Source organism: Bombina bombina, chromosome 3 (genome assembly GCF_027579735.1).
Source record: "Bombina bombina isolate aBomBom1 chromosome 3, aBomBom1.pri, whole genome shotgun sequence".
In the NCBI taxonomy this organism is placed as follows: domain Eukaryota; kingdom Metazoa; phylum Chordata; class Amphibia; order Anura; family Bombinatoridae; genus Bombina; species Bombina bombina.
This window is the reverse complement of record NC_069501.1, coordinates 352,397,829-352,887,828: the sequence shown is the minus strand read 5'-3', so window position 1 is coordinate 352,887,828 and position 490,000 is coordinate 352,397,829. Positions and strand designations below refer to the sequence as shown.

General features: G+C 39.1%; 3 protein-coding genes across 4 annotated transcripts in view; 2 read left to right on the top strand and 1 right to left on the bottom strand.

Moving 5' to 3' along the window:
* Positions 1–18,494, bottom strand: part of OTC (ornithine transcarbamylase) — a 104,164-nt gene extending 85,670 nt beyond the window's left edge. Inside the window, exon 1 of the mRNA XM_053706470.1 lies at positions 18,318–18,494. Coding sequence (XP_053562445.1) covers positions 18,318–18,391 — 74 coding nt within the window. The 5' untranslated portion in view covers positions 18,392–18,494. The remainder of the gene's footprint in view (positions 1–18,317) is intronic.
* Positions 18,495–67,852: 49,358 nt separating this feature from the next.
* On the top strand, positions 67,853–362,900 carry RPGR (retinitis pigmentosa GTPase regulator). Of its 2 annotated transcripts, none has more exons than XM_053706468.1 (17): positions 67,853–67,986; positions 69,391–69,516; positions 71,193–71,285; positions 72,444–72,506; positions 77,620–77,778; positions 78,573–78,722; positions 79,642–79,800; positions 100,306–100,461; positions 122,485–122,609; positions 159,995–160,171; positions 208,898–209,084; positions 279,797–279,906; positions 280,058–280,123; positions 318,764–318,958; positions 324,595–324,631; positions 332,096–332,178; positions 362,010–362,900. In XM_053706468.1, exons 1-17 carry the CDS (start codon positions 67,953–67,955, stop codon positions 362,271–362,273), a joined length of 2,184 nt encoding a protein of 727 aa, XP_053562443.1. In that variant the 5' UTR covers positions 67,853–67,952; the 3' UTR covers positions 362,274–362,900. The 2 variants fall into 2 exon arrangements, with proteins under 2 accessions (XP_053562443.1, XP_053562442.1); XM_053706467.1 differs by having other exon boundaries at positions 279,794–279,906.
* A 50,577-nt stretch (positions 362,901–413,477) lies between these two features.
* The window catches only part of SRPX (sushi repeat containing protein X-linked), a 244,242-nt gene continuing 167,719 nt past the window's right edge, over positions 413,478–490,000 (top strand). Inside the window, exon 1 of the mRNA XM_053706469.1 lies at positions 413,478–413,638. Within this exon, the coding sequence (XP_053562444.1) occupies positions 413,575–413,638 (64 nt within the window). The 5' untranslated portion in view covers positions 413,478–413,574. The remainder of the gene's footprint in view (positions 413,639–490,000) is intronic.

The window sequence follows — 490,000 nt, the reverse complement described above, 5'->3', positions numbered from 1 at the left end:
TATTAACCATCCGACTGCCAGAGATGTTACAGAATGAATTGCTGTCTCCTAAACCACACAATGACTTTGGGATTAATAACATATACAACGCACTAGTCTGTGCAGACCACGAAAAGATAAAAAAAAAATCATTCATATTTCGTGTTGCAAAACATCAGGAAACCCACAGTCCTGGCTTCTGACAGAGCAAATTTGTGCGTTAAGAGGGAACAGGAAGTAAGAAGGCACCAGTGGCGGGGCTTAACTTTTCGCGCGCGGTCAAATGTATAAAGCTACATTCACAGTTTCTAAGACATTGTGGTACAGGCTCACATAAGCAAGCCTGCAACCAGGGTTCCATCTAAGGCCAGTTTTGTGTGCGGCCCAGCAGTGAAACAGTTAATTAGGTAACCACACCCTGCAATTAGCAAACACTACACAATGCAGATGGCAAGGTATGGTTCTCTTGTTAACTGTTTCACTGCTGGGCTGCACACAAAACTGTCCTTAGAGGGGAACACTGCCTGCAACCATAAATTTATGAAGCAGTACCTCGTAGGTGGTGGAGATAAATCACCCGAACTCTCTGATTCTAAATGATTGACAGGTCATGCTCTTGTGTCACTTGTTGTGCAAGAGCAGGGTCTCAGATTGCCCAAGAAAGCTCTTGTGCAATCTTACATTTCACAAAACAGTGATAGCAACCAGACAAGTTTTCTGCTTAAGAACATCTACACCTGCAGCTTGATACATTTTTTTTATAGATTTTAATGAATTAAATACAACATAGATGCAAAAATATTTCTGGTGGGATTGTTACCTATCTTATCCATTATTTCAATAATGGATGGAGGAAATCTCATATCTTTTTTTACGTTGATTAGAAATTTAGAATCATATAAATTGAGAAAATGTGTCCATGGGGTCAATTTATCAAAGCTTCAACTGATAATACACTTGAATTCCGCATCGTATTTTTTGCAAGATTGATCTGCCGTAGTTATCAAAGCGTCAAGATCTGCAAATGTTGAAATTTGTGACATAAAATACGATCCCGCGATCTGAATCCGACGCAGATCGATGCTTGGTCATTACAGATGTTTCTAATTCAAATTCGACTCTGTTTGACACTTTTCCCAATTTATCAAACATTTAACAGGTAAACTCGCGTGTATTCCGACGCAGCGTACCAAGTTTTCGATCCGCCACCCTTGAGGTCGCGTATGCCATAGAACTCAATGGGAGTCTAAAAACACAGAAAGCTTATGTTCGATGCTGCAAGAGAATGAAGTATATTACATAATAAAAGTAAATTAGAAACTCTATTAACCCTTTAAGGACACAGCTTTCAGTTTGCTCAATTGTTTTATGATGGAAAAATTCCGTCATATGTCCTTAAGAGGTTAAAATTGTATACCCTTTCTAAATCAAACAATATTATTGCTCCACATTTGGTGCACTAGTAGATATAGGGATATAAATGAGACATTACTACTTATGGATTAGGCCAGTGATTTTTAACCTTTTTTTTGCCGTGGCACACTTTTTTACATTAAAAAATCCTGTGGCACACCACCATCCCAAATTTTTTTTAAAAATCCCACATTGTAGCCTAATACATCACATATATATACACATACACACAAACACACACATACTGTATGTATTGTGCTGTTATGCCATGCCTCCTACAAACTACCCCTGCACTGGGAGTAAAAAAAAGAAGCAAAGTTTAAAAATATGTCACACTGTTGTCAGTCTGCCGTGGCACACCTGAGGATCTCTCACGGCACACTAGTGTGCCATGGCACACTGGTTGAAAAACACTGGATTAGGCTACAAATTTGTCTCTCATTACAAAGCAAGGGGACAATATTTCTACAAATTTGTTAAAAAGTTTTGCCCCAAACTTGTCACCTTAATAGATATAGAGATAAAAATAAAATAAATACACAACATAATATAGCTAACTTCCTTTTTATTTTTTGTGATAAATCTATGTGCACCATGTTTAAGCTATGTAATACATGTCCACTTCACCCCAAATTTGACGCAACACATTTCGTACCAATTATGACGCAAACTCCTAAACAACCCACACACTAGTGAAATTTTCAACCACTTTTGATTGGAATATGCATAATCACATGAATCATGACATCAGCCAATCTGATTCAAATATACATTTTAAACTATCACTAACGAATCAAAATGCTCGATACTTGTGTCATTGATCACTCATCAGAACTTGTAAGTGCCATTTGTTACATTGTGTATTATACTTTGAAAGTATGTATACTTGATGTTTGATTCAATATAATCTTAAGATGATAGCTCAAAGCGATAGCCCACCTAACATTAAACTATCATGATTCAGATACAGCAGAAATTAAAATCACCTCTTTACTGTCATGCAATTTTCAGTGTATTTCTTACTTCTCTTGAATTTCTTTTTCAATAAGAAATGTGATCTTATATGCCAGCCCATTTTATAACACCCGTGAAGGGGTGTTTTTTTAAAACTAGATTGCAATCAGGAGGAGAAAACTGGCCCAGCTCTTAAAATATCCATTGAATGCAAATAAATACATATGATACCCTTATTACATGTTATATTTGCAATTATTCCTGCTCAGAATAATAATACATTCATACTATATACATATAGTGGTATAAATAAATAGAGATTTGAAATACTTTTAGGAATTTAGGCATATGTAAATTTGTTTCCAAAATATTTCTGATATAACACACACACACACACACACACACACACACACATATATATATATATATATATATATATATATATATATATATATATATACACACACACACACACACAAGTATGTGCAAAGATATATGTAAAAATTCTAACATTAATAATAATTAAAAAAAAACATGAGATAAAAGCATATCATGACTTCTAGAAATACAAATACACATTGATTTATGTGAAAGTATCATATAACACATTTTTTTGTATAACAAATAAATATAAAAATACCCCTCATTTTCCACTTCTTGATTAGTTTGAACACTGCTGATTTGCATGCTCAATTCCTTGAATATCTTTTTATATCCATTTCCTGTTTTATACAGTTCAACTACCTTTCCCGCAGATCCTTTGACAATTCTTTTGATTTCCCCATGACTCAGAATCCAGAAACGTCAGTGCAGCACTGGATGAAAGATGCAAGGGTCTGTCAGGAGTCCAGAAACTCATTGACCTTTTATACACACACTCATTACAAGTAAATAGATCACAGGTGATGATGGTTACCTTTAATAGCCATTCAAACCCCTTTGTGTCAACTTGTGTGCATGTTATCAGGCCAAAATCACCAGGGTATGTAAACTTTTGATCAAGGTCATTTGGGTAGTTTCTGTTATCATTATGATTTAAAAAGAGTAAACCCAGTTGACTGATAATAAATGGCTTCAGCCAAACGCTAACCGTGAGTGAAAGAAAAGTTTTTGTGTTATCATTTATATTCTCTGAAAAATGGCCAAGAAATCATAAATTCTGTCAGGGTATGTATGTAAACTTATGAGCACAACTGTATATAAAGGGAACTTTTCATTTTTCATGTAATGAGCATTATTGCATGACTCTAGGAGTTAAAGGACCACTCAATGCAGTAGAATTGCATAATTAACAAGTGCAAAATAAAAAGACAATGATTTAACACCTACTCTGAATTTCAAAAAAGCAGTAGATTTTTTTTTCTAATGTATTTTTTCACCCATTTTCCAGCCCCTTGTATCATGTGAAAGATATCAGCCAATCACAGACTAGTATACTTATACCCTGTGAGCTTGTACACATGCTTAGTAAAAAAAATTGATAATGGAAGTAAATTGGAAAGTGTCCTAAAACAGCATGCTCTTTCTGAATTATAAAAGTTTATTTTGACTTTAATGTCCCTTTAAGCTGCTAGGAGATGTTAAAAAAAGGTGGAAAAATAAAAATTCTGCAGTTAGGTGTGTTGAAAGCCAAGTAAGAAATTCATTCACAAAATCACCAAAAGCCCTCATGTACAAAGTGCTGGGCAGACATGGATCCCAGCAAGGAGCAGGGCCTGTCAGGTGATTTATCTCCACACTGCTACTGCTCCAAAGCAGTGTTTGCTGCTTAGTGCACGGAACCCTATTCAGATGGGCCAGAAAACGGTTTTCAGTGTGGTACCAATGTTAGCTATTTATATCTGATTTTATTCGTAACATTAGAAAAAAATAACTTTTCTCACTGATTAGAATGGTATTTAAAGGGTTCCCACATTTGATGACAATGGCCTCCCCAGAAAATTATTCTCGGGGGGCACTTCCAGGAGGTGCACCAGTGTAAAGGCAGGGCCTCGACAGGAGGGTGAGACTGGGCATTGGCGGGACTAGGTGTGTCATGAGGGAATTGGATGTAAAGCAAGCAGGGCTGGTTGTGTAACAGGAAGAATTGTTTGCAGTTGCTGTAGCTGCTGTAAAAGCTACCATTGGAGGGGTACATGGGGGGCCAGATATTATTCTTTGGGGGCTAGTGCCCCCCAGCCATGCCACTGTTTGATGAGCCAGTTGGTAGTATTGGAACCTAACACTATTTGCAACAATAGCGTCTCTTTTTCAACAGCTTTCACATACTTTTTTAAGAATCTGCCAAGATAATCAAAGTTTCCCTTTTAAATTTATTTGAGATACAAAATATTAATGTGTATTCATACAATTAATTCATAGAATATTTATTTTAAAAATATATATTTTAACACTAAAAGTTACATGATTAACATTTGGTAGAAAATGCCTACAAAAATAAGATACTCTTTAATATTGTAAGCAAGATTCTTATATTTTTTTTTACTTAGTGGTTCAAACAGAAATTAAATGATTTGCGAAGGAACTGCACTAGTGATCAAATTTACTTGATGTCTCGGATGTTTGAAAGGAAAATAAAGTGATTTTTCAGTTCCAGAAGGATAAGCCCCTTGGGTTTATGACAGATTTCTAGTTGCTATGGACACAGTAGGGTTTTCAAAGCATCAGGAACAGGGAAAACAATTTCATGTTGACTTTAAACAGAATATGATAATTAATAGCATTTGTATTGCCACACGCATCCCTGAAATGATATGTAAAATGCTGAAAAATGCGTACTTTGTAATCTTTCTTTTTAGCGATTACGTCCATTTCTTTTCTAGTTTGCTGTATAATTGGTAAAGCGTTTTCATAAACAGTCAGTATCCCTATGAGACAGGGTGATTATATTGCAGAAGACATAGAAAAGTAGCTAAATTAGAGACACTACAGAAACAAAATAAAAGTGATTATTTTGGTGTGGGGACTACATTTTTGTGACCAAATTAAACTTGAGCTGCAGGAAAGTTTGCAATTCATCAAAGTATAACTATTCCTTATACTACACATGGGTGCATTTCAGTTTTGTATAGAATCATTTGGTTATAAACAAATATTAGCAAAAATGCTTCTAATACAAGCTACAGCTGTTTCAAATATGTATTTAACCCCTAATGACTAGCAACATACCCAGCAAGGCTGCGCTATTTTAGCAAGCCTGCAGGAGGGAGGGAGGGTCTAATAGCTTGGTCAGGGTACGTTGCGATCGTTAAGGGGTTAATTATGCACTTTGCACCAGCATTTTAAACACAGAACTTGATCACAGAGCCTAAGGTGCTTGTACCATCTGGTAATGACTCAATTTGTTAATTGCTGACATGATACAAGCCCCATTTTCTGAGCAGCTATAGTATTTCAAATGCTTGTGCACTGAGAATATCTAGGTTTGCTTCACATGCACGTCCAGAGAAAAATGTTGACACTAAAACATTGATAACTTTTACTAGAAGCATTATTGCAAATGTTACTACTCAAAGATGTACTTCATCCATGTGCATTTAAATTTTGACTGAATGTCCCTTTAAGGCTAAGGATTGGTGTTAGATTAAGGATGGACTTTATATCTGTTGTTGCTTCAATCCAGTAAACAAGTTCCCACCACTTCACCTTGGATGGCTGTGAGCTATAACATTCTTGCAGTGACAACAATGTTAAGGTAATATTTTACACACAACAACCTAATGGCTTTGATATTCTTTGATATTGTGGTGAATGAGCGCTTGCAGTGACGACAAAAAGCTTTTGAACATGAATACATCATCTCCTGGACTTATGCGCTCTTAATTCACAGCCCTTGTTTTTCATTTATATCAGCATTTTCTGGGAAAAAACATATTTTCATACTATACAAAAGTGCATTTTGTTTGCAGATTTTGTTGAGTAATGTCTGGCTTCTGGGACACACCTGTGAAATCAACTGCCCACTATGGACTAGATTACAAGTGGCGCACTAACTGTTGCACGTGAGCAATATTGTCTTTTTGTGCATGATGAAAAGAGTGCTCGTATTACAAGTTGAAAGTAAACGTGATTACGAGAGCGCAAATTGCATTTTACCCTTGTCAGGTTAGCTCGACTGAAAACCTTACGTAGAGGGTAGTGCGTTAAAAAACGTTGCACTAAACACAACATAAATACATTTAAAATTACAGTTACAGTCATATAAACACTATTTAATAAAACTTATTCAAATAAGTTATATATATATATATATATATGTACAAATATGTGTATGTATGTATATATATTTATATTTCTACACGTATCTATACATACCTATATATCTATTCCTATAGATCACTGGTTTTCAAATCTGTCCTAAGGCCTCCCCAACAGACCAGGTTTTCTGGATTACCTTGGATGAGAGTAAGTAAAATAACCATGTTTACTAATCAGCTGATTATTTCCCCTGTGCTCCAATTCAGATATCCACAAAATGTGGCCTGTTTGGGAGGCCTGGGGACAGGTTTGATAACCAGTGCTATAGATATCTATTTTGCATAAACTTTATCAGATATTTATAGAAATATATATTAAATAATACAAATTACATAATTTTCTATGTGTAAAATATGTGTAAAATATGCATTACGCAATTCGCGTTTTGCGACTTAGGTCTAACACTGTGTCTGGTTAGCACACATGAAGAATTACTAATCTCAAAGCGTGTTTTTGAAATATTCAATATAAAATATTATAGAATATTAAAAATAATGATTAAAAAAGATTATACATACTATAAAAAATTCAAAATAATCAATAGAATTTATATATTATTACTAATATTTTATATTTAATATTTAAAAATTGCCTAAATCGCAAAACACATTTTTTTTTAATTTTTATTATTAAATATATATTTCAATACATATATCTGATGTTAATGTAATATATATATATGTATGCAGTATATACCTATATATCTATAAAAATAACTATACAGGTATAGAAATATATAGATGTATATAGAAATATGTATTTATAATAAAAATAACTGTTCTGTAATGTGAAATATTAAAAACTCCTGTCAGGTTAGTGCGCAAGCGATAGGTGTTAGGTTTTTTCTTTTGTTTATGAGAAGAATACATAAACGCGGTCATGATATTTTGAAGTTTGGAAGTTACTTTTTACTTTTGACTTGTAATACGCACGCATCGTAACCTGCACAAAAAGATTAGTACTAGCGAAGATTACACTTGAGCGGGAGCACAACATTTTCTCTACCCCAGATTTTGTGTCCTGGTATTTATTCTTTCTCTGCATCAGTCATCTGTTTAGTACTCCTGTTCATGACCCATTGGCTAGTTTTTAGATTTGATTCCTGGATTGTGATTTTGTACTTCTGCTGCTAACTTTGGCCTACCCCTGACTTTGTCTCTTGGACTGAGATTTTGTTTCTTGGTGTCCTTGCTGTGCTGCTCATCTGCTGCTAACTTTGGCCTACCCCTGACTTTTTTTGTCTCTTGGACTGAGATTTTGTTTCTTGGTGTCCTTGCTGTTGCTGACCTTGCCTCAGCCTGCCCGAGACACTTGCCTGTTCCAGCAATCCCATTCTTAGCCTGTTCCAAAGATACTTGTCTCACCCTGGTCCAGACACATCTGTCTTAGCCTGGACCAGAGATACTTGTCTCACCCTGGTCCAGACACATCTGTCTTAACCTGGACCAGAGATACTTGTCTCAGCCTGCTCCAAAGACACTTGTCTCAGCCTGCTCCAAAGATACTTGTCTCACCCTGGTCCAGACACATCTGTCTTAGCCTGGACCAGAGATACTTGTCTCAGCCTGCTCCAAAGACACTTGTCTCAGCCTGATCCAGATATATCTGTCTCAGACTGTTCAGATATATCTGTCTCAGCCTGGTCAAGAGATACTTGTCTCAGACTGGTCCAGAGATACTTTTCTCAGCCTGTTCTAGATATTAGTTTGTTCCAGAGATATTTGTCTCAGTATATTTGTGCTGTGCCTATCCTAGCCAATTTCTGAGGTGTCTGCTTCAGCCTGTTCCAGTGGTGCCTCTCTTCAGCCAGTCTCTGGGGTCCTGTCTCAGTCAATTCCAGTGGTTCCTGTCTCCTGCGTAAGCAGTACATCTGCACTCTATCTGTGACTTCTGCTCTTAGCCCCAAAGTGGATACTACAGCTTTTGACCTAGTACGGGCACTCATCTTTTCGCTATGATTCTGTCTTCTGGTAATAAAATAATTCTAATTATAAACACAACTATTTCTGCCTTACTATGCCTACAAAGCTTAAATTTGCAAACAAGAAAAGAGACTGATTACTTTGTTTTGTCTATCAGTGATATTGCTACTGGCCTTTTATACAGCAGATTTATCCTATCTGTGATATATTCATATACCCAAGTTCAGAAATCCGCAGAACAAAGCTGTCTCTGCTCTTAGTAGCAGGTCTGCATGTGTCATGACACTAAAGGCAGTATAAGCTGTAATGAAACGTTGTATGTGATGAACAGGTGGCAGTAGACAGTGCCATTATATTTTTTCTTTCAGTTTGACCAGCATACAGAACTTTAAACCCCACTGGCACCAAAGAGCTGACTCATCATTGTACTAGGACAATTTTATTTTAAAATAATTTAGACACTTTAGTTAATTATCCAATTATTCTATTTTTGATAACTTATTTTATTTTTGGAATTTACGATGTTATATATAGCTATATTCACAGTGTGTATATAGACTTATAAGAATAGAGTGCTCCTTCCTCTTTCTTTTTATCTATGTTCTGCTATGTGAAGAACATTGGAATGTAAAATATTAATATTTCCTGTTGGGTCGCAATGTTTGAAGTTTGGCTTTTTGCGCTCATGGGGTTATCGCTTGTGCAAAAACTTTTTACTTTCAACTTGTAATACGCTGCTACCCGACGAGCGCAAAAAGCCTCCGTCTAGCGAAGTTAACAGGCGAGCGGGATTGATAAATTGCGCTCCACTCGTAATTTAGCCAATAATGGTACACAATACAGCTACATATTATTCTAAGGCTAATCTTTGCTTTGAATACATCATTAGGTCTAATATGTATTTACTGTTTAATATCCCTTTAAGACCCAGTTTCAAACTTACATTTTTTTTTATTCCAAACTCTTTTTTTTATTCTTTTTAAATAGTTCTCTTTCTTATGCATGATATGTAATTTTCCTGTCCCTTTAAAGGCTATGCCTCATAAAGTAATCTTTATTAAAAACACATTTATTTAAAATATTTACATTTCTAATATGCTCTGAAACTATTATTATTAATGTATAAATTGCAAGAAGAGTCAAGCTGTGGAACTTTCTGCTTCTGGTAGCTGTTGGTTAAGCACATAGTTTTAAAAAGGTGTCATGCATTTTAACTCATAGTTATATCCATAATTATGACATATATTGCAAATAAAAATTAACAAATGGCACCATAATTTTATCACTATCAATAAATATAAAGGGATGGATCACAAGAGATCTGACAAAGTTAAAATCAATGGCTTTTGTCTTATTGTTTAACCTCTTGGGTTATGTTACCATGCCTTGCTTATATTTCCTACTTTTTGACTTTACTATTAACTTTATTGTGAGAGGCAAATATACTGGAAGCCATGTTTAGATTTTAGTTTGGAATATATAACCTGAACAGAAATGATCTTCCCCAAATAAAACTTTATTTCATGATCTTAAATGTTTTGTAATGAAAGGTGACCTAAAATGTCTATGTAGAGAGAAGGTATTTGAAGGTCAACAACGCAGTTCTGTGTTCTTTTAACATGTGACTTGTACAGTACAAAAGTGAGTCAACACTGATAAGCAAAGTCTGCTTAAACCTTTCTATTTAAACATTAAAGGGACAGTCAACTCCAAAATTGTCATTGTTTAAACAGATAGATAATCCCTTTATTAACCATTCCCCAGTTTTGCACAACCGACACTATTATTATTATTATTAATACACTTTTTACCTTTGTGATTACCTTGTAAGCCTCTTTTGACAGCCCCCTGATAACATGGCTATTTATTTATTATCTATTGACTTGTATTTTAAACAATTAGTGCAGTGTCAGCCACAACTCCATGGGCTGACACTGTTATCTTTATGGCCCACATGAACTAGCAGTCTCTTGTTGTGAAAAGCTAATAAAAAAAGCATGTGATAAGAGGCTGTCTGTAATGGCTTAGAAACAGGCAGAAATTTAGAGGTTTAAATGTTATAAAGTATATCAATATAACAATGTTGGTTGTGCCAGTCTGGGGAATGGGTAGTAAGTGTGTTTATCTATCTTTTTAAACAATAACAATTTTGCTGTTGACTGTGCCTTTAAATACAATGGCATTTTTAATTATAAAAGAATAAAACAAGAACTCTTTTACTTGCCAAACATTAATATGTAGTTTCACAATCTTAATAATTGTATTGTTTTTAACCAAATAGTAACCAAATTGAAAAACGTATCAATGTATTGTACCTAAACATAACATCCCTTAGAGACACATGAATTTCCCAAATTCAAAGTGATATGAAAGTCTGAATTAAACTTTCATGGTTCAGACAGAACATACAATTTTAAGAAACTTTTCAAATTACTTCTATTATGAAACTGACTTTGTTTTCTTGGTATCCTTTGTTGAGAAATATGACACGCTAGGCTCAGGAGCAGCAATGTGCTAAAGCTAGCTGGTGATTGGTGGCTACACATATATGCCTTTTAGAGCATTTTATTTTTGCACTTTAATGTCCCTTTACTTGTTTATATAGCGTAAAAAAGTAAAAATTATGTTACATTGTTTTGTCTTAAAAAAATAAAAGTCTTCAATCATTTTTGCAAACCAGTGCCCAATGTCACCTTCCTTCATTTATACAAAATATTGTGTTACTGTCAAGTGATTTAGTGCCTGCATTATTTGTATTATGTTTTCAAAGTGAAGTCTCTGTTATGAGGATAGAACAACATTTGCAAAGACATGTTTCAGCTGGTATATAACAAACAAAACTTTTAGGCTTTAGCTTTATTTATTTTTATGCTAAAAATATTCTGTTGAAAACATCTTTTTTTAAGCTCTTGTCTGATTAGCTGATGAGAACAAAGGTGGCAAAATGATAATGTTAATAATTATTATTAGAATCTTTCATTTTTAAATCAGAAGCAAATTTTCCTAGAGCCCTACATGCATACATTACATACATTACATACTGGATATATATTGTAAAATATTTAGTATATGATTCTAACGCATATGAAACATATATAATAACTAGTATTTATATAGCGACTTTCTCCCAGTGGAACTCAAAGTGCTTTTTCAGTGCTCGTTATCGGAATTAACCAAATCGTCAGCTGAATAGCAATAGTTGTTATTATTAAACAATTTAATTGTACTCCTTTTATCAACCTTGGAAGGATGAAGGGCTGAGTCAGCCCTGCTGGGATTTGAACCTGTGACCTTGGATCTTTTAAACAAACTTTTTTGTAATCAGGTCATTTACCTCACCAGCCTATATATTGTTATGCTGAATATTACATTTGAGCTAAGAATATGTATCCAACCATATTATTCACCTGATCATGAGGCTGAATGGATCTTACCAGATGGCTACTCTATTAAATTCACTAGGGAACTTCTACAGTGTGACCAGCTTATTGAGCTTTATCAATTCCTATGTTATTATATGCAGCTGATTTACTCAAACTCACACATAGGAAAGTGGAGATAGTTCATAGAGAATGTTGCCAACAAATATCCATGGATTTGTTTAAAATCTTACTTTAATTTCTACAGAGAATACAAAGAAAACTAAAAGTATACTACAAACTACAAATTAAGTACTAAGATAAAACAGTTTTAAACCAAATATGCCACTGTTATAAGAAAATAAGCACCACACGGCCATAAGAAACTTAATGTTTACACCAAAATGATTATTACAAATTGAATAACCACCCAGAGCCACCTAATGATAAGAATATGGATATATCCCAAAGTATTCAAAATAAGTGTCAGACAAGCTGTCACTGTCCCATTATTTTTACCAACAGTGATGGATTTCAGAAGATTTCCACACAAAAAAAGTGAAATCAACAATATTATACCTCATTAAAAACAATAAAAACTCATCTAAATATGAGCCCCTTTATATCTTGTGTGTTTAATGACACCCAATAGGTGGGGTTTCATTCATTTATGTAATTAAACATGCTTTCAAACCACACATTTAAATAGCAGAATTTAAGTTTACTGTTATTGCCATTTATCTAACATAAATATTAAACATAAAGTCTTACCCCTTCATATTTTAGAGAAGAACAGCAATAGCAGGCAAATGTCTGTAGATATGTTTGTGCATGTATGTATCTCATATATACCTCACCCTCTCCCTCCTTCCTACAAAATGTTCATTTTAGTCCCTCCTATAACCTGGTTAAATTTTACTTTTGTTGAAAGGGACATTAAACACTTTAAGAGGCCCATTTATCAAGCTCCGTATGGAGCTTGTGGGCCCGTGTTTCTGGCGAGTCTTCAGACTCGCCAGAAACAGCAGTTATGAAGCAGCGGTCTGCTCCATAACCCTGTCCGCCTGCTCTGATCAGGTGGACAGGAATCGCCACAATTCAACCCCATCGAGTACGATCAGGTTGATTGACACCCACTGCTGACTCAATGGGGCATATGTATCAAGCTCTGATTGGAGCTTGATGCCCCGTGTTTCTGGCGAGCCTTTAGGCTCGCCAGAAACCGCAGTTATGAAGCAGCAGTCACAAAGACCGCTGCTCCATAACCTGTCCGTCTGCTCTGAGCAGGCGGACAGACATCGCCACAATACAACCCGATCGGGTTGAGTGACACCCCCCTGCTGGCAGCCCATTGGCCGCGAGTCTGCAGGGGGCGGCGTTGCACCAGCAGCTCTTGTGAGCTGCTGGTGCAATGCTGAATACGGAGAGCGTGTTGCTCTCCGCATTCAGCGATGTCTGTCGGTCGGACCTGATCCACACTGTTGGATCAGGTCCGACAGACATTTGATAAATAGACCTCTTAGAGTATAATATAAAATGTTTAATCTTATGTATTAAAAAAAATATTTGCAGAGTAGTAGCAGGTGCCTCTGAAAGTATTTAAAAAATTCTGTGCACAAATTAATAATATAAGTAAATTGGAAATTCTCTGAAAACTGCATGCTCTGGGGGGGGGGGCGTGTTCTAACAGTGGCTCCGAGCAGTCGCACTTTTCTAGAGCTCCGGGTGAAGATATTGTAATCCGCTGATTATTTATATTATTTTACAGCACCTATCTACAATACGATTGGTATCGTATATTCACACATCACTTATTGCAGATCTAGCTCAAACAGCTGTATTTATGAGCGCAGAGACAGAACTGGATAATAGAGGCCTGTAGCAGCGCCAAAATCTCGCAAACAGCATTCCTCCCCTGAACTCCGGGGTAATTTACCAGAGCTGGTTGCACTTAAAACTCACAATTCTAGCTAGCAAACTAGTCCAAGGGAAACCATTATTACCTTGAAAGTAAAGATATTAAAACAATACCACTGCACAGGGTGAGACACCGTCAAAATCACACACAGCCATGTGGATTGATAACTACCCTGACATAATGGATCTCCGGATCGCAAAATTAGAAGCCATGCTGCAAACTATTATAGACCGAATGCCCTCAGAGCAGGAAATACAGAACCTAATAAACAGAATACCACCCACAAAAATGAAGGACTCAATGCCGCAACACCATATCGCTTACAGCTCTAACTGAACTCCAGGAGCAGGGGAGGATGTTCAAGTTGACATACAGCCAGATGGAGATATTATACAGCCAGGCTTTGGCCCTGTTACACCACCCTCAATGATAATACCAGGCGACAGATATAATACAATCGCAAACTGACCCGGAGGGCTTGGGAATTATCTTGATTCATGGACGCTAGCCTAACATTATCCTAGAAACATCAGGTTATACCTTGTTATGTTCAACATATATCTTGTGTATAGGCTTGTTTTTCTCTTTATGTTTGCATATTCAGATTAGAAATATTACACCTTATCAATCAGTATACCACAGGCACTGTTATGTATTTGTGTATTTGTTTGTCTTCCTTTATCTTTTTTCTTTTCATCACACCTATATACATTAAGGTGCATCTCTGGGGGCTTAGTGGGGGGGGGGGGGCCCTAGGAGATGTTCTATAACCTGAGCAAAGAATAGGGGCTCTCAAAACCATAAAGTCACAACTCCTGTAAGAGAGGAGATTACAAGGAGGGGGTCCTTCTTGCGGATGATGGCTGGGGTCATGGGCAGGATCTCAGTTAAAAAGTGAATGGGTGAATGGATGAGTAGATAAAAATACATATATTTCAAAAGTGACAACAGGAGTTGTATCTTGATAAAGGGCCTGTGAACGTATATCTGACAACTTAGGGTATTACTTTTATGTTAACGGTTATAATTTGGCGTTCAAGAATTTTTGCCTAGACTGTTTGATTATCCCTTATACACAATTGCAACTTTTAAGTGTTCACATTTGTGTGTTGTGCGTTGAGTGTGTAGCTAGCTCTGGTTCATGCATCTATAAAATGTTAAAGATCACTTTCTTTCTTTTTTCTTTTTATGGATGCATTTTTTCTGTATGTACTCACTATTTATGTTCAAAATTAACCCCCGGATTCGTACCCACTTAAAGGTCCAAGAGAGACCTACATGACCGAACTAGGGGAACAAAAAAGAGGAACATCAACATTACTGTATAACTCAAGCTTGATATGATTATCAGATGTAATGTTTTCAATATGCCTTAATATCAACATCATTGTATAACTTTATTCAGATATGACATGAATATTTGATGTAAATTTTTTTACCATGCTTTATGTTCACACTTATTTTTCCTCAATAAAAAATTAAAAAAATAAATAAAAATCTTTTGATTTCCTGTGAAAAGTTGAAATGCAGACTCAAGACTTCTACACTGCCATATTCCACTCAGTCATTGGTTGCACATTCTAATGACTCATTTAAAGCTGTCACTGATTGGCTTCAAGAGAAAAGGAAACCTATGTTACAAAATGTAACCCCCAGTTTCTTTATGACACCTAAGCTTTATAATGTTTTTTCTTTCATATGATTGTTAAAGTCATCACAGGTGAACTGGAGTGTAATCACATAGGATGACCTCACAGGCACTCATCATTTGTTTTTTTTCAGTATTTAAAAAAAATAGAAAAACTTTAAAAACACTTCTAGATATTATTCTCAGGTTAATCTTAACTTTGAATAAATGATTTTTTCTAACATTTATTTAGGGCTAGATTACAAGCACTATTTAAAGGGACATAATACTCATATGCTAAATCACTTGAAACTGATGCAGTATAACTGTAAAAAGCTGACAGGAAAATACCACCTGAGCATTTCTATATAAAAAAGGAAGATATTTTACCTCACAATCTCCTCAGCTCAGCAGAGTAAGTTCTGTGTAAAAAGTTATACTTCACCTGCTCCCAGCTGCAGGTAAAAATAAAAATAAAAATGAAGAAATGAACAGCAGCCAATCAGCATCAGCAGTGCTGAGGTCATGAACTCTTTCTGTGATCTCATGAGATTTGACTTAACTCTCATGAGATTTCATAGTAAGCTTCCTTTACCTGATTGGAGAAATAATATGAGAGATCACGAGGCTCATCCTTTCAGCTGTCCCAGGACAGACATACTAATATGCTGCTTAGAAATCCTTTACAATGGGATGTGGCTACTGAGGAACTTTTGAAATAAAATATCTTTCTTTTTTACATAGAGATGTTCAGGTGATATTTTCTAGTCAGCTTTTTACAGCTATGCTGCATCACTTTCAAGTGTTTAAACATTTGGGTATTATGGCCCTTTAACTGTACTTTACATGTAATTTTGATGTGTTTGTTGCAAATTTTTATTCAAGCATAACAGTTAACCAGAGCTCTGAGGTTGCGATAACCCGACATGCGTTAACTTTAATTGTGCTCAAACGATTACGTTTACTTTCAACTTGTAATACGCATGCTACTTACGACACGCAAAAACAGGTGCAATGAAACCCGATATAGCTTGCATACAACTGTTAGCACGCCTCTAGTAATCTAGCCCTTAGTATTTAATGTCCCTTTCACATCAGAATTATATTTTTACCCGCCCTTATTTTTTACCACCATCATATTCCCATTTCCTATATACCACATGCAGCATTCTTTGCCTCTTAATCTCTCATTTGCCCCTGGATTTCCTATCTCAGTGACTCATTTGTATTAATGTAATTTCCATTCTCTTATTATATCATTGTTTTACCAATTGCCTGTGTCAAAACAAACACTGTACAATATTTATTTTTTCTCCCCAATTTAATAAAGTCTATAATTGGCCTTCCAACATCAATTGCTAATTACCCAGTATCTCCCAAATGTCATGTATACCAATTTCTCTGTTTAATAAATTTATAGTTTAAACGCATTTAAATGAAAATGAAACCCAATATTTTTTTTCATGATTCAGATAGAGAATGTGATTTTAAACAACTTTCTAATTTACTTCTATTATCAATGTTTCTTCATTCTCTTAGTATCTTTTGTTGAAAAGCAAGGACTTAAGCTAAGTAGGTGGCCAAATTTTGGAGCACTATATGGCAGCAGTTTTGCAAGATTGCTATCCATTTGCAAGAGCACTAGATGGCAGCACTATTTCCTGCCATGCAGTGCTCCAGATACCTATCTAGGCATCTCTTCAACAAAGAATATCATTGAAATTAAGAACATTTAATAATAGAACTAAATTGGAAAGTTTTTTAAAAATGTATCATCTGTCTGAATCACAAAGGAACATTTTTTTGGTTTCATATCCCTTTAAATTGTATAATGTACAGTGTTTCTTTTTTTACTGTTTTAGAGGTACCAGATGTAAAGAAAGCACTGCACTGATCCAAGTAATCAATATGAAGCATGTTGCAGGGTCAAGCAGCTATTTGTTTGCTAGCCTTTCTATGGGGAGTAAGAAAAGTGAAATAACATGCAAAGCAAGTAGAACAAATATTAAATGTATATTATATATATATATATATATATATATATATATATTATTTTTTATGTTTTTGCTGTGCTTAAAGAGACAGTCAACACCAGAATTTGTGTTGTTTTTAAAAAAAGATAATCCCTTTATTACCCATTCCCCAGTTTTGCACAACCAACACTGTTATAGAAATACACTTTTTACCTCTGTGATTATCTTGTATCTATGCTTCTGCAAACTGTCCCCTTATTTCAGTTCTTTTGACAGACTTGCATTTTAGTCAATCAGTGTTCACTCCTAGGTCACTTTATGTGCATGAGCTCAATGTTATCTATATGAAACACATGAACTAATACCCTCTAGTGGTCAAAATGCATTCAGATTAGAGGCAGTCTTCAAGTTCTAAGAAATTAGCATATGAAGATCCTAGGTTTAGCTTTCAACTAAGAATACCAAGAGAACAAAGCAAAATTGGTAATAAAAGTAAATCGGAAAGTTGTTTAAAATTACATTCCCTATTTAAATCATAGAAGTTTTTTTTGGACTTGACTGTCCCTTAAAGTAAGCATTTTATTGGTGATTTCATTTTGAGTTTAATGTCCCCATAAAACACCAAATGAAAAGGAGAAGTAGAGGAAAAAACACAGGAATTATTTTTTTAATATATTTTTTTCTACCTTAATAATACAACTATAAATTGGTATTTTATGACTATATGCATGATTTACGTGACCACTTGCAAAACATAAGAACAAAACTAATGCAGTGAATCCATGAACTGAATAAACTTTTAAAACATTACCTAGTATTTTCCGCAAAAGAAATAGCTTAACTATAATTAAAATATTGCTATAATATACTCATTTTATCATTCTTTTTTAGAAATAAAGAATAATCAGAACTTACCGAAAATGGCGGACAATGCACTTGCTGTTTCTAAAAGCTGCGGCATTCAGCATATTTTTCAGATGTAAAAACATATTTTTGCAAACTTTATATTTATTTGGACTCTAGTATAAACAGAGCAATGTTTATAGAGAGCTGTATTTAAAATGGTCAGCTTCTCCGTCTGCACAAAATGATGTGAAACTTCAGTTTGCATCTGTACATGTATTGATCCAAAAAATATCAAGCTAGGGATTTCCCAACTGATCAAAGTACCACCATAGTAAGCCAAGTGAGATGCTTTTCCTGAACAGTCAGTCCTGACTTGTGCAATACTTAGTTGTTTGGCAATATGTTGAGCAAACGTTTTATTTACATTAAATTATTTTTGCTTTATAGAAAAAAACATTTTTTAAAACTCTTGTAATGTATTTATGTGTTAGCTTTTGGTGTTGTGCCCATTACTAACTACCCCAGTTAAACTAGTAGGTCCCCTGGTGTTTTCCTTAACTTGTCCATATCTTTTCTGCCACCCATCCTCTTTTTTCATTAAAGTTTTACTATTTGTCTTCTTATTTCCTATCCTATTTATCTGCAGTGTAAATAGTTGCTTACACCTTAGCCTAATTAGAATCATTTCCTGTGGTTACCAAATTTGTACTCTATAAAGATCTATAGGCATAAAATAAGTAAAACTGCAATTAAAGGGACAGTCTACACCAGAATTGTTATTGTTTAAAAAGATAGATAATCCCTTTATTACCCATTCCCCAGCTTTGCATAACCAACACTGTTATATTGACATACGTTTTACCTCTGTGATTACCTTGTATCTAAGCCTCTACAGACTGCCCCCTTATCTCAGTGCTTTTGACAGACATGCAGTTTAGCCAATTAGTGCAGACTCCTAAATAACTCCACGGGAGTGAGCACAATGTTATCTATATGGCACACATGAACTAGTACTGTTTAATTGTGAAAAACTTTCAAAATGCTCTGTGTTAAGAAGCGGTTTTCAACGGTTTAGAAATCAGCTTGAGCCTACCTAGGTTTATCTTTTCAAAAATACCACCAAGAGAACAAAGCAAATTTGATGATAAAAGTAAATTGGAAAGTTGTTTAAAATTGCATGCCCTATCTGAATCATGAAAGTTTTATTTTGACTAGACTGTCCCTTTATGTGGTTAATAATATAATTATAAGCAATGTAAACGGTCACTTACTGGTCCCCATTCAAATACATTAGAATTTCCATTGCATGCAAACAATTTATTTTTGGCTTCCTGTCTAACACATCCGATTTCATTAGAAGTGAATTCATAAAACTCTTATTTCTGTGCTCATCAAAATCCATCTGTATTGCTTTAACACTCCCCAAAAGGCTTAAAGGGACATTCCAGCCAAAATTGGAATCCCCATGGATGCATTCCACTTTTGAATAGAAACATTTTTGTAATATACAAGTATTAGCCAAATTGCTTCTAATAAAAGCTATAGCTGTTTTAAAAGTATATTTAAGTATGCACCGTGCACCAGCATTTTAAACACAGCCCTTGCTCAGAGAGTCTAAGGTGCTTGTACTATCGGGTAATGACTCAATTTGTTTATTGATACCAGTGATACAAGCCCCACTGGTACACTGAGCAGCTGCAGTATTTAAAATGTAGGTGCAGTGAGAATATCTAGCTATGCTTCACATTGCATGTGCAGGAAATATGTTAACAATAAAACAGCCATAACCTTTACTATAAGCATTTTTGACAATACATGTATATTGCAAATATGTTTTTATTTAAATATGTAATTCATCTATGTGCATTTAAATTTTGACCGGAAGGTCCCTTTAACCTCACTCGCATTTATCCTGTAAAACTCTGCTATATTTAGCTACAAGGGTCATCTTTTTCACTCACTCTGCTTCTCTCATGGCTGCATTGTTTTTGAATGACTTTTTTCTTGCATCACATCATTATGATGTGCCTGTTCTGTGTCATACCAATTGTGCCATTTTGGCACAACTACTTTGTTTGGACTGCTTTATGTTTTAAATAGTGACACAGTCCTCTACACCATAGTCATTTATTGTTTTGTCTTTTTTAAGCTATTGGGTGCGTTATCTCAGATTGACTTATTGTGCTGACTTTGGGCTAGATCACAAGTGGTGTGCGCTTCCACTTGAGCATTAACACCGCCAGAAGTAAAGTTTTTACATCCTGGTTAGTGCTCGTATTACAAGATGAAAGTAAAAATGTTGAGCATAATAGAAACCCAACGCACATTAACTAAAGGACTTCAGCTTTTACAACTGCGTTAACTTCTTTTCCCCATAGACTTCAATAGAGTGCACTTTTAAAAAAAAAATTCTGTCCTAAAGTGGTGAGAGTCCACGAGCCATTACTACAATTCAACTCCTGGGCACTAGGAGGAGGCAAAGATTCACAAAGCTCTAAGAGCACTTAATCATTCTCACCTCTCTGGCATTCTAGTCTTTTCTTTGCCTGCATAGGAGGAAGGTGAATAATTAAGTTGCTCCAGATTCTTCATTGAGAGAGCTTCAACTAAGAGACAGAGGGTTGATTGGAGTACTCGGTAGTGACATAATCACTCTCAGTGAAAAGTTAGTTACATGCTTGCCACAGGTGTCATAAGGACCGGTCCCCTAGCCTCCTCCAGTTGCGTTGTCAATATACTCTTTACATGGATTCTCTGCTGTGATGTACACAGCACTCTCTACTGGAAGCAGTCTTTTCATGCAGACACTATGCACAGTTGTTTGGGTACATCTGAGGTAAGTACAGCCATTTCTTAGACCACAGGTTATTAGTAGCTATATCAATTTTAAGGTACATCATAGCCGGGGGACATACACATGTAACAGACTAATTCCACTTTTTATACTTAGTCTAGAAATTATGGAAACCTTATTATGTGGTAATATCGGCTATTTCTATTCAGCTAATTGAGCTGGGACTTTCATTTCAATGCAACCATATACCCTCTGTTATATATACAGTAAAATAAATGTTACTGTTTGGCAGTGTGCTGGGCTTTATTGTTATGCAGTACTTTATTAATATTTAGGAACATTCTTGTCTGTAATAAATATTCACGTGGCTATACAGGGAGTGCAGAATTATTAGGCAAATGAGTATTTTGACCACATCATCCTCTTTATGCATGTTGTCTTACTCCAAGCTGTATAGGCTCGAAAGCCTACTACCAATTAAGCATATTAGGTGATGTGCATCTCTGTAATGAGAAGGGGTGTGGTCTAATGACATCAACACCCTATATCAGGTGTGCATAATTATTAGGCAACTTCCTTTCCTTTGGCAAAATGGGTCAAAAGAAGGACTTGACAGGCTCAGAAAAGTCAAAAATAGTGAGATATCTTGCAGAGGGATGCAGCACTCTTAAAATTGCAAAGCTTCTGAAGCGTGATCATCGAACAATCAAGCGTTTCATTCAAAAACATAATTTATGTAAGAACTTACCTGATAAATTCATTTCTTTCATATTAACAAGAGTCCATGAGCTAGTGACGTATGGGATATACATTCCTACCAGGAGGGGCAAAGTTTCCCAAACCTTAAAATGCCTATAAATACACCCCTCACCACACCCACAAATCAGTTTAACGAATAGCCAAGAAGTGGGGTGATAAGAAAAAAAGTGCGAAGCATATAAAATAAGGAATTGGAATAATTGTGCTTTATACAAAAAAATCATAACCACCACAAAAAAGGGTGGGCCTCATGGACTCTTGTTAATATGAAAGAAATGAATTTATCAGGTAAGTTCTTACATAAATTATGTTTTCTTTCATGTAATTAACAAGAGTCCATGAGCTAGTGACGTATGGGATAATGACTACCCAAGATGTGGATCTTTCCACACAAGAGTCACTAGAGAGGGAGGGATAAAATAAAGACAGCCAATTCCTGCTGAAAATAATCCACACCCAAAATAAAGTTTAACGAAAAACATAAGCAGAAGATTCAAACTGAAACCGCTGCCTGAAGAACTTTTCTACCAAAAACTGCTTCAGAAGAAGAAAATACATCAAAATGGTAGAATTTAGTAAAAGTATGCAAAGAGGACCAAGTTGCTGCTTTGCAGATCTGGTCAACCGAAGCTTCATTCCTAAACGCCCAGGAAGTAGATACTGACCTAGTAGAATGAGCTGTAATTCTCTGAGGCGGAATTTTACCCGACTCAACATAGGCAAGATGAATTAAAGATTTCAACCAAGATGCCAAAGAAATGGCAGAAGCTTTCTGGCCTTTCCTAGAACCGGAAAAGATAACAAATAGACTAGAAGTCTTACGGAAAGATTTCGTAGCTTCAACATAATATTTCAAAGCTCTAACAACATCCAAAGAATGCAACGATTTCTCCTTAGAATTCTTAGGATTAGGACATAATGAAGGAACCACAATTTCTCTACTAATGTTGTTGGAATTCACAACTTTAGGTAAAAATTCAAAAGAAGTTCGCAACACCGCCTTATCCTGATGAAAAATCAGAAAAGGAGACTCACAAGAAAGAGCAGATAATTCAGAAACTCTTCTAGCAGAAGAGATGGCCAAAAGGAACAAAACTTTCCAAGAAAGTAATTTAATGTCCAATGAATGCATAGGTTCAAACGGAGGAGCTTGAAGAGCTCCCAGAACCAAATTCAAACTCCAAGGAGGAGAAATTGACTTAATGACAGGTTTTATACGAACCAAAGCTTGTACAAAACAATGAATATCAGGAAGAATAGCAATCTTTCTGTGGAAAAGAACAGAAAGAGCGGAGATTTGTCCTTTCAAAGAACTTGCGGACAAACCCTTATCTAAACCATCCTGAAGAAACTGTAAAATTCTCGGTATTCTAAAAGAATGCCAAGAAAAATGATGAGAAAGACACCAAGAAATATAAGTCTTCCAGACTCTATAATATATCTCTCTAGATACAGATTTACGAGCCTGTAACATAGTATTAATCACAGAGTCAGAGAAACCTCTTTGACGAAGAATCAAGCGTTCAATCTCCATACCTTTAAATTTAAGGATTTCAGATCCGGATGGAAAAAAGGACCTTGCGACAGAAGGTCTGGTCTTAACGGAAGAGTCCATGGTTGGCAAGATGCCATCCGGACAAGATCCGCATACCAAAACCTGTGAGGCCATGCCGGAGCTATTAGCAGAACAAACGAGCATTCCCTCAGAATCTTGGAGATTACTCTTGGAAGAAGAACTAGAGGCGGAAAGATATAGGCAGGATGATACTTCCAAGGAAGTGATAATGCATCCACTGCCTCCGCCTGAGGATCCCGGGATCTGGACAGATACCTGGGAAGTTTCTTGTTTAGATGAGAGGCCATCAGATCTATCTCTGGGAGCCCCCACATTTGAACAATCTGAAGAAATACCTCTGGGTGAAGAGACCATTCGCCCGGATGCAACGTTTGGCGACTGAGATAATCCGCTTCCCAATTGTCTACACCTGGGATATGAACCGCAGAGATTAGACAGGAGCTGGATTCCGCCCAAACCAAAATTCGAGATACTTCTTTCATAGCCAGAGGACTGTGAGTCCCTCCTTGATTGATGTATGCCACAGTTGTGACATTGTCTGTCTGAAAACAAATGAACGATTCTCTCTTCAGAAGAGGCCAAAACTGAAGAGCTCTGAAAATTGCACGGAGTTCCAAAATATTGATCGGTAATCTCACCTCCTGAGATTCCCAAACTCCTTGTGCCGTCAGAGATCCCCACACAGCTCCCCAACCTGTGAGACTTGCATCTGTTGAAATTACAGTCCAGGTCGGAAGAACAAAAGAAGCCCCCTGAATTAAACGATGGTGATCTGTCCACCACGTTAGAGAGTGTCGAACAATCGGTTTTAAAGATATTAATTGATATATCTTCGTGTAATCCCTGCACCATTGGTTCAGCATACAGAGCTGAAGAGGTCGCATGTGAAAACGAGCAAAGGGGTTCGCGTCCGATGCAGCAGTCATAAGACCTAGAATTTCCATGCATAAGGCTACCGAAGGGAATGATTGAGACTGAAGGTTTCGACAAGCTGTAATCAATTTTAGACGTCTCTTGTCTGTTAAAGACAGAGTCATGGACACTGAATCTATCTGGAAACCCAGAAAGGTTACCCTTGTTTGAGGAATCAAAGAACTTTTTGGTAAATTGATCCTCCAACCATGATCTTGAAGAAACAACACAAGTCGATTCGTATGAGACTCTGCTAAATGTAAAGACTGAGCAAGTACCAAGATATCGTCCAAATAAGGAAATACCACAATACCCTGTTCTCTGATTACAGACAGAAGGGCACCGAGAATCTTTGTGAAAATTCTTGGAGCTGTAGCAAGGCCAAACGGTAGAGCCACAAATTGGTAATGCTTGTCTAGAAAAGAGAATCTCAGGAACTGATAATGATCTGGATGAATCGGAATATGCAGATATGCATCCTGTAAATCTATTGTGGACATATAATTCCCTTGCTGAACAAAAGGTAATATAGTCCTTACAGTTACCATCTTGAACGTTGGTATCCTTACATAACGATTCAATAATTTTAGATCCAGAACTGGTCTGAAGGAATTCTCCTTCTTTGGTACAATGAAGAGATTTGAATAAAACCCCATCCCCTGTTCCGGAACTGGAACTGGCATAATTACTCCAGCCAACTCTAGATCTGAAACACAATTCAGAAATGCTTGAGCTTTCACTGGATTTACTGGGACACGGGAAAGAAAAAATCTCTTTGCAGGAGGTCTCATCTTGAAACCAATTCTGTACCCTTCTGAAAAAATGTTCTGAATCCAAAGATTGTGAACAGAATTGATCCAAATTTCTTTGAAAAAACGTAACCTGCCCCCTACCAGCTGAACTGGAATGAGGGCCGTACCTTCATGTGAACTTAGAAGCAGGCTTTGCCTTTCTAGCAGGCTTGGATTTATTCCAGACTGGAGATGGTTTCCAAACTGAAACTGCTCCTGAGGACGAAGGATCAGGCTTTTGCTCTTTGTTGAAACGAAAGGAACGAAAACGATTGTTAGCCCTGTTTTTACCTTTAGATTTTTTATCCTGTGGTAAAAAAGTTCCTTTCCCACCAGTAACAGTTGAAATAATAGAATCCAACTGAGAACCAAATAATTTGTTTCCCTGGAAAGAAATGGAAAGTAGAGTTGATTTAGAAGCCATATCAGCATTCCAAGTCTTAAGCCATAAAGCTCTTCTGGCTAAGATAGCCAGAGACATAAACCTAACATCAACTCTAATAATATCAAAAATGGCATCACAGATAAAATTATTAGCATGCTGGAGAAGAATAATAATATCATGAGAATCACGATTTGTTACTTGTTGCGCTAGAGTTTCCAACCAAAAAGTTGAAGCTGCAGCAACATCAGCCAATGATATAGCAGGTCTAAGAAGATTACCTGAACATAGATAAGCTTTTCTTAGAAAAGATTCAATTTTTCTATCTAAAGGATCCTTAAACGAGGTACCATCTGACGTAGGAATGGTAGTACGTTTAGCAAGGGTAGAAATAGCCCCATCAACTTTAGGGATTTTGTCCCAAAATTCTAACCTGTCAGGCGGAACAGGATATAATTGCTTAAAACGTTTAGAAGGAGTAAATGAATTACCCAATTTATCCCATTCCTTAGCAATTACTGCAGAAATAGCATTAGGAACAGGAAAGACTTCTGGAATAACCGCAGGAGCTTTAAAAACCTTATCCAAACGTATAGAATTAGTATCAAGAGGACTAGAATCCTCTATTTCTAAAGCAATTAGTACTTCTTTAAGTAAAGAGCGAATAAATTCCATCTTAAATAAATATGAAGATTTATCAGCATCAATCTCTGAGACAGAATCCTCTGAACTAGAAGAGTCCAAAGAATCAGAATGATGGTGTTCATTTAAAAATTCATCTGTAGAGAGAGAAGATTTAAAAGACTTTTTACGTTTACTAGAAGGAGAAATAACAGACAAAGCCTTCTTTATGGATTCAGAAACAAAATCTCTTATGTTATCAGGAACATTCTGCACCTTAGATGTTGAGGGAACTGCAACAGGCAATGGTACATCACTAAAGGAAATATTATCTGCTTTAACAAGTTTGTCATGACAATTATTACAAACAACAGCTGGAGAAATAGCTACCAAAAGTTTACAGCAGATACACTTAGCTTTGGTAGATCCAGCAGGCAGTGGTTTTCCTGTAGTATCTTCTGGCTCAGATGCAACGTGAGACATCTTGCAATATGTAAGAGAAAAAACAACATATAAAGCAAAATAAATCAAATTCCTTATAAGACAGTTTCAGGAATGGGAAAAAAATGCCAAACATCAAGCTTCTAGCAACCAGAAGCAAAATGAAAATGAGACTGAAATAATGTGGAGACAAAAGCGACGCCCATATTTTTTGGCGCCAAATAAGACGCCCACATTATTTGGCGCCTAAATGCTTTTGGCGCCAAAAATGACGCCACATCCGGAACGCCGACATTTTTGGCGCAAAATAACGTCAAAAAATGACGCAACTTCCGGCGACACGTATGACGCCGGAAACGGAAATGAATTTTTGCGCCAAAAAAATCCGCGCCAAAAATGACGCAATAAAATGAAGCATTTTCAGCCCCCGCGAGCCTAACAGCCCACAGGGAAAAAAGTCAAATTTTTGAGGTAAGACAAAATATGATAATTTAAAGCATAATCCCAAATATGAAACTGACTGTCTGGAAATAAGGAAAGTTGAACATTCTGAGACAAGGCAAATAAATGTTTGAATACATATATTTAGAACTTTATAAATAAAGTGCCCAACCATAGCTTAGAGTGTCACAGAAAATAAGACTTACTTACCCCAGGACACTCATCTACATGTTTGTAGAAAGCCAAACCAGTACTGAAACGAGAATCAGTAGAGGAAATGGTAAATATAAGAGTATATCGTCGATCTGAAAAGGGAGGTAAGAGATGAATCTCTACGACCGATAACAGAGAACCTTATGAAATAGACCCCGTAGAAGGAGATCACTGCATTCAATAGGCAATACTCTCCTCACATCCCTCTGACATTCACTGCACGCTGAGAGGAAAACCGGGCTCCAACTTGCTGCGGAGCGCATATCAACGTAGAATCTAGCACAAACTTACTTCACCACCTCCCTTGGAGGCAAAGTTTGTAAAACTGATTTGTGGGTGTGGTGAGGGGTGTATTTATAGGCATTTTAAGGTTTGGGAAACTTTGCCCCTCCTGGTAGGAATGTATATCCCATACGTCACTAGCTCATGGACTCTTGTTAATTACATGAAAGAAATAGTCAACAGGGTCGCAAGAAGCGTGTGGAAAAACCAAGGCGCAAAATAACTGCCCATGAACTGAGAAAAGTCAAGCGTGCAGCTGCCAAGATGCCTCTTGCCACCAGTTTGGCCATATTTCAGAGCTGCAACATCACTGGAGTGCCCAAAAGCACAAGGTGTGCAATACTCAGAGACATGGCCAAGGTAAGAAAGGCTGAAAGACGACCACCACTGAACAAGACACACAAGCTGAAACGTCAAGACTGGGCCAAGAAATATCTCAAGACTGATTTTTCTAAGGTTTTATGGACTGATGAAATGATAGTGAGTCTTGATGGGCCAGATGGATGGGCCCGTGGCTGGATTGGTAAAGGGCAGAGAGCTCCAGTCCGACTCAGACACCAGCAAGGTGGAGGTGGAGTACTGGTTTGGGCTGGTATCATAAAGATGAGCTTGTGGGGCCTTTTCGGGTTGAGGATGGAGTCAAGCTCAACTCCCAGTCCTACTGCCAGTTTCTGGAAGACACCTTCTTCAAGCAGTGGTACAGGAAGAAGTCTGCATCCTTCAAGAAAAACATGATTTTCATGCAGGACAATGCTCCATCACACGCGTCCAAGTACTCCACAGCGTGGCTGGCAAGAAAGGGTATAAAAGAAGAAAATCTAATGACATGGCCTCCTTGTTCACCTGATCTGAACCCCATTGAGAACCTGTGGTCCATCATCAAATGTGAGATTTACAAGGAGGGAAAACAGTACACCTCTCTGAACAGTGTCTGGGAGGCTGTGGTTGCTGCTGCACGCAATGTTGATGGTGAACAGATCAAAACACTGACAGAATCCATGGATGGCAGGCTTTTGAGTGTCCTTGCAAAGAAAGGTGGCTATATTGGTCACTGATTTGTTTTTGTTTTGTTTTGAATGTCAGAAATGTATATTTGTGAATGTTGAGATGTTATATTGGTTTCACTGGTAAAAATAAATAATTGAAATGGGTATATATTTGTTTTTTGTTAAGTTGCCTAATAATTATGCGCAGTAATAGTCACCTGCACACACAGATATCCCCCTAAAATAGCTATAACTAAAAACAAACTAAAAACTACTTCCAAAACTATTCAGCTTTGATATTAATGAGTTTTTTGGGTTCATTGAGAACATGGTTGTTGTTCAATAATAAAATTAATCCTCAAAAATACAACTTTCCTAATAATTCTGCACTCCCTGTATACCTGGCCAACATATTGGTTCAGGCTCCATATTTTCTTTGCAGGCATGGTTGGAAAATTAATTTAAAAGAGTTCTCTTTCTCATTAATCAAGAGTCTCTTTTCAAGGAGTCATTATAAACTAAGTGACTATGCAGCTTTCTCTAACAGATCAGGGATCAAAGTTACAGTCAGTTTGCTCAGAACTACACTACATTTCCAACCCATCTGTAGCTCAATGTATGGAATTGTTAGGTCCAATGATTGCAGCATCAGGTGGTCTTCCCTTTGCATAATTTCATATGAGACCTCTTTAGCTTTGCATGCTTTGACAATAGTGCAAACATTTTCACTCAACTATCTCATAGAATCCTATGAGATTCTTCAGTGAAGCAATTTCTGTCCTGTTGGATAGTTTTCCAGACTAATTTACATGGGGCATCCTTTATTCCTGTGGTGTGTGGTGAGATACAGCGCCTTGGGACAATACTTAAGTCGCTCTAAACATAGGTGTCATAGCTCACCTAGTTGGAATAGCATAAAAAAGAGGATGTTAAGAGCACCAAAAAATGATATTAAAAGTATTTAATGGATATAATTAATGTAGAGAAACTAAAAGACATTTTAAAAAGTAGATATGTACAATACACAGTAAAATCAATACATAAATAAAATCAAATTCACAATGTATAAGCAAACTCTAAGGTGCACCTTAAGAGCAAAAAGATCTTCTAAAGTCCCAATGTATAAAGTGTCCCAATGTTGATGTATTCCAGTAGTGATATGTTCCAATATGTGATGGTGAAGAATTTCCAAAAAATAAAAATAAAAAAATTGTGAAAAAATGTGAAAAATGAATAAAAACCACAAAAAATTATCAACAAGTGATAAGTGAAATATAAATGAGAAAAATTAAAAATATGTGATATAAACAATGACAAAAAAATGAATCGATTGTGAAGTTGCACGATGTCAATGTAACATTATACCCCTTTAAGGGGCGGTTACCTCAGGTGCATATAAATTACACTGGATACATCACACCAATGCTTGGTATTGATGTATCCAGCCTGGATTAACTTCCTGTGAGCTAATCCCTTTTGCACCTGTGAAGCTAGTTTCTCTCCTGTGGATTCTGGGGAAATTTGCCTGCTTCTCTCTCTCCCTGGATCCGGAGCCCTGCTACTCTCACCTGCTCTGTAGTGGACTTTCAGTTCCAGCTGACTACCGGGTGACGTCACTCCCACGAGCCACATCCACTGTGTCTCTCACACACTGCTCTCAGCCTCTGCTGCAGCGTCTCTGCCTTGTGCTCTCTCTCCCACAAGCCTCATCAGCTGTGTCTCACACACCCTGCTTCCAGCAGCTGCTGCAGCGTCTCTGCTTAGTGCTCTCTCTCCCAAGCAAAGGATTGTGCCTCTCTGACTGTGAGCTTTTTCTTCAATATTCCTCTGCTTGTTACTTAAATCTCGGTAAGCTGAGTATTTATTTTTTCCAGTTCATATTTTCTAAGCTTTAGCTGCTTATTTTGTTTATTCATTGCAATGAAGGTATTTGTTATTTTTAAAGTCATGTCTGACTAAATTTGAACTACCATATGTTGCCAGGGGTAAATAGTTCTACACATTTTCATGACAACTGACTAGTATATTAAAATCATAATAAAATATATGTGAAACCCTAAGCCATGAGTTATTACATATATTTAAAAATGAAACACTCACTCAAGTTTTTATTTGGTAACCATACTTTTAATATATTGGAAAATCAATTCATGAATTATGCTGACAATATACTTGTTGAAAGCAGTGTTACTAATAAACTTTCACACACCTGTTACAGAATACCAAGCCAAACTTATCCAGCTGACTTAACTACAATGATGAATCCAGGTGACATAAACGCTCACTTCCAGGAATTATCCAACAAAGTTGACATTTTAAGTCAGGGACTTAGAGAACTTCAGGTAGAAAACCTGACACTTAGGAATATTATTAAAGAAGGGTTAAGTGCAGCTAAACCCCCTCACACTAACACTCCTGACCCCCCAATTCCACCTCCTGAAAAATTATCTGGGGATAGGAAATCATTTAGGCAGTTTCATAATGCCTGTAAATTATTTCTCACACTTAAGCCAAAAACATTTCCTAATGACCGTATAAAAGTACTAACTGTCATTTCTTTCCTAAGAGGTGAGCCCAGACAATGGGCAGATTTATTCTTAGAAAATAAGGACCCTATTCTAAATTCAATTGATGATTTCTTCAAGGCCATGTCGGATTTATATGAGGACCCCAACAGGCAACTCACAGCAGATTTTAAGTTGCGTAACTTAAAGCAACATAAGAGGCCTGTTGAGGAATATATCTCTGAATTTAAGATTTGGCAAAGGGATTCCCAATGGAATCAGGTTTCCCTAAAAAATCAATTTAGAATAGGGTTGTCTGAAAATATTAAGGATGAGCTTGCTAGACTAGATCTCCCAGAAACACTTGACTCACTTATGTCTTTAACTATAAAAATAGACAGAGGAATTAGGGAAAGGAAACAGGAAAGATATTCCCCAGACTCCTATACCAAGGTTACCACCCCTAAAGCTTATACACCCTCTCATAAGAGTCAGGATGAAGCCATGGAGATAGGGTTCATTAGAGGACCCCTGTCCCCTGAGGAAAAGTCACGCAGAAAAGAACTGGGACTCTGCCTCTATTGTGCCGCAAAGGAGCATTCTGTTTCTGACTGTCCTTCTTTAAAGATACAAAGATCAGGTAATACAAATTTTAGCTCAGATCATTTACTATCTTTAACAGCACAAAATCCTGCATATTTCATTATTACTATCTCTTTACAGTGGGGACAAAACCGACACAGTCTTAAGGCCGTTTTAGATTCGGGAGCCTACGCTAGTTATATAGATATAAAAGTTGTACAAGAAAATAAAATACCTATTATTGCAAAGAAAAAACCTGTTTCTGTACAATTAATTGATGGAAGACAGTTAGAGTCAGGACCCATCACACACCAAACAATTCCCTTATTAGTCACTACTCATGACATACACCAAGAGTTAATTTCTTTTGACGTTATTCCTTCACCCATTTTTCCTGTTGTATTAGGTCTACACTGGTTGAATAAACATCAGCCCCTCGTACATTGGTCAGAAAAAACACTTGAATTTAATTCACAATATTGTACCACCACATGTTACCCTATACAACCTCTTCTATCTGTCTTGGAAACTAACATCCCTCCTGTTTATTCAGATTTAAAACAAGTATTTGACAAACAGGAGGCAGAAACCTTGCCACCCCATCGGGAGTATGATTGCCCCATAGATCTAATCCCTGGGTCAAAAGTTCCATATGGACACATATTCCCACTTTCTAAACCGGAGCTTGATACGTTAAAATAATATATCAATGAGAATCTCAGGAAGGGATTCATTAGACCCTTCACCTCCCCTGCAGGGGCAGGAATATTTTTCGTAATCAATAAAGATAAAACCATACGGCCAATCGTTGACTACCGCGAATTGAATAAAATAACAAAAAAAGATCGTTATCCTCTTCCACTCATCCCTGAATTAATCGAAAGATTACATGGCTCATCCATTTACACTAAGCTTGATCTAAGAGGAGCTTATAATTTAATAAGAGTGCATTCTGGGGATGAGTGGTTGACTGCTTTCCGTACTAGGTACGGGTTATATGAATATACTGTAATGCCCTTTGGATTGTGCAATGCACCCGCCACATTCCAGAGGTTCATCAACGATGTGTTCCGTGATCTCCTTGACACTTTTCTAGTTATCTACTTGGATGACATCCTTATATTTTCAGATAATGAAAAAGAACATATAAAACATGTTAGGATAGTCCTCTCAAGACTGTTAGCTCATCACCTGTATGTGAAACCTGAAAAGTGTACTTTTCATTCCCCTGAAATCACTTTCCTTGGGTATCATATATCATCTAAAGGGATATATATGGAGAAAACAAAGATCCAAACCATTCTTGATTGGCCTAAACCAAAAACCAGAAAACATATACAAAAGTTTTTGGGATTTTCTAACTTCTATAGAAAATGTATTAAAAACTTTTCAGCAATAGTTAAACCCCTAACTAACTTGACAAAAGCCAATGTTCCTTTTGAATGGAACAAAGACGCAAATCACTCCTTCAATGTTCTAAAAAATTCCTTTACTACAGCACCTATTCTAGCATACCCTGATCCACAAAAACAGTACATACTAGAAGTTGATGCCTCATTCTACGCTATAGGAGCTGTATTGTCCCAAAAGAATCCCAAAACAAATAGGACACACCCTGTAGCATATTATTCAAGAGTGTTAACAACCTCTGAAATAAATTACCATATCGATGAAAAAGAGCTCTTGGCTGTTAAAAGCTCTCTTGAAACATGGAGACACCTTTTAGAAGGTACAATACAGCCTATAATTATTTTCACTGATCATCGCAACTTAGAGTACCTAAAAACATCTTGCACGTTAACATCTAGACAAGTGAGGTGGAGTTTATTTTTCTCAAGATTTAATTACATCATAACCTATAGATCGGCTTTGAAGAATACCAAGGCCGACATACTTTCTAGGCTTCCTTCTCCTCCTCCTAAGATTCAGATGTGTAAACCCCTAGTTCCATTAGATAACATAGTGGGGACTTTAGCCATATCAACCAATGAATTAAAAGAGAAGCAACTAACTGATACTACTAAAGTGCTATACAACTTAACACAAGGAGAGAATGGGTTATACTACCATGACACAAAACTCTATGTACCCCCTTCACTAAGGGAACAAGTTCTCTCCTCTTGTCATGAATCTCCCCTTTCAGGTCACCCTGGTATGAACAAAACTTATGACTTAGTTACAAGATCCTACTGGTGGCCCCACATAAACACAGAAATAAGAAACTACATAAAATCATGTTCAGTTTGCACAACCTGTAAAACCGATAGGAATAAACCGATAGGGTTTCTTCTCTCCCTACCAGTTCCAGACAGACCGTGGAAAGACATTGCTATAGATTATATTGTTGATCTACCTGTATCTGAAAAGAATAACACAATAATCGTTATTGTTGATCTCTTCACTAAAATGGCACACTTTGTGCCTTATTATAAGTTACCAACCGCCCTGGAAACTGTAAATATCCTTATAAAACATGTCATCTGCCTACATGGCTTACCGAACACTATAACATCTGACAGAGGTTCACAATTTACCTCTAAGGTTTGGAAACAATTATGTTCATCCCTTAACATTGAACAACGGCTTTCTACCGCATTCCATCCCCAAACCAATGGACAAATGGAGCGTACAAACCATTGGTTGGAGGAATATATAAGATGTTACACCAACCAACAACAAAACAACTGGACAAAATTACTTCCCCTAGCAGAATTCGCACATAATAATACTTACCATTCAACAATAAAAGTTACTCCTTTCTTTGCTAATTATAGCTACCATCCGAGCTTTCATCTACACCCCAAAGTCACCACTGACTGCCCAGTCATTGATGATCTTACTAACACTATGCTTGAAACATTCTCTCAACTTTATGACACTATAAAAATTGCCCAACAGAGGCAAAAGAAATACTACGACCTCAGGCATCGTCCTCCTCCTTCATATGTTCTTCGAGATCTTGTTTGGCTCTCTACGAGGAACTTACGGATCTCTGTGCCCAGCAAGAAGTTTCATAAACTTTTTATTGGTCCTTTCCCCATCATTAAAATAGTAAATGAGAATGCTGTTACTCCCTCTCTTAAAGTACACCCCACGTTTCACGTCTCACTCCTCAAACTCTACAGTTCACTTCGGAATCCTTTGGACCCTTCTGTTCCTGTGTTGCCTATAGCTCCGGATGTGGAATATGAGGTTGCTGCCATCCTTGACTCCAGGAAGGTTTCTGGTCGTCTTCAGTACCTCCTACATTGGAAGGGGTACCCTTCTGAGGAGGATTCTTGGGAACCTTCGGTTAATCTCTCCGCTCCCAGGTTGGTCTCTCTTTTCCACAGAAGATTCCCGGATCGTCCCAGACCTTGAACCACGGAGTGGTTGCTCTTAAGGGGGGGGGAGGTCCTGTAACATAATATCCCTTTAAGGGGCGGTTACCTCAGGTGCATATAAATGCTTGGTATTGATGTATCCAGCCTGGATTAACTTCCTGTGAGCTAATCCCTTTTGCACCTGTGAAGCTAGTTTCTCTCCTGTGGATTCTGGGGAAATTTGCCTGCTTCTCTCTCTCCCTGGATCCGGAGCCCTGCTACTCTCACCTGCTCTGTAGTGGACTTTCAGTTCCAGCTGACTACCGGGTGACGTCACTCCCACGAGCCACATCCACTGTGTCTCTCACACACTGCTCTCAGCCTCTGCTGCAGCGTCTCTGCCTTGTGCTCTCTCTCCCACAAGCCTCATCAGCTGTGTCTCACACACCCTGCTTCCAGCAGCTGCTGCAGCGTCTCTGCTTAGTGCTCTCTCTCCCAAGCAAAGGATTGTGCCTCTCTGACTGTGAGCTTTTTCTTCAATATTCCTCTGCTTGTTACTTAAATCTCGGTAAGCTGAGTATTTATTTTTTCCAGTTCATATTTTCTAAGCTTTAGCTGCTTATTTTGTTTATTCATTGCAATGAAGGTATTTGTTATTTTTAAAGTCATGTCTGACTAAATTTGAACTACCATATGTTGCCAGGGGTAAATAGTTCTACATATTTTCATGACAACTGACTAGTATATTAAAATCATAATAAAATATATGTGAAACCCTAAGCCATGAGTTATTACATATATTTAAAAATGAAACACTCACTCAAGTTTTTATTTGGTAACCATACTTTTAATATATTGGAAAATCTATTCATGAATTATGCTCACAATAGACTTGTTGAAAGCAGTGTTACTAATAAACTTTCACACACCTGTTACAGTCAAAACATAAAGTCTATGTGGATGATGTTATCCTTAATTAAATCCCTCTCTGAAATAGTGAATCTTCTTAGATGATGATTCGTGATACCTTGCTAGTGACCTTGATAAAGGCCCAATATCGAGGGCCGAAACACGTCGACAGTTTTGGTAAGCCTTATTCTATTTGCTGTACATTGGTTTTAGCTATATTGCACTATTGTGTTATATTTTTTACAGGTCACTAGCAAGGTATCACAAATCATCATCTAAGAAGATTCACTATTTCAGAGAGGGATTTAATTAAGGATAACATCTTTATGTTTTGACATCTTTTATGTTTTGACATCGTCCAACTTCACAATCGATTCATTTTTTGTCATTGTTTATATCACATATTTTTAATTTTTCTCATTTATATTTCACTTATCACTTGTTAATTTTTTTTGGTTTTTATTCATTTTTTACATCTTTTTTTCACGATTTTTTAAATGTTTCTTTTTTGGAAATTCTTCACCATCACATATTGGAACACGTCACTACTGGAATACATCAACATTGGGACACTTTATACATTGGGACTTTAGAAGATCTTTTTGCTCTTAAGGTGCACCTTAGAGTTTGCTTATACATTGTGAATTTGATTTTATTTATGTTTTGATTTTACTGTGTATTGTACATATCTACTTTTTAAAATAAGTCTTTTAGTTACTCCACATTAATTATATTCATTAAATACTTTTAATACAATCTTTTGGCGCTCTTAACATCCTCTTTTTTATGCATCCTTTATTCCAGCAACTTGGAAAAGAATGTCTGTTCGCCATTCTCTTGGATTGGGATTTAGTCTGGGGGTTCTGGAGAGAACAGAGAGTTTGGTTTCCTCAGGAGGTTACCAATTATTATCTAGGACATGCAATTTTTAGGTCTCTTTTGAGATGTCCTCCTTTGAAAGGAGAAACATATCCCATTTTTCTTTTAGGCAATGTTACAGCTATAGCTTATATCCACTATCAAGCGGGGACTTGCAGTTCTTTAGCAATGAAGGAAGTTTTTTTGATTGGTCACAGAAAAAAAAATTCTATAATTCACATCCCAAGAAGGAAATTTGGGAAGCAGTTTTCTTTAGTGGGAAATCCCTTTCACAGGAATGTTTTCTTCTTCAAGTAGTTTTCTACTAGATTGTGGAACAATGGAGTCTCCCAGACATAGACCCGATGACTTCTCTTTCTGAATTCTAAATTAATCTGACTGCTCCAGTCAGGCTCCGCAGAAATTGGTTTGCGAATCTGATTCAATGTCAAGTTTTCATCAGTCATTACGATCAAGTCTATCAACTCCTTATTTCAGTCCATAAAACCTGTTACAAGTAAAATGTATTAAATGATTTGGAAAGTTGATTATTTCCTGCTATGAAAACCAAGGTTTAAGCTGGCATTCTTTTAAAATTCCAAGTCAGCTCGGATAATGACTTATCTGCTAGCACTTTAAAGGGTTATATTTTGACTTTTTTGTTTCATACTACAGGGAAATGGCTAAATGTCTTGACATCTAGGCTTTGTTCAGGCTTAGCCCCTGATGATCGAAAGTGGTACGAAGGATCCGTCGATATGTCAAGTGAGCTTATCAGAATATTCCAAACCCCGACATAGCAGCATTGCCAAAAGGCATTTAATATACACGCCATTGGTTGGCTAAGGCAACACCCAGCATTACCAAACATATTGGCGATGTATAGTAAAAAAGGATCTCTAGAATAAACCTGCCATGCCTTACCACTAATACTAATACCCCTAAACCGAAGTATCCCATGATCGTAAACAATACTACAGCATTTAAACTGCCACATACCAACTGCAAGTCCCTAACTATTAACCTCTAAACCGCCACATACCCATTGCAAGTACTATCCTATTAGCTGCCACATACCCACTGCAATCAACTAACTATTAACCCCTATGTCACAAACTATAAACCCTTATGCCACCACATACCCACTGCAATCAACTAAATATAAACCCCTATGCCGCAACATACCCACCACAATCAACTAACTATAAACCCCTATGCCGTCATATACCCACCGCAATTAACTAACTATAAACCCCTATGCCACCATATACAAACCCCATCAACTAACTATAAACCCCTATGCCGCAATATACTAACCGCAATCCACTAACTATAAACCACTATGCCATCATAAACCCACCGCAATCAACTAACTATAAACCTCTATGCCTCCATATTCCCACCGCAATCAACTATTAACCCCTATGCCGCCATATACCCCAAACGCAAACTAACCTTACAACTAACCCCCCTCTAAACTAAACCCCCTAAGTTAGAAATATAAAAAAATCTAATAAAATAAACCTAAACCCCCAAACCCCAAAAGCAATCTAACCCTACTCTAACTAACACCTAACCCTCCCTCTAAACTAAATCCCCCCCCTCTACACTAAGGGTTCAATTTATCAAAGCCCTATGGCTGCAAGTTCTCACAAGAACTTGCTTGCCGTAATTTAACAAACAGCAGTCACCAGACCGCCGCTTCCCAAACCTCTTTGCCACCTCTAAGGTGGCGAAATTCAATCTCTGCGGTCTAGTCTGACCGAGGAGAATGACAGCTCCTGCCCGTGCATGATTGGCTGTGCGCGGGCAGGGGGCGGGATTGCACGCGAGTGCAAAATTTCGCTTGTGTGCAATGGTGATTACCTGCGGGCAATTTTGCCCCGCCACAGGCGAGCTGAGGCATACAGGGGCACGTATACGAGCCCCTGTCCTCCTCAGCTTTGATAAATCTAGCCCAAATACCACTAAGTTACAAAAAATTAAAAAAAATCTAAGTTACAGAAAATTAAAAAATAAGCTAAGTAACAAAAAATAAGCTACAGTATCCAAAATAAAAAATCATAATACCTAACACTAAACTACATGCCCCATAAAATAAAAAACACTAAAATAAATTACAATAACCTTTAAAAGGGCCTCTTGTATGGGCATTGCTCTAAAGTGAGTTTAGCTCTTTTGAAAAAAGATAGTCCGTCTGCATTTTAGCGTATCTCTGTGACAGATTATTTAAACATTGATGATAACTTTAACTACATAGCTTATAATGGTGAGGTTTATGATTTATAGTATAGTTTATTATGGTGAGTTATTTTTTGACAGTAGGCAGTTAGCATGGGCGTTCCAGGGGAGTGTAGGTTAGAAATTACATCAGTGTAGGTGATATTAGGGACTTAGTTTAGCCTGTAGGTTAGGAGTGACGTAGGTGTTGGTAGTTGGTCGGTGACAGGTGGCGAGGCAGAGCAGGGGGAGTGTAGCTTAGGCATGACGTAGATATAGGCGTTCAGGGGGAGTTGTGATGTGCTAGTGGAATTTGGAAACATTGACACAAGATTGATATGTTAAAACCGTGAAGTGCATTTACAAGGAGTGTAGCAGCCATGTTTGTCTCGCTAGCAATCAGCTGCCGAGACAACATCTCCTGAGCTAGTTAGTGTAGCTGTAAATCAACTTAGGTCCCCACGGCAATATTTGAAGTGTGCCTACATGGAAACTATTTTTAGTTTCAGTGAGCACACTGTTTGTGTTGTGTAGGCACACTTCTCTGCTCTGACTACAACATTTTCCTGCACTAGAGCACCTACAAGTTTCCACAGAGATGTGGAGCTCAGAGGCAGGTATGAGATTCAGGCCAAGGAGCTAATGCAGAGATCTAGCTTGGAACCCATAATGTCACCTCCTTTGACCTTGTTAGCCCTCCAGGTGAAGGTTCCACCTGCAGAGACAAGCCTACCTCATATCCTGGGAATCCAGAATGATGATAGTCTCCCCCTATGGAGTTTTGTGGAACGTTGGCAAAGAGAACTAAGTGCTGAACTCAGAGATGCGGAGTGGCAACAGATTTTTGACAATTCCAGGATATCTTCCACATCCACCAAAATATTAGAACTCAATTACAAACTTCTAACTAGGTGGCACCTTACCCCTTCATGTCTAAAGGGTCTTTATCCCAATGCATGTGGTTTCTGCTGTAGAGGTTGTGGCGAGTGGGCTACCATGACACACGTATGGTGTACCTGTTTCAAATTGCGACCCTACTGGACCCTTTTGGATTTCTAAAGAATAGTTAATAATTTTAAAACCAAGGTTGATTTTACTTTGCAACCTACAATAGCTTCACTAAGTTTGTTGACAAAATTAACAAGTTTGTTTTGCTTTAAACTTTTATAGTTCACTTTCAACTCGGCCAGGGCCTTAATAGCCTATCATTGTACCCTTGGCCAGAATATGGCTGGATCATATGGCAGATACACTCAATTTAGAAGAATACAGCTACTATAGACTAAATAAAGTTTTTTGGGGATAAATACAAGTAGAAATTTGAATCTGTTATTAGATATGAATTACAAAACTTTGCTGAAAGGGGGTGGCCCACCACACTCTCCTTCCTTCCTCTCTCACACTCTGTTTTGCCTGTCCTGCTCCCTCCTTACTTTCTAGAAAGAAAGCACATGAAAGGGGCACCACACAGTGTAATCCTAATTGTACACAAATTTGTGAAGTATGTAGACAAAATGCAACTCACAATATTGTAGGCACTGGGAGAACAGTGCAAGAAAAGCAGGCTGATTTTTACAGCGGTCAGCTGGCTGAAAACTTCGGCAGTACTGCTCACCAGGTCTCTGCGATTGGCCAGCTATGTCTCGAGATCTCTTTGTGAACTGGGTACTTGTATTGGTATTCCTGAGAACACATTCTGGTTACAATAACTCACTCAAAAAAGTAAGAATATTCAGAGTGAGTAAAAAACATATACTTTATTAATACAATTTTCTCTGCTGTACAAAAGTGTTTTTTTCAGGTATATTAAAAAGTGATAACAAAATGCCCATATGTAAACTGAAAATAGACATGGAAACATTTTAACAATTTGACATATCGAAGAAACAAGTTGCAAGTATATATATAAAAGGAAGAAAACTATATGCATAACTAAATGTTAATTAAAAATGCATTACTCTTAAAAGTATTATCAAGAAAATTGTGTTTACTCGTCAAAGGGGAAAATAATGGCAATAAAAAATGCTTATAGAAAAAAATTATGTACCATGAATAAATGTGTATATCTAAAGTGAGAGCTGTAAAGGAAAATGTGCAAAAAAAAAAATAGAGTAATCAACCACAACACATCATATATAAGATGAATGCATGTAAAAATATTGATGATATAATTGGTTGCAAAAGACCGGGTAATAATTGTGTAACTAAAAACATGAATGAGTGTAATAATGTCTCAACGTTGTAGATAGTATGACAGGTGTAACTAGTCATGTGCTAAATAAGCACTGAAATATCTAAAAGTTGTGATATTTTATTGCAAATGCCAAAATGAAAAAAAGATAGGGCGAGATGACATCTGCGGTGTCGCCCGCAAAAGCCGGTGACGTCAGTTTTTAGTCTGGTATTGCTATCACATATACGGCGCTGCATATAAATGCAGCACATATATTTCAGCTGACGCCCACTAATTTTACTCCCATAAACTAACATAGAACCGCGTCGCAAGTCTGTATCATATATTCAGCGCAAGGACTTAAGCAACGAAAATTTAGAAATTTTACTCCATTTTCACCTCGCCGCACATTGGCAGGCGCAGCAAGCCTTGTGCTGAATATATAAGTACCATAACTTCCTTGAAGCTCTAACTAACACCTAACGCATGTGCAATATATACCCATCAACTGTCATCATCCCACTGCAATAACTAAATAAAATCTATTAACCCCTAATCCACCAACACCCACATTTCAAAATATCTAATTAACCTATTAACCACTAAACCGCCAACCCCCGACAACGCAATATACCTAATAAAGGGCAAGATTACAAGTTTTGCGCTATGGTGCGGTAAGGCTATACCTCTGAAAAATTGGCCATTGCACGTGGGAATGGCAGGTTTCCAGTATTACAAGTCGTGGCGGTATAGCTATACTACAAGCATTTTATCCTGTAACGCAACAATCCATTCCGCACTCAAAAAATGAGGTTTGAGTGCGGGATTTCCATAGCGCCGTATTACAGGTTGTGCGTCAGGCTAAAATGCAAGCATTATAGCCTATACGGCCGTGATCCATTCCACTATCTGAAACCAGTAGTTATGGATTTTGTGAAACTACCTATTAACCCCTAAACCGCCACCTCCAGCATCACAAATACTATAATAAACTTATTAACCCTAATCTGCCGTCACCCACATAGCCAACACTAAATAAACCTATTTACCCCTAAACCGCTAGCCCCCCACATCGCTACTACTATAATAAACCTATTAACCACTAAGCCGCTGGCCCCCCACATCGCAACTACTATAATAAACCTATTAACCCCTAAACCGCCCCCCCCCCCCCCATCAGAGTAGCTATCATACTACTGGCTGATTTGAAAATGTCAGCCAATAGGAATGCAAGGTACCCCATTTTTAAACGGGTACTTTTCATTCAATCTTCAGTGTACAGCGGTGATCGTATGAAGAGGATCCTCCACGCTGGATGTCCGTGCTGCGGGCGACGATGCTCTTCGCCTCCACAGCTCCGCACCACCTGGATGAACATAGGAGATGCCCTCGCGATGGATGAAGATGTTGCCGCCTGAATGAAGACTTCTCGCCACCTGGATGAAGATGGATGTCCAGACTTTTAGAACTGTGAGTAGATTTTCTGGGATTAGTGTTATTAGTGGGGTTTTTTAAGGGCTATTGGTAGTTTATTGTTAGGTTAGGGTTTTTTTTTATTTTGGGGGGCTTTTTGTTTTTATAGGGGTATTAGATTAGGTGTAATTGTTATTATTTTGGATAATTTAGTTTTTTTGTAACGTAATTTTGTTTTATTTTTTCATAGTGTTTGGATTTTTTTACTTTGTAATTTAGTTTTTTTTTTTTTTTTTTTCCCGCTAATTTTGTTTTAAAATAGTAATGTTAGGCTACTTTATCGTTAAAACTTATTATTTTTTTAATTTCACAGGTAAGTTTTTATTTATTTAAAGAAAGTTATGTTGTAAATTTAATTTAAAATGAGGGTGGTGTTAGGTTTAGGGGTTAATAGTTTAATTTAGTGTGTTGCGATGTGGGGGGCCGGCGATTTAGTGGTTAATAGGTTTATTTTATTAGTAGCAATGTGGAGGGCCGGCGGTTTAGGGGTTAAAAGATTTATTTTTTTAATAGAGATGTGGGGGGGCTGGTGGTTTAGGGGTTAATAGGTTTATTTTATTAGTAGCGATGTGGGGGCCGGCGGTTTAGGGGTTAATAGGTATATTTAGTGTCGGTGATGTCAGGGGCGGCGGATTAGGGGTGTTTAGACTAGGGGTTTATGTTAGGGTGTTAGGTTTTAACATAACTTTCTTTTCCCCAAAGACATCAATGGGGTTGCGTTACGGTGATCGCCATTCCGCGATCACAGGTGTTAGTTTTTTTCTAAAACTTTCTCTCCATTAATGTCTATGGGGGAAAGCGTGCACGAGCACATAAAGTCATGCCTTGGGTTTTGAGTGGTATGGAGCTTATCACACCATACCGCACAACAAAAGAATGTTTTTCAGTAACTTTAATGGCAGCGCTATGGAAAGTGCGATACCGGTCATTTTTTGCATTATTTATGCACCCGGTATAGCGCAAAACGTGTAATCTTGGTGAAAGTGATTAACCCCTAAACTGCCACCCCTCACAACACAAACTACTTAATAAACGTATTAACCCCTAATCCGCCACCCCCACAACGCAATAAACCTAACTAAACTATTAAACCCTAAACTGCTATCCCCCGACAACGCAATAAACCTAATTACACTATTAACCCCTAAACCGCCACCCCCCCACATCGCAATAAACCTAATTAACCTATTAACTTCTAAACTGTCATCCCCCACAACGCAAATAACTAATTTGATCACTAAACCCCTAACCTATAACCCCCTAAATTAACCCCAATTACATAAAATAAAAAAATACTTGGGTGTCAGCTGTTTCTAAACTGCTGTAAGTCACTGGCAACTCCAGAAATGTGTATTTACGCACATTTATGAATATCGCCAGTTTATCCGACTTACGGCAGGTTATGAACTGCCGAAGCCGTATATTTGATTCCCCGATGTGCAAGGTGAATTTATGGGCGACATGGGTTTCAGCAGTTATGCTGACGCTGGCGCCGCATATGTAATCTCGCCCATTATGAGCAAGATTACAAGTCGCTCAGCAAATCTGTTGCGAAAACACCACGTGAATTATGGCCTTTTTGCATCTGGGATTGCGCACCTATTACAAGTTGAGAAATAACTTATTTTGTGTGCACGTTAAGCCGGATAATGCAAACAGCTAAATAGCGTGTGCATTCACGTATTCCCCATAGTCAATGGAGAAGACAAATAGAAAATAAAAACACAAAAACCCGAATATGTTATGCAAAGCCCTTGAAAAGTGTACATGAAAATGCGAATATTTCATATTGCGAAAATGTTTTCGCAACGGAATATGTTCTATTTATTTATAAAGAAATATTTCTCTATATATGTGATCATTTTTGGACTGATATATCTATTTATTGCGAGGTATGTATATAAAATATATATTTGTCTCGATATTTCGAGATCTATAAGCGAATATCTCTTTGAAAATACATCTGAGATATTGTTTAATGTGCATAAGATTGTAATGTAAAATACTTTCATTATCTCCATAGATAAACATACGCTGTCTGCATTTAAAATTGCACAAGTTGTGCATTGTCGCCCCATGCACATTCGCGGCCAATCAGCCACTAGTAGGGGGTGTCAATCATACCGATCGTACTGTATCAGATCGGGATGATTGCTGTCCACCTAAAAGGTGGCAGACAAGTTAAGGAGCAGCAGTCTTATGACTGCTGCTTCTTAAAGGGACATTCCAGTCAAAATTTAAATGCACATTGATGAATTACATCTCTGAATAGAAACATATATGCAATATACATGTATTGGCAAAAATGCTTCTATTAAAAGTTATAACTGTTTTAGTGTGAAAACATAGCTAGATATTCTTAGTGCACCAGAATTTTAAATACTGCCTGCTCAGAGCACCAGTGGGGCTTGTGTCATGTCAGCAATCAACATATTGGCCTCTAGTTATCAATGTCTGTCGGACCTGATCCGACAGTGCAGATCAGGTCCGACAGACATCGCTGAATACGGCAAGGAATACGCTCGCCGTATTCAGCATTGCACCAGCAGCTCACAAGAGCTGCTGGTGCAACGCCGCCCCCTGCAGACTCGCGGCCAATGGGCTGCCAGCAGGGGGGTGTCACTCAACCCGATCGGGTTGTATTGTGGCGATGTCTGTCCGCCTGCTCAGAGCAGACGGACAGGTTATGGAGCAGCGGTCTTTGTGACTGCTGCTTCATAACTGCGGTTTCTGGCGAGCCTAAAGGCTCGCCAGAAACACGGGGCATCAAGCTCCAATCAGAGCTTGATGCATATGCCCCATTGAGTCATTACCAGATGGTACAAGCACCTTAAAGGGACATTAAACACTAAATGCATGCTAGATAGAATGATGCATTCAAAGAAAAGATTAGTCCATGACTAACATGTAGATGTATTTTTTAAAGTTTCATTAGTTGTTTAAAAAGTGACAAAATAAGTGTAAAGTTTTAGTGTCTATAAAACACTGGGAGCTGCCATGTTGTAACTTGTGTTACCGTCTCTGCTGTGGCCAATTAGGGACAGTTATACATAGGACATTAGAGTGTGCAGCCAATGGTTGTGCTGGATTTAACAGTGTTCTGCACTTCCATTTCTAACAGGAACTGAAAAGCTAACAATTTCAGAATGGAATTACAGGCAAAGAGGACAAAATAAATAATGAAAGTATATTGCAGAGCTGTTTTATTATATACAATTTATAATTTTATATTACCATCTCAAAGTGTTTAATGTCCCTTTAAGCTTTCTGAGCCGGTAATATGTTTAAAATGCTGGTGCACGGTGCATACTTAAATACTCTTTTGAAACAGCTAAAGCTTTTATTAGAAGCATTTTTGCTAACACATGTATATTGCAATAATGCTTCTATTCAAAACTGAAATGCATCTATGCAGATTTCAATTTTGGCTGGAATGTCCCTTTAACGTAAGGGCGTAGAAAGCAGCATCCCCTGCTTATTAAATCTCCCGAATATATGAGCCAGAACTACTGAGCATAAAAAAGTACATCTAGCAGATGTAATGCTCGAAGGCAAGCACAAAATTGTGCTCCACTCGTAATTTAGCCCTATATTGGCAACTTTGTTTATGTTGAATATATGTCTAATTGCATGCTTATTTCAGGCAACTGTGCACAAGCTGTTTTCACTAGTAACGCTTTTGTGTTTTATACCGTTATGCAACATTACAGCCACTTGTTACTTTTGTCTGAATCATAAAACAGAGCAACAGACTGCAGAATAAAGCTATTTCCCATGCTGATTCAACGTTCCTTTTTTTTCCATTAAGAATGAATAAATGTCTTTCATTGTAAGGTGCAATGAGCCTTTCCTAGCTCATTCCCTGCATGAGTGACTTAATAAACTTCATTACTGTCTCGCTTCTTGAAGTCAGAATTACTTTCATTAGAATGGAAATTTTTATGAGTAAAACCCACAGCCCAATAATTTGACATTGAACACTGAGAACAAGGTCAGTGCATGTGTGAATGAAAGCAAAAAAAACTACGGTACTTCAAATTTGATATATTTCATTAGAAGAATATGCTAATAAATTAAAGGACTGTTCGTGAAACTAAACTGATTGCCAACATGACTGAACAAAAATATATCAGCCTACTTGTGTCAAACATTAGTGATGACATTTATTTCACTTGTAATGTGTGTGTGTGTGTACAAATGTGACTGTATGGTGTGTCACTGTGTAGACGTCATTGTGCCAGATTTAATAAAACCCATTAGTTAAAGGGACAGTACAATGTAAAATTGTTTTTATATTAATGTATTATCTATGACTTGTTATACCAGCTACAGAGTATAAACTGAATGAGAAATTGCATTTTCAGGTTTATTTGTGCACATGAAGTAGCTGGTTTTGTGCTTTTAAACCACAGCCTATTACAATGGGTTGAGCAAGCAGATAATATCATATCTCATTATGTTTTCACTTTGTGTACACAGACTTGCTTCCTTACCTTACATTTGTCTGGAAAACCAAAGCTCAATACTTAGAGGGATATCTATCAAGCCGTCAACTTTGTTGCATTCGCCGGCACCAATACGCTTGCCTAACATCGCCACCGCTTATCTCAATACGCTCTCCTTATTTATAAAAAAAGCCGGCAAAAAGACGCGCACCAAGTACGGGGCGATGAGCATTGGACTGTTGTTAACTAACAGTCATCGATCTCACGTCTATTCGGCTTTTTACCAACTTTATTTATACTGTCACTAAACGCTGCCACTATACTAAAATGTTTAACCCCTATCCCGCTGCTCCCGACCCTGCCGCAAACTAAATAAAGTTATTAACCCCTATCCTGCCTCTCCCCGACACCGCCGCAACATTAGGTTATTATCCCCTATCCCGCCGTTCCCGACCCCACCGCAACCTAAATAAATGTATTAACCCCTATCCCGCCGCTCTCCGACCCTGCCACAACCTAAATAAACATATTAACCCCTAAACCTCTGGCCTCCCACTTCACTACCACTAAATAAACCTATTAACCCCTAAACCGTCAGCCCCCCACATTGCCAAAAAATAAATTAAGCTATTAACCCCTAAACCTAACAACCCGCTAACTTTAAATTAAATTTACAACATCCCTATCTTCAAATAAATTTAAACTTACCTGTAGAATTAAAATAAACTATATTAAACTATTCATTAACCTACTCTAACTATTATACTACAATTAAAGTAATTTACCAATTAAATTAACTAAATTACATATTAAAAACGCTAAGTTACAACCCCCCCCCCACTAATTTACGAAAAAAACAAACCATATTATCAAAAATAAAAATGAATTACACTTAAACTAATAGCCCTATAAAAATAAAAAAGCCCCCCCAAAATAAAAAAACCCTAGCCTACAATAAACTACCAATGGCCCTTAAAATGGCCTTTTGTGGGGCATTGGCCCAAAGAAATCAGCTCTTTTACCTGAAAAAACAAATACAAACACTCCCGAACAGTAAAACCCACCACCCAACCAACCAACCCCCCTAAATAAAAAACCTAAGCTCCCCATTGCCCTGAAAAGGGCATTTGTATGGGCATTGCCCTTAAAAAAGGCATTTAGCTCTTTTACATGCCCAGACCCTAATCTAAAAATAAACCCCCCCCAAAAAAACCTTAAATAAACCTAACACTAACCCCCGACGATCCACTTACAGTTATTGAAGTCCTGCTTGAAGGATCCATCCAGCAGGCGAAGTCATCATTCAGGCGGCAAGAAGTCTTCATCTGGGCGGCCTCTTCCCTCTTCATCCAGCCGGAGAAGTCCTCATCCAGGCGGCAAGAAGTCTTTATCCAGACGGGATCTTCTTTCTTCATCCATCCAGTGCGGTCCATCCTGAAGACATCCGGCACGGAGCACCCTCTTCATACGGTCGCCGCCGTAAACTGGAACTTCAATGCAAGTGACGCAATCCAAGATGGCGTCCCTTGCATTCCTATTGGCTGAAAGATTTCAATCAGCCAATAGGATTAGAGCTGCTAAAATCCTATTGGCTGTTCCAATCAGCCAATAGGATTTGAGCAGCTCTCATTCTATTGACTGTTCCAATCAGCCAATAGGATTGAATTCTCATCCTATTGGCTGATTGGAACAGCCAATAGAATGAGAGCTGCTTAAATCCTATTGGCTGATTGGAACAGCCAATAGGATTTTAGCCGTTCTAATCCTATTGGCTGATTAAAATCTTTCAGCCAATAGGAATGCAAGGGACGCCATCTTGGATGACGTCACATGCACTGAAGTTCCAGTTTACGGCGGCGACCGTATGAAGAGGATGCTCCGTGCCGGATGTCTTCAGGATGGATCCGCTTTGCGCCGGATGGATGAAAATAGAAGATGCCGTCTGGATGAAGACTTCTTGCCGCCTGGATGAGGACTTCGCCAGCTGGATGAAGATCGAAGAAACCATCTGGATGAAAACTTCTTGCCGGCTGGATTGATCCTTCAAGCGGGACTTCAATAACTGTAAGTGGATCTTTGGGGGTTAGTGTTAGGTTTATTTAAGTTTTTTTTGGGTGGATTTTATTTTTAGATTAGGGTCTGGGCATGTAAAAGAGCTAAATGCCCTTTTCAGGGCAATGGGGAGCTTTTAGATGTTCGGGAGTGTTTGTAAACGAGCTGATTTCTTTGGGGCAATGCCCCACAAAAGGCCCTTTAAAGGGCCATTGGTAGTTTATTTTAGGCTAGGTTTTTTTTTAATTTTGGAGGGGGCTGTTTTATTTTGACAGGGCTATTAGATTAGGTGCAATTCTTTTTTATTTTTTATAATGTGTTTTTTATTTTTCGTAATTTAGTGTTTGTTTTCTTTTGTAACTTAGTGGGTGTTTTTTGTTGTAATTTAGTCATTTTAATAAGGTTTAATAGTATATTTAAATAATTTTGGTATGGTTAGGTTTTTATAATATATAATTTAGTTTATTTAATTGCTAGTTTAATTTAATTGTAGTTTATAGTTAGGGTAGGTTAATTAATAGTTTTAAAGTAGTTAAATTTAATTCTACAGGTAAGTTTTAATTTATATTAAGAAAGGGATGTTGTAATTTTAATTTAAAGTTAGCGGGTTGTTAGGTTTAGGGGTTAATAGCTTAATTTAGTTTATGGCGATGTGGGGGGCTGACGGTTTAGGGGTTAATAGGTTTAGTTATTGGTAGTGATGTGGGAGGCCAGAGGTTTAGGGGTTAATACTTTTATGTAGGTTGCGGCGGGGTCGGGGAGCGGCAGAATAGGGGTTAATACATTTATTTAGGTTGCAGCGGGGTCGAGGAGCGGCGGGATAGGGGGTAATAACTTTTATTTAGGTGGCGGCGATGTCGGTGCGGCAGATTAGGGGTGTTTAGACTCTGGGCTTATGTTAGGGTGTTAGGTGTAAACGTAACTTGTTTTCAACCATAGAAATCAATGGGAAATCTGGCAGCATCGAACATCAGCTTTCGGTGCTTTTAGACTCCAATTGATTCCTATGGCATCCGCGGCCTCCAGGGTGGCAGATTGAAAACCAGGTATGCTGGGCCAGAATAGCCGCAAGCGTACCTGTTAGAAATTTGATAACTGGGAAAAGGTGTCAAATAGAGCCTAAAGTGTATTCGGAACATCTGCAATGAAGTAAGCATCTATCTGCATCGGATTGAGACCGGCGGATCGTATGTTATGTCACAAATTTCAACATTTGCCGGCCTGTAGGCTTTGATAACTAGGTTGGATCAAGCTTGCAACAATTATGTTGCAGAATTCCGGCGTATTTGCGGTTCGCGGCTTGATAGATATCTGTCAGGGTTTTTTCCCTGCTTTGTTTGCCATGTGCTGCTGGCAGTCATTTTACTCACCTTTCTTGCTGACTCTGGTGCATAGTGTGTGATGCTGCTCATTTCCTGCACGCCCTTTTATGGCAAGACTAGTGTACATCATCCATTTGAGACAGGTTGCAGTCTCAGAATTGTGATGTTATCCCTTATTATTTAAAGGGCCTCTGTTCAGTATGCTTTGCCCTTGCGTCGTCTGTTTGTGAGTTCCAGTGTATTACCTGGCTGTCTGACGTCCCTTCTGGTTCCTGATTCCTGACTCTGCTGTTCTCCTTGTTCCTGATTCTGGCTCGTGACTCAGCTCGTCTGACTACCAGCTCTGGTTTTGACTCCTGGCTTGTTATTTGACTTGTGGACTTTTTATTATTTTTTGCTATTAATAAAGGTGTGATTATTTTTGCACTTCTCGTCTTAGTATGATTCCTGGCACCCTGACATTACGCAAGGGCCAAGAATCCTGATGGTGCTAATAATCCACCAATACCTATCATAATTTCCAGGATGGATGAACAGGATCACTGCTTGAATCATTTTGCACTAGCCCTGCAAACCCTACTGACTCGCACTGCACATTCGGACCAAAGTTATGGCTGCTCCTGTTTCCGCTGCTGCACCTAGTCTTACCAGGAGCATGTCTGTTTCTGCACCTTTACCTTAGCGATATGGAGGTGATCCTATTCAGAGCAGAGGGTTTTTGAACCAGGTGGGCATTCAATTTGAGATGTTACCTCAGGCGTTTCCCTCTGACAGAGCTAAGGTGGGATTTCTCATCTCGTTACTCTTTGACACAGCTCTTGCCTGGGCTAATCCCTTGTGGGAGACTAATAAACCTGTGATTTCAAATTACCCTGAATATGTGGCCTCCTTTCGAAGGGTATTTGATGTTCCGGCTCGCTCCTCCTCTGCTGCTAAACGACTCATGTCCATTCAGCAAGGTACAAGATCTGTTGCTCAGTATGCCATTGAGTTCAGTACGCTTGCCGCAGAGGTAGGTTGGAACAATGAAGCCCTTGTTGCTGCCTTCTTTCATGGGCTCTCTGATGCGATTAAAGACGAAGTTGCTGCCAGAAATTTACCAGAGGATCTGGAGGCATTGGTGTCTTTTTTGATCCTAATTGACATCAGACTCAGAGAGAGGCCCTCTTTCAAGGAGCGCTTGTGGAAGACTCCTGTTCCGTTGTCTCCTACGTGTTCATTCCCACCCATGCCTCCCTCTCTTCCCATGCCTTGTGGTCCCGAGTCACCAGGTACTGCTGAGCCGATGCAGTTGATATTCAGGCGTCTCTCCACGGCGGAGAGGGCCTTTAGGAGAAGGGAGGGGCTCTGCCTCTATCATGGGTTACAGGGCCACCTTTTGAAGTCTTGTTCTACACAGCCGGAAAAATGCTCACACCTAAGGTCCTGTCAGGGGCAGACATTGGGTGGTTTATCCTCGTCCCCGGAACCGCTAAAGGAGAAACCTTTGGTCACGGTTGTCCTTTCCTGGGTGGACTCCTCCATAGTCACCCAGGCTCTTGTTGACTCTGGTGCTGCGGGCTATTTCATTGACAGTGTTTTTGTATCAAAGCACTCCATTCCTGTTTTGGAACACCAGGAGCGGGCATTATGAGTATCATGTAATGCCCTTTGGCCTATGTAATGCTCCTGCTGTTTTCCAGAAATTTATTAATGATGTCCTACGAGATATGTTGCAACAGTGTGTTGTGGTGTATTTAGACTACATGCTCATACACTCACCCACACTGGAGGCTCATTGTTCTGATGTTACACGGGTTCTTCAGAGACTATGTGAAAATGGCCTGTTTTGTAAACTTGAGAAATGTTCCATCAGACTCAAGTAACCTTCCTAGGTTATGTTATTTTCGTTGCAGGGTTCTCCATGGATCCTTACAAGTTGTCTGCAGTTTTGCAATGGCCTCAGCCAGTTGGTCTTTGGTCTATTCAACGTTTTTTGGGGTTCGCCAATTACTATAGAAAGTTTATTAAAATCTTTTCTTCCTTGTTCAAACCTATCACAGACATGACCCGTAAAGAGAATGATTCACTCCATTGGCCACCTACTTCCATTAAGGTCTTTGATAGTCTTAAGACTGCCTTTGCTGCCGCTCCAGTTCTGGCTCATCCTAACCCTGTCCTGCCTTTCGTTCTTGAGGTCGATGCATCTGAGACTGGGGTAGGTGCCCTCTTGTCTCAACGTCCTACGCCTGATGGTTCCTTGCATCCGTGTGGTTTCTTCTCTAAGAAATTGTCTCCAGCGGAGTGCAATTATGAAATTGGCGACAGGGAATTACTGGCCATAATTTTGGCACTCAAAGAATAGAGGCATCTTCTAGAGGGTACTAGAGTACCATTGCTCATTCTTACTGACCACAAGAATTTAACTTATCTATCTGAAGCAAAACGTTTGTTGCCCCGACAGATCAGATGGGCGCTATTTTTTGTCTCGGTTTAATTATGTGGTCTCTTACCTTTCTGGTAGTAAGACAATTTTCACCTCTGTCCAAGGAGGAGTCTGTACCTACTCCAGTTATACCTCCTGACCATATTTTGGCTACCATACGTACTAATTTGGCTTCTCCCTTGGTGGAGGAAATCCTGGCTGCACAAACCAATGCACCTCCTGAGAAACCTCGTGGTAAGTTTTTTGTTCCTGAGAATCTTCAAACTAAACTTTTGCACACTTACCATTATCCTAAAGCCGCAGGTCACCCAGGCAAGAACCAAATGATTTGGTCTGTCACTCGACAATTCTGGTGGCCAGGTCTTCGTTCTGATTAATGCGTATGTTGCCTCCTGCTCAGTTTGTGCACAGAATAAGACTCCTCAACGTCTTCCTGTGGGTCTTCTTCAACCTATTGCTAATGGTCCTTGGACACATCTTTCCATGGACTTCATTGTCGAGCTCCCTGTTTCCAATGGCAATACTGTTATCCTTATGGTGGTTGACCGTTTTTCTAAAATGTCACATTGCATTCCCTTGAAGAAGCTGCCTACCACTTAGGAGCTCGCTTCAATTTTTGCCCGGGAGGTCTTCCGTTTACATGGGTTACCCAAGGAGATAGTGTCGGACCGGGGTTTGTCTCCAGATTTTGGTGTTCCTTTTGTGCTCAAATGGGGATCCAGTTTTCCTTCTCCTCGGCATATCACCCTCAATCCAATGGGGCTATGGAACGGTCTAATCAAGCTCTAGAACAGTTCCTCCGTTGCTATGTCTCAGATCACCACAATAATTGGTGTGAACTGTTACCTTGGGCAGAGTTTGCTCGTAATAGTGCTATTAATGCTTCTTCCAAGTTTTCCCCGTTCATGGGGAATTATGGGTTTCAACCATCCTTGTTGCCCAATTCATTCATGTCTCAGGGTATTCCGGCTTTGGAGGAGCATCTCCGGCAACTCCTTTCCATGTGGGTGCAGATTCAGGATTGCCTTTATCGTTCTATGCAGCGCCAAAAGTTCCAGGCTGATCTTAGGCGTCTGCCCACGCCTTGCTACCTGGTTGGTGAGAGGGTTTAGCTGTCCTCCCTCAACTTGAACATTCATGTGCCTTCCAATAAACTGGCTCCCGTTATGTTGGTCCTTTTCGAATACTCAGACGGGTCAATCCTGTGGGCTACGCTCTTGACCTTCCTCCTGCAATAATGTGCATCTACAATGTTTTTCATGTCTCCCTCTTGAAACCATTGGTTTGTAATCGTTTTACCACTGTATTACCTCGTTCCCGTCCTATCTTTGTCGACAACAATGAAGAATATGTTGTATTGACTCTCGTATGTCAAGGGGCCGCATACAGTATTTGGTTCACTGGAGAGGTTACGCTCCGGAGGAGCTTTCATGGGTTCCCTCCTCTGATGTTCATGCTCCCGCCCTCCTCTGTGCCTTCCATGCCCGTTTCCCCAATAAGCATTTTGTCCTCCCATGGGGGAGAGGTCGTTGAGGGGAGGGTACTGTCAGGGTTTTTTCCCTGCTTTGTTTGCCATGTGATGCTGGCAGCCATTTTTCTCACCTCTCTTGCTGACTCTGGTGCATAGTGTTTGTGAGAGTTCCTGTGTATACCTGGATGTCTGACGTCCCTCCTGGTTCCTGATCCCTGGCTTGTTCCTGACTCTGCTGTTCTCCTTGTTCCTGATTCCGGCTCATCTAACTACTCGCTTTGGCTCCTGACTCGGCTCGTCTGACTATTCGCTTTGGCTCCTGACTTGGCTCGTCTGACTACCAGCTCTGGTTTTGACTCCTGGCTTGTTATTTGACTTGTGGACTTTTTATTATTTTTTGCTATTAATAAAGGTGTGATTATTTTTGCACTTCTCGTCTCAGTCTGATTCCTGGCACCCTGACACTGAAACAGAATTATATTCTTCTGAATGCATTTTAAATTAAAGTAAAGCACAATGCAACAGAATAAATATATATATTTTAAATTAAATCCAGTGAGAATATACCCAATATAATTTAAATAACAATTAAAACAAATAAAGTTTAAACTTAAAGTAATAATTAATAATGAAAACTAATTCCTGATGAAATACAGGAAAAAATTGTTTAAGCTAAGTAAATGTGTGAAAAACGCTAGTGTACCAACAATGTAATAAGCAACAAAACAGAAGAGAAGGCTGAAATGTTGCCAAATCTTCTGTGAGATGAGGGCTGGCTGACAGAGAGAAGCAGGGGCAGGAAACAGGATGACAACACTGAGGGGAAAAGGAAATGACAGCCGGGCGGAGTGGCTACAATTGCAGGGAGAAGGAAAGAAAATGGATGCCAGTCTGGAGGCAGCAGAGCATAGGAAGATACAAAATGAAAGACAGAAGCTCCAAGAGACAAAAAGGGGACAATTAAAAACCGGAAGATAAAGCAAAAGGAATGATGTAGAATGAAAAATAAAAAACAGAGTAATAATAAATAAGTTAACAAGGGAAACAATAGAAATAAATAAGTTCTAAAAGAACAAAAGCAAGAGAGAGAAAGGGAGAAAAACAAGAGAAAAATTTAAAATAATTATCTAAATAACACAGAAAAAATTTAAGCTTTATTCCAAAACACACTGCAAACACAATATTTTGACACACTGCAAAATACTTATCTTTGAGAGCAGCAAAAGTGAAAAGAGGCAGTTGGGATACTATTTGGACAGTTTATAGCAAGATGAATGTTTTTTTGATTGGTCTGAACTAGATCACACCATCCAGAGTTTCTTCTCATTGGTTACCATATAAATTTCTTTGTTTTCTATGTTAAATATCTAAATATGTTCATTGTTACTTTGAATGGCTGTTGAGCAGTAACGGAAAAGGCTTATGCAAAATAGGAGTCTCTGTCCATAGGCCTAATAAAAGGTTAATCCAGATTAAAGCCTGAGCAAAACAATGAATATGAGGAAGATTAGCAATTTTCCTGTGAAACAACACAAAAAGGGCAGAAATTTGTCCTTTCAACGTACTGGCAGATAAACCCTTATCTAAACCATTTTGAAGAAACCTAGGAATTCTAAAACAATGCCAGGAATAATCATGGGAAGAACACCATGAAATATAGATCTTGTGATAGATCTTTCCAGAAATAGGCCTGTGGGCCTGAATCATAGTGTTAAACAAAGAGTCAGAGAATCCTCTATGACTGAGAACTAAGCGTTCAACTTCCATGCCATCAAGTTTAGAGACTTTAGATCTGGATGGGAAAAGGGACCTTAAGACAGAAGGTCTGGCCTTAGAGGAAGAGGCCAAGACAGGCAACTTGACATTTGGACCAGATCCACATACCAAATCCTGTGAGTCCACGCTGTGGCTATCAGGATTGCAAGTGATAGTTCCATTTTTATTTAGGAAATCACTCTGGGAAACAAGAACCGAGGGGGGAATATATAAGCAGGCTGATAAAACCAGGGAACTGCTAGAGCATCCAACACCTTTGACTGAGGGTCCCCTAACCTCGTAATTTACCTGGAAAGTTTGTACATTTAGATAGAACATATCTTGGTGGATAGTTCACTCTCCTGGATGTAGGGACTGATGACTGAGGTAATCTGCCTTTCAGTTGTCTACACTTGTGATGTGAATCTCAGAGGATGAGGCAGGAATTGGTTTATGCCCAAGAAAGGATTCAAGATACCTCTATTATGGCTAGGGAACTTTAAATTCCCCCTTGATGATTAAGATATAGTCCACTGTTGTGACATTGTCTGTCTGAAAATTGAGATTAGATTCCTTCTTCAATAGAGGCCAAGCCTGAAAGGCTCTGAAGAGAGCCCAAAGTTCCAAAATATTGATTGGTAACCTCACTCCTGAGGATTCCAAACTCCTTGTGCTATTTGAGACCCCCAAACAGCTCCCCAACTTGTAATACTTGCATCTGTGGAGATCAAAGACCAGGTAGGATGAGCAAAGAAAGCCCCCTGAAGAATACACTGGTGATTTAGCCACCAAGTCAGAGATAGGTGCATATAGGGATCTAAGAATATCTGTTGTGATATTTCATTATAATTCTTGCACCATTGGCACAGCATACAAAGCTGAAGAGGTCTCATATGAAAACAAGCAAAAGGGATCACGTCCGATGCTGCATACATGAGGCCTAGTACTTCCATACTCATTGCCACTGAAAGGAATGAGAGAGACTGAAGGTATAGACAACAGTTGAAACCAATTTTATTCATCTCTTTTTTGTTAAGGAAAGAGTCAAACTGAATCTATCTGGAAACCTTAAAAAGGTGACCTTAGTCTGAGGAATCCAAGAACTCTTTTGTACTCTTTTGTAAATGGATCCTCCAATCATGTCTTTGAAGAAACAACAGCAGTTGTTCTGTGTGAGATTTTGTGAAATGAAAAAATTGAGATAGTATTAAAATATCGTCCAAGTAAGGAAATACCGCAATACCCTGCACTTTCATTACAGAAAAAAGGCACTGAAAACCTTAGTAAATATTCTTGGAGTTGTTGCTATACCAAACTGTAGAAAAACAAACTGGTAATGCTTTTCCAGAAAAGATAAGCTCAGGAACTGGTAGTGTTCTGGGTGTATAGCGATGAGAGGTAAGGGTAAGCATACTGTAAATCTATTGTGGACATAAAGTGACCTTGTTGAACAAAAGGCAGAATAGTCCTTATAGTTTTCCATTTTGAAAGCTGGTATTCTTACAATTTTGTTTAATGTTTTTAGATCCAGAATAGGTCTGAAAGAATTTCTCTTCTTTGGTACAATGAAGAGATTTGAATACAAACCCCATCCCTTATTCCTGTAAAGGAACTGGAACTATTTCTCCCATATATTTTTTCTCACCCATTTGTAATATGGGTGAGAAAAAAACTCCCTATAGGAGGTTGTATTCTGAACACAATTCAATATCCCTGGAAAATAATGTTTTGAATCTAGGGATTTTGTACAGATTCTAACCAAGATTTTTTTAAATCTGCCCCCTACCAATAGTATTGGGTTGGGGGTTGTACCTTCATGGGGTCTTAGAGGCTGGATAGGTTTCTTATTCTGCTTGGATTTATTCCAATTTGAAGATGGTCTCCAGACTGAACCAGAGGGTTTAGAAATAATAGAACGCAGATGAGACCCAAAGAAGAAAAAGACTGAGTCCTCAAGGTAGCCAGTATAGTCCAGGATTTATTCAGTTAAGAAACATCCAACAAGAAGGTAAAACTCCCTGCTAACTGATGCATTTTGCACATGCACACATACGCTTCATCAGAGGTCCTTGGAAAGAAAGGGACAGTTTTTGACACCATGTCAGCATTCCAGGATTTAAGCCATAAAGCTATTTTGATAATAATAGCTAGAGACATGGTTCTGATGTAAATTCAATAGATTAGAATAGTCAAGGTCAGTGGAAAACTGCCATGCAAGACTGGTTAACAAGTATAAGCAGCAGCCACATCAACAATAGATATAGCTGGTCTAAGTATATAGCCAGCATGTAAATATGCCCTTCTTAGATAAGATTCAAGTTTTCTATGTAAATGGTATATAAAAGAAGTACTGTCTTCTAGAGGAATAGTACTGCATTTAGCCAGAGTGGAAATGGCCCCATCAACCTTGGGAACCGTTTCCCATAACTCTAAGTTAGCAGCAGGTAAATTATATAGCTTTTAAAACCTTGAAGAATGGTTAAAAGAGACACCTGGTTTAGACCATTCCTTAGCATTCATATCATAGACAGCATCAGGTATAGGAAAAATCTCAGGGAGATTGACAATAGTTTTATATACTTTGTACAATTACAGAGTTTATCATCAGAAGGTTTAGCTTCTTCAATCCTTAAAGTGACTAAGATTTCCTTCAAAAGAGAATGTTCAATTTAAATAAAAAGGAGGGATTATCAGGTTTTACGTCTGATGAGGGAACCTCACTGTAAGAGGAATCCTCATCATTGAAATATACTTCAGTATTTTGTTGATCAGTGCTAATATTACTAGTAGAAGGTAATACCAGAAATGACCTCTTATATTTATTTAAAGGTGGTAATGCAGTCAGGGCCTTATCAATGGCATTAGCAATAAACTTTTTCATTGCTGGGGGTACACCATCTGCATCCATCTGCATGAAAGAAACAGTTGGTGCATGTGTACAAATAGAAACATATATAGATACAAAACAGGGTCTTCAGCACTTAAAAAAGTTTTATTGACACATAGTTATAGCCATTAAAACTTTTTTAAGTGCTGAAGACCCTGTTTTGTATCTATATATGTTTCAGGACTAGGCAGTGTCCTGAGGTTGTTCGTGCACTTGTACCTGTGAGTGTGCTGTTCCCATTGACTGTTTTGCTACACATAGAAACATCATTAGATTGATTGGTATGCAATAAAAATTCTAAACATGAGTCAAATAAATGAACAGAAGAAGCTACTTCAGTTGTTTACAATAAGTACACTTACAGTGGGGCAAAAAAGTATTTAGTCAGCCACCAATTGTACAAGTTCTCCCACTTAAGAAGATGAGAGAGGCCTGTAATTTTCATCATAGGTATACCTCAACTATGAGAGACAAAATGTGGAAACAAATCCAGACAGACAATCACATTGTCTGATTTGGAAAGAATTTATTTGCAAATTATGGTGGAAAATAAGTATTTGGTCAATATCAAAAGTTCATCTCAATACTTTGTTATATATCCTTTGTTGGCAATGACAGAGGTCAAACGTTTTCTGTAAGTCTTCACAAGGTTGTCGCACACTGTTGCTGATATGTTGGCCCATTCCTGCATGCAGATCTCCTCTAGAGCGGTGATGTTTTGGGGCTGTCGCTGGGCAACACAGACTTTCAACTCCCTTCAAAGGTTTTCTATGGGGTTGAGATCTGGAGACTGGCTAGGCCACTCCAGGACCTTGAAATGCTTCTTACGAAGCCACTCCTTCGTTGCCCGGGCGGTGTGTTTGGGATCATTGTCATGCTGAAAGACCCAGCCACGTTTCATCTTCAATGCCCTTGCTGATGGAAGGAGGTTTGCACTCAAAATCTCACGATACATGGCCCCATTCATTCTTTCATGTACACGGATTAGTCGTCCTTTTCCCTTTGCAGAGAAACAGCCCCAAAGCATGATGTTGCCACCCCCATGCTTCACAGTAGGTATGGTGTTCTTTGGTTGCAACTTAGCATTCTCTCTCCTCCAAACACGAGTTGTGTTTCTACCAAACAGTTCTGCTTTGGTTTCATCTGACCATATGACATTCTCCCAAGCTGCTTCTGGATCATCCAAATGCTCTCTAGCATAATTCAGATGGGCCCGGACATGTACTGGCTTAAGCAGGGGGACACGTCTGGCACTGCAGGATCTGAGTCCCTGGCGGCGTAGTGTGTTACTGATGCTAGCCTTTGTTACGTTGGTCCCAGCTCTCTGCAGGTCATTCACTAGGTCCCCCGTGTGGTTCTGGGATGTTTGCTCACCATTCTTGTGATCATTTTGACCCCACGGGGTGAGATCTTGCGTGGAACCCCAGATCGAGGGAGATTATCAGTGGTCTTGTATGTCTTCCATTTTCTAATTATTGCTCCCACAGTTGATTTCTTCACACCAAGCTGCTTGCCTATTGCAGATTAAGTCTTCCCAGCCTGGGGCAGGTCTACAATTTTGTTTCTGGTGTCCTTCGACAGCTCTTTGGTCTTCACCATAGTGGAGTTTGGAGTGTGACTGTTAGAGGTTGTAGACAGGTGTCTTTTATACTGATAACAAGTTCAAACAGGTGCCATTAATACAGGTAATGAGTGGAGGACAGAGGAGCCTCTTAAAGAAGAAGATACAGGTCTGTGAGAGACAGAAATCTTGCTTGTTTGTAGGTGACCAAATACTTACTTTCCACCATAATATGCAAATAAATTCTTTCCAAAACAGACAATGTGATTGTCTGGATTTGTTTCCACAATTTGTCTCTCATAGTTGAGGTATACCTATGATGGAAATTACAGGCCTCTCTCATCTTCTTAAGTGGGAGAACTTACACAATTGGTGGTTGACTAAATACTTTTTTGCCCCACTGTAGCTTTGGAGGGAAGGAGTAGGAGTTCAGCCAGCTCAGTTTCTATGGTAACGTCAGGGACAGGATGGGGCTACGACATTATGGCAAAAAACAAAACAAAAATGCAATAAAGTATTAATATAATCCCCTTTTTTAAATAAACAAGCCTTAAGGTATGGAAAAGATTGCTTTAAAAAACCACTTGCTAATACTACCTTAAAAACACATGTAATTTATAAAATGCTATGTGAAGTAAAAAATATCAAACAAAAACCATCTAGCTAATATAAAGCCCTTGATGTGTTTAAGAGTGCATGGTAAAGGGTCCGGGTCATTTAAGGTACAGTTTGGCGCCAACAATTTTGGCGGAAAATTAGTGCACATAATAATTACATCACATAAAAACTTATATATTGTGCGACGTTGTGAACGCACATGTGTAAAAAACTATAAATTCAGGTAAGGTGCCATATCTATAATATAGTCCTCAAAACTGTCAGTATATACCAGGTTTATAATACAATTTATTTATATTATTCTTTAAAACAACCTCCAATTAAAATGTATATACGAAACAATTGAAATGAATAATTATTCCTAAATTCTTTAGATTAGTTAAAATGTATATAAATATTGCAATATACGTATGCAAAGACCAGATTATGAATCAAATTATACATGCTTATGCTATTATAATATTCTTTACAAAGATCATAAAAGATATACCCTTAAAATTAACTTTACTCACAATGATCGCATTAAAAATACCACAATAAAATACCAGAGTATGGACCATTAACTTAACAATGCTTAGTTAGACAATATAACAAAATATTTTAACATCCAATTGATATGCCAATTTATCTGAACTGAAATAACCTCTTATTTAGCTACAATAAGGCAAATTCAAATATATATATATACTGTGTATATATATATATATATATATATATATATATATATATATATATATATATATATATATATATATATATATATATATATAGCAATAACTGTAATTAATTATATTAAAATACTAAATTATTTCTAAACAATAATATTTAATACCAGTATACTTACTACAATCTAACTAAAGCTTTAGAATACCTTTGTTTAAAATATTAAATATACAATTGCTTATACTTTACAAGATCACCAGTTTGAGAAGTCAGTTAATATCCAAATATGTCTATCGTCATATGTCTTAGGGGAATTATGCACATTTGTAAGAGAATTAATCTTGATAGTCTCTTATCTACAAAGAGTGTCCCAACGTATTTGTCTTACAGAAAACTGTGTTCGCACACTGGTCTCTCTATAAGCAAAAATGGCAGCAAGCAGGATTGCAACAGTTACCAAGAAAAAAAATTCAGCCAAGTTTTTCTGTGTGCAGGGAGTTTTTGTCTGAGACAAAACGCCTCCCCATTTCTTAATTATTCGATAGATTTAGATACGTACTCTTCTCTGATTGGCTACTGGGAAATGCCATTTTTTTTTGAGGTTTATAAAATATTTTATTTAGACTCATCTTTCAATAACAAGAAATAAAATAAATATGATTACAGGATATTCAGTTCATACATACACAGCTTAGTCCATTTCACAGAATAACGTAAACACCTGTCTAGCGTTTTTATGACGAGTGATATAATTTATAGTCCTTTCGCTGTGAAAGAGGATAAGAGATTATTAATACATTAAACAAATAATAAAAAACAAAAGGAAGCCCCGACTTGTCGGGGAAACAATCGCCTGCCACGCATCTCTCAGAGAATAATTAATTTGGTTGCCTTATGTGGGAAATGCCATTTTTAACAGCTAAATGCCTTTTGGTTGTAATTCTGGATTTAGGCCATCGGGGGCAGCAGACAAAGACAGTTTCATTTTCAACACTGCTAACAGTAAATACAGTTCTTATTTATACTGTATTTTTATCAAATGCCTATTTTTATATACTTTTAATCTCCTAGTTTTAATAATTATATGTTCCATATATGGTCCATTTAATATAATTTATTCTGAGTATTTCAAAATTAAACATGAATATACTCCAGTTATAATATCTTAAAAATGCGTTTAAAAATCATATTTTCTATGAAAAGATTTAAAAGGATTATAATACCTTCATCATGGACTCAATTACTTTCTCAGCTATCACCTTAATATCACATACATACCTTGAGATCAGCAATCAGATGTAGTTTCATATAATTATATCTATATTAGATTACTATCCCATATTAATATACATATTTCTTATCTGTATATATCTTGCTGAGTGTATAAAACATATGATATTATTTAGAGCACCAATTATATATGTACTTATTAAATGCCTGAAAAATATAAGAATATGTTATCCATTTTGAAACAAGTTGATGAAACAATTTACATTGATTATAAAGCTACTTATTAAGATCAGCAAATACTTATCTAATATGTTACTGTGAGGCATTTCTTCTTATATCCACAAATATACATTTGTATACAATACTGAGATATACCACTGAAAATTAAACAAAAATTGTACTTTAAAATTAATTTCAAAGTTACAAAGCAAAAACAAGTGTTTCTGCTAGCCAGCCTAATGTGTATCTAATCTTCAAAGGGAATCCAGTGAGCCATTGTTTTAAATTATCATGTGTCTGTTAGCTCATAATATCTTGAAATTCTGTTAGCTTATCTGAAAATAGTGCAGAATTTCATCTCCAATACCCCAGGATGCATATTGAGAATCTTCAAGGGGCTGTTTGTAATCTAACATTTGATTGCCAAGTAAGTGTTAACTACTATCTTTCTGGGCTTTAGCCAGTTCCAAAGAGGTCATCACAGACAGCATGCCTGCATATCTCTACACGGGGTCACCACCTGATAACCTTTATTATACATTTTGGGCAGGAAACTCAATATATGGGCGTTCAAACTTGAGAGTGTCATTCTAAGACTTTACAGGTGTGAGTTCCTTTGTTCTCAGATGTTCTGTTAATCAGGAAAAGGCATCTCATGTCTGACCACAGATTTGCAATACACAGAATGTATTCAGCGATAAAATGTGCATGCTCAAATTTAATATTTGATACATTGTATACTTATTTTATATATGTATTGTCTACTGACATTCACAGGTACCCTGACATAATCAAACCCCCATAACAACAGTGTATATAAGCTCTAATATTCTTGTGTTGTATATTTGTACAAAGAAAACATAACAGGAAATAAAACCTGTCCCTGGGCTCTATATATAAAATAGTATATAGTAAAAACTTATGTGATAAGTGCCCAGTCCATTGCTGAGTGTCCTTAGTAATAAAATAATACTTACCCTTTAGACACTTGCCCACTGAAAGCAGCCAAACCAGTACTGAAACATACTAGCAGAAGTAATGGAATAAGAGTAAAATGTTGATCTGTAAAGGGAGGCAGAAGATGAATCCCTGTGACCGAATTTACAGAGAGCCTATGAAAAGTTTTCCCAGAGGCAAAAACATGGTGTCATGAGGCAATACTCCCTTCACTTCCCTCTGACACACTGTACTCTGAGGGGAACCGGGCTTCAATATGCTCTGAAGCACCTTTCACTGAAGAAGCAAGCACATTATCATGCTTCAACCACATCCTAAAGAGGCAAAGTTTAAAACTGAGGTATGTGTGATGTGGGAGGGGTATTTATAGGCTTTTGAGGATTGGAAAACTCTGCCTCCTGGTGGATTCTCACCACCTACAGTATATAATAGAAATGGCATGCTCTTTCTAAATCATGAAAGAAAAAATGTGGGTTTCATGTCCATTTAAAGGGACATAAAACAGGTTGAGATCTGTGCATATCCTAAAAAGGGCTAATTAATTTAAAATAGTTTGCATAAAAAATTGTTTAAAAATTGCTGGCAAGAATTTTAACCCCTTAATGACAACTGACGTACCAGGTACGTCATGCATTAAAAAGAAGTTAATGAAAATAGACGTACCTGGTACGTCAGTTGTCTAACAGAGTGCTGGAAGTGATCGCAATCGCTTCCAGCAGCTCTGAGGGTATTGCAGTGATGCCTCGATATGGAGGCATCCTGCAATACCCCTTTACAAGCCTCCGAAGCAGAGAGAGACACTCTGTGGCCCTCTCTGCACCGGAGCGTCTTTGGTGGGTGGGAGCAAAGCAGGGAGGCGGGTGGGCGGCCTGCAATGGGCCTGTGATCTTGTGGAGGGGGGCGGGATCGGAGGCGGGAGTGCCTGGGGGCGTGCACGGACGCGGCAGGCGGGCGCATGCACGTGGCGGGAGCGGGTGGGAACCGCTACACTACAGAAAAATTGAATAAAAAATTGGGAGAAAAGGGGGGGAATTTTAATTTATAAAGCAATCGAAGGGTTCTGGGGGGGTTGGGGGGATAGCTACACTACAGAAAAGGGAAAAAAATAAAAGATGGCGCCCATTAGGCTAGAGGGGGAGGGTTAGAGAACTGTTTAATGGGGGATCCGTGAGATTGGGGGCTAAGGGGGGATTCTACACAACAGCATATGTAAATATGCTAAAAAAAATAATATATATATACCTTTTATTTTAGTACTGGCAGACTTTCTGCCAGTACTTAACATGGTGGGAACAATTGTGGGGTGGGAGAGGGAAGAGAGCTGTTTGGGAGGGATCAGGGGGTCTGATGTTTCAGGTGGGAGGCTGATCTCTACACTAAAGCTAAAATTAACCCTGCAAACTCCCTACAAGCTACCTAATTAACCCCTTTACTGCTAGCCATAATACACGTGTGATGTGCAGCTGCATTTAGCGGTCTTCTAATTATCAAAAAGCAACGCCAAAACCATATATGTCTGCTATTTCTGAACAAAGGGGATCCCAGAGAAGCATTTAAAACCATTTGTGCCATAATTGAACAAGCTGTTTGTAAATAATTTTAGTGAGAAACCTAAAGTTTGTGACAAAGGAAACATTTTCTTTTTATTTGATCACATTTGGCGGTGAAATGGTGGCATGAAATATATCAAAATGGGCCTAGATCAATACTTTGGGTTGTCTACTACACTACATTAAAGCTAAAATTAACCCTACAAGTTCCCTAATTAACCCCTGCACTGCTGGGCATAATACACGTGTGGTGCGCAGTGGCATTTAGCAGCCTTCTAATTACCAAAAAGCAACGCCAAAGCCATATATATCTGCTATTTCTGAACAAAGGGGATCCCAGAGAAGCATTTACAACCATTTGTGCCATAATTGCACAAGCTGTTTGTAAATGATTTCAGTAAGAAACCAAAAATTGTGAAAAATGTAAAGTTTTTTTTTTTATTTGAACGTATTTGGCGGTGAAATGATGGCATGAAATATACCAAAATGGGTCTAGATCAATACTTTGGGTTGTTTCTACACTAAAGCTAAAATTACCCCTAAAAGCTCCCTACATGCTCCCTAATTAACCCCTTCACTGCTGGGCATAATACACGTATGTGCGCAATGGTATTTAGCGGCCTTCTAATTACCAAAAAGCAACGTCAAAGCCATATATGTCTGCTATTTCTGAACAAAGGGGATCCCAGAGAAGCATTTACAACCACGTATGCCATAATTGCACAAGCTGTTTGTAAATAATTTCAGTGAGAAAAAATTTGTGAAAAAGTGAACGATTTTTTGTATTTGATCGCATTTGGCGGTGAAATGGTAGCATGAAATATACCAAAATGTGCCTAGATCAATACTTTGGGATATCTTCTAAAATATATATATATATGTCAATTGATATTCAGGGATTCCTGAAAGATATCAGTGTCCCAATGTAACTAGCGCTCATTTTGAAAAAAAGTGGTTTGGAAATAGCAAAGTGTTACTTGTATTTATGGCCCTATAACTTACAAAAAAAGCAAAGAACATGAAACCTTGGGTATTTCTAAACTCAGGACAAAATTTAGAAACTATTTAGCATGGGTGTTTTTTGGTGGTTGCAGATGTGTAACAGATTTTGGGGCTAAAAGTTAGAAAAAGTGTTTTTTTTTCATTTTTTCCTCATATTTTATAAAATTTTTTATAGTAAATTATAAGATATGATGAAAATAATGGTATCTTTAGAAAGTCCATTAAATGGCAAGAAAAACAGTATATAATATGTGTGGGTAAAGTAAATGAGTAAGAGGAAAATTACAGCTAAACACAAACACCGCAAAAATGTAAAAATAGCCTTTGTCCCAAACGGACAGAAAATGGAAAAGTGCTGTTGTGATTAAGGGGTTAAAATAATTTTAAAAAATAAGCAAAATGAATTAAATAGCTAAACTGCCTGGAGCAGCCAACTCCACCCACCCTTATCAGTGTTTAGACACAGGAATTGTATTTCAACTGAGTTCACAGCTTCTAGGCCTGCTCCAGCAGATAATCCCTATTCACTTCTGCATTCTACCAAAACAACCATAGATATAGATACAGCCATAAAAGGAATTGTGTGGCGGGAATTAGAGCTGTAAACTAAAAAGAAAGGTTAATGGTGAGGCACTGCAGTATAAATTTGTAGGTAAAGTAATTAAAGTTCATATTATTATAGTTTGTCTCTATCCCAACTTGATTTATGTCTCTAAGTTTCAGCATAGCGGTGCCCATTTAGTTTATAGAAAATGGAACTTTATACGTTCATAGTTCCAAAATGATTGTATAAACAAATCTGTCTACTATTGTTAGGTTAATCTTTAATTTCAGTGATTTTAACCCATTATATGTAGCATTTAATTACTGTTCCTGCAAGCACTAAAAATGAACTAGAACTGGAATACAGATAATTATAAAAGACGGAAAATATGTGGTTTAGAGTGGTATAAATTGAGTATTCTTTTCAAACCCACTGAAAAGGATACCGTATAAAATGTAATGCCTTTGACGGGTTTTCACTTGCTAGTAGGAATAGGAATAAATAATACAATACCCAGCAAAATTTCTCAACAGTGCATTATAACCCAGCCCAATAGCTTGATGTAGTGCAGAACTCCAACCACAAGATGCCGCCCACCGAGCACTCAGTTCTCACTATCCCAACTTGTCCCTCTCACCCCGTTGCTATAGCCCAACAGTTTGTTTATTTCCGGTTAGACGCTTGTCAGAATCGCTTTCTCGGGAGCATCTACCCGGGAGTTTGATGGGGAATTGGGGATAGAATAAGTGACATCAGTTGACAGCCTGTAACATACAGCCAATCTATGGCCGCTGAGGAGGGGGAGGAGCAGGTGCCAGGTGAGTGACACATACCACTAGCAGCGGTTCGAGAAGCACATTCATTCATTCATATAGTTACTATGACCACTGGTAGATTTTCTCTCAGTACACCTCCCTTATATCCAACATTCACTAAATTACTGATGAAATCATTAGGTTAGGTACGCACTGACATGTTGGTATTATGTCTGAGGTTGACAGTTTTCTGTGACGCTTGGTGGGCTACAGGGATATTGAATACCAGACACACCTTTATTGAGCACAGGAAAGGGTTAAATTATAGAAGTCATCTCTTCCCGACCACAGGGATGTGAGAAAGCACAGTACTGGAACACATGATGACCACTGAGCCTTCATATGGAGCACTCTTCATTAACTCCTTGGCTGTAGGAGTTCAATCTTGCAAACATCTCTGGTACATATATTGAGTAGTGCTATTCTATATTGGTGATCACTATGAAATCTGCATGATAATATATTTGCTTTTAGTACATTGTCTCTGCATGGAACATTCCCATACTATATAGAGTAAATCACCTTCATATTAGATACTGTTAATGTTCACTTATATATTGATATGCAACACATCTGGATAGAATATCCAGGGAGCGCAGGCTCCTAGTTTAATGGTTTTCAAATGTATATTTTATATGTGTGGAGAAACCTCTTTCCTTGCCTCTTAATTTATCTACATTCATTATCCTTTTTTTTTTCTCTCCTTGGCAACAGACCGTCATTACATTGTACACACTCTGATTTATCTATATACAGACACTCAGGCATGTACACACGGTCAGAGTACATTACCCACTGATGGATTATACAATCACCAATAACCCTTAGGTGGGATAGTCCCAGATATTTACTTTCATCTCTGTAATAGTGCAACCTTATCAGCTACGCACTCACTGTCATAATTATTGATGTGCAGTAGATCAAACCCATTATTAGCTACTCATGTCATATTCAGTGATCCATACTTTGGGACACTCATATATTTGATCTCTATATTTCTGAAGTGGAACACTTCCAGACATTTTGTTGCCTATAGCATTATTTCATGGTATTCAGTATTCTCTATTTGTCATATATGGTACATATTTTTACATTCCTATTATGATACGCTCGCATATTGATTATGTGGGATAAAACTTGCTAGATTCACTATTGTATATGTATCATAAGTATAGTGTTGTATGTTAGGGTCTGTAATGAAAAAGGTAATGTTTTATTATGTGTGTATTTTAGATTTATAGAATTTGTCATTTAAAATAACCCTGGAAACCTGGCCATTGTTTGTTTGCACAAGTAGTTCTGTAAACTTTATTTCAGAATAGTTTTCGAGTATTGTTTGTGTTGTTTTAATATGTCTTGGATTTCCATTATGTTTTTATAATTATTATTATTATTATTATTTTTTAGATTCTGGAGCTTTATTTACTTTTGGAAAGAGTAAGTTTAAAGATAATGTTCCAAGCAAATTTTGGTTGAAAAATGACAAGCCTGTACATATTTCATGTGGGGATGAACATACAGTGCTAGTAACAGGTAAGTAAAATATTTATTTTACTTCTTTTTTTAGACATGTTTCTCTTTGAACCCACATAAAATAGATTGAAACTAAGAAATATAGTATGTAGTATTTAAGAAAACGTGTTTTTATGTCATCTTTCTTTTTAAAAGTATTTCACATTTTATTAAAAGGGTTATTTATCCATTAACCCCTTAAGGACCAGCGACGTACCCTGTATGTCACTGGCCTTTTTTGGGGACTTGATTGTTTTATAGCACGGTCTTGCCACCAGCTTTGAGACTGCTCTATTCCACAAAGCCTGCTGGAGGGAGGGTATTAATAGCGTGTTCTTACTAGACTTGTGCTATTATGTCCTGAAAAAACCCTTAACGACCAGTGACATACAGGGTACATTGTGGTTATTAAGGGGTTAAAGGACCAGTTTATTCACGTGAATAATTTAAGAGCATATTTTAAATATTGGGAAAGAAATGATTGGAAAACGCTACAAATCGTAATTTTCCCTGATTCCTGACCAAAGTGAAGCTGTGTTATGAACGAGACGGCAAAACGTTGGTATTGGTCTGCAGGAAATAAATAAAAAAAATGTGCCCTCTTGTTTTCTGTCAAGAACTTTAGCCTACAAATGCAGGAATACCATCATATTATATATGTTTGTATTCAATGGCAGAAGAATGTATGCAATCTTTTAAAGGGATATGAAACCCACTTTTTTTTAAGGTTTAGACAGAGCATACGATTTACTTCTATTATAAAATTTGCTTTGTTTCCATGATACTCTTTGTTGAAGAGATACCTAGGTAGGCATCTGGAGCACTACCTGGTGGTAAATAGTGCTGCTATCTAGTGATCTTGCAAATGGATAACATTCTAGCAAAACTGCTACCACATAGTGCTCCAGAAATGGGCAAGTTCCTGAGCGTATGTCCCTGCTTTTCAACAAAAGATACCAAGTGAAAATAGGAAAAACTTATAATAGAAATACATTAAAAAAAAATCACATGCTCTATCTGAATCATGAAAGAAATATTTTTGGCATCATATCCCTTGAAGTTTCCAACTGTTAAAACACATAGGAATGTAGACAAATTTACCCTGTCATCAAAGGGTTAAATAGCTACTTTTAGTTTTTTTGTATTGACTCCTATACCTAAAATATGAGTAACAAACTTTTTTTCTGTAGAAAACCTATGTAAAGAGAAGACAACAGCACAGGTTAATCTCCCAGTGCTTTGGTATGAGGGAGAGAGAGATTTTGTATGTGAAATAGCTGGATGTGCTTATTTAACTGTGCCAGCCATAATTGGCACAAATCATTAGGAACATATTAAGGGAAAACACATTTAATGGTGCAATGTCTTTAATATGAAAGGGACAGTGTAGGCAATATTTTCTATTAAAAATGATAAAAAGTTGTTAAAGCTGGCATTTAATAGACAATGCCTGTTTGTGCACAACTGATACCAAGGTATCAATTGATTACGGATTGATGGCACCTCCCAAAGCCTTATTGCTTACAGGGTCTCCAATTCAAAGAAAAGTATGATATATACCAAAAATTATATAAAAGTGATATATTTAAAATAACCAGTTTTAAATGGAACAAAAAATAGTTTAAATTGTCAATTTAAACCTATAGATGTCCATATTTAATGCGCAATAACGTCATGTGAACTCTCCCTTTGCACAGGAAATGGAAAACTCTTTGTCTTTGGCAGTAACAACTGGGGACAGCTGGGTCTGGGAGCTGGGAATGCCATCAACACACCAACATGTGTTAAAGGTTTGTCATCATCAATCCTGGAAATAACTTGCACTTTAATACCCTCTTTTTTTTCCCCTTCTATTACTTTAAAGGGACATTCTGGCCAAAATGTATATACACATCTTTGAATAGAAACATATTTGCAATATACAATTACTGGCAAAAATGCTTCTAGTAAATGTTAGCACTGTTTTAGTGTTGGCATGTTTCTCTGCATGTGCATGTGAATTATAGATATTCTCAGTGCACTAGCGTTTTAAATACTGCAGCTGCTCAGAGCATCAATTTGTATCATGTCCGCAAGCTTAGGCTCTCTGAGCAAGTGCTGTGTTTAAAATGCTGGTGCACACAATATATATCACTAAAAGTTCACTAGTTGTGTGGGAAAAAAACACTCAATGTTTGCTGTAATCTTGGTCTGTTATTTTACAGGTGCTTCATAGTTTTATGTTTGTTGTTAAAGAGAATGTTTACAAGAATGCAAAAGGTTAATTTGGGGTCTGCTTACTTCTATGAGTATTTAATTGCTTTATATAGCTTCAGTGAATGTGCTTTTACTTATTACCATACAGCTGTATGCCTATGTAAATATATATGCAGATGGTTCACAGATTAGGGCAGTTGATGCATAGACAAGGCAAGCTCATTTGCACTCATCTCATGAAGATGAACCCAGCACAAACAGTAGGAAAGTAAGCACAAAGCATAGATTTCAAACACACACTAGCGTGCATCAACTCTGCTTCTATTTCTGTGGATTTGATTTATAGGGTATAACTATAACACATGCACCCATTTCATGCTGTTTATAGAAGAATGACACACAAAACACTCCTATATACCAAGATCCACACACATGAACAGATATTCTGGCCTGCTGTCTAGGTTACTAGATGTGAGCACCGTAGCTGATTTTCATACATTGGTAAATTCATTTGCAGTTCTCTTGTAATCACTAAGCAGTTGTTTACCACTGGGCTATATGCTAAAGATTTCACCAGCTGTAGTTTGTATGTAACAGGCACATCTGCGCAGGTCTGTTAAGTTCCATAAAGTCTGTGGTACACGTGTGAGAATACAGTGCTCCGGCAAACAAATACAGTAAATTAATTAAGCAACCGATACACAGTTTAGGGAAACTGAATAAATTATGTTGTTTTTTTTTGTTTTTTGTAGCTTTAAAATCTGAAAAAGTGAAGCTGACCTCATGTGGCAGAAATCACACATTGGTTTACACAGGTAATTAATTTAAGTATGGACTGTATTGCTGTATAAAATGCTTGTTAATACATTTACATCAGATTATGTTTCTATTATAGGTTTTTATTTTCATTACCAAGTTTTAAAGGGACAGTGTCATAAATCAGGGATGGCCTGAACGCTACATATAGCCCTTAGCACTAGTTTTTGCAGCCCTTCAGGAAAAGCAGAACTAAAAATGTGTCATAGTTTTTGAAGCCATAGGAAAAAGGGTAACTAGAAATGTGTGTTTTGTGGTGACCACAACTCAGAAGAGCCCTCTGGAGGGAAGAATAGCAGAGAGAAAGTAACCTGCAACCTGACCTAAATCTATTATAGAATTATATATTACTTGTTTGTTTACTGGAAATACTCCATTAAAAAGGGACATGGAACCCAAAGTTTTTCTTTCATGATTTAGGCAGAGCATTTGATTTTAGACAACTTTCCAATTTACTTCTATCCTCTAATCTGCTTTTGTTTTCTTGGAATTGTTTGTAGAAAAGCATACCTAGGTAGGTTCAACGGCAGCAATTCATTACTAGGAGCTAGCTGCCAATTGGCCGTTGCACATAAATGCCTCTTGTCATTGGTTCACTAGATGTGTTCAGCTAGCTCCCTGTGCATTGCTGTTCTTTCAACAAAATATACAAAGAGAATGAAGCTAATTTGATGATATAAGTAAATTGAAAAGTTGTTTACAATCACATTCTCTTTTTGAATCCTTAAAGAAAATTTTTGGGTTTCATGATGTCCTTTTAAGGCTTCTAAAACATTGATCTGCGGCCCCCATGTGCTAGGAGTTGGCAATTACTGGCACAGTTTATTTATTATTGGATAATATGTTGAAATAGATTGTGTTCTGTTAAAAACCAAAATGTTTCTTCCATGATTCAGATAGAGCATACAATTTTAAACAACTTTCTGGTTTATTTCTATTATGAAATGTGCTTCATTCTCTTGGTATCCTTTGTTGAAGGAGCAGCACTCCATTACTAGAAGCTAGATGACACAGGTGAGCCAATGACAAGAGGAGTATATGTGTGCAGACACCAATCAACAGATAGGTCCTAGAAGTGCATTGCTGCTATTGAGCTTAAAGGGACATGAAACCCAATGTTTTTATTTCATGGTTTAGAAAGAGTATGCACTTGTCAACAACTTTCTAATTTACTTCTATTATCTAATTTGCTTAATTCTCTTGATATTCTTCATTGAAAAGCACATCTAGATAGGCTCAGTAGCTGCTGATTGGTGGCTGCACATAGATGCCTCGTGTGATTGGTTCACCCATGTGCATTGCTATTTCTTTAACAAAGGATATCTAAAAAATGAAGCAAATTAGATAATGGAAGTAAATGCAATGTTGTTTAAAATTGTGTTCTCTACCTGAATCATGAGAGAAAAAAATTGGGTTTAGTGTCCCTTTAAATAGTTATAAAGTTTAATTCTGACTTTTACTATCCCTTTAAGGAGCAGACACTTTCACATGCTTTAGCATGACATGGTTGCAGGGCTGTCACATTTCTAACTGCTATCATGTGCCCTGCTCAAGGTTATATTTGCAAAATCATTGACCTCAACACAGATTATAATAATTTTACATTTTTTTAACACTGTAAATAAATATATAAACTGTATTGGTTTGGGCAAGATGAGTTTTTGCTCAATTAAAGATTTTAGTGAATGACGCAAAACCGCTATGAATAATACTGGGGCTATAACCAATTTATCAATGATACATTAAAAATGTACTTTCAGCTGTGTTTACGTGCAAGCGAAAAAAACATTTAGCGTGCGTAACCTGGCCCTATATCTGCAGAAAATGTGTTATATGTAACCAATAGGGTTGCACCGATACCATTTTTTTAAGACAGAGTACAAGTACCGATACTTTTTTTCAAATACTCACCGATACCAATTACCGATACTTTTTTTAATTTCATGACGGTTTACCAAGCACAATACAGACTAATGATTTAAGATCGCTTCTTTATAATTATGAACTGTATCTCAAAAGACATTTTGAAATAATAAAACAGTTTTTTGTGCTTGTTGTCACAAAGTTTACAGAACATGTTTATAAATAAAAATATTACAACAATATATATTAATAATAACATCAATAAATAACAGCTGCAGCAGCTGGGGTTGGAAAGCTACAATTTAAAGGGGTGATTACCGGACGCAATTGGGTTGTAGGGTTCTTATATAACTCATCAATCTGACATTTGTATTTAATACAAAGTAATATAATTTAATTCTGAAAATAACATTGGGGAAGGAGTATCCCAGTAATCCTCTTTGAGAAAAATGGGGCATCTGCTGACTACTGACTCAACAGAAAATAGTGCTGGTCTTCATATTTTTCCAGGGCTGCTTTTTATTCTCGGTCCAGCCCTGGCTAAGGATGTTCCTCAGAGTACAGTATGTTTTGAGCATAATTGTGCAAGATGAGAACTAGCAGTATAACAGGCAATCTAGCAATTGGAGTAATTTTTTCAAAAGCAAGTTCTTATTAAGGTACAGAAGCATCTCTACATGTTCAGCTATAAGTCTGTTTCTGCGATCAGTAAGGACTTTTGACGCTAAGCTGAACAGTCTTTAACTTTTCACACTACTGCATGGGTCAGATATTTTTGGGCCATTAAATCTCAGTTTATTAACTGCCCAGTACTTTAGGGGTTTGTCTGAATGAGGTACAGTGATCTCTCCCAGGTAGGCTTCCAGCTTTAAAGTAGCAGCTTTTGGAGCACTGCTCTGACATACAATAATACAAATAACAGCACTTTGTATTGGCAGAACAGACGTGAACAATTTTTAGTTAATTCTCCACTCCAGCTTAAAATTAAATGAGAACATGCAGTTTGAAAAACGCCACAAGATGGCATATGGGTAGGAATTGGAGGTATCGGTTTAACCCCTTAATGACCACAGCACTTTTCCATTTTCTGTCCGTTTGGGACCAAGGCTATTTTTACATTTTTGCGGTGTTTGTGTTTAGCTGTAATTTTCCTCTTACTCATTTACTGTACCCACACATATTATATACCGTTTTTCTCACCAATAAATGGACTTTCAAAATATACCATTATTTTCATCATATCTTATAATTTACTATAAAAAATATTATAAAATATGAGGAAAAAATGGAAAAAAAACACACTTTTTCTAACTTTGACCCCCAAAATCTGTTACACATCTACAACCACCAAAAAACACCCATGCTAAATAGTTTCTAAATTTTGTCCTGAGTTTAGAAATACCCAATGTTTACATGTTCTTTACTTTTTTTGCAAGTTATAGGGCTATAAGTACAAGTAGCACTTTGCCATTTCCAAACCACTTTTTTTCAAAATTAGCGCTAGTTACATTGGGATACTAATATCTTTCAGGAATCTCTGAATATCCATTGACATGTATATATTTTTTTTTAGAAGACATCCCAAAGTATTGATCTAGGCCCATTTTGGTATATTTCATGGCACCATTTCACCGCCGAATGCGATCAAATAAAAAAATTATTTTACTTTTTCACAAATTTTTTCACAAACTTTAGGTTTCTCACTGAAATTATTTACAAACAACTCATGAAATTATGGAATAAATGGTTGTAAATGCTTCTCTGGGATCCCCTTTGTTCATAAATAGCAGACACATATGGCTTTGGCTTTGCTTTTTGGTAATTAGAAGGCTGCTAAATGCCACTGCGCACCAACCGTGTATTATGCCCAGCAGTGAATGGGTTAATTAGGGAGCATGTAGGGAGCTTCTAGGGTTAATTTTAGCTCTAGTGTAGTGTAGTAGACAACCCCAAGTATTGATCTAGGCCCATTTTGGTATATTTCATGCCACCATTTCACCGCCAAAAGCAATCAAATAAAAAAAAATTGTTCACTTTTTCAAACTTTAGGTTTTTCACTAAAATTATTTACAAACAGCTTGTGCAATTATGGCACAAATGGTTTTAAATGCTTCTCTGGGATCCCCTTTGTTCATAAATAGCAGACATATATGGCTTTGGCGTTGCTTTTTGGTAATTATAAGGCCGCTAAATGCTGCTGCGCATCACATGTGTATTATGGCCAGCAGTGAAGGGGTTAATTAGGTAGTTTGTAGGGAGCTTGCAGGGTTAATTTTAGCTTTAGTGTAGAGATCAGACTCCCACCTGACACATCCCACCCCCTGATCCCTCCCAAACAGCACTCTTCCCTCCCCCACCCCACAATTGTCCCCGCCATCTTAAGTACTGGCAGAAAGTCTGCCAGTACTAAAATAAAAGGTATAAAAAATATGCTGCTATGTAGGGTCCCCCCTTAGCCCCCAACCTCCCTGATCCCCCCAAAATAGCTCCCTAACCCTCCCCCTCTGCCTTATTGGGGCCATCTTGGGTACTGGCAGCTGTCTGCCAGTACCCAGTTTGCAAATAAAAATGTTTTTTTTTTAATGTTTAACTATTAGTTTCTGTAGTGTAGCTTCCCCCCCACAGTCCAATACCCCACCAGCCAAACCGATCACCAAAATAACCATATTAACCCCTTTGATCCCCACTTCTCACAAAAACATTTTCTGTAGCGTAGTGGTTCCCACCCGCTCCCTCCCCGTGCACGCGCCCGCCCGGCCTCCCCGTGCACGCGCGCGCGTCCGTGCGCGTCCCCCCGGTCGTCCCCGCCCCCGATCCCGCCCCCCTCCGCATCACAAAGGCCATCGATGGCCGCCACCCACCTCCCACACCGGCTCCCACCCACCAACGAACGTAGCCGTTAATGTCTGGTGCAGAGAGGGCCACAGAGTGGCTCTCTCTGCACCGGATGGCTACAAATGGTTATTGCAGGATGCCTCGATATCGAGGCATCACTGCAATAACCGGAAAGCAGCTGGAAGCGAGCAGGATCGCTTCCAACTGCTTTCCAAAGCGAGGACGTGCAGGGTACGTTCTCAGGCATTAACTGCCTTTTTTTTGAGGATGTACCCTGCACGTCCTCGGTCATTAAGGGGTTAAGTATCGGTGCATTTGGATGAGTACAAGTACTCATGCAAATACTTGGTACTTAGTATCGGTATCGGTGCAACCCTAGTAACCAATAAAACCTTTTCATGCTTTCTTTTGCAGACCAAGGAAAGATTTATTCGTCTGGTGGGAACAGTGAAGGACAACTGGGTCTTGGCGACCTAACAGAGAGGACAAGTTTTCATGAAATTCCATTTTTTAGCACTAAGTACAAAATCAAACAGTTATCAGCTGGATCCAATACATCAGCAGCCCTCACTGGTAGGGGTTATAGCAATGTGTTTTATTGATTTATTTTTCTACTATCTACCTGTAAAGGAACACAGTAAACAATTTGTTATTTCTTAAAGGATCACTATATTTGTGATAAATATTTGTTTATTTGGCAAAAACATAATTTTAACAATTCATTTGCATTATTGTATATTTTCAGTGGGTGTGCACCATTTCTGTATGACCTGGGGCTAGGAGTCTTCACAATGTGCTTGTCTTGGAATGTTTTAGCTTCATACATCATTGCTGTCAATTTAGGAATGTTTCCTGATAGTGCCTTATTTTTTTATTACATAGTATCTTTATACCTCTATTAAATCTATGCAATACTTTGTGTGAATAGTATCTTGCTTTTCTTATCGGGATATCACAAAATCCATTTGATGCGATTTAAAGGGACACTGAACCCAAATTTTTTCTTTCGTGATTCAGATAACAGTTTTAAGCAACTTTCTAATTTACTCCTATTATCAATTTTTCTTCGTTCTCTTGCTATCTTTATTTTAAAAAGGAGGCATCTAAGTTTTTTTGGGTTTAGTACTCTGGACAGCACTTTTTTATTGGTGGATGAATTCATCCACCAATCACCATAAATGGGTCGGCATCTAAACTTGCATTTCAAATAAAGATACCAAGAGAATGAAGAAGATTTGATAATAGGAATGAATTAGAAAGTTGCTTAAAATGTCATACTCTAGCTGAATCACCAAATAAAAAATTTGGGTTCAGTGTCCCTTTGTAAGGATTTTATAATGGCAATTTTTTTTCCATTCTTTTCCTAGTGGATGGCAAGCTCTTCATGTGGGGAGAAAACTTAGAAGGTCAGCTTGGCTTAGCGAATGAATCAAACCTCTCTACTCCTCATCAAGTTGATGTTGGGAAACCAATCTCTTGGATATCCTGTGGCTACTACCACTCTGCATTTGTAACACGTAAGGAAAAATGTACAGAACCTATGTACTCAATGGCTTTATTCCTATCCTATATAAATATTTGTAATCAAATATTGTAAAGTTCATTTCAAGACGTGATTTCCACTCCACCAAAGAGACTGGAGTGCATTCCATGGAGTGATTGGTTGATATGTGCAAGAGCTGTGATATACCTGACCCTAATTTGGCTACTGTATAGAAAGTAAACCAGATAACATTCAAGAGACCTTTTGTGTCCTGGGTCTGCAAAGCAATGCATAGTTTTCTAACAAAATGTCAGTGTTAAATGATCTTAAAACACTTATGTACATTTTATTTTGCAAAGCATAATTCTTAAAGCATAGACCAAATATGTCTGTAATGTACTTTAAGATAAACAAAATTGTGGCCACAAATGTCGAACGTTATTTCTATTATGTATCTTCAAACAAAAAATATGATTTTGCATTTAAGGAATACAGTATTTTGATATACACTTTTTTTCTGTTAGTGGTGACAATGAACCCATTGCAAGATTGACCCAGGGCTTCATGAATTTAAAGTAAAAGGGATATTTGGTTAAACAGCATCTACATTTCATCTTTTTATTTGCATAAAAAAAACAGTGCAATATGTTAAATGTCTTACATTTTGTACACTGTGTTCTTTTTCCACTGTTATCAGAAAATTTTCTTTTCTTTTTTTTCCTTTTTTTTTTTTTTTTTTTCTTTCGTTTATTTGTTTTTGTACAATTTCACTGATCTCTGATCACCAAATAGTTTCTCAAGCACATATTGTTTCGAGATTGAATCTCTCATTTCATGTATGCTTGAATTTTTATTAATCATGTTTCCTATTACAGAATTCATTTAAGTTCAGGTGTTAGTAACCTTTAGTTAGAGAGTAGTTTTTCAGCAGGATTTCCTTTCTCTCTCTGTAGAGGATGGTGAACTATATACTTTTGGGGAACCTGAAAATGGCAAGCTTGGACTATCTCCAGAAAAGCTTAAAAACCACAAACTACCTCAACGTGTTTCTGGGATATCTGGCAAGGTGAAGATGGTGTCCTGTGGTGGAGGGCACACGGTTGCAGTGACAGGTGTGCTAGCTTTGGTATTATAATTTGTATTGTGCTTTATTATTTTGTATACCCATTTGAATATAATATGTCTGAATTTCTTAGCTCTACAGTATATGTTTCATAGTACCTTCCACATTATGTATTAGAAATAAAAAATAATCCAAGAACAGAAGCTGCAGCCGCTGGTGATAAAACATAAGTCTTTATTACAACATTTTAAAACATGCACCCAGGGGAGAGCATCATCTTGTGCGTTTTGCGCTACTACAGAGCACTTAGTCATAGATGTTCAACAAACCCAAAACATCAAAATTTAAAAGAGACATCCTCCAATCACAATTCTAAACATCATGCTACAAATCAGACGCAAACTTAAAGGGGACATTACATTTGCAATTGGTATTATTCATCTAATCTTTATCTTGTGAAAAGCCACTATTAAAAAGCTAAGTTAAGAACAAAGCTAACTGGAGGCATCAAACATAGGCTACATATCATTGCCTTAATTTAAATATAAGCTAAGAGATACATTTTTTTTTTTAATATGTTTCTATAAAGGGACATGAAACACACAAATTTTTTCTTTTATGATTTAGAAAGAGCATGCGATATTAAACAACTTTCCAATGTACTTCTTTTATCTAATTTGCTTCATTCTCTTGATATACTTTGTTTAAAAGCATATCTAAATAGGCTCAGTAGCTGCTGATTGGTGGGTGCATATACATACCTTGTGTGATTGGCTCACCCATGTGCATTGCTATTTCTTCATGAAAGGATATCTAAAGAATGAAGAAAACAAAATAAACGTAAATTGGAATGTTGTTTAAAATTGCATTCTCTATATAAAACATGAAAGGAACATTTTGGGATTCATGTCCCGTTAATGATTGTGGCATAAGCTTGGGCAGAAATTTTACTTAATATGAATTTTTTACAAATATTTAGTAACTGTTAGGGGTGTTGAAAATAATTTCCATCACAATGCAGCCCTCAATGATGCTGCATCGATGCAGTGAAGAGGCTGAATCAATTCACGCGGCATCACGTGACCCCACCCGCACACATCTTCCTTCCCATTCTTCCCCTATTACATAGTTAGTTTAGTAACAAGTTAACAACAGTGTTAGAGCATACTATACTACGGTGTTCAGTTTTCACTCAGGCTACAGTCTTGCTTTCTTTTAAAAAGGTGTCCAGCTGGCTTATGCTTAGTTAGTTACTAAGTCCAAAGTAACGTCAATCACTGTGCTTTGTATTCTCTGACTATACGCAAAGGTCGCAAGCTGAATGCACTGTATTTGGCTTGCGACTTTTGCGTATAGTCAGTAGAGAATACAAAGCGCCTTATACTAGCGCAGTGATAGACATTACGTGGGACTTACTAACTAAGAAGAAAGGGGTTTGCTAAAAGGCGGTCCATGGAAACAAACAATAGCGTAACGTAACATTATTTCTTTTACAAGATACGATGAGTCCACAGATTTCATCCTTGTGGGATATCGCCTCCTGGTTAGCAGTAGGAGGCAAAAAGCTCCACAGCAGAGCTGCATAAATAGCTCCTCCCTTCCCTCCCAACCCAGTCATTCTCTTTGCCTGTGTTAGTGATAGGAAGAGGTAAAGTGAGGTGTTAGTTTAGATTCTTCAATCAAGAGTTTTTTATTTTTAAATGGTGCCAAAGTGTACTATTTTACTATAGGGCAGCCTCTGGAGTTATAGCCTTTTAGGATATGGGAACTGGTGGGGTTTTAGCTTCACTGCAACTCCCATAATTGTGCTGCTCTTCTGTGTATGGTCTTAGAGAATGTTAACTAAGACCCTTCTGCCTTCACATTACCTCAGGAGGAAGAGTGGACCTCTTGACACTGTGAGATTATCATGCTGTTCCTCAGCATGGAGGTAAGTGCAGTCTTTTATTTCTGGGGCTCTGCAGCATATCTCAGAACCGACTGTACTCTGCCTTTTATATTAGGGGCTATGGGCCTAAGGGCTTCCCTTTGACAGTATGTAGGTTCTCATTAATTTAGAGAAGAATGAGAACCTACATACTGCTTATTTCTCCAGACATTCTGGCGTTTTAGAACTTAGCCTAGAAGCGCTGGGATATTTATGTTGGTATGCACCTGAACTGTAACAGGCATTGCTCTTTTTAAGTTTATTGTTCATAGAGATGGCTGACGCTGGGGGTAGTGCCGGAGTTGGGGAAGTGTTTTACTGGACTCCTGTACATGGCGGTACTTTACTTATTGTTGCCGGGTTTGTTTGGTATTTTTCCGCACACGAAGGGCGGGGCTTAGTGTTCGCGCTTAGCCGCACAGTTACTATTCGACTGAGTTCCGGTTGGCAGTGTCTCCTCACGGCTCCTAAGCCCGCTTGTTGCAATATCTTACAAGCGATCTTAGGTGCGCCGTCCTAAAACCTTTTTGGTTTGACGCTCTAGAAGAGTCTCTTAGGACTGAGACTTCTTTAGAAGAAATACAGGATAGAATTAAGGCCCTTAAGCTGGCTAATTCTTTTATTACGGATGTCTCCTTTCAGATCACCAAACTGGCGGCTAAGAATTCAGGATTCTCCATTTTAGCACGAAGAGCCTTATGGTTAAAATCTTGGTCTGCGGATGTGTCCTCTAAATCCAAGCTCTTGGCTATTCCTTTTAAGGGAAAGACCCTGTTCGGGCCTGACTTAAAGGAGATCATTTCTGACATTACGGGAGGTAAGGGTCACCTGCTCCCTCAAGATAAAACATCTAAGCAAAGGGGATGACAGAGTAATTTACGTTCTTTTCAAAATTTCGAGGGAATCCCCTCTTCCGCTAAACAGGAAGGGAATTTTTCACATGCCAAGTCCACCTGGAGACCCAACCAGGCTTGGAACAAGGGTAAACAACCCAAGAAGCCTGCTGCTGCTACCAAGACAAATGTTTGGGTATGAGTTAGTGAGCGCTTAGAGCTGAATAGGCTGGGCCCACTACTAATTGTACTAGTAAATTAATAAATTGTACATGAATTTATTATAATAATGCAAACAAAGGTTTATACAATCAATTTAAAATACAGTTAAAAATAGAATCAATAAAATCTACATGGATCCATGAGAATGTTAAGTACTACAAAAAATAAAAACAATATGGTGACAATTATGCTAAAAGGTACAATGTTAAGATTTGAAAGCGGTGAGAACAGCAAACACAATTGTGTGTGTGTGGTACCCAATAGCTGTCCAAAGTCCAAATCAAATGTCCAAAATAAAGTGAATCAAAACAAGTGTCCAAATGTGATGAATCAAAAAAATGTGTCCAAATGTAGTGAATAAAAAAAGTCCAGAACAATATCCAAATAAGTCAATTGAGCAAGGTGTGCGAATACTATATGAAAAAATTAGAAATGAGGCTGCGTGTGTCTTCAAAGTGTCAAATAAGTGAATCTCCGTTCAAAGCAAAATTACAAAAATACATAAAATTATCTCCTATCTTCATACTTCATAATGGGTTAATCCATAAAAAAATTAATGAGTGGAGTTCCAAAAAAATGCCAAAATAGTGTTTGTATATTAATAGTGATATATAGACCTGTAATTTAAACAAAAAAGAACAGTAATATAATAACGATCATAATAACATTAGAGTGAATGAAAATAAGCTCACCAGTATGTCAACGCGTTTCGGTCCTTGACAGACCTTTTTCAAGACTAGTCTTTTTAAAGGATAATTTACTAGTACAATTAGTAGTGGTCCCAGCCTATTCAGCTCTAAGCGCTCACTAACTCATACCCAAACATTTGTCTACTTGTTGTCCATCATCTGTTAGTGAGCTTTAGGCTCCACCTTTGCACTCGTTTTACAGCTGCTACCAAGACAGCATGAAGGGGCGGCCCCCAATCCGGGACCGGATCTAGTAGGGGGCAGACTTTCTCTTTGTCCAGGCTTGGATAAGAGACGTTCAGGATCCCACCCTGGACACTAGAAATCGTGTCTCAAGGGTATCAGTTGGAGTTCAAAAATTCCTTCCCCAGAAGAAGGTTTCTTCTTTCACGATTATCTGTCGACCAGATAAAAAGAGAGGCGTTCTTACGCTGTGTAAGAGATTTCTCCTTCATGGGAGTAATATGCCCTGTTCCAATTCAGGGACAGGGGTTTTATTCAAATCTCTTTGTAGTTCCCAAAAAAGAGGGAACGTTTCGACCCATTTTAGATCTCAAAAGTCTAAACAAGTTTCTCAGAGTTCCATCCTTCAAGATGGAAACTATTCGGACCATTCTTCCATTGATCCAGGAGAGTCAATATATGACTACCGTGGATCTAAAGGATGCATATCTTCATATCCCTATCCACAGAGATCATCACAAGTTCCTGAGGTTTGCCTTCCTGGACAAACATTTTCAGTTCATGGCCTTTCCTTTTGGTCTGGCCACGGCACCCAGAATTTTCACAAAGGTTCTGGGGTCTCTGCTGGCGGTTATAAGACCACGGGGCATTGCTGTGGCGCCTTATCTGGACGATATTCTGATCCAGGCATCGTCCTATCAGCTAGCAAAGTCCTATACCGACATTGTTCTGTCCTTTCTAAGGACTCACGGGTGGAAGGTGAATCCACAGACAAGGGTTCCTTTCCTGGGAACTCTAATCGACTCTCTATCCATGAAGATCTTTTTGACGGAAGTCAGAAAGTTAAAGATTCTGAATACATGCCGATCCCTTCAGTCCAATCCTCGGCCGTCAATGGATCAGTGCATGGAGGTAATTGGCTTAATGTTGGCCGCAATTCCGTTTGCATGTTTTCATCTCAGACCTCTACAACTGAACATGCTCAGACAGTGGAATGGAGATTATGCAACTGTGTCTCCTCAAATAGATCTAGTTCAGGAGACAAGGGACTCTCTTCTGTGGTGGTTGTCGCTGGATCATCTGTCCCAGGGGAAATGCTTCCTCAGACCCTCATGGGAGATAGTGACAATGGATGCCAGTCTGATAGGATGGGGAGCAGTCTGGAATTCCTTGAAAGCTCTAGGTGTATGGACTCGATCGGAGTCTCTACTTTCCATCAACATTCTGGAGTTGAGAGCAATATTCAATGAGCTTCAGACTTGGCCTCAGTTGGCTTCGACCAAATTCATCAGATTCCAGTCTGACAACATCACGACTGTAGCTTACATCAATCATCAGGGAGGAACAAGGAGTTCCTTAGCGATGACAAAAGTAACCAGGATAATTCAGTGGGCGGAGACTCACACTTCTGTCAGCAATCCACATCCCAGGAGTGGACAATTGGGAGGCGGATTTTTTGAGCAGACAGACGTTTCATCCGGGAGAATGGGAACTCTATCCGGAAGTATTTGCCAGCCTGATTCTAAGATGGGGCAGGCCGGAGCTGGATCTTATGGCGTCTTGTCAGAATGCCAAGCTCCCGAGATATGGATCCAGGTCCAGGAATCCTGAGGCCGAACTGATAGATGCCTTGGCAGTGCCTTGGTCATTCAACCTAGCTTATGTGTTCCCTCCATTTGCTCTCCTTCCCCGGGTGATTGCTCGAGTCAAACAGGAGAGGGTCTCAGTGATTCTCATCGCTCCTGCATGGCCTCACAGGACTCCTGCATGGCCTCACAGGTATGCCGATCTGGTGGACATGTCATCTCTGCCACCGTGGAAGCTTCCATTGAGACAGGACCTTCTCATTCAGGGACCCTTCCAGCATCCGAATCTAATTTCTCTGCAGCTGACTGCTTGGAGATTAAACGCTTGATTTTATCTAAGCGAGGGTTCTCTGATTCGGTCATTGATACCTTGATTCAGGCTCGTAAGCCTGTTACTAGAAAGATTTACCATAAGATATGGCGTAAATATCTTTATTGGTGTGAATCCAAGAGCTACTCATGGAGTAGGGTTAGGATTCCCAGGATTTTGTCTTTTATCCAAGAAGGATTGGAGAAACGGTTGTCGGCAAGTTCCTTTTAAAGGGACACTAAACCCAAATTTTTTCTTTTGTGATTTAGAAAGAGCATATAATTTTAAGCAACTTTCTAATTTACTCCTATTATCAAATGTTCTTTATTCTCTTGGTATCTTTGTTTGAAATGCAAGAATGTAAGATTAGATGCCGGCCCATTTTTGGTGAACAACCTTGGTTGTCCTTGCTGATTGGTGGATAAATTAATCCACCAATCAAAAACTGCTTTCCAGAGTTCTGAACCAAGAAAAAAGCTTAGATGCCTTCTTTTTCATATAAAGATAGCAAGAGAACGAAGAAAAATTGATAATAGGAGTAAATTAGAAAGTTACTTAAAATGGCATGCTCTATCTATCTGAATCACAAAATAAATTTTTTGGGTTCAGTGTCCCTTTAAGGGACAGATTTCTGCTTTGTCTATTTTGTTACACAAGCGTCTGGCAGATGTTCCAGATGTTCAATCTTTTTGTCAGGCTCTGACTAGAATCCTCCTTGGAGTTTGAATTTAGTTCTTAATGTTCTTCAAGGGGTTCCGTTTGAACCTATGCATTCCATAGATATTAAGTTGTTATCTGGAAAGTTTTATTTTTGGTTGCTATTTCTTCTGCTCGCAGAGTTTCTGAGCTTTCGGCATTACAATGTGATTCTCCTTATCTTATTTTCCATGCAGATAAGGTAGTGTTGCGTACCAAACCTGGTTTTCTTCCCAAGGTTGTTTCAAATAAAAATATTAATCAGGAAATTGTTGTTCCTTCCTTGTGTCCTAACCCTTCTTCTAAGAAGGAGCGACTGTTACATAATTTGGACGTGGTCTGTGCCTTGAAGTTTTGCTTACAGGCGACTAAGGAGTTTCGTCAATCTTCTTCCCTGTTCGTTTGTTTTTCTGGGAAGCGTAGGGGTCAGAAAGCTACGGCTACCTCTCTTTCTTTTTGGCTGAAGAGTATCATTCGTTTTGCATATGAGACTGCTGGACAGCAGCCTCCTGAACGTATTACGACTCATTCCACTAGGGCTGTGGCTTCCTCATGGGCATTTAAACATGATGCTTCTGTGGAACAGATTTGCAAAGCTGCGACTTGGTCTTCTCTTCACACTTTTTCAAAATGTTACAAATTTGATACATTTGCCTCATCCGAGGCTGTTTTTGTGAGGAACGTTCTTCGAGCAGTGGTGCCTTCCGTTTAGGTTCCCTGTCTTGTCCCTCCCTTTCATCCGTGTCCTATAGCTTTGGTATTGTATCCCACAAGTAAGGATGAAATCCGTGGATTTATCGTATCTTGTAAAAGAAAAGGGAAATTTTTCTTACCTGATAAATTTGTTTCTTTTACGATATGATGAGTCCACGGCCCTCCCTGTTGTTATGAGACAGGTCTTTGTTTGTTAAACTTCAGTCACCTCTGCTCCTTAGCTTTTCCTTTCTCTTCCTAACTTCGGTCGATTCACTGGGTTTGGAGGAAAGGGAGAAGCTATTTATGCAGCTCTGATGTGGAGCTCTTTGCCTCCTTCTGCTGACCAGGAGGCGATATCCCACAAGTAAGGATGAAATCCGTGCACTCATCGTATCTTGTAAAAGAAACAAATTTATCAGTAAGAATACATTTCCCTTTTCTGCTGTGTGACACTTTGAAGACAGACAGAGTAGACCATGTTGGCTCATTATTATTTTGTTACTTGGAATCCTATGGTGAGAAATTAAATTCACTGTTTTGATATAGCAGCACACTAAATTCAAATTTAGGGAGCAGTTTTAAATTATCATAGTCGTAAGTGCACTTTATGTTGCGAGTGGGAGAGTATTTTTTTGTGATAATTGTTCATGAAAACAAAATCTGATTCTGCATATCCTAATTCCTAATGTCATAGCTTAATTTATGACATAAGTTAATAAGTCCATAATAAATATATATATATATATATATATATATATATATATATATATATATATATATATATATATATATATATATATATATATATGTATGTATGTATGTGTGTGTGTATATATATATATATATATATATATATATATATATATATATATATATATATATATATAAACTATGCCAAATATGGTATCTGCGTCTATCCTTATGCATTAATTTATTAACAACTCACCTTCCAGCTGCAATACATTATTCTCAGCAAAAGATAAAAACTTGTATACATGCATCAACTACACACCATAATTTACCCCTTACCACCTGAATCCCCTACCAAACTTAATATTAAACCTCTCTCACAACACTAACTTTACCAGCCCCCACTAAGAGAATCCCTTATACCACTAACACCAGCTATTCAAACTGCTGGAAGCACTAACTGTAGAATTAGTTAGTAGACAACTTTATTACTTTGTCAGTGTTTTAGTATTGACAAAATATTGGTATAATCATCTTAGTTTTCTTCAAAAATGGAAAGAGTCCACAGCTGCATTCATTACTTTTGGGAATTTAGAACCTGGCCACCAGGAGGAGGCAAAGACACCCCAGCCAAAGGCTTAAATACCTCTCCCCCTTCCCTCATCCCCCAGTCATTCTTTGCCTTTCATCCCAGGAGGTTGGCAGAGAAGTGTCAGAAGTTTTCGATAGTCTCTTATGGAGGGTAGTACTCTTCAGCATGGGACTGGAGTTTTCAGTAGTCCTGTCAGCCTCTCAGTGAGAGCATGGATGAAAGTTAGAGTTCAGAGATGCAGGGAGAGTCTTTCTGCAAAACCATCCCGACTCATATTAGCAGCTCCACAAGCAATCCGCATTGACGAGTTTCGCTGCCTGCTTTTTTCTCTCAAGTCCATGGCGGAGACAATGCTTCTATCTGTCTATCTTCGGACGAAGCAGGTTTTGTTTTTGGGTAGTGTTGCAGGCCTGGTGCCCTCAGAATGGGCCGCCTTTTGTACCCTCCCGTTTTCCATTTAGTGTCATCTATAGCTTGGGTATTGTTTTCCCAAAAGTAATCAATGCAGCTGGTTACTCTTTCCATTTATGAAGAAAAACATAAATTATGCTTACCTGATAATTTTCTTTTCTTCAGATGGAAAGAGTCCACAGCTCCCTGCCCGTGTTTTTTTTTCTGTGGGGCGTCAGTTATTTTTATTCTTCTGGAACCTTTCCACCCTGATATTTCTTCTACTGTTCCTTGTTCCTCGGCAGAATGGCTGGGGGATGAGGGAAGTGGAGAGGTATTTAAGCCTTTGCCTGGGGTGTCTTTGCCTCTTCCTGATGGCCAGGTTCTGAATTCCCAAAAGTAATGAATGCAGCTGTGGACTCTTTCCATCTGAAGAAAAGAAAATTATCAGGTAAGCCTTATTTATGATTTTATATATATATTTTGTGTGTGTGTATGTGTGTATATGTGTGTGTGTGTGTATATATATATATATATATATATATATATATATATATATATATATATATATATATATATATATATATATATATATATATATATATATATATATATATATATTCATTTATAAATAATTGGATGTTTGGATAAGCAATTTCATTTTGATCTATCAAATAACTGAAGGACACAGTAATATTTCAGTAGTGAAATGAGGTTTATTGGATTAACAGAAAATGTGCAATATGCATCAGAACGAAATTAGACAGGTGCATAAATTTGGGCACCCCAACAGAAATATTGCATCAATATTTAGTAGAACCTCCTTTAGCAGAAATAACAGCCTCTAGACGCTTCCTATAGCTTGTAATGAGTGTCTGGATGAAGGTATTTTGGACCATTCCTCCTTGCAAAACATCTCCAGTTCAGTTAGTTTTGATGGTTGCCGAGCATGGACAGCCCACTTCAAATCAACCCACAGATTTTCAATGATATTCAGGTCTGGGACCTGGGATGGCCATTCCAGAACATTGTATTTTTTCCTCTGCATAAATGTCAGAGTAGATTTTGAACAGTGTTTTGGGTCGTTGTCTTGTTTAAATATCCAGCTCCGGCGTCACTTCAACTTTGTGACTGAGTCCTCAACATTATTCTCAAGTATCTGCTGATATTGAGTGGAATCCATGTGACCCTCAACTTTAACAAGATTCCCAGTACCGTCACTGGCCACACAGCCCCACAGCATGATGGAACATCCACCAAATTTGACTGTGGCTAGCAAGTGTTTGTCTTGGAACGCTGTGTTCTTTTGCCGCCATGCATAACGCCCCTTGTTATGACCAAATAACTCTCTTTGTTTCATCAGTGCACAGCACCTTCTTCCAAAATGAAGTTGGCTTGTCAAAATGTGTGTTTGCATACCTCAAGCAACTCTGTTTGTGGCGTGCATGCAGAAAAGGCTTCATCCGCAACACTCTCCCATATGCTGAATTGTTGAATGATGCACAGTGACACCATCTGCAGCAAGATGATATTGTAGGTCTTTGGAGGTGGTCTGTGGGCTGTTTTTGACCGTTCTCACCATCCTTTGCCTCTCCGATATTTTACTTCTGGCCTTAACAAGAACTGTGCCTGTGGTCTTCCATTTCCTCACTATGTTCCTCACAGTGGACACTGACAGCTTAAATCTCTGCTATAGCTTTTTGTAGCCTTCCCTTTAACCATAATGTTGATTAATCTTTGTTTTCAGGTCATTTGAGAGTTGTTTTGAGGCCCCCATGTTGCCACTCTTCAGAGGAGAGTCAAAGAGAACAACTTGCAATTGGCCACCTTAAATACCTTTTCTCATGATTGGATGCACCTGTCTATGAAGTTCAAGGCCTAATGGGCTCACCAAACCTATTGTGTGTTCTAATTAATCAGTGCTAGGTAGTTACAGGTATTCAAATCAACAAAATGACAAGGGTGCCCAAATTTATGCACCTGTCTAATTTCGTTTTGTTGCATATTGCACATTTTCTGTTAATCCAATAAACCTAATTTCACTACTGAAATATTACTGTGTCCTTCAGTTATTTGATAGATCAAAATAAAATTGCTGATCCAAACACCCAATTAATTATAAATGAAAATCATGGAAATTGTCAGGGGTGCCCAAACTTTTGCATAGCATATGACTGTATATGTGTGTGTGTATATATATATATAAAAATTATGGAATAAAACAAGTTGATAAAAATCATGGACAGTAATCGTGATGCATCGTGGAATCGAGTTGTTGCCAGGACAAACGGAATCGAATCGTGAGACCAGTGAAGATGTGCACCCCTAGTAACTGTAGCATAAGTATGCAGCCTACAGCAATATTCCTCATATATAACTAACCTACAAAATAACACATACCCCATTCCTGATTCATACCTAATGGGACTTTTGTTTTCAATTTGTATATAAAAAAAAAAGTGCTTTCCAATTCATGATCGTAAAATTGTCACCTCCTCTTGGCGGGATCTTGACTAAATCAATCACTTTCATTTTAAATTTGTGTATGTTTGTGAGATGAATATCATGCAAATGTTTCTCAACAGCTGAATTTTTATTAAAGTTTTTTACATATCTTATGTGTTCCCTACTGATTGCAAATGTAATGTCCCCCTTAAGATTAAGTCTGATTTGTAGCATGATGTTTAGAATTGTGATTGGAAGATGTCTCTTTTAAATCCTGATGTTTTGGGTTTGTTGATCATCTATAACTAAGTGCTCTGTAGTAGCGCAAAACTCTTAAGATCATGCTCTCCACTTGGTGCATGTTTTTAAATTCTATAATAAAGTCTTATGTTTTATCATCGGTTGTCCGGCTGCGGCTTCTGTTCTTGGATTGCCAGACTCATCGGTTGGTCCGCCGCTCTGAGCCAGCAGCATGTAGCATCAGTTTTTGTATACGATTCCCTTTTTTCCTTTCAACGGCTACACATGCATGCTGGAGTCTTTGGCGGCGTCTACTCTGCTATAAATAGAAAATAACATGCTATGTAAATCATATTAAACCACATGGCATTGAACAGAACCCATACAAAATACATTACATGGCATACAAAATTGTTCTGTATAACATACACTGTATTGTGTGTTAAAGTAATATAATGATAAATGCTATAATTACTCGTATTATTGATGCTACTGTAATATCATGCAATACTACTTTATATTATACACTCTACAGGGATTGTAAATATGCTGTTATAACAAATAATATATACCAAGTTTATCTACTTGTTATTGCTACTATTACTATATCACAAAGTGTTTATACAACATTTTGGACTATATATTATTATTATTATTATACTTTGTAAAGCGCCAACAAATTCAGCAGCGCTGTCCCTGGGTACAAAAGATAAAAGTACAACAATAAAATATTTTTAAGAGACAGGACAAAATTTATCAAACAAATACAGGGGGAATTGAGGGCCCTGTTCCAGTGGGAACTTACAATGTAAAATGGTAGAAGGTTGAGAGACAGGATGTGGGGGCTGCAAGGGCTAGAATGATGTTAGTACAGTGTTAGATGAGGACAATTATTAGGTAAGTGGTATTTATTTGTTACTGAGTTGGGTGGTAGGCTTCCTTGAACAAAAATGTTTTTATGGAGCGTTTAAAGAAGGACAGATTAGGGGAAAGTTGGACAGCGTGAGGAAGTGCATTCCAGTGGGTTGGTCCTGCACAAGAGAAGTCCTGCACTCTGGCATGGGAGGAGGTGATGGTAGAAGATGCAAGAAGCAGGTTATTTTTGGACCTTAGGAGGTGGGATGGGAGTATATTTTGTTGATTAGTAAAGACAGGTAAGGGTTGCTTAGTGTTGTCAGTGCTCAGAAAAGGAGGAATTTTGGAGATATTGAGTAGGTGGTTGTGGCAGGATGAAGAGGGCAATTAGATGTGAGTATGAAGGACAGATTGGAGTCAAATGTAACTCTGAGGTAGCGGACTTGGGGAGATAGTGGTGCCGCCAACAGTGATAGAAAAGTCAGAAATTGTGTAGAGCTTGAGGGTGGATTAGAAGGAGCTCAGACTTGGACATGTTAATCTTTAGGTGGTGGGAGGCCATCCAGGAAGAAATGCCAGATAAGCTCTCACTGACATGAGAAAGGAGAGAGAGCAGGAATGGAGAGGTAGATCTGAGTATCATCAGCATAGAGAGCGATATTTGGTTAGGTGGTCAAACACTGTTTTTTTCAGAGGTTTTTAAGCTAGTGATATTGGAGGGTAGTTTGCATGAGAATTAGGGTCGAAGGATAGTTTTTTGAGAAAGGGGGTGACCTTTGCATGTTTGAAAGAAGATGGGAATAAACCGGTAGAAGGGGATAGGTTAAAGATGTGACTAAGAGCTGGAGTGAGAGTGGAAGACAAAGAAGGTATTAAGAAAATATGGAACCCAATTCATTCTCAGTGGCTGGGGGAAGATGCAGAGAGTGGCAGAGGGAGTGATCGGGGTTGGAAATGGAAAATTACAGGCTTGTGTTGGAATGTTGCTTTAGATGGTATGCGTTTAGTTCAAAAAGTAGTCTGTTAGGTCTTGAGCATTAAAGGCAGATGAAGGGGGTGGTGCAGATGGTTAGAGGAGAGAGTTAAAAGTAGTCATTTAGGATTTGAGGAGTGAGTAGATATGAGTAGAGAAGTAGGTTTGCTTGGCTAAATGAAGGGCAAATCTGTAAGAATGAACTTATAGTGGATGAAATCAGGTTCAGAGCGAGATTTCCTTCTGGCACGTTCAGCAGTGTAGGAGCATTTTTGCAGGTATCGCGTTTGCTGAGAGTGCCAAGGCTGAAACTGACGACATGGGGTTTTAGTCTGTGTTCTGCTGTTTATAGCAGTGAGATCTAACTTCTAATGATTTGATTCCAGAAATCTAGTTTAAGGCAGACTAGCTACACAGGAGTTTCACATTTGCACATAAAACCTGGAGCAGGGTGAACAAATGTCAGGGAATGCACACTGAAGTTATACAGGAAAGCAGATAAAAGATTACAAGATTTCACAGTTTAAAGCAGGGGTCGACAAATTTGTTTAAAATTTAGGAGCAAGTAAGAATATTTGGGAGCCAAGCATATTTTTAGGAGCCAGACAGTGGTATTTGTAAATAGATCTACGGAGGATAACCAAAAAAATGCTAGGAGCCAGTGACTGCCTGGCTCCTGTGTTTGTCAAGCCTTGGTTTAAAGGGACATGGATATGCAGCCAGGGTAAAAATGGAAGCAGAAGAAAAGCATACCGAAATATTACAGTTTAAAGGCACATGGACACGCAGCCAAGGTAGAAATGGAAGCAGAAGAAATGCATACCTGTAGAGAGATGAGGTAGAGTTAGAACAATGGCTGTCTTCATGCTTCATGTTGTTAGAAGGGCATTCTGGATGAGATCATTGTAGATATAACTCCACTTGTAACACAGAGCAACTTCTAAAATACAGGACCCACAGAAGCAGGGCTCAGAGAGCCTGTGTTCTGCTGTTTATACCAGTGAGATCTAACTACTCATATTATACACACTGTATGTAGTACAGTAATAATATACTAAATAAGCTAAATGACATTGCATATTACTCTGTACATAGCCTGTTTTACGCAGCTTTCACATTAACCAGTAAGTAAGAGATAATCGTAGTTTTGTGTGTTTAGAATTTACTCAAAAATATTCAAGGGACACATCACAAAGTTTTGTGTTTTTAAAGGGACAGTCTACACCAGAATTTTTATTGTTTAAAAAGATAGATAATCCCTTTATTACCCATTCCCCAGTTTTAACCAACACAGTTATATTAATATACCATACTTTTTACCTCTGTGATTACCTTGTATCTAAGCCTTTGCAGACTGCCCCCTTATTTTAGTTCTTTTGACAGACTTGCATTTTAACTAAATCAGTGCTGACTCCTAGGTAGCTCCACGTGCATGAGCACAATGTTATCTATATGGCACACATGACCTAACGTTCTATAGCTGTGAAAAATGTCAAAATGCATTCAGATAAGAGACGGCCTTCAAGGGTTAAGAAATTAACATATGACCTACCTAGGTTTAGCTTTCAACTAAGAATACCTAGACAGCAAAGCAAAATTTATGATAAAAGTAAATTGGAAAGTTGTTTAAAATTACATGCCCTATCTGAATCATGAAAGTTTATTTTTGACTAGACTGTCCCTTTAAGATTTTAAAATCATTTGGTTAACTTATGGTATTCCTTTTTGTTCTCGAATACAAATTAGTGGTCTCAAAGTACCAGCCCTAAAGGTAGTTTCATCTGGCCCTTCCTTGTTTATTGGATAAATCATTAATTTGTGCTGATCAAATTTTTTTTTTTTAGGGGTTCTAAGAGGTATAACAAGTTGATGTTCTACATAGGCACTCACAAGATAAATATAAATAACAAGCATGCATTGTCCAGTGCTTGCACTGCTTGTATAAATGCACTTTATTACACTTATACAATTATACCGTCACTTGGCATTCACCAGATAACTATAGACAACGGTTTGTCTTTTTTAGGCTACAGCTCCCAACATGCACTACTACTTTGGTAAATGTCACTTCCCGTTCCTAGTATATCCAGTTTAAGATCACTCTGTTCAAGCGGCCCCCATGGGTGAAAGGGCACTTGGCCAGTGGCCCTGAGATACACTGAGCTTGATACCCCTAGTCTAAATAATCTATATTAATCTCACGTTATATGTTATCTACCAGTAGAGTTTCATGTTACTGTATGATTTATATTTGATACAGTGAATTAAATTAGTAAATGAGAGCTAGTCTGCTTTGTATTCTGCTCCTTAAGGTGTATGGATTTGATATCTTGTTTCAGACTGAGAAATTACTATGCATGTGTTACCTATTTTAGTATCTGGATAATTCCTTTGTAAGAATAAATGATGAACAAAAGAATCAAATGAATGCTATATTTTCATATGAATTTAGAAGTAATAAACCTTTTAAGAAGTTTGTTTTATTCCAGGCCTTTCACTGTATCTAAATTTAATTAGCCTTTTTGTTTAGGCACACTCAGACAAATTGAATCTGTTTTCTTTTTGCAATTTATATGCAAGCAGTAGCACATCACATGCACCTCTAACCTATAGTTTAGTTAACTACAGAAAATATATTAAAGGGACATGAAACCCCAAATTTTTCTTTCATGATTTAGACAGAGAATACAATTTTAAACAACCTTCCAATTTACTTCAATTATTTAATTTGCTTCCTTCTCTTGTTATCCTTTGCTGAAAGATTTATATAGGAAAGCTCAGAAGTAGCAAAGAACCTAGCTGCTGATTGGTTGCTGCATATATATACTGATTGTTGGTTCACCCATGTGTTCAATCAGCAACCAGTATTTCATTGCTGCTCATTCAAAAAAGCATACCAAGTGAACAACGAAAAGTTGATAATAGGAGTAAATTAGCAAATTGTTTAAAATTGCATGCTCTATCTGAATCATGAATGAAAAAAATTGGGTTTCATATCCCTTAAAGTTAAAAAAATAGAGAAAGTAAAGTGAATTCATAGAGACACCATACAAACTTAAAGGGACATGTTGCCCATATACTAAATCACCTGAAAGTGATGCAGCTTATCTGTAAAAAGCTGACTAGAAAATTTCATATGAACTTCTCTGTTTAAGTGAAATGAAGATATTTTACCTCAAAATGTCTTTATCTCACCAGAGTAAGTGCTCTGTTAGCAGTTATGTTTCAGCTTCTGTCATCTGCATGGTGGGAAAAAACAAACTGCATCATCAGAGTTCAAACTTTGGGCCCCATGAGTGGGTCTGAAATGCTACTTAGCCTTTCCTCCACCTAAAGTGTGTCAGTTAAATCATCTCAATCTATTCGGCATGATTGAGCAGGGCGCAGCACTGCACAAGCAGTCAATTGGGCAAAGTTTAATACAGGCAGCATGTGCTGCCCATTCGCCACATTTTCAGACAGACAGGTACCTGGAAACAAACCTTGTTCGCCCGGCTTTTAATAAATTGGGCCCTAAAAATCAGATATACAGCATCACTTTCAAGTTATTTATAATGTAAGGTAACATTTAATATTCAAATAAGTAACATTTTATTAATATTTTTTTTTTACAAATGCAGGCTGCCAAGAAGTTATCTTTAGTTCAAGGATTAAAGTAAAAAAAAACAAAAAACTATAAAGTGAAAAATATATTACTAGAAATAATATATTTATAGAATATTATTGAAAAAGTTTAGTTAAATATAAGCTGATTGAACAAACATATGTTTTATATATATATGTGTGTATATATATATATATATATATACACATACATACAGTACTGTGCAAAAGTCTTAGGCCACCATTAGATTTGTTGTCTTAGCAATGGTATAATGGCCATATATAATTACTTCTGTCTCTTTATTAGAATACAACTAGAAAATGCAGGATTTTTGTATGCAATATTAAGTGGCAAGTATTTAATGTGACCTCCCCTTACACTTGAGCAATAGCAGGAACCTGGCTTTTGTAAAAAATAAATGGAATGGAACCCTAAATAATGTAATTGCTAACAGCTGTATTTGTCCTAATATTTCATGTCAAAATGACTGCTGTGAAAAAGGTCTATTACACCAGGTTTGTGCAAGACATGCTTGAGCATTACATACACATATGGTATGAGTTAATTAATTGGAAGCTTGCTATTAAGACTATCAATCACATCATTCCATTCAAAATGTTAAAGATTACAGAATTTGACAGATAAAATCATACTTTTGCATCAGCAAGGCCACTCTCAAATGGAAATCGGAAAAGAAAAATGGTAAACTCAAGATGTGCTATTCTAACTGTTATAAAGAAATTTGAAGAATCAGGAGAGGTCAAGGACAAAAAAGGACTGGCAAGGCCAAGAATACTTTCAAAATCTGATGAGAAGTTTCTCAGAGTTTCTTCTTTAAAAGACCCGAAGAAGTCCCGCAAGGACCTGGCTCATCATCTGGCAGCTTCATTGCGATGCCAAGTTGACCCTTCTACAGTCTGAAGAGAAGCTTGATCAGGAATGGTAGCAGCCAAGAAACCACCTTTTTTGGAAGGGGAACAGGGTGAAAATTCTAAAATGTGTTAAAGCTCACAAAGATTGGAATGAAGATCAGTAGAAAAGAGTATTATGGGATTGGTAGGGAATTATAAAACACTGTAGTATGGTTATTATAAAAAAGTCAATTAGATTTTCCTTTTTCAGTAAATTTATCATAAAATTTATCAAGTTGATATCAGGAAATATATATTCAAATGGTTAATTTTTAAAGTAATGTAGTTCTGATGTAAATATAAGTACATGTGATTAGATACATGGGATATATGGTTTGGGCAATGCATAGGTTATTGAAATAGAAATGACGTATATAGGTTTGCTGAATGGTAAACTCATTATGTATAAGATTTTCGATGCCATTTTTGTAAGACCGATATGTCTTGCTTACTTGTTTACAGAGTTAAAGGCCTAAAATATGATTTATGTATACAATTTCATATGTTATTATATTGTACTACGGTAATTTTCAATAAAAAGAAACATAAAAAAAAAAAGAAAAGTATTATGGAGTGACAAATCCAAGTTTTCAATTTGTGGGTCTAATTGTTGACAATATGTGAAAAGAAGAGTTGGAGAGAGATGGAAGAATAAGCACTTGCGACCTTTAGTGAAACATGGTGGAGGGTCTCCTGGTTTGGGGCTGCATTTCTGCCAGTGGTGTTGGAGATATTGTCCAAATTGATGGGATCATGAATGCTGAAAAGTACAGACAGGTTTTAATTCATCATGCCATTCCTTCTGGAAAGTGCCTGATTGGGAATGGTTTTATTCTTCAGCATGATAACGATACCAAGCACACTGCTAATGCAGTGAAATCATATGTGGAGAGAAAAACAGCTGATAAACACTGACAGTCATATACTGGCTTCCACAGAGTCCAGAACTGAATATTATAGAGGCAATATGGGATCACCTGGACAGAGAAAGAAATAAACGACAACCTAAAGAAGAACTCTGGGAAGTGCTGAGAGAAGCCTGGTATAATATACTAGAAAATTACTTCAGAAAACGTCAGAACAGTCTCCCCAAAAGAGTTCAAGATGTGCTTAGTGCCCAGGGAGATAACACAAAATACTGACTTTTTTTTTGCCTGAAGAAGCCATTTTATTATTATATATTTTGTGAACAAATTTTCTCTTTGTATCTTAATAAAGAGACTGAGAAAAATATTGATTGTCTTTAAAACTTTACTAAAACAACAAAGCTGGTGGTGGCCTAAGACTTTTGCACAGTACTGTGTGTGTATATATATAATTTTCCCGTCTGCGCACAGCAAATCACGCGCGGGCAGGAGCTGTCAATCTCCCCGGTCGGACGAGACTGGGGAGATTTTAAACTCACCACCTAAGAGTTGGCGAAAGGACTGCGGGTTCTCTTGTGAGAACCTGCAGTCGTAGGCAGACGAAGGGGTTAATGAATTGACCCCATTGTACCGAAATACCATCAGAAATATGTAGAAATATCTATTTATGAATAAATAGACCATATTCTGCTATGTGAAGAACATTGAAATGTGAAATATTAACATTTTCATGTCGGGTTAGTGCACTTGATTCTGATTTGCATGAGTAGGGTGTTAGGTACGTTAAAGCAATCACAATATTCTAACTTCAGCTTTTTACTCTTGTCTGGTTAGCACACAAGCGAAAACAGTTTACTTTCAACTTGTAATACATGCACTACCCGATGCGGGCAAAAAGCTTACTTCTAGCGGAGTTAACACTAAAGCAGGAGTGTTAAATACTGCTTCACTCGTAATCTGGCCCTTAATAGTTAGTGGTAATTTTTATGTAGCATAAACATCACACTTTTTTAGCTTACAATGTCGTATTTGTTATGATTGTCTCTTAAACTTTTGTATTTACATGTGCAGTATGGATGAAAGAATTTCCCAGGTTTTAGTTTTATTAATTTTGTTCTTCTGTGTTGCTAAGAGATGGTAATGTAACATCATTCAAATTACTTCCATTCATAGATTTTAATAATTGGTGCCACCTAGTAAAACCATGGCAACCTAAAAATGTTTGGTTAGTTAAATATGTCCAAGATGTCTTCCCCCAAGCTAATTATTATATATTTATTAAAGAAGGAAGTATATCAGATGGTTAGAACAAAGCGTGAAATATAGTAGAAAGACATTTTAAGTAGATCATATATCAACATCCATGTCTAAACAGTGTGTAATAGTGAATTCCAGCCTTTTTGCCTTGAGACACCACTGGCCACTTTCAAAATTTTCTTTGAAACCCCTTATGAGTCTGTTATGTCTGTGTTACCCTAAGGAATGAATTAGTGGAATGTACTGTACTGTTGCTGTGAACACAAGTATAAATGTAAGCAATGTTACACCATATGTATTGCTTTCACAATGGAGAATGCTAAGTATTACAATGATAGAAATACTAAATCCTTATCTGGGGACTGTGACAACCCAGTGTGTGCCAACACAGTAGGTGAGAATCACTGGTGGTTTATAAGATTTAGGATATATTCTATGGTTAGTTGTATTCAATTATGAACTATGTCTTTCCTGTCCCACAGTGTTCTGCCTTTTGTAATTTTACAATAGATTGGATTCTTATAGATCAGAATTGCTACTTATTTAGTTTATTTATGCAGAATTAATATTGTATTTATTTTTCTTTTAGAATCAGAGGTTTATACATTTGGCCTTGGTCAATTTGGCCAACTTGGACGTGGAACATTCATTTTTGAAGCTCCCCTGCCTAAAGCAGTAGATGCTCTGAAGAAACATAAAATCCGATCTGTTGCTTGTGGGGAAAACCACACTGCTGTAATTACAGGTAGGAAGATAAAATATGCTTAGTACGATAGGTTCTCTTAATCAAGAAACAGTATTGTATAAACTCTGTAATCAAGTTCTTTATTTAACAAAATGTTGCAGTGACTTTGGGATATTTAGGATAGTTTTCTTCTGTTTTGTAACTGTTGTTGAGATTGTTTCACACTTCTACAATTCATACAGGACATTATTGTAATCTAATATTGTAGCTGAAAGATCAGTTTTCATTTTCTGTAGTTATCAGTGGTTCAGCATAAATGGTCAATGCTCTCCACTGCTGCTGGCCAAAATTTCTATAGCTGTATTTGTGTTAATGGGACATTCTAGTTCACTACCGTGAATTTCAGAGTAAAACTTGCCCAAAATACTAGATCATTTTTAGCATTGTTGCTATCACTAAATTTAAACAGAAATAGTTTTTTTTTTGTTTCAAAACCATACATTTTTTTAAAGTAAACAACCGAAGATATTATGTAGATCCATTTTGGTATATTTCATGCCACCATTCCCCCACCAAATGCGATCGGGTGTGGGTTGTTAGGGGAAAAAAAATGACTGAAAAGTACGAACTGTGTGTTCACTCTAAATATATATGTATATGCTTATATACTTAGAGACGTATAGCCAAATTTGTCTGTCTAGAATCTTGTAAGAGATCTTGCAGGGCCAGAGGATCATTTTAGATCATCTCAGTGAAGAGCTTTAAAGGAGGTATCTCTCATGTCTAGGGGACTTCCAGGTTTCGCACCTGTCTATACTACAATTTCTCTCCAAGTAGGAGAATATTTTATCATCAGGCCCATTGAGTGAGCCTATGACAAGAAACATATATGTACTGCCACCAATTTGCATCTAGCTCCCAGTAGTGCATTCCTGCCTGTGAGCCTACCGATGAGTGCTTTTCAATAAAGGATACAAAGAGAATGAAGCAAATTAGATAACTGAGGTAAATTGGAAAGTTGTTTGAAATTTTAAGTAAGATAAATAACATTAAACAAATATAATGTATGTAAGAACTTACCTGATAAATTAATTTCTTTCATAGTGCCAAGAGTCCATGAGCTAGTGACGTATGGGATATACATTCCTACCAGAAGGGGGCAAAGTTTCCCAAACCTCAAATGCCTATAAATACACCTCCCACCTCACTCATACCTCAGTTTAACGTATAGCCAAGTTAGTGAGGTGTAAAAAGCATAAAAAAGATGAAAAGGATAAATAAAGTGATATATATATATGTTTTGTATATGTTTGGGGAAATTACATAAGCCTGTGCACCCTCCATTTTTTCACTGTTGCTTTTTTCACAGTTGTTTGATTGTGAGCCTGCATTGTGTGGCTGTTTAGGGACCCAGGTTTATTTGGAAGAAACCTTGACGAGGTACCTGGGCTTTTCCCATTTGGCCAGATGCAGTAACTATTTCTTCCATTGCTGCTTTTTATCTTAGTTGAGAGCTTGTGAGTGAGTGCTGGACCTTTTCTGTGTGTTTATATTAAAATATTTTTTTGTAATTTTCCTGTTTGGGCCTTGCACCCAGGCCTGACTGGGGTTAACTGCCTGTGACTCTGGTGACAGTGCAGCTTCCTGAGAGTGCTGGTTTGAACCCAGGGCTGTGCATGTTGCAGGGTCATAGGATGTGTACCCGGTCCGGCCTGAGAGTGCTGACCCCACCCATGTTTTGTGTATATATATATATATATATATATAAACGATAAAGAAGGGATCCAGGCGTATTCTCCAAGTCCATTAAAAAGAATTTTATTGTCATCAATTAAAATATATAGGCTTGAAAACAGAGCTGCCAATAGGTTTAAAAGTCAACACCTTGTCTATATATATAAAAAATAATAACCCCCAAAAATATTGGGTGAGTCTCATGGACTCTTGCCACTATGAAAGAAATTAATTTATCAGGTAAGTTCTTACATAAATTATGTTTTATTTAATGTAAGGGGCAAGAGTCCATGAGCTAGTGACATATGGGATATAATACCAAACATGTGGAAGTCCACGAGTCACAAGAGAGGGAGGGATAAAATAAAAACAGCTATTTCTTTTTAAAGACACGATGAGTCCATGGATTTCATCATTACTTGTGGGATATTCACCTCCTGGTCAGCAGGAGGAGGCAATGAGCACCACAGCAGAGCTGCTATATATAGCTCCTACCTTCCCTCCCACTCCATTCATTCTCTTTGCCTATGTTAGTGATAGGAAGAGGTAAAGTGAGGTGTTAGTTTAAATTCTACAATCAAGAGTTTATTATTTTTAAGTAGTGCCAGAGAGTGGTGCTTTGTTCTAGGGTGTAGCCGTAGTCCTTATCAGTCTCTTCAGTAGAGCTTTTGGTGGCTTTAGAGCAATGGGAACTTGTGGGACATAATTCTCACGGCGCCTCCCATATACTTTAGCTGCCCTAACCTGGAAAAATCTGAGGGATATTTATTACTCAGTGTTTTTCTTGTAATCCTCCGGTCCATGTGAGGAGTAGGACTTCACACACCTGGGAGCTACCTTTGCTGTCGGCAGATTGTGAGGTAAGTGCCATTTTTTATTTCTGGGCTTAGAATAAAAAAGAAGAATTCAGAAGAAGTTGGCCACTCATGTTGTAAATGGGAAGCCCTTAGTGAAAGATATGGGCTCTTTATTCAGGTATGAATTCTCCTTTAGGTTTGGGAGACTATACTCAACAGTTTCACGTACATCAATTGTCACAGACACTCCCGGCGGTTGCATAATACAAACATGTCGACCGGGAGCTTACAATATTGACATTGCTCTTGTTGAGCATATTTGGGCTCTTTATTATTAGCAGGCTAACGATTAAAGAGGCCTCATCTCCCGGCGGTTACATAAACAATCAAGCCGACCAGAAGATTACTATTCTGACAGCTCTGTCTGTAATCACTTCACTCTCTTTGAGCGTATTTGGGCACTTGTCATTGTCAACTGGTCTAGCTGTTGCAGTGGCCTCATCTCACTGCAGTTGTATAGACTATAATGCTGAACGGGAGACAATTATTCTGTATTGTTTTTTTTTTTTTTAATGGGCGCTTTATTTATTCACTTTTCCCGGCAGTTCCATACACATTGTGCCGACCGGGAGTTTCCTGTATGGTTAACGCCCACAATGGGCGGTCCTTAGGGAGACGGCTTTTTCATTGCGCACCTTTTTTTCTCCTTCTCTTCCGGAGAGTTGTAAGTTTTCACTGCGCAAGAGAAAGGATGTGCAGTGACTACTAGAGCAGTTTTTCTCCTTATTGGGAATCCTCAGTGTTATTTTTCTCTGCAAGATGTGTGAAAAATGTTTTGTTTGATACAGTATACAAATGAAGGACTGCGCTCCTGTCATGCCTGGGAATTAAGTCATTTTGTTAGGAAACATGAAGTTCTAAGTGTCAATCTAAATATGGAGTACTGATGGATCACCTCAGCAAGGTTTATCTGAGTTGTCCGTATTTGCTATGAAGCTTCTGCACACGAAAATAAAAAAAAAACAAAAACAAAAAACAAAAAAAACTTACTGTTTAAATTTTAAAGAGACTAACTTTTTTTCTGTTAATTTTATTGAAAGTATTTCAGCTGTTTATTGTTAATTCATTCATTATGACTTCGGATGTAGCGAAAGCACACAAAAAATAAAGTTACTTTTGAGATTTAAAGAGACAGTAACGTTTATGTGTAAATGTTATTATCTTAATTTCAGCTGTTTATTTGTTATTTCATCCTTTGTGATTTAGGATGGAACAACAGCATATAAAAATAAAGTTACTTTTAGGATTTAAGGTGACTAACGTTTTTATGTGTAGATTTTATTAAAATCTTATATATATTTATTTTTTATTTTTTTTCTGAACCTACTCCCTCTACGGCGATTGCTGTTTAGGAGTCTGTTGACACTGGGCAAGTTGTCCCACAAAATTTTATGGCCCTCATGCAGAGGTCTACTTTTCCTTTTCACTCCACTCGGAGTTATGATGCATTATGTGTTTTTTCCCATGCGGGAGAAAACATTACTAGAGGAATTATTTCCGTAGTTGCTATTCCGAATGGTTCCTCACTATTACTAAAGGAGGGATATACTTTGGGATTATCTGAGAGAGAACTCAGATAGAATTGTTTCCTTAGAAGGTTTTTTCTATCTCGGGCGACCCTGACATAGTACGTCTAGTAACGACTTTTCAGGTGCCATCTATATTAGTGCGTCCAGTTAATTATAAGGCTGGACACATTCCCTATATTTGCAAAGCTGTTTCCCTTAGCCGACTCTGCTAAGGAGGCGGGACAGACGTCCCTAGGGGGGAAGGATTAGTTTCGGCTTAACTAAGAGAACTTCTATACCCTTAGAGGATTGTTGGTTTTTCTTTAAAGATTCTATGGAAAAAATTAGGAAAGGGATGTCCACCAGGGCTTACATTGGCAACCAGCTGTGTCTTTTGCTACTCTCTCTAGGGCGATGGCATATTGATTTGATGCGTTGTCTTATACTACTGGATCAGAAACTCCCCTAGATAAAATCCAGGATAGGATTAAAGCTTTCCTATTGGCATATCTTTTTATTTCAAATTCTTCCTTTCAAGTTATCAATCTGGGAGCTTTCTCTGTTCCAGATCTCAGAGCCTCATGATTAGAGCCTTGTTCTACGGATATATACTCTAATCTTTTAGTGATTCCTTACCAGGGGAAGACCCTGTTGGGACCGGGCTTGACGGAAAATAATTTCTTTTGATTAAAGAATTACAATTATATGAAAAAAAAAAAGAAAAAATATAGATCAATCTCTAAATAGCCTGCTGCTGAATCAAAGACAGCATTAAGGACATGGCTCCGATCCAGGATCGGATCTTGTAGGACTTTCGTCTTCGCTCAAGCTGGGGTTTAATCAAAAGTTTTCCTCCCAGGCAGGTGTCTGCTTTTGAGATTATCTGCATATCAGTCAAGAGGAGATGCGTTCTTACACTGTGTAGGAGACCTTTCAGACCTGGGAGTCTAAACTATTTTCTTAGGGTTCTGCCCTACAAGATGGAAACTATTCGTTCCATTCTTTCCTTGATCCAAGAGGGTCATTTTATGACAACAGTGGATTATAGGACGCCTTTCTGGAAAAACGCTTCCAGTTTGTGGCTCTTCCCTTCGGTCTGGCCACAGCTTCAGGTTTTTCTCATTGCAGTGGCGCCCTATATGGACAACATCCTAGTCCAGGCACCATCTTTACAGCAAGCAAGATTGCACTCGGACATGGTGTTATTCTTCCTGCGATTTCATGGGTGTAAGGTAAATTTGGAAAAGTGTTCCTTAGTTCCAAGCACAAGGATAACTTTCTTGGGAATCATAATAAATCATTGAAAACTTTTCTGACAAAAGTCTGGAAATCGAAGATTATTGATACTTGTCGAGTCCTTCAGTCCACTCTTTGGCCTTCAGTGACTTAGTACATGAAATTTCTCGGGCTGATGGTGGAGGCAATGGACATTTTTCCGTTTGCTCGGTCTCATCTCAGACCTCTGCAGCTAAGCATGCTCAGGCAATGGAAGGAGGATTATGCAGTCTTGTCTTCTCGAATAATTCTGGAACAGGGGACAAGGACCTCTCTTCAATGGTGGTGGTCTCTGGATCATCTCCAACAGGGGACCTGATTTTGTAGATCATTTTGAGTGATTGTGATAACAGACTCCAGCCTTCTGGGGTGGGGAGCAGTCTGGGGCTCCCTGAAGGCTCAGGGAGTTTGCACTCGGTCAGAGTCTGTTCTTCCTATAAACATTCTGGATCTGAGAGCGATCTACAATGCTTTTCTAGCCTGGTCTCAGTTAGTCACGGTCCAGTTTATCAGGTTCCAGTCGGGGAACTTATCTTCAGTGGCTTACATCACTCATCGGGGAGGAACGAGGAGTTCTTAGCGATGACAGAGGTAGCTAAAATATTTCAGTGGGCAAAAGTCCACTCTTAATACCTATTGACATTACCCTTCCCAGGGGTAAACATAGTTCTCAGGTGGGGTCAACCAGAATTGGTTCTCATGGCGCCTTCAAATTGCCAAGCTCCCGAGATACGTCTCAGGTCCAGGGATCACAGGTGGACCTGATGGAGGCTCTGGTGGTTCCTTGGATCTTCAATCTAGAGTACCTTTTCCCTCCATTTATTCTTTTTCCTCAGGTAATTCAGGGCTTCAGTGATTTTCATAGCTCCGGCTTGGCCTTGCAGGCTTTGGTCTGTCGATCTGCTGGAGATGGCATCTCTACCGCCTTGGAGACTTCCATTGAGGAAGGACCCTCTGATTCAGGGACCCTTACTTCATCCAAAGTTTCTCTGAAGCTACCTGCTTGGAGATTGTACGCTTAATTTTATCCATGCGAGAATTTTTTTCTGTTCAGTTATAGTGTCTATGATTCAGGCCTGTAAGCCTGTGACTAAAAGGATTTGCCATAAAATTTGGCGTAAATACCTTTATTGGTGTGAATCCGAGGACTACTCATGGAGTAGGGTTTGGATTCCTAGAATTTTGTCTTTTCTCCAAGAGGGTTTAGTGAAGGGCTTGTCTATTTTATTACGCAAACGTCTGACGGATGTTCCAGATGTTCTATCATTTTGTCAGGCCTTGGTTAGGATCAGGCCTGTGTTCAATACAGTTTTTCCTCTATGGAGTCTTAATTTAGTTCTCAAAATTCTTCAGGTTTCATGTGAACCTATGCATTCCTTAGATATTAAGTTGTTATCTTGGAAAGTTTTATTTCTTGTTGCCATTTCTTCAGATCAAAGAGTGTCTGACTTTTCAGCATAACAATACAATTCTACTTTCCTTATTTTTCATTCGGATAAGGTAGTTTTACGTACTAACCTAGGGTTCCTTCCTAAGGTTGTTTCAAACAGAAACATTAATCAGGAGATTGTTGTTCCTTCCTTGTGTCCTGATCCTTTTTCTCAAAGGGAACGTCTTTTGCACAATTTGGACGTGGTCCGTGCTTTGAATTTTATTTACAAGCGACTAAGGTCTTTCGTCAGTCGTCTTCTTTGTTTGTCGTTTTTCTCTGGAAAACGTAAGGGTCAGAAAGCTACGGCTATCCTTTCTTTTTTGCTGAAGAGTATCATCCGTTTTGCATGAGAGACTGCTGGACAGCAGCCTCCTGAAAGAGTTACGGCTCATTCCACTAGGGCGGTTGCTTCCTGATGGGCATTCAAAAATGAAGCTTCTATGGAACAGATTTCCAAGACTGCAACTTGGTCTTCTCTTCACACTTTTTCTAAATTTTAAAAATGTTATACTTTTGCCTCGGCTGTTTTTGGGAGAAAGGTTCTTCAAGCAGTGGTGCCTTACGTTTAGGTTCCCTGTCTTGTCCCTCCCTTATCATCCGTGTACTCTAGCTTTGGTATTGTATCCCACAAGTAAGGATGAAATCCGTGGACTCATTGTTTCTTTAAAAAGAAAAGAAAATTTATGCTTACCTGATAAATTTGTTTCTTTTTAGACACGATGAGTCCACGGCCCGCCCTGTTTTTCTTAAAGACAGGTTGTTAATTTTTTGTAAACTTCAGACACCTCTGCACCTTGGCTTTTCCTTTCTCTTCCTAACTTTGGTCGAATGATTGGAGTGGGAGGGAAGGGAGGAGCTATATATAGCAGCTCTGCTGTGGTGCTCTTTGCCTCCTCCTGCTGACCAGGATGTGAATATCCCACAAGTATGGGTGAAATCTGTGGGCTCATCGTGTCTAAAAAGAAACAAATTTATCAGGTAAGCATAAATTTTCTTTTCCCTGAGAGATGAAATCCAAAAAATAATTATTTTTTCTTAAAAATTAAAAAAAAACCTCAAATCATAGGCATTAGAATTAAACTGAGACAGCTGCCTGAAGAACCCTTCTACCAAAGGCTGCTTCCGAAGAAGCAAACACAACATAATGGTAAAATTGAGTAAATGTATGCAAAGAAGACCAAGTTGCTGCTTTGCAAATTTGGTCAACTGAAGCTTCATTCTTGAAAGCCCAAAATGTGGCGACTAATCTAGTAGAATGAGCTATAATACGCTGAGACTGCCCCGTCTCCAAATAGGCTTTGTGAATCAAAAGCTTCAACCAAGATACCAAGGAAATGGCAGAGACTTTCTGATCTTTTCTGGAACCAGAAAAAATAACAAATAGACTAGAAGTCTTTCTGAAATCTTTAGTAGCCTCAGCATAATATTTCAAACTTCTTACCACATCCAAATAGTATTCTTAGGATTAGGACACAAGGAAGTAACAATAATTTCACTATTGGTGTTGTTAGAATTCAAAACCTTTGGCAAAAATTTAAACAAAGTCCGCAAAACAGCTTTATCTTGATAGAAAATCAGATAAGGAGACTCGCAAGAGAGAGCAGACAATTCAGAAAATATTCTAGCAGAAGAGATAGCCAAAAGAAATAAAACTTTCCAAGAAAGTAGTTTAATATCCAAAGAAGCAAAAAAGATGGTTGGCTGTAGCTCCTATAAACTGCAGGCAAATATATAAAGCAAGACAGCTTACGATATTGTTCCCGGGACTTTGAGCCAAATATCCACTCACCCCTGAGATACTGCAACACTAGGATATCCGAGACTTACTCATCCGCCATCAGAGGATTTCCGCAGGACATCAGGGAGACTGTAGACCAACAGACCGAGAGCTTACTCGGCGAGCATATGCACTGCTTCCTCCCGGTGCAACCTCCTTCCAGGTACTGGTGTGCGGCACTCGGCTCCAAACATAAGAGGAATGGTAGGATCCTCAGCTGGTGTCAATTGAAAACAAAAACGAAGATAGGATACAGCAAGAAATACTTTAAAAGTGAAATTTATTGACAAAAGTTAAAATAGCCAAACATAGGCTGCAGGGTGCAACTGGACAAACGGTGTGTGAGCGTGACACCTATGGCTTACATGTTTCAGCAATCAGCTGTAATCATAGCCCTAGGTGTCACAGTTGTGAATTACTTAAAAACCTGAGATTACATTCTAATAGGTTAAAACATGCAGAGAAACTAATACCATGCAAAATTATAAACACTAGAGATACAATAAAATATCATAAATGTATCACATATCCTATATTTTTGCATATTATTGCATATCTTTACATTTTTGGCATATTTTGCGTTTTTATATATTTTGCATATTTTATAAACCTCAAGTATGTGATACATTTATGATATTTTATTGTATCTCTAGTGTTTATAATTTTGCATGGTATTACTTTCTCTGCATGTACATATATATATAAAAAACGGAAAAAAAGAAAAGAGGCGCACAAGGCACGACTCAAGTGATTTATTAACAGGTATGACACACGCAAGTATAATTATACTTACTAAAACAATATAAAAACATGCATTCGAATGGAGCGTTCAGTGTTCACAGCCCCTTGTCTCACACAGGTGTAGCTGGTTAGTTCATGTGTGTCAGATAACGTTAACTGTTCTCACTCACGTGAAGTTACCTATGAGTCAGCACTGATTGGCTAAAATGCAAGTCAGCAAGCAGTCACCATCCAAAAAATCTTTTTAACACAATACACATTGTGGCATACATTGTAACACGTTGCAACAAATCTGTAACACATTATATACACTGGTATATATTGAAAAGATTCTTATGAGAATATAGAATATTACTATTGTACAAAGTATTATCTGTGGTTTGGTTGTTGTGATGGGCGTGTTTTATATTTTAGGTTTTAACCTATTAGAATGTAACCTCAGGTTTTTAAGTAATTCACAACTGTGACACCTAGGGCTATGATTACGGCTGATTGCCGAAACATGTAAGCCATTGGTGTCACGCTCACACACCGTTTGTCCAGTTACACTCTCCAGCCTATGTTTGGCCATTTTAACTTTTGTCAATAAATTTCACTTTTAAAGTATTTCTTGCTGTATCCTATCTTCGTTTTTGTCTTTAATATACAAAGAATGCATAGGCTCAAAAGAAAGAGCCTGTAAAATCTTTAAAACCAAATTAAGACCCCAATGAGGAGAAATTGATTAAATAGCAGGCTAGATACGAATCGAAGCCTGATCAAAACAGTGAATATCAGTAAGCTTAGCAATCTTTCTATGAAATAAGACAGAGCAGAGATTTGTCCTTTCAAAATATTTTTAGATAAACCTTTATCCAAACTATCATGAAGAAACTGTAAAATCCTAGGAATTCTAAATAAATGCGTAGAATAATCATGAGTGGAACACCAAGAAATATAGGTTTTCCAAACCCTATGATAAGTCTTACTTGTAACAGACTTACGAGCCTGTATCATAGTGTTAATTACTGAGTCAGAGAAACATCTATGACTAAGAACTAAGCGTTCAATTTCCATGCCTTCAAATTTAGAGATTTAAGATCCTGATGGAAAACTGGGCCTTGAGACAGAAGGTCTGGTTTTATAGGAAGTGACCAAGGCTAGCAACTGGACATTTGGATAAGGTCCGCATACCAGAACCTGTGAGGCCATGCTGCTGCTATCAAAAACACATAAGATTGTTCCATTATGATCTTTGAGATCACTCCCAGAGGGGAAAAAATGTAAGCTGGTTGGTAAAACCATGGAACTGCAAGAGCATTCATCATTTCTGCCTGAGGATCCCTGGACCTGGAGAGGTATCTGGATAGTTTCTTGTTTAGACGAGAGGCCATCAGATCTATGTCTGGAGGACCCCACATCTGCACAATCTGATAGAACACATCTGGTTGGAGAGACTACTCCCCAGATGTAGAATCTGACAGCTGAGATAATCCGCTTCCAAATTGTCTACACCTGGTATATGAATCGCAGTGATTAGACAACAATTGGATTCTGCCCAAGAAAGTATTAGAGATACTTCTTTTATTGATATATATATACTGCGAGTCCCCCCTTTGATGATTGTGATATGCCACTGTTGTGACATTGTCTGTTTGAAACCGAATATACGATTCTCTCTTTAATAGAGGCCAAGCCTAAAGAGCTCTGAAGATAGCATGGAGTTCTAAGATATAGATTGGTAACCTCGCCTTTCGAGGATTCCAAACTCCTTTTGCTGTCAGAGACCCACAAACAGCTCCCCAACCTGAGAGACGTGCATCTGTTGTGATCACAGTCCAGGTAGGACAAACAAAGGAGACCCCTTAAACAATAAGGTGATTGTATAACCACTAAATCAGAGAGAGTGGAGAGTTGGCATTTAAGTATATCAGTTGTGATAACTGAGTATAATACCTGCACCATTGGTGCCACATGCAAAACTGTAGAGGTCTCAAAACAAGCAAAAAGGATCGCGTCTGCTGCTGCAATCATGAGACCTAAAACTTCTATGCACATAGCCACTGAAGCGAATAATAAGAGACTGAAGGTTTAAACAAGCTGAAACCAATCTCAAATGTCTCTTTTCTGTTAGATTCAGTGTCCATGACTCTATCCCTATCTGGAAATGTATTGAGCTAGTACCAAGATATCGTCCAGATAAGGAAAAACTGCAATACCCTGCTCTCTGATTACAGATAGAAGGGCACCTAAAACTATTAAGAATATTCTTGGTGCTGTTGCAAGGCCAAACGGAAGAGCGACAAATTGGTAATGCTTGTTTAGAAAAGTGAATCTCAGAAAACGTTACTAATCTGGTTGAATCGGATTGTGAAGGTAAGTGTCCTGTAAGTCTATCGTGGACATGAAGTGACCTTGCAGAACAAAAGACAGAATAGTCATTATAGTCACCATCTTGAAAGTTGAGATTCTTACAAAACCGTTTAGAGTTTCCAGATCCAAAATAGGTCGGAAATAATTTTCCTTCATAGGTACAATGAATAGATTTGAATAAAAACCCAATCCTTGTTCCTGCTGTTGAACTGGGAAAAATTACTCCTGAAAGTTTTAGATCTGAAACACATTTCAGATAGACTTGAGCTTTTACTGGGTTTTTTGTTACATGGGTAAAAAATAGTCTTCCAAAGAAAGTCTTAGTTTGAATCCTTTTCGACACCCCTAAGAAATTATATTCTGAATCCACTGATTTTGGACAAAGTCTGTACAAACTCTTTGAAATAGCTTTAGTCTGCCCCCTACCAGAAGAACTGGTTTGAGGGCCGCATATTTATATAGGTATAGGGGCAGGATTTGGTTTCTTATAAGGCTTGGATTTATTCCAATTTGGAGATGTCTCCAATTAGAGCCAGAGGCCTTAGGGGAAGGAGTGGTTTTCTGTTCTCTATTCTGATGAAAGGAACGAAAACTATTGGGAGCTTTAAATTTACTCATAGATTTCTTGTCTTGGGGCACAAAAACTCCCTTACCCCCAGTAACAGTGGAGATAAAATAATCCAATTGTGAACCAAAAAGATTTTTACCTTAAAAAGAGAGCGATAATAATAATATAGTTTTTTATACACCATGTCAGCATTCCAAGATTTAAGCCATAAATCTCTTCTAGTTAGAATGGCTAAAGACATGGATTAGACATTGATCTTCCTAACATCAAATATAGCATCACAAATAAAATGAATTGCATGTTGAAGTAAACCAATAATGTTAGATAATTCAGAATCTGAAGGCAACTGCTGTGCTAAACTGTCCAACCAAAAAGTAGAAGCAGCAGCAACATCAGCAATAGATATAACAGGTCTAAGAATACAGCCAGAATGTAAATATGCGCTTCTTGGATAAGATTCAAACTTCCTATCTAAAGGTTTCTTAACTACAGGTAAAGGATACAATTTCTTAAACCTAGAAGAAGGGTTGAAAGAGGTACCGGGCTTAGACCATTCTTTAGCAATCACATTATAGATAGCGTCAGGAATAGGAAATACTTCAGGAGTAATAACATTAGTCTTAAATACAGAATTTAGACAATTTATTAGCTTTATCATTAGTAGATTTAGGGCTAGATTTATTAAAGCCCTACGGCTGCAACTTCTCACAAAAACTTGCTCACCATCATTTATCAAGCAGCGGTCACGAGACCGCCGCTTCCATAACCTCTTCGCCACCTCTAATGTGGCGAAATTCAATCTCCTCGGTCTAGTCAGACCAAGGAGATTGACAGCTCCTGCCCGCGCGTGAATGGCTGTGCGCGGTCAGGGGGCGGGATTGCGCTTGTGTGCAATGGCGAGCTGAGGCGTACAGGGGCGCGTATACGCGCCCCTGTCTGCCTCAGCTTTAATAAATCTAGCCCTTAGACTCCTTAATACCCAAAGTAAACAAAACTTCCTTGAAGAGAGAACGAATATATTCTAACTTAAATAAAATAAACGATTTGTCTATATCTTTCTCTGACGTGGCATCCTCTGAATCAGCGGAGATCCCATCAGTAGAGGATACATCAGTATGCTGAAGGTCAGAACTTAATTCACTAAGTTTAGGAAAATGTTGCAAAAACCTTTTATATTAATTTAAAGGCAAAATAGCAGTCATTGCCTTCTCTATAGCTGTAGCAATAAAATCTTACATTTCTGCAATAATGCTATGTACATTTAGACTGAGATGGAATAACAGCGTGTGTATTTGTATTCATACATATATTTATCAATTTGTTAAACAAAAGCCAAATAATAGAGCTGAATAATTTAGATCAGCTTAATTACAACATGCATACTTAGCTTTGTTAAATACCTGTTTATGCAGCTCAAATCCTTTGTTAACATCAGAGGCAGGTTCAGTTTGAGACATAATTGCAAAAAAACAAAATTAGAAAAAAAATAAAAATAAATTAATTCTTCAAATTTATATCCATGCTCCTATATATGACACACACACACACACACACATATATATATATATATATATATATATATATATATATATATATATATATATATATATATATATATATATATATATATATATAAATAAACAGGTTTGAGAGAATGGGAAACAGAGCGAAAAAAATTATAAAAAAGAAAACTGATTCATAAAATGCTCGCCAAAAACAGCAGTTATGAAGCAGCGGTCACAAAGACGAGTACGATCGGGTTGATTGACACCCCCCTGCTGGCGGACGATTGGTCACGAGTCTGCAGGGGGCGGCGTTGCACCAGCAGCTCTTGTGAGCTGCTGGTGCAATGCTGAATACGGTGAGCGTATTGCTCACCGTATTCAGCGAGGTCTGGCGGACCTGATCCGCAGTGTCGGATCAGGTCCGCCAGACCTTGATAACTATGGCCCTAAGTGTTTACTGAGAACACTGAATGAGGTGGGGGCGGAGCTTATAACAGCAATTTTTGCGGGAAAATTTTGGCGTAAAAAAATGGCACACAATGATGACACGTCACCCTACAAAATGAACCAAAATAAAGCCTAATCAATACTTCTATTATAGCTGCATAAAATATGATTATCAACATTCCATGAGACTAACATAATACTTAGCATCCTAATTTATAAATAAATTACTAGCTCCAAAAAAAAACCTGTATGTGTCACAGACTCTACCAATCTTGACAAATAATTTAGCCACAAATAAAGTCGCTAAAAAAGAGCACTGAATTACTGACTCAAGGCATGTATATAAACAATATATAACAACTTTACTTAAAAAGTGCCCGATCCACAGCTGAGAGTGTCTTATATAATAAAAGTATATACTTTCTGTGTAAGACACCCATCCACATATAGCAGACTGCCAAACCAGTACTGAAACATATCAGCAGACGTAATGGTAGAGGAGTATAATGTTGATCTTTAAAGGAAGGCAGCAGATGAATCCCCGTTACCGAATTTACAAAGAGCCTTAGAATAGATTTCCCATAGACGAAAACATGGCATCATCAGGCAATACTCCCTTCACATCCCTCAGACAAACACTGTACTTAGAGAGGAACTGGGCTTCAATATGCTTAGAAGCGCCTTTCACGGAAGGAATCAAGCACATCATGCTTCACCACCTTCTAAGAAGGCAAAGTTTGTAAAACGGAGGTATGAGTGAGGTGGGAGGTGTATTTATTGGCATTTGAGGTTTGGGAAACTTTGCCCCCTTCTGGTAGGAATGTATATCCCATATGTCACTAGCTCATGGACTCTTGCCACTTACATGAAAGAAATCTGTTTAAAATAGTGTGTCTTGTGCCTGTAAAACAGTATATATTATTCTAGCAAAATGACACATTTTTCATACAGATTTTTTGCAATGCAGTGATTAATTTCTGATTTTAATACATTTTTAAAAAATAAATTTAATATCCCTTTTAGTAAGACTCCGGAAAAACCCATTGTTTTTCTTTTGCTTAAAGAACACTTCTCACTCCTAAATATAATAAAATAGTGTCTCATTTAAATAAACAATGAATTAATGGTAAATGTATCAGTAATGTTTTAATAATGTATTTTTATTAATGATTTAAATGTGTGCCCCAAAGCAGAACATGCTGTGATCTGAGTTGTCATCACAGAAAATGCAGCATATTTGCAGAAAAAAAACAGGGCACATGCAGGAATTATAATCACTTTTGCTTTGCAGTGCTGCTCCACCTCTGACTGTTCTCTTCAAACGGTACTGTGCTCTGGCTGCACAGTGTAAGTTTTCCTTAACACAGTGCATCCAGAGTGAGGCTCTGTTTGAAGAGAACAGTCAAATACAGTGCGGCAAAACGGCAGCACATTGATTGATGATGGCTCCTCCCAGTATGCAAAGCTGTGACTCCTGAATGTTAGATGTTCTTGTGAGCAATGTACCTTTTTTTCTCTGCAGCTAATTTTGCTATTTAATTCTCAACTGCTGCAGTATATTCTAAGACTTTAAAAAGTGCTGCATTCTCTAGTTAATCAACCCATTGCTATTGAGCTGCTGCTTTAGTGTAACTGCCTAATTTAAAATTTTAATTTAATTTTAAAACCTGCAGAAAAATGTTCACTAAAAATAAATCTCATTGCAGAAAGGGAAAAAAGTTCTGCCTTTGGGTTGGTATGAAGAGTAACCATTTAAAATACAGCAATGAAAAAAATATTGTTATTTGCTTTGATCATTTAAATCATAATTTCTCTTGTTAAGTGTAGTCAGTCCACGGGTCATCCATTACTTATGGAATATATCTCTTCCTAACAGGAAGCTGCAAGAGGATCACCCAAAGCAGAGCTGCTATATAGCTCCTCCCCTCACATGTCATATTCAGTCATTCTCTTGCAGCCTAACTAGATAGGTCACTGTGAGAGGTCTGTGGTGTTTTTTAACTTAGTTTATTTCTACAATCAAAAGTTTGTTATTTTAAATGGCACCGGAGTGTGCTGTTTGTTCTCAGGCAGCATTAGAAGAAGAATCTGCCTGCGTTTTCTATGATCTTAGCAGACGTAACTAAGATCCACTGGCTGTTCTCATCTGAGGAGTGAGGTAACTTCAGAAAAGGGGAATAGCATGCAGGGCCCCCCTGCAAATGAGGTATGTGCAGTAAATTATTTTTCTGAGGAATGGAATTGACTGAGAAAATACTGCTGATACCAATGTAAAGTAAGTTCAGCCTTAAATGCAGTGATAGCGACTGGTATTAGGCTGATGAGTGTGTGTACACTGAATGTATTTTTCTAAGGAATGGAATTGACTCTGAAAATACTGTTAATACTGAAATAATGTATGAGCCTTAACTGCAGTAAAAGCGACTGGTAGCAGGCTTATTAATAACAATTCATAACTTTTCAAATGTATGTTTAAAACGTTTACTGGCATGTTAATCGTTTTTTGTGAGGTACTTGGTGATAAAACTTATTGGGGCATGATTTTTACCACATGGCCATCTTTGTTTTCTGTATAGAAACAGTTATCTGAGCTTCCCCACTGTTGTAATATGAGTGGGAGGGGCCTATTTTAGCGCTTTTTTGCGCAGTAAAAATTCAGTCACAATCTGTCTACTTCATCCTCCATGATCCAGATCGTCTCTAGAGAGCTCAGGGGTCTTCAAAGTTCATTTTGAGGGAGGTAATCAGTCACAGCAGACCTGTGACTGTGTGTTTTGACTGTGATAAAAACGTTAATTATTAAATTGTTATCCGTTTTTGGGTATTAAGGGGTTAATCATCCATTTGCTGGTGGGTGCAATCCTTTGTTAACTTAATACATTTACTGTGAAAAATTGGTTGCTATAACTATTTTGGTTCATTGTTATTTCAACTGTGACAGCTTTTTGTGCTTCTTAAAGGCACAGTAGCGTTTTTTATATTGCTTGTAAATTTATTTAGAAAAGTATTTCCAAGCTTGCTAGTCTCATTGCTAGTCTGTTTAAACATGTCTGACACAGATGAATCTCTTTGTTCACTATGTTTAAAGGCCAATGTGGAGCCCAATAGAAATTTGTGTACTAATTGCATTGATGTTACTTTAAATAAAAGTCAATCTTTACATGTAAAGAAATTATCACCAGACAACGAGGGGGAAGTTATGCCGACTAACTCTCCTCACGTGTCAGTACCTTCGCCTCCCGCTCAGGAGGTGCGTGATTTTGTGGCGCCAAGTACATCAGGGAGGCCCTTACAAATCACTTTGCAAGACATGGCTACTGTTATGACAGAAGTATTATCTAAATTGCCAGAATTAAGAGGCAAGCGCGATAGCTCTGGGTTAAGGACAGAGCGCGCGGATGAGGTGAGAGCCATGTCAGATACTGCGTCACAATTTGCAGAACATGAAGACGGAGAGCTTCATTCTGTGGGTGACGGATCTGATCCAGGGAGACTGGATTCAGAGATTTCTAATTTTAAATTTAAGCTTGAGAACCTCCGCATATTGCTAGGGGAGGTATTAGCGGCTCTGAATGATTGTAACACGGTTGCAATTCCAGAAAAATTATGTAGGTTGGATAGATACTATGCGGTACCGGTGTGTACTGACGTGTTTCCTATACCTAAAAGGCTTACAGAGATTATTAGCAAGGAATGGGATAGACCTGGTGTGCCTTTTTCCCCTCCTCCCATATTTAGGAAAATGTTTCCTATAGACGCCACCACACGAGACTTATGGCAGACGGTCCCTAAGGTGGAGGGAGCAGTTTCTACTTTAGCTAAGCGTACCACTATCCCGGTGGAGGATAGTTGTGCCTTTTCAGATCCAATGGATAAGAAATTAGAGGGTTACCTTAAGAAAATGTTTGTTCAATAAGGTTTTATCTTACAGCCCCTTGCATGCATTGCGCCTGTCACTGCTGCGGCGGGCATTCTGGTTTGAGTCTCTGGAAGAGGCCATTCGCACAGCTCCATTGGATGAAATTATGAACAAGCTTAAAGCACTTAAGCTAGCTAACGCATTTGTTTCTGATGCCGTCGTACATTTAACCAAACTTACGGCTAAGAACTCCGGATTCGCCATCCAAGCGCGCAGAGCGCTATGGCTTAAATCCTGGTCAGCTGACGTGACTTCTAAATCTAAATTGCTTAATATTCCTTTCAAAGGGCAGACCTTATTCAGGCCCGGCTTGAAAGAAATTATAGCTGACATTACGGGAGGTAAGGGCCATGCTCTACCTCAGGACAGGGCCAAATCAAAGGCCAAACAGTCTAATTTTCGTGCCTTTCGTAACTTCAAGGCAGGAGCAGCATCAACTTCCTCCGCTCCAAAACAGGAAGGAGCTGTTGCTCGTTACAGGCAGGGCTGGAAAGTTAACCAGTCCTGGAACAAGGGCAAGCAGGCCAAGAAACCTGCTGCTGCCCCTAAGACAGCATGAAGAGAGGGCCCCCTATCCGGAAACGGATCTAGTGGGGGGCAGACTTTCTCTCTTCGCCCAGGCTTGGGCAAGAGATGTCCAGGATCCCTGGGCGTTGGAGATCATATCTCAGGGATATCTCCTGGACTTCAAAACTTCTCCTCCACTAGGGAGATTTCATCTTTCAAGGTTATCAGCAATCCAAATAAAGAAAGAGGCGTTTCTACGCTGTGTACAAGACCTCTTACTAATGGGGGTGATCCACCCAGTTCCACGGACGGAACACGGGCAAGGATTCTATTCAAATCTATTTGTGGTTCCCAAGAAAGAGGGAACCTTCAGACCAATCTTGGACTTAAAAATCCTAAACAAATTCCTAAGAGTTCCATCATTCAAAATGGAAACTATTCGAACCATCCTTCCCATGATCCAAGAGGGTCAGTACATGACCACAGTGGACTTAAAGGATGCCTACCTTCACATACCGATTCACAAGGATCATTATCGGTACCTAAGATTTGCTTTCCTAGACAGGCATTACCAGTTTGTAGCTCTTCCCTTCGGATTAGCTACGGCTCCAAGAATCTTTACAAAAGTTCTGGGCTCACTTCTGGCGGTACTAAGACCGCGAGGCATAGCGGTGACTCCGTACCTAGATGACATTCTGATACAAGCGTCAAGTTTTCAAACTGCCAAGTCTCATACAGAGATAGTTCTGGCATTTCTGAGGTCGCATGGGTGGAAGGTGAACGTGGAAAAGAGTTCTCTATTACCACTTACAAGGGTTCCCTTTCTAGGGACTCTTATAGATTCCGTAGAGATGAAAATTTACCTGACAGAGGCCAGGTTATCAAAACTTCTAAATGCTTGCCGTGTCCTTCATTCCATTCCACACCCGTCAGTAGCTCAGTGCATGGAAGTAATCGGCTTAATGGTAGCGGCAATGGACATAGTACCATTTGCGCGCCTGCATCTCAGACCGCTGCAATTGTGCATGCTAAGTCCCCTACTAAATCTGGATCAAGAGACCAGAGATTCTCTTCTATGGTGGCTTTCTCGGCCACATCTGTCCAAGGGGATGACCTTTCGCAGGCCAGATTGGACGATTGTAACAACAGACGCCAGCCTTCTAGGCTGGGGCGCAGTCTGGAACTCCCTGAAGGCTCAGGGATTATGGACTCAGGAGGAGAAACTCCTCCCAATAAATATTCTGGAATTAAGAGCAATATTCAATGCTCTCCTAGCTTGGCCTCAGTTAGCAACTCTGAGGTTCATCAGATTTCAGTCGGACAACATCACGACTGTGGCTTACATCAACCATCAAGGGGGAACCAGAAGTTCCCTAGCGATGTTGGAAGTCTCAAAGATAATTCGCTGGGCAGAGTCTCACTCTTGCCACCTATCAGCGATTTACATCCCAGGCGTGGAGAACTGGGAGTCGCGAGACTTTTCATCCGGGGGAGTGGGAACTTCATCCGGAGGTCTTTGCTCAACTGATTCATCGTTGGGGCAAACCAGATCTGGATCTCATGGCGTCTCGCCAGAACGCCAAGCTTCCTTGTTACGGATCCAGGTCCAGGGACCCGGGAGCGGTGCTGATAGATGCTCTGACAGCCCCTTGGGTCTTCAACATGGCTTATGTGTTTCCACCATTCCCGATGCTTCCTCGTTTGATTGCCAAGATCAAACAGGAGAGAGCTTCGGTGATTCTGATAGCGCCTGCGTGGCCACGCAGGACCTGGTATGCAGACATAGTGGACATGTCGTCCTGTCCACCGTGGTCTCTGCCTCTGAGACAGGACCTTCTAATTCAGGGTCCTTTCAACCATCCAAATCTAATTTCTCTGAGGCTGACTGCATGGAGATTGAACGCTTGATTCTATCAAAGCGTGGCTTCTCGGAGTCGGTTATTGATACCTTAATACAGGCTAGGAAGCCTGTTACCAGAAAAATTTACCATAAGATATGGCGTAAATATTTATATTGGTGCGAATCCAAGAGTTACTCATGGAGTAAGGTTAGGATTCCTAGGATATTGTCCTTTCTACAAGAGGGTTTAGAAAATGGCTTATCTGCTAGTTCGTTAAAGGGACAGATTTCTGCTCTGTCTATTCTTCTACACAAACGTCTGGCTGAAGTTCCAGACGTTCAGGCTTTTTGTCAGGCTTTAGCTAGGATTAAGCCTGTGTTTAAGACTGTTGCTCCGCCGTGGAGCTTAAACTTAGTTCTTAACGTTCTTCAAGGCGTTCCATTTGAACCCCTTCATTCCATTGATATCAAGCTGTTATCCTGGAAGGTTCTGTTTTTGATGGCTATTTCCTCGGCTCGAAGAGTCTCTGAGTTATCTGCCTTACATTGTGATTCTCCTTATCTGATTTTTCATTCAGACAAGGTAGTTCTGCGTACTAAACCTGGGTTCTTACCTAAGGTAGTTACTAACAGGAATATCAATCAAGAGATTGTTGTTCCATCACTGTGTCCTAACCCTTCTTCAAAGAAGGAACGACTTTTGCATAATCTGGACGTAGTCCGTGCCCTGAAGTTCTATTTGCAGGCAACTAAAGATTTTCGTCAAACTTCTTCCCTGTTTGTCGTTTACTCTGGACAGAGAAGAGGTCAAAAGGCTTTGGCTACCTCTCTCTCTTTTTGGCTTCGTAGCATAATACGTTTAGCCTATGAGACTGCTGGACAGCAGCCTCCTGAAAGGATTACAGCTCATTCTACTAGAGCTGTGGCTTCCACCTGGGCCTTTAAAAATGAGGCCTCTGTTGAACAGATTTGCAAGGCTGCAACTTGGTCTTCACTTCACACTTTTTCAAAATTTTACAAATTTGACACTTTTGCTTCTTCGGAGGCTATTTTTGGGAGAAAGGTACTTCAGGCAGTGGTTCCTTCTGTTTAATGTTCCTGCCTTGTCCCTCCCTTCATCCGTGTACTTTAGCTTTGGTATTGGTATTCCATAAGTAATGGATGACCCGTGGACTGACTACACTTAACAAAAGAAAACATAATTTATGCTTACCTGATAAATTTATTTCTCTTGTAGTGTAGTCAGTCCACGGCCCGCCCTGTCTTTAAGGCAGACCTAAATTTTAATTAAACTCCAGTCACCACTGCACCCTATGGTTTCTCCTTTCTCGTCTGCTTTGGTCGAATGACTGAATATGACATGTGAGGGGAGGAGCTATATAGCAGCTCTGCTTTGGGTGATCCTCTTGCAGCTTCCTGTTAGGAAGAGATATATTCCATAAGTAATGGATGACCCGTGGATTGACTACACTACAAGAGAAATACATTTATCAGGTAAGCATAAATTATGTTTTTCCTATTGATATTTAATGCATCTTTCACTTGTTGGATTTACTGCATTATTATTGCAATAGTTAATAAAGAAAAAGCTTAATTATATATTTTTTTGTAACATTTTTAGACACTGGCCTTCTATATACATTTGGAGATGGACGACATGGCAAACTGGGATTAGGGGATGAGAATTTCACCAATCAGTTTGTACCTACATTGTGTTCCAATTTTTTGAAGTTTACAGTTCAATCGGTAAATATTCTTTCTTTGCTGGAATTATCAGCCTCTTATTTTTTTTCATGTAGTTGTGCTGCATACTATATGCTAATGTTAAAACTAATTTTGAATCACATTTTTTATATGATAGACAATGTTGCAATTAACATGCCTCTCCTACGTCTTTGGTTGTAAATTTGTAATTTTCAAACTCAGTTTGAGAAGATTATAAACTAAATACCATTTCTCCAACATTGGTGTGTCCGGTCCACGGCGTCATCCATAACTTGTGGGAATATTCTCTTCCCCAACAGGAAATGGCAAAGAGCACAGCAAAAGCTGTCCATATAGCCCCTCCCAGGCTCCGCCCCCCCAGTTATTCTCTTTGCCGCTCTGAACAAGTAGCATCTCCACGGAGATGGTGAAGAGTATGTGGTGTTTAGTTGTAGTTTTTTATTCTTCTATCAAGAGTTTGTTATTTTAAAATAGTGCTGGTATGTACTATTTACTCTGAAACAGAAAGAGATGAAGAGTTCTGTTTAACAGAGGAGTATGATTTTAGCAGCAGTAACTAAAATCAATTGCTGTTCCCACGCAGGACTGTTGAGCTGAGAGAACTTCAGTTGGGGGGAACAGTTTGCAGACTTTTCTGCTCAAGGTATGACTAGCCATTTTTCTAACAAGACTGTGTAATGCTGGAAGGCTGTCATTTTCCCTCATGGGGATCGGTAAGCCATTTTCTTAGACTTAGAAAGAATAATTATTATGGGCTATTAACTGGTGGACACTCTTAAGGGCTAAATTGATTGTTTATTTAAGTTGTTTTTTAAAGTTTGAAGTAATTTTCACACTTTTATTGTTTGGGGAACGTTTTTATCGCCAGGCACTAGTTTAGACACCTTCCCAGTCAGGAAGGGACTTTCACTATAGTAGGCAGAGCCTCATTTTCGCGCCATTATTGCGCAGTTACTTTTGAGTACAGTGCATGCAGCTGCATGTGTGAGGGTCTGGTATTCACTGAAAACGTTCCTAGAAGGCTTGAATTGGTATCGTATACCCCCCTGGGATTGGTGAAGTCGCAACAAAGGCTGTGGCTGGGACTGTAGTGGGGTTAAAATTGCAAACGGCTCCGGTTTCCACATTTTAAGGGTTAACAGCTTGAAAATTGGGGTGCAATACTTTGAATGCATTAAGACGATGCATTGGTGACGATTGGATAATTCCTTCATAGTTTTTCACATATTCAGTAATAAAGTGTGCCCTGTTTAACATTTAAAGAGACAGTAACGGTTTTGTTTAAAAACGGTTTTTGTGCTTTATTAACCAGTTTAAGCCTGTTTAACATGTCTGTACCTTCAGATAGATCATGTTCAGTATGTATGGAAACCAATGTGGTTCCTCCTTCAAATATATGTGATAATTGTGCCATAGCGTCCAAACATAGTAAGGACAGTACTGTCACAAATAGTAAGGTTGCCCAGGATGATTCCTCAGATGAAGGAAGTAGAGATAGTTCTACATCCTCTCCTTCTGTGTCTATACCAGTTATGCCCGCGCAGACGACCCCTAGTACTTCTAGCGCGCCAATGCTTGTTACTATGCAACAATTGACGGCAGTAATGGATAACTCCATGGCTAATATTTTATCCAAAATGCCAGCATTTCAGAGAAAGCGCGATTGCTCTGTTTTAAATACTGTAGAGCAGGAGGGCGCTGATGATAATTTTTCTGTCATACCCTCACACCAGTCTGAAGTGGCAGTGAGGGAGGGTTTGTCAGATGGAGAAATTTCTGATACAGGAAGAATTTCTCAGCAGGCAGAACCTGATGTTTTGACATTTAAATTTAAATTAGAGCATCTCCACGCATTACTTAAGGAAATTTGTGCAAGATGGACAAGTTCCTAGAGGTCCCGGTGCACCCTGATGCCTTTCCGATACCTAAACGGGTGGCGGACATAGTGAATAAGGAGTGGGAGAAGCCAGGCATACCTTTTGTCCCTCCTCCTATATTTAAGAAATTGTTCCCTATGGTCGACCCCAGGAAGGACTTATGGCAAACAGTCCCTAAGGTTGAGGGGGCGGTTTCTACACTAGCCAAACGCACGACCATTCCCATTTAGGACAATTGTGCTTTCAAAGATCCTATGGATAAAAAGTTGGAGGGTTTGCTTAAAAAGATTTTTGTACAGCAAGGTTACCTCCTTCAACCTATTTCGTGCATTATTCCTGTCACTACAGCGGCGTGGTTCTGGTTCAAGGAACTGGAAAAGTCGCTCAGTAGGGAGACTCCGTATGAGGAAGTCATGGACAGAATTCACGCACTTAAGTTAGCTAATTCCTTTATTTTAGACGCCGCTTTGCAGTTAGCGAGGTTAGCGGCGAAAAATTCAGGGTTTGCAATTGTGGCGCGCAGAGCGCTCTGGCTAAAGTCTTGGTCGGCGGACTTATCTTCCAAGACAAAATTGCTTAATATCCCTTTCAAAGGTAAGACCCTTTTTGGGCCAGAATTGAAAGAAATTATTTCAGACATCACTGGGGGAAAGGATATGCCCTCCCACAGGATAGGCCTTTCAAGGCTAAGAATAAGTCCAATTTTCGTTCCTTTCGCAATTTCAGGAATGGACCGGCTTCTAACTCGGCAGCCTCTAGACAAGAGGTTAACGCTTCCCAGACTAAACCAGCTTGGAAACCAATGCAAGGCTGGAATAAGGGTAAACAGGCCAAGAATTCTGCTGCTGCTACCAAGACAGCATAAAAGGGTAGCCCCCGAACCGGGACCGGATCTAGTAGGGGACAGACTCTCTCTCTTTGCTCAGGCTTGGGCAAGAGATGTTCAGGATCCCTGGACACTAGAAATAGTCTCTCAGGGTTATCTTATAGAATTCAAGGAACTACCCCCAAGGGGAAGGTTCCACATTTCTCACTTATCTTCAAACTAAATAAGTAGACAGGCATTCTTACATTGTGTAGAAGACCTGTTAAAGATGGGAGTGATACACCCAGTTCCAACTGTGGAACAAGGTCAGGGGTTTTTACTCAAATCTGTTTGTAGTTCCCAAAGAAGAGGGAACTTTCAGACCAATTCTGGATTTAAAAATTCTAAACAAATTTCTCAGAGTTCCATCGTTCAATATTGAAACCATTCAAACAATTTTACCTACAATCCAGGAGGGTCAATATATGACTACCGTGGATTTAAAGGATGCGTAGCTACATATTCCTATCCACAAAGATCATCATCAGTTCCTAAGGTTCGCCTTTCTGGACAAACATTATCAGTTTGTGGCTCTCCCATTCGGACTAGCCACTGCTCCCAGAATTTTCACAAAGGTGCTCGGGTCCCTTCTGGCGGTTCTAAGACCAAGGGGCATTGCAGTAGCACCTTATCTGGACGACATTCTAATTCAAGCGTCGTCTCTTTCCAAGGCAAAGGCTCATACAGACATTGTTCTAGCCTTTCTCAGATCTCACGGGTGGAAGGTGAACGTAGAAAAGAGTTCCCTGACTCCGTCGACAAGAGTTTCCTTTTTGGGAACAATAATAGATTCTTTTGAAATGAAGATCTTCCTGACAGAAGTCAGAAAGTCAAAGCTTCTAAACGCTTGTCAAGTTCTTCTCTCTATTCTGCAGCCTTCCATAGCTCAGTACATGGAAGTAGTAGAGTTGATGGTTGCAGCAATGGACATAGTTCCTTTTGCTCGAATTCATCTAAGACCATTACAACTGTGCATGCTCCAGTAGACAGGATCCCCTGTCTCAGGGAATGAGTTTCTGCAGACCAAAGTGGGTCATTGTCACGACCGACGCCAGTCTATCAGGCTGGGGCGCGGTCTGGGATTCCCTGAAAACTCAGGGTTTATGGTCTCGGGAAGAGTATCTTCTCCCGATCAAAATCCTGGAACTGAGAGCGATATTCAATGCTCTCCGGGCTTGGCCTCATCTAGCGAAGGCCGGATACATAAGATTCCAGTCAGATAACATGACGACTGTAGCTTACGTCAACCATCAGGGAGGAACAAGGAGTTCCTTGGCGATGAGAGAAGTATCCAAGATCATCAAATGGGGAGGAGGATCACTCCTGCCACCTATCTGTAATCCACATCCCAGGAGTAGACACCTGGGAGGCGGATTATCTGAGTCGTCAGATTTTCTATCCGGGGGAGTGGGAACTCCACCCGGAGGTGTTTGCCCAGTTGACTCAATTATGGGGCATTCCTGACATGGATCTGATGGCGTCTCGTCAGAACTTCAAGGTTCCTTGCTACGGGTCCAGATCCAGGGATCCCAAGGCCACTCTAGTGGATGCATTAGTGGCGCCTTGGTCGTTCAACCTAGCTTATGCGTTTCCACCGTTCCCTCTCCTTCCCAGGCTTGTAGCCAGGATCAAACAGGAGAAGGCCTCAGTGATTCTGATAGCTCCTGCGTGGCCGCGCAGGACTTGGTATGCAGACCTGGTGAATATGTCATCGGCTCCACCATGGAAGCTACCTTTGAGACAGGATCTTCTAGTACAAGGTCCATTCGAACATCCAAATCTAATTTCTCTACAGCTGACTGCTTGGAAATTGAACGTTTGATTTTATCCAAGCGTGGGTTTTCAGATTCAGTGATAGATACTCTGGTCCAAGCCAGAAAACCTGTGTCTAGAAAGATTTACCATAAAATATGGAAAAGATATATCTGTTGGTGTGAATCCAAGGGATTCTCCTGGAGTAAGATTAAAATTCCTAAGATCCTCTCCTTTCTCCAAGAAGGTTTGGATAAGGGATTGTCAGCGAGTTCTCTAAAAGGACAGATTTCTGCTTTATCTGTCTTGTTATACAAACGACTGGCAGCTGTGCCAGAGGTACAAGCTTTTGTACAGGCTTTGGTCAGAATCAAACCTGTTTACAGACACTTGACTCCTCCTTGGAGTCTAAATTTAGTTCTTTCAGTTCTTCAGGGGGTTCCGTTTGAACCCTTACATTCCATAGATATCAAGTTACTATCTTGGAAAGTTCTGTTTTTGGTTGCTATTTCTTCTGCTAGAAGAGTTTCTGAATTATCTGCTTTGCAGTGTGTTCCACCCTATCTGGTGTTCCATTCAGATAAGGTTATTTTGCGTACCAAGCCTGGTTTTCTTCCAAAAGTTGTTTTCAACAAGAATATTAACCAGGAAATAGTTGTTCCTTCTCTGTGCCCGAATCCAGTTTCAAAGAAGGAACGTTTGTTACACAATTTAGATGTAGTCCGTGCTTTAAAGTTCTATTTAGAAGCAACAAAGAATTTTAGACAAACCTCATCCTTGTTTGTCGTTTACTCTGGTAAGAGGAGAGGACAAAAAGCTATTGCTACCTCTCTTTCTTTCTGGGTGAAAATCATTATCCGATTGGCTTATGAGACTGCCGGACGGCAGCCTCCTGAACGAATCACAGCTCACTCCAGTAGGGCTGTGGCTTCCACATGGGCCTTCAAGAACGAGGCTTCTGTTAATCAGATATGTAAGGCAGCGACTTGGTCTTCTCTGCACACTTGCCAAATTTTACAAATTTGATATTTTTGCTTCTTCGGAGGCTGTTTTTGGGAGAAAGGTTTTGCAAGCCGTGGTGCCTTCTGTTTAGGTAACCTGATTTGCTCCCTCCCTTCATCCGTGTCCTAAAGCTTTGGTATTGGTTCCCACAAGTAATGGATGACGCCGTGGACAGGACTCACCAATGTTGGAGAAAAGAGAATTTATGCTTACCTGATAAATTACTTTTTCCAACGGTGTGTCCGGTCCACGGCCCGCCCTGGTTTTTTAATCAGGTTTGAAAAATTTTTCTTTTTCTTTATACACTACAGTCACCACGGCACCCTATAGTTTCTCCTTTTTCTCCTAACCGTCGGTCGAATGACTGGGGGGCGGAGCCAGAGGGGGAGCTATATGGACAGCTCTTGCTGTGTGCTCTCCTTGCCTTTCCCTGTAGGGGAGGAGAATATCCCACAAGTAATGGATGACGCCGTGGACCGGACACACCGTTGGAGAAAGTAATTTATCAGGTAAGCATAAATTCTGTTTTTTTTGCGCTCTCTCCCCTTTCTTTTGCTCTCTTTCTCCACTCTCTTTTGCTGTTTCTCTCCTCTCTTTTGCTGTTTTTCTCCCCCTCTCTTTTGCTCTCTCTCTCTCCCCCTCTCTTTTGGGCTCTCTCTCCCCCTTTCGTTTGCTCTCTCTCTCCCTCCTCTTTTATGCTCTCTCTCTCCCCCCCTCTCTTTTGCTCTCTTTCTCCCCCCTCTCTTTTGCGCTCTCTCTCCCCCCTCTCTTTTGCTCTCTCTCTCCCCCCTCTCTTTTGCTCTCTCTCTCCCCCTTCTCTTATACTCTCTCTCTCCCCCCTCTCTTTTGCTCTCTCTCTCACCCCCTCTCTTTCCCCCTCTTTATTCCCTCTCTTTTGCGCTTTCCCCCTCTCTTTTGCTCTCTCTGTCCCCCTCTTTTGCTCTTTCTCCCCTCCTCTCTTTTCCCCCTTTCTTCCCCCCCTCTCTTTTGCGTTCTCCCTCTCCCCCCTCTTTTGCGCTCTCCCCCTCTATTGCTCTCTCTCTCCACTATTTTGCTCTCTCTCCTTTCTCCCCCTCTCTTTTGCTCTCTCTCTCTCTCCCCTTTCTTTTGCTCTCCCTCCCCCCTCTCTTTTGCTGTCTCTCTCCCACTCTCTCTTTTGAGCTTTCTCTCTCCCGTCGTCACGACCCGGCCCCGTCCGCGTCACACCGTCCTCTTCACTCCCAGCCCCGCCCCCGTCACATACGGTCGGCCTAGGCCCAGATACCAGGAGGTCAGTGTGTTGAAGGCCAGGTGTGTTTGTCCTCGCGCTGTCTCTGCGCATGACAGCTTCGGACAAACACACTTGGCCTTTTATATTATAGGATATATATATATATATATATATAATGAAGAAGGTAAATCCCACCAGGGGGAATGAAGGAGGAGACCCGGAGACTGCAAACTTGGTATCAATATCTTTTATTCAGCCGAATGGCCAAATGACAGGTGTAGGTACAGATAGACACCTGACGCGTTTCGTGCGTGCATGTGTATATATATATATATATATATATATATATATATATATATATATATATATACTGTGTGTGTGTGTATATATATATATATATATATATATATATATATATCGATATAAATATATCAATATCAATAATTAAATTCCAGGCGCTTAATTTCAGTCATAAATTTAGCTTTTTTTTTTTTTTTTTGGAATATATTGTATTTCATTTTTAAAATCGCCATTTACAAAAACTACAAACTAGAAAGTACGTTTTCAAGATAAGATTTTAAGGCTTTGAATAGGAAAAGTACTCCTGAAAAACAGCTGATGAATTTTTTCAATGCAGTGTATTGTAAAATTAACACAGTGTGATGCTATCAGAAAACTGTACAATAAAAGGGGGTTCTAAAGAGTTTTAAATGAATTGGAATTCCTTTATATTTGGAAAAAAAGACACTTTGGACTATAATATAGATCCATTCAATGTTAAACCTGTAGTAATGTAGGATAAACTATTTTCTGGTCTTAAAGGGACAGTCTAGGCCAAAATAAACTTTCATGATTCAGATAGAGCATGTAATTTTAAACAATTTTCCAATTTACTTTTATCACCAATTTTGCTTTGTTATCTTGGTATTCTTAGTTGAAAGCTTAACCTAGGAGGTTCATATGCTAATTTCTTAGACCTTGAAGCCCACCTCTTTCAGAATGCATTTAACAGTTTTTCACCACTAGAGGGTGTTAGTTTACATATTTCATATAGATAACACTGTGCTCATGCACGAGAAGTTATCTAGGAGCAGGGGCTGATTGGCTAGACTGCAAGTCTGTCAAAAGAACTGAAAAAAGGGGCAGTTTGCAGAGGCTTAGATACAAGATAATCACAGAGGTTAAAAGTATATTATTATAACTGTGTTGGTTATGCAAAACTGGGAAATGTGTAATAAAGGGATTATCTATCTTTTAAAACAATAAAAATTCTGGTGTAGACTGTCCCTTTAAATCCAATATAATATTTAATCTATAATGTGGGTCTTTGGTTCTGTTCTTGAGAGAGGATTGAATATTTTGAAACATTTAAATTAACTTTTAAAGTGTTAAATATTAGTTTTTATGATGCATCCAGTTTGAACGATCAGTTTTTGCACTGGTGTCCCCATTTGATGGATGTGAGAAGGGGCATCTTGACCAGGGATAGGCACAGACAAGGCTGTGGCGGACATTTTCCAAAGTACAGACCTTAGTGAAGGACTCCAAGGTACATTTGAAATTAAAAACATTATTTTATAGTGCTTGGTGTTATTATACTGATGCCGATACCACTGATCCTATAACCAGCCCTCCTCTGGCTATATCCATGAGCCAGTGTCACTACTGTGTCATTATATAGCGCTGGGTGTTATTATACTGATGCAGATACCACTGACCCTATAACCAGCCCTCCTCTGGCTATACCCATGTGCCAGTGTCACTACTGTGTCATTATATAGTGCTGGGTGTTATTATACGGATGGAGATACCACTGACCCTATAACCAGCCCTTGTCTGACTATATAGCATGTGCCAGTGTCACTACTGTGTTTTCTCCTGTTAAGTGTAGTCAGTCCACGGGTCATCATTACTTATGGGATATTAACTCCTCCCCAACAGGAAGTGCAAGAGGATCACCCAAGCAGAGCTTCTATATAGCTCCTCCCCTCTACGTCACACCCAGTCATTCTCTTGCACCCAACTAATAGATAGGATGTGTGAGAGGATTGTGGTGATTAAACTTAGTTTTTTATATCTTCAATCAAAAGTTTGTTATTTTAAACGGCACCGGAGTGTGTTGTTTTCTTCTCAGGCAGAATTTGAAGAAGAATCTACCTGAGTTTTTGTGTATGATCTTAGCGGACGTAACTAAGATCCATTTGCTGTTCTCGGCCATTCTGAGGAGTAAGGTAACTTCAGATCAGGGGACAGCGGGCAGGTTCACCTGCAAAGAGGTATGTTGCAGTATATTATTTTCTAAGGAATGGAATTGACTGAGAAAATACTGCTAATACCGATATAATGTAAGTACAGCCTTAAATGCAGTATTAGCAACTGGTATCAGGCTGATATGTATGTATGTTTACACTTAAGTATTTCTGGGGAATGGCACTTCACTGGGAAAATACTGTATGCATATAACTTTTAGCCTAACTTGCAGTGTGAGCGACTAGCAGCAGGCTTTTAATGACATTTCATAAATTAGATTTTAAACGTTTGCTGGCATGTTAAATCGTTTAATTATCTGAGGTACTTGGTGAAAAATTGTTTTGGGCGTTATTTTCCACATGGCTGTCGTTTGTTTTAAATTAAAACAGTTTACTGAGCTTCCCTCACTGTTGTAGTGTGAGTGGGAGGGGCCTATTTTGGCGCTTTTACTACGCATCAGAAATTCAGTCACAGTCTGCCTTTTTCTCCCTGCATGATCCAGGACGTCTCTACAGAGCTCAGGGGTCTTCAAAACTAGTTTTGAGGGAGGTAATCACTCACAGCAGACCTGTGAGACTGTGCTTTGACTGTGATAAAAACGCTTATATTTCTCTTGTTAAGTGTATCCAGTCCACGGATCATCCATTACTTATGGGATATTAACTCCTCCCCAACAGGAAGTGCAAGAGGATTCACCCAGCAGAGCTGCTATATAGCTCCTCCCCTAACTGCCATTCCCAGTCATTCTCTTGCACCCAACGAATAGATAGGATGTGTGAGAGGACTGTGGTGATTATACTTAGTTTCATACCTTCAATCAAAAGTTTGTTATTTTATAATAGCACCGGAGTGTGTTATTCCTTCTCTGGTAGAATTTGAAGAAGAATCTACCTGAGTTTTTCTATGATTTTAGCCGGAGTAGTTAAGATCATATTGCTGTTTCTCGGCCATCTGAGGAGAGGTAAACTTCAGATCAGGGGACAGCGGGCAGATTAATCTGCAAAGAGGTATGTAGCAGCTTATTATTTTCTGACAATGGAATTGATGAGAAAATTCTGCCATACCGATATAATGTAAACTCAGCCTTAAATGCAGTAGCAGCAACTGGTATCAGGCTGTCATGTATGTATATTTTACACTTCAGTATTCTGGGGAATGGCACTTCACTGGAATTATACTGTATGCATAAAACTTTAGCCTAATTTGCAGGGACTAGCAACAGGCTTTTTAATAACACTCAATTTATTAATGTTAAACGTTTTTTGCTGGCATGTAAAATCGTTTAATTTTCTGAGGTACTGGGTGAAAAAATGTTTTGGGCACTATTTTTTTCCACTTGGCAGTCGTTTTATTTAATTTATGACAGTTTACTGATCTCTCTCACTGTTATGTGTGAGGGGGAGGGACCTTTTTTGGTGCTTTTTGGTGCTAAAGAAGTTTATTGTCTTCCCTGCATGATCCGGTTCATCTCTACAGAACTCAGGGGTCTTCAAAACTTGTTTTGAGGGAGGTAATCACTCACAGCAGAGCTGTGAGATTGTAGTTGACTGTGATAAAAAAAACGTTTATTTCTGTATTTTTTTTTTTTTTTTTCTGCTATCAGGGTTAGTTAGCCTTTGCTAATGGGAGCAATCCTTTGCTAAAATTGTGTTTTTTACAAAGATTTGATGCTATAACTTTTCAGTTTATTAATTTTCAACTGTCATAACTTTTTCTGTGCTTCTTATAGGCACAGTACGTTTTCATATTATAGTAAATTACTTGAAAAGTATTTCCAAGTTGCTAGTTTATTTGCTAGTGTGTTAAACATGTCTGATTCAGAGGAAGATATCTGTGCTATATGTGCTAAAGCCAAAGTGGAGCCCAATAGAAATTTATGTACTAACTGTATTGATGCTACTTTAAATAAAAGTCAATCTGTACAAATTGAACATATTTCACCAAACAACGAGGGGAGAGTTATGCCGACTAACTCGCCTCACGTGTCAGTACCTGCATCTCCCGCTCGGGAGGTGCGTGATATTGTAGTGCCGAGTACATCTGGGCGGCCATTACAAATCACATTACAGGATATGGCTACTTTCTTCTGTTATGTGTGATCAGTCCACGGGTCATCATTACTTCTGGGATATTATCTGCTCCCCTACAGGAAGTGCAAGAGGATTCACCCAGCAGAGTTGCTATATAGCTCCTCCCCTCTACGTCACCTCCAGTCATTCTCTTGCACCCAAAGACTAGATAGGAGGTGTGAGAGGACTATGGTGATTATACTTAGTTTTTAGAACTTCAATCAAAAGTTTGTTATTTTACAATAGCACCGGAGCGTGTTATTACCTCTCTGGCAGAGTTTGAAGAAGAATCTACCAGAGTTTTTCTTATGATTTTAACCGGAGTAGTTAAGATCATATTGCTGTTTCTCGGCCATCTGAGGGAGGTAAAAGCTTCAGATCAGGGGACAGCGGGCAGTTGAATCTGCATTGAGGTATGTCGCAGTTGTTATTTTCTGAATGGAATTGATGAAAAAATCCTGCCATACCGTTATAATGAACATGTATGTATACTCTACACTTTAGTATTCTGGGGATGGTATTTCACCGGAATTACTCTGTAAAAGTACATTAAACCTTTTATTAGGTATTTTTCATGTTAAACGTTTTTGCTGGAATGTAGAATCGTTTGCATTAATGAGGTACTGAGTGAATAAGTATTTGGGCATTATTTTCCACTTGGCAGTTTGCTTGTGTTAATTATGACAGTTTCGTTTCTCTCTCACTGCTGTGTGTGAGAGGGAGGGGCCGTTTTTGGCGCTCTTTGCTACGCATCAAAAATTTCCAGTCAGTTTTTCTGCATGATCCGGTTCATCTCTAACAGAACTCAGGGGTCTTCAAACTTCTTTGAAGGGAGGTAGATTCTCTCAGCAGAGCTGTGAGACTTATATAGTGACTGTGATTTAAAACGTTGTTTAAAATTTAATTAGTGTTATTTTACTAATGGGAACAAACCTTTGCTAAAAAGTTGTGTTGTTTGTTAAGAGTGATGCTATAACTGTTTTTCAGTTCATTATTTCAACTGTCATTTAATCGTTTAGTGCTTCTTGAGGCACAGTACGTTTTTATTAAATAAAATTGTAACCGAGTTGCATGTTTATTGCTAGTGTGTTAAACATGTCTGATTCAGAGGAAGATACCTGTGTCATTTGTTCCAATGCCAAGGTGGAGCCCAATAGAAATTTATGTACTAACTGTATTGATGCTACCTTAAATAAAAGCCAATCTGTACAAATTGAACAAATTTCACCAAACAGCGAGGGGAGAGTTATGCCGACTAACTCGCCTCACGTGTCAGTACCTGCATCTCCCGCCCGGGAGGTGCGTGATATTATGGCGCCTAGTACATCTGGGCAGCCATTACAGATAACATTACAAGATATGGCTACTGTTATGACTGAAGTTTTGGCTAAATTACCAGAACTAAGAGGCAAGCGTGATCACTCTGGGGTGAGAACAGAGTGCGCTGATAATTCTAGGGCCATGTCTGATACTGCGTCACAGCTTGCAGAGCATGAGGACGGAGAGCTTCATTCTGTAGGTGACGGTTCTGATCCAAACAGATTGGATTCAGATATTTCAAATTTTAAATTTAAATTGGAAAACCTCCGTGTATTACTAGGGGAGGTCTTAGCAGCTCTCAACGATTGTAACGCTGTTGCAATACCAGAGAAAATGTGTAGGTTGGATAAATACTTTGCGGTACCGGCGAGTACTGACGTTTTTCCTATACCTAAGAGATTAACTGAAATTGTTACTAAGGAGTGGGATAGACCCGGTGTGCCGTTCTCACCCCCTCCAATATTTAGAAAGATGTTTCCAATAGACGCCACCACACGGGACTTATGGCAAACGGTCCCTAAGGTGGAGGGAGCAGTTTCTACTTTAGCTAAGCGTACCACTATCCCGGTGGAGGATAGCTGTGCTTTTTCAGATCCTATGGATAAAAAATTAGAGGGTTACCTTAAGAAAATGTTTATTCAACAAGGTTTTATATTACAACCCCTTGCATGCATCGCGCCGATCACGGCTGCGGCAGCATTTTGGATTGAGTCTCTGGAAGAGAACCTTAGTTCAGCTACGCTGGACGACATTACGGACAGGCTTAGAGTCCTTAAACTAGCTAATTCATTCATTTCGGAGGCCGTAGTACATTTAACCAAACTTACGGCTAAGAATTCAGGATTCGCCATTCAGGCACGCAGAGCGCTGTGGCTAAAATCCTGGTCGGCTGATGTAACTTCTAAGTCCAAATTACTTAGTATACCTTTCAAGGGGCAAACTTTATTTGGGCCCGGTTTGAAAGAAATTATTGCTGACATTACAGGAGGTAAGGGCCACGCTCTACCTCAAGACAAAGCCAAAGCTAAGGCTAGACAGTCTAATTTTCGTCCCTTTCGGAATTTCAAAGCAGGAGCAGCGCCAACTTCCACTGCACCAAAACAGGGAGGAGCTGTTGCTCGTTACAGACAAGGCTGGAAGCCTAATCAGTCCTGGAACAAGGGCAAGCAGGCCAGTAAACCTGCTGCTGTCCCAAAGACAGCATGAACCGAGGGCCCCCGATCCGGGACCGGATCTAGTGGGGGGCAGACTCTCTCTCTTCGCCCAGGCTTGGGCAAGAGATGTCCAGGATCCCTGGGCGCTAGAGATCATATCTCAGGGATACCTTCTAGACTTCAAATCCTCTCCCCCAAGAGGGAGATTTCATCTGTCAAGGTTGTCAACAAACCAAATAAAGAAGGACGCGTTTCTACGCTGTGTACAAGATCTATTATTAATGGGAGTGATCCATCCGGTTCCGCGGTCGGAACAAGGACAAGGGTTTTACTCAAACCTGTTTGTGGTTCCCAAAAAAGAGGGAACTTTCAGGCCAATCTTGGATTTAAAGATCCTAAACAAATTCCTAAGAGTTCCATCGTTCAAAATGGAAACTATTCGGACAATCTTACCCATGATCCAAGAGGGTCAGTACATGACCACAGTGGATTTAAAGGATGCTTACCTTCACATACCGATTCACAAAGATCATTACCGGTATCTAAGGTTTGCCTTCTTAAACAGGCATTACCAGTTTGTAGCCCTTCCATTCGGATTGGCTACGGCTCCAAGAATCTTTACAAAGGTTCTGGGTGCCCTTCTGGCGGTACTAAGACCGCGAGGAATTTCGGTAGCTCCGTACCTAGACGACATTCTGATACAAGCTTCAAGCTTTCAAACTGCCAAGTCTCATACAGAGTTAGTTCTGGCATTTCTAAGGTCGCACGGATGGAAAGTGAACGAAAAGAAGAGTTCTCTCTTTCCTCTCACAAGAGTTCCATTCTAGGGGACTCTTATAGATTCTGTAGAAATGAAGATTTATCTGACAGAAGACAGATTAACAAAGCTTCTAAATGCATGCCGTGTCCTTCATTCCATTCAACTCCCGTCAGTAGCTCAATGCATGGAGGTGATCGGCTTAATGGTAGCAGCAATGGACATAGTTCCCTTTGCACGCCTACATCTCAGACCGCTGCAATTGTGCATGCTGAGTCAGTGGAATGGGGATTACTCAGATTTGTCCCCCACTCTGAATCTGGATCAAGAGACCAGAAACTCTCTTCTATGGTGGCTTTCTCGGCCACATCTGTCCAGGGGGATACCGTTCAGCAGGCCGGACTGGACAATTGTAACAACAGACGCCAGCCTTCTAGGTTGGGGCGCTGTCTGGAATTCTCTGAAGGCTCAGGGACAATGGAGTCAGGAGGAAAGTCTCCTGCCAATAAACATTCTGGAATTGAGAGCAGTTCTCAATGCCCTTCTAGCTTGGCCCCAGTTAAAGACTCGGGGGTTCATCAGGTTTCAGTCGGACAACATCACGACTGTAGCTTACATCAACCATCAAGGAGGGACAAGAAGCTCCCTAGCAATGATAGAAGTATCAAAGATAATTCGCTGGGCAGAGTCTCACTCTTGCCATCTGTCAGCAATCCACATCCCGGGAGTGGAGAACTGGGAGGCGGATTTCTTGAGTCGCCAGACTCTTCATCCGGGGGAGTGGGAACTTCATCCGGAGGTCTTTGCCCAAATACTTCAACGTTGGGGCAAACCAGAGATAGATCTCATGGCGTCTCGCCAGAACGCCAAACTTCCTCGCTACGGATCCAGATCCAGGGATCCGGGAGCAGTTCTGATAGATGCTTTGACAGCACCTTGGAACTTCAGGATGGCTTATGTGTTTCCACCCTTCCCGCTGCTTCCTCGATTGATTGCCAAAATCAAACAGGAGAAAGCATCAGTGATTCTAATAGCGCCTGCATGGCCGCGCAGGACTTGGTATGCAGATCTAGTGGACATGTCATCCTGTCCACCTTGGTCTCTACCTCTAAGACAGGACCGTCTGATTCAGGGTCCATTCAAACATCAAAGTCTAACTTCTCTGAAGCTGACTGCTTGGAAATTGAACGCTTGATTTTATCAAAACGTGGTTTTTCTGAGTCGGTTATTGATACCCTGATACAGGCTAGGAAGCCTGTTACCAGAAAGATTTACCATAAAATATGGCGTAAATACCTATACTGGTGTGAATCCAAAGATTACTCCTGGAGTAAGGTTAGGATTCCTAGGATATTGTCTTTTCTACAAGAAGGTTTAGAAAAGGGTTTATCGGCTAGCTCATTAAAGGGACAGATTTCAGCTCTGTCCATCTTGTTTCACAGGCGTCTGTCAGAAAATTCAGACATCCAAGCCTTTTGTCAGGCTTTAACTAGGATCAAGCCTGTGTTTAAAACTGTTGCTCCGCCATGGAGTTTAAACTTAGTTCTTAACGTTTTACAGGGTGTTCCGTTTGAACCCCTTCATTCCATTGATATAAAATTGTTATCTTGGAAAGTTCTATTTTTAATGGCTATTTCCTCGGCTCGAAGAGTCTCTGAGTTATCGGCCCTACATTGTGATTCTCCTTATCTGATCTTTCACTCAGACAAGGTAGTTCTGCGTACTAAACCTGGGTTCTTACCTAAGGTAGTCACTAACAGGAATATCAATCAAGAGATTGTTGTTCCATCCTTGTGTCCAAATCCTTCTTCAAAGAAGGAACGTCTTCTACACAATCTGGATGTAGTTCGTGCCCTCAAGTTCTACTTGCAGGCAACTAAAGATTTTCGCCAAACTTCTTCCCTGTTTGTCGTTTATTCTGGACAGAGGAGAGGTCAAAAAGCTTCTGCTACCTCTCTCTCTTTTTGGCTTCGTAGCTTAATACGTTTAGCCTATGAGACTGCTGGACAGCAGCCTCCTGAAAGAATTACAGCTCATTCCACTAGAGCTGTGGCTTCCACTTGGGCCTTTAAGAATGAGGCCTCTGTTGAACAGATTTGCAAGGCTGCAACTTGGTCTTCGCTTCATACTTTTTCCAAATTTTACAAATTTGACACTTTTGCTTCTTCGGAGGCTATTTTTGGGAGAAAGGTTCTTCAGGCAGTGGTTCCTTCTGTATAATGAGCCTGCCTATCCCTCCCGTCATCCGTGTACTTTTGCTTTGGTATTGGTATCCCAGAAGTAATGATGACCCGTGGACTGATCACACATAACAGAAGAAAACATAATTTATGCTTACCTGATAAATTCCTTTCTTCTGTTGTGTGATCAGTCCACGGCCCGCCCTGTTTTTAAGGCAGGTGCATATTTTTTAAATTATAATTCAGTCACCACTACACCCTTGGTTTCTCCTTTCTCGTTGGTCTTTGGTCGAATGACTGGAGGTGACGTAGAGGGGAGGAGCTATATAGCAACTCTGCTGGGTGAATCCTCTTGCACTTCCTGTAGGGGAGCAGATAATATCCCAGAAGTAATGATGACCCGTGGACTGATCACACAACAGAAGAAAGGAATTTATCAGGTAAGCATAAATTATGTTGTTATGACTGAAGTTTTGGCTAAATTACCAGAACTAAGAGGTAAGCGTGATCACTCTGGGGTGAGAACAGAGTGCGCTGATAATATTAGGGCCATGTCAGACACTGCGTCACAATTTGCAGAACATGAGGACGGAGAGCTTCATTCTGCGGGTGACGGTTCTGATCCAAACAAACTGGATTCAGATATTTCAAATTTTAAATTTAAGCTGGAAAACCTCCGTGTATTACTAGGGGAGGTGTTAGCGGCTCTGAATGATTGTAACACAGTTGCAATACCAGAGAAAATGTGTAGGTTGGATAAATATTTTGCGGTACCGGCGAGTACTGACGTTTTTCCTATACCTAAGAGACTTACTGAAATTGTTACTAAGGAGTGGGATAGACCCGGTGTGCCGTTCTCACCCCCTCCGATATTTAGAAAGATGTTTCCAATAGACGCCACCACACGGGACTTATGGCAAACGGTCCCTAAGGTGGAGGGAGCAGTTTCTAATTTAGCTAAGCGTACCACTATCCCGGTGGAGGATAGCTGTGCCTTTTCAGATCCAATGGATAAAAAGTTAGAGGGTTACCTTAAGAAAATGTTTGTTCAACAAGGTTTTATATTGCAACCTCTTGCATGCATTGCGCCTGTCACGGCTGCAGCAGCATTTTGGTTTGAGTCTCTGGAAGAGACACTTGAATCAGCTCCATTAGATGAGATTACACACAAGCTTAAAGCCCTTAAGTTAGCTAACTCATTTATTTCAGATGCCGTAGTACATTTAACTAAACTTACGGCTAAGAATTCCGGATTCACCATTCAGGCACGCAGAGCACTGTGGCTAAAATCCTGGTCAGCTGACGTTACTTCTAAATCTAAATTGCTTAATATACCTTTCAAAGGGCAGACCTTATTCGGGCCCGGGTTGAAAGAAATTATCGCTGACATTACAGGAGGTAAAGGCCATGCCCTGCCTCAAGACAGAGCCAAACCTAAGGCTAGACAGTCTAATTTTCGTTCCTTTCGTAATTTCAAAGCAGGAGCAGCATCAACTTCCTCTGCACCAAAACAGGAAGGAGCTGTTGCTCGCTACAGACAAGGCTGGAGACCTAACCAGTCCTGGAACAAGGGCAAGCAGGCCAGGAAACCTGCTGCTGCCCCTAAGACAGCATGAATCGAGGGCCCCCAATCCGGGAACGGATCTAGTGGGGGGCAGACTTTCTCTCTTCGCCCAGGCTTGGGCAAGAGATGTCCAGGATCCCTGGGCGTTAGAGATCATATCTCAGGGATACCTTCTAGACTTCAAATTCTCTCCCCCAAGAGGGAGATTTCATCTGTCAAGGTTGTCAACAAACCAAATAAAGAAAGAGGCGTTTCTACGCTGCGTACAAGATCTTTTATTAATGGGAGTGATCCATCCGGTTCCGCGGTCGGAACAAGGACAAGGGTTTTACTCAAATCTGTTTGTGGTTCCCAAAAAAGAGGGAACTTTCAGGCCAATCTTGGATTTAAAGATCCTAAACAAATTCCTAAGAGTTCCATCGTTCAAAATGGAAACTATTCGGACAATTTTACCCATGATCCAAAAGGGTCAGTACATGACCACAGTGGATTTAAAGGATGCTTACCTTCACATACCGATTCACAAAGATCATTACCGGTATCTAAGGTTTGCCTTTCTAGACAGGCATTACCAGTTTGTAGCTCTTCCATTCGGATTGGCTACGGCTCCGAGAATCTTCACAAAGGTTCTGTGTGCTCTTCTGGCGGTACTAAGACCGCGAGGAATTGCGGTAGCTCCGTACCTAGACGACATTCTGATACAAGCGTCAAGCTTTCAAACTGCCAAGTCTCATACAGAGTTAGTACTGGCATTTCTAAGGTCGCATGGATGGAAGGTGAACGAAAAGAAGAGTTCTCTCTTTCCACTCACAAGAGTTCCCTTCTTGGGGACTCTTATAGATTCTGTAGAAATGAAGATTTACCTGACAGAAGACAGGTTAACAAAGCTTCAAAATGCATGCCGTGTCCTTCATTCCATTCAACACCCGTCAGTAGCTCAATGCATGGAGGTGATCGGCTTAATGGTAGCAGCAATGGACATAGTACCCTTTGCACGTCTACATCTCAGACCGCTGCAATTGTGCATGCTAAGTCAATGGAATGGGGATTACTCAGACTTGTCCCCTACTCTGAATCTGGATCAAGAGACCAGAAATTCTCTTCTATGGTGGCTTTCTCGGCCACATCTGTCCAGGGGGATGCCATTCAGCAGGCCGGACTGGACAATTGTAACAACAGACGCCAGCCTACTAGGTTGGGGCGCTGTCTGGAATTCTCTGAAGGCTCAGGGACAATGGAATCAGGAGGAGAGTCTCCTACCAATAAACATTCTGGAATTGAGAGCAGTTCTCAATGCCCTTCTGGCTTGGCCCCAGTTAACAACTCGGGGGTTCATCAGGTTTCAGTCGGACAACATCACGACTGTAGCTTACATCAACCATCAGGGAGGGACAAGAAGCTCCCTAGCAATGATGGAAGTATCAAAGATAATTCGCTGGGCAGAGTCTCACTCTTGCCACCTGTCAGCAATCCACATCCCGGGAGTGGAGAACTGGGAGGCGGATTTCTTAAGTCGTCAGACTTTTCATCCGGGGGAGTGGGAACTTCATCCGGAGGTCTTTGCCCAAATACTTCGACGTTGGAGCAAACCAGAGATAGATCTCATGGCGTCTCGACAGAACGCCAAGCTTCCTCGTTACGGGTCCAGATCCAGGGATCCGGGAGCAGTTCTGATAGATGCTTTGACAGCACCTTGGACCTTCGGGATGGCTTATGTGTTTCCACCCTTCCCGATGCTTCCTCGATTGATTGCCAGAATCAAACAGGAGAGAGCATCAGTGATTCTAATAACGCCTGCATGGCCACGCAGGACTTGGTATGCAGATCTAGTGGACATGTCATCCTGTCCACCTTGGTCGCTACCTCTGAAACAGGACCTTCTGATCCAGGGTCCCTTCAAACATCAAAATCTAATTTCTCTGAAGCTGACTGCTTGGAAATTGAACGCTTGATTTTATCAAAACGTGGTTTTTCTGAGTCAGTTATTGATACCTTAATACAGGCTAGGAAGCCTGTTACCAGAAAGATTTACCATAAGATATGGCGCAAATACTTATATTGGTGCGAATCCAAGAGTTACTCATGGAGTAAGGTTAGGATTCCGAGGATATTGTCTTTTCTACAAGAAGGTTTAGAAAAGGGTTTATCCGCTAGTTCCTTAAAGGGACAGATTTCAGCTCTGTCCATTCTTTTACACAAACGTCTGTCAGAAGTTCCGGACGTTCAAGCTTTTTGTCAGGCTTTAGCTAGGATCAAGCCTGTGTTTAAAACTGTTGCTCCACCATGGAGTTTGAACTTAGTTCTTAATGTTTTACAGGGGGTTCCGTTTGAACCCCTTCATTCCATTGATATCAAGTTGTTATCTTGGAAAGTTCTGTTTTTAATGGCGATTTCCTCGGCTCGAAGAGTCTCTGAGTTATCTGCCTTACATTGTGATTCTCCTTATCTGATTTTTCATTCAGACAAGGTAGTTCTGCGTACTAAACCTGGGTTCCTACCTAAGGTGGTCACTAACAGGAATATCAATCAAGAGATTGTGGTTACATCTTTGTGTCCTAATCCTTCTTCGAAAAAGGAACGTCTGCTACACAATCTAGATGTAGTCCGTGCCCTGAAATTTTATCTACAGGCAACTAAGGATTTTCGACAAACGTCTTCCCTGTTTGTCGTTTATTCTGGTCAGAGGAGAGGTCAAAAAGCTTCGGCTACCTCTCTCTCCTTTTGGCTTCATAGCATAATACGGTTAGCCTATGAGACTGCTGGACAGCAGCCTCCTGAAAGAATTACAGCACATTCTACTAGAGCTGTGGCTTCCACTTGGGCCTTTAAGAATGAGGCTTCTGTTGAACAGATTTGCAAGGCTGCAACTTGGTCTTCTCTTCATACTTTTTCCAAATTTTACAAATTTGACACTTTTGCTTCTTCGGAGGCTGTTTTTGGGAGAAAGGTTCTTCAGGCAGTGGTTCCTTCCGTATAAAGAGCCTGCCTGTCCCTCCCGTCATCCGTGTACTTTAGCTTTGGTATTGGTATCCCATAAGTAATGGATGATCCGTGGACTGGATACACTTAACAAGAGAAAACATAATTTATGCTTACTTGATAAATTTATTTCTCTTGTAGTGTATCCAGTCCACGGCCCGCCCTGTCACTTTAAGGCAGGTAATTTTTCCATTAAACTACAGTCACCACTGTACCCTATGGTTTTCCTTTCTCTGCATGTTTTCGGTCGAATGACTGGTAATGGCTGTTAGGGGAGGAGCTATATAGCAGCTCTGCTGGGTGAATCCTCTTGCACTTCCTGTTGGGGAGGAGTTAATATCCCATAAGTAATGGATGATCCGTGGACTGGATACACTACAAGAGAAATAAATTTATCAAGTAAGCATAAATTATGTTTTTCAATTGTTATCCGTTTTTTTCTGATATTAAGGGTTAATCATCCATTGCTAATGAGTGCAATCCTTTGCTAAATTTGGTTTCTATAACTAATCCGGTTCATTGTTATTCAACTGTGACAGTTTTTGTGTGCTTCTTAAAGGCACAGTAACGTTTTTACATATTGCTTGTAAATTTAGTTGAAAAGTATTTCCAAGCTTGCTAGTCTAATTGCTAGTTTGTTTAAACATGTCTGACACAGAGGAATCTCTTTGTGCAATATGTTCAAAAGCCAAGGTGGAGCCCAATAGAAATTTATGTACTAATTGCATTGATGCTACTTTAAATAAAAGTCAATCTGTACATGTTAAGCAACATTCACCAGACAACGAGGGGGAAGTTATGCCGACTAACTTGCCTCACGTGTCAGTACCTGCATCTCCCGCTCAGGAGGTGCGTGATATTGTAACGCCAAGTACATCAGGGCGGCCATTACAAATCACTCTACAAGACATGGCTAATGTTATGACTGAAGTTTTGTCTAAACTGCCAGAACTTAGGGGTAAACGAGATCACTCTGGGATGAGAACAGAGTATGCTGATAATGCTAGGGCCATGTCTGATACTGCGTCACAATTTGCAGAGCATGAGGACGGAGAGCTTCATTCTGCGGGTGACGGATCTGATCCAAATAAACTGGATTCAGACATTTCAAATTTTAAGTTTAAGCTGGAAAACCTCCGTGTATTACTAGGGGAGGTGTTAGCGGCTCTGAATGATTGTAACACAGTTGCAATCCCAGAGAAAATGTTTAGGTTGGATAAATATTTTGCGGTACCGACGAGTACTGACGTTTTTCCTATACCTAAGAGACTTACTGAAATTGTTACTAAGGAGTGGGATAGACCCGCTGTGCCTTTCTCACCCCCTCCTATATTCAGAAAAATGTTTCCGATAGACGCCACCACACGGGACTTATGGCAAACGGTCCCTAAGGTGGAGGGAGCAGTTTCTACTTTAGCTAAGCGTACCACTATCCCGGTAGAGGATAGTTGTGCCTTTTCAGATCCAATGGATAAAAAGTTAGAGGGTTACCTTAAGAAAATGTTTGTTCAACAAGGTTTTATATTACAACCCCTTGCATGCATTGCGCCCGTCACGGCTGCGGCAGCATTTTGGTTTGAGTCTCTGGAAGAGGCCCTTGACTCAGCGACATTAGATGAGATTTCACACAAGCTTAAAACCCTTAAGCTAGCTAATTCATTTATTTCTGATGCCGTAGTACATTTAACTAAACTTACGGCTAAGAATTCCGGATTCGCCATTCAGGCACGCAGAGCGCTGTGGCTAAAATCCTGGTCAGCTGATGTAACTTCTAAATCGAAATTACTTAACATACCTTTCAAGGGGCAGACTTTATTCGGGCCCGGTTTGAAAGAAATTATCGCTGATATTACGGGAGGTAAAGGCCATGCCCTGCCTCAAGACAGAGCCAAACCTAGGGCTAGACAGTCTAATTTTCGTGCCTTTCGTAACTTCAAGGCAGGAGCAGCATCAACTTCCTCTGCTCCAAAACAGGAAGGAGCTGTTGCTCACTACAGACAAGGCTGGAAACCTAACCAGACCTGGAATAAGGGCAAGCAGACCAGAAAACCTGCTGCTGCCCCTAAGACAGCATGAAGTGAGGGCCCCCGATCTGGAAACGGATCTAGTGGGGGGCAGACTCTCTCTCTTCGCCCAGGCTTGGGCAAGAGATGTCCAGGATCCCTGGGCGTTGGAGATCATATCTCAGGGATATCTTCTGGACTTCAAAGCTTCTCCTCCACAAGGGAGATTTCACCTTTCAAGGTTGTCAACAAACCAGATAAAGAAAGAGGCGTTTCTACGCTGTGTACAAGACCTTTTACTAATGGGAGTGATCCACCCAGTTCCGCGGTCGGAACACGGACAAGGGTTTTACTCAAATCTGTTTGTGGTTCCCAAAAAAGAGGGAACCTTCAGACCAATATTGGATTTAAAGATCCTAAACAAATTCCTAAGAGTTCCATCGTTCAAGATGGAAACTATTCGGACAATCTTACCCATGATCCAAAGAGGTCAGTACATGACCACAGTGGATTTAAAGGATGCTTACCTTCACATACCGATTCACAGAGAACATTACCGGTATCTAAGGTTTGCCTTCCTAGACAGGCATTACCAGTTTGTAGCTCTTCCCTTCGGGTTGGCTACGGCTCCAAGAATCTTTACAAAGGTTCTGGGCTCTCTTCTGGCGGTACTAAGACCGCGAGGAATTTCGGTAGCTCCGTACCGAGACGACATTCTGATACAAGCGTCAAGCTTTCAAACTGCCAAGTCTCATACAGAGTTAGTACTGGCATTTCTAATGTCGCATGGGTGGAAAGTGAACGAGGAGAAGAGTTCTCTCTTACCACTCACAATGGTTCCCTTCTTGGGGACTCTTATAGATTCTGTAGAAATGAAAATTTACCTGACAGAGGACAGGTTAACAAAGCTTCTAAATGCTTGCCGTGCCCTTCATTCCATTCAACACCCGTCAGTGACTCAATGCATGGAGGTAATCGGCTTAATGGTAGCGGCAATGGACATAGTTCCTTTTGCACGCCTGCACCTCAGACCGCTGCAATTGTGCATGCTAAGTCAGTGGAATGGGGATTACTCAGATTTGTCCCCTACGCTGAATCTGGATCAAGAGACCAGAGATTCTCTTCTATGGTGGCTTTCTCGGCCACATCTGTCCAGGGGGATGCCCTTCAGCAGGCCAGACTGGACAATTGTAACTACAGACGCCAGCCTACTAGGTTGGGGCGCTGTCTGGAATTCCCTGAAGGCTCAGGGATCATGGACTCAAGAGGAGAGTCTCCTTCCAATAAACATTCTGGAATTGAGAGCAGTTCTCAATGCCCTTCTGGCTTGGCCTCAGTTAGCAACTCTGAGGTTCATCAGGTTTCAGTCGGACAACATCACGACTGTGGCTTACATCAACCATCAGGGAGGGACAAGGAGTCCCTTAGCGATGATGGAAGTATCAACGATAATTCGCTGGGCAGAGTCTCACTCTTGCCACCTGTCAGCGATCCACATCCCAGGAGTGGAGAACTGGGAGGCGGATTTCCTAAGTCGCCAGACTTTTCATCCGGGGGAGTGGGAACTTCATCCGGAGGTCTTTGCCCAAATACTTCGACGTTGGGGCAAACCAGATATGGATCTCATGGCGTCTCGCCAGAACGCCAAGCTTCCTCGTTACGGGTCCAGGTCCAGGGACCCGGGAGCGGTCCTGATAGATGCCTTGACAGCACCTTGGACCTTTAGGATGGCTTATGTGTTTCCACCCTTCCCGATGCTTCCTCGTTTGATTGCCAGGATCAAACAGGAGAAAGCATCAGTGATTCTAATAGCGCCTGCGTGGCCACGCAGGACCTGGTATGCAGATCTAGTGGACATGTCATCCTGTCCACCTTGGTCTCTGCCTCTGAGACAGGACCTTCTAATTCAGGGTCCTTTCAAACATCAAAATCTAATTTCTCTGAAACTGACTGCATGGAAATTGAACGCTTGATTTTATCAAAACGTGGATTTTCGGAGCCAGTAATTGATACCTTAATACAGGCTAGGAAACCTGTTACCAGGAAAATTTACCATAAGATATGGCGTAAATACTTACACTGGTGCGAATCCAAGAGTTACTCATGGAGTAAGGTTAGGATTCCTAGGATATTGTCTTTTCTACAAGAAGGTTTAGAAAAGGGTTTATCTGCAAGTTCTTTAAAGGGACAGATCTCAGCTCTGTCCATCCTTTTACACAAGCGTCTGTCAGAAGTTCCAGACGTTCAGGCTTTTTGTCAGGCTTTGGCTAGAATTAAGCCTGTGTTTAAGACTGTAGCTCCACCGTGGAGCTTAAACTTAGTTCTTAACGTTTTACAGGGTGTTCCGTTTGAACCCCTTCATTCCATTGATATCAGGCTATTATCTTGGAAAGTTCTGTTTTTAATGGCTATTTCCTCGGCTCGTAGAGTCTCTGAGTTATCAGCCTTACATTGTGATTCTCCTTATCTGATTTTTCATTCAGATAAGGTAGTTCTGCGTACTAAACCTGGGTTCCTACCTAAGGTAGTCACTAACAAGAATATCAATCAAGAGATTGTTGTTCCATCATTGTGCCCTAACCCTTCTTCAAAGAAGGAAATACTTCTGCACTATCTAGATGTAGTCCGTGCCCTGAAATTTTATTTACAGGCAACTAAAGATTTTCGCCAAACTTCTTCCCTGTTTGTCGTTTACTCTGGACAGAGGAGAGGTCAAAAGGCATCTGCTACCTCTCTATCTTTTTGGCTTCGTAGCATAATACGTTTAGCCTATGAGACTGCTGGACAGCAACCTCCTGAAAGGATTACAGCTCATTCTACTAGAGCTGTGGCTTCCACTTGGGCCTTTAAGAATGAGGCCTCTGTTGAACAGATTTGCAAGGCTGCAACTTGGTCTTCTCTTCATACTTTTTCCAAATTTTACAAATTTGACACTTTTGCTTCTTCGGAGGCTGTTTTTGGGAGAAAGGTTCTTCAGGCAGTGGTTCCTTCCGTATAGAGATCCTGCCTGTCCCTCCCGTCATCCGTGTACTTAGCTTTGGTATTGGTATCCCATAAGTAATGGATGACCCGTGGACTGACTACACTTAACAGGAGAAAACATAATTTATGCTTACCTGATAAATTCCTTTCTCCTGTAGTGTAGTCAGTCCACGGCCCGCCCTGTTTTTTATGGCAGGTCTAAATTTTTAAATTATACTCCAGTCACCACTGCACCCTATAGTTTCTCCTTTCTCGTTTGGTTCTCGGTCGAATGACTGGGTGTGACGTAGAGGGGAGGAGCTATATAGCAGCTCTGCTTGGGTGATCCTCTTGCACTTCCTGTTGGGGAGGAGTTAATATCTCATAAGTAATGATGACCCGTGGACTGACTACACTACAGGAGAAAGGAATTTATCAGGTAAGCATAAATTATGTTTTTATATAGAGCTGGGTGTTATTATACAGATGCAGATACACATCTAGTATTTCACTCAGGCTTTAGTTATTTCATAACTTATCACCCAATATTGCTAGCAGTCTCTTGACAAGCCACTAACTTTGTTCACACTACACATTTGTTTTTATTCTTATTATTTAATCAAAAAGAAAATATATACTAAGGTTGAGGCGGACACTGCAAGGGCTTGTCACGGACACCAGTGTCCGTGTACGGACACCTTGCCTATCCCTGATCTTGACACACACAAACTGTCATGTGTTGGATTCCTGGAACATATTTCAGCTAAAGGGAGATTGTGCTGTAAAATGAAATTTTTAATGTTTTTGCAGTGATCCATTTTACCTGCTGGAGTCTATTAATTTGTTTAGGTATAGCTCCTTTACTATCCCCTTTATTGAAAATGTCAATACTGAACTTGTAGCTATCAAAAAAAAACTAATAGCATCTTTGAATACAATTAATATAGACTCTCCTTAGCTGTATATCTTTAAATTATGACATAAATATAATTTTTTCTTTAAATTATTACATTGTTACATTACATTGTTACATTACATTGTTTCTTTAAATTATGAATAAATATATATTTTTTTAATGGTAATTAGTTGTATTAGTTGTATTAGGTTTGCTGTTATTGCTGAGCTATTCTAAAACCTTTACTTATCTGTATACAGAGGAGGTCTGTATATTTGATGTTGACATTTCTCTTAAGAAGTATTGTGTTATGTTATACAAAGCAAACCACTGCTGAGGCTGACACAGATTTTTTTTCCAGGCCATGTTGGCTAGTTAACCAAATGGAAAGTGTTTGGATATGCTGAAAAAGCTATTAGTAGATCTGGGCAGCAAGTTAGAAGTTATAGATGATGAAATGGAATCATGGTACATATTCTCTGTTCTGCAAGTTATTTAAATACTGAATTCATTATTACAAATTATTTCATAATTCTCATCTTTGTGAATTAGTTTAGTGGTATTGCTTTTGTAACAATAGATATTTGTATTATTTATTCCCATAAAGGGAGGACATTACATGTGCCCAAATAATGCTTTGATACTACTGCTACAGATATAAAATTAACCAGACAAAGCACATTTCTAGAAAGTCAGTAATGTTGGAGTCCGTTTTTACATTGGTTGTCTTTAATACACAGGCCTAGATTTAGAGTTTTGTCGGTAACGACCCGCGTAGCTAACGCTGGCTTTTTTCTGGCCGCACCTTTTAAATACCTCTGGTATTGAGAGTTCACAGAATGGCTGCGTTAGGCTCCAAAAAGGGAGCGTACAGGCATATTTACCGCCACTGCAACTCTCGATACCAGAGTTGTTTACGGACGCGGCCAGCTTCAAAAACGTGCTCGTGCACGATTCCCCCATAGAAAACAATGGGGCTGTTTGAGCTGAAAAAAACCTAACACCTGCAAAAAAGCCGCGTTCAGCTCCAAACGCAGCCCCATTGTTGTCTATGGGGAAACACTTCCTACGTCTGCACCTAACACTCTAACATGTACCCAGAGTCTAAACACCCCTAACCTTACACTTATTAACCCCTATTCTGCCGCCCCCGCTATCGCTGACCCCTGCATATTATTTTTAACCCCTAATCTGCCGCTCCGTAAACCGCTGCTACTTACATTATCCCTATGTACCCCTAATCTGCTACCCCTAACACCGCCGCACCCCTATATTATATTTATTAACCCCTAATCTGCCCCCCACAACGTCGCCTCCAGCTTCCTACACTTATTAACCCCTAATCTGCCGAGCAGACCGCACCGCTATTATAATAAAGCTATTAACCCCTAATCCGCCTCACTAACCCTATAATAAATAGTATTAACCCCTAATCTGCCCTCCCTAACATCGCCGACACCTAACTTCAAACATTAACCCCTAATCTGCCGACTTGAGCTCACCGCTATTCTAATAAATGTATTAACCCCTAAAGCTAAGTCTAACCCTAACACTAACACCCCCCTAAGTTAAATATAATTTAAATCTAACGAAATTAATTAACTATTATTAAATAAATTATTCCTATTTAAAGCTAAATACTTACCTGTAAAATAAATCCTTCCAAGGTCGATAAAATGAGCAGCGCCTTGAGACCCTTAAGGATGATTAGCCATGCTTTACAAGTACCCAGCAGGATTCGTCGGTAGTCCGTCGGGCCAGCAGGATGTTCCGCGTCGGAGGTCTGCAAGATGAACATGGATCCGGAAGAAAGAAGATTGAAGATGCCGTTGATAGAAGACTTCAGCCGGATCATGGACCTCTTCAGCTCCCGCTTGGATGAAGACTTCAGCCGGATCATGGACATCTTCAGCCCCCCCCGCTTGGGCTTGGATCAAGACATCGGAGGAGCTCTTCTGGATCGATCGGTGAACCTGGTATGGTGAAGATAAGGTAGGAAGATCTTCAGGGGCTTAGTGTTAGGTTTATTTAAGGGGGGTTTGGGTTAGATTAGGGGTATGTGGGTGGTGGGTTGTAATGTTGGGGGGGGGGTATTGTATGTGTTTTTTTTACAGGCAAAAGAGCTGAATTCTTTGGGGCATGCCCCGTAAAGGGCCCTGTTCAGGGCTGGTAAGGTAAAAGAGCTTTGAACTTTAGTAATTTAGAATAGGGTAGGGCATTTTTTTATTTTGGGGGTCTTTGTTATTTTATTAGGGGGCTTAGAGTAGGTGTAATTAGTTTAAAATTGTTGTAATATTTTTCTGATGTTTGTAAATATTTTTTTATTTTTTGTACTTTAGTTAGTTTATTTCATTGTATTTATTTGTAGATATTGTATTTAATTAATTTATTGATAGTGTAGTGTTAGGTTTAATTGTAGGTAATTGTAGGTATTTTATTTAATTAATTTATTGATAGTGTAGTGTTAGGTTTAATTGTAACTTACGTTAGGATTTATTTTACAGGTAATTTTGTAATTATTTTAACTATTTTAGCTATTAAATAGTTATTAACTATTTAATAGCTATTGTACCTGGTTAAAATAAATACAAAGTTGCCTGTAAAATAAATATTAATCCTAAAATAGCTATAATATAATTATAATTTATATTGTAGCTATATTAGGGTTTATTTTACAGGTAAGTATTTAGATTTAAATAGGAATAATTTATTTAATAAGAGTTAATTTATTTCGTTAGAATAAAATTATATTTAACTTAGGGGGGTGTTAGGGTTAAAATTAGCTTTAGGGGTTAAAAAATTTATTAGAGTAGCGGTGAGCTCCGATCGGCAGATTAGGGGTTAATACTTGAAGTTAGGTGTCGGCGATGTTAGGGAGGGCAAATTAGGGGTTAATACTATTTATTATAGGGTTATTGAGGCGGGAGTGAGGCGGATTAGGGGTTAATAACTTTATTATAGTAGCGGTTCGGTCCGCTCGGCAGATTAGGGGTTAATAAGTGTAGGCAGGTGGAGGCGACGTTGAGGGGGGCAGATTAGGGGTTAATAAATATAATATAGGGGTCGGCGGTGTTAGGGGCAGCAGATTAGGGGTACATAGCTATAATGTAGCTGTCGGTGGCATGCGGACGGCAGATTAGGGGTTAATAATAATATGCAGGGGTCAGCGATAGCGGGGGCAGCAGATTAGGGGTTAATAAATATAATATAGGGGTCGGCGGTGTTAGGGGCAGCAGATTAGGGGTACATAAGTATAACGTAGGTGGCGGTCGGCAGATTAGGGGTTAAAAATTTTTATTAGAGTGGCGGCGATGTGGGGGGCCTCGGTTTAGGGGTACATAGGTAGTTTATGGGTGTTAGTGTACTTTAGAGCACAGTAGTTAAGAGCTTTATGAACCGGCGTTAGCCCAGAAAGCTCTTAACTACTGACTTTTTTCTGCGGCTGGAGTTTTGTCGTTAGAATTCTAACGCTCACTTCAGCCACGACTCTAAATACCGGAGTTAGAAAGATCCCATTGAAAAGATAGGATACGCAATTGACGTAAGGGGATCTGCGTTATGGAAAAGTCGCGGCTGGAAAGTGAGCGTTAGACCCTTTCCTGACTGACTCCAAATACCGGCGGTAGCCTAAAACCAGCGTTAGGAGCCTCTAACGCTGGTTTTCACGGCTACCGCCAAACTCTAAATCTAGGCCACAGTGTCATAAGCTTATTGTTTTCAATAGCACACATAATGATTTAACCCCTCGATTGCCTGGAACATACCTAGTCAATCCAAGTGATTTAATCACTTGCAGAATTGATTTAATTGCTTGTTTGCAAAAATTACATTCAAATTTGATTTAAACTTCTTGGTTGTCGAAAAACGATTGGACCTTTGCTTGCCTTGAGACTAGGTCACCTGTGAACAGTGTGCTGCCTATGGCAGTGCAACTCGCCAATGGTAAAGGGGAATGATGAAAAGGAAGAAGAAAAAAATTTGGTGAGCCTAGTGACTGGGCAGAAGTGACCCACTGCTGTGTACTTAAATAGACCCCAGGAGACATTTGTTTAGGCATTTGTCACGCTGCGCCGTTGCTAGGGGCGTGGCGTCCTCTCCACGCTCGTTGCCTAGTGCTGTGTCGGCTCAGTATGCGTGCGGTGCTGACTTCATCGCCGCACGCTCTTGATGCCGGCCGGTTTCTTGGCGCCTTGCCATAGGTATTTAAACGGGCAGCAAACGACCTGTCACTGCCCAAGTATAGGTGCTACTTTTTGTGCTCCTGGGAGTGACAGATCGTTTGCTGGATTATACCTTGTTACTGAACCCTGCCTGTCTCACTACTCTAACTGGTGAACCCCTAATCTGCTGGACTGATACTTGTTGCTGAACCCTGCCTGTCTCACTACGCTAACTGGTTGACCCTTAGTCTGCTGGACTGATACCTTGTTACTGAACCCTGCCTGTCTTACTACGCTACCTGGTTAACCCCTAATCTGCTGGACTGATACTTGTTGCTGAACCCTGCCTGTCTCACTACGCTAACTGGTTAACCCTTAGTCTGCTGGACTGATACCTTCTTACTGAACCCTGCCTGTCTTACTACGCTACCTGGTTAACCCCTAATCTGCTGGACTGATACCTTGTTACTGAACCCTGCCTGTCTTACTACGTTACCTGGTTAACCCCTGAATTGCTGGTCTGCTTTTCTGTTGCTGTATCCTGTCTGCCTATTTGCCTTGTGCTGTCCTGCCTGTGGTGAGTGCCGCTTTCCTCGTTTTCTTGATATTCTGTGCTCTGGGATATTCCCTATCTTTCCGACTCGACGCTGGGATAACAAGACTACTGGCCGAGTTGGGTCTGATAGAGGAGTATCCCACGAGCCTCACATTATACTTGGGCCATGGAACCAGATGAGGTGGCATGATCTGTTTATCTCCAAGGACAGATGTTGGGAACCCATACTACACAATTGTAGAATATGGATTCCAAGCTGGAGGCTTTCACCGCTCAACTCTCCTTACTAGTCACTTCGAGGAGTACCACTCCTGTTGTTACACCGCCAGTCCCTGCTCCTAGTACTGTGGCTTCTCCCTCTGCTTCTGGAAGCATACCCCGGATACCTTTGCCTGACAAATATGAAGGTACTACGGATTGCAGGGGTTTGTTTAACCAATGCAGGCTGCACTTGCGTAATGATCCCCACACCTTTCAGTCTCCCCAGTCAAGGGCCACCTTTATCATTTCCTTGCTGAAAGACAAGGCCCTAGCCTGGGTCTCTCCTCTTCTGGAACAGGATGCTCCACTCCTGCATGATGCTGATGATTTCATCTCTGCTTTTTTTGCTGTGTTTGGGACTTCTGGCCGTACCTCTGCTGCGGAATATTCCCTCCTGGATCTTCGCCAGGGCAACAGACCCGTGGCTCAGTTTGCTGTGGAGTTCCGCACCTTGGCACTTGAAACCTCTTGGGATGGCAGTGCTTTCAAGGCAGCCTTCAGGAGGGATCTGCATGAACGCATCAAAGATGAACTCACCTATCGGAATATTCCTTCTTCTTTGGAGGACTTTATAGCAATTTGTATCAGCCTGGACTCTCGCTTTCAGGAGAGACAAGCGGAGAGAGACCGAACTAGGAGGGTCCTCCCTTCCCGTCCCCCTGTTCGTTCGGCTCAGGTGATATCCTCTACCCCTTCTGCAGCTCCAGTTAACTCAGTGGAGGAACCCATGGTCCTCTCCTCCTTCAAACCTTCAGAGTCCGAGAGATAGAGAAGAAGGAGACTGAAACTATGCTTTTATTGTGGCTCTAACTCCCACCAACTAAAGAACTGTGACATTCGGCCAGGAAAAGCCAATGCTTAGAGGATAACATAGGGGTACCTCTAAGCATGATCTCTACCAAACCCCCTCACTCCTCTCGGATCCTGGTACCTGTTACACTTACCTTCCTTCAGAACACTGTCCACACTCAGGCCTTCATTGATTCGGGGGCAGCTGGCAACTTCCTGGATCACCGTTTTATGATTCAAGCTGGTCTACCTCTTCTACAGAAAAGACATTGTCTCAAGATAACTACCCTGGATGGCTCCCCCCTTGGTTCAGGTTTGATCCATTTTAAATCAGCACCCCTGACTGTCGTTGTTCTTCATACCGAACAGCTCCAGTTCAAAGTCATTTATTCCCCAGCTCAGCCTGTCATCCTTGGCCTCCCTTGGCTTCACTTACACAATCCACAGTTCGACTGGGCTGAGGGACAACTGGCTTCTTGGGGTGCCTCCTGTTTCCACTCCTGCCTTGCTAAAGTAACTCCCATGCTCCATGTTCCCATAGCCAGCATAACTCCCTCCATCCTTCCTTTGGTATATGCAGACTTTGCTGATGTGTTTGAATAAAAAGCAGCCGATGTGCTGCCACCCCACCGTCCCTATGACTGCAAGATCGACCTCCTTCCCGGAGCCCCGCTTAATAAAGGCAGGACGTATCCATTCTCCAAGGCTGAAACCAAATCCATGGAGGGGTACATCCAAGAGAACCTAGCTAAAGGTTTCATTTGCCCTTCTTCCTCTCCTGCTGGGGCTGGCTTCTTTTTTGTTGGTAAGAAGGATGGTGGGCTCAGACCCTGCATAGACTACAGGGCCTTGAACAACATAACCATCAAGAATCGCTATCCCATACCACTGGTCACCGAATTGTATGACGCACTCCAGAATGCTCGCTTCTTCACTAAATTGGACTTACGTGGGGCATACAACTTAATTCGCATCTCTCCAGGCCACAAATGGAAGACTGCCTTTAACACAAGATCGGGGCATTACGAATACCTTCTAATGCCCTTTGGGCTGTGTAATGCCCCAGCAGTCTTCCAGGCATTTGTCAACGACGTCTTTCGTGACCACCTCAACCGCAATGTCATCGTCTACTTGGATGATATCCTTGTTTTCTCTTCCACTTTAGAGGAGCATCACAGGCACGTGATTGTCAGGGTGCCAGGAATCAGATTGAGATGAGAAATGCAAAAATAATCACACCTTTATTAATAGCAAAAAATAATAAAAAGTCCACAAGTAAAATAACAAGCCAGGAATCAAAACCAGAGCTGGTAGTCAGACGAGCCGAGTCAGGAGCCAAAGCGAATAGTCAGACGAGCCGAGTCAGGAGCCAAAGCGAGTAGTCAGACGAGCCGGACTCAGGAACAAGGAGAACAGCACAGTCAGGAACAAGCCAGGGATCAGGAACCAGGAGGGACGTCAGACAGCCAGGTAATACACAGGAGCTCTCACAAACAGGTCTGAGACAACACAAGGGCAAAGCATACTGAACAGAGGTCCTTTAAATAATAAGTGATGACATCACAATTCTGAGACTGCATCCTGTCTCACACGGATGATGTACACGAGTCTGGCCATAAAAGGAAGTGCAGGAAATGAGCTTCACACAGTATGCACCAGAGTAAGCAAGAGAGGTGAGTAAAATGGCTGCCAGCAGCACATGGCAAACAAAACAGGAAAAAAACCCTGACAGTGAGACAGGTTCTTCTTCGTCTCAGGGATAACTCTTTGGTAGCAAAGCTAGAAAAATGTGAGTTTGATCAAGTCTGGATCCAATTCCTTGGATATGTCATCTCGATGAAGGGTTTTGCCATGAATCCAGCTAAACTCACCACTGTACTAGATTGGCCTCAACCAACCTCCTTAAAGGAATTACAGAGGTTCTTGGGGTTCTCCAATTATTACTGCAAGTTCATAAAGAACTTTTCTCAAACAGTCGCTCCTCTCACTGAATTGTCTAGATGGAATAAGGACTGCAAACATTGGCCTCCTGAGGCCATAAATGCCTTTACTTCTCTGAAAAAGGCTTTCTGTTCTGCTCCTGTCCTCCGCAATCCTGATCCTGACCTACAGTTCACTTTAGAGGTTGATGCCTCCGAGGTAGGGGCTGGAGCAGTTCTTACCCAAAGAGAACTTCTGACTTCCAAATCACACCCTCTAGCCTTTTTTTCTAAACGTTTAACTCCTGCCGAGAGGAACTACGATGTGGGAAATCGTGAACTCTTAATCGAATGGCGTCACTGGTTGGGGGGCACCGCCAATTCTATTCAAATCCTTACCGACCATAAGAATCTGACTTACCTAGAAAACTGCTCATCGACTCAACCCTCGTCAGGCCAGGTGGGCCTTTGTTCTTTTCCCATTTTCACTTTGTGGTTTCCTACCTTCCTGGGATCAAGAACAAGAAGGCGGACGCCCTTTCCCGTCAGTTCTCTCACTCAAGTCATTCCTCCGAAGCTCCTATTGAATACATCATACCCCCTCCTGTGTGATCGCTCAACTCAATACCACTCTTCTGCAAAGATTGCAACATGCTCACTCTAGTAAACCTCCTGGTGCCCCCATGACCTCTGATATCCTCTTTGTACCTCGGAATCTCTGTATCCCTGTGCTAGCCTGGGCCCATGATAGCAAACTCTCTGGACATCCTGGTTCGACTAGGACCTTCAGGCGTCTTCGCCAGCATGTTTGGTGGCCTACTATGAAGTCTGACGCTCAGGACTTTGTGAAAGCCTGCACAGGTTTGTGCTACCAATAAGACTCCCCGATCCTTGCCTTCTGGCTTGCTCCAACCATTGTCCATTCCCAAACAACCTTGGACACACAAAACAATGGACTTCATTGTTGATCTTCCCTCTTCCGACCACCATACAGTTGTCTGGGTTGTGGTGGATCGCTTTTCCAGACTGGCTCACTTCGTACCGCTAACCAAACTTCCTTCTGCTCAGGAATTGGCTTCCCTTTTTCTCTTGTAAGTGGTACGACTTCATGGCATTCCTGTAAATATTGTCTCCGACAGGGGTTCACAGTTCATCTCTGCCTTCTGGAGAGCCTTTTGTAAGTTGAGTTGAACCACAGTTTCCTTGTCTGGCTACCATCCTTAGACCAATGGACTAACTGAGAGAGCAAACCAGGATTTTGAAGCCTACCTTAGAGCCTTTGTCAACACTCGCCATACCAACTGGTCTGGTTTGCTACCCCTAGCTGAATTGGCAAGAAACACTCATTGGCACTCGTCTCTTCGATGCTCTCCGTTTCAAGCTGCAGCAGGTTATCAACCTCGTATCTTCCCTCTTTCAGTTCGGTCCACTGGGGTTCCTGCCGCAGACCGTCACGTTACTGATCTCACCACTCATTGGCAACTTATTCGCTCTCCGCTGCATTCAGCTGTCTCTAGATGTAAGAAGTTTGCTGACCGCCATAGGGCTTCTGTACGTGCCATTCCGGTGGGTGAACATGTTTGGGTCTCCACTCGACATATCCGCCTACGTCAACCTTGTCACAAATTGGGGCCTAGGTTTATTGGTCCTTGCAAAGTCCTGAAAAGACCGTCTCCTGTTGCCTACATAGTGGCCTTGCCGAGAACCCTACACGTACATCCAGTCTTCCACATCTCACTACTCAAACCGTACATCAAGAATAGATATTCCCAGCCTCAAACTCCTCCTCCACTCTTGATCCGTGGTAACCCCGAATATGAGGTGGCTAAGATCTTGGACTCCATATACAGGAGCAGACAACTGCAGTATATGGTACATTGGAAGGGTTACTCTGTGGCAGACCGTTCCTGGGTCCCTGCCCGTGATTTGCATGCTCCATCTCTGGTCTCCAAATTCCATGCTGCTCACCCTTTGAAGCTGGCTCTGGTTCCCAGAGGGAACCCTTAAGGAGGGGGCTATGTCACGCCGCACCGTCCTCACCATGCTCGTTGCCTAGGACTGTGTCGGCTCAGTATGCGTGCAGCGCTGACGTCATCACCGCACACTCCTGATGCCGGCCGGTCTCTTGGCGCCTTGCCAAAGGTATTTAAACGGTCAGCAAACGACCTGTCACTGCCCAAGTATAGGTGCTACTTCTTGTGCTCCTGGGAGTGACAGATCGTTTGCTGGATTATACCTTGTTACTGAACCCTGCCTGTCTCACTACTCTAACTGGTGAACCCATAATCTGCTGGACTGATACTTGTTGCTGAACCCTGCCTGTCTCACTATGCTAACTGGTTAACCCCTAGTCTGCTGGACTGATACCTTGTTACTGAACCCTGCCTGTCTTACTACGCTACCTGGTTAACCCCTAATCTGCTGGACTGATACCTTGTTACTGAACCCTGACTGTCTTACTACGTTACCTGGTTAACCCCTGAATTGCTGGTCTGCTTTTCTGTTGCTGTATCCTGTCTGCCTATTTGCCTTGTGCTGTCCTGCCTGTGGCGAGTGCCACTTTCCTCATTTTCCTGATATTCTCTGCTCTGGGATATTCCCTATCTTTCCGACTCGACGCCGGGATAACAAGACTACAGGCCGTGTTCGGTCTGATAGAGGAGTATCCCACGAGCCTCACAGCATTATAGAAAACTAGTGCTTTGTATTTGCCAGGTACTAGTTTAAACATTCTTTGAAATTTGTGTTCTAAAAATATTTTTGAACAACAAATTAATTAGTTATTTAATGTGTAGCATAAACCGTATTTTGTTTTTGTACAACTTATGTTTTTCACTTATAAATTGTGATACTAAATAATAAGTGCAATGTATTCTTTTTCAGGTTGCTTGTGGTGGTTGCCACATGCTGGTCTTTGCAGTACCAAGGCCCAAAGATTTGGAAGTAAATCTTTTAGATGAAAAAGAAAATTATATGGCTGTAAATTCTCTTAATATAGACAGTGGCATGTCTACATCATTACAGAGAACGCACTCTGCTCGTTTGAGACGGAGGGAAAGGGTAAGTTGCTACTCTTTGTAATGTTTTATTAGTCTTTGTTAAAACTGGTTAAGACTGATAGCTCATTTCAGATCAAAGCCAACACTTACTTTCAATTGCAAGTTCTTCCAAGGTCTGTGGGATTTTAGAATGTGATATATAACATTAAGGATCTGGTGGGTTTATTGTCTCACACTTTCTTATAAAAGATTCATCTCCCTCCCCTTTATAAGTACCTATGTTTTTGTTTTTATTATGAAAAAAGAACTTTGTAGCTCTACTGGAAGGTTTCACCCACCCCTTTACCTTCATCGTGCTTCCTTTGGCCTTTGCTGAGCCCCATTCATGCTGGGCTTCAAAAAATAATAGTATACACTTAGTATGTCTATGGTTGGTCCACTTTGCTTGTTAAGTCTAAGGTCAATGTGAGTCTTGTTGAAGCAGGCAAGGTCAGTGTTAAAGGGACAGTCAACACCAGAATTGTTGTTTAAAAAGAAAGATAATCCATTTATTACCATTCCCCCAGTTTTGCATAACCAAAACTGTTATAGAAATACACTTTTTACCTCTGTGATTACCTTGTGTCTAAGCCTCCGCAAACTGCCCCCTTATTTCAGTTCTTTTGACAGACTTTCATTTTAGCCAATCAGTGCTCACTCCAGGGTAACTTCACGTGCATGAGCTCAATGTTATCTATATGAAACACATGAACTGATGCCCTCCAGTGGTCAAAATGCATTCAGATTAGAGGCAGTCTTCAAGGTCTAAGAAATTAGTATATGAACCTCCTAGAATTATCTTCCAACTAAGAATACCAAGGAAACAAAGCAAAATTGGTGATATTATTATTATTATCGGTTATTTGTAGAGCGCCAACAGATTCCGCAGTGCTGTAAACAAAGGCGCAGTACAACAAAACAATTATAGGGATCAAATGGGTAGAGGGCCCTGTCAAGAGTCGCACTGTTGTTGTCAGCTCTTAAGAAGGTGATCTACAAACAGCTGGACTTTTAGGCATACATGCTAACGGTGTTCAGGGGATAGCAATGGAGGAGAGGAACTGGTATGAAGAAAGATTAGTGTAGGTTGTATGCATCCTTGAACAGTAGAGTCTTTAGGGAGCGCTTGAAGCTTTCAAAACTAGGGGAGAGTCTTGTGGAGCGAGGCAGAGAGTTCCACAAGATGGGAGCCAGTCTGGAGAAGTCCTGTAAACGGGAGTGTGATGAGGTAACAAGATAGTAGGAGGTCATGAGCAGAGCGAAGGGGACGGGAGGGAGAGTATCTGGAGACAAGGTCTGAGATATATGCAAAGTCAGAGTTACTCAAGCACCAGTGGCTTATTATCTTAGTGTGCAAAGCTGGAGGAGCCACTACTTGAAGACTCCAACATAATATAGGTTCAAGAAATTCCAGCAGCACAACAATAATAAGATATATGCCAAATTTATTAGGTAACTAATAAATTTGGAATATATCTTATTATTGTTGTGCTGCTGGAATTTCTTGAACCTATAAGGTCTGAGATATAGGGGGGAACAGTGCAGTTGAGGGCTTTGTATGTCAGAGTTAGAATTTTGTGTTTAATCCTAGAGGCAAGAGGAAGCCAGTGAAGGGATTGGCAGAGAGGTGCAGCCGATGAAGAGCGACGTGTAAGGAAGATGAGCCTGGCAGAGGCATTCATTATGGATTGTAAATTTGCTAGGCGGCAGCTGGGGAGACCAGAGAGGACAGAGTTGCAGTAATTGAGGCGGGAAAGGATGAGAGAGTAGATTAAAATCTTAGTTGTGTAAGGAAATGTCTAATTTTAGAGATGTTTTTAAGGTGGAAGCGGCAGGCTTTAGCAAAAGACTGAATCTGAAGAGTGAAAGAAAGATCTGAGTTAAATGTGACCCAGAGACATTGGGCATCCGGGGTAGGGGTAATGGAGTTGTCGACAGTTATAGAGAGATTGGGGGTGGAGATTTTGGAAGAAGGGGGGAAAATAAGGAGCTCAGTTTTGGAGAGATTTAGCTTGAGGTAGTGAGAGGACATCCATGAAGAGATGTAAGAAAGACAGTTAGTGACATGGGTTAGCAAGGAAGGAGATAGGTCTGGTGCAGAGAAGTAGATTTGGGTGTCGTCGGCATACAAATTATATTGGAAACCGTGGGACTTTATTAGGGAACCTGATGATGACGTGTAGATTGAGAAGAGAAGGGGACCGAGGACAGAGCCTTGCGGTGCCCCGACAGAAAGTGCTGACGGGGCAGAGGAGGCCCCAGAGAAGGCTACACTAAAGGTAATAAAGGTGATAAAAGTAAACTGGAAAGTTGCTTCAAATTACATTCCCTATTTAAATCATGAAAGTTTTTTTTTTACTTGACTGGTACTTTAAGGGTTGCTAAAGCATTTTGTTATTCTGGACTGTTAGCCATGATGATTATTTTACTGTACTTAGAGTTTTCAGGTAGTCTAGTCAAGTAAGTGGATATGGTTTTTTTCTTTCCTAAGACATGGAGTGTCCACAATGTCATTCCAATTACTAGTGGGATATTCACTCCTGGCCAGAAGGAGGAGGCAAAGAGCATCCCAGCAGAGCTGTTAAGTGTCACTTCCCTTGCCCATAACCCCCAGTCATTCTCTTTGCCTCTGTCAATGGAGGGCCTGAAGTTGGTGTCTGAAGATTTTATTCCTTTTCTTTCCTAAGATATGGTGAGTCCACGGCTTCATAAATTACTGTTGGGGAATATCACTCCTGGCCAGCAGGAGGAGGCAAAGAGCACCACAGCCAAGCTGTTAAGTATCATTCCCTTTCCCACAAACCCCAGTCATTCTCTTTGTCTTCGGTGCAAGGAGGAGGTGAAGTTTTGGTGTCTGAAGTAAATTGGATTTATTTCACTTCAATCAAGATTTTATTATTTTGAAAGCCAGAGAAGGTTTATTCTGATCTTTCTTCTCAAGATTGGGTCTAGTCGTACTAAACGTTAGTCTCTTCAGTAGGGCAGTGGTGGCTTTAAAGTAGTTAGGAACTTGTGAAGTGGGCTTCACTTCGTTTTCCTAGCATGTTGCTGCCCTGGTATAGAAAGCCAGAGTAGGTTTACTCTGTTCTTTCTTATTTCCACAGGTCTCTGTAAGAAATGGTGTCCTTCCATACCATGTGAGCTGTCCTCCTGCCTGACAGCTAGATGTGCAGATAAGTGCCTTTTTGTCTTCTGGGGCTAGGAGGCTGGCACTGAAGGGGTTAAGAACTTCCTGCATTTATATGGGACACAACATCCTTTTATTAGGATAATTCTGGAAGTGGGCAGGCACTTTATGACATGTGATTTGGAGAATTAGGGGTTAATCTTCTTCAAGGCTAGGAAGCAGTTAACTTTATATTTAGGGGCTAATTATTATATATAATCCTCACTCTACTATATTTTAAGTTCCGCTCATTTGAACATTCTCTACATTGAAAAATGTGGCGTATTCTCCTGCTTCTCACAGTAATAACAGGGTTTATTAGGAGAGAGCGCTTTTCTCTGTTAGCGCCATTCCTATGAGGCGAGTGTGGGGTACATTTTTCCGCTTTTTGAGAGAAAGTGGAGCGGTGTTATTCTTTATCGTTTATTGCCCTGTTCACGATTTTGTTGTTGGTGAGTTCTAGCGGCAGGATGAAGCGCAGTGTAATAGAACTGCGCTTCATCTCCATGCCATTTTTCTTGGCCACGCCTCCATCTTCATAGCGGAGCGACACCATTTTAGAGTCTTGTTGAGGTGAGTTCAGTGTCTGTAACTCAGCATTGTTCTCTGGCTAAAAACAGAGCGGAGTTCCTTTATGCAAATTACTACGTTTTTCACCGACCACCCTGACAGAGTGAGTTGTCTGTTTTTTTAACTTAGGACTTGGCAAATGTGATTTGTTTGAAAGTGTTCTTGGTGGAAACATTTTTATTCCATACAGATATCTTTAGTAATGTGCCTACATTTTTAAAGAAACAAAAACCTAACAGGATATCGCAGTTCCAGTGAAAGAAAAGGCAGGGAGAGATTATGAAGTTAAAAGAACATTTTATTCCATACTTGCATTAAAATTGATGTACAGGCACTACAAACAAACGGACACCACAGCTGATGCGTTTCCCGCCTCACAGGCTGTTCATCAGAGCTGAAAAGCGAGTGTTTCTATCAGCTGTTAAATTGTGGGTAAGCAAAGAGTTCAACCTATCACTGCATGTTAACTTATGACCAGTTTAACCTCATAATTGCTCAAACCACGAAATAACAGTCTAATACAAATAACCTCTAGCTTATGCAACAAATAACAAGAGAATACACTCATTAGAAAAAAAAGCAGACATTAAAAATACACTTTAAACTTTAAAAAAGTTAAAGGGAACCCCATGTAACTGTGCAATATTGCAACATTGTAAACGTCTAAAATCGAAAAGACATTATGCAAAACAGTAGCTATTTTAGTATAGAAGTTAAATGCAATTTATATATAGGCATTGCAAAAAGTGTTAAAAACATTTCAGCCTCAGACGAAAACAAAATATCGCAATAAAACTCAATAGAAAAAGATCACTGAAATAAATTGAAAGACAAGTAGAATACATATTGTTGAATACTTTATACTCACTCGGAACAATTGTTAAGGAGAATACGTTAAATCCAATATCACTTACATTGTCAACTTTAGGCTATCAAAAACTTCATAATAGTAAATAATGAATAGCATAAATTACTAGTTATCAATATATAATTTGATATCACTGATTATATTCATTCTTAAGGGAGAGCCAGTTTTGAGTGTATAAATCCAATATATTTCTCTCTTACTGAGAGCCTTATATCTATCACCACCCCTCACACTTAATTTAACCTGTTCTATACCTTGAACCCTGAAATACCCTAATTTATTATCATGTTCAAAGAAGTGTTTGGCTACTGGTGTTTTTGGCACCTCAGCCTCCAGGGACAATAGGTGCTCTCTAATCCTATCCCTGAGACCCCTAGAGGTGAGTCCAATGTATTGAAAACTGCAACACATATATGTGATAAGATAAACAACACAAGTAGAGTTGCAATTAATACGTTCTTTTATATTATAAGTATTTCCCGTATTGGTAGAGTGGAATGTATCACCAACTAAAGCAAATTCACAGCTCTTGCATAGTCTTAAAGTTTAAAGTGTTTTTTTAATGTCTGCTTTATTTTCTAATGAGTGTATTCTCTTGTTATTTGTTGCATAAGCTTGAGGTTATTTGTATTAGACTGTTATTTCGTGGGTTCAGCGATTATGAGGTTAAACTGGTCATAAGTTAACATGCAGTGATAGGTTGAGCTCTTTGCTTACCCACAATTTAACAGCTGATAGAAACACTCGCTTTTCAGCTCTGATGAACTGCTTGTGAGGTGGGAAACGCGTCAGCTGTGGTGTCCGTTTGTTTGTAGTGCCTGTACAGCAATTTTAATGCAAGTATGGAATAAAATGTTCTTTTAACTTCATAATCTCTCCCTGCCTTTTTTTTCACTGGAACTGCGATATCCTGTTTGGTTCATGTTCATGCTGAGAATAAGGGTTTGGAGAGCCCTAGCAGTTTCAGTGATACATGTAGCTTTCACTGGTTACTATCCGGTGATATGAAAGGCCACTTGTGAGTATCTCTGGCAAACACTTGCCGTGTATTTGGAGGAGAATGCTAAACTGCAGCTACATGGAGTTTGCCGTCTGTAAGTGACTTTCCCCATGAACATAGAGATTTCTACTTAGTGGTAAGTTCTTTTGTTGCACATTTCTTGGAATAGACTGTGATAAGTTATGTCCGGGTGATATCCGCTGAAGTGGGACTCTTGATGGACTTGTTTTCGGCTATATATATATATATATGTGGTGTCTGCACTGATTAAGTCTCTGAAAAATTTGTGGATACATTTTTAAAGAGCCTAGTGTCCTCACAGTAATACAGCATCTTGGTGCTGTGGCAGAGTTATAACATTATAAAGGTTTCACCTTTAAAATGAATGACTTTTTTCTTATGAGGTATATGCCACTGTAGGTTAGGGGTAAGCAAATATCAAAGGAATAATATTTTGGAGCTGTTTCTGTGAATTCATATTTATGGTTTGTGAGGATCAAATAAATATTTTTGCCCCTCATATTTATAGATATCCTTTGGTTGATCCGCATACCCTCACGTCTCTCATGACAATTTTTAGACTTTTGTCTTTGCACTTCAGGGCTGCTTGAATAGCATAATGGTTACAAAAGCAATTAGCTGAAAGTTGCTGGTTTGATCCTCTATTCTGGTAGGGCACTAATATACAAGCTATTACTTGTACAGCTAGGTTGTTGCCCTCTAAGCCTCTTGTCTTACAGGATGTTGCTATTTAAACAATGCCACAGCTTTCTCCTTAAAAGTCTCAATCCTTTATGACGTCACATGCAGTGCCCTGCAGTTCCTCTCGATCTCCTGGAGGATTGTATTTGCCTACAGAGTTTTGCAACCTAGGTCTCCTCTGCGGTATCTGTGGTTTTATCTGTTTGTCCTTTCTTACAGGGAAAATGCAAGAGGACATTAAAGTTTTCAGATAGTAAGGTTTCTGCTCCACATTCTGCTACACAGGTCACTCTCTCATCTTTTAAAGGATGGTCCTGTCGTTGACTCCATTATAATGCACGGTGCCCTAAATAGAAGGGAGCTACTATGGCTCAGAGAACTCCGATCCCTATGGAGGGTAGCTGTTCCTTTACGGATCCATAGATAAGAAGCTGGAGGTTTAATTGTTCTTTTAGAGCAATGCCTTGTCTTATTAGACTTGCTGTGCTAGCCAGCCGGGTATTGTGGCTGAAATCTTGGTCAGCTGAGTAGCCTACCTGTGGCTTAGTGGTACAGCCTAGGCTTTATAGTTCTGCAGTTGCAAGTTCTATTTTTTATGTTGCATCCAGATCCATGCGTCTGGCATTCCTTTCAAGTATGAGTCCTTGTTTGGACTTGGCAGAATTATCCTCTGACTTTACAGTTGAAAGAAAAAAGGTTTTCTACCACACGTCAAGAGAGTAAGACTAAATGAAGGTTTTTCTATTCCTCTTTCTGCAGGATTCCCTTCCAGGGACAGATTTCTCCTTCTAGATTATCTGTACTCAAGGTTTGATAAATGCATTCCTTGAACTGGTTAGTCTGATAGTTCCGGTCCCAGTCTGGAACGGGATCTAGGTATTTACCGCAAGTTTCTCAGGGTCTGACCTTAAAATTGTATAATTTTTCCTTTGGTTCTAGAGGTCATGTGCTTAACTAGTATAGACCTGAAGGATGTGTATTTATTGGTCCCTTGATTGGGATCTTCCCAAGTTTCTGAGTTTCGTCATCCTTAAAAGACTTTTAGGTATTGGGGTATTGCAAGGGTTTTTTTCTGGGCAATGTATGGTTCAGGTGTCATCCTTCCTTCGAGCAAACTCTCTTTCAAGAGATCTTGTCTAATCTACTTTCCCATGGATGGGAAAGGAATCTGGAGAAGAGTTCCCTTGTTACAACAAGGTTGATTTATTTGGGTCTTCCGCCACACTGCCTTGATTGCATCTGATTCTGTCTGATCTTGGAAGTACAGCAGGGCCAGGCTTGGTCAGTACCTGGATGGGAGACCGCCTGGGAACACAAGATGCAATAGGCTTGGACCTTAATAGAGTCTATATCTAGGAGAAGATCTCTAACAGAGGTCAGATAATCAAGGATTTATTCATTTTCCTCTCTCTGCAGTCTACTGCCCGGCCAACAGCAAGCTCTAGTGATCCGGTAGATAGCTTAGCCATTTTACAACCAGAGGGCTGGGAGTGTGAATCTGGCTGCAGTTGATTTTCCCTTCACTTTTCAGTGACTCAATATGGAGGGAATTGGTCTGATGTTTTCCATTGACATCATTCCCTTTGCTATTTTCCATAAAATGGAGAACATTCAGATCTGTTTCAGAAGATAGATCTAGATCCATCGACAAGAGACTCTCTCCCCTAGTGGTTTTTCAGGAGTATCTGTCTCAGGGTGCGTGCTTCCGGAGACATTCCTGTGTGATGTGACTACGGACAACAGCCTGCTGAGCTACGAAGCAGTCTGGGACTTGTTTGAGGCGCAGGGTTTATGGACTCGTAAGTGTCTGCTCTCCTCTTTAACATCTTGGAGTTGAGAGAGATTACAATTCTCTGATAGCTTGGCCTCAGTCGTCCTTAGCTTGGTTCAAGTCGGACTATATCACCTTCAATGGCTTACATCAACCATCCTCTTTTCAGAGGTGGACAACTGGGAATCGGACTTTCTGAACAGACATATATTTTATCCCGGGAAGTGGTCTCTCCATCCAGAGGTGTACTCCAGGTAAACCCTCAAATGGAGGCTTCCAAGGTACGGTTCAAGGTCAAGTGATCCCAGACCGCCAGGATAGATGCTCTGGCGGATTCTTGGGATTTCAGTCTTGCATACCTATTTCCTCCATTTGCTCGTATCAAACAGGATAGAGCATCAGTAATTCTAATAGCCCCTGCATGGCCTCGCATACTTGGTATGCAGACCTAGTGGAGATTTTGTCTCTCCCGCCTTGGAGATTGCCTCTGAGGAAGGACCTTCTAATTCAGGGTCCCTTCCTTCACCCAAATATCATTTCTCTGAAGCTGACTGCTTGGAGATTGAACGCTTAGTTTTGTCTAAGTGTGGTTTTTCTGAGTCGGTCATTGAGACCATGATTCAGGCTCGCAAGCCTGTTACTAGAAAGATTTACCATAAGATATGGCGTAAATATCTTTATTGGTGTGAATCCATAGGCTACTCTAGGAGTAGGGTCCGGATTCATAGGATTTTGTCCTTTCTCCAGGAAGATCTGGAGAAGGGTTTGCCAGTCAGTACTCTGAAGAGTCAGATTTCTGCATTATCTATTTTGTTACACAAGCGTCTGGCAGACATGCCAGATGTGCAATCTTTTTGTCAGGCCTTGGTTAGAATCAGGCTTGTGTTTAAGTCTGTTGATCCTCCTTGGAGCCTTAGCCTTGTTTTTAAAGTTTTGCAGCAGGCTCCGTTTGAGCCATTGCATTCCATAGATATTAAGTTGTTATCTTGGAAGGTTTTGTTTCTTATTGCTATCTCTTCTGCTTGGAGGGTCTCGGAGCTCTTAACTTTGCAGTGTGATTTGCCTTATCTTATCATTCATGCCGATAAGGTGGTTCTTCGTACTAAGTTAGGTTTCCTTCCTTAGGTTGTTTCAGATAGAAATATTACTCAGGAAATTGTTGTTCCTTCTCTATGTCCTAATCCTTCTTTTCATAAGGAACGTTTGTTGCACAACTTGGATGTTGTGCGGGCTCTTACATTCTATCTGCAGGCGACTAAGGATTTTCTCCAGTCCTCTCACCTATTTGTCTGTTTCTCTGGAAACGTAGTGGTCAGAAAGCTTCTTCTACTTCTCTTTCCGTCTGGTTGAGAAATATAATTTGTTTGGCTTATGAGACTGCTGGACAGCAGCCTCCTAGTGTGGAATTAGTAAGCAGAGTGTGAACCCCCACCCAGCTTCTACCCTTCAGAGATATACTCACAAAGTATAGAGCACACTGTAGTGCTTAATGAAGCAAGCTGGGTATATTAAAAGTGGCCCAGCGCACATACCACTCCGGTGAAAAGATGGTCCAATGTATTCTCAGAAGGTTCAAGATACAAAAAAATCAGGAGACTCCAGATATATATAAAAAACAATCTTTATATAAAAATATAACAGTTGTACAATAAAAAAATCAGTAGATTTCGCTAACGCGTTTCTCAGAGCTAACCACTCTGTTTCCTCAGGGCAAGTTATACTGATCTTAAAACTGAAGGTCTCCTATTTAATACATCCTCACATAAATTTAAAACATGGTCACACCCAATTTAACCAATTACTATATGCTAAAATGTTGCTATGGTGACCTTCACAATACAAACTGACTTTTCTTGATACCAGTATGTGAATATATAACTCATTGTATGCATAGATCTACTTTAACATATACAGCTAGTATCAAAACAAGTATATATCAGATATTACAATATATCTCATAAACATTTCGGAAGAAAACATATATAGTATGCACAATAGTGTTTCAGCAAAAAAAACAAATACAGCACTCATATAGTTGGTTCATTAAATTTTCAGCAATCTCTCTTTATGAAAGTGAATGCACTATTTATTTCTATTTTATATGGTTAATAACTTCTTTATTTCATGAGGATTTCTTTCCTCCCCTTTGTTCATAGTAGAAAGTCTAATGTATTTATTAATTAAAAGCAGTAGCTAGTTTGTTAATATCATATATAAAGCTGTCAGCTTGTGGGTGTGTGTCATTAGCCTATCTCACACTTCCATATGTGTGGGTAATGGCTAGTGGGCGTGTATCATTTATCGCCGGTCTTTAAATACAATTCCTCAACTTTCTTCCTAATATATTCTTACCCCTTTTGACATGATCTCCTACAATAAACTGTTTAAATGTTATCTGAATTGTTGTATTGTGCATATCATAAGCCTGATTTTATGAAGGGCTATGTCTATTTGTTTAAAGCTCCCTCTCTGATTTCACAATGTCCAATGTGTAGGTGATAATCCGTGGGCGTGTAGCATAAACCAATCACGCGTCACTATGTGTGTGAATCCCAGCTTATAGGCGTGTGTTTTCTATCGTAAAAAAAAAAAAAAAAAAAAAAAAAAAAAAAAAAAAAAAAAAAAAAAATAAAATCAACTATTGTTATTTATTTTTTTTGGGATATGAACTGCTTTGCTATTATGATATATTTATATATAACCCTATGGCTATGTTCGAGATAGCATCAGCCAATTTGTGTAGCCCTTTGTATTACTGCTCTGTGAAAGCATATCCCTATCCTCACAGTATTCGTCAATTTTTACTGAATCATAACATTCAAAATAATGCCAGTCTCGTAATCATTGCGCTTCAATCGAATAGATGCATATACTCATATATTTTTATATATTGGTAACCTGTATAATGTAAATAAATAAAACTATATATATATAAAAAAATATGAATTATAGTCTTCCATTTTTTGTGTGTGCTTTCTGTGCCCTAGTGAATAAATTAATAAATTGTTCTATATGAAAAGACATGTGAAAAAACATTATTAGAGGAAAAGTTATGGTTACTATATGCTATAAATAGTGATAATTAGTGAATTCTATGTGTGACTAGTGTTAAGTACTCTAACTATATCTTATTTTATGTAAATAAATATATATAAATAGATGTGCTATTATAAAAACCTATGTGACTAGAGTAAAAATATATAAATAATATAACTATAATAATATTATGTGTATGAACCATGAATATATCAATTCCTATGTGACTCATATGATTAAATGTGTATAGTGACAATGTTAAGTGTTTATAATTAATATAATAAAATACTCTATGTGTATGAATATAGACAAATTGTATGTTTATAGTATTCTAAATATACATATCTCCATTAATGTGATTAAATGTGTTTTTATAGTGATATGATGCTTGAAATGATTGTAAGATGGATAGTAAATACTGAATATATTTTCAAGATGAAACATTACTGGTATATTAAGATATTTACTGGGTGGTGACCTCAGGTGATCTATACTTACATTCCTTCTAAATAATATATATCAATATCAATGAGGATATGATCCATTATATACACATTAATATTAAGTGCACTACTAATGTGAGAGAACAGGATATGAAGGCTTGTATAACAGAACCCTTAAATTAAAAGATAGAATGAACTGAATGTTTGTACTGGATTGATCTAAAAGGCTGCTGTATCAATTACTTCATTGAGGCCTTCTGGATGTAAAGATGAAAATCTATAGATCCAGAAGGTCTCCCTTTGACGAAGTTTAATCATTCTATTTTGGAATTACTAGCAGTCACTACCTCGAGTGGGGTTATCTTCATAAGGCATTTGTTAGTGCCATGTGATGCTGTATGATGTCTAGAAGTACTGTATTTATCTAATCCTTTCACAATGCATCTGAGATGGTTCAGACCATCTCTGTCTTATCATCCTGCAGGTGCGGCCTATATAATGTAGGGCCACAGATGCAGGTGATACAATAGACCCACATAAGTAGAACCTGCATGTTATTTTTTGTGTTAATGTAAAAGTTTCCCCTGTGTTATTTACTTTGATACTCTTTTGTCCATTGATGGTATATTTACACATACTGCATCTATTTTTGTGACATCTGAAAAAGCCTATTTTTGCACCTTGAGTGCTATCTTGTATGTTTCCTCTATTGAATGGTGCATTTGTTTCCCTTTTGCACATCACTATCTTACTAGTGCAAGTTTTTCCTTTATTGTTGGGGCTCTCCTAAAAGTGCATATTGGTTTCTCCCCTAAAATGGATCGCAGAACAGGGTCTTTCTTTAATAGTGTCCAATGTTTAGATAAGATCTTTCTAATCTCCCTATGGTTGTCGTTATATCTCGTAATGAATGTTGATTCATATCCTGAATCAAATGTAGATTCTTTCTTCTTTTTACTAGTGAATAATTCATGCCTATTTTGGGCACGTGCCCTATGGTAACTATGTTCAATGAGAGATGCAGGGTAATGTTTTTCTTTAAAACGATCTATGAGGGTCTGGCTTTGGATATCAAATGTATTGATATCTGTACAATTTCTTCGAATTCTTCGAAACTGACTGTATGGTATGTTTATTTTCCAACTGGGAGTAATGGTTACTGTGATAGTCTAGTAAATTGTTGCTATCGACTGTTTTGAAAAAAGTGCATGATTCCACCTTATCATCTATGCCCCACATTAGGGAAACATCCAAAAAAATCAATTTATCTATTTGTACGTTCCATGTGAACTTAATCCCCATATTATTCATATTTAATTCATTCTGAAAGGCTGTCAGAGAATCCAATGGACCCTTCCATAAAAAAAGCAGATCATCTATATAACGGCCATAGAAGACCAGATTTTGCTCCCAGTTAGAATCATAGATGTAAATTGATTCAAAATAACCCATGAATAGGTTTGCGAAACTGGGAGCAAATCTGGTCCCCATGGCCGTCCCTTTAATTTGTATATAAAAGTTATCTAAAAACTGAAAATAATTATGGGTCAAAATAAAATTGATAAGTTCTAATATGTAATTTTTTTGAAGGTCCCGACATATATATGTCTTCACTTAGAAAATAATCTATTGATTTTAACCCTATGTTATGTGCAATATTTGAATAAAGCGAAGTGACATCACAAGAGACCCAATACAAATTTTCTTCTTTTTTGATGTTAGAAAGTTTGATTAATAGATCAGTAGTGTCTCTAATGTAGGACCTCAGTTGTGATACATATTTTTGAAGATAAAAATCATATAAGAAGATAGATTGTCAGTGATACTATTCATTCCTGCAATGATAGGCCTACCGGGTGGGTTATTTAGTTGTTTATGTATTTTGGGTAGGTGATAATAATAAGGTATGTTCGGACTTTTGGGAATCAAATATGTTTTTTCTTTTTTATTCAAAATGCCATTTGTATGTCCAAAATTAATCAATGTTATTAACTCTTTTTGAAAAGTTGTCTGTGGGATCTTTTTCTAATTTATTATAATATTCTTTGTCAAGAACTATTCTGTATGCTTCATTGATATAATCCAGGTAGTTTTGGATCACTATCCCCCCGCCTTTGTCCGCCTGGCGGATGACTATGTTCTTATCTCTAGTAAGTTCCAAAAGGGCTTTCTTTTCATTGGGCCAAATATTACTATGATTGCTGTTGCGGATGGGAAGTTTTTCCAAATCTTCTAACACTAGACTTTGAAAAATATCAAGATATGCTGTATCCTCTCCTTTTGGATTGAATGAAGATGGTGGTGCAAAATTTGTGTGAATCACTCCCTCAAAAAGTTGTTCTGATAGATCTTCAGGATCAACATATATTACTGTAGTATTCCTACATGTTGGCATGTTATCTGTGAGAATGGGGATACCTATATTTCTATTTGTTTGAAGTGATTTTTTTGCAAAATATCGTTTTGTTTCATTCCACAAGAGCTGTTTTCTCTTCCTGGGCTTTAAAAAATGAAGCCTCTGTAGAACAAATTTGCACAGCTACAATTTGGTCTTCTCTGCATACTTTTTCAAATGTGATACTTTTCAACTCGGCTGAGGCTTCTTTTGGGTGAAAGGTTCTTCAAGCAGTGGTGCCTTCTGTTTAGGTCTGCCTGTCTTTTCCCTCCCTATTCATCTGTGTCCTCTAGATTGGGTATTGGTTCCCAACAGTAACTGATGAAGCCGTGGACTCACTCTCACCATATCTTAGGAAGGAAAAAAAAAAAATATGCTTACCTGATACATTTTATTTATTTCCGGATATGGTGAGTCCACAGCCCTGCCCTTTATTTCTAGACAGTTATTATTGTCTAATCCTCAGGCACCTCTACACCTTGTGTTACTCCTTTTTTTCCATTTCCCTTTGGTTGAATGACTGGGGTTTGTGGGAAGGGGATTGATACTTAACAGCTTGGCTGTGGTGCTCTTTGCCTCCTCCTGCTGGCCAGGAGTGATATTCCCCAACAGTAATTGATGAAGCCGTGGACTCACCATAGAAAAGAAAGAAATTTATCAGGTAAGCCTAAATTTTCTTTTTTTGGGTACTTTTCCCTGCAAACAAAGATTTGGGTTTAGCTGTGTCCACATCAATCTCTTGAGTAAGAGTAGTGGTGGCTTTTAAGCAGTTAGAAAGTGGTGAGGTGATCCTTGCTTTGTTTTCTAACATATTTGCTGCCCTTGGTATAGAATGCCAGAGTTGGTTACTCTGTTCTTTCTTTTTCTACAGGTCTCTGATAGGAGTATGTGTCCTTACACACCTTGTAAGCTGTCTTCCTGCCTGACAGCTGAGTATACAGGACGTACAGAGATAAAACGTGTATTATTATAACTCTGTTGGTTATGCAAAACTGGGGAATTGGTAATTAAGGGATTATCTATCTTTTAAAACAACAAAAATTCTGGTGTTGACTGTCCCTTTAAAGTGTTTTAACTTGATGTCGGTGTGAGACTTTGGCCAGTGACCGCTAGTTTAGAGATTCGGCTGGAAAACGCTCGCTTTTTTGTTAATGGACAGTTTTTTTGTGTGCTGCACACGTGGCAGCCCGCTCTTCTGCTTGTACGCCGAGCGGTGCAGTGTCATTCTCTACAAGTTCTCGTCTGTGTCGGCTGTGGGAGAATTCATAGGAACTTTTTCCTTATTTCTGCTGTCACCGTTAGAGCACTTCAGTATGACTGAGGTGTAGAGGTGTTATTTTTGTTTTCTTTTTTTTGGGGCATATTAGCGTTACTACACTTTGTAGTATCCCAGTTCCTTATTAAAAAGACTTACTGCGCTTTGTAGAATACCAGTTCTGTTTAAAGTGACAGAAAATTTTGTTGTCTTCATTTATTTTTGGGATAATACCTGAGCTATGGACACTAAACAGGAGTCTGTTTCATGTGATAAATGTTTATTATGTTTAGAGGCTCAAAGTTTTTTACCTATGCAGTTTTGCTCCTCATGTTTAGCTTCTTCTGCTGTGATGGTTGACCTCCCCCATAAGTCGGTAATGAGGAGGATACCTCGGTAGCTTCTGAAGGTGAGATCTCAGATCCTGACAGTGTAAATCCTTAGACTGATTCTGAAGAAGTAAACTTCAAATTTAAGCTTGAACACCTTCGTTTACTTCTAAAGGAGGTACTGGCTACTTTGGACGACTCAGATTCTTCTGTCGCTGTCAACCCCAAAAAAATCTAGTAAACTTAATAAATATTATGATGTTCCTTCCTCTGTAGAAGTGTTTCCTGTCCCAGACCGTGTGTAGGAGATCATAGCACAGGAACCGGATAAGCCAGGGATTCCCTTTTCCCCATCTCCTTTTTAAAAAAAGATGTTTCCGGTTGCTGAGTCCATTCGGGACTCATGGCGCACTGTGCCTAAGGTGGAAGGAGCTATTTCTACTCTGGCCAAGAGAACCACAATTCCTATAGAGGATAGCTGATCTTTTAAAGCTGGGGGCCTATTTAAAGAAAATATATGTTCATCAGGGAATACAATGGCAACCTGCTTTTTGTATTGCTATGGTAACAAGCGCAGCAACTTACTGGTGTGATGCTTTGTCAGAGCAGATTTTAGAGGAGACTCCTTTAGAAGAAATACAAGATAGGATCAAGACTCTCAAGCTGGCTAATTCCTTTATCTCTGATGCCAACATGCAAGTCATTAGACTGGGAGCCAAGATGTTGGGCTTCACTGTTCTAGCCCGCAGGGCTCTGTGGCTAAAATCTTGGTCAGCTGATGTTACCTCCAAGTCCAAACTCCTGTCTCTATCTTACAAGACCCTGTTTGGTCCTGGTCTGGAAGATATAATATCTGAAATTATGGGTGGAAAGGGGTCTTTTCTACAACAAGACAAGAAGAATAGACGTAAGGTGCGTCAAAATTCTAATTTTCGTTCCTTTCGTAACTTCAAAGGTCAAAAGTCTTCCTCTTCCTCCTCCAAGCCGGAGCAGTCCAAGTCCTCTTGGAGATCCAATCAGACTTGGAATAAGGGGAAGCATTCAAAGAAACCTTCATCTGAGACTAAGTCATCATGAAGGGTTCGCCTCCGGGATTGGATCAAGTCGGGGGCAGACTTTCCTTGTTTCAATAAGCTTGGATACACGATGTCCCAGACCATTTGGCTGTGGACATAGTATCTCAGGGTTACAAAATAGAATTCAAGACTTGTCCTCCCAGGGGCAAATTTCTCCTCTCAAGAATATCTGCAGATCAGGTCAAAATAGAGGCATTCTTAAACTGTGTTCAAGACCTTTCGTCCCTGAGAGTGATTGTTCCAGTCCCAGTAAGGGAACAGGGTCTAGGATTCTATTTAAATCTGTTTGTGGTTCCCAAAAAAGAGGAAAGTTTTTGACCCATTTTAGACCTAAAATGTCAACACATTTCTCAGGGTACCGTCCTTCAAAATAGAAACCATTCATTCCATTCTTCCTTTGGTCCAAGAGGGTCAGTTTATGATGACCATAGACCTGACAGACGCGTAACTTCATGTTCCCATTCACAGGGATCATCACCAGTTCCTGAGATTTGCTTTTCTAGACCAGAATTTGCAACTTGTCGCTCTTCCGTTTGGCCTTGCCAGAGCTCCCAGAATTTTCACAAAGGTTCTGGGGGCTCTCTTGGCAGTTGTCAGGTCTTAGGGAATTGTGGTGGCGCCTTATCTGGACGACATCTTGGTTTAGGTGTCCTCTTTTCAACTAGCAAACTCTCTCTCTCATACAGAGATCTTATTGTCTTTTCTACATTCCCACGGATGGAAACTGAATCTGGAGAAGAGTTCCCTTGTTCCAACTACAAGGTTGTGTTTCTTAGGGACGATTATAGATTCCCTATCTATGAAGATTTTTCTGATGGAGGTAAGAAAATCCAAACTTCTCTCTTCTTGCCTCTCTCTCCAGTCTTCTGTTCGGCCATCAGTGGCTCAGTGTATGGAGGTAATTGGTCTGATGGTTGCTTCCATGGACATCATTTTCTTTGCTTGATTCCATCTGAAAGCTCTACAATTATGCATGCTCAGGCAATGGAACGGAGACCATTCAGATCTATCTCAGAAGATAGATCTGGATTCATTAACAAGAGAATCTCTCTCATGGTGGATTTCTCAGGATCATCTGTCTCAGGGCACATGCTTCTGGAGACCCTCCTTGGTGATTGTGACCATGGACGCAGTTTGGGGCTCGTTAAAAGCTCAAGGCCTGTGGACTCGAGAGGAGTCTTCTCTCCCCATAAACATCTTGGAGTTCAGAGCGATCTTCAATGCTCTGATGGCTTGGCCTCAGTTGTCTTTAGCCTGGTTTATCAGATTCCAGTCAGACAACATCACCTCAGTGGCTTACATCAACCACCAAGGAGGAACTCTGAATTCCTTGGTCATGAAGGAGGTCACTTGAATTATTCAGTGGGTGGAAGCTCACAATTGTCTCTTATCTGCCATCCACATTCCAGGCGTGGACAACTTGGAGGCAGATTTTCAGAGCAGACAGACCTTTCATCCCGGGATTGGGCTCTCCATCCGGAGGTGTTCTCCAGGTTAACCCTCAAGTGGGGGGTGCCGGAGTTGAATCTGTTGGCATCTCGTCAGAATGCCAAGCTTCTAAGGTACGGTTCAAGGTCAAAAGATCCTCTGGCCGCCCTGATAGATGCTCTGGCAGTTTCTTGGGATTTCGGTCTCGCATACATGTTTCTTCCTTTTTGCTCTTCTTCCACGAGTCATTGCTCTTATCAAGCAGGAGAGAGCATCTGTTATTCTAATAGCTCCTGCATGGCCTCGCAGGATCTGGTTTGCAGACCTGGTGAAGATGTCTTCTCTTCCACCTTGGGGGTGACCTCTGAGGAAGGACCTTCTAACTCAGGGCCCATTCTTCCATCCAAATCTCATTTCTCTGAAGTTGACTGCTTGGAAATTGAACGCTTAGTGTTGGCTAAGTGTGGATTTTCTGAGTCGGTCATAGATACTATGATTCAGGCTTGCAAACTGGTTACTTGTAAGATTTACTGTAATGTATGGCGTAAATACCTATATTGGTGTGAATCGAAGGGCTTCTCTTGGAGTAGGGTCAGGATTCCTAGAATTTTGTCTTTTCTCCAGGTAGGTCTGGAGAAGGGGTTGTCGGTCAGTTCTCTGTAGGGTCAGATTTCTGCACTGTCTATTTTACACAAACGTCTGGCGGATGTGCCAGATGTTCAATCTTTTTGTCAGGCCCTGGTCAGAATCAGGCCTGTGTTTAAATCTGTTGCGCCTCCTTGGAGCTTGAACCTTGTTCTTAAAGTTTTGCAACAGGCTCCGTTTGAGCCAATGCATTCTGTAGATATTAAGTTGTTATCTTGGAAAGTTTTGTTCCTTATTGCTATTTCCTCTGCTCGCAGAGTTTCTGAACTCTCGGCTTTACTGTGTGATTCCTCTTACCTTGTTTTTTATGCGTATAAGGCGGTCCTTCGTATTAAATTGGGGTTTCTCCCTAAGGTGTTTTTCGGATCGTAACATTAATCAGGGAATTGTTGTTCCTTCTCTTTGTCCTTATCCTTTTTCTCGTAAGGAACGTCTTTTGCATCTTGGACTTTTAAAAATGAAGCTTCTGTGGAGCAGATTTGCAAGGCGGCTACATGGTCCTCTCTGCATACTTTTTTTAAATTTTACAAATTTGATACTTTCGCCTCGGCTGAGGCCTCTTTTGGGAGAAAGGTTCTTCAAGCGGTGGTGCCTTCTGTTTAGGTCCGCCTGTCTTATTCTCCCTCCCTCTTCATTTTGTGTTCTCTAGCTTTGGAATTGGTTCCCACTAGTAACTGTAATGACGCCTTGGACTCTCGATGTCTTAGGAAAGAAAATAAAATGTATGTTTACCTGATAAATTTATTTAATTATGGACATGGAGAGTCTGGGACCTCACCCTTAAATAACACAGTATTTTTTTGTTAAACCTCAGGCACCTCTACACCTTTGTGTTATCATCTTTTTCCATTTCCCTTCGGCTGAATGACTGGGGGTTATGGGTAAGGGAAGTGACACTTAAAGGGACACTGAACACAAATGTTTTCTTTTGTGATTCAGATAGAGCATGACATTTTAAGCAAATTTCTAATTTACTCCTATTACACAATTTTCTTCATTCTCTTGGTATCTTTATTTGAAATGCAAGAATGTAAGTTTAGATGCCGGCCCATTTTTGGTTAACAACCTGGGTTGTCCTAGCTGATTGGTGGATAAATTGCATCCACCAATAAAAAAGTGCTATCCAGAGTCCTGAACGAAAAAAAAAAGCTTAGATGCCTTCTTTTTCAAATAAAGATAGCAAGAGTAAGAAGAAAAATTGATAATAGGAGTAAATTATTAAGTTGCTTAAAATTGCCTGCTCTATCTGAATCACAAAAGTAAAAATTTGGGTTCAGTGTCCCTTTAACAGCTCTGCTGGGGTGCTCTTTGCCTCCTTCTGCTGGCCAGGAGTGAATATCCCACTAGTAATTGGAATGACGGTGTGGACTCTCCATGTCTGGAAAGAATGACATTTATCAGGTAAGCATAACATTTGTTACATTTTTTTTCTGTTTCTAACCACAAGGAATGGGCTCAAGTTGAGCCCATTCCTTGTGGTTAGAAACAGAAAGAAAAAAAATTGACAGATTTTACTTTTCACTTACATTTTAATCTCTTTTACTATTTGTTTTTGTATTGGTCTTTAAAGATGCCTGAAAGCAGTCACTTTCTACATTATACCAGTACATTTATTATTTCTGTGACTTGGGTTTCTTTGTCAAAGATCCAATGTGGATAGAGTCTATCCTTGGAAAATGATATGCTTCTGCTTGTATTATTTATAGACCGTTTGTTTCCGGGACATGTTTGTGCATATGGTTTTGTTAGTTTCTATGATTGGTCTGATCTCTCTATATGCTCCTTGGGAACAAATTCCCAGATTGCTAAGGCTGCTAAAAATCATGATTTAGCATCAAATATTCTCACCCTCTTTATCATTTTTGCTTTATATTCATAAGCCATTAAGCACCCCTTTACAAAGATGACCCATGCACATAGAAAAAAAAAAAGTGTGCACATGCAGCAATTACTAAGATAGCACTACTGGTCTATATGAATGCACAATTATCCAGTTTCACCTGCTCTTTTGCATTTAATTAAGGCTTAATAGAATAAGCCAGATAAGCAGTTAAATGTTTCTGAAAAAAAATATATAAATGATATTCCTTTGCTGCAGAAGTATCATGGCTAATGAGCCTAAAGTTGATACAGCAATATCCTGATCCTATGTAAGATGCTGGTACTTTTAAAGAGCCTGTGGAAAGTAAAACATTTTTTTGCAAGGTGCAGTGAATCTTTCATTATTGTCCAGCATATATGTAGCTGGGTTGTCAATGATAAGTCTACAGGGTGCTTTTCCAAGTCTAAAAATGAGAACATCCACAGCTGTTATATGAAAAAGGGGCACAATAAATAAAGTTTATATAAATTTTTTACTATCCCTTTAATGCTTTGCTGGATGTGATTGCAAAATGCACGTCTCTCATACCAATAGTTTTTGGGCAAGATGTACAATGAGAATATTGAACATTCTTGCTAAAGCTCTGGCAGAATATCAATGATGTTTTACGTTTTGATAAACTACAATTTTCAACTCTAAGCTGTTGGAAAGATTGAGTAAGATTCTATTATGCCATAGTTCTTCCAAGTAGAAGGGTTAAAGGGGTTCCTCTTTCAGGTCTTCCATTAGCACTGGAGGCTCTCATGTTTCATCTATTTCAGCCTTTGTTGTCACTTCATGTGGTACAATGTCTGAGCTACAAGCCTTTTGTGAGTTTCACAATTTCATGTCCCAGCATATATGTTTAACACCATCTCATATCTATATAAGAGTTATTCTTACCAGTCTATTTGCCTTTTTTTTTTATTCATAGGACTTTCTAGTGAGTACTACATGAGGGAGTATATTTATTTATTGTACATTCTGTGTGTTTATTTTTTTATTTACTGTAGTAACAGTGCATTTTGCATCTCAGATGATCTCAATGACTGATTGGATGAAATCCTAATTGACCTGCACAGGGGAGCTGTCTATCATAGGTTTTTGGTGATTTGTGTTTGTGTTGACAGTTCTGCCCAGCTCTGGTGTTTTTATTTTTTGTTTTTGTTTGTTTCTTTAAAGTCCTAGAAAAATTCATACCTATGTAAGGGACATGGAAAGGAAAATTATTTACCAATTTTTTTCTTTCTTTTTCTCATTGTTTGAAACTTAGCTCCTTTCCACAAAGGTACAATAGGGAAGGCTGAAAGCATTCATGTGTTTTTAGCAATATGTGGCAACAGTGAGTGAAGCAAAGCAGAGTTGAGATCACTACCTTCTGCAGCTGAAACTCCCTTTATTGGTTGCTGTATCACATTGCTACACATTTTGCTGCTACAAAATGCATGACATGCACCAGTATGTGCTTATGAAAAAGAGAATATTGCAAAAAAGTGATCTCTTGGAATTTCAGACTATAAAGTGGTAACTACTGAAATTGAAACCCTTTTTTTAAAAAAAAAATTAATTATGTTGGGCAACTCTGCAATTAACTTCTCTATATTTTACAGATCTTCAGGTTTTTTTTCATGATTGCATTTATTTAGGATTAGCTTTTAGTTCTTTGAAGTCCAGGTCTTCTCACAATTTTGTATTAAAGGGACAGTAAACACCTTGCAATTACAATACATTTCTGTTGTGTTGCTAAAGAATAACATAGCAGCCAAGTCTTAACGTTTTTAAAAATGTTAGCATCCTTTTTTTCTGCAATTATTTTTGAATAGCCAAACTCTCCCACCATTTGCCTTATTGGGAGGAGCCAATCTGGGCTTAGAGGGATATGAAACCCAAAAATTGTCTTTTGAGATTCAGACAAAGAATACCATTTTAAAAATTTTCCAGTTTATTTCTGTTATCAATTTAGCTTTGTTTCTTTTGCAAAATGTACCGAGTCCACGGTTTCATCCTTACTTGTGAGATATTATCCTTCCTAACAGGAAGTGGCAAAGAGAGCACCCACAGCAGAGCTGTCTATATAGCTCCCCCCTTAACTCCACCCCCCAGTCATTCTCTTTGCCGGCTCTAAGCAGGAAGGGTAAAGTGAAAGAGGTGATAAAGAATTCAGGTTTTGCCATTTTAGCGTGTAGAGCATTATGGCTTAAGTCCTGGTTGGCTGATGTGTCATCAAAATCTAAACTTTTGACCATCCCGTTCAAGGGTAAGACCCTATTCGGGCCTGAACTGAAAGAGATCATTTCAGATATCACTGGAGGGAAGGGTCATGACGTCCCTCAGGATAAGTCAAATAAGACGAGGACCAAACAAAATAATTTTCGTCCCTTTCGAAACTCCAAGGTGGTCCCGCTTCCTCTGCCCCTGCTGCAAAACAAGAGGGGAACTTTGCTCAATCTAGGCCAGTCTGGAGATCTAACCAGGCTTGGATCAAGGGTAAACAGGCCAAGAAGCCTGCTGTTGCCACCAAGACAGCATGAAGGGGTAGCCCCCGATCCGGGACCGGATCTAGTAGGGGGCAGACTTTCTCTCTTTGCTCAGGCCTGGGCAAGAGACGTTCAGGACTCCTGGGCGGTAGAAATTGTAACCCAGGGGTATCTTCTAGATTTCAAAGATTCTCCTCCAAGGGGGAGATTCCATCTTTCTCAATTGTCTGCAAACCAGACAAAAAGAGAGGCGTTCTTACGCTGTGTAGAAGACCTTTTTACCATGGGAGTGATCTGCCCAGTTCCGAAAGTAGAACAGGGGCAGGGGTTCTACTCCAATCTGTTTGTGGTTCCCAAAAAAAGAGGGAACCTTCAGACCAATTCTAGATTTTAAGATCCTAAACCAATTCCTAAGGGTCCCATCCTTCAAGATGGAGACCATTCGGACTATTTTACCAATAATCCAGGAGGGTCAATATATGACTACCGTTGACTTAAAGAATGTATATCTACACATTCCTATCCACAAAGATCATCACCAATTCCTCAGGTTTGCTTTTCTGGACAAGCATTACCAGTTTGTGGCTCTTCCCTTCGGGTTAGCCATGGCACCAAGAGTCTTCACAAAGGTGCTAGGGTCCCTTCTGGCGGTCCTAAGGCCGCGGGGCATAGCAGTGGCGCCTTATCTAGACGACATCCTAATTCAAGCGTCGACTTTCCAACTAGCCAAGTCTCACACGGACTTAGTGTTGGCCTTTCTAAGATCTCATGGGTGGAAGGTGAACGTAAAAAATAGTTCTCTTTCCCCTCTCACAAGAGTTTCATTTCTAGGGACTCTGATAGACTCGGTGGACATGAAAATATTTCTGACGGAGGTCAGGAAATCAAAGATTTTGACTACCTGCCGAGCTCTTCATTCCATTCCTCAGCCATCAGTGGCTCAGTGTATGGAGTTAATCGGACTAATGGTAGCAGCAATGGACGTAGTTCCATATGCTCGCTTACATCTCAGACCACTACAACTATCAATGCTCAGACAGTGGAATGGGGATTATGCAGATTTATCTCCTCAGATAAACCTGGATCAAGAGACCAGAGACTCTCTTCTTTGGTGGTTGTCACAGGATCACCTGTCCCGGGGAATGTGTTTCCGCAGGCCAGCATGGGTTATAGTGACGACAGATGCCAGCCTACTGGGCTGGGGTGCAGTCTGGAATTCCCTGAAAGCACAGGGTTTGTGGACTCAGGAGGAGGCCCTCCTACTGATAAATATTCTGGAATTAAGAGCGATATTCAATGCTCTTCAAGCGTGGCCTCAGCTGGCTTCGGCCAGATTCATCAGATTTCATTCGGACAATATAACGACTGTGGCTTATATCAATCATCAGGGGGGAACAAGGAGTTCCTTAGTGATGATAGAAGTTTCCAGAATAATCCAATGGGAAGAGACTCACTCTTGCCATCTGTCAGCGATCTATATCCCAGGGGTAGAGAACTGGGAGGCGGATTTTCTAAGTCGTCAGACTTTTCATCCGGGGGAGTGGGAACTCCATCCGGAGGTGTTTGCTCAACTGATTCAGCTATGGGGCACACCAGAATTGGATTTGATGGCGTCTCGGCAGAATGCCAAACTTCCTTGTTATGGATCCAGGTCAAGGGATGCTCAGGCAGTACTGATAGATGCTCTAGCAGTATCCTGGTCGTTCAACCTGGCTTATGTGTTTCCACCTTTCCCTCTCCTTCCGCGTCTGATTGCCAGAATCAAACAGGAGAGAGCGTCTGTGATTTTGATAGCGCCTGCGTGGCCATGCAGGACTTGGTATGCAGACCTGGTGGACATGTCATCTCTGCCACCATGGACTCTGCCTTTTGATTTAAGGTCCATTCAAGCAACCAAATCTAATTTCTCTGCAACTGACTGCTTGGAGATTGAACGCTTGATTTCTCTTGTTAAGTGTATCCAGTCCACGGATCATCCATTACTTATGGAATATATTCTCCTTCCCAACAGGAAGCTGCAAGAGTCCACCCACAGCAAAGCTGCTATATAGCTCCTCCCCTAACTGCCATATTCAGTCATTCTCTTGCAAGCCTCAACATAGATAGGAGGTCGTGAGAGTCTGTGGTGCTTTCTACTTAGTTTATTCTTCAATCAAAAGTTTGTTATTTTTAAATGGCACCGGAGTGTGCTGTTTATCTCAGGCAGTATTTGGAAGAAGAATCTGCCTGCGTTTTTCTATGATCTTAGCAGACGTAACTAAGATCCATTTGCTGTTCTCACACATTCTGAGGAGTGAGGTACTTCAGAGGGGGAATGGCGTGCAGGTTTTCCTGCAGATAAGGTATGTGCAGTAAAATATTTTTCTAGGAATGGAATTGACTAAGAAAATACTGCTGATACCGAAGTAATGTAAGTAAAGCCTTAAATGCAGCGATAGCGACTGGTATCAGGCTTATTAATAGAGATACATACTCTTGTAAAAATGTGTTTTAAAACGTTTGCTGGCATGTTTAATCGTTTTTTTTAACATATGTTTGGTGATAAAACTTATTGGGGCCTAAGTTTTTTCCACATGGCTGGCTTAAATTTTGCATAGAAACAGTTAACTGAAGCTTCCCACTGTTGGCTGTGGCAGTTTGTTGTGTCTGTTTTTAAAAACGTCTATGTCTTTTTTTTTTTTTTTTGATCTGTTTTTTTGCATTAAGGGGTTAATCATCCATTTGCAAGTGGGTGCAATGCTCTGTTACTTTATTACATGTACTGTAAAAATTTTGTTTGTTTTACTGCCTTTTTTTCACTGTTTTTCAAATTTTGACAAAATTTGTTTCTCTTAAAGGCACAGTAACGTTTTATATATTTGCTTGTTAACTTGATTTAAAGTGTTTTCCAAGCTTACTAGTCTCATTATTAGTCTGTTCTAACATGTCTGACATAGAGGAAGCTCTGTGTTCATTATGTTTTAAAGCCATGGTGGAACCCCATCTTAGAATGTGTACCAGATGTACTGATTTCATGTTAAACAATAAAGATCATTTTTTGTCTTTAAAAACATTATCACCAGAGGATTCTGTCGTGGGGTAGTTATGCCGACTAACTCTCCCCACGTGTCAGACCTTTTGACTCCCGCTTTAGGGACTCACGCTCAAATGGCGCCAAGTACATCAAGGGCACCCATAGCGTTTCTTTTACCAGGGGATTCTGTCGAGGGGAAAGTTATGCCGACTAACTCTCCCCACGTGTCAGACCCTTCGACTCCCGCTTCAGGGACTCACGCTCAAATGGCGCCAAGTACATCAAGGGCGCCCATAGCGTTTATTTTACAAGACATGGCAAAGGTGGTGAATAATATTCTGGCAGCAGTATTAGTCAGACTACCTGAAATTAAAGGAAAGCAGTTAGCTCTGGGGGTAGATACAGAGCATACAGACGCTTTAAGAACCATGTATGATACTACCTCACAATATGCTTAGTCTGTGGGTGATTTTTTTTTGACTCAGGGAAGATGATTTAACCTGATTCTGATATTTCTACATTTAAAATGTATGCTTGAGAACCTCCACTTGTTGCTCAGGGAGGCTTTGGCTGCTCTGAATGAATGTGTACAATCGCAGGGCCAGAGAAATTGTGTAGACTGGATAAATAATATGCAGTGCCGGTGTGTACTGATGTTTTTCCAATACCTAAAGAGGTTTACTAAAAATTTTTTAATAAGGAATGGGATAGACCAGGTGTGCCGTTCTCTTCCCCTCCTATTTTTTAGAAGAATGTTTTCTAATAGTTACCACCACACGGGACTTCTGGTAGACAGTTCCTAAGGTGGAGAGAAGAGTTTCTACTCTAGCTAAGCGTACCACTACCTCTGACGAGGACAGTTGTGCTTTTTAGATCCAATGGATAAAAAATGTTTATTCAACAGGGTTTTATCCTGCAGCCCCTTGCATACATTGCTTCTGTCACTGCTGCTGCGGCGTTCTGGGTTGAGTCTCTTGATGAGGCTTTACAGTTAAGCGACTCCATTGGATGAATATATTTGACAAGCTTATGCTAGCCAATTCCTTTGTTTTTCTGATGCCTTGTTCATTTGACTAGACTAACGGCTAAGAATTCTGTTTTTTACTATACTGGCGCGAAGAGCGCTATGGCTTATATCATGGTCAGCTGTCGTGACTTTAATAAATAAGCTACTTAACTTCCCTTCAAGGGGCAGACCCTATTCGGGCCTGGTTTGAAGGAGATTATTGCTTATATCACTGGAGGAAAAGGTCATGCCCTTCCTCAGGATAGGTCTAAATCAAGGGCAAAAAAAAAAAAAAAAGTCTAATTTTCGTACCTTTTAAAAACTTCAGGGCAGGTGTGGCATCCTCTTCCTCTAAGGCAAAACAAGAGGGAATTTTTGCTCAGTCCAAGGCGGTCTGGAGACAATCGGACCTGGAACAAAGATAAGCAGGCCAAGGAGCCTGCTGCTGCCTCTAAGGCAGCATGAAGGAACGGACCCCTATCCGGTAACGGATCCTATAGGGGGCAGACTTTCATTCTTTGCCCAGGCGTGGCAAGAGATGCCCAGGATCCCTAAGCATTGGAATTTATATCCCAGAGATATCTTCTGGATTTCAAAGATTCCCCCCCCCAAAAAAGGGGAGATTTCGCCTTTCACAATTATCTGCAAACCAGATAAAGAAGGAGGCATTCTTACATTGTGTACGAGATCCATCCAGTTCCAAGAGAGGAACAGGGACAGAGTTTTTACTCAAATCTGTTTGTGGTTCCCAAGGAGAGGGAACCTTCAGACCTATTTTGGATCTAAAGATCTTAAACAAATTCCTCAGAATTCCGTCTTTTAAGATGGAAACTATTCGTACCATCTTAACTATGATCCAGGAGAGTCAATAGAGGACTACAATGGATTTGAAGGATGCTTATCCTCACATTGTGATGCATAAAGATCACCATCGTTTTTCAGGTTTGCCTTTCTAGACAGGCATTACCAGTTTGTAGCTCTTTCCTTTGGGATATCTACAGCCCCAAGAATCTTTATCGAGGTTCTGGGGTCGCTTTGGCGGTCCTTAGACCGCGGGGCATAGAAGTGGCCCCTTATTTAGACGACATCCTGATACAGGCGTCAAACATCCAAATTGCCCAGTCTCATACGGACGTAGTACTGGCATTTCTGAGATCACATGGGTGGAAAGTGAACAAGGAAAGAGTTCTCTATCCCCAATCTCAAGGGTTTCCCTCCTAGGGACTCTGATAGATTCTGTAGAAATGAAAATTTACCTGACGGAGTTCAGGTTGTCAAAGTTTCTAAATTTCTGCCATGTTTTTTCATCCCATCCGCGCCCTTCGGTGGCTCAGTACATGAATGAAATCGGCTTAATGGTAGCGGCAAGGGACATAGTACCGTTTGCACGTCTACATTTCAGACCGCTGCAACTATGCATGCTCAGTCAGAGGAACGGGGATTACACAGATTTGTCCCCCTGTTAAACCTGGACCAAGAGACCAGAGATTCTCTTCTCTGGTGACTATGTCGGGTCCATCTGTCCAAGGGTATGACCTTCCGCAGGTCAGATGGGACAATTGTTACAATAGATGCCAGCCTTTTAGGTTGGGATGCAGTCTGGAACTCCCTGAAGGCTCAGGGATAGTGGACTTAGGAGGAGACCCTCCTTCTAATAAATATTCTGGAACTGGGAGTGATATTCCATGCTCTTCAGACTTGGCCTCAGTTAGCAACTCTGAGGTACATCATACTCAGTCGGACAATATACACGACTGTGGCTTACATCAGCCATCAAGGGGGAACAGAATTTCCCTAGCGATGTTAGAAGTCTTACAATAATTCACTGGACAGAGACTCACTCTTGTCTATCAGCTATCCATATCCCAGGTGTTGAGAACTGGGAGGTGGATTTTCTAAGTCGTCAGACTTTTCTTCCGGGGGAGTGGGATTTCCTCCGGAGGTCAAGACCAAGCAGGAGAGGGCTTTGGTGTTTTTGACAGCGCCTGCGTAGCCACGCAGGACCTGGTATGCAGATCTGGTGGACATGTCATCCTTTCCATCACGGTCTCTGCTTCTGAGACAGGTCCCTCTACCTCAGGGTCCTTTCAACCATCTAAATAGAATCAATCTGAGATGGACTGCCTGGAGACTGAACGCTTGATGTTATCAAAGCATGGCTTCTCCGAGTCAGTCATTGATACCTTAATACAGACATGAAAGCCTGTCTCTAGGAAAATTGAACATAGATATGGTGTAAATATCTGATTTTTATGAATCCAAGGGTTACTCATGGAGTAAAGTCTGGATTCCCAGGATATTATCTTTTCTCCAAGATGTTTTTGAGAAAAGGGTTGTCAGCTAATTCCTTAAAAGGGGACAGATTTTTACTCTGTCTATTTTTTTTTGCACAAGCGTCTGGCAGGTATTCTAGACGTTCAGGCATTTGGTCAGGCTTTGGTTAGATCCAAGCCTGTGTTTAAAACTGTTGCTCCGCCATGGAGCTTAAACCTGATTCTTAAGGTTCTTCAAGAAGTTCCGTTTGAACCTTTTTTGTTCCATAGATATCAATCTTTATCTTGGAAAGTTCCTTTTGGGTAGCTAATTCCTCGACTCGTAGAGTCTCCAAGTTATCTGTGTTACAATGTGATTCTCCTTATCTGGTCCTTCGTACGGATAAGGTAGTCCTGCGTACCAACCTGGGTTTTTTCCTAAGGTGGTATCTAACAAGTACATCACTCAAGAGATAGTTGTTCCATGCTTGTATCCTAATCCTTCCTCAAAGAAGGAACGTCTATTACACAATATTGGACGTGGTTTGTGCTTTAAAGTTTTACTTACAAGCTACTACAGTTTTCATCAAACGTTCACCTTGTTTGTTGTCTATTCTGGACAGAGGAGAGGTCAAAAGACTTCAGCAGCCTCTCTGTCTTTTTGGTTAAAAAGCATAATTCATTTAGCTTATGAGACTGCTGGACAGCAGCCTCCTGAAGGGATTACAGATCATTCTACTAGAGCTGTGGTTTTCACTTGGGCCCTTTTTAAATGTGGCTTCTGTTGAACAGATTTACAAGACGGAGTCTTGGTCTGCGCTTCATACTTTTCAAATTTAACAAATTTGATACCTTGCTTCGTCGGAGGCTATTTTTGGGAGAAAGGGTTTTTTACAGGCAGTGGTAACTTCCGTTTAAGTACCTGCCTTGTCCCTCCCATCATCTGTGTACTTTAGCTTTGGTATTGGTATTCCATAAGTAATGGATGATCCGTGGACTGGATACACTTAACAAGAGAAAACATAATTTATGCTTACCTGATAAATTTATTTCTCTTGTAGTGTATCCAGTCCACGGCCCGCCCTGTCACTTTAAGGCAGGTAATTTTTTCATTTGAACTACAGTCACCACTGCACCCTCTGGTTTTTCCTTTCTCTGCATGTTTTCGGTCGAATGACTGAATATGGCAGTTAGGGGAGGAGCTATATAGCAGCTTTGCTGTGGGTTGACTCTTGCAGCTTCCTGTTGGGAAGGAGAATATATTCCATAAGTAATGGATGATCCGTGGACTGGATACACTACAAGAGAAATAAATTTATCAGGTAAGCATAAATTATGTTTTTATCAAAGCGGGGTTTCTCTGAGTCGGTCATAGATACCTTGATTCAGGCTCGAAAGCCTGTCACCAGGAAGATCTATCATAAGATATGGCGTAAATATCTTTTTTGGTGCGAATCCAAAGGCTACTCATGGAGTAAGATCAGGATTCCTAGGATTTTGTCTTTTCTCCAAGAAGGATTGGAGAAAGGATTGTCCGCTAGTTCCTTAAAAGGACAGATATCTGCTTTGTCTGTTCTGTTGCACAAGCGTCTGGCAGATGTCCCAGACGTTCGGGCTTTTTGTCAGGCTTTAGTTAGAATTAAACCCGTGTTTAAACCTGTTGCTCCGCCATGGAGTCTAACTTTAGTTCTTAAAGCTCTTCAGGGGGTTCCGTTTGAACCCATGCATTCCATAGATATTAAGCTTCTATCTTGGAAAGTTTTGTTTCTAGTTGCTATCTCTTCAGCTCGAAGAGTTTCTGAATTATCTGCTTTACAATGTGACTCGCCTTATCTGGTTTTCAATGCTGATAAGGTGGTTTTACGTACCAAACCTGGGTTCCTCCCTAAGGTTGTTACTAACAGGAATATCACTCAAGAAATTGTTGTTCCTTCTCTGTGTCCTAATCCTTCTTCTAAGAAGGAACTTCTGTTGCACAACTTGGACGTGGTTCGTGCTTTGACGAAAATCTTTGTTTGCCTGCAAATAAAACTTCAGACATCTTCTTTGTTTGTTGTCTATTCTGGAACACGTAGGGGTCAAAAGGCTACGGCTACCTCTCTTTCCTTTTGGCTGAAAAAGCATCATCCGTTTGGCTTATGAGACTGCTGGACAGCAGCCTCCTGAAAGAATTACAGCTCACTCTACTAGAGCGGTAGCTTCCACATGGGCTTTTAAAAATGATGCTTCTGTTGAACAGATTTGTAAGGCTGCGACTTGGTCTTCGCTTCATACCTTTTCCAAATTTTCCATATATGATACTTTTGCTTCTTCGGAGGCTATTTTTGGGAGAAAGGTTTTGCAAGCAGTGGTGCCTTACGTTTAGGTTCCTGTCTTGTCCCTCCCTTCATCCGTGTCCTAAAGCTTTGGTATTGGTATCCCACAAGTAAGAATGAAACAGTGGACTCGGTACATCTTGCAAAAGAAAACAAAATTTATGCTTACCTGATAAATTTCTTTCTTTTGCGATGTACCGAGTCCACGGCCCGCCCTGTCTTTTCAAGACAGATAGTATTTTTTGTTGAAAACTTCAGTCACCTCTGCACCTTATAGTTTCTCCTTTTTCTTCCTTGGCCTTCGGTCGAATGACTGGGGGGTGGAGTTAAGGAAGGAGCTATATAGACAGCTCTGCTGTGGGTGCTCTCTTTGCCACTTCCTGTTAGGAAGGATAATATCCCACAATTAAGGATGAAACCGTGGACTTGGTACATCGCAAAAGAAAGAAATTTATCAGGTAAACATAAATTTTGTTTCTTTCATGTAATTAGCAAGAGTCCATGAGCTGGTGACGTATGGGATATACATTCCTACCAGGAGGGGCAAAGTTTCCCAAACCTCAAAATGCCTATAAATACACCCCTCACCACACCCACAAATCAGTTTTACAAACTTTGCCTCCCATGGAGGTGGTGAAGTAAGTTTGTGCTAGATTCTACGTTGATATGCGCTTCGCAGCAGGCTGGAGCCCGGTTTTCCTCTCAGTGTGCAGTGAATGTCAGAGGGATGTGAAGAGAGTATTGCCTATTTGAATTCAATGATCTCCTTCTACGGGGTCTATTTCATAGGTTCTCTGTTATCGGTCGTAGAGATTCATCTCTTACCTCCCTTTTCAGATCGACGAGATACTCTTATATATACCATTACCTCTACTGATTCTCGTTTCAGTACTGGTTTGGCTTTCTACTACATGTAGACGAGTGTCCTGGGGTAAGTAAGTCTTATTTCTCTTGTTAAGTGTATCCAGTCCACAGATCATCCATTACTTATGGAATATATTCTCCTTCCCAACAGGAAGTTGCAAGAGTCCACCCACAGCAAAGCTGCTATATAGCTCCTCCCCTAACTGCCATATTCAGTCATTCTCTTGCAAGCCTCAACATAGATAGGAGGCCGTGAGAGTCTGTGGTGATTTATACTTAGTTTATTCTTCAATCAAAAGTTTGTTATTTTTAAATGGCACCGGAGTGTGCTGTTTATCTCAGGCAGTATTTGGAAGAAGAATCTGCCTGCGTTTTTCTATGATCTTAGCAGACGTAACTGAGATCCATTTGCTGTTCTCACACATTCTGAGGAGTGAGGTACTTCAGAGGGGGAATGGCGTGCAGGTTTTCCTGCAGATAAGGTATGTGCAGTAAAATATTTTTCTAGGAATGGAATTGACTAAGAAAATACTGCTGATACCGAAGTAATGTAAGTAAAGCCTTAAATGCAGCGATAGCGACTGGTATCAGGCTTATTAATAGAGATACATACTCTTATAAAAATGTGTTTTAAAACGTTTGCTGGCATGTTTAATCGTTTTTTAACGTACATTGGTGATAACACTGTAATGTTGGTATAGCCTTAAATGCAGTAAAAGCGACTGGTATCAGGCTTATTAATAGAGATACATACTCTTGTAAAAATGTGTTTTAAAACGTTTGCTGGCATGTTTAATCGTTTTTTAACATATGTTTGGTGATAAAACTTATTGGGGCCTAAGTTTTTTCCACATGGCTGGCTTAAATTTTCCATAGAAACAGTTAACTGAAGATTCCCACTGTTGTAATATGAGTGGGAGGGGCCTAATTTAGCGCTTTTTTGCGCAGTTAAAATTACAAAATGAATTATCCAGATTCCCTCAGCAGTCCCATGAATACTACAGGACATTTCTAAAGGGCTAAAAAGACTTCCAAAATCGTTTTTAGGGAAGGTAATCCACAGATCAGCTGTGGCAGTTTTGTTGTGTCTGTTTAAAAAAGTCTATGTCGTTTTTTTTATCTGTTTTTTGCATTAAGGGGTTAATCATCCATTTGCAAGTGGGTGCAATGCTCTGTTACCTTATTACATATACTGTAAAAATTTCGTTTGATTTACTGCCTTTTTTCACTGTTTTTCAAATTTTGACAAAATTTGTTTCTCTTAAAGGCACAGTAACGTTTTTTATATTTGCTTGTTAACCAGATTTAAAGTGTTTTCCAAGCTTACTAGTCTCATTATTAGTCTGTTCTAACATTTCTGACATAGAGGAAGCTCTGTGTTCATTATGTTTAAAAGCCATGGTGGAACCCCATCTTAGAATGTGTACCAGATGTACTGATTTCATGGTAAACAATAAAGATAATTTTTTGTCTTTAAAAACATTATCACCAGAGGATTCTGTCGTGGGGGTAGTTATGCCGACTAACTCTCCCCACGTGTCAGACCTTTTGACTCCCGCTTTAGGGACTCACGCTCAAATGGCGCCAAGTACATCAAGGGCACCCATAGCGTTTATTTTACCAGGGGATTCTGTTGAGGGGAAAGTTATGCCGATTAACTCTCCCCACGTGTCAGACCCTTCGACTCCCGCTTCAGGGACTCACGCTCAAATGGCGCCAAGTACATCAAGGGCGTCCATAGCGTTTATTTTACAAGACATGGCAAAGGTGGTGAATAATAATCTGGCAGCAGTATTAGTCAGACTACCTGAAATTAAAGGAAAGCAGATAGCTCTCGGGGTAGATACAGAGCATACAGACGCTTTAAGAACCATTTATGATACTACCTCACAATATGCTTAGTCTGTGGGTGATTTTTTTTTTTTTTTTTTGACTCAGGGAAGATGATTTAACCTGATTCTGATATTTCTACATTTAAAATGTATGCTTGAGAACCTCCACTTGTTGCTCAGGGAGGCTTTGGCTGCTCTGAATTAATGTGTACAATCGCAGGGCCAGAGAAATTGTGTAGACTGGATAAATAATATGCAGTGCCGGTGTGTACTGATGTTTTTCCAATACCTAAAGAGGTTAACTAAAACATTTTTTTAATAAGGTATGGGATAGACCAGGTGTGCCATTCTCTTCCCCTCCTATTTTTTAGAAGAATGTTTTCTAATAGTTACCACCACGGGACTTCTGGCAGACAGTTCCTAAGGTGGAAAGAAGAGTTTCTACTCTAGCTAAGCATACCACTACCTCTGTCGAGGACAGTTGTGCTTTTTAGATCCAATGGATAAAAAATGTTTATTCAACAGGGTTTTATCCTGCAGCCCCTTGCATACATTGCTTCTGTCACTGCTGCTGCGGCGTTCTGGGTTGAGTCTCTTGATGAGGCTTTACAGTTAGCGACTCCATTGGATGAATATATTTGACAAGCTTATGCTAGCCAATTCCTTTGTTTTCTGATGCCTTTGTTCATTTGACTAGACTAACGGCTAAGAATTCTGTTTTTTACTATACTGGCGCGCAGAGCGCTATGGCTTATATCATGGTCAGCTGTCGTGACTTTAATAAATAAGCTACTTAACTTCCCTTCAAGGGGCAGACCCTATTCGGGCCTGGTTTGAAGGAGATTATTGCTTATATCACTGGAGGAAAAGGTCATGCCCTTCCTCAGGATAGGAATCAAGGGCCAAAAATGGTCTAATTTTCGTGCCTTTTAAAACTTCAGGGCAGGTGTGGCATCCACTTCCTCTAAGGCAAAACAAGAGGGAATTTTTGCTCAGTCCAAGGCGGTCTGGAGACAATTGGACCTGGAACAAAGATAAGCAGGCCAAGGAGCCTGCTGCTGCCTCTAAGGCAGCATGAAGGAACGGACCCCTATCCGGTAACGGATCCTATAGGGGGCAGACTTTCATTCTTCGCCCGGGCGTGGGCAAGAGATGCCCAGGATCCCTAGGCATTGGAATTTATATCCCAGAGATATCTTCTGAATTTCAAAGATTCCCCCCCCAAAAAAGGGGAGATTTCGCCTTTCTCAATTATCTGCAAACCAGATAAAGAAGGAGGCATTCTTACATTGTGTACGAGATCCATCCAGTTCCAAGAGAGGAACAGGGATAGAGTTTTTACTCAAATCTGTTTGTGGTTCCCAAGGTGAGGGAACCTTCAGACCTATTTTGGATCTAAAGATCTTAAACAAATTCCTCAGAATTCCGTCATTTAAGATGGAAACTATTCGTACCATCTTAACTATGATCCAGGAGAGTCAATAGAGGACTACAATGGATTTGAAGGATGCTTATCCTCACATTGTGATGCATAAAGATCACCTTCGTTTTTCAGGTTTGCCTTTCTAGACAGGCATTACCAGTTTGTAGCTCTTTCCTTTGGGATATCTACAGCCCCAAGAATCTTTATGGAGGTTCTGGGGTCGCTTTGGCGGTCCTTAGGCCGCGGGGCATAGAAGTGGCCCCTTAGTTAGACGACATCCTGATACAGGCGTCAAACATCCAAATTGCCAAGTCTCATACGGACGTAGTACTGGCATTTCTGAGATCACATGGGTGGAAAGTGAACAAGGAAAGAGTCCTCTATCCCCAATCTCAAGGGTTTCCCTCCTAGGGACTCTGATAGATTCTGTAGAAATGAAAATTTACCTGACGGAGTCCAGGTTGTCAAAGTTTCTAAATTTCTGCCGTGTTTTTCATCCCATCCACGCCCTTCGGTGGCTCAGTACATGAATGAGATCGGCTTAATAGGTAGCGGCAAGGGACATAGTACCGTTTGCACGTCTACATTTCAGACCGCTGCAACTATGCATGCTCAGTCAGAGGAACGGGGATTACACAGATTTGTCCCCCTGTTGATCCTGGACCAAGAGACCAGAGATTCTCTTCCTCTGGTGACTATGTCGGGTCCATCTGTCCAAGGGTATGACCTTCCGCAGGTCAGATGGGACAATTGTTACAATGGATGCCAGCCTTTTAGGTTGGGATGCAGTCTGGAACTCCCTGAAGGCTCAGGGATAGTGGACTTAGGAGGAGACCCTCCTTCTAATAACTATTCTGGGAGTGATATTCCATGCTCTTCAGACTTGGCCTCAGTTAGCAACTCTGAGGTACATCATACTCAGTCGGACAATATACACGACTGTGGCTTACATCAGCCATCAAGGGGGAACAGAAGTTCCCTAGTGATGTTTGAAGTCTTACAATAATTCACTGGACAGAGACTCACTCTTGTCTATCAGCTATCCATATCCCAGGTGTTTAGAACTGGGAGGTGGATTTTCTAAGTCGTCAGACTTTTCTTCCGGGGGAGTGGGATTTCTTCCGGAGGTCAAGACCAAGCAGGAGAGGGCTTTGGTGTTTTTGACAGCGTCTGCGTAGCCACGCAGGACCTGGTATGCAGATCTGGTGGACATGTCATCCTTTCCATCACGGTCTCTGCTTCTGAGACAGGTCCCTCTACCTCAGGGTCCTTTCAACCATCTAAATAGAATCAATCTGAGATGGACTGCCTGGAGACTGAACGCTTGATGTTATCAAAGCATGGCTTCTCCGAGTCAGTCATTGATACCTTAAATACAGACATGAAAGCCTGTCTCTAGGAAAATTGAACATAGATATGGTGTAAATATCTGATTGTTATGAATCCAAGGGTTACTCATGGAGTAAAGCCTGGATTCCCAGGATATTATCTTTTCTCCAAGATGTTTTTGAGAAAAGGGTTGTCAGCTAATTCCTTAAAAGGGACAGATTTTTACTCTGTCTATTTTTTTGCACCAGCGTCTGGCAGGTATTCTAGACGTTCAGGCATTTGGTCAGGCTTTGGTTAGATCCAAGCCTGTGTTTAAAACTGTTACTCCACCATGGAGCTTAAACCTGGTTCTTAAGGCTCTTCAAGAAGTTCCGTTTGAACCTTTTTTGTTCCATAGATATCAATCTTTATCTTGGAAAGTTCCTTTTGGGTAGCTATTTCCTCGACTCGTAGAGTCTCCAAGTTATCTGTGTTACAATGTGATCTCCTTATCTGGTCCTTCGGACGGATAAGGTAGTCCTGCGTACCAACCTGGGTTTTTTCCTAAGGTGGTATCTAACAAGAACATCACTCAAGAGATAGTTGTTCCATGCTTGTATCCTAATCCTTCCTCAAAGAAGGAACGTCTATTACACAATATTGGACGTGGTTTGTGCTTTAAAGTTTTACTTACAATTTACTACAGTTTTCATCAAACGTTCACCTTGTTTGTTGTCTATTCTGGACAGAGGAGAGGTCAAAAGACTTCAGCAGCCTCTCTGTCTTTTTGTTAAAAAGCATAATTCATTTAGCTTATGAGACTGCTGGACAGCAGCCTCCTGAAGGGATTGCAGCTCATTTTACTAGAGCTGTGGTTTTCACTTGGGCCTTTTTTAAATGTGGCTTCTGTTGAACAAATTTACAAGACGGAGTCTTGGTCAGCGCTTCATGCTTTTTCAAATTTAACAAATTTGATACCTTGCTTCTTCGGAGGCTATTTTCGGGAGAAAGGTTTTTTTTACAGGCAGTGGTAACTTCCGTTTAAGTACCTGCCTTGTCCCTCCCATCATCCGTGTACTTTAGCTTTGGTATTGGTATTCCATAAGTAATGGATGATCCGTGGACTGGATACACTTAACAAGAGAAAACATAATTTATGCTTACCTGATAAATTTATTTCTCTTGTAGTGTATCCAGTCCACGGCCCGCCCTGTCACTTTAAGGCAGGTAATTTTTTCATTTGAACTACAGTCACCACTGCACCCTATGGTTTTTCCTTTCTCTGCATGTTTTCGGTCGAATGACTGAATATGGCAGTTAAGGGAGGAGCTATATAGCAGCTTTGCTGTGGGTGGACTCTTGCAACTTCCTGTTGGGAAGGAGAATATATTCCATAAGTAATGGATGATCCGTGGACTGGATACACTACAAGAGAAATAAATTTATCAGGTAAGCATAAATTATGTTTTTGTGACACTCTAAGCTATGGTTGGGCACTTTTTTATAAAGTTCTAAATATATGTGTTTAAACATTTATTTGCCTTGATTCAGGATGTTCAACGTTCCTTATTTCAGACAGTCAGTTTCATATTTGGGATAATGCATATGAATAAACCAATTTTTTCTTACCTTAAAATTTGACTTTTTTCCTGTGGGCTGTTAGGCTCGCGGGGGCTGAAAATGCTTCATTTTATTGCGTCATTCTTGGCGCAGACTTTTTTGGCGCAAAAATTTTCGGTGTCATTTCCGGCGTCATACTTGTCGGCGGAAGTTGCGTCATTTTTTTGACGTTTTTGTGCCAAAAGTGTCGGCGTTACCGGATGTGGCGTCATTTTTGGCGCCAAATAATGTGGGCGTCTTTTTTGCCGCTAAAAAATATGGGCGTCATTATTGTCTCCACATTATTTAAGTCTCATTGTTTATTTGCTTCTGGTTGCTAGAAGCTTGTTCATTGGCATTTTTTCCCATTCCTGAAACTGTCATATAAGGAATTTGATAATTTTGCTTTATATGTTGTTTTTTCTATTACATATTGCAAGATGTCTCAGATTGACCTTGAATCAGAAGCTACTTCTGGAAAATCGCTGCCTGATGCTGGATCTACCAAAGTTAAGTGCATTTGTTGTAAACTTGTGGTAACTGTTTCTCCAGCTGTTGTTTGTGATGAATGTCATGACAAACTTTCTAATGCAGATAATATTTCCTTTAGTAATGTTCCATTACCTGTTGCTGTTCCATCAACATCTAATATTCAGGGTGTTCCTGTTAACATAAGAGATTTTGTTTCTAAATCTATTAAGAAGGCTATGTCTGTTATTCCTCCTTCCAGTAAACGTAAAAGGTCTTTTAAAACTTCTCATGTTTCAGATGACTTTTTAAACGAACATCATCATTCTGATTCTGTTTCTGATACTGATTTTTCTGGTTCAGAGGGTTCTGTTTCAGAGATTGATACTGATAAATCTTCTTATTTATTTAAAATGGAATTTATTCGTTCTTTACTTTAAGAAGTCTTAATTGCATTAGAAATAGAGGAGTCTGGTCCGCTTGATACTAAATCTAAACGTTTGAATACGGTTTTTAAACCCCCTGTAGTTATTCCGGAGGTTTTTCCCATCCCTGATGCTATTTCTGAAGTAATCTCCAGGGAATGGAATAATTTGGGTAATTCATTTACTCCTTCTAAACGGTTTAAGCAATTATATCCTGTGCCATCTGACAGATTAGAGTTTTGGGACAAAATCCCTAAGGTTGATGGGGCTATCTCTACTCTTGCTAAACGTACTACTATTCCTACGGCAGATAGTACTTCCTTTAAGGATCCTTTAGATAGGAAAATTGAATCCTTTCTAAGAAAAGCTTACTTATGTTCAGGTAATCTTCTTAGACCTGCTATATCTTTGGCGGATGTTGCTGCAGCTTCAACTTTCTGGTTAGAAGCTTTAGAACAACAAGTAACAGATCATAATACTCATAGCATTGTTAATCTTCTTCAACATGCTAATAACTTTATTTGTAATGCCATCTTTGATATCATTAGAGTTGATGTCAGGTATATGTCTTTAGCTATTTTAGCTAGAAGAGCTTTATGGCTTAAAACTTGGAATGCTGATATGTCTTCTAAGTCAACTTTGCTTTCCCTTTCTTTCCAGGGTAATAAATTGTTTGGTTCACAGTTGGATTCTATTATTTCAACTGGGGGGAAAGGAACTTTTTTACCACAGGATAAAAAATCTAAAGGTAAATTTAGGTCCGCTAATCGTTTTCGTTCCTTTCGTCATAATAAGGAACGAAAGCCTGATCCTTCCCCTACAGGAACAGTATCAGTTTGGAAACCATCTCCAGTGGAATAAATCCAAGCCCTTTAGAAAGCCAAAGCCAGCTCCCAAGTCCACATGAAGGTGCGGCCCTCATTCCAGCCCAGCTGGTAGGGGGCAGATTACGTTTTTTCAAAGAAATTTGGATCAATTCAATTCACAATCTTTGGATTCAGAACATTGTTTCTCAAGGGTACAGAATAGGCTTCAAGATAAGGCCTCCTGCAAGAAGATTTTTTCTTTCCCGTGTCCCAATAAATCCAGTGAAGGCTCAAGCATTTCTGAAATGTGTTTCAGATCTAGAGTTGGCTGGAGTAATTGTGCCAGTTCCAGTTCTGTAACAGGGGCTGGGGTTTTACTCAAATCTCTTCATTGTACCAAAGAAGGAGAATTCCTTCAGACCAGTTCTGGATTTAAAAATATTGAATCGTTATGTAAGGATACCAACATTCAAAATGGTAACTATAAGGACTATTCTGCCTCTTGTTCAGCAAGGGCATTATATGTCCACAATAGATTTACAAGATGCATATCTGCATATTCCGATTCATCCAGATCACTATCAGTTTCTGAGATTCTCTTTCCTAGACAAGCATTACCAGTTTGTGGCTCTGCCGTTTGGCCTAGCAACAGCTCCAAGGATTTTTACAAAGGTTCTTGGTGCCCTTCTATCTGTAATCAGAGAACAGGGTATTGTGGTATTTCCTTATTTGGACGATATCTTGGTACTTGCTCAGTCTTCACTTTTAGCAGAATCTCATACGAATCAACTTGTATCGTTTCTTCGAGAACATGGTTGGAGGATCAATTTACCAAAGAGTTCATTAATTCCTCAGACAAGGGTAACCTTTTTAGGTTTCCAGATAGATTCAGTGTCCATGACTCTGTCGCTGACGGACAAAAGACGTCTGAAATTGATTTCAGCTTGTCGAAACCTTCAGTCTCAATCATTCCCTTCGGTAGCCTTATGCATGGAAATTCTAGGTTTTATGACTGCTGCATCGGACGCGATCCCCTTTGCTCGTTTTCACATGCGACCTCTTCAGCTCTGTATGCTGAACCAGTGGTGCAGGGATTATACAAAGATATCGCAATTAATATCTTTAAAACCGATTGGATGACACTCTCTGACGTGGTGGACAGACCACCATCGTTTAGTTCAGGGGGCTTCTTTTGTTCTTCCGACCTGGACTGTGAACTCAACAGATGCAAGTCTGACAGGTTGGGGAGCTGTATGGGGGTCTCTGACAGCACAAGGGGTTTGGGAATCTCAGGAGGCGAGATTACCAATCAACATTTTGGAACTCCGTGCGATTTTCAGAGCTCTTCAGTCGTGGCCTCTTCTAAAGAGAGAGTCATTCATTTGTTTTCAGACGGACAATGTCACAACCGTGGCATGTCAATCATCAAGGAGGGACTCACAGTCCTCTGGCTATGAAAGAAGTATCTCGAATACTTGTTTGGGCGGAATCCAGCTCCTGTCTAATTTCTGCGGTTCATATCCCAGGTATAGACAATTGGGAAGCGGATTATCTCAGTCGCCAGACGTTACATCCCGGCGAGTGGTCTCTTCACCCAGAGGTATTTCTTCAGATTGTTCAAATGTGGGGACTTCCAGAAATAGATCTGATGGCTTCTCATATAAACAAGAAGCTTCCCAGGTATCTGTCCAGATCCAGGGATCCTCAGGCGGAAGCAGTGGATGCATTGTCACTTCCTTGGAAGTATCATCCTGCCTATATCTTTCCGCCTCTAGTTCTTCTTCCAAAAGTGATTTCCAAGATTCTAAAGGAGCGTTCGTCTGTTCTACTGGTGGCTCCAGCATGGCCTCACAGGTTTTGGTATGCGGATCTTGTCCGGATGGCTGCTGGCCAACCGTGGACTCTTCCGTTAAGACCAGACCTTCTATCGCAAGGTCCTTTTTTCCATCAGGATCTCAAATCCTTAAAATTGAAGGTATGGAGATTGAACGCTTGATTCTCAGTCATAGAGGTTTCTCTGACTCCGTAATTAATACTATGTTACAGGCTCGTAAATCTGTATCTAGGAAGATATATTATCGAGTCTGGAAGACTTACATTTCTTGGTGTTCTTCTCATCATTTTTCCTGGCATTCTTTTAGAATTCCTAGAATTTTACAGTTTCTTCAGGATGGTTTGGATAAAGGTTTGTCTGCAAGTTCCTTGAAAGGACAAATCTCTGCTCTTTCTGTTCTTTTTCACAGAAAGATTGCTAATCTTCCTGATATTCATTGTTTTGTACAGGCTTTGGTTCGTATAAAACCTGTCATTAAGTCAATCTCTCCTCCTTGGAGTTTGAATTTGGTTCTGGGGGCTCTTCAAGCTCCTCCGTTTGAACCTATGCATTCGCTGGATATTAAATTACTTTCTTGGAAAGTTTTGTTTCTTTTGGCCATCTCTTCTGCTAGAAGAGTTTCTGAATTATCTGCTCTTTCTTGTGAGTCTACTTTTCTGATTTTTCATCAGGATAAGGCGGTTTTGCGAACTTCATTTAAATTTTTACCTAAGGTTTTGAATTCTAACAACATTAGTAGAGAAATTGTAGTTCCTTCATTGTGTCCTAATCCTAAGAACTCTAAGGAAAGATCGTTGCATTCTTTGGATGTAGTTAGAGCTTTGAAATATTATGTTGAAGCTACTAAAGATTTCCGAAAGACTTCTAGTCTGTTTGTTATCTTTTCTGGTTCTAGGAAAGGTCAGAAGGCTTCTGCCATTTCTTTGGCATCGTGGTTAAAGTCTTTGATTCATCATGCTTATGTTGAGTCGGGTAGAACTCCGCCTCAAAGGATTACAGCTCATTCGACTAGGTCAGTCTCTACTTCCTGGGCATTTAGGAATGAAGCTTCGGTTGATAAGATTTGCAAAGCAGCAACTTGGTCTTCTTTGCATACTTTTACTAAATTCTACCATTTTGATGTGTTTTCTTCTTCAGAAGCAGTCTTTGGTAGAAAAGTACTTCAGGCAGCTGTTTCAGTTTGATTCTTCTGCTTATAATTTCAGTTTTTTTCATTATAAGATTAAGACTTTGTTTTGGGTGTGGATTATTTTTCAGCGGAACTGGCTGTCTTTATTTTATCCCTCCCTCTCTAGTGACTCTTGCGTGGAAGATCCACATCTTGGGTATTCATTATCCCATACGTCACTAGCTCATGGACTCTTGCTAATTACATGAAAGAAAACATAATTTATGTAAGAACTTACCTGATAAATTCATTTCTTTCATATTAGCAAGAGTCCATGAGGCCCACCCTTTTTTGTGGTGGGTATGATTTTTTTGTATAAAGCACAATTATTCCAATTCCTTATTTTTTATGCTTTCGCACTTTTTTCTTATCACCCCACTTCTTGGCTATTCGTTAAACTGATTTGTGGGTGTGGTGAGGGGTGTATTTATAGGCATTTTGAGGTTTGGGAAACTTTGCCCCTCCTGGTAGGAATGTATATCCCATACGTCACTAGCTCATGGACTCTTGCTAATATGAAAGAAATGAATTTATCAGGTAAGTTCTTACATAAATTATGTTTTTTCATGGTATTCTGTGTTGAAGAGATACCTAGGTAGGCATCTGTAGCACTATGTGGTAGGAAATAGTGCTGCCATCTAGTGCTCTTACAAATGGATAGCATTCTTGCAAAACTGCTGCCATATAGTGCTCCTAAAATGTGTCGGTTACTAAGCATATGTCCCTGCTTTTCAACAACACATACTAAAAAACAAAGAAACATTTGTAATAGAAGTAAAATAGAAAGTTGTTTAGAACTGCATGCTCTATCTGAACCATGAAAGAAAAAATGTGGGTTTCATATCCCGTTAAGTCTGCAGGCTTCTAGCTATTCATGGTCATAAAGTTAGTATAAAATGCATTTATTTGCAGTTGTTATCAGCTAAAGCCAATTAGGGACAGCTTTCTACCAAAGTTAGCTTAGAAAAGTCATTAGGGTGTATTTCAAGTTCTGAGTATTCAAAATTGCGCTATAACCTAGGGTAAAAATGTGTTGCAGCCCTTGTTTAAGACCTAGGCAAGGAATTTTACTCTCCTTGATTAGCGGTGCTGGCCTCCCCAGGGATTCAGTAAGTAGACTCTCAGCCTCTTCCTCCAGAACCCACAATAGTGCACTTTTTTAAACACCAAAATGCTTACTAGATGTACATATTCACATACCAGAGTGAAATCTTAAATGCTTTTTTTATTGACTTTTTTTTTATTTTTTATTTTTGCATCAAAAGCCCTTTCACTTGTGCACTCTGGAACTCTCGCTCTGTTTGCAACAAGCTCACTTCTATACATGACCTCTTCATCTCCCGCTCCCTCAACCTTCTGTCCCTAACAGAAACCTGGCTCTCTCCCCTAGACACAGCATCCACTGCTGTTCTGTCACATGGGGGTCTCCACTTTAGCCACACTCCTAGGTCTGGTAATAGACAAGGAGGTGGTGTAGGTATTTTACTTTCCTCTCGTTGCACCTTTCAACAAATACATCCCATCTCTTCCCTCACTTTTCCCTCATTCGAAACCCACATGATTTGCTTATTCTCCCCTCTCTCTGTATGTGTTGCAGTCATATACTGACCCCCTGGCTCCTCAACTCAATTTCTAGATCACATGGCTGCCTGGCTACCTTATTTCCTTTCCTCAGACACCCCTGCCCTCATTCTTGGCGACTTCAACATCCCCCTTAACAATCCCACTGCCTCATCTGCTAAACAACTTCTGTAACTCACTTCCTCTTTCAGTCTGTCACAATAGACTGATTCTCCCACTCACAAAGACGGTCACTCTCTTGACCTGATCTTTAGCTATCGATGCACTCTCTCAAACTTCTCAAACTCCCCTTTTCCTCTTTCTGACCACCATCTCCTTACTTGCAACATATCATCCCTTCCAACAACTCTCCCTCCTTCTACTCCTCACACCAAACTTCACAGAAGCATTATGTCTTTAGATCAGCAACAACTTGCTAATTCCCTTAAACCGCTCCTCTCATCCTTCTCCTCCTTTTCCTGCCCTGAACAATCTATCTGCCACTATAATTCCACCCTTATATCTGTCCTTGACAATCTCGCCCCTCTTACCATTGCTCGGAAATCACACACTCATCCTCAGCCCTGGCATACTCCTCTGACACGGTACCTACGCAGATGTTCCCGTACTGCTGAACGGCACTGGAGAAAATCACGGAGTTCAGCTGATTTTCTTCATTACAAATTCATCTTGAACTCCTACTATTCTGCCCTTAATCTCCACAAGCAACACTACTTCTCTACTCTTATCTCTAATCTTTCTTCAAACCCAAAACGTCTGTTCTCCACTTTCAATACTCTCCTCCACCCTCCCCCACTTCCTAATACAACTTCTCTGTCAGCTCAAGACTTTGCCAGTCACTTCATTAACAAAATTGACTCCATCAGAAATTAAATCAGCTCTCAGCATGATTCCATTTTCTCCCCCCCTCAAATACTCTCACTCAACCACAACCCTCATAACCTGAAACTTAGTTCATTCTCCCCTGTTACTGAAGAAGTAGTTTCGGCACTTATACTGTGCTCTCACCTCACTACCTGTCCCCTTGACCCTATCCCCTCACAGCTACTCCCCTCCCTCTCTGCTACCCTTACCCCTATACTAACACACATTTTCAACCTCTCCCTCAGCACTGGTACATTTCCCTCATCGATGAAACATGCACTGGTCACACCTATCCTCAAAAAACCTTCCCTTGATCCTACCTCCCCATCAACTACCGCCCTATTTCCCTCCTTCCTCTTGCCTCAAAGCTTCTCGAAAAACTAGTATATGCACGCCTATCCCATTTCCTTACGTTAAACTCCCTTCTTGACCCGCTGCAATCTGGATTTCGTCGCTATCATTCCGCAGAGACCGATATTGTTAAGGTCACCAACGACCTACTTACAGCAAAATCAAAAGGCCACTTCTCTCTGCTTATCCTCCTTGATCTGTCCGCAGCCTTTGACACTGTCGACCATCCTCTTTTGCTCTAAACCCTCCAATCCTTCGGCATCTGTGACACAGCCCTTTCGTGGCTCTCTTCCTACCTGTCAAACCGTACCTTTAGTGTAGCCTTCTCTGCGGCCTCCTCTGCGCCGTCACCACTTTCTGTCAGAGTACCACAAGGCTCTGTCCTCGGTCCCCTTCTCTTCTCAATCTATACGTCATCACTAGGTTCCCTAATTAAGTCCCACGGTTTCCAATATCATTTGTATGCCGATGACACCCAAATCTACTTCTCTGCACCAGACTTATCTCCTTCCTTGCTAACCCGTGTCACTAACTGTCTTTCTCACATCTCTTCCTGGATGTCCTCTCACTACCTCAAGCTAAATCTCTCCAAAACTGAGCTCCTCATTTTCCCCCCTTCTTCCAAAATCTCCACCCCCAATATCTCTATAACTGTCGACAACTCCATCATTACCCCTACCCCGCATGCCCGATGTCTTGGGGTCACATTTCACTTGGATCTTTCCTTCACTCCTCACATTCAGTCTTTGGCTAAAGCCTGCCGCTTCCACCTTAAAAACATCTCCAAGATTAGACACTTCCTTACACAAGACACAACTAAGATTTTAATCCACTCTCTCATTCTTTCCCGCCTTGATTACTGCAACTCTGTCCTCTCTGGTCTCCCCACCTGCCGCCTAGCTCCTTTACAATCCATAATGAATGCCTCTGCCAGACTCATCTTCCTTACACGTCGCTCTTCATCTGCTGCTCCTCTCTGCCAATCCCTTCACTGGCTTCCTCTTGCCTCTAGGATCAAACATAAAATTCTCACTCTGACATACAAAGCCCTCAACTGCACTGCTCCCCCCCTATATCTCAGACCTTGTCTCCAGATACTCTCCCTCCCGTCCCCTTCGCTCTGCTCATGACCTCCTCCTCTCCTCCTCTCTGGTTGCCTCATCGCACTCCCGTTTACAGGACTTCTCCAGACTGGCTCCCATCTTGTGGAACTCTCTGCCTAGCCCCATAAGACTCTCCCCTAGTTTTGAAAGCTTCAAGCGCTCCCTAAAGACTCTACTGTTCAGGGATGCATACAACCTATGCTAACCTTACTTTATACCAGTTCTACTCCTCCATTGCTATCCCCTGAACCCCCTTAAGTCCAGCTGTTTGTAGATCACCTTCTTAAGAGCTGATTACAACAGTGCAACTCTTGGAAGGGCCCTCTACCCATTTGATCCCTTTAATTGTTTTGTTGTACTACCCTCTGTTTACAGCGCTGCAGAATCTGTTGGCACTCTACAAATAACCGATAATAATAATAATAAAATAATAATTTTTTATTGCTCTTGAGACTGGTGGTTTACATCACTGAAATGTATTGACCCTGAGCTTTTTATATTTTTAAATAAAGTAGATTTTCTTAAGTGGAGGTGCTTCGATATCTTCAAGAAAGTGTTCTAGCTTTTCCCTCACCTATAAGTATTTTACACTGCAGTTTCCTTAAGGCAGATAATCTATTGACTGAGTCCATGGTGAAGCCAGCACTGCTACTCATTTATGGATTTACACATCAGTTAGGGAGAGATTTGAGCAGGCAGCCCCTTTCTTTCAGAGAAGTTATCTTTATCTTTTCTCACTGTTTTTGTTTGTTATGCAAGGTATTTGTTCACACTTATGACTTCATATAGGAAGATATTGTACTGACTAACTATTTGCTGAACATGTTATCAAGAGTATGAATGAAAATGAATTCTTACTAAATATCTAGGGTTTGAAACCTGTTTCTTGTGTGGCCTTTTGTACCAAGGCTTGACATTGCATTGGTGTGCTACAGCCAGACTCTACACTATCCTCTTCTTCTCTTTCCCTTCACAGGTCTATGTACCTTATGTACGTGCTTTAGAGAAATCCAAAGCAACAGGCAGCTACTCAACTTCCTAGAGAATATTAAGATTAGGGGTTTACAAAAATAACATTATGGCAAGGGGTCTGAGAGCTTAGGTCTTGTGTGGGTGTTTATTTTTTTTTTTTATTATTTATCGAACCTGACTGTAAAAATTGGACAGTTATACCGATTCTTTTTAGAATGTTACTTATGCTTTGTATCATTTAAAACCTTAAAACCTCTGTATCATTCATAGATAGACTCCTTCTTTCTCTAAGTAGGTGCAATCTTGCTTACAAAAAGGGTATTGATGTACAATATATGTGGGCAGGACGTTTTCTGGTAATTTCTAAATTGAAGGTTTTTTTGTTTTGAAGATGTATATAGTCTTAAATGTTGGCTTTTAACTTTATATTAATTTTATGCTTTTATGTAAACATATTCAAAGCAAATCTGTACTATTGCCATTTAAAGTATATTTATTTAATATATAGTGTGCAATTTATGATTTTTTTTAAATTTTTTTAGGAAATGTCACCTGAACAAATCCGTGCTTTGACGCGAACATTGCCACCTTTGGGGGATAATTTCTTAAACTCTTCATTGCCTGTAACAAGCAAAACAGTGCCTCCAAGGGTGCTTAAAGTGCGTCAACCCTCTTCCCATTCATTAAACCCAAGTGACCACCATGAATCTGCAGCAGACTCTGTGCCAGGTAAACACAAACTATTTGCCATATTTGCATGGGATATCACTGGTTTCAGTATATCCTTGTTACTCAAGGGTTATGTAAAAATTTAAACAAAAGGCTTTCTGAGTAATTCTCTTTTCCATGTATATACTCTTCCTATCATGTTTGCCTTTAGTTTTGTTTCTACCTATTATGTATGATAATATGGACTGATGCACTTCTTTGTTTTTTATAATTTAATGAGGGTTTGAAAGGACCTATTCCATTTGTCATCTTGTTCCTAATATTTTGTGAGCGGTTTGAGTTGCACCCAGGCACCCTGGGTATTGTAGGAGGGTCACACACTTCTGTATTTCTGGACTCTGGTAGCAGCATGGAGCGTAATACTGCACTGTTCAGCGGTATAATTCCATTCAGTACAGATCCTCCTCTGGCCTTTGGAGGACAGAATCCTTATACAAACCTGACAGACAAGTTCTCAGGCATATCACTTGCTGTGCATGTAATAACTTTTGTTATTATCATATTCAGGCAGCATTGGGATATATGCTTAGAGCTTTGCTGGAGTACGTGGAAAGTCACAAGTTTTAAAAGAAACTTATTTCTCTTGTAAGGTGTATTCAGTCCACAGATCATCCATTACTTGTGGGATATTCTCATTCCCAACAGGAAGTTGCAAGAGGACACCCACAGCAGAGCTGTTATATAGCTCCTCCCCTAACTGCCATATCCAGTCATTCTCTTGCAACTCTCAACACGCATGGAGGTAGTAAGAGAGAGTGGTGAAAAATAGTTTTTTATCTTCAATCAAAAGTTTGTTATTTTAAATAGTACCGGAGTTGTACTATTTTATCTCTCTATGATCTTAGCAGGTTGTAACTAAGATCCATTGCTGTTCTCACATATTTCTGAGGAGAGAAGTAACTTCAGCGGGAGAATGGCGTGCAGTTTACTCTGCTATGAGGTATGTGCAGTTACAATTTTTTCTAAAATTGGAAATGCTACAAAATGCTGCTGATACCGGATTAATGTAAGTTAAGCCTGAATACAGTGATTTAATAGCGACTGGTATCATGCTTACTCTCAGGGGTAATACCCTTATAAAATTGCAATATAAAACGTTTGCTGGCATGTTTAATCGTTTTTATATATGCTTTGGTGCTAAAACTTTATTGGGGCCTAGTTTTTTCCACATGGCTGGCTTAAATTTTGCCTAGAAACAGTTTCCTGAGGCTTTCCACTGTTGTAGTATGAGTGGGAGGGGCCTTATTTTAGCGTTTTTTTGCGCAGTTAAAATTACAGACTGATACAGGGAAGGTAGGGCCACAGCAGAGCTGTGGCAGTTTGTTGTGACTGTTAAAAAACGTTTTTTTATCCGTTTTTTGAACTAAGGGGTTAATCATCCATTTGCAAGTGGGTGCAATGCTCTGTTAGCTTATTATACACACTGTAAAAATTTCGTTTGTGTAACTGCCTTTTTTCACTGTTTTTCAAATTCTGACAAAATTTGTTTCTCTTAAAGGCACAGTACCTTTTTTTATATTTGCTTGTTAACTTGATTTAAAGTGTTTTCCAAGCTTGCTGGTCTCATTGCTAGTCCGTGTAAACATGTCTGACATAGAGGAAACTCCTTGTTCATTATGTTTAAAAGCCATGGTGGAACCCCCTCTTAGAATGTGTACCAAATGTACTGATTTCACTTTAAGCAATAAAGATCATATTCTGTCTTTAAAAAATGTATCACCAGAGGAATCTGACGAGGGGGAAGTTATGCCGACTAACTCTCCCCACGTGTCAGATCCTTTGACTCCCGCTCAAGGGACTCACACTCAAATGGCGCCAAGTACATCTAGGGCGCCCATAGCGATTACTTTACAAGACATGGCGGCAGTCATGGATAATACCCTGTCAGTGGTATTAGCCAGACTACCTGAATTTAGAGGTAAGCGAGATAGCTCTGGGGTTAGACGAAATGCAGAGCATACTGACGCTTTAAGAACCATGTCTTATACTGCCTCACAATATGCAGAAGCTGAGGAAGGAGAGCTTCAGTCTGTTGGTGATGTTTCTGACTCAGGTAGGATACCTGATTCTGATATTTCTACATTTAAATTTAAAGGGAGACTGAACCCAATTTTTTTCTTTTGTAATTCAGAAAGAACATGCAATTTTAAGCAACTTTCTAATTTACTCCTATTATCATTTTTTCTTCGTTCTCTTGCTATCATTATTTGAAAAAGAAGGCATCTAAGCTTTTTTTTGGTTTCAGTACTCTGGACAGCACTTTTTTATTGGTGGATGAATTTATCCACCAATCAGCAAGGACAACCCAGGTTGTTCACCAAAAATGGGCCGGCATCTAAACTTACATTCTTGCATTTCAAATAAAGATACCAAGAGAATGAAGAAAATTTGATAATAGGAGTAAATGAGAAAGTTGCTTAAAATTTAATGCTCAATCTGAATCACGAAAGAAATTTTTTGGGTACAGTGTCCCTTTAAGCTTGAACACCTCCGCGCGCTGCTCAAAGAGGTTTTAGCTGCTCTGAATGACTGTGATACAATTGCAGTGCCAGATAAATTGTGTAGACTGGATAAATACTATGCAGTGCCGGTGTGTACTGATGTTTTTCCAATACCTAAAAGGTTTACAGAAATTATTACTAAGGAATGGGATAGACCAGGTGTGCCGTTTTCTCCCCCTCCTATTTTTAGAAAAATGTTTCCAATAGACGCCACCACACGGGACTTATGGCAGACAGTCCCTAAGGTGGAGGGAGCAGTTTCTACTCTAGCAAAGCGTACTACTATCCCTGTCGAGGACAGTTGTGCTTTTTTAGATCCAATGGATAAGAAATTAGAAGGTTACCTTAAGAAAATGTTTATTCAACAAGGTTTTATTTTACAGCCCCTTGCATGCATTGCTCCTGTCACTGCTTCTGCGGCGTTCTGGTTTGAGTCTCTGGAAGAGGCTTTACAGGTAGCGACTCCATTGGATGACATACTTGGCAAGCTTAGGGCACTTAAGCTAGCCAATTCTTTTGTTTCTGATGCCATTGTTCATTTGACTAAACTAACGGCTAAGAATTCTGGTTTTGCTATACAGGCGCGCAGGGCGCTATGGCTTAAATCATGGTCAGCTGACGTGACTTCAAATTATAAGCTACTTAACATTCCCTTCAAGGGGCAGACCCTATTCGGACCTGGTTTGAAGGAGATTATTGCTGATATCACTGGAGGAAAAGGTCATGCCCTTCCTCAGGACAGGTCCAAATCAAGGGCCAAACAGTCTAATTTTCGTGCCTTTCGAAACTTCAAGGCAGGTGCGGCATCAACTTCCTCTAATGCAAAACAAGAGGGAACTTTTGCTCAGTCCAAGACGGTCTGGAGACCAAACCAGACCTGGAACAAAGGTAAGCAGGCCAAAAAGCCTGCTGCTGCCCCTAAGACAGCATGAAGGAACGGCCCCCTATCCGGTAACGGATCTAGTAGGGGGCAGACTTTCACTCTTTGCCCAGGCGTGGGCAAATGATGTCTAGGATCCCTGGGCGCTGGAAATTATATCCCAGGGATATCTTCTGGATTTCAAAGCTTCCCCCCCAAAAGGGAGATTTCACCTTTCACAATTATCTGCAAACCAGATAAAGAGAGAGGCATTCTTACACTGTGTACGAGACCTCCTAGTTATGGGAGTGATCCATCCAGTTCCAAAGGAGGAACAGGGACAGGGTTAGGGTTTTTACTCAAATCTGTTTGTGGTTCCCAAAAAAGAGGGAACCTTCAGACCAATTTTGGATCTAAAGATCTTAAACAAATTCCTCAGAGTTCCATCATTCAAGATGGAAACTATTCATACCATCCTACCTATGATCCAGGAGGGTCAATATATGACTACAGTGGATTTAAAGGATGCTTACCTTCACATTCCGATACACAAGATCATCATCGGTTTCTCAGGTTTGCCTTTCTAGACAGGCATTACCAGTTTGTAGCCCTTCCCTTTGGATTAGCTACAGCCCCAAGAATCTTTACGAAGGTTCTGGGGTCACTTCTGGCGGTCCTAAGACCGTGGGGCATATCAGTGGCCCCTTATTTAGACGACATCCTCGTCTCATACGGACGTAGTACTGGCATTTCTGAGATCGCATGGGTGGAAAGTGAACGAGGAAAAGAGTTCTCTATCCCCACTCACAAGAGTTTCCTTCCTAGGGACTCTGATAGATTCTGTAGAAATGAAAATTTACCTGACTGAGTCCAGGTTATCAAAGCTTCTAAATTCCTGCTGTGTTCTTCATTCCATTCCGCGCCCTTCGGTGGCTCTGTGCATGGAAGTAATCGGCTTAATGGTAGCGGCAATGGACATAGTGCCGTTTGCACGACTACATCTCAGACCGCTGCAACTATGCATGCTCAGTCAGTGGAACGGGGATTACACAGATTTGTCCCCTCTACTAAATCTGGATCAAGAGACCAGAGATTCTCTTCTCTGGTGGTTATCTCGGGTCCATCTGTACAAAGGTATGACCTTTCGCAGGCCAGATTGGACAATTGTAACAACAGATGCCAGCCTTCTGGGTTCAGGTGCAGTCTGGAACTCCCTGAAGGCTCAGGGATCGTGGACTCAGGAGGAGACACTCCTTCCAATAAATATTCTGGAACTGAGAGCGATATTCAATGCTCTTCAGGCTTGGCCTCAGTTAGCAACTCTGAGGTACATCAGATTTCAGTCGGACAACATCACGACTGTGGCTTACATCAACCATCAAGGGGGAACAAGAAGTTCCCTAGCGATGTTAGAAGTCTCAAAGATAATTCGCTGGGCAGAGATTCACTCTTGCCACCTATCAGCTATCCATATCCCAGGTGTAGAGAACTGGGAGGCGGATTTTCTAAGTCGTCAGACTTTTCATCCGGGAGAGTGGGAACTCCATCCAGAGGTGTTTGCCCAATTGATTCATCGTTGGGGAAAACCAGAACTGGATCTCATGGCGTCTCGCCAGAACGCCAAGCTTCCTTGTTACGGATCCAGGTCCAGGGATCCCAAGGCGACGCTGATAGATGCTCTAGCAGCGCCCTGGTCTTTCAACCTGGCTTATGTGTTTCCACCGTTTCCTCTGCTCCCTCGACTGATTGCCAAGGTCAAGCAGGAGAGAGCATCAGTGATTTTGATAGCGCCTGCGTGGCCACGCAGGACCTGGTATGCAGATCTGGTGGACATGTCATCCTTTCCACCATGGACTCTGCCTCTGAGACAGGACCTTCTACGTCAGGGTCCTTTCAACCATCCAAATCTAATTTCTCTGAGACTGACTGCCTGGAGATTGAACGCTTGATTTTATCAAAGCGTGGCTTCTCCGAGTCAGTCATTGATACCTTAATACAGGCACGAAAGCCTGTTACCAGGAAAATTTACCATAAGATATGGCGTAAATATCTTTATTGGTGTGAATCCAAAGGTTACTCATGGAGTAAGGTCAGGATTCCCAGAATATTATCCTTTCTTCAAGATGGTTTGGAAAAAGGATTGTCAGCTAGTTCTTTAAAAGGACAGATTTCTGCTCTGTCTATTCTTTTGCACAAGCGTCTGGCAGATGTTCCAGACGTTTAGGTATTTTGTCAGGCTTTGGTTAGAATCAAGCCTGTGTTTAAACCTGTTGCTCCCCCATGGAGCTTAAATTTGGTTCTTAAGGTTCTTCAAGGAGTTCCGTTTGAACCTCTTCATTCCATAGATATCAAACTTTTATCTTGGAAAGTTCTTTTTTGGTAGCTATTTCCTCGGCTCGTAGAGTCTCCAAGTTATCTGCTTTACAATGTGATTCTGCTTATCTGATCTTCCATACGGATAAGGTAGTCCTGCGTACCAAACCTGGGTTTTTACCTAAGGTGGTATCTAACAAGAATATCAATCAAGAGATTGTTGTTCCATCCTTGTGTCCTAATCCTTCTTCAAAGAAGGAACGTCTATTACACAATCTGGACGTGGTTCGTGCTTTAAAGTTTTACTTACAAGCTACTAAAGATTTTCGTCAAACATCTGCTTTGTTTGTTGTTTACTCTGGACAGAGGAGAGGTCAAAAGGCTTCGGCAACCTCTCTTTCTTTTTGGCTAAGAAGCATAATCTGCTTAGCCTATGAGACTGCTGGACAGCAGCCTCCTGAAAGGATTAAAGCTCATTCTACTAGAGCTGTGGCTTCCACTTGGGCCTTTAAAAATGAGGCTTCTGTTGAACAGATTTGCAAGGCGGCGACTTGGTCTTCGCTTCATACTTTTTCCGAATTCTACAAATTTGATACTTTTGCTTCTTCGGAGGCTATTTTTGGGAGAAAGGTTTTACAGGCAGTGGTACCTTCCGTTTAAGTACCTGCCTTGTCCCTCCCTTCATCCGTGTACTTTAGCTTTGGTATTGTTATCCCACAAGTAATGGATGATCCGTGGACTGGATACACCTTACAAGAGAAAACACAATTTATGCTTACCTGATAAATTTATTTCTCTTGTGGTGTATCCAGTCCACGGCCCGCCCTGTCATTTTAAGGCAGGTAATTTTTTTCATTTAAACTACAGTCACCACTGCACCCTATGGTTTCTCCTTTCTCTCCGTGTTTTCGGTCGAATGACTGGATATGGCAGTTAGGGGAGGAGCTATATAACAGCTCTGCTGTGGGTGTCCTCTTGCAACTTCCTGTTGGGAATGAGAATATCCCACAAGTAATGGATGATCCGTGGACTGTATACACCACAAGAGAAATAAATTTATCAGGTAAGCATAAATTGTGTTTTTCTATTGTAATATTTTTCTACCTCTTTGTAATGTAAGGGTCTTTACCACTTTCTGATCTCCCTACTACCTACTGCTATTAAGTTCTGTCATACAGATCCCACATTAATCGTTAAATATTATCCTGCTTTCAACATTTGGATCTATGGCCTGTGTTCAGTGTGGTCCCACTTTGCTACTTACCTCCCAGGACAGTTGTACATTGCACAAGCAGTTAATGAGTACGCTGGGATGCTGAGATATTCGCCCTTCCTGCATTTTGACCTGTAATGAATGCTCCCTTCTGTTGTTTTTTTTCTGAAATGATTTATTACATTTTTAAGTATTTTTACAAGAGTGTGAAAGATTGCACAACATAATTGTTACAAAACTGTATAAACATAGAATTCAATAAAGAAGTAAATCAATTTCTCTCATGGCTTAACACCCTGCATGGAGTCGAGTGTTGACACACGGTTTTTGCCTGCTTTTAAAGTTTGGAATAAAATTCTGTTTTTATCTGCACAAGTGGCTGGACTGCCTTGGATTCTTTTGTTTTTCTAAATAAATCAATGTATCCACAGTCTTTGTGTCCATATTTGTAGAGTCTCAATTCCTTGATAATATTAGTTGTCTCTCTTTGAACCATTGCTGGGGAACAGTAGCAGTCCATTAATATTAGTCAGATCATAATGACTGTCTTCCATTGCTCCCTCGTTTTGTGCCGTCAGTCCAGTCTTGCTCCTGATTTGTCCATTAAATACCATACAAGGTATACTCTAGGCCTTTTTGGTCATTGTTTTGATATACTATATCAGGTTGCTCCCATCTTTTATCCTAGTTGGGCATTATTCTGAGTTTAAAGGGACATGAAACCCAATGTTTTTCTTTCATTATTCAGACAGAACATATAATTTTAAACAACTTTTCAACTTTACAATTTACTACTATTATCAAATGTATTACTATTATCAAATTTTCTTTATTTTCTTGTTATCCTATGTTGAAAAGCAGGTAGGTAAGTTCAGGAGTGTGCACGTGTCTGCAGAACTATATGGCAGCAGTTTTCAAGAATGTTATACATTACCAAGAGCACTAGATGGCAGCACTATTTCCTGTCATGTAGTGCTCCAAACATGTGCACACTACCTATATAGATATTTCTTTGCTTAGACGACTCTAGTGTTAGACCAAATAGGCCTCACTCATGGTGGGGTCTCGCAGAGGGCCATAGGAAAAAATGTACTTTGTTTGTTTTCTTTTTTCTGCCCCTTGGATGTTTATTTAGTATAGTGGTCCTGCTCATACACTTTCTCCTGGCACACCTGGATATTCTAACCCTCACAGCCTCTTACACAACTGCAAGTTCTCGGGCTGTCAAGTGCAGACTTCCCTCCATCTTCTGTCTGTCCTTGTGCAGTGCTGTCAGCTTTAGAATACTCAGAAGGCAAAGGGGACACAGGCAGCAATAAACATGTAAAAGGGAAAGGGGGGGATTGCATTTTAACCCTTGAGGTAATAAGCTGACCTCTCTTTTCAGTTATTCCTTCTTTCTCTCTGTCTGTTTCTCCCTCCACTCTTTATCTTTCTTTCTCTTTCTCTATCTCTCTCTCTCTCTCTCTCTCTCTCTCACTCACTCACTCACTCACTCACTCACACACACACACACACACACACACACACACACACACACACACACACACACACACACACACACTGTGCTCTCATTTCTCTCTCTCACACTGTGCTCTCCTCTCTCTCTCTCTCTCTCTCTCTCTCTCTCTTTCTCTCTCTCTCTCCTTTTTATTCATTCTCTTTTCCTTGCTTTATTATTGAGAGATTTGGTACAAAAAGAGGGAAAAGTAATGTACACAACCAGATATACAGTGCAGTATAGTACAGTACCTGATAAGTAATACAAATTAAACATAAGAGAAGCCTCATATTTGAATTTTGCCTAAGGCCTCACCAACTCTAGAGCCGCCTCTGTCTTTTCGACAAAGAATAACAAGAGAATTAAGCAAATTTGATTATAGAAATAAAATTGAAACTTTTAAAATTATATTCTCTATCTAAATCATGAAAGAAAATGTTTGGGTTTCATTTCCCTTTAATGTATCATTGTACTCTCTACTTTACCCAGTTTTAGTGTTTAAAGGAACGTTAAACTCAAATTATTTAAGGATTATTTTAAGCATACTTTCTCTTGCAAGGTGTATCCAGTCCACGGATTCATCCTTTACTTGTGGGATATTCTCATTCCCTACAGGAAGTAGCAAAGAGAGCACACAGCAAAGCTGTCCATATAGCTCCCCCTCTAGCTCCACCCCCCAGTCATTCTCTTTGCTGGCTCTAAGCACTAGGGTCTCTCTCGGGAGTGTAAAGTGAATGTGGTGTTAGAATTGTAGTTTTATTATCTTCAATCAAAAGTTTGTTATTTTTAATGGTACCGGTTTGTACTATTTACTCTCTAGCAGAAAAGTGATGAAGATTTCTGCTGAGAGGAAAATGATTTTAGCATGTTGTAACTAAACTCCACTGCTGTTCCCACACAGGACTGAGGAGTACCAGAAAACTTCAGTTGGGGGGAACAGTTTGCAGGGTGATCTGCAATAAGGTATGTTCAGTCATTTATTTCTAGACAAGACTGAGATAATGCTAGAAGCGACTGACAATATCCCCATGAGGGGAGGGTAAGCTATGTTCACAGACTTAGTAAGGAATTGAATGCTTACATAATAGGGCGTATATACTGGTTGACACTTATTCAGGGAAATCGATTGTTTGGCTAAGGAAAAATAGTTTTGCAAGACACTTTGAAAGCCCTTTTGGGTTTTTTTCTGGGGTTATTACCACATGGCTGTTTTTTAGTCACTTAGGAGTGATTTACTAGGCCTCACAGCTCCGGAGTAGAGTGGGAGGGGCCTCAGATGCGCACTTAGAATTGCAGATAAGTTCATGCTGTTTCACATGGAGGGTCCTGCTGATGTTTGAGGGCCTAAAAGAAGCTATATTCCCCCAAATCTGATCCCTAAGGGAAGGTAGGGCCACAGCAAGGCTGTGGCAAGGTGCTGTAGTGATTTAACCAGGTGTTGGCTTTAGGCTGCTCCGGTTTGGGCATTAAGGGGTTAATCGTTTTGAAACTTGGGGTGCAATCTTATTAAGGCTTTAGCTGCATACTGTGAAAATTTCAGAAAGATTGCTGCAATTTTCAACGTTTTGTAAAATTGTGTGCTCTTTTTATCTCTTAAAGGCACAGTAACGTTTTTTTCAAATTGTGTTTTTTATTTGATTAAAGTGATTCCAAGCCTGTTTGTGTACTCTACTAGTCTGTTAAACATGTCTGACACTAAGGAAAATCCTTGTTCAATGTGTTTAGAAGCCATGGTGGAACCCCCTCTCAGAATGTGTCCCACTTGTACTGATATGTCTATACACTTTAAAGATCATATTGTTGCACTTAATAATGTGGCCCAAGATGATTCTCAGACTGAAGGTAACGAGGGTAGCCCGTCTGCCTCTCCCCAAGTGTCACAACCAGTTACGTCCGCGCAAGCGACGCCTAGTACCTCTAGTGCGTCTAACCCTTTTACATTACAAGACTTAGCGGCAGTCATGGATAATTCTCTTACAGCCTTCTTATCTAAACTGCCAGTGTTACCTGCAAAGCGTGATAGCTCCGTTTTAAGAACAGATTATGAGCATTCTGACACTTTGGTAGCCGTATCTGATATACCCTCACAACAGTCTGAAGTGGGAGCGAGGGATTTGATGTCTGAGGGAGAAGTCTCTGATTCAGGCTAAGAGGATTGCGGATATCGTTACTAGGGAGTGGGATAGGCCAGGTGTCCCTTTTGTCCCCCCTCCTGTTTTTAAGAAAATGTTCCCCATATCTGACCCCATGCGGGACTCATGGCAGACGGTCCCTAAGGTGGAGGGGGATGTTTCTACACTAGCTAAACGCACAAGGAATATGTTTCCGCAGGCCAGAGTGGATCATCGTAACGACCGACGCCAGTCTGTTAGGCTGGGGTGCGGTCTGGGACTCCCTGAAAGCTCAGGGCTTATGGTCTCGGGAAGAAACTCTTCTCCCAATAAACATTCTGGAAATGAGGGCGATATTCAACGCTCTTCAGGCATGGCCTCAACTAGCGGCGGCCAAATTCATCAGATTTCAGTCGGACAACATCACGACTGTAGCTTACGTCAATCATCAGGGGGGAACAAAGAGTTCCCTAGCGATGACGGAAGTAACCAAAATAATCAGGTGGGCGGAGGATCACTCCTGCCCTCTCTCAGCAATTCACATCCCAGGAGTAGACAACTGGGAGGCGGATTTTCTAAGGCGTCAGACTTTTCACCCGGGGGAGTGGGAACTCCACCCGGAGGTATTTGCCCAGCTGACTCAGCTATGGGGCACCCCAGAGTTGAATCTGATGGCGTCCCGTCAGAACACCAAACTTCCTCTCTACGGGTCCAGGTCCCGGGATCCCAAGGCGGTATTGATAGATGCTCTAGCAGCGCCTTGGTCCTTCAATCTGGCTTATGTTTTTCCACCGTTTCCTCTCCTCCCGCGTCTGGTTGCCAGAATCAAGCAGGAGAAGGCTTCGGTGATTCTGATAGCGCCTGCGTGGCCACGCAGGACTTGGTATGCAGACCTAGTGGACATGTCATCTGTCCCACCATGGTCACTGCCAATGAGGCAGGATCTTCTAATACAGGGTCCGTTCAAGCATCCAAATTTAGTTTCTCTACGTCTGACTGCTTGGAGATTGAACGCTTAATTCTATCAAAGCGTGGGTTCTCTGAGTCAGTTATAGATACTCTGATTCAGGCTAGAAAGCCTGTCACCAGGAAAATCTACCATAAGATATGGCGGAAATATCTTTGTTGGTTTGAATCCAAGGGTTACTCATGGAGTAAGATTAGGATTCCCAGGATATTGTCCTTTCTCCAAGAAGGACTGGAGAAAGGATTGTCAGCTAGTTCCTTAAAAGGACAAATATCTGCTTTGTCTATCCTGTTACACAAGCGTCTGGCAGAGGTACCAGACGTTCAAGCGTTTGCTCAGGCTTTAGTCAGAATCAAGCCTGTCTATAAACCTGTGGCTCCGCCATGGAGTTTGAATCTAGTTCTTTCAGTTCTTCAAGGGGTTCCGTTTGAACCTTTACATTCCATAGACATTAAGTTGTTATCTTGGAAAGTTTTGTTTTTGATAGCTATCGCTTCTGCTCGAAGAGTTTCAGAATTATCTGCCTTACAGTGTGATTCACCTTACCTGGTGTTCCACGCAGATAAGGTAGTTTTGCGTACCAAGCCTGGTTTTCTTCCTAAAGTTGTTTCTAACAAGAATATTAACCAGGAAATAGTTGTTCCTTCTCTGTGTCCTAATCCATCTTCGAAGAAGGAACGTCTATTACACAATCTTGATGTAGTTGGTGCTTTAAAGTTCTATTTACAAGCAACTAAGGATTTCAGACAAACATCTTCCTTGTTTGTTATCTATTCTGGTAAGAGGAGAGGTCAGAAAGTGACTGCTACCTCTCTTTCCTTTTGGTTGAAAAGCATCATCCGTTTGGCCTATGAGACTGCTGGCCAGCAGCCTCCTGAAAGAATTACTGCTCATTCTACTAGAGCAGTATCTTCCACATGGGCTTTCAAAAATGAGGCTTCTGTTAAACAGATTTGTAAGGCAGCGACTTGGTCTTGACTGCATACTTTTGCCAAATTTTACAAATTCGATACTTTTGCTTCTTCGGAGGCTATTTTTGGGAGAAAGGTTTTGCAAGCAGTGGTGCCTTCCGTTTAAGGTACCTGTCTTGTTCCCTCCCTTCATCCGTGTCCTAAAGCTTTGGTATTGGTATCCCACAAGTAAAGGATGAATCCGTGGACTGGATACACCTTGCAAGAGAAAACAGAATTTATAGTTACCTGATAAATTTCTTTCTCTTGCGGTGTATCCAGTCCACGGCCCGCCCTGGCATTTAAGTCAGGTAAAAAATTTTTTGTTTAAACTACAGTCACCACTGCACCGTATGGTTTCTCCTTTTTCTTCCTAACCTTTGGTCGAATGACTGGGGGGTGGAGCTAGAGGGGGAGCTATATGGACAGCTTTGCTGTGTGCTCTCTTTGCTACTTCCTGTAGGGAATGAGAATATCCCACAAGTAAAGGATGAATCCGTGGACTGGATACACCGCAAGAGAAAGTAATTTATCAGGTAAGTATAAATTCTGTTTTTTCATTTGAAAATGTTATATTAAAATGGCTTATTTTGAGTTTGAAAAAAACAAACAAAAAACAGGAAGTACATATTTGTGCACAACACATTTCTAGGATCAGTTTGCTTATTTGCGGTACAAAAATGTTTTCAGCACAAGAACTTTTTTTTTTAAATTACTTTAAAATTACCCCTTTTATGTACAACAAAGAAAAACATGCATTGACACTCAAATATGTCAGATTTTGTTAAATGATTTCTCTATTTTAAGGTAATTAATTAAACCTGTTTTTTGCTTTAGTCTTTGAAAAGTTTTTTTTTTCTTCTTAAAAGGGAAGAGTCCACAGCTGCATTCATGACTTTTGGGAATTCAGAACCTGGCAACCAGGAGGAGGCAAACACACCCCAGCCAAAGGCTTAAATACCTCCCCCACTTCCCTCATCCCCCCCAGTCATTCTTTACATTTCGTCACAGGAGGTTGGCAGAGAAGTGTACAGAAGTTCGAGATAGTCTCTTATGGAGGGTAGTACTCTTCGCAATGGGACTGGAGTTTTAAGTAATCCTGTCAGCCTCTCAGTGAGAGCATGGATGAAAGTTAGAGTCCGGAGATGCAGGGAGAGTTTTCCTGCGAACCCATCCCGACTCATAACAGCTCCTTGGTAATCAGCAATTTGTTCCTGTTCCACGGCGTAGATTCTGGTAAGATCGTTTCATTTTATTTCAATATGAGATGTATTTCTCTTGTAAGGTGTATCCAGTCCACGGGTTCATCCATTACTTGTGGGATATTCTCCTTCCCAACAGGAAGTTGCAAGAGGACACCCACAGCAGAGCTGTCTATATAGCTCCTCCCCTAACTGCCACCCCCAGTCATTCTCTTGCAACTCTCGACAAGATAGGAAGTATAAGAGATATGTGGTGACTTAGTGTAGTTTTTACCTTCAATCAAGAGTTTGTTATTTTTAAACGGTACCGGCGTAGTACTGTTTTACTCCCAGGCAGAAATTAGAAGAAGAATCTGCCTGGAGGTTGATGATCTTAGCGGTTTGTAACTAAGGTCCATTGCTGTTCTCACGCATAACTGAAGAGTATAGGAAAGACTTCAGTTGGGGGAACGGTTTGCAGATTACCTGCTTTGAGGTATGTTCAGTATATTTATTTCTAGAGAGATGATAAGATTTAGAAAATGCTGACAGAGAGCCTTGTATAATTGAGGTAAGCCTGATGCAGTGATTTAACAACGACTGGGATCATGCTTACAAAAAAGGGTAATATTTATGTTAATACTCATATTTCTTAGTGTTAAAACGTTTACATGTTATATAGAAAGAACGTTTTTTCTCTGAGGGTGATAAATCGTTTTTTGGGGCCTAGTTTCCACATGGCTAGTCAGATACTCCTAGGAGTATTTTCTTAAGGCCCTCTGACATCAAGTGCATGGTGGGAGGGGCCTATTTTCACGCTCTAGATGCGCAGTTCTTATTCAGACTGAGACATCCAGCTTCCCCAAAGGAGTCCTCTGGCATCTGAGGACCACTATAGAGGGCTTATTTCTTCCCTAAATCGTATTTGAGGGCAGGTAGGAGCCACAGCAGAGCTGTGGCAAGGTGTTTAACTGTTTATTAACGTTTTTTAACGTTTTTCAAATCCGGTTTGGGGCCTAAAGGGTTAATCATCCATTTGCAAGTGGGTGCAATGCTGCTTTAGTCCCTTATACACACTGTAAAAGTTTACTACTTTTTAACACTGTTTTGCAGTTTATGTGATAGTTTTTTTCTCTTAAAGGCACGGTACCGTTTTTGTTAATTGCTGTTTCACATTTATTAAAGTGTTTTCCAAGCTTGCTGGTCTCATAACTAGTCTGTTAAACATGTCTGACATAGAGAAAACTCCTTGTTCAATATGTTTAGAAGCCATTGTGGAACCCCCTCTTAGAATGTGTACCAAATGTACTGAAATTTCTATAAATTATAAAGACCATATTATGGCATTTAAAGATTTATCACCAGAGGTTTCTCAGACTGACAAAAGGGAGGTTATGCCATCTAGCTCTCCCCACGTGTCAGAACCTATAACTCCCGCTCAAGTGACGCCAAGTACATCTAGCACGTCCAATGCGTTTACCTTACAAGACATGGCGGCAGTTATGACTAATACCCTCACAGAGGTATTGTCCAAACTGCCAGGGTTACAAGGAAAGCGAGACAGCTCTGGGGCTAGAACAAATACAGAGCTTTCTGACGCTTTAGTAGCTATGTCTGATATACCCTCACAATGCTCCGAAGCCGCGGCAAGGGAGTTGCTTTCTGAGGGTGAGATTTCAGATTCAGGGAAGACGTTACTTCAGTCCGATTCTGAAATGACAGCCTTTAAATTTAAGCTTGAACACCTCCGCTTATTGCTCAGGGAGGTTTTAGCGACTCTGGATGACTGTGACCCCATTGTAGTTCCAGAGAAATTGTGTAAAATGGACAAATACTTTGCAGTGCCTGTTTACACTGATGTCTTTCCAGTCCCTAAGAGGTTCTCGGAAATTATTACTAAGGAATGGGATAGACCAGGTGTTCCGTTCTCTCCCCCTCCTGCTTTTAAAAAGATGTTTCCCATAGATGACGCTATACGGGACTCGTGGCAGACAGTCCCTAAGGTGGAGGGTGCTGTTTCTACCCTAGCTAAGCGTACAACTATCCCCGTCGAGGACAGTTGTGCTTTCTTACATCCTATGGATAAAAAATTGGAGGGTCTCCTTAAGAAAATTTTTATCCATCAATTTTTTATTCTCCAGCCTCTTGCATGCATTGCCCCAGTTACTGCTGCAGCGGCTTTTTGGTTCGAGTCTCTTGAGGAGGCTCTACAGGTGGAGACCCTGTTAGATGATATTTTAGACAGGATTAAAGCTCTCAAGTTAACTAATGCCTTTATTTCTGATGCCGTTTTTCATCTAACCAAACTAACGGCTAAGAATTCAGGTTTTGCCATTCTGGCACGCAGGGCACTATGGCTTAAGTCCTGGTCAGCAGACGTTACTTCAAAGTCTAAGCTTCTTAACATCCCCTTCAAAGGACAGACCCTATTCGGGCCGGGCCTGAAGGAGATCATTTCTGATATTACTGGAGGAAAAGGTCACGCCCTTCCTCAGGATAGGTCCAATAAATTAAGGACCAAACAGAATAATTTTCGTTCATTTCAAAACTTCAAGAGTGGCGCAGCTTCAGCTTCCTCTAATGCAAAACAAGAGGGAAATTTCGCCCAGTCCAAACCAGTCTGGAGACCGAACCAGGCTTGGAACGAGGGGAAGCAGGCCAAAAAACCTGCTGCCGCCTCTAAGACAGCATGAAGGAGTAGCCCCCGATCCGGGACCGGATCTAGTAGGGGGCAGACTTTCTCTCTTCGCCCAGGCTTGGGCAAGAGACGTCCAGGATCCTTGGGCATTAGAGATTGTTTGCCAGGGATATCTTCTGGACTTCAAGGCTTCATCTCTCACAATTATCTGTAAACCTGATAAAGAGAGAGGCATTCTTACGTTGTGTTCAAGACCTACTGGTTATGGGAGTGATCCACCCAGTTCCAAGGGAGGAACAGGGGCAGCACTTCTATTCAAATCTGTTTATAGTTCCCAAAAAAGAGGGAACTTTCAGACCAATCTTGGATCTCAAGATCCTAAACAAATTTCTCAGGGTCCCATTCTTCAAGATGGAGACTATCCGAACCATCCTCCCTATGATCCAGGAGGGTCAATATATGACTACCGTGGACTTAAAGGATGCTTATCTCCACATTCCAATTCACAGAGATCATCATCAGTTCCTCAGGTTCGCCTTCTTAGACAGGCATTACCAGTTTGTGGCTCTTCCCTTCGGGTTAGCCACGGCACCAAGAATCTTTACGAAGGTTCTAGGGTCCCTACTGGCGGTTCTAAGGCCACGGGGCATAGCGGTGGCTCCTTACCTAGACGACATTCTGATACAGGCATCGACTTTTCAAATCGCCAAGTCCCATATGGACATTGTTCTGGCCTTTCTGAGGTTTCACGGGTGGAAGGTGAACGAAGAAAAGAGTTCTCCCTCCCCTCTCACAAGAGTTTCCTTCCTAGGAACACTGATAGATTCAGTAGAAATGAAAATTTTTCTGACAGAGGTCAGGTTATCAAAGCTTCTAACTTCCTGCCGTGCTCTTCATTCCACTTCTCGGCCATCAGTGGCTCAGTGTATGGAAGTAATCAGCCTAATGGTAGCGGCAATGGACATAGTTCCGTTTGCCCGCCTACATCTCAGACCACTGCAACTTTGCATGCTCAATCAGTGGAATGGGGACTACACAGATTTGTCCCCTCTGCTAAATCTGGATCAAGAGACCAGGGATTCTCTTCTCTGGTGGTTATCTCGGGTCCATCTGTCCAGGGGAATGAGTTTCCGCAGGCCAGAGTGGACTATAGTGACGACAGATGCCAGCCTTCTGGGCTGGGGGGCACTCTGGAACTCCCTGAAGGCTCAGGGTTCGTGGACTCAGGAGGAAGCCCTTCTTCCGATAAACATTCTGGAACTGAGAGCAATAATCAATGCTCTTCAGGCTTGGCCTCAACTAGATGTGGTCAGGTTCATCAGATTTCAGTCAGACAATATCACAACTGTAGCCTATATCAACCATCAGGGGGGAACAAGAAGCCCCCTGGCAATGTTGGAGGTTTCAAAGATAATTCTATGGGCAGAGGTTCACTCTTGCCATTTCTCAGCTATCCATATCCCAGGAGTAGAGAACTGGGAGGCGGATTTTCTAAGTCGGCAGACTTTTCATCCGGGGGAGTGGGAGCTCCATCCGGAGGTATTTGCCCAGCTGATTCAACTATGGGGCAAACCAGAACTGGATCTGATGGCGTCTCGTCAGAACGCCAAGCTTCCTTGTTACGGGTCCAGGTCAAGGGATCCCCAGGCAGCGCTGATAGATGCTCTAGCAGTGCCCTGGTCCTTCAGCCTGGCTTATGTGTTGCCACCACTTCCTCTCCTCCCTCGTCTGATTGCCAAGATCAAGCAGGAGAGAGATTCAGTGATTTTGATAGCACCTGCGTGGCCACGCAGAACTTGGTATGCAGATCTGGTGGACATGTCATCCTTTCCACCATGGACTCTGCCGCTGAGGCAGGACCTTCTACTCCAAGGTCCATTCAAACATCCAAATCTAATTTCTCTGCGGCTGACTGCTTGGAGATTGAACGCTTGATTTTATCAAAACGTGGTTTCTCCGAGTTGGTCATTGATACCTTAATTCAGGCTCGAAAGCCTGTCACCAGGAAAATCTATCATAAGATATTGTGTAAATATCTTCATTGGTGTGAATCCAAGGGTTACTCATGGAGTAAAGTCAGGATTCCTAGGATATTATCCTTTCTCCAAGAAGGATTGGAGAAGGGATTGTCAGCTAGTTCCTTAAAGGGACAGATTTCTGCTCTGTCTATTCTTCTGCACAAGAGTCTGGCAAATGTTCCAGACGTTCAGGCGTTTTGTCAGGCTTTAGTTAGAATCAAGCCTGTGTTTAAACCTGTTGCTCCGCCATGGAGTTTAAATTTAGTTCTTAAAGTTCTTCAAGGGGTTCCGTTTGAACCTCTGCATTCCATAGATATCAAGCTTTTATCTTGGAAAGTTCTGTTTTTGGTAGCTATCTCTTCGGCTCAAAGAGTTTCAGAGTTATCTGCCTTACAGTGTGATTCCCCTTATCTGATCTTCCATGCAGATAAGGTAGTTTTGCGTACCAAACCTGGGTTTCTTCCTAAGGTGGTATCTAATAAGAATATCAATCAGGAGATTGTTGTTCCGTCACTGTGTCCTAATCCTTCTTCAAAGAAGGAACGTCTATTACACAATCTTGACGTGGTTCGTGCTTTAAAGTTTTATTTACAATCTACTAAGGATTTTCGTCAAACATCTGCATTGTTTTTCGTCTACTCTGGACAGAGGAGAGGCCAAAAGGCTTTGGCATCTTCTCTTTCTTTTTGGCTGAGAAGCATAATACGTTTAGCTTATGAGACTGCTGGCCAGCAGCCTCCTGAAAGAATTACAGCTCATTCCACTAGAGCGGTAGCTTCCACATGGGCTTTTAAAAATGAGGCCTCTGAGAGAGGGAAGAGGAGGAGCCTGCGCATAGACTGCACCTTGCACCTGTGCAGGTACTGCTCCCCTGCAACCACACCTTGGCGGGTTATCGCGCCTGGAACCTCTATCGCAGAGGGAAATATTGCGGCTGGCTAAAACCATCAGTCCAGTTATCCTCCACAGCGTAGAAATCGACCATACGCTGACACAGAATTATTTCTTTTCTGAAGAAATTGAAATTTACCCCAAGCAGCATCTCTTTCAATCTCGTGGAAGTCAGGCTAACGCCTAAAGACATCAAGGCAGTTGAAGCCCTTCCTCCCTCCTCCACCTGGCTGGAGCGGGGAGGCATACAAGACAGCAAGAGCAACTGAAATTCACCTGAACAGCTCGAGCCCCCCCACTGTGTTGAAGATCGACGTCCACCCCCAGTGAACTCAGCGGTCTGAAGACTGAGATAGTTGTGGCCGCCCCCACCCACCGTTGCTGCGTGTGGAGAGACGGCAGAGCTGTGTCTGCGGCTAGCAGCCTGTTGGACAACGAAACCGGCTCCCCACTTCCAGCCGGATCTACGCGGATGAATCCGTTTACTGGGAGATTGCCAGAGATAGGTGAGCTAGTCGAAAGGTCCATCGCAGAGAGACCGTGAACGGCACCTGGGGGCAAGAGAACTCGAGGCTAGGAAGCGGAGCCGTGAATCCCCTTGTGTGATCCTCATCAGCGAATTACAGTGCTGACACAGATGGGGGTAAGAAGAAATATACTGTGTTTGTACTATCAGCTCTTGCTTCTTTAAAACCTGACGTTGTCTTCACCAGGGCTATATTACAAACGAGATACTACTAACTTAGTCTCTTGCTTCATACCTGAACTTTCTCTCTGACTATAAGTGCTCAATCATTTGATCTACTCCTAAAAGAGAGGGAGAAGAGTAAAAATGTATTTTCATCTTAGGACTGTAGCTGGTCCTACTCTTGGGATTATTAACTGAACGATATATTCCTGACTGAAATAGAATTATCATAAAGCTACAAAGAGGCGGTGACATTATTTTGAAAGTTTTGCAGATAAACTCCTGCGGCTTGGGACTTTTTGTCTTGCTTAAATTCTGCTTTAACCATGAACTGGCAAACTCTTGCATCTTATACCTTAATATGTCTCTTATTGCCTAATATCTAAGTGGTTATTATAGCATACTACCTCTTTTAGCAAATAAGCAACTGATTTTTCCTTTTTTTTTTTTTTTTTTTTTTCCCAAGGTCTGTTAATCTAAAATTTCTGCATATCAATGGACTTTTTTTTTTTTTTACAATACCATCATTATAGGAGTTACCTATAACATATCTTTGGTATAATTGGTATTCCCAATACATAATTTTGTGTGCTCCTAATATTTATAATAGTATTGACGGCAATTATAGTACCCTTAACAGTCATATATTGGTATTTTTATATATATATCATATATTCGCCATGTTCTAGTTCTATAGCACACTTGTTGGAAAATGATATAATAAGTGTAAATGTATATATATATATAGATGTATCTGTAATATATATATATAGTATCAAGTATCAGTACAGAAACTTATAGGGAGGGAACACCAGAGGGATGAATAGGCAGCTATAGGCCCAGAAACAACCCATACATAAATTAATCAAAGGGCTCATTTTACCCCCACATCATCGAGGTTAGTTATATAATACTTAGTAGAAGAACTAGCTCTAGTGTACAGTAGGGCACACATAATTTTTTGGAGCTAGGCATAGTTGAGAATTGAAAACTGGAACAATTTTTTTTTTTTTTTTCAGACACAATTAATAGAAAATTAAACTTTGGATTAAAGGTTATACAGGAAGAATAAATTAAGGACTATCAGAATAATTTTCTTACAAATAGTCTTTTAACCACACTAGCCTTAGGACCTAGGATCCTCGTTGGTCTTACACGCTCACTTAATAAAATTCACGAATCACACATTCACTTGATTCCACCTGATTTTTTCACGTTTTTTTTTTCCACACTGACTTCTATTTCTCTCCCTCTATAATTTACAAGTAATTTTTTAATCAACCTATCCAAAGATCTAGGATCTTGGGTAGTCTTACACATTCACTCTAACAAATTGCACGTTGGTACACATTCACTTGTTCTCACTTGTTTCCACTCGATTTGCTGTGGGTTGTTTTCTTTTTTTCTTTTCCCCCCTCTCTCTCTCTTTCTCTTTCCTCTCTCTCTCTTTTCTTCCTTTTTTTTTTTTTTTTTTTCTCCACTAACACTAAACACTCCTTTATCACGTTCACTTTAAAGGGAACAGGAGGTACACTCTTTCCTTTTTTTTTTTTTTTTTTTTTTCCTTCAATTAAAACACTTATGGACAAATATTTAAATTCACCATCTCAAAATAAAAACACTTCACCAACTATGGCTTCTAGACCCAGAGATAGAAGGAACAAGACAGCTACTGAAACTTTGGTCGAGTTACATTCTGAACCAGTTTCCTCTATAAAACATACTGAGGCCACTAACTCACAGTTATTAGTAAATAGCATTATGGAAGCCCTGAATCCAAAATTCGAATTTCTTAGATTAGAAATAAAGCAAGATATACATGTATTATCAGCAGAAATCAAACAATTTTCGGCACGGATTCAGGAAGTCGAACAAAGAGTGTCCGATCTAGAAGATCTGACAGTAACACATGACACGAATTTGAAGGCTAATTCACTTTCATTAACAGAATTACAAAATAAAATTGAAGATTTAGAGAACCGCTCCAGGAGAAACAATGTTAGAATAATTGGGGTTCCTGAGACGGTTCAACATACAGAATTGATAAAAATTATGGCTGAGACTCTTCCCAAACTGCTTGGTATTTCGCAGGAATTGTTACCCCTAGCTGTAGAAAGGGCTCACAGATTGGGGAGACCCCCCCTGTCAAGTAAAGATGGATTAAGATCGAGGCCCATAATAGCGAGGTACTTAAATTATCAGGATAAGTCTAAGCTTTTACAGCTATCCCGTAAAAATGCACCTATCCTCCTCGAAGGAAATAGAATTCTACTTTTTCAGGATTTTGCTTATGAAACCTCCCTGAGGAGAAGGGAGCTCTCCCCAATCTGCGGCAGACTGATTAAGGAGGGATTCTCAGCCACAGTCGTTTACCCAGCTAAACTTAAGGTAGAATTTCAGGGTCATACATATCTTTTTGATAACACATCCGATGCAGAAAAGTTCTATACGGAAAGATGTGTTAAATAAGGTGGATCTAAAACTCTATATAATAGAAGTAATCCTGTGATTATCACTGATGTTTCGAATGCTTTTTTTCCATTTTTGTTGTTGGAGTTTGTTGGACTTTTTTTTTAGTGGGGGGGTGGGGGAGGGAGGAGGGGAGAGGGTCCTTAATTTTTTATCCCGTTACATGTATAATTTTTTTTTTTTATATTTTTTTTTTTTTTTTCTTCTCCTTCTTCTTCTTTTTGCTCCACTCTAAATTTCTCGATAAATGTCGACTAAAGTAAGGAAATTAGTTATATCCTCCTGGAATGTAGGAGGTATCTCTACTCCGATAAAGCGTAAAACGATAATTTCACATTTAAAGAAACTAAACACAGATATCGCCTTTATCCAGGAGACTCACTTGAATACAATTGAATCAATAAAGCTAAGATCCTCTTGGGTTAAGGAAGTATTTTTTACACCTAGCATAGGCAGAAAAAGGGGAACAGCTATTTTATTAGGAAAGAATATCCCATACGAGGTACTATTGGAAGTCTATGATCCAGAAAGTAGAATCCTGATTTTAAAAATTAAATGTTCAAACTCCGTATTTACCCTTTGTAATATTTACGCCCCTAATAAATTTGAAACTAAATTCTGGGAATCATTACAGACTAAAATTTTACAACTTGGTGAAGGCAACATAATTGTAGCAGGGGACTTCAACATGACTCCACAGATTCCCCTAGATAGATGTAGACAAGCACGCAACACTTATATCTCCAAAAGAGACAAATTAGAAAACAAAATGTTTAAGGCCATCTTTAGGAACCTGGCTCTCAAGGATATATGGAGGATTCATAATCCTATCCAAAGAGAATTTACGTGCAAAGCTAGGAGCGTGAACTCGCTGTCAAGAATTGACCTATTTTTAGTTAATGAGGAGATATTAAAAACAGGAGCCACAACTAAAATAACACAAGTAACTATCTCCGATCATGCTCCAATTATTCTAACTATTCCACTGCATAATAAAATATGTAAATCTCGCCGCTTTTTTTTCCCTAAGTTTCTAATGAAAGATTCTAAATTCAAAAGCTGGTTGTCTACTAAAATGACAGATTTTTTTTCCTTAAATCTAGGGTCAGTTAATGACCCGAGCTTATTATGGGAGGCAGGCAAAGCAGTAATTAGAGCAAATTCACCTGAACAGCTCGAGCCCCCCCACTGTGTTGAAGATCGACGTCCACCCCCAGTGAACTCAGCGGTCTGAAGACTGAGATAGTTGTGGCCGCCCCCACCCACCGTTGCTGCGTGTGGAGAGACGGCAGAGCTGTGTCTGCGGCTAGCAGCCTGTTGGACAACGAAACCGGCTCCCCACTTCCAGCCGGATCTATGCGGATGAATCCGTTTACTGGGAGATTGCCAGAGATAGGTGAGCTAGTCGAAAGGTCCATCGCAGAGAGACCGTGAACGGCACCTGGGGGCAAGAGAACTCGAGGCTAGGAAGCGGAGCCGTGAATCCCCTTGTGTGATCCTCATCAGCGAATTACAGTGCTGACACAGATGGGGGTAAGAAGAAATATACTGTGTTTGTACTATCAGCTCTTGCTTCTTTAAAACCTGACGTTGTCTTCACCAGGGCTATATTACAAACGAGATACTACTAACTTAGTCTCTTGCTTCATACCTGCACTTTCTCTCTGACTATAAGTGCTCAATCATTTGATCTACTCCTAAAAGAGAGGGAGAAGAGTAAAAATGTATTTTCATCTTAGGACTGTAGCTGATCCTACTCTTGGGATTATTAACTGAACGATATATTCCTGACTGAAATAGAATTATCATAAAGCTACAAAGAGGCGGTGACATTATTTTGAAAGTTTTGCAGATAAACTCCTGCGGCTTGGGACTTTTTGTCTTGCTTAAATTCTGCTTTAACCATGAACTGGCAAACTCTTGCATCTTATACCTTAATATGTCTCTTATTGCCTAATATCTAAGTGGTTATTATAGCATACTACCTCTTTTAGCAAATAAGCAACTGATTTTTCCTTTTTTTTTTTTTTTTTTTTTTCCCCAAGGTCTGTTAATCTAAAATTTCTGCATATCAATGGACTTTTTTTTTTTTTTTTAAAAAACCATCATTATAGGAGTTACCTATAACATATCTTTGGTATAATTGGTATTCCCAATACATAATTTTGTGTGCTCCTAATATTTATAATAGTATTGACGGCAATTATAGTACCCTTAACAGTCATATATTGGTATTTTTATATATATATATCATATATTCGCCATGTTCTAGTTCTATAGCACACTTGTTGGAAAATGATATAATAAGTGTAAATGTATATATATATATAGATGTATCTGTAATATATATATATAGTATCAAGTATCAGTACAGAAACTTATAGGGAGGGAACACCAGAGGGATGAATAGGCAGCTATAGGCCCAGAAACAACCCATACATAAATTAATCAAAGGGCTCATTTTACCCCCACATCATCGAGGTTAGTTATATAATACTTAGTAGAAGAACTAGCTCTAGTGTACAGTAGGGCACACATAATTTTTTGGAGCTAGGCATAGTTGAGAATTGAAAACTGGAACAATTTTTTTTTTTTTTCAGACACAATTAATAGAAAATTAAACTTTGGATTAAAGGTTATACAGGAAGAATAAATTAAGGACTATCAGAATAATTTTCTTACAAATAGTCTTTTAACCACACTAGCCTTAGGACCTAGGATCCTCGTTGGTCTTACACGCTCACTTAATAAAATTCACGAATCACACATTCACTTGATTCCACCTGATTTTTTCACGTTTTTTTTTCCACACTGACTTCTATTTCTCTCCCTCTATAATTTACAAGTAATTTTTTAATCAACCTATCCAAAGATCTAGGATCTTGGGTAGTCTTACACATTCACTCTAACAAATTGCACGTTGGTACACATTCACTTGTTCTCACTTGTTTCCACTCGATTTGCTGTGGGTTGTTTTCTTTTTTTCTTTTCCCCCCTCTCTCTCTCTTTCTCTTTCCTCTCTCTCTCTTTTCTTCCTTTTTTTTTTTCTCTCTTCACTAACACTAAACACTCCTTTATCACGTTCACTTTAAAGGGAACAGGAGGTACACTCTTTCCTTTTTTTTTTTTTTTTTCCTTCAATTAAAACACTTATGGACAAATATTTAAATTCACCATCTCAAAATAAAAACACTTCACCAACTATGGCTTCTAGACCCAGAGATAGAAGGAACAAGACAGCTACTGAAACTTTGGTCGAGTTACATTCTGAACCAGTTTCCTCTATAAAACATACTGAGGCCACTAACTCACAGTTATTAGTAAATAGCATTATGGAAGCCCTGAATCCAAAATTCGAATTTCTTAGATTAGAAATAAAGCAAGATATACATGTATTATCAGCAGAAATCAAACAATTTTCGGCACGGATTCAGGAAGTCGAACAAAGAGTGTCCGATCTAGAAGATCTGACAGTAACACATGACACGAATTTGAAGGCTAATTCACTTTCATTAACAGAATTACAAAATAAAATTGAAGATTTAGAGAACCGCTCCAGGAGAAACAATGTTAGAATAATTGGGGTTCCTGAGACGGTTCAACATACAGAATTGATAAAAATTATGGCTGAGACTCTTCCCAAACTGCTTGGTATTTCGCAGGAATTGTTACCCCTAGCTGTAGAAAGGGCTCACAGATTGGGGAGACCCCCCCTGTCAAGTAAAGATGGATTAAGATCGAGGCCCATAATAGCGAGGTACTTAAATTATCAGGATAAGTCTAAGCTTTTACAGCTATCCCGTAAAAATGCACCTATCCTCCTCGAAGGAAATAGAATTCTACTTTTTCAGGATTTTGCTTATGAAACCTCCCTGAGGAGAAGGGAGCTCTCCCCAATCTGCGGCAGACTGATTAAGGAGGGATTCTCAGCCACAGTCGTTTACCCAGCTAAACTTAAGGTAGAATTTCAGGGTCATACATATCTTTTTGATAACACATCCGATGCAGAAAAGTTCTATACGGAAAGATGTGTTAAATAAGGTGGATCTAAAACTCTATATAAGAGAAGTAATCCTGTGATTATCACTGATGTTTCGAATGCTTTTTTTCCATTTTTGTTGTTGGAGTTTGTTGGACTTTTTTTTTAGTGGGGGGGTGGGGGAGGGAGGAGGGGAGAGGGTCCTTAATTTTTTATCCCGTTACATGTATAATTTTTTTTTTTTTTTTTTTTTTCTTCTCCTTCTTCTTCTTTTTGCTCCACTCTAAATTTCTCGATAAATGTCGACTAAAGTAAGGAAATTAGTTATATCCTCCTGGAATGTAGGAGGTATCTCTACTCCGATAAAGCGTAAAACGATAATTTCACATTTAAAGAAACTAAACACAGATATCGCCTTTATCCAGGAGACTCACTTGAATACAATTGAATCAATAAAGCTAAGATCCTCTTGGGTTAAGGAAGTATTTTTTACACCTAGCATAGGCAGAAAAAGGGGAACAGCTATTTTATTAGGAAAGAATATCCCATACGAGGTACTATTGGAAGTCTATGATCCAGAAAGTAGAATCCTGATTTTAAAAATTAAATGTTCAAACTCCGTATTTACCCTTTGTAATATTTACGCCCCTAATAAATTTGAAACTAAATTCTGGGAATCATTACAGACTAAAATTTTACAACTTGGTGAAGGCAACATAATTGTAGCAGGGGACTTCAACATGACTCCACAGATTCCCCTAGATAGATGTAGACAAGCACGCAACACTTATATCTCCAAAAGAGACAAATTAGAAAACAAAATGTTTAAGGCCATCTTTAGGAACCTGGCTCTCAAGGATATATGGAGGATTCATAATCCTATCCAAAGAGAATTTACGTGCAAAGCTAGGAGCGTGAACTCGCTGTCAAGAATTGACCTATTTTTAGTTAATGAGGAGATATTAAAAACAGGAGCCACAACTAAAATAACACAAGTAACTATCTCCGATCATGCTCCAATTATTCTAACTATTCCACTGCATAATAAAATATGTAAATCTCGCCGCTTTTTTTTCCCTAAGTTTCTAATGAAAGATTCTAAATTCAAAAGCTGGTTGTCTACTAAAATGACAGATTTTTTTTCCTTAAATCTAGGGTCAGTTAATGACCCGAGCTTATTATGGGAGGCAGGCAAAGCAGTAATTAGAGGAGACATCATTTCATATATGGCTAATTTTAAACGGAAAGCTGAACATAGAGAAAAAGAAATACTAAGAACACTTACTAGCGCCTATAATAAATACCTAGCGCAACTTACCCCTATAAATTGGAGGAAATATACTTCCGCCAAGAGAGTGAGAGATACTATGTTGATTCATACTTCAGTACAAAATGAAATAAAATACAGAGCGAAGTTCTATAGATATGGCGATAAGGCAGGTAAATTACTGGCTAAATTGGTTAAGAATACGCAAGGAAGTCCTACTATTGACTCACTTTTTGAACAAAATACCATACTTAAAGACCCAAAAGAAATTATTGACGCTTTCTCTGTTTATTATGAGGACATATATTCCTTTAGGGATTCAGACCTAGAAGCTTCAGAATTATTCTGGAGAGGGCTTGAACACTCATGTTTAGCTGAGGAAGCAATAGCCAAAATCAATTCCCCTATCTCTGATCAAGAGATTATAGGCGCTATCAAAAATTTAAAATTGGAAAAAGCTCCTGGACCAGACTCCTTACCGAGTGAGTTCTATAAGATATTATCTCCTATTCTAATCCCTCACTTAAGAAACCTTTTTAATCACTATTACATAGAAAAAAAACCTGTCTCACCGAATTTTGCTGCATCTACTACAGTTCTGATCTTGAAGCCAGGGAAGGACCCCGTGAAAAAGGAGTCCTATCGCCCTATTGCATTATTGAACACCGATTATAAGATACTATCTTCTATTCTAGCTAAGAGACTCCAGGGTGAGATTGGAGTTCTTATCAACAAAGACCAGGCAGGATTCCTCTCTAAACGTAACTTAGCGGCTAAGGTTAGGGAATTGTTTCTTGTCCTTGACTATTTCAGTAACTCACAAGAAACTTCGGCATATGACCATTCTGATCTTGCAATTATTGCGCTTGACGCAGAAAAAGCGTTTGACTCAGTACACCATCAACACATTCTAACCACATTGTTTAACTTTGGCTTTAAGGACAATTTTATTTCTCTTATTGACAATCTTTGTAATAACTCCTCTACCAAATTGGTCATTGGTAACCTAGAATCTAAGATAATTAAACTTCAGAGAGGTACGAGGCAAGGATGCCCATTATCACCCTTACTATTCGATTTAGCGATGGAATCTCTAGCTCTCAAAATCAGGCAATCTATTGAGGGAATAATAATTGGCTCATTAGAGCAAAAAATCGCCTTGTATGCGGATGACGTGCTGATTTATATGTCGGACACGGGAAAAAATATCCCAAGATTACTGTCGATCATTAACTCCTTCGGGTCCTTTGCTGGCTACAAGATCAATAACTCGAAATCAGAGTTTTTATGGGTTAGGAAAAATGAGGCTTCCCCGCAGTTGATACCCTTTAAGGAGGTAATCTCCCACTTTAGATACCTAGGAATTAATATATCAGCTGATCCAAAAGAGTGGTATGATCTTAACATTCCCCCCACATTATCAAAGATAATAGAGTATTTGAATAGTTGGCAAAATCTTCCATTATCCCTATCAGGACGTATCGCTTTATTCAAGATGGTTCTACTTCCAAAAATCATTTTTCCCCTACAGAACGTTCCGGTTATTTTAAAAGTAAAAGATTGGAAAAAACTGAACAGAGCTCTCAGATACTTCATATGGAAATGCAAGAGACCCCGTATCTCTCTAGATAAACTTTATCTCCCTAAAAAATATGGGGGACTCGCCCTGCCTGATCTTAGCAAATATAGTTTAGTCTTTCTCACACGCATAGTGATAGACTGGATTGAGAACAAAGATTATTTTACTAACAATAAACTTGAAAAAAATATCCTATATCCCTATAATCCCATAGCATTAATCCATTGCCCAATACAATTAATCCCAAAGAAGGTGAAATCTATTAACTCGATATATGTAATAATACAAGCTTGGAAAAAATTTGGACAAAAAGTAAACATTGATCTTTCTATTCCAAAATTTCAATGTTTATGTGGTAACCCAGAATTTCAACAAGGAACACAATCTCGATTATTTCAGACCTGGCAGGAGAAGGGTCTAACCTTTATGACGCAATTCATAGATCAAGATACCTTATCAGTAAAGTCATTTGATAGATTAAAACAAGAGTTTCAATTGAATAATAAGGACTTTTTTGCTTACTTGCAGGCGAGGCACTACCTTTTTTCTCTTACTGAGAAATTCGGATGGGTATGGACATGGGGGAAATTAGATAGCTGGCCTATTCTTGCAAAAAATAATTTAACCTCTGTTTCAATTTGGTATGAATTAGCAACTAGCTCACATGGAAACTCTAACTTAAGCCAGATAACGCAGAAATGGAATCTCATATATCCAGAATTAAATCTGGAGATAGAACAGGTAGAAAAATCTATATCTATAACGGCCCAAACTACTTTATCCACAAGCTGGCGAGAATCACATATCAAACTATTGTATAGATCTTATTATACTCCATCAAAGGGACATAAATGGCATAACCATGAATTCAATATATGTCCAAAGTGTGCGTATCCAGCAGCTGATATTGTCCACATGTTATGGGCATGCCCGAAGATAAGACAGCTATGGCAAAGAGTAGAATTTTGGCTCAAAAAAACATTGAAGATATATCCTCTCTCTATCTCTCTGGCGGAAGTTGTTTTTCTCAAAGAATCACCTATGGTTATTGAACATTTGAAGGCTAGAAATATGACTATCTTGGCAACAAGAAACTTAATTCTTAAGAATTGGCGTACCCCCAAGATACCTAGTATTTTGGAAATTAAAAATTACATGAAAAAACAATGTATTATCGAGCAAATGGACACAACTCTAACATCTGAAAGAGAGATAATGCTCTTTTTCAAAAAGTGGTCGACATTTATTAAGATTTTTCCACCAGAAGAAATAGATCAATTAATCTACCCTTTTAGGCATTCTGAAATAGTGTTACTAGATCGACGGTAACACCAAAATCCTCCTGGGATTTTTTTTTTTTTTTTTTCCCCTTTCCCTCCTCTTGCCTTCCCTCTCCCCTCCTTCTCCCCCAATACCACAGTTATACATATCTCCCTTTCCTTGACAAGTTAACTGAGGAATATGAAATTGACTCTGAATCAAATTGTTTACCAATTGAATGAATATAGTTGTTTTTTCTTTTTTATTTTTATTTTCCCTTTCTCTCCCTAATTAAACGCATAAAATAAATAGAAAATACCTTCATTGAGTATAATATGTATTAATTTATTAACAAAAGAGATGTACTATTATTATTATTTAAGTAAAGATAAAGGCATCAATTTCTTTTGTAATAGGCTATTACATTAAGCCTTGCATGGCGGATTTTGTGTTTTGTACTCATGTTGGTCCATAAATAAATATTTAAAAAAAAAAAAAAAAAAAATGAGGCCTCTGTTGAACAGATTTGTAAGGTGGCGACTTGGTCTTCGCTTCATACTTTTTCTAAATTCTACAAATTTGATACTTTTGCTTCCTCGGAGGCTATTTTTGGGAGAAAGGTCTTGCAGGCAGTGGTGCCTTCCGTTTAAGTTCCTGCCTTGTCCCTCCCTTCATCCGTGTCCTAAAGCTTTGGTATTGGTATCCCACAAGTAATGGATGAACCCGTGGACTGGATACACCTTACAAGAGGAAACAAAATTTATGCTTACCTGATAAATTTCTTTCTCTTGTGGTTTATCCAGTCCACAGCCCGCCCTGTCACTTTAAGACAGGTGTTTTTTATTTTTAAACTACAGTCACCACTGCACCCTATAGTTTCTCCTTTTTTCTTGCTTGTCTTCGGTCGAATGACTGGGGGTAGCAGTTAGGGGAGGAGCTATATAGACAGCTCTGCTGTGGGTGTCCTCTTGCAACTTCCTGTTGGGAAGGAGAATATCCCACAAGTAATGGATGAACCCGTGGGCTGGATACACCACAAGAGAAAGAAATTTATCAGGTAAGCATACATTTTGTTTTTTAAAGAAACAAGGTAGGGTCCCAGTGGGACTCCTTTTATCTTAAATTAGGAATCATGGGTTAATATCTCCTAAGGGGGGGTTTTGAACAGAGGGGACTTTAATCATGTTTGTTATATGGTTCTATCTGCAATGTGCAGCTATATTTAGGCTCTCTGCCTTTACGAACATAACAGCCTTCTTTAAGGACGCAATCTCTCAAGATTGCGTGCCCTTTTTGTGACTGGCACGGTGCACCTCGTGATGGGTGCGGTTACGAGGGTGTCGAAGTGTGGCAGTTAGTTTTGTGTTTTTGTAATCCCAAGATTATGGAGGATTCCGATATGCGCGACACGGATGCCTCCGATACGGAGGATGTGTCTTGTGATAAATATGAAATGACCCGGGTAATTAATGCCAATCAGTTATGTTCCGGGTGCCATTCTAGAGTACTCTCTTCTCCTGAATCTGCGAGCTTAGAGTGCGTTGAGCCATCCGCCTCTAAGGTTTCCATGACCCGTGAGGCGCGTGCCCAATACCCTTTCCCGGTTACGCACGCAGGTGTCCCTATGGCCTTCACTCCTTCTCCGGAGAGTGGCTTGTTTCCGCCGGAGGTTACAGCAAGGTTCCGCATGGTCATTTCTATGGCGCTGTCTCATATCTCTCAAGTGAAGTATTTCTCCGATACTCTCCGTGCTCCGTTAACCTAGGTCCATCGAGCGTGGGATCACCCAAATAAGTTCGGCCTTCTGGAGAAACGTTGGCCCCTGAGCCTTCAGGGGCCCCAATTTCGGAGCCGAAGTCACCAGTAGATCAGGCGAGGGATGATTTTGCCTTCCGTTATAGGCTGGCTCACCTTCAGGTTCTTTTAAGACATGTTTTGGCAATGTTAGAGGATCCCAGTCCTAGTGGGCAGAGGGATCCAAGGCCTTAGAAGCTGGATGGCAAAATGGATATGACCTTAAGGGATGAAGCCAATGTCCTTATCGTCTTCATTTTATTTTTTATTTATGTTTTTCGGTTCCATTTCTGAGCTTGGGTGAATGGGGCCTCTACTCAGCTGGTCCTTTTGTCGTTTTCATTCACCTTGGGCGTTCACCCGATGGGTGTTGCCTTTAATTTTATTTGTGATCTGGATGGATGTGTTTAATTTGTTTTTCTCCTGTTAAGTGTAGTCAGTCCACGGGTCATCATTACTTATGGGATATTAACTCCTCCCCAACAGGAAGTGCAAGAGGATCACCCAAGCAGAGCTGCTATATAGCTCCTCCCCTCTACGTCACACCCAGTCATTCTCTTGCACCCAACTAATAGATAGGATGTGTGAGAGGACTGTGGTGATTAAACTTAGTTTTTTATATCTTCAATCAAAAGTTTGTTATTTTAAACGACACCGGAGTGTGTTGTTTCCTTCTCAGGCAGAATTTGAAGAAGAATCTACCTGAGTTTTTTATATATGATCTTAGCGGACGTAACTAAGATCCGTTTGCTGTTCTCGGCCATTCTGAGGAGTAAGGTAACTTCAGATCAGGGGACAGCGGGCAGGTTCACCTGCAAAGAGGTATGTTGCAGTATATTATTTTCTAAGGAATGGAATTGACTTTGAAAATACTGCTAATACCGATATAATGTAAGTACAGCCTTAAATGCAGTAGTAGCAACTGGTATCAGGCTGACATGTATATATGTTAACACTTAAGTATTTCTGGGGAATGGCACTTCACTGGGAAAATACTGTATGCATATATCTTTTAGCCTAACTTGCAGTGGGAGCGACTAGCAGCAGGCTTTTTAAAGACATTTCATATATTTGATTTTAAACGTTTGCTGGCATGTTAAATCGTTTAATTATCTGAGGTACTTGGTGAAAATTGTTTTGGGCTTTATTTTCCACATGGCTGTCGTTGTTTTAAATTAAAACAGTTTACTGAGCTCCCCTCACTGTTGTAGTGTGAGTGGGAGGGGCCTATTTTGGCGCTTTTACTACGCATCAGAAATTCAGTCACAGTCTGTCTTTTTCTCCCTGCATGATCCAGGACGTCTCCACAGAGCTCAGGGGTCTTCAAAACTAGTTTTGAGGGAGGTAATCACTCACAGCAGACCTGTGAGACTGTGCTTGACTGTGATAAAAACGTTTATATTGTCAATTGTTATACGTTTTTTTTCTGATATTAAGGGTTAATCATCCATTGCTAATGTGTGCAATCCTTTGCTAATTTTGGTTTATATAACTAATCCGGTTCATTGTTATTCAACTGTGACAGTTTTTGTGTGCTTCTTAAAGGCACAGTAACGTTTTTACATATTGCTTGTAAATTTAGTTGAAAAGTATTTCCAAGCTTGCTAGTCTAATTGCTAGTTTGTTTAAACATGTCTGACTCAGAGGAAACTCTTTGTGCAATATGTTCAAAAGCCGAGGTGGAATCCAATAGAAATTTATGTACTAATTGCATTGATGCTACTTTAAATAAAAGTCAATCTGTACATGTTAAGCAACATTCACCAGACAACGAGAGGGAAGTTATGCCGACTAACTTGCCTCACGTGTCAGTACCTGCATCTCCCGCTCAGGAGGTGCGTGATATTGTAACGCCAAGTACATCAGGGCGGCCATTACAAATCACTTTACAAGACATGGCTAATGTTATGACTGAAGTTTTGTCTAAATTGCCAGAACTTAGAGGTAAACGAGATCACTCTGGGATGAGAACAGAGTATACTGATAATGCTAGGGCCATGTCTGATACTGCGTCACAATATGCAGAGCATGAGGACGGAGAGCTTCATTCTGCGGGTGACGGATCTAATCCAAATAAATTGGATTCAGACATTTCAAATTTTAAGTTTAAGCTGGAAAACCTCCGTGTGTTGCTAGGGGAGGTGTTAGCGGCTCTGAATGATTGTAACACAGTTGCAATCCCAGAGAAAATGTGTAGATTGGATAAATATTTTGCGGTACCGACGAGTACTGACGTTTTTCCTATACCTAAGAGACTTACTGAAATTATTACTAAGGAGTGGGACAGACCCGGTGTGCCTTTCTCACCCCCTCCTATATTCAGAAAAATGTTTCCAATAGACGCCACCACACGGGACTTATGGCAAACGGTCCCTAAGGTGGAGGGAGCAGTTTCTACTTTAGCTAAGCGTACCACTATCCCGGTGGAGGATAGCTGTGCCTTTTCAGATCCAATGGATAAAAAGTTAGAGGGTTACCTTAAGAAAATGTTTGTTCAACAAGGTTTTATATTACAACCCCTTGCATGCATTGCGCCTGTCACGGCTGCGGCTGCATTTTGGTTTGAGTCTCTGGAAGACACCCTTGACTCAGCGACATTAGATGAGATTTCACTTAAGCTTAAAACCCTTAAGCTAGCTAATTCATTTATTTCTGATGCCGTAGTACATTTAACTAAACTTACGGCTAAGAATTCCGGATTCGCCATTCAGGCACGCAGAGCGCTGTGGCTAAATTCCTGGTCAGCTGATGTAACTTCTAAATCGAAATTACTTAACATACCTTTCAAGGGGCAGACTTTATTCGGGCCCGGTTTGAAAGAAATTATCGCTGATATTACGGGAGGTAAAGGCCATGCCCTGCCTCAAGACAGAGCCAAACCTAGGGCTAGACAGTCTTATTTTCTCTTGTTAAGTGTATCCAGTCCACGGATCATCCATTACTTATGGAATATATTCTCCTTTCCAACAGGAAGCTGCAAGAGTCCACCCACAGCAAAGCTGCTATATAGCTCCTCCCCTAACTGCCATATTCAGTCATTCTCTTGCAAGCCTCAACATAGATAGGAGGTCTTGAGAGTCTGTGGTGCTTTCTACTTAGTTTATTCTTCAATCAAAAGTTTGTTATTTTTAAATGGCACCGGAGTGTGCTGTTTATCTCAGGCAGTATTTGGAAGAAGAATCTGCCTGCGTTTTTCTATGATCTTGGCAGACGTAACTAAGATCCATTTGCTGTTCTCACACATTCTGAGGAGTGAGGTACTTCAGAGGGGGAATGGCGTGCAGGTTTTCCTGCAGATAAGGTATGTGCAGTAAAATTTTTCTAGGAATGGAATTGACTAAGAAAATACTGCTGATACCGAAGTAATGTAAGTAAAGCCTTAAATGCAGCGATAGCGACTGGTATCAGGCTTATTAATAGAGATACATACTCTTGTAAAAATGTGTTTTAAAACGTTTGCTGGCATGTTTAATCGTTTTTTAACATATGTTTGGTGATAAAACTTATTGGGGCCTAAGTTTTTTCCACATGGCTGGCTTAAATTTTGCATAGAAACAGTTAACTGAAGCTTCCCACTGTTGGCTGTGGCAGTTTGTTGTGTCTGTTTTTAAAAACGTCTATGTCGTTTTTTTTTTTTTTATCTGTTTTTTGCATTAAGGGGTTAATCATCCATTTGCAAGTGGGTGCAATGCTCTGTTACCTTATTACATGTACTGTAAAAATTTCGTTTGTTTTACTGCCTTTTTTTCACTTTTTCAAATTTTGACAAAATTTGTTTCTCTTAAAGGCACAGTAACGTTTTATATATTTGCTTGTTAACTTGATTTAAAGTGTTTTCCAAGCTTACTAGTCTCATTATTAGTCTGTTCTAACATGTCTGACATAGAGGAAGCTCTGTGTTCATTATGTTTTAAAGCCATGGTGGAACCCCATCTTAGAATGTGTACCAGATGTACTGATTTCATGTTAAACAATAAAGATAATTTTTTGTCTTTAAAAACATTATCACCAGAGGATTCTGTCGTGGGGGTAGTTATGCCGACTAACTCTCCCCACGTGTCAGACCTTTTGACTCCCGCTTTAGGGACTCACGCTCAAATGGCGCCAAGTACATCAAGGGCACCCATAGCGTTTCTTTTACCAGGGGATTCTGTCGAGGGGAAAGTTATGCCGACTAACTCTCCCCACGTGTCAGACCCTTCGACTCCCGCTTCAGGGACTCACGCTCAAATGGCGCCAAGTACATCAAGGGCGCCCATAGCGTTTATTTTACAAGACATGGCAAAGGTGGTGAATAATATTCTGGCAGCAGTATTAGTCAGACTACCTGAAATTAAAGGAAAGCAGTTAGCTCTGGGGGTAGATACAGAGCATACAGACGCTTTAAGAACCATGTATGATACTACCTCACAATATGCTTAGTCTGTGGGTGATTTTTTTTTTTGACTCAGGGAAGATGATTTAACCTGATTCTGATATTTCTACATTTAAAATTTATGCTTGAGAACCTCCACTTGTTGCTCAGGGAGGCTTTGGCTGCTCTGAATGAATGTGTTCAATCGCAGGGCCAGAGAAATTGTGTAGACTGGATAAATAATATGCAGTGCCGGTGTGTACTGATGTTTTTCCAATACCTAAAGAGGTTTACTAAAAATTTTTTTAATAAGGAATGGGATAGACCAGGTGTGCCGTTCTCTTCCCCTCCTATTTTTTAGAAGAATGTTTTCTAATAGTTACCACCACACGGGACTTCTGGCAGACAGTTCCTAAGGTGGAGAGAAGAGTTTCTACTCTAGCTAAGCGTACCACTACCTCTGACGAGGACAGTTGTGCTTTTTAGATCCAATGGATAAAAAATGTTTATTCAACAGGGTTTTATCCTGCAGCCCCTTGCATACATTGCTTCTGTCACTGCTGCTGCGGCGTTCTGGGTTGAGTCTCTTGATGAGGCTTTACAGTTAAGCGACTCCATTGGATGAATATATTTGACAAGCTTATGCTAGCCAATTCCTTTGTTTTCTGATGCCTTGTTCATTTGACTAGACTAACGGCTAAGAATTCTGTTTTTTACTATACTGGCGCGCAGAGCGCTATGGCTTATATCATAGTCAGCTGTCGTGACTTTAATAAATAAGCTACTTAACTTCCCTTCAAGGGGCAGACCCTATTCGGGCCTGGTTTGAAGGAGATTATTGCTTATATCACTGGAGGAAAAGGTCATGCCCTTCCTCAGGATAGGTCTAAATCAAGGGCAAAAAAAAAAAAAAGTCTAATTTTCGTACCTTTTAAAAACTTCAGGGCAGGTGTGGCATCCTCTTCCTCTAAGGCAAAACAAGAGGGAATTTTTGCTCAGTCCAAGGCGGTCTGGAGACAATCGGACCTGGAACAAAGATAAGCAGGCCAAGGAGCCTGCTGCTGCCTCTAAGGCAGCATGAAGGAACGGACCCCTATCCGGTAATGGATCCTATAGGGGGCAGACTTTCATTCTTTGCCCAGGCGTGGGCAAGAGATGCCCAGGATCCCTAGGCATTGGAATTTATATCCCAGAGATATCTTCTGGATTTCAAAGATTCCCCCCCAAAAAAAGGGGAGATTTCGCCTTTCACAATTATCTGCAAACCAGATAAAGAAGGAGGCATTCTTACATTGTGTACGAGATCCATCCAGTTCCAAGAGAGGAACAGGGACAGAGTTTTTACTCAAATCTGTTTGTGGTTCCCAAGGAGAGGGAACCTTCAGACCTATTTTGGATCTAAAGATCTTAAACAAATTCCTCAGAATTCCGTCTTTAAGATGGAAACTATTTGTACCATCTTAACTATGATCCAGGAGAGTCAATAGAGGACTACAATGGATTTGAAGGATGCTTATCCTCACATTGTGATGCATAAAGATCACCATCGTTTTTCAGGTTTGCCTTTCTAGACAGGCATTACCAGTTTGTAGCTCTTTCCTTTGGGATATCTACAGCCTCAAGAATCTTTATGGAGGTTCTGGGGTCGCTTTGGCGGTCCTTAGACCGCGGGCATAGAAGTGGCCCCTTATTTAGACGACATCCTGATACAGGCGTCAAACATCCAAATTGCCCAGTCTCATACGGACGTAGTACTGGCATTTCTGAGATCACATGGGTGGAAAGTGAACAAGGAAAGAGTTCTCTATCCCCAATCTCAAGGGTTTCCCTCCTAGGGACTCTGATAGATTCTGTAGAAATGAAAATTTACCTGACGGAGTCCAGGTTGTCAAAGTTTCTAAATTTCTGCCGTGTTTTTTCATCCCATCCGCGCCCTTCGGTGGCTCAGTACATGAATGAAATCGGCTTAATGGTAGCGGCAAGGGACATAGTACCGTTTGCACGTCTACATTTCAGACCGCTGCAACTATGCATGCTCAGTCAGAGGAACGGGGATTACACAGATTTGTCCCCCTGTTAAACCTGGACCAAGAGACCAGAGATTCTCTTCTCTGGTGACTATGTCGGGTCCATCTGTCCAAGGGTATGACCTTCCGCAGGTCAGATGGGACAATTGTTACAATAGATGCCAGCCTTTTAGGTTGGGATGCAGTCTGAAACTCCCTGAAGGCTCAGGGATAGTGGACTTAGGAGGAGACCCTCCTTCTAATAAATATTCTGGAACTGGGAGCGATATTCCATGCTCTTCAGACTTGGCTTCAGTTAAGCAACTCTGAGGTACATCATACTCAGTCGGACAATATACACGACTGTGGCTTACATCAGCCATCAAGGGGGAACAGAAGTTCCCTAGCGATGTTAGAAGTCTTACAATAATTCACTGGACAGAGACTCACTCTTGTCTATCAGCTATCCATATCCCAGGTGTTGAGAACTGGGAGGTGGATTTTCTAAGTCGTCAGACTTTTCTTCCGGGGGAGTGGGATTTCCTCCGGAGGTCAAGACCAAGCAGGAGAGGGCTTTGGTGTTTTTGACAGCGCCTGCGTAGCCACGCAGGACCTGGTATGCAGATCTGGTGGACATGTCATCCTTTCCATCACGGTCTCTGCTTCTGAGACAGGTCCCTCTACCTCAGGGTCCTTTCAACCATCTAAATAGAATCAATCTGAGATGGACTGCCTGGAGACTGAACGCTTGATGTTATCAAAGCATGGCTTCTCCGAGTCAGTCATTGATACCTTAATACAGACATGAAAGCCTGTCTCTAGGAAAATTGAACATAGATATGTTGTAAATATCTGATTGTTATAAATCCAAGGGTTACTCATGGAGTAAAGTCTGGATTCCCAGGATATTATCTTTTCTCCAAGATGTTTTTGAGAAAAGGGTTGTCAGCTAATTCCTTAAAAGGGGACAGATTTTTACTCTGTCTATTTTTTTGCACAAGCGTCTGGCAGGTATTCTAGACGTTCAGGCATTTGGTCAGGCTTTGGTTAGATCCAAGCCTGTGTTTAAAACTGTTGCTCTGCCATGGAGCTTAAACCTGATTCTTAAGGTTCTTCAAGAAGTTCCGTTTGAACCTTTTTTGTTCCATAGATATCAATCTTTATCTTGGAAAGTTCCTTTTGGGTAGCTAATTCCTCGACTCGTAGAGTCTCCAAGTTATCTGTGTTACAATGTGATTCTCCTTATCTGGTCCTTCGTACGGATAATGTAGTCCTGCGTACCAACCTGGGTTTTTTCCTAAGGTGGTATCTAACAAGTACATCACTCAAGAGATAGTTGTTCCATGCTTGTATCCTAATCCTTCCTCAAAGAAGGAACGTCTATTACACAATATTGGACGTGGTTTGTGCTTTAAAGTTTTACTTACAAGCTACTACAGTTTTCATCAAACGTTCACCTTGTTTGTTGTCTATTCTGGACAGAGGAGAGGTCAAAAGACTTCAGCAGCCTCTCTGTCTTTTTGGTTAAAAAGCATAATTCATTTAGCTTATGAGACTGCTGGACAGCAGCCTCCTGAAGGGATTACAGCTCATTCTGCTAGAGCTGTGGTTTTCACTTGGGCCTTTTTTAAATGTGGCTTCTGTTGAACAGATTTACAAGACGGAGTCTTGGTCTGCGCTTCATACTTTTCAAATTTAACAAATTTGATACCTTGCTTCTTCGGAGGCTATTTTTGGGAGAAAGGTTTTTTTACAGGCAGTGGTAACTTCCGTTTAAGTACCTGCCTTGTCCCTCCCATCATCCGTGTACTTTAGCTTTGGTATTGGTATTCCATAAGTAATGGATGATCCGTGGACTGGATACACTTAACAAGAGAAAACATAATTTATGCTTACCTGATAAATTATTTCTCTTGTAGTGTATCCAGTCCACGGCCCGCCCTGTCACTTTAAGGCAGGTAATTTTTTCATTTGAACTACAGTCACCACTTTGAACTACAGTCACCACTGCACCCTATGGTTTTTCCTTTCTCTGCATGTTTTCCGTCGAATGACTGAATATCGCAGTTAGGGGAGGAGCTATATAGCAGCTTTGCTGTGGGTGGACTCTTGCAGCTTCCTGTTGGGAAGGAGAATATATTCCATAAGTAGTGGATGATCCGTGGACTGGATACACTCCATAAATTTATCAGGTAAGCATAAATTATGTTTTCGTGCCTTTCGTAACTTCAAGGCAGGAGCAGCATCAACTTCCTCTGCTCCAAAACAGGAAGGAGCTGTTGCTCGCTACAGACAAGGCTGGAAACCTAACCAGACCTGGAACAAGGGCAAGCAGGCCAGAAAACCTGCTGCTGCCCCTAAGACAGCATGAAGTGAGGGCCCCCGATCCGGAAGCGGATCTAGTGGGGGGCAGACTCTCTCTCTTCGCCCAGGCTTGGGCAAGAGATGTCCAGGATCCCTGGGCGTTGGAGATCATATCTCAGGGATATCTTCTGGACTTCAAAGCTTCTCCTCCACAAGGGAGATTTCACCTTTCAAGGTTGTCAACAAACCAGATAAAGAAAGAGGCGTTTCTACGCTGTGTACAAGACCTTTTACTAATGGGAGTGATCCACCCAGTTCCGCGGTCGGAACACGGACAAGGGTTTTACTCAAATCTGTTTGTGGTTCCCAAAAAAGAGGGAACCTTCAGACCAATATTGGATTTAAAGATCCTAAACAAATTCCTAAGAGTTCCATCGTTCAAGATGGAAACTATTCGGACAATCTTACCCATGATCCAAAGAGGTCAGTACATGACCACAGTGGATTTAAAGGATGCTTACCTTCACATTCCGATTCACAGAGAACATTTCCAGTATCTAAGGTTTGCCTTCCTAGACAGGCATTACCAGTTTGTAGCTCTTCCCTTCGGGTTGGCTACGCTCCAAGAATCTTTACAAAGGTTCTGGGCTCTCTTCTGGCGGTACTAAGACCGCAAGGAATTTCGGTAGCTCCGTACCTAGACGACATTCTGATACAAGCGTCAAGCTTTCAAACTGCCAAGTCTCATACAGAGTTAGTACTGGCTTTTCTAAGGTCGCATGGGTGGAAAGTGAACGAGGAGAAGAGTTCTCTCTTACCACTCACAAGAGTTCCCTTCTTGGGGACTCTTATAGATTCTGTAGAAATGAAAATTTACCTGACAGAGGACAGGTTAACAAAGCTTCTAAATGCTTGCCGTGTCCTTCATTCCATTCAACACCCGTCAGTGGCTCAATGCATGGAGGTAATCGGCTTAATGGTAGCGGCAATGGACATAGTTCCTTTTGCACGCCTGCACCTCAGACCGCTGCAATTGTGCATGCTAAGTCAGTGGAATGGGGATTACTCAGATTTGTCCCCTACGCTGAATCTGGATCAGGAGACCAGAGATTCTCTTCTATGGTGGCTTTCTCGGCCGCATCTGTCCAGGGGGATGCCCTTCAGCAGACCAGACTGGACAATTGTAACTACAGACCCCAGCCTTCTAGGTTGGGGCGCTGTCTGGAATTCCCTGAAGGCTCAGGGATCATGGACTCAAGAGGAGAGTCTCCTTCCAATAAACATTCTGGAATTGAGAGCAGTTCTCAATGCCCTACTGGCTTGGCCTCAGTTAGCAACTCTGAGGTTTATCAGGTTTCAGTCGGACAACATCACGACTGTGGCTTACATCAACCATCAGGGAGGGACAAGAAGTTCCCTAGCGATGATGGAAGTATCAAAGATAATTCGCTGGGCAGAGTCTCACTCTTGCCACCTGTCAGCGATCCACATCCCAGGAGTGGACAACTGGGAGGCGGATTTCCTAAGTCGCCAGACTTTTCATCCGGGGGAGTGGGAACTTCATCCGGAGGTCTTTGCCCAAATACTTCGACGTTGGGGCAAACCAGATATGGATCTCATGGCGTCTCGCCAGAACGCCAAGCTTCCTCGTTACGGGTCCAGGGACCCGGGAGTGGTCCTGATAGATGCCTTGACAGCACCTTGGACCTTCAGGATGGCTTATGTGTTTCCACCATTCCCGATGCTTTCTCGTTTGATTGCAAGGATCAAACAGGAGAAAGCATCAGTGATTCTAATAGCGCCTGCGTGGCCACGCAGGACCTGGTATGCAGATCTAGTGGACATGTCATCCTGTCCACCTTGGTCTCTGCCTCTGAGACAGGACCTTCTAATTCAGGGTCCTTTCAAACATCAAAACCTAATTTCTCTGAAGCTGACTGCATGGAAATTGAACGCTTAATTTTATCAAAGCGTGGATTTTCAGAGCCAGTAATTGATACCTTAATACAGGCTAGGAAACCTGTTACCAGGAAAATTTACCATAAGATATGGCGTAAATATTTACACTGGTGCTAATCCAAGGGTTACTCATGGAGTAAGGTTAGGATTCCTAGGATATTGTCTTTTCTACAAGAAGGTTTAGAAAAGGGTTTATCTGCTAGTTCGTTAAAGGGACAGATCTCAGCTCTGTCCATCCTTTTACACAAGCGTCTGTCAGAAGTTCCAGACGTTCAGGCTTTTTGTCAGGCTTTGGCCAGGATTAAGCCTGTGTTTAAATCTGTTGCTCCGCCGTGGAGCTTAAACTTAGTTCTTAACGTTTTACAGGGTGTTCCGTTTGAACCCCTTCACTCCATTGATATCAAGCTGTTATCTTGGAAAGTTCTGTTTTTAATGGCTATTTCCTCGGCTCGTAGAGTCTCTGAATTATCAGCCTTACATTGTGATTCTCCGTATCTGATTTTTCATTCAGATAAGGTAGTTCTGCGTACTAAACCTGGGTTCTTACCTAAGGTAGTCACTAACAAGAATATCAATCAAGAGATTGTTGTTCCATCATTGTGTCCTAACCCTTCCTCAAAGAAGGAACGACTTCTGCACAATCTAGATGTAGTCCGTGCCCTGAAATTTTATTTACAGGCAACTAAAGATTTTCGACAAACTTCTTCTCTATTTGTCGTTTATTCTGGACAGAGGAGAGGTCAAAAAGCATCTGCTACCTCTCTATCCTTTTGGCTTCGTAGCATAATAGGTTTAGCCTATGAGACTGCTGGACAGCAACCTCCTGAAAGGATTACAGCTCATTCTACTAGAGCTGTGGCTTCCACTTGGGCCTTTAAGAACGAGGCCTCTGTTGAACAGATTTGCAAGGCTGCAACTTGGTCTTCTCTTCATACTTTTTCCAAATTTTACAAATTTGACACTTTTGCTTCTTCGGAGGCTGTTTTTGGGAGAAAGGTTCTTCAGGCAGTGGTTCCTTCCGTATAGAGATCCTGCCTGTCCCTCCCGTCATCCGTGTACTTAGCTTTGGTATTGGTATCCCATAAGTAATGATGACCCGTGGACTGACTACACTTAACAGGAGAAAACATAATTTATGCTTACCTGATAAATTCCTTTCTCCTGTAGTGTAGTCAGTCCACGGCCCGCCCTGTTTTTTAAGGCAGGTCTAAATTTTTTAATTATACTCCAGTCACCACTGCACCCTATAGTTTCTCCTTTCTCGTTTGGTTCCTGGTCGAATGACTGGGTGTGACGTAGAGGGGAGGAGCTATATAGCAGCTCTGCTTGGGTGATCCTCTTGCACTTCCTGTTGGGGAGGAGTTAATATCCCATAAGTAATGATGACCCGTGGACTGACTACACTACAGGAGAAAGGAATTTATCAGGTAAGCATAAATTATGTTTTTCCTTAAGCTCAGGTCTGTTAGAATGTTCTTCTCTGGAACCGATACTTGCGACTTGTGGTCGCATGGGCACTCCCTCGGGAGTTGAGCACTTGTTGAATATAGAATTTTCATTTCTAGTTCATTTATTGATCCTTCGGGACAATTTTTTTTGGACCTTGTACAATTCCAGAGTGTCCTTATATCAGGCTGGTACTGGTCGGGCGCTTTTTCAACTGTTACAAGGGTTCATGTCACCTTCGTGGTGCTGAGATTGCCTCTGGGCTCGGATCCTTCTAAAGTATGAGGCCTGTGGTTTATATGCAACTTCTCTGGACAGAGGGTTGTGTGTACCACTCTAAAGGTGGTCAGTTCGGGCTACTCACCTGGGCTATAATTCTGCTTCTTGCAGACGACTCTAGGTTCTTCAGGTCCCCTTAGAACCGTTATTTCCATTAAATGGAAGTTGGGAGATGTGTGTGACCTGTTTGGTCTGGTGTGCCGGGTGATTAACGTTTGGTTTTCACTCGAGGTTCTTCCGGACGCTGTCTCTTTAGCCTAGTGCGTTCTTTCTTGTGATGGAGGAGCATCATCCTTCCCCACTTTTGGCGGGATCGTCTGGTCGGGTGTGCGGGCATGTTTTTCTCTGTTCCAAGTCATGGTACTCTGAGAGGTGGTGTGCAGGGGTTCCCTGCCTTCTGTGGGAGCTGCAGCTCCAACGTTTGCCTGCTCAAGGTAGTTTTCCTGGAATAATAGCTTTTTCAAGCTCTCTGACTGTCGTCTATTTCATCTAAAAACCTCGGTCGGACTACGGTCTTTGATGTTCGAGTTTGTTGCATCCTCAATGTTATGCTAGCCTTGGGGCTTGTCAGTAGTGGTGTCGAGGTTAGGTACGAAGGGCCGCCCATCGAGGGTCAGGCAGTTGTCCTTTTTTCCTTGATACTCCGTTTGGGGTTTCATTAGTGGTGCCTTGCGTTACTTTTCTGAGATGGCGAGCAGGGCCCTGGGTTATCATTTTCCTTTGGGTATTGATGTTACCCTGCCTGTGTGTGTATCACGTGTTGCCGCTTGCCTACGAGATTTCTTGCGATCCATTGTACTGAGTGTTGATTCTCAGACTGTTCAGGAGTCCTTCGTGACTCTTGGGTTTGAGGCTATCTAGATCGCCAAGTCCACAGACTTTCGAGGTGCGTTCCTCCTCTCAGAGATTGGATCTTTTTCCCCTCCATTGTCGAGAACCCTGGCCTTTGTCCATGTCTCTCCATGGATAGGTGTGGACGGTTCGGTTCACACTTGAAGTTATGGTCCTGTGAGCCCCCTTCGTAGGGGCTGGGGCTCTGTGAGGGATGCCTTTCTGACTGTGGCTCAGGCTTTAGGCCCCTACCTGTCTTCTGGTGCATTTACAATGTTCCTGTAGACTCCAGGTGCTTTTCAACTGGGTTGGCGATGTGGCAGAGGGGTCTCGCCTCTATATGGTAGGGTTTTTTTTCTGTTGTTCCCTTCTCTTCCAGAGTAGGGTTTGGGTTCTCTGGGTTCGAATTTATCTTAGTATTCGTGGGGTCCTTGGTCCTGCCTTGCAGGGTTTTTTTCCCTTCCTGTGTTTCAGGTTCCTGGGAGGGGAGCTGTGATGTAGGGTCTGGTTCCTCTGTCCCTGCAGCAGGAGGCTGAGGGTTTGCTCCCATGGGGGCTTCTACTACGTGTATCCAATATATGGATCTGAGGTTTTTCCCTTGGGAAGTGTGCTCTTTTTTTGCCCACGACTATGTGTAGGGGGTCTCGTACTCTTACACAATGTTTCTCCTGACTCACGATAGCATGCCGTTTGTAGCAGCGGTCTAATAGGGGACTTTGTTCCTCATTGATCCTCTCCTTCTTTCCTGTAGTCTGGGACTCTTGTCTTTGGTCTTTTGACTAGCCTTTGGGATGGGACCGTTATCCCGGAGGGAAGGTTAGGGATTGGTTACTCTACGCAGGGGTTTACCGTTTTCTGCTGTTGGCCTCTCCTTTGAGGGAGGACTTTGGATGTCCAGATATGTTATGGAGCATTGGGGGTCCCATTAATTTCCTGGAGTACCTTAGGGTATGGGATTGGGGACATGAGGGGTTCCTTGAGTCCTTTTGAGGACATGTTTCCTGTGTATGGATCCTTCTTTTTGGGTCCTTGTATTCTAGGGGGTTTGTGACTCTGGGCGTTGCCTTTGCAAAGACAACCATTGGTTGCTTTCTAGGTGTTGAGTGGGAAAAGTTCCTTTGGATTTTCCTGGTCTCGGGTTCCCTTTTGGGGGGGCAGATGCGGTCCTTATCTTTAGCTGGGCACCTTCTTGGGTGTCTTGTCCCGTGGGGCAGGCGCTTTGGAGGTTGTTTAGACCTGACGGACTCTAGGTCTGAGTGGTCTCTAGTTCGGCTTTGCCGGTGGTGTAACTGATGTGCAGTTACCTGGGCTCGGGTTTTTCTCGGTGTCAATTTTTTTTGGGTGTTGAGTAATTCAGGCTGTGGTGCCTTTCGAAGGGGCCGCCTTTTGTACACACTCGTTATTTGCATTCAGTGTCCTCTAGAGTGGGTATTGTTTTCCCAAAAGTAATGAATGCAGCTGTGGACTCTTCCCTTTTAAGAAAAAAAACATAAATTATGCTTACCTGATAATTTCATTTTCTTCTGAAGGGAAGAGTCCACAGCTCCTGCCCGTGTTTTTATCTCTATGAGGCGGCTGTAATTTTGTTTTTTTTTCTGGCACCTTTTTTCACCCTGATATTTCTCCTACTGTTCCTTGTTCCCTTGGCAGAATGACTGGGGGATGAGGGAAGTGGGGGAGGTATTTAAGCCTTTGGCTGGGTGTCTTTGCCTCCTCCTGGTGGCCAGGTTCTGAATTCCCAAAAGTAATGAATACAGCTGTGGACTCTTCCCTTCAGAAGAAAATGAAATGATCAGGTAAGCATAATTTGTTTTTGTTTTTTAAGACTTCTATAGACCACAAACCTCAGCAGTGTTCTCCTCAGGACCTATTTAATGGGTGCACACCAGGCTGATTTTACTGAAGACCTGGCTAAAATTTTAGCCAATATTAAAAGCATATGAAACTGAAAAATGTTATTATGTGATTTAGATAGAGCACACTATTTATAAAAAGTTTCCAATTTTCTTCTATTATCAAATTTGCTTTGGTATTCTGTGTTGAAGAGATACCTAGCCTAGGTAGGCATCTGGAGCACTTACTGGCAGGAAATAAAGCTGCCATCTAGTGCTCTGCAAGTGGATTACATTTTTTGCAAAACTAATGCCACTAGTGCTCCAGAAATGGGCTGGCTCCTAAGCATACGTCCCTGCTTCTCAGCAAAAGATACCAAGAGAAGGAATAAAAATTGATAATAGAAGTAAATTAGAAAGTTGTTTAAAATCATATGTCTTATCTTAAACATGAAAGATGTCCCTTTAAGCTAAAATAAGCTAATATTAACATCTTTTAATGTTTATTGTGCAAGTTACCATTAAATACATTTATATTAAAATATGCAATTACTGTGTACTTTGGATAGCAGAAAATATTATTATAATATAAGAAAGTGTTACACTGCCCCCACCCAGCTACTTTATAATGCCACCCGGCAGGCACTGCTCAAGTACAGGCAGAAGGAATGGTACATATTCTGTTACAGGAATATCTAAAGATGTATGGATATAGATATACAGTACTGTGCAAAAGTTTTAACCCCTTAACGACTCATGTCGTACAGGGTACGTCTTGCACAAACTGGTCTTTAAGGACCAGCGACGTACCCTGTACGACATTAGGGGTTTAAAGCGGCTAGAAGCGATCCTGATCGCTTCCAGACGCTTTCCGGTTATTGCAGTGATGCCTCGATATCGAGGCATCCTGCAATAACACCCCTTGGCCATCCGATGCAGAGAGAGCCACTCTGTGGCCCTCTCTGCACCGGACATCGATGGCCGGTATCGTTGGTGGGTGGGAGCTGACATGGGAGGCGGGTGGGTGGCCATCGATGTGCCCTATGACGTTGAGGGGGGCGGGATAGTCAGGGGCGTGCACGGGGTGGAAGCGGGTGGGAACGTCTACACTACAGAATTTTTTTTGAATAAAAGTGGGATAGAGTGGGGTAAAATGTAATAAAAAAAGCATCTAAGGCAGTGCTTTCCAAACTGTGTGTCGGGACACATTAGTGTGTCGGCAGCAGTGTGTAGGTGTGTCCCTGCTTCAGCACAATTTTTATTAAATTTAATTTTTTTTTAATTTGTTTTTTTTGGTTTCTGACTTTCCGCCTGCCTGCTGCGAATATCACATGGTTGACACATGATTGATACTTAGTGGGTCACAGATTATCTTAACCTATTGGCGCAGCTCAGTGAGAACTGAAACTATTCCCTTTGGCGGCACATTGGCTCCTGACTGCATGTGTAGTCTCCTCAATCAGCTTGTGACTGCATGTGTAGTCTCCTCAATCAGCTCGTGACTGCATTTGTAGTCTCCTCAATCAGCTTGTGACTGCATGTGTAGTCAGTGAGTGGGACAGCAGTATGTTTGCAGCGCGGGCAGTAGTCAGTAGGGCTCACGAAGCTCTGAGGGCGGAAGCTTAAACGCTGAGCTGAAGTCAGTGGGGTTTTTTCTACAGCTAGCTCCCAGTAGTGCATTGCTGCTCCTGCTCTTGATATATGGATAGGAAGTGGAAGTTAAAAATGTTTGATGATGAAATGCAAGTGTCTTTATCTTATATTCCACCAAATATTCAGAAATTGTGTTCATCTCATCAACCTCATAAATCCCATTAAATAATAAGTAACTATTGGTGTTATTAAACTTTTTTTAATTCTTGCACATACATACTGTTACTTGTAATCAGTGACGTGCAGTGACGTCAGAGACTGGTGAGGCAGTGGCTAGGATACGCCTTCATTCTTTAGATATCCTTTGTTGAAGAAATAGCAATGCACATGGGTGAGCCAATCACATGAGGTATCTATGTTCAGCCACCAATCAGCAGCTACTGAGCATATTTAGATATGATTTTCAACAAAGGACATCAAAAGAATGAAGAAAATTAGATATTAGATGTAAATTGAAAAGTTATTTAAATTTGCATATGGGTTTCATATGGGTTTCATGTCCCTTTAAATGGTGTCTTGGAAAACTGGTCAACTTAGTAAACATCTGATTTTAGTCTAAAAGGATTGTAACAGAAACTCTTGCCAGAATGCTTGCTCTGATTATGAGATCTAGAAATCCATGCCCATTAAAATATGTTTAAAACATACTTTTTACTTTAAAGGGACATGCCACCCACATTTTTTCTTTTATGATTTATAAAGAGAATGCAATTTTAAACATCTTTCTAATTTACTTATATTATCTAATTTGTTGTATTCTCTTGATATTCTTTGATGAAAAGCATATCTAGATATGCTCACTAGCTGCTGATTGGTTGCTGCACATAGAAGCCTTGTGTGATTGGCTCACCATGTGCATTGCTTTTTCTTCAACTAAGGATATTTAAAAAATGAAGCAAAATAAATAATGGAAGTAAATTGTGATGCTGTTTAAATTTCTACTCTCTATCTGAATCATGAAAGAAAGATTTTGGGTTTAGTGGCCCTTTAATGCTGTAAATTATGCTTATAGATTCTTTCATTACATAAGGGATGAGAGAGTCAGAGGGGGAGGAAGAGAGACAGAGAGAGAAAGAGACCATGGGGAGAACAACACATAAGGAGAGAGATGGATAGATAGAGACACACACACACACACACAAGGGGGGGGGGGGAGGGACCACTGCATTTTAAAGTAATAAAACAGCAGAGCTACAGAGAGTTCAGAAAGTAAGACTATACATTAGTACAGAGGCAAGCTGCTAAGTTAGTGGGTGTAAAGTTTGAGTAAACAAAATACAAAAACGACCCTGCTGTAAAAGAGTAAAAAAAACACTAAACCACATTCATTAAATTATCATTTTCACTAACAGAATCCCTTTTTAGTAAAATCTTACTTCAATAAGATGTGGCTAAAACAGTGTTCTCTGTGCCTCTCTCTTCCTGCTCTGTAAGGATTCAGGAAGTGACAGTGGCACATTCCACTGCACTTAGAGGGGAAGAACAGAACTCTCTTTTTCACTTTAGCAAAGCTAGCAGGTTCACAGGACAGCAACAAAATATATGAAAGTTATTTTTTTTCTGTTTTTTGTTTTGTTTTATATGATTTAACATCCAGCCCCAACCCTATGTTCCACTTACTAATGCCTCTCGCTGGATTGGTTCAGCCCAAATAGGACTGCCTCAAATAAGCAGTTAATGGGCAATGATCTTAACCACTTGCATCCAGTAGGTGGCGCAGAATGTTGTGTAATGGTGGGCAGACCTGCTTGTGCCTCTTCATTGCACAACATATAGCTGTGAGAAAAAAAAATGCTGGGGGAAAAAAATACAATTTTTTTTTTAAAGCCAATAAAAAAAAATATATTTTTGCCCATATGAGAGGTGAAGCACTGCCTCACCTGCCTCTAGTGACTGCACATCACTGCTTGTAATACATATTATTATTATATAATTTATGTATGTGTCCGTATATTTTAAAACAAGTTAGTTTAACCTCCTTTTTGCTAGTACAGCTGAATTAATTACTGTGTCGTGAAATTATGTAGGTCTAAAAAGTGTGTCATCAACATGAAAAGTTTGGAAAGCTCTGATCTAAGGGATCTGGGAGGGGGTGGGGGGTTGGTCTTTGGGGGGGAAGCTACACTACAGAAAAAAAGAAATTAAAAAAAAAGCATTTTCTTAGTAAACTGGGTGCTGGCAGACAGCTGCCAGTAGCCAAGATGGCTACCAATAAGGTAGAGGGGGAGGGTTAGAGAGCTGTTTGGGGGGGTCAGGGAGGTTGGGGGCTAAGGGGGGATCCTACACATCAGCATATGTAAATATGCTAAAATAATATTTTAATACTGGCAAACTTTCTGCCAGTACTTAAGATGGCGGGGACAATTGTGGGGTGGGGGAGAGAAGAGAGCTGTTTGGGAGGGATCAGGGGGTGTGATGTGTCAGGTGGTAGGCTAATCTCTACATTAAAGCTAAAATTAACCCTGCAAGCTCCCTACAAGCTACACAATTAACCCCTTCACTGCTAGACATAATACACGTGTGATGCGCAGCGGTATTTAGCGGCCTTCTAATTACCAAAAAGCAACGCCAAAGCCATATAAGTCTGCTATTTCTGAACAAAGGGGATCCTAGAGAAGCATTTACAACCATTTGTGCCATAATTGCACAAGCTGTTTGTAAATAATTTCAGTGAGAAACCTAAAGTTTGTGAAAAAGTGAACGTTTTTTTTTTATTTGATCGCATTTGGCGGGGAAATGGTTGCATGAAATATACCAAAATGGGCCTAGATCAATACTTTGGGTTGTCTACTACACTAAACTAAAGCTAAAATTAACCCTACAAGCTCCTTACAAGCTCCCTAATTAACCCCTTCACTGCTGGGCATAATACACGTGTAGTGCGCAGTGGCATTTAGCGGCCTTCTAATTACCAAAAAGCAACACCAAAGCCATATATGTCTGCTATTTCTGAACAAAGAGTATCCCAGAGAAACGTTTACAAACATTTATGCCATAATTGCACAAGTTGTTTGCAAACAATTTCAGTGAGAAACCTAAAGTTTGTGTAAAAATTTGTGAAAAAGTGAAAAAAAAAAAATATTTGATCTCATTTGGTGGTGAAATGGTGGCATGAAATATACCAAAATGGGCCTAGATCAATACGTTGGGATGTCTTCTAAAAAAAAAATATATACATGTCAAGGGATATTCAGGGATTCCTGAAAGATATCATTGTCCCAATGTCACTAGCGCTAATTTTGAAAAAAAGTGGTTTGGAAATAGCAAAGTGCTACTTTTTATAGTAAATTTTAACATATGATGAAAATAATGGTATCTTTAGAAAGTCCATTTAATGGCGAGAAAAACGGTATATAATATGTGTGGGTACAGTAAAAAAGTAAGAGGAAAATTACAGCTAAACACAAACAGCAGAACTGTAAAAATAGCCCTGGTCCTTAAGGGAAATAAATTTAAAAATAGCCCTGGTCCTTAAGGGGTTAAGCAGGTGTAAAAAACTGCTGTAAAGTACAGATACTTTCAAAAATAGAAATATTAATAGCATATTTTTATCAAACAACAAAATGCAAATTGAGTGAACAGAAATAAAATGTAAATCAAATCAATATTTGATGTCACTCTAAAGATGCAAACAAACAGAAAGAGCGTGCCTCACGTGCATATGAATAGCTACTTCCACCCGATCATCAGAATAAAAGTACAGGGTACTCACATGTAGTAGACGCACCCTGATGTGCTTAAAGAGGCAGACTGGAGATTTTCTAAAATGTTACTAGTAGCGAACAGCTGATACACTTGTTTCAATATAAAATGTATCTTTAATAAAACATGATTCATAGCAATTAAAAACAAAGTGTAACATTAAAAGAGGCACTATACAATCTTTGCCTCCATGCAACGCATTTCTCGGCTATCTAACCGTTTCATCAGGCATGTATAACATAAATTTGGTGCTGCCTTAAAGGGACAGTCTAGTCTAAAACATGGTTAGTGTTTGGCTGAAGCCATTTATTATCAATCAACTGTGTTTACTCTTTTTAAATCATAATGACAACAGAAACTACCCAAAGGACCCTAATCAAAAGTTTACATACCCCAGTTCTTAATACCGTGTATTGCCCCCTTTAACATCAATGGCAGCTTGAAGTCTTTTGTGGTATTTGTGGATGAGGCTCTTTATCTTCTCAGATGGTAAAGCTGCCCATTCTTCCTGGCAAAAAACCTCCAGTTCCTGTAAATTCTTGGGTTATCTTGCATGAACTGCACATTTTGAGATCTCCCCAGAGTGGCTCAATGATATAGAATCTTCACTTTATTCTGATGTAGCCAATGACAGGTCGACTTGGCCTTGTGTTTAGGATCATTGTCATGTTTTGGAATGTCCAAGTACGTCCCATGCGCAGCTTTCACGGGCTGATGAATTCAAATTTTTCTACAGTATTTTTTGATAACATACTGCGTTCATCTTGCCATAAATTCTGACCAAATATCCTGTGCCTTTGTAGCTCACACATCCCCAAAACATCAGCGATCCACCTCCGTGTTTCACAGTAGGAATGGTGTACCTTTCATCATAGGCCTTGTTGACTCCTCTCCAAATGTAGCGTTTATGGTTGTGGCCAAAAAGCTCAATTTTGGTTTCATCACTCCAAATTACTTTGTGCCAGAAGGTTTGAGGCTTGTCTCTGTGCTGTTTGGCGTATTGTAAGTGTGATGCTTTGTGGCATTTGCGTAGTAATGGCTTTCTTCTGGCGACTCAACCATGCAGCCCATCTTTCTTCAAGTGCCTCCTTATTGTGCATCTTGAAACAGCCACACCACATGTTTTCAGAGAGTCCTGTATTTCACCTGAAGTTATTTGTGGGTTTTTCCTTGCATCCCGAACAATTTTTCTGGCAGTTGTGGTTGAAATTTTAGTTGGTCTACCTGACCGTGGTTTGGTTTCAACAGAACCTCTAATTTCTTTCATGTAATTAGCAAGAGTCCATGAGCTAGTGACGTATGGGATATACATTCCTACCAGGAGGGGCAAAGTTTCCCAAACCTTAAAATGCCTATAAATACACCCCTCACCACACCCACAATTCAGTTTTACAAACTTTGCCTCCCGTGGAAGAAGTAAGTTTGTGCTAGATTCTTTGTTGATATGCGCTCCGCAGCAGGCTGGAGCCCGGTTTTCCTCTCAGCGTGCAGTGAATGTCAGAGGGATGTGAAGAGAGTATTGCCTATTTGAATTCAATGATCTCCTTCTACGGGGTCTATTTCATAGGTTCTCTGTTATCGGTCGTAGAGATTCATCTCTTACCTCCCTTTTCAGATCGACAATATACTCTTATATATACCATTACCTCTACTGATTCTCGTTTCAGTACTGGTTTGGCTTTCTACTATATGTAGATGAGTGTCCTGGGGTAAGTAAGTCTTATTTTCTGTGACACTCTAAGCTATGGTTGGGCACTTTTATATAATGTTCTAAATATATGTGTTTAAACATTTATTTGCCTTGATTCAGGATGTTCAATATTCCTTATTTCAGACAGTCAGTTTCATTATTTGGGATAATGCATTTGAATATTAAATTTTTCTTACCTTTAAAATTTGACTTTTTTTCCTGTGGGCTGTTAGGCTCGCGGGGGCTGAAAATGCTTCATTTTATTGCGTCATTCTTGGCGCAGACTTTTTTGGCGCAAAAAAATTCTTAGTCATTTCCGGCGTCATACTTGTCACCGGAAGTTGTTTGTATGTGTGTCATTTTTTGACTTTTTTTTGCACCAAAGATGTTGGCGTTACCGGATGTGGCGTCATTTTTGGCGCCAAATAGTGTGGGCGTCTTTTTTGGCGCTAAAAAATATGGGCGTCATTTTTGTCTCCACATTATTTAAAGGGACAGTCTAGGCCAAAATAAACGTTCATGATTCAGATAGAGCATGTAATTTTAAACAATTTTCCAATTTACTTTTATCACCAATTTTGTTTTGTTCTCTTGGTATTCTTAGTTGAAAGCTTAACCTAGGAGGTTCATATGCTAATTTCTTAGACCTTGAAGCCCACCTATTTTCAGATTGCATTTTAACAGTTTTTCACCACTAGAGGTGTTAGTTCATGTATTTCATATAGATAACACTGTGCTCGTGCACGTGAAGTTATCTGGGAGCAGGCACTGATTGGCTAGACTGCAAGTCTGTCAAAAGAACTGAAAAAAGGGGCAGTTTGCAGAGGCTTAGATACAAGATAATCACAGAGGATAAAAGTTTATTATTATAACTGTGTTGGTTATGCAAAACTGGGGAATGGGTAATAAAGGGATTATCTATCTTTTAAAACAATAAAAAATTCTGGTGTAGACTGTCCCTTTAAGTCTCATTGTTTATTGCTTCTGGTTGCTAGAAGCTTGTTCATTGGCATTTTTTCGCATTCCTGAAACTGTCATTTAAGGAATTTGATCAATTTTGCTTTATATGTTGTTTTTTCTATTACATATTGCAAGATGTCTCAGATTGACCCTGGATCAAAAGCTACTTCTGGAAAAACGTTCAGTTCTACCAAAGCTAAGTTCATTTATTTTAAATGTTATAAATGTTTATCTTTAGCTATGGTTTGTAATAAGTTATTATGATATACTTTTACATGCAGAATCCATTAGTATTTATGCTTTATTGCCATTCTTACATCTTATGTACAAGAAATATTTAGAAGATTTATAAGAAATATTTTTCTGATTCTATTTTAAAGGCTTTGTCTGACTTCGTGCCTTCTAATAAAATTTTTAGGTCTTTTTCACTTCTTTTTTTAATTATTGAAGTTTCAAATGACCAACAACATACTGTTTTATCCTTCTCTGATGATGTTTTTTCTCTTTCAGAATTTTTCTTCATCAGATATTGACACTAACAAATCTACTTTTTTTATTTTTTTATTAAAGTACATTTGTTCTTTGTTGAAAGGGTGTTGATTATTTTGGATATTAAGGTAACTAGTTCTTTAAGACTAGCTGACACTATTTCTGCTTATTTATTCTTCTGTGTTTTCAGAAGTTTTCTTTCCAATTCCTCATACTAGGGAATGGAATAGGCTCAGAATTTTCTTTTATTCCTTCTTCAAAGGTTTTAAACTATATTCTTTGCCAGCAGTTAAATTCAATTTGGAGGGTTCTCCAATTTATTGGGGCTATCTCTACTCCTACTAATTATGCTATTGTTTCTATAGCAAAATAGATTGAGTTCTAAGACTAAAACTTTATGCTTATACTAGTTTGGTTGTTCTTATTAAGGAACGAATTCCTGAATTCTTTCCCAAGTAACATGTTTATAATTGGAAATTTTTCAGTTCAAAATCAGCTCCCTAATATTGCGATGTACGTGCCGTATTCCAGCTTGGCTGGCAAGGGGCAGGTTAAGACTTCTTTGAAATTTATTTGGTTATATTCAGTCCAAATTTCTTTGATTTTATTCCAGTAAGGCTAACACTCTCTTTAAGTGTGTTTGGGTCCTATATATTTTGGGTACTGTTGAAGCATGGCTGGGCACCCATGGGGTTCATGCGCTGCTCAGACCTGGAATCTTCTGGGGTATTTCTTCCAGTTCCATTTTTAGGAAATGGGTTTTGGAGTTTTATTCAAACTATTCTGCCTTTTTTGGTCAGTGATAGCATTATTTGTTTTCATTAGATACAATAAATGCATATTTTAATTTTTCTGTTTTCATTCAGATTATTTTCTGAGGATGCGGAATCTCATATGATTCACTCGCTCTTCAGGACATAGTTAGAGGATCTTTTTTTCAAAAACTCTTGATTCCTCACACAAGGGTCACCATTTTTAGGTTTCCAGATAGTTTGTGTCACTGTCTTTGTCTCTTTCAGACAAGGGACAATTTTATTGTGTTCCGTTTGTTGGTACCTTTAGTCTCTATTATTTCCTTCAGTTGCTATATATGCATAGAAGTTTTAGGTCTTATGGCCACAGCATTGGATTTAATTCCCTTTGCTCATTTTCAATAGAAAGAACCATTCCAGTCTTTTATGCTGAATTATGGTGCAGGGATTCTAGGATTTCACATTTTAAATCTTCAAATCCTAATATTTATCTCTTGATTTGATGGTTAAGATCACCATCATTTAGTTCTACAGGTCTCTACGTTTCTTTCAACCTGGACCATGATCTCTACAGATGCGAGTCTTTTTGGTTGGGAGGCTGTCTGAGGATCTCTGTCAGCACAAGGGGTTTGGAAATCTCAGGAGGCGAGATTACCATTTGATATTTTCGAACTCCGTGTTTTCTCAGAATTTTTCAGTTAGTTTCTTTTTGAAGAAGAGACGTTTAATGTTTTTCAAACAATATCACTACTATGGTGTATGTCAATCATCAGAGTAGGACTATCAGTCCTTAGGTTATGACAGAAGTGTCTCGGATATTAGCTTGGGCTAAATCCAGCTCCTATCTAAATTCTGTGTTTTTTTTCCCAGGTATAGATATTTGGGAAGCGGATTATCTCTGTTAATCCAGCTTTTCCTCCGGGAGAATGGTCTCTCTTACCCAGATATGTTTTTCATCTCATCTGAATAAAGAACTTCCCAGGGGCCTATTAAGGTCCGGGAATCTTCAGGCGGAAGTAGTGTATGCATTGACATTTCTTTGGAATTATCTTTTTGCCTATTTCTTTCCGCCTCTAGTTCTTCTTCCAAAATTCTTATGGAGTATTTGTTTGTTATGCTGGTAGTTCCAGCATGGCCTCTCAGGTTTTGGTATACGAATCTCATTCGGATGTCCAGTTGCCAACGTTGGACACCTCCGTTTAAACCAGACCTTTTCTTTCTCAAGGCCATTTTTTTCCATCAGGATCTCAAATCATTAAATTTGAAGGGATGGAGATTGAACGCTTGGTTTTTAGTCATAGAGGTTTTTCTGACTCATTGATTAATACTATGTTTCAGGCTCATAAAACTGTCTCTAGAAAGATTTATATTGAGTCTGGAAGACCTACTTTTCTTGGCATTCTTTTAAAATTCATAGAATTTTATTATTTTTTCAGGTTGGTTTGGATAAGGTTTTGTCTTCAGTTCTTTGTTAAGGACAAATCTCTGCTCTTTCTGTTCTTTTTATTACAGAAAAGATTGCTAATCATCCTGATATTCATTGTGTTGTGCAGGCTTTGGTTCATATCACGCCTGTCATTAATTCAATCTCTCCTCTTTGGAGTCTCAATTTGGTACTGAGGGCTTTACAGGCTCCTCCGTTTGAAACTATACATTTTCTGAACATTAAATTACTTTCTTGGAAAAGTATTGTTCCTTTTGGTTATTTCTTCTACTAGAAGAGTTTTTGAGTTATCTGCTCTTTTTTGTGAATATCCTTTTCTGATTTTTTATCAGGATAAGGCAGTGTTACTTCCTGATATTTATCACTTTTTTCAGGTTTTGATTCGTATCAAACCTGTCATTAAGCCAATTTCTCCTCCTTGGAGTCTTAATTGGGTTCTGAAGGTTTTTCAGGTTCTTCTATTTTGAGCATATGCTTGCTCTGGACATTCATTACTTTCATGGAAAGTATTGTTCTTTTTGGACATCTCTTCAGCTAGAACAGTTTTTGAATTATCTGTTCTTTCTTGTGAATCTCCTTGTTCTGATTTTTCATCAGGATAAGGTGTTTTTTTTTCTGTCCTCATTTCAATTTTCACCTAAGTTGTGAATTCTAACAACATTAGTGGAGGAATTTTTGTCTTTTCCTTGTGTCCTAATCCTAAGAATTCTTTGGTAAGATTCTTACATTCTTTAGGATGTGGTAAGAGTTTTGAAATATTATGTTGAAACTACTCAGATTTCAGACAGACTTCTAGTCTATTTGTTATCTTTTTTTGGTTTTAGGAAGGTCAGAAGGCTTCTGCCATTTCTTTGCCATCTTGGTTAAGCTTTTGATTCATTATGCTTATTTGGAGTCAGATTATTCCCCGTTTCAGAGGATTACGGCTCTTTTTACTAGGTCAGTTTCTACTTCCTAGGCTTTTTAAGAATGAAGCTTCTGTTGATCAATTTGCAAAGCAATGACTTGGTCTTCTTTGCATACTTTTACTAATTCTACCATTTTGATGTTTTCTCTTCTTTAGAAGCAGTTTTTGGTAGAATAGTACTTTAGGCAGCTGTTTCAGTTTGATTCTTCTGCTTATAATTTCAGTTTTTTTCATTATTAAAATTGAAACTTTTTATTTGGGTAGTGGATTGATTTTTCAGCGGAATTGGCTGTCTTTATTTTATCCCTCCCTCTCTAGTGACTCTTGCGTGGAAGTTCCACATCTTGGGTATTTATATCCCATACGTCACTAGCTCATGGACTCTTGCTAATTACATGAAAGAAAACATAATTTATGTAAGAACTTACCTGATAAATTCATTTATTTCATATTAGCAAGAGTCCATGAGGCCCACCCTTTTTTGTGGTGGTTATGATTTTTTTGTATAAAGCACAATTATTCCAATTCCTTATTTTTTTGATGCTTTCGCTCTTTTCTTATCACCCCACTTCTTGGCTATGCGTTAAACTGAATTGTGGGTGTGGTGAGGGGTGTATTTATAGGCATTTTAAGGTTTGGGAAACTTTGCCCCTCCTGGTAGGAATGTATATCCCATACGTCACTAGCTCATGGACTCTTGCTAATATGAAAGAAATGAATTTATCAGGTAAGTTCTTACATAAATTATGTTTTTCCACTTCTTGATTAGAGTTTGAACACTGCTGATTGGCACTCTCAATTCCTTGGATATCTTTTTATATCGCTTTCCTGTTTTATACAGTTCAACTACCTTTTCCCGCAGATCCTTTGACAATTCTTTTGCTTTCCCCATGACTCAGAATCCAGAAACGTCAGTGCAGCACTGGATGAAAGATGCAAGGGTCTGTCAGGAGTCCATAAACTCATTGACCTTTTATATATACACACACACACTAATTACAAGCAAACAGATCACAGGTGAGGATGGTTACCTTTTAATAGCCATTCAAACCCCTTTGTGTCAACTTGTGTGCATGTTATCAGGCCAAAATCACCAGGGTATGTAAACTTTTGATCAGGGTCATTTGGGTAGTTTCTGTTGTCATTATGATTTAAAAAGAGTAAACACAGTTGATTGATAATAAATGGCTTCAGCTAAACACTAACCATGAGTTAACAAAAAGTTTTTGTCATCATTCATATTCTCTGAAAAATGGCCAGGAAATCATAAATTCTGCCAGGGTATGTAAACTTATGAGCACAACTGTATGCTTAATAATCAGGATCTCTTACTTTTCTAGGGTGTGGTATGGGATAGAAAGGTAAGAGATCCTGATTATTTAGCATATATCTAATGTTTTTTTGGTACAATATATATCTATACCTACACACACACACATACATATATATATATATATATATATATATATATATATATATATATATATATATATAGACTCCAAGTAAGTGCACTCTCACTCGCCAACCCAAACACAGACCAGGGTGCTTAGCAGGATATTCAATCAAGATAAGGATAAGCACTCACTGGATTTAAATACAATAACTATTTACCAATAAATAGTTATTGTATTTAAATCCAGTGAGTGCTTATCCTTATCTTGATTGATTTTATATATATATATATATATATATATATATATATATATATATATCAATGTAAATATTTGCATAGGAAATTAGCACATCTAGGCAAGATTCCCCGCTCGCTTTTTCCCAGAAATACCTCATATACAATGTTACCATTGCACAAGAGGATTCTGGGTACGATATGCAAATTCTCAGTTTTTTTGTTTCAAAATACTGTCTTCTCCCTAGCCCCTTACTTTACCCTAATTCTATCTATTTCTTGGATTCTTCTTACTTTTTCCTGACTTTCAATTTGAGTATGATTATCAATACATAGTCTCTTAGCACCGTTATTTGCTACATAATTAACAGGAAGCAATTATTTGTCAAATCATTCCATTGATAATCTGTGTGGTGCTGTTACTTTAAAAACAAACAAATATATATATATATATATATATATATATATATATATATATATATATATATATACAGGTATATATATATATATATATATATATATATATATATATATGTATCTCAATTTTAAACACGCCACTCGTAATTTGGCCCAAAATCTTTTAGAGCCAAGTCTTTACAAGGTGGAATATTTTTTCCTGATATACTTTAAAATAGATCTAAAGAAAGCACAAAAATGCATTGATACAAAGTGCAGTACAAAAAAAAAAGTGTTTCAAAAGTCCTATGGGTTTCCACTTACCCGTGTATTCTGCTCCCCCCTTTTCAAATTTGACCCTGCCTCTAGTGGTTTGGCAAATCTTGATAAAAGTAATAATTCTGTAGAAGGTCTCCAAATGGCTTACCGTGGGGCCTGCATCTTCTTAAGCTTAAAGATTTCTTAAACCCTTGCCTGCAATTGTTTGCTGTGAGATCTTAGTTTTATTAATGGGGTTTGTTGAATCTAGATAAATGATTTTTTAAATAGAATTTCACTCCAGAAAGTATGCATACACCCTCTACTAAATTTATGATACATTTTTGTCAATTGCAATTCATTCTCATTCTGTGCACTATCAAACCATTCAAACAAGCACAGTGTGTTAAAAAACTGAATTTTTCTATTCACATATAAATTATATTTATATTTTAGAGCTTAGCATAACCTGGGAACCATTCAAAAATGAGTATAGAAACCTAAATTTGCACAAATAATAAAAAACTTTGAAATACATTTTATTATGTGTACACAATTTATCTGCTTGATGTGCAGCTTACAGACTTTTTTAGTGAAAATCCATAAGTAAGTTGCTATATCTTTAAAGGTAAGGTAAAGTTAAGCACACTTGGTAACGCCATATACAAGTTCATTGAAAAATAGCCCCAGTTTCATTCATCAATTTTAACCGATGTTATTAAAAAAGTGAGTTTATTACCTTTTAGTAATTTGTTGATAAAAAAAAAATTCCTCCTCCCACCATTTTGTTAAATTTGATTGACAATCTAGCTATATTTGAGCCTCTAATCATCTTTTTCCCCCGGGGGTGTTCAGCCCGTCCATTACTACGTCACGCGATTTCAAAGCGCATGCATTAAAGAAAAACCCTCCTACTTCTTCAACATGCTCGTTCATGAGACACGCATGCTCAGTGTTATTAGTCTTCAAATTCTTCTTACAGAAGCCAAGTCGACATTGATCGCTGTACAAGTATGTTTAACATCTTTAATTTTATTTTTATAGTGCATTTTCACTTTTAATAATTCAAATATTTTGTTTGTATAAATCAAAAGTTGTGCATGCACAGTTCAAAATATCGTCGTGCACTCGCTTTCAGCCGACGTAGAGAGCGGGCGTGACCGCTCTCTAAGATGAAGCAGGGGAACACGGAAGTAGATGCTGGGAGGAGTCGGCAAGGAAACGGTGATAAAATTAAAAAGTTAATATCTTCCGAAGTGTGGCATGTACATTAAAATAAACTTAGCGACTGCCTTTAATTGCTATTGAACAATGATTGTGGGTATGGGGATCCAGTTAACTTTACCTTTAAGTATTCTTACTAGTTAAACGCTTGGTTAACCTCAAAGAAAAGACACCTAATTCCACATAGTGTGACTGTAGAAAACAGCAAAGAAAACACAGCTCCACATTGACCTCTACTCACATTACTGTTCTATGTTAGATCAGAGATAAGCACTCAACAAATAAGTATCCACTGGTTAAAACAAGAACACTTTTTGTAACAAATGTACAGGATGTTTATATTTGATCTAATGTAACTGAGTAACATGTGGGTAAAGGGCTATGTGAGGCTGTTTTCTTTACTGTTTGATACCATATCATACTATGTGGAATTGTCTGTTTTCTTTGAATGTTATCCATTTGCACTAGATGGCAGCACAATTTCATGCCATGTATTGCTCCAGTCACCTACCTAGGTATCTCTTCAACAAAGAATATCATGGAAACAAGGCAAATTTAATACCTGAAGTAATATAAGTAAATTGGAAAAAATGTTTGGGTTTCATGTCCCTTTAAAGGGACACTTAAAGGGCCACTAAACCCAAAATCTTTCTTTCATGATTCAGATAGAGAATAGAAATTTAAACAACATTACAATATACTTCCATTATTTATTTTGCTTCATTTTTTAGATATCCTTAGTTGAAGAAAAAGCAATGCACATGGTGAGCCAATCACACGAGGCCTCTATGTGCAACAACCAATCAGCAGCTACTTAGCATATCTAGATATGCTTTTCAGCAAAGAATATCAAGAGAATAAAACAAATTAGATAATATAAGTAAATTACAAAGATGTTTAAAATTGCATTCTCTTTCTAAATCATAAAAGAGAAAATGTGGGTGTCATGTCCCTTTAAGTCACAATAAATATTTCATGATTCAGATAGAGTATGCAATTTTAAACAACTTTCCAATTTACTTTCATTAACAAAATGTGCACAGTCTTTTATATTTACACATTTTGAGTCACCAGCTCCTACTGAGCATGTGCAAGAATTCACAGAATATATGTATATGCTTTTGTGATTGGCTGATGGCTGTCACATGATACAGGGGAAGTGGAAATAGACATAACTTTGAAATATGTCAGAATAAAATCTACTATTCATTTGAAGTTCAAACTAAGGGGTAGATTTAACAAGCAGCAGATGCTGCATTCTACCCCTGTAGATTCAGGTTCCCCTGAAACATAAGTTAAGAAGCAGCGGTCCTAAGACCGCTGCTCCTTAACACGAACTGCAATTATCCCGATCAGATACAATCAGGATGATTGACACCCATATGTGCAGGGGGCGGTATTTCACAAGCATTTCACACGAAAAAGTCGTCATTTATCGATGTCGGGCAAACATGATCCGCTGCCATCATAAATCGGCCCCTAAGTGCTATTGCATTGTCTTTTTATCATGCATTTGTTAATTATGCAAATCTACTGTATTTACTGGTCCTTTAACCAAGTGTTCAACTAACAAGATTTCTTAAAGAGACAGCAGCATAATTTTGGAAACTTTTAGTAAAAAACAATAAATTTCTTGTTGACTTTGACTGATTTTGTGGCAGCTTTATTTATTTGTATTTAGTATATTTACACACACACACTTTTTCTTTCATGTAATTAGCAAGAGTCCATGAGCTAGTGACGTATGGGATATACATTCCTACCAGGAGGGGCAAAGTTTCCCAAACCTCAAAATGCCTATAAATACACCCCTCACCACACCCACAATTCAGTTTTACAAACTTTGCCTCCGATGGAGGTGGTGAAGTAAGTTTGTGCTAGATTCTACGTTGATATGCGCTCCGCAGCAAGTTGGAGCCCGGTTTTCCTCTCAGCGTGCAGTGAATGTCAGAGGGATGTGAGGAGAGTATTGCCTATTTGAATGCAGTGATCTCCTTCTACGGGGTCTATTTCATAGGTTCTCTGTTATCGGTCGTAGAGATTCATCTCTTACCTCCCTTTTCAGATCGACGATATACTCTTATATATACCATTACCTCTGCTTATTCTCGTTTCAGTACTGGTTTGGCTTTCTACAAACATGTAGATGAGTGTCCTGGGGTAAGTAAATCTTATTTTCTGTGACACTCTAAGCTATGGTTGGGCACTTTGTTTATAAAGTTCTAAATATATGTATTCAAACATTTATTTGCCTTGACTCAGAATGTTCAACTTTTCTTATTTTCAGACAGTCAGTTTCATATTTGGGATAATGCATTTGATTTAATCATTTTTTTCTTACCTTCAAAAATTTGACTTTTTTCCCTGTGGGCTGTTAGGCTCGCGGGGGCTGAAAATGCTTCATTTTATTGCGTCATTCTTGGCGCAGACTTTTTTGGCGCAAAAATTCTTTTCCGTTTCCGGCGTCATACGTGTCGCCGGAAGTTGCGTCATTTTTTGACGTTATTTTGCGCCAAAGATGTCGGCGTTCCGGATGTGGCGTCATTTTGGCGCCAAAAAGCATTTAGGCGCCAAATAATGTGGGCGTCTTATTTGGCGCTAAATAATATGGGCGTCGCTTTTGTCTCCACATTATTTAAGTCTCATTTTTCATTGCTTCTGGTTGCTAGAAGCTTGTTTTTTGTCATTTTTTCCCATTCCTGGAACTGTCATTTAAGGAATTTGATCAATTTTGCTTTATATGTTGTTGTTTTTTCTCTTACATATTTCAAGATGTCTCACGTTGCATCTGAGTCAGAAGATACTACAGGAAAATCGCTGTCTAGTGCTGGATCTACCAAAGCTAAGTGTATCTGCTGTAAACTTTTGGTAGCTATTCCTCCAGCTGTTGTTTGTATTGATTGTCATGACAAACTTGTTAAAGCAGATAATATTTCCTTTAGTAAAGTACCATTGCCTGTTGCAGTTCCTTCAACATCTAAGGTGCTGAATGTTCCTGATAACATAAGAGATTTTGTTTCTGAATCCATAAAGAAGGCTATGTCTGTTATTTCTCCTTCTAGTAAACGTAAAAAATCTTTTAAAACTTCTCTCCCTACAATTTTTAAATGAACATCATCATTCTGATTCTGATAACTCTTCTGGTTCAGAGGATTCTGTCTCTGAGGTTGATGCTGATAAATCTTCATATTTATTTAAAATGGAATTTATTCGTTCTTTACTTAAAGAAGTTCTAATTGCTTTAGAAATAGAGGATTCTGGTCCTCTTGATACTAATTCTAAACGTTTGGATAAGGTATTTAAATCTCCTGTGGTTATTCCAGAAGTTTTTCCTGTTCCTAATGCTATTTCTGCAGTAATTTCCAAAGAATGGGATAAATTATCTATCCTGTGCCGTCTGACAGATTAGAATTTTGGGACAAAATCCCTAAAGTTGATGGGGCTATTTCTACCCTTGCTAAACGTACTACTATTCCTACGTCAGATGGTACTTCGTTTAAGGATCCTTTAGATAGGAAAATTGAGTCCTTTCTAAGAAAAGCTTATCTGTGTTCAGGTAATCTTCTTAGACCTGCTATATCTTTGGCTGATGTTGCTGCAGCTTCAACCTTTTGGTTGGAAACCTTAGCGCAACAAGTAACACATCATGATTCTCATGATATTATTATTCTTCTTCAGCATGCTAATAATTTTATTTGTGATGTCATCTTTGATATTATCAGAGTTGATGTCAGGTTTATGTCTCTAGCTATTTTAGCTAGAAGAGCTTTATGGCTTAAGACTTGGAATGCTGATATGGCTTCTAAATCAACTCTACTTTCCATTTCCTTCCAGGGTAACAAATTATTTGGTTCTCAGTTGGATTCTATTATTTCAACTGTTACTGGTGGGAAAGGAACTTTTTTACCACAGGATAAAAAATCTAAGGGTAAAAACAGAGCTAATAATCGTTTTCGTTCCTTTCGTTTCAACAAAGAACAAAAACCTGATCCTTCATCCTCAGGAGCAGTTTCAGTTTGGAAACCATCTCCAATCTGGAATAAATCCAAGCCAGCCAGAAAGGCAAAGCCTGCTTCTAAGTCCACATGAAGGTGCGGCCCTCATTCCAGCTCAGCTGGTAGGGGGCAGGTTACGTTTTTTCAAAGAAATTTGGATCAATTCTGTTCACAATCTTTGGATTCAGAACATTGTTTCAGAAGGGTACAGAATTGGTTTCAAGATGAGACCTCCTGCAAAGAGATTTTTTCTTTCCCGTGTCCCAGTAAATCCAGTAAAAGCTCAAGCATTTCTGAATTGTGTTTCAGATCTAGAGTTGACTGGAGTAATTATGCCAGTTCCAGTTCAGGAACAGGGGATGGGGTTTTATTCAAATCTCTTCATTGTACCAAAGAAGGAGAATTCCTTCAGACCAGTTCTGGATCTAAAAATATTGAATCGTTATGTAAGGATACCAACGTTCAAGATGGTAACTGTAAGGACTATTTTGCCTTTTGTTCAGCAAGGGAATTATATGTCCACAATAGATTTACAGGATGCATATCTGCATATTCCAATTCATCCGGATCATTATTGGTTCCTGAGATTCTCTTTTCTGGACAAGCATTACCAGTTTGTGGCTCTGCCGTTTGGCCTTGCTACAGCTCCAAGAATTTTTACAAAGGTTCTCGGTGCCCTTCTGTCTGTAATCAGAGAACAGGGTATTGTGGTATTTCCTTATTTGGACGATATCTTGGTACTTGCTCAGTCTTTACATTTAGCAGAATTTCATACGAATCGACTTGTGTTGTTTCTTCAAGATCATGGTTGGAGGATCAATTTACCAAAAAGTTCATTGATTCCTCAGACAAGGGTAACCTTTCTGGGTTTCCAAATAGATTCAGTGTCCATGACTCTGTCTTTAACAGACAAGAGGCGTCTAAAACTGATGGCAGCTTGTCGAAACCTTCAGTCACAATCATTCCCTTCGGTAGCCTTATGCATGGAAATTCTAGGTCTTATAACTGCTGCATCGGACGCGATCCCCTTTGCTCGTTTTCACATGCGACCTCTTCAGCTTTGTATGCTGAATCAATGGTGCAAGGATTACACAAAGATATCTCAATTAATATCTTTAAAACCGATTGTTCGACACTCTCTAACGTGGTGGACAGATCACCATCGTTTAATTCAGGGGGCTTCTTTTGTGCTTCCGACCTGGACTGTAATTTCAACAGATGCAAGTCTCACAGGTTGGGGAGCTGTGTGGGGATCTCTGACGGCACAAGGAGTTTGGGAATCTCAGGAGGTGAGATTACCGATCAATATTTTGGAACTCCGTGCAATTTTCAGAGCTCTTCAGTTTTGGCCTCTTCTGAAGAGAGAATCGTTCATTTGTTTTCAGACAGACAATGTCACAACTGTGGCATACATCAATCATCAAGGAGGAACTCACAGTCCTCTGGCTATGAAAGAAGTATCTCGAATTTTGGTTTGGGCGGAATCCAGCTCCTGTCTAATCTCTGCGGTTCATATCCCAGGTGTAGACAATTGGGAAGCGGATTATCTCAGTCGCCAAACGTTGCATCCGGGCGAATGGTCTCTTCACCCAGAGGTATTTCTTCAGATCGTTCAAATGTGGGAACTTCCAGAAATAGATTTGATGGCGTCCCATCTAAACAAGAAACTTCCCAGGTATCTGTCCAGATCCCGGGATCCTCAGGCGGAGGCAGTGGATGCATTATCACTTCCTTGGAAGTATCATCCTGCCTATATCTTTCCGCCCCTAGTTCTTCTTCCAAGAGTAATCTCCAAGATTCTGAAGGAATGCTCGTTTGTTCTGCTGGTAGCTCCGGCATGGCCTCACAGGTTTTGGTATGCGGATCTTGTCCGGATGGCCTCTTGCCAACCGTGGACTTTTCCGTTAAGACCAGACCTTCTGTCACAAGGTCCTTTTTTCCATCAGGATCTGAAATCCTTAAATTTAAAGGTATGGAGATTGAACGCTTGATTCTTCGTCAAAGAGGTTTCTCTGACGCTGTGATTAATACTATGTTACAGGCTCGTAAATCTGTATCTAGAGAGATATATTATAGAGTCTGGAAGACTTATATTTCTTGGTGTATTTCTCATCATTTTTCTTGGCATTCTTTCAGAATTCCGAGAATTTTACAGTTTCTTCAGGATGGTTTAGATAAAGGTTTGTCCGCAAGTTCCTTGAAAGGACAAATCTCTGCTCTTTCTGTTCTTTTTCACAGAAAGATTGCTATTCTTCCTGATATTCATTGTTTTGTACAAGCTTTGGTTCGTATAAAACCTGTCATTAAGTCAATTTCTCCTCCTTGGAGTTTGAATTTGGTTCTGGGGGCTCTTCAAGCTCCTCCGTTTGAACCTATGCATTCATTGGACATTAAATTACTTTCTTGGAAAGTTTTGTTCCTTTTGGCCATCTCTTCTGCCAGAAGAGTTTCTGAATTATCTGCTCTTTCTTGTGAGTCTCCTTTTCTGATTTTTCATCAGGATAAGGCGGTGTTGCGAACTTCTTTTGAATTTTTACCTAAAGTTGTGAATTCCAACAACATTAGTAGAGAAATTGTGGTTCCTTCATTATGTCCTAATCCTAAGAATTCTAAGGAGAAATCGTTGCATTCTTTGGATGTTGTTAGAGCTTTGAAATATTATGTTGAAGCTACTAAATCTTTCAGAAAGACTTCTAGTCTATTTGTTATCTTTTCCGGTTCTAGAAAAGGCCAGAAAGCTTCTGCCATTTCTTTGGCATCTTGGTTGAAATCTTTAATTCATCTTGCCTATGTTGAGTCGGGTAAAACTCCGCCTCAGAGAATTACAGCTCATTCTACTAGGTCAGTTTCTACTTCCTGGGCGTTTAGGAATGAAGCTTCGGTTGATCAGATTTGCAAAGCAGCAACTTGGTCCTCTTTGCATACTTTTACTAAATTCTACCATTTTGATGTATTTTCTTCTTCTGAAGCAGTTTTTGGTAGAAAAGTACTTCAGGCAGCGGTTTCAGTTTGAATCTTCTGCTTATGTTTTTCGTTAAACTTTATTTTGGGTGTGGATTATTTTCAGCAGGAATTGGCTGTCTTTATTTTATCCCTCCCTCTCTAGTGACTCTTGTGTGGAAAGATCCACATCTTGGGTAATCATTATCCCATACGTCACTAGCTCATGGACTCTTGCTAATTACATGAAAGAAAACATAATTTATGTAAGAACTTACCTGATAAATTCATTTCTTTCATATTAGCAAGAGTCCATGAGGCCCGCCCTTTTTTTGTGGTGGTTATGATTTTGTATAAAGCACAATTATTCCAATTCCTTATTTTATATGCTTTCGCACTTTTTTATCACCCCACTTCTTGGCTATTCGTTAAACTGAATTGTGGGTGTGGTGAGGGGTGTATTTATAGGCATTTTGAGGTTTGGGAAACTTTGCCCCTCCTGGTAGGATTGTATATCCCATACGTCACTAGCTCATGGACTCTTGCTAATATGAAAGAAATGAATTTATCAGGTAAGTTCTTACATAAATTATGTTTTTTTCCAATTTTTCTTCTCCATGGACTTCTATGAGGGAATAGGTTATCGTTTATATCTAATTGCGCTAGAAGTAAGCTGTTTGCGCTCGTCATGTTAGCACGAGAGTAATAACTTTTTTACTTTCAAGTCATAATACCAGCGCAACACAAGGAGTGAAATTGTTTTACTTTTAGCGCTCTAGCCGAAGTGCAAAATACTGCTCCACTTGTAATCTGGCCCTCAATATGTTACACCACTATTTAGCTCCCTTGTTGCACTCGCAACACTATGCAGCACTGTACAAGATCAAATGATACAATGTGTATTTATTCCTCATTGTGAGTCTTCTGTTAGTTCAAAAACGTGATTTAAAATAGATGTGTGAGAGAAATAAGGAAACATTAAATTGTATTACAGTCACTTTTGTCCTTGGTGTTTTTGCATTTTCATCCGTGGACCTAAAAGTGACAGTCAACGTTAAAATTAGTGTTACATATTTCTGCTCTATGTTAACCTACCCATACCTGCAAAAAAAAAAGGATTTTAAAGTTCTAACCCCCCCCCCCCCCCAAACTTGTACTTACCTTAACTTCCTCACCAGCCTCTACTGTTCTTCTGGTTTCTTCAACAGCGCATCACAGCCTCATTGTCACAGCACAATCAGTCGCTCCATTGATCTACATGTAGCGCACTCCCGGCTAAAATAGCTTTACTCAGCGCGTGGGAATACTACATGTAGTTCATGTGATTAGACAGCGAGCCCGTGATGCGCTGTTGAAGAAACCAGAAGAGCAGAAGTGGCTGGCGAGGAAAGTAAGGTGTTGCTAGGTTAATGTTACATAATTCTGCCCTTTTAGTACTCTTTAACATAACCATTCTATTCTTTTCAATTTTATGTTACCTAGTAGAAGAAAACCAGGCGCAAGAGTTGGTGCACAGTTTTTCAGCAGACGATGATGACACAATAAGTGAAAATCCAAACCAAGAGTTTGGCAATACCACTGATGTCTTAAACATGGTACGTTTGAATCTCTTTTTTTGGGTCAGTGTACAATTATATTGTTATGTGTTGCTTATACACTATGTGATTACTTATATTTTGTATTGTGTTGCTTTGTGTCTTTTGTGAATTTTATTGTAGTAAAGCATTTCACTTATTTTATTTGTAGACACATGCATTGAGTATGAACCATGGTAACAGCACCTTAAGTTTTTCACCAATTCAAAAACGAAAGGTAAGAGAGACAGAGTTGTTTTGAGATGTGGAACTGCAACTTTTTATAGTCTTTTTAAATGCATTTTATGTGATAGGAATGTCAGAGTTCCAGGTAAATACAAATTACCATTAAAGGGATATGAAACCAAAAAACGTTCTTTCGTGATTCAGACAGAGAATGCAACTTTATTTACTTCTATTATCAGATTTTTCTTCATTCTCTTGGTATCGTTTGTTGAAAAGCAGGGAAGTAAGCTTAGGCGTGTGCACGTTTCTGGAGCATTATATGGCAGCAGTCTTGCAAGAATATTATCCATTTACAAGAGCACTAAATGGCAGCACTATTTCCTGCCATGACATGAAAGTCAAAATTCAACTTTAATGATTCAGAACATGCAATTTTTTGAGATTTTTTAATATACTTCTTTTATCAGATTGATTTTGTTCTGTTTGTTGAAAAGCATATCTAGGTAGGCTCAGGAACAGCACTGCACCACTGGGAGCTAGCTGCTGATAGGTCACTAGAAACATTAGCTTCTTGTCACTGGCTTACCAGATGTGTTCTGTTTCAGTTGTACATTGCTGCAATGCATCTGACTTTTTTAAACACTTTAAAGTTTCTGTACAATAATGGTTACCCAACATAAAGCCTGGGCGGCCAAAATGTGGACCTCCAACACACTGCTTCATGTCCTGTTTTACAACACACACACAGTGCATCACTTCTTTACAACTAGTAGATGTTTTTATACCTGTGTGTATAATGTGTATGTAAGTAGATTTACTGCACATGTGTTGCTTATTGTTTGCTGATTTTTTTTAAGTCTGCATATATAGTAGAATATCATTTTTTTGCTGTTCCAGCAATTCCTAAAAAATGCTCACTGGCTTTGGAAGTAAAATAAAAAAATCCATTCCATCATATGCTTGTTTACTTATAAAGGATGTTTATCATTTTGAAAAATACCACCCACAAAAAAAGAGAAAAACTCAATAGTCCTTTGTACTATGCATAGCTGGAAGATGAAAAGGACAGATCATTAAAGGTCATAGTGACTTATTCAGATAGATAATACATTTGTATTTATAAACACTATGGTCCTGATATTCAAAACCTCGCCCGGCATGAAGATAAATTGCGCAAATTCTTAAAGGATTTTTTTAAACCTTGTATTGTAATGTAGGAGTCTCTGTTTCATACAGAAAACTACATAGCAACATAGACACTTATTTATAACATTTATATCCAGATTCATACTCGTTCTCTGAAAAGCAGTACCAGATGTAAGCATCCAATTATATATATAAGTAAGTAAAATAAGCTTTTCCCATGCACTTACTGCTGCATCCTGAACTGCCTGGGTGCCACTAAAAAAAAATCACTAACATGCTACTTGCTAAAAGGCACTCACAGGACTTTATACAAAACAAAGTTTGTTTTCATCAATCAGTAATAAAAGTCGTCATTTTTGCTATAACTCTAGCCTTTGCCAAGACATGATTAAAAGCATATCCACCAAACCAATTGATTACTGATTGATGACAATAAACTTTGTTTTGTATAAAGTCCTGTGACTGCCTATATATATTATATTATGTGTGTATGTATGTGTGTGTATATATATATATATATATATATATATTTATATATATATATATATATATATACATATATAACAAATATATAAAAAATCTCTGTAGTTTTGATTTAATAAATGCTATTAGATTCAAAAATCAGTTGAAAAATAACAATAAATGTAATGCAACTCCAAAAACAATATTACAGTACAATGTAAAAAAACATATTATTTCAATACTTCTCCAAATTATAGCATACTTTCTGATACACCATGACTATAAATGAAACACTTAATACACAATATGATTTATTATAAATTCTTCAATCCTACGAATTATTTAGATATGGATAAACCCTCTTGGCAATATATAAAAGAAAGAAAAGTCTTTAATGGGAAGTTATATATGAATGATTCCATACACCACCAGAATTGACATGAGAGTGATGGTACATACAGGACTCATAGGGGATTAGTTGTTAAAGGATGCAACACTAACTTTTTTGACATTCTCAGTCTAAGGAAACTGTTTTATATTACCAAAGCAATTCTTTATATGCCTTGAATGGCATTCAAATGCGTTTTGTATTTTAAATTTTAACAGTAATTAATGAATAATTTACATCCTGTCAAAAGCCCAAAGGCCAATTACAGTTTCAATTGTACATAACTTACTGTAACTAAAGAGGAGCAAGACTTGGAAATTATTATTTCTTTTGCAAGATGTACCAAGTCCACGGATTCATCCTAACTTGAGGGATATTGTCCTTCCTGACAGTAAGTAGCAAATAGAGCACCACAGCAGAGCTGTCTATATAGCTCCCCCCTTAACTCCACCCCCCAGTCATTCTCTTTGCTGGCCCTAAGCAGGAAGGGTAAAGAGAAAAGGTGTTAAACTGTTTTATTTTATCTTCAATCAAGCGTTTGTTATTTTTAAATTTTACCGGTGTTGTACTATTTACTCTCAGGCAGGACATAGATGAAGATTTCTGATGATCTTAGCATTTTTAACTAAGGTCCACTGCTGTTCCCACGTGATCTGAGTAGTACAGGAAAACTTCAGTGTGAGGAACGGTTTCTTTCTATACAGCAATGAGGTATGTTCAGTCATATTTTCTGCAGAGACTGTGTTAACTCAGAAAGGCTGACAGTGTCCCCATTAGGTGAAGGGTAAGCAGTAATCCTAGTGTTATCAGAGGTTTTTACTAGCTTGCATAAAGGGTTCATTTTTTGTGGGCACTCAGTTTGTTATGTGAATTTGGGACAAACGTTTTTGTGTCTGGGAGTAACGTTTTCTGTTTTATGGGTTTATAACCCACATGGCTTTCAGGCAGGGTTTGTTAGTTTTGTGTAAGCCCCAGCAACATCGAGTGAGGTGGGCGGGGCCTATTTTCGCGCCTCAGTTGCGCATTTACAAGCAGCAAACAACTTCTCCTGCGGTCCTGATAGTCTTCTGAGGGACTAATTGAAGGTTTAAACCCCATATTATCGCTTCCTAAGGGCAGGTAGGGCCACAGCAGAGCTGTGGCAAGGTGCTTTAGGGGGTTTTAACCGGTTTTAGACAATTATTAATCCGTTTTTTTTCATTTGGAGGTCTATTGCTTTTTTTACATGTGGTGCAATCCTTCTAAAGCTTAGTGGGTACACTGTTAAAATTTCAGATTTTTTGAAGCAATTTTAACCTGTTTTGCAGTTTGTGTATGCCTTTTTTTCTCTTAAAGTGTTTTCCAAGCTTGCTTGCTTCATTACTAGCCTTTTAAACATGTCTGACACTGAGGAAACTCATTGTTCCATTTGTTTAGAAGCCATTGTGGAACCCACCCTAAGAATGTGTCCCAATTGTACTGATGTGTCTATATATAACAGCATATTTTGACTTATAAGAATTTGGCATTAAATGATTCTCAGACAGAAGGAAATCAGGTTTCGCCATCTAGTTCTCCCCAAGTGTCACAACCAGTTACGCCCGCACAAGCGACGCCAAGTACTTCTAGTGCGTCTAATTCTTTCACCTTGCAAGATATGGCTTCAGTTATGAATACTACCCTCACAGAGGTTTTCTCTAAACGTTCAGGGTTGCAAGGGAAGCGCAGTAGCTCTGGGTTAAGAACAAATGCTGAGCCTTCTGACGCTTTAGTAGCCGTATCCAATATTCCCTCACAATGTTCTGAGGTAGGGATGAGGGATTTGCTGTCTGAGGAAGAGATTTCTGATTCAGGAAAGATGTTCCCTCAGACAGATTCAGATATGACGGCATTTAAATTTAAGCTAGAGCACCTCCGTTTATTTCTCAGGGAGGTTTTAGCTACTCTGGATGATTGTGACCCTATTGTCGTTCCAGAGAAATTGTGTAAAATGGACAAATATTTAGAGGTCCCTGTTTACACTGATGTTTTTCCGGTCCCTAAGAGGATTTCGGACATTGTTACTAAGGAGTGGGATAGACCAGGTATTCCGTTCGCTCCCCCTCCTGTTTTTAAGAAAATGTTCCCCATTTCTGACACCATAAAGGACTCATGGCAGACGGTCCCTAAGGGGGAGGGAGCTATTTCTACTCTGGCTAAGCCTACAACTATACCTATTGAAGACAGTTGTGCTTTCATTGATCCTATGGATAAAAAGTTAGAGGGTCTCCTAAAGAAAATTTTTGTTCATCAGGGTTTTCTTCTTCAACCTATAGCGTGCATTGTTCCGGTAACCACTGCAGCTGCTTTTTGGTTTGAGGCTGTAGAACAGGCTCTTCAGGTGGAGACTCCACTAGATGATATTTTGGACAGAATTAAGGCCTTTAAGTTGGCTAATTCTTTTATTACAGACGCCGCTTTTCATCTTGCTAAGTTAGCGGCAAAGAATTCAGGTTTTGCCATTTTAGCGCAAAGAGCGTTATGGCTTAAGTCCTGGTCAGCTGATGTGTCATCTAAATCTAAGCTTTTGGCCATCCCTTTCAAAGGTAAGACCCTATTCGGGCCTGCACTGAAAGAGATCATTTCAGACATCACTGGAGTGAAGGGTCATGCCCTCCCTCAAGATTAAGTCAAATAAGACAAGGACCAAACAAAATAATTTTCGTTCCTTTCGAAACTTCAAGGGTGGTCCAGCTTCCTCTTCCCCTGCTGCAAAGCAAGAGGGGAACTTTGCTCAACCCAAGCCAACCTGGAGACCTAACCAGGCTTGGAACAAGGGTAAACAGGCCAAAAAGCCTCCTGCTGCCACTAAGACAGCATGAAGGGGTAGTCCCCGATCCGGGACCGGATCAAGTAGGGGGCAGACTTTCTCTCTTTGCTCAGGCCTGGGCAAGAGACGTTCAGGACTCCTGGGCCATAGAAATTGTAACCCAGGGGTATCTCCTAGATTTCAAAGATTCTCCTCCAAGGAGGAGGTTCCATCTTTCTCAATTGTCTGTAAACCAGACAAAAAGAGAGGTGTTCTTACGCTGTGTAGAAGACCTTTTTACCATGGGAGTGATCTGCCCAGTTCCGAAAACAGAACAGGGGCAAGGTTTCTACTCCAATCTGTTTGTGATTCCCAAAAAAGAGGGAACATTCAGACCAATTCTAGATCTCAAGATCCTAAACCAGTTCCTAAGAGTTCCATCCTTCAAGATGGAGACCATTCGGACTATTTTACCAATGATCCAGGAGGGTCAATATATGACTACCGTGGATCTTAAGGATGCGTATCTACACATTCCTATCCACAAAGATCATCACCAGTCCCTCAGGTTTGCTTTTCTTGACAGGCATTACCAGTTTGTGGCTCTTCCCTTCGGGTTGGCCACGGCGCCAAGAATCTTCACAAAGGTGCTAGGGTCCCTTCTGGCGGTCCTAAGGCCGAGGGGCATAGCAGTGGCACCTTATCTAGACGACATCTTAATTCAAGCGTCGACTTTCCAATTTGCCAAGTCTCACACGGACTTAGTGTTGGCCTTTCTAAGATCTCATGGGTGGAAGGTGAACGTGAAAAAGAGTTCTCTTATTCCTCTCACAAGAGTTCCATTCCTGGGAACTCTGATAGATTCGGTGGACATGAAAATATTTCTGACGGAGGTCAGGAAATCAAAGATTTTAACCACCTGCCGAGCTCTTCATTCCATTCCTCAGCCGTCAGTGGCTCAGTGTATGGAGGTAATCGGACTTATGGTAGCTGCAATGAACATAGTTCCGTTTGCTCGCTTTCATCTCAGACCACTGCAACTATGCATGCTCAAACAGTGGAATGGGGATTATGCAGATTTATCTCCTCAGATAAATCTGGATCAAGAGACCAGAGACTCTTTTCTTTGGTGGTTGTCACAGGATCACCTGTCCAGGGGAATGTGTTAGTCGTTAGACTTTTCATCCGGGGGAGTGGGAGCTCCATCTGGAGGTGTTTGCTCAACTGGTTCAGCTATGGGGCACACCAGAATTGGATCTGATGGCGTCTCATCAAAACGCCAAACTTCCTCGTTACGGATCCAGGTCAAGGGATCCTCAGGCAGTATGTCATCTCTGCCACTGAGACAGGACCTTTTGATTCAAGGTCCATTCAAGCATCCAAATCTAATTTCTCTGCAACTGACTGCTTGGAGATTGAACGCTTGATTTTATCAAAGCGGGGTTTCTCTGAGTCGGTCATAGATACCTTGATTCAGGCTCGATAGCCTGTCACCAGGAAGATCTATTATAAGATATGGCGTAAATATCTTTTTTGGTGCGAATCCAAAGGCTACTCATGGAGTAAGATCAGGATTCTTAGGATTTGGTCTTTTCTCCAAGAAGGATTGGAGAAAGGATTGTCCGCTAGTTCCTTAAAGGGACAGATATCTGCTTTGTCTATTCTGTAGCACAAGCGTCTGGCAGATGTCCCAGACGTTTGGGTTTTTTGTCAGGCTTTAGTTAGAATTAAGCCTGTGTTTAAACCTGTTGCTCCGCCATGGAGTCTAAATTTAGTTCTTAAAGTTCTTCAGGGGGTTTCGTTTGAACCCATGCATTCCATATATATAAAGCTTCTATCTTGGAAAGTTCTGTTTCTAGTTGCTATCTCTTCAGCTCGAAGAGTTTCTGAACTATCTGCATTAAAATGTGACTCGCCTTATCTTGTTTTCCATGCTGATAAGGTGGTTTTGCGTACCAAACCTGGGTTCCTCCCTAAGGTTGTTTCTAACAGGAATATCAATCAGGAAATTGTTGTTCCTTCTCTGTGTCCTAATCCTTCTAAGAAGGAATGTCTGTTGCACAACTTGGATGTGGTTTGTGCCTTGAAGTTTTATTTGCAGGCAACCAAAGATTTTCGCCAATCATCTTCTTTGTTTGTTGTCTATGCTGGAAAGCGTAGAGGTCAAAAGGCTACGGCTACCTCTCTTTCCTTTTGGCTGAAAAGCATCATCCGTTTGGCTTATGAGACTGCTGGACAGCAGCCTCCTGAAAGAATTACAGCTCACTCCACTAGAGCGGTGGCTTCCACATGGGCTTTTAAAAATGCTTCTGTTGAACAGATTTGTAAGGCTGCGACTTGGTCTTCGCTTCATACCTTTTCCAAATTTTACAAATTTGATACTTTTGTTTCTTCGGAGGCTGTTTTTGGGAGAAAGGTTTTGCAAGCAGTGTGGTGCCTTCTGTTTAGGTTCCTGTCTTGTCCCTTCCTTCATCCGTGTCCTAAAGCTTTGGTATTGGTATCCCACAAGTTAGGATGAATCCGTGGACTCCGGACATCTTGCAAAAGAAAACAAAATTTATGCTTACCTGATAAATTTCTTTCTTTTGCGATGTACCAAGTCCACAGCCCTCCCTGTCTATTCAAGACAGATAGTATTTTTTATGTAAACTTCAGTCACCTCTGCACCTTATAGTTTCTCCCTTTTCTTCCTTGGCCTTCGGTCGAATTACTAGGGGGTGGAGTTAAGGGGGGAGCTATATAGACAGCTCTGCTGTGGTGCTCTCTTTGCTACTTCCTGTCAGGAAGGACAATACCCCACAAGTTAGGATGAATCCGTGGACTCGGTACATCGCAAAAGATAGAAATTTATCAGGTAAGCATAAATTTTGTTTTCAGATGATTTGGTAGACAGTGCAGCTGGTAAGCCAAGTAGAATGCTTGGTTGAATTGGAAGAGGTATTAAAAGAAAGGTTTTTATGACATTTTACACATCACTAGTTAGGCCTCATCTTGAATATTATGTACAAATCTGGAGACCATATCTCCAGAAGGATATAAATAAACTGGAAACTTTCTAAAGGAGGGCTTCTAAAATGGCACATGGTCTAAAATCTAAAACGTACAAAGAAAGATTCTATGACCTAAATATGTATAGTTTAGAGAAGAGAAGGGAAAGTGGTGATGTGATAGAAACCATGAAATATAAGAAGGGACTTTAGTACAGAGACTTCCCCCCTGCCCACAACTAAACAAACAATAACCAATCACAACACATTTAACAAGAAACAATTAATAGTAATATTGGTAGTCCTGTATTTTGCTGTGTAACTCCATTTCATTGTCTTCATAGTCTCTGATTCATCCACTATATTAGTTATTAGGGTGGTATAACATTACACTTATATCCATTTCATCTGTATCATTAAATAAATATAAAATAATTTGCAATATGTACATCTAAATAACCATCTCCTTTATTGTTCTGAATACAGTTGTTTTCCACCTACAGTAAGTCAATGTAGTCACTAACAAAATAATTCCACTCTAATTTGATTTTATAAAAGATAACTGTATTTGTGGGTGGAAAATTATTTGTTGTAATACTAACTTAATCTTTGGTTTTCAGTATTCATTTCATTCCAGTTTTCAATCCTTTTGCATTTTCCCTTTATATTAAGTTTTTTTTATATATATATTTATTTGTTTGCTTGGTTTTAACTATTTTTTGTTCATTTTAAACTTTTCTTTTGCATTGCATTTCATTTCACTTGTCCTTAATCTATCAATTTCTTTCTTCATTGCTTCTCATGCTGGAGTAGAAGAACACAAAAAAATTGAAATATGATGGTAAGGTGGAAAACAAAGAAAGAAAACATGGCAACCAGCACCAGCTTCCATCATGGTCAAGCAAAACATTTAGTTCAGACAATGAGTACAGTACACTAGAGGATTCCACATTCACTAGTGCAGATGTGACCTTGGTGCAAAATGATACAAGGGAAAAGTATTTCAAAGATAAATTTCAAAGGGCAATTGTATCTGGGAAATTAAAGTTTAACAATCAAGAACAAACTAGCATAACTGAAACTAATGTTATAAATGGTAGCAATAAAATAAATGGCTCAAATCTCTCTAGGAAAAGACATGAAAGGCAGAAATTAAAGGGGCATTCAAGTAAAATTCATGTGAAATCTGAATCACTTTCTTTAGGAACTAGGGAGTCAGAAAGTGTAATAACTTCAAAAAAAGACAACCAGTCACAGGAGTATTTAGCAAAGACAAATATCAAAAAACACAAAACTAACAACAAAGAGCAAAAACAAACTGGAATTAAGGGTGAACTTAGTTTTGTTAATAAAACTGCAAAAATGTCATCATCTTCAAGTACAGAATCCCCAGCTGGTATTTCAGATGAAGTAGTTCAAAGGAATAGTACAAAGGAAATCCTTGTAAAGACAGAATTTAAACAGCAAAATGAACCAGTGAGTGAAAATACAAGTAACAAAGAAAATGATGATGATGAACGGTTTAGTGTGAATGGAAGAGAAGAAGTTGAAGATGCAGAGGAAGGGGAAGATGTGTCTGATGATGAGGAGAGAAAAGATAGTGCTGAAGAAGAAGATGAAGATAAGGGTGGAGGTGTAAATGCTGAGGAAGAGGACAAAGGGGGAAAGGATAGTGAAGACAATGAAGGGGAAGATGAGAAAAGTAGAGAAGAGGAGGATGAGGAAGGTGAAGAGGAGGATTCCAGTGAGGAGGAAGATGGAGAAGTTGAAGATGAAGAAGAGGAGGAGGGAGCTGAAGAAGGGGAGGATGAAGAGGGGATAGATGGAGATGGGGAAGACAGGGAAGATGAGGGGGAGGAGGAAGATGAGGGGAAGGAGGAAGATGAGGGGGAGGAGGAAGATGAGGGGGAGGAGGAAGATGAGGGGGAGGAGGAAGATGAGGGGGAGGAGGAAGATGAAGGAGGGGAGGAGGAAGATGAAGGAGAGGAGGAGGAAGATGAAGGAGAGGAGGAGGAAGATGAAGGAGAGGAGGAGGAAGATGAAGGAGAGGAGGAGGAAGATGAAGGAGAGGAGGAGGAAGATAAAGAAAAAGAAAGGGAGGAAGAAGAGGAGGAAGATGAAGAGGAGGAAGGTGAAATAGGTAATGAAGGGGGAGAGGAAGAGGATGAAGAGGAGGAGGAAGATGATACAGGGGAGGAGGAAGGGGGAAAAGATGGTGAAGAGAAAGATGAGGAGGAGGAAGGGGAAAATGATGATGAAGAGGAGGAGGAAGATGAGGAGGAGGAAGATGATGAAGGAGAAGAGGAAGGGGCAAAAGATGATGAAGAAGAGGAGGAAGAGGGGGAGGAGGAAGATGATGAAGGGGAGGAGGAAGATGAGGCGGAATATGAAAAGGATGAAGGGGAGGAGGAGGAAGAAGAAGAGGAGGGGGAGGGAGAGGAAGGGGAAGTGGAAGAAAATGAACAAGAGCTTAGTAGTGCTGAAGAGGAGAAGGGAAAGAAGGAATATAGGGGAAAGAGAAAGGAACAAGAAAAAAGAAGGTTGGTCACAAACACACACGTTCAAGAAAAACTCAAGACAATAAAAAATGAAAAAAACGAAGCAAATCTGAAAAGTGTAAACAAACTTGTAGCAAAAGAAACTAATTCCCAAAAGGATGAAGTTGATTATTTAAAAAAAAATAGTGGCCTTCAAAATTCTGTGCAGTTCTGGAATAATGTACTTCCACATTATTTAACCTTAAAGTAGGACTAATATACAATCATTTTGCCAGATAAATGTTTAGCATTTTTTATATTTTGCTTTCTTAAACATGTTATCACCCAACACATGATGTGCTTAGGTCTGTGTTCAGTTTTAATAAATTTGCCACCGTCAATATTATGCCAGCAAAAATTGTCATTAAATTATGAATATTATATATAGTACATTTTATCAAATTATTTTTTGTATGCAAGTGACTCTTTTATGAACCCTTTGAGCCTTGGATTTTGATAAAAAATATTTTGGTGTACATTGTAATTTGAGAAGGTATATTTTCACATTACATCCTAATGTTACATTGTATTTCTACTAGTTAAACTAGAAATGTATGTTTTGATATGATCATATGCTACTAACATGATCTTTAGTGGAGTAGGTGAAATGAAGGTAGAAGAAAATCAGTATACCGATATAGCAGGCAGAGCATGCAATACATCAGGTCAGTTAATATGTCAAGGTTAATATAATGTGTGTTGACCCAATATATCTGACATTGTCTGGATGTGGCTAGAAAAATCCAGAAAAGACTAACAAAAAGCCAGTAATGCAGACCACACCCTTTACAATAATATTTTTTAAACTGTCAGCAAACCCATATTAGTAATGGAGCAGGGAATATTTTTGTTTTGCAAGAACATCATGCCAATAAGTACAGGAGTAAGAGAAAAGAGAAATGCAAATGAAATTAGTGGGAAAAAAAATGTCATCAAAAATACATATTACAGACCCAGCATAACTATAATTTGTATCCTGGCGCTTATCACAAGCTTTGATGTGTTTCCTAGGTAACACTATTCAAATGGCAATGGTAAGGAGTGTCCAGTTATCTTTTTATAATATTAGAATCCATCGAGTATGTATCCCTTTCATTTGTAAAAATCTAATTAACTACCACATTGAATTAATAAAATAAAACCAATTAACATACTATCTAAATTAAAGATATATCAAATGGAACATAAAACCAATTTATAAAAATATACTAAAACTATATTAACAAGGACATTTAAGAGCACATCTAAAGTTTATTGAAAATGTAAGAATATATATAGTTTCAACCAAAAATGTATATGAGCCACAAAACTAATAGTTAAAATTTTTTATCATAAATAAATTAAGCCTTAAATGTACTTATATTCTGCCCCCATTTCAATATTTGAATAATTAAAATGTGAAAACATTGTTATAACAGCTTAGGTGAATTTTTTTTCTTCCTTTTCAAATCATTACACTCCAATAAACTAGGCACTATTTGAATTAGTAAAATAGTTCAAATTAGTAAATCATCTACCACACATACAAATATAGAAAGAAGCATATTGAATGCTTCTTTTTCCACAAGGAAGTTCACAGATCTTTGTGTAAAATATTGATGGTGACTACCTATCGTGCTTGTAAGCGTTTTTTTTCCCTCATATCAATTCATGAAATGCACAAGTTAAAATTTTATATTATTCTGAGTATTTTTAAATAAAAAAATGTTTAACATCTAAACCAGGAATGCGTAACTGGGGGGGCCCATGGGCCTCATGCAGCCCTTTGCACTGGTCTTTGTGGTTCCCAGGTTGAAGCAAAAAGAAGGTGTGCCATAGATTTGTTGACCCAACAAAAAGCAGAACTAAAGATGTGGGCTTTGGGGACTTATAGTCACTGCAACTTTAGCTATATCTGGCCTTTTGCCACTAGATATTTTTAATAAATCTATTATTATTTGTGTTTATAGTGATACATTTATATGCTGCCTTAAGGATTCTAAAATATTGATATGCAGCACCCATGTTTTAGGAAATTGGTCACCAATGATCTAAACAGTTGATATTTTTTTTTAATTATCTGGTGGTTGTGTTTTATTTGTCTACATGATTTGTAGCTTAAATGTGTGTTCTGAACAATATTCTTACGTTGTTAATAAAACATTTGTTTTTATTCATATATAACTGAGCATGCACAAAACCTTTACATTTTAAAGAAAAAAAAGTTGTCTAACTTTCCAAAATAGGCCACTTGAACCAGGTCAAAATTTATAATTGTGAAAACTCCAAAGATCCTTCAAAATCTGCTAGATGTTTTCTGACAGATTTGAACACTGCTATTGAATTGTGCCAATGCAAGGTTTAAGGGCCCGTGATATTGCCAGACTTTAAAGCTCTCTGCAGCACTTTGCAAGGGATTTCTGAAGGATTGGGATGTGTGTGGGGTGGGGGGTGTATCCATATAAGTAAAAAAAAAAAAAAAAAACTTTCTGAAAATTACTTTTTTCTATATTTTGTAACATCTTTATGAGAACTTGATTCCAGGTCCATCACTTACAAATCCTAAATATATCATGTATTGGTTAAGAAGTAACTGGATCTAAGGGATAAAAGTAACTGGCTCTAAACTATTATTACCAATCAATATAAATCAATACCAATCAATATAAATTGTTCTGGGGTATTTTATTATGCTATTATGGTTTAATTTTCTTCCTGTTCTACCTATGTAATATAAGGAACACTACAAACTTGTAATTGCATGCAATAAATAGTGTGTCTAACTGTGCATTCCAATGAACTATCTAATGATTTGAATGACTCAGCTCAGTGCAAATTATTGCAAATTTTACATCTTTGAGCTCCACATAAAAAGTTACTTTTCTTCTTTAAAAATGTAAGTAATCAAGTACTAAACTTTTGATTCAAGCATAACTTACTTCTAAATTTAAAACTCTTAATATTACAAGCATGTCTATGTAGAGAAGAAGTAGGGTCAAGATATTTCATCTTGCGTCACCACAAGGCTATTGTCTCCTAAAGAGACATTAAACCATAATATACAATACCAAGTGTATATTTCACATTGCTAACGGTATCTAATGAAGTTCATTTGCAACATCTTTATTTTTCTTTAGCTGCACAAATTAGTTGATATTGTGTTGTCTGCTTGCTTGACCAATCAGACATTTGAATGCTAATTGTGGATAACTATAGTGAGCGTGTGCATATTTTTTGAGGAGTGGCCATGTGGTGTGAAGTAGCCATTTGTGGCGCACACGCGTACATGGATGAAGTTATGATATAACTGTGCATGGGAGTCTAGATACATAAAACACCCCTCTGTCTCCCCATCACACCAAAGTTATACTCATTGATTCATCTGGCATAAACGTGCATCAGCCACCGCACTGAAACCCAGACATAGAAGTCTCTCTGAGGGGAACAAGTAAATAAAGTTTTAATTATTACTGCCCAACCTCATTTGCAACCAGGCCAATGTTTGCCATTATTTGCAATGTGGACCATTCAAAATTCCTTTAATTTTGCTGGTAGCAGAGTTTAATTTGGAAATAAAAGACAATTTTGTTGGAAAAACTATTTATTCCATTTCTTCATTTTCATTTAATATAGAATGAGATTAAATAATGTTGTTATCCTTTTTCACACCATAATCCTTTTAAAGAGAACTGTTTTTAAGATATGTTTCTGCTTCACATAAATACTCCTTAACAGTCAAGTTTCTCCTTATTCTTCCAAATTGCCCCTTTGGAATGTTATATAAGATTTCTTCTTAAAGGGCCATTCAACCAGAAAGTGGGGCTAGATGGACATTGTTGTCACTCTGTGTTTATAAACACCTTCATTGCACGGTTTACACAGCATTTGATAGAAGAACAATATGGAACACCATATTTTTGGATTTATGTATGTGCAGAACCGCCATATTTTACAAAAGTATGTTTTTGTCCTCCACTTGTTGTGTGAGTAGGTTTTTTGTGCTTTGTATTCAGACAGTCATGTTTTGCTTTGCACTTTCGTGAATGTCATACCTTTTTCAACAATTATAATTTCTAAATGCTGTTTATTTGAACATTCTTTTCTTTAAAATTTATAAATAGCACCTATGGCTTCATAGATGCAATAAAAAAACACTGGATAAGTAGACCACATTTTTGAACTGGCACACGTTTCTATAAGGGTCGAAATACTGAGAGATGATTTTGGTTGAATGCAGCTGTCACTTTATTAATTATTTTCAGTATGGTATACAGCTGTTCCATAAAATAATGGAAACCATTTCAGAAAGTGAGAAAACTACATATTCATTCTTCAAAAGTACAAGAAGTAAGAGAAGGTTGGTATATTATGAGACAGAACTTTCACATGTTGGAGGAGTGTATTGGAATTCTGTACCAAAAGGTCACTATTAACTGAACAAGAAAATTGAGAAAATTCTATTTGCCAAATGTAGGAATGTAACTAGAATTACAAAAATCAGATTCGTAGCTTAGTAGTCAAAATGCTTGGAACTTTTGTTAAAGGCGCTTTTTCATTCATAATTTTCTATCCTGGATAGGTAGTAGTTGCCTCAAAAGTTTAGCCTGAAGTACACCTTTTTTTTTTTTTACTCAAGAGTCTCTATAATTAAAGTTAGTGGATTCACGTTGCTGATGGTATACATATTAAAGTTACAGTCTAGGCAAAATTAAACTTTCATGATTCCGATAAAGCATGCAATTTTAAACAACTTTCCACTTTACTTTGATCATCATTGCTTTGTACTCTTGATATTCTTTGTTGAAAGCTAAACCTAAGTAGGCTCATAAGCTAATTTCTAAGCTCTTGAAGTCCACCTCATATCACAGTGCATTTGGACAGTTTTTCTCATGATTTACCTTTGGAGTCAGCACTTTTTAGCTAAACTGCAAGTCTTTCAAAAGAACTGAAATAAGGGGGTAGTCTGCAGAGGCTTGGATAAAAGGTAATCACAGAGGTAAAAAGTGTATTGATATAACAGTGTTGGTTATGCAAAACTGGGGAATGGGTAATAAAGGGATTATATATCTTTTGAAACAATAACAATTCTGGAGTAAACTGTAATTTTAATTAATACAGGGACATACAATCTTAAAAAAACAGAGAGCTTGATAGAACTCTTGTCAGATATCTTTTGATTTTTTTTTTTGTATCACCTTCAAAATCATCTCAGATAATGTGTAGGTAAAGCCATACAAGGTCTTATGAAAAAAATTATTATGGGTGAGGAAGACTATGTAAATAAATAAGAGATTAGGATTTTGCTTTAGACAGTCCAAAGAAATAGATGACAATGTTGCTTAAAAAAATCAAAGTGTGTACTAAGTGTTCTATTTTATTTTTTAGATTATTCTTGTAGAATATATGGAAAGTCCAGTGGAACAGATCTATACTTTGTCATTGGGTTGTGCTGTTAAAACTGTCACAGCTGGATCACTGGTAGAAACTGGAACTTTGATGAATATTAAGAATCTAGCTGCTTTTTTGTTTACATTCTTCTAACTAATGATCTGTTTGAATTGCCAACACCACTTATTTGTTAATGGGTGCAAGGATGCAACCTTGTCTGCAGTGAGTCATTACAGTTACAATTAAAATGACTGACAAGAGAGACAAGGAAGTCTAAAGCTAGTCTACCTGGATTGGGAATTTAGATAAAATAGATAATAGTGTTATTCACGGCTTTGCAATTATCCGACTTTCTAGGGGTGAAGGCTAACTGCAAAGAGGTATAAAAGTGAAGTACCAACTTAGTAGCCAGGAGTAGCAGTCAAAATAAACATCAGATTTTGTCAAGCGACATTTATCACAATGACTTGATTGTCCCTTTAAGTACACATACTCTTAGTAGAGTTATCACAAGCTTGATACAGACTCAGTTTGCTATCAGTGTAGCAAAAATAAAACCCAATGTAAGTGAAGATAGGTAACAACTCTGGCCAATTACAAGTATAATAATGTGATTTAAATACAATTGTTTCATATTTGATTATGTAATTGTATATACAGTTTTTGCAAAATAAATACTGTTAACATACTTATTTTCAGTCTGTAATTTAGTATATTTTGTTGAAATTTTTTTTCTAATTTGTACTTGAAAGAAACATTTAGTGTTAGAAATTAAGTAGTATATTTAATTTTACCGTGAGTCATATTCTTTTGTGTTAAACACAAAAACATTTTCATAGTAAATTGTTCCTGTTACTCTTTAAAGGAACAGTCTACACCAGAATATTTATTATTTTAAAAGATCGATAATCCCTTTATTACCCATTCCCTAGTTTTGCATAACCAACACAGTTATATTAATATGCTTTTTACCTCTGTGATTATCTTGTATATAAGCCTCTGGAAACTGCCCCCTTATTTGAGGTCCTTTGACAGACTTGCATTTTAGCCAAACAGTGCTGGCTCCTAGGAACTCCACGTGCTTGAGCACAGTGTTATCTATATGAAACACATGAACTAACACCCTCTAGTGGTGAAAAACGGTCAAAATGCCCTGAGATAAGAGGCAGCCTTCAAGGACTTAGAAATTAGCATATGAACCTCCTAGGTTTAGCTTTCAACTAAGAATACCAAGAGAACAAAGCAAAATTGGTGATAGAAGTAAATTGGAAAATTGTTTAAAATTGCATGACCTATCTAAATAATGAAAGTTTGTTTTGGACTAGACTGTCCCTTTAACCGCTAACCACTAAAAACAAAACAAAAAAAACTAACACACACAAACCTTGACATCAAAGCAGTAATCTCAGACTATACATACTCAAATTGTAATTATGGGATATAATTACTGACAGTAGGAGCAGTCCATGGGTCCTATTTATGTAAGTGCTACCGGACATGATACAATGTAGCGTATCATGTCCGCTGCACATCGATAAATGCTGACTTCATACGCTGTCGGCATTTATCATTGCACCAGCAGTTCTTGTGAACTGCTGGTGCAATGCTGCCCCCTGCAGATTTGCGGCCAATCGGCCGCTTGCAGGGGGTGTCAATCAACCTGATCGTATTCGATCAGGTTGATTTCTGTCCTCTGCCTCAGAGCAGGCAGACAAGTTATAGAGCAGCGGTCTTTAGACTGCTGCTTCATAACTTCTGTTTCCGGCGAGCCTGAAGGGGCATCAAGCTCCATACAAAGCTTGATAAATCAGCCCCATATCTATAGAGGGACAGCAAAAACCTTGAAAGTTTAATATAAAATGTTTGATTTTGAATAGTGAAACAATTTTGCAGTATACTTCCATTATTTATTTTGCCCCTTTTAATGTAATTATCTCTGAAAATGGTGTCCTTTCTAATTCTTCGATCTGGAAAAGCTCCTTCTCAAGGCTATCACTGCTACATACCCTTCCCTAATTGGCTTTAAAAACAAACTAATGCAAAACAATGTACTGCATACTAACAATATGACTGTGGCAGCTTCAATCCCGAATTGGTTCCTCCTAACAAGGCAGTTGGTAGGTGGAATTAGGCTATTGGAAAACAAATGCAGCAAATAATATCTTAATTTTATTTAAAAATGCAAGACAGCTCAATTTCTTGTAATTCCAAGGTGTTTACTGTTCCTTTAACTGATTCCATCCAATTTGATTATTGCTCTCCTAAAGAAACATCTATTAGCTACTCATAAGCCTGAATTTTATATATTTGACATAAGCATTCTGTTTAATTGAAGGTTGACGACAGCCCCTACAAATACAGGTACAAAACCCATTATCTAAACAGCTTGGGACCTGAAGATGGTTTGAATATCTGAATTGTCTGGATTTCAAAATATTTGTATATATGCATCTGTAAAATGGGACATCTTTAAGAGGGGTTGGGAGCAAGGTGTAAAGAATATTTTATGTAATTTAGGCTATATTTACATGTCATAATTCCGTTTGGATTTTGGAATTCTGGATTTGGGGATCTGTACCTGTACAACCTCTGTCTGAATCTTTTGGTTATGAGGTTTTCTAAATGTAATGTGTATGATCATGGACATGGTGTGAGCATTTGAGTATTTTTCCAAATAATCCACTATCAAGAATTTGTTGTTCATGTATAGGAAACTGTACATATAAGGTATCTCACCCCAGTGAGGCTGCACATGATTTATCCTAGAGCAACCTCAAGATTCTGGAGGGTATGCGGAGGTGTGGGAACTATGACCAATATTTGGTAGTCATGTCCACATTTAAGGTCCTTTGTGAAAGAAAGAAATTTGGTGTACACACACCTCCTTCGAGACTGGTTCACCTTGATCCCCAATATGGAACTGTTAAACTACAGGCCTAAATACCCTTCTAAGATCAGGTTATACCTTTTGCAGGTTGGACTTAATAGCGCATGCTCCCTTATAGCTAGGAATTGGAAATCCACACATGTGCCCTCCCTATCCTTCTGGATAACCAAAACTTCAGAAATACTCTCACTTGGGGAATACGGTTTCCTTTGGACCTAGTCTGGCTTGAAGTAGTGTTCTGAACCTCCGTCATATAGTCCACGTGCGTACCTCCTTGTCTTCCCTCTCTCTCCATTATTTCTCTCTCCTTTTTTATTGTTTCCCCTTCTCCTCCTGATTATCCTTTGCTCAGTACACTCACTATCATCTTTGGAGCAATATCAGGTTTATCATGGCTGTGTTACAAGTTGAAAGTAAACATGTTTACTTGAGCGTAATTGATTTTAATGCACATCAGGATAGCTCAACCTCAGAGCTCAGGTTAAACTGTTAAGAGAGTCAAAAAAGTGTCACAAAACACATCAAAATTATATTAAAATGTACATTTACACTCATAATAACACTATCTAATAAAATGCACACAAAATTTGTAAGGGCTCAAAGATATGAGATCTTAGACTTTAGAAAAAAAATGGATTGCAAAGGGCTTTAACATAGAGATATATACATGTCTAAATATGTATGTGTGTGTGTATATATATATATATATATATATATATATATATATATATATATATATATATATATATATGTATATGTGTGTACATATGTATTTATGTATTTACAGACATACTGTATATACACATATAAACACAGAAATACACATATAGACATATATATGTGCATTGGAGCCCTTTGCGGGCAAGTAGCTGAAAACATGAAGAATCACATTTATACAATAGTGATATTTAATAAAGTGTCTAACTGTGTATTTATTGTAAATATTTCACATTTCAATGTTCTTCACATAAGGGAATATGTTCTAAGTATTTATAAATAGATATTCCTATATATATCTGTATATATCTATACCTATATATATTATAACAGTGTGTATAATCAAACAATAAAAGTTAAAAAAGAAGGACATGATAGCATACAACACCATGCACTATTGACATTAATTGTTTTATATATATTAAACCTTTATTTTTCCAGCGATGGAAAACTGTTTGTGTATACCCTGGTTTAAATTCAGGATTGCCCGTAATACCAAGCAGTTCCGTACAATGGGGATTAACATTAATTTTAGAACACATTAACTGCCATGCTTTAATAGTATCTTTAAATATTATCATATTAATATTTTTTTTAGGGAGTTTATTTAACTCTGTATGTAGTAAAGTTATCAGATTAAATGGAGCGGCAAGCTTCATTTCTGTTTCCTTAAATGTTACATAATCTTGGGATGTTATCCAATCTAATGCATTCTTAACTAAGGTTGCAATGTTGTATGTTGCAATATCTGGAAAGACTAGACCAGCTGCTAATTCTTCTCTTTGTAATTTATCTAACGCGATTCTTGGTTGTCTACTATTCCAGATAAATCTCGAGCATATTTTCCTAAAAAACTTTATATCAGCTTTGGTTAACAGCACAGGAATATTTTGAAGCAAATATAAAATCTTTGGAAATATAATTGTTTTAATCAACATTATTCTAGACATCAAGGAGATCGGTAAATTAGCCCAATCAGACATTTTCTTTTCAAAGTCTATAAATATTTTAGGATAATTTAACTTATAACATTCCTGTGGGTCTTTGGACATAATAATTCCCAGATATCTAATATGATCTGTTTCTTTAAAGGGATGATGTAACATGCAGTCCCCTGATTTATGTAACCACAACAGTTCTGATTTACCAAAATTTATAGTATATCCAGATATATCTCCGAATTGTCGAATTTCTTTTAATAATATAGGAAAGGTCCTATCAATATCACTCAGATAGATCAACAGATCGTCTGCATATAACGAGAGTACCATCTTTTGACCTGCTACTTGAATACCCGGTATAGAGTTCCTCAATAATATTGCAAAGGGTTCTATTGATAGATTGAAGAGTATCGGGGATAAAGGACACCCTTGACGGGTGCCTCGTTGTAAATTAAAGCTTTCTGATGTTGTACCATTGATATTAACTGCGAAGAGTGGTTTTTTATACAATATATTTATTAATTTTACAATATTATCTTTGAAGCCAAATTTGTATAATACCGTAAATAAATGATCCCAGCTAATAAGATCGAAAGCTTTTTCAGCATCAACCGACAATATTGCTGCGTCCAACATCTCACCCTGTTTCTTATACCTTAATTGGTTTCGAATATATTCCATTATCAACATTGTTTTTCTGATGTTCTTAACTGGGTTTCTACCTGGCATAAACCCTGTTTGGTTTTCATGTATAATATCTGATAATAATATCTGATATATGAGGTTTTAATCGATTGGCAATGATGGAGGTTAAAATTTTATAGTCGGTATTAAGTAGAGATATTGGACGATATGAGGCCGGATTTTCAGGGTCTTTATCTTTTTTAAGAATGAGAGAGATGTTGGACGCAGCAAAACCCACTGAGCAATCTATAGACTTTTGAAAATAACTGTTATATACATCCCGTAAAATTGGCATAACTTCTTCCGTTAGTATTTTATAAAATTCAGAAGGCAATCTATCTGGGCCAGGTGCTTTATTGTTCTTAAGTGTTTTAATCACCTCCTCTATTTCTTCCTTTGTAATTGGTTTATTGATATTCTCAACTGCCTCTTGTGTCAATTTAGGTTGATTTATTTTATCCCAAAATATGTTTTTAATTTCCTGGTCAATTGGGCTTGCCGAGTATAATTTTTTTATAAAATTCTAAAAATACTTTTTGAATCTCTCCATTAGTAGTAAATCTATCTACATCCCGCTTAATTGCAGCAATATTATTGCTAGTTTTAATTGTTATTATATGGGCAAGAAATTTAGCAGATCTTCCTTTAAAGCCCCCGCATAGTGCTTTCAGACGAGTTTCCTCCTCAATCATTTTTTGTTTCAAAAAAAGATCTCTCTGTGCTTTTAATCCTATATATTTATCCCTATGACTTTTATTGGGTAGTGCCGTATATACATTAAAACTATTTTTAACTGCATTTGAAAGTTGTTCATTCTGCTGTTTTGCTATTTTGCACTATAAGGTCATGGGATAATATTATATATGATCTTCTTCATACCTCAAAGAAAATGGAGAGAACCCTTCATAATGTTAAACCATATGAAAATATCCCTTTAAGCACATAAGGAAAGCTACTCGCATGATTTTGAGCTACTGTAGCTCTAAGTGATGTGCTCAGTACAAATGAACCCAAGACTGTATTTGTTGTAGGGGTTCCAATATTTAATAACAAAAATACAAATGTGTTAAAAACAAAGATTCTTTAAAAAGCAAAGTCCTTGCAAAATAAAAAGGCAATACATTTCCGTCACTCTAGAGTCCCAGTGGCTATCAACAGGCGACACTTTCAGACCTCCTTCCTAGATAGATATCAGAAGGGTCTGTTGCGACTTGATTTCATTATGCCTACCCCTCCTTGTGACTTTGCCTTTGTGACTGCTGACTCCTTTTTACCAACGAAAAAATAAATAAAAATTAGAATGATGTATTTATGAATAAAAAGAACATTCTTCTATGTGAAGAACAATGGAATGTGAAATATTAATATTTTCCTGTTGGGCTAGCGCACTTGAGAAAATACGATTGGGTTTGTGCGTGAGTAAGGGTGTTGACCCCACACACACACACTTTTATCATTTCATCAAAGTCTATGACAGAATACGTTAACGGGGTTGCAATATACTTACTAAGGCTATGGGCCCCATGTACTGAGCAATGTATTCTGCTTTTGAGCGGTCACCAGCTTCTTACCCTCTCCGCCACATCTAAGATATAAATCAGATATAAATCCCAAAATGTTTGTTTGTGATGACTGACAGGCAAGAGAAAGGGGAGACATTACACACGCAAGATCTTGATTGGGATCTCATTTGTCAACATTTATGGTGAAGTCACTGGCAGTATTTTTAATGTATAAGCTCTTTGTATTATTGACAGTGATGTGGCTTATATGTTTTTATTATCTTAAGAGGGTATTGTTGGAAAATTTAAGATGAAAGATATGCACAATAATTAAATTAAGATGTTCAAGATAAATGGAAAAGTTTTAATAAAAACACTAAACAATGTTGTTAATTTATGTATATATGGGACAAAAAAACTATGAAATGAAAGTCTACATTGCTAAGCTATACTTCTGCCACTTCCCTTATGTGCTAATACTTATAAAGCAGATGCATGGAATTAACAACACATGCTAAAAATACTATTATAACATGAGCCAGAAAAATGTAATTGGCACTTTAATAACATCAGTAGAAGTTATAAATGTGTGTGTTTTATGCTTTCTTTAGTCGTACTGCACTATTGTGTTGTCCCTGTGTATATATATTATATGTTGTTATTGATTTCATGATCTGGTAAAGGGTTGTCAACTTTAGTGCTCCAGAGGTTTTGGAACTACATTTCCCATGATGCTCTGATAAATTCAATTTAAACATATAGTAAAGTGACACATTTTTTGTCATACAGTTGAAACACAAAGTTTTTCGTTCATGATTCAGATAGAGAATACAATTTTAACCAACTTTCCATTTTAGTTCTATTTTTTAAATTTATTTCATTCTCTTGGTATCCTTTATTAAAGGAGTAGCAGTGTACTACTGTAAACTAGCTGAACACATAGGGTGAGCCAATAACATGAGGCATATATGTGCCACCAATCAGCAGCTCTTGGGCCTACTTAAGTATCCATTTCAACAAAGCATACCAAAAGAACAAAGCAAATTAGATAATAGAAGTTAACTGGAAAGTTGTTTAAAATCTCAAGCAATTTCTATGCACCAAATATGTAATAATATACAAGTGAAAAAAGTTTTTGCCACCCAATTTTCATAGTCAAACCCCAACCTGTAATAAAAGTTTTGGATACTGTCGCCGTTCATCCACTGCATCATATGTGCATTTTTTGAATGAGTCAAGATGAAGGGACTCATTTTCTGTCAGCTCTTAGATACCATAACTAACTTTTATTGCAAACAATCAGCTAGATTACGAGTTTTGCGTTATTAGTGAAAAAGCATTGTTATACTTAATAACGATGCTTTTTCACTAATGCTGCTATTACAAGTCTTGTCAGAATAGCTGCACCGCACACCTTTTTGGCCGTCATGCAACGTCAGTAGTGCACTTTGAAGAAAAGTCCTTTTGCAATGGGACTTCCATAGTGCCGGTATTACAAGTTTTGCTGTGAGGCCAAAAGGTGAGCGGTACAGCCTAAAATGACAAGATCCGTACTGCCATCTAAAGTCAGTAGTTATGAGTTTTACGTTACAAAGTTGTAGCATAAAACTCATAACTAAACTGTACACTAACACCCATAAACTACCTATTAACCCCTAAACCGAGGCCCTCCCGCATAACAAACACTATAATAAATGTATTAACCCCTAATCTGCCGCTCCGGACATCACCACCACTTCAAAAATATTTTAACCCCTATTCCGCTGCTTCTCAACATCGTTGCCACTATAATAAAATTAACCCCTAAACTGCCGCCCTCTTGCATCGCAAACACTATTAAACATTATTAACCCCTAATCTGCCGTCCGCCTTTAGCAGGGCATTGCCCCAAAGAAATCAGCTCTTTTTCTCCAACATTGGTGTGTCCGGTCCACGGCGTCATCCTTACTTGTGGGATATTCTCTTCCCCAACAGGAAATGGCAAAGAGTCCCAGCAAAGCTGGTCACATGATCCCTCCTAGGCTCCGCCCACCCCAGTCATTCTCTTTGCCGTTGCACAGGCAACATCTCCACGGAGATGGTTAAGAGTTTTTTGGTGTTTAAATGTAGTTTTTATTCTTCTATCAAGTGTTTGTTATTTTAAAATAGTGCTGATATGTACTATTTACTCTGAAACAGAAAAGGATGAAGATTTCTGTTTGTAAGAGGAAGATGATTTTAGCAGACAGTAACTAAAATCGATTGCTGTTTCCACATAGGACTGTTGAGATGAAGTAACTTCAGTTGGGGGAAACAGTTAGCAGACTTTTCTGCTTAAGGTATGACTAGCCATATTTCTAACAAGACTGTGTAATGCTGGAAGGCTGTCATTTCCCCTCATGGGGACCGGTAAGCCATTTTCTTAGTCAAAAACAAACAGAATAAAGGGCTTATTATGGGCTAAAAAACTGGTAGACATTTCTTTCATGTAATTAGCAAGAGTCCATGAGCTAGTGACGTATGGGATATACATTCCTACCAGGAGGGGCAAAGTTTCCCAAACCTCAAAATGCCTATAAATACACCCCTCACCACACCCACAAATCAGTTTTACAAACTTTGCCTCCTATGGAGGTGGTGAAGTAAGTTTGTGCTAGATACTACGTTGATATGCGCTCCGCAGCAGGTTGGAGCCCGGTTTTCCTCTCAGCGTGCAGTGAATGTCAGAGGGATGTGAGGAGAGTATTGCCTATTTGAATTCAATGATCTCCTTCTACGGGGTCTATTTCATAGGTTCTCTGTTATCGGTCGCAGAGATTCATCTCTTACCTCCCTTTTCAGATCGACGATATACTCTTATATATATATACCATTACCTCTACTGATTCTCGTTTCAGTACTGGTTTGGCTTTCTACTACTTGTAGATGAGTGTCCTGGGGTAAGTACGTCTTATTTTCTGTGACACTCTAAGCTATGGTTGGGCACTTTTATATAAAGTTCTAAATATATGTGTTCAAACATTTATTTGCCTTGTCTCAGGATGTTCAACGTTCCTTATTTCAGACAGTCAGTTTCATATTTGGGATAATGCATATGGATTAATCAATTTTTTTCTTACCTTAAAATTTGACTTTTTCCCTGTGGGCTATTAGGCTCGCGGGGGCTGAAAATGCTTCATTTTATTGCGTCATTCTTGGCGCGGACTTTTTTGGCGCAAATTTTTTTTTTTTTGTTTCCGGCGTCATACGTGTCGCCGGAAGTTGCGTCATTTTTTTGACGTTTTTTGCGCCAAAAGTGTCGGCGTTCCGGATGTGGCGTCATTTTTGGCGCCAAAAGCATTTAGGTGCCAAATAATGTGGGCGTCTTTTTTGGCGCTAAAAAATATGGGCGTCTCTATTGTCTCCACATTATTTAAGTCTCATTATTTATTGCTTCTGGTTGCTAGAAGCTTGTTCACTGGCATTTTTTTCCCCATTCCTGAAACTGTCATTTAAGGAATTTGATCAATTTTGCTTTATATGTTGTTTTTTTCTATTGCATATTGCAAGATGTCTCCGTTTGTCCCTGAGTCAGAAGCCACTTCTGGAAAAATGCTTAACTGAGTTTCAGTTCTACCAAAGCTAAGTTCATTTATTTTAAATGTTATAAATGTTTATGTTTAGCTATGGTTTGTATTAAGTTATTATGATATACTTTTACATGCAGATTCCATTAGTATTTATGCTTTATACATTTCCATTCTTAAGTACAAGAAATGTTTAGAAGATTTTTAAGAAATATTTTTTCTGATTAAGGCTTTGTCTGACTTTGCGCCTTCTAATATCAATTTTTAGGTCTTTTTCACTTCTTTTTTAATTATTGAAGTTTCAAATGACCAACAACATACTGATTTATCCTTCTCTGATGATGTTTTTTTCTCTTTCAGAAATTCTCTTCATCAGATATTGACACTAACAAATCTACTTTTTTATATACATTTTTTATTATTAAAGTACATTTGTTCTTTGTTGAAGAGGTGTTGATTATTTTGGATATTAAGGTAACTAGTTCTTTAAAACTAGCTGACACTATTTCTGCCTTTTTATTCTTCTGTGATTTCAGAGGTTTTCCTTCCAATTCCCCATACTAGGGAATGGAATAGGCTGAGAATTTTCTTTTATTTTTAAACTATATTCTTTGTCAGCAGTTAAATTTAATTTGGAGGGTTCTCCAATTTATTGGAGCTATCTCTACTCCTACTAATTATGCTATTGTTGTTATAGCAAAATAGTATTTATTTTCCTTTATATAGTTATATCTTATTTATGGAAAATTATTTAGTTTCAGGTACTTTTCTAAGTATCAGATTATGATTTATTTTAGCATTGTTAAAGGGACAACATTTACTAGACTAGGTGCTGTTGCATTTGTCTTGTTGTTTTGCATTTTGCAAGTCCTCTGTTTTGACTGGTCCTTTAAACTGGACTATCATGCTAATGACTTCATTTGTGTCTTCATTTTATTGAATATATTCGCAAATGAGGGTTAATCTATGTCTTTAGCTATTTTAGCTAGAAGAATTTTGTGTTTTTTAAAAAAGAAAAAAAAGAAAATCCATATTTCTTTTGTTCCAAGATAATCAATTATAATTGGATTCAATTCTTAACTGTTACTATGGGCTTCAAGATTGAGTTCTAAGACTAAACTTTAAGCTTATATTAGTTTGGTTGTTCTTATTAAGGAACAAATTCCTGAGTTCTTTCCCAAGTAACATGTTTATAATTGGGGTTCGAAATCAGCTCCCTAATATTGCGATGTACGTGCCGTATTCCAGCTTGGCTGGTAAGGGGCAGGTTAAGACTTCTTTGAAATTTATTTGGTTCTATTCTGTCAAAATTTCTTTGATTTTATTCCAGTAAGGCTAACACTTTCTTTCAGTGTGTTTCTGTCCTATATATTCTGGATACTGTTGAAGCATGGCTCAAGCGCTGCTCAGACCTGGAATCTTCTGGGGTATTTCTTCCAGTTCTTTTTCTAGGAACTGGGTTTTGGCGTTTTATTCAAACTATTCTGCCTTTTTTATGGTCATTGATAGCATTATTTGTTTTCATTAGATACAATAAATGCATATTCTTCATTTTTCTGTTTTCATTCAGATTATTTCCTGTGGATGCGGAATCTCATATGTTTCACTTGCTCTTCAGGACATAGTTAGAGGATCTTTTTTTCAAAATCTCTTGATTCCTCACGCAAGGGTCACCTTTTTTAGGTTTCCAGATGGTTTATGTCACTAGCTTTGTCTCTTATCAGACAAGGGACAATTTGATTTGGGTTCTGTCTGTCGGTACCTTTAGTCTCTATTATTTCCTTCAGTTGCTATATATGCATAGAAGTTTTAACAGCATTGGATTCAATTCCCTTTGCTCATTTTCAATGGAAAGATCCTTTCCAGCTTTTTATGAGTGTTGTTTCTTCAAGAACATGGTTGGAGGATCAATTAACCAAAAAGCTTGTTGATTCCTCAGACAAGAGTAACCTTTTTTAGATTTCCGTATAGATTCAGTATCCATGTCTCTGTTTCTGTTGGATTAGAGACGTCTGAAATTGGTTTCAGCTTATCGAAACCTTCAGTCTCAATCATTCCCTTCGGTAGCCTTATGCATGGATATTCTAGGTTCTTATGACTGCTGCATTGGACGTGTTCCCCTTTGCTCATTTTCACATGCGACCTCTTCAGCTCTGTATGCTGAACCGGTGGTGCCGGGATTATACAAAGATATCTCATTTAATATCTTTAAAACCGATTGTTCGACACCCTCTGACGTGGTACAGACCACCATCGTTTAGTTCAGGGGGCTTCTTTTTTTCTTCTTTTTTTCTTCCAACCTGGACTGTGATCTCAACAGATGCAAGTCTGACAGGTTGGGGAGCTGTATGGGGGTTTCTGACAGCACAAGGGGTTTGGGAAATCTCAGGAGGTGAGATTTCCAATCAATATTTTGGAACTCCGTGCAATTTTCAGAGCTCTTCAGTCATGGCCTCTTCTAAAGAGAGAATCGTTCATTTGTTTTCAGACAGACAATGTCACAACTGTGGCATATATCAATCATCAAGAAGGGACTCACAGTCCTCTGGCTATGAAAGAAGTATCTCGAATTCTGGTATGGGCGGAATCCAGCTCCTGTCTAATCTCTGCGGTTCATATCCCAGGTATAGACAATTGGGAAGCGGATTATCTCAGTCGCCAAGCGTTACATCCGGGCGAGTGGTCTCTTCACACAGAGGTGTTTCTTCAGATTGTTCAAATGTGGGGACTTCCAGAAATAGATCTGATGGTTTCTCATCTACACAAGAAACTTCCCAGGTATCTGTCCAGATCCAGGGATCCTCAGGCGGAAGCAGTGGATGCATTGTCACTTCCTTGGAAGTATCATCCTGCCTATATCTTTCCGCCTCTAGTTCTTCTTCCAAGAGTAATCTCCAAGATTCTGAAGGAATGCTCGTTTTTTCTGCTGGTGGCTCCAGCATGGCCTCACAGGTTTTGGTATGCGGATCTTGTCCGCATGGCTTCTCGTCATCCGTGGACTCTTCCGTTAAGACCAGACCGTCTGTCATAAGGTCCTTTTTTACCATCAGGATCTCAAATCCTTAAATTTAAAGGTATGGAGATTGAACGTTTGATTCTTAGTCAAAGAGGTTTCTCTGACTCTGTGATTAATACTATGTTACAGGCTCGTAGATCTGTATCTAGGATGATATATTATCGAGTCTGGAAGACTTACATTTCTTGGTGTCTTTCTCATCATTTTTCCTGGCATTCTTTTAGAATTCCGAGAATTTTACAGTTTCTTCAGGATGGTTTGGATAAGGTTTGTCTGCAAGTTCCTTGAAAGGACAAATCTCTGCTCTTTCTGTTCTTTTTCACGGAAGGATTGCTATTCTTCCTGATATTCATTGTTTTATACAAGCTTTGGTTCGTATAAAATCTGTTATTAAGTCAATTTTCTCCTCCTTGGAGTTTGAATTTGGTTCTGGGGGCTCTTCAAACTCCTCCGTTTGAACCTATGCATTTACTGGACATTAAATTACTTTCTTGGAAAGTTTTGTTTCTTTTGGCCATCTCTTCTGCTAGAAGAGTTTCTGAATTATCTGCTCTTTTCTTGTGAGTCTCCTTTTCTGATTTTTCATCAGGATGAGGCGGTGTTGCGAACTTCTTTTTAATTTTTTTCCTAAGGTTGTGAATTCTAACAACATTAGTTGAGAAATTGTGGTTCCTTCATTATGTCCTAATCCTAAGAATTCTAAGGAGAGATCATTGCATTCTTTGGATGTTGTTAGAGCTTTGAAATATTATGTTAAAGCTACTAAGAATTTCCGAAAGACTTCTAGTCTATTTGTTATCTTTTCCGGTTCTAGGAAAGGTCAGAAGGCCTCTGCCATTTCTTTGGCATCTTGGTTGAAATCTTTAATTCATCATGCTTATGTCGAGTCGGGTAAATCTCCGCCTCAAAGGATTACAGCTCATTCTACTAGGTCAGTTTCTACTTCCTGGGCGTTTAGGAATGAAGCTTTGATTGTTCAGATTTGCAAAGCGGCAACTTGGTCTTCTTTGCATATTTTTACTAAATTCTACCATTTTGATGTGTTTTTCTTCTTCTGAAGCAGTTTTTGGTAGAAAAAATACTTCAGGCAGCTGTTTCAGTTTGATTCTTCTGCTTATAATTTCAGTTTTCTTCATTATAAGATTTAAACTTTATTTTGGGTGTGGATTATTTTTCAGCGGAATTGGCTGTCTTTATTTTATCCCTCCCTCTCTAGTGACTCTTGCGTGGAAGATCCACATCTTGGGTAGTCATTATCCCATACGTCACTAGCTCATGGACTCTTGCTAATTACATGAAAGAAAACATAATTTATGTAAGAACTTACCTGATAAATTAATTTCTTTCATATTAGCAAGAGTCCATGAGGCCCACCCTTTTTTTGTGGTGGTTATGATTTTTTTGTATAAAGCACAATTATTCCAATTCCTTGTTTTTTATGCTTTCGCACTTTTTTCTTATCACCCCACTTCTTGGCTATTCGTTAAACTGATTTGTGGGTGTGGTGAGGGGTGTATTTATAGGCATTTTGAGGTTTGGGAAACTTTGCCCCTCCTGGTAGGAATGTATATCCCATACGTCACTAGCTCATGGACTCTTGCTAATATGAAAGAAATGAATTTATCAGGTAAGTTCTTACATAAATTATGTTTTTTATGGGCTAAATCGATTGCTTTATTTGTGCATATTATTCAAATTTAGGCTAACAATTGACATTTATAATCTTGGGGAACGTTTATAAAACGGCAGGCACTGTATTGGACACCTTTTTCAGTCAGGGGGCCTTTCTAGTCATAGACTGAGCCTCATTTTCGCGCCACTAATGCGCAGTTGTTTTTTGAGAGCAGGGCATGCAGATGCATGTGTGAGGATCTAAGAATCTCTGAAAAAGCTTTTAGAAGGCATCATTTGGTATCGTATTCCCCTCAGGGCTTGGTTGGGTCTTAGCAAAGACTGTATCTGGGACTGTATAGGGGTTAAATTGAAAAACGGCTCCGGTTCCGTTATTTTAAGGGTTAAAGCTCTGAAAATTTGGTAATTTTTGAACAATTCCTTCATACTTTTTCACATATTCAGTAATAAAGTGTTTCTGTTTGAAATTTAAAGTGACAGTAACGGTTTTATTTTAAAACGTTTTTTGTGCATTGTTGACAAGTTTAAGCCTGTTTAACATGTCTGTACCTTCAGATAAGCTATGTTCTATATGTATGAAAGCCAATGTGTCTCCCCATTTAAATTTATGTGATAATTGTGCCATAGCGTCCAAACAAAGTAAGGACAGTACTGCCACAAATAATGATATTGCCCAGATGATTCCTCAAATGAGGGGAGTAAACATGATACTACATCATCTCCTACTGTGTCTACACCAGTTTTGCCCATGCAGGAGGCCCCTAGTACATCTAGTGCGCCAATACTTATTACCATGCAACAATTAACGGCTGTAATGGATAACTCCATAGCAAATCTTTTATCCAAAATGCCTACTTATCAGAGAAAGCGCGATTGCTCTGTTTTAAACACTGAAGAGCAAGAGGACGCTGATGATAATTGTTCTGTCATACCCTCACACCAATCTGAAGGGGCCATGAGGGAGGTTTTGTCTGAGGGAGAAATTTCAGATTCAGGAAAAATTTCTCATCAAGCTGAACCTGATGTTGTGACATTTAAATTTAAATTAGAACATCTCCGCGCACTGCTTAAGGAGGTGTTATCTACTCTGGATGATTGTGACAATTTGGTCATTCCAGAGAAATTATGCAAGATGGACAGGTTCCTAGAGGTTCCGGTGCACCCCGACGCTTTTCCTATACCCAAGCGGGTGGCGGACATAGTAAATAAAGAGTGGGAAAAGCCCGGCATACCTTTTGTTCCTCCCCCTATATTTAAGAAATTATTTCCTATGGTCGACCCCAGAAAGGACTTATGGCAGACAGTCCCCAAGGTCGAGGGGGCAGTTTCTACTCTAAACAAACGCACTACTATTCCTATCGAAGATAGTTGTGCTTTCAAAGATCCTATGGATAAAAAATTGGAAGGTTTGCTTAAAAAGATTTTTGTACAGCAAGGCTACCTTCTACAACCAATTTCATGCATTGTTCCTGTCACTACGGCAGCGTGGTTCTGGTTCGAGGAACTAGAAAAGTCGCTCAGTAGAGAAACTCCATATGAGGAGGTTATGGACAGAGTTCACGCACTTAAATTGGCTAACTCTTTTATTTTAGATGCCGCTTTGCAATTAGCAAAATTAGCGGCGAAAAATTCAGGGTTTGCTATTGTGGCGCGCAGAGCGCTTTGGCTAAAGTCTTGGTCAGCGGATGTGTCATCCAAGACAAAATTACTTAACATTCCTTTCAAAGGTAAAACTTTATTTGGACCTGATTTGAAAGAGATTATTTCAGACATCACTGGGGGAAAGGGCCACGCCCTTCCACAGGATAGGTCTTTTAAGGCTAAAAATAAGCCTAATTTTCGTCCTTTTCGCTAAAATGGACCAGCCTCTAATTCTGCATCCTCTAAGCAAGAGGGTAATGCCTCACAACCCAAACCAGCCTGGAAACCAATGCAAGGCTGGAACAAGGGTAAGCAGGCCAAAAAGCCTGCCACTGCTAACAAGACAGCATGAAGGAGTAGCCCCCGATCCGGGACCGGATCTGGTGGGGGGCAGACTCTCTCTCTTTGCTCAGGCTTGGGCAAGAGATGTTCAGGATCCTTGGGCGCTAGAAATAGTTTCTCAAGGTTATCTCCTGGAATTCAAGGAACTACCCCCAAGGGGAAGGTTCCACAAGTCTCACTTATCCTCAAACCAAATAAAGAGACAGGCATTCTTACATTGTGTAGAAGACCTGTTAAAGATGGGAGTGATACACCCAGTTCCAATAAAGGAACAAGGAATGGGATTTTATTCCAATCTGTTCGTAGTTCCCAAAAAAGAGGGAACGTTCAGACCAATTTTGGATTTGAAGATCCTAAACAAATTTCTCAGGGTACCATCGTTCAAAATGGAAACTATTCGAACGATTCTACCCACCATCCAGGAAAGTCAATTTATGACTACCGTGGATCTAAAGGATGCGTACCTACATATCCCTATCCACAAGGAACATCATCAGTTCCTAAGGTTCGCTTTTCTGGACAAACATTACCAGTTTGTGGCTCTTCCATTCGGATTAGCCACTGCTCCAAGGATTTTCACAAAGGTGCTAGGGTCCCTTCTAGCGGTTCTAAGACCAAGGGGCATTGCAGTAGTACCTTACTTGGACGACATTCTAATACAAGCGTCGTCCCTGTCAAAGGCAAAGGCTCATACAGACATCGTTCTAGCCTTTCTCACTTCTCACGGATGGAAGGTGAACAAAGAAAAGAGTTCTCTGTCCCCGTCAACAAGAGTTCCCTTCTTGGGAACTATAATAGATTCCTTAGAAATGAGGATTTTTCTGACAGAGGTCAGAAAATCAAAACTTCTAAGCTCTTGTCAAGTGCTTCATTCTGTTCCTCGTCCTTCCATAGCGCAGTGCATGGAAGTAATAGGATTGATGGTTGCAACAATGGACATAGTTCCTTTTGCACAAATTCATCTAAGACCATTACAACTGTGCATGCTCAAACAGTGGAATGGGGATTATACAGACTTGTCTCCAATGATTCAAGTAGATCAAAAGACCAGAGATTCACTCCGTTGGTGGCTGACCCTGGACCATCTGTCCCAGGGAATGAGCTTCCGCAGGCCAGAGTGGGTCATTGTCACGACCGACGCCAGTCTAGTGGGCTGGGGTGCGGTCTGGGAATCCCTGAAAGCTCAAGGTCTATGGTCTCGGGAAGAGTCTCTTCTCCCGATAAACATTCTGGAACTGAGAGCGATATTCAATGCTCTCAGAGCTTGGCCTCAACTAGCAAAGGCCAAATTCATAAGGTTCCAATCAGACAACATGACGACTGTTGCTTATATCAATCATCAAGGGGGAACAAAGAGTTCCCTGGCGATGAAAGAAGTGACCAAAATAATTCAATGGGCGGAGGATCACTCCTGCCACTTGTCTGCGATCCACATCCCAGGAGTGGAAAATTGGGAAGCGGATTTTCTGAGTCGTCAGACATTTCATCCGGGGGAGTGGGAACTCCATCCGGAAATCTTTGCCCAAATAACTCAATTATGGGGCATTCCAGACATGGATCTGATGGCGTCTCGTCAGAACTTCAAGGTTCCTTGCTACGGGTCCAGATCCAGGGATCCCAAGGCGACTCTAGTAGATGCACTAGTAGCTCCTTGGACTTTCAACCTAGCTTACGTATTCCCACCGTTTCCTCTCATTCCCAGGCTGGTAGCCAGGATCATTCAGGAGAGGGCCTCTGTGATCTTGATAGCTCCTGCGTGGCCACGCAGGACTTGGTATGCAGACCTGGTGAATATGTCATCGGCTCCACCATGGAAGCTACCTTTGAGACAGGACCTTCTTGTTCAAGGTCCATTCGAACACCCAAATCTGGTCTCCCTCCAACTGACGGCTTGGAGATTGAACGCTTGATTCTATCAAAGCGTGGGTTTTCAGATTCGGTGATAGATACTCTGGTTCAGGCCAGAAAACCTGTAACTAGAAAAATTTACCATAAAATATGGAAAAAATATATCTGTTGGTGTGAATCCAAAGGATTCCCATGGAATAAGATAAAAATTCCTAAGATTCTCTCCTTTCTGCAAGAGGGTTTGGAGAAAGGATTATCTGCAAGTTCTATAAAGGGACAGATCTCTGCGTTATCTGTCTTACTACACAAAAGACTGGCAGCTGTGCCAGATGTTCAAGCATTTGTTCAGGCTCTGGTTAGGATCAAGCCTGTTTACAGACCTTTGACTCCTCCCTGGAGTCTAAATCTAGTTCTTTCAGTTCTTCAAGGGGTTCCGTTTGAACCCTTACATTCCATAGATATTAAGTTACTATCTTGGAAAGTTTTGTTTTTGGTTGCAATTTCTTCTGCTAGAAGAGTTTCAGAGTTATCTGCTCTGCAGTGTTCTCCTCCTTATCTGGTGTTCCATGCAGATAAGCTGGTTTTGCGTACTAAGCCTGGTTTTCTTCCTAAAGTTGTTTCTAACAAAAATATTAACCAGGAGATAGTTGTACCTTCTTTGTGTCCGAATCCAGTTTCAAAGAAGGAACGTTTGTTACACAATTTGGACGTTGTCCGTGCTCTAAAGTTCTATTTAGAGGCTACTAAAGATTTCAGACAAACATCTTCCTTGTTTGTTGTTTATTCTGGTAAAAGGAGGGGTCAAAAAGCGACTTCTACCTCTCTTTCCTTTTGGCTTAAAAGCATTATCCGATTGGCTTATGAGACTGCCGAACGGCAGCCTCCTGAAAGAATCACAGCTCACCCCACTAGGGCTGTGGCTTCCACATGGGCCTTCAAGAACGAGACTTCTGTTGATCAGATATGTAAGGCATCGACTTGGTCTTCACTGCACACTTTTGCCAAATTTTACAAATTTGATACTTTTGCTTCTTCGGAGGCTATTTTTGGGAGAAAGGTTTTGCAAGCTGTGGTGCCTTCCGTTTAGGTGACCTGATTTGCTCCCTCCCTTCATCCGTGTCCTAAAGCTTTGGTATTGGTTCCCACAAGTAAGGATGACGCCGTGGACCGGACACACCAATGTTGGAGAAAACAGAATTTATGCTTACCTGATAAATTACTTTCTCCAACGGTGTGTCCGGTCCACGGCCCGCCCTGGTTTTTTTAATCAGGTCTGATGAATTATTTTCTCTAACTACAGTCACCACGGTATCATATGGTTTCTCCTATATATATTCCTCCTGTCCGTCGGTCGAATGACTGGGGTGAGCGGAGCCTAGGAGGGATCATGTGACCAGCTTTGCTGGGACTCTTTGCCATTTCCTGTTGGGGAAGAGAATATCCCACAAGTAAGAATGACGCCGTGGACCGGACACACCGTTGGAGAAAGTAATTTATCAGGTAAGCATAAATTCTGTTTTCCTGGAAAAAATAAATACAAACACCCCCAACAGTAAAACCCACCACCCACACAACCAAACCCCCCAAATAAAAACCTATCTAAATAAACCTAAGCTAACCATTGCCCTGAAAAGGGCATTTGGCTGGGCATTGCCCTTAAAAGGGCATTTAGCTCTTTTACATTGTCCAAACCCTAAGCTTAAAATAAAACCCACCCAATAAACCCTTAAAAAAACCTAATACTAACCCCTGACGATCCACTTACAGTTTTTTGAAGACCGGACATCCATCCTCATCGAAGCCGGAAAAACTCTTCATCGAAGCCGGCAGAAGTCTTCATCCAGGTGGCATCTTCTATCTTCATCCAGACGGCATCTTCTATCTTCATCCATCCGGCACAGAGCGGGTCCATCTTCAAGACATCCTGCGCGGAGCATCCTATTCTTCCGATGGTCAATGTAGAATGAAGTTTCCCTTTAAGGTACGTCATCCAAGATGGCGTCTCTTACATTCTGATTGGCTGATAGAATTCTATCAGCCAATAGGATTTAAAGGGTAAAAAATCCTCTAGGATTCAATGAAAGCTCAATCCTATTGGCTGATTGCAACAGCCAATAGGATTTTTTACCCTTTAATTCCTATTGGCTGATAGAATTCTATCAGCCAATTGGAATATAACGGACACCATCTTGGATGATGTACCTTAAAGGGAAACTTCATTCTACGCTGACCATCGAAAGAAGAGGATGCTCCGCGCCGGATGTCTTGAAGATGGACCCGCTCCGCGCCGGATGGATGAAGATAGAAGATGCCGTCTGGATGAAGACTTCTGCCTGTTTGAATGAAGACTTCTGCTGGCTTCGATAAGGACTTCTTCCCCCTTGGATGAAGACTTCTGCCGCCTGGATGAGGATGGATGTCCGGTCTTCAAGAACTGTAAGTGGATCATCGGGGGTTAGTGTTAAGTTTTTTAAGGGTTTATTGGGTGGGTTTTATTTTTAGCTTAGGGTTTGGGCAATGTAAAAGAGCTAAACGCTTTTTTAAAGGCAATGCCCATCCAAATGCCCTTTTCAGGGCAATGGTTAGGTTATTTAGATTTTTAGATTTGGTTTGGTTGTGTGGGTGGTGGGTTTTACTGTTGGGGGTGTTTGTTTGTTTTTTTTCAGGTAAAAGAGCTGATTTCTTTGGGGCAATGCCCCGCAAAAGGCCCTTTTAAGGGCCATTAGCAGTTTAGTGTAGGGTAGGTTTTTTTTATTTTTGGTGGGGGGGCTTTTTATTTTGATAGGGCAATTCGATTAGGAGTAATTGGTTTTTATTTTTGATAATTTCGTTTTTTATTTTGTGTAATTTAGTGTTTATTTTTTTGTAATTTAGATAATTGTATTTTATTAATTTCATTTATTTTATTTTATTGTAATGTTAGGTTTTAGTGTAAGGAAGGTTAGGTTTTATTTTACAGGTAACTTTGTATTTATTTTAACTAAGTAGTTAGTAAATAGTTAATAACTATTTACTAACTAGTCTACCTAGTTAAAATAAATACAAACTTACTTGTGAAATAAAAATAAAACCTAAAATAGCTACAATATATCTATTAGTTATATTGTAGCTAGATTAGGTTTTATTCTACGGTAAGTATTTAGTTTTAAATAGGAATTATTTAGGTAATAATTGTAAGTTTTAATTTGATTTATTTTAATTATATTTAAGTTAGGGGGTGTTAGGGTTACGTTAGGGTTATGCTTAGGGTTGGGTTAGGTTTAGGGGTTAATATATTTATTTAGTGTTAGTGATGTTGTAGACCAAAGGTTTAGGGGTTAATAACTTTAGTATAGTGGCGGCGACATTGGGGGCGGCAGATTAGGGGTTAATAACTTTAATGTAGGTGGCAGCGATATTAGGGGCAGCAGATTAGGGGTTAATAACATTATGTAGGTGGCAGCGATATCGGGGGCGACAGATTAGGGGTTAATAACTGTAATGTAGGTGGTGGCGATGTTGTTTAGACATGGTTTTTATGTTAGGGTGTTAGGTTTAAACATAACTTTTTCTTTCCCCATAGACATCAATGGGGCTGTGTTACAGAGATTTTGTTTCCTTGATTGCAGGTGTTAGGCTTTTTTTTTGTCGGCTCTCCACCTTGATGTCTATGGGGAAATCGTGCACAAGCACGTCAAAGCAGCGCTTGTATTTGGGTGAAGCATGGAGCTCAACGCCACCATATCGCCCGTGCAAGCCTGCTTTTTGTAAACTTGTAATAGCAGCGCTATAGGGAGGTTAAATTACGCCGCTTTTGTGGTGGTCGTTAATTTCCCTATAGCGTTTAAAACTCGTAATCTGGCTGAATGTTCTTATTAAACATGGTCCATAAAATTTTGAACTAAATAGCTGTGCCTTCACTCTTCCTCTCTATATTTTACCATCTGAAATATGTCTTGTTCATTTATATGATATTGGAACAACTTCTAAAGAAACGGACATACGAAATAAGGTAATTGTTAACATCTATATTAGTTTTAATAGTTTTAATATTAAATTTAATTTGGTAAATATTTTAAATTACATGTCGCAGGTATATTTTAATACAGTATAATATTTATTTCTACCACTTCAACTGAGTTTTTTCTCTGTATACCTTCTACATGTCCTTTAAGTAAAGTGGTAGTAGATAAGCTTCTTCTGAAAATTGCAGAATATACTAGGCGTGCAAATTTTGTAGATAATGATGTTAACATTTTTCTGATTTTTTTTTTTTTTTTTTTTTTTAATTTTCTGTGAAATAGGAACAAGACAAAGATGAAGAGTCTGAAGAAGAGAGCGAAGAAGATGAGGCAGAAGAGGAAAGTGACAATGAAGAAGAAGAAGGTGAAGATGATGAAGCTGATGATAATGATGATGATTCTTCAGGCGATAAAAAAGAAGTTAAAACACCTGCAAATAACGATAAGGATACAAAGACAGAGGAGCAGGAGAAGCAGGTAACATTATGGCCTTATTTAGATTTGCAGTTCAATTTGCTATTATCTTTAAAAAAAATATCTATTTATTTATATATATATATATATATATATATATATATATATATATATATATAAATAAACCACACCCCTTTACTTTACCTAGATAAGAGCTACCACCCTCCCTTCTCCATTCCTAGTTTCTGTCCATAGGACAGACAGGACTAGGTTCCCTCACTGGATCTCACCTGGTAAGTTTATGTGGAGGCCATCAGACTATGTTTTCCACTTCGCTGCTCACACTTTCACTACTGATGGGATATCCTTGATGACAGAAGTTGTGCCTTATTTCCCACTTCTGTTAAATGAATATGGGAAATCCATTTTCTTATTGCTCCGGTGGGCGCCATCATTTCGGCATAGGAAGTGATCCATGGCCCGGCATTGGATCACGTCATGGAGTTAACATGCAAGTGCGGGGACCATCTTTAAATTCCTTGGGAGATGCCCAGTTATGCATCCTCTGTGGCAGCTGTTGTAGCAACTGTTTCAGTATCCTGTCTGTTCCTCAATACAGGATATTTTTTATTTTTGCAGTGAAAGATGCCCTCTTTCTCAGATTGAGCCATCTGCTCCTGTGACTGTTGGCAGGATTTGCAAAGTTTGCTGCCTGCAGAGAAAAGAATAGGCTTTTTTTCAGGGCCGTGTGTATGACTTTTATTCTTTGCTGCTCTATTTGATTTTAAATTTCTTTTTCTGTATTTCTACCTTGCAACCCTGATCACAAATTTGAATCTGTTTCTAAAAGACTTATACTCTGCAGTAAGTCCGCATTTGAAAATAAGAATGTGTTGCAATTGTATTGGATAAATGTTTGTTGGTGTATTTGCTCCCAATCAAGATTATGCTCCTCATGAAATGTCTTCTGTGCAAGATTATGACCTTTTCGGAAGCTTTTTACTTTGAATGTATCAGACTTGGGTATTAAAAGCAAACATTCTACATCTGCTGTTGATTGGTATATTGGTAATGTTCCTTTGCCTGTTGAATGCCTAGTATCAAAATCTATGTCAAAATTGTTCTTGGAAGAATTTGCAAAAACTGAGTAGCAATTGGTTATCCCTGATAATATTTTTAAGGCTTATCTCTTGTCTTGATCCTTAGTGGGGCGTTTTCAGCTCCCCCTTTAAAGTAGATGCTCAGATTACTCGCCTATCTAGGAATATACTTTTTTCCCCACTGAAGAATCAGGGGTTTGGGTGGTGCTATAGATAAAAAGATGGAAAATAGTTTAAAGAAAACCTTTTTATTTCATGGAGCCATGTGCCATCAATTACTGGATATGTTTTTAGTAATTAAAGCAACTGAGAATTTGTTAACAACTTTTGAGCAATCACTTGAGTTTTTGATGAAAAAGTAACTTTTGTTTCAAATATGCATTAATTGTTAAACATTTATTCTGAAGTTATGCATGATAGGCTATGCCTTAATGCTCAAGGTATGGTAGCAACTAATTTAGCAAGATGCATATTATGGCTTAGGTTGCGGGATGCAGATACTGCTTCTAAACTAAATCTTTTGAATCTACTATTTGATACAAATGTTTTGTCAGAAAATTTGAATAATTAATTGCAAAAACAACTGGGTTAAGTGTCCTTTTCGTCCTCAAACTTAAATATATAGAATTCTAGGTTTTTATTCCAGAATATTTCTGGTAAGGAAGGACAAAGCATGAAGACTAGTTCTGTATTTATGAGCACTAAATCCTTTTCTGAAGCCACTAAGATTCAAAATTCAAAATGGAGTCCCTTCTGACAGTTTTTTCTCTAGTTCCAAAAAGAGCTTTTCTACTGTGCCAGATAAATGTGCCTCTAGAAAATAGGTAAAAGTGCATGAAATGTTTAATTGTCCACAGTGAGCTGCTCCTTGTGAAATGTGGACTTGTCCACAAATAATCTTGGTTGAGATTCTGTGACTGATTTACATCCTTGGCATCATGCTTGCACTGCCTAGTTTGGGCTCATCTACTGGAAGCAAAATTGCTAGAGCTATGGTAAACACAGTGGACGGAGCTGCTGAAAGCAAAGTACCTGCACCTTCATAGCCCACCGGCTATTAGTAGGAACATGTTTACATGCTTCACATAGTCTGGGGACATATATTTATACACCATACATCGCATACTAGCAGTTTATAGCACTTATAACAAACTGATTTTTGAGGTAACCTGCGTTAAATTGAGCACGGTCAGCTTTGCACGCTCGGTTTTATCTGAGCTATGCACAGCAATTCTATTAGAGAAGTGAGTGCAATATCTCCTTTATGTTTTTATGACGTTGCAACTTTTATTAAACAGTTTTTAAGTTTATATTGCATTTGATAACATCATTCAAACCACCACCTTCCGTTAAGCAGTGTTGCTGACTCTATACCTGGGATCCGTGAGCTGAGACACTGGGAGATGCTAGCAAGCGCTACTAAGCACAATTGAGTGTTGCCACACTTGTTAGTGCTTCATTCATATTGTACACACTGATATACAAGTGTAACTGTACTGCACGGTGCCTTCTCTTTTGTATCATTTTTTTAATAGATCGGCTTGGTGTGTATAAAGAAGAGCAGCCTGGGACTGGAATGAACATTTCAGTGCACACTTTGGATTGGATGAAGGAGCCATAGTGTTTGGTACTATTGTGTGTCCCCTTTCCCACTTGTTGTTTGGGTTCATCTATTTTATTTTTGTTGGATATTTATCATAAGGTCTGGGAAACTTTTTTTGTGCGATTTTCTTGCAAAGGTTACCATTGAAATTCTTTTAGTATTCCTAGAGTTCTTGAGTTCATGCAGGAAGGTGTAGACAAAGGTTTATCAGCTAGTTTACTGAAGAGTTAGATTTTGTCTTTTTCTGTATTATTTCATAAGAAAATTGCTAACATTCCTGACTTTTAGGCCTTTGTTCAGGCTCTGATCAGAATAAACCATTTATTTGTCCAGTTTCTCCTTCTTGGAATCTGGTTCTTTTTCTTCTAGCTATTTCTTTGGCTAGCAGGATGTCTGCGTTTTCAACTTTGTAATGCAAACCTCCTTTTTTGATTTTTCATTGCGCTAGCTATTCTTTTCTTGCTAAGGTGCTATCTACAGATACTGTCAATTAGGAAATTGTGGTTCCTTCTTTTTGTACAGCTCCTAAGAATTCTAAGGATGTTGTAAGAGCTCTAAAATATTATGTGGACACCAAAATAGATTTCAGACGTTATTCTTCTTTATTCTTTTTGTTTATTTTTCTGGGCTTTGCAAAGATCAGAAAGCTGTGGCTGCTACTTTAGCAGCTTGGCCTAAAGGGTCAGTCTAGTCAAAATTACAATGATTCAGGTAATTTTTTCTTTGTGCTCTTGGTATTCTTAGTTGAAAGCTAAACCTAGGTATGCTCATATGCTAATTTCTAAGCCCTTGAAGACTGCCTCTTAGCCCAGGGCATTTTGACAGTTTTTCTCAGCTAGAGAGTGTTAGTTCATGTGTGCCATATAGATAACATTGTGTTCACACACGTGAAGTTACCTAGGAGTCAGCATTGATTGGCTAAAATTCATGTTTGTCAAAAGAACTAATATAAGTTGGCAGTCTGCAGAGACTTAGATACAAGGTAATCACAGAAGTAAAAAGTGTATTAATATAACTGTGTTCATTTATGCAAAACTGGGCAATGGGTAATAAAGGGATTATCTATCTTTTTAAACAATAAAAAAATTGTTGTAGACTGTCCCTTTAAGGCTTTACTTGGCAATGCGTATTTGGTTGCTGGGAAACTCCCCCTGAGCGCATTACTGCTCATTCCACTAGAGCAGTTGCTACTTCTATCTTTCACAATGGGGCTTTCATTGATCAGATTTGTAAGTTGTATCACTTTGATGCGTATGCTTCTTATGAGGCAAGTTCTGTGGTTTGTAGTGCCTGAATAGTAATGTTCTGCCTTCACTGTTAGTCCCCCCTGTTCATGGTGGTCTCTTGGACTCTTATCATCATTTTTTTTTTTTTTTTAGGTGGCGACAGTACTTGTTTTGTACTTCATTGCCCGTTTTACCTTTCCTGCTTTTCTTTTTTCCTCATCTACTTGGCTATATGTATGACTGAGGATCATTATTTTGGGGGTCTCTTTTGTCTCCTCCTAGTGGTCAGGAGGATAATAGCATGTGGACTCTCACCATCATGAAATAAATTAATTTATCAGGTAAGCATAAATTTAGTTTTTATGTTTAAAAATGGCGGTGATAATATATTAAATTCTCATCACAGCTGTAATTGTCCTTACCCAGTCCACATGTCCATTCCATGTTTTTGTTTTCATAACAAGTTATTTTAGAAGATAAATTAAAGGGACAGTCAAGTCCTAATTTTTTTTTTTTCATGATTTAAATAAGGCATGTAATGTTAAACAACTTCGCAATTTACAGTCATCACCAATGTTGCTTTATTCTTTTGGTATTCTTAGTTGAAAGCTAAACCTAGGAAGTTAATTTGCTAATTTCTTAGACTTTGAAGACTGCCTCTAATCTGAATGCATTTTGACCACTAGAGGGAATTAGTTCATGCGTTTCATATAGATAACATTGAGCTCATGGACTTGAAGTGACCTAGGAGTGAGCACTGATTGGCTAAAATGCAAGCCTGTCAAAATAACTGAAATATGGGGGCAGTCAGCAGAAGCTTAGATACAAGATAATTACAGAGGTAAACATTGTATTATTATAACTGTGTTGGTTATGGAATGGGTAATAAAGGGATTATCTTTCTTTTTAAACAATAAAAATTCTGTTGTTCACTGTCCATTTAAGAATTCTCTGCATTAAATTCCTATTCACAACAATGCTAAACTTTTCAAGATTGATCTGACAGTTTACACATAGTGGATACGTTAATGACTAGTATATGTATTGCAATCTGCAACAATCTAAATTACTGTACAGCTTTCTAATTAGATAATGTTTTTTACATTCTTGCAAATTTTAATACCAATATGCATTTTCCTTCCATAAGGCAGGTAGAGTCCACGACTTCATTCCTTACTGTTGGGAAATACAACACCTGGCCACTAGGAGGAGGCAAAGACACCCCAGCCAAAGGCTTAAAAATCCCTCCCACTTCCCCTATCCCCCAGTCATTCTTTGCCTTTCGTCACTATAGGAGGTAGCAGAGAAGTGTCAAAAGATTTGGATAGTCCTGTAATGGGTATGTTCCCTTCAAGAAAGGACTGGAGTTTTAAGTAATCATGTCAACCTCTCAGTGAGAGTATTGATGAAAGTTAGAGTCTGGAGATGCAGGGAAAGTTTTTCTGCAAACCCATCCAGACTGCTGCCTAACAGCTCCCGGGCAATCAGTGTTGACGAGTTTCACTGCTTGCTGTTACACACTCAAGTCCATGTACTGTCATACTTGAGAGGCTGTGTCTGTTCCACAGCATGGATCCTGGAGGTAAGATCGTTTTATATATACTCTTTTGCTATACAGGGTCACAGTGTGGCTCCTTTATACCTCGATAGGATCAAGGGTTAATATCTCCTTCAGGGAGATTATTTGAACAGCAAGGGGTTATTTATAACTGCTATTATGTGAGAGTTTTCTAATCAGATACCAATATGCATTTTTTTCTTTTTTTTTAGGAGAAGACACCTGTAATTAAAGATGGGATGGAACATGGTATGAATTGAATTTTACATTCTCACATTCTCATTTAAGCACAAGTACATGTTTAAAAAGTCAATGCATTATTATTTTAATTTTATTAAACATTATTGAATAATGTATGTATAAAAATGTCAGCGGGTATTAGATGTAATTTTTTTTTCCAGAATGGGATTTGCCTTAGCATTCATTAAAGGGACCCAACTAACTTCTCCATGAGCAGCCATAATTCCTACAACTCTAAGACATAAATGTTCCACTTAAACTGATTTTTTTATTATCTTACCCATCCACAGGAATGTTTGGTATATACACTCTAAGCATTCTGACCTTTCTTCAGTTCAGTTATGTCAATGATGGGATTCCCAGTGTCACTATTTTTACTCTACTTTTTCTTAAAAGTATAATTTATTTATAGTGTACCATCATATTAAATATCACGAACAAAGAGCGCATAATATAAAAGAAAAACAAGGATATACAAACTGAGACAGAAGAGTTTTAGGTTATTGATCCTAAGAGAGCTTACACTAGGAGCTACTAGGAGCAGACAAAACTGTGTGACAATTCCTGCAGGTGATTGAGAGTTTGAAAGATCACATTTGTTTTCCTTAATTTAGACTGCTTCTTAATGTGATTCAGTGATTATATGAGGGAAGCAGAAGGCAGTTTTTCTGGCTCCAACCTGGCAAAAATGGACTTAGTGTTTAGGTTTGATCCTTTTGATGGGGTGATTTTATTTCCTTCGTATTCAAAAACCCAAACTTATGTATTGAGGTCAATTTTAAGACCTAATAGAGGTTGTTATGACAGCTTCATTATTGAATTCTTGATTCTAAAGGACAAGAGTTTCTCTGGCAAAGTGCAGGCCTATAACCCTTGGAATGCTTGATTGTGGTGATAATTCAAGAATGCCTGGTATAAGCATAAAGATATACTACGTACTAGATTACACTTTTAGTAATTTTTGGACAGATTTGTTGGGCATGTGGTTATTATCTGCCGTTAAATCTATGTTTGTTTTCAGGCCTGTTATTTTCTTCTTAAAAGGGAAGAGTCCACAGCTGCATTCATTACATTTGGGGAATATTAGAACCTGGCCACCAGGAGGAGGCAAAGACACCCCAGCCAAAGGCTTAAATACCTCCCCCACTTCCCTCATCCCCCAGTCATTCTTTGCCTTTCGTCACAGGAGGTTGGCAGAGCAGTGTCAGAGGTTTGAGATAGTCTCTTATGGAGTTTTAAATAATCCTGTCAGCCTCTCAGTGAGAGCATGGATGAAAGTTAGAGTCCGGAGATGCAGGGAGAGTTTTCCTGCAAACCCATCCCAACTCATGTTAACAGCTCCTTGGCAATTAGCGTTGACGAGTTTTGCTGCCTACCTTTCTACACTCAAGTCCATGTCAGAAGCGAGGCTACTATCTGTCACACTTGAAGAGCTGTGTCCCTGTTCCACGGCGTAGATTCCGGTAAGATTGTTTTATTTTATTTTGATATGTGAATGTAATGTTAACGAAACAAGGTAGGGTCCCAGTGGGACTCCTTTTATCTTAATAAGGAATCATGGGTTAATATCTTCTAAAGGGGGGTTATTGAACAGGGGGGACTTTTAATCATGCTTGTTATATAGTTCTATCTGCTAATGTGTAGCTATACTTAGGCTCACGGCCTTTTCAAAACATAACAGCCTTTTAATGACGCAATCTTCAAGATTGCGCGCCCTTTTCGTGACTGACACGGTGTACCTCGTAACAGGTGCGGTTACGTTGTGTTTCACTTCCTTATGCTGACTGTGTGTGACCAAAGAGCTTTGCTCGTGGGTTGTCTGGTTCACAGGAGGTGGCGAGTGCCCCAGCCATTAGGGGTGTTAAAGGGTGCCAGTTATTTATTTTTTTTTTTTTTTCATTTTTGTGATCCCAAGATTATGGAGGATTCTGCTATGCGCGACATGGATTCCTCTGATACGGAGGATGTGTCTTGTGATGAATATGAAATGGCCCGGGTAATCAATGTCCATCAGTTATGTTCCGATTGCCGTTCTAGAGTACTCTCTTCTCCCGAAGCAGGGAGCTTAGAGTGCGTTGAGCCATCCGCCTCCGAGGTTTCCATGACCCGTGAAGCGAGTCCATTTCCCAGCTACGCCAGCAGGTGTCCCTTTGGCCTTTACTCCTTCTCCGAAGGGTGGCTGGTTTCCTGCAGAGGTTACGGCACAGTTCTGCATGGCCATTTCTATGGCGCTGAATCATTTTATATCTCCCAAGTGAAGTATTTCTAAGATACTGTCCATGTTCCGTTAACCAGGGCCCGTCGAGCGTGGGATCGCCCAATTCAGTTCGGCCTTCTGGGGAAGCGTTGGCCCCTGAGGTTTCAGGGGCCCCTATCTCGGTGCCAGGGTCTTCAGTTGATCCGGCGAGAGATGATTTTGCCTTCTGTTATAGGCTGGCTTGCCTCTGTATTCTTTTATTGGAGTATCCCAGTCCTAGCGGGCCGAGGGATCTGAGGCCTTAGAAGCTAAATGGCAAAATTGATCTGACGTTTGGGGATGAAGCCAATCTCCTTAACGTCGCCGTTTTTTCTTTTTCTTTTTCTTTATAGTTTTCGGTTCCAGTTCTGAGCTTGGGTGAATGGGGCTTTTAATCGGCTGGTCCCGTTATCATCCTCATTCACCTTGGGAGTTCACCCGATCGGTGCTGCCTTCATTTTATTTTTTTGATCCGCATGGATGTGTTTAATTAGTTTTTTCTTTAGCTCATGCCTGTTAGATTTTTGTTTTTATGAACGTTCTTCTCTTGAACCGATACTTGCGATTTAGGTTAAGTTGCGCACTTGTTGAATAATAGAATTATGTTTTTCTAGTTCATTTATCAATCCTTCGGGATGAATTTTCTTGGACCTTGGGCAGTTCTATAGTGTCCTTATATCAGGCAGGTACTGGTCGGATGTTTTTTCGACTGTTACCAGAGTTCATGTTACCCTCGTGGTGCTGATTAATCCTGTTGGATTTTGAATGTCACTTGGCCTATTCTATGGACTCCGGGCTGCGAAGATCCAGCTTTTGCCTGCTTAAAGAAAATTTTTCGAAGATAGATTCTTCAAGGATCTCTGGCTGTTGTCTCTTCCATTACCCTTGGTCTGACCATGGTCTCGACATTCGGGTGTCTTTCCGTCCTCGTTGCAACTCTAGCCTTGGGTCTTGTCAGTGAAGAGGCGAGGTCGGTTATGAAGGGCAGCCTTTCTGGGGTCAGGTAGTTGACCATTTATCCTCAATGCTCTGTTAGCGGCTTCGTGGGCGGTGTCTTAAGTACTATTCTCTGGGATGGCGAGCAGGGTACAGGGTTCTGATTCACCTTTGGGTGTTGGTTGCTACCTTGCCTGTGTGTGTAGCACGTATTATCGTTTGCCTACGAGATTTCTATATGATCCAAGTGCCCTGGGTGCTGAATCTTAGACCGTTAAGGAAGTCCTTCCGACTCTTGGGTTTGAGACTATTGCTAGATCACTAAGTCTTCTGACTAGAGGTGCGTTCCTCCTTGTAGGAGGCAGCTTAGGGTTCCTCTGGAAGTTGGATCTTCGTTTGATTCGTTTTTCGAGAACCCTGACTTGGGTCCGTGTCTCTCCTTGGATGGGTGTGGACGATTCGTTCTCACTCTAGATGTTTTTGGTCCCGTGGGCCTCTCTCCGTAGAGGCTGGGGCTCTGTGAGAGATCCCTACCTGTGGCTTAAGCTTTAGGTCCCTCTGACAGCCCCCTACTGGTCTTCTGGTGCATTTACACTGTTCCAGTAGACTCCAGGTATCTTCACCTTGGTTGGTGATATGGCCGAGGGGTCTCGCCTCTATGGTAGGGTGGTTTTCCGTTGCTTCATCCTTCCTTTTCTAGAGCGCGGGTAGGGTTCGCAGTTAGCTTAGTATTTGGAGCGACCCGTGGGTCCTTGGTGTCTTGCCTTGTAAGGGTTTTCCCTTCTTGCGTTTCAGAATCTTGGAAGGGGAGTTGCGATGTAGTGACTGATTCTTCCGTTCCTGCAGCGGGAGGCTGAGGGTTTGATCCTTATGGGGCTCCTGCTATATGTTGGATTCTAATATATGGATGCTGAGGGTCTAAGGATCTTCTTCCCTTGGGAAGTGTTCCTTGTTTTTGAGAAGACAGCCGTGGTAGGGGGTTTCGCACCCGAGCACAATGTCTATCCTCACTCATGGTAGCATACCGTTTGTAGTAATGGTCAGTGGTCTAACCGGGGGCTTTGTTCCTACATTGACACTTCCTTTCTCTTCCGGAAGTCTGGGACTCTTGTCTTTGGTCTTGACTAGCCTTTGGGCTAGGACCATTATCCTAGAGGGAGGATTGGGGGTCGGTTACTCTATGCAGGTTGACCGTTTTTTTTAGAGTCAGTTCTGGCCTTTGTGGGAGGTCTTGGATGTCGTCCTCTTTTCCCACTGGCATTCGAGGCTGGGAGGGAACGTTCCTTGGAGCCGATATTCGGAGGGCTGTGAGCCCTTGGAAGGTTTGCAGTTGAATCCAGCTACAGCTATTGCACTTTGAGGGTGTAACCAGCTACAGCTAATTGCACTTTGACTGGGTGTTAGCAAGCTTTGAAACGCCTTCGGTGTTTGGGTTTAGCAACGGTTAGTCAGCTTTCTACCTGCAAACTGGTCATTGGGAGTTCCTGTTCAGCGGTTGGTGTTCTTTTTAGTGAACTCTTTACTAACTGCTGGGATAGTTATCCTATTTCTGCTGTCTACCTTGCAGATCTAGATTTATTATGAGGCAACGGGGAACTCATGATTTTCCTGGAGTACCTTTGGGTATGGTACAGGGACAGGGATATGAGGGTGTTTCTCAAGTCCTTTTTGGGACATGTTTCCCTGTGTATGGATCTCTTTTTTTCTTCAGTCCTTGTGTTCTAGGGAGTTCATCTCCCTGGACGTTGCTATTGTACGACAACCTTGGGTTGTTCTATGTTCTGCAAAGTGGAATGATCCTTTGGATTTTCATGAGATTCTGTTCTCCTCTTTGGGGGCAGATAGCAGTCCTTGTCTTGGCCGGGTACCTTCATGGGAGTCGTGATCCGCGGGGTTGACTCCTCAGAGGTTGTTTGGGCTTGACGGTCTCTGGGACTGAGTGGTTTAGTTCGGCTTTGCCGACAGTGTAACTAATGTGCAGTTAACTGGGCTTCGGGTTTTCACCCGTGTCGTCTATACTTTTTCAGGTGTCAAGTAATCAGGCTGTGGGGCCTTTCGAAGGGGCCGCCTTTTGTACCCACCTGTTTGCATTCAGTGTCCTCTAGCTTGGGTTTGTTTTCCCAAAAGTAATGAATGCAGCTGTGGACTCTTCCCTTTTAAGAAGAAAAACATAAATTATGCTTACCTGATAATTTAATTTTGAAGGGAAGAGTCCACAGCTCCCGTCCGTGTTTTTATCTATAAGGCGGCTGTAATTTTTTGTTCTTCTGGCACCTTTTTCACCCTGATATTTCTCCTACTGTTCCTTGTTCCCTCGGCAGAATGACTGGGGGATGAGGGAAGTAGGGGAGGTATTTAAGCCTTTGGCTGGGGTGTCTTTGCCTCATCCTGGTGGCCAGGTTCTGTATTTCCCAAAAGTATTGAATGCAGCTGTGGACTCTTTCTTTCCGAAGAAAATGAAATTATCAGTTAAGCATAATTTATGTTTTTTTCTGGAAGCTTAAAGGAAAATCAGAAATATGTTCTTTATTTTGCTGCATAAAAATATTAATTTTAAAGTGGCTCTAGAAAATTGTATTCACTTTGTGATCCTCATGGTGCATGAGTTGAGGAAGATGTCCACACCTTTCAGTTTGTTGGCTAATTCCATTGCAGTTATAGCTTCTTCATAAATATAGAAAAGACACGTTTACAAACTTTTACATCCAGAAAATAAGGCGCTCTACTAGGAGTGGACAGCAGCTCAGTAGCTTGTTCTATGGCGAGTTACCACTTGGGAGAAGCCTCTTTTAACCCAATTGTACTTTTTTACAGAGGAGAACTTTATATCAGTATAGTATATCAGTCTGATCTTGCCTAACGAGGTCAGTCCAGCCTAAAACACCAGGCAATTCTCCTCTGAACAAGGAACACCGCAAACCCCAGATAAACGATTCAACCTTCTTTGGGCCTCGTCGGAGAGAGGTGCAACCATATCCCTCTAAACACATTAGGCAAGGATTGCCTTTTATTCCGGGGCTGGTCTGTCCTTGTTAGGCGGAAACAGTCTAATATATTACAGGGACGTTATTCTCTGTGAAAAGCACTGTTGGGCTAAAAGAGGCTGTTCCCAGATGGTAAATCACCATAGAACAAACTATTGTGCTGTTTTTTGCTACTGGGAGAGTGCTTCTCTTTCTGTATCTACTTTTACAAATGTATCTGTTCAGTGTGTTTGTTTAGTCATAAGTAGCATTTGTTAGGAAGGTCTTACAAACTGCACTTTTTTTAGACCCTTTATAATGGGTGGTTTTAGTGTAAGGTTTTAGAAGAGTGAGAGAAAAGTAAATTTATACTTAGAAATAAATGTACAATTAAATGCATAATTAAAGGGACAGTAAACCTTAAAAATAATGTTATATAATTCTGCACATAGTGCAGAATTATATAACATTATTTAGGTGATATAGCCATAAACGCCTTTTTTACAGTTTAATTAGCTAAAATACGGCGCTTTTACAGACCCGCTCTCTGCTTAGCGGGTCTGTAATATTCAGTCAGCGCATCGGGCCAGCTGTATAGTCACAGCCCGGCCCGATCGCGCCATAGCACTAAGTGCAGCTCGCTCCTGTCACAGGAGCGAGCTGCACTTAGTCTTATGGCGCGGTCGGGCCGGGCTGTGACTATACAGCTGGCCCGATGCGCTGACTGAATATTACAGACCCGCTAAGCAGAGAGCAGAGAGCGGGTCTGTAAAAGCGCCGTATTTTAGCTAATTAAACTGTAAAAAAGGCGTTTATGGCTATATCACCTAAATAATGTTATATAATTCTGCACTATGTGCAGAATTATATAACATTATTTTTAAGGTTTACTGCCCCTTTAACAGCAAACACATTTCTTCCAATATTCATTTTATAAATGTATTTATTGTTCTTCATTGCTCTTGATTAAAGGGACATTAAATCCAAAATGTTTCTTTCATGATTCAGATAGAGAGTACAATTTTAAACAACATCCTAATTTACTTCTATTATCTAATTTGCTTCATTCTTTAGATTTTCTTTGTTGAAAAAATATCAATGCATATGGGTGAGCCAATCACAAAAGGCATCTCTGTGTAGCCACCAACCAGCAGCTACGGGTTCTATCTAGATATGCTTTTCAGTAAAGGATATCAAGAGAATGAAGCAAATTAGATAATAGAAGTAAATTAGAAAGTTGTTTAAAATGGTATGATCTTTCTAAATCATGAAAGAAAAAAATGGTGTTTCATGTCCCTTTAAGTACCTGTTCTAAAAACAAATGTTCTTCTTAAACAGAACCACAGAATGGTAATGAAATCTGTTCTGTAGAAAATGATAAAGAAAAACCAGCAGTGGGACTTCTTGAGAAAACAAAGCGGGTAAGCTAAATCATTTTAAGCATTTTGAGTTTTTATCATTTAACCATTAGTGTTTTTTAAAATTGTGTTTGCAACTTATCCTTGGTTTTGTTATGTTAAAATTATAAAATGACTGGTTAGGAGTAGCACATATGCTCCACAACAGCAAAAAACTAATTGATGAGAGGTTATAAATGTACAAGGGGTTTTGGGGAATTTGTTTATTTCTTCTTTATGTTCTATTTTTAGAATTCTTTGGAGAGTTTTCCTCTTGTTTTGGTTGTTGTCAGAGCCTTGTAGTTCTATTTTGGGGCTACTGAAATGTTCAGGCAAACTTTAGTGTGTTCACTTGGCTGATATTATTCAGGTTTTGAGAGCAATCACTTTTTTTTTTGGTTTTTGCTTGGAGCTTATGTCCTCTATTTATCAAAGGTCTTGCGGACCTGATCCGACACTGCGGATCAGGTCCGCAAGACCTTGCTAAATGTGGAGAGCAATACGCTTTCCGCATTTATGATTGCACCAGCAGCTCACAAGAGCTGCTGGTGCAACGCCGCCCCCTGCTGACTCGCGGCCAATAGGCCACCAGCAGGGAGCTGTCAATCAACTCGATCGGGTTGAATTGCGGCGATGTCTGTCCGCCTGCTCAGAGCAGGAAGACAGGTTATGGAGCAGCGGTCTTTAGACCGCTGCTTCATAACTGCTGTTTCTGGCGAGCCTGCAGGCTCGCCAGAAACACGGGGTATCAAGCTCCATTCGGAGCTTGATAGATAGGCCCCTATGTTTTTATTGGCAAACGTAGTAAATAAATTACCTGAATTTACTGCAATAATGATTCAAGATAAGTTGGATTTGGTAGCTATAACAGAGACATGGTACAATGACTCTCACAACTGGGAAACAGTCATGCCTGGTTAAATTTTGCTCTGTACCTGAAAGAAAATATTAAAGTAACTGAAATTGCAGAAATCAATGGCAATGTAGAAAATGTTTGGATAGCTATAGAAACTGAAGGGAAATAAGTGTTTATAATAGGAGTAGTATATAGGCTTCCATTACATGATGAAGCATCAGATAAAATATTAATTGATGAAATAGCCAAAATTACAATGAAGGGCAATTTTATAGTAGTGGGAGACTTTAAAATGCTTGATGTAGACTGGGAAGTACCCGTTGCTAAATCAACTAAAAGTAAGTATATTCTGGAATCTTTCCAAGGGGAATCTCTTGAACAACTAGTAAAAGAGCCACCACGTAAAGAAACTATATTAGATTTAGTACTTACAAACAAACATCTAATGATCATCAATCCGTAAGGTTTAATATTCAGGCAAAGGTACTGTGCAACCGTAGTAAAACAAAAATGTTATACTTTAGAAAAACTGATTTCTCTTGTAAGGTGTATCCAGTCCACGGGTTCATCCTTTACTTGTGGGATATTCTCCTTCCTAACAGGAAGTGGCAAAGAGAGCACACAGCAGAGCTCTCCATATAGCTCCCCCTCTAGCTCCACCCCCTAGTCATTCTCTTTGCCGGCTCTAAGCAATAGGGTCCCTCTCGGGATGGTAAAGAGATGTGGTGTTAGATTTGTAGTTTTTGTTGCTACAAGCAAAAGTTTGTTATTTTAAATGGTACCGGTGTGTACTTTTTACTCTCCAGCAGAAAAGAGATGAAGATTTCTGCAGAGAGGAAGATGATTTTAGCATGTTGTAACTAAAATCCACTGCTGTTCCCACACAGGACTGAGGAGTACAACAAAACTTCAGTTGGGGAAAATGGACGTGTTTTGTTAGAGCTCCAGGAACATATAGCAAGCACGCTAGAATTTTATGGTTGCTGGTAAAAATAACTCATGGAGTACTACTGTCTTTTGACCCTTAGAAGGCTCCTAGGTCATCTGGTGCATTATTTGTGACACTAATCTTGAGAAGGAGCTATGATCTTAAAGCCTACAAAACTAAATGATGGGGAACTGTCAGGGGCCAAGATGGCCGCGTAACTCTGTGCATGAGGCCAAAATTGTCCTTCAAATTAGATGGGTCATCGTCAATTTGGCACTGGCACACACTGCTGGCACACCTAACGGTCTATCAGCATTGAGTGGAACCATGAACACCTGAATGAGAGGGCTAATGGGTCCAGTCACGGAGCGTGGAACCCAGGGGGCTCAGTGGAGGTGGCGGACTCACAGAGACATGTGGGGTGTGTATTGGTACATCGGGCGGTTAACCTGTGATCAGCACTAAAGATGAGGAAGGGGGCCATAGAGGAACTGGAGCTGAGTTGGGAGACATTTCTGTGCGGCGCTCAATTTCCCTTGATCTACACATGTGGGCATACACCGAGCGCAGTGAACTGTGCAAAGGGGATAAAATATTGTTGACTTCTACAACAACAGCCTGAACGGTCCCTGCTACCTCTGAGGGGTCTGGTCTTTGGTTTTTTTTTGTTGTCCGCTTATATTGCGGTTCCTAAACTAGCTACACGGCCTGCCTGCAACAACTGTGCGCCTAGGCACATACAGTAAACAACCCTGCAGGAGTTTCTGAAGGGCAGATTGTACATTACCGGCATCCAGTAACGGAAATATTGGAACCAGCGTGACAACAGGTAACCGCTATTTCTGGGGATCAGAGCCATTGCCCCTTACTACACACCCTAGGCTGGCAGCCAGCATTAGTTAATACAACAAGCTGCAGAAGCGCTACGCAGTGGCGTCTAATCCTGACTACTGGCTCTACATCGGGCATATTAACTTAGAGATAGCTCTCTGAATCCCGCTCTACAAGCTTTCAGAAGAGTAAGGGACCGGACACATGTAATCAGGTTTTGAGGACTTTAACAGATCTTTCCCTTGACATACACAAGAGCCCCTGCCGCATAGCTCATGTCCTAAGGCTTTAAGACACCATACATCGCCACAAAATCTCCCCTGGGTGTTGAGGGGAGATGATTGAGCAGGAATCATGGAGGATACATGGCATACTATGCAGAGTCTACTGAAGGTCCTTGAGAAACAGCTGCTTTTAACACATGTTAGTGATATACCTCTGACACATATCAGCCTATTCACATGTGAATGTTCTTACAGGGACATATCTGCAATGCTTAATGAGTGTCTGACCAATGGTATGGGATTTTTTCTAAGGGTCCCTTCTGTATTGTGCTTTTATCGATCCCTCCATAAATTCCAGGGGTGATATAGACAGATCTCTGGCCTTGGGACTGTGTTAATATCAGACTGATCCTTGTCCTAACATATTGTTCTCATATAGTTATCACATTAGCCCTATTTTAGTAATGTGTCTAGAGATATGATAAATGCCTCTAATTCCTACCTATTGCTATCTACATGTCTCCTTGGGTCTTCATACCACTAAATCTTTGGTTAACTCCCATGAAGTTGGTTCTTTGTATAGTGGTAGGTATTTTTTCTCTTCATGGTCAATTTTCCCCATTGCCCTAACAACTTACAGGTGACTCTAAATTTGGCTTCACAGATTATTGTGCTCAGCAACAGCTGTACTCAAGCTTAGAGAAGGTCTCTGAACAAGAGAGCTCTAATTATACCAATTGTTTTCTAGGTGTTCTGTTTGCCATGTTGATATATGGGTAGAATTTTATGTACTGACAATCGTGTATGCTCCGCGGCTGAGGTCATAGTCCTTTCTGTTTGGTACTGCGTATGCTGGGCATTGTTTGTGCTTGGTGCTGTGTGTGCTGGGTACTGTGTGGGCTGGGTGCTGAGTGTGCTGGGTGCTGAGTGTGCTGGGTGCTGCCTGTGCTGGGTGCTGGGTGCTGCCTGTGCTGGGTGCTGTCTGTGCTGTGCTAGGTTCACTGTGTGCTAGGTGCTGCGTGTGCTAGGCAAGGCGGGCGCCGGGTTTGGCGTGTGCTAGGTACGGTGTGAGCTAGGTATGGTGGGTGCTAGGTACAGTGTGTGCTGGGCACTACGTGTGTAGTGTGTGCTGGGCATTGTGTGTACTAGGTACAATGTGTGCTGGGCATTGTGTGTGCTGGGCACTACGTGTGCTGGGTACTGTGTGTGTTGGGTACTGTGTGTGCAGTATGTGTTGGGCACTGCGTGTGTTAGATACAATGTGTGCTAGGTACTGCATGTGCTAGGCAGGGGGGGTGCCGGGTACGGCGTGTGCTAGGTACAGTGTGAGCTAGGTACTATGAGCACTGAGTACTATGTGTGCTAGGTACTGCATGTGCTAAGTACAATGGGTGCCAGGTATGATGTGTGCTAGGTACAGCGAGTACTGGATACAACGTGCGTTAGGTACAATGTGTGCTAGGTTCAATGTGTGCTAGGTACTGCGTGTGCTAGGCAAGGGGGGTGCCGGGTACGGCGTGTGCTAGGTACAATGTGAGCTAGGTACTACGTGTGATAGGTACTACGTGTGATAGGTACTATGTGTGCTAGGTACAATGTGTGCTAGGTACAATGTGTGCTAGGTACAATGTGTGCTAGGTACAATGTGTTCTGGATGCAGCGTGCGTTAGGTACAATGTGTGCTAGGTTCAATGTGTGCTGGGTACTGCGTGTGCTAGGCAAGGGGGGTGCCGGGTACGGCGTGTGCTAGGTGCAATGTGTGCTAGGTACAATGTGTGCTAGGTACAGCGTGTACTGGATGCATGCGTGCGTTAGGTACAATGTGTGCTAGGTACTGCGTGTGCTAGGCAAGGTGGGTGCCGGGTACGGCGTGTGCTAGGTACTATGTGTGCTAGGTACGATGGGTGCTAGGTACGATGGGTGCTAGGTACAATGTGTGCTAGGTACAGCGTGTGCTAGGTACTGGGTACTATGTGTGCTAGGTTCACTGTGTGCTAGGTACTGCGCGTGCTAGGCAAGGTGGATGCCGGGTACGGCGTGTGCTAGGTACGGTGTGAGCTAGGTACAATGGGTTCTAGGTATCATGTGTGCTAGGTACCATGTGTGCTAGGTGCCATGTGTGCTAGGTGCCATGTGTGCTAGGTACCGTGTGTGCTAGGTACCGTGTGTGCTAGGTACCGTGTGTGCTAGGTACAGTGTGTGCTAGGTACAGTGTGTGCTAGGTACAGTGTGTGCTAGGTACAGTGTGTGCTAGGTACAGTGTGTGCTAGGTATAGTGTGTGCTAGGTATAGTGTGTGCTAGGTATAGTGTGTGCTAGGTACAATGTGTGCTAGGTACAATGTGTGCTAGGTACAATGTGTGCTAAGCATAGCGTGTGCTAGATACAGCATATGTTAGTTACATTGAGTGCTAGGTGCAATGAGTGTTAGGTATGGTGCATGCTGGGTACAATGAGTGCCGGGTTCAGTGTGTGCTGGTTACAGTGTGTGCTGAGTACAGTGCGTGTTAGGTACAATATGTGTTAAGTACAGTGTGTGCTAGGTATATTGTGTGCTGGGAATTGTGTGTGCTGGGTATGGCTTGTGTTAAGTACAGCGTGTGCTGGGTACAATGCGTGTTGGGTATGGTGTGTGCTAGGTGTAATGAAGACTAGGTGCAGTGGGTGCTAGGCACATTGAGAGTTAGGTACAGAGTGTACTAGATACAATGTACATCTTACTTGTCCCTGGAATTTTTTGTTACCTACACTTCAAGACGTTGGCAGACTACCCCCCCCCTTATTTCTAGAGCCCACACTAGGGTTCCACCTTGGTGAATTATTTTCACCACATATCCCTGCAATTTACTTATGATATATCAATGTTTGAACAGCTATTGCAATTGGACCTGCGTGTCCGATCCTTTTGTTTGTGTATGTTTTAACAGGGGTCCTGTGTGTCCCCAAGTGTTACTTTTCCCTGCAATTTATCTACGATATATCAATGTTTGAACAGCTATTGCAACCGGACCTGCGTGTCCGATCCTTTTGTTTGTGTATGTTAGATCAGGGGTCCTGCGTGTCCCCAAATGTTACCTCTTATTCTAAAACCAAATAAAAATTAATTAAAAAAAAAAAAAAAAACTTCAGTTGGGGGGAACGGTTTGCAGGTTTGACTGCAATAAGGTATGTTCAGTCATTTATTTCTAGACAAGACTGTGATAATGCTAGAAGAGGACTGATGAGATCCCCATGAGGGAAGGGTAAGCTTTATTCAGAGACTAAGTATGGAATTACAAGCTTACATAACAGGACTAATTTATGCTGGTTGACACTATTTTATGGCAAGTTGACACTTTTTTATGGCAAACGGTTTTTACTAATAAATCTCGTTTTTGAGTCACTTTGAAGGTCCCTTTGGGTTATTAGCCACATGGCTAATATTATAACTCTTAGGAGTGTTTCTTTAGGCCTCACAGCACCGGAGTAAGGTGGGAGGGGCCTAATTTTGCGCCTCAGATGCGTAGTTAGATTGACTAGATCTTCAGGCTGTTTCACATGGAGGGTCCTGCTGCAGTTTGAGGGCCTATAAGAAGCTTTTCCCCCACAAATCTGGTCCCTAAGGGCAGGTAGGGCCACAGCAGAGCTGTGGCAGGGTGCTGACGTCGTTTTTAACCGGTTGTTAGCTTGCTATTGATCCGGTTTGGGCACTAAGGGGTTAATCGTTTTTCTTGCTAGTTGTGCAATCTTACCAATGCTTTAGGTACATACTGTGAAAATTTCAAAAAGTTTGCTGCATTTTTCACTGTTTTGGAAAATTGTGTGCCTTTTTTATCTCTTAAAGGCACAGTAACGTTTTTTGCAAAGTGTGTTTTTACTTGATTAAAGTGATTTCTAAGCCTGTTTGTCTTACTACTAGTCTGTTAAACATGTCTGTCACCAAGGAAAATCCTTGTTCAATGTGTTTAGAAGCCATGGTGGAACCCCCTCTTAAAATGTGTCCCACTTGTACTGATATGTCTATACACTTTAAAGAACATATTGTTGCACTTAAAAATGTGCCCCAAGATGATTCTCAGACAGAAGGTAATGAGGTTAGCCCGTTAACATCTCCCCAAGTGTCACAACCAGTTACGCCCGCTCAAGCGACGCCTAGCACCTCTAGCACGTCTAACTCTTTTACCTTACAAGACTTGGCGGCAGTTATGGATAATACCCTCTCAGCATTTTTATCTAAACTGCCCGTGTTACCTGCAAAGCGTGATTGCTCTGTTTTAAGAACAGATTATGAGCATTCTGACGCTCTGGTAGCCGTATCCGATTTACACTCACAACGCTCTGAAATGGGGGCAAGGGATGTGCTGTCTGAGGGAGAAATTTCCGATTCGGGAAAGGTTACTCCTCAGACAGACTCAGATACGTTGGCATTTAAATTTAAACTAGAACACCTCCGCTTACTGCTCAGGGAGGTATTAGTTACTCTGGATGACTGCGACCCTTTGGTGGTTCCAGAGAAATTGTGTAAAATGGACAAGTACCTAGAAGTTCCTGTTTACACTGATGTGTTCCCGGTCCCTAAGAGGATTGCGGATATAGTTACTAGGGAGTGGGATAGACCAGGTATTCCGTTTGTTCCCCCTCCTGTTTTTAAGAAAATGTTCCCCATATCTGACACCACGTGGGACTCGTGGCAGACGGTCCCTAAGGTGGAGGGGGCTGTTTCTTCACTTGCTAAACGCACAACTATACCAATTGAGGACAGTTGTGCTTTTAAAGACCCTATGGATAAAAAATTAGAGGGTTTACTTAAGAAAATTTTTGTTCATCAAGGTTTTCTTCTCCAACCTATAGCGTGCATTGTTCCTGTAACTACTGCAGCTGCTTTCTTGTTCAAGGCGCTGGAAGATGCGCTCCAGACGGAGACCTCATATGAGGACATTATGGACAGAATTAAGGCTCTTAAGCTGGCTAATTCTTTTATCATTGATGCCGCTTTCCAACTGGCTAAGTTAGCGGCAAAGAATTCAGTTTTCGACATTTTGGCGCGCAGGGCGCTATGGCTAAAGTCCTGATCGGCCGATGTGTCGTCAAAATCCAAACTATTGAACATCCCTTTCAAAGGAAAGACCCTTTTCGGGCCTTAATTGTAGGAGATTATCTCAGAAATCACTGGGGGAAAAGGCCATGCTCTCCCTCAGGACAAGTCCTTTAAGACTAAGAACAAACAAAATAATTTTCGTTCCTTTCGGAATTTCAGGAGCGGTCTCGCTTCGTCCTCCCCTGCTACAAAGCAAGAGGGTAACACTTCACAACCCAAAGCAGCCTGGAAACCTTACCAGGGCTGGAACAATTGTAAACAGGCTAAGAAGCCTGCAGCTGCTTCCAAGACAGCATGAAGGGGTAGCCCCCGATCCGGGACCGGATCTAGTGGGGGGCAGACTCTCTCTCTTCGCTCAGGCCTGGGCAAGAGACGTACACGATCCTTGGGCCTTAGAAATTGTATCCCAGGGATATCTTCTAGAATTCAAGGACTCCCCTCCAAGGGGAAGGTTCCACATTTCTCATCTGTCTTCAGACCAGACAAAGAAAGAGGCGTTCTTACGCTGTGTAGAAGACCTACATACTATGGGAGTGATCCAGCCAGTTCCAATCGTGGAACAAGGACTGGGTTTTTACTCAAACCTGTTTGTGGTTCCCAAAAAAGAAGGAACTTTCAGACCAATCCTGGATCTCAAAATTCTAAACAAATTCCTCAGAGTCCCATCATTCAAGATGGAGACCATTCGGACAATCTTACCAATGATCCAGGAGGGTCAATATATGACTACCGTGGATCTAAAGGATGCATATCTGCACATTCCTATCCACAAAGATCATCACCAGTTTCTCAGGTTCGCCTTTCTGGACAAGCATTATCAGTTTGTGGCTCTTCCTTTCGGGTTGGCCACTGCTCCCAGAATTTTCACAAAGGTGCTACGGTCCCTCCTGGCGGTTCTAAGACCACGGGGCATAGCAGTGGCGCCTGATCTAGACGACATCTTAATTCAGGCGTCGACTTTCCAAAGAGCCAAGTCTCACACGGAAATTGTAGTGGCCTTTCTGAGGTCTCACGGGTGGAAGGTGAACATCAAAAAAGAGTTCTCTCTCACCCCTCACAATAGTTCCCTTCCTAGGAACACTAATAGACTCGGTAGAAATGAAAATATTTCTGACTGTGTTTCCGCAGACCAGAGTGGATCATCGTAACGACCGACGCCAGTCTGTTGGGCTGGGGTGCAGTCTGGGACTCCCTCAAAGCTCAGGGCTTATGGTCTCGGGAAGAAACTCTTCTCCCGATAAACATTCTGGAACTGAGAGCGATATTCAACGCGCTTCAGGCATGGCCTCAGCTAGCTGCGGCCAAATTCATCAGATTTCAGTCGGACAACATCACGACTGTAGCTTATGTCAATCATCAAGGGGGAACAAGGAGTTCCTTAGCGATGATGGAAGTAACCAAAATAATCAGGTGGGCGGAGGATCACTCTTGCCACCTCTCAGCAATTCACATCCCAGGAGTAGACAACTGGGAGGCGGATTTTCTAAGTCGTCAGACTTTTCACCCGGGGTATTGGGAACTCCACCCGGAGGTATTTGCCCAGCTGACTCAGCTATGGGGCACTACAGAATTGGATCTGATGACGTCCTGTCAGAACTCCAAGCTTCCTCTTTACGGGTCCAGGTCCCGGGATCCCCAGGCGGTGCTGATAGATGCTCTAGCAGCGCCTTGGTCCTTCAATCTGGCCTATGTTTTTCCACCGTTTCCTCTCCTTCCTCGTCTGGTTACCAGAATCAAGCAGGTGAGGGCTTCGGTGATTCTAATAGCGCCTGCGTGGCCACGCAGGACTTGGTATGCAGACCTAGTGGACATGTCATCTGTGCCACCATGGACACTGCCAATGAGGCAGGACCTTCTAATTCAGGGTCCTTTCAAACATCCAAATCTAATTTCTCTGCGTCTGACTGCTTGGAGATTGAACGCCTAATTCTATCAAAGTGTGGTTTCTCTGAGTCGGTTATTGATACCCTGATTCAGGCTAGGAAGCCTGTCACCAGGAAAATCTATCATAAGATTTGGCGAAAATATCTTTTTTGGTGCGAATCCAAGGGTTACTCATGGAGTAAGGTTAGGATTCCCAGGATTTTGTCATTTCTCCAAGAAGGATTGGAGAAAGGATTATCAGCTAGTTCCTTAAAGGGACAGATATCTGCTTTGTCTATTCTTTTACACAAACGTCTGGCAGAGGTACCAGACGTTCAAGCGTTTAGTCAGGCTTTAGTCAGAATCAAGCCTGTTTATAGACCTGTGGCTCCGCATGGAGTTTGAATTTGGTTCTTTCAGTTCTGCAAGGGGTTCCGTTTGAACCTTTACATTCCATAGATATTAAACTGTTATCTTGCAAAGTTTTGTTTTTGGTAGCTATCTCTTCTGCTCGAAGAGTTTCAGAGTTATCTGCTTTACAGTGTGATTCACCTTACCTGGTGTTCCATGCAGATAAGGTAGTTTTGCGTACCAAACCAGGTTTTCTTCCTAAGGTTGTGTCTAATAAGAATATTAACCAGGAAATTGTTGTTCCTTCTCTGTGTCCTAATCCTTCGCCGAAGAAGGAACGTCTGTTACACAATCTTGATGTAGTTCGTGCTTTAAAGTTCTATTTACCAGCAACTAAGGATTTCAGACAAACAACTTCTTTGTTTGTTATCTTTTCTGGTAAGAGGAGAGGTCAGAAGGCGACTGCTACCTCTCTTTCCTTTTGGCTGAAAAGCATCATCCGTTTGGCCTATGAGACTGCTGGCCAGCAGCCTCCTGAAACAATTACTGCTCATTCTACCAGAGCAGTGGCTTCCACATGGGCTTTTAAACATGAGGCTTCTGTTGAACAGATTTGTAAGGCAGCGACTTGGTCTTCGCTGCATACTTTTTCCAAGTTTTACAAATTCTATACTTTTGCTTCTTCGGAGGCTATTTTTGGGAGAAAGGTTTTACAAGCAGTGGTGCCTTCCATTTAAGGTACCTGTCTTGTTCCCTCCCTTCATCCGTGTCCTAAAGCTTTGGTATTGGTATCCCACAAGTAAAGGATGAACCCGTGGACTGGATACACCTTACAAGAGAAAACAGAATTTATGCTTATCTGATAAATTACTTTCTCTTGTGGTGTATCCAGTCCACGGCCCGCCCTGGCTATCAGTCAGGTAGATTTTTGGTTTAAACTACAGTCACCACTGCACCCTATGGTTTCTCCTTTTTCTTCCTAACCTCCGGTCGAATGACTGGGGGTGGAGCTACAGGGGGAGCTATATGGACAGCTCTGCTGTGTGCTCTCTTTGCCACTTCCTGTTAGGAAGGAGAATATCCCACAAGTAAAGGATGAACCCGTGGACTGGATACACCACAAGAGAAAGTAATTTATCAGGTAAGCATAAATTCAGTTTTTTCTTACATGGGCAAATACCTAAATGAATCTCTAAAACGGATGGCACAGATAACAGGAGTACAAGAACAGTGGGAATATTTTTAAAAATGCAGATGCAACTAAGCACTGTATTAGACTTGTTTGTAAATGAAAAGGAAAACCAACTCTGTGATTACCTTGTTTCTAAGCATCTTGTGACGGCCCCCTGATCACATGACTTTAAATTTATTATCAATTGACTTTCATTTAAGCCAATTAGTGCTGTGTTGTTAGAATCCACGGGTGTCAGCACAATGTTATCTATATGGCTCACATGAACTAGCACTCCCCTGTTGTGAAAAGCAAATACAAAAGCATGTGATCATGGGGCTGTCTTTAGGGATTTAGAAACAGACAGAAATTTAGAGGTTTAAATGTTATAAAGTACAGTATCTCACAAAAGTTACATTTTTGTAAATATTTTATTATATATTCGTATATTTATATGACAACACTGAAGAAATTACACTTTGCTACAATGTAAAGTAGTGAGTGTACAGCCTGTATAACAGTGTACATTTGTTGTCCCCTCAAAATAATTCAACACACAACAATTAATGTCTAAACCGTTGGCAACAAAAGTGAGTACACCCCTAAGTGAAAATGTCCAAATTGGCCCCAAAGTGGCAATATTTTGTGTGGCCACCATTATTTTCCAGTACTGCCTTAACCTTCTTGGGCATGGAGTTCACCATAGCTTCACAGGTTGCCACTGGAGTCCTTTTCCACTCCTCCATAACGACATCACGGAGCTGGTGGATGTTAGAGACCTTGCACTCCCTCACCTTCCGTTTGAGGATTCCCCACAGATGTTCAATAGGGTCTAGGTCTGGAGACATGCTTGGCCAGTCCATCACCTTTACCCTCAGCTTGAGCCGATGCAGAAGATAAAATAGCACAATCTGTAAAAAAGGTGACAAAACCTTCTTTAGATATCAGTGAAAAAAAGATAAACTAACGAAGTGATAGTAAGATTCAGGACTAATGATAAGAGTAGAGGAAGGAGATAGACACATAGCAAATTGTCTAAATTATTACTTTTGTTCAGTCTTTACAACAGATGGTAAAGATAGTGAGATTATATTAAGGGATGTTACTTTAAATTATGAGTAGTACTTTTCTGTTTACAAGGTTTCAAGGCCATTATAAAAAATAAAAGTAAATAAGTCTGTTGGTCCAGATAATATTCATCCAAGGGTTCTAAGAGAACTTTGATCCGTTATAGCTACTCCATTAGCTAATTTATTTAATCAGTCACTGTTAACAGGAGTTGTTCCAAAAGACTAGAAAATTGCCACTGTAGTCCCTCTTCATAAAAAGGGTAGTAGGAAAGATTCTGCTAACTATAGGCCAGTCAGTTTGACCTCAATTTCTGGGAAATTAATGGAAAATCTTTTAAAGGAAAGACTTGTGTCTTACCTTCAGACAAACAACTTCAGACAAAGGACAGCATGGTTTCACTGCTGGGAGATCATGTCAGACTAATCTAATTGGTTTCTTTGACCATGTAACTAAATTAATAGACCAGGGAGGAGCCCTAAATGTTGCATATCTAGACTTTAGCAAAGCATTTGATAATGTCCCACACAACACAACATGTATTGCCTTGCAGTAGATGCTAACATTGTTAAGTGGGTAGAATGCTGGCTTAAGGATAGAAGGCAGAGGGTTTCAATTAATAGAGTACATTCAAATGAGAGGTCTGTTACTAGTGGTGTTCCCCAAGGGTCAGTTCTTGTGCCTGTTTTGTTTAATATGTTCATAATTGATATTGGAGGTGGGCTTCAGGGGAAGGTTTGCTTGTTTGCTGATGATATAAAAACTTGTAACAGAGTTGATGTCCCAGGAGGGGTTGATCAAATAAACAGTGATATTAAAAAACTAGATGTTTTTTAAATGGGATCTGAAATGTAATATTACCAAGAGCAAAATTATGCATATAGAATCCAAAAACCCTAAGGCCAATTATAGTCTCAATGGTACATTACTGACTGTAACTAAAGAGGAATGGGACTTGGGAATAATTATTTCAGATTATTTAAAATGTGTTACACAATGCAGCAGTGCAGCCAGTAAGGCCAGTCGAATACTTGGTTGCATTCGGAATGGCATTAGTAGCAGAAATAGCAAGGTTCTTATGCCATTTTAAGATAATTAGTTAGGCCATATATGGAATACTGTGTACAGTTCTGGAGACCATATCTTGAGAAAGATATAAACTAAAAACTGTCCAAAGGAGGGCTAGTAAAATGGTACACGGTCTAAAATATAACATGTACCAAAATTACTCTTGGACCTAAATATGTATGGCTTAGAGGAGAGAAGGGAAAGAGGAGACATGATAAAAAACCTTCAAATATATGAAGGGACTTAATAAAGTGGAAGCTGAAAGCATTTTCCACAAAAAAACAAGTACCAAAACAAGGGGTTACAATCTTAAGTTAGAGGGTAGCAGATTCAGGAGTGTGAGGAAGCATTTTTTTACAGAAAGGGTGGTGGATTCATGGAACAAACTTCCAATTAGGTGACAAAGACTGTAAAGCAATTTAAAAAAGCCTGGCACATGCATAAGGCTATCCTACGGAAAAAGTAACATGTAAGATGGGTAGACTTGATGGGCCTTAGTTTTTATCTACCGTCAAATTCTATGTTTCATAAATCAATTCAACAAGCGCCTGCTGGAAAAAGACCCTTAGCTCAGATGGGTTGACCCCTAGTGGTCAACAGGAAAATATCAAGATTGAAAGAATTATCAGAGCGCCAACTATAGAAGGCAGGGTCCCCAATATACTAAAAACAAATATCCAGGTAGATTTCAAAATGTGTTTATTACAACACAAACGGTACAGTAATGATCAGTTACTTATACTTCAATGTCTGTGTGTCTGACAATACATTTAGAACAATCACATTAAAACCCAATATTGTATTTATACAACATTGGATGCTAAAATTAGCATGTAGAAAATTTATTATAAAATCACAATCCTTTGGGTATTCAGGATGTTAAAACAAATAAAATTGGATAAAATTAAAATAATATTACAATTTTAATTTCCCTCATGGATCCATGTTAACAGTCTTAAGCTTATTTCAACCATACACTGGAGCAATACTAAAATCAATATGAGGCTTGTTTTAGGTGGTTTGGTCTTAACCCCCTTTTTTTAACTACTGGATGGGATAACCTGTTCAGGTCAGATTGGATTTATTAAAAACGATGTACAGGCTCACATTGGCAATCAAGGTTAGCTAGATAAAATCCCCTTGGTGAAGGATCCTACACAGAACAAATTGAAAAAGTCTGCTTACAACCTATTAATAAAATATATATACATACACTGTCGGGTAGTGTTGGTGCAAAATGCCTCCTAAAACGTGATACACAAACTGCCTCCTAAAACGTGATACACAAACTGTTTTTCAAAAGCTTAATAAAACATGTTGTATGGTGAAAAAAAAATATATAAAAAAATAAGTTGGTGAAAAAAAATTTGGTGAAAAAAAAATAAAATAATCACAGTGGAAAAACACTTGCAGTATAATAATCGTGGTGAAAAACAATTGCAGTAAAATCTGGTGATTGATCTTTGCTTGATGCTCAATCCCAGTAAAAACAATAACAGTGACTGACAATCATAGCACAATGAGCTAGTGATTAATCCTTTGCTAATGTTCAATCAAATTTAAAAATGTAACGAATGATTAAATATACTCCTTACAATGTCAGAATAAATGAAAATAGTGGGTGAATATGTGCAATGCTTAACAACTTATAAGTTCCAACAATTTATATGCCAAAGTCAATGTGTTTGATCCTCCTCACGATCCTATGTGTGCAAGATTTTCGGTAAGCCCTGGGTCCCTTTGCTCACAAGCGTTTGGTCCCTCAGCCCTTTCAAGCATTTGTACCCTCTGCTTGCTACCTCGCGGTCCCTCTGCCGAAAAAATTATATATAGTGTAGATTGCTACAAATAAGTGTAGATATCAAAATCAAACTTACCAGCCAACGCGTTTCGGTCAAGTAGTGACCTTTCTCAAGACTGGTTTTAACGGTTGGACAGGGAGTTTAAATACCCTGTCAGAATTTGGCTTTTTCGTCAGACCGGAAGTTGGCCTTTTCGTCAAACCGGAAATGTTTTTTTAAAACTTTCGCGTGTAATCTATTTTTTCTGTTTCATGATATCATATGATCCCAACTTTGGGGGCTTATACAGTCCTACTGCTATTAGCATTAGGGAAAATGTATTAAAAATCCTTATTCTGATGGCTTTTTCATAGTCCGATTTTTATCCGTTCTGATTGGTTATTCTGATTGCTTTTAACTTTTATGTGATTGGTTAGCCATGGGAGGTGTGTAACAAATACCTTTCCTTATTGGATATCTAGCGTTGTGTGTGTCCTTATATTTCCGTATACTTGGCCCTTATTCTAACTCCGTTATAATTCTTTCAAAACATCGCTGCTGGGAAAAAAACTGACATCATTCACTAACCGTGTGTCCTTATATTTCCATATACTTGGCCCTTATTCTAACTCCGTTATAGTTCTTTCAAAACATCGCTGCAGGGGAAAAACTGACATCATTCACTAACCATGGGTGCATTCCCTCACGTTCACTCCATGTCCCATCCTGCTACACCATTGATGATATTCTAATTTTCCGATAATGTACTTTTTCTTTAAGTATTTAAAATATTCTATAACTTTTGGGAAAGAAATATATACTCTTTATTTCCGTAAAGAAATAAATAAGTTTACTTTTATTTTCCTATATTCCATATAGTTTACAACTATTAACCATTCTGGATCATAATAGGTCAATTTGTCGTTGTCAGCAATATATTATATTTGCCAATTTCTAAATTTTTTAATTATGTGAATTTTTAAATGTCAGAGCTTGACCTCTGTATATTTATTGATTACTGAGAGCTTGTTGAAGTTTTCAATATGGAGACACTATAAATTTGTTTTTTAATTATTCAGAATGTGATGTATGGGATTTTGTAATAAAGTAGATATTCCTATAGTCCACTATTAATGCTGTTAGCGCTCTGATGATTTCGTATTGGTCTTTAATTTCCAACTAGTGGAAGGGAGGTTTTTTGGAAGGGTTCCTCCGGTTAACACTTGCTCTAACAGTTTTTCATATGTTACCCTATATGAACAATGGGTTCATATATGGTAATACATTTTCATGCTTTAAGTGGACTTAATACAGTCCATATATCAACATCTATAAAAATCAGGAGAAATGGGAAAATTGGTTTATATGACCCTTTAGGTTTTCGTTTATTTGGAAATCCCTTATGTTATTCTTAGAGTATCTTAGATATGGCTTTCTTTACAAATCACTTTTTTATGTGTTTCCAATTTCCATCTAAAGGGTTTCTTTGTAGTGTTAATGTTATTTGGCTACTCATCTAGGTGTCATAATTTATCTATGTCCATTATACCTTTCTAGGTGTCATTTGGTATTTGTGTTATCAATAGGATAAGCTAAAAAGAAAAAGAAAAATGTTATTCTTTAAGCTCCAAAAAATTCTTCAAGAAAGGTATAATGGACATAGATAAATTATGACACCTAGATGAGTAGCCAAATAACATTAACACTACAAAGAAACCCTTTAGAAAAAAAACCTCCCTTCCACTAGTTGGAAATTAAAGACCAATACGAAATCATCAGAGCGCTAACAGCATTAATAGTGGACTATAGGAATATCTACTTTATTACAAAATCCCATACATCACATTCTCAATAATAAAAAAACTAATTTATAGTGTCTCCATATTGAAAAATTCAACAAGCCCTCAGTAATCAATAAATATACAGAGGTCAAGCTCTGACATTTAAAAATTCACATAATTAAAAAATTTAAAAATTGGCAAATATAATATATTGCTGACAACGACAAATTGACCTATTATGATCCAGAATGGTTAATAGCTGTAAACTATATGGAATATAGGAAAATAAAAGTAAACTTATTTATTTCTTTACGGAAATAAAGAGTATATATTTCTTTCCCAAAAGTTATAGAATATTTTAAATACTTAAAGAAAAAGTACATTATCGGAAAATTAGAATATCATCAATGGTGTAGCAGGATGGGACATGGAGTGAACGTGAGGGAATGCACCCATGGTTAGTGAATGATGTCAGTTTTTCCCCTGCAGCGATGTTTTGAAAGAACTATAACGGAGTTAGAATAAGGGCCAAGTATATGGAAATATAAGGACACACGGTTAGTGAATGATGTCAGTTTTTTTTCCCAGCAGCGATGTTTTGAAAGAATTATAACGGAGTTAGAATAAGGGCCAAGTATACGGAAATATAAGGACACACACAACGCTAGATATCCAATAAGGAAAGGTATTTGTTACACACCTCCCATGGCTAACCAATCACATAAAAGTTAAAAGCAATCAGAATAACCAATCAGAACGGATAAAAATCGGACTATGAAAAAGCCATCAGAATAAGGATTTTTAATACATTTTCCCTAATGCTAATAGCAGTAGGACTGTATAAGCCCCCAAAGTTGGGATCATATGATATCATGAAACAGAAAAAATAGATTACACGCGAAAGTTTTAAAAAAACATTTCCGGTTTGACGAAAAGGCCAACTTCCAGTCTGACGAAAAAGCCAAATTCTGACAGGGTATTTAAACTCCCTGTCCAACCGTTAAAACCAGTCTTGAGAAAGGTCACTACTTGACCGAAACGCGTTGGCTGGTAAGTTTGATTTTGATATCTACACTTATTTGTAGCAATCTACACTATATATAATTTTTTCGGCAGAGGGACCGCGAGGTAGCAAGCAGAGGGTACAAACGCTTGAAAGGGCTGAGGGACCGAACGCTTGTGAGCAAAGGGACCCAGGGCTTACCGAAAATCTTGCACACATAGGATCGTGAGGAGGATCAAACACATTGACTTTGGCATATAAATTGTTGGAACTTATAAGTTGTTAAGCATTGCACATATTCACCCACTATTTTCGTTTATTCTGACATTGTAAGGAGTATATTTAATCATTCGTTACATTTTTAAATTTGATTGAACATTAGCAAAGGATTAATCACTAGCTCATTGTGCTATGATTGTCAGTCACTGTTATTGTTTTTACTGGGATTGAGCATCAAGCAAAGATCAATCACCAGATTTTACTGCAATTGTTTTTCACCACGATTATTATACTGCAAGTGTTTTTCCACTGTGATTATTTTTTTATTTTTTTTCACCAAAAATTTTTTTACCAACTTATTTTTTTATATATTTTTTTTTCACCATACAACATGTTTTATTAAGCTTTTGAAAAACAGTTTGTGTATCACGTTTTAGGAGGCAGTTTGTGTATCACGTTTTAGGAGGCATTTTGCACCAACACTACCCGACAGTGTATGCATATATATTTTATTAATAGGTTGTAAGCAGACTTTTTCAATTTGTTCTGTGTAGGATCCTTCACCAAGGGGATTTTATCTAGCTAACCTTGATTGCCAACGATTGCTGGCAGCCAATGTGAGCCTGTACATCGTTTTTAATAAATCCAATCTGACCTGAACAGGTTATCCCATCCAATAGTTAAAAAAAGGGGGTTAAGACCAAACCACCTAAAACAAGCCTCATATTGATTTTAGTATTGCTCCAGTGTATGGTTGAAATAAGCTTAAGACTGTTAAAGGGACACTCAGGTTAAATTAAATGTTCATGACTCAGATACAACATGTAATTTTAAACAATTTTCCAATTTACTTCCATTAAAAAAAATGTGCACAGTCTTTTATATTTACAATTTTTGAGTCACCAGATCCTACTGAGCATGTGCAAGAATTCACAGACTATACATATATGCATTTGTGATTGGCTGATTGCTATCACATGGTACAAGGGGAGTGGAAATATACATAACTTTGAAATTTGTTATAAAAAAATCTACAACTCATTTATGTTCAGACTAAGTACTATTGCATTGTCTTGTTATCTTGCATTTGTTGATTATGCAAATCTAATGTGTTGACTGGTCCTTTAACATGGATCCATGAGGGAAATTAAAATTGTAATATTATTTTAATTTTATCCAATTTTATTTGTTTTAACATCCTGAATACCCAAAGGATTGTGATTTTATAATAAATTTTCTACATGCTAATTTTAGCATCCAATGTTGTATAAATACAATATTGGGTTTTAATGTGATTGTTCTAAATGTATTGTCAGACACACAGACATTGAAGTATAAGTAACTGATCATTACTGTACCGTTTGTGTTGTAATAAACACATTTTGAAATCTACCTGGATATTTGTTTTTAGTATATTGGGGACCCTGCCTTCTATAGTTGGCGCTCTGATAATTCTTTCAATCTTCAAATTCTATGGCCTAGATTTGGAGTTTGGCGGTAGATGGGCTGTTAACGCTCCGCGGGCTTTTTTCTGGCCGCACCATAAAATTAACTCTGGTATCGAGAGTTCAAAAAAATGCTGCGTTAGGCTCCAAAAAAGGAGCGTAGAGCATTTTTACCGCAAATGCAACTCTCGATACCAGAGTTGCTTACGGACGCGGCCAGCCTCAAAAACGTGCTCGTGCACGATTCTCCCATAGGAAACAATGGGGCTGTTTGAGCTGAAAAAAAACCTAACACCTGCAAAAAAGCAGCGTTCAGCTCCTAACGCAGCCCCATTGTTTCCTATGGGGAAACACTTCCTACGTCTGCACCTAACACCCTAACATGTACCCCGAGTCTAAACACCCCTAACCTTACACTTATTAACCCCTAATCTGTCGCCCCCGCTATCGCTGACCCCTGCATTATATTATTAACCCCTAATCTTCCGCTCCGTAAACCGCCGCAACTTACATTATCCCTATGTACCCCTAATCTGCTGCCCCTAACACCGCCGACCCCTATATTATATTTATTAACCCCTAACCTGCCCCCCACAACGTCGCCGCCAGCTACTTACAATAATTAACCCCTAATCTGCCGAGCGGACCTGAGCGCTACTATAATAAAGTTATTAACCCCTAATCCGCCTCACTAACCCTATCATAAATAGTATTAACCCCTAATCTGCCCTCCCTAACATCGCCGACACCTAACTTCAATTATTAACCCCTAATCTGACGACCGGAGCTCATCGCTACTATAATAAATGGATTAACCCCTAAAGCTAAGTCTAACCCTAACACTAACACCCCCCTAACTTAAATATAATTTAAATCTAACGAAATTAATTAACTCTTATTAAATAAATTATTCCTATTTAAAGCTAAATACTTACCTGTAAAATAAACCCTAATATAGCTACAATATAAATTCTAATTATATTGTAGCTATTTTAGGATTAATATTTATTTTACAGGCAACTTTGTAATTATTTTAACCAGGTACAATAGCTATTAAATAGTTAAGAACTATTTAATAGTTACCTAGTTAAAATAATAACAAAATTACCTGTAAAATAAATCCTAACCTAAGTTATAATTAAACCTAACACTACACTATCAATAAATAAATTAAATACAATTGCTACAAATAACTACAATTACATAAACTAACTAAAGTACAAAAAATAAAAAAGAACTAAGTTACAAAAAATAAAAAAATATTTACAAACATAAGAAAAATATTACAACAATTTTAAACTAATTACACCTACTCTAAGCCCCCTAATAAAATAACAAAGACCCCCAAAATAAAAAAATGCCCTACCCTATTCTAAATTAATAGAGTTAAAAGCTCTTTTACCTTACCATCCGGTGCGGAGAGGGTCCATCTTGAAGGATTCTATCAGCCAATCGGAATTAAGGTAGGAAAATTCTGATTGGCTGATGGAATCAGCCAATCAGAATCAAGTTCAATCCTATTGGCTGATCCAATCAGCCAATCAGATTGAGCTCGCATTCTATTGGCTGATCGGAACAGCCAATAGAATGCGAGCTCAATCTGATTGGCTGATTGGATCAGCCAATCGGATTGAACTTGATTCTGATTGGCTGATTCCATCAGCCAATCAGAATATTCCTACCTTAATTCCGATTGGCTGATAGAATCCTATCAGCCAATCGGAATTCGAGGGACGCCATCTTGGATGACGTCCCTTAAAGGAACCGTCATTCGTCGTGAGACGCCGGAAGAAGAGGATGGATCCGCGTTTGCTGCTTCAAGATGGACCCGCTCCGCACCGGATGGAAGAAGATCGAAGATGCCGCTTGGAGAAGATGTTTGCCGGTCCGGATGTCCTCTTCTTGCCGGATAGGAGGAAGACTTTGGAGCCTCTTCTGGACCTCTTCAGCACCGGATGCCAGGACGGATCGGTGATACCTGGATGGTGAAGACAAGGTAGGAAGATCTTCAGGGGCTTAGTGTTAGGTTTATTTAAGGGGGGTTTGGGTTAGATTAGGGGTATGTGGGTGGTGGGTTGTAATGTTGGGGGGGGGGGTATTGTATGTTTTATTTTACAGGCAAAAGAGCTGATTTTCTTGGGGCATGCCCCGCAAAGGGCCCTGTTCAGGGCTGGTAAGGTAAAAGAGCTTTTAACTCTATTAATTTAGAATAGGGTAGGGCATTTTTTTATTTTGGGGGTCTTTGTTATTTTATTAGGGGGCTTAGAGTAGGTGTAATTAGTTTAAAATTGTTGTAATATTTTTCTTATGTTTGTAAATATTTTTTTATTTTTTGTAACTTAGTTCTTTTTTATTTTTTGTACTTTAGTTAGTTTATGTAATTGTAGTTATTTGTAGCAATTGTATTTAATTTATTTATTGATAGTGTAGTGTTAGGTTAATTGTAGGTAACTGTAGGTAGTTTATTTAATTAATTTATTGATAGGGTAGTGTTAGGTTTAATTATAACTTAGGTTAGGATTTATTTTACAGGTAATTTTGTTATTATTTTAACTAGGTAACTATTAAATAGTTCTTAACTATTTAATATCTATTGTACCTGGTTAAAATAATTACAAAGTTGCCTGTAAAATAAATATTAATCCTAAAATAGCTACAATATAATTATAATTTATATTGTAGCTATATTAGGATGTATTTTACAGGTAAGTATTTAGCTTTAAATAGGAATAATTTATTTAATAAGAGTTAATTAATTTCGTTAGATTTAAATTATATTTAAGTTAGGGGGGTGTTAGTGTTAGGGTTAGACTTAGCTTTAGGGGTTAATCCATTTATTATAGTAGCGATGAGCTCCGGTCGTCAGATTAGGGGTTAATAATTGAAGTTAGGTGTCGGCGATGTTAGGGAGGGCAGATTAGGGGTTAATACTATTTATGATAGGGTTAGTGAGGCGGATTAGGGGTTAATAACTTTATTATAGTAGCGCTCAGGTCCGCTCGGCAGATTAGGGGTTAATAAGTGTAGGCAGGTGTCGGCGACGTTGAGGGGGGCAGATTAGGGGTTAATAAATATAATATAGGGGTCGGCGGTGTTAGGGGCAGCAGATTAGGGGTACATAAGGATAACATAGGTGGCGGCGCTTTGCGGTCGGAAGATTAGGGGTTAATTATTGTAAGTAGCTGGCGGCGACGTTGTGGGGGGCAGGTTAGGGGTTAATAAATATAATACAGGGGTCGGCGGGGTTAGGGGCAGCAGATTAGGGGTACATAAGTATAACGTAGGTGGCGGTCGGCAGATTAGGGATTAAAAAAATTTAATCGAGTGGCGGCGATGTGGGGGGACCTCGGTTTAGGGGTACATAGGTAGTTTATGGGTGTTAGTGTACTTTAGAGCACAGTAGTTAAGAGCTTTATGAACCGGCGTTAGCCCAGAAAGCTCTTAACTCCTGCTTTTTTCCTGCGGCTGGAGTTTTGTCGTTAGAGCTCTAACGCTCACTTCAGAAACGACTCTAAATACCGGAGTTAGAAAGATCCCATTGAAAAGATAGGATACGCAATTGACGTAAGGGGATCTGCGGTATGGAAAAGTCGCGGCTGAAAAGTGAGCGTTAGACCCTTTAATCACTGACTCCAAATACCGGCGGTAGCCTAAAACCAGCGTTAGGAGCCTCTAACGCTGGTTTTCACGGCTAACGCCAAACTTCAAATCTAGGCCTAAGTTTCTATGTTACTTGGAGGTGGGACAACCTCCACTTTAATAGTTTTTTTTTCTACTAGTTCAGTTTCTTTTTCTTGGATTTTCTGGAAATAAATTAATTTCTTTCATGGTGGTAAGAGTCCATGAGACCCCACCCTGTTATATTGTTTGGTGATGGTTTCTCTTTTATGCTACATCTTTTCTCTTGTTAAGTGTATCCAGTCCACGGATCATCCATTACTTGTGGGATATTCTCCTTCCCAACAGGAAGTTGCAAGAGGATCACCCACAGCAGAGCGGCCACACAGCTCCTCCCCTCACTGCCATACCCAGTCATTCTCTTGCAACTCTCAACTAAGATGGAGGTCGTAAGAGGACTGTGGTGTTTTATACTTAGTTTATTTCTTCAATCAAAAGTTTGTTATTTTTAAATGGTACCGGAGTGTACTGTTTATCTCAGGCAGTATTTAGAAGAAGAATCTGCCTGTGTTTTCTATGATCTTAGCAGAAGTAACTAAGATCCTTTGCTGTTCTCACATATTCTGAGGAGTGAGGTAACTTCAGAGGGGGAATAGCGTGCAGGTTTTCCTGTAATAAGGTATGTGCAGTTAAAATATTTTTCTAGGGAATGGAATTTGCTAGAAAATGCTGCTGATAACGAAGTAATGTAAGTAAAGCCTTAAATGCAGTGATAGCGACTGGTATCAGGCTTATTAATAGAGATACATACTCTTATAAAAGTGTATTTTAAAACGTTTGCTGGCATGTTTAATCGTTTTTTACATATGTTTGGTGATAAAACTTATTGGGGCCTAGTTTTTTTCCACATGGCTGGCTTGAATTTTGCCTAGAAACAGTTCCCTGAGGCTTCCCACTGTTGTAATATGAGTGGGAGGGGCCTATTTTGGCATTTTTTTGCACAGCAAAAATTACAGACACAGACATCCAGCTTCTTCCTGCATGATCCAGGACTTCTCTGAAGGGCTCAAAAGGCTTCAAAAGTCGTATTGAGGGAGGTAAAAAGCCACAGTAGAGCTGTGGCAGTTGTTGTGACTGTTTAAAAAACGTTTTTGTCATTTGTTATTCCGTTTTTGGTATTAAGGGGTTAATCATCCATTTGCAAGTGGGTGCAATGCTCTGCTAACTTATTACATACACTGTAAAAATTTCGTTAGTGTAACTGCATTTTTTCACTGTTATTTCAAAATTTGGGGAAATTTGTGTTTCTTAAAGGCACAGTAACGTTTTTTATATTGCTTGTAAACTTGTTTTAAAATGTTTTCCAAGCTTGCTAGTCTCATTGCTAGTCTGTTTAAACATGTCTGACACAGAGGAACCTACTTGTTCATTATGTTTGAAAGCCATGGTGGAGCCCCATAGGAGAATGTGTACTAAATGTATTGATTTCACCTTAAACAGTAAAGATCAGTCTTTATCTATAAAAGAATTATCACCAGAGGGTTCTGTAGAGGGGGAAGTTATGCCGACTAACTCTCCCCACGTGTCAGACCCTTCGCCTCCCGCTCAGGGGACGCACGCTAATATGGCGCCAATTACATCAGGGACGCCCATAGCGATTACCTTGCAGGACATGGCTGCAATCATGAATAATACCCTGTCAGAGGTATTATCTAGATTGCCTGAATTAAGAGGCAAGCGCGATAGCTCTGGGGTTAGGAGAGATACAGAGCGCGCAAATGCTGTTAGAGCCATGTCTGATACTGCGTCACAGTATGCAGAACATGAGGACGGAGAGCTTCAGTCTGTGGGTGACATCTCTGACTCGGGGAAACCTGATTCAGAGATTTCTAATTTTAAATTTAAGCTTGAGAACCTCCGTGTATTGCTTGGGGAGGTATTAGCTGCTCTGAATGACTGTAACACAGTTGCAATTCCAGAGAAATTGTATAGGCTGGATAGATACTATGCGGTGCCGGTGTGTACTGACGTTTTTCCTATACCTAAAAGGCTTACAGAAATTATTAGCAAGGAGTGGGATAGACCCGGTGTGCCCTTTTCCCCACCTCCTATATTTAGAAAAATGTTTCCAATAGACGCCACTACACGGGACTTATGGCAGACGGTCCCTAAGGTGGAGGGAGCAGTTTCTACTTTAGCAAAGCGTACCACTATCCCGGTTGAGGACAGTTGTGCTTTTTCAGATCCAATGGATAAAAAATTGGAGGGTTACCTTAAGAAAATGTTTATTCAACAAGGTTTTATTTTACAGCCCCTTGCATGCATTGCGCCTGTCACTGCTGCGGCGGCATTCTGGTTTGAGGCCCTGGAAGAGGCCATCCAGACAGCTCCATTGAATTAAATTATTGACAAGCTTAGAACGCTTAAGCTAGCTAACTCATTTGTTTCTGATGCCATTGTTCATTTGACTAAACTAACGGCTAAGAATTCCGGATTCGCCATCCAGGCGCGTAGGGCGCTATGGCTTAAATCCTGGTCAGCTGACATGACTTCAAAGTCTAAATTACTCAACATTCCTTTCAAGGGGCAGACCTTATTCGGGCCTGGCTTGAAGGAAATTATTGCTGACATTACTGGAGGCAAGGGTCATACCCTTCCTCAGGACAGGGCCAAATCAAAGGCCAAACAGTCTAATTTTCGTGCCTTTTGAAATTTCAATGCAGGAGCAGCATCAACTTCCTCCGCTTCAAAACAAGAGGGAACTGTTGCTCATTCCAGACAGGCCTGGAAACCTAACCAGTCCTGGAACAAGGGCAAGCAGGCCAGAAAGCCTGCTGCTGCCCCCAAGACAGCATGAAGGAACGGCCCCCTATACGGAAACGGATCTAGTGGGGGTCAGACTTTCTCTCTTCGCCCAGGCGTGGGCGAGAGATGTTCAGGATCCCTGGGCGTTGGAGATCATATCTCAGGGATATCTTCTGGACTTCAAAGCTTCTCCTCCACAAGGGAGATTTCATCTTTCAAGGTTATCAGCAAACCAGATAAAGAAAGAGGCATTCCTAAGCTGTGTGCAAGACCTCCTAGTAATGGGAGTGATCCATCCAGTTCCGCGGACGGAACAATGACAGGGATTTTATTCAAATCTGTTTGTGGTTCCCAAGAAAGAGGGAACCTTCAGACCAATCTTGGATCTAAAGATCTTAAACAAATTCCTCAGAGTTCCATCATTCAAAATGGAAACTATTCGGACCATCCTACCCATGATCCAAGAGAGTCAGTACATGACCACAGTGGACTTAAAGGATGCCTACCTTCACATACCGATTCACAAAGATCATCATTGGTTCCTAAGGTTTGCCTTTCTAGACAGGCATTACCAATTTGTAGCTCTTCCCTTCGGGTTGGCCACTGCCCAGAGAATTTTTACAAAGGTTCTGGGCTCACTTCTGGCAGTTCTAAGACCGCGAGGCATAGCGGTGGCTCCGTATCTAGACGACATGCTGATACAGGCGTCAAGCTTTCAAATTGCCAAGTCTCATACAGAGATAGTTCTGGCATTTCTGAGGTCGCATGGGTGGAAAGTGAACGTGGAAAAGAGTTCTCTATCACCACTCACAAGAGTCTCCTTCCTAGGGACTCTTATAGATTCTGTAGAGATGAAAATTTACCTGACGGAGTCCAGGTTATCAAAACTTCTAAATGCTTGCCGTGTCCTTCATTCCATTCCACGCCCGTCAGTGGCTCAGTGCATGGAAGTAAGAGGCTTAATGGTAGCGGCAATGGACATAGTGCCATTTGCACGCCTGCATCTCAGACCGCTGCAATTATGCATGCTAAGTCAGTGAAATGGGGATTACTCAGATTTGTCCCCTCTACTAAATCTGGATCAAGAGACCAGAGATTCTCTCCTCTGGTGGCTTTCTCGGGTCCATCTGTCCAAGGGTATGACCTTTCGCAGGCCAGATTGGACGATTGTAACAACAGATGCCAGTCTTCTAGGTTGGGGCGCAGTCTGGAACTCCCTGAAGGCTCAGGGATCGTGGACTCAGGAGGAGAAACTCCTCCCAATAAATATTCTGGAGTTAAGAGCAATATTCAAGGCTCTTCTAGCTTGGCCTCAGTTAGCAACACTGAGGTTCATCAGATTTCAGTCGGACAACATCACGACTGTGGCTTACATCAACCATCAAGGGGGAACCAGGAGTTCCCTAGCGATGTTAGAAGTCTCAAAGATAATTCGCTGGGCAGAGTCTCACTCTTGCCACCTGTCAACGATCCACATCCCAGGCGTAGAGACCTGGGAGGCGGATTTTCTAAGTCGTCAGACTTTTCATCCGGGGGAGTGGGAACTCCATCCGGAGGTGTTTGCTCAACTGGTCCATCGTTGAGGCAAACCAGAACTGGATCTCATTGCGTCTCGCCAGAACGCCAAGCTTCCTTGTTATGGATCCAGGTCTAGGGACCCGGAAGCAACGCTGATAGATGCTCTAGCAGCTCCTTGGTTCTTCAACCTGGCCTATGTGTTTCCACCGTTTCCTCTGCTCCCTCGACTGATTGCCAAAATCAAACAGGAGAGAGCATCGGTGATTCTGATAGCGCCTGCGTGGCCACGCAGGACCTGGTATGCAGACCTAGTGGACATGTCATCTCTTCCACCATGGACTCTGCCTCTGAGGCAGGACCTTCTAATACAAGGTCCTTTCAATCATCCAAATCTAATTTCTCTGAGACTGACTGCATGGAGATTGAACGCTTGATTCTATCAAGGCGTGGCTTCTCCGAGTCAGTCATTGATACCTTAATACAGGCTCGGAAGCCTGTCACCAGGAAAATCTACCATAAGATATGGCGTAAATATCTTTATTGGTGTGAATCCAAGAGTTACTCATGGAGTAAGGTTAGGATTCCTAGGATATTGTCCTTTCTCCAAGAGGGTTTGGACAAAGGCTTATCAGCTAGTTCTTTAAAAGGACAGATCTCTGCTCTATCTATTCTTTTGCACAAGCGTCTGGCAGAAGTTCCAGACGTCCAGGCATTTTGTCAGGCTTTGTTTAGGATTAAGCCTGTGTTTAAAACTGTTGCTCCCCCGTGGAGCTTAAACTTGGTTCTTAAAGTTCTTCAGGGAGTTCCGTTTGAACCCCTTCATTCCATTGATATTAAACTTTTATCTTGGAAAATTCTGTTTTTGATGGCTATTTCCTCGGCTCGAAGAGTCTCTGAGTTATCTGCCTTACATTGTGATTCTCCTTATCTGATTTTTCATTCAGACAAGGTAGTTCTGCGTACCAAACCTGGGTTTTTACCTAAGGTGGTTTCTAACAGGAATATCAATCAAGAGATTGTTGTTCCATCATTGTGTCCTAATCCTTCTTCAAAGAAGGAACGTCTTTTGCATAATCTGGACGTAGTCCGTGCCTTGAAGTTTTACTTACAGGCTACTAAAGATTTTCGTCAAACATCTGCTCTGTTTGTCGTTTACTCTGTACAGAGGAGAGGTCAAAAAGCTTCGGCAACCTCTCTCTCCTTTTGGCTTCAGAGCATAATACGCTTAGCCTATGAGACTGCTGGACAGCAGCCCCCTGAAAGGATTACAGCTCATTCTACTAGAGCTGTGGCTTCCACCTGGGCCTTTAAAAATGAGGCCTCTGTTGAACAGATTTGCAAGGCTGCGACTTGGTCTTCGCTTCACACCTTTTCAAAATTTTACAAATTTGACACTTTTGCTTCTTCGGAGGCTGTTTTGGGGAGAAAGGTTCTACAGGCAGTGGTTCCTTCCGTTTAAGTTCCTGTCTTGTCCCTCCCATCATCCATGTACTTTAGCTTTGGTATTGGTATCCCACAAGTAATGGATGATCCGTGGACTGGATACACTTAACAAGAGAAAACATAATTTATGCTTACCTGATAAATTTATTTCTCTTGTAGTGTATCCAGTCCACGGCCCGCCCTGTCCTTTTAAGGCAGGTCTAAATTTTAATTAAACTACAGTCACCACTGCACCCTATGGTTTCTTCTTTCTCGTCTTGTTTCGGTCGAATGACTGGATATGGCAGTGAGGGGAGGAGCTGTGTGGCAGCTCTGCTGTGGGTGATCCTCTTGCAACTTCCTGTTGGGAAGGAGAATATCCCACAAGTAATGGATGATCCGTGGACTGGATACACTACAAGAGAAATAAATTTATCAGGTAAGCATAAATTATGTTTTTTCCCTGCTCTTACCACCATGAAACAAATGAATTTATCAGGTAAGCATAAATTGTGTTTTTAGTAGTAAAATAATATTTTATTGTTATTTTATGTACCTATATCACAAGAAAGCCCTGTTTGAAACACTATATTTGTTATTCTTTGCAAGTGACATTTCTGGGCTGTTTACAAGGATATCTCATCTTTTAAAAATACATGGTTAACTGTCAAAAACTTTTGTAAAGGTCTGAAGGAAAAATCACAATTAATTTGTTTATATTAAACAGCACTAAAGATTTAAAATGTATTCTAAACATGTTTCAGTTTTGGAGATTATTTTTTGTTTATGAAAATGTAAGGTGTCTCTTACTATGTGCTGTTTTCCAGATGTCTCTTTTTAAAAGAAAATCAATGACGAGCAAAAAACCAGAACAAGACAAAGGAGAAAATGCTGATGCATCTGAAACCAAAAGCATTGAAAATACACCCAAAATACAAGAGGCAACTCAAGGTAAAGGAAGCATAGATGAAAACGAAAACAAAACAAAAGAAAACTCTAAAAACACTGAGTTGCCTAATCAGGAGGCTGTGGAAACGGGAAAAGGCCCCGTCGGCAGAAGATCCAAATCAGCCACATGTAGAATAATATAAAAACAGTGCGGAACTGATTCTGGCTTGAAAAAAAAATCCAGTTAATGTACAAGATTCATATTTACAAGTTAACATAAAACATTATAAGACTTTAGTAAAAAAAAAGTGACTTTGAGTGAGACTGAAATCATATATAAAAGGAATGGTATATAACAGGTGTTGAGTTTGTTCATTTTTAAAAGTTAATATGGATAAAACCACTAAAGTATATTTCTTTGATTGCTAGATCCACAAGCAATTTATTACTTTGTGGTTTAGCTTTTACTTCAGCCCTAAAGGGTTATTTGTCAAGCACTTTATTGCAGGAAACAATCAGCTTTTAAAATAAGTATAAATAAAACACGTTTTCTATATCAATATTGTTTGCTGCAGAATTTAAATTGTGAAATTTTTTATTTTTGACTACAACTTTTGAATGCAACATTTTGTATTGCTGTGTGTTTCCTGTGCTTTCATATATTATAAGCTTTATGTATATATAAAAATATATATATGTATCTTGACTTACGCAGCAAATTAATACCTGGTGGGACCCCTTAAAGGGACATAAAATAAACCGAAATGTTTATTTCATGATTCAGATACTGTGTGCAATTAAAAAAATATATATGTATCTTTCCAATTTAATTTTATTATCACATTTTTATTTTTATTGAAAAGCAGGTAGTTAGGCTTATGAGGGTGCACATATCAGGTGTATTATACAGCAGCAGTTTTGCAAGAATGCTTTTAACAATTGTATAAGTTGTAAAAACACTCCTATCATCTAGTGCTCAAAATTGAGCAACATTGTTAAAAGCTGTATAGTAGTGCAGACATCTGTATGCTACCTACCTAGGTATGCTCTTCAACAAAGAATACCAGGAGAAATTAATTTTATAATAGAAATAAACGGCTACCTTTTTTAAAAAAAAAAATTGTATACTCTATCTGAATCATGAAAAAAAAGGTCATATACCTATAACCTCTGGAGGGAAAGGACAGATTCGGACCACTTCCTCAGTAAAGGGAGGCTGAACTCACAGGTTCCCCTATTCTTACTTCTGTCAATTACAGGCTGTACAGTCCCTTTCCTCTCACCTGGTAGGTAATACCGAGTGCATTTTAAAGTGAAGGTCAATTTTGACGAATTAGTGCCCAGTTTTTAATAATCCTATTAAAAACAAGGACACTTTAATTCATCAAAATTGACATTTCAAGTGTTTTCTTCAAAAACTTACCCTTTAATCCTGAGAGAGGCTGCAATGCTTCCTCCACCCGTCGCAAGTCCTCTTCGCGGGTCCAAAATGACGAATCCGGCTTCATCCAATCACAGCGTTCCATCAGGCCATGATCCCCCCCGGGTGGAACGCTGTGATTGGAGGAAGCCGGATTCGTCATTTCTGATGTAAGCAGAGGCTTCCGACGGCTGGGGGAATCGATAGAGCAGCTTTCAGGATTAAAAGGTAAGTTTTTGAAGAAAACGCTTGAAATGTCACTTTTGATGAATTAAAGTGCCCTTGTTTTTAATAGGATTATTAAAAAAACGGGCACTTATTTGTCAAAATTGACCTTCACTTTAATGCTATTTCTTCCCTTCGTCAGTGCTTATACTTCTCTTATCTGCCACTTTGTTGAAGTGATATGATTGGGATACGCGGCTGCTCTCAGGCTTAGTAACTCCTCTATTTTGTGGGGACATAGTAATCTGAATTATTTGTAAGAAACTTTTATTTATAATTTTGTATTGCATGTATTGTAGGTGTGTACAGTAATGTGAAATAGCAAAATCACTGTATGAATTCAAATATATGTAAGTGATGTGACCTTAATTGCTTAGTGCTGTAAACAATAAATCTATATTTTTATATGAGAGTTTTGAATGCAAAATATATTGTTTTAAATGGACCTTTTTTATAATGTTGCATGGTCAATGGTTTTAGACAGTACTGAAAATAGTTTCTATGTAATGTGCTGTGGTAATAAAAACTAAAAATCTGAAAATTAAGTGTAAGTTACCTTTGTTTATTTTTTTACTCCACAACTATATTTGATATTTTTATTTTAATATTCCTAGGTAATTAATACAATAATTATAGTTATGCATGACAGAGAAACCCGTTCCATTTATAAATATATACTTAGACATGAAACCTATTTTGTTTTCTTTCATGATTCAGATACAGCATACAATTTAAACAACTTCACAATTAACTTCTATTATCAATTTCGCTTCATTCTCTTGGTATCCTTTATTGAAGGAGCAGTAGTGCATTACTAGAGCTAGCTGAACACATTAGCTAATGACAAGAGGCATATATGTGCAGCCACCAATCAGCAGCTATCTCTCAGTCCCTGAGCCTACCTAGGTATGCTTTTCAACAAAGCATACAAGGAGTAAAAAGTAAATTAAATAATAGAAGTAAATTAGAAAGTTGTTTAAAATTGTATGCCCTTTAATGGTAGTCTCTGATGGTACAAGGTAGCATATGCACAAACATATACAAACAAAATGATTAGTCTTCTAAGAGTGATAAGGCAGCGTTGCATAGAGGTGTACTTGAAATCAAAGATTTATATTTATTATATTAGTAAGGTTATATTATCACACTGTGGGGTATATTTATCAAGCTCCGAATGGATGCTTGATAAATATACCCTGCAGGCTCGCCAGAAACAGCAGTTATGAAGCAGCGGTCACAAAGACCGCTGTTTCATAACCTGTCTGCCTGCTCTGAGCAGGCGGACACACATCACCGGAAATCAACCCGATCGAGTACGATCGGGTTGATTGACACCCCCTGCTGGCGGCCCATTGGCCACGAGTCTGCAGGGGGCGGCGTTGCACCAGCAGCTCTTGTGAGCTGCTGGTGCAATGCTGAATACGGCGAGCGTATTACTCGCCATATTCAGCGAGGTCTGGCAGACCTGATCCGCAGTGTCGGATCCAGTCCGCCAGACCTTGATAACTAGAGGCCTGTGTGTCTATGAACACAAAAATGTTTTTGATGTATAGTTGCAGAAAGGCATATTAAGTGCCGATTGGGGAGTTAAAATTACAAAACATTCTGGCCTATAGAGAGAGCTCGTTTACCAAAATAAGATTTTCTATCCTATGCTTAAATTAACAAAACAAAAATAGATTCCAGCATTTTGATTTTGAGTTGTTCAGCTATTGTTAATTATGGATTCCAGCACTAGAATAATACCCATTACTCTTAATAATCTTTACTTTAATGTACCAATATTATGACAATTCTGCTTGAAATATGTTTAACCTACTGAGTGATTATTCACCAGCTACAGAAAAATCATCTAATGAAATATCTCCATGGCAGATTTAATATCATTTGGAATATTAGTTTTGGTTGTACCATTGTTAAAAAATCCTCAATGGTTATATGGTAAAGATGTTTTTTTTTCATATTTTATTATCTCAGAATGTTTTATGTATTTACTTCAAATGTTCAGTTTATGCCAGTTTGAAAAACAGTGGAAACCTTGTGTAGTAAATAAATATTAAAATGTTTTTATAATAAAGATTGTTAAAATAATTTGTATGAGTACAGCCTGGTTTAAAAGGATAAGAGACCCAAAACATTAATTTCTCTTGTTAAGTGTGTTCAGTCCACGGGTCATCCATTATTTATGGGATATATTCTCCTTCCCAACAGGAAGTTGCAAGAGGATCACCCAAGCAGAGCTGCTATATAGCACCTCCCCTCACATGTCATATCCAGTCATTCTCTTGCAACCCTCAACAAAGAAGGAGGTCGCAAGAGGAGTTGGAGTTTTTACTTAATTATTCTTCAATCAAAAGTTTGTTATTTTAAATGGCACCGGAGTGTGCTGTTTTTCTATCTCAGGCAGTATTTGGAAGAAGAAACTGCCTGCGTTTTCTATGATCTTAGCAGGCGTAACTAAGATCCACTGGCTGTTCTCGACATTCTGAGGAGTGGGGTAACTTCAGAACATGGGAATAGCATGCGGGGTCCCCCGCAAATGAGGTATGTGCAGTACAATATTTTCTGGGAATGGAATTGACTAAGAAAACACTGCTGTTACCCGTATGATGTAAGTACAGCCTTAAATGCAGTAGTAGTGACTGGTATCAGGCTGATAAATGTATGCACTGTAGAGTTATTTTCTAGGGACTAGAATTTGACTGAGAAAATACTGTTAATACTGAAATAATGCTTAAGCCTTATCTGCAGTGGAAGCGACTGGTAGCAGGCTTAGTGATAACTTTGCATGACATTAAAAGAAGTTTGTTTTTAAAACGTTTACTGGCATGTTATTCATTTTGTGAGGTAATTTGGTGATAAATCCTTTTGGGCATGATTTTTTTTTTTTTTTTTCCACTTGGCTAACGTATTTCTGCATAGAAACCGTTATATCAGGTCTCCCACTGTTGTAAATGAGTGGGAGGGGCCTTTTTTAGCGCCTTGTTGCGCAGTTAAAATTCTAGCACAGTCTTCCTGCTTCTTCCTCCTTGATCCAGGATGTCTCTAGAGAGCTCAGGGGTCTTCAAAATTCGTTTTTGAGGGAGGTAATCAGTCACAGCAGACCTGTGACAGTGTGTTTGACTGTGATAAAAACGTTAAATCTTATTTTGATATCCGTTTTTTTGGGTACTGAGGGGTTAATCATCCTTTTGCCAATGGGTGCAATCCTCTGCTAATTAATACATTTACAGAATTGTTGACTATAACTGAATTAGTTCTTTGTTATTCAACTGTGTTTTTAAAAAAGCGCTGCAGCGTTTTTTTATATTGCTTGTAAACTTATTGAAAGTAATTTCCAAGCTTGCTAGCTTCATTGCTAGTCTGTTTAAACATGTCTGATACAGAGGAATCTGCTTGTTCATTATGTTTAAAAGCCGATGTGGAGCCCAATAGAAATATGTGTGCCAATTGTATTGATATTACTTTGAATAAAAGTCAATCTGTACCGATAAAGAAATTATCACCAGACAACGAGGGGGAAGTTATGCCGTCTAACTCTCCTCACGTGTCAGTACCTTCGTCTCCCGCTCGGGAGGTGCGTGAGATTGAGGCGCCAAGTACATCAAGGCCCTTACAAATCACTTTACATGATATGGCTAATGTTATGAAAGAAGTATTATACAATATGCCCGAGTTAAGAGGCAAGCGCGACAGCTCTGGGTTAAGGACAGAGCGCGCCGATGACACGAGAGCCATGTCTGATACTGCGTCACAATTTGCAGAACATGAGGACGGAGAGCTTCATTCTGTGGGTGACGGTTCTGATTCGGGGAGACCGGATTCAGAAATTTCAAATTTTAAATTTAAGCTTGAGAACCTCCGCGTGTTGCTAGGGGAGGTGTTAGCGGCTCTGAATGATTGTGACACGGTGGCAATCCCAGAGAAATTATGTAGGCTGGATAAATACTATGCGGTACCGGTGTGTACTGACGTTTTTCCTATACCAAAGAGGCTTACAGAGATTATTAGCAAGGAGTGGGATAGACCCGGTGTGCCTTTTTCCCCTCCTCCGATATTTAGAAAAATGTTCCCTATAGACGCCACCACACGAGACTTATGGCAGACGGTCCCTAAGGTGGAGGGAGCAGTTTCTACTTTAGCCAAGCGTACCACTATCCCGGTGGAGGATAGCTGTGCTTTCTCAGATCCAATGGATAAAAAATTAGAGGGTTACCTTAAGAAAATGTTTGTTCAACAAGGTTTTATATTACAGCCTCTTGCATGCATTGCGCCTGTCACTGCTGCAGCGGCATTCTGGTTTGAGTCTCTGGAAGAGGCGATTCGCACAGCACCATTGGATGAGTCTTTGAGCAAGCTTAGAACCCTTAAGCTGGCTAATGCGTTTGTTTCGGATGCCGTAGTGCATTTAACCAAACTTACGGCTAAGAATTCCGGATTCGCCATACAGGCGCGCAGAGCGCTATGGCTTAAATCCTGGTCAGCAGATGTAACTTCTAAGTCTAAACTACTGAACATTCCTTTCAAAGGGCAGACCTTATTCGGGCCCGGCTTGAAGGAAATTATTGCTGACATTACTGGAGGTAAGGGCCACACCCTTCCTCAGGACAGGGCCAAATCAAGGGCCAAACAGTCTAATTTTCGTGCCTTTCGTAATTTCAAGGCAGGAGCAGCATCAACTTCCTCCACTCCAAAACAGGAAGGAACTACTGCTCGTTACAGACAGGGTTGGAAAGGCAACCAGTCATGGAACAAGGGCAAGCAGGCCAGAAAGCCTACTTCCGCCCCTAAGACAGCATGAAGACAGGGCCCCCTTTCCGGAGACGGATCTAGTGGGGGGCAGACTTTCTCTCTTCGCCCAGGCTTGGGCAAGAGATGTACAGGATCCCTGGACGTTGGAGATTATATCTCAGGGATACCTTCTGGATTTCCAAACTTCTCCTCCACAAGGGAGGTTCCATCTGTCAAGGTTATCAACAAACCTAGTAAAGAAAGAGGCATTTCTACAATGTGTACAAGACCTCTTAGTGATGGGAGGGATCCACCCAGTTCCGCGAACGGAACAGGGGCAAGGGTTTTATACAAATCTGTTTGTGGTTCCCAAAAAAGAGGGAACCTTCAGACCAATCTTAGACTTAAAGATCTTAAACAAATTCCTAAGGGTTCCATCGTTCAAGATGGAAACCATTCGGACCATCCTACCCATGATCCAAGAGGGTCAATATATGACCACAGTGGACTTAAAGGATGCCTACCTTCACATACCGAGTCACAGAGATCATTATCGGTACCTAAGGTTTGCCTTTCTAGACAGGCATTACCAGTTTGTAGCTCTTCCCTTCGGGTTGGCTACGGCCCCGAGAATTTTTACAAAGGTTCTGGGCTCACTTCTGGCGGTACTAAGACCACGAGGCATAGCGGTGGCTCCGTACCTAGACGACATTCTGATACAAGCGTCAAGTTTTCAAAATGCAAAGTCTCATACAGAGATAGTTCTAGCATTTCTGAGGTTGCATGGGTGGAAAGTGAACGTGGAAAAGAGTTCTCTGTTACCACTCACAAGGGTCCCTTTTCTAGGGACTCATAGATTCTGTAGAGATGAAGATTTACCTGACGGAGTCCAGGTTATCAAAGATTCTCAATGCTTGCCGTGTCCTTCACTCCATTCCAAGCCCATCAGTAGCTCAGTGCATGGAAGTAATCGGCTTAATGGTCGCGGCAATGGACATAGTGCCATTTGCACGCCTACATCTCAGACCGCTGCAACTATGCACGCTAAGTCAATGGAACGGGGCTCTTCTAGCTTGGCCTCAGTTAGCAACACTGAGGTTCATCAGATTTCAGTCGGACAACATCACGACTGTGGCTTACATCAATCATCAAGGGGGAACCAGGAGTTCCCTAGCGATGTTGGAAGTCTCGAAGATAATTCGCTGGGCAGAGTCTCACTCTTGCCACCTGTCAGCGATCTACATCCCAGGCGTGGAGAACTGGGAGGCGGATTTTCTAAGTCGCCAGACTTTTCATCCGGGGGAGTGGGAACTTCACCCGGAGGTATTTGCTCAACTGATTCATCGTTGGGGCAAACCGGATCTGGATCTCATGGCATCTCGCCAGAACGCCAAGCTTCCTTGTTATGGATCCAGGTCCAGGGACCCGGGTGCGGTGCTGGTAGATGCACTAGCAGCCCCTTGGGTTTTCAACATAGCTTATGTGTTTCCACCTTTTCCATTGCTACCTCGACTGATTGCCAGGATCAAACAGGAGAGAGCATCTGTGATTCTGATAGCGCCTGCGTGGCCACGCAGGACCTGGTATGCAGACCTAGTGGACATGTCCACCATGGTCTCTACCCCTGAGGCAGGACCTTCTAATTCAGGGTCCTTTCAACCATCCAAACCTAATTTCTCTGAGGCTGACTGCTTGGAAATTGAACGCTTGATTCTATCAAAGCGTGGGTTTTCGGATTCGGTTATTGATACATTAATACAGGCTCGGAAACCTGTTACCAGAAAAATTTACCATAAAATATGGCGTAAATATTTATATTGGTGTGAATCCAAGAGTTACTCATGGAGTAGGGTTAGGATTCCTAGGATATTGTCCTTTCTACAAAAGGGTTTAGAAAAGGGCTTATCCGCTAGTTCACTAAAGGGACAGATTTCTGCTCTGTCTATTCTTTTACACAAGCGTCTGGCAGAGAATCCAGACGTCCAGGCCTTTTGTCAGGCTTTGACTAGAATTAAGCCTGTGTTTAAAACTGTTGCTCCTCCTTGGAGCTTAAACTTGGTTCTTAAAGTTCTTCAGGGTGTTCTGTTTGAACCCCTTCATTCCATTGATATTAAACTTTTATCTTGGAAAGTTCTGTTTTTGATGGCTATTTCCTCGGCTCGAAGAGTCTCTGAGTTATCTGCCTTACATTGCGATTCCCCTTATCTGATCTTTCATTCAGACAAGGTAGTCCTGCGTACTAAACCTGGGTTTTTACCTAAGGTTGTTTCTAACAGGAATATCAATCAAGAGATTGTTGTTCCATCATTATGTCCTAATCCTTCTTCAAAGAAGGAACGTCTTTTGCATAATCTAGACGTGGTCCGTGCCCTGAAGTTCTACTTACAGGCAACTAAAGATTTTCGGCAAACTTCTTCTCTGTTTGTCGTTTACTCTGGACAGAGGAGAGGTCAAAAGGCTTCGGCTACCTCTCTCTCTTTTTGGCTTCGTAGCATAATACGTTTAGCCTATGAGACTGCTGGACAGCAGCCTCCTGAAAGAATTACAGCTCATTCCACTAGAGCTGTGGCTTCCACCTGGGCCTTTAAGAATGAGGCCTCTGTTGAACAGATTTGCAAGGCTGCAACTTGGTCTTCACTTCATACTTTTTCCAAATTTTACAAATTTGACACTTTTGCTTCTTCGGAGGCTGTTTTTGGGAGAAAGGTTCTACAGGCAGTGGTTCCTTCTGTTTAATGTTCCTGCCTTGTCCCTCCCATCATCCATGTAATTTAGCTTTGGTATTGGTATCCCATAAGTAATGGATGACCCGTGGACTGAACACACTTAAAAAGAGAAAACATTTATTAAAACATTATTAAGAGAAAATGTATGCTTACCTGATAAATTTATTTCTCTTGTAGTGTGTTCAGTCCACGGCCCGCCCTGTCTTTTTTGAGGCAGGTTCTAAATTTTAAATTATAACTCCAGTCACCACTGCACCCTATAGTTTCTCCTTTCTCGTCTTGTTTCGGTCGAATGACTGGATATGACATGTGAGGGGAGGAGCTATATAGCAGCTCTGCTTGGGTGATCCTCTTGCAACTTCCTGTTGGGAAGGAGAATATATCCCATAAGTAATGGATGACCCGTGGACTGAACACACTACAAGAGAAATAAATGTATCAGGTAAGCATAAATTATGTTTTTGTGATTCAAACAGAGCATTCAATTTAAAAAAAATGATATACATTATATTCTGTATTAAAGAGGTGCCTAGGTAGGAATCTGGAGCACTACATGGCAGGAAATAGTGCTGGCATCCAGTGCTCTTGCAAATTAATAACATTTTGCAAAACTGCTGCCATATAGTGCTCCAAAAACTGTCCCTGCTTTTCAACGAAAGATTCTAAGACAGCACAGAAAAATTGATAATTAGGAAGTTGTTTAAAATCGCATGTTCTATCTGAATCATGAAAGAAAAAATGTGGGTTTCATATCCTTTTTAACCCCTTAATGACAACGGACGTACCAGGTACGTCCTGCAAAAACTAACAGTTAGTGACAATGGACGTACCTGGTACGTCAGTTGTTTAAGAGAGTGCTGGAAGCGATCGCTATCGCTTCCAGCAGCTCTCAGGGTATTGCAGTGATGCCTCGATATTGAGGCATCCTGCAATACCCTTTAACAAGCATCCGATGCAGAGAGAGCCACTCTGTGGCCCTCTCTGCACCGGTAGCGATGGTGCCGTTCGTTGGTGGGAGCTTTCAAGGGAGGTGGGTGGGCGGCCCATCGCTACCCGGCATCCGGTTCCTGCAAGTGCTATGTGCACGCCGGATGCTGGGAGCGTGTGGAGGGGGGCCTGCGGGGGCGCGCACGCGCGTGCATGTGTGTGCGCGCGCACAGCAACCACTGCCACCAATGATTAAAGAAGAGAGAGGGGGGCAGAAAACATTTTTTTAAAAAAAAATACTAATAGGATCTGCTAGGGTAGGGGGATGGGGTTATTGGGGGGGGGGAAGCTACACTACAGAAAACTATGTATTTAAGAAAAAAAACAAAAAAAAACAACCTCTCTTTTTTTGGGAAAACTGGGTACTGGCAGACAGCTGCCAGTACCCAAGATGGTGGCAAATAGGTAGGTTGGGAGGGTTAGAGAGCTGTTTGGGGGGGATCAGGGAGGTTGGGGGCTAAGGCAGGGGTCCATCACAGATGAATAATAAAAATAAAAAAAACACCTTTTATTTTAGTACTGGCAGACTTTCTGCCAGTACTTAAGATGGCGGGGACAATTGTGGGGTGGGGGAGGGAAGAGAGCTGTTTTGGAGGGATCAGGGGGTGGGATGTGTCAGGTGGGAGGCTGATCTCTACACTAAAGCTAAAATTAACCCTGCAAGCTCTCTACAAGCTACCTAATTAACCCCTTAACTGCTGGGCATAATACAAGTGTGGTGCGCAGCAGCATTTAGTGGCCTCCTAATTGCCAAAAAGCAACGCCAAAGCCATATATGTCTGCTATTTCTGAACAAAGGAGATCCCAGAGAAGCATTTACAACCATTTGTGACATAATTGCACAAGCTGTTTGTAAATAATTTCAGTGAGAAACCTAAAATTGTGAAAATTTTAACTTTTTTTTTTATTTGCTCGCATTTGGCGGTGAAATGGTGGCATCAAATGTACCAAAATGGGCCTAGATCAATACTTTGGGTTGTCTACTACAATACACTAAAGCTAAAATTAACCCTTCAAGGTCTCTACAAGCTCCCTAATTAACCCCTTCACTGCTGGGCATAATACACGTGTGGTGCACAGCGGCATTTAGTGGCCTTCTAATTACCAAAAAGCAATGCCAAAGCCATATATGTCTGCTATTTCTGAACAAAGAGGATCCCAGAGAAGCATTTACAACCATTTGTGCCATAATTGCACAAACTGTTTGTAAATAATTTCAGTGAGAAACCTAAAGTTTGTGACAAAATTTGGGAAAAAGTGAACGATTTTTTTTTATTTGCTCGCATTTGGCAGTGAAATGGTGGCATGAAATATACCAAAATGGGTATAAATCAATACTTTGGGTTGTCTTCTAAAAATAAATATATACATGTCAAGGGATATTCAGAGATTCCTGACAGATATCAGTGTTCCAATGTAACTAGCGCTAATTTTGAAAAAAAGTGGTTTGGAAATAGCAAAGTGCTACTTGTATTTATTGCCCTATAACTTGTCCGGTCATTAAGGGGTTAATACTAGGCCTTCGGTTCCTAATAACTAACCCAATCTTTAAACTCTTCATGGGACAGACTACGCCACTTACCTCGAGTTGCACCACACCACTCCCCTATTTACTCCCTCAGCAGTCTCCTAGGGGCTCTGTCAGTTTTGCACCCTGACTTTTGGAAAAAAAATCAGGTTCCTTATAGTTTAGAAAGAGCATGCAATTTTAAACAACTTTCTAATTTACTTGTATTATCTAATTTGCTTCATTCTCTTGATATTCTTTGCTGAAAGGCATATCTAGATAGGCTCAGTAGCTACTGATTGGTCGCTTCACATAGATGCCGCGTGTGATTGGCTCTCCCATGTGCATTTCTTTTTCTTCAACAAAGGATACCTAAAGAATGAAGCAAATAAGATAATAGAAGTACATTTGAATGGTGTTAAAATTGTATTCTCTATCTGAATCATGAAAAATAAAATTTGGGTTTAATGTCCCTTTAAAGCCATACTGCTCGTAAAGCTTTGCTCCTGATTGATAATAATGGCTGAGAGTACTTTACTCTGTGTAACTCTTTATATCTTTAAATCCTTATAAAATGTCATCTCACGCCATACCAATTAGTACAGATCTTGTCATCACACTTACCTCTTTATTGGTGCAATTATGGCGAACCTGATACTCCCCTACACATATGGTGGACATGCCCACAGATCAACAAATTTTCGGATGCAGTATATGATCTTTGCTTCACAAAAGGTGTTTGCCCACCAAGCACACCCCAAACTGCCCTCTTCCATATGGAGCTGACTCAACTAAACTAACCATAGCAGGTTTATGGCTCTACACCTCTACAACACAGATGTCTTAACTCACTGGAATAATGGAATACTATATATATACAGTATCTCACAAAAGTGAGTACACCCCTCACATGTTTGTAAATATTTTATTATATGTTTTCATGTGACAACACTGAAGAAATGACACTTTGCTACAATGTAAAGTAGTGAGTGTACAGCCTGTATAACAGTGTAAATTTGCTATCCTCTCAAAATAACTAAACACACAGCCATTACTGTCTAAACCGTTGGCAAAAAAAGAGAGTACACCCCTAAGTGGAAATGTCCAAATTGGGCCAAAAGTGTCAATATTTTGTCTGGCCACCATTATTTTCCAGCACTGCCTTAACCATCTTGGGCATTGAGTTTACTAGAGCTTCACAGGTTGCCACTGGAGTCCTTTTCCACTCCTCCATGATGACATTACAGAGCTGGTGGATGTTAGAGACCTTGCACCCCCCCCCCCCACCTTCCGTTTGAGGATGCCCCACACATGCTCAATAGGGTTTAGGTCTGGAGACATGCTTGGCCAGTCCATCACCTTTACCCTCAGCTTCTTTAGCAAGGCAGTGGTCATCTTAGATGTGTGTTATGGGTCGTTATTATGTTGGAATATTGCCCTGCGGCCCAGTCTCCAAAGGGAGGGGATCATGCTCTGCTTCAGTATGCAAGATTCATAGAATTGTGTCCAGCACTAGAACCCAAAGGGAGAACAATCACAAGCTACTGTGCAGCTCGTAAGTATCAAATATAATGCAGCAAACAGAGAGTTCTCCTTAAAATCTTCAATTTTATTGTTTCAATATTTCACAACAGGAACAGACAACACCACGACATTTCGGGGCCAGTGCCCCTTAATCATGTGATATAAAAACAATCACCACACACCTGGTTATATAGGCAAGTACCTGGGATTTTAACCCTTAAAATCAGAAAAATATCAAACAGGTAAATATAGCGCCCTCTTGTGTTGCAAAGTGTGTAGTTAGAAAGATTTAAAAAGCAGCTAAGAGGCCTCTTAGGATAATTGTGAACAAATATTTACACTTATATTCTACTTGTTATGTACACAGAACCCACGTTCACTGACAAAAAACTGTATATTTATATCATTACTAATGTATCATTAATCATTCTTAAACAGTTTATATATGCAGAAAGAAAGAAATAATCAGAAAGTGACTATTCTAATAGCAAAGCATTTTAACATGCATACTTATTATACTTTTACAGCCAGCCACCGCAAGATCCACTCCATCATATGTAATGGGACTGGTTTCAATTAAATCTAAAAAATAAGGAAACAATATGTACATTGTTAATTTTAAAATATTGCAGAAATACACATTACTCAATAAAACGGTACCCAATTGATTTCCCTATTCATCCCCTTAGGTTCCAAGGTATCCAGTTTAAAAATCCAAAACGTTTCTCTTTGCTTAAGCAATAGCTCTCTATTGCCTCCCCATCTGGGGGTCTGGATTTGCTCAATTACCTGGAACCTAAGTTGACTGACTTGATGACCAGCAGAAATAAAATGATGGGTGACAGGGCCAGTATGAACCTTGCATCTTTTGTTGCTTTTGTGCTCTGTGATACGGTCCCCAATGCGTCTAGTGGACTCACCCACATAAACACGCCCACATGGGCATTTGATCATATAAATAACAAATTTAGTATTGCAGGTGAAATAATCCCTATACTGAAATTTGTAGCCAGTATGTGGATGGAGAAAATAGGGGCTCTTAATGATGGACCCACAATTACAACAACCTAAAAATGGGAAACATCCTAAGTTCTTTTTAGTAATATAACTCAGATTTTTCACTTTTCCAGGGCCAATATCAGCCCTGATCAGTATATCCCGCAAATTCTTACTGCGTTTATATTTATCCTAAGAGGCCTCTTAGCTGCTTTTTAAATCTTTCTAACTACACACTTTGCAACACAAGAGGGCGCTATTTTTACCTGTTTGATATTTTTCAGATTGTAAGGGTTAAAATCCCAGCAGGTACTTGCCTATATAACCAGGTTTGTGGTGATTGTTTTTATATCACATGATTAAGGGGCACTGGCCCCGAAACGTTGTGGTGTTGTCTGTTCCTGTTATGAAATATTGAAACAATAAAATTGAAGATTTAAAGGAGAACTCTCTGTTTGCTGCATTATATTTGATACTTACGAGCTGGGCAGTAGCTTGTGATTGTTCTCCCTTTGGGTTCTAGTGCTGGACACAATTCTATGAATCTTGCTACATTGTTTACTGCCAGTGTCCGTGCATTTTAGAATTAACCCCAAGATGTCTACCAATGAGGATGTCTTAGGATCACAAACTTTTACTTACACAGAGTTTGAGGCCTCAAGGATTACAACCCTGGTTTGTGGCTCTCGCAGCTTTTTGCACACAGCCCCAACGGAGTTGGCAAGTATACAACATGAGAAATATACTAAGAAACTTTTAGCTTATGATTTGCATTTTAATACACTGCGGAATATTTTAGGGTTAAGCGGATTCCACGGGGACTCCGGATGAGTACCCGTCCCAGCTTGCTCAAGGAAAATCAAGAATATTGCAGCAAATTCGAATATATTCTAAACAAATGTTCTTTTGACATTACTGTCCTAACTGTCGAATATTTACAGAAGGAGATTGATTTGTTGAAACTTACGATTGTAAAATTGCAGGATGAGATCCGTAACTCATTGTCCACTGAAGCCTTTGATAAACTGATCCTGGATAATAAGAATACCCTGGCTGAGCTCCGGAAAACAATAGAGGAGCGTAAAAGGGTTAAATTCAGCCGGGACGAGCAGGGCTATGTATCCAATCGGATCTACAGATGGGTCTATGACCCGCAGGGTAAGGAGCACTACGTCACTTCCGGCTACAGAGGACATCGACGACAACAACGCCAGGTTGGCACATCTGACAGTAGCCCAGATTCTACAGATTTTTCTTGCAGCGAGGGGGAAGGAGGCTGGGTGGCCGCAAACATCGGCGCTCACAGCAAGATACCTCACAATCAAGCCCAGCAGAAGTCATCACAGGGGGCTGCACCGCAACAACGGAGAGCAACCCGCTCCAACAAGAAAGTATTGTAATTAACATTTCAGACTATCCTTTGAATGAGAACGAAGCTGCTGTATTACAAAAGGGCCTATCATTCTGCCCATTGGTTGATTGCAACTTTTTCAATTTGAGAAAGGACTTACAACGGTTTTTCCGCAATGTGAGACTTAAAGGGACACTGAACCCAATTTTTTTTCTTTTGTGATTCAGATAGAGCATGACATTTTAAGCAACTTTCTAATTTACTCCTTTTATCAAATGTTCTTTATTCTCTTGGTATCTTTATTTGAAATGCAAGAATGTAAGTTTAGATGCCGGCCCATTTTTGGTGAACAACCTAGGTTGTCCTTGCTGATTGGTGGATAAATTCATCCACCAATCAAAAACTGCTGTCCAGAGTTCTGAACCAATAAAAAAAGCTTAGATGCCTTCTTTATCATATAAAGATAGCAAGAGAACGAAGAAACATTGATAATAGGAGTAAATTAGAAAGTTGCTTAAAATTGCATGTTCTATCTGAATCACAAAAGAAAAAAATTGGGTTCAGTGTCCCTTTAAAGTATGGCATGCTTCTGTTAAGGGTGATCTTGCACAATTCTTTCTCCCCTCTCTCTCTAAAGGTAAAATATCTGCTAACACCTTAGGGGTGCAGGCTGAATAATATGGTTGTACTGGAGATAACATATGAAGCATTAAAAGTCTAGGCTTACGTAATAAAAGCACTTTTGTCCCACATAATACCCATCATAGTGTGGAAACATTCTAGAAATTGGTGCTAGCAGCTTTTGACAAATTGAGATCACATAACAAAAGAAAGTCAGTTAAATTTAAGGGCATTGACAATTTCACATCTGCTGACAGATCAGCATTAAGGGTTTTTTTTTTTTTTTGAACGTGTTTATTTAATTTTTCGTCAGTATCTAAAAATATAGCAGAGCTCATTTGCTTACATTGTGCACCACGCAGGGTAAAGTTTTTCAGTCATATAAACAAAATAAAATAGAACACATTTGCTCAAATTATACTCCATACAGGGTAAATCACCATCCGTGTCCTGCATTATGTTTTGTAACACCAAACATTGAATAAAAATTGTAGGAACAAAACAAGAGCAAACAAAATACTGCGTTGCACTGATGTTTACCACAAAAATAGAAACTTTTGTTCATACTGTACAATTTCTATTAGTCTAGGGAAATAAAAGAAAAAAAAGAAAAGAGAAAAAGAAGAACGAAGTGGAGAGAGGGAAGAGAACAAGAAAAAAAAAAAAAAAAGAAGAAAGGCGAACCCCCATTGTACCCCCTGATCGTCCTTCTCCTCCTCCACCGCGCAAAAAAAAGTATTTGAAGGTCCGAGATCTTTCAAAACCAGGATACTGGAAATAATTCTCTTAATATCAGACCTTCAAAGTAATCTGTTTTATGAAACACTTTAGTGAGGATATATTGTATAGAAAGCGGGTATGTCTGTATAATTTTTACCCATTTATTGAAGAAACGTTGAATTGATTTATTATGTATCTTTGGGATATTATGTTGTTCAAATAGAATCTGTTGTCTCACCGCTTCTAAAAATACCTTAAAGGGTGGTGGTCTCGTCTGTTTCCAATTTCTTAATATTAGATTGCGACCTATTAGTATAATGGTATTGATCAAATCATAATTCTGAGCTGTTGTATTTAGGAAAAAAATAGTTCTAGGTTCCAGGGCTAAGTATTCAGAACAAAATTTACTTAACCAAAAATTGACCTTCTGCCAGAATTGTCTTATTTTTGGGCAGAGCCAGAAACAATGCATCAGGTCTGCCTTAGGCATAGAACATTTATAACACGTTCTAGTATTTTCCGGGGACCATAATGCCAATCTTTTCGGTGAGATATAAGCATTATTAAGTAATTTTAGGAAGGATTCATGCCAGGAGGAACGGAGAGGAGATTCGTTCAACCATTTAATACCTTTCTTAATGTAATTACAATTGATTTCTGAGAGATGTTTTGACCAATATCTTATATATTGTTCAAAGTTTAGTTGTCCTTGCTTTGCCAGTAAAATTTTATATAACAGTGAAATTGAATGCTTTCCTTGATTATATAAATTAATATAATCTCCAATTTCTTCAAAACCTTCCGACCAGCTCCCTGACTTAGATTTCTTATTTATAAAGTGACGTAACTGCAGGTATGCAAAAAAACTCTTCTTGGGAAGATCAAATTCACTGGCAATGCTCTCAAAGGTTCTTATATTAAACCTCTCATCAATAAGCTATATTAGCTTAGTAAGCCCTTTATCAGCCCATTCTTTGACTACCTTATAATTACATCCAGATATAAACTCCGGGTTCCCTCTAATTGGTAGAAAATATGATGTATAAAAATAAATTTTGAGATGTTTGCATAACATCTGCCAATCTTTAACCACATTGTATAGGCTAAATAGATACAATGTAAAATTGCTTTACATGAAAAAGGATACATCAAAGTCTCTTCTAGAGTTGTGTTAGTTAGTACCTCAGAAGACTGGAGCCAATCCACCCCATTTCGTGCTAAGATGGCCATGTTATATAACTTGATGTCTGGAAAAGCTAGGCCCCCAAGCTCCTTATGTTGAGATAGTTTTTTAATAGCTATCATATGCCGCGACTTGTTCCAAAGAAACTTAGCACATGTTTGATTAAATATTTTAATGTCTTTTGCCTTAATGAATAGCGGTAGATTATTCATAACATAGATTATCTGAGGAAACATGATGGTTTTTATCATCACAACTTTAGCTGACAAGGAAATTGGAAGTAGTGCCCATCTTTGCAGCTTAGTTTTAATCCGTGAAAAGAAAGGCATACAATTGAGTCGATACCAGCAGTTAGGGTCTTTATGCAATATAATTCCTAGGTATCTAAAACTCTCAACCTCTTTTAGGTTATATTGCGTCATACTGTCATTATTTTTGTGTATCCATAGGATCTCTGATTTAATAGTGTACACTTTGTAACCTGAGATACTGCTAAATAGCTCTAGTGCTCTAAACGCTATCGGAATGTTTCTGTGTGTTTGTTTGAAATATAAAAGTAAATCGTCAGCATAAAGGGACAGCACATACTTCTGGGGCCCAATCTTTATCCCCTCTAATTCTTGTCTGAGATAAATTGCTAGCGGTTCGATGGCCACATTAAATAGAAGGGGTGATAGTGGGCACCCCTGTCGTGTTCCTTTCTCTAATTTAAAAAAAGTGTTTGATTATTATTAACCAGTATAGAGGAAATTGGGTAATTATATATAGTTTTAATAAATTCAGATTTCCTGAGAAACCAAATTTTGCTAAGGCCGTGTATAGATGTTCCCATATTATAGAGTCAAATGCCTTCTTTGCGTCGACCAGAACCATAGCAAGATGATCTTGATGCGTTGATTTTTCCTTGTGCAATTTGTTCCAAAAATATTCTATTAACATATATGTCTTACAAATATTTTTCGTAGGGGATCTGTTACACATGAAACCAGACTGATCTTGATGAATAATTTTGTGAAGTACTTCCTTAAGTCGGTTTGCAATTATCGCAGTTAATAATTTATAATCTATATTCAACAAGGAAATAGGTAGGATTTTATCTTTTTTTGGAATAAGGGTTATGGTCGACGCGGAGAAGAATCAAGACATTGTTTTCCCACTGATAAAATATTAATTGAATAAACAGGTCAATATGGGAACAATGTCTAACTTCAGCAATCTATAGAACTCCGCCGGGATTTGATCTGGCCCGGGCGCTTTCCCAAGTTTAGTTTCTTCAATTGCTTTTATAACTTCAGCTGGGGAAATAGGGGCATTTATTGAATTAACTTGCTCTAGGGTAATCCGCGTACAAGTAATCTTATCCCAAAACATCTTACTAGCTTCTGTGTCTATAGGGTTGGCAGCGTAAATATTCTTATAATAATCTAAGAAGACCTTACTGATGTCAGCCACTTTAGTATAATTCTGACCTTCCCACATTATATTCTCGATCATATTCTTCTGATTCCTAGTTTTATCTAGCCTAGCCAAATATTTGACCGATCTCCCATAACGACCACCATATAAAGCGTTCATTCTGGCCTCCTGTTGTGTCATTTTTGAACACAGGAACAGATCTCTTTCTTGCCACGCACTACAGTACTTATCCCAGTACTTTTTTAATGGATTATTTATATAATTCTAGTATGCCCTCGAGACAGTTTTTGTCAGTTGGTTTTCCCGAGCCCTAGCCTTTTTTTTCATAATAACCATGTGTAATTTAATCTCCCCCCTTAGGTAAGCTTTTGCCGCCTCCCAAAATACCTCGTATTTGTTTGCGTAATCTTGATTATTAATACAATATTCGCGCCACTTGCTCTTTATCCAATTTTGAAATGATCTATCATTTATCATGTACTTCGGAAAGTAACATTTTTTTCTGGTACCTCCCTGAGGGCCTCTAGCTCCTACTGATAATGTTAATATAGCGTGATCTGATAATGCGATTTCACCGATTTCTGTAGTAACATCATCTCTCAAAAGAGCATTAGAAATTTAATAAAAAATCAATACGGGAAAAAGATCTATGTACACGTGACTCACAAGTAAACCTTTTCCATCAGGGTGATGTATACGCCATATGTCGTGTAGCTTTAAATCTTTACATATTTGAAAAAATAGTTTAGAATTCTGTAATGGCCTGCCCATCTGCCTTTGAGGGAATCTATCTAATAGTGTTATTGGGGTTAAATTAAAGTCACCAGCAAAATATTATGTTAGGTGCCTCATACAAAATTAATCTTGCAATCACATCATTCCAGAACATTTGGTCTGAGGTGTTGGGGCCATAAATATTACACAGTACATATTTTACCTTTAAGATTTCTAAAGTAAGGATTATCCATCTATCATTAGCATCTGTTTGTATATCATAAATACTGTACTCCAAATCCTTGCTAATTAAAAAAGCAACCCCTCTTTTCCTCCTGGCACAATCTGATGCTATAACTTGTCCAACCCATTTGCATTTAAGTTTCTGGGCTTCTATACTTTTAAGATGTGTTTCCTGTACTAGGGCGATATCAGGTTTCAATTTGGCAAGATGCTGAATCATTAACTTCCTCTTTTTAGGTGACGATATCCCTCCTATATTCCACAAAACAAACTTAATCGTCCTCATCTTATCATCTGAATTTATTATATCTGAACAGATCTAGTACGAGATAAATTATAGTAAGTGTATGTGCGCGGGGAGGAGGGAGGGGATAATATAGGGGAGAGGAGAGAAAAAAAAAAAAAGGAGGAAAGAAGAAAAAAAGAATCCATAATATATTAAAAACATTAAGAACTCGAAAGCTATTCATCTATAAAGTCTAGGATATGTTTCCCGAATACCCATATTCGTGTTCAAGGTACTTGTCTATTTTTGCAAAATTCTCTAGCTTCTATTGTACTACTTATGGTGACGTAGCCTTCCGATTCCTCCAAGGTTATTTTGGCAGTGTATACTAATCTGGCCTTAAGACCTGCATTAATAAGTCTGGTGCAGTACGGGGCAAGCTCTTTTCTTTTCATTGAGGTTTCACTAGAGTAGTCTTGAAACATCAGGACTTTTACTTGGCCTATAAATAGGTTCCCTGCTTTCCTATAGGCTCTCAGTATATTACTCTTATCTTGGTAACTTAGATATTTTATCAGGACAGGTCTGTTATGGTTTTTATCTCTTGTGTTATTTCTGCTTATACCTAAACGTTGTGCCCTTTCAACTACAATTGGGGCATTGCCTAGGGAGATACCCACGGCCAGGGGCAGTGTAGAACTAGCAAAAGTTATTAGATCGGAATATTCATCATTCTCTGGGAGGCCAATAATTTTAAGGTTATTTCGTCTTGAACGATCTTCTAATTCATGTATTTTATCTTGTAGCATAATCAATGTTTTACTATTATCTGCTATGCTTTTTTCCTGTTTATATATTATGTCCTCATTACTGGACACTCTGTCCTCCACTTCAGTAAGACGACCATAAAATTGTTTTAATTCTACTATTATGCTTGCCATTTGGCTTTTAAGCATTTCAAATTGCGGTAAGAAAATTTCAGACATTTGGACTACCAGAGGCTGAGTGTCGTTTTTGTGTGTTGTAAATTCTAAGGCACTGTCTAAGTGTGATTCAGAGGTCCTCACTCTTTTATCTTTTCCTATTTCCCCTCCTGTGTATGGGTGAGGGTGACCTTGTATAGTGAGCTATTTGATGCTGGGTAAGGGGACACACCCAGGCAAATAGAAAATGAACTGAAGGTGACTACCAATAGTAATCTTTATGTGTGTGAGAAGTTGATGTGTGTTTGTTATGATACATATGCTTTAAAAAACAACAACAAAAAACAACAAAAACAACAACAACAAAAAAACCAACGATAAACTCGTGAATTCAACGTGCAATAACCAAAAACAGCATTAAGAGGTTTGAAGGATAACAATAGCCTTGTTTTGAAGCAAGCTGATAAGGGCGGGGCCACTGTGGTACTCAATAAGAGTGATTACAAGAAGGAAATCTGTTTACAACTAAGTGATAACAAGGTGTATAAAAAAATGTCAGGTAACCCATTAGTGTTAATAAATAGGGAGATTCAGTCTATTGTAAACTTTGCCCTTGTGAATGGTTTAATTGATTCTAAAACAGGTACTCCAGTTTTGTATGTCTTACCTAAAGTGCACAAGTCCATGACTGCTTCCCCAGGGTGTCCTATTGTTGCTGGAACAAATTTGTTTTTTCCCACATAGCTATTTAGATAAAGTCCTTAGACCTTTGGTGGAGCAGTCATGCACTTTTATTAAAGACACAAATGATTTTCTAACTAAACTGAGTGATTTGCAATTACAGACTGATAAATTTCTTCTGTTTAGTCTCAATGTCACGAGCTTATATACCTCCATTACTCATGCTAGTGGTATTGATGCGGTAAGGAATGCTCTTCACTCAGGGAGTTCATACTCTGACGATAGGATTCACTTTTTATTACAACTACTTGAAGCTATTTTGTACAATAACTATTTTTTATTTGAAGACACTTTTTTCATTCAACTACAGGGGACTGCCATGGGCTCCAACATCACCCCCAATTATGCCAACATCTACATGAACTCTTTTGAAGAGAAATTCCTTTTTGAGCACCCGTTGTTTCATCAGTGTTGCGCCACCTGGTGGTGCTACATTGATGATATTTTCGGGGTTTGGCTGGGGGACGTTGGGGCCCTGGAGTCCTTTGTTACAGATTTAAATCTATCTACTACCAATATTTCACTCAAGCTCACTAGTAGTGAGACTAAAATTGATTTTCTAGATGTATCAGTTACCAAGGTTGGAAGTGTTTTTTCTACTGATATCTTTAGGAAGGAAACCGATAGAAATAGCCTCTTATGCTTTAACAGTGCACACCATCCATCTCTAGTAAAGTCATTACCACGTAGCCAAATGTTAAGAGTGAGACGCATTGTGGATAATGAAAGTACTTCCAGACATATGTTATTAGAAATGGGGGATACATTTTTACAACGGGGTTATCCACAATAACTTATTTCTAATACCATAAATAGTGTACTTCCTTTGAAGAGAGAGACCCTATTGAAATTTAAACTCCCAAAAACTGACAATAAGAGAATGACATTTGTATCTGAGTATTGTAGACAAAGTAACTCAATTTCTAAGATTATTGTCAATTTCTAAGAGTATTGCATTTTACTAGGATGCAACTCAGACATTGAGGAATTGCAACAATATCCCATGCCTGCTTATAAACGCAGTAAGAATTTGCGGGATATACTGATCAGGTCTGATATTGGCCCTGTCAAAGTGAAAAATCAGAGTTATATTACTAAAAAGAAATTAGGATGTTTCCCATGTTTAGGTTGTTGTAATTGTGGGTCCATCATTAAGAGCCCCTATTTTCTCCATCCACATACTGGCTATAAATTTCAGTATAGGGATTATTTCACCTGCAATACTAAATTTGTTGTTTATATGATCAAATGCCCATGTGGGCGTGTTTATGTGGGTGAGTCCACTAGACGCATTGGGGACCGTATCACAGAGCACAAAAGCAACTTAAGATGCAAGGTTCATACTGCCCCTGTCGCCCATCATTTTATTTCTGCTGGTCATCAAGTCAGTCAACCTAGGTTCCAGGTAATTGAGCAAATCCAAACCCCCAGATGGGGAGGCAATAGAGAGCTATCGCTTAAGCAACTAGAAACGTTTTGGATTTTTAAACTGGATACCGGCTTGGAAGCTAAGGGGATGAATAGGGAAATCAATTGGGTACCGTTTTATTGAGTAATGTGTATTTCTGCAATATTTTCAAATTAACTATGTACATATTGTTTCCTTATTTTTTAGATTTAATTGAAACCAGTCCCATTACATATGATGGAGTGGATCTTGCGGTGGCTGGCTGTAAAAGTATAATAAGTATGCATGTTAAAATGCTTTGCTATTAGAATAGTCACTTTCTGATTATTTCTTTCTTTCTCCATATATAAACTGTTTAAGAATGATTAATGATACATTAGTAATGATATAAATATACAGTTTTTTGTCAGTGAACGTGGGTTCTGTGTACATAACAAGTAGAATATAAGTGTATATATTTGTTCACAATTATCCTAAGAGGCCTCTTAGCTGCTTTTTAAATCTTTCTAACTACACACTTTGCAACACAAGAGGACGCTATATTTACCTGGGAAGTAGACAAAAAAAGACAGCGCCTCATAGTGCAGACAAACTTCAAAGGTGAATGTTTAAACTTGAAAGGTGAATGGAAATGTACTCACAAAGGAACTGGCACTCTTATGGAAAGAAGTGCGAATATGCAGGCTGACCTTTTTACAGCAGTCTGAGTGATGGATCCTCCAGGGGATCAATGCTGCAGCCGTGGACTCTCCTTCAAGCTCACACGGTAAACTTAGATGTCAGCGTCAAGTCTGAATGCAGTTTACCCTCTTGTATCAGGATCAGGCAACACAGTGTGCAATGCAGACAACTTGAAAGTTAAAAGACCTCTAAGGAGGCATGTAGAAACAGTCTGCAGTCTATGTTAGATAAAAACCATAACAAAGTTATAGTTAAAAGCAAAACTTAGTTTTAATACAGTAATTTAAAATTACAAATAGTAAAGAGCTTAAAAACACGTTTCTCGGCCACTAGCTCCTGGCCGTTTCCTCAGTTTCTGAGGAAACGGCCAGGAGCTAGTGGCCGAGAAACGCGTTTTTAAGCTCTTTACTATTTGTAATTTTAGATTACTGTATTAAAACTAAGTTTTGCTTTTAACTATAACTTTGTTACGGTTTTTATCTAACATAGACTGCAGACTGTTTCTACATGCCTCCTTAGAGGTCTTTTAACTTTCAAGTTGTCTGCATTGCACACTGTGTTGCCTGATCCTGATACAAGAGGGTAAACTGCATTCAGACTTGACGCTGACATCTAAGTTTCCCGTGTGAGCTTGAAGGAGAGTCCACGGCTGCAGCATTGATCCCCTGGAGGATCCCTCACTCAGCGTACTGACTGCTGTAAAAAGGTCAGCCTGCATATTCGCACTTCTTTCCATAAGAGTGCCAGTTCCTTTGTGAGTACATTTCCATTCACCTTTCAAGTTTAAACATTCACCTTTGAAGTTTGTCTGCACTATGAGGCGCTGTCTTTTTTTGTCTACTTCACAGATATACTGAAGGATCACTCAGTCACAAGACCAGCAGCCTTACACTTTCAACATCTTTAACATCTCACCAGAGACTATATTTGACCTGTTATCCATCAAGGTTTTTCAATATTGTTTGCAACTTTTCTTTGTTTTTTGCACTTTGCACCAGATACGTGCTTTTATTTAAAACAGGACTTCAATTTGTTTTTTTACCATTTTCAAGTACACTTATACTTTTTTCAGTTCTTTATTTGTTTTTCACATTTCACTACCAATTAATTTTTTGTTCTATTTTTTGTTCGATTTCATCAATATAATACACAGCCATATTTCATGGTTATTGGTTTTGTAGCTGGCGCATACTAATACTATATATCCGCTATATTTACCTGTTTGATATTTTTCAGATTGTAAGGATTAAAATCCCAGGTACTTGCCTATATAACCAGGTGTGTGGTGATTGTTTTTATATCACATGATTAAGGGGCACTGGCCCGAAATGTCGTGGTGTTCTCTGTACCTGTTATGAAATATTGAAACAATAAAATTGAAGATTTAAAGGAGAAGTTCCTGTTTTCTGCATTATATCTGCTTCAGTATGCCACAGTACATGGTGGCATTTATCGTTCCTTCAATGAACTGTAGTCTCTCAGTGCCAGCAGCACTCATGCAAGCCCAGACCATGACACTCGCACCACCATGCTTGACTGTAGGCAAGACACACTTGTCTTTGTACTCCTCATCTGGTTGCCGCCACACACGCTTGACATCATCTGAACCAAATAAGTTTATCTTGCTCTCATCGGACCACAGGACATGGTTCCAGTAATCCATGTCCTTAGGCTGCTTGTCTTCAGCAAACTTTTTGCGGGTTTTCTTGTGCATCATCTTTAGAAGAGACTTCCTTCTGGCACGACAGCCATGCAAACCAATTTGATGCAGTGTGCGGTGTATAGTCTGAGAACTGACAGGCTGACCCCCCACCCCTTCAACCTCTGCAGCAATTCTGGGAGCACTGATACGTCTATTTCCCAAAGACAACCACTGATACGTCTATTTCCCAAAGACAACCTCTGGATATGACGCTGAGCATGTGCACTTAACTTCTTTGGATGACCATGGCAAGACCTGTTCTGAGTGGAACCTGTCCTGTGAAACCGCTGTATGGTCTTGCGCACTGTATTGCAGCTCAGTTTCAGAGACTTGGCAATCTTCTTATAACCTAGGCCATCTTTATGTAGAGCAACAATTCTTTTTTTTCAGATCCTCAGAGAGTTCTTTGCCATGAGGTGCCATGTTGAACTTCCAGTGACCAGTATGAGTGTGAGAGCAATAACACCAAATTTAACACACCTGCTCCCCATTCACACCTGAGACCTTGTAACACTAACGAGTGACATGACACCGGGAAGGGAAAATGGCTAATTGTCATTTCCACTTAGGGGTGTACTCACTTTTGTTGCCAACGGTTTAGATACTAATGGCTGTATGTTGAGTTATTTTAAGGGGACAGCAAATTTACAGGTTGTACACTCACTACTTTACATTGTAGCTAAGTGTCATTTCTTCAGTGTTGTCACATTAAAAGATATAATAAATTATTTACAAAAATGTGAGGGGTGTACTCACTTTTGTGAGATACTGTGTGTATATATATATATATATATATATATATATATACACATATATACAGTATTTATTTATATGATAGCACAGGGTTGTGGTGACTGATATAAAGATATCCCTACATGGCGACATCTGGGCATTTTGGTCACCTACTTAAAACACTCCATGCCAGTCAAATACGTTTCTTGGTAAAAACACATTTTAGAAAAATTATATTTATTTATTATTTTTCTTCCTCCCAGCACCATCATCGGTACTTTTTTATTTTTGTCTCTTACCTCTCTAACTATGTCACCTCACTCCTCTCTAGCTTGGTTAGCGCAACCTTACTACCATGTTCAATTTTATTGCTGTTCTTTTTTAGTTACATAGAATAATTCTGATAGTTTATTATCTATCAGATGTTGAAAGGTTCACATACTATATTTTAAAATGCTGAGACTGTACTGCAATATATTTTCTGTGTAATATACAAGAGTAATCAGAGCTATAATAATATGAGGTCAACTAATGCAATATGTACATTTGTTCCAGCATCTGTTGATACTTTAGCTTTAGAGGAGCTGTGCACTTACTGTAGCTGATTATTAGTAAAATGTATGTGCGCGTTTACAACAAGAATTACTATGTTATTACTGAAGATTCCTGTTGCTAATTTTTTCTCATCTGTTTAATTTATGCATAATTTTTGCCAGTATGTACCTAGTTGCACTCTTAGGGTTGTAAGTTGGTATAAGCCTTAATAAAAAGACCATTTAAAGTGATGGCAAATCCTAGCATTTCTGAAACACTAGGATTTACCATTAGAACAAATAAAGGTGACTTTTAGTCATGAAGTATAAAATACATGGAATTAGTTGGGAGATCAGTAAATCGAAAGATGGAAACCTACATAAGGAACACATTCCAGAGGGCAGATATTGCTACAAAAAACTAATAATATATAGCCTTGCCTATGACACTACATGTTTTGTTGTAGCCTGGGTTGTACATTATGGTTATTTATTATTTGTATACTTCCTTTTGATGTTTCTACAATAAGTCTAAAAAGGCATAATGTAAAAATATCTTTTAATGGGCCAGATTACAAGGGATGTGCTAACAGTTGCTTCAGAGCGATATCAGGTTTATCGTGTTTGCACATTAGGAAGTAGTGCCCATATTACAAGTTGAAAGTAAAGACTTAAGCTCAAGCACAATTTCACTTAATGCATGTCGGTTAGCACAACATCAGAGCTCTGGTTAACTCATATGCTTGAATAAAAAGTGGCACAAAAAACATTAAAAATATATTAAAAACTACAGTTACACTCATTAACATTATCTAATAAAATTATTTGTAAAAAATTTGCACAAAAAAAATTTAGGAAAAAATAGGCTGCAAAGGGCTTTACCATAGCATCTAAATATGTGTACAGTATATGTATGTGTGTACTTATGTATACATATGTATTTATACGTGTATATATATATATATATATATATATATATATATATATATATATATATATGTGTGTATTTACAGACATATAAATACATATGTAAACATATATATAAGTGCAATACTCAAACAGTGACCACACCACCTACTAAGCCTGAAATATCATATGCTCCGGCACAGGACAGAGTCTGGTCCTTGACTCAATAATAATATAATATAAATAAATCCCAGCCAATGAGTCTTAGAAATCGTTCAACAAAGGATTTTAATAGTGTGTATTGCTTCACACTATGTAATAATGAATCAAGAAAAATTTAAACTAGGAAAAGTCTAAATGTCAGCTCACTCAGATCCACACATACCCCATCCACCATACACATCCGTACCATACAATAAACAATCATTTATTACAAAATAAACAAAGTAATCATAACACCCCCAGGGCGTCCCCTAGGGGTGAAGACCAGCACCACCTGTAAAAAATCAAGTGACTATTCAGCTTTAAAACAAATCAGGACAGTTCTTAATCTTTAAAACAAGAAGTAGCATCCAATGTATCCGAGGTATTGAAAAAGGTTACTGGAACTAGTCCATCTCACTCTGTTCTGGATACTTTGTAAATAACCTGTTATGTTACAATCTCAACTCTTCTCCGGTTGCTTTGTAAATAGTATATAGTGTAACAGTCCCAGGATAATAGCAATTGCTACAAATATTTGTAATCCTTGATTTGCATGTCACGGAGAGACCACAAGCACATGAAACACTTATAATGACTTAATATCACTTAAAGCGTGGGTTTGCAGTGGTAATGTCAATGTTGTGACTCTAAATGTCCCTCCATAGAAACTGTCGTGTGAATAGCCACAAGTGAGCTGACATTTAGACTTTTCCTAGTTTAAATTTTTCTTGATTCATTATTACATAGTGTGAAGCAATATACACTATTAAAATCCTTTGTTGAAAGATTTCTAAGACTCATTGGCTGGGATTTATTTATATTATATATATAAGTGCATTTGAGCCCTATGCAGTTAAATAGCTGAAAACATGTAAAATCATATTTATGAAATATTCATTTGTAGGAGGTCAGGAGCACAGCGAAGGGAACGTGAGGGAGAGTATCTGGAGACAAGGTCTGAAATAAAGGGGGGAGCAGTGCAGTTGAGGGCTTTGTATGTCAGAGTGAGAATTTTGTGTTTAATCCTGGAGGCAAGAGGAAGCCAGTGAAGGAATTGGCAGAGAGGTGCAGCAGATTAAGAGCGATGTGTAAGAAAGATGAGCCTGACAGAGGCATTCATTATGGATTGTAAAGGATTTAGGCAGCTGCTGGGGAGACCAGAGAGGACAGAGTTGCAGTAATCAAGGCGGGAAAGGATGAGAGAGTAGATTCAAATCTTTGTTGTGTCTTGTGTAAGGAAATGTCTAATTTTAGAGATGTTTTTAAGGTGGAAGAGGCAGGATTTAACCAAGGACTGAATGAAAGATCTGAGTCAAGTGTGACCCCAAGACATGGGGCATGCGGGGTAGGGGTAATGATGGAGTTGTCGACAGTTATAGAGTGTTTGGGGGTGGAGATTTTGGAAGAAGGGGGGAAAATAAGGAGCTCAGTTTTGGAGAGATTTAGCTTGAGGTAGTGAGAGGACATCCAGGAAGAAATGTGAGAAAGGCAGTTAGTGACACAGGTTAGCAAAGAAGGAGATAGTTCTGGTGCAGAGAAGTAGATTTGGGTGTCATCGGCATACAAATGATATTGGAACCCGTGGAAGGAAATGGGATAGAGAAGTAATGTTACTTATAGAGATTACGGGCAGAATAGAAGGAGTTCAAAATGAACTTGTAATGAAGGAAATCGGCTGAACTTTGAGATTTTATCCAGTGCCACTCAGCAGTATGGTAATATCTGTGTAGGTACTGTGTCAGATGAGTATGCCAGGGCTGAGGATCAGTGTGTAAATTTTCAAGCAATGGTAAGAGGGGCCAGATTGTCAAGAACTGATGTAAGGGTGGAATTATAGTGGCAGATAGATTGGTCAGGGCAGGATAAGGAGGAGATGGATGAGAGGAGAGGTTCGAGGGAATTAGCAAGCTGTTGCTGATCTAATGACATAATGCTTCTGTGAAGTTTGGTGTAAGGCGTAGAAGGAGGGAGAGTTGTAGGGAGGGATGATATGTTGCAAGTGAGGAGATGGTGGTCAGAAAGAGGAAAAGGAGAGTTTGTGACGTTTGAAATAGTGCAGCGATAGCTAAAGATCAGGTCAAGGCAGTGAGCATCTTTGTGAGTGGGAGAGTCAGTCCATTGTGACAAACCGAAAGAGGAAGTGAGTTGCAGAAGTTGTTTTGCAGAGGAAGCAGTGAGATTGTCAAGAGGGATGTTGAAATCGCCAAGAATGAGGGCAGGGGTGTCTGAGGAAAGGAAAGAAGGTAGCCAGGCAGCCAAGTGATCTAGAAATTGATTTGAGGAGCCAGGGAGTCGGTATATAACTGCAACACGTATAGAGAGGGGAGAGAATAAGCAAATCATGTGTGTTTTGAATGAGAAAAAAGTGAGGGAAGAAATGGGATGTATTTGTCTGAAGGTGTAACAAGAGGAAAGTAAAATACCTACACCACCTCCTTGTCTATTCCAGACCTAGGAGTGTGGCCGAAGTGGAGGCCCCCATGTGACAGAGCAGCAGTGGATGCTGTGTCTAGGGGAGAGAGACAGGTTTCTGTTATAGCCAGAAGGTTGAGGGAGTGGGAGATAAAGAGGTCATGTATAGAAATTAGCTTGTTGCAAACAGAGGGAGAGTTCCAGAGTGCACAAGTGAAAGGGGCAGTGGATTTAGATGCAAGAGGAATGTGAGTAAGGTTACCAGTAAGGTTACCAGAGTTTTGTTTTCTGAGTCTATGGAACGGTGCAAATAGATGTGCACAGCTAAGAAGTTGTTGGGGATCAGGATTAGGGGAGATGTCACCAGCAGCTAGTATAAGCAAAAGGGAGAGTGACATGAGATTAGACACAGATTTGCAGTAATGAGACGGGGGAGAGAGAGTGTTTAGGAATAGATAAAGTTCATTAGTACAAAAGTAAGGTGAGTTTAAGAGAGATGGGCTAATGAACAGTGCAGATGGTAAGGGGGAAGGAGTAATTGAATAAAGTAGTTTGTTATAGAGACAAGAGGCAGCAAAAAGCAATATAAAGATACTAAGCATTTTTACAAAAATGGAAACCAATTAAACACATAAGACACAGTATTACAGCAGCACTTGCATAAGGAAACAATAAGATACATAGAACACAATATTACAAGAGTACTTGCCTTATGTCTTGTCCCTTGTCCAATCCTTGTTGAATTTTTGTATAACGCTTATCAAACAGCTAGATTACGAGTTTTGCGTTATGAGTCAAATAGCATCAATATGGCCCATAATGCTTCATTTTCCCTAACGCTTGTCGGTATAGGTGTACCGCACATCTTTTAGCCAGTCACGCAACGTCAGTACCGCACTTTAAAAAAAGTTATTTTTCAATGGGACTCCCATAGCGCTGGTATTATGAGTTTGCCTGAGAGGCCAAAAAGTGAGCGGTACACTCTATAACCACAAGATCTGTACCGCCATCTACCATAAAACTCATAACTAAATTGTTAAAAAGTACACTAACACCCATAAACTACCTATTATCCCCTAAACAGAGGCCCTCCCGCATCTCAAACACTATAAAGTTATTAACCCCTAATCTGCCGCTCCGGATATCGCTGCCACTATTAAAATGTATTAACCCCATTCCGTCGCTCCCCGATATCGTTGCCACTATAATAAACCTATTAACCCCTGAACCGCCGCCCTCCCGCATTGCAAACACTATTTAAATATAATTAACCCCTAATCTTCCGTCCGCCCACACTGCTGCTATAATAAACCTATTAACCCCTAAACCGCAAGCCCCCCAAAACGAAATATACTAAAAGAAACTATTAACCTATGCCCCACAAAAGGCCCTTTTAATGGCCATTGGTAGTTTATTGTAAGCTAGGGTTTTTTCTTTCATGTAATTGGCAAGAGTCCATGAGCTAGTGACGTATGGGATATACAATCCTACCAGGAGGGGCAAAGTTTCCCAAACCTCAAAATGCCTATAAATACACCCCTCACCACACCCACAATTCAGTTTTACAAACTTTGCCTCCTATGGAGGTGGTGAAGTAAGTTTGTGCTTAGATTTCTACGTTGATATGCGCTTCTCAGCATTTTTGAAGCCTGATTCCTCTCAGAGTATAGTGAATGTCAGAGAAATGTGAAGGGAGTATCACCTATTGGATGCAATGGTTTTCCTCACGGGGATCTATTTCATAGGTTCTCTGTTATTGGTCATAGAGATTAATCTCCTACCTCCCTTTTCAGATCGACGATATACTCTCATATTCCATTACCTCTACTGATAACCGTTTCAGTACTGGTTTGGCTATCTGCTATATGTGGATGGGTGTCTTTCGGTAAGTATGTTTTCATTACTTAAGACACTCTCAGCTATGGTTTGGCACTTTATGTATTTATATAAAGTTCTAAATATATGTATTGTATTTATATTTGCCATGATTCAGGTTTTCAGTATATTTCCTTTTGCAGACTGTCAGTTTCATATCTGGGAAATGCTTTTTTATAAAAATTTATTTATTACCTGGGGTATAGTCTCTTTTTCATATTGACTGTCTTTTAAATTTGCGGGAAGAATTAGGCTTGCGAGGGCGCAAAATGCCAAAGTTTAATGCGTCATTCTTGGCACGAGATTTTTTTGGCACAAAGTCACGTTCGTTGATGCAAATTCATAATTTCCGGCGTTTTAGTTGACGCCGAGTCCTTCACAAGATTGCGTCATCAATGACGCGAGTGTGTAATTTCCGGATGTTTTTCGCGCCAAAAAATATTTTTCCGTTTGTTGTGCTTCATACTTGGCGCCAAATATTTTCATTATTTAAGACCCCATTTCTATTTGCCTCTTGCCTTTTTTTCTATGTCAGAGGGCTATGCTGTTTGTTTGTTTTTCCCATTCCTGAAACTGCCATATAAGGAAATTGATAATTTTGCTTTATATGTTGTTTTTTTCTCTTACATTTGCAAGATGTCTCAATCTGATCCTGTCTCAGAAATCACTGTTGGAACCCTGCTGCCTGATAACAGTGCTACCAAAGCTAAGTACATTTGTTGTAAACTTGTGGAGATTATACCTCCAGCTGTGGTTTGTAATAGTTGTCATGATAAACTTTTTCATGCAGAAAATGTATCCATCAGTAGTAGTTCATTACCTGTTGCTGTTCCCTCAACATCTAATGCACAAGATATACCTGTAAATTTAAAAGAATGTATTTCTGATTCTATTCAGAAGGCTTTGTCTGCCATTCTGCCTTCTAATAAACGTAAAAGGTCTTTTAAAACTTCTCATAGAGTTGATGAAATTTCAAATGACCGGCAACATACTGATTTATCCTTCTCTGATGAGGATCTATCTGATTCAGAAGATCCTGCCTCAGATATTGACACTGACAAATCCTCTTATTTATTTTAAATGGAGTATATTCGTCTTTGTTAAAAGAAGTGTTGATTACATTAGATATGGAGGGAACTAGTCCTCTTGATATTAAAACTAGTAAACATTTAAATTCTGTTTATAAACTAGACATGTGCACGGCTAAAAAATTCGGTTCGTTTTCGGTTCGGATCGATTCGGACTTTTCGAATTTCGTTTCGGATCGAATCGGATTCGGCAAAATTTGAATAAATTCGTTTCGGATTTATTCGGATCCGAATAAATTCGTTTCGGATTTATTCGGATTCGGCTGAATTCGGTTCTATTCGGTTCCGAAATTCGGTATGTTTTTAGTACACTAACACCCATTTAGTACACTAAGTCACTAACACCCATAAACTACCTATGAACCACTAAACCGAGGCCCCCCCACAGCGCAAACCCTATAATAACATTATTTAACCCCTAATCTGCCGATCGGATATCGCCGCAACCTACATTATAGCTATTAACCCCTAATCTGCTGTCCCTAACACCGCCGACCCCTACATTATAGTTATTAACCCCTAATCTGCCCCCCCCAACGTCGCCACAATCTAACTACAAGTATTAACCCCTAATCTGCCGACCGCAAATCGCCGCCACTATAATAAATGTATTAACCCCTAAACCGCCGCACTCCCGCCTCGCAAACACTATAATACATTTTATTAACCCCTAATCTGCCCTCCCTAACATCGCAGCCACCTACCTACAATTATTAACCCCTAATCTCCCGCCCCCAACGTCGCCGCTACTATAATAAGGTTATTAACCCCTAAACCTAAGTCTAACCCTAACACTAACACCCCCCTAACTTAAATATAATTTAAATAAAACGAAATAAGTTTACTATAGTTAAATAAATGAATCCTATTTAAAACTAAAGACTTACCTGTAAAATAAACCCTAATATAGCTACAATATAACTAATAGTTACATTGTAGCTATTTTAGGATTTATTTTTATTTTACAGGCAACTTTGTATTTATTTTAACTAGGTACAATAGCTATTAAATAGTTAATAACTATTTAATAACTACCTAGCTAAAATAAATACAAATTTACCTGTAAAATAAATCCTAACCTAAGTTACAATTACACCTAACACTACACTATCATTAAATTAACTAAATAAATGAATCATATTTAAAACAAAATACTTACCTGTAAAATAAACCCTAATATAGCTGCAATATAACTAATAGTTACATTGTAGCTATTTTAGCATTTATATTTATTTTACAGGCAACTTTGTATTTATTTTAACTAGGTACAATAGCTATTAAATATTTATTGACTATTTAATAGCTACCTAGTTAAAATAATTACAAAATTACCTGTAAAATAAATCCTAACCTAAGTTACAATTAAACCTAACACTACACTATCATTAAATAAATTAACTACAAGTACCTACAATTAAATAAACTAAAGTACAAAAAACCCCCACTAAATTACAAAAAAAAACAAACACTAAATTACAAAAAATAAAAAAATATTACAAGAATTTTAAACTAATTACACCTAATCTAAGCCCCTTAATAAAATAACAAAGCCCCCCCCCCAAAAAAAAATGCCCTAACCTATACTAAATTACAAAAGTTAACAGCTCTATTACCTTACCAGCCCTGAACAGGGCCCTTTGCGGGGCATGCCCCAAAGAAAACAGCTCTTTTGCCTGTAAAAAAAAAAACACAATCCCCCCCCCACATTACAACCCACCACCCACATACCCCTACTCTAACCCAAACCCCCCTTAAATAAACCTAACACTACCCCCCTGAAGATCTCCCTACCTTGAGTCGTGTTCACCCAGCCGGGCCGAAGTCTTCATCCGATGGGGCAGAAGAGGACATCCAGACCGGCAGAAGTCTTCATCCAAGCGGGGCAAGAAGAGGTCTTCCATCCATCAGAAAAGTACAAAAAAACAAACTAAATTAGCAAAAATAATAAAATATTACAATAATTTTAAACTAGTTACACCTAATCTAAGCCCCCTACTAGCTATTAATATAGCTACAATATAACTAATAGTTACATTGTAGCTATTTTAGGATTTATATTTATTTTACAGGCAACTTTGTTTTTATTTTAACTAGGTACAATAGCTATTAAATAGTTAATAACTATATAATAACTACCTAGCTAAAATAAATACAAATTTACCTGTAAAATAAACCCTAACCTAAGTTACAATTACACCTAACACTACACTGTCATTAAATTAACTAAATAAATTAATCCTATATAAAACTAAATACTTACCTGTAAAATAAACCCTAATATAGCTACAATATAACTAATAGTTACATTGTAGCTATTTTAGCATTTATATTTATTTTACAGGCAACTTTGTATTTATTTTAACTAGGTACAATAGCTATTAAATAGATATTTACTGTTTAATAGCTACCTAGTTAAAATAATTACAAAATTACCTGTAAAATAAATCCTAACCTAAGTTACTATTAAACCTAACACTACACTATCATTAAATAAATTAACTACAAGTACCTACAATTAAATACAATGAAATAAACTAAACTAAAGTACAAAAAAAACAAACACTAAATTACAAAAAATAAAAAAATTACAAGAATTTTAAACTAATTACACCTAATCTAAGCCCCCTAATAAAATAACAAAGCCCCCCAAAATAAAAAAAATGCCCTACCCTATACTAAATTACAAAAGTAATCAGCTCTATTACCTTACCAGCCCTTAAAAGGGCCTTTTGCGGGGCATGCCCCAAAGAAAACAGCTCTTTTGCCTGTAAAAAAAAACACAATACCCCCCCCCCACATTACAACCCACCACCCATATACCCCTAATCTAACCCAAACCCCCCTTAAATAAACCTAACACTACCCCCCTGAAGATCTCCCTACCGTGTCTTCACCCAGCGGGCCGAAGTCTTCATCCGATGGGGCAGAAGAGGACATCCAGACCGGCAGAAGTCTTCATCCAAGCGGGGCAAGAAGAGGTCTTCCATCCATCAGAAGTCTTGATCCAGGCAGCATCTTCTCTGTTCATCCATCCGGAGCGGAGCGGCAGCATCCTGAAGACATCCCACGCAGAGCATCCTCTTCTTTCTTGATCCGACGACTAAGTGACTGTACCTTTAAGTGACGTCATCCAAGATGGCGTCCCTTGAATTCCGATTGGCTGATAGGATTCTATCAGCCAATCGGAATTAAGGTAGGAAAAATCTGATTGGCTGATTCAATCAGCCAATCAGATTCAAGTTCAATCCGATTGGCTGATCCAATCAGCCAATCAGATTGAGCTCGCATTCTATTGGCTGATCGGAACAGCCAATAGAATGCGAGGTCAATCTGATTGGCTGATTCCATCAGCCAATCGGATTGAACTTGAATCTGATTGGCTGATTGAATCAGCCAATCAGATTTTTCCTACCTTAATTCCGATTGGCTGATAGAATCCTATCAGCCAATCGGAATTCAAGGGACGCCATCTTGGATGACGTCACTTAAAGGTACAGTCACTTAGTCGTCGGATCAAGAAAGAAGAGGATGCTCTGCGTGGGATGTCTTCAGGATGCTGCCGCTCCGCTCCGGATGGATGAACAGAGAAGATGCTGCCTGGATCAAGACTTCTGATGGATGGAAGACCTCTTCTTGCCCCGCTTGGATGAAGACTTCTGCCGGTCTGGATGTCCTCTTCTGCCCCATCGGATGAAGACTTCGGCCCGCTGGGTGAAGACACGGTAGGGAGATCTTCAGGGGGTAGTGTTAGGTTTATTTAAGGGGGGTTTGGGTTAGATTAGGGGTATGTGGGTGGTGGGTTGTAATGTGGGGGGGGGTATTGTGTTTTTTTTTTAAAGGCAAAAGAGCTGTTTTCTTTGGGGCATGCCCCGCAAAAGGCCCTTTTAAGGGCTGGTAAGGTAATAGAGCTGATTACTTTTGTAATTTAGTATAGGGTAGGGCATTTTTTTATTTTGGGGGGCTTTGTTATTTTATTAGGGGGCTTAGATTAGGTGTAATTAGTTTAAAATTATTGTAATATTTTATTATTTTTGCTAATTTAGTGTTTGTTTGTTTTTTTGTACTTTTCTGATGGATGGAAGACCTCTTCTTGCCCCGCTTGGATGAAGACTTCTGCCGGTCTGGATGTCCTCTTCTGCCCCATCGGATGAAGACTTCGGCCCGGCTGGGTGAACACGACTCAAGGTAGGGAGATCTTCAGGGGGGTAGTGTTAGGTTTATTTAAGGGGGGTTTGGGTTAGAGTAGGGGTATGTGGGTGGTGGGTTGTAATGTGGGGGGGGGATTGTGTTTTTTTTTTACAGGCAAAAGAGCTGTTTTCTTTGGGGCATGCCCCGCAAAGGGCCCTGTTCAGGGCTGGTAAGGTAATAGAGCTGTTAACTTTTGTAATTTAGTATAGGGTAGGGCATTTTTTTTTATTTTGGGGGGCTTTGTTATTTTATTAGGGGGCTTAGATTAGGTGTAATTAGTTTAAAATTCTTGTAATATTTTTTTATTTTTTGTAATTTAGTGGTTTTTTATTTTTTGTAATTTAGTGGGGGGTTTTTGTACTTTAGTTTATTTAATTGTAGATAATTGTAGGTACTTGTAGTTAATTTATTTAATGATAGTGTAGTGTTAGGTTTAATTGTAACTTAGGTTAGGATTTATTTTACAGGTAATTTTGTATTTATTTTAGCTAGGTAGTTATTAAATAGTTATTAACTATTTAATAACTATTGTACCTAGTTAAAATAAATTCAAAGTTACCTGTAAAATAAAAATAAATCCTAAAATAGCTACAATGTAACTATTAGTTATATTGTAGCTATATTAGGGTTTATTTTACAGGTAAGTCTTTAGTTTTAAATAGGATTCATTTATTTAACTATAGTAAACTTATTTCGTTTTATTTAAATTATATTTAAGTTAGGGGGGTGTTAGTGTTAGGGTTAGACTTAGGTTTAGGGGTTAATAACCTTATTATAGTAGCGGCGACGTTGGGGGCGGGAGATTAGGGGTTAATAATTGTAGGTAGGTGGCGGCGATGTTAGGGAGGGCAGATTAGGGGTTAATAAAATGTATTATAGTGTTTGCGAGGCGGGAGTGCGGCGGTTTAGGGGTTAATACATTTATTATAGTTGCGGCGATTTGCGGTCGGCAGATTAGGGGTTAATACTTGTAGTTAGATTGCGGCGACGTTGGGGGGGGGCAGATTAGGGGTTAATAACTATAATGTAGGGGTCGGCGGTGTTAGGGACAGCAGATTAGGGGTTAATAGCTATAATGTAGGCGGCGGCGATATCGGGTCGGCAGATTAGGGGTTAATAAAATAATGCAGGTGTCAGCGATAGCGGGGGCGGCAGATTAGGGGTTAATAACTATAATGTAGGGGTCGGCGGTGTTAGGGACAGCAGATTAGGGGTTAATAGTTATAATGTAGGTGGCGGCGATATTCGGTCGGCAAATTAGGGGTTAATAAAATAATGCAGGTGTCAGCGATAGCGGGGGCGGCAGATTAGGGGTTAATAAGTGTTAGATTAGGGGTGTTTAGAGACTCGGGGTACATGTTAGGGTGTTAGGTGCAGACTTAGTGTTTCCCCATAGGAAACAATGGGGCTGCGGTGTTAGTTTTTTTTCAGCCGAAACTCCCATTGTTTCCTATGGGGAAATGCAGAATTTTACCGAGCTAATTCCGATTTATTCGGAGATACGGCAGCTATTTCGGATTCATTCGGTAGATTCGGAGGTATTTTAATTCGGAAATCCGAATCGATCCGAATCTCCGAATTTACCGAATTTACCGAATTTCCGAATTAATCCGAAACGAACCGCACATGTCTATTATAAACCTCCTGTGGTTATTCCAGAGGTTTTTCTAGTTCCTGATGCTATTTCTGATATTATTTCTAAAGAATGGAATAGGCCTGGTACTTCTTTTATTCTTTCTTCAAGGTTTAAAAAATTGTATCCTTTGCCAGCAGTTAGATTGGAGTTTTGGGAAAAGATCCCCAAAGTTGATGGGGCTCTCTCTACTCTTGCTAAACGTACTACTATTCCTACGGAAGATAGTACTTCTTTAAAGATCCTTTAGATAGGAAACTTGAATCTTATCTAAGGAAGGCTTATTTATATTCAGGTCATCTTCTTAGGCCTGCAATTTATTTGGCTAATGTTGCAGCTGCTTCAACTTTTTGGTTGGAAACTTTAGCGCAACAAGTATCGGATCATGATTTGTCTAGCATTGTTAAGTTGATTCAACATGCTAATAATTTCATTTGTGATGCCATTTTTGATATCATCAAAATTGATGTTAAATATATGTCTTTAGCTATTTTAGCTAGAAGAGCTTTGTGGCTCAAATCTTGGAATGCTGATATGACTTCTAAGTCCAGATTGCTATCTCTTTCTTTCCAAGGTAATAAATTATTTGGTTCTCAGTTGGATTCAATAATTTCAACTGTCACTGGGGGAAGGGAGTTTTTTTGCCTCAGGATAAAAGTCCTAAGGGCAAATCTAAAGCTTCGAAACATTTTCGTTCCTTTCGACAAAATAAGGAACAGAAACCTAATCCTTCCTCAAAAGAATATGTTTCCAATTGGAAGCCTTTTTCAAATTGGAATAAATCCAAGCCATTTAAGAGATCAAAGCCAGCCCCCAAGTCCGCATGAAGGTGCGGCCCTCATTACAGCTCAGTTGGTAGGGGGCAGATTAAAATTTTTCAAAGATGTTTGAATCAATTCGGTCCAAAATCATTGGATTCAGAGTATTGTCTCTCAGGGGTACAGAATAGGATTCAGAGTAAGACCGCCTGTGAGAAGATTTTTTCTCTCACGCATTCCAGCAAACCCAGTAAAGGCTCAGGCTTTCCTGAAGTGTGTTTCAGACCTGGAGTTATCAGGAGTAATCATGCCACTTCCGTTTCAGGAACAGGGTCTGGGGTTTTATTCAAATCTATTCATTGTCCCAAAGAAAGAAAATTCATTCAGACCAGTTCTGGAACTGAAGATTTTGAATCGATATGTAAGAGTACCAACTTTCAAAATGGTGACTATAAGGACTATTCTGCCTTTTGTTTAGCAAGGGCATTATATGTAGTGATGTCGCGAATAGTTCACCGGCGAATAGTTCCCGGCGAACATAGCATGTTCGCGTTTGCCGCGACGGGCGAACATATGCGATGTTCGATCCGCCCCCTATTCGTCATCATTGAGTAATACTTTGACCCTCCACCTCACAGTCAGAAGACACATTCCAGCCAATCAGCAGGAGACACTCCCTCCCAGACCCTCCTACCTCCTGGACAGCATCCATTTTAGATTCATTTGGAAGCTGCATTCTTAGTGAGAGGAGGGACAGTGTAGCTGCTGCTGATTTAATAGGGAAATTGATAGCTAGGCTAGTGTATTCAGTGTCCACTACAGTCCTGAAGGACTCATCTGATCTCTGCTGTAAGATCCTTTTTAGGGCTAGAACATCAGTCTGATTTTTTTTTCTTCCTGTGTAATCTAATTGCAGTTGCCTGCCTGCCAAGCCACTTGCCCAGTGCCACCACTCATATCTGGTGTAACAGTAGTGTAAATTATAAAAAAAAAAAAAAAATTTGACTGTGAAACATCAGTCTACTAGTGTAATCTAATTGCAGTTGCCTGCCTGCCAGTGTGTGTGCCAGGCCCACTTGCCCAGTGCCACCACTCATATCTGGTGTAACAGTAGTGTAAATTTTAAAAAAAAAACTTTTTTGACTGTGCAACATCAGTCTGCTAGTGTAATCTAATTGCAGTTGCCTGCCTGCCAGCGTGTGTGCCAGGCCCACTTGCCCAGTGCCACCACTCATTTCTGGTGTAACAGTAGTGTAAATTTAAAAAAAAAACTTTTTTGACTGTCAAACATCAGTCTGCTAGTGTAATCTAATTGCAGTTGCCTGCCTGCCAAGCCACTTGCCCAGTGCCACCACTCATACCTGGTGTAACAGTAGTGTAAATTATAAAAAAAAAACATTTTTGACTGTGAAACATGTCTGCTAGTGTAATCTAATTGCAGTTGCCTGCCAGCGTGTGTGCCAGGCTCACAGCGTATACTGTGCCCACTTGCCCAGTGCCACCACTCATATCTGGTGTAACAGTAGTGTAAATTTAAAAAAAAAAAAAACTTTTTTGACTGTGAAACATCAGTCTGCTAGTGTAATCTAATTGCAGTTGCCTGCCTTCCAGCATGTGTGCCAGGCCCACTTGCCCAGTGCCACCACTCATATCTGGTGTAACAGTAGTGTAAATTTAAAAAAAAAACTTTTTTGACTGTGAAACATCAGTCTGCTTGTGTAATCTAATTGCAGTTGCCTGCCTGCCAGCGTGTGTGCCAGGCCCACTTGCCCAGTGCCACCACTCATATCTGGTGTAACAGTATTTTAAATTTAAAAAAAAAAACTTTTTTGACTGTGAAACATCAGTCTGCTAGTGTAATCTAATTGCAGTTGCCTGCCTGCCAGCGTGTGTGCCAGGCTCACAGCGTATACTGTGCCCACTTGCCCAGTGCCACCACTCATATCTGGTGTAACAGTAGTGTAAATTTAAAAAAAAAAACTTTTTTGACTGTGAAACATCAGTCTGCTAGTGTAATCTAATTGCAGTTGCCTGCCTGCCAGCGTGTGTGCCAGGCCCACTTGCCCAGTGCCACCACTCATATCTGGTGTAACAGTAGTGTAAATTTAAAAAAAAAAACTTTTTTGACTGTGCAACATCAGTCTGCTAGTGTAATCTAATTGCAGTTGCCTGCCTGCCAGCGTGTGTGCCAGGCCCACTTGCCCAGTGCCACCACTCATTTCTGGTGTAACAGTAGTGTAGATTTTAAAAAAAAAACTTTTTTGACTGTCAAACATCAGTCTGCTAGTGTAATCTAATTGCAGTTGCCTGCCTGCCAAGCCACTTGCCCAGTGCCACCACTCATACCTGGTGTAACAGTAGTGTAAATTATAAAAAAAAAACTTTTTTGACTGTGAAACATCAGTCTGCTAGTGTAATCTAATTGCAGTTGCCTGCCAGCGTGTGTGCCAGGCTCACAGCGTATACTGTGCCCACTTGCCCAGTGCCACCACTCATATCTGGTGTAACAGTAGTGTAAATTTAAAAAAAAAAAAAACTTTTTTGACTGTGAAACATCAGTCTGCTAGTGTAATCTAATTGCAGTTGCCTGCCTTCCAGCATGTGTGCCAGGCCCACTTGCCCAGTGCCACCACTCATATCTGGTGTAACAGTAGTGTAAATTTAAAAAAAAAAAACTTTTTTGACTATGAAACATCAGTCTGCTTGTGTAATCTAATTGCAGTTGCCTGCCTGCCAGCGTGTGTGCCAGGCCCACTTGCCCAGTGCCACCACTCATATCTGGTGTAACAGTTGTGTAAATTTAAAAAAAAAAACTTTTTTGACTGTGAAACATCAGTCTGCTAGTGTAATCTAATTGCAGTTGCCTGCCTGCCAGCGTGTGTGCCAGGCTCACAGCGTATACTGTGCCCACTTGCCCAGTGCCACCACTCATATCTGGTGTAACAGTAGTGTAAATTTAAAAAAAAAAAACTTTTTTGACTGTGAAACATCAGTCTGCTTGTGTAATCTAATTGCAGTTGCCTGCCTGCCAGCGTGTGTGCCAGGCCCACTTGCCCAGTGCCACCACTCATATCTGGTGTAACAGTAGTGTAAATTTAAAAAAAAAAACTTTTTTGACTGTGAAACATCAGTCTGCTAGTGTAATCTAATTGCAGTTGCCTGCCTGCCAGCGTGTGTGACAGGTTCACAGCGTATACTGTGCCCACTTGCCCAGTGTCACCACTCATATCTGGTGTAACAGTAGTGTAAATTTAAAAAAAAAAAACTTTTTTGACTGTGAAACATCAGTCTGCTTGTGTAATCTAATTGCAGTTGCTTGCCTGCCAGCGTGTGTGCCAGGCTCACAGCGTATACTGTGCCCACTTGCCCAGTGCCACCACTCATATCTTGTTTAATAGTAGTGTAAGTGTACATTTAAAAAAATAAAAACTTTTTGGACTGTGAAACATCAGTCTGCTTTTTTGTGTCAGGCTCACAGCGTATACTGTGCCCACTTGCCCAGTGGCACCACTCATATCTTGTTTAATAGTAGTGTAAGTGTACATTTAAAAAAAATGACAGGCAGAGGCAGGCCACCCCGCAGGTGCCGTCGTGGTGCTGTAATTCCCTTTAGCCCTAGAATAATGCCCAGTGTTCAGAGGCCACGTACCATGAACTCAAAAAGTTCTGAGGACATAGTTGACTTTTTAACACAGGACACCCAATCTTCTATAGCTTCCGCTCCAAACCTTGACGCACCAACCTCCTCCAGGTTATCTTCGGGCAGCACCTCTCAAGTTGCTTACCACTCGCTCGCCTGCCGCCACCACCCCCTCCGGCATGCCACAGTCCAGGTGTTAGTCCCCTTGAAACAACTTTCCCATCACTATTGTGGCCAGAAAGAGTCCCTGTGGGTTTTAAAATTCGCCTGCCCATTGAAGTCAATGGGGGTTCGCCCGGTTCGCCGGTTCGCAAACTTTTGCGGGAATTTGCGTTCGCGGTTCGCAAACCCAAATTTTTAGGTTTGCGACATCACTAATTATATGTCCACAATAGACTTACAGGATGCATATCTTCATATTCCGATTCATCCAGATCACTATCAGTTCCTGAGATTCTCTTTTCTAGACAAGCATTACCAATTTGTTGCTCTTTCTTTTGGCCTAGCAACAGCTCCAAGAATCTTTTCAAAGGTTCTCGGTGCCCTACTCTCTGTAATCAGAGAGTGGGGTATTGCGGTGCTTCCTTATTTGGACAATATCTTGGTACTCGCTCAGTCTTTACGTTCTGCAGAATCTCACATGAATCAACTAGTGTTGTTTCTTTGAAGACATGGTTGGAGGATCAATTTACAAAAAAGTTATTTGATTCCTCAGACAAAGGTAACCTTTTTAGGTTTCCAGATAGATTCAGTGCCCATGACTTTGTCTCTATCAGACAAGAGACGTTTGAAATTGGTTGCAGCCTGTCAGAACCTTCAGTCTCAGTCATTCCCTTCAGTAGCTATGTGCATGGAAGTTTTAGGTCTCATGACTGCAGCATCGGACGCGATTCCCTTTGCTCGTTTTCATATGAGACCTCTCCAGCTTTGTATGCTGAACCAATGGTGCAGGGATTATACAAGGATATCACAATTAATATTCTTAAATCCCAATGTTCGACTTTCCCTGACTTGGTGGTTAGATCACCATTGTATAATTCTAGGGGCCTCTTTCGTTCGTCCAACCTGGACTGTGATCACAACAGATGTGAGTCTTTCAGGTTGGGGAGCTGTTTGGGGATCTCTGACAGCACAAGGGGTTTGGAAATCTCAAGAGACGAGATTACCAATCAATATTTTGGAACTCCGTGCAATTCTCAGGGCTCTTCAGTTTTGGCCTCTGTCGAAGAGAGAACCATTCATTTGTTTTCAGACAGACAATATCACAACTGTGGCTTATGTCAATCATCAGGGTGGGACTAATAGTCCTCAAGCTATGAAAGAAGTATCTTGTATACTTGTTTGGGCGGAATCCAGCTCCTGTCTAATTTCTGCAGTTCATATCCCACCAGGTATAGACAATTGGGAAGCATATTATCTCAGTCGTCAGACTTTACATCTGGGAGAATGGTCTCTCCACCCAGATGTGTTTTCTCAAATTGTTTAGATGTGGGGGCTTCCAGAAATAGATCTGATGGCATCTCATCTAAACAAAAAACTTCCCAGGTACCTGTCCAGGTCCAGGGATCCTCAGGTGGAAGCAGTGGATGTGCTGACACTTCCGTGGTGTTATCAACCTGCTTATATTTTCCCGCCTCTAGTTCTTCTTCCAAGAGTGATCTCCAAAATCATCATGGAGCAATCGTTTGTGCTGCTGGTGGCTCCAGCATGGTCTCACAGGTTTTGGTATGCGCATCTTTTTCAGATGTCCAGTTGCCAACCTTGGCCACTTCCATTAAGGCCAGACCTTCTATCTCAAGGTTCGTTTTTCCATCAGGATCTCAAATCATTAAATTTGAAGGTATGGAAATTGAACGCTTAGTGCTTAGTCATAGAGGTTTCTCTGACTCAGTGATTAATACTATGTTGCAGACTCGTAAATCTGTTTCTAGAAAGATTTATTATCGAGTCTGGAAGACTTACATTTCATGGTGTTCTCATAAATTCTCTTGGCATTCTTTTAGAATTCCTAGAATTTTACAGTTTCTTCAGGATGGTTTGGATAAAGGTTTGTCTGCAAGTTCCTTGAAAGGACAAATCTCTGCTCTTTCTGTTTTATTCCACAGAAAAATTGCTAAACTTCCTGATATTCACTGTTTTGTACAGGCTTTGGTTTGTATCAAGCCTGTTATTAAATCAATCTCTCTTCTTTGGAGTCTTAATTTGGTTTTGAAGGCTTTACAGGCTCCTCCATTTGCGACTATGCATTCTTTGGATATTAAACTACTTTCTTGGAAAGTGTTGTTCCTTTTGGCCATCTCTTTTGCTAGAAGAGTTTCTGAATTATCTGCTCTCTCTTGTGAATCTCCTTTTCTGATTTTTCATCAGGATAAGGCAGTTTTGTGGACTTCATTTAAATTCTTACCTAAGGTTGTGAATTCTAACAACATTAATAGAGAAATTGTTGTCCCTTCTTTTTGTCCTAATCCTAAGAATTCTTTGGAGAGATATTTACATTCTTTGAATGTGGTGAGAGCTCTGAAATATTATGTTGAAGCTACTAAATATTTCAGGAAGACTTCTAGTCTATTTGTTATCTTTTCTGGTTCCAGGAAAGGTCAGAAGGCTTCTGCTGTTTCTTTGGCATCATGGTTAAAGCTTTTGATTTATCAAGTTTATTTGGAGTCGGGTAAAGCCCCGCCTCAGAGAATTGCAGCTCATTCTATTAGATCAGTTTCCACTTATTGAGCATTTAAGAATGAAGCTTCAGTTGATCAGATTTGCAAAGCAGCAACTTGTTCTTCTTTGCATACATTTATTAAATTCTACCATTTTGATGTATTTTCTTCTTTGGAAGCAGTTTTTGGTAGGAAAGTTCTTCAGGCAGGATTGTATATCCCATACGTCACTAGCTCATGGACTCTTGCTAATATGAAAGAAATGAATTTATCAGGTAAGTTCTTATATAAATTATGTTTTTTATTTTGATAGGGCTATTAGATTAAGAGTAATTCTTTTTTATTTTTGATAATTTATTTCTTATTTTTTGTAATTTAGTGTTTGTTTTTTATGTATTTATTATTTATTTTTAGTAATTTTAGTGTTTATTTTTTTGTAGTGTTAGGTTTTAGTGTAAGGCAGCTTAGGTTTTATTTGACAGGTAAGTTTGTATTTATTTTAACTAGGTAGTTAGTAAATAGTTAATAACTATTTACTAACTAGTCTACCTAGTTAAAATAAATACAAACTTACCTGTGAAATAAAAATAAAACCTAAGCTAGCTACAATATTAGTTATATTGTAGCTATCTTAGATTTTTTTTTACAGGTAAGTTTGTATTTAGTTTAAAATAGTTATTATTTAGTCAATAATTGTAACTTTAGTTTAGCTGTATTTTAAATATGTTACAGTTAGGGGGTGTTAGGCTTAGGTTTTAGGGTTAATGGATATATTTAGTGGTAGTGATGTGGGAGGCCAGAGGTTTAGGGGTTAATAACTTAAGTATAGTGGAGGTGACATCGGGAGCGGCAGATTAGAGGTTAATAGTTTTATGTAGGTGGCGGCGATGTTGGGGGTGGCAGATTAGGGGTTAATAACTGTATGTATGTGGCGGCGATATCGGGGGCGGCAGAATAAGGGTTAATAACTGTATGTAGGTGGCGGCGATGTTGGGGGCGGCAGATTAGTGGTTAATAACTGTATGTAGGTGGCGGCGATATCGGGGGTGGCAGATTAGGGGTTAATAACTATGTAGGTGGCAGCGATATCGTGGGTGGCAGATTAGGGGTTAATAACTGTATGTAGGTGGCTGCGATGTCAGGGCTTGCAGATTAGGGGTGTTTAGACTTGGGGTTTATGTTAGGGTGTTAGGTTTAAACATAACTTTTTCTTTCCCCATAGTCATCAATGGGGCTGCTTTACGGAGCATTTTATTCCACGATTGCAGGTGTTAGGCTTTTTTTTTGACAGCTCTCCCCATTGATGTCTATGGGGAAATCGTTCAGGAGCACGTCAGAGCAGCGCTTGATTTCGGTGCGGTATAGAGCTCAATGCAACCATATCGCCCGCACAAGCCTGCTTTTTTAAAACTTGTAATAGCAGTGCTATAAGGAGGTGAAATAACGCCGCTTTTGTGGCGGTCGTTAAAATCCCTATAGCACTCAAAACTCGTAATCAAGCTGTTAGTGCCTCACTTATAAAATGTTCACTTTAGAAATGTGAACATATGCTATTGTAACAATGCATAAAGCCCAGACAATGCACACCCAGTGCAATGCACAGCCCAAGCTAGTGTTAAATATATAGGCAGGGCAGTCAGCTGGGTCCACTAAATTACTTGCATGGTTAGTCAAAAGACAATTTAAAAGGCCAATTGAAAGTTAGATTCTGGTCAGGTCAGGGTGAGATAAGTTAAGATAAAGAAGACAGTACAATTTTGAGGAGGTGGGAGCTATGGCATATAACAGCTATAAATTTAAGAATAATAGCAAGTATTGATAAGGATTGGACATCACATGGCAATTAAAACATTAGAAGTAAGACATTGGGATACCATTACAATAAATGCAGGACTAAATTAAAACCTAAAATCATTTGCTCAATATACATATAAACATACCAAAAGAGAGTTACAGGAGAGGAGATAGCACTAGAATGCAGTGAATAGGTTGCAGATGAGCTTGGGTACAATTTTCGTAGCAAAAGAGAGTTACAGAAGAGGAGAGAGCACTAGAATGCAGTGAATAGGTTGCAGATGAGCAGAGATACTATTCACATACCAAAAAAATTACAGGAGAAGAGAGAGCACTAGAATGCAGTGAATAGGTTGCAGATGAGCAGGGATACTATTCACTTACCAAAAGAGAACTACAGGAGAGGAGAGAGCACTAGAATGCAGTGAATAGGTTGCAGATGAGCAGGGATACTATTCACTTACCAAAAGAGAACTACAGGAGAGGAGAGAGCACTAGAATGCAGTGAATAGGTTGCAGATGAGCAGGGATACTATTCACGTACCTGAAAGCAAAATATATATATATATATATATATATATATATATATATATATATATATATATATATATATATATATATATATAGTTTCCCACAAAAGTGAGTTCACCCCTCAAATTTTTGTAAATATTTTATTATATCTTTTCATGTGACAACACTGAAGAATTGACACTTTGCTACAATGTAAAGTAGTGAGTGTACAGCCTGTATAATAGTGTACGTTTGCTGTCCCCTCAAAATAACTCAACACACAGTCATTATTGTCTAAACCGTTGGCAACAAAAGTGAGTACACCCCAAAGTGGAAATGTCCAAATTGGGCCCAATTAGCCATTTTCCCTCCCTGGTGACTCGTTAGTGTTACAAGGGCTCAGGTGTGAATGGGGAGCAGGTGTGTTAAATTTGGTGTTATCGCTCTCACACTCTCTCATATTGGTCACTGGAAGTTCAACATGGCACCTCATGGCAAAGAACACTCTGAGGATCTGAAAAAGAGAATTGTTGCTCTACATAAAGATGGCCTAGGCTATGAGAAGATTGCCAAGACCCTGAAACTGAGCTGCAGCACGGTGGGCAAGACCATACAACGGTTTCACAGGACAGGTTCCACTCAAAACAGGCCTCGCCATGGTCGACCAAAGAAGTTAAGTTCATGTGCTCAGCATCATATCTAGATGTTGTCTTTGGGAAATAGACGTATGAGTGCTGCCAGCATTGCTGCAGAGGTTGAAGGGGTGGGGGGTCAGCCTGTCAGTGCTCAGACCATACAACGCAAACTGCATCAAATTGGTCTGCATGGCTGTATCTTCCCAGAAGGAAGCCTCTTCTAAAGATGATGCATAAGAAAGCCCACAAACAGTTTGCTGAAGACAAGCAGACTAAGGACATGGATTACTGGAACCATGTCCTGTGGTCCGATGAGACCAAGATAAACTTATTTGGTTCAGATGGTGTCAAACGTGTGTGGTGCCAACCAGGTGAGGAGTACAAAGACAAGTGTGTCTTGTCTACAGTCAGGCATGGTGGTGGGAGTGTCATGGTCTGGGCCTGCATGAGTGCTGCCGGCACTGGGGAGCTACAGTTCATTGAGGGAACCATGAATGCCAACATGTACTGTCACATACTGAAGCAGAGCATGATCCCCTCCCTTCGGAGACTGGGCCGCAGGGCAGTATTCCAACATGATAACGACCCCAAACACACCTCCAGGACGACCACTGCCTTGCTAAAGAAGCTGAGGTTAAAGGTGATGGATTGGCCAAGCATGTCTCCAGACCTAAACCCTATTGAGCATCTGTGGGGCATCCTCAAACGGAAGGTGGGGGAGCACAAGGTCTCTAACATCCGCCAGCTCCATGATGTCATCATGGAGGAGTAGAAAAGGACTCCAGTGGCAACCTGTGAAGTATAAAGGTGCAGTTTTCTATAAAAAAAACGTGATTGGAGGATGACTGATCTGTCATTTCTGACGTAGGAAGAGGCTTGCGATGACCAGGTAAAGCTGGAGCGGCTGTCAAGATTAAAAGGTAAGTATTTTCCCAACACAAGTGAAATGTGAATTTTGATGAATTAAAGTGCTCCTGTTTATAATCAAATTTTTAAAAACCAGGCACTTTATCATCAAAATTTACATTCACTTTAAATAAACAGTATGATAGTATGGCATTGTTTGAGCATGAATAAGTGTTAATTTTGAACCCGAAACGTTTATATTTTGTTGTCGGATCCCCCACATATCGAAAATAAAGGTAATTTTGATTCTCTGGAGCCTTGGATCTTGGTGGGTAAATGTAGTCACTAATCAGCAAGCGCTACCCAGGTGCTGAACCAAAAATGGGCCGACACCTAAGCTTGCATACCTGCTTTTTCAAATGAAGATACCAAAAGAACGAGAAAAAAAAATGATAATAGGAGTAGATTAGAAAGTTGCTTAAAATTGCATGCTCTATCTGAATCATAAAAGAAAAAAATTGGGTTTCATATGCCTTTAATTGATAAAAAATTAGTAAGTATTTATTTATTTATTGCAGATGTTTGGTACTGTTCCAAGACAAACATCCTTTTCAAACTATGTGCAAAGGCATAGAGGAAGTACCGTGTCTCAATACAGCCTTAAGATAAAAACAGAACTCTGCATTTAGAAACAAGTGAAGTAGCATTTCAAAATATGGTAAATCTACACCTTGTGTGAGGTACAAAAAAAATCTTTATTGAATGGGCTGTTTCTTTCAGGAAAAAGAGAAACTTAGAAGAAGAAAAAAAAGCTTCTGAAAAGGACTCGTATACAGTAGTATCCAATCAAGCAGGGAATCTGTGGTGTCCAATAAGGGATTACTTTACTCCCCCTTTTTCCTGGCAGAAATTCAGTTCTCCAAGGAAAAAAAAAAACTTGTGGTGTCTTGCCTGTAGCCTGAAGCTTAAAGACTGTGTAGCATTCTCTCCCCCTTCCTCTCTCTTTAACATCCAGTCTTCGTGTGCAGTGGGATTTGTGTGCAGAGATATGGGGACTTCTATCTACCTAATAGTCCTGATCACAAACTTCTACCTAACCAGTGGATATGAAGGTAGGGTGATCTAGGTATAGTGCATAAGTGCTTAGAGGTCTGGTATATAGCACATCATTTATTATTAGTTTATTTTATTTTCTTGCTTTTAAAAACTCTGAAGGCAGATTTGTTTGTCTGAAATCAACTTCATTTTTACTTTAGTAACAAAGCTATTTTCAAGAACACTTATTTTATAACAGTTTCAGTTAATTTTCTTTTTTGTTCACATGAGGTTTTTATGAATAGATTTGCTTTGCAGTGTGAAGTGTGTGTGTAGCATGTGTGACAGTCACAGATTATGTGGTGAATTGTAAAATGCTGTTCTGTTGTGTAAAAAGTTATCAATGCATGTCTAAATTATGGCTTGTTGTATATCAGTCCATTGGCCACTATCTCCTTATAACTAAGATACAACAAAATAATTGGAGAACGAGATAATTTATCATAATATTTCAGTTCTGATTATAATTTGTGTTTAGATTTGCCATTGCAGATTTGTATTAAATTGTTATAAAATATACTGCAAAATATAGTTACTGGGAGGCATTTTAATACCTAAAAATGGTTTAATTTTCATCTCTGGCTAGCATAGGCATAGTTAATTAGATATGCTATGCCTTTTTACTCCACTTGCACCCGATGACGTAACCACTATCATGTGTGTTCATACATTCAGCCCACAAATATCTCTGCTAATTCCGCACATCAGGAATTGATTGGCAGGTAAGTTTTTTCAGTGCATAAATTTTAAGGTAATGGTGTCCAATTACAATTGTTTAACCACTTGACCAGGCAGTCAGCTGTATTTTTGAGTGAAGGAGGCTCCAGGCATCTGCCTAATTTGTCTAATGACACATATAGGTTTAAATATGAGATTTTTTCCCCCACCAAACTATGCAGTAATATCTACAATAAAGGTGGCATCTAGGCATTTGTTTATTGTGTTTTATGACAAATCTAGGTTTACATTTATGTGTTGTTTTTTCTTCAAACAATGCAGTAATATCTACAATGAAGGTGGCTCTAGTCATTTGCTTGTATTGTCTTATGACAGATCTAGGTTTAAATATATGAGATTGTTCTGACACTGTGCTTAAAGGGATGGTATACACCAAGTTTCATATAACTGCATGTAATAGACACTGCTATAAAGAGGAATAGGCACAGATACTGATCTAAAAATCCAGTATTAAACCTTTTAAAAACTTACTTAGAAGTTCCAAGTTTAGCCCTGTTGACGAGGTTAGGCTGGGACCCCCAGTGAATAGGGCTGGGAAACCAGGAACAGCAGTCACCCCCCTCTCCCCTGCATATGAAAAGACAGCTTACACAAACAAGAGCAAGCAGGATTGTGTAGACATCAGTATACATCTAAAATGTTGAGGTTAGGAGTCTGAAAATCAGTGCAATGTTATTAAAAAAATAAGCAAAACTAAACATTGTTACAAAAAACACTCCCATATGGGCTATTTAAATGGATCATCTACAAAACATTTATGCAAAGAAATATCTAGTGTACAATGCCCCTTTGCTGTCTTAAGTGAGGGTTGCATTAGAAATCTGGCTACTTTACCTAATTATATAGGAGCACCACAGGGGGCTAAGGTATATCACAGGGCTAATAGTAACCAGGAAAATGAATTTAGGATTATAAGTGCAACAAATATCCGTTAAAATTCCTTTTAATCAATATGGGTTGTTAACAATCAAACCCATCACAAATATGTCATCACAATACAATATAAAATACAATAAAAAAACAATAAAAATACAATAAAAATTGAAATTGAAAAAACAAGATTCTATCTTTCATACCGTATAAAAACTGAGCTTATAGCTACAAGTCCAGGTTTGGACTACTTTCAGTCAACTGTGTTAATCCTGAAGGAGCATTGAACTAATTGTTAAAAATAAAATTAGAAGTGTAGCGAACTTCGAGTGGAGTTTGGGGTCACAAATACCCAATAACGAATTACAGTGACTTCAAGTGAAATTGGGGTCACAAATATCCGGTGACTGATATTATGATGTCTTGAAAAAGGCCCATCAGAGGGCCGAAACGCGCAGACGGACAATCGACATACGATTTGTGAGGCTTGCCATATTTCCAGGATATTGCTGAGTGGGGTGAGTTTATTTACCAATATTCCACACCCCATAGGCTGTTTGTTTAGTGCACTTTTCTTTTTCTTCTTTTAGGTATTGTTTGCATTGATCGGAACTGGGAACCTCATAAAGTTAGGATTATCAGCTACTTTGGACCCTATCGAGGGACACCAGGAATTGGATTTTAACTGACTTTTATCATTAATAATTAGGACTTTGTTTATATCACCACCCAGACTTCTATTTTTTATTTTTCATATTTTGTTTTCTGGAACTTAGTATCTGTACATTTGATTCTCTAGGATATTATTTGATTAGGAGATTGCAAGTATGTATCTGAGGAAGCAAAGGAGCAACACACATATATATATTTTTTCTATTAGGGATCTTTTTGTATAATTTTTTGTATCTTTCTGTATCTCTACAAACGGAGAAGTTTGTAATCTCCCACTAATGTAAAATTGTTCTTTATTCTTATATCCCCATATCAGAACATACCAGTATTGTTCTAGTTAGGTTTGAATTAATTTATACTAATTTCACATTAATTGTTTGCACAATTTGGAATATCTATTCACAAATCTCTTTGTCTTTGGCTCACTGTTTTTATTTTATTTTATTTTTGAATTTTGAACATTGTGATTTTGGATTGTGTATTATTTTATGTTCTTTCTCACAAATCATATTGTTTTTTTGATTAGCGTATTATACCATACATTTGGCACATATTAGATCGTATATTTTTCTTTCACTTGATTGTAATATCAGTCACCGGATAATTGTGACCCCAATTTCACTTGAAGTCACTGTAATTCATTATTGGGTATTTGTGACCCCAAACTCCACTCGAAGTTCGCTACACTTCTAATTTTATTTTTCACAATTAGTTCAATGCTCCTTCAGGATTAACACAGTTGACTGAAAGTAGTCCAAACCTGGACTTGTAGCTATAAGCTCAGTTTTTATACGGTATGAAAGATAGAATCTTGTTTTTTCAATTTCAATTTTTATTGTATTTTTATTGTATTTTATATTGTATTGTGATGACATATTTGTGATGGGTTTGATTGTTAACAACCCATATTGATTAAAAGGAATTTTAACGGATATTTGTTGCACTTATAATCCTAAATTCATTTTCCTGGTTACTATTAGCCCTGTGATATACCTTAGCCCCCTGTGGCACTCCTATATATATCAAACTGTTGCAATTCCTTCAAGATCTGATAGGGGATCTTCTTTATAGTGTAGCAGGTATATATCAGTTTAGGCGCTGAAACTTAATTTTGTTGCTAATACTTTACCTAATTAAGCTATTTGTGCAATTTCTATAATGTCACCTTGGTGAAAACTAAAAGCTGTCTATATAATGTCTCTGAAAATGTGTGTGTATGTGTATATATATATATATATATATATATATATATATATATATATATATATATATATATAGTGTGTGTTAGCATTTTGCTTCTTAGTAAGTATTTTAAGACTTAAAATGAGTAGCAAACAGAAATACTAAGAAAAACAATTAAATACTCTTGTGCAGTGGGAAGTTTAAAGGGACAAAATACAAGGGTTACCATATTGCCGCTTTAAAAAGGGACATATATGAAAAATACATATGTCAGGGCTATTTAAAGAAATGTTTTGAATAATGGTCCGTTATAAGAACCCTGACATTTGTATTATTCATGTGTCCCTTTTTAAAGCGTCAATATGGTCACCCTACATATTACCCATATGCTAAATAATTTGAAAGTGATGTATCATAACTGTGTAAAAAGCTGACAAGAAAATATCACCTGAACATCTCTATGTAAAAAAGGAAGATATTTTACCTAAAAATTTTTTTAGCTTACAAGAGTGATTGCTCTGTGAATAGTTATACTTCAGCTACTGTCCAGCTGCAGGTTGGAAAAAGAAACTATCCACTAAGCATCAGCAGTGCTGTGCTTTGCTGTGATCTTATAAGATGTCACTGAAATCTTGTAAAAATTCATGGTAAACTTACTTAAACTGAATAAGAAAATAACATGACTGTGCCTGCACATGCCATTTGCAAACTTTCTTGCAAATCCTGGGACTGGTATCCTGATTGGCTGCTTCAAGTCTCTTTACATTGGGGTGTGAATACTTTTTTAGATAGAGATGTTTAGGTGATATTTTCTAGTCCGCTTTTTACAGATATGCTGCATCACTTTCAAGTGCGTTAACATTTGGATATCATGTCCCTTTAAAAGTAAGACTTTTAGAAAACAGATTGGCATTAATATCAGCCTAATTTCTCTAAATACAGCAGCCATACAGTAAGTTGTAGAATTAATATATATTTTATTATTATTATTATTATTATTATTATTATTATTATTATTATTATTATGTCATGTAGGATGGTAAAGACAAGAGCACATCATACATCTGCATCTCATTTATTTATTAATATAATTGTATACAATATTAGATGTAGTTATAGTGTAAATATTTATTTGACATTGTTTTTAATTGATTGCACATAACTAGATAATGATTTAGAACAGACAGATGCATACACTTTATAAACAAGTAATGTAAAACTCTGTATGTTTATGCAGCTTTGTTTGTGTTAAGCTGCTAATGTAAGCACTTTATACGGAAATGGGGTGCAAGAGTGCAGATAGCATGTACAGCTGTTATACAGAATGTTATCTGCAGCTTTACTGTCATTCATGAAGTACAGTTTGCTTATGTGTATAGTTAAATGGACATAAATGTTCAAATTAAGCTTTCGTGATAGAGCATACATTTCTAAGAGACATTAATTTACTGCTATTACCAAATTTACTTCATTCTCTCAGTATCCTTAGTTGAAAAGCATACCTAGGTAGGCTCAGGAGCAGAAATGCACTACTGAGACCTAGCTGGTTATTGGGGACAACCTACATATGCCTCTTGCCATTGTCTCACCTTAAAGTGAAGGTAAAGTTTTTTTATTTTACTTCCTGATCACGTTGTTTGATCTTCCAATTGACTTTCTGGCCGTTAGGCGGCCGGACAGCTACGTCATCAACCTATTGATTGATTTGCGCATGCGTCAAATATTTGTATGCCTTAATTTGCTGGTCACACGTTCCCGATTCGCGCATACCCGTTTTCCCCCACAGAGCCAAGAACGTCATCTGTTTACATTGAAGGCACATTGCATTACTATTGATCAATAAGTTAAAGTAAGTATCTAATTACTTTAGCAAGAAATCATAAATTATATCGCAGAATGTTATCAATCGTTTTATACATTTTGTACATTTGTCTGATTGAGAATTTTCAATATGATGAAAATTTAATGAATAGCTGAATTGCCATTGGAGGCGCAATGCGCTCGGTGCTTGTGAACGCACATTGCAGCTACGTATAGAGAGGTTGGGACCGCACTATACGTAAACTCACAGAAAGATAGGAAGTGGAAGATGGGCGGAGCGTGATAGATAACGGTAGGAATTATAAAACTAAAAATAAAACTGATATTTTTTTTAAATAAAATAATATAGCAATCTGGATATGTTATTGACATACAATGCTTGGATGTGTTGTAAAGCCTGAAAATTTAATTTCACTTTAACTAGGTCCCAGAAGTGTACTGCTGCTCTTGAGCTGCTTTTACCTATGTGTGTAACACATTTAAGGGATTAAACACATACGGCGAGATTACGAGTTTTGAGTTAGAAGCTGTGCGGTGCTAACAAGCAGTTTTTTCTCACCACTCACTTACCTACAGCGCTGGTATTACCGATTTTCTGAAACCCGGCGTTAACAGGCAAGAAGTGAGCGTAGAGAAAAATTGAGCTCCAAACTTCACTTCAACACCAGCGCTGCTTAAGTCAGCGGTGAGCTGGTCGTACGTGCTCGTGCACGATTTCCCCATAGACATCAATGAAGAGAGCCGGCTGAGAAAAAGTCTAACACCTGCAAAAAAGCAGCGTAAAACTCAGTAACGCAGCCCCATTGATTCCTATGGGGAAACACATTTTATGTTTCCACCTAACACCCTAACATGAACCCCGAGTCTAAACACCCCTAATCTTACACTTATTAACCCCTTATCTGCCGCCCCGACATTGCAGACACCTGCATTATATTTATTAACCCCTAATCTGCCGCTCCGGACACTGCCGCCACCTACATTATACTTATGAACCCCTAATCTGATGCCCCAACATCGCCTACACCTACATTATATTTCTTAACCCCTAATCTGCCGCACCCAATTTCGCCGCAACCTACCTACATTTATTAACCCCTAATCTGCTGCCCCCAACGTCGCCGCCACTATGTTAAATTTATTAACCCCTAAACCTAAGTCTAACCCTAACACCCCCTAACTTAAATATAATTTAAATAAATATAAATAAAATTCCTATCATTAACTACATTATTCCTATTTAAAACTAAATACTTACCTATAAAATAAACCCTACGCTAGCTACAATAACTAATCGTTACATTGTATCTAGCTTAGGGTTTATTTTTATTTTACAGGCAAGTTTGTATTTATTTTAACTAGGTAGAATAGTTATTAAATAGTTATTAACTATTTAATAACTACCTAGCTAAAATAAGCTAAATCACAAAAAAACAAACAAAACTAAATTGCAGAAAATAAAAACAAATTACAGATCTTTAAACTAATTACACCTAATCTAAGAGCCCTATCAAAATAAAAAAAGCCCCCCAAAATAAAAAAAACCCTAGCCTAAACTAAACTACCAATAGCCCTTAAAAGGGCCTTTTGCGGGGCATTGCCCCAAAGAAATCAGCTATTTTTCCTGTAAAAAAAAAATACAAACACCCCCCCAACAGTAAAACCCACCACCCACACAACCAACCCCCCAAATAAAATACCAAAAAAAAAAACCTAAGCTCCCCATTGCCCTGAAAAGGGCATTTGTATGGGCATTGCCCTTAAAAGAACATTTAGCTCTATTGCGGCCCAAAGTCCCTAATCTAAAAAATAAACCCACCCAATACACCCTTAAAAAATCTTAACAGTAACCCCCGAAAATTAATTTACTGGGAGAAGTCTTCATCCAAGATGTCCTCAACGAAGCCGGCAGAAGTGGTCCTCCAGACGGGCAGAAGTCTTTATCCATACGGCAGCTTCTATCTTCATCCTTCCAGCGCAGAGTGGGTCCATTTTCAAGACATCTGACGTGGAGCATCCTCTTCTTCCGACGGCTTCTTCGTAATGAATATCACTTTAAGTGATGCATCCAAGATGGTGGTGTCCCTTAGATTCTGATTGGAATTAAGGTAGAAAAATCCTATTGGCTGATACAATCAGCCAATAAGATTGAGCTGGCATTCTATTGGCTGTTCCAAGCAGCCAATAGAATGCAAGCTCAATCCTAAATTGAAGTTCGGATAGAATTCTATCAGCCATTCGGAATCTAAGGGACACCATCTTGGATGACGTCACATAAAGTGATATTGATTACGGAGAAGCCGTCAAAAGAAGAGGATGCTCCGCGTCGGATGTCTTGAAGATGGACCCCCACAGCGCCGGAAGGATGAAGATAGAAGATGCCGTCTGGATGACCACTTCTGCCCGTCTGGAGGACCACTTCTGCCCGTCTGGAGGACCGCTTCATTGAGGACATCTTGCCGCTTGAATGAAGACTTCTCCCGGTAAGTGAATCTTCGGGGGTTAGTGTTAGTATTTTTTAAGGGTGTATTGGGTGGGTTTATTTTTTAGATTAGGGACTTTTGGCCGCAATAGCGCTAAATGCCCTTTTAAGGGCAATGCCCATCCAAATGCCCTTTTCATGGCAATGGGGAGCTTAGGTTTTTTTAGTTAGTATTTTATTTGGGGGGTTGGTTGTGTGGGTGGTGGGTTTTACTGTTGGGGGGGTTGTATTTTTTTTTTCAGGAAAAAGAGCTGATTTCTTTGGGGCAATGCCCCACAAAAGTCCCTTTTAAGGGCTATTGGTAGTTTAGTTTAGGCTAGGGTTTTTTTTTTATTTTGGGGGAGCTGTTTTATTTTGATAGGGCTCTTAAATTAGGTGTAATTAGATTAAAGATCTGTAATTTGTTTTTTATTTTCTGTAATTTAGTGGGGGGGGGGGGGGTTTGATTTAGCTAATTTAATTTATTTAATTGTATTTAATGTAGGGAATTTATTTAATTATAGTGTAAGGTTAGGTGTTATTGTAACTAAGGTTAAGTTTTATTTTACAGGTAAATTTGTATTTATTTTAGCTAGGTAGTTATTAAATAGTTAATAACTATTGTATTACTATTCTACCTAGTTAAAATAAATACAAACTTGCCTGTAAAATAAAAATAAACCCTAAGCTAGATACAATGTAACTATTAGTTATATTGTAGCTAGCTTAGGGTTTATTTTATAGGTAAGTATTTTAAATAGGAATTATTTAGTTAATGATAGGAATTTTATTTAGATTTATTTAAATTATATTTAAGTTAGGTGGTGTTAGGGCTAGGGTTAGACTTAGGTTTAGGGGTTAATAAATAGTGGCGGTGACGTTGGGAACGGAAGATTAGGGGTTAATTAATGTAGGTAGCTTGCGGCGATGTCCGGAGCGGAAGATTAGGGGTTAATAAGTATAATGTAGGTGGCGACGATGTTAGGGGCAGCAGATTAGGGGTTAATAATATTTAACTAGTGTTTGCGAGGCAGGAGTGCGGCGGTTTAGGGGTTCATATGTTTATTATAGTGGCGGCGATGTCCAGAGCAGAAGATTAGGGGTTAAAATTGTTATTATAGTGTTTGCGATGTGGGAGGGCCTTGGTTTAGGGGTTAATAGGTTGTTTATAGGTGTTAGTGTACTTTTTAGCACTTTAGTTATGAGTTTTATGCTACGGCTTTGTAGTGTAAAACTCATAACTACTGACTTTAAAATGCGTTAGGAATCTTGACGGGGTAGGGTGTACCGCTCACTTTTTGGCCTCCCAGGACAGACTTGTAATACCAGCGCTATGGAAGTCCCATAGAAAAAAGACTTTACGAAGTTTACGTAAGTCGGTTTGCGGTAAGGCCAAAAAAGTGTGCGGTGCCCCTAATCCTGAAAGACGTTAGGACCTGTTAACGCTGCTTTTCCAGCTTACCGCAAAACTCGTAATCTAGCCGATAGTTTTATTCAAACAATAGTGCAATTATAAAAGCTAGAACACAAAAAGTTAATTTATTTTTGCACTTTTATGTCCCTTTAACCTATATATTGACTTGGCTAGGATATGACTTCACAGACCAATATCTTACTTATACCTTCCAACAGTTCACAGGATTTTGATCCGGTTTTAGCTTTGAAGCCGCACTATAAATTTTTTAGTTTTCTTTAATCTCTTTGTGATTTATTTTCTTTTTTCCGTCTGTCTCATTAAATGGTTAGTTATTTTGTTTAGTTGAATAAGCTCTTTCTGATGTGCAGTGATGACTTGTGCAATGTGAAGGGAAAGTCTGTGTGCCCTTATGTAACTCAGACTTCATGGAATGAAAGCACCTTTATGGTACAGTAAACCATTAATAGGACATTAATTTACATGCAGATGTTCCGTTTGGTCAGATTTACGATCTGGAGGCTATGGATTATTATTTACAACTCCTGCTGTAAATACTTTCTAAGAATCTCTCCCTAATATTTTGCAACCTATTTCTAAGAAAGAAGAGTTGATGTTTGGTATTAGTCCCATATTGTCATCTTGTCGGTTGACATGATACATAAACAATATAATGCAAGTATTTGCTGACACTCGGCAATTATATCATATAGAGGTTTTAACATTCTTTAGGTTACTACATCACAGCATTACTGGGAAATCTGGGCTCTAATCCACATTATAAAGCAGTATGTCAGCACTGGCAATATAAGTATCCTTTTAGCTAAGAGACTCCAAAATTATCAGTGAATCCATCATTTATTTTGTTTAGGTATTGAGATTGTATTTCTTTCTAAAAAAGAGGATTACAGAGGGCCAAATTTAGACTGAAATGATCCAACCTCTCATAGGAAAAATTATAGGGACAGTCAGGGCAGAATTAAACTTTCATGATTCAGATAGAGCATGCAATTTTAAAAAACTTTTCAATTTACTTTTATCATCAAATTTGCTTTGTTTTCTTTGTATTCTTTGTTAAAAGCTAAACCTAGGTAGGCTCATAAACTGATTTCTAAGCTGTTGAAGGCCACCTCTTATCTCAGTGCATTTTGATAGTTTTTCACAGTTCATGCCTGTCATAAAGGCATCATTGTGCTCACTCCCGTGGAGTTATTTATGAGTCAGCACTGATTGGCTAAAATGCAAATCTGTCAAAAGCACTGAGATAAGGGGCAGTATGCAGAGACTTAGATACAAGGTAATGACAGAGGTAAAAAGTATATTAATATAACGTGTTGGTTATGCAAAACTGGGGGATAAAGGGATTATCTATCTTTTTAAACAATAACAGTTTTCAAGTAGACTGTCCATTTAAAAAAAAAAAACAAACATACCTCAGTGTTTGTAAGAAAAAAAAAGTGTTGGTCATTAAACTGATATAGACCAAAAATGAGCACACTAAATTTAAATTTAGGTTTGGGAATATGAACTAATTAGGGCATGGTTTACAAACTCTATCAGTACTCAATAACAGGACAAATTTTTAGGATTATCTCAGATGAGAAAACAATTACGGAGTAGCTGATTATATCACCTTATGTTATATTTAAGATATCCTAAAAATCTGTCCTGCAGACTGAGAGTCTCTAGTGTTGGACATTCTGAAATTTTTTTTACTGAAATTGTTGCTAATCTAAAAATTCTCCCACAGACAGGTTTCAGCTGTGAAAAGTGTGATGGTAGCCCAGGTGCAGAACGTCATGCCACATACCAGTGACCTCTCATCTAAGGACCAAATGCATCTATAGCTTAGGTGCAAGTGAAACTGTTATTTAATTTAAAGGGACAGGGAAGTAAAACAAATTATACTTTCATGATTAATAGAATGCAAAATATTAAAAAATAGCCATTGTTGCCAGTCTGGTCTGGAAGAATATTTTGGATTTTTTAATTTTAATTTTTATTGAGACAAATAAATAAAATGTTACAAGCAAGTCATACACAATATGTCCATACATCAATATTTGTGGTCACAAAAACCACAAAATCAAATGTGACATGAAATGGCATAAATACAAGTGTCTCAATTGACATTTTAACACATCAACCAAGATCACAATATAACAGCAAATATCAGTGATGCAAGTGGCTCAATGGGTATTTGAAACATTTGGAAAAACTTAGAAACTGCTTAGGAAATTCCTATAAATCTTTCAGAAAATCTAAGCTCTTAGTTTAAACTAATTTATATTATAGCATTCCCTAAGTATATCTGAAACTGTAAGCAAAAGATATCCACTACTCAAATAATAGAGGTCTCTTTTGGGCCCATAAACACATCTTCTAAACACGATGGGTGAATAGTAGAGGATCAAAGAACACATAAGGCCACTTTTGGACCCATAGCAAGTAACATCAAGAATAAGTTAAAAACTAATAGAATACGCATTCTATTTATCTGCATCTATAATCACAACTCAACTAAGGAGTGCCTGCATGTAAGTAAATCTAGCAGGATAAAAGTGTGATCATCCTATATGTTATGTGGGCTTAAGAGGAGAATCATAGTAACAACACAAACAGGACAGACAATGTATAGCCTTCCATGTGCTTAGGTTATACGTCAAAAATAAATAGTGGCTTAATCAGGACATGGGTCAGTGAGCAGATATGATGTTGTTGTTCCTGTTTTACATAGAGATGTTCAGGTGATATTTTCTTGTCAGCTTTTTACAGTTATGATGCATCACTTTCAAGTTATTTATCATATGGGTATGTAATTAAATTGGAAAGTTGTTTAAAATTGTATGCCCTATCTGAATCATGAAAGTTTAATTTTGACTAGACTGTCCCTTTAAGAATATATATAGGAACAGCTAGAATCCCTAATAATTGCAGATATTATAAACACAAAATACATAAACTTACACTAAATCCATACTCAAACTGTAAGTAGAGTATAAGATCACCATATATCTGTAGTCCCAACAGAGCCCACTATTGTAAATAACAGGGACATATCTGTAGCTCACATAAGCAAACATCTGTATTATCGGTATAGGAAAAGTATCCCAAAATATAGAGCTGCAAGGTGAAAGTACATATACTTTCTCTCAATGTCTTCACTTACTATATTTTAATATCAAAATCTTGGTTGTGTAACAGATGTCCACACGCATTGTCCAGGCCTCTCACCAGCGCATACATATGTCACCGCATTCCACACATGCTTTACAACATATGTGGAATGCAGTTACATAATGTGTGCGCATGAGAGGGTACCAAAAACTGACAGAACACCAGCTCAAGTCATTTTGCTGCCTGGGTTCAAGAATAAAATGGCGTCCCTCATCTCTCTGCACACTTCAGTCTAAATCCAACAAGAGTCAGTTGTTTCAAAGATTAAAGTTCAGCAGATTAAACATTTGCATCATATAAGATTAATGTATCTTTAAAACACTATTATCACAAATATGCATTCCTTGTGCTGCCACTGTCATCTATCTCAGATGTATTATCTATCTCAGGTATATCTATCTCTCTCGGACATATAATCTATCTCAGGTATAGCTATCTATCTCAGGTATATTATCAATCTCAGTTATATCTATCTCAGATATATCTATCTCTCTCAGATATATAATCTATCTCATGTATAGCTATCTATCTATCTATCTATCTATCTATCTATCTATCTATCTATCTATCTATCTATCTCTGGTATATCATCTATCTCTGGTATATCATCTATCTCAGGTATATTATCTATCTCAAATATATCTATCTATCTCAGATAGATCTATCTATCTCAGGTATATCTATCTATCTCAGATAGATCTATCATCTATCTAGTTGGTTGTACATGATATATATTTAGCTGCACATTCCAAGAAATTCTAATGTTGTTAGTGACAATGGAGTTGGAATGCAGAATACAATATTCTGCTCTATTGTTGGAAAATAGTCACGTGTGGCTTGCTTAATCTGAGAACTTTACAGGCATAAAATGAAAGAAAACATTCAATGGACAAAAACTTTTAAAAGGACACCAAATCCCCCAAAAAATATTTCATGATTCAAATAGAGCATGCAATTTTAAGCAACTTTCTAATTTACTCCTATTATCAATTTGTCTTTGTTCTCTTGCTATCTTTATTTAAAAAGCAGAAATGTAAAGCTTAGGAGCCAGCCCATTTTAGGTTCACAACTGCTGCCATGTAGTGATCCAGACACATGCACGCTCCTGAGCTTATGCCCCTGATTTTCAAAAAAGATATCTAGAGAACTAAGAAAATGTGATAATAGAAGCAAATTAGAAAGTAGCATTCTCATATCTGAACCATTAAGAAAAAATGTGGGTTTCTTGTCCCTTTAAGTATTGAATGTCCTTTAAAAGTGATGGTAAATTCAGCCCAACTGCTCAACATATTTTAAAAGTTCTTATCCTAACTAGCATATCAATATGCTTTTTTATTAATAAAAACATCATTTTACTGAATAACTTCAATTTTTATCCTGTAACGTTAGACTTTTATATTCAGCCTCTATCTTAAATTTTCGAAGGTACTGCTTTGAGTGACATACATTCTATCCAATCATAGCCTCACCATGCGCCCTATGTAAAACTGAACTTGCACTCTCCCGTGCTCTGAACTCACTAATCTTGATGCAATGCGAATGCGCAACTCTTACGCTACTAGCTCAATTGAAAAAGACAATCCTCAGCTCCGCTTTCAGTGAACTTTGCATCTGATGTAAGTAAACAGTAAATCATTCGTTTCATACTGATTTACTGTTTACTGACATTTTTGACAGCATCAAGTTTTTTTTTTCTCTGCAAGTACCCCAGCAATTCACGCATTGTCTATTTTACTTGCGCAAGTAGTGTAAGAGTTGCGCATGCGCATTGCATCAAGATTAGTGAGTTCAGAGCACGGGAGCGTGCAGGTTCAGTTTTACATGAGGTCCATTGTGAGACTATGATTGGATAAAACGTATGTCACTCAAAGCAGTACCTTCGAAAATTTAAGAGAGTGGCTGAATATAAAAGTGTAACGTTACAGGACAAAAATTGAAGTTATTCAGTAAACTGATGTTTTTATTAATAAAAAAGCATATTGATATGCTAGTTAGGATAAGAGCTTTTAAAATATGTTGAGCAGTTGGGCTGAATTTACCATCACTTTAAGTTTAGCTAAGTATAGCATTGCATGTTTTTTAGGAATTCCCCAATCCCCTTTTTTCTAACTTAGCATGTTTTGGGTATTTGTGATTGCTTGTTAGTTTAAAATGGAAACTGGCACTTGGGATTTCAAGTTGGAAGGAAATATTTGGAGTGCTTATTATTTGCTGTAAACATTCCAAAGTGTGTTGTAGAAATGTTAGGCTATGGAAAGAAGATGTTAGAATCCTAAAGCTTAATATTTGGATTTTCTGCAACAGTCCACAGGAAAAAAAGACAAATAAAATTTTTACATTTTAAAGAAGATGTTTACATTGAGGTTCTTGAGTTTCTCATTTTTCTTCTACAACCAACATTCATTCCCCTTAACCATCTATCTTCCTTCTTTGTCTATGAGACCCAGATCCTCTCCCTGCTCTCTGTCCTACTTCTCTAAAATCACCCTTTTATCCCAGGAAACAGGTTTATATATTTCTGATGTCATGTGACCACCACATTGTTTAATCATGTGATCAGCTACCTGTGACTTTATTATTCATCTGGATTAATCTTTACTGCTATGTCACTTATCTTCCACCCACACCAGTAAACCAAGGACATATTTGTTTGCAATGAGGAGGCTCCTATCACTGTTGATGAATTCTCAATGTTTAGAAATTGGTGTATATTGTGATATAAGGAAGAATATACAAAAAAACAAATGAAAGGGATTATGTTCGCTGTACATTGTATTCAGTGCTGCAGCAGGAACACCCTTTCACTGAGATGCTGATGTCTGCTGCTGCCTCTTTTGTGTACATAGCTGTAGTATTGGCATTTACAGTATAGGTGTCAGTTTAAGCAAACAGAACCAGCTATTTGATATGACTAAGTAAAGGTTAAGAAGCCATTTGTAAGCAATATATTACACTCCATCAGATAATGTGAGATGACATCATTTTTCAGTACAATAAATCTCTTCCGACCATCACAAGTGTCATCATGGCTTAAATGATCTCCTTGTGTTTGCTCTTCTAGTGGAATCAGTTGCTTACTAAATCTGCATTGTTTTATCCATGGATAATAAGCTTCTGTGGCATTGTAAACACATGTGTTTCTAATGATTTCTGTTTGCAGTACACTACAGCCTTGTGTATATTTAGCTCAAGAAGCAATATTTTACAGTGCTCAGATAGTGAGAATGGTAGGATAGGTAATCCGAGAATATGCACATGGATTGCAATAATATGCTTAGTGTATTCAACTTTCATTGCCACATGCAATAAATCATAATGCAATTTAAAGAATCAGTAATTACAGGAATATAAAACAAAAACATATTTAGTGATTCAGACAGAGCCCACAATTTTAAAAACACTTTCCAATTTACTTCAATTATCAAATTTGCTTTGTTCCCGTGATATTCTGTGTTGAAGAGATATTTAGCTAGGTGTCCGGAGCACTATATGGCAGGAAATAGTGCTGTCATCTAGTGCTCTTGCAAAGGGATGACATTCTTCAAAAACTGCTGCTATATAGTGCTCCAGAAATGGTCCGGCTCCTAAGCATACATCCCTGCTTTTCAACAAAAGATATAAAGAGAACAAAGAAAAATAGTTAATAGTAAATTAGAAAGTTGTTTAAAATGACATGCGCTATCTGAATATTGAAAGAAAAATGTTGTGTTTTATGTTGTGTTTATGTATTTTTTTGGCCCATTGTATTTCTTGGTTAAATGGAAACTAAACCCAATTTTGTTTTTATTCATTCAGATAGCGCAGGCAATTTTAAGCAACTTTCTAATTTACTCCTATTATCGATTTTTATTCGTTCTCTTTGGATCTTCATTTGAAAAGCAGGAATGTAAGCTTAGGAGCCGGCCCATTTTTGATTCAGCACTACCTTACATTATTGCTTTTCAAATAAAGATACCAAGAGAATGAAGAAACATTAATAATAGGAGTAAATGAGAAAGTTGCTTAAAATTGCATGCTCTATCTGAATCACAAAAGAAACATTTTGGGTTTAGTGTCCCTTTAAGCCTTGTATTAGCTAGTGGCGCTCATGCACAGTTAAGCATTGTATTTACTGATTGCGCTCATGCACAGTTTGCCATTGTATTTACTGATGGCGTTCATGTACAGTTTGCCATTGTATTTACTGATTGCGCTCATGCACAGTTTGCCATTGTATTTACTGATGGCGTTCATGTACAGTTTGCCATTGTATTTACTGGTGGCGCTCATGAACAGTTTGTCATTGTATTTACTGGTGGCGCTCATGTACAGTTTGTCATTGTATTTACAGGTGGCGCTCATGCACAGTTTGTCATTGTGTTTACTGGTGGCGCTCATGTACAGTTTGTCATTGTATTTACTGGTGGCGCTCATGTACAGTTTGTCATTGTATTTACTGGTGGCGCTCATGTACAGTTTGTCATTGTATTTACTGGTGGAGCTCATGTACAGTTTGTCATTGTATTTACTGGTGGCGCTCATGCACAGTTTGTCATTGTGTTTACTGGTGGCGCTCATGCACAGTTTGTCATTGTGTTTACTGGTGGCGCTCATGCACAGTTTGTCATTGTGTTTACTGGTGGCGCTCATGCACAGTTTGTCATTGTATTTACTGGTGGCGCTCATGAACAGTTTGTCATTGTATTTACTGGTGGCGCTCATGAACAGTTTGCCATTGTATTTACTGGTGGCGCTCATGTACAGTTTGTCATTGTATTTACTAGTGGCGCTCATGAACAGTTTGTCATTGTATTTACTGGTGGCGCTCATGTACAGTTTGTCATTGTATTTACTAGTGGCGCTCATGTACAGTTTGTCATTGTATTTACTAGTGGCGCTCATGTACAGTTTGTCATTGTATTTACTACTGGCGCTCATGAACAGTTTGTCATTGTATTTACTAGTGGCGCTCATGAACAGTTTGTCATTGTATTTACTGGTGGCGTTCATGTACAGTTTGTCATTGTATTTACTGGTGGCGTTCATGTACAGTTTGTCATTGTATTTACTGGTGGCGCTCATGAACAGTTTGTCATTGTATTTACTGGTGGCGTTCATGTACAGTTTGTCATTGTATTTACTGATTGCACTCATGTACAGTTTGTCATTGTATTTACTGGTGGCGCTCATGTACAGTTTGCCATTGTATTTACTGGTGGCGCTCATGTACAGTTTGTCATTGTATTTACTGCTGGCGCTCATGTACAGTTTGCCATTGTATTTACTACTGGCGCTCATGTACAGTTTGCCATTGTATTTACTGGTGGCGCTCATGTACAGTTTGCCATTGTATTTACTGGTGGCGCTCATGTACAGTTTGCCATTGTATTTACTAGTGGGGCTCATGTACAGTTTGCCATTGTATTTACTGGTGGCGCTCATGTACAGTTTGCCATTGTATTTACTGGTGGCGCTCATGTACAGTTTGCCATTGTATTTACTGGTGGCGCTCATGAACAGTTTGTCATTGTATTTACTGGTGGCGCTCATGTACAGTTTGTCATTGTATTTACTGCTGGCGTTCATGTACAGTTTGTCATTGTATTTACTGGTGGCGCTCATGAACAGTTTGCCATTGTATTTACTGCTGGTGCTCATGTACAGTTTGCCATTGTATTTACTGCTGGTGCTCATGTACAGTTTGTCATTGTATTTACTACTGGCGCTCATGTACAGTTTGTCATTGTATTTACTGGTGGCGCTCATGTACAGTTTGTCATTGTATTTACTAGTGGCGCTCATGAACAGTTTGCCATTGTATTTACTGCTGGTGCTCATGTACAGTTTGTCATTGTATTTACTACTGGCGCTCATGTACAGTTTGTCATTGTATTTACTAGTGGCGCTCATGAACAGTTTGCCATTGTATTTACTAGTGGCGCTCATGAACAGTTTGCCATTGTATTTACTGGTGGCGCTCATGTACAGTTTGTCATTGTATTTACTGATTGCACTCATGAACAGTTTGGCATTGTATTTACTAGTGGCGCTCATGTACAGTTTGCCATTGTATTTACTGGTGGCGCTCATGTACAGTTTGCCATTGTATTTACTGGTGGCGCTCATGAACAGTTTGTCATTGTATTTACTGCTGGCGCTCATGCACAGTTTGCCATTGTATTTACTGCTGGCGCTCATGTACAGTTTGCCATTGTATTTACTAGTGGGGCTCATGTACAGTTTGCCATTGTATTTACTGGTGGCGCTCATGCACAGTTTGCCATTATATTTAATGATTGTGCTCATGCACAGTTTGTCATTGTATTTACTGGTGGCGCTCATGTACAGTTTGCCATTGTATTTACTGGTGGCGCTCATGAACAGTTTGTCATTGTATTTACTGGTGGCGCTCATGTACAGTTTGTCATTGTATTTACTGCTGGCGTTCATGTACAGTTTGTCATTGTATTTACTGGTGGCGCTCATGAACAGTTTGTCATTGTATTTACTACTGGCGCTCATGTACAGTTTGCCATTGTATTTACTGCTGGTGCTCATGTACAGTTTGTCATTGTATTTACTGGTGGCGCTCATGTACAGTTTGCCATTGTATTTACTAGTGGGGCTCATGCACAGTTAAGCATTGTATTTACTAGTGGGGCTCATGCACAGTTTGCCATTGTATTTACTGATTGCACTCATGAACAGTTTGGCATTGTATTTACTAGTGGCGCTCATGAACAGTTTGCCATTGTATTTACTGGTGGCGCTCATGAACAGTTTGTCATTGTATTTACTGGTGGCGCTCATGAACAGTTTGCCATTGTATTTACTGGTGGCGCTCATGAACAGTTTGTCATTGTATTTACTGGTGGCGCTCATGAACAGTTTGTCATTGTATTTACTGGTGGCGCTCATGAACAGTTTGCCATTGTATTTACTGGTGGCGCTCATGAACAGTTTGTCATTGTATTTACTGGTGGCGCTCATGAACAGTTTGTCATTGTATTTACTGGTGGCGCTCATGTACAGTTTGTCATTGTATTTACTGGTGGCGCTCATGAACAGTTTGTCATTGTATTTACTGGTGGCGCTCATGTACAGTTTGCCATTGTATTTACTGGTGGCGCTCATGAACAGTTTGTCATTGTATTTACTGGTGGCGCTCATGAACAGTTTGTCATTGTATTTACTGGTGGCGCTCATGTACAGTTTGGCATTGTATTTACTGGTGGCGCTCATGAACAGTTTGGCATTGTATTTACTGGTGGCGCTCATGAACAGTTTGCCATTGTATTTACTGCTGGCGCTCATGTACAGTTTGCCATTGTATTTACTGGTGGCGTTCATGCACAGTTTGCCATTGTATTTACTAGTGGGGCTCATGCACAGTTAAGCATTGTATTTACTAGTGGGGCTCATGCACAGTTTGCCATTGTATTTACTGATTGCACTCATGAACAGTTTGGCATTGTATTTACTAGTGGCGCTCATGCACAGTTTGTCATAGTATTTACTGATTGCACTAATGAACAGTTTGGCATTGTATTTACTGGTGGCGCTCATGCACAGTTTGGCATTGTATTTACTGGTGGCGCTCATGCACAGTTTGTCATTGTATTTACTGGTGGCGCTCATGAACAGTTTGGCATTGTATTTACTGGTGGCGCTCATGCACAGTTTGTCATTGTATTTACTGGTGGCGCTCATGAACAGTTTGGCATTGTATTTACTGGTGGCGCTCATGCACAGTTTGGCATTGTATTTACTGGTGGCGCTCATGCACAGTTTGTCAGTATTTACTGATTGCACTAATGAACAGTTTGGCATTGTATTTACTGGTGGCGCTCATGCACAGTTTGGCATTGTATTTACTGGTGGCGCTCATGCACAGTTTGGCATTGTATTTACTGGTGGCGCTCATGAACAGTTTGGCATTGTATTTACTGGTGGCGCTCATGCACAGTTTGGCATTGTATTTACTGGTGGCGCTCATGCACAGTTTGTGATAGTATTTACTGATTGCACTAATGAACAGTTTGGCATTGTATTTACTGGTGGCGCTCATGAACAGTTTGGCATTGTATTTACTGGTAGCGCTCATGCACAGTTTGGCATTGTATTTACTGGTGGCGCTCATGCACAGTTGGAAATTCTTATGTTTGATCATTATGTATCATTCATGTATCCTTCATGTTCAGAGTGTTTGTAATTAAAAAAAAAAAAGTAGAGAATTGTTATCACCCCTGACCCTACAAGTCTTTGTGTTTAGCCCCCACAAAGGGGTTCAACACATAGTGAAAGTGCTGCTCGAGAGCTGCATAGAAAAGCTGATGTATCCTAGCAGACTCGGCAAGGAAGCCAATTATTATTATTATTATTATTATTTATTTATATAGCACCGCCAAATTCTGTAGCACTGGGTACAATGATTGGGGTATACAATTACAAGGATTTGTGATAAAATACAAAACCAAACAAATCTAGTACAGGAGGAAGAGGGCCCTGCTCCGGAGAGCTCACAGTCTGCAGGTCTAGGGTGCAGAGACCTAAGGTTGGGGTAGCTTGTCACATTGGTTGTAGTAGCAGTGAGTCAGGCAGTTCATGAACCTGTTTTGTGTCCTTTTTTATACAGAAATTGTGTACACTGTGACAGTGTCCTATTTTAAAATGCAATTAAAACATTTATGTGATACACTTTATTTTAATTCTGCATTGTACCACAGCATTCTGTCTACTGGAATTGGAGAGGCATCTGTATTTTATTAAGTGTTCTGAATCCAGGTTGTAACGAATTGTTTAAACATTTCTTTCTGCACTTTGGCCCTGTTGAGTTCATGGTAAAATGAACGGTGCCTTAAACAATTACACAATCTTTTTAAACTAGACATTGGTTTTATGTGTACAAGCATTTCCTTTTACTAGCTTGATGATTTTCTTTTTATATATGTGTACATGGTGCTTAATAACTATTCATTTGTTCCCAAAAAGATCACTGTGGGTTTCTAATACGTTGAATGTTACAATTAAAATCTGGACCAAATGGCTAAGAATTGTAGCTAATTCCTGCCAAGAAGTGTTATTTATTTTGGCTGTCGGGGAATGCTCTGGCTGTAGTTTCTGGCATAAAATTCTGGTAGAAGATTTAAAGAGATAGAGGGACTTTAATTGTAATTTTACAGTAGCATGATAGTGCATTTGTTTTGTGCTTTTACATAATGTATGAATATTACAGGATCCACACAATAAAAGCCATACATATGTCTTGAAATGCTTTTCACTAAAATAACATGCTTCTATCTTCACTACTTAGAAAGGGCATAAAAGAACAAAGGCTGAAGATCAAGGTTATAATTAAGCTGAAACCCATTCTTAAGTCAGCTATAATAATAAAAAAAGTCTTCTTTTCTGCACATGCTGTGATTCTAATGTAGTGTATATTCCTTTTCATTTGAAAACCTTATAAACATATCTTCTACAAAATTCTTACTTTTAAAGCCTATTTTGAGAAATGATATGCTATACTTTTTCAGTAAGAATAAACCTTCACCTATATTTTTAGTTGGACCATAATCAATACCATAATTATTGTTTATGGACAAATTTTTTCAGGACTATTTTTTGAGGACAAAATAACAATCTCTTTTTAGTGGAAAGTGCAGCACTATATTCCACATTTGTGCAAATTGACCGGATTTGTCATTGATCAGTTATATAAAATATGAGATGCGGGCGGAGAAACGGCTCAATGTTTACCATCACTAAATACAGGGAGTGCAGAATTATTAGGCAAGTTGTATTTTTGAGGATTAATTTTATTATTGAACAACAACCATGTTCTCAATGAACCCAAAAAACTCATTAATATCAAAGCTGAATAGTTTTGGAAGTAGTTTTTAGTTTGTTTTTAGTTATAGCTATTTTAGGGGGATATCTGTGTGTGCAGGTGACTATTACTGTGCATAATTATTAGGCAACTTAACAAAAAACAAATATATACCCATTTCAATTATTTATTTTTACCAGTGAAACCAATATAACATCTCAACATTCACAAATATACATTTCTGACATTCAAAAACAAAACAAAAACAAATCAGTGACCAATATAGCCACCTTTCTTTGCAAGGACACTCAAAAGCCTGCCATCCATGGATTCTGTCAGTGTTTTGATCTGTTCACCAAACATTGCGTGCAGCAGCAACCACAGCCTCCCAGACACTGTTCAGAGAGGTGTACTGGTTTCCCTCCTTGTAAATCTCACATTTGATGATGGACCACAGGTTCTCAATGGGGTTCAGATCAGGTGAACAAGGAGGCCATGTCATTAGATTTTCTTCTTTTATACCCTTTCTTGCCAGCCACGCTGTGGAGTACTTGGATGCATGTGATGGAGCATTGTCCTGCATGAAAATCATGTTTTTCTTGAAGGATGCAGACTTCTTCCTGTACCACTGCTTGAAGAAGGTGTCTTCCAGAAACTGGCAGTAGGACTGGGAGTTGAGCTTGACTCCATCCTCAACCCGAAAAGGCCCCACAAGCTCATCTTTGATGATACCAGCCCAAACCAGTACTCCACCTCCACCTTGCTGGCGTCTGAGTCGGACTGGAGCTCTCTGCCCTTTACCAATCCAGCCACGGGCCCATCCATCTGGCCCATCAAGACTCACTCTCATTTCATCAGTCCATAAAACCTTAGAAAAATCAGTCTTGAGATATTTCTTGGCCCAGTCTTGACGTTTCAGCTTGTGTGTCTTGTTCAGTGGTGGTCGTCTTTCAGCCTTTCTTACCTTGGCCATGTCTCTGAGTATTGCACACCTTGTGCTTTTGGGCACTCCAGTGATGTTGCAGCTCTGAAATATGGCCAAACTGGTGGCAAGTGGCATCTTGGCAGCTGCACGCTTGACTTTTCTCAGTTCATGGGCAGTTATTTTGTGCCTTGGTTTTTCCACACGCTTCTTGCAACCCTGTTGACTATTTTGAATGAAACGCTTGATTGTTCAATGATCACGCTTCAGAAGCTTTGCAATTTTAAGAGTGCTGCATCCCTCTGCAAGATATCTCACTATTTTTGACTTTTCTGAGCCTGTCAAGTCCTTCTTTTGACCCATTTTGCCAAAGGAAAGGAAGTTGCCTAATAATTATGCACACCTGATATAGGGTGTTGATGTCATTAGACCACACCCCTTCTCATTACAGAGATGCACATCACCTAATATGCTTAATTGGTAGTAGGCTTTCAAGCCTATACAGCTTGGAGTAAGACAACATGCATAAAGAGGATGATGTGGTCAAAATACTCATTTGCCTAATAATTCTGCACTCCCTGTAGTAATTATTTTACAAATAAAGCATCTTTAAAATTTTAATGAATGAAAGTGCCTCTGTTTTTAAGAATATTTTTCTATACTGGGCAGTAAATAAATAAACTTTACAATCCCTTTAAATCTCAAAGTTGTTTTTTTGTTTTTTGTTATCTTTTTATATGAACTCTTTCATGGCAGTCCTCATTTCGAAGTAATATTTCAAAAATTCAAATTAGAACAAATACATAATAATAGGATATATTTTAACAATCTGTATATTGAACACAAAGTACAAAATTATATTTGTTCAATATTGCTCACCTTTTTGATGCTTGATACTTCTCTTAAGAGACCGCAATATTTCGAACGTCTTGCTGTAACCTATTTTCACACTGCTGCTCACTTCTGGCACTCCCAGCAACTCAGGGAATTCTCAGTCCTGTTCGTCAACAAATCTGGCACTCACTTTCAATGGACTCCGTCCCCAGAGGACTTTGACCCTCAAGCTTCACAGTAAAATGCTTCAGTTGGGCTATAAAGCCCTATGGCCAGAGTTGCAGTATCTGCTATTATGTTTTTTTAGAAACGTTTTTAACGTTACTAAACGTTAGCCATTGTACTGTCGCTTATACAAATATGCTAGTTGACCCGAAGGCTTCTGTTTAAATTGAATATCAGATTTATTGAATACAAGACATTCGGCGAGATTACGAGTTTTGCGGTAACAGGGGTGCGTTGCTAACAAGCCTTTTTTTTCTAACGCTACCTTAAGACAACGCTGGTATTACAGGTTTTTTTTAAACCTGGTGTTAGCCGCAAAAAGGTGAGCGTAGAGCAAAATTTAGCTCCACATCTCACCTCAATACCAGCGCTGCTTACGGTAGTGGTAAGCTGGAAAAACGTGCTTGTGCATGATTTCCCCATAGGAAACAATGGGACTGAGCTGGCTGAAAAAAAACCTAACACCTGCAAAAAAGCAGCGTTCAGCTCCTAACGCAGCCCCATTGTTTCCTATGGGGAAATTAATTTTATGCCTGCATTTAACACCCTAACATGAACCCTGAGTCTAAACACCCCTAATCTTACACTTATTAACCCCTAATCTGCCGCCCCCGCTATTGCTGACACCTACATTATATTATTAACCCCTAATCTGCCGCTCCGGACACCGCCGCCACCTATATTATACTTATGAACCCCTAATCTGCTGCCCCCAACATCGCCGACACCTACATTATAGTTATTAACCCCTAATCTGCCCCCCCAACGTTGCCGCAACTATATTAAATTTATTAACCCCTAATCTGCCACCGCCAACGTCGCCGCCACTATAATAAATTTTTTAACCCCTAAACCTAAGTCTAACCCTAACCCTAACACCCCCCTAGCTTAAAGGGACAGTCTACACCAGAATTTTTATTGTTTTAAAAGATAGATAATCCTTTTATTACCCATTTCCCAGTTTTGCATAACAAACACAGTTATAATAATATACTTTTAACCTCTGTGATTATCTTGTATCTAAGCCTCTGCAAACTGCCCCTTTTTCAGTTCTTTTGACAGACTTGCAGTCTAGCCAATCAGTTCCTGCTCCCAGATTACTTCACGTGCACGAGCACAGTGTTATCTATATGAAATATGTGAACTAACACCCTCTAGTGGTGAAAAACTGTTAAAATGCAATCTGAAAGAGGTGGGCTTCAAGGTCTAAGAAATTAGCATATGAACCTCCTAGGTTAAGCTTTCAACTAAGAATACCAAGAGAACAAAGCAAAATTGGTGATAAAAGTAAATTGGAAAATTGTTTAAAATTACATGCTCTATCTGAATCATGAAAGTTTATTTTGGCCTAGACTGTCCCTTTAAATATAATTTAAATACATCTAAATAAATTTACTACAATTAAATAAATTATTCATACAGGGAGTGCAGAATTATTAGGCAAGTTGTATTTTTGAGGATTAATTTTTTTTATTGAACAACAACCATGTTCTCAATGAACCCAAAAAACTCATTAATATCAAAGCTGAATATTTTTGGAAGTAGTTTTTAGTTTGTTTTTAGTTTTAGCTATTTTAGGGGGATATCTGTGTGTGCAGGTCACTATTACTGTGCATAATTATTAGGCAACTTAACAAAAAACAAATATATACCCATTTCAATTATTTATTTTTACCAGTGAAACCAATATAACATCTCAACATTCACAAATATACATTTCTGACATTCAAAAACAAAATAAAAACAAATCAGTGACCAATATAGCCACCTTTCTTTGCAAGGACACTCAAAAGCCTGCCATCCATGGATTCTGTCAGTGTTTTGATCTGTTCACCATCAACATTGCGTGCAGCAGCAACCACAGCCTCCCAGACACTGTTCAGAGAGGTGTACTGTTTTCCCTCCTTGTAAATCTCACATTTGATGATGGACCACAGGTTCTCAATGGGGTTCAGATCAGGTGAACAAGGAGGCCATGTCATTAGATTTTCTTCTTTTATACCCTTTCTTGCCAGCCACGCTGCGGAGTACTTGGACGCGTGTGATGGAGCATTGTCCTGCATGAAAATCATGTTTTTCTTGAAGGATGCAGACTTCTTCCGGTACCACTGCTTGAAGAAGGTGTCTTCCAGAAACTGGCAGTAGGACTGGGAGTTGAGCTTGACTCCATCCTCAACCCGAAAAGGCCCCACAAGCTCATCTTTGATGATACCAGCCCAAACCAGTACTCCACCTCCACCTTGCTGGCGTCTGAGTCGGACTGGAGCTCTCTGCCCTTTACCAATCCAGCCACGGGCCCATCCATCTGGCCCATCAAGACTCACTCTCATTTCATCAGTCCATAAAACCTTAGAAAAATCAGTCTTGAGATATTTCTTGGCCCAGTCTTGACGTTTCAGCTTGTGTGTCTTGTTCAGTGGTGGTCGTCTTTCAGCCTTTCTTACCTTGGCCATGTCTCTGAGTATTGCACACCTTGTGCTTTTGGGCACTCCAGTGATGTTGCAGCTCTGAAATATGGCCAAACTGGTGGCAAGTGGCATCTTGGCAGCTGCACGCTTGACTTTTCTCAGTTCATGGGCAGTTATTTTGCGCCTTGGTTTTTCCACACGCTTCTTGCGACCCTGTTGACTATTTTGAATGAAACGCTTGATTGTTCGATGATCACGCTTCAGAAACTTTGCAATTTTAAGAGTGCTGCATCCCTCTGCAAGATATCTCACTATTTTTGACTTTTCTGAGCCTGTCAAGTCCTTCTTTTGACCCATTTTGCCAAAGGAAAGGAAGTTGCCTAATAATTATACACACCTGATATAGCTTGTTGATGTCATTAGACCACACCCCTTCTCATTACAGAGATGCACATCACCTAATATGCTTAATTGGTAGTAGGCTTTCGAGCCTATACAGCTTGGAGTAAGACAACATGCATAAAGAGGATGATGTGGTCAAAATACTCATTTGCCTAATAATTCTGCACTCCCTGTATTTAAAACTAAATATTACCTATAAAATAAACCCTAACGGCTAGATTTAGAGTTCGGCGGTAGCCGTCAAAACCAGCGTTAGAGGCTCCTAACGCTGGTTTTAGGCTACCGCCGGTATTTGGAGTCAGTGATTAAAGGGTCTAACGCTCACTTTACAGCCGCGACTTTTCCATACCGCAGATCCCCCTACGCCATTTGCGTAGCCTATCTTTTCAATGGGATCTTCCTAACGCCGGTATTTAGAGTCGTTTCTGCAGTGAGCGTTAGAGCTCTAACGACAAGATTCCAGCCGCCTGAAAATAGCAGGAGTTAAGAGCTTTCTGGCTAACGCCGGTTTATAAAGCTCTTAACTACTGTACCCTAAAGTACACTAACACCCATAAACTACCTATGTACCCCTAAACCGAGGTCCCCCCACATCGCCGCCACTCGATTAAAAATTTTAACCCCTAATCTGCCGACCGCCACCTACGTTATACTTATGTACCCCTAATCTGCTGCCCCTAACACCGCCGACCCCTGTATTATATCTATTAACCCCTAACTTGCCCCCCACAACGTCGCCGCAAGCTACTTAAAATAATTAACCCCTAATCTTCCGACCGCAAATCGCCGCCACCTACGTTATCCCTATGTACCCCTAATCTGCTACCCCTAACATCGCCGACCCCTATGTTATATTTATTAACCCCTAATCTGCCCCCCACAACGTCGCCGACACCTACCTACACTTATTAACCCCTAATCTGCCGAGCGGACCTGAGCGCTACTATAATAAAGTTATTAACCCCTAATCCGCCTCACTAACCCTATCATAAATAGTATTAACCCCTAATCTGCCCTCCCTAACATCGCCGACACCTACCTTCAATTATTAACCCCTAATCTGCCGACCGGAGCTCACCGCTATTCTAATAAATGTATTAACCCCTAAAGCTAAGTCTAACCCTAACACTAACACCCCCCTAAGTTAAATATAATTTTTATCTAACGAAATAAATTAACTCTTATTAAATAAATTATTCCTATTTAAAGCTAAATACTTACCTGTAAAATAAATCCTAATATAGCTACAATATAATTTATAATTATATTATAGCTATTTTAGGATTAATATTTATTTTACAGGCAACTTTGTAATTATTTTAACCAGGTACAATAGCTATTAAATAGTTAATAACTATTTAATAGTTACCTAGTTAAAATAATAACAAATTTACCTGTAAAATAAATCCTAACCTAAGATATAATTAAACCTAACACTACCCTATCAATAAAATAATTAAATAAACTACCTACAATTACCTACAATTAACCTAACACTACACTATCAATAAATTAATTAAACACAATTGCTACAAATAAATAAAATTAAATAAACTATCTAAAGTAAAAAAAATAAAAAAGAACTAAGTTACAGAAAATAATAAAATATTTACAAAGATAAGAAAAATATTACAACAATTTTAAACTAATTACACCTACTCTAAGCCCCCTAATAAAATAACAAAGCCCCCCAAAATAAAAAATTCCCTACCCTATTCTAAAATACAAATATTACAAGCTCTTTTACCTTACCAGCCCTGAACAGGGCCCTTTGCGGGGCATGCCCCAAGAATTTCAGCTCTTTTGCCTGTAAAAAAAAACATACAATACCCCCCCCCAACATTACAACCCACCACCCACATACCCCTAATCTAACCCAAACCCCCCTTAAATAAACCTAACACTACCCCCCTGATGATCTTCCTACCTTGTCTTCACCATGCCAGGTTCACCGATCCGTCCTGGCTCCAAGATCTTCATCCAACCCAAGCGGGGGCTAGACATCCACTGAAGAAGTCCAGAAGAGGGTCCAAAGTCTTCCTCCTATCCGGCAAGAAGAGGACATCCGGACCGGCAAACATCTTCTCCAAGCGGCATCTTCTATCTTCTTCCATCCGATGACGACCGGCTCCATCTTGAAGACCTCCAGCGCGGATCCATCCTCTTCTTCCGACGACTAGACGACGAATGACGGTTCCTTTAAGGGACGTCATCCAAGATGGCGTCCCTCGAATTCCGATTGGCTGATAGGATTCTATCAGCCAATCGGAATTAAGGTAGGAATTTTCTGATTGGCTGATGGAATCAGCCAATCAGAATATAGTTCAATCCGATTGGCTGATCCAATCAGCCAATCAGATTGAGCTCGCATTCTATTGGCTGTTCCGATCAGCCAATAGAATGCGAGCTCAATCTGATTGGCTGATTGGATCAGCCAATCGGATTGAACTTGATTCTGATTGGCTGATTCCATCAGCCAATCAGAAAATTCCTACCTTAATTCCGATTGGCTGATAGAATCCTATCAGCCAATCGGAATTCGAGGGACGCCATCTTGGATGACGTCCCTTAAAGGAACCGTCATTCGTCGTCTAGTCGTCGGAAGAAGAGGATGGATCCGCGCTGGAGGTCTTCAAGATGGAGCCGGTCGTCATCGGATGGAAGAAGATAGAAGATGCCGCTTGGAGAAGATGTTTGCCGGTCCGGATGTCCTCTTCTTGCCGGATAGGAGGAAGACTTTGGACCCTCTTCTGGACTTCTTCAGTGGATGTCTAGCCCCCGCTTGGGTTGGATGAAGATCTTGGAGCCAGGACGGATCGGTGAACCTGGCATGGTGAAGACAAGGTAGGAAGATCATCAGGGGGGTAGTGTTAGGTTTATTTAAGGGGGGTTTGGGTTAGATTAGGGGTATGTGGGTGGTGGGTTGTAATGTTGGGGGGGGGGGGTATTGTATGTTTTTTTTTACAGGCAAAAGAGCTGAAATTCTTGGGGCATGCCCCGCAAAGGGCCCTGTTCAGGGCTGGTAAGGTAAAAGAGCTTGTAATATTTGTATTTTAGAATAGGGTAGTGAATTTTTTATTTTGGGGGGCTTTGTTATTTTATTAGGGGGCTTAGAGTAGGTGTAATTAGTTTAAAATTGTTGTAATATTTTTCTTATGTTTGTAAATATTTTATTATTTTCTGTAACTTAGTTCTTTTTTATTTTTTGTACTTTAGATAGTTTATTTAATTTTATTTATTTGTAGCAATTGTGTTTAATTAATTTATTGATAGTGTAGTGTTAGGTTAATTGTAGGTAATTGTAGGTAGTTTATTTAATTATTTTATTGATAGGGTAGTGTTAGGTTTAATTATATCTTAGGTTAGGATTTATTTTACAGGTAAATTTGTTATTATTTTAACTAGGTAACTATTAAATAGTTCTTAACTATTTAATAGCTATTGTACCTGGTTAAAATAATTACAAAGTTGCCTGTAAAATAAATATTAATCCTAAAATAGCTATAATATAATTATAATTTATATTGTAGCTATATTAGGATTTATTTTACAGGTAAGTATTTAGCTTTAAATAGGAATCATTTATTTAATAAGAGTTAATTTATTTCGTTAGATAAAAATTATATTTAACTTAGGGGGGTGTTAGTGTTAGGGTTAGACTTAGCTTTAGGGGTTAATACATTTATTAGAATAGCGGTGAGCTCCGGTCGGCAGATTAGGGGTTAATAATTGAAGGTAGGTGTCGGCGATGTTAGGGAGGGCAGATTAGGGGTTAATACTATTTATGATAGGGTTAGTGAGGCGGATTAGGGGTTAATAACTTTATTATAGTAGCGCTCAGGTCCGCTCGGCAGATTAGGGGTTAATAAGTGTAGGCAGGTGTCGGCGACGTTGTGGGGGGCAGATTAGGGGTTAATAAATATAACATAGGGGTCGGCGATGTTAGGGCAGCAGATTAGGGGTACATAGGGATAACGTAGGTGGCGGCGGTTTACGGAGCGGCAGATTAGGGGTTAAAAGTGTAATGCAGGGGTCAGCGATAGCGGGGGCGGCAGATTAGGAGTTAATAAGTGTAAGGTTAGGGGTGTTTAGACTCGGGGTACATGTTAGGGTGTTAGGTGCAGACGTAGGAAGTGTTTCCCCATAGGAAACAATGGGGCTGCGTTAGGAGCTGAACGCTGCTTTTTTGCAGGTGTTAGGTTTTTTTTCAGCTCAAACAGCCCCATTGTTTCCTATGGGAGAATCGTGCACGAGCACGTTTTTGAGGCTGGCCGCGTCCGTAAGCAACTCTGGTATCGAGAGTTGCATTTGCGGTAAAAATGCTCTACGCTCCTTTTTTGGAGCCTAACGCAGCATTTGTTTGAACTCTCGATACCAGAGTTAAATTTATGGTGCGGCCAGAAAAAAACCCGCGGAGCGTTAACAGCCCTTTTACCGCCGAACTCTAAATCTAGGCCTATGATAGCTACAATATAACTAATTGTAAGGATTCCAGTCCTGCTTTTACTTTTTGCCTCAACTCACCTTCCTCACCTGTACTTAAGGCATCACCCCGCCCCAAACAAGTGCTTAGTTGTTGAGTATTGTTTGCTGAAACCAGTGCTCTGTTGCTTATAAGCTATATACTTATCAAAAGAAGATTTACTTCTACTACTTTAACATTTGGATTTACAAATACCAGCTGCAGTTTGGTCTCATAAAGGGACTAATAACAACTAGTCTCATTCATCCTGAAGATTGCTATTCCAAGAAGTATTAATTTATTTCAACTCCACATCTCTACAGGAATTGCTACTTAATTTCCAACAGGAGGATTCTACCTACTACCGCTACGGTACTTGTATCAATTCTAATTTACCTTGGATGCCTTAAGTAACGGCTAATTACAAATTTCATGTTTTCTCTTGAACTTATGTAAATTGACTTTGTCTCTCAGATATTACTTTGATTGCAACGTATGTTTTATTTAATTCTATGAACTTCCTTTGATACATTCTCATACCGGACAGTAACGGACTTTATGTGACGTCACACAGTTTCATTCATCTCAGCTTGCCATACAGCTCCTTACAACTCAGCGTGTCTCACTGCACCAATTGCAATCACTAGTCTGTGTTCAGATATCCACGCTGCAAGCATTACTCTGTGTGCTGTGTATCGCAGCAGGTCACGCCCCTGTCAGCAGCTGCAGTCTGTGTGTCTCACATCTCTCATGCCTCAGTGCTTATTACAATGAACACTATCTCTCACATTTGGGTTTGAGCACAACTAATGTCAAAAGTTGTTATTAATAATAATACTTATTTTCAGCCTCTAAATATTTATATGGTATAAACGATATTATATAACCATATAAAGACTTACTGCCATTACTTATAAAAATCACTCTGAATAAAACAGTCTATGCTGATATAATAGCCTGTACTTCAGTTGTGAAACAAATATAATTTATTTAGACTCTGCAGTTGTGATTCAAATAACCAAGGAACCTGATATAACAACTAAGCCATAAAATATGGATCCAGCAGAGCTTCCTCAAATTGTTTATAATTTAACACAAAGAGTTGACCAACTTAGTCAAGCCTTTAGAAAGTTACAATTAGAAAATGAAACTTTAAGAAAAGTAATAAAAGACACTGTCTCTATTAAACAGAGCCTTCCTGACAATCTGTCAGAACCATTTATTGCACCTCCAGATTTTTTCAATGGAGATAGGAATTTATACCGTCAATTCAAAAATGCTTGTCTGCTTAATTTCACCCTTAAACCTAAAACATACCCAAATGATAGGGTTAAAGTCCTTACAATGATAAGCTATTTAAGAGGTGAACCTCGCATTTGGGCAGACACTCTCTTTGAGACAAATAATGCTGTTCTTTCATCTTTTTCATCTTTTCTGGATATCATGGATGAATTATACTATGATTCTAACCTACAGTATACTGCTGAGAAAAAGATGAGGAACTTAAAACAAGGTATCAAACCTGTTGAATGTTACATAACAGAATTCAAGCAATATTCTATTGACTCTCAATGGAACGCCATTGCTTTAAAAAACCAGTTCAGGCTTGGACTCTCTGACGCAGTAAAAGATGAATTAGCCCGAACTGAGTTACCTGAAACATTGGAAGGCCTTATGAAGCTCAGCAGGCAAATTGATAGGAGATTACATGAAAGAAGATTTGAACGTCAATACCCTGAAATTGTTTATAAGAAGGATAAGGTTCTAAACCATCCCACTTCTAACAGTCCTCATACTGGTTCAACTGGTGCTGAAGCAATGGATATAAGTTTTTTTAGAGGACCTCTAACTCCTGAAGAACGTATCAGAAGAAAGACTAGAGGCCTCTGCATGTATTGCGCATCCTCATCTCATACTTTAAAGGATTGCCCCTCTTTGCCACAGAACAAGAAGAGTAAGTACCATACCAATCTTTCTCTCCAGTCAAAGCATAACAACCCTCTTCATTGTTCTTTACTTCTTTCTATACAGTGGGCAAATAAGCAATTGACCATTCCAGCCATCTTGGATACAGGAGCACAAGGAAACTACATTGACAGTTCTCTGGTTTCTAAAAATAAAATACCATTGATAAAAAAGTTGTCTCCTATTTTCCTTCGTGTGGTTGATGGCTCTGAGATATCATCAGGGCCAATTACACATCACACCATCCCGCTCTCTGTCACTACATTAAAAACACATCATGAACATCTCCCTTTTGATGTAATCACTTCTCCATTATTCCCAATAGTACTTGGGCTAGCTTGGTTACAGCTACACGAACCTGATATTAATTGGAAATCCTTAAATGTTCAATTAAATTCTGATTTCTGTCAACAGACTTGCCATAGAACCTTTTTTCACAGTTTATCCTCCACATCAGAAACTCTGATACCAGAAATGTACAAGCAGTTCTCTGAAGTCTTCAGTAAGAAGGAAGCAGATACCCTTCCCCCACACAGAATCTACGACTGTCCTATTGAACTGAAACCTGGAACCACACCACCTATTGGACATTTATACCCACTTTGCCAACCAGAACTGGATCATCTAAAAACTTACCTAGATGAAAATCTAAAGAAAGGGTTTATCCGTCCTTCGGTTTCTCCTGCTGGTGCAGGAATGTTCTTTGTGCGGAACAAAGACCAATCTCTTCGGCCTATCATTGACTTCAGACAATTGAACAAAATAACCATAAAAAACCGATACCCTCTCCCCCTCATTCCTGAACTCATAGAAAGACTCAGGCATGCTCAGATTTTTACTAAATTAGATTTGAGAGGGGCGTACAATTTAGTGCGTATCCGTGAGGGGGATGAGTGGCTTACCGCTTTTAGAACTAGGTATGGGTTGTTTGAATATCTAGTTATGCCTTTCGGCTTAACTAACGCACCCGCAACTTTCCAGTTCTTTATTAATGACATTTTCCATGATCTCCTTAACACATGTGTTGTTGTCTACCTAGATGACATTCTAATCTATTCCACAAATCTAGAAGAACATATCAAACATGTTAGTTGGGTTTTAGCAAGACTCCAAGTCCATCGGCTATACGCCAAATTGGAAAAATGTATTTTCCACACCAACAAAATAGAGTTCCTGGGTTACTCCATCAGCCCAAATGGGATTCAAATGCAAGATAACAAAGTGGAAGCAGTAAAATCATGGCCCACACCTTCAACACGGAAAGAACTACAAAAGTTTCTTGGTTTCAGTAACTATTACAGAAAGTTCATTCGCAATTTTTCTAAAATTGCAAAACCTCTGACTAAATTAACTAGTGCTAATTGCTCTTTCCAGTGGACTAAAGAACAGGATGATGCGTTCAGCTTCCTAAAGAATTCCTTTTCATCTGCTCCCATTCTGAAATATCCTGATCCAAACCTTCAATATACCCTAGAGGTGGATTCTTCAGATTATGCTCTTGGCGCTGTCCTCTCCCAAAGACAGTCTCCTACAGAACCACTACACCCAGTTGGGTTCTATTCAAAAATTATGACTCCAGCAGAGATCAATTATTCCATTGGGGACAAGGAACTTCTAGCCATTAAAAGAGCCTTTGAATTCTGGAGACATCTCCTTGAAGGTACCTCCCTACCTATAGTGATTTACACGGATCACCGGAATTTGGAATATCTACAAAATAATAAAACTTTATCTGGACGTCAAGTGAGATGGAGTCTCTACTTTAGTCGTTTCAATTTTCAAATCATGTACAGGCCGGGATCAAAAAATGGGAAGGCAGATGCACTCTCTCGACGAGATCCAAGACCTATACAAGAAGACTCTCCTACTAGCATTCTTCCCCCTACTCGATTCCTTGCTATCCTATCTCAACAGGATAAGGAATACCAATCTGATCTATCTTCAGAAGACCAAACCCTACTAGATAGCCTAACCCTCCAGGATGGTTTTTACTTTCATGGTTCTAAACTATATATTCCAGAACGTTTCAGACAGAAAATAATCAAAGATCATCATGACCCTCCACTAATTGGTCATCCAGGAATCAAACGTACACATGAGCTCATCTCCAGAAGTTACTGGTGGCCATCGATGAAAACCAGTATAAAGGAATATATACAACATTGTACAACCTGTACAGTATCAAAACCAGAAAGGAGACCTCCCTATGGCTATTTAATTCCTTCGGAAGTACCGGAATCTCCTTGGTCTCATTTGGGAATGGATTTTATAGTTGATTTACCACCTAGTTCTGGACAAACCACCATTTTAGTTGTTACCGATCATTTTACTAAAATGGCACATTTTATTCCTTATCACAAGTTACCCACTTCCATTGAAACAGCATATTTATTTCTAAACCACATTGTACGATACCACGGGTTACCCTCCATTTTAACTACTGATAGAGGAACCCAATTCACCTCACAGTTCTGGAAAGCACTCACTAAAGCACTCCAAATCGATCAAAGGTTAAGCACAGCCTTCCACCCTCAGACTAACGGCCAAACTGAGAGACTCAATCAGTGGCTTGAGCAATATCTACGTTGCTATTGCTCATATCATCAAAATAAATGGACTTCCTTTCTCTCTATGGCTGAATTTGCCTATAATAATACCATTAACAGCACTACAAATTACTCTCCCTTTTTCGCCAATTATGGTTTTAATCCAAGATTCACTATCCAAACGACTTCTACACATGACTCACCATCTGTTGATGTGCTAACACAAAACATAGCTGAAAATTTCCTACATTTACGAGATAACATCAAACAAGCTCAGGCTTCTCAGAAGAAATTTTATGATTTACGTCGTAGAGCTTCTCCGAAATATTCTATAGGGGACTATGTTTGGTTATCTTCCAAAAACATTAAAATGCACTTACCAAGTAAAAAATTGGCTGGGTTGTTCCTTGGCCCATTCAGAATTCTACACATCATCAATGAAAATGCCGTCAGGCTTGATCTACCTGATTCTTTACCCATCCACCCAACTTTCCATGTATCATTATTGAAACCCTACTTGGGAGATAAGCCTGATGTACCTCTTCTACCCCCTTCTCCTATTCAATTGGGCACTGATGTCTATGAAGTTTATGATCTTTTGGACTCAAGATTTTATAATGGGGAATTACAGTATCTGGTCCGATGGAAAGGGTTCGCCCCAGAGGATGATACTTGGGAACCTCATGCACACATTAATGCTCCAAAGCTTATTGCTCGTTTCCATAGACGATATCCAAATAGACCTAAATTCCAACCCGTGGTCGGCTTGCTTGAGGGGGGGGATCTGTAAGGATTCCAGTCCTGCTTTTACTTTTTGCCTCAACTCACCTTCCTCACCTGTACTTAAGGCATCACCCCGCCCCAAACAAGTGCTTAGTTGTTGAGTATTGTTTGCTGAAACCAGTGCTCTGTTGCTTATAAGCTATATACTTATCAAAAGAAGATTTACTTCTACTACTTTAACATTTGGATTTACAAATACCAGCTGCAGTTTGGTCTCATAAAGGGACTAATAACAACTAGTCTCATTCATCCTGAAGATTGCTATTCCAAGAAGTATTAATTTATTTCAACTCCACATCTCTACAGGAATTGCTATTTAATTTCCAACAGGAGGATTCTACCTACTACCGCTACGGTACTTGTATCAATTCTAATTTACCTTGGATGCCTTAAGTAACGGCTAATTACAAATTTCATGTTTTCTCTTGAACTTATGTAAATTGACTTTGTCTCTCAGATATTACTTTGATTGCAACGTATGTTTTATTTAATTCTATGAACTTCCTTTGATACATTCTCATACCGGACAGTAACGGACTTTATGTGACGTCACACAGTTTCATTCATCTCAGCTTGCCATACAGCTCCTTACAACTCAGCGTGTCTCACTGCACCAATTGCAATCACTAGTCTGTGTTCAGATATCCACGCTGCAAGCATTACTCTGTGTGCTGTGTATCGCAGCAGGTCACGCCCCTGTCAGCAGCTGCAGTCTGTGTGTCTCACATCTCTCATGCCTCAGTGCTTATTACAATGAACACTATCTCTCACATTTGGGTTTGAGCACAACTAATGTCAAAAGTTGTTATTAATAATAATACTTATTTTCAGCCTCTAAATATTTATATGGTATAAACGATATTATATAACCATATAAAGACTTACTGCCATTACTTATAAAAATCACTCTGAATAAAACAGTCTATGCTGATATAATAGCCTGTACTTCAGTTGTGAAACAAATATAATTTATTTAGACTCTGCAGTTGTGATTCAAATAACCAAGGAACCTGATACTAATAGTTACATTTGTATCTAGCTTAGGATTTGTTTTTATTTTACAGGCAACTTTGTATTTATTTTAACTAGTTAGAATAGTTATTAACTATTTAATAACTACCTAGCTAAAATAAGTACAAAAGTAACTGTAAAATAAACCCTAACCTAAGTTACAATTACACCTAACACTACACTATAATAAAACTAATTACCTCAACTACCTACAATTAATTACAATTAAATTAAATAAACTAAATTATGAAAAAAAACAAACACTAAATTTCAGAAAATAAAAAAGAATTACAAGAATTTTAAACTAATTACACCTAATCTAATCCCCCCTAATAAAATAAAAAAGCCCCCCAAAATAATAAAAATCCCTGCCCTATACTAAATTACAAATAGCCCTTAAAAGGGCCTTTTGCGGGGCATTGCCCCAAAGTAATCAGCTCTTTTACCTGTAAAAAGAAAGACAATACCCCTCCCAACATTAAAATCCACCACCTACACACACAACCCTACTCTAAAACCCACCCAATCCCCCCTTAAAAAAAAGATGGCGTCCCTTGAATTCCGATTGGCTGATAGAATCCTATCAGCCAATCGGAATTAAGGTAGGAAAAATCCTATTGGCTGGAGGACCACTTGTGCCCGGCTGGGTGAAGACGGCTCAAGGTAGGGTGATCTTCAAGGGGGTAGTGTTAGGTTTTTTTAAGGGGGGATTGGGTGGGTTTTAGACTAGGGTTGGGTGTGTGGGTAGTGGGTTTTAATGTTGGGGGGGTATTGTATTTTTTTTTTACAGGTAAAAGAGCTGATTACTTTGGGGCAATGCCCTGCAAAAGGCCCTTTAAGGGCTATTTGTAATTTAGTATAGGGTTTTTTTTTTTTTTTTAATTTGGGGGTCTTTTTTATTTTATTAGGGGGATTAGATTAGGTGTAATTAGTTTAAAATTCTTGTAATTCTTTTTTTTTCCTGTAATTTAGTGGGGGTGTTTTCTCATAATTTAGTTTATTTAATTTAATTGTAATTAATTGTAGGTAGTTTAGGTAATTAGTTTAATTATAGTGTAGTGCTGGGTGTAATTGTATCTTAGGTTAGGGTTTATTTTACAGGTAAATTTGTCTTTATTTTAACTAGGTAGTTATTAAATAGTTAATAACTATTTAATAACTATTTTACCTAGTTAAAATAAATACAAAGTTGCCTGTAAAATAAATATAAATCCTAAGCTAGCTACAATGTAACTATTAGTTATATTGTAGCTAGCTTAGGGTTTATTTTATCGGTAAGTATTTAGTTTTAAATAGGAATAATTTATTTAATTATGGTAAATTTATTTCGTTTAATTTAAATTATATTTAAGTTGGGGGGTTAGAGTTAGGTTTAGAGTTAGGTTTAGGGGTTAATAAATTTAATATAGTGGCGGCGACGTTGGGGTCGGCAGATTAGGGGTTAATAAAAATTAACTAGTGTTTTCGAGTGGGAGTGCTACGGTTTAGGGGTTAATACATTTATTAAAGTGGCGGCGATGTCCGGTCGGCAGATTAGGGGTTAAACATTTTATTTAAGTGTTTCCGATGTGGGGGGGGGGGCTCGGTTTAGGGGTTAATAGGTAGTTTATGGGTGTTAGTGTACTCTGTAGCACTTTATTGAAGAGCTTTATGTTATGGCGTTAGCCCATAAAACTCTTAACTACTGACTTTTAAATGCGGTAGGAGTCTTGCCAGGAGAGGGTGTACCGCTCACTTTTTTAGGCGATCGTAATACCGGCGTTAGGAAAATCCCATTAAAAAGATAGGATACGCAATTGACGTAAGGGGATTTGCGGTAAGCTAAAATCGTGGAAAAAGTGAGCGGTAGACCCTTTCCTGCCTGACTCATAATACCAGCGGGCGTTAAAAAGCAGCGTTGCTTTTTAAACTTGATTAAACTAAAAGTTGTATATACAGTCAAAAAATAATAATTTGAGATTTGATCATTTCTTACTGTTTAGTTTTATTCTAGTATATTTTCTTATAACATTATTACAAGAATTAGGTAATTTATCAGATTTTTGAAATAGTTATGTTGTTAGACTTATTTATATCAAATCTACTCATTTCATTTTTCTCTACCAACGAGAAAACTACATTATGTAGCTAGAAATATATTCTGTTTTCTTTATATGTATTGAATTGAATTGTGTGATATTTCCTGCCCTGTGGTGCTCCAGACATCTACCTCGGTATCTCTCCTTAAACAAAGAACACCATGGGGGACAAAGCAATTTTGATAATAGAAGTAAGTTGGAAACATTTTTAGAATGGTATGCGCTGCCCTAAAAGCAATATTCATTTTAGTTTGGTGGAGATAAAAGCATGAGATTTAAATCCTCCATTTGATACAGTAAGAGAAATAGTTATTACATAGGTTATTAGCACTTTTAGGCAAGTATCCCTGCTTGCCGTTCCCCAGAAGTAGTACTCTGTATACATTTGTTACGAATGCACCAGAGGATTCTGGGTAAGAAACAAAACTACTTATGGACAGTTGTTTTGTGCTCATAAGCACTCATCAGAAGAAGGTTTTGCTGCTAAGTTCAGCTCGTTTCCAGGGCTTCCAGTATTCCAGGTATATTTGCCTAGATGTGCTAATTGCCTATGCAATAATTCTAATGTTCTTTTTTAAGAAATAGGGGTTTTAATCTCATGCTTTTTTCTCGACCATATCTCAAATGAATATTGATTTTGTCCTGGAAAAGATCTTCACTTAGTAGCAAATCAAAACCTATGTGGTTTTCATTCTGCTGCATTTACCACAATAGGGGATTGCTGTGTTTTAATACAGTACCAGAGGCATTGATATTGCATATCAATAGTATGGTAACAATGTATACAGAGTACTTCTGGGGAAAGGTAAGCTAGGATACTTGCTTATATGTGCTAATTGCCTGTGCAATAATTCTATTGCTTTGTGCTCTGTCTGAATACAAAAGAACATTTTTGAGTTTCAAATCCCTTTAACAAAAACAATAACATTATAAGTTTCATTTTACTGTTTGCCCCTTCTTTCTCACACTTAGGTCCTTGTGCAAATTTATTTCACTCCAAACAATCTTCTATTCATTGAGCTTCTTGAAACTTGGTAAGGGGTTGTTTCTGTGTACATAGGATTGCATGGGAAGAAAGCGAATAAAGGGACAGTAAAGTAAAAATTAAACTTCCATGATTCAGATAGAATTTGCAATTTAAGCAACTTAAGTTATATAATTTGCTTAATTCTCTTTGTATCCCTTGTTGAAAAGCATACATAGGTAGGCTCAGGAAAAGCAATGCACTACTGGATACTAGTTATTGATTGGTGGCTGCACATATATCCTCTTGGCATTGGCTCACCCAATGATCTCAGCTAGCTCCCAGTAGTACATTGCTGCTCCTTCAACAAATGATACTGAGAGAATAAAGCAAATTTGACAATAGAAGTAAATCTGAAACATGTTTAAAATTGTATGCTTTATCTTCAGTGTTTCTAAACTCCAGTTCTCAGGACCCTTAGCAGGTCAGATATTTATTATATCTTAACTAGAGCACAGGTGAAATAATCATCTGAAGGGTTAGAGCAGCTTAGTAACCATGGTTATTTTTATATATATATATATATATATATATATATATATATATATATATATATATATATATATATATATATATATATATATATATATATATATATATATATATATATATATAGTTAAGATATAATGAATACCTGGCCTGTTTAGGGTCCTAAGGACTGGAGTTGGGAAATGCTGCAAGTTTATCTAAATCATAAAAAATGGTTTGGGTTCATGTACATTTATATTTATCTTATAACATTTTTGCTGTTAAGAGGGGTTATGTTATTTCTGCAGACACAAATTCACAGATTTGAGAACTGCAAAACCAAGTATATTGATAATATCTTCTAGATAGAACAAAATGCCCAGAATAATTTTACAGAAACCTCTGGGAGAGTGTGGCAATGTTAATGAAAATGAAAATCATTTACCACAAAAAATGAAACACAACTATGAATATATAGACTCAAATCCTTATTTCAGGGTGTATGACCTTTGAATTATAATGTATCTTAAATAGAAAATTATCTTAGAGTTTTCCTCAAAAAACCAAAACAAACGTATTATTTAAAAATAAAAATAAAATCCTATTTAAAGGGACAGTCTGCACCTTAGTCATCTTAAAGTCTTACCTTTAGATTAAGCTGCAAATATCCACCTGCACCCCTTTCTATATCATGCAGCAGGAACAGTAAAAATGTTATTTTAAAATCAATATTTTTTCTGGCCTCTTTGAAATAGCTGCCAAGCACTGCCCATTGATGACATCCCAATCTGGGCTGCACATGGCATCCAATCACAAAAGGCTACCGTGATGTCATCAGTGGGCAGAGCTTGGCAGCCATTTCAAAGTGACCAGAAAAAATATTAATTTTAAAATAACGTTTTTTACTGTTCCTGCTGCATGATATAGAAAGGGGTGCAGGAGGCTATTTGCAGCTTAATCTAAGGTAAGACTTTAAAATGACTAAGGTGTAGACTGTCCCTTTAAATAAAAAAATCTGATTCAAATAAAAATATATATATTTTTGTCAATTAAAAACCCCATTGATTTATATATCTATTATAACTCATCCCCATACTGACTGTTGATCACAGCTGTTCTCCTTTCTATGTATAAAGCTTTGCCAGATGACGCAGAGGAATCTTTCTTACACTTCTTCCTTCTAAAGTGTACATCCCTTAAGCACTTTTGTCTAAAGTATTTCCCGACAGGGCACATGAGTAAGAAGCTTTGCTTAATGCAGAATCATAAGATTTGTAGTTTTTATTTATGTATGATACAGATGTTCTCTCTCCTTTTTGTTTAAACACTTATTTTAATGATTATTCCTGGAATAGATATATAGGCAAAGAAACATGTTAATGCCAGAGTTTAAAGGGACACTGAACCCAATTTTTTTCTTTCGGGATTCAGATAGAGCATGAAATTTTAAGTAACTTTCTAATTTACTCCTATTATCAAATTTTCTTTATTCTCTTGGTATCTTTATTTGAAATGCAAGAATGTAAGTTTAGATGCCGGCCCATTTTTTGTTAACAACCTGGGTTGTCCTTGCTTATTGGTGGATAAATTCATCCACCAATAAAAAAGTGATGCCCAGAGTGCTGAACTCAAAAACGTAGATGCCTTATTTTTCAAATAAAGATAGCAAGAGAACGAATAAAAATTTATAATAGGGAAAAATTAGAAAGTTGCTTAAAACTGCATGCTCTATCTGAATCATGAAAGAAAAAAATTGGGTTCAGTGTCCCTTTAAGGTGTAGTTCAAAGTTACTATTTAGTATAGTAAAATGGAATTGATTATGTTGATTCTAAGGTCACAGTTAAGAAAAAAATATTTTTTGTATAGTTAAGACCTTTTAAATTATTGCAATTAAGTTGTAAAGCAATAGTTTTTAAAGAATATTTAAATTTTTTAAAGTTATTATTGATGTGGAAAATTATATAATGCGAGATATGATCAATGATGTCAGCAATGATGTAATTGAGGATGCAATAAATCATGTAATCTGTGACATCATCAGTGTTGTCGAAGATGTCATGAGTTATGTCAGCATGCAACTGATGATGTTGTGTCATGGCATTAGTAATGCATTGATTACGAGGAAATCTTCTGGTGAGAAGGGGAGTTTAAATTCAGAATTTCTAAGTTTTTTTTACATTTGAATGAGAACTTAAACTGTGACAAAATGTAGTATAAAAATTTAATTTTTTATTGTTGATACACTTTTACCCGTTTATATACAGCTGATATACACCAGCTCACATACCACGTAACCTGTGAACAATTTTCTATGTTTAAAACAATTTAGTATGATCCATCTGAATCATACTAAAAAATTGCATGCTCCATCTGAATCATGGAAGAAAAAATCATGCCCTTTTAACTAAAACACCATTTGTAGTGCATATTGAGTTTATTTCAATCTAGTGTTGATATAATATCCCATTTGATATAATACAAATCCCACCCCATTCCCCAAAAAACATTTAAACAACTTTTACATCACGATTTGTTTTATTTTTTTAAAAAATATTCAATGTATTTATATGCTGTTCTTTTATGTGGATAACGTGTGTGTGTGTGAGTGTATATATATATATATATATATATATATATATATATATATATATATAAATATACACACAGTATCTCACAAAAGTGAGTACACCCCTCACATTTTTGTAAATATTTTATTATATCTTTTCATGTGACAACACTGAAGAAATGTCACTTTGCAACAATGTGAAGTAGTGAGTGTACAGCCTGTATAACAGTGTAAATTTGCTGTCCCCTCAAAATAACTCAACACACAGCCCTTAATGTCTTAACCGTTGGCAACAAAAGTGAGTACATCCCAAAGTGTCAATATTTTGTGTGGCCACCATTATTTTTCAGCACTGCCTTTACCCTCTTTGGCATGGAGTTCACCAGAGCTTCACAGGTTGTCACTGGAGTCCTCTTCCACTCCTCCATGATGACATCATGGAGCTGGTGGATGTTGGAGACTTTGCGCTCCCCCACCTTCCTTTTGAGGATGCCCCACCGATGCTCAATAGGGTTTAGGTCTGGAGACATGCTTGATCAGTCCATCACCTTTACCCTTAGCTTCTTTAGCAAGGCAGTGGTCGTTTTGGAGGTGTGTTTGGGGTAGTTATTATGTTGGAATACTGCCCTGCGGCCCAGTCTCCAAAGGGAGGGGATCATGCTCTGCTTCAGTATGTCATAGTACATGTTGGCATTCATGGTTCCCTCAATGAACTGTAGCTCCCCAGTGCTGGCAGCACTCATGCAGGCCAAGACCATGACACTCCCACCACCATGCTTAACTGTAGGCAAGACACACTTGTCTTTATACTCCGCACCTGGTTGCCGCCACACACTTGACACCATCTGAACCAAATAAGTTTATCTTGGTCTCATCAAACCACAGGACATGGTTCCAGTAATCCATGTCCTTAGTCTGCTTGTCTTCAGAAAATAGTTTGCAGGCTTTCTTGTGCATCCTCTTTAGAAGAGGCTTCCTTCTGGGGATGACAGCCATGCAGACCAATTTTATGCAGTGTGGGTGTATGGTCTGAGCACTGACAAGCTGACCCCCCACCCCTTCAACCTCTGCAGCAAAGCTGGCAGCACTCATACGTCTATTTTCCAAAGACAACCTCTGGATATGACGCTGAGAACGTGCACTCAACTACTTTGGTCTACTATGGGGAGGCCTGTTCTGAGTGGAACCTGTCCTGTGAAACCGCTGTATGGTCATGCCCACCATGCTGCAGATCAGTTTCAGGGTCTTTGCAATCTTCTTATAGCCCAGGGCATCTTTATGTAGAGCAAAAATTCTTTTTTCAGATCCTCAGAGAGTTCTTTGCCGTGAGGTGCCGCCATGTTGATCTTGCAGTGACCAGTATGAGAGAGCGATAACACCAAATTTAACACACCTGCTCCCCATTCACACCTGAGACCTTGTAACATTAATGAGTCACATGACACCAGGGAGGGAAAATGGCTAATTGGGCGCATTTTTGGACATTTCCACTTAGGGGTGTACTCACTTTTGTTGCCAACGGTTTAGACATTAATGGCTGTGTGTTGAGTTATTTTGAGGGGACAGCAAATTTACACTGTTATACAGGTTGTACACTCATTACTTTACATTGTAGCAAAGTGTAATTTCTTCAGTGTTGTCACATGAAAAGATATAATAAAATATTTACAAAAATGTGAGGGGTGTACTCACTTTTGTGAGATACTGTATATATTACTGTGTCCCTATAAACACTTTTACTTACCTAGAAAATTGTTTCATCTGACATGTTACTTCCTTTCTATATGACTTTATAATTATTGCTATTCACTTGTTAATCACTTTTATATGAATAAATTACATACATGTTTATTACATTGGATGCTTTTAACTATATCAATCATCATGTTTTATATGCACAGCAAAGATTAAACATTTTCATGAACAGGCCTGTGAAACAATAATTTAGACTAATTTACAAGCAAGCTGTTTTAAGGACATGTGTTTTGCATGGTACAGCTTTCTCGTGAAAATCGCTTGAAGAGATGTTTGTGTTGGCAGCATTTTTACTTTTATGAAATACCTTTGGCACATAATACAAGGTTAAAGTGCCTAAGTTGCAGCGTGTGTCAAAGTTTAAAAAAAACATAATTTATGCTTAAGAAATGACACATTAGAAGTGATGATATATTAAATATAAAATTGGCTTTACCAATCCAATCTGATAATCTCCCCAGTCCTTGTACACATTACACTTGGGAATTAACGTCATATATATATATATATATATATATATATATATATATATATATATATATATATATATATATATATATATATATATATTTGCATAAAAAGAGAGAAGCGCTCTACCAGGAACGAACAACAGCTCATTAGCTAGTTCTATGGCGATTTACCACCTGGAAGCAGCCTCTTTTAGACCAGTTGTCATGTTCCTTGTTCAGAGGAGAATTGCCTGGTATTTCGGGGCTGGACTGACCTTACTTGGCAGGGTCAGACTGATATACTTAAGGAAAGTTTTCCTTTGTGAAAAGCACACTGGTCTAAAAGAGGCTGCTTCCGGGTGGTAAATCGCCATAGAACTAGCTAATGAGCTATTGTTCGTTCCTGGTAGAGCGCTTCTCTCTTTGTATGCAAATATATATACATCTATATCAAGGGGAAATTATATTGTTTTATCAATTAAAAGTTTCAAATAAATGTTGCTATCCCTGTAGACATTGTCACAGCAATAGTAAACACTACTATGCAACTGTCAAAAATCTATTTTGTAGAAAACAAAACAAAAAAAGAACAGTGCGCTTTTCAATTCTAGGAAAAAACATAATTTTAATTAAAAAAGAATCGCCTAGATTCCGAGTTTTGAGCGCTAAAGGGAAATTAACGAACGCAACAAAAGTGGCATTATTTAATCCCCTATAGCGCTGCCTTTACAAGTTTAAAAAAAAAAACGGCTTGTGCGGGCGATATGGTGCTTTTAAGCCCCATACCGCACCAAAAACAAGTGCTCTTTTGCACGCCTTCCCCATAGACATCAATGGGGAGAGCGGGTCAGAAAAAAGTCTAATACCTGCGATCGCGGAAAGAAAAGCTCCGTAACGCAGCCCTATTTATGTCTATGTGGAAAATAAAAGTTACGTTTAAACCTAACACCTTAGCATAAACCCTACGTCTAAACACCCCTAATCTGCTTCCCCCCGAAATAGCCGATGCCTGCCTACAGTTATTAACCCCCTACCACTGCCACTCCCGATATCACTGTCACCTAAATAAAGGTATTAACCCCTAATCTGCCACTCCGTATATCGTCGCCACTATACTAAAGTTATTAACCACTATTCTGCCGCACCCCAACATCGCTGCCACTATATTAAAGTTATTAACCCCTATTCCGCTGCTCCCTGACATCGCTGCAACTAAATAAAGCTATTAACCCATAAACCTCTGGCCTCCCACATCACTACCACTAAGTAAACCTATTAACCCCTAAACCACCAGTCCCCCACATCGCACCAACCTAAATTTAACTATTAACCCCTAAACCTAACCCTAACCCTAACACCCCCTAACTTTAACATAATTATAATAGAGCTAAATTAAAGTTACAGTTATTAACTAAATAATACCTATTTAAAACTAAATACATACTTACCTGTGAAATAAAATTTAAGCTAGCTACAATATAACTAATAGTTATATTGTAGCTAGCTTAGGTTTTATTTATATTTCACAAGTAAGTTTGTATTTATTTTAACTAGGTAGACTAGTTAGTAAATAGTTATTAACTACCTAGTTAAAATAAATACAAAATTACCTGTGAAATAAAACCTAACCTACCTTATACTAAAACCTAAAATTACAAAAAATAAAAAACTACCATTAAAAAAATAAAAAAAACTTACCATTACAAAAAAACCATGAAATTATCCAAAAAAATAAAAAATATTCCTATTCTAATACCCCCCCCAAAAAAAACCCAAATAAAAAAGCCTAATCTAGAATAAACTACCAAGGGCCCTTTGGGGGCCCTTAAAAGGGCCTTTTGTAGGGCATTGCCCTAAGTTAGGCAGCCCTTTTGCTACAAAAAAACCCAAACACCCCCTAACGGTATACAAACCCCAACCCCCAAACTACCAAGGACCCTTAAAAGGGCCTTTTGGGGGGCCTTTTAAACGGCCTTTTGTAGGGCATCACCCTAAGTTAAACGGCTCCTTTGCTACAAAAAACCCAAACACCCCCTAAAAAAAAATACATTACACAAAATAATAAACAAATTATCAAAAATAATAAAAAATATTCCTATTCTAATACCCATTAAAAAAAAACAAAAAAAAACCCCAAAATAAAAAACCTAATCTAGAATAAAATACCAATTGCCTTTAAAAGGGCCTTTTTTAGGGCATTGTCCTAACGAAATCAGCTTTGTTTATGAAAAAATATTACAAACACCCACTAACATTAAAAACTATCTAAAAAACCTAAGCTACCCATTGGCCTGAAAAGGGCATTTAGCTCTTTTACATGACCAAACCCTAAACTAAAAAAAAAAAAAAAACACCCAAAAAACCATTAAAAACACCTAACACTAACCCCCGACGATTCACTTACAGTTTTTGAAGTCCTGCTTGAACAATCTTCATCCCGGCGGAGAAGTCCTCATTCAGGCGGCAAGAAGTCTTCATCCAGACAGCCTCTTCAATCTTCATGCCAGCTGCGAAGTCCTCATCCATGCAGCGAGAAGTCTTCATCCAGACGGCCTCTTCAATCTTCATCCAGGCGGCATCTTCTATCTTGATCTCTGCGGCGTGGAGCGAGTCCATCCTAAAGATATCTGGCGCAGAGCATTCTCTTCATACAGTTGCTGCCGTACACTGAATCTTCAATGCAAGGTACACGATACAAGATGGCATTCCTTGCATTCCTATTGGCTGAAAATTTTGAATCAGCCAATAGGAATTAGAGCTGCTAAAATCCTATTGGCTGTTCAAATCAGCCAATAAGATTTAAGCAGCTCTAATTTTATTGGATGATGAATCAGCCAATAGAATGAGAGCTGCTTAAATCCTATTGGCTGATTTGAACAGGATGGACTATCTTTAGGATGGACCCGCTCCGCACCGCCGGGACCAAGATAGAAGATGCCGCCTGGATGAAGATTGAAGAGGCCGTCTGGATGAAGACTTCTCTGCCGGGATGAAGATCATTCAAGCGGGACTTCAAAAACTGTAAGTGGATCGTCGGGGGGTTAATGTTAGGTTTTTTTAAGTTTTTTTCGGGTGGTTTTTTTTTTTAGTTTAGGGTTTTGGCATGTAAAAGAGCTAAATGCCTTTTTAATGGCAATGGGTAGCTTAGGTTTTTGTTATAGTTAGTTTTTTTTTTTATTTTGTTGGTTGGGTGGTGGGTTTTACTGTTGGGGGGGTCTTTGTATTTTTTTTACAGGTAAAAGAGCTGTTTAACTTAGGGCAATGCCCTACAGAAGGACCTTTTAAGGGCTATGGTAGTTTATTGTAGGCTAGGGTTTTTTTTTATTTGGGGTGGGCTTTTTTATTTTGATAGGGCTATAAGATTAGGTGTAATTCTTTTTTATTTTTGATCATTTCGTTTGTTATTTTCCGTAATTTAATTGTGTTAAGATTGTTTTAATGTGTAGTTTAATTTAATTTAATTGGTAGTTAGTTTAATTTTAGTTTAATAATTATATTAGTTTAATTGTTAGTTTAAACTTAGTTTTTTTAATTTGACAGGCAAGTTTAAATTTAATTTAAGCTAGGGAAATTGTAATTTTAATATAACGTTAAGGGGGCGTTAGGTTTAGGGGTTACTAGTTTAAATTAGTTTATTGCAATGTGGGGGACTTTCGGTTTAGGGGTTAATAGGTTTATTATAATGGCGGCAGTGTAGGGCTTAATAACTTATATTAGTGGGGGCGATGTGGGCGGACGGCAGATTAGGAGTTAATAATATTTCAAAAGTGTTTGCAATGCGGGAGGGCGGCGGTTTAGGGGTTAATAACTTTAGTATAGTGGTGACAATGTCGGGGAGCGGCGGAATAGGGGTTAATAAATTTTATTAGTGGCAACGATGTCGGAAGCAGCAGATTAGGGGTTACTAAATTGAATATAGTGTTTGAAATGCAGGAGGGCCTCAGTTTAGGGGTTAATAGGTAGTTTATGGGTGTTTAGTGTACTTTGTAGCAGTTTGAGGTTTATGTTACAGCTTTGTAGCATAAAACTCATAACTAATGACTTTAGATGGCGTTACAGATCTTGTCGTTTTAGAGTGTAACACAGGTTTTTAGCCTCCCAGAAAAACTTGAAATACCAGCGCTATGGGAATTCCTTTAAAAAACGTAATTTTTACGAGTGCGGTACTGAGGTTGCGTTACAGGATACACCTATACCGACAAGACTTATAATGGCTGTTGTGCTGTTTTAACGCTGAAAGTACCATATTTTCAGCGTTAAAAAACGAATGCACAGACTTGTAATCTAGCTATATGTTAGATATGTACAATATCACAAAACGGAATCTGGATCCCTTTTCCAGATGCCCAGCTCATGTGTAGTTCTCTGCTATTAATTTCTTAGTTTATCATCAACTATATCACACTCTTCCCAAAAGACTGCAGTCTCCATGAAGTATAAAAGCTCTACACATTTAATTTTCTCTCTGGTAAACTTTCTTAAGCATATGAATCGCTGACTACACTCCTGCGTTAAAGGGATATTAAATAGTGCTCATTTGGTAAAAACAAATGTGTTAAATAAAATTAAAGTGTGATAAGAGTGGAGAATTTTGAAAACCTAAGTTTTCTTCTGTCAGTTCTGGGTATGAACAAATCTGACTCCCTGTTATCTAGTCTATTCACTAGCCTAGACATTTTTATGACATCAGACAGGAAGCACAAATGTAGTGTTAAAAAAAAAAGAAATAAAAAAGCTATAGTAAATTTAAAAATAGATGAATAATACATATTGCAAAGCTTTCTTTTAAGCATAAGCAACCACTTAGTGCTTTTTTAATGCAACAATAAAATTGACTGTTTAACATCACTTTCATGTAAGTCATATGCCCCTCCCCTAATTACTCTTTACTCTGTTCATGACTCTCATATAGTATATAGCAATCTTAAAATAGCTAACCCATCACAATAAAAATGTTATAAATAAAAAAATATTATAAAATGACCTTTTATAGAGTCCAGCAAAAATCATGGAGGTGCCACTCAAGATAAAAAAAACATAAACCTTTAATGAAGAGTGATAAAAAAAAAATATCTGGACCCTAGTCTATTCTTAAGTGAAATCCTCTGCGCCTACTCAAAAAGTGAGACCGTGATCTCTCTTACACGGCTAATAATTAGACTGATAAAACAGGGTGGGATTGAGTGGTGCTGTTAGAGCTGAGGAATATAAAATTGAATTTTTTTTAGAAGACTTATGTCAATATAGTCTTTACAGATTAGGAAAACAGATTACCATAAAGAGATATAAATAATCAATAATAGATTATTCGCGTTTTAGAAATATATATTTAATATACACAATAAAAAATAAAGATATAAAATGACGTAAATACACAACAGACAAGGATCTAAAAAATAGTTGTGGCCACAACTGTCTCTTTAAAAAAACATGCAATTTGAAAAGGCAGTTTAGTAATACAGGTTAAATGTCTAACTGACAGATATAATTGAGCAATGAGTCACATAGTCCTTGCTTTATATATCGCTAGAAGGAGTTATATCTAAGAAATACATGGCATAGTCCTAGCAATATATGACAATAAAAGATTAAATACAATATATAGCGCTAGACAATAATACCCACTAAATGATTATAGGGAATAAGTCCTTTAAGAAGTTCCCAAGGACAATGCTGAGATGGTATTAGGTGAAAAGTACAGAGCTCCGTAAATATAGATTGATATTTTTTAAAACACAGTTTATTTGTATCAATAGCTGAACAGAAATGCAACATTTAGGAGTCAATGACATCCAAACAATTCAATGTCGGTAAAGTATGGTTTTCCGTTTATGGGTGCTGATAGTTTAGCGTTATAATTACTAACAGTTTAGTTAATGATATAGCAGAAGAATTATGCTGATGTATATTGTGTCCCTCCAACAGGGCAAAAATAGCTGTAAAAGAAAGGTAACTGACCAATCAGTGTCGAATTTTTACCGGACTTCTGATTTGGCTTTGGATCCTTGTAGCAGTCACAATTGCTGGCAGACTTCCCTGGCCATTTCTCTCATCCTCGCTTAGTGCTGTTGGCGGTAGCGGGAAAGATACAGCGTCTTCACTGCCTGTGCTGTCAGCTTGGTCACCTGACCTTGGATTAGCCAATCAGGAAACTGGATAAGAACTCTTGTTCCAAATTCAAACAATATGAATCCTCTGATAGCAAAGTTCCATAACGTGTAAAAACAAGTCACTCTTTCAACGCGTTTCGGCATACACTGCCTTTATCAAGATGACTTGTTGAAGCTGATCTGCTCCTATTTATACAGATATTACCCATATTGCCATACTCCATTCTTAAAAGTGTATTCCATTTCTCTATTCTTAAAGGTGTATTAAAGTCCACTATTGGTGGTATATCTCCCTATTTCAATGGGTGGGTATTATTAATTACTTACGCCTAGATTTAGAGTTTTGTCGGTAAAGACCCGCATAGCTAAGGCAGCTTTTTTCCCAATGCACCCTTAAGACAACGCTGGTATTTAGAGTTGTCTGAAGGGCTGCGTTAGGCTCCAAAAAGGGTGCGTTGAGCCGAATGTACCGCCACTTCAACTCTCAATACCAGCGTCGCTTATGGTAGCAGTAAGCTGGCAAAACGTGCTCGTGCACGATTCCCCCATAGGAAACAATGGGGCAGTTTGGGATGAAAAAAAACCTAACACCTGCAAAAAAAACAGCGTTAAGCTCCCAACGCAGCCCCATTGTTTCCTATGGGGAAACACTTTCTAAGTCTGCACCTAACACCCTAACATGAACCCCGAGCCTAAACACTCCTAACCTTACACTTATTAACCCCTAATCTGCCGCCCCCACTATCGCTGACACCTGCATTATACAATTAACCCCTAATCTGCCGCTCCGTACACCGCCGCCACCTACATTATCCCTATGTACTCCTAATCTGCTGCCCCTAACATCGCCGACACCTACATAATATTTATTAACCCCTAATCTGCCCCCCCAACCTCGCCGCCACCTAACTACACTTATTAACCCCTAATCTGCCGACCGGACCTCGCCGCTACTCTAATAAATGTATTAACCCCTAAAGCTAAGTCTAACCCTAACCCTAACACCCCCCTAAGTTAAATATAATTTTAATCTAACGAAATAAATTAAATCTTATTAACTAAAGTATTCCTATTTAAAACTAAATACTTACCTGTAAAATAAACCCTAATATAGCTACAATATAACGAATAATTATATTGTAGCTATTTTAGGATTTATATTTATTTTACAGACAACTTTGTATTTATTTTAACTAGGTACAATAGCTATTAAATAGTAATTACAAAATTACCTGTAAAATAAATCCTAACCTAAGTTAAATTTAAACCTAACACTACACTATCAATAAATTAATTAAATAAATTACCTACAATTACATACAATTAAATAAACTAAACTAAATTACAAAAAAAAAAAAACACTAAATTACAAAAAATAAAAAAAGATTACAAGAATATTAGGCTAATTACACCTACTCTAAGCCCCCTAATAAAATAAAAAAGCCCCCCAAAATAATAAAGGTCCCTACCCTATTCTAAATTAAAAAGTAACCAGCTCTTTTACCAGCCTTTAAAAGGGCTTTTTGCGGGGCATGCCCCTAAGTAATCAGCTCTTTTGCCTGTAAAAAAAAATACAACCTCCCCCCCAACATTAAAATCCACCACCCACATACACCTACTCTAACCCAAACCCCCCTTAAATAAACCTAACACTACCCCCCTGAAGATCTCCCTACCTTGAGTCGTGTTCACCCAGCCGGGCACCGATGGACCAAAAGAGGACATCCGGAGTGGCAGAGGTCTTCATCCTATCCGGGCAGAAGAGGACATGCGGACCGGCAGACATCTTCATCCAAGCAGCATCTTCTATCTTCATCCATCCGACGAGGAGCGGCTCCATCTTCAAGACCTCCGGCGCGGAACATCCTTCTTCAACGACGACTAGACGACGAATGATGGTTCCTTTAAATCATGTCATCCAAGATGGCATCCCTCGAATTCTGATTGGCTGATAGGATTCTATCAGCCAATCGGAATTAAGGTAGGAAAAATCTGATTGGCTGATCCAATCAGCCAATCAGATTGAGCTTGCATTCTATTGGCTGTTCGGAACAGCCAATAGAATGCAAGCTCAATCTGATTGGCTGATTGGATCAGCCAATCGGATTGAACTTGAATCTGATTGGCTGATTTAATCAGCCAATCAGATTTTTCCTACCTTAATTCCGATTGGCTGATAGAATCCTATCAGCCAATCGGAATTCGAGGGACGCCATCTTGGATTACGTCATTTAAAGGAACCGTCATTCGTCGTCTAGTCGTCGGTGAAGAAGGATGTTCCGCGCCGGAGGTCTTGAAGATGGAGCCGCTCCTTGTCGGATGGATGAAGATAGAAGATGCCGCTTGGATGAAGATGTCTGCCGGTCTGGATGTCCTCTTCTGCCCGGATAGGATGAAGACTTCTGCCACTCCGGATGTCCTCTTTTGGTCCATCGGTGCCTGTCTGGGTGAACACGACTCAAGGTAGGGAGATCTTCAGGGGGGTAGTGTTAGGTTTATGTAAGGGGGGTTTGGGTTAGAGTAGGAGTATGTGGGTGGTGGGTTTTAATGTTGGGGGGGTTGTATTTTTTTTTACAGGCAAAAGAGCTGATTACTTAGGGGCATGCCCCGCAAAAAGCCCTTTTAAGGGCTGGTAAAAGAGCTGGTTACTTTTTAATTTAGAATAGGGTAGGGACCTTTATTTTGGGGGGCTTTTTTATTTTATTAGGGGGCTTAGAGTAGGTGTAATTAGCCTAATATTCTTGTAATCTTTTTTTATTTTTTTGTAATTTAGTGTTGTTTGTTTGTTTTTGTAATTTAGTTTAGTTTATTTAATTGTATGTAATTGTAGGTAATTTATTTAATTAATTTATTGATAGTATAGTGTTAGGTTTAAATGTAACTTAGGTTAGGATTTATTTTACAGGTAATTTTGTAATTATTTTAACTAGGTAGCTATTAAATAGTTAATAATAATTTAATAGCTATTGTACCTAGTTAAAATAAATACAAAGTTGCCTGTAAAATAAATATAAATCCTAAAATAGCTACAATATAATTATTCATTATATTGTAGCTATATTAGGGTTTATTTTACAGGTAAGTATTTAGTTTTAAATAGGAATAATTTAGTAAATAAGATTTAATTTATTTTGTTAGATTAAAATTATATTTAATTTAGGGGGGGTGTTAGGGTTAGGGTTAGACTTAGCTTTAGGGGTTAATACATTTATTAGAGTAGCGGCGAGGTCCGGTCGGCAGATTAGGGGTTAATACTTGAAGTTAGGTGGCAGCGACGTTGTGGGGCAGATTAGGGGTTAATAAATATTATGTAGGTGTCGGCGATGTTAGGGGCAGCAGATTAGGGGTTCATAGGGATAATGTAGGTGGCGGCGGTGTGCGGTCGGCAGATTAGGGGTTAAAAATATTTATTATAGTGGCGGCGATGTGGGGGGACCTCGGTTTAGGGGTACATAGGTAGTTTATGGGTGTTAGTGTACTTTAGAGCACAGTAGTTAAGAGCTTTATAAACCAGCGTTAGCCCATAAAGCTCTTAACTACTGACTTTTTTTTGCGGCTGGAGTCTTGTCGGTAGAGGGTCTACCGCTCACTTCAGCCAAGACTCTAAATACCGGCGTTAGGATGATCCCATTGAAAAGATAGTATACGCAATTGGCGTAAGGGGATCTGCGGTATGGAAAAGTCACGGCTTGAAACGGAGCGTTAGAACCTTTCCTGGCTGACTCTAAATACCAGCGGACGGCCAAAAGCAGCGTTAGGACCCCTTAACGCTGCTTTTGACGGCTAACGCAGAACTCTAAATCTAGGCGATAGTTTGTAAAGATATATATATATATATATATATATATATAAACACATTTTCAGGTCTTTATAAGTATTTTACAAAAAAATGTAATATTGCCAATTATATATTGCACGTATACAAAAATTGAATTTTCTTTCTCCATCTTTTCAGAGGGGTTTTAGTCACATATCTAAAAGCATTTCTTAGGTCATGTGTCAGAGTGATAGAGGCTACGTTCATGATTCCTTAGTGGTCATTCATATATAATTTTAATAAGGTCATCTATATAAAGTCTTGGTCTATAATTTAAATTTATAATTCTGTTTTTTAGGGAATATTAGCCTTTATTGAAGAGCAACGTTTAGGGGCTCCTGCCCCTTTCTCAAGCTAACAAAGCGTAGTCACAACACAACTTATTAAAAAGGATACACCAATCACCTGTTTAATAGAAGGGGTTATAGCACATACCATAGCAGCAGGTTCATTAAGAAATCAAAACATCACACAGTTAACTCTCACCTAACATGAACATATTGGAGAACCTATTAAAATTAAACAGCAGACATCTTAATTAAAGGACAAGCTAAGAAATCATTCTATAGTTATAAATATCTATGTATTCAAAAGCTCATATAAACAAATTCATACATGTAGCAAAACTATACTGTAACTAAAGGACGTTATCTCAGATAAACGGAAGCAAGTTAAAATCCCTATATAGGCCCTTTGGGTACATAGTGTTAAGTTGCCAGATCAACTTGTCTTCTTTGTGAAGCAAATCCTAAATCTGGTTAACCATAAATCTAAGGTGACTCACCTGATCCCTCATCTTAAGAAAATGAGCCGACACAGATAAATGAGCTGTAGATTCATTCCTAATTGTGGATTTGTGTTGACAAATCCAATCTCTGATCTTTTGGGTGGTCTCACCCACATAGGCATTTAAGGGCATATACCACATAGGTGGAATTGCATGTATAATACCCAGATATGCTGAACTTTTTACCTGTATAAGGGTGAGAGATGCAACCACCTTTAATGACACTATTGCATTGTGCACATCCTAGACAGGGAAAAGTTCCATGCTTGAGTGTGCCAAAGAAGGGTGTCTTGTTGTCTACACTGGCACTATTGGCCTGTACCAGCCTCCTACCTATAAAATGTCCTCTTCGGTAAGAGGCCCTAGGGATTACCTTGAACTCCTCAATTTCAGGACAAGCTTCCTGCTATAAAAAACTATTTATTTTGATGATATTAAAGATCTTTTTACTCATTGTATTATATGAACTCACAAAGTTCATCCTAGTAGTTAGTTACTGGCCCTTTATCTTTATTAATGGGTATCTGTAAGGAATCCTCAATCTTGAGGAGCTCCTGTCTATCATAGCCTCTTTTAATAAACTTATCTTTTATTTCATGAGACCTTAACTTTCTTTTCTCAGGGTCAGAGACAGTCCTATTGACAGACATAACTTGGGATTTTGGTACACTGTTGAATATTCTAGGAGGATGAAAGCTTTTCCTGTGTAGGGGTGTGTAACGATTAGTGGGTTTCACATATAAATCCGTAGTTAGTCTGTCATTCTGTTTATGCACAATGGTATCTAAGAACTCCCCTTGCTCGTAATCACTCCTATAACTGAATTTTAGAAAGGGAATCTCCCTCTCTATATCTTGCTAGAAGTCTGACAGTTTGTAAGGGGGGCCCCGCCACGCAATGAAAAGATCATCTATGTAGCGGTACCATCCCTGGCAATACTGTCTGAAAGAGGGGTGAGTGTAGACATATTTCTCCTCAAGTGCTGATCCTATGTGCTTACATAAAATAATCTTTATGTTAAGCCCATGTGATTGTCAAGAATCAGTTTGTGTATCCAGAACATGCCATGTTCATTATGATCCAAGTTATGGGTTTTCAAAAATTGAATCACTCGAATCTAAGATAACATTGTTTTTTTAATGTTAGGACTTAGAACCTATTATTCCGGGTGTTTGGGCACATGGGAGTCACAACCTCCAATTGAAGGTGACACAAAACTGGATATGGCTGTGCAGGCTGATGAGTGGACAATGCACAGAAACTCAAGCATAAACAACAATATACAGCAGCACTGCTCCAACTTTGCAAAGGGACATGCTGCCCCGTGGATAAATCACTTAAAAATAATGCATCTTGGCTTGAAAATATAACACAAACTCTGTGTAAAAAAAGAAGATATTTTAACTAAAAAAACTTCTCAGTAGCCACAGCCCACTGTAGAGGAACTTGGCGTCCAATCAGGATGCTTGCCACAGGACTTATATGGGAATGTGCATCTTGCATATGCAGGCACAGTCATATTATTTCCTTCCCTAGTTTAAGAAAGTTTACTATGAAATATTGTGATCATTGTAAAATTCCACAAGAACACAGTAAAGCAAAGTGTGAGCTCTTTATGTACTACAATGAAAAAGAATAGCTGAATTGTAAAAGCTCACAGAACAGTGAGTTGATCTTAATTTTAAATAAATAAAAACCTGAGTATACATTAGAACTCTTTTTCTTTCTCACAGTTGCATCAAAGAAAATTGAGTGTCAGTTCAGTAACATGTCCCTTTAAACCTTCTTTATTGGTAGGTAAAGGTCATAGCACATACAGACACATTTTGACCATGATTGTCCCTAATCATTAGCCATTAAGAGGATTTAAGAAGTTGGAGTGGTGCTGTTGTATATTTTATACTTGAGACAAATTAAATAAAGAGAACAACCAGGAAATAACAATTGCGGGAAGCAATTGAAAAGAATGTACTTACATAGCACTCAACAGCACAGGTTTTAAACTAGCTAGGTACCATAGGTGAATAAGCCCATGAAAGGCAAGTTGAAAACTTAACTTTTATTAACTCGATTAAAAAATGAAATTGTTAAAAATATCAGCTAGTGTGACCGAGAACGAAGGTGATTTCAGGGGGGGGGGGGGGAAATACCTCCCAAATCACAATATGTATAATATAAATACCCCTGTATGGTCTCATAGGGTAATACCCTTAATAAAAAAGGAGTAATACAGATGTACCTCTTAATTAAGTTGGTTTAGGTGTGTGTCAATATCACAATAAGAATACCCCTGCTGTTACTCTTTGTCTGAGTCAGGGGATCTCAAGAGTAAAGTCACACCTTCCAGAATAAATTATATGGTACAGTTGTCTATAGGAGATGTGAGCTTACAACAGATTAGGTAAAGTTAAATTTGTTATCGAGTACCGGAATAGATAGGATACTCCTATTATTTACTAGTCAGTTAATGGTTACTAGTGGGATTCAGCGCCTATTATCCTCTTATTTATCTTGTATAACATAGTTTACTAGTATTGTTTGGATTATTAGATAGATGGTACTAGGAATACAGTTACCAAACCTCGTACTTGTGATATCAATTCTATTTTTTATTTTTTATCATCCAATCAGATAATAAGGCCACTGGGGATGCGTTGATTCTAAAAGTACCCACGCTATTACAGCAAATTCGCGTTGTATTGGGGTGAAATATTTGGAAAATCAAGTAATTCACAGGAATGGAATAATTATATGACTCAAGGAAATATTTATAATTTTACCCTAATTGCCTTTGTCTCTTCAATGTATAGGACACTGTAGTGATATTTACCACTATGGGGTCGATATGGCTAGTGTGGCTAAGCCTAAATTATAATTAGATAGTCTTGGCTTGTCAATGTTTCCCTTATAAATGGGAGATAATCTTAACAGCCTCCACAGCAAATATTCCTTATGTTGTAAATAAATCCCATGTAGAATTACACAAACTCGGTACCCCGAAGTTATTCTGTTAATATATTGTTAACTATTGCAGTATAATAATGTTGAGGAATGCTTAGTGTAACATACTTGGGTGTAGTAAGACTTCAGAGACACTTGCACATTAAATGCATACCAATCTCAGTTGGTTTATTATTGGTTGAATGAAAGTATGATTACTGGAGGAGCTGTTTGTATCAGGGAACCGCTATTCCTATATAACCAGTATTTCCCTTGTTCGAATCTGATTAGTTATATATACTGAGTTATTTACGATAATGAAAACGATACCCAGACTACTCAGTGCACAGGTTATCTCGAGTGTGTTAATTCAACAGATATCTTGCAGCTGTCTGGTATATATGAGAGGGAACTACTCTCCCCTCTTCTTGAAATGGGATTTACAATGTGAGCGGACCAATATTATATTATCTTTGCTACCGCTGAGAAATAGTAGTTGTTAGAATACTTAGGTCAGGTAAATTATTGGATTTTCTTAAGCGCAAATATATTTCAACCAGGCACTCTCACAAACATACAGGTTTAAATTAAATTCTAATAATACATTCGCTCAACAAGTCACACTGCTGTTTAGTTTAAAAGGGAGGGATAGTCTCCCGTAGCCCTGACATGTTTCGCCTAAACGGCTTTGTCAAAGGTGGGGCGCCCGCCATTCTTAGGGCTTTTTATTGCCCACCTAACAACTACTATTTCTCAGCGGTAGCAAAGATAATAGAGTTACCGGAGGGGAAAATTTAATTTAAACTTACAGCCAGGATTCTAAACCGCTACCTATATACCAGCAGGAACCCATTTATATTTACTTGTATATTGGTCCGCTCACACTGTAAATCCCATTTCAAGAAGAGGGGAGAGTAGTTCCCTCTCATATATACCAGACAGCTGCACTGTCAGTTACAAATAGAGTGTAACAACTGAACTACGAGTTTGGGGAGTTAATCAAAAGTATCCAATGACAAATATTTAAAAGAAATTTTCTTCCCAGCGATATTACAGTGCTAATTATAATATTAATAATATATTTAATCCAACAGTGGCATCAGCATAAATCGCGGCACGGTCTTTTGGACACTAAGTGAAAGATATCTGTTGAATTAACACACTCGAGATAACCTGTGCAATGAGTAGTCTGGGTATCGTTTTCATTATCGTAAATAACTCAGTATATATAACTAATCAGATTCGAACAAGGGAAATACTGGTTATATAGGAATAGCGGTTCCCTGATACAAACAGCTCCTCCAGTAATCATACTTTCATTCAACCAATAATAAACCAACTGAGATTGGTATGCATTTAATGTGCAAGTGTCTCTGAAGTCTTACTACACCCAAGTATGTTACACTAAGCATTCCCCAACATTATTATACTGCAATAGTTAACAATATATTAACAGAATAACTTCGGGGTACCGAGTTTGTGTAATTCTACATGGGATTTATTTACAACATAAGGAATATTTGCTGTGGAGGCTGTTAAGATTATCTCCCATTTATAAGGGAAACATTGACAAGCCAAGACTATCTAATTATAATTTAGGCTTAGCCATACTAGCCATATCGACCCCATAGTGGTAAATATCACTACAGTGTCCTATACATTGAAGAGACAAAGGCAATTAGGGTAAAATTATAAATATTTCCTTGAGTCATATAATTATTCCATTCCTGTGAATTACTTGATTTTCCAAATATTTCACCCCAATACAACGCGAATTTGCTATAATAGCGTGGGTACTTTTAGAATCAACGCATCCCCAGTGGCCTTATTATCTGATTGGATGATAAAAAATAAAAAATAGAATTGATATCACAAGTACGAGGTTTGGTAACTGTATTCCTAGTACCATCTATATAATAATCCAAACAATACTAGTAAACTATGTTATACAAGATAAATAAGAGGATAATAGGCGCTGAATCCCACTAGTAACCATTAACTGACTAGTAAATAATAGGAGTATCCTATCTATTCCGGTACTCGATAACAAATTTAACTTTACCTAATCTGTTGTAAGCTCACATCTCCTATAGACAACTGTACCATATAATTTATTCTGGAAGGTGTGACTTTACTCTTGAGATCCCCTGACTCAGACAAAGAGTAACAGCAGGGGTATTCTTATTGTGATATTGACACACACCTAAACCAACTTAATTAAGAGGTACATCTGTATTACTCCTTTTTTATTAAGGGTATTACCCTAGGAGACCATACAAGGGTATTTATATTATACATATTGTGATTTGGGAGGTATTCCCCCCCCCCCCCTGAAATCACCTTCGTTCTCGGTCACACTAGCTGATATTTTTAACAATTTCATTTTTTAATCGAGTTAATAAAAGTTAAGTTTTAAACTTGCCTTTCATGGGCTTATTCACCTATGGTACCTAGCTAGTTTAAAACCTGTGCTGTTGAGTGCTATGTAAGTACATTCTTTTCAATTGCTTCCCGCAATTGTTATTTCCTGGTTGTTCCCTTTAAGTGTACAGCACCTAAGTTCCAGAGTATATCTAGACTGTCTCTATTAATACAGTTAATACATACGAGATACTAATACCATTAGGAACACAGCACCAGTAGTGCCGTCGTCTTTCCTTTCCTTAGCAAATTAAATAAAGAGCCCTTCTTCATGGATCAGAGAATTACAAAACATGCGAAAAAGGGAGCCTCAACTCTTAGAACTTTACTTCTAGCCAATAAATTTTGCATTTATCTACATTACTTTGTACAAGCACATTTGGTTCCTAAAAGTGTTTGTCTCCTTCATAAGTTTGCAATACATTTGTCAAGTTCTTTTGTATATGGATGAACTGTACTTATGGGCGAAGAAACCATTTTCTCATATAGGTCTGTTCTTTTTGGGTTCTGAGTTTGAACTACATAAACTGAAATTTCATACAGCACTAATTGCTCTAAACGAATAAAATTTTGTATAAAAACAGATGGTGACAAAAAGTGACAGAAAGTCACGGCATTTAAACATGCTTGATAAAAGCGGACACGATAGAATCATTGGAAAGAATCAGTGATGTGTTTTCCAATAATGTCACAGAATAAAGTATATAAAGCTGCAAGGAATATTATGACAGTTTGAGACATTTACTATTTGTTTTTCTCTGCCAAAATGTTTTCCAGCTGAGTATGAAGTAATTAATCCTTTGCTAAAACTCTAATGTTATTTAAGGTGATTTTTTTTTTAAAATGTAAAATATCATAATAAAGAGACACTAACTGAAAAAAAATATTTCAGTCATTCATTGCAAATATCACATTCAATTCACATGATGGTTGCCTGCTTCTTTTTAAAAACGTCCAAGAAGCCATAAGCTTTAGCAACCAGCTGACTGAGGGACCTGCCATCTGCTAAATGAAAAAAAGACTCGCCGTGAGCGGCAGCTGGCTGGGAAAATACAATGCATGCACTCTCAGGAGGGGTGTTGGAATTTGCTTTTTAAGGAGTTTTTTTTTAAAAGAAGCAGACAACCTCATGTATATAGTTTACATTTTCTGCCCCAATGAGTGCTAAGCTGAATTTAATATTTTTCTGTTTTTTACTATTTTCAAAAAACATTTTCCAATCATGGGTCTTGGGGGTCTGTAGTTGCTGTATCCCTGAGATACAGGTTTCTAAGCAGCATACTTTGTATTGACAATTTTAAATAAAGTTGCGCTGTGACGTCACCGCACGTAACGGGAAGCCCCAGCAATGCATATCACTATGCAGGCCCGGTCACCGGGGTAGGAGCGGGTGGGGGCCCCCAGATTGCAAAAAGGTAGTTAAGTGCTAATGATGGCTCTGAGCCGTCATTAGCACTCGAGATTAAAATAACCATTTCGGAGAAAAGAGGGTATCTTATTAGCTTATAGAATAGATAAGTAATTTACTTTTATTACATAAAAATAGTATTGTAAAGGTGATACCTTAGATAGCAACTTTAATACAAGGTTATGCTTTAATAGATTTTAATTAATAAGGCAGGGAAGCATACCGCCCTGTAGATTCATGTATGGTTGTTTTAATACCTATGTTCTTTATTTGTGTTATATTTGATGGTATTAAAATGTGGTAACAAACATGGGACATCCTTATATAGAAAGCCTATTGCTAAGATAGTTTGTGTCCAAAGCGCTTGACAGTGATAAGAAATAATGCATTTGAATATCTCATAGATAAGAAGTTATAGGATGTGCACGTATCTCAGGCGAGATATTCTAAGAAGTCTTGTCAGTATGGCAAGGCCCTTAAAAAATTATTTAGAAATGCAAACTTTAGCTTGAGTAATGTTAATGTTGCTATGTAGTGTTCATTACAATACAAGGTCTAAACAAATCCCAAAGATTTTGTGTGATTTCTCTCCATGCTGGTGAGGTTTTAAATATCAGTCCCTAAGACTGAACACCATGGGGCCTATTTACCAAAGTGTAAACTATGTTGCATTCGCCGGCGTCAATATGCTCGCCAGACATCTCTGCCGCGGACCTGAATACGATCTCCTTATTTATCAAAAAAGCCGTGAAAAACATGTGTGCCATGTACGGTGCGAAGAACAGCGGACTGGTGTTAACTAGCAGTCATCGATGTCGCAGTTATTCAGGTTTTTCACAACTTTATTTATACCATTTCATTACTGTCCATGAACAAGCACATTTCTCTAAAGCTAATCTTTTATTTTTTATCTGTTAATATCCAAGAAATAGATTGATTTATACCTCAATAAACAATATCTGATAGAAAGTTATTTTTATATTTATTTGTTATATGATACTTTCACAGAAATGTATGTGTATTTGTATTTCTATCATATATATATATTTTTTTAAATTATTATTAATGCTAGAATTTGTACATATCTCCTTGCACATACTTGTATGTGTGTGTGTGTGTATATATATATATATATATATATATATGTTCCTTGTTTTGTTCTAAACAATGTTGTCTGTCATATCTCTGTGTTTATTTATACCACTATATGTATATTTAGTGGTATAAATATGTATTTATTTGCAATCATTGGATACTTTATAGCAGTGGTCTCAAAGTACAGGCCCTGGGGCCATATGTGGCCCTCAGGGTAGTTTAATCTGGCCCTCCCTTGTTTATTAGGTAATTTATTAATTTGCCCCAATCCATTTGTTATGTTCTATATAGGCACTGACAAGATAAATATAAAGACAAGCATGCTTTGTCCAATGTAGGCTCCCATTATGCACTTCTTGGATAAATGTCACTTTTTATTCAGTTCTAGAATGATCATTTCAGTTGGCTCTCACAAGATAAGTATACACTGTTTATGTCTATTGTTGACTACAGCTCCTACCATGCATTACTACTTGGTTAAATGTCACTTCCAGTTTCTAGTATATCCAGTTCCAGAGCACTCACTCTGTTCAAGTGGCCCCCATGGGAGAAGAATTTCTAAATGACATCAAGAACCTCCCCTGGCACAGATTAAACCTAATCCCAGATCTAGACTCTGCAGTTGAATTCTTTCAGTCTGAACTCCTACAAGTTTGGAATTTACATGCACCGCTGCGTAAGGTGAGAGTAAAAGGAGCACACTTGAATTGGATCACAGCTGACCTCATTCAAATGTACCAATTTCGGGATTCATTGTGGTCAAAGTTCAAGCATACTGGCTCTATGAATGATCACTGTGTATATAGAAAATGGCGAAATATATGTACTAAACAAACAAAATTGGCTAAGGCTCAATATTTCTGTGAAAATCTGAACAATAATATATGTAACCCTAGAAAGTTTTGGAAACTCATAAATAACTTACAAAATCCACCAATCCACTCCCAACCCTCCACTGTCAATGTGGATAACCAAAACCTGCAACTCCCCTTAGAAGTAGCAAATGCCTTTAACAATTATTTTGTAGGATGCTCCACCACCCTGATTGACAAACTAATAAATGGCACGCATCCTGAAGCTACAAATGTGGATCAGGCCCCACTAAAACAGCAAAGACCCAATATAGAAAAGTTCAATTTTAGACCTGTACCCTTCAATGTCATTAAGAAACACCTCGATAATCTAAAAATGAAAAACCAGTCAGGACCTGATCAAATCCCAGCAATGCTGTTGAAGCTCAGTGCGCCGGCAATTGCTAAGCCTGTTGCAACCCTAATTAACGAATCCTTGGTGTCTGGATACATACCCAAACTCTGGAAAACTGCAAGAGTAGTGCCTATTCATAAAAGTGGGGAGTTAACCTTGGTTTCTAACTATCGTCCTATATCACTGCTCCCTGTATTGTCAAAAATCCTAGAAAAATGCGTCCATACGCAATTATGCGAGTATTACCAACTTTCTAACTATCTGACCCCTGATCAATCAGGTTTCAGACCGAATCACTCCACTACAACTGCCCTCCTAAAAGTTTGCAACGACATCCAAACTGCCATGGAACAAGGAGACCTAACTGGAGCTATTTTCCTTGATTTTGCAAAGGCTTTTGACACAGTGGACCATGACCTACTACTTCTCAAACTAAAAAACTCTGGTATTGCTGATCACCCGTTAACCTGGTTTAAATCATATGTATCGGATCGATCACAATATGTCTCTGTCTCTAACAGTGACTCCCTCCCTCTCCCAATCACATGTGGTGTTCCCCAAGGTTCCATTCTCGGCCCCCTACTATTCACATTATTTATAAATGATTTGCCTAATGTCTGCAAATCCTCAACTGTACACATGTACGCAGACAACACGGTAATCTATGCAAACAAATCTGATCTGCTGCAGCTTGAAACAGTGCTCCAAGACCAGTTCACAGAGGTAGAAAAGTGGATCTCGAAAAACAAACTCTTCCTAAACACTGACAAAACGGTCACAATGATCTTTGGAACGGGACCTAAAATACATAAATTACAAAATTCCCATCTTCGCATCAAAACAAAATCCAATTGCACGCTGACCGCAGTCCACTCTTTTAAATACTTAGGTATGTTGTTAGACCCCAATCTATCTTTTGGACTCCACATAGAAAAAATTGCCTCTAAACTTTATCCAAAACTAGGTGCCCTGTACAGAAACAAATCTTGCCTCAGCCCTACAGTAAAGGAAAAGATTGTACAGCAAATGCTGATGCCTATCTTGGATTATGGGGACATAGTATATGCACCTGCTCCGCAAACTCACCTTAATAAACTAAATACGTTATATAACTCGCTCTGCCGCTTTGTGCTACAATGTAACTACAGGACCCACCATTGTGTCATGCTAAAAGAACTAAACTGGCTGACGCTGGAATCCAGACGCACCCTCCATCTTTCCTGCCTTGTCTTTAAGAGCCTTTCTGGGAAGCTCCCACCCTACCTGAGCAGAATGCTCTCCCCAGCTATTCCCACCTCCTATAACCTCAGATCCAATAACAGCACTTTATTTAGCTTGCCTCAATACAAAAAAAAAGCAGCTCGATCCTCCTTTTCCTACAGAGCGCCACAATTATGGAATGACCTCCCTCACACTTTAAAAACTTCCCCAAGCCTAAAATCCTTTAAGAGATCCCTCTATACATATCTCAAAACAGAATGCTCCTGTCATGGTTGATTAAATATTTCGTACCTGCTCTATGTTAAATGTTTGCATATAATGTGTATTTTTATTATTGTTTTTGTATTTTATTGTACCCTATTGTATCAATGCAATGTTTTGTGATCCCAGGATATACTTGAAAATGAGAGAAATCTCAATGTATCCTTCCTGGTAAAATATTTTATAAATAAATAAATAAATAAGAACACTTAGCTAGTGGCCCTCCGGATGCAATGAGCTTGAGACCTCTGCTTTAAATGGATAGGAAAGTAAAAGTTTAAGTTGCATGATTCAGATAGAGTATGTAATTTTAAAACACTTGTTGGAAAAGAATACGCACATATCCTACACTAGTGGGAGCTAGCCGCTAATTGGTGCCTGCACACATTTGTCTCTTGTGATTGGCTAAATAGATGTGTTCAGCTAGCTGCCAGTAGTGCAATGTTGTTCCTTCAGCAAAGGATAACAAGAGAATGAAGCAAATTTGATCATAGAAGTAAATTGGAAAGTTGTTTAAAATTGTATGACCTATCCACATCATGAAATAATATTTTGAGGTTTCCTGTCCCTTTAAGAGCTGGGCAAGGTTTCTCTCTGCACCTGTCTAACCCCTCCTGATTGCAATCTATTTTTTAAAAAAAACACCCCTACATAGGTGTTATAAAATGGGCTGGCATATAAGATGACATTTCTTACTGAAAAATAAATTCAATAGCAGGAAGAAATACACTGAAAATAGCATGCCAGTAAAGAGGTGATTTTAATTTCTGCTATATCTGAATCATGACAGTTTAATGTTAGGTGGGCTATTGCTTTGAGCTATCAGCTTAAGATTCTATTGAATTAATCATCAATTCAAATTTTAAAATCCTTGTCTAAAACATTACACTGTGTGTCCTAATGTCAGCATCAATGTTTATCTTTAAAGGGACATGAAACCCAAAATTTCTCTTTCATGATTTAGATAGAGCATGTGATTTTAAACAACTTTCAAAGTTGCTTCTAGTATCTAAATTCTTCATTCTCTTAGTATGCTTAGTTGAAAAGCATATCTAGATAAGCTCAGGAGTTGCAATGCATTACTGGGAGGTAGCTGCTGATTGGTGCCTGCACTAAAATGCCTTTTTTTTATTGGTTCACCACATGTTTTCAGATAGCTCCCAGTAGTGCACAGCTGCTCCTTCAAAAAGGGTACCAAGAGAATGAAGCAAATTAAATAAAAAAAGGAAATTGGAAAGTTGTTTAAAATCACATGCTCTATTTGAATCATGAAAAATAGCGAAAGGAAAAATGTTGGGTTTCATGTCCCTTTAAAGGGACAGTCTAGGCCAAAATAAACTTTCATGATTCAGATAGAGCATGTAATTTTAAACAATTTTCCAATTTACTTTTATCACCAATTTTGCTTTGTTCTCTTGGTATTCTTAGTTGAAAGCTTAACCTAGGAGGTTCATATGCTAATTTCTTAGACCTTGAAGCCCACCTCTTTTCAGATTGCATTTTAACAGTTTTTCACCACTAGAGGGTGTTAGTTCATGTATTTCATATAGATAACACTGTGCTTGTGCACGTGAAGTTATCTGGGAGCAGGTACTGATTGGCTAGACTGCAAGTCTGTCAAAAGAACTTAAAAAAGGGGCAGTTTGCAGAGGCTTAGATACAAGATAATCACAGAGGTTAAAAGTATATTATTATAACTGTGTTGGTTATGCAAAACTGGGGAATGGGTAATAAAGGGATTATCTATCTTTTAAAACAAAAACAATTCTGGTGTATACTGTCCCTTTAATACTAATTTCACATATACATACTTTCAAAGTATAATGCACAATGTAACAAATGGCACTTACAAGTTTTGATGAGTGATCAATGACACAAGTATCGAGCAATTTGATTCGTTAGTGATAGTTTATAATGTGTATTTAAATCAGGTTGGCTGATGTCATAAATCATGTAATTATGCATATTCCAATCAAAAGTGGTGGAAAAATTCACCAGTGTGTGGGTTATTTAGGAGTTTGCATCATAATTGGTCCGAAAAGTGTTGAGTCAAATATGGCGCGAAGTGTAGAGTGGGACCTGTATTACTTGGCTTAAACATGGTGTACATAGATTTTTCCAACAAATTAAAAGGAAGTTAGCTATATTATGTTGTGTATTTATTTCATTTTTATCTCTATATTTATTAGTGCAACAAGTTTGAAGCAAAACTTTGCTCCAAATATGTAGAAATAATATTGTCCCCTTGCTTTGTAATGAGAGACAAATTTGTAGCATAATCATAAGTAGTAATGTATTTTTCATTTTTTATCCCTATATCTACTAGTGCATCAAATGTGGAGCAATAATATTGTTTGATTTAGAAAGGGTATACAATTGTAATAAAGTTTCTAATTTACTTTTATTATGTAATATACTTCATTCTCTTGCAGCATCGAACATAAGCTTTCTGTGTTTTCCGCCTCCATTGAGTTCTATGGCATCCGCGACCTCAAGGGTGGCGGATTGAAAACTAGGTACTCTGAGTCGTAAAAGACACAAGCGTAACTGTATAATTTTTGATAACTTCGTGAGAGCTTCAAATAGTGTCGATTAGCAGGGCGAATGAATACGATTCTGCTCGAATACCACGGTTTTAAACTCACATCAATCTGTGTCGGATTCAGATTGCCAATTTTAACATTTGCCGATCTTGACACTTTGATAACTACGGCGGATCAATCTTGCGACAATTACAACACGAAATTCCAGCGTATTTTCAGTTGATGCTTTGTTATATAGGCCCCCATATCTAGTTTAACACAGAAAATCTAAACTGTAACAGCCTTAAGAAGCAATATCTGTCAGACTTGCTATTCTCTACCAAGGGCACGTCAGCTATGTAATTACAGAGCTTGAACAACTACAAGAAAAAAAAGGAAATGAAAGGACAGTGATTATAGATTAGATTTGAAAGTGATGTTTTTATAGAATAGTATAACAATATAACTTATTTGTATAAGTAACGCCCAAGCTCTTTGAGCCAGACATTTCATACTTACAAAACAATCAACAGGTAAAAGTGAATCTCCATGAAATAATAACATTATAAAACAGGGTAAAGTCATGGGTTTCATATATAGAGAAGTTTTTTCTTATATGTGCCTTGGAATGATTTCCCATTATAGTTTTAATGTAAAATAATTCGGTTAATTAGATAAAACTAATAAATTATCTTAGTTCTATGTTTTTGAAATATTTAACATTTTAAAAAGCACAAAATCAGTGAAATCATTATTGATGTAATTAAAAATCATATGTGATGTCATCAGTGATTAGGTCACTTATGAGGTTATATGTCATTGTTGATGTCATCAAAATGATTGACAAACGGTTTGGCAGTTCTAGGTTGAAAATGTATTTAATTACTTCTACAGTGATGTTAACGTGTGCTAAAGAAAATTATATATAAGAAATCGATTTTTTTTTCATCCTGGGAGGTGTTTTTTCCTAATGTATGTATGATTCTGCAAACAAAAGATTTTTCCTTAACAGGCATGATCTGCTGACCCCCTCCCCCCACATATGATAAATCCACATTATTTGTGCAGGGGCACAGTAATGCCCCTGAAATGTATGCTTACATTTTAAAGGGACATGAAACCCAAAAATTGTCTTTCATGATCCAGAGCATACAAAACAACTTTCCAATTTATTTCTATTTGTTGCTTCTGCTGGGAGCTAGCTGAACACATTGGTAAGCTAATGACGAGGCATATGTGTGCAGCCACCAATCAGCAGCTACCTACAAACTCCTGAGCCTACCTAAGTGTACTTTTCAACAAAGGCTACCAAGAGAACAAAGCAAATTAGATAATAGAATTAAATCGGAAAGTTGTTTAAAATTGTATGCTCTAACTGAATCATGAAATAAATGTTTTAGGTTTCAAGTCTCTTTATGAGTAGATATGTATGAAAAGTGGCTCAGCTACAACTCTGAAACAGTTAAAGGGACACTGAACCCAATTTTTTTCTTTCATGATTCAGATAGAGCATGCAATTTTAAGCAACTTTCTAATTTACTCCTATTATCAAATTTTCTTCGTTCTCTTGCTATCTTTATTTGAAAAAGAAGGCATCTAAGCTTTGTTTTGGTTCAGTACTCTGGTGGATGAATTTATCCACCAGAGTACTGAACCAAAACAAAGCTTAGATGCCTTCTTTTTCAAATAAAGATAGCAAGAGAACGAAGAAAATTTGATAATAGGAGTAAATTAGTTGCTTAAAATGTCATGCTCTATCTGAATTATGAAAGGAAAAATTTGGGGTTCAGTGTCCCTTTAACTACCATTTTCTGGGAGAGTGTTCTTTGTGCCTCATTTTCATATTTTACAGAATTGCATTTCCATCACTATTAAGTGAGTTTAATTTTTTTTAATCTCATGTATGCTCCGTTAAATTCCATATAATCCTCTTTCAATGATACAGCTTATTAATACACTGCTATCTCTAACTGTCTATCTCTCTGTCACTCTCTTAAACTCAAAAACACATGCAGCTAGATTACAAGTTTTGTGTTAAGCTGAAAAAGCAGCGTTAAGAGGTCCTAACGCTGCTTTCTCCCTACCGCTGGTATTACAAGTCTTGCAGGTTTAGGGGCACCGCACACTTCTTTGGCCTTACCGCAAACCGACTTACGTAAACTTTGTAAACCCTTTTTTCTATGGAACTTCCATAGCACCGGTATTACGAGTCTGTCCTGGGAGGCCAAAAAGTGAGCGGTACACCCTCTACCTCCAAGATTCCTAACGCATTTTAAAATCAGTAGTTATGAGTTTTACACTACAACGATGATAAAACTCATAACTAAAGTGCTAAAAAGTACACTAACACCCATAAACTACCTATTAACCTCTAAACCGAGGCCCTCCCGCATCGCAAACACTATAATACAAATTTTAACCCCTAATCTGCCGCTCTGGACATCCCCGCCACTAGAATAAACAGATTAACCCCTAAACCGCCACACTCCCACCTCGCAAACACTAGTTAAATATTATTAACCCCTAATCTGCTGCCCCTAACATTGCCGCTACCTACATTATTCTTATAAACCCCTAATCTGTCGTCCCCAACGTCGCTGCCAACCCCTAAATCTAAGTCTAACCCTAACACCCCCTTAAATATAATTTAAATAAATCTAAAGAAAATTACTATAATTACCTAAATTATTCCTATTTAAAACTAAATACTTACCTATAAAATAAACCCTAAGCTAGCTATAATATAACTAATAGTTACATTGCAGCTAGCTTAGGGTTTATTTTTTATTTTACAGGCAAGTTTGTATTTATTTTAAACAGGTAGAATAGTTATTAAATAGTTATTAACTATTTAATAACTACCTAGCTAAAATAAATACAAATTTACCTGTAAAATAAAACCTAACCTAAGTTACAATAACACCTAACACTACACTGCAATTAAATAAATTAACTAAATTAAATACAATTAAATAAATTAACTAAATAAAATACAATTACATAAATTAAATTAACTAAATCACAAAAAAAACAAACACTAAATTACAGAAAATAAAAAAACAAATTACAGATCTTTAAATTAATTACACCTAATCTAATAGCCCTATCAAAATAAAAAAGCCCCCCCAAAATAAAAAAAACCCTAGCCTAAACTAAACTATCAATAGCCCTTAAAAGGGCCTTTTGCGAGGCATTTCCCCAAAGTAATCGGCTCTTTTACCTGTAAAAAAAAATAATACAAACAACCCCCCAACAGTAAAACCCACCACCCACACAACCAACCCCCCAAATAAAATACTAACTAAAAAAACCTCCCCATTGCCCTGAAAAGGGCATTTGGATGGGCATTGCCTTAAAAGGGCATTTAGCTCTTTTGCAGGCCCAAAGCCCTAACCTAAAAAATAAACCCACCCAATACACCCTTAAAAAAAATCTTAACACTAACCCCCGAAGATTCACTTACTGGGAGAAGTCTTCATCCAAGCGGCAAGATGTCCTCAACCAAGCCGGCAGAAGTGGTCCTCCAGACGGGCAGAAGTGGTCCTCCAGACGGGCAGAAGTCTTCATCCAGACGGCATCTTCTATCTTCATCATTCCAGCGTGGAGGGGGTCCATCTTCAAGACATCCGACGCGGAGCATCCTCTTCAAACGACGGCTTCTTCGTAATGAATATCTCTTTAAGTGATGTCATCCAAGATGGCGTCCCTTAGATTCCGATTGGCTGATAGAATTTTATCAGCCAATCGGAATTAAGGTAGAAAAAATCCTATTGGCTGATTGGATCAGCCAATAGGATTGAACTTCAATCCTATTGGCTGACCCAATCAGTCAATAGGATTGAGCTTGCATTCTATTGGCTGATTGGAACAGCTAATAGAATGCCAGCTCAATCCTATTCTCTGATTGCATCAGCCAATAGGTTTTTTTCTACCTTAATTCCGATTGGCTGGTAAAATTCTATCAGCCAATCGGAATCTAAGGACGCAATCTTGGATGACGTCACTTAAAGAAATATTCATTACGAAGAAGCCGTCGTTTGAAGAGGATGCTCCACGTTGGATGTCTTGAAGATGGACCCGCACCGCGCCAGAAGGATGAAGATAGAAGATGCCGTCTGGATGAAGACTTCTGCCCATCTGGAGGATCACTTTTGTCCGTCTGGAGGACCACTTCTGCCGGCTTCGTTGAGGACATCTTGCAGCTTGGATGAAGACTTCTCCCGGCAAGTGAATCTTCGGGGGTTAGTGTTAGGATTTTTTTAAGGGTGTATTGGGTGGGTTTATTTTTTAGGTTAGGGCTTTGGGCCTGCAAAAGAGTTAAACGCCCCTTTAAGGGCAATGCCCATCCAAATGCCCTTTTCAGGGCAATGGGGAGCTTAGTTTTTTTTAGTTAGTATTTTATTTGGGGGGTTGGTTGTGTGGGTAATGGGTTTTACGGTTGGGGGGGTTGTTTGTATTTTTTTTTTTTACAGTTAAAAGAGCTGATTACTTTGGGGCAATGCCCTGCAAAAGGCCCTTTTAAGGGCTATTGATAGTTTAGTTTAGGCTAGGGGTTTTTATTTTGGGGGGCTTTTTTTTTTATTTTGATAGGGCTATTAGATTAGGTGTAATTAGTTTTAAGATCTGTAATTTGTTTTTATTTTCTGTAATTTAGTGTTTTTTTGTGTGATTTAGCTAATTTAATTTATTTAATTGTATTTAATTTAGTTAGTTTATTTATTTAATTGTAGTGTAGTGTTAGGTGTTATCGTAACTTAGGTTAGGTTTTATTTTACAGGTCAATTTGTATTTATTTTAGCTAGGTAGTTATTAAATAGTTAATAACTATTTATTAACTATTCTACCTAGTTAAAATAAATACAAACTTGCCTGTAAAATAAAAATAAACCCTAAGCTAGCTACAATGTAACTATTAGTTATATTGTAGCTAGCTTAGAGTTTATTTTATAGGTAAGTATTTCGTTTTAAATAGGAATAATGTAGTTAATGATAGTAATTTTATTTAGATTTATTTTAATTATATTTCAATTAGGGGGTGTTAGGGTTAGACTTAGGTTTAGGGGTTAATACATTTAATATAGTGGCGGCAACGTTGGGGGCGGCAGATTAGGGGTTAATAAATATAATGTAGATGGCGGCAATGTTGGGGGCAGCAGATTAGGGGTTAATAAGTATAATGTAGCTGGTGGTGGTGTCCGGAGCGGCAGATTAGGGGTTAATAAGAATAATGCAGGTGTTGGCGATGTCGGGGCGGCAGATTAGGGGTTAATATGTGTAAGATTAGGGGTGTTTAGACTCGGGGTTCATGTTAGGGTGTTAGGTGTGTAAACATAAAATGTGTTTCCCCATAGGAATCAATGGGGCTGCGTTACTGAGTTTTACGCTGCTTTTTTGCACGAGCACGTATGACCAGCTCACCGCTGACTTAAGCAGCGCTGGTATTGGAGTGCGGTATGGAGCAAAATTTTGCTCTACGTTCACTTCTTGCCTTTTAACGCTGGGTTTGTAAAAACCCGTAATACCAGCGCTGCAGGTAAGTGAGCAGTGAGAAAAACTGCTCGTTAGCACCGCATAGCTCCTAACGCAAAACTCGTAATCTCGCCGATAATTTTTTTTACCAGTGAGGCTCTGATTGATATGACTCTTTCTGAAATAATGTTTCCAAACATTAGTTTATGTTGGTAAAAATCAATAGAGTGGATACAGCTGACCCTACTCCATTTTTAGGGCCAGAATACGTGTGGAGCGCTAACGTATGCACGTGAGAGATAAGGGGTTTTTGTTGTGAGTGTTTGCGCTCATCGTATTTACAGCTAATATTATGAATTGTAAGTAAACGTGATCGCTTTAGCGCAATTGCAATTTATGCTAGAATGGTTAACGCATCCTCAGAGCCCTGGTTAATTGTTTCGTGAAACTAAAAAGTGTTGGAAAAAACATCAAAAATACATTACAAAATACAATTACACTCTTAACACCATCTAATAAAAATTATTTTAAAAACAAATGGCACACAAAATTTAAAAAGGCTCAAAGATATGAGATGTCAGGTGGCAGCCTAAGGGCTTTAACATAGAGATACATACATACATACATACATACATACACATCTCTAAAAATGTCTATATATGTTTACATATGTATTGAAGTATTTATATGTGTATATATGTATTTACAGACATATATATGCATAAAGACACATGAATACATAAATACATATATATAGAATATATATATAAATATATATATATAGAATATATATATATATATATATATATATATATATATATATATATATATATATGTATTCTCTCCAAAAAGCAGGCAGCTCACTGGTCTTTGCAATAAAACTTAGAATTTATTGTTTCAGTTTAAAAAACAAACGTTTCGGCACTGCATTGTGCCTTTGTCAATGTTATACAAAAAAGTACAAGGACAGAGTGCACCCAAGTACCCCGGATCAGTGAACAAACATTTAAAACAAACCCCCTTAAATAGAGGGAGACAACTTAAACTTGACAGGTTTACACTGGTTGCCCAGAGCAACCGCTG

Excerpts from the sequence above, each read along its gene's own strand:
- RPGR (XM_053706467.1), top strand. The coding sequence starts at position 67,953 with ATGGCCGCTGAGGAGGGGGAGGAGCAGGTGCCAG. Across the intron at positions 71,286-72,443 it reads CACACCAACATGTGTTAAAG|CTTTAAAATCTGAAAAAGTG; the intron begins GTTTGTCATCAT and ends TGTTTTTTGTAG. Across the intron at positions 280,124-318,763 it reads CACCAATTCAAAAACGAAAG|GAACAAGACAAAGATGAAGA; the intron begins GTAAGAGAGACA and ends TCTGTGAAATAG.